At 36.4% G+C, this 493,634-nt stretch overlaps 7 protein-coding genes across 9 annotated transcripts; 2 read left to right on the top strand and 5 right to left on the bottom strand.

Annotated features, from left to right (window-relative positions):
* Positions 1 to 75,954: 75,954 nt before the first annotated feature.
* LOC134673599 (putative nuclease HARBI1) lies at positions 75,955 to 78,220 on the top strand. The gene is made up of 7 exons (XM_063531599.1): positions 75,955 to 76,178; positions 76,323 to 76,433; positions 76,698 to 76,828; positions 76,911 to 77,109; positions 77,222 to 77,366; positions 77,460 to 77,706; positions 77,793 to 78,220. The coding sequence occupies exons 1-7, from the start codon at positions 76,038 to 76,040 to the stop codon at positions 77,926 to 77,928; spliced, it is 1,110 nt and encodes a 369-aa protein (XP_063387669.1). The 5' UTR covers positions 75,955 to 76,037; the 3' UTR covers positions 77,929 to 78,220.
* A 76,997-nt stretch (positions 78,221 to 155,217) lies between these two features.
* Positions 155,218 to 472,686, bottom strand: LOC134673309 (uncharacterized). Of its 3 annotated transcripts, XM_063531274.1 has the most exons (7): positions 289,747 to 289,961; positions 288,157 to 288,216; positions 222,838 to 222,874; positions 189,229 to 189,811; positions 175,400 to 175,512; positions 156,994 to 157,159; positions 155,218 to 156,755 (listed from the first exon to the last, which is right to left on the bottom strand). In XM_063531274.1, exons 4-7 carry the CDS (start codon positions 189,787 to 189,789, stop codon positions 156,120 to 156,122), a joined length of 1,476 nt encoding a protein of 491 aa, XP_063387344.1. In that variant the 5' UTR covers positions 189,790 to 189,811; positions 222,838 to 222,874; positions 288,157 to 288,216; positions 289,747 to 289,961; the 3' UTR covers positions 155,218 to 156,119. The 3 variants fall into 3 exon arrangements, with proteins under 3 accessions (XP_063387344.1, XP_063387345.1, XP_063387347.1); XM_063531275.1 differs by lacking the exon at positions 288,157 to 288,216; XM_063531277.1 differs by lacking the exons at positions 222,838 to 222,874; positions 288,157 to 288,216; positions 289,747 to 289,961 and adding an exon at positions 472,672 to 472,686.
* On the top strand, positions 304,751 to 310,316 carry LOC134673039 (zinc carboxypeptidase-like). The gene is made up of 6 exons (XM_063530979.1): positions 304,751 to 305,048; positions 305,157 to 305,555; positions 305,828 to 305,913; positions 306,223 to 306,425; positions 309,315 to 309,399; positions 310,040 to 310,316. The coding sequence occupies exons 1-6, from the start codon at positions 304,762 to 304,764 to the stop codon at positions 310,297 to 310,299; spliced, it is 1,320 nt and encodes a 439-aa protein (XP_063387049.1). The 5' UTR covers positions 304,751 to 304,761; the 3' UTR covers positions 310,300 to 310,316.
* LOC134673598 (zinc carboxypeptidase-like) lies at positions 414,391 to 417,371 on the bottom strand. The gene is made up of 6 exons (XM_063531598.1): positions 417,053 to 417,371; positions 416,547 to 416,937; positions 416,209 to 416,293; positions 415,741 to 415,943; positions 415,158 to 415,242; positions 414,391 to 414,650 (listed from the first exon to the last, which is right to left on the bottom strand). The coding sequence occupies exons 1-6, from the start codon at positions 417,334 to 417,336 to the stop codon at positions 414,391 to 414,393; spliced, it is 1,308 nt and encodes a 435-aa protein (XP_063387668.1). The 5' UTR covers positions 417,337 to 417,371.
* On the bottom strand, positions 420,977 to 425,319 carry LOC134673311 (zinc carboxypeptidase-like). Its single transcript, XM_063531279.1, has 7 exons — positions 424,986 to 425,319; positions 424,480 to 424,655; positions 423,723 to 423,949; positions 423,498 to 423,585; positions 422,469 to 422,671; positions 421,802 to 421,886; positions 420,977 to 421,170 (listed from the first exon to the last, which is right to left on the bottom strand). Exons 1-7 carry the CDS (start codon positions 425,270 to 425,272, stop codon positions 420,977 to 420,979), a joined length of 1,260 nt encoding a protein of 419 aa, XP_063387349.1. The 5' UTR covers positions 425,273 to 425,319.
* LOC134673597 (uncharacterized) lies at positions 439,859 to 463,984 on the bottom strand. The gene is made up of 19 exons (XM_063531597.1): positions 463,650 to 463,984; positions 462,706 to 462,918; positions 461,999 to 462,194; positions 461,517 to 461,592; positions 460,880 to 461,091; positions 460,516 to 460,600; positions 459,715 to 459,769; positions 459,160 to 459,400; positions 454,889 to 455,095; positions 454,589 to 454,664; positions 452,119 to 452,321; positions 451,417 to 451,501; positions 450,529 to 450,583; positions 449,606 to 449,823; positions 447,714 to 447,777; positions 447,248 to 447,466; positions 445,979 to 446,205; positions 442,606 to 442,660; positions 439,859 to 440,093 (listed from the first exon to the last, which is right to left on the bottom strand). Exons 1-19 carry the CDS (start codon positions 463,925 to 463,927, stop codon positions 439,859 to 439,861), a joined length of 3,000 nt encoding a protein of 999 aa, XP_063387667.1. The 5' UTR covers positions 463,928 to 463,984.
* On the bottom strand, positions 464,523 to 470,072 carry LOC134673596 (zinc carboxypeptidase-like). Its single transcript, XM_063531596.1, has 9 exons — positions 469,794 to 470,072; positions 469,022 to 469,166; positions 468,656 to 468,674; positions 467,995 to 468,180; positions 466,905 to 466,980; positions 466,451 to 466,653; positions 466,125 to 466,209; positions 465,719 to 465,773; positions 464,523 to 464,745 (listed from the first exon to the last, which is right to left on the bottom strand). Exons 1-9 carry the CDS (start codon positions 469,987 to 469,989, stop codon positions 464,523 to 464,525), a joined length of 1,188 nt encoding a protein of 395 aa, XP_063387666.1. The 5' UTR covers positions 469,990 to 470,072.
* Positions 472,687 to 493,634: the final 20,948 nt, after the last annotated feature.

Below are 493,634 nucleotides of genomic sequence, written 5' to 3'. Positions count from 1 at the left end.
GATAATTCAATAATTATTAACAATTAACGAGCCTGATAGAAACTGCACGCTTGCTTCTGCGGAGTTCTTTCTAATGCTAAAAAAAACGAACTATAGAGATACAAGTTTTTGTAGTATTTCTGAATATCTACATATCGAGTGCAATATATAGTTCGTTTTTTTAGCATTAGGAAGAACTTGCAAGAAGGTAAGCGATCTTGACATGCCTTTTAATTGAAAATTGCTTTTTCAAAATCAAAAACTATTACTTATGAAAGCAGAAGAATATAAATGATTGTATTAGATTCATAATTGTTACATATTTGCCGTAACTTATTTTTAAAATGTGGTTTTCAATTAAAAGAGAGAGAGAGAGAGGGAGACAGAGAGAGATAATCCTGATATAAAATTCAGAATTAAAATACATTGAAGTACGTATATTACGTCAATAAGTTTAAGTAGGTATAACTTATACTAGTGTACTTACTTACTATGGGTAGGAGCGTGGGTCTTATGAAGTTTTGTGAGCTGCAACTTCAGTTTCGTAAATTTATAAAAAAAAGGGATACCATACATCATACATGGAACTGTAAATGGAAGTTAACTTTCAAACACACCTGCGTTTTTCGAAATTTAAGTACAAAAAATAATTTAATGGTTCCCAGTTGCTCTTCGGCAAGACATCCTAAAAACAAGAAAATCTGCATAAATCTGGCAAAAAATGTAAAGCTTTAGAATTAGGCTAGCGTGGGCACTCAATCACACTTGAGAGAGGTGAACTATGCCTAGCAGTGTCACGAATATAGGCTGGTGACGTTAAATAACAATGTGATGAATAATCCCATAATATGAGCCTTCTAGTGTACCTATGACCGCGCTACGTCATACATTTAAATTAAAAACTTGTCCGTTAGCACGAAATTCATTATGAACAGTGTCAAAGCCTCGTGTTCGCGGGTGAATTTAATATTCGCCACTAGTTTTGCTTTAAATGGAACACAAAAATCGCTGAGATTAATTTTTGACAGTGTTAGATATCAGGTATATTAATTAGTTTAGTATCGCATTCAAAATTCATATATTATATTTTTCTTTGTCATTGTATCTTTAAGCATCGCTTTTAAATTGGCAGGTATGTACATTGTACACCGAGAGAGAATAATAGCAAAAAGATAAGGCACTAAGCCTGCATTTCGCGATCCAATCTTGCAAGCAAAATTAGGACTTGGTGGGGAAAGAATATCGGGTTCATTCGAACCACGTAGAAGTTGTATATAATAACGTCCTAAAGATTTAAAATTGCTATTATTTTGAAATTTAGTAAAAAATATTTGATAATTTGAAATTAATAACTATAAGCGAGACATCGCGCTATGACGTCGGGACGTCGTGTAATAAATTAAATAGGTACCGTGGAAGGAATCGTGAGACTGAGTGTGCCGAGTGAGTGGTTAAATCAAAGGAAGTCCAATCTATCATAATTACGAGTTGTTTTAATGGTTGTGCAGGCCGCGGAGCCAACATGCCAATCGCTTGCGCTCCATAGCGAACGAAACGCAACTGCCACTATTGAATAAGGCGGTTGTCACACTGCCGCCGCGTCTGGAAGAGTGATAACCTAGAGAGACAAAGCGTTTCATTGTCTTAGCGCAAGCGATTGTCACCTTGGCTAGGCCGGCAGAAATGAGTTTGATTAAGTATTTAATTTGTTATCCCGTTTTTTTTTTTAAATTTAATATTATATTCTTTTCAAAAATCTATTTGTTTATTAGTGTCCACATTACGCATTCACATTTTTACGGGCAAAAACTTAATAATCCAGGAACGCCAATACAACACAAATATGAAATGAAACATGTCCCCAATCACCCCGCGGGGACGCGGGGATGCTATTGTCAATACGTACAATTCGCAGAATTAAATTAATGGGTCGATACGGATATGAAACATCGAGTAATATTTTTGTTCAGTTTTTGGGAAACTTTTCTATGCGCGCAGTATTGAAATCCAGTCTTTTTGGAGCTGTGATTGGCAGACAAGGGTTAATATCGGGTGAATATTGAAACGGAATTGTCATACGACAGGTATGCAATAGGTACGTTATGAAATCGACCAAATCTCTTGAATTCTAGTGCCGTGACTGCATATCTCCAAACAAAATATTCAAGTAGATACATAAATAAAAACATGTCAGACAATTCAGGTATACTTAGGTATGAAACGCGACAGTCGTGTATAAATCGACCAAGTCTTACTTGTACATACATATTAAATTATTACTATGTTTATGTAGGTAGTGGATACTATACAATAGAGATGCAACGGATAGTTGTTTGGCCGGATACCGGATATTCGGCCTGGCTATCGGCTGAATATCCGGTATCCGGCCGCCGAATATTCGGCTAGCGGAACTATACCTACATTTCGGTTTTTCAGGTGCGCATTCTGCAGGTTTGACCTGTTTCCTAGTGGTCTAAGATCTCACATATTACATATATGGTCGACCTTCACCAATTTGTCTGACGGATGAAACTATGAAAATTTGAAAGAAAATATGTTCCAGAACATAAATAAATAGGGTTGCCTAAAGAAATATGGTCAAGGCTATTTTTAAGAAATTTGTGAAAACTTGTATACTTTCCATTGAAACTTATTTCGTTTGTCAGACAAATCGGTGAAATTTGCCGAAATTTTTTTTATTTCAAACTTTTTTTTTTAAATAGCCTTGACCATTTTTCTTTGGGAAACCTGTTTATTTATGTTCTGGGACATATTTTCTTTCATATTTTCATAGTTTCATCCATCAGACAGATTGGTGAAAGGTCCCATATATATGTGGGATCTCCTATTATAGTGAACGTTCGCGTGGACTCATTTCTAGGTTCGAAATGAGTGCGCGTACAAGTCAGTGAAATGTCTAAATTGTTTTAAAATAATAAAATTAAGAGACAAGTAAGATTATGACCGTGACTGTTTCTTAAATCTAATTTGTTTACTCCGAAATTAAGCAATGTAAATATCCGGTATCCGGCCGGATATTAGGGCACTATCTGGTATCCGGCCGGATGTTAAAATAATGGCGGATAGGCCGGATACCGGATAGTAACCGAATATCCGGTGCATCTCTACTATACAACCAGTATACATTTATCCTCCTGAGACCCAAAAGCATTTGTTTTGTTTTTGATTTGAAACCCTTAGTTACTCAATGAAACTTCAAAATAGATTGTGGAATATGTAGGTACAAAATGTTGTACGTAAGGTCTCAGGGGGATATTGGGAACGTGCGAAGTCGGTGGCGCTGATCGTCACAAACACAGGTAATCTTACAGAATGTCCGACATTAGTACTAGCGGTAGCCGCTTGACAAATTTTACTTCATAAGATTTAACGTAGAAATTCCGCGAAAATGAAGGCAGCACCAGTCGTGCACATAGCGAATACCTACCTATCTATAATTGATTATTCTTAAATATAAATAAAAACACTACGTATGTATATGTTAAGTTGTGTTATGTTTATATATATATACCATACAATACAACTCCAATGAATACCAAGATTCAAACCCAGAACCATCTGCCTTGCAGGCAAGACGTCGTTACACAAAGATACACAAAGACTGTTAAAATTTTCAACAGCGCTACATTAAACAAATTATACGGCAGCAAAGCCTCCCATCAATACTTGAAGACTTAAAAGTTCCCGAGTGAAGTTGTACCGTTTTAACGACGTGAAGTTGCCTTAATACCTATCACCTGCGCCGCAATTAATTTCCTTATAACGTCTTAATTGAAAAGTTTCATTTTTAAGCCAATTAAAGTACTTAGCGGGTGTTTTGTTTGAATTTTGGAGCGTTATTAATATTAGCATGCTGAACTTCTGATGGGTATACTCATACTGATTGTTAAAAGAGGATATAATTAATTAAATTAAATTAATATTATTTCCGGCGATAAGCCGAAACTCCATGAGTCTATCGGCTCGATTCGGAAAATGAATTAGATTTCTACTAGTCTTCAACAAGTTACGACATGGATAATTTAAAGATATTTGTAAGATAGATATGTCAAATTTGACGTTTCCGCGATTGTTGAGGTCCTCTTGAACGATTTCGACAAGTTATGGGCCCGATTCGGATTTTGAAATAGACATCTATTAGACATCACCAAGATACGATAACGATATGTTTAAGATCTAACCTGTCAAATTTGACATTTGCGCGATTCTGGGGATACTCTTGAACGATTTCCACAGGATATGACTTGGAGATCCAATTCCCATCTAATAGATATCTTACTCTATCTAACGTAAAAGTGACATTGGTTGCCCGAATTGCGCTGCAAAAGAGAACTAGTTGATATCTAAACTATAACGAATCTAGAATGGATCTAGTAAGACGACACTTACTAGATCCATTCTTCCATTCTTGTGAATATCTTGAAGTTCGAATACGGCAGTATGACTTAGATATCCGAGTCACATCTAGTCGATATCTAATGTAGATCTAGTTGATCTCTAAATCGTCTCTAGATCTTGTGATTATCTCGAAATCCGAATAGGCCTGTTAGAGGTAATATTTTTTAGTTTCCGTTGGCATTCTCCATCTTAAAGGCCTGTGCACACCGGCTGCGTGTGCGTGACGTGCACGTGTGCATGCGGCGTTGTAGTATACAGATCGTTATGAGAGACGGCACACCGATTGCGTGATGTGTGCGTGTGCGGCTCCAACATTTTAGCTCGCGCGCACGTGTACGTTACGCACACGCAAGCCGGTGTGCACAGGCCTTTATAATCAGATGTGCTGTATTACGTAAGTACTAAAATATATATTGCATTGTTATCTAATTTTCATAAGTAGATTCTTACCCATTACCTAGTTTGTTTTACTGCAAGTGGTAAGTAAATAAACATGCAATTTCTTACTTAACATAGGTACTTAGGTACCTACGTTTGGTTTACATATTTGTAGAACTTGTTAATAAAAAACATTTAAAAGAGGAAACATGCTTTACCTCCGTTAGCAACCTGTACAAAAAGCGCACGTTCTCAATAAGAGATTTTTCATTACAAGATGCATCTTCACACTCTCTGTAATATACTACTGTTTCTCGGTTCAGTTACGTTTGCTCTCTAAGATATGAGATTACATGAGTGTGCCATCAAGTATAAACGTCTGTAGTTAAGATATTAAATATCAACACTGACAAAGCGCCAAAAATACGTACACACTGCCTTAATGTATGGGTAATATGGTATAGGTTAGATCTATGATAAATTTACAGTACAGCGACCACGACACATTACCAAATTCTATTTTCATAATTTTTAGACATAAGTACCTGGACGTAAATAATATATTTATTACCTACTACAAAAACTATTAATAACAGATAGAAATGTAACAATTAAAACTTACAAATTACTCATAAATTTAAATAAACCTAAGAAGAATAACTAAATGACATAACAAATACAATATTACCCCCCACTCAGATTACCTAAAAACCATTTACAATTTATGTACATGGTATAAACAAAACATTTTCTAAAAGTTAACCAATATACCTAACTACCTTATTGTTAAAAGCTATTATTTTTCTTTGTTATTGAAGCCAATAACAAAATCGGCTTATGGTTTTAGATAAAAATGTTTATCATTTGCAAATACAGAGACTGTGGAGCATATGAGTTTTCGGGATGAGAAATAAAACTTGGATAATTTTGACTACCAGAGGGAATTGTATCTTAACAAAATAGAATTTCACAAACGATTGGAAAATACTGACTTATTTTTAAGTTCATTCATAAGCTTTCTATTATGAGCTACCCGCACTTAGCCTTGATTATTTATCTTTACGCTAGGTTTGGCACTAAACCGACACGTAACACGATTAAAAAGATGATTATCTACCTATTTTATTAATAACTGGATCTCATGAACACCAGAGGGACTTTTTACACCCTCTCTTTCAAAACACTTTCCGCTTTTCAGATAATGTGCGAGCCTTTACTATGTGCGAGCACATAGTAAAGGCTGGAGACCTCTATACTCCATTTTTTTGCCCCGCTGCTCTGTCCACGTAGCCGGTGTACAAACAAACGCTGTAGGAAAAAGGATTAAATCGATCCAGGCCGCATAGCCAAGATGCCAATCGCTTATTCTCCGTAGCCACCACTATGATTACCTACCATAAAATGTGGGTATGATGATGCCAAACCCCTCCCGCTCAAACTCCCGTACACCGCACCGCATGCGCCGTTAAGTGGGTTAGGTTAGGTTTGAACTGCGATCCTCACAGAACCGAACAAAAGTGGGTTAGGTTTGGTTAGAACTGCGAGTCTTACAGAAACGAAATGCTACTAGAAAAGTGGGTTTGATTAAGTTCGAACTGCGATCCTCACAGAACCGAACTGCTATCAGAGAAGTGGGTTAAGTTAGGCTAGAACTACGACCCTTACGGAAACGAAATGCTACTAGAAAGTACTGGTTTTACCTCCTTTTCTACATAGTGCACCATCTACCATAATCTTTCACCGGGCCCCATAGAAGTCGGTTTTTTTTTCTTAAAAATTATTTAATTATAACATCTACTACAACATCTATGTACAAAACATTAATAATATTTTACATAAGCTACCAAAATTCACAATAAAATACAGTAACTTCCATACACTTACTATATAGTTGTATACAGCAACGCACATGCTTTAAATTTGAAATATTCTACACGTGAGTGCAGTGGTCAGACGCAATACAATGGTCGCCGAAAAAGCGAAACAAAACATTTTCATCCCGACCCGACGTATCTTGATGCACATAAATCCTTCACATCGATGGGAAATACATGTTTTTTGTACTTCTTACCGTGTGCATTGACGAACGTGAAACATGGGGAAAGATATGAGAGGATCTATTTGTGTTATGGGATTCCGTAGTAACTACTTTTCGTAAATAAGAATTAAGTACCAGTGGGCCGCTTTTTGAATTTCGATCGCTCGATTTCGTCACTCGAAAATGGGTGGGTTTGAAATACAAGCAATTGAAATTTGGAATCTACTGGTATTGACCACTCCATTTCAATTATATTAGTAGAATTTAAACGCCTAGTAGTGGAAATATTATTTAACGAAATACACAAAATCGAGTGGTCGAAATACAAAAATCGGCCCCCTGACCTCGCATGTATAATACAAATTATTATATACGTCTACTAATAAACGTCTGTCAAATCTAACAAACCGTTGATAATCGTTTGTCCCTCTCTGTCCTTTTTACATTTTTGTTAGTTAGAAAGAGACAACATTTAACAAAGGTTTGTAAGAGGTTGCTAAGTTTTATGAATAAGTGGGTAAAACTTGAAACCGATTTAAACAAACCTTTCCGAAAACTCTTAAATTCGCCCAAAGCCTTCTCCGACAGACATATCAATCGATACTGTCTTAAAATATGAACCGGTAGAATCACAAAAATTGTATTATTGTTTGAATGAACTGATTGTTAATTTTTTTAGGATAGAAAAAAATTACTTTGCATAAGGACCCTTAAAATACTACTCCAATCTTGCAACGCAGTATGTCAAAGCCCGCTTCGCGTGACTGGGTTCCAAATATGAACTTGTGAATACAGTGGCGGCATTTAGAAAACAAAGGATGAAAACCGAAAAAAAGGAATTCGGGAAAATTCGACCAATGTAAATATGCGAAGCGCGGTGGCTACGACTTCTCTATTTATTTTTCGTAGGGCTGCGTGATTTTCCACGCAGGTACAGCTTTGAATGTCCTATAGATTTTAGCAGGTGGAATTTCGATTGTGAATGTTTGCGGTTATTTGGATAGTACATTTTATTTAGTTAATACCGACTTGAGTGAGTAAATAACGGGGTAGGGAAAGCATATAACAAAGTGAAACTTCATTCAAGATTCACGGGAATTCGAGGGATGAAGGCTTTACACTCCCGGGAGTGAGTATCACTGGGATGTTTCACAGACACGTGGGACGTTTTTTCGCTGATACATATGTTAGGAGAACTGGTGCATAAATGTAAGAGCTTGCGACTTTCAATCCGGAGGTCGCGGGTTCAAACCCCGGCTCGTACCAATGAGTTTTTCAAAACTTATGTACCAAATATCATTTGATATTTACCAATCGCTTTTCGCTAGTCGCGCTAGTCTGAAGCGCCGGTGGCCTAGGAAGCGCTGGTGGCCTAGCGGTAAGAGCGCGCGACTTGCAATCCGGAGGTCGCGGGTTTAAACCCCGGCTCGTACCAATGAGTTTTTCGAAACTTATGTACCAAATATCATTTGATATTTACCAGTCGCTTTTCGGTGAAGGAGAACATCGTGAGGAAACCGGACTAATCCCGATCAGGTCTAGTTTACCCTCTGGGTTGGAAGGTCAGATGGCAGTCGCTTTCGTAAAAACTAGTGCCTATGAATTCTCGGGATTAGTTGCCAAGCGGACCCCAGGCTCCCGTGGCAAAGGGATAACGCGAGAAAGATGATGACATATGAATGTAGGTAGGATAAATTTTGCCTCTCGCGTCGAATGATGGTACCTTAGTAAGATGGTTTTATCAAGTGTATTTTGGTTGGGCTTAGTTAAAAAATAATTGATATTTTACTCTACATATTAACATTGAACTGTCATTGGGACCATCACGACACGAGAGCTGTAGGTATATAACTCTTTTGATATCACGACAAGTCGCTTTGCCAGATTACCTACAACGTGCTACGGCGTAGGCCCATGAATTGATACGTATGCTGGCACAAGGAGATCGCTCCTGTGGGGCTACCGCGAAAACCGAAATTCGCAAATTGCGGGGATCTTTCTCTTTTACTCCAATGAAGGCGTAATTAGAGTGACAGAAAAATGCCCGCAATTTGCGAACTTCGATTTTCACGGTTATAGGCCTGTTTTAACAATTTGATATGGTTTTCATATTATTTTGATACAACCTTGAGTCAGCGTGCACCGAATCAGTGTTAAGGATGACGCACGTTAGACCGGGCCGTGGCCGGGCCGGAGCTTCCGGAGCTTCGTTTTTCGTGAAAGCACCACGTGATCACCAATCAGCCGTCATAGAAAATGACATGTCGGACGCCTCGGCCCTGGTACGCCCCGGGCACGGCCCGGTTTAGCGTTATCCATCCTTTAGTCGCCAACGCTGACTCTTCTTCTTCTTCCTCGCGTTATCCCGGCATTTTGCCACGGCTCAAGGGAGTCTGGGGTCCTCTTGACAACTAATCCCATGATGTAGGCACTAGTTTTTATGAAAGCGACTGCCATCTGATCTTCCAACCCAGAGCGGAAACTAGCCCTAGGCATAGGCTAACCTAATTGGATCAACACGAAATACAATAAGCCTCATAAGGCCTCAGATGCCTGTATCATCATACAGCTAAAGGTTTTATTAAAATAAGATCGAAGCCTGATACAATTTTTTAGACAGAATCAGCTTCAAGGGTCCTGCAGAGTAGCATTTTAAAATAACTGCACATAGCAAAGTTTCAAACATGCTTTATTTCCTCAAAAAAACTTCTAAAGTTTTACTCACAAACTTTTGCACTAAAAGAATCATATCCTATCTTAAAAACAAAACACTTCACAAACCCTAACTCACACACGGCAAATTAAAAACAGTCTCCAACAAACTGCCGTATTCGAACTTCAAGATATTCACAAGAGACATTATCCATTCTAGATGTAGATGTAGATGTAGTGTAGGGACGCCTGGCCGGAAGCAGGCGGGCTGTCGATCGCGTGCCGCGTTCATTCAGCCCGATTCCCTGGAGTCGGAGCTTCAGGTTACTGTCCCGGCGGCATTCCCTCACCATTCTCCTCAAATCTTCTTGTTTTCCTGCAGAACAGAAGGACATCTTTGAGTTCGACGTCCTTTAGTTCGTTCTCTTTTAGTGTGTCTTTGCCGAATGTATTATATCGCGGTGCCGCATACATAATACATTCCGCTAGTAGGTGTAAGCTAGTCTCCTCCTTACCACAGTGTGGACAGGAGGCATCTCTGCTTATCTCCATTATCTTAAGGTGTCTATTGAGAGTGTTATGACCTGTAATGATACCTGTCAGAAGTCTCAGACTGCTCTTACCTAGTTTCAGAAGATACCTGGTTCTCCTGTGATCTATGCCTTTGATCATCATCTTCGACTGTCTACATCCAGTTTCTTCTTCCCATTCTCTTTGTGCTTCCATCTCTTTTACCTTCTCTATGACTCCCTTCGTGACGTCCGCTGACATAGGTAGAGCCGGTTCCGGACCAATGTGTTCCGTTTCCGCCCCCATCCTTGCCATCTCGTCCGCTTTCTCGTTACCCGTCACTCCTTGGTGTCCTGGTACCCATGCCACCGTGACGCTTCTTCGTTTGCCTATCGAGTTGAGCTCCTCCCGACATTCTCTCACAAGGGAGGAGGTAACCGATGTTTTCTTTAGTGCCTTCAGTGCTGCTTGGCTATCGGTATATATTACAACACTCTCTTTAATTATGTGTGCACAGCGCGCTATTGCACATACCTCTGCTTGAAATACGCTAGCATACCTACCCAACGGTATTGATACCTTCTCTCCCAGTTTAGGGATTACTATGCCTGCTCCTGCTAGTTTCGTTGAGCTTCTTCTAGAGCCATCCGTAAAACAGATAGCTCCATTCCAGATACGTTATAGTTTAGATATTAACTAGTTCTCTTTTGCAGCGCAATTCGGGCAACCAATGTCACTTTTACGTTAGATAGAGTAAGATATCTATTAGATGTGAATTGGATCTCTAAGTCATATCCTGTGGAAATCGTTCAAGAGTATCTCCAGAATTGGGCAAATGTCAAATTTGACAGGTTAGATCTTAAACATATCGTTATCGTATCTTGGTGATGTCTAAAAGATACCTAATAGATGTCTATTTCAAAATCCGAATCGGGCCGATAGTCTCCAACAAAGTATAAAAGTGGAAGTGGCGCTGATTGTTTGGCTCGAGTCCGCTTCGGCGAGCGAATTGGCTTCGCAAAGAAAGCTGGCAAGTTTTTAACTCGAGTCGCCTTTAGTGAGGACAACAAGGTGACACAGAGATGGGAAGGATGGATAGCACCACAGAATATATAATAGTACTAGGTACAGAAGACTCACTCTCTAACAAATCGTCTGTCACGATCAGCACAGATATGGCCGCTAGGTGGCGACAGCGCCACGCGCGACTTATGGCAAACCTAAAAATTGGGGTCGAACGGATGTACTTTTAGCTACCTGTAGCAAAGCGACGAAATCGCGGAGTGAGCCACGCTTGATAACACTTACAAATTGAAATGCACATACAGTTCCTTAGTAACACAGATCCTATTACCTCGTCTGTCGTAAATGAAATAAAACGCGGCGTGACCAAATAGGTACCTAACATTACTGTTAAAGGTGACACATAAAAAAAATTAAAAATTCAATCTGTTTATTTTCAATTAAGAGGTTACAGAGGTACAATCAAACTCAGTTACAATCTCGATTCATATTGTCGTTATAGTTTAGTCACATTCACTTCATCAGGTTTTTGTTATGTACATAACTTTTTTATTAGATCATAATGTATGTTTTGCTGAAGTAAAACCTAGTTAAAAAATTTCATGGATTCAAAAACAGTCTAAATAGATTTTTAGGGCAACTTATTCTTACAGTTGAAAATGATACAGTGGTAGGAGATTTCCTTCAAACCAGTCGAATCAAGTGATGTAAATCTTTAGGATTCACTATTTATCTACTAAGTGATAAGACATCGCAGAAAAAATACAAGTGAATGAAATAGAACATTGTAACCAAAGCGTATAGATAAAAAGTACCTAGTTTAAAAGAGAAGCTAACAATAAAACACAAAAGCACTCCAATCCCAAAATGCTAACACACATTGTTGCATCACGCAACCGTGTTTCAGAAACGGTATAAAAGAAAAATAAACCGAACTGCACTCGACAGGGACATAGTTACGTTGGTAATCGACGTCTTTACCTATTCAGCGTCTATGTACCGCTTTTCAGATGGCTTTATATTTGCGATACTCGTTGAGAATAAGAAAGGACCTCTTTAGAAAATGGCTTAGTACTTGAACGAGCGCTAACATAGATTTTACAACGTAAAAATATTTTAATTTTTAAATACCTAGGTGCATTTTTGTGCAGGTTTTCTGGAAGGTGCAGAGGTATACGCGTGTGCACAAGCCTTTTTAAAATTGTGTTACTAACTAGATTTACAAAAACTAGGATTTTTCTTTGCGGTATTTTGATGGAAAAATATTTAATTTGTAAACTAAGTATTTAGTTAGCGAAATATCAAAAATATAGGTATGAATCTAACTTTAACGTTGCTTTTCTAGATTACATTATTACAAAAATAACTAAATTATATTACTTAGGTATACAAAGATAATCATAAGTATACCCATCATGGTATAAGCCATAAATTACAATCTAGGGTGGACACAGCAGGTGGCTAACCTGGCACGGAGGTCTGTGTGAAATTGCTGTCGAAAACATTGATGTTTTTCAAACACTTTCCTGACAAATAAATCTTAACAAAACATCAAAAGGCTACCCTGAAAAACATCCCCGAAATTCACTTTTCCATCGAACATTCTCTGCAAAAGGCTCTGACGGCTCCAAAAGAGCACCCCGTAGCTTCTAATTCAGATGTTAAATGAACTCCTTAATTCACCCTCCGTGTTAAAATGCACTTTGGATGAATAAAAACGTCGGGGTGTTGGTCTTTGATTGGCACGAGTGGACCTGAGATTGCAAAACTTTTCTATTATTGGCATTGTATTATATGATAATATGTCACATTGTACCACCGATGAAACACATGTCATGTTTGTGACATTGTATGATTTCCTTATTTTTATATTAAAAAAACATTTATTCAGGCGAAATAAATCCTATTTGTACAGTTTTATCTTCTGCCAAACTGCAGGACAGTTTGTCGGCAGAGGGAACTCCCTCATTATAACATATGTGAAATTGCATGGGGACATGTGATGTACCGCCGATGATGCTGGCGGTAAATGCTAACTATTCGAGCGGCACAATAATATAATCATGCACGTGCTGTAGAGATGGGAAATGGCGTGTCAATGTACGAATTTCTTCGTGACTAGCGTTCTTAGTTTAGGTACATTCGTAATAAACTGTGCTTTCGGGTGATTTAATTATATACAAAATATTGATGGTGTTTTCTAAGTAGGTAGGTAGCTGTTAAACAGTAAATAAAAACTCACGATTAACCCATAATTGGCTTAATAAATAGATTTTTTTTTAATATTCACTTATATGGATGTAATTAGCATATTCTCTGAAGCTATAAGAATCGGACTTGATAGGGCCGATATGTACCAATGTATAAAGGTCCTGTTAAATAATAAATTAAAACAAAAAAAAATAACCCATAATTGTGATAAATGTGATATAAGCTAAATTATAGGTGAAAAAATCTCAACACATTGGAAATTGCCATACATTCATTTAAAATAACTGATTTGCAAGACCGAAGTGATCCCATAAGTGTTCCGTGAACAAAGTTTTGCACGGAACTCTAAAAATAGTGTGGCTTGTCAAAATCAGTACGGATATGATGGCCGTTCTTGTCTACGGTGTTAAAAAGTGACAGTTATTTTATCACGTGGATAAAGATGGATAAAACTATCCATATGAGGCCGGCAGTAAAAGAAAATCCATAGGAATAGCTAGTAAAATCTAAAGTTGATTTTGGCTTATATTGGACCAACATACGTAGACCACAGTTTGCGAGCCGCTGGACGAGGGTGATTCAAGTGACGAGAGAGGCAATAAGACAACCTCGAGCTCCATCGAACACAGCTAACTACTGACAGTCTAGTTTTCTTCTGTCTGTAAATAGAAATTATTAAAAGGAAAATTTAATTTAAGGAAATGTTTGTTCCAATTCTTAAGTCCGTGAATGTTGTATACGTATTATGGTCAATCTTCAATAAATATAAGTATAATTTAAGAATTCACATCATATTTTTTCTTCCATTTTCTTGCAGAAACGCGAAATATCATTTGACATTGATTAGATGGGGGACTGACGGGACTGTTGATGTTAATTTATAAAGACCTAAACAACGTACATTAATTTGCTTATTGTTCAATAAATTAAAATGAAAAAGCGTTCCACATTACTAATATTGTAAGCATTAGGTAAGAATTGAGACATCTGTTATTTCTTATCTACACCAAATGCTAGCAGAAGTGCGTCGGCACTGAACGAGTCAGGCGTCAAGAGGCAAGTGAGGCGTCAGGGTTGCTATCCACAAAGTAATCCAATCACTTCCCCATAACCAGCGTACGACTGACCTCCAATGCATGCATAGATATAACAAACCTGAAGACCATCCTATACTAGACCTCGTTTCCAGTCAAGTGCACGTTTTGCGAGCGAAACTAGTGAGGCGTCAGGGAATACGGGTCCGGTTTGCGAGAGTACCCACTCGTGACGCGAATCTTCAATAATATGACTCTCCTGTCGGTGGAGTCTTTGGGAGAATTTACGAGATTTCGGAAAGGTTAGTGTAAATTGCTTTAAAGTTTTAGTGTTGGGTGTTCTTTACGGTGGCACGTTTACTCGTTTTTTGGATGCCGATGTGAGCTTGAAGGATGTGACAGTGACTTAAAGGAATGAGAGGAATGATGGTCATGTAATATTTTATTTTATTTTTAGTATAAATGGACTCATTTACAAGTAGGCATTGCTGTTAGTAACTAAAACTGTTAAATAAAACTGAATAAAGATTTACTTACAACCTTGCAGACACGGAAGATGCAACCTTTTTGCTGCTTGTTTTTATGTTGGCATTAGAACTATAGATAGATAGAATACTCTTTATTGGGATACCTCAGTAAAAATATACAAAAGAAAAGAACAATGGGTTAAATGAAGAGGCAGACAACAGCCGGAACTACATTTCAAATACGATTTGTTACTATTTTATTATTTAAAAAACTCACTGGACTCATTTTGTGGCGACTGGCGAGGGCACAAAGCCGTGACGAGTGGCGAAAGACGGGGGAGGCTTTTGCCCAGCAGTGGGACACAATAGATATAGACTACTGAAAAAAAAAAACTTTCGAATAGCGAGTAGAAAATACCATCTTAAACATAATACATTTACCTCATTTAAATATTTCAGATCCCTAAAATGACTGGAAAACCGGCAAGCTTCCGCCAGAATCAGATTACAAGCGCAGATGACGGCAAACGATCGGGATTTGCATGCGTAATGTCGCTAAGTGCACTCCCACTGCCGCCATTTTGTTGCGAAACAACGCTCTCGCTTAATACCCCACTATTTGCGGGGCTTAGCGTGTCCTTGGGAAAATACGAAAGATTTTCGAGGCCGCTTGTTTATTGTTTTAGGGCTTGCCGCCTAATTGACCCTTTTGACTTCTTTTTTAGATGTGGATTTTAAACTTTCACGATTTTCGCATATTGTTGAACTTTTTTTTCGGATCTTACGTTTTTTTTTTATTTACAAATACAAATATGTACAAACAAATACAAATCGTTTATTGACCAAATATTATTACAATTGACATCACAGATTGAACTTAGCAGAAAATTAGATTTTACAATTAAACTAATATCCATCGGCCCCAAACTAGGCGCAGCCTGTATCTCGGGAACCGGAAAAATAGATTTTACTGAGAAACTTTAACAAGACTGAATATGAAACTTGCGCTGAATATGTAATTACATTTATTTATTTTTCCTGACGTTTCGTTTTCAGAGTACCTACCTGGAGTACCTGGCTAACGTGTACATCATGATCATATTTTTTAAAATTTCCGCCAATACATTAACCATACACTGTAAAAACAGTTTCTAGTTTGTTCTAAGATTCTCAAAATTAACAGATAGTAATTTAAAAAAATAGGACATTTTGTAGGCCAAATTAGTGATGTCTAACCACAAAGTACCTATATAACGGCATAGTTACAAGGTTACAACAGTTTTTTCGGCGACCGAGAAATAAGATAATAATCTTATTTCTTTTGCAGATCTTTTTGCTCAGCTCTATTAGATGCAGATTACGCTTGAACTCACAGTTATTTTAAAGAAAAAGGGTAGGAAATTACTCTTATTACATTTGCGCGCTAACATTTTTGCAATAAATTGCCATTCGCGGGCAGCATTAGACGGATCCCTCTGGTCATTATCGGAAACGTGTGGATAATGTTCGGAGTCGAACAAACGATGCCGATCGGAATACTCAGGGGTATGGAACCCGGGGGTATGGATGGGGTATGGAATGATAGTTTTATTGATAGCAATTAGTGTAGGAGCATGTAGGTGGGTAAATCAACATTTTAGTGGCACTCGTTGCCATGGTTACGTTAAGTTGCCCTGGGGAAAACAACTCTTCCGGATTTGATTTTGAGTCCGGATACTAAGTATGTAAAGCAGGCCACTGACGGGCCTTCCAAATGGATGCCGTTACAATGGATTCATCCAAATGGACGGCATCCTAATATTAAACATTGTACGTTTTTGACATTCACTGATCGGTTTTGGATTGCAGCCATGCTATTTGGACTGTTGGAAGGCTCGTCAGTGCCCACGTTTAGTGGAACGTGATTTATTATTTGTAATAAACTTTGTTACTAGTGTCTCTTGGACAACGACCGAGAATAATAACGCAAAAAAGTTGATCCGCCATAGAGCGGTACCAATGGCAGAGAGGTAATTTTTAGGGTTCCGTACCCAAAGGGTAAAACGGGACCCTATTACTAAGACTTCGCTGTCTGTCCGTCCGTCCGTCCGTCCGTCCGTCCGTCCGTCCGTCCGTCCGTCCGTCCGTCTGTCACCAGGCTGTATCTCACGAACCGTGATAGCTAGACAGTTGAAATTTTCACAGATGATGTATTTCTGTTGCCGCTATAACAACAAATACTAAAAACAGAATAAAATAAAGATTTAAATGGGGCTCCCATACAACAAACGTGATTTTTGACAAAAGTTAAGCAGCGTCGGGAGGGGTCAGTACTTGGATGGGTGACCGTTTTTTTTTTGCTTTTGTTTTGTTTTTTTTTTTGCATTATGGTACGGAACCCTTCGTGCGCGAGTCCGACTCGCACTTGCCCGGTTTTTTGTACAAGCAATATTCCGGTAATTTAACCTTATACCGGGATTTAAAACTGAATCAGGCTGTAGGCAGGATCGCTACCGATTAGGCTGCCGAGACGTCGTTATAGTTGTGTAATTGTCGCGCATTAATAACATGATATAAAATTACAATATTAAGCGTCTCCTGTCGTTACCAATTAGAGATAGTTAGAGAGAATAGAATATTTTATTGTACACCTCAGTTACAGACACAGAAAAACAATTGATTAAAGATAGAGGCAGAAAACAGGCTGTCTTTAAAATTTTAAGTCACATGTAGTGCTTAATGGGTTTGCTACCTGTACTCAAGACAGTTCTATTTAATTTTTAGTAGCAATAAGTTGAATGAACAAATTGTCAGTTCAATTAGCAACCCTCCTTTTACGCAGTAATTTACCTCTATGTGGACGGACCTTAAGGGTTAAGGTTATGTGGCTAGTTGGGCCAGTACTTCATAAAAAAGAGGACCTTCGTCTTATCCGGAGTTATAGCAGTGAGTGAATTTGTCTTTGACAATTCTTGAAATTTTTTTGCAGGTAATCTAAACTCTACAGCTTACACACGGGATCTATGTATTATACACATATAGGTATTGATACAGTTCTTAAGCAGAAAACGGAAGGCCGAATTGTTTTTAAGTTTAAAAGCCTAACTTGTCTAATAATAGCACCTTGGCATGACTTGCATTGTATCTTGCCCGTTGTATAAGCCTCCTCCTATCGTATCACCTAATACCATACATAACCAATTTTAGACTTTGGGTACTGGACCCCACCGCTATCTCAAAGTGTTAGAACAGCGGTTCTAAAGATGCTAAGCTATATACCTATGTAGTTACAATAATCCTGTCTAATATTTAGGTCTCATGTCTGAGAAATCTCGAATCTCTACGCAGCACTTAAGTCTCCAATAAATTGAAAAGATTTTTAGTTAAGTGGCCGACTTTTGGCTTCAATAAATATGACATAAATAACTATTATTATTGACGAATCTGTCACATGACGTCTGTTTCAAGAGAAAGTGAAATGAAAAATAAATAACTATCCCAATAATTGATCAATTGGTCTGACCTCTGGGCTCAGTATATTTTCAATTTCTTGGTTGATTTAGGCTCAGATTTGTAAACTAAGCTAAATCACAGACGAGTTGGGCTATCAGAATTTAAGGTAGCCGACAAAACTGGTACCTTTTCCCCAAAAGCAAATGTTATCATTGTCTTTGTATGGCAACCTGCGCCCATCCTCCGAAGGGGCTTATTCTTAACGGAGCATTACTTTGAGTGTTATTGTAACACCGACGCCGTATGCGAAAGCGAAGTTTTGTCGTTACTTACCCGTACCTCTAAATGGCTGCCAAGTTGTTCCATAATTAATGAGGTTGTCTGTTTTCTGAGATGTTTTTGTGGTAAATAACGTTAATGGATTATTATATAGAGATTCTGAAATAAAAGGTATCTCTGTTGTGGATCATATAAGCTTGTGTACAATATGTAAGTAGTGATTTTATCGCAGATATTATAACTTTCGTGTTACAAGCATATTTTTCAGTTAGGTATGTATATGTATAGGTATGTAAGTTTATGATCTGCCGGCGTATTATAGACTAGCTGTGCCCGCGGCTCCGCCCGCGTGGAATTCGATCTGTGTCAGTAAGCGGCTAATTTCTAATCCTAATTTCTCTCCCTCTCCCCTGGAGGCGGAACTTGAAGTATAGTTGACAGATGGATATGCTAGAGGACTGCAGTCCAGATACAATATTTTACAATTAGGTACCACAAAATAAAACTACAATCCAAAATCAATAGTTTTGCGATATAAAAAAAAATCGATATAAAAACGCAATTTGATAGACATTTGTACATTTTTACTTTTAGTATGGAAATCAGTCACATCATTTTATCACGAAAATCAACAGTACTACAGCAGTAACGTTGCAACAGAGTAATGCTGCCGCAGTCGCCATAATTATAAAGTCATTGAAAACGCGAGCGAAGCGAGCGCGAAAATTTTTCGATATAAAAACGCAATTTGATAGATAGTTGTAAATTTTTACTTTTAGTATGGAAATCGGTCACATCATTTTATCTCGAAAATTGACAGTGCTGCAGCAGTAACGTTGCAATAGAGTAATGCTGCTGCAGTCGCCACACATCAGAAAGTTGTTGAAAACGCGAGCAGGCGTGTCTGACTCCGCGATTTCGTCGCTTTGCTACAGGTAGCTAAAAGTACATCCGTTCGGCCCCAATTTTGGGGTTTGCCATAAGCCGCGCGTGGCGCTGTCGCCACCTAGCGGCCATATCTGTGCTGATCGTAACAGACGCGTTTTGTTAGAGAGTGAGTCTTGAAGTACTTAGTACAATTATTGATTCTGTGACGCGAGCGAAGCGAGCGCGTAAATTTTTCGATATAAAAACGCAATTTGATAGACAGTTGTATATTTTTACGTGTAGTATGGAAATCGGTCACATCATTTTATCACGAAAATCGACAGTGCTACAGCAGTAACGTTGCAACAGAGTAATGCTGTTGTAGTCGCCATACATTAGAAAGTGATTGAAACCGCGAGCGAAGCGAGCGCGAAAATTTTTCGATATAAAAACGCAATTTGATAGATAGTTGTGCATTTTTACTTTTAGTATGGAAATCAGTCACATCATTTTATCACGAAAATCGACAGTGCTACAGCAGTAACGTTTAACAGAGTGAGAGTGACATTCCATTTCCAACTGCAGCTGCAATACTGTTAATTTTACTATGGAAACGCGTCGCTGTCATTGTCAATTGCCATAGAAAATGAACAGTATTGCAGCTGCAGTTGGAAATGGAATGTCACTTTAATGCTGCTGCAGTCGCCACCCGAATGTCACTTTTATCGTAACTTATAATGTTATTGTAAACGCGAGCGAAGCGAGCGCGAAAATTTATCGATATAAAAAACGCAATTTGATAGACAGTTATACATTATTTTTTACTTTTAGTCCCAACCAGGCGCGAATCCAGGATTTCATACAGAGAAGGGACGGGACAGTTTTCTATCAGCCTAGCTTCGCATAGGGCTCGACATTTAAGGGTCTCAGCGAGGTTGTTTTCATACAGAAAAGATGCAAGAAAGCAGAGCTTTGAATTGACCAAGTGAATTGAATTGGCGAAGTGTGAGCAAGGCAGAAGGCCCAGCTGCGAAAGAGGAAAGCTTGGATTTGGATCCACGCCCAAGTGTAATTAAGGGAGAAGATCAACTTTGCCATATTATGTGTAGAGTTAAAGGTGACTCAGCTCAGGTAAGAAAGCACATCAAATTGTATGAAAGCATCTCATAACAATCAGTCAGATTCATATAATATGTATTCTCATTTCTTTTATTGATTTTAATTTCTTTTCCTTTTGTAAGATTTGATATGTTTTCTGAAAGAGCTACGTATTTGTGATTTCATGTACATATATGTTTATTTTTTATATCAAATTCTATAAAGTTATGTACTCACTGAGTATAATTGCATGAATTCTATAGTAATTTAAATTGTATTTTTCTTAATTACTCGTAATGCATGTTAATTATAAGATGTAATAATGTTTTGGAAAGATGTGTCCCGCCGAGTTTGTTGCCGGTCCCATATTGGGATACCCTCCTCCAATTGAGGGGGGATTTAAATCTTCTCGGGGCAGAGGTGTACGGTTGGAGCCGGTAAAGGTTTATTTGACGTTCATAAGCGCATTGTAATATGCCTACTTGAATAAACTATTATTTATCTTATCTTATCTTTATAAGGCAGAAGACCTCGCGTGAGACCTTACGCCGAACTGCAAAGGAGTGGCTTGAAATCGAATCTATGCATGTAATCACGACTCTTCTACTGCTCGCTCTTTGGCTTCACTCGAAAGCGCTACTTCATAGGATGCTTTTAGTTTTCGGCTTTCACGGGGCCCCTTATAACACTTTGACAGTTAGGTCTCAGGATCGCGGCTAAGGAGCAACTCGGCTTGGCCGACAAATCTGGCGTGCAAGAGAGCAAAATTCGCTATAAAATCGGTAACCTATGTCGAAAAAATCGGCTGGCCGCAAGCCCGAAAGCAAGATTTTTTTCCATGACTTTAAGGGCCTCCGCGTAAGGTCAAATCGAAAGCCTACGTTGGAGATGTTCTTACGTACCCTCACTCTCTTACTTGATCCCTATATACGGCCCTTCGTTATTAGATGGGTACTTGTATGTACACGTATAAAAGTTTCATGTAGGTACCTACTCCACGACGACTGCAGTGCTAATGCAGCCTGCGCTTTTTTTGGCCTACGGTTTTGGTGCCATAAGCAAGTGCTTATTTTGCTTAAAAGGGTTAATCCGGCACTGCAAATGACAGAGGTCAATGTTTTTTTTTCAAAGTAGGTACCCACCTTCGTGGTCATTATTATTAAGTGCTTAAAGTAGGCGATACGTATGAATATAGATTTGATATGGGTGCAATAATTACGATTCATGATAGAGAAAATTAATAATTTTAAATAACTATGCAATTATACGCGTGTTGATATGTGTGTTTATTTTACCTCTACGTAACTATGTAAACTAATTTTTAGTTTTCTTGATTACTTAATGTTTACTCAGTTCCCCAAAAGATGGCACTGTGCAATGAGGGGCAATTAATTTACCGTCGTTTAATTTTGTTGTATTATTAATTTATTAAATCAACATAATTATTCCATTATTTTTGTTGATATATCCGTACTCCCTTTCTAAACTTAGAGTTAATTTGGCAAAATCTTTCCTCGGTGGCTTATTCATGTCACAATGTATTAAATTCAGCGCCATCTGTTAGTTTACCAGGATACTCAATAGTTGTAGCACAACTATTGAGCAATAGTTGAAAAGAGTTTGCCCCTCTTTCCTAAGTAGCGCCATAAGATTCAGGGGCAAACTTAAGTCAATCGAGTGTTGTGGCTACCCCCCCTTTTAGGGGTTGAATTTTTATAGCCTATAACCTGGCCGGGGATTTTCTCGACAGATTAGTAAAGTTTTCATCAAAATCCGTTCAGCCGTTTTCACGTGATGCGCGTTCAAATAAACAGACAAACAGATAAACAGACAAACAGATAAACAGATAAACAGACAAAAATTCTAAAAACTGTTGGAACGTGTTCTGTTATCGATTCTAAGTATCCCCAGCCAACTTTTTTTCAAATATCTTCCAAGTACAGACTTTCGACCGTCTTCAGCTTTATTATATGTATAGATAGAAGATAGCGTTATCCATCTTTATCCACATGATAAAATAACTGTCACAGTTTAACACCGTGGGTTAGAAAGTGACGGACACCGTTTTATCACGCTGTCACGTAGACAAAGACGACCATCATAATCCGAACTGGTGAAGTTTAGCATTCTTGTTTGGAGAAAATATAGACATTTACTTTTTTATTATTTTTTTATAAAACAATGCCACTTTGCGATGGTTTTTGAGATGAATATTAATCGATCAAGATGTTTTTCAAGTACATAAAGTACAGATAAACAAACTTAAAAGTCTGATTGCGTAGTGCATAAATTAGCTAAGCTTTACCTCAAAACCGTCTAACACAAGTAGATATATGCTACCGATATGCATCGTCGAAAATAAAAGTCATTATAAAGGAAGCTTCCCCGTTTTACTTCAGAATACTGCACTTACATGCACCATAAATAAAAATGACCCTTAAGCCCCCCAATTTAAGGGGGCCATAGCTCACGTGCATAAAAGTCTTACGGGCAGATTGCATGGCTCATAACAGATAAACGGTTGTTGTAATTTAGACCCATCCCTGGGTAGCCATCAAAGCAGGTAGACAGATTGAGAACAGTAGGACTAAGAATTTTAAGATAACCTGAGCGAGTAGGGTAGGTAGGGTAGGAGGTAGGGTAGATTAGTGTTGGGTACGTTACTACTACATTTGAGATGAATCTAACCCTTGCTCACCTCTAAAGCCTAAACTAGTTTTTAGGGTTCCGTACCCAAAGGGTAAAAACGGGACCCTATTTACTGTCCGTCTGTCCGTCTATCTGTCCGTCCGTCCGTCTGTCTGTCACCAGGCTGTAGCTCATGAACCATAATAGCTAGTGCGAGTCGGACTCACCCAGCGAGGGTCACGTACTTTTTAGTATTTTTTGTTATAGCGGCAACAGAAATACATCGTCTGTGAAAATTGCAACTGTCTAGCTATCACGGTTCATGAGATACAGCTTGGTGACAGACAGACAGACGGACAGAGGAGTCTTAGTAATAGGGCCCCATTTTTAGCCTTTGGGTACGGAGCCCTAAAAATGTTATGTATACCTGCAATTTAAACAATGCTGTGGTTCTGTTCCAATACTAGACTACCGTTACAACCTCCCCCGTGGAAAATCTACAGGATGAAACAAAAGAGGTCCCTCAGGATAGGTTTGGAGCGCACCGATATTTTGTAATAAACTTTGATGAAAAAACCTATACAGATAACGTTACCTACGACTATAGATAGAGGGTCACTGCACGATATTCTTGATTGATTTTGTGGAATTTCAGTAGGCAAGATTGTAAAACGACCAAGGTTAAGATTCATAAAATTTGGGAAATAAAGTTGAGTGTTTTAACGAAATTAAAATGCAAACTCATTACCAATCCCTTAAACCGTAAAATAACTCATTAAAACTCATTTAACTTTCTCTACGTAACGGCATTACCTAATGAATTATTGTTGCGAAGTTTCGTTCACTTTTAACGGAAAGCTAAGCCGTCGGTGGGGGCTAAATTAGCACATTTTATAGTAGACTTTATCCGTCTCATTTTGTATGCAAATCCTTTGAGAACGTCTCAGCTGGATCTCAACAGCCTGAGTTCAGTTGATTTATTTTCGGACTTTGGAAAAAATAAACAATTTTACCGTGTTAAGTGGCCGCTTGTTGTAATTGTGAACAATAATTTTGTTCCCGAGTTTTATTTTGAACTTTAGTTGAGCTGTATTCCGTTGAGACACAATGTGATTTAAGATGTATTGCATGACTTTTCCAAGAGGCTTTTATTATTAGTTTTCGAGTTTTGTAGGTACCCACCTAATGAATATGATTGGAATAGATGAAAACAACATTCTAAAAGAAACCTTCTATTTAGGTAAACTACAACCTTTAAAGTTAGTCAAATTAAGCTAAATTTATTTTCCTTTTCATTATAATTCTATTGGATCCATTTTTAGTCGTAGTAGCCTGCATTACTTAGTAGTATTCAGATAGATATGTGAAGTAAAATTTTATGTTTCGATGTTTTAATAAAAATGGGAATGTTTATAAGTTTGTATTTATCTATATAAGTATGTATATCGTCGCCTAGTACCCATAGTAGCTACAAGCTTTGCTTAGTTTGGGACTAGGTTGATCTATGTAAGGTGTCCCTAATATTTATTTGAGTATTTTATATAATGCTGACTAAGACTCAGATTGATTTTGAGTAAACATCACTTCAATCAGAGAGAGATTCGCCCAGTATGTGTACACTCATCTATCATTTCCTGGTAGGTAGGTATACCTACTTATATGGTTTTCAAGAAATTAAGTACATGCCAATAATAAAAACTAAGCCATGAAAGTTTTGCTCTTAAGTACCATTATTGTTATTGCTATCGCGGTAAAAATATAAATAAATGATTTTTTATTGATTTGAGCGGTGAGTTTTAGCGTCCCTTACCAAAAATTCACAAGATAATATTACTAAACGTACGACTTTCATGTCTTTTGGTCCTCCAGAACAAAATCAAAAAAGTCAAAAAGTCTAAAGTAGGTATTAGATTTATTATCATAATTATATAACAAACTTAATACAAGTGCCTAAAAAATAAATTAACTAAAACTAAACCTAACAAAAAAAATAAAAATCCCTAAAACCTACCTTCTAAGCCTAGGCCCCTCGGCAAGGTGCCCATCGCGCAGGCAGCATTCCCGCGCTGTATAGCGATAGCAATCCTTTGCGCGAGAAAGCTGCCCGCGCGAGAGTCCCCTGTTGCCTCCCTTAACCGCTTACCTAGCTCCTTAAGGAGCCCACGCGCTCCTCTACCTCAAGTAGGTATTTATTTGTCCAACATATGTATACATACATAAGTACAGGTCCCATATACATCATCATTGTATCACTGTGTTGCACCATAAGGCGTACAATTTTTCATTTATGGACTGTGACTGCATGCTAACATTAGAAAAGTTAAACTCTTCGAGTAATTGTTGCGATATTTGCTTCAATAGCATCAGTAGGTAGCCATTTAGGCTTTATCTCTAGCCTCAAGAGTGTTGGAAAATTAAAAACTTTCACTTTACTGATATTCATACAATATTCACAGTATAAAATCACGCATCTCCAAATGTTCCATTTCAAATGCCGTCATCGGATCCTAACGCAAGGGGGCGTGACATTCGCATCACTGCCATCAGTCTTGGCCTGACAAGGCGATTCCACCGTGATGGATGTGGATAGTTAGGAGACCATACAGTGGTAAGGAATACTATTATTACGTAAAGATGTGACACTTGCTCAAGCTTATTTGATAAAACGGAAGTCAATCCTAGCAATGTACAAGTTGCAGAACATTCTCAAAAATTCAGTAACATCCTCGGGAATTTCCGGAAACTTACACGAGAATTTAAATTAAATTTCCAATGAGAACACTCCCTATGAGAATTATCAAAAAATGTACTATTAGTATTATTTTAATAAATTCGTAAATAAGACAGTAAGTTAAAATAATTGATAACGGCGGTGTCTCGACTTCCTGAATTATTTTGATGGTTCTTAAAGTTTAAGTTCTGAGAACATTCCGTATGGAAAATTTCGCAACTTTGGAAACTTCTCCTTGGTGCATTGCTAGTCAATCCATGTACTTAAAAAAAGGTTTGTTGTATCCTTTTATTGTGTAATATTTAAAACTATCAAAATATGTTTGTCTTGTCCTGTTGTTGGTGAGAAATTATTATTCGTTTAATTTTTGTAGCAATCATAATAAAATAAATAGATTTATCTTTATTTTGGGATGGTACGTATAGGTATCATATACTAACTCAAATGACTGTGTTCTGTACCTATCTTAAAAAAAATCATTGTCTGTAAAGCAGTGTTGTTAAAAGACTAGTCTTGAAGACTTTTTAACCTTAAAGACTTGCAAACCTTGAAGGTTCAAGCTTTGAAGACTCAAGCGTTAAAGGTTTGAGCTCAAAAACGGTTCAGAACCTTAACGACTCAATCTTTTTATGAGCTCTTAAGGGTAAGTCTTTAAGACTCGGACTTCATAGAGAGCTCAAGCCCCCGAACCTCGAAGGCCTGAGTCGAGCGTTAAGAGCTCAAACAACGAGCGTTATAGGCAGAAAGTATTATTGTGTATTTATTTTTAACCCTTAATTTGACCATGTCCGTTGTGGCGGTCTACCTAGTTTTTAGAGTTCCGTACGCAAAGGGTAAAAACGGGACTCTATTACTAAGACTCCGCTGTCCGTCCGTCCGTCACATCACCAGGCTGTATCTCATGAACCGTGATAGCTAGGCTAGACAGCTTAAATTTTCATAGATGATGTATTTTTGTTGCCGTTACAACAACAAATACTAAAAAGTACGGAACCGAAAGCTTTTAAGACTTAAATGCTACAAACCTTATAGACTTAAACCTTCAAAGCTTAGAAGGCTTTAAAGCTTGAGGCCTAAAGACTCGAGATTTCTGTGCTCGTAAGCAGTAATGCGAACTTATTAAGTTGAGTCTTATAATATGGTCGAGGCTTCTTTAAGGTTCGAGGCTTTTAGACTCAGAAGTCGCGACTCGAGTCTTGTAGTTTACGCCTCGAAGCTTAAATTCACAACACTATTGTAAAGTCGGTTTACAGACGATAATTTTGCGTGATAACGTCATAAGAAAACATTGATGAAAAATTGCATACTTTACCATCGAGATCTGTCCACAACGTTACCATGGAGATCTGTCCACAATGGCACTTTTTCGTGCATGCTACCGGTGTTCATCGATTTATAAGACATTATCACGTCAAAAACTTGATATACCTACTCATTGTCAAGCTCACCGGAAATTGAGTAGGTACCAGCTTTAAAAATTATGAATCCTTTGATTAAACTGTAACATCCAGGTAGTAAATCACAGAGTGCCGGTGAGATAGCGCAGCGCAATGCGGCGAATGCACATTTCGACGTATCGGCGTCCATTTGCGTTGTATAACTGTGTTGACGTTTTATTGCGTGGTAAGGTGTGTGGTGCAGTGTTGACGGGCGATATTTATGAGCTTTGGATTTGTGAAGCGTCCACACGTATAGCGATACGTATGAGTGAAAATTTAGGGACTGGTTATTAAATTCGGTAAATTGTTATTTTATAAAAAGTAATCGTGTGGGCTACGGAACGCACGACATTTGTTTTAATCAATATTTGGTGCTTGTCGTCAGCGCTAACGATTGGCACGTTGGCTACGCAAGTATTCGTCCCTAATAAGATTAAAGCTTAAGCTCTGGATCTACTCGTTCGACTGAAACGATGTGGGTAACTTTAGGGCCACCCCAAATTATAATCTTTCGAGCGTTCGCGTCTAGTCAGCGCTATGGAAAATGGCGTCGCGCGTCGCTGCGCTGTTGCTCCGACGTTGCGTCGAGTAGCAACCATAGAGTTGACCAGACGTTGACGCTCGGGAAGACGGGAGACGCTAGTATGTGCTGGCCCTTAAAATCATGCAGCAATTGTTTTTTTAGGGTTCCGTACCCAAAGGGTAAAACGGGACCCTATTACTAAGACTTCGCTGTCCGTCCGTCTGTCTGTCCGTCCGTCCGTCCGTCTGTCACCAGGCTGTATCTCAAGAACCGTGATAGCTAGACAGTTGAAATTTTCACAGATGATGTATTTCTGTTGCCGCTATAAAGATTTAAATGGGGCTCCCATACAACAAACGTGATTTTTGACCAAAGTTAAGCAACGTCGGGAGTGATCAGTACTTGGATGGGTGACCGTATTTTTTTCTTTTTTTTTCTTTTTTGCATTATGGTACGGAACCCTTCGTGCGCGAGTCCGACTCGCACTTGCCCGGTTTTTTTTAATAAATTGGTGGGTGCATAGTTTTATTTTTGCCCTTTATAGACAGTCAAATATTTTTGTAACCGTATCTGTAGTCTGTATCTTTAGGTATTTCAAAAAATATTAAACTAAATCTACCCTCAACTGCCTTACGAGTAAGAAGCCATTTGAAACATTACATGATCAAATAATGTAGGTTAAAGTCAGGTCGTTCAGTGACAGATCCAGGTGGTTTTGTATTTGGTTGGTTAATCAATAAATGTTATATAACTACCTGAAAATGAACAAATTATTGTAGATTTTAATTTAAGTATACCTAAAGATACCGAGTAGGTATAATCTGTAAAATGTCTAACGTGCTTGCAGCAGATCCTACTCGTATCTACTCCTGGTATACAAGCTTCTCTAGTCTCGCCCTCCACCTCCAACTTTATGTCATAAACAAGTAACATCTGCTTTGTCTTATTGAGTTTCGAACTCAATATCGACTCCGGCGGCGGCATAAAACTGATGCATTCTTGCCGTCTGCAGCCTTGCAAATGGATGAGTTCTATCATAGAAATTTTACTTTTATGAAGAATTTTAAAAGTCGAATGAAAATCCTATTTTCTCAAAACATTTTAATATTTTTCACGCATTTCTTCAATTATAACTTATATAATACTCGTAATTATAGTGAAACAATATTAACTTTTGTTATTACTTTATATCACCAAAGTGATAATTTTTCTTATTTATATTCAAATATTATGTATATTTCACTTATTAGCAGACATCGTACATTTTCCAGCATTTTTGGTGCAGCGGAGTGGTGTTAACGGAATTGGTATAAGTAATTTCAACCCTAACGATTAATTAGCGTTATTTATGTTAATATTAACCTTAATTTACCATTTCAGTTGAAATTATCTACACCAATTCCGTTAACACCACTCTGCTGCACCAAAAATGCTGGAAAATTTACGATGTCTGCTTATTAGTCTACTTATTGTTTTACTTATACTCGTACTTACTTATTACTTGTAAAAACGTTAAATTCACTTTTGAGAAGCAATTGCTAACAATTATATGGACAACATAATGAGAGTCGGTTCCGTATAGTCGCAGTAACATTTCCTGTTATATATCCAGCCTATATTTTTTACGTACTTACTTTACCTACATATCTACTTAATTTTACAAATTCTTCACCCAGTCACACCCAGTAGGTAGTGGCAGTCGATATTGCTTTGCCGTCGTTTTGTGTCGATGCCTTTGTATGCTACATCTGCAATTATTGATTCCTGTCATAGGTAAAGTCTTTGCTTTTATTTTTCGGTCGCGTATTAAAAATCTGGCTTTGAATGGAGGTACATTTCAACATAGTTTTGTTGTTTTATGTAGGCAGATCAATTCTTAATTCTTAGAAATCTTACATATCATGTGATTTAAATGAAGACTACGGAGACAGCAATTTATACCGATTCAAATTAAATTTTTTTGCTCCCTCTCTCTCACTGTATAGTTGTACTTATAATCAGGGTGCATAAGGCATATTGCTGGACTAAGGCTAATCTGATAAATATGAATTAAAGACAAATTAACTTTTAAAAAACTTACACTTTACTTACTTACAGTTTTGTTCCAAAATCAGAAAAAAAGAAGTGTCGAAATATACGTGTTAAGCGACTATTGTTCTGCCTATCTGTTTGACTACCTACTATGACTACTACTTATAGCTGTGTAGTAGATATTCCATTGACGCCCCTATTCGTATTGTCTACCGCATGTACCGTATCTCCAGTTATCGATTTCTATAGGTGCAGTCTAATCGAGTTATGCGGACGTGCCAGCACCCTTGAGGATGTACCCTTTGGTAAAACAAAGGCGTAACTCATGTGACGCTCATACTTAGATTAACCTTTGTCTAGCTAGATAAAGTATTGCATCTAGTGGCGTATTGATATTTGCACTTTATGCTTTTACTGTCTAGACAAATGCTGCTCTTAGCTGCTAACTTATTTATTTATTTAATCTTTATTGCACAAAGAATAACCTTATAGTACCTACAAAAGGCAGACTTAATGCCATTAGGCACTCTCTACCAGTGAACCTTAATACTAAGCAGAGAGATTGTGAGCGGTGCTACAATTACAACAGCAAAAACAATCAATAAATCAATTAATTACAACGAACTTGCTGGATTCGTATATTGCTTCTAAAATGACTACCTTGGTCCTACTCATATACTAAGTAAATATATTTCACTTGCGACTTATTTATGGCCTATGGGTCTCCAATTTTGTACGGTAAGGGTGTGTTAACAGTCATAGCTCTCAAGACTGGGCCCATTTACAGACGTTGTAGTGTAGACTAATATTATTATTGTATTGTGTTGGACTTCAATTATCAATTCCCTTACCGTCCGTGACATTCTAAGATCTCACCAAAGGCACAGCCAGAGGTGAAGGATTAATTTGTTTTTAAATAACCATATAATTTTATTTAGACCGCATACTTTCAGACTGACAGCATGCTTATTTTCCACCAATATAGTTTAACAAAGGGAAAAAAGACAGAGCAAAATGACAATCAATGGCACTAACAAATTGAATCTTTGAGATTTAAAGGGCAAACCAGAACATAACAAGAAGTTGAGCCTTTTTGACAAATATCTTCTAACAACGACCGCAATCTTCTAGAAAATTTCTTGACCAATGTCTTACAAGGGGTTTTTTTTAATTATTTTTAACCATAATTCTTTGGTCAGTGAAAAGAAATCCTTCACTAAAAGTATTAAGCGAGCAACGCGAGGCATCCACTTCAAAAGGAGCTCGTTACAAAGAGAAAAGGAAATAATATAAATTTTCCAGAAAAAAGGTAGGTATGGAATGTTAGCTAGCGCAAAGTTACTGTATAACGTCAAAGAAAGATTTCTTGGTGGATAGTTTGGAGTAAGTATAGAACAAGTTATGACAAAGATTGGCGGATTAAAAAGTTTAGCTGTTGTCTTAGTATTTTTTTTACTTATAAACATGCACCAGCCGTTTATTTAACGAAGGTTATCTATGATAACTTTTCTTTGGTTTCCGTAAACCGAAAATCTACAACGTGCCAGATTGCCTGTCAAATATCAAAATTGCGACCAAAATCGGAACGATGTTAAGGGTAACATTCCATCTGACCGAAAAGAAAAAATTGAAAAAATTACTCTTCTGGCAGGCAGGCGGCTCGCAGACGTATCTGCATGCTTAAAAAATTATTTAGATATACTCTGTCAAGCCATTTCGGACAGTAGAAAAGAGCGGCAAATTTAAAAAAAAGTAAGGTGCGAAGGGTTATCGTCCCATAGAAAATTTGAATTTCACGCCTTTTTCTACTGACAAACTTGTTTGACCGGTAAAATTTTATACCTACATAAAACTATCAAAAAATATATTACTGTATTTTCGAACTGAGCCTTCGACAGCCAATATTTTTATTATTTTCGTGTAGCGGCTCTTTTCAATTTGAACGCTGACAATTTATTGTGTACACGGGAGATTTATTTCGTACATACTAGCTTTTGAACACACGTTTTCACGATGTTTTATATAAAAATCAACCATCAATGCAATCTCTCGTTTGCCTATGGATTTAAAAATTCTGGCTAATCCTTTTTCACACTTTTTATATATTTTCGTTTTTTTTGAAAACCCATATATTTGATTTAATGATTTCTTACATGTATATGGCAGTTCATAAAATTGTCCTTGGTATTTTTTCTATATTACTAATAATACTTCTTAAAACTTTTATTAAACTGGGATGAAAGGGATGAAAGTACTTTAATACTTGAATTGATTTTAAGTTACCTACTTACTTTGTATGAAAATCTGTAACTATTAATTACTATTTAACTTTATTCCGGGTAAGTCGTTAAGACTCTAGTTTATTTTATATTTTTTATAAGTTTAATATAAGAAGAGGGGGGAGGCCTTTGCCCAGCAGTGGGACACAGTGGGCTCTGAATAATAATAAATAATTTTAATTAAAAATGTACATATTTCACCTTATTATGATTCCATCTTCCTCATAAATTCACTTATGCTAAGGCTTATTCTTACATCTGTCCCTATGGCTCCAGCAATGCATGTAATTACGCATTTCCATACAAGACCGCAGTGAAAGGAGGAAAAGGAAAGAACGCAATGCCATTACTACGGCCATTTTGTTAATGCATTGCAAACACCCTAGGCCGATTCGGTATTACAATTTGGTATGGTTTTAATCATATCTTGATATGACCTTGACTCGTGTTATCAGGCTCACGCGCACCAATAAGTGCGAGCGAGATGCCTGACGTGATGATTCCTGGAGGGCGATTGTTATTTAGAGTCTGTTCGGAAAGAGGTGAGTCATGGAATGTATTGGGCGCCATACATTTCACGACTCATCTCTTTTCGATAAGACTCTAACAATTTGTTGTGGTTTTTAATTGGTTTTGATACGACCGTGACGATCGTGATTTTCGTGCATAATATATCACGCACGAGCGCACGACTTCGACTTCATTATGTCTTGTATGCATCAAAGATAAAGGTGACAGTCCATTTCACGACAGCTGCACTACTGTTCATTTTACTATGGAAATTCACAAAGACAGCGACGCGTTCAGTACCGGTAGTGCATCTGCGGTTAGAAATGAAATGTTACCATACACTACACCGGGCCGAGGCGTCCGATATGTCATTTTCTATGACGGCTGATCGGTGATCACGTGGTTCTTTCCATAGACAACGAAGCGCCATAAGCTCCGGTCCGGCCCCAGTCCAGTCTACGCGTGAGTCAACCTTTAGGGTAAAATTCCATTTCCAACGACAGCTGCACTACTGTCAATTTTACTATGGAAATTGACAATGACAGCGACCCGTTCAGTACCGGTAGTGCAGCTGCGGTTAGAAATGGAATGTTACAATTAATCAGCGTCAGCGAACTCAAGACCGTATCAAAATGATATCAAAACCATAATACGTTGTTTACTCGGAATCGGTCTTTCGTGCTCACGACGAAAGCCTTCGTACTTGTTGTGAGGTGCGGCACAAGGAAAGCCTATTATACATATTAAAGGTATCCTTTAGTTGGAAAGGTGAATCAACATTCTGACTCCATTTATATGTCATAACGAAAAAATATAATGCAGTACTAACATTTTCTTGATTAGGTATAACTGCGACAGAATAAAACTCACCATCTAAAAAATTATATACTTGGTCATTGGTTGGTTGGTTTTGGTCATTGGTAATGGATGGAAGTTGAATATTTCTTTAATTATATTTTGAATTGTACAGTGCTTTAGTTTATAACTGTTATGTTGTATAACTTTTTTGTAATAAATAATAATAATAATAATTCCTCTTTCTGCGGCCCTGACCACCGGCAGCTTGGGCCCTGCCCCGCTGCTGGCGGCACCCTAGGTTAGGTTTTTTATAATGTGTTTATACTTATTGTTGTTTTTTATGTGTATTTGTATTTTACTTTTATATTCATGTTATAAATGACCTAGCCTAAGAAGAAAAATAAATAAATGAAACATAATAATTATTAGAACGTATGGACATTTATGATTATAGCTATCTAAAATAATTTAAGTGACAAAATTCAAATGAACGGTTTCCTCATCTTGGTACTTATATCGTTAATATAGGTTGACCATAACATAAACCCATATAATGTAAACGTAAATAGCCGAAGACGCCTATTGACCGATGAACCACCTTCCGACATTATCTTGAAACAATAGGTAAGTTAGGTATTAAAATAAAAAAGCAACTGCACAAAGAGCTCAAATTTTCGCCACAAGATATCCCAGTCCGTGAACCATAAGTTTCCTCCGAGATTTTCTACGAAATAAGGAGGTAAAAGTACGTACCTACTTATTTTAGGTACTTTTTATACATAAAACCCACCAGAAAAATATACCTCTCAATGTTACATAGGTGAATGTGAATGAAAGTCAAAGAAACTCTCGCTAGCTGGTGCATACTTCGCGTAAGCACCACATAAACACCGAAGAACTCTTCGCCTTTGATAGCGAAACGCAAAAACAGAAGACGCCTTGATTTTTCACGATGTAAAACGATTTTCACGCTCCAAAAACTGCTTGCTTGTAAAAGTAAAAAAAATATTTTGTTTCGCGCAAACGCTTTTGCCAGCGCGCCGGTGGTTGAGAGGTGCTTCAATATTGAATGTTGGGCGCGCGCTCCCATGTAGGTTAGTGGTACTAACATCGGACACTGGGTCGCATTTGAAATAAGTAATGAAAATCCTTGTGTTTGTGAAGGTGTTATGAACTATTACGTCTTTCGTCAATGTCTTATCTTTATCGCAATTATTTCAGTCATTCAATGTAAGCGACATATGCTCGGAGAGCGCTCTTACAAGAAAAGTCGAAATAATGCAAAATTGATGATACTAGTCGACGAAATTCAGGACTTTGTGCTCATTATTAGAAACAATGAGTACTTGTTCCAGTCAAAGCGTCGTCTTATCTTTTTAAATATCGTTGTAAATATTAGAAAAAGGACTTATTAAATTAGTAATGATTTTTTTTCTGATGGTCGTTTCCGAAAAACCGCGTGAAGCACTGAACGGCAAGCTCTTATTTGGAAATGTTGAGAAGTTTACTCTGCTAAACCTGGCTATTTTGTATTACTAATACCCTGTACTTTAGGCATATCAAACGATATTTTTCCTACATACCTTTGAGAAAGAGAAAATCAAAGTAAAACGAACTCAATTTTCTCTCCGAAACAAGTGTCAATTTCTACGAAAATCTACTTAATATCGAAGTCATTTTCATACTCAAGCAATCTGCAACGTTTGCTTATACTGTTGGTATACATTAGTGTTTATGAAATTCTACTATAATTTTTTGGCAATTTTTTGAAAACTACTCTATATTACCGATGACGCGCGCTCGCCAGCTCAGTGCCGCGGCAGAGCTTGTACAGGCAGGACGTGTGTCGGTCGGCTCCGCACATTTTCAACGGCGACGTCGAGGTTTTTTATCATTGTGTGCGGCGGGCGCCGTGTAAAACGCTATACTGTGTGCGTGTAAACCGCAACGAGAGACTTTGATCCTAGCACTGTTTTTATAGTATTATAATTTATAATGGTACAGTTTAATAAACTACCGGACAGGATAAAAAATATTTGAAACGACCTGACATTCTATATGTATTTATTTGACTCAAGATAGTACTCAGGGTCTGATGATGGAGCCGGAAGGTGGTCACCGGTACCAATCAACCATGCAACTAAACCACTTCGTGTTTAGGCTCGTTTTATTCGTCTTAACAAGATCTTTGACACAAAATAGTACTCAGGGTCTGATGATGGAGCCGGAAGGTGGTCACCGGTACTAATCAACCATGCAACTAAACCATTTCGTGTTTGGGCTCGTTTGATTCGTCTCAACAAGATCTTTGACACAAGGTAGTACTCAGGGTCTGATGATGGAGCCGGAAGGTGGTCACCGGTACCAATCAACCATGCAACTAAACCACTTCGTGTTTCGGCTCGTTTTATTCGTCTCAACAAGATCTTTGACACAAGATAGTACTCAAGGTCTGATGATGGAGCCGGAATGTGGTCACCGGTACTAATCAACCATGCAACTAAACCATTTCGTGTTTTGCTCGTTTGATTCGTCTCAACAAGATCTTTGACACAAGATAGTACTCAGGGTCTGATGATGGAGCCGGAAGGTGGTCACCGGTACCAATCAACCATGCAACTAAACCACTTCGTGTTTAGGCTCGTTTTATTCGTCTCAACAAGATCTTTGACACAAGATAGTACTCAGGGTCTGATGATGGAGCCGGAAGGTGGTCACCGGTACCAATCAACCATGCAACTAAACCACTTCGTGTTTGGGCTCGTTTGATTCGTCTCAACAAGATCTTTGACACAAGATAGTACTCAGGGTCTGATGATGGAGCCGGAAGGTGGTCACCGGTACCAATAAACCATGCAACTAAACCACTTCGTGCTGGGTCTCTATTGTTTCCCAAATAGTTTTAAGTCATAATGTATTGTTTGTCCGAATTTTCGTTAGTCATAATTGGTTTTTCTCAGAAACGCGTAACTTTTCAGGATTGCCATAAAACAAACCTAACCCAACCTAACCTATCTATAGAATAACCTTAGGAAAATCCTGAAAAGTTAACGGTTTCAGTTTTATGACTAACGATAATATGACAAACAATACATTATGACTAAAAACTTTATGGGAAACAAAGGGACCCCCTTCGTGCTTGGGCTCGTTTGATTCGTCTCAACAAGATCTTTGACACTAGGTGATACTCAGAGTCTGATGATGGAGCTGGAAGGTGGTCACCGGTACCAATCAACCATGCAACTAAACCATTTCGTGTTTGGGCTCGTTTGATTCGTCTCAACAAGATCTTTGACACAAGATAGTACTCAGGGTCGGATGATGGAGCTGGAAGGTGGTCACCGGTACCAATCAACCATGCAACTAAACCACTTCGTGTTTAGGCTCGTTTTATTCGTCTCAACAAGATCTTTGACACAAGATAGTACTCAGGGTCTGATGATGGAGCCGGAAGGTGGTCACCGGTACCAATCAACCATGCAACTAAACCACTTCGTGTTTTGGCTCGTTTTATTCGTCTCAACAAGATCTTTGACACAAGATAGTACTCAGGGTCTGATGATGGAGCCGGAATGTGGTCACCGGTACTAATCAAACATGCAACTAAACCATTTCGTGTTTGGGCTCGTTTGATTCGTCTCAATAAGATCTTTGACACAAGATAGTACTCAGGGTCTGATGATGGAGCCGGAAGGTAGTCACCGGTACCAATAAACCATGCAACTAAACCACTTCGTGTTTGGGCTCGTTTGATTCGTCTCAACAAGATCTTTGACACAAGATAGTACTCAGGGTCTGATGATGGAGCCGGAAGGTGGTCACCGGTACCAATCAACCATACAACTAAACCATTTCGTGTGTGGGCTCGTTTGATTCGTCTCAACAAGATCTTTGACACAAGATAGTACTCAGGGTCTGATGATGGAGCCGGAAGGTGGTCACCGGTACCAATCAACCATGCAACTAAACCACTTCGTGTTTTGGCTCGTTTTATTCGTCTCAACAAGATCTTTGACACAAGATAGTACTCAGGGTCTGATGATGGAGCCGGAAGGTGGTCACCGGTACCAATAAACCATGCAACTAAACCACTTCGTGTTTGGGCTCGTTTGATTCGTCTCAACAAGATCTTTGACACAAGATAGTACTCAGGGTCTGATGATGGAGCCGGAAGGTGGTCACCGGTACCAATAAACCATGCAACTAAACCACTTCGTGTTTGGGCTCGTTTGATTCGTCTCAACAAGATCTTTGACACAAGATAGTACTCAGGGTCTGATCATGGAGCCGGAAGGTGGTCACCGGTACCAATCAACCATGCAACTAAACCACTTCGTGTTTAGGCTCGTTTTATTCGTCTCAACAAGATCTTGGACACAAGATAGTACTTAGGGTCTGATGATGGAGCCGGAAGGTGGTCACCGGTACCAATCAACCATGCAACTAAACCACTTCGTGTTTGGGCTCGTTTGATTAGTCTCAACAAGATCTTTGACACTGAAGATACACAAGGTTTGATTATGGAGCTGAAAGGTGGCCACGGGTACCATCTATCATGTAACTGAACCACTTCGTGTTTAGGCACGTTTTATTCATCTCAACAAGATCTTTGACACAAGATAGTACTCAGGATCTGATGATGGAGCTCGAAGGTGGCGACGGGTACCTGTCTATCATGCAGTGTTGGCATCAATCTGAACTAAATCAATCCGGATTGATCAATAGAATTGACGCGTCAATCCGAATTGACCAATCCGAATTGATCAATTCGAATTGATTTAATTCTGATTGACGCGTCAATCCGATGGAATCAATTGGAATTAACGCATCAATCCTCAATTCGGATTAAATCAATTCTCAATCTAGATTAACCCCTTCCCCTTCCCTAAGATAAGAAAGGGTCCCTTTCCCTTCCCTAAGATTAGTTTTCAAAGGTGTCCTTTTTTAGGGACTTACTTACTGGACTTAAAGTCGATATCTGAGGTTCCCAGAGGTTCGAAAACGTGTTCCTGATGTCAGTATTGACTGATGTCCCTTTTAGGGAAATTTTTCGAAATTGGCCAATTACGTTCATATTCGTAATCGATGTCGACCATAGGTTCCGAAAAATGTTTCTGACGTCAGTATTGAAGGATGTCCCTTCCATTTCGGGACATTTTTTTAAATTGATCGTTGGCACTTTTAAACGATATCTGAGATTTCCAAAGGTTCCGTAACATGTTTCCGACGGCAATACAGACGGAGTTTCCTTTTTTTTCTGGACATTTATGGGACATTTCTTCGAATTAACCGATTGCGTTCAAAATCGATATCTGAGGTGGCCAAAGGTTTCGAAACATGTTTCTGACGGCAATACCGAAAAATTACCTTTTTTCAGCAGGGTGGCGTAATGCAGGTGGTAAAGTAAGTACGCGGCTAAAGTGTAGAATCTAAATATTGCCGTTGAAACCATATTTTGCACCTCAGATATCGATTTTGAATGCAATCAGTCACTTTCAAAGAATGTCACTAAAATGTCCCAAAACAGGACACCTTTCAATATTGCAGTTGAAAAAATGTTTAGAAATCTCTGTTTACCTCAGATATCGATTTTAAACGCAATCGGGTAATTTCTAGAAATGTCCCAAAAAAGGACATCTCTCAATATTTCCCTCGGAAACAAGTTTCGAAACCTTTGGGCACCTCAGATATCGATTTTGAACGCTATCGGTTAATTTCAAGGAAAGTCCCGAAAATGTTCCAAAAAGGACATCCTTCATATAGCCGTCGGAAAGATGTTTCGGAACCTTTGGTAAACTCAGACACCGCTTTTGAACGCATTTGGTCAGTTTCACAAAAATGGCCTAAATAAAAAGGACATTAGGTAGGTACATACAAAGTAATCGTCAATCCGAATTGACGATTGAGGATTGACCGATCAATTCGAATTAACTATTAGTAATCGTCAATCTTCAATCAGTAGATTTAGAATTAGTTTCGTCAATCGTCAATTCGAATTGATCGGTCAATTCTCAATCGTCAATCGTCAATTCGAATTGATTTTTTGCCAACACTGCTATCATATAACTGAACCACTTCATGTTTGGGCTCGTTTGATTCGTCTCAACAAGACCTTGGACACAAGTTAGTACTCAGGGTCTGATGATGGGGCTGGACTGTGGCCACGGGTACCAGTCTACCATGTAACTGAACCACTTCGTGTTTGGGCTCGTTTGATTCGTCGCAACAAGATCTTTGACACAAGATACTATTCAAGGTCTGATGATGGAGCTCGAAGGTGGCGACGGGTACCAGTCTATCACATAACTGAACCACTTCGTGTTTGGGCTTCGTGTTTGGTTTATCACCTAGTGTCAAAGATCTTGTTGAGACGAATCAAACGAGCCTAAACACGAAGTGGTTTAGTTGCATGGTTGATTGGTACCGGTGACCACCTTCCAGCTCCATCATCAGACTCTGAGTATCACCTAGTGTCAAAGATCTTGTTGAGACTAATCAAACGAGCCTAAACATGAAGTGGTTTAGTTGCATGGTTGATTGGTACCAGTGACCACCTTCCGGCTCCATCATCAGACTCTGAGTATCACCTAGTGTCAAAGATCTTGTTGAGACTAGTCAAACGAGCCTAAACATGAAGTGGTTTAGTTGCATGGTTGATTGGTACCGGTAACCAACTTCCAGCTCCATCATCAGACTCTGAGTATCACCTATATAGTGTCAAAGATCTTGTTGAGATGAATAAAACGAGCCTAAACACGATGTGGTTTAGTTGTATTGTTGATTGGTAATGGTGACCACCTTCCAGCTCCATCATCAGACCCTGAGTACTGTCTTGTGTCAAAGATCTTGTTGAGACGAATCAAACGAGCCCAAACACGAAATTGTTTAGTTACATGAGAGACTGGTACCCGTGGCCACCTTCCAGCTCCATCATCAGACCCTGTGTATCATCTACCTATAATTTCTTTCGAGTAATATACGTTCATAAGTACGAGTATGGGGCTATTCATAAATTACGTCGTTTCAAATGGGAGGAGGGGGGGAGGGGGTCTGGACATCGGATGATGGTAGCATGACGAAACAGTCATCCGAAGCATGATTTTTGGATGATTTGAGGGATAGGGGGGTCAAAAATAGATGACGTAATTTATGAACAGCCCCTATGTACATTTGCACTGCATTTAGTATTTTCGTACTTACCAAATAACAGTTTTAGGACTTTATAAGTTAAGTACAGTTAGTGTTGTTATGGTTGATTTCAATATGCTTCGCGAAGGATCAAGAATGTTTAATCCATCATTGTAGTGCGAGTATGGTAGAAGGGATCGGAATACTGAGCTCGCATGGCCTGCCGCAGCGCGTAAAATACCTAAACTCGCTCAATCCCGAAATGTAATAGCACTCTTAAGTAAACGGTTTCTCACCAGGTTAGGTAGCTATGCACCCCGATAACGGTTTATGGACTCCGAAACGAGTCGTCTAATTTTTTTAACAACAAATGAGTTAAACAATAACTTCTAGTTATTTATGGTGGTTGTATGTGTATGACGATACCCCAGTGCCGTTTGCTCACGCTTAAGCCTTCTTATAAGCGAGGGCAGTTTAGCCTGCACCGAAACGTCAGTAAACAAAATAAATTCACGATAGACCAGTTACCGATTTAACCATGTGTTCAAAACGCGAAAGTTTTAAATGCCATTTGGAATGTAGGTACTTAGGTACAAACTGAGCTTAAAAGAATGCATGTCAATATTGGTAACAATGGTAACATATATCGAAATTAAATTGGAGGAGCATTAAATTTATGTACAAAAACCATGTCTCTTTTATATATGAAGTTCTAGCTAAGCCTCAATTAAAAAGCAGTTTGTTCTTTTTACCCGTATAAACTCATATTTCAAGCTTCTAAAACTCTTCCATTCCAAGTATTGGTACTATATCACGAAATAATAGTTTATTATCATGGCTCGATAGCACTTTTGAAAATGGACATAGTGTACACCTGTTTTCGCGTGAAACATGGCCACTGGTATTTTTTATATGGCTTAGGATTTATTTCTATGTTCCTGGACAGAACAGAATGAATGGGCGTTTGTATCATTCACGGTTGTATGGTTTGGAACATTTAAATTTACGTTCGAATACTATAAGGTTTTGATTTGAAAGGAATAAGCAACCGCACCATTTGTTTAATTTTAACATTTCTGATACTTATATTTTTGCCATATTTTTATACCAAAACCTTATATACATACGCAATTAGGGTATTTTAGTGATTCAAATATCTTTAGCGTTACTAATTAATCGTTTCTAATTAATTAATTTGTACGAAAATAAAAAGTAGGTAGTAATAGTAGTAAGTAAACTCTTTATTGTACAAAAGCGATTTTCCCTTTGTGGGATCTCTTCCAGTTAACCTTTGAGTAGAAAAGTTTATATACATATAACATGTAGCAGATTTTTGTAATAAAACTACAACAAACAAAATAAGTGTATTTGAAATGAAGTTACTCTTACCTTTACTCGCAAAAGTTGTCTTCATTAACTTTGATTGCCAAAGTTTGTAACTCTGAGACGAATTATCAGTGATCTGTTAGCCTAAGTCTGTTTTATGTTTGGAACTGATTATATTTTGTACACCGGCTGATTGTTTGAAAGTGACTCCAACTAATTTGTTTCAAATTAAAACAACTTAAGTCACATCATGAATAGGTATTAATTACGCACTGTTTTGAATACTGAACGTGAACATACATTAATCCTGGATACACACTAGCGAGCTCAAGTACCGTAAAATGGGGTGAGTAGGGTCAAAACTGACATTCAAACCTCGATAACATTTTATTTTTACATATGAAAACTGAATGGTGTATATAATAAGTGTCTCAAACCTTCTCTCCCCATTCATAACCCACCTCTCCCCGCGAAACCTACTCACCCCGTTTTACGGTACTTAGGTATCAGTACGATTCTTTCTTCTAACAGAAATTTGGACAATATGAACTTTTGACATTTATCTCCCGTGATTCGTAAGTTCGAATTGGCATTCAGTATTTTACCGTTGACTCTAAAAGTGACATTCCATTTCCAACTGCAGCTGCAATACTGTTCATTTTCTATGGAAATTGACAATGACAGCGACGCGTTTCCATAGTAAAATGAACAGTATTGCAGCTGCAGTTGGAAATGGAATGTCACTCTAAGGTTTGAAGTGATTGTGTGAAAGGACCATGGGCAACTTTGTATGGAGCCTTGCCCCAAAAGCAACAGAGTTGAGAGTTAGGTCATTAGATAGGTATTTCTCTGCACTTCATTTCGTTCTATGGGCACCAAGCGGAACTCCATTGCAGAACGGAGATATTGGTATTTTAGCCAAAATGTTGTCACCCTTATTACCTAGGCAATAGGGTCCAATTAAGAAAATTAATTGCTGCAGGGTAGATGTTCGCGCACCGCCGGGCGTATTTGCCGCGCTCGCCCGGCGGTGGACTCTATTGCCTAGGTAATAAGGGTGACGACGTTTTGACTAAACTACCAGTATCTCAGTTCTGCAATGGAATTCCGCTTGGTGCCCATAGACCGAAATGAAGTACAGAGAAATACCTATCTAATAACCTAACTCTCAAATCTGTTGGTATTGAGGCAATTTTGACGCATAGTTCTTTCGAAGAAAAACGTGGTTTATCAGAATTTTAAAATCCATAGGTAGACGAGAGATTCCACCGACAACGACGAAGATTGGTTTGTGAGAAACGATAAGTTTGTACGAGTGTCATAAACGAGTAAGTGATGTCTGTGAGATACGATAAGTTTATACGAGTAAGTGATGTCAAAATAAGATCAAATTTCGACACTTGTAATTCGATAACGTTATTTGTAAGTTTGAATCAAAGTCCATTCCGTTAAAGCACTATTTAGTCTCCCTCAATTTTTAATATTCTTCAGTCATGTTATACATACTAGGTACCTACAGTCAACGACAGCAGCTATATACAATGAAATGCCTAAACATCCATTTAATTAAACTAAACACTGGAGCATTTACCCGGAGGGAAGGTGAGGTCAGCCATCGTAGCCTTTAGCCATACATCACACCTATTATGAGGTTGGGTCAATATTAGGCAAAGATAACAGAGTTTAGGTGTGACATTTGGTAACCTAACATAATATATTGTTGAACTCTACGGTTATTACAGACAACTGAATGGGAAATAAAGTGACTAGCGAAAAATAACATTACTTATAATAAGTGGATCTCGGGGGCCTATAGTATTTTACAAACTCGATGGGGTCACATAAATACAATTGGTCGTTTTTAGGTTAAAAATTATATGAAGATGAACACCTGTCACCCTACTCATAGAGTTTGAAAAACTTAAGCCGTATGTCAATCGTTTATAGAAAATGCCAATTAAAATTTGAATACCTGTATCGGCATTCTCAATTTTCGTTTTTCATTTGTCAATTAATGATTGTGTTTTTGGCTACCGCTCTTCTGAAGACTCCTCTTCACGTTGGGCCAACGCCAACGCCAACGAGGGACGCATTTATGCGTTAGAGGGAGCAAGTGATATTGCTATCTCATTCTACCGCATGGCTGCGTCCCTCGTTGGCGTTGGCGTTGGCCCAACGTGAAGAGGAGCCTTGAAAGAGTGACGGGCTAATTTATAATCACATTAAGGGCCACTTGCACCATTCACTAACCCGGGGGTCAACCGGATAAGCCTGGAGTTACCGTGGTTACCAGTACAATTTGACACTGGGTTAACGGTTTAACCGGTTAACCCCGGGTTAGTGGGATGGTGCAAGTGGCGCTAAGGGGTTAAAATGTCAGTTAACCCTGTGACGCGGCTAATGACTTGAAAAGTAATCTATATAGTTTAAAAATTTCTAACACAACAACAATGATTGTGTGTCATACTCGTACTTCAGCAGTACAGATGGATTGATGGATTTTCTCGGAAACGTTCGTATTTGTCACCCCCTACACCTCCTAGACATCAATCAACCTCAGTTAGGTAATTTTTGTACCAAGACTGACTGAAATAACAAGACACGTTCGTACGTTTCCGTGAAAATACGAAGGAAAATAATTATGCACTGCATCTGTAGGTAATAAAGTGTTGTCGTGTCTGTGTTAAAATAATCTGTGTAACCCGTTCTCAGTCTGCAGGACACGATAGGTCCGTGGACAATAGACGCCACTGGACTGTGAAGCAGATAGGCACCTTAAATTAATTAATGGAAGGGTAGATACGCATCTTCATGACGCCTCTGAAAGGCTAAGTCTTTGTTCGGTGTATTGTCTCATAAATTTGAGGTCTGACTTAATAGGCTGTTCTAATAGTGAGGGTTGTGATGGACAAAATGTGATACCTCCAGTTGAAAGAAATTAAGCTATATTTCCTGAACACCCAACCGCAAAATTGCATGGCCACTTTATAAAAGAATTCATTCATACTATTAGAAGTATTAGAACAAATTAAATTATTTTCAGAAAATAAATTATAACTGAAATAAATGTCATATGTCATATTATACTAAGAAAAAGTGACCAAGGCCTCCAGTGCCCCAGGCTGGAATCGAACCAGCGTCCTCTGCTATAGCGGCAGGTGCCTGTGCCATTCGGCCACCAGGCCACAGCGGAATAGGTCGAACTCATTCATAACGTGTCCATCCAATTTTGTAGCTCGCTGTATATGATTTTTTTTGTAAACACTAGTAAGTAGGTAGGACATATTTCAACACAGGTAATGAAGAATATAAGAAATTAAAATTGGTATTGTTATGTAGGTGTGAGCATCAGAAAAAGAAGTCTAAAACTTTGACCCGGTAGACCATAAATGGGCAATCTGATATTTGATTCCCGTTCGAAGCAAGCCTCGAGTAACACGTGATTTTCTACAATCAGGGCATGACCCAATCAAATACCTATGACCGGAGATTGCCCCGAATTACACAATGAAACAACTAAACAAACGATCATATAAAAGCTTATAAATACCCAGCGTTTTTACCACCATTTCAGTCCCCCTAATTCCCGTTTGTAAGCCGTAAGCGCCACAAAACAAAAAGACTTAATGAGTACAGAGTTAACGGGACTTTACTGCTTTTGGGCGGTAATATAGGATTTTCCGTACACCGAAAACATAACTTTATTATGGCACCGATACAAATATACCTAACAATACGTTAGTGTAGGATGTATTGTTATTTTTATGGCCGCGGCGCGACCCATAAACTGAGCCGTAAGCCTGGTTAAGTGAAATTTGTGTTGGCTCCAAGAATTTTTGCAGTAAAGTGATTCTTAGTGAAAATTTATTATTCGGCCAGAATCGTTTACATTGATTGAGTGTGGCGTGATTAAAGATAAAAGATAATTCTTCTAATAATTTACTTAAGTAGATTTGTTGAAATTACATCATTGAGAATTGTTAAGGCTCTGAGGGCCTACCGCGAACCACGTTCGACGTGTTGCCTCTCTGTCGCACTTGTAAATTCGTACGTAAGTGTGAGTCAACAAGAAACTCTTAAGAGGAAAGTGGAGGACCCGCGCGAAATCGCATTTCCATACGAACTCCTCCTTTTAATAAAAATAAAATAATATGTACTCGTATATGTATAGAAATGTACTTGGTCTACTCGTCGTATTTATAATATAGTTAGTAAATGGTGTTAAGTACAAATTGTCAAATTAATGCAACTCTAAATTTGTCGATCGACAGAAATAATTTTTTGTCGATGATATTTAAAGTTAAATAATTCGCGGCATTACGAAATTTATTCCACCAACACAACAAGCATAAGTCGAAGATACGGCGAAAAAATTAATTACCATAAATTTACCTAAATAAGGATCCGTATCTACCCAATATGAATAACTTAAACGAAAAAACGTAATTCAAATATTTGAATTTAATTTTTCATACGGACGTGCTATGAAAAACAAAAGATAAAATTATAATGAGAGTCGGAGATTGTTCTTTATTGCGTTTTTTACTTTAATAATCTTACACACAAAAATGTGGATTTTATAGTTAAACAAATTTTCATGGTGTTCAAATATGATGCTGATAAGAAATAATGTGTCAATAAATATATTTTGCAATAAGAAGTCAACTCAAAAACCGGCCAAGTGCAAGTCAGACTCGCGTTTCTAGGGTTCCGTACATAAGTCCGACTCACGCTTGACCGCACATTTCTAATAGGTTTTCCTGTCATCTATAGGTAAAGAACTATTTAGTATATTTTTTTTTTCAAATTTTTAGACTAATACTTTCGGAGATAAATTATGTTCTTAAATAACTTCGACCCTATCTTTGTTGCTAATCTTTGTTATTATAATAAAATAAACCTCTTTCTCAAAAAATATATCAGTCGCTTTGAATACTTATTTTCAAGTTTTATGTAGTTACTACAGCTATATAAAAGCAATCTAAAGTATATTTTGCCAAAGGAACGGGTATCCAGTAACCAGTAAGCGAACTAGTTTAGAACAAAACTTCCAAGTTTGTGTCACTGTAATCCCCAGTTGTATACAATATGTAAGAGTCGTTGCAAGTTTATGATATGCTCGGCTACTGGCCCTCTTGTCTTGGACTTTGAGACAAAATACAACAATATACATATATTAAAACAACGGCACATCATAACGGCGATACTGATGGGTCTATTAAATATATTAAACGGGTCGCTCAGGTTTCTTAAGTCGAAACTCGCTCGATACGTTTCGCTCCATAACAAAAAGGCTCAACTAAAGCGCGCGTTATCAGACCAGAAGTATTCGACCGGTAAACCCTTGTACAGTAGACGAGCATTTGCCCCACAGGGTTACAGCGTTTCTACCCAAAACGTGAACGTGGCATATTTGCGGCATTTGAGGTCTTCGGCCTTGAACCAGGCGTGACCAATACCACTGCTGTTGCTCGGAAGGTGGGAAGGCGCGAGGGTATCTACGCATGTAGCAACCTACTTAGACTAGATGCTGTCTCATTTTCCACGGCACCAGTGTCATAATGTCGGGTATCTTGCCATCGATTGTCCCTTGCAGACCGACGGGTTCGAGTACCAATTGCCGTACTTTGACGATGACAAGGGCCCATCGGATGTCATCATTGATGCTGAGGTGTTGTTGTTTCTGCCGCCATGATGTTTATGGCAGTCCAACATGGCACCACAACGGCAGCGAAGAGGAACGCTTGTTGCAGTCCCTATATGCGCAAACAAGTCGGTCGAAAGGTGGAGTCTTCTAGTTAACCTATACTAGATGGTGAGGGATATATTTTTATCTTTATCTAGTCTAGTCTATTAATATTTATAATGAACAAAACTAATTGTAGATTCGTATTTTTTTCATTTTGGTTCGCTTGATAAGAAACACCATTGTCTTTAAATAGTCACACAACTTACTAAGTACAAAATCCCCCCGACACGCCCTAACCAAAACTCCAACCACCTTATATCAAACTTATCCTTGTTCGTGGTACATTAACCGGCTCAGACTGACCTGTGCCGCCAAGTCTAATAATAACTATACATTATGGTACTTTATGGTCTAGTGACTAAAGTTCAAAATTGTATAGATATTTTTTGAATCAACTGTGTTAAAGTTGGTGGAATGTTAACGTCGCCATACTCGTATATAGTTAAACTAGTTACAAAGGACACCAAGTTTGTAGTTTGATGGACTGTTAAGCTCGGACTTCGATTCTAGTTTCTGTTTTGTTGTGATGAGTTTTTGTTTCGTGTGACATGGAGTTGGTTGGATGAAATAATGGGTTTGAAATAAGAAAAAACCGGGCAACTGCGAGTCGGACTCGCGCACGAAGGGTTCCGTACCATAATGCAAAAAAAAAAACAAAAAAAAGCAAAAAGAAAACGGTCACCCATCCAAGTACTGACCCCTCCCGACGTTGCTTAACTTTGGTCAAAAATCACGTTTGTTGTATGGGAGCCCCATTTAAATCTTTATTTTATTCTGTTTTTAGTATTTGTTGTTATAGCGGCAACAGAAATACATCATCTGTGAAAATTTCAACTGTCTAGCTATCACGGTTCGTGAGATACAGCCTGGTGACAGACGGACGGACGGACGGACGGACGGACGGACGGACAGCGAAGTCTTAGTAATAGGGTCCCGTTTTACCCTTTGGGTACGGAACCCTAAATAGAAATTATAATACCTGTCATATAAGATATAGTATCTAAATATCATATACATATATAAAATTGAAAAACCAGAACGGGATAAAAAACGAGGGAAGAAGCGAGATGGCGCCTTACAAATTTCTAAAAAAGTTTTTTACACGTTTCTCGTATACGACGCACGTATGATAAGAAAAAACTGTTCCAATCTATTATCTAAATATGAGAATAGAACTAGAACCTAAGAACTATCGCTTTCGATGCGTATTTAATTTACAATAAGGAAATGAAATTTTCAAAACAATCTTCATTTTACTACGATCGACCATTTTCGGCAACTCTCGGTTCGTTTCGTTTCGGTGTAAAGTAATCTAAATTATGTTTGTCATGTTGGTATACAGTTATTTCTACGTGTTTTTATACGAAGTAAAATAAAAAGTGATGTCAACCTCAACGTCAACCTTAGTCTATGATCCCCATACGAATGACTTATATATGCCATTTATGACTTATCAGTCAAATTAATATTGTCAATTATCATATTATTAATAATTTGTATTTTGTAGTTTTAAATTTCTTTTAGAGTTATATTATTCAGAATGACTTTCATAGCTTCTGCAAACATTGTCATTCGTCCGGAGAACGGGCTGCCGAGATGGGCCAAAAATACAAAGTTGATAGCAAGTTATAATGTAGGTAGATAAAGTGCAATTTCAGATATTTTTGAGCGAAACGACCTGGTGAAAATAAGCAAATGTACAGTCAGCAGTCAGCCAAATATCGTAATATAACTTTGTTGCCATAGAAATAAGGATGTGTCCCGATATAGTGGCGGAATATTGAGATACAAAAGTGGCTAAGCTTACATTCGCTCGGACACTTAGAGAGTTTGGGAGAGGATCGTGCCGTGAGGAGAGCGTACTTGGGACAACGAAATGGGTGACGCCCAATTCGACGTCATAGGTTCCGCTGGAACAACGTTGTTGCTCAAGATCTGCTTATCCTTGGCCATGGCGACTGGTGAGAGCTATCGCAAGACCGAGAAACATGGTGTGATCTGGTGTCGGAGGCCAGGACTCACATAACCGTAGTAAGTAATGTTAGTATTCAGAAAGGGAAATGGGGATTATGTACGTTTGTATCAAAAGTACGCGGCGATTTATGGGCGGTGGTCGTCCATATTCGTCTTAAGGCGGAAATTAATCTAATGAACGTTTTTGCCATTAGGCTTATAAAAATAAATAATGATTTTATGTTGAAACGAGTTTTAAATAAATAACTACGTAGATGAAAAAATACAATCTTGCCTTTTATCAAATCACATCATTTTTTTCAGATAATTTGCGAATTATGTTATCCAAATAACGGCTACAAATAAGAAATCCCTTCCACAGTTATGAACTTATGAACCCTGGCAGGGTTGACACACTCTTTATTTCATTTACGCGAGCGGAGCTGCGGGCCCGTCTAGTATATATATATTTTTCTTAGTAAAGCAATTTATTGATACAAGGGGTACATTAGTAATTACAAATAAAGCACAATTCAACACACTTAAGTATTACAATTTAAAACACTACACCCAAATTACAAAACTATAATAAATAACATCACATAATTACAAACTACATTTCTACAAATTACATAACATTAAAAAAACACAAGTCAAAAACAAAGCAGTCAACAGTCAGTCAAATATCCCACCCCGCGTCATCCCTGGCGCAAAGGTGCCCAAAACGCTTGCAAAATATATATTAAAATATAGTAGCTATAAGAAATTTAGAGGCCAATTCGAATGTACACTGGCATCAGAATGACTTCTAAATGATGTCATTCAGATATTGCCGTTACTATTTAGCAGTACATTCATTATAAAAACTACATCACTCTTATTTTAAATAATATTGATGATAATATTTATTTTGAACTACGAGTTCGCATGTTATGTGGTTTGTACCGACAAACATTATTTCATTATTAATGCGAAGTGAAACATTAAACTCTCAAACTAAAAATATAACCGAGCTGAAATATTTAGTTGGAAATTCCCTAGAAACATTTTAGTTTCACCGGCTTAGAGCCGCTGAACTTTCTACATACGAAGGATTAAACCCAAATGAGTTTTTTCATGGAAAAGTAACAGAAAAACTGAAAATGAAGTTTAAACAAAAGGAAACGCTGATAAACCTTTTTGTGGGTCCTTTTGGGATAGTTTGTTATTGTTTTGCATGCGATTTGTTTGAATAAAATAGTTGCAGCAACATATAGATTCGTCAAATGGGATTTTAGTCTCATAAATCTCGGTTTGTAATGTGTATGGGTGGTATCCGTCATATGTCATATAATATATAGCGTATTTACTAATGTTCAAGTAGGTACATGTCGCAGTCAAATTGCATTACGTTTCACGTTTTTAAATGGAAGGGGGCCGTTTGTAAATGGCGGATTCTTACAATTTGCCTGCGTCATACATATAGTACACTAGGTAATGTTTCCGTCTTTTGCTCTGCAGCGACTGGAAACAGAATTCAGAGCAAGTGGGATTGAACTATGGTCCTGATCTCCTTACGCGGATTAGGGATTTCTCAAAGATCTTTGAATTTCCTCGCTCCTGTTTACACTAAATGCATTATGTTTTACAGCTCTTGTCGATAGTTTGGCATGTTATAACACTCTCAACTCTCATTAAATATTACCACAAACCACTTTCAGGACAACTTTACGATAAGTGGCGTTATCTATCTTATTATAACAAGCGGTGTACAATGAGCTGAAGAAACGCCTGACTACCCTAAATAGAAATTTGTTTGTGGAAGGTTGCAGGGGGATCAGGCCAGGTCAGTTTGTAAATATATCGGGTGTGGCCTGTAACATGAGCAAATAATTAAAACATGGGTAGATTGTACTCCTCAAACGGTGACACTTTTGTTCAAAAACTCTTAAAAATTATGAAATGGAGTTTAGACTCCCTATTTTTCATACAAAATAAATATTATCTTCAATGGACGCCATCGCCACGCCATAACATTGTGATTGACGTTGCTTGTCACGCCTTAAACATAACAAAATTCGCAATACATTGCGTCTTAGAATAAACGTTAAAGTGTATTAAAAATCAAACCAAGAGTTATTTTTAAAAGTTTCTGAATAAATGTTGGTCAGTATGAGGAGTACAGCCTACGGTTAAATTGTTTGCTCGTATTACAGGCCACACCCGGTATATTTATTTGAAAGCACACTCAACTTGCTTTAACTATAACCAGTGACATAAATTTAAATAGTGAACATTACCTATTTATTGACGTTATAATGCATGCCATAACCTATAAGTAGGTTAAAATGTATGTCGTATTACAAACTTTGCCATGCCACCATGTCAAGTAACAAAGTGGAATTACGCTCCTGAAAGTGGTTGTCGTTTAGAGATAGTTGTATTTCGCAGATGGATGAGTCGACGTTGAGTAAACGTTGCAATGTAGTGCGACAGTCACCTTTATAAGGGCGGCACGTGACCGCCTGGAGCAAGGAGGTTGCAAAGGTCGGAGACGACACAAGAGGATAAAAGTTATGAGATGATTGAGCTGTAAAGAACATACGCGGTTGATGTCGCCCAAGTGGCGGTTTAGGTTTACTATTTTATGGTGTGAGGTTTGAATATATGTATTCCTAAAATAGACCAGTTATTTAACAACAAGACTATGAGAACTTAACAGCATATGTTAAACCTTGATGATTATATGTAGAGATGCCCGGCCGGTAAGGCTAGCACACTGACATTGACAGCTATTTAAATCCAGTTAAATAGATCATTTCTAGTTATTAGAAATCTGAAGGTAAATATTTCCGGTATTAAATTGAAACACACTAGCAGTAGGTTGAAGTGAAATTATAGAAAAATTAGAACTAGTGGTTCTGTGACCTCGCGAACCCCCATGGCTTCGCCATTTCAAAATATTGCCGAACACTGAATCGACATGAAACATATTTCATTCATGAACCTGCTCACAACATTTCATGAGAATCGGTAAAGAAATGCGCTCAGGACCGCGAACCACGGGGTGCTATGGACAGGAAACCTCCCAGAGCGCCAGGTCCCTTCTCATTCCTCTTGATCTAATTGATCCGGGGGTAAGGGAAGTGTTCTTGGACGGTGCACCCCGGGGGCAACGGTAAATAATGTCTTGATTTTCAAGTGATTCCTTACCGGTGCTGCCAATGTCCTGTCGTGGGGGGGTTGAGGGGGTTCCGCACAGGGTGTCCTCTCAATGAGGGAGAGTTCACCCGAGTGTGTGCTGGAGGGGGCCTTCGGGCCGGGCGGCTACTGTCGCGGATGGGGCCTTCAGGCCGGGCGCCTTCGGGCGCGTGAGGGCACAGGAATGCCGCTGACCTGTATAAAACTGCGGTCCCCGTAACTCTCTAGGCAGTGGGCCTATGATGACGGCCGGGGGGGTTGCTACCGCTGGCCGGCGCCGGCGTGGTGGCCACGAGGATGAACACCTCTATAAAAAATCGTTAAGACAACCTGAGGAGGTGGAACCCGGGGTTTTTCCATCTCCTCCCGGCGTGGAGGTTGTCATGAGGGATCAGTGTGTGGTGTCGCCCTGCATACTACCTTCGAGAGGGGGAGCTTCGGCTCCAGGGCCTTCGGGTCTAAGGAGGGGACAGCCTCGGCTGTCGGCAGCAGGCGGTGTTCGCGGTAGAATGCTCTGCGATCCCGTGTTCACCGTCACTATTGCTGCGAGACGGGCATACCGTGGAGGGTTTAGTCGGTATTTGGCCCCTAGGCCACGAGTCCGACATATCCGTCCTAGTTCCCCGGCTAGGCGGAATGCCTAAATGCATTACTCCACGTTAAAAAAAAAAAGTACCGCGAACCACATTCGACGTGTCCCTCCTCCCTGTCACACTTACGTACGAATTTACAACCCTGTCACACTTACGTACGAATTTACAAGTACGACAGAGAGGCAACACGTCAAACGTGGTTCGCGGTAGGCGCTCTGTAGAGAACATCCGCACCTACGAGAGCATTGTCCAAGCTGAAACGGAGAACTCCGCTAACGCCCAGTCATAAAATGTGTTTGCTGTAAAACTAATGACTATGGGGTTTACCGCTGAACTGCGGTGCCGAAACCACAATCATTATTACGCTATTGAAATAAACACTTTCTACCTTTAGTTAAAATTGTGGCCTCACTCTAACTTGTCAAAGGCTGGGTTCTTGAAACAGAACTGTAACTGAAACCTCAAGTCTTTCAAGTTGAGATTTGAATTATAACTTGTTTTTTACTCCTAGAGAGCCCTTTTCCTCGTCTGAGTGAAAGGTTTTACGGATGTAGTGCATAATTGTATTCCATCGATTTTTTTGGAAAAAACGTTTGTATTTGTCATGCTACTTCAGTCAACCTCAGTACTTTTGGTACCGAAACTGACTGAATCAGCAAAACACGTTCGTATGTTTCCGTGAAAAAACCATGAAAAATAATAATGCACTATATCTGTAGTAACCATTTATCACTTTTCTAAGCAGACATAATTATTATTAGGTATCTAAATAGATAAGCTAGTAATTTTTTTCTCGATGTTGATGTCAATATTGTCAATGTAGTTCACATCCTTGTCTCACCAGTGAAAAATGAGCTTAAGAACTGATTTGGAATTAATGATGACTCACGTTAGACCGGGCCGAGCCCGGGCCGAGGCGTCCGACATGTAATTTTCTATGACGGCTGATGGGTGATCACGTGGTGCTTTCCATAGGAAACGAAGCGCCGGAAGCTCCGGCCCGGCCCCGGCTCGGTCTAGCGTGAGTCACCTTTAATTGTAAACACGGGCTGTCTTCTCAAACTGTCCTAAAAGCAAACATTGAACTTTGTATTGTTTAGGGTTTTGCAGGTTTCCGTGCGGGTTGCCTATGTTCGCGTAACATAAATAACAATTCACCGGGCTCAGATAACCTCTAGCCGCCCAGAGACCTATAAAAAGGTCTCCTGTTCCATTCTAATTTGAACTTTGTGTTTACGAAATCAAAGTTTCATTTCGCTTGGCAAGGTTTGACGTATGGGCAGCTAGAGCATAACATTGAGATTTTTATTAGCTTACGAGTATTCTTGTGGAAATGATTACCCGACATTTTATAGCAAGAAAGTACCTCAGCTGATGAACTGATGATCCCTATCAATAAATTCGTTACATAATCTGTCTAAGAGTGACATTCCATTTCCAACTGCAGCTGCAATACTGTTCATTTTACTATGGAAACGCGTCGCTGTCATTGTCAATTTCCATAGAAAATAAACAGTATTGCAGCTGCAGTTGGAAATGGAATGTCACTTTAAGTCTTGGAGTGGTATTCTGATTTTTAAATCTAATATGGTTTTGACATGATATGATAATACTTTTATGGTCAAGCTTATTGTGCGCAGGAAACGCACTGAAATTTTTGCTATTGTGCTAATATTGTATTGGTGCGAGTCGTAGGAAAGTTGTACAATACAAATACTCTTTATTGCTCTTTCTCTATTGTTTAATTTATGCTCGATTGTTCTTTGTTGTATCAAAACTTAAAAAGTAGAGATTTAAAATTTAGAATTTGCCTTTTGTGAGGCCTGCATAGACTCATAAGTATTTATTTATGGCTAGATAATTTCAATGTATAAAAAAAATTAAACAAAATCTTTTATTTCGGACAACATATCCATATTATATACAACATATATAAATTACAATACACAAACATAGAGGTCCAGAATTTCACAAAGTAAATTAAATAATAAAAAAATCAATTAATTAAAAAATAAAAATTTAAAATTAAATTAATTTTGATTCTATACAAGTTACATTATTTCGTGAAAGGCGGCACGTAGTTTGCACCAGTGTCTAGATGACTTACGACCTCTGCTTACCTAGTAAGGTAAACGTATTAGTGCTCGACATGCTAATGCCCAATAGATGACTCCTTGCTGTCACCTCTTTCGACAATGACTTAAGTTTCTCTAAACCTGATTCTCACAGATCCCGGTGTTTTTGGGTTCTGTCAACTCAGAATCACTAGCATATTCAATTCTGATGATAAAATAAAATGTCCCAAAAATTTGTATGAAAATTGTGCATTCCACTACGTCACGCACATACAAGTGAAATTTTTTCGAAACAACACCATGGTGAGCCATATCATGGATATTTTGCACATAAAACGAAAGTCACATCTAGTTATTATTATTTAAGCTTACACACACATAGAAAACATTTGAAATAACTACGTATTTTCGATAAAAAAAAAAATAATTAAGGGTCAACGATCAGTTGTTTTGACAAATTGACGTTCAACTGTCACTGTGACACTGCGCATGTTTCGTTCAGAAACCATTACTTTGGGTGCGCTCATACGATTCAATCATTGCGTTTAATTATTGCAATAGAAATATTGGTAACAATGGAAAAACAGTGTGGTAAATGCGGCAAAATTATTAAAGGGCGACATTTTCTTACCTGCTCTAATTGTAAGCGCTTTTATGACCTGGAATGTTCAAATACTAAAAAAAGGTATAATCTGATGAACCCTACAACAAAAAAAAATTGGAAATGTATGAACTGCTGTGAATTGAGTCCAGCAGCCACAAAAAATCAGACTTTAACCCCGGGAAGCGCATCATCATCAGGTGGTACAGACTTAAATGCGGTAGCAAAAAGGAAAGGAAAGGCGAATGAGGTAAAGTCAGTAATGCCAGAAGAACTTCCACGATCCACGCCAGATAAGGAAATCGTTGTAAATATACCAACTCAAAACTCTTTTTCTTCCTTATCATCGGAAGACGAAAGTGCTGATAGCTCATCAGATGATAGCAGGCTGAACAGGAGTTGTGCTGATATTAATAGATGTGAATGTGATAAAGTTTCAGACCTGGAAGAGAAAATATCCCTTCTACAGACCCGTTTACTATCGGCAGAAAAAGAAATCGAAGATATTCTATCAGAAAACTTCGCCCTTAAAGAACAAATGTCCCAATATAAAATAGAAATAGATACGCTGAAAAATGTATGCAGATTGACTTCATCACCATCGACGTTAACTAAGAAAAATACCCCTATGAAGAATCGTAGCAAAAATAAAAGAGATGCTAAGCCTAATATTGATCAAGAAATACAAAAGGATCAAAAGGAACTTCTAACTTCTGCGATTTCACCGAGAGCTGACGTCGCTGACAATTTATTGAAGAATAGTACACAACAAGATCATATAACTTCGGATACGGTGAAACCTTCCATCGAGACTAATCAGAGAAAAATATACATATTTGGCACGCAACAGTGTGTAGGTTTAGCTGCGAAACTTTCTGCGTCAAGATTTAATACCCAATACGAACAATACAAAATATTTTCTATTACTAAACCCTTTGCGTCGGCAAAAGAAGTTCTTAAATCATGTCATGACTTAAATGTGTCAAAGCAAGATCACATAATAATCTGTGCCGGGGAAAATGACTCAAACCCAGGAACGTTATTGTATGAACTATCAGGCGCTATTAAACGATTAGAAAACACTAATATTATCATGTTAAAAGTCAGCGAGAACCAATTTCTAAATAAGTGGAAACTTAACAGGGTTATTCGATTGTTATGTAATCAGCTTCCACACTGTACATTTTTAAACTATTATAATAAATTTCTGAACCAAGAAAATTATTTAAAAACAATATGTAAAAAAATTAATGTAATTATCGATAGTATTGACTACGATAACAAATTCATACCTGTGGCTAAAAAACATGGCGTTAACCAGACGATGAAATTCAACACAAAAACGACTATTGTAAATAACCTGATTGAAAATACTACCCCAAAAAAAGGGAAAATTACTTATTATTTCCCTATTATAAATAAAGAAACATTCAATAGTAATAATGATAATGTCAGTGTTGATGCTAAAAGTGTAAGTGTAGAGTTTTTTCGAGAGCAAAGATCATGAAAGAAACAATACAACAATCCATTTGCTACATCAAAATATTCAAGGGTTACTGTCAAAATTAAACCTTTTAGAACTATGTCTAGCTGAATTTTCTAATAAAAGTATGCCAATTGATATATTGTGCCTAACTGAAACATTTGTAAAACGTGGCAGCGAAAGTAACATTGTCTTAAAAAACTTTAATGTTGCTGCAAGTTATTCTAGAGAAAATAAGAAAAGAGGCGGAGTTTGCATCCTTTTGAGAAAAGGGATAGAATTTAAACTGAAACCGTTATGCCAAGAATCGTCATTGGAACGTGTTTTCGAATGTTGTGGTATAGATGTACCTAGTTTTAATTGTATAGTCCTTTGTATCTATAGAGTTCCAACCAATCAACTAATACATACATTCTTCCGATACTTAGATAATGTCCTTCATAAATTAACTTCTAAATCTAAACGTAGATTAATAATTGCAGGAGATCTTAATATAAATACCATTCAAGAGACTAAGTATTCTAATATGTTAACAGAACTACTAAATAATTACAATTTAACTTTACATATTAAACAGCCCACTCGCTTAACATCCTGTATAGATCACATAGCTAGCAATATAAGTGATGCGGAAGGCGATGTATACCCGGTGCATTTATCCGATCATGACACGTGTCAAGTCCTTCACTTTCCAGTCGTAAATATCAAAAAGAAGAAAAGTCAAGATCATTGGTACATAAAAAGAAGAGATTTGTGTAAGGAAAATGTTCTAAAATTCAAGCAATATGTCTCGAGTCTATCTTGGCATGATGTTTTTTTAGAGAATGATTTAAACCTAGCGTTTGAGACATTTCATGACTTCTTGACTCTTCTATACAGGCTCTGCTTCCCTGAGTTTAATATAAAAATTAAAGCTAATAATTTGGGACCCAGATGGATTACGAAAGGTCTTATGCAGTCGAGTAGAACAAAAAGAAAACTGAAAGCCATATGTTACAGAGTTCGGTCAACGGAAAACAAATTAGCTTATAAATCATACACCAAATTATTAAAGGTTTGTGTACTAAAATCGAAGCAATTAATTAATAGCAAGTATGTATGTAAGGCAAACAACAAATGTAAAGCTGTTTGGGATATAATTAAGGACAAAAATGACGGAAATATCACTAGGCAGGATATCGAATGCATTAATGTTGATGGTGCCACTGTGAGTGATCCGTTACAAATAGCTAATCGATTCAATGACTTTCTCATAGACTCTACTAATGTACAAAACAACAGTGCCCTTAATTATAAAGATACTGTCTCAAAAATCCGAAGCATAAGTAATAGTTTATTCTTAATGCCATATACAGAAGATGAAATTATAAAGATAATTAAGTCACTGAATAACACGAACTCTGTGGGATTTGATCAAATAACAACTAAAGTATTAAAAGAATGTGCTGAGGAGTTAGCTTCTGTCCTAACCCACCTTATTAACTTATCATTTTTACAGGGTACCTTTCCTGAACGCCTAAAAAACTCCGTAGTAAAACCCCTACATAAAAAGGGAGATAAGCAACACCTACCCAATTATCGTCCTATAACTTTGGTGCCCATTCTCTCTAAAGCATTCGAGAAAGCTTTTATGAACAGGGTTTCGCAATTTTTAACTAAGCATAATATTATTGCCAAAGAACAAAATGGTTTCCAAAAGCAAAAGTCAACTGCACACGCTGCCTTCTCTCTTATTCGGGACATTACACAATATATTGATAAAAAGATCACAGTTGTAGCGACGTTTTTCGATATGTGCAAGGCTTTTGACTTTGTAAACCATACAATATTGCTCCGTAAATGTGAATGCTATGGAATAAGAGGCAATGCTCTAAAATGGATCGAGAGTTACCTAAACAATAGAGTACAGTGTGTCGAACTAGATAAAATCAACGGAAATAACGAAATTGCAGTTTATCGGTCAACATATAGACAAAATAAAAGTGGAGTCCCACAAGGGAGTGTGCTAGGGCCCCTCTTATTCCTTATCTATATTAACGATCTTCCTAGAGAGACATCTTATCCGATGTCACTCTTTGCTGACGACATAGCTGTTATCATACCAGACGAAGAAAAGACAAACTCATATGAGGATAAAATAAATGACACAATAAAATCTATTGACATGTGGTTAAATAAAAATAATTTAAAAACCAATGTCTCGAAAACCTGTTACATTCAATTTCATAACTACAAAACACAAAAAGTAGACCTTAAGATACTATGTCAATGTGAAGAAATACAACGAGTAGATGAAACGAAATTTCTAGGAATTACATTAGACCAACACTGTTCTTGGAAAGCGCACATAAAAGTTGTATGTGATAAACTTGGAAAATTTGTTTTTGCTCTTAAACAAGTGAGGTTGGTCGCAGGAGAAAAGACAGCACTCCTCGCATATCACGGCTATGTAACATCAGTCTTAAAATATGGTATTCTTATATGGGGCAACTCAACAGATTTTATTAAAGCTTTTCTTATACAGAAAAAATGTGTAAGAGCAGTCTGTGGCTACGGACCCAGGGACTCCTGTAAACCCTTATTCCAAAAACTAGGACTGCTTACACTAACTGGCCTATACATTTTTGAATTAGCATGTTACGTACGGAAGGAGCTCTCATCATATACATACAATAGTAAATCGCAATCAGCGACTTAGACAAAAAGACGAGAGTAAATTGGTAATGCCATCATGCTCAACTGCTTTATTTAAAAATAACTGTTACGGCATGAGCATCACTGTATATAATAAGTTACCAGAAGAATTGCGTAAACTGCAAGACACATTATTTATGACAAAATTAAAGAAATGGCTGATAAATAAATGTTTTTATACAATAAATGAATTTTTGGACGAATGATGTAAGTAGGTATTATAATTTGATTAATGAATTTGGACATTAAATATTTATACTTAATGTGTAATTATGTAAAATGGTAATAAAATGTATATTCAATTTAATTTATAATAGAAAATGGATGTACTGAATGTAAATAATTGATTGTTAATGTACATAATGTAAATAGTTTAATTTTAAGATCAATATTTGCATGCTGCCCTTGGCTAAACATGTGATACTGCCTACTTATACCAATTATGTCAACTTATGTACCATGTTTAAGCAAATAAATCATTATCTTATCTTATCTTATCTTATCTTTTCATACTAAAACGTGACGTAATGGAATGGACATTTTGGGACATCTTTTTTTAATGGTGGGATGGAGAATGCTGTCGATTCTGAGTTAGAATGAGCCCAAGAACATCCAGATGTGAAATAATCAGGTTTTCAATATTTATTTCTGAATACACACCTTACGTTTACCTTAAGGGCTTGTAAGTTGTTTGAGTCTCATCAGATTCATCAATAGTAACCTTGAGCACAAACCAGTGCTCCAACCGTAGTTAGAGCGTGTATACGCCCCACTTAGCACCGCTTAATTATTCAGCCTCTGCTCGGCCGGGCCTTGTATTACGACCGCTTGCTGAGTCTTAGACAAACCAATGCTAAGACAAGATATATTCAGACATGAAATTGTAGAAAATTAATGAGGGCGCCACTTTCTACGTAACTATCACATTTTTGACGTAAAATGCTTTAAACATGCTACTATTTTATGTCGCACTAATTATGGCTGGACACGCTACCGCGTGTCTAGATGTAGCAATTTGACGATTTTCATCATGTCAATTGATTCGGTTTTGTGTGAGAATTAAATGCCTGTATCGACTGCATTAAGGACGCTAGACCGAGCTGTGGCCGGGCTGGAGCTTCCAGCTCTTCGTTTTCTATAATGGAAAACACCACGTGATCACCGATCAGCCGTCATAAAAAATGACATGTCGGACGCCTCGGCTCGGACACGGCCCGGTCTAGTGTGAGTCATCCTCTACTTTGCTCGTTTTTTTATCCATTTATTTTCAATATATGTGTTAGTCATCAATGTCATCATCAATTGGATATCAGGTAACACATAAAGTAATACCTGATATCAAATTTATACTGGTTCTAAGGCAAGAGCTTTCTAAGCAGATGAAATACATTGCCTGCTTTGTAAACAGAGACGTAAATGTATAAAGGCCCGCAATCAATTAGAATATACGCTCACGGCTTGAATCCTTGATAAGACATTGAATAAAGCCCGCCAGTTAGGCTGTACAATCTTTAATCTTAACTTGATAATAGTTATCAAACGCAACTGGTACAAAAGTCACCTTTTATTTCAATATAATATATGTTTGACCTTTTTACCGTGGAGATAAACATTATTTAACAACGCAACGTACCTACTAAATAAGTGAGCGATTGGGCAGATAAAGATTGTTAAGCAAAATGCTTTTAATTGAAATATAAGTATGTACCTATAAGTAACTGGACTTATTTGCGTTAGCATCTGTATACCCTGTCCAATTTCTAAGATCAAGTTCGCCATACATTTACTATGGCGTATTTGATCTTAGAAAAACGGACAGACTATAACAGTGGTGTGAACTTCGTTATCATTACTTACTAGCAAAAAATATTAGGGAATGCAAAAATAGGAGAACAAATAATATTACTCACAACTATGCAATGCAAACTATTTCTACAATTTCCCTATACTCAGTTATCCCAAAAGCATTACCAGAGTAAATAATCTAGCTAAATTGATTGATACACACTAGTCCAAACCCGAATGAACCATTATTGCAGCGATAACATGAAAATGGCCCCTATCGATAACATATTATCGAGTAGGCTTTTCTTTTAGGGCAGAGACCTGCTGGGAAGCGAGAGCGGGGAAAATATCGGTGGTTAAAATACTTGGTAAAAGTTCGTACCTATTTGTACTATAATTTGGCTGCTAAATGCACAATAATAATTTTTGCGTTACAATGTCAAAACGTGGTATCATAAACGTCTGTTAACTATAATGGTAACATTCCATTTCTAACCGCAGCTACACTACCGGTTTTGAACGCGTCGCTGTCATTGTCAATTTCCATAGTAAAATAATGAACAGTAGTGCAGCTGTCGTTGGAAATGGACTGTCACCTTAACTAGCAGTTAATAATGGTTTATCTTTATCTGTCATTTTGACTTTTATACTAAACTTGTTAGCCTTATTTAGGGAAATGTCCCAGCGCCTCATTGACACCTCAGATGACCAGAGGGATGGCAGCTTCCTCGGCCACAGGATAAACCTGGCCATCCAAAAAGGAAACGCTGCCAGCCTTCTGGGCACCATAACGGATGAAAGTGACCTGGGGAGCATTTTTTACTTATAAGTTTAGTTTAATATTTGTTAAATTTTAGTTTTAATTTTAACGTTTCGTTTTTTTTGCGTGCTCTTGTGTTTCTCATTTTGGGTTACCGTAAAGTAAAGTAAGTAGTTTTTTTTATTATTTTGTTTGTTATTAATAAAGTAAGTGCGAAAGAGACATAATTAAAAAAAAGGTTTGTTACTAAAATACAAATGTAAATATGTACTATTCTTATAAGTTTAGTGTCATGCATTTATATTTTTATGTTGCAAGTGATGTAGGCACAATCAATAATAACATAAATTCTTAGACTACTCATATCAACACAGAAGCAGAAACTCAAATAATTTCTCATATAATTTTAAATTGCTAATATTTTAGGTAGGTATAATAATAATCATTTACTTTCGAAGCAACAGGTATCATTTAAAACTAACTAAAGCAGCTCCCATCCTTACTTCTTTATCACCGCGGTCCACTGATATACGGGCCGTATTAAAGCAATATTAGGTATTAAATAGAGACGTTACGAATAGACGACAAAGAGTGGTGGAGGGATGTATGAAGTGTAGCCGGGAGTAGGTATGGATTATGTAAGGCCCTTTCTTGAAAGGCCCTTTTATGTTAAAGAAATGAAATAATGCTTTGTAGAGCTACTACATTTGTGTATCTACTTGTAACAGTGGATATTAGATACCTAGTACTATTATTACTAGCGAATCAGTGAAAGGCACAAAAAGTACATCACTTTTTGAGGAGAGAAAAGCTTAGGGTTTGGCTTTCAATGTATTTACAATTTTACACGTATTTTTTACAGTGTCTAATGTCAACTATTATTTTGAGATTACAAATATTAAGTACAATCAATACTTGGTTTTGTTTACAAAAACAGTCTTATTATTGTTTTATTCATAAAGCAGATCAATAAAATATATGTTTTTTTTTAATGCCAATGTTCTCTTTAAATGTAAATATAAATATTAATCTGTTCATCGCAACTTTTTATAACAATTCCATTATTTTTTAAATCTGGTTAATAATATTTATCTCATACAATGACAATACGTTAAATAATTCATAAAATTTTTACAATAACATTTTGATTCGAAACTCCAACGTAAGTACAGGCTTAGTAAATACAGATTTAAATTAAACACTTATTTCGTTGAGTAAACTCCAGTCCTCATTCTATGAATGGTTTCAAACTTTGATTGATTAAGTTGGACATTATTGTTCTTGGCTGTTTTGTGAATAATCGTTTTCGGATTTATCATTTTGAATTGAATCCTTAAATTACGGTTATCATTGATATAATAATTATTTCAGAGTCTTTGTAATAGGCATAGATATTTTAAGGTATTGTTATTTCATGCTCTACAGAAGTTTTATTATCAGACTGCGTTGAAATCAAAATTGGTATTTTATGGTCCTACACTGGCAGTTATATAACGTAATAGAAAAAAATCATTTATTTACATGCAAGATAATTATATACAGTGGTACTACTAAACGAAATTAATAACTAGCTGAAATCCAAAGGCCCCTGAGGCATTGTACCAAGGATGCTGGCGACATTTCCTCGCTGTCGCTGTCCTAGCCGCCAGCTCTTCGGTCCCCAGGCCCCGTAGACAACATGCCAATCGCTAACGCTCCGTAGCGAACGAAACGCATCTGTCACTGTCGCACTAATATGGAAGAGTGATAGAGAGACAGAAAACGTTTCGTTGTCGAAGCGATAGCGATTGTCACCTTGTCTAGGCCGCCAGTTACGTTCAACCAGACCCTTCGCGATTTCTGCGAACAACTTGTGCACGCTGGGACCCCATGGACCTAGAGTTTGAACTCCAAATGGTACAAAATGGTACTATCTAACATAATGTAACATTGTGTGATAAATATAGCATGACATAACACTATCAATACTATCATGTTGTCCCAGTCACACGATGTTAAATAACTTCCAGTGTGAGACCACTGTTACTTGCTGTAAAATTACTAACATAAGATTTAAATAAAAATATTTGGGTTGAAGTGAATAATTAACATAAAATAATATTTACTTTTTTGAAGTAAATAAAATACTCATCTCATGTAGCGTTTTTAAGTTGGTGAAGTTAGTAGCGTTTTATTTTCGAATTTAATCAAACTCCTCAATTGTTAGTATCAATAAAAGCCAAATTGAAAGACTTCTTACATCAAGTTTATGATCGTTTTCATGACTCTTTTTTATTGTTTTGGTTTTTTATTGCTTTGGCATTTGGTCTTTTTTATTATAGGTATTGCAGGTTCATTATTTTCAAGTTATCATAATCTTGCCTTTAAAGTTTTAGTGTAGTTTTTTTGTTGTTATACAAAAATTACCATTTGGTTCTAGAGGAGAAATATATATATTTAACTAGGACACTAATAAAATTAGGTAATACATTCAATGCAATGATGGTACTAACTAAACACGCTTAGCTTTAAAAAAATATGTAGTGTGCAAGGATTTGTCCTTGTAGGTTATGTTGCATGTATTTTGAAACATGTCCTACATGTATCAAAATACATGTAGGACATGATTGTTACTTTCTTACGGCCCGATTCGAGAAATGAATTAGAGATGCACTAGATATGAAATAGTAAAGATATGTGACGTTCCACGGAAAAAGGTACCTTATGGCGGCCGCAATAATACTGGAGCGGCGTTAATAATAGCGTAAGCGCCAACCACCATAAGGTACCTTTTGTCGTCATAAAGAACTTTAGTGTTTTAGTGCGTAAATATAACCTGACACCTACAGATGTAGTGCATAATTATCATCCATCGTTTTTTCACGGAAACGTACGAACGTGTCTTGCTATTCCAGTCAGTCTCGGTACAAAAAGTACCGAGGTTGACTGAAGCAGCATGACAAATACGAACGTTTCCGTGAAAATGCGATGGAATACAATTATGCACTACATCTGTACATTGGATATTTCTACACCGTGTTTTTATTGAATTCCGTTAACTTCGGGGTATGGTTTAAAATACGTTTAAGAGAACTAAATGGCTAAGAGAAGTAAATATACAAAAAAAAATCTTATTCCTTTAAAAAAAAATTAAGCTTAAAAAGTAATTAAATGTAGCATATAGCGTTGCTGTAAGACGGGCATTACATTTAACTCAACCAAACAATTGAAATCTGTGACATATCAATGTCATTTCGAACATCGATCGACCGAGATTGTACTTAAGTTTAGTAGCATATGTATGAACTCATTCTAAACACTAATCAATATGTAAACCGGCCCTAAGGCAAGTGTACACGCTTGTAGAGGCCTTATAGGAAACAAATAAAATATTGATTATCTCCGAAATGGAGTTAATTAGAATATCAGTGTCTTTGAGAAAGTTACTTGATTTAAGCTCAGTACGGATATGATGGTCGTTCTTGTCTACGTGACAGCGTGATAAAACGGTGTCCGTCACTTTCTATCCCACGGTGTTAAACAATGCCAGTTATTTTATCACGTGGATAAATATGTATAAAGCTATCCATAATACGCCGGCAGGAATGCACCCTTGAAATTAACGGAAAACAAAAAAAAACACGGTGTATCTTTTGCTTACATAAACTCAGAAGAAACTGTGTAGGTATATTAGCTATTTCGATATCCTGCTTGAAAATTGCAGCTCGTATTTGTGATTATTTTCTTAACTGTTTGTAATGCAACAGTTGTTCCTCGATCCGTGTTTTTTTCTAAAAGACATTAATTCCTTTACATTAGCATCGATTTCGATTCTCTTTTATAAGCTTTCTAATTGAACCCTTGAATTAATTACGGAACCCTTGTTAGCCAAATGAAAATAATGACCGTTTGCATCCAAACGTAGGTACTAAAAGCTTTGCCGATAAGTGGAAAAAAGTTCGTTCTTTAATATAAACTGGATTATATTGTTACCTTCTATTTATTACTATGTACAGTCAAGGAATTTAAATTCCGACCCATTTCGTACTTTGTCACAGTGACAATCAATATGAAAGCCGCTAGAGACCTCATACGGTTGTCACTGTGACAAAGTACGAAATGGGTCGGAATTTAAATTCCTTGACTGTACTTACGAAAAAACAAATTGGAAAATTGTACACTGTAAGTTTTAAATATATTTTTCTCTAAATTCGATTTGGAAAAAGTGCCAATATTGGCATAAATAAGTCAAATGAGGGCAACTTTAGAAACTTTTTAAATGTTTTTTTTTGCAAATGCGTATTAAGAAGGTACTAAATTTGGTCCGATAGAGAGGCAGATAAAGAAGTTTTAATTTTGATTTTTCTCAGCAGGCCAACTGGTTAGAGTACCTACTCATAGCAGTCATAGCTAATGCTTTACGGCGTGATTCGGGAAACGAATTAGAGATTTACTAGATATGAAATAGTAAATATATGTGACGTTCCACGGCAAAAGGTACCTTATGGCGGCAGGCATTTACGTTATTATTAACGCCGCTCCAATATTCAGCCGGGGCAATAATACCTTTTGCCGTGGAACGTCACATATCTTTACTATTTCATATCTAGTGAATCTCTAATTCCTTTCCCGAATCGCGCCGTTACTCAAAACTAAGCTTTAAAATGATAAAGAAATTATCTGCGAGTCGGAAAAAGCCTATTTTATCGCGCAGTTACCAAATATAACGAAAGAAAGAATGATCGCGCTGGAAAATATTATTCATTCGATCGATTGATACTTGCGAGTAAAATCATTTGAACACGTGTAGAAAAAACGTACAAGCAAAATTTAAACAAATAAGGTACAAGTAACTTCAAAAGCGCGTAGCTATTTGAGTGGCCCATTGTACAGGGTTTTAAAACGATGGCGATGTCTGTAATCACCGGCGCTTTGTTCCCTCCTGCTTCAAATGTTGATAAATATTTGTATTGTGTTGTATGCGTGTTAAATGTATTTTCCCGTGTCTTTGAACATAAGGGTTAAGTATAAGTGAATTGGATCGACTCAATTCATTTATGCAATTCATTAAAATGAGGTCAAAAAAGGTTTTTTATCACCCTAATTTAGTTTCCCACTGCTGGGCAAAGGTCTCCCCTGGTTTTCTTTGGCATTTTGACCCTGTCGTTGGCATTTTCCAACGGCTAGAATGCATCCAAGTCGTCCCGCCATCTCCTTTTCAGTCTGCTGCACTCAGGCCTGTGCCTATGGTGTTCCATGGGTCCCAATCCGTAACCATTTTGGCCCACCTTTCCGGGTAAAAAGAGAATATGTAAAGTGAAAATACTACCTAACATCCATGCAAAAAAATATGCTTGTCTGTAAAGTTGGTTTATGGACGACAATTTTGCGTGATAACGTCATAGGAAAACATTACCATTACATTACGTAAAGTTACCATGGAGATCTGTCCACAACGTTACCATGGAGATCCGTCCACAACGTGACACTTTCTCGTGCATGCTACCGGGTTTCATCGATTTAAATATAAGACGTCAAAAGTGAAAGAAATCGGGAACGCGAGATTTAACGCATTTTCAGTCATGTTATTAATTGGATATGATCTGTCAGCTGTCAAAAGTGACATTTCTGGTTGAAGAAGCAACAATATAATCACAACCTTAAAATAGGTACATAGATATCCTAATATCAAGCTACCGTCTAATTGCGCCGTGTACGGTTGTCACTCGTCCCGGCCGGGCCCGCCTTTTGCTCATTCCGCCTTAAGTGCGCGAGATCTGTGACTACCCTTAATTAACTGTGTCCTGTGTCGAAATACACTGTGCTCTGTACGTGGTACAGTCGGCCGGCCATGTTACGTTGAGAATCTACTTCTTGGGCCACTTGCACCCGAGGTTAAGCGGTTAAACCTGGAGTTACCATGGTTACCAGTACAATTTGACAATGGGTTAACGGTTTAACCGCTTGTCCTCTGTTAGTAGGATGGTGCAAGTGGGCCTTATTCAATCAATTCCATCTTTCTGTTCCATACAATTGCTGTTGTCTCTCTAAAAATGTGTTTGTTGATAATCCGTGATGAAACGGGTTACAAGCTTTTTTAGGGTTCCGTACCCAAAGGGAAAAACGGGACTCTACTACTAAGACTCCGCTGTCCGTCTGCCTGTCTGTCCGTTTGTCTGTCATCATCAGTCCGTTTGTATCTCATGAACCATGATGAGGCAGTTGAAATTTTCACTGACGATGTATTTCTGTTGCCGTTAGTTATAACAACAAATACTAAAAATATAAATATTTAATTGGGGCTCTCATACAACAAACGTATATTTTTTTTTGCTTTGATGCGTAATGGTATGAAACCCTTCGTGCGCGAGTCCGACTCGCACTTGGCCGGTTTAAATCCGATCCAAGTAGTTTTAGCAGTTTCATTTTGCAGTTGCTACATAATGATAAGGCAGAATTTCAGGCATGAACAAAAATATAAATACACAATACGGTGTTGGATTTCAAAAACATACAAGTTTATTGGGTTCACTACTCCTTTATATCCTTAGCGTCTATTGAACTCTATTTCCAAGGCTTGCCTATTTTAAGAGATGTCAGCGCCATACCTCGTGTCCTTGAGATAGAAGCTAGCTAAATTTATTTCGTCTTACACGTGAATAAATATCTAAATGATAACACCGAGCGTACTTAAATGTTATAACGGGTTGGCTCAAAGTAGGTAATGAGAATTTTTGTTTTCGGACATAAAAACAAAAAGACAATGGCCAATCAGTTGCAGATTTCATGAAAATTTTTAGTCAGTTAGCAATTGTGAATGATGGCATGATATAGATAACAAGCTAATATGCCGAAATAAATAAAACAGTTATGGAATGTGAATAAAACGTTGTCCAAAGCATGACGCAGAGGGTTTGAACACAGTTATGAAAAATCGGGTGTGGGAGACGTTATTGTATATATAATGTTTTCTTGTAATTTAAAATATGCTCTTGTTTGTCATTGTAAAATTTCAAAAACCCATAGATATATTGTCTTTTTTTTATATTTCCGAAAACGAAAATTCATTACTGTAAGCCAACCCGTCATAAAGAATGCAGGTAGGTACATACGGTTAATGTAATAACGAATAATGACGTATAGATATTGTGTTAAGATCCTGCTGATTATGGCTGCCCCTACTGTGACTTTCTTTGAATCACTAAACAAATAAGTTTCGTGGAGTAACTATCGAAATATGACTAGATCGAGATATGATTAGAAAACGATGGAACGATGACAATTTATTTTTCGATTGGATGTGTTTTTGCACAAAGATTAATCACAATAATTTTGGAATATATTACTTACCGATATTATTGCGATTTACTTGCGTACTTACTGTTGTTATTTTGTCAGAAGTTATCTATTTAACTACTAATGTTATAAAATAAATGTAAAAGTTTGTATATTTAGATATCTGTTCCTTCTTACGCAAAAACAACTAAACGGATTTTAATGATATTCTGCATGTAGTTTATAAAAATAATTCATATCTCGGAATAGGTACAAAATAGGTTGCAATTGCGTTCAAGAGAGCCTCTTCCGTAGGCGGTAGAGGCTCTCTTGAACTTGTATTTGTACTATTGCTGTTGACTGTACTACACGCCCAGCGAACGATCATTTCTCGCTCGCTAACTAGTACAGTTGGCGAAGTACAGGCTGTGATATGTGGCATTTATTAGCCCGCCTAAACGACTGCTCCTAATCTTGGGTTAACTTGCTTTAAATTAACTTGTGAACTCGTTAACAATCAACTACAAATTGAACTGTTTACGTGGTTAAAGAATTTATGTCAGTCTCATGTGGATTAAAAATAATACAATATGACTAGAATGAAAATGTTTGACTCTCAAAACTTGAAAAGTAGTTAACCATATGAAAACTTGTTAGGTTTAGTAAAACACAATTTTTGTTTTACACAATTTAAGGAGACTTAGTTTTTTAACAATCGAGATCTAACACTAACTTACAGCCGTATTCGAACAATGAGATACGTCAAATACTAGATATTGAAACGATATGGATTAGATATGTCAGTGTCAAACAAGTGTCAAAATTGACATTTCTTCAAACAAAAACGTCACTTTTGACACTTGTTTGACAATGACATATCTATTCCATATCGTTTCAATATCTAGTATTTGACGTATCTCATTGTTCGAATACGGCTGTTACACAATAATAGTAATTATTGGACATTCCAAAATAATAAATGAAAGGAAGACTATAGTAGGTACTTACTATTTTTCAATCTTGGCTCTACTAACCTAGAATGAAAGTACCTAGTCTAATGTTCTTTTTCTGTACTAATATTTTTTTTACGCTCTTAGTCCGTCTATCACACCGTAGCTAAAGAAATATCATTGAAGTAGTAAAGTAATTTCTGTACTATGTAGACAAGTATTGTTCCACGACGGATTGACCTGTGTCATGTGAAAACGAAATAGAACTAGTTTGTATGCACTAATAAATGTATTATGAATGTAGGTACCTACAAATAGAACTATAAATTTAGTACGTGAGAATATGGTAGGTACCTACAATTAATGCATGCGTAAGGGGACTTTCTCGTAGCTCGTAAGTTAAAAAAAAACTCATTATGAAAAGTATAACAAAATGTGAACTATTTTGCCAGTGTATTGTAATACACTGGGGGAACATACACCAGCCGCGTGTGTGGCCGTGGGATCCTCTCTCGTATAGGGCTTTACAGCCACGAACGCAAGTGTAGTAACCAGGATGCTGCTTAAAACATCTGACACATATGATAAAGGCCTATTATTATATATTGTAATAAGTAAAAACTTAATGCTATTAAAATTACTTATTAGATAAAGTAGTTTAGAAGACGAGATCGGTGTGAGTGGCTCCCTGCTAATGTCGGACCCATTGTTTTTAATGTAGGTAGCAATGTTTGGTTTGGGCGTGGCACATTCATTGTAATCACCCCGCAGCCACATTTACATTGTTACATGTTGTGTCCGAGGCAAAAACGGCTTATTAGGATTCCTTACATATTTGATACTTACGCCACAGAATAAATAATAGTACTAGGTACAGAAGATTCACTCTCTAACAAAACGTGTCTGTTACGATCAAGACAGAATGGCCGCTAGGTGGCGACAGCGTCACGCGCGGCTTACGGCTATAGTTCGTTTTTTTAGCATTAGAAATAAGGTAAACAATCTTGATGTGTCTTTTAATTGAAAAATTATGAATCTAATACGACCATTTATATTCTTCTGCTCTCATAAGTGATAGTTTTTGATTTTTAAAAAGCGTATTTCAATTAAAAGACATGTCAAGATCGCTTACCTTCTTGCAACTTCTTTCTAATGCTAAAAAAAACGAACTATAGCCACCAAAATTGGTGTGGAAAGAATGTACTTGTAGCTACCTGTATCAATGCGACGAAATCGCGGACTGAGCCAAGGCTGCTTACGCGTTGAGGGAGACATTACATTAGGTATTTATAGCATTGTAAGGACCAACGTGATGCCTTGCCTGTGTGAACTAAATAAGTCTAAAACTATTATTTAATAGTTTTAGTAACACAAAACTTTGATGAAAAAAATAAACTGCCCACCCTCCCCCACCACGCATAGCATCGATATGCGACATTGAAAAATTTATTTGACCTTGGAATTTATTGCGTGAAAATAAGTTACACAATTGAGTAACTTATATGCACATTAACTAGTTATTATGCAACTATTATTGAACCTATGGTCAAGGGGTAGCGATATTATGTTGACACAGAGCTAATCAACTTAGATGTCAACATGTGCCCGCCTTTGTCATGTCAGTTAAGGATATTAACGAGGAATAGAGAGATACGTATGTTATGTATTGTCCAGTTTACATAACCAGGTAAATGCATACAAAGTTAATATACATACAACTTAGTTAAATAACTAACCTATAAAACTTAAAAACTAAATCTAAAAATAAATAAAACTAATCTAAAAATAAATAACTACAATCTATTCCCCTGCGGAATGGTGCCGTAGATGCTGGCAGCATTTCCTCGCTAATATGTATATGGCAATACGTATTCCTTGTGCGAGGAAGCTGCCAGCTCTACGATCACCAGTGGCGTCTGCTATTAAATACCGTCAATTAAATGCGTACCTAAATGACATATATAGGTAATTTGAGCCACATTCGAAGAAGAGGACTTATTGGAGCACGCGGAGAAGCCTTTTAAGTAAGTACCTACTGGTATATTTGGATATTATATTAATATATGTAAGTAGGCGTGTTAGGTTTGTATCTGTATGGGCTTACCTACATATCAGAAGATAAGCTATATGTTATTACTTATGTCACGTTCGTGCTGAAACGCGGCTTATTTACATGAAAATGTGGATGGGATACACTTGACTAGTTTTGTTGTAAAATGTCCTAACCACAATTGGATATTTTGTTCCAATCGGACCTAGGTCCACTGCGGTTGGCATACAGTGGGCCATTAATTGCGGTCACACCCTTTTAACTGTCGTACTTACTGTGTGTTAAATAGGGTTAACTGTTCTATATATCATGATGTAAACGAATATTTAGGCATTACTCTGACCTTGAGACTTAAAACAGTTTAAATCTTTTACTACCTTGATACAATATTTGCTGTTACTATAACGAGTATTTACGAGATTGCTACGAGACAAAGATTTGCTATGTTACAGTGACGATGCTTCGAACTTATGAGTAGGGCAAGCGGAAATCTATTAGGCTTGCTTTTGCTTCGAGACTTATAAATTAAGGTCCTCAGGGGGCCTACCCAATTGAAAATCTTATTCGTGTATAGAATACGCCAAGTGAAACAAATAAAAAAAATACGCCACTTTTCTTCGCATCTGTCATTCCGATACATTTTTACTTTTGGGCTGGCGTTTGGCCCCTGTAGGTCTTGCACAGGAGCACCGCCACAGTATTTCACCCGCGAGATGGACTACCCATCCCTCACTAATTAATACAGTTAGAAAAAGCCGGGTAGTCTATCTCGCGCACGAGATACTGCCGCGGTGCTACTTAGCTAAGCCTACTGAACTGAAGTCCCAAGATAGAAAAGCCAGTTGAGTTTAGGACACGTCACCAAAGCTATACTTATACAACTAGCAATGTTACGTTATATACGCTAAGCTCTTCTGCAAACAGACCGAGTGTGTGGGAGTTACGATCGCTCAAGGTCATTTTCTATCAGCCTCTAATGTCCTTTGAAAATATTAGCAACACGGACTGGTGTGAGTGACCTTTAGTATCCCCAACAAGAAATTGATTTCAACTAACGCACACTGATAGAATCTCTTTAGCAAAAGGCATGTCTGACTAGCAGCGATCAGCGATAATGGTGCAGCGATGAGCGAGTATTGTCTTTGCATACGAAGAAACAAAAAAACGATGGCAATATGATAATTATGAACAGTTAGTCAGCAATCAGTGATTGCAAGTCTTGATGAATATTCTGAATTCAAAATGTATGTACCTACACGTATCTTTGTAAAAGCAAAAGCAAATGTAGTCTCTTACAGAGACCTATAGAGCCTAGCCGAGGACCGCGAAAATTGGCGCATACTCCACCGACAAGAGCCATGCTCTTATAATGATGATGATCTTTCTTGCGCCAAATAAAACGATTTACAGAATTTCTCTGATTCTATTAGATTAATTGATCTGATTTTATTAGCCGATAAGAGCGTGCGACTTGCAATCCGGCGGTCGCGGGTTCAAACCCCGGCTCGTACCAATGAGTTTTTCGGAACTCATGTACGAAATATCATTTGATATTTACCAGTCACTTTTCGGTGGAGGAAAACATCGTGAGGAAACCGGACTAATCCCGATAAGGCCTAGTTTCTCCTCTGGGTCGGAAGGTCAGATGGCAGTCGCTTTCGTAAAAACGTCAATTCTTGGGATTAGTTATCAAGGTGACCCCAGCCTCCCATGAGCAGTGACAAATGCCATGATAACGCGAGGAAGAAGAGATGAATTCCTCTGCCGCCGCTGGTCAGGCACTCGCCTTATTGGCGAAGTTTCTCGTCGTCGGGGCTATCAATTCCGAATTAACCATGCACGTGTGGATACGGCTGCATATGTTTGCTGGAGTCCTTACTTACTTCGAATTAATTGTATATTAATAGATCCAGACGTTGGGGAATGTAGAGGTATTTAAGAATACAAGCATATAGTTTTGAACGTTTATAAAACTACCTACAATAGGATTTATTGTACTTGCTCGTATTTGGATTTCAACTATTACGTAATTAACGACCGGTCTGGCCTAGTGGGTAGAGGCCCTACCTGTGAAGCCGATGGTCCTGGGTTCTAATTGGCTTATTTATTCCTTATGTGTGATCTCAATATGTATAATAAAACCACAATTAGGTACAATAAAAAATAAATAAAAATAAAAATAAATAAATAAGGTAAAATAAAATGAATACTGAAATGATTAAAATTTACATAAAAAAAATTAGGTACACTTGTTTATAATTTTCATCGATTTGCATAGGGGTGAAACATGTTCGCCACAAAACAGCTAGATGTACTTAAATTAGCCTAACACCACAGAATAACTAATGTGTTTTAGCGCAGAGTATTCATTGAATGTGTGATATTTGATTTGAACGTATTTGTGGTGGCAGCTACGTGTATTCGTTTATAACGTTTGCGGTAAACATTGCTCCAGCAATGCCGTAGTGCCATATAAGTGTTCGGTTTTAACAGATATATGCGATGCTGAAACGTTGGTTGATTCGAACTAAAGGTATTTTCCACACCATGTTGCCCGTATAAATAAAATAAAATGGATTGTCGCCAATGCGTTAGAAATAAATATATAAGTTTAGATTTAGTAACTAGTGTGAAAACGATTGGCATCTTGGATCTTGTCACAGAATAAATAATAGTACTAGGTACAGAAAACTCACTCTCTAACAAAACGCGTCTGTTACTATCAGCACGGTTAGCACATGATGGGCGCGACAGTCGACAGGCGAGAAAACGCCGCGACATAGAGCTCTCTCGCGAATCGGTAGCATAAGATCCGCGCGACAACCCGCTCTCCCGCGGACATATGTCAAAGCGACAAAATTTTGTCGCTTGACAGTTCCACGCGGGATACTCTCGAAACTCGTAGCACAAATGCACTTTGGGCGACAAAATATCCCGCGTTTCAACGTCAAAATGAGAGAAACTGTCTTCGAGACATTAAGCTAGCGAGACGCTCTCGACTCAAACAAAAAGTAAGTTTTCCGTGTTTTCTTATTAAATACACACTAGGTATTGCATTTAATATTATTATGAATCGTTATATTGTTCGTTATATTGTGAATTCGTTACATACCATTGCGTTATAAATGTTATGAATTCAACAAAATTGTATTTCTTTGTATTTTTCAGAATGGCCTTTTTTCTTTTAATCAATGAAGAGATCCGGCAAAGGAAACTTCAGCGGAGGAGGTTGCGGGACGCTAACAACCCCTTCGAGTTGCCGGATCAGCCGGCCTAGCCAAGGTTACAATCGCTATCGCTTCGACAACGAAAAGCATTATGTCTCTCTATCACTCTTCCATATAAGTGCGACAGTGACAGTTGCGTTTCGATCGCTACGAAGCGTAAGCGATCGGCATCTTGGCTACGCGGCCAGGAATTTCAGCATTTATACAGAATAAATAAGGATATGGGCCTGTACCTGATTCGGCAGCTCGAAGGGACATTGGGAGAGACCGCCGCTCACAGCATCCCCGTCCATGTCCAGGTATGATTCCATTACCTTTTTTTACTCCAATTTTGATGTAGGTATAGCTTACTATGATGTCAAACTTATTAGGTGCACCTAACGTCGCCCTACATTAAATTTGTAAATGGAGATACAGAAATGTAAAATAACCGTCTATTAAAATCTACAATTATGTACTTACTAATAAAAAAAGAATAATTAAAGAAAGACGGCAATACCCAATAGGTAGTTTAATTTGAAGATCATGTCTAAAAGCAGTAAATAAATAAATAATTTGTGCAGGTTTTATCATCTGTGATGTTCATGGCTGCCGGGAGCTACCAGAGGGGTGTGGGCCAAGACCACAACCTTTGCATGGCTCAGACAACCATGTCCAAATATCTGGGCAGGGTCGTGGATGCGATCAACCGACAGTGAGTAGTAACTTGAACACTGCTTAAGTTGAACAAAATAGATTTTTATATAAGTACTTAACTGTATGCAATTTATTTGTAGATTGAAAAATCGGTGGATTGTTTTCCCTGGCACCGAGGCTGGAAGGCAAAATGTGTCCGCCGGATTCCGGGAAAAATTCGGAGTCCCGGATGTACTGGGGGCAGTGGATTGCACGCATGTGGCCATATTTCCACCGCCGCGGCCACATGGCGTGCAATTCATAAATAGAAAAGGAATTCACACCCTAAATGTGCAGTTGGTGAGTCAAGTCATCTTTAACCAAATAAAATAAATACCTAAACTATTGTAGTTGGTACCTACGCTTTGGAAAGTTCTGAATCTAACATCAAAAAATTTCGTACCTTCCTCAGGTAGCAGACGTGGATTGCAAAATATTAAATGTTAATGCGCAATTCCCCGGCCGAGTGCATGACACATATATATACCGCCAATCAGTTATTAGAGACGAAATGCGCCGCCTACACGAACAGCGCATAGGGCGTTATTTTCTTTTGGGTATGATTTATAATTTAATTACAATTATTTCTTTATTAACTTAAATACAAGTTGAATTGCATTACAATATTTATTTGATATGTATAACTACAGGAGATTCCGGCTACCCATTAGAGCCCTGGCTGATGACGCCGGTGTTGCACGCCGACCCACACTCGCCACAGGACCGCTACACGCGCTGGCACTGCCAGGCCCGGAACGTAGTGGAGCGCACCAACGGCTACCTCAAGGGTTCTTTGAGATGCTTGGGGTTGGACAGGCGCCTCCACTACACGCCAGAAAAATCCTGCAGCCTGATTTATGCGTGCTGCACCGTGTATAACATCATGAAGTACTTTGGGTAATATTTTTATCAGTACCTATAGCTATTTGTAGGTTGAAAATCTCGTACGTACCTATAATATATTTACTACGATTATTTTGCAGGGTCGAGTTGAGGGAAGAGGTAGCAGAGCCAATCGAAGACGAAGATAACTACGGCCAAAATTTTGATGACGCTGCGGCGCTTATGCGCGTAGCAAACGAACGCCGAGAGCGATTAATTATACAGTATTTTTCTTAAGGAAAACTTTCATTTCAGCTACATTATCTAAAACCTTACATCAAGGGTATATCTATGCAAAGTAAAACTATACTTAAATTGTACGCGCCTCTATATTATTCTGTTTTTAGTATTTGTTGTTTAGCTAAGTTTTTAGTGCTTACTGAGTGGAGACCATTTCAGCCTCAGATCTTTATCTTTGATATGTCTCTTTGTGTTTTGTATACTTCTTGTTTCACATTTTATGTTATTTTTTTGTTATGCATTTTTTAATGGAATGATGTGTTGCCTGAATAAATATTTTTCTATTCTATTCTAATAGTATTCTATTCTAGTATTTGTTGAAATAAATCATCAGTGAAAATTTCAACTGTCTAGCTATCACGGTTCATGAGACAGACAGACGGACGGACGGACGGACAGTGGAGTCTTAGTAATAGAGTCCCGTTTTTACCCTCTGGGTACGGAACCCTAAAAATAAGTCCCGCCTAGTTTCTTGCGCCGGTGTAGTTATGTTCCAAACCGTGGTATAGGTTGGGAACGATGGTAGGTTTTTTCATTCATAAATGCATTGTAATATGCCTAAAGGCTCCTCTTCACGTTGGGCCAACGCCAAAGCCAACGAGGGACGCAGCCATCCAGTAGAATGAGATAGCAATATCACTTGCTCCCTCTAACGCATAAAGGCGTCCCTCGTTGGCGTTGGCCCAACGTGAAGAGGAGCCTTAAGGAGCATTCCACGGGCTGTCCCGTACAAACGCATTTTATTTCCTGTGTTGCGAATTTTTTTCGGCATTTAAAGCGGGCGATTATATTTCTGTGCATATTTTTGACCATTTGTCATAGGAAAGCAAACTCTTATACCTGCAAATTCGCGTTTGTACGGGACAAACGGTAGACAATTTATGGAATGCTCCCTAAATCGAAAGAATCGGATACCTTCAAATCTACGGGTTTAAAAAAAATCTTCACAATGTATTCATATTATATAGTATAATCATCTAATCAGCCGTTCATTTTGGCATTTGTGTTTGTTAGAAAGAGACAAAATAACATTACACAATAACATAACATAAATAATATTTGTTGTAACTAATAACAATTATGGATCTATATTAGGGTGATTCACTTTTGTATGGAGATAAAGAAGTTGTAATATTTTTCCTGACTTTGCTCACCAATGGAGTCTCCCCACACTAAAAACTATCTATTACAATTTTCAAAATAATCGAATAACGTTTAGAGGTTGAACAAGTTGAAAAGGTAGAGTGAGAACCCCATACATTGCGTGAAAATGAACTATGTTCTAAAATGACAAAATATAATAAACTGATACTAAAATCGAACGAGAAAACTGAATTTTGCCTCTAAAACACGATAATCCTTTGGAAACAGGCGGAAAAACTGAAAAATCTTAATTAGAACATTTATCGAGTAACCAAAATCCAAGTTTACTACTAATTTTAAAATTTATTTATATGTAGAAGGTTCAGTATCACACTACTCTCCGCTTTGATGGTAGCCGCTTAAACCATTTTCTACCCTCCGATGTAGAGTCGTTGGTTATTTGAAAAATCTTTGTTGATGTTGTGCAACCTCTAAATGTAGACCGATTTTAATTTTTTTTAACGTATAATATTTTTTTATCAGTTAGAACAAGAATTCGAGCAAAGGCAGATGAAAATCGAAAATTTGGAAAAATGAAACTCCCTAATCTATATGTCACTGTAAAAGCCCGAAGTACGGCAGAACCTAGGATTTACCGGTAAAAACTAGGATTTACCGGTAAATCCTAGGTTTCGCCGTACTTCGGGCTTTTACAGTAACATATATATGGATTCGAATTAAATAAATAAGTAATTAAAAACTAAATTAAAAATTTAAATTTTCGAAGGGCGTCCGCCGGTTTCTTTTTAACTGCCTTTTCAGCAATATATTTTTTATTCGTTGTTCTGTGACCAGCTCCTGAAACAAATTTCATAATATTAACCAAATAAATGGCTTTCATATAATAGATTTCTAAAAACAATACCTATACTGTTTAAGCAACTAACAGATAGACAGACGTGATGAAACTCTTAAGGATTCTGTTTTTACAATTCTGGCTAGGGATTTTTACATGCCTTAAGGCTAACTTTAATTTTAATAAGATTCAAAGACAGCGTCAAGATACGTGAAAGATAACTTGACATCAAGCTGAGGGGAGACCTTTTCAGTGACGTTTATGTTTTACACTAATAAAAGTGTTGTATGGTGTAAGCGTCCTGAATAAATTTAATTTCTTCTTTGTTCTTCTACTTCTTCTCAATAATAACTAAATAAGTTGCACACGGTGCACAAAGCCTACCTTCAGGTGTAGCGTCTGCTGCTTTTGGCCGGCTACAAACTGCGAGGTGGGCTTGGTCGCAGCATCCAGCGCGCGGGCCGGCCGGCGCCGTCTCTTCGCGCGCGGCGGGGTGCCCTGGGTGGCCGCCTGCGCCTGGGTCCCTGAACCGCTGGGTCTCGGTGAAGACTCGGTGCATGGGAGTTGAGGACTAGCCATGAGAGTCTCCATCTGTAAATAATAATAGTAGAGATGGTAACTCATTATGAATGAAATAAATAACTTAAGCTTAGGTAATAGGTAATTATGGTTTAAGCATTTAATACATATTCATATTTTTATTATACCTACTTAAGGGTCATTCTAAGTTAAGAGGTATATAGTGTCCACGATACATATCCATACTTTATTTAACCATTTTAAATAAATTATGGTAATTTCCCTTAAAAGATTGCATTTCCTCTATAGACAGTCAATCTCAACTAATTAATTAATTCAGTTTTGTCACAATTGCACCTCAAACATGCAAAAAGTCTCTCCCCGCCTGTCCCTTTTTACAACAATAAATCATTAATTATATCCAGATGTAATTCCCATAAATCCGTTAAATTTGGTACACTTCATAGATTAAAACAAATATAGAGTTTGACATAAATAATTTATATATTTATAAATTATTTATGTCAAACTTTGTCCCCCAAATTCTATGTCTCCTACCCTGGCCTTTACCTATGTAAATGTAAAAATATTGTGTTTAAGATTTTAATTATTGTGATTTAATCCCAATAGCAATGCATTTGATCCAACACTAACAACAGTCATCTTTTTGTTCCGATCGTCAGTCATTTTGGTCATTGACATCTTTACTTGACAATGTTGTTTTATAAAAGTGGTATCTCCCCTTATTTCAAAATTATTTATAGAAATACTTAATTTTATTTGTATATTTACTATAGTTTATATAAATACTTCATTTACAATAAATACCTACTTTCACTGAGTTTCAATACCATTCTAAAATGGTAAAAAATTAAAACAATGACTGGTCAGCTTACAAATATACATAAAAGAGTTGTTTCAATTAAAATATTGTATAATTAGATCAACATTTATGAAGTGCCACTTTTTCATATAAGCGATTACCTCTTAACTTAGAATGGCCCTTAACTTACTTAAATACAAATAATATAAGTTAAATAAAAGTGTGTAAAAATGTACTTACATTTTGCTCGCCTACACCGGTTTCTCCCTCCACCGAGAGCCCCACAGCACACTCCCGGCCAATAATGCCCAATATTTGTTGGGAGAGTGCGGAGGGTTCAGGAACCAACGCAGCGTTTCCTGTTTTGGCTCTTGCCATCCGGGCTCGAGCTGCTTCATCTCGAGCCTTTTTTTTGAGATCACGCCATGTCTATAAAAAGACAATACATAAATATTGTTATTTGGCTATAACTCTGATTCTTGATATATTGATACAAAATGATATAATGAACTTGATATAAAAAACGAAAGGAAAACTACTTTTGTATTTAGTACTTACGTGCTTCCATTGCTCCACACTTTTTTGAGGGCCCAGTTCTGTCAACAGCGCCTGGAGTTTGGCCCACTCAGCGTCCATACTTTGGGCGCCGAGTGGGCTGGTGTATTCACCTACGGCGAATAGCGGGTTGGCGGCCATGTAGTCCACCAACCCTTTTATTTGAACATTCGTGCTCCGAACTCTAAAACAGCATTCATAAAATTCAATGAAGGTCTAATATTGTGAAAATAAGAAATTCTCTTTAAAATAAAACGATGGGTAGAACACTATTACGACTAAAATATTAAGTTTGAGATTAGACTTACACTTTTCGCTTCTTGCTAGTCGAACTCGCCATTGTTCACGGAAGATTTGAATAAAAGTAAGTTTAAATTTCCCCGTTGCTCTAAAACTTTTAAAAGTGCCTGTTTAAAATTTGACACTGACATTTCCAACTTAAAAAAAAAAAATTGGCTATCTCTTAATCTTAATACTGCGAGAACGGGACAAAGTTATCGTGGCTAGTGACGTCCGTTTTTAAGGCTGACTATTCACGCTTTTTCCAATTATTTTTGTACCGATTCAGTGTTGCAACAAAAAAAAAGTTTGTTCCATGTGTAAATGGCCACCCCGGCTAAGTCGCGCGCGGGATGGCTTTCTCTCGTGGAACTCTTTTCTCGATGTGCGAACTCATGCTACCAAAATCGAGAAATTGACAGATAAAGCTATAAATTTGTGACAGGCGACTGCTGTGTCTCGCGGCGCGAGTTATCCCGCGGGTAATCATGTGCTAACCGTGCAGGACAGATATGGCCGCTAAGTGGCGGCAGCGCCACGCGCGGCTTATGGCTTATGGCACCAATATTGGTGTGGAACGGATGTACTTTTAGCTACATGTAGCAAAGTGACGAAATCGCGGAGTGGCTACGCGGCCTGGACTGTATAGCGGGCCGTACATCCTGTAAAAAACTAAATAAAATAAGACTTATTAAAACCTAATCGGAAGCGTGGAATGAATTCAACCAATTCCCCGAGTCGGATCGAGGCGATGTCGCGTAAATTAGAACGTCAGCCGCAGACGAGACCATTAATGAGGATGCATTTCAAATCGGTGCAGTTGCACGAATTATTTGAGCCGAAGTGTGACTCCGGCGAGGTCAAAAATCAAGTTTTTTAAGAGTTATGAAAATATATAAGTACTAAAATTGTATAATGTATACTGCGCGGAACACCACGGCAGTGGATACTCGGAATTGCCTAATCCCATTTATCCTAAAACAAGATTACGGATATTCTGTATAGTTTTATCCACGTGATAAAATAATTGTGACTCTTGAACACCATGCGATTGAAAGGGACAGACACTCTCATTATCACGCTCTCACGTAGACAAATACGATTACGACAATTATATTCGTACTAATTCTAATAAAATTAAATAACAATTCAAAAGATATTCATCGACAAAAAACCTATTACATTACAACATTAAAAGCAGATAGAATTAATTAATATTCGAGCAGTTATGGATAAGACACAGAAAACTTCGTTGACTATACCTAACTAGGTTGTCTGGAAGAGATTGCTTTTTAGCAATAATACCGCATGTTTTCAGTGTTCGTACCTATACCTAGCTTTTAAAGGGGCCCACTGATTAACAGTCCGCCGGACGGTATCGGCCTGTCAGTTAAAACAAAATTTTGATAGTTCCAAACAACTGATCGGCCGATACCGTCCGGCGGACTGTTAATCAGTGGGCCCCCGAACTGTATCACATTTTCTGTATACTTTCAACTGTATATAAATAAAATAAAATGTATAATATTACTGCTGTAAAATGTATATATACAATGATCACAGCACAATTTAATTTACTAACACTGCTTATTACTAAAATAAGGCTAGCATTTGCGGCTATTTCGTGTTAGTTAGATTAATGCCGAAAATCCCCTTGTCCAACAACAAAGTCCATTGTTTTGAAAGGCCGACCATACATTATCGCAACGGATATTCAATAAAAGGACAAAGTGAACGCGAATGAATGGCCATAATAAAGGAAACAACGCGCGTGGCGCTTGATCGATGCGTGACCCGTATTTAGGCGGCCGTCTGTCACACCGACACTCTGCCGTATTCGAACTTCAAGATATTCACAAGAGACGACACGCACTAGATCCATTCTAGATACTTTATAGTTTAGATATCAACTAGCAGGCGTATTCGGGAAACGAGATAATTGCAAGATTAGAGACGAACTAGGGATTTTTTTGGATCTACATTAGATATCGACTAGATGTGACTTGGATATCTAAGTCATAACTTGTGGATATCGTTCAAGAGGACGTCCAGAATCGCAGAAACGTCAAATTTGACATATCTCTCTTACAAATATTTTTAAATTATCCATATCGTAACTTCTTGATGTCTAATAGATATCTAATTCATTTTCCGAATCGAGCCGTAGTTCTCTTTTACAGCGCAATCGGGCAACTAATGTCACTTTTACGTTAGATAGAGTAAGATATCTATTAGGGGTTACTAATGGATTACCGAAATGTTTTTGCAAGATTTTCATATCCCAAACAATCTATCCCAAAAATATAAAAGCCAACTAATCATTTCCCAACTAAACAAGTCGCATATAAATATTTTCCAAGAGAATGATATGCAAAAAAATATTTTGACATTTCCTTACTTTGGCAACATTTAGTTTACCAAATTTTAACTACTCGAAATTATTACTTGCCAAAGAATACAAAAACCGTAACAAAACATGACAAATGTTACAGTTATCAAACCAAAAATTGCCAATTTTTATTTGAACAAATTGTAATTACTCCTAATAATGAGTACATGATGTTATAGTTAAAGAGTCGTACTTACTAGTATTTTACTTTAATATGTATTAGTGTAGATGTAAGAGCTTCGGTGTGAGATACTTCCATATTTGGGTATATGCTGAATATAAACTTCATTACGTGGACGCATTTTGCGCTTAATAGCGTCACCGCGTGCGCTTAGCCTAATGCTCGTCCGGACATGTTCGCTGATTGACAGCAACTAATCGTATGTGCACACAATTTATATACGGCACGATTCGGGAAATGAATTAGAGATTCACTAGATATGTAATAGTAAAGATATGTGACGCTCCACGACCAAAGGTTATGGCGGCTGGCGCTTGCGTAGCATAGCGCCGCAATAATATTGGAGCGGCGTTAATAATAGTTAATAGTAGTACAAACAGAAACACTGTAAATTGTTCATCGATGGACCTTATTGTATTCGTAATAAGGTTTACAGTCAGTTAACAGTGCGGGGAAGGCTCTTCAATGTTGCCGGTTTATACCATAAACCTTGTAACTTTTTAAAATTGGTTCCTAAAAGATTTCTTAAAGGCTCCTGAAAAGTCTTAAAACTGCTTGCCCATTTTTGCGGTACCAGTGCTTCATAAAAACAGCGAAAGCGGTAAATAGCAAGTGCAATCTTCGGAACGGATATTTGCTACGGAGTGTAAACGCTACGCTGCTACGCGACTACGCCGTAGGGGCAGCTTACTCGTAGCTATACGTCGGTACATTATAGTGGCTCTTAAAGAGAGAAAATTCATTATGGACCAGCTTTATATAGTTTCCGACGATGGCTGAGCTTCTTTTTTTCATAGTAGTTTTTTTTCTTGTCTCGATAACTTAATCAAGAAAACGCATTCTATATAACTACATTGACTTAACTTCTGACCCCCTTATTCATAAACGCGCTACAAACCTCAATTAGCTAATAATCGTTTGTCAGTATCTGTAATTTTGACTTATGTACTTATTGGTAAGAAAGGGATAAAACTTAATTTAACTAAATCAGGCACGTAAAATTTTATGAATAAGGAGATGAATGTAGGTAAAAAATTTTGTAGATATGTTTTTATTATTATTTTATTAAACATCTAAATAATTTTATACTTGGTTAAAGTATAAACGAGGTCGATTTCAATCGATATTATAAGCTGTAACCCGAGAATTGTAAATACAATAAACAAAGTTCCTAATGGATGGCAGATTCAATATCATTCTATTTTTGGCGCACGGACAAGTAACTGTTTGTAACTGAAGATGAAAAGTTCATTATATTTTGAATTTAAGAGACAAAATTTTCAATGACAGTTTTTGTTTTTTTATTTTTTGTGCTTTGGTGGATTTAAAAACTAGTCACCTTTTGACCACAGATGTGCGAGGATGCGTTGCGTGGGATGTGACTCTCAAATCTGACAACACAGTGTATTATTTTATGTAGGTAGTTGGTCAAACCAAATTTGACAGTAATTTAGAACACAAAACTACACTTATCCTTTTCTTTTGGGTGCTAGTACTAGTGTAAGACAAAAGACATACGATTCTTTGTGTCTATGTTTGAAAGGAGATAGTCCTTTGACAAACTAGGGTCCTGATTCGGATTATGAAATAGACATCTATTAGACATCTTTTAGACATCACTAAGATACGATAACGATATGTTTAAGATCTAACCTGTCAAATTTGACATTTGCGCGATTCTGGAGATACTTTTGAACGATTTCCACAGGATATGACTTAGAGATCCAATTCACATCTAATAGATATCTTACTCTATCTAATGTAAAAGTGACATTGGTTGCCCGAATTGCGCTGCAAAATAGAACTAGTTGATATCAAAACTATAACGTATCTAAGAATGGATCTAGTACGTGTCGTCTCTTGTGAATATCTTGAAGTTCGAATACGGTAGTCATTATTTACCCGAATATTATTTACCTGCGGGCCACTTTATCCAAGAAGTATGCCATCACGTCCGCATCCCAAATATTTCAGGAGCAAACTAGCCGGGTATAGCCATTTTTACGCGCGCCATCGCTATAGCAAATAATATTCACAACACACGTACAAAGTGAGGTGCGTTTCCGTTGTACGATTTTATTTATAAAAATTTACTCATTGTGTACACCGATGCGAGCAGGCCCACGTCAGGTCCCGTGAGGGCCTTGTAGAATCGCTCGTATGTGTGTGTATTTATATGATTTGTGGTAACGCCTGGTAGGTAACTGAATTGTCAAACGTCGACTTGCCAATCGCTGCACAATGAACTAGGCCTTACAGCGCCATCTTACTTAATCTACTAGCTGTACCAGCCTGTATTTTGTCTTACTCCTCTACTATTAATAAATCTATGATACAAACTAAATTCGTGCTGAACCCCGCGTTTCTGCGGAAACAGAAGTCGTGGAATGTATAGGGCCCAATACATTCCACGACTCTTCTTTCCGAACAGACTCTATTATCATCACACCTATAGTGTGTGTGAGTGTAAACTGAGAACGGTGAGAAATAGAGATACTACTCCTAAAAATACGTGTGATACCTCATTAGATTCGTTATGATGTCTAGAAAAGTGTATTTCGAATAAATTTTTACCTAGTAGTGTGTGCGGTAATACACGCTTCGAATATATTTTTCTAGGTATCATGACGAATCTAATGAGGTATCACAGGTATTTTTAGGAGTAGTATCTCTATTTTTCACCGCTCTGACGTCACACGAAGGTACTCTAATATCCCGTCCCGCCCAACAACGGGCACCGAGCACAAGTCGTTCGCTCCGGCCATCTGTTCACGGCTACGTGACAACTCCAGAGACGCGACATGTGCCGCTGACGGCCGATTATGTAACTTTGAGATACAGCCGATTATCACTGTCGCTAAACGGCTTAGCTCGCATAATTACAACTTGAGACAAATGACGATGGAATGCTAATTTCGACTGTTTAGAACGCAGAGGGCCTACCGCAAACGTTCAATGTGTTGCTTCCCCGTCACACTTACCTTGGAATTTACAATTGCGATAGAGAGGCAATATGTCGGACGTGGTTCGCGGTAGGCCCTCAGACTCTAACATCACACGGACGAACGTTGTTGGACGGGACGGGACGGGATGTTAGAGTAGGTACTCTCCCGTCCCGTTCCGCCCAACAACGGGCACCGAGCACAAGTCGTTCGCTCCGGCCATCTGTTCACGGCTACGTGACAACTCCAGTGACGCGACATGTGCCGCTGACGGCCGATTATGTAACTTTGAGATACAGCCGATTATCACTGTCGCTAAACGGCTTAGCTCGCATAATTACAACTCGAGACAAATGACGGCGGAATGCTAATTTCGACTTTTTAGAACACAACAGGAGCCATATTCTGTGTGAAATGTAACAAATTAATTTTAATGTTTGAAAACTAATTGGTATTATATTTAAGTAATTTAACTTAAATACGTCTTAAGATTCTTATATAACGGGATTATCTAACACCGATGAGCAACGTAAATGTATGCCATCTCATAGTATGCTAAATAAGGCTTGTGTTGCAGTTCCTAAATAAACAACTATCTACATAATATATCATACACAGATACAAAAGATACAAATATGAACTTTTTAAAATGGAAAACGCATAACTTAGGAACAAATATAATACAGTGACAGATAGACAAATAAACGCTTCAAACCGGGATAAGACTATCACTTGTATGGAATCCTCATACTATTTGTCTTACCCCGGGCAAATTAACTATGTTAGTCTTACCTTAGAGCAAAATAATTCGTTCTCGAATAAATTGCAAAATATGACTAACAACTCGGCCAGTACGGATACGGATATGATGGTCGTTCTATGTCTACGTGACAGCGTGATAACACGCTGTCCGTCACTTTCTATTGCGGTGTTAAAAAGTGACAGTTATTTTATCACGTGGATAAAATCATCCATAATACGCCGGCAGGATCCTTATCATACACAGAGACGAGGTTAATTAGCAAGTCCTTACAAAGCCAGACAGTTCACAGTCTAAACATAGCCTACAGGCCCGATTCGGATTTTGAAATAGATATCTATTAGATATCTTTTAGTCATCACCAAGATACGATAACGATATGTTTAAGATCTTACCTGTCAAATTTGACATTTGCGCGATTCTGGAGATACTCTTGAACGATTTCTATAGGATATGACTTAGAGATCCAATTCACATTTAATAGATATCTTACTCTATCTAACGTAAAAGTGACATTGGTTGCCCGAATTGCGCTGCAAAAGAGAACTAGTTGATATCTAAACTATAACGTACCTATCTAGAATGGATCTAGTACGTGTCGTCTCTTGTGAATATCTTGATGTTCGAATACAGCAGTTTTAATTGGAAACAAAGCATGTACAACAATAATGCTCCGTATATCCATTATCATACCACGAGAGAGCCTTGACATGTTCACAAGCTTATTCAATAGTAACTTGTCTATTGATATTATATAGCCTTTCTTGTCGTATAGCACAAAAGCCTATAATGTTTCAATTATAACTTATACCCGGCCTATAATCAAACTTCGCTCAGCGCCATAAGGATGCCGTAAGGAAGTACGGACTACAGTAGGACTTAGGAATTAATTTATTCAAAGATTATAATTTCGCGACGACCGGTCTGACCTAGTGGGACCCTGCCTGTGAAGCCGATGGTCCTGGGTTCGAATCCCAGTAAGGGCATTTATTTGTATGATGATACAGATATTTGTTCCTGATTCATTGGTTGTTTTCTATGTATTTAAGTATTTATATATTATAGATGTCGTTGTCTGAGTACCTACAACACAAGCCTTCAAGCCTGTGGGGCTTAGTCAATCTGTGTAAGAATGTCCTATAATATTTATTTATTAATTACGTTAATATTGAGACGTACCTGATATTATTTAGGTAAGGTGTTTAAAAAAAAAATGTTTTTCTCTCCTATTTAACTTTTAGAATTTAAAAAAGTACAACATAGCTATAGGTAAAAGGGTATACCTATGGTTAATATAACGGGGAAATAAGGCCTACATTTATAAGGAGAAGCGATTTCAAGCGGTCGTCCACTTTTCTCTTAATGGTGTCACGGTTTAACACCCCTCACCCCGTATCCACGACTGAGAGAATTCTAAACATATTTTCATTACTATTTATCTAACATTCAAACCGCTTAAATGTCCTTATGGCATCCTTTATTATAAGTATTATAACTACCGCGTTCAGAAACGTTGGTAAACAACCTTTTCCATAATTTTGCATGACCTCTTTGCACCGAAATGAAAGCTTGTCCACAGATCACGTTGACTACTTTAGTAGATACGCAACTTAAAAACCACTGTTATCCATAGTTCTTGTTCAACGTATATCTAATGTGCACGGAATGAAAGCGATATACAATCGTTACTAACTACCCTCAAGGTAAATCGATTAAATATAGGTGCCTTTCAGAGCATCTTAACGGTACCGACCTCAGAAGAAGCTAAGAAGATATATTTATATGTTATAGATTTTTTTAAACGGTACTATACTATTCCATAAGTAGACATGTAAGAATACTAGTATAAGGTACAATGGGGCTGACATAATCATGTAACTGATTTAAGTCCCTAAATATAATAATATAGAAAAAAAAAACGTATATCTAAGGACGGGCCTTACGGGCACTAAGAATGGTGCTAGTTTAGCGGTGTGACTCATGAATTCGAGCCAATCGTGCGGTCTAATGGCTCCTCTACACGATGGGTCAACGCCGGCCACTCTAAGGGACGCAGCCATGCGGTAGAATGAGATAACAATATCACTTGCTCCCTCTGACGCATAAATGCGTCCCTTGGAGTGGCCGACGTTGGCCCATCGTGTAGAGGAGCCATAACGCGACGAGTTGTGACCAATCGCGCGCGTGATACAAACTCATCAACCAATCGTTATCGTAGTTGTACCAGCTGATTGTCATTAAAAGCAATTGAACTTATGGTTGATTCATGCTAGAACGGATCGGGTCCGGGCCGAGGCGTCCGACACTTCGTTTTCTATGATGGGTGATCGATCATCATTGCTTTCTATAGAAAACGAGGTATCGGACGCCTTAACCTGGATCGGAACTGTTCTTGCATGGTCATCCTTTGAACTTTAATTATTAGTACATGCCAAAAGTTTATATTTACTTACCGAGGTAGTTAAAGCTATTATATAATGCCCTGTAACCAACATTTTTTAAACGAAAAAGACTTCTGCAGGTCTAAAAATTTTTTTAATAAATAATCAGGTGCCTCTTCGCTCCATCTGTCCTCCTAATACACTTTGTTCGTTTCGTTCGGCGTTTGTCGGTGTACAATTGTTATCTTGACGGTCTACGAATATTTTATAAAAACACTTTAAACTCTCTTTGTTTTGTACACGCAGAGGCGACGAAAGTTTGGAGAAACTGATTGTGATTGGACACACCGAAGGCAGGGGATCACGCGGTCGTTCACCAATAAGATGGACCGATCAAGTTGAAGACTCGTCTTCCTATGCTTTCTACACGGTCGTCAGAGACGCGTTGGACAGAAACCGGTGGAGACAGATCATCCGCTCCAGATGCAACTGACCACGATCCTCAGACATGAGGAACCGACAAAAGAGAGTAATTACACGATCGGGTTGAATGAATAAGTGATTTTAATATGTATCGTTCGTGTAATACCTATGTATAAACTCTTTATTGTACAAAACACAAATTTATTGCACATGATATATGGTATATTTTATGATTTATGGTAATATCTTAATGGTCGCGTACTTGTCGCTTTTGTCTTTGCCGTTAGAACATTGTCTTTTGTAATCTTCGCCCAAACCAACACGTCTCCAGTCTAACATCCCCCTAATATCCCCATTTAAGAGATAACGCCTGCAGATAATAATAATTACCCCCGCTTTACCTACTTTACCGCTGTTCCCCCATTTGTAGTTAGCCTAACTAGTAATATTTGACGGTAAAGTTAAGTGCGCTGTTATCCCTTCCACTGTGAAAAGGGTTGGATAATTTAGGTATAATAGTTTTTGTAATGTTACATTATTATAGCTATAATTCCTAATTGCGATATTCATTTATTTAATTTGTATTGTGTGTGATTTTTCTAGTTCGGACTATAAAAGTTTAATAGTAACCAATTAAAAATAGTACACAAATGTTTTCCAGAACGCCCGTCAGTAACCTACATATATTTTGGTGGTGGGTTTAGGCTTAATTCTTTATTTTCAATTTAATTTTTGACACAGAGAATAAATATGTTTAAAAAATTAAATTACACACTTACCTATCTAAATCAATTTCAATAAATAGTAGGGGCGCTGATCCATTCATTTGTATATGAATGTAGTACAATTGTTGTATTTTTTAAGCCATAGCTCCTAGGAAAAAGTTCGAAAAAGGTTAGTTTTCGTTTACAAAATCAATCAGTTTTTCAAATAAGATATACCTACTTGGGTGCAATTGAAAAACTTTTGCACAAACATGTATCATTTCAGACTTGAATTTTAAGAACACTTATTACGTAGATACCATTTGGACAAGTTGCACTAAATATTATACGTATTGGGAGCCGAGTAAAAATGACAATTGAAGATCAGCCATCTGGCGGCCTAGCCAAGGTGACAATCGCTTGCGTTTCGCTATCGAATCGCTTGTGTCTCTCTATCACAGTGTGACAGTGACAGTAACATTTCGTTCGCTACGGAGCGTTAGCGATTGGCATGTTGTCTACGGGACCTGTACCATAGAAATAGCAGTGACCAATAACAGTGCACGACAGAGGCGACTGTACTCAACCGCCATTAAAACCACAAATCTTCACAACGTGTAAAATAGCTTCAAAGCGATTACGGGCTAAGAAGCCACATATTCACACCAATTAAGATTCCATACGTGTCAGTTACCATTCGTTCTGTTTGAGCGTCTGAAATACGCGGGTATTGTTCAGGAGGACGTGCTTTCCTTTTACACATGTCGGCGGCGCGAGAGAGAAGCTATGAGCGAGTTTTGAGAGATTTTTTTACCTCGATAATATCTATATATAACTAATCTCTGAATATTTAGAATCGAGATAATTGGAGACGAAAGACGGAATTCCAATCCTCTTTTCAGAGCGTCATATAATATTTACTGTAGGTTGTGCAATAAGCTTGGCACTCTGTCTTTAGCCCGTGTTCTGGGTCGATAGCTCTTAGGCTCAAAGTTTGGTTCCAAAATTTCACTGTGAAATTTTGGATGGTTATATTTTAAGATATTTACTAGGATACTGCCGGCCTAGCCAAGGTTACAATCGCTATCGCTTCGACAACGAAACGCTTTGTGTCTCTCTATCACTCTTCCATATTAGTGCGACAGTGACAGTTGCGTTTCGATCGCTACGGAGCGTAAGCGATTGACATTTTGGCTACGCGGCCTGTACGTGTAACTATAGATGGTCAAGCAAATCTTGTCAGTAGAAAAAGGCGCGAAATTCAAATTTTCTATGGGATGATATCCTTTCGCACCTACATTTTTTAAATTTGCCGCCTTTTTCTACTGACAAGATCTGCTTGACCCAGTATATATCAACTGATGTAAGTTTAACTAAATACGACATGTCACGTGTCACATGTGTGATAATTGCATCTTCTTGTTTGAACACGTATCAGTTCATTAAAATGACCTATGTCTATGTTTCTCTTTTTTTCAGGTTAAACGTACTCATAAACAAACCCGCTACCGCCTGTTACACACATCCCACTTTAGAACAAAACGGTCGACATAATTAAAGGATATTTTGCGTAGACAATAGGTAAAGTCCCCGCACGCAGAATTTTAATTCTAAGCGTTCGGCCTTTTAGATTTGTCGCAGGAGACGTACGTGCCCCGAATTAACTTATCTCAATTGTTTTTCAGAGCCCCGTGACCTTAGTATAAAAAGGACTCATGTATTATACAATATTGTTGTCGGATACGACCTTTTTCGGAAAGATAACGACGTTTTCGAATATTTTTAGGGATTTCGTTGGTTCAGCGCTTTGTAGGCTTCCGATTTGCATTTTAATGTATCGATTGTTAGGAGGATTTTTACCGAGAGGAGGATTTTTGTATTTTTTAACGAGAATAGAATAGAATAGAATAGAAACACTTTATTGACAAACTATGAGATGTAAGGAATAGAAAAGATATATATTTAATCTTCTATCATAATAATTATAATCACCTAAATTAACAATAATTCTGCCTAATCAACTAAAATTAGTATTATTTTTCACCCAGCTGAACTAAAAAAAAATCCCATAAAACACCAACTGATAATTTAAATAATTTAAACTCGGTTAATAACACAAGTTTGGTAAAATTGTTTTAAAAAATTCATGCAAGACTCAAAAAGTGCCGTAAGTTCTGTACCGTTACACATAACAACGGTATCAGTCATTCATATTATAAACTATTTGAATTTATTGCGCCAGAATACTCGTAAGGGCCACGTGCACTATTCACTAACCAGGGGTTAACCGGTTAAACCCTTAACCCACTTTCAATTTTTACTGGTAACCATGGTAACTCTAATAATGGCTAGTGGGATGCTGCGAGTGGTGCAGTGGTGCTAAGTAATGTAAATAATTTCTGTACGTGGTGAAGTATAATTGTGTTGACAATTTTGTCATTATCATTGTATAATATGCAGGGTTAGATGCATTGCGTAGGTAACTTGCTTGCTGACGTTAGTGTCAAATTAATTAGTAATATCTGGGAGACCGGAAAACATATAAAAACTCAAAAATGCACGTTTTCCAGAGTTAAGACTTAGCAAGATCGATTTATCGCCCCGAAAACCCCCATATTGCAAATTTCATCGAAATCGTTAGAGCTGTTTCCGGAATCCCCGAAATATTATAAATAAACAAGAATTGCTCGTTTAAAGGTATTAGATTTTTTGGGCATATAACTAATCAAGTCAAAATACTTCGTAAAAATAACGCGTCAAATGATATTTAAAACATTTGGTGCCACTTCTTTTACCCATTCATAAGTGATACCTACTAAGTTGTCTCTGGCGTGGAAAGCGTTAAGCTGTTTACATCGCACGTGCTCAATTGGCGGCACAACGTACTGTTGTGCTGTAAGCAGGTGGTTGCCCTAAGCCGCGACGTCGGCAGCTTTTGATCGTGTGATCACTTAATCCTACCTAAGAGCCGATTAACGCAACTCAGACGTAGAGCTACTGGAACTACATACGTCTAGCACAGAATAAATAGTACTAGGTACAGAAGACTCACTCTCTAACAAAACGCGTCTGTCACGACCAGCACAGATATGGCCGCTAGGTGGCGACAGCGCTACGCGCGGCTTATGGTAAACCCTAAAATTGGGGTCGAACGGATGTACCTTTAGCTACCTGTAGCAATGCGACGAAATCGCGGAGTGAGCCACGCCTGCGTCTAGTAATTTTACTACGTTCCGTGTTTGTATTGCCATTTAGGGTTTTAGCTAAATTGGACATTCCATAGAGTAAGTAGTGTAAGTACCTACGGAATAACCCACTAATCTAAGACCGTAAATGGCATAACAATCGCGGAGCGTGATGGTGCTTCAAAGGCGCGCGAACTCGCATGCGATTTTAGTTACATTGCGGACTGTTGGTAACGTCCAATCCAACCGACCGATCAAAACCCGCAATATAATGAAACTCGCATGCGAGTTCTCGCATCGTCTACCTACCCCTAATAGTTAATGCCCTCTCAAACATGCATAATGTCGAATACAGTCCGTTTTTTTATCATTGTTTTAATGAAATGAAATGAAAACATTTATTTTCAGGCAACTATTGGCCCATAGATAAATATCTTAAAACTAGCATACATATTAATACAAAATATATCTTAAAACTAAAAACACAATTATGGCTGCGATGCAGTTCGCAACCCCGCAGTGTCAGGGAGCCGGCCGCGGAACCGCCGGAACTTGACACCCTTCGGCCAAAACTCCTCCTTGGTGAAGGTCGCTAGATGTTCAGTCGGAACGCTCAGCACAAAAGAATTAAAATTCACATTGTTAATGATCAATAATACGGTAATTGCATGTGCTTCAATCACATTTACCACTACCTAGGGCCGGATGATGACGTCAACTTATCTTTAGCACTCAGTATGTACGGAGTCCAAACCTGTATTTTGATATGAGACCTCAGCCTTACATTGTTAAAGTAATATGTAGGTATATTGTATAGGTTTATTCGTCCATGATTTAATTAATTGGCCTTAAATTGATATTGTCAAACTCGATAACTAAAGCAGACATGTTTTGAGAATACGCTTTTAAAGTTAAGAGGTCCACAAATCTTACTGACTCACTTCATGAATGTGTAATTGTGTCAGCCCAGCTCCCAATAGGTACACATTCCTCATCCCACGGCTCATCTAGAAAGTTTAAGTCTCCTTGAAGCAAGTTTGATTAAACCGCCGGAAGAAGCCCTCGCACGCATCCTGGCGGGAAACTACCGGTTTCCTTCGAACAAGTGATAAGTTTTACTGACAAACTCAATCATCTTTGCATGCATGACACCCCACGGGTGTTGGATTCATGGCAAGGTCGTTCAATGGGTATAGTTTGCTTTTGAAATAGTTTGCCCCAGTTCAAGATCCTTATCACCCGTATTCGCGCAACAAGGTGGTAATCGTTAAATAAACAATCTATATTTTGGACTTAAATAGGTCGGAGGTCGGATTAATGAATTGAAGTCAAATTTAATTCTTGGTGTAACTAAAAATGTACGCGTAAGAGATTCATCATTAAACATCTAAAAACTGATTGAATTGAACATTCAGGTGAATACAATGTGCAAGCGCTCATGATATCTAAAAATACAATGATCTGCATATTTAACATTTTAATAACCTTCTCCACGAACGTACAAATAACTACACAATTTAACATTCAGTGAACTTTTCTTAGAGCATACATAAATATAACATTTGTCAGACTCTAAAAACTCTCTCAATCTAAGAATAGGTACCCATTTAAGGATGACTCACGTTAGACCGGGCCGTGTCCATGCCGGAGCTTCCGGCGCATCTTTTTCTATGGAAAGTATCACGTGATCGCCTGTCATGTCATAGAAAAGTAAGCTCCGGAAGCTCCGGCCCGGACACGGCCCGGTCTAACGTGAGTCATCCTTTACCGTTAGCTAGTTTGAGGGTTACCTACGGAGATTGTTGACGGTTATCAAGTTGTAGAATTGTACAAACCTTGTGGAATTGTTGTAAAAGTAGCAAGATAAAATAACAAAATACTCAATGCAATATTGCAAGATAAAGTAACAATAGTTTTACAAGGGGGCAAAGTTGTTGTTTAACCGCTCGTGCTAATATTGATACCCGAGCAAGCGAAAGATTCCAAAATTGAACCACGAGCATAGCGAGTGGTTCGTAAAATGGAATCTTGAGCGTTGCGAGGGTTTCAAAGCACGAGGGTTGAACAAAATTTACCCCCGCGTGAAATACAAAATTTTTCACCACAACAACCCGAAGCAAATATTAAATTATAAAATGTCAAACAAAATCAAACCAAATCAAATCCAAATGAATGTTATTAAATATTTATCATCCAAAATCATCATTTAAAAGTCAGTTCTACCAGCAACATAAGAAAACAACTCAAAATATGCATTTGATTACTTTGCCTCACATGTGAATAAAATGCAACTTTTCTATCAGTTTTTGAAGTGCCAAGTAAGCCTTTCCCAGCTGGTGTGGTGAAAAATGATGTACGTCCTTGTGCTTGTTGTTGCATTTGTTTTCAAGCATAACAAATGATAACAAAAGGTCTGCGGTTTTAAATATTTACATGTAAATTCACGTGTTTAATTTGGAGTTGGCAAGTGCGCGGTGGCACGCGGCCAGTTCAATTGTATAACTAATTCACATAGTCTAATTTTTACAACACTTCCATGTCAGTTTGCAAAGAGATTGCCTATCGTATAATTTCTCTTTTGTTTTTGTTATGTGCCCATCAGCAGGAGAATTGTTTCATCAGCACAACGTATCAGCATTGCGATACAGCGAGGAAATTCCGCCAGCATCCTTGGTACAATGCTTCAGGGGTTATTAATTTCGTTTAGTAGTACCACTGTATATATATGTCGCAGTAAGATAGATATAGCCGTTATATAGTTATAACCCTAGGGTTATAATTATATGACGTAACATAGTTATATGAAAGCGATTCATTACTATCTTACTAGGTATATAACTATAATACGGCTTTAGATTAGTGATATAGTTATATTACTGGATTAGGTTTAGTGATATAGTTATATTACTGGATTAAGTTTAGTGAAGTAATTGTAGGTAGCAGTGCAGCGGTGCGGCGGAGGTATAGTTATATCTCTAGGGATATAGTTATATGCCGTATAATACGTATTATAATCATATTCCTAGTAAGTTAGTAATACTTATCTTATTAGGAATATGATTATAATACGGTATTTGACTAAACTAATGTGGTTAAATGGTTATAAATCTGCCAGGGAATCAAAGAAAACAGTAAGTATATTCGTTTTTATTTTTATTACAAAATCAACTTTGTTGGTTGCAAGTAGTTGTTGTTTTTAGCAATATTACTAATATATAACGATATTAAAGAAAAGGTGGCGAAAATTCAATAAATATGCACGAAAACGCAACCGTGACGTGAACGCCGAACAACTGATGCCAGCTGACTGCTTGTGGCAGCGACTAGCGAGCGACGTGCGGGGAAGCCCCCTCCGCCGACTCCACCGCACCCCCGCACTACACTGCTACAATTATAATACTGAACCTATTCCAGTAATATAACTATATCACTAAACCAGAAACGTATTATAGTTATCTTACTAGGAATATGATTATAATACGGCATATAACTATATCCCTAGGGATATAACTAAACCTCCGCCGCGCTGCCGCACTCCTAATACCTACAATTACTATCTTACTAGGAATATGATTATAATACGTACTATACGGCATATAACTATATCCCTAGGGATATAACTATACCTGCGCCGCACCGCTGCACTCCTACTTACAATTATTTCACTAAACTTAATCCAGTAATATAACTATATCACTAAACTCAAGCCGTATTATAGTTATATACCTAGTAAGATAGTAATTAATCGCTTTCGTATAACTATGTTACGTCATATAATAATATCCCTAGGATTATAACTATATAACGGCTATATCTATCTTACTGCGACATATATATATATTGTATGCAAATAAATGATTTTTATTCTTTCATCGGTGTGATGAAATTATTTATTGACTACTAGATACTGAAAGGAACTTTCAACAATGTCTTGTACAGGTGTTAAAGGGTCGGGAACGCTCATGTGACACTCCTAGATTTGCAAGCATTAAAAGATACGGTAACCGCTTACAAATTGATCAAGCAAATTGTATAGATATTTGCCAACGACGCAGTTTAAAAAAAAAAAATATTTTATGTAAAACTACCTCGGCTTTTTCTAAAAACATAGGTTTTCTACATTATATATATATATTATGTATTTAGTACCTAATTCAGAATGAATCGCACTTATCGACTTTGCAAAAAGATACATCACATTGATCCTAAATTCATTCATTATTTCCCCCAGATAAAAGGCTTACCTTTTTTTTCAACCCTGTCCTACACATTTAAAAACGTATATTATCATAACGCTAATGTAGTCACACACCACACCTCGTTGAGATTCCAACAACCCAAGCCCTTTTACGCGTAAAATTCTCCCAAACGTCACAAAGACAAATCGTGGTTCAGTAATGTAATTTCCGCGGAACCTTAAAACTATATACGGAGACGGTGGTTCCGTCGCGTCAAATTGAGATGACGGAGGGCCGCGCATCGCGACCTTATGACGGGTATTCGCGGTCATGATTCCGTGTTCGGCCTAACCTACTTAAGTCACTAAACTGAAAATCGTACTTAGATTCCAAAAAAGTAAGACAATGTTGCCACTTTTTACTAGCGCGTCTTGTATTTTTGTAAAAATAAGTAAATAAAAGTACTTTTTTAAATCGTAGGAATAAAATTACCAATAAATAAATTATCTTAGCGTGTTTATTTATAAATGGGAATTTAAGTAAGTACTATATTACAAACAAATTATTGCAGTTGCAACATTGTCTTACTTTTTTGGAATCTAATTACGATTTTCAGTTTAGATAAGTTTTGCAGTAGACACATATGAAACACAAGAGGCCTATCAAATATATTTTTTTTAATTATATTTCCTTAGGCCATGTTTGGCGGGAAAACATTTACTTTCTTATTAAATCTACGTATTATAAAAAATAGATTTAAACTTTGTATGAAATGAAAATATTGTTTTAAATATTCGTAAGTCGTCTCTATCCCACACCGACATTTTCAAAGTTCAAATATATTTTTTTTATAAAGAATTGTTTTTTGTCCGGTAGGTAAACATTACAAGCACGTTGCTGACTTTATATAAACATAATATATCTATCCGACCAACCGATCCTACTGCCACAAAATATAAAATAAAATCCAAAACGCGATAATTAGCGTCCAACACGTCCGCATCAACCGGCACAAAACCGCAGGCCTCCACATTTCCCATTTCTGCCGCAATTCGCTCCGTTGCTTTTTTTCCTTCTATTTCGTATAAAACTAATTTTGTGCTTTGTTGACTTTCCCTGTGTTATTTCATTTTTGGCTCTTGCTTTCGTGTGAGCTCCGCGTCGATAAGGGACTCGGCTAATTTGTGTGATGTATTGATATGGCTTGCGATCCATTCTGTTACGTCTCTTTGATTGTACCTCTGTTCGCTATCTTGGTTTTCTCCTGATTTAAAGCAATTTAGTGAGAAAAACGCCATTATTTTGGTGAAGAAGCTAATTATTTTTATCAATGGAAAATTCCTTTTGTACATACAAGAGTTCCTCATTTAAAAGCAGGGTTTTTCCTTATACGTATTAAAGGATGACTCACGTTAGAGCTTCCGGTACCTACTTTTCTATGACACGACAGGCGATCACGTGATGCTTTCCATAGAAAACGATGCGCCGGAAGCGCTGGCCCGGACACGGCCCGGTCTAATGTAAGTCATCCTTAATATGTACCTATATTTATTTTCCTTTGAACATTTCATTGTGTCACACATTTAGCAACAGAATTGATTGACACTGTTTTGCTTGACCAATCATAACATTAATTGGAAAACGAATTATACTGTTAATTGTAAAATTGACGTTCAAAAAATCCAATATCAAATTATTTCAGACTGGTTTTCCGATGTCTGTTACGGACTTTTTGTTTTCATTTGTATTGCTGAAGCTCTAGTTCATTATATACCTACGAACAGTTATTTTTTAAAATCGGCCTGAAATACTTATATTTTAAGTAGTTATAAATAAAACTAGTGAGCAAAACCTACAACAAATAGCTAAGCAAACATCTGCATGAAAAACTGTTTTCAATAATACCATAATCCTTAAAACAAAAACAAAAGCTCTCAAAAATGCGTGCGAAAATCCGGCAAAAAGCCTTTTCGGTACTGTTTGCTAATATTCGTTTATGGCACCCAAATAGCAGATAAAGCACAGTTTGCTTTTCGCTAATTTGTTCAACACGATCCTGTGCAGTTAAAAACCTGGTATGTGACATATATGTCTATTAATTAAGAGATGTTATATACCTGAATTTGTAGACACCTACGTAATAATATATGTCATACAAGTGTGCATGGGTACATTTAGCTCTTGCTAAATTAGTGACTGTTTTGAAAACTGTTTATTTATAAATATTACCAAAATACAGCTTTTTAAACGCCGAACTGAATGGACGGCGTCAAATTAATGTTCATTGTTTTTTTAGCATTACAAGAACTTGAAAGAAGGTAAGCGATCTTGACATGTGTTTTAATTGAAAAACGCTTTTTAAAAATCAGTAACTATTACTTATGAAAGCAGAATGAATATAAATGATCGTATTAGATTCATAATTGTTACATATTTGTCGTAACTTATTTTTAAAATGTGTTTTTCAATTGAAAGACACATCAAGATTTGTTTGATATTTTACCTTATTTCTAGTTAATGCTAAAAAACGAATTATATATAGTAATGGAATACCGTCGTTGGCTTCTTTTGAGTATGAAAATAAAAAAATGTAGGTACAGACAGTACGTTTTATGAAAATATAACTATAATATTACCAACATACTATGTCAACATGTTTTGGACAGGCAAATATAGTGTTTTGGTAAAAGTAAATCATTTACTGGGTTTTGGTTTACCGCAACCAAAATTTAACACAAAAACCATTGTTCTGTTAGCAGCAAATAAATCAGATTTTTCCGATTATTTAGACCATTCAGCGTTTTCAGTCGCCGGTATTTTTGTAATTTTGTTAATTAGGGCAAGGTGCGGTCAGAATTTTCAATAAAAAAGGCGAAGATATATTTTATATATTGAGAAATAAACACAGTGTAATATACTTAGTATGATAGGAATAGGATGGGTGAAATGAATACAAATCAAATCATTTGATTGCAGAGGTAAGTATTGTGATTGTATAGAATAATATCAAGTAGTTTAGAAGCACTTAGGAAAAGCCTGTAAGTTGGCCTGAAGTTTAATTTCAGCCCCGTCGTCGTGATTTACGGTTCAGGTATGGATTTTGCCAACTTTTCTTAGAAGTTAATCCGTTACTCCGTCGCATGCAGCATCATGGATGTATAAGGAACATGGTTTTGGATAAGGCTTTATCCCCGTATGTCCCTGCGTACGTGTAGGATAAGAAATTCATTTTCAGTTTTGTAATCTTGACCTGTCGCATATCTTAACGACTGGCCGGACATTTCTATTACCGAGATGAATGGATGTCCCAGCAGTGGGACACCGTAGGCTTATAATAATAAATAATAATAATCTTATAGAAATAAAGGGAAGTTCCAAGTTCAAAAAAAGGTTATATGTATAGGGAAAACACCAAATCCAGGAATTACTTTACCTATTCATAACTTAAAAACATTTTAAATTGTTCTTTTAAAAAAAATATTATTCAAAATATTCCAGGATGATTTTGTTACATACTTTGACACGTAAAAATTACAGGAAGGAACAAAATTATACAGTTGTACCTATTAATGCATTTGAATAAATCTGTTAAAAGTATTAAACAATTAAATCTATTTTCATGAGCGTATCTGCATTGCAAGGAGAGATATTTTCATTTCTGCGTCTGTTACTGATACATTTGACAATTCCAGCCAATACTTTTGCAGCAGGTACCTACTTGGAAAACGTGACTATAAGAGGAAAGAGGTGTTATAACATGTAAATAACAAGATCCTCTTGATCTTCGAGACATGTTTATTGAAATAATACTAAGGTGTACAGAGCACGAGTGTTTCTAAAAATAAATTCGGGAATTGCTTTTACCTTTTATCTTCGTCGTATTGTTTCAATACCTATATCTGTATGTATATCTGTTACAGAAGGCCTACTATTCCGTCTCTGAATTTCTATCCGAATGAAGTTAAATAACTTAGACATGCATAATTGTGTGTTGTGTCCCATATTAGTGCAGCATTTTTTATTTATTACCTTTATTTTATTGTTAATTTTTTTAATATTATTTTTTTATTTATTTTTTATCTTTCAAATTGTAATATTTGGCTAGACTTATATCGACCAGGATCTGAACCGAAACTCTGAAAACTGATGTAATATTTGAATTTTTAAATACTTAAATTGACCAAACCTTAATTTATATTAATTATTACTATCTGTACATATTATTGTTAATGTTATTATCTGTTTGACAATGTATAATCATTACTGAATAAAGGAATATGAATATGAATATGAATAATATATCTTCTGTGTATTTCTTTTCAATTTTACTGTGTACTACTTTTTTTACTAACTCTTTTCTTGACTTCTTAATTCGTCATGTTATTAGTTACATTTAGAGATAGAACAGCTCAGGCCGCGTAGCCAGGATGCCAATCGCTTACGCTTCGTAGCGATCGAAACGCAACTGTCACTGTTGCACTAATATGGAAGAGTGATAGAGAGACATAATGCTTTTCGTTGTCGAAGCGATGGCGATTGTAACCTTGGCTAGGCCGGCAGTGCAGTTTGGTAACTTCTGGACAAACATTTGCCTCCTCCAACTTTCTTAGTTCCGGTGACACTCGGTGGCAATGACGCGGGAGATTTATGTGCAAATTCACTTAATGCACCAAGGCTTCCGTTTTATTAGTTCGCATAAAAATTGAACTTATTACTAAAGTAATAAAGACATATTTTAGTGACGTTTGTAGGTTAACGATTTGCTTTGTATTGAGGATCATAAATTGGCTTCGGTAATTGTTTGCAAGTTTTTGGATATTGAAATTTAAAATGTAGGTGATTTACCACTAGATATTAATTTGAGACAGGCAGTGAGCATGCGATATCCGTAGTGAGAGTGATTTGAGTGGCATATTTAAACTAATATTGTCTTCGGTTACCGCGACAGTTACTCATGAATTAAAACTATTTAAATGGATTATATCGCACATATTGAATACATACTACATCCCGACGTTTCGAACCCTTTACAGCGCTTGTCGTCAATGGGTGACACCTTAACCTTAGTCAAATTAATTTGATGACAACATAATAATTATATATTATATGGATTGAACGTATATAGACTTATTTTCCTTAAAGAAAATAAATACAAGACGGCTTAGATCGAGTTTCCGTAAGACATTTTGGTACAGGTGTTCAAGTCGAGCTTCTTCAAAAGAAGGTACACCTTTTCTCGCTCTCAGCAGAGCACAGCACTGTGACCTACTTTACCGAATGCATTTGCAACGTCAGCGTCAAAGTTTATCACTGATTTAATACTTTTACGTTGCCCTTTTGTGATATTTGCAAAAAAACAGAAGCCATTTTTCAATATCGGATTGTGCAGCTATACGTATTTCCCAGTTTATTTTTAAACCCTAATTTGCTTACAAACTCGTAATAAAATCGCATATCGGATATCAAGTCGCCGTTTTCCGATTCGGTCAAACATCAGCCATTAATTGGCGTACAGTTTTGCAATGTTTCCTCCGGCTGTATCAATTAACAATTTGTATCGAGGACATTCGAAACTTACTAATTGGCAGACCGGGCAGTTGGTCCATGGAAATTAGACGAGTAACAGTAGGTAAGTTGAACCCCAACTAAGTAAATTTGGGACCTGTGGGACATGAGTTAGTGTCGTCCTATATCTACTGGTTTTGGGACCCTGATTGTACGGCGACTAAGTTTTGTTCACTAAGTACCTACACAATTAATATAAATATTTAGTAAAGGACTAAGACTAAGTACCTAAGGGACTCGAGAAAGAGTTAATTTTGAATGCATTTAATTTAATTATTAGTAGGACATTGACCAAGCATCCATGCATTTTTATCTGAATTAGATATCTCGTTAAGTATTTACCTACTATTTTATGTTATTATTGGCTATCATGATAAGTACTTATACTTTTCTTTACTTAAGTACATATAAAAATGTGACGCGTATGTACTAAATAGTACTGCGGTCGTATTTTGTGAAGTACCTAAATGATTTTAAATCTAAATCCATGTCATTTAATTTTAAAGAGATGTGACCCGTTATTTGGCAAAGAATGAACAAAAGTGAGCCCGCTGAGCTGGAGGCACCAACATTTTTTACCGTTAATTACTGAAGAGGAAATGCAGAATTCGCAAGTTCGGCGACCTCTTTTTTAACCCTTCCTATCATTAACTTCCCTCCATTCAAATCCACTTTTTCCTATGAAATATTAAATAACAGAAATGAAAGGCCATTAGGACTGGCACCTACTTCTTATTTTAGTCACAACCCTTAGCAATTAGCATAGGGGTCCCACCCCTTCCGTTCGGCAATTCAAGCCTCGCAGATGTGAATATAAAGTAGCTATACTGTAATTAGGGTTGTGTACGTATGTATTACAAACTAATTACGAATCGGAGACAGTTTTGTATACGGTAGCGGAGCGGTAATGTCTCGTGCGCTCCGTGTACAAATAGTGGCGATCTGTCGTTGCACAATTAGATTCTAACTACCTACGTCTCCTGTTTGGGGAGTGACAGCAGAGGGCCTACCGCGAACCACGTTCGACGTCTTACTTTCCTGTCACACTTACGTACGAATTTACAAGTGCGACAGAGAGGCAACACGTCGAAGAGGTGGTTCGCGGTAAGCCCTTTGGGCAGAGCGCACAGTGCAGCGTGGAGAGCTTCTTCTTCAATATACAGTCAGCAGTATTAAGCGAGCGAGGTATTTAAGTTGACATATAGGTTTGATATATTTTTTGAACGAAAGCATTTTTTTCCAAAAACCGTTGGATTTTCGGATCTAATCGAATCACACCTAAGAGCTTCCGCAAGAACTCTTTTTCAAAAACCAATGAATTAAATATTATTGGGTACCTATTAAAAAACCAAGTTAGGTTTAGTGAAAATTTGCAAAACGAAATATTGAATAAAATAATTTCGAGTTTGCGTTAGAATACTATTGTTCTTATACAATATGTTTAGTAATATTTTTTTTTGGATTAGGTATAACATTTTGTCTGATTTGTCTTCAAATTCCATCTACACAGTACTCAATTTATTTCATATCCCAAAACCAACTTCGCTGAAACATGTTCTCACCTAAAGCAAAACCCATTTTCCAAAACCTCTCGGCGAATACTATTCCTGTATAAAAGAGCTATCAAAACATTTTGTTTGAAATAAAATCGTTTCTGTGAGTACGCGCCAAATCGATCTTCCGTTCAAGAGCCGCTCAACTGAGTATATTTATAGTGCACTAGTCTCTGCCAGACAGAGTAGGTCAAAATTGTGTAACTTCCTCTCCTCGCACTACACCAAAAAGAACCTAATGGAAAACTGTGGTAGTACGTCGCGAGTGCAAACATTGATTAATTCTAACGTTCCATTTTCCAATTTTTCAATATTGTTCTGTGGGAAAAATCATTTATTTACTAACAAGATATACAGGCTGATTTCGGAGTCGTGGGGCAAGAGAGCCAGACATCATACAGAATCCAAAGATGAGCCTAATGATGTTGTTAATCATTGCAATTATTGTTTATCAAGAATAATGATGATTATTTTCCAGATGACAAGTAGGAAAAAACATTTTTGCATACAATTTGGTGACCCTACTCAATGTGACGTCTTGTTGCTTTCCATACAGCGTATGTCAAAAGTCATAGGGTGACCATAATTACTTAGTATAACATTAATTTTACTTGAAAAATAAGAATAATTAAAGTAATTATGTTTTAATCAAATACTACCATGTGATAAATGTGGATCATTTACAGAGTCAGAAAAAGTGGTTCTGGATCACGACCCAGAAATCACCCTGTATACAGGGGTATACTAAAAGAAATTAATAACTAGATTAAATCTAAAAAAGGCCATTGAGGCATTGTACCAATATTGTTCTGTTAGTTTCTAAAGTTGGCGTTGTAACCTTTATAATCGGGTACGTGCTAAAAGGTAGTTAAGTTAAGTTTTATTTAATAAGCAGCACCTTCCTACTGTCTAGGCAATAATTATAGTATATTTTAAATCGTTTACTATAGATAAATTATTGAAATTAATTGTCGGATTAAGATGCAAAGAACTCTATAATCTTCCATCTAAGTGTATTGAAACTATTGACAAACAAAGGTTACCAAACGATACATAAAAGCAGGGATTTTACAGATTTTTATGGCCTCATACTTGCATGGTATTCAACAATTTTGTATTGTGGTGCTAAAATGCAAAAAACTTTAAAATTATGCAACGAAAATTTTTCAACGTCTCCCAACTTGCAATTTCCAGCGTTCCCTAACATCTTATTTTAAACGCTATCTTCAAATTAAATATGCCGGGGAAAGTAAAATTTTGAAACGAAATCATTTTAAAAGCAACCTGCATCAACGGCAAACATCTATTTTGGAAAGGAAATTGAATTTCCTTGGAATTTTCTTAACATTCCCGATTGTTTCTAGATTACACCGTGAGATTCTTCTTTCAGGAAATTATTTACAGCCATTTACAATGTAAAATTTGAAGATTGGGTTACTATTATTAGGTACCGAAGGCATTGGGACTGTTAATTTTCTTTGGCATTTATGGAAATTTATCATCTTTTTTGAATTAACATGATTTAGGTTTGAATTAATGGTATTCCCGGCAGAACCCCCAGTTCAGAGACAGTTAATAGGTAAGAAATTTATCTTTTATATTGAATAAAAAATCCTCTAGGTATTATGTATACGTAATAACCCGGGTTTAATGAAAACCCATTTTTCCTAAAAACTAGTTTTTCTTGGAGCCTTGATGAAATAGTTATTTACGATACAAGTGCGGAAAAGAGGAAATTCGAAACGAGTGGCGATAAATTAAAACGCGACCGAAGGGAGTGTTTTAAATCGACGCGAGTTGCAAATTACTTATTCGCACGTATATCGTACAACGTTTTACAGTACATATGGCCCTTTAAACGTTTGACATACACACGAAAAGTGCTGTTTCTCGCACTAGTGCGGAAAGGTAGGACCATTTGTACTGTACCATTTGTAAATTAGTTATTACTGATTTTTTTCAGTCACAACTACTTTTCGCAAAGTTAAAACTAGTTTTGACTAATTGTTCTATTTTTAAAGCTATAAACTATATACATAATAAAAAAAAAATTATTTCTGTAAGTTATAAAATATGAAACAGTTGGTCCTGATTGTTTAGTCACGGCTAACTTGCCTCTTGATTGACAAAACAGCTTTAACTGAAATTAATTTCGATTTTACCTACCAGTTATAACTAGTTTTGGCGTTACGGCAAACTAATATAATTTTTTTTAAAAACGATTGAAAGTTACAGCATATTCTTACACTAATTGACTGAGCCCCACAGAAACTAGTAGTTTTCTTTTAAAACTAGTTATTTTGGTAGCACAATATACGACGAAACCAAACTTCTTCTTCTTCTTCTCGTGTCGATGGTTTCGTTCATATTAAGCGGGACCAGAAGGTAGCGACGCTTTAACGCCCTAAGCAAACTGCTCACCGAGAAATACTTCTCCCACTCACACTCACACCTGCGGGCGCAGCACGGTTCCATTTTTATCGACTATCACTATGCGCGTCCCCTTCGCACTCACATACTTGTTAGAACGTGACAGGCATGGTGACAAGGGATAAAAACGCGACCGTGCTACGCCGCCTGGTTACTATATATTTAAGTATGTAATGTTTAACTTAAGGTATAAACATGTCGACATGTTTTATAAGCCCAGTACTATGTACCGAATATTATATTATATTACCGATTATTAAATGTAGTAAATCACGATCCGCACTCATTCTTAACATTTTTTCTCATTCCTTACTTCAAAGAAAATCGTCAGCCTTATCCGCACGATTACTCTCAAGGAAACGCGGAAGATATCGCGGAAGTCTTAATAACCCAAAATGTCTTATATTAAGCGGGACGTTAAATGCCCCCTAAATTTAATAAGGAAACGGTTTAACTGTGCAACATCTGGTTAGGCAAACGCATGTGTACCAACCTAGCGGGGCAAAATTCATAAAACGCCTTAATACTTACTACCGCAGTGCCGTCTGTAGCTGACTTTATGGTGCCTCGACGGGACAGAATTCAAAATTAGAATTTGCCGAATTTAGGTATTTTATTGCGCTTGGTTTGTATTCGAAACAGGGCATGGGTATTTTATGGTAGGGGGTATTACTGACCCCTGAGTTTAGCATTTGTGCGTATAATGAAACGCATATTATCTTCTGTCCGTTTGGTTCATCTAATAATTGGCATGAGTCAATTAATTAAGGCTTTTTAATGTTGATTAAAATATTTCCCAGAGTTACTTGAAAATAATGTATACTTACTTAAATCAGTAATTAAAGTAAAATGCAAAGTTAAGTAATAAAGTAAAATGCATTTTATTACAACCAAAAAAATTTATTAAGTATATTAATACATTTTGGTTACAAAATAAATAACGTTTTTTTTTTTCATTTTACGTTTCTATAAATTACGACCTATCTCTTAATATTTATAGTGGTAAAACATTCTTATAAGGCCGCATAATCCTAAGCGAATGCAAACTATGGGTTCCCGGGTACGCAATAAGTTTTTACGGGTACCCCATAAAAATGTATGATCATAGTATTTTGTACGCTCTTGTCTGGATTGGCGGGGCAGACGTTTTGGTTTTATTTATTTTCTATAGCTGATAGAGGTCGGTCATGATTTTGTAAAATTTTCTTTGCTTCTGTAAGCCCGTATTAGAAAAACCGACCATGTGCGAGTCGGACTCGCGCACGAAGCGTTCCGTCCGATTACGCAAAATACGGCAAAAAATTACGATTGTTGTATGGGAGCCCCACTTAAATATTTTTTTTTTTTTGTTTTTAGTATTTGTTGTTATAGCGGCAACAGAAATACATCATCTGTGAACATTATCACGATTCATGTTATAGTTACAATCTGATGACAGACAGACGGACGGACGGACAGCGGAGTCTAAGTAATAGGGTCCCGTTTTTTATCCCTTTGGGTATGAAACCCTAAAAAGACGGTTGAAGGGTATTATTAGTACTGTGGCCGGCCGATTACTTAGCTTCAATAGAGCTGAGTTACAGTTCATATTGCCTTCTTTTAGTGAAATTTTTCAGGATTTCCAATCAGGCTGAAATGGGAAAAATTTTGTATGACGCAGCAGAAAGTGGATGGTTTAGGAGATTGTGACGTGGCATAAATACTACGAAAATATATAGGTACTTAATTTTTTTTTTATTCACGTGGCATAAGTAAATATTTTTTAACTAAGTTTTATACGCTGCAATACAGAAATAACTTGTCTTAATACATGTATGTATTATCTGCCCATAGATGGTTTAGAGAACTTTTCACTAACCTGTAAAGAATAAGCGTTCAATCAATTATTATTATTTTTGACTTACAGTTTTAAAATAGAAATAATGAATATTGAATCGTATCAAGATAGCCTTTATCCGTCGTTTTCACTGTAACAAATGCCGCGTTGACCTCTTGGCTCGCGCGGGCCTAACCTCCCCCCTTAACCTTGCATCTTTTCAGTACTGGGGGGGAGGGTAGATCCGGGTGCGTTGGTCCCGTTGCCCTCAAGACTGGCAAGTGACCCCGGCTCTAATAAGGGTATCCATCAATCAAACCGGGCTTTAAATGAGAGTTTCGCTTGTTCAGCTTTTATGAAACCTTTACGAGTATAACGTCGGCACATTTTTATTAAGTGAAATTACGTAATACTTTAACCCTTGTAATGTTACGTTTTTAGATTGAAAGCGTACTTGATTGATGCTTAAATTTACATGCATTTAGACAGAAATTTACATGCGTAGACGAAGGATAAAAATACAAAATAATATGTAAGATACTTATTTATTTATATTTAAAGTTTAGTTTTTCATTAGTAATTAGTTTTATGTTTAGTTTATGTGTTATTGTAAATATATTTGAAATGCATTTGAAATATATTTTGGTCTAACTATACTAGCGCTCGAACTCACTTTTACCGTAAACATATATCCATTGCAAATGCAAACATGGCTGAACAATTAAAACTTACCTAAAGTAGGTCGCATACCTGGTATGAAATTCTGCAGAATCTTCGCAACTATGCACACTTAATGGTTCTAATAAGTTAATAAGTTACGACTACCGTATTCGAACTTAAAGATATTCACAAGAGACGACCCGTTCTAGATCCATTCTAGATACGTAATAGTTTAAATATCAACTAGTTCTCCTTTGCAGCGCAATTCGGGCAACCAATGTCACTTTTACGTTAGATAGAGTAAGATATCTATTAGATGTGAATTAGATCTCTAAGTTATATTCTGTGGAAGTGGCAAGAGTATCTCCAGAATCGCGCAAATGTCAAATTTTACAAGTTAGATCTTAAAGATATCGTTATCGTATCTTGGTGATGTCTAAAAGATGTCTAATAGATGTCTATTTCATAATCCGAATCGGGCCCCGAGTCTCGAGCTCATATAGTGCTACAGTAAATTCCTGCTGCATTGCATCTTGCTTGTTTGAAGTAGAAATGTTTTTTCGATAAAAACCGTTTCAAACGAGCATCAAAAAACTATACTTACTGAGTATATCTGTGGCATCGGTCTATTTATGCACTCTTTTGCTGCTTTAAAAGAACCTACGAGATCCAAACAGGTGTTGTACTAGACTAAAGACTTGTCTTGACAACTATAAGGTAGGGTTTTAAAGGTGTGTGTACGACCCTTTAAATGAAAAATAAAAGTACGGGAGTAGAAGAAATAAATTATCACTATAATTAGTAGTAGTACGCATTAAATTAGTTATGTTTTACTTATTTTCTCTTCGCAAAGCGCTTTTGTATTTTTTGATGTTTACACTACCTCCAGATCTGTTTTTATGTTTTTATGTATGACTGTATGTGTTTTGAACAATAAAGAAACACTGTATCAAATAAGACCGATTAAAACAGCAAATGGAAAGGTAATCCCATTTTTTTGCGAATGCAATAACCATAGATTAAATAGGCGAAGCTGGTCTAGAATTGCATTAGCCTTTAGGCTCCTAAAGTTAAACATTACGTTAGGCGATACATATGCATTTAAATGCTGCTATTTTCTTTATTTCGGTATTTGGTATACACACAGAATCATGTTTTGATAGTGTATGTAGCGTATTTCGTATGATCAATTTAATATAGGTACTGATAACGTCTACATCTGATGATAAGAACTTTTAACATTATGTTCACCATTTTTACAGTCAATCAGAAAGTAAGACAATTCATAATTTTATTGTGACAAAATTGACAACAGAAAAAATAAGTCACCTATTTACGATTTTGAATTTATAATTCAGCATTATGAAAATAAATTACATATTCTACTCGTATAATGACTTCCATTTTTCATTTTTAAATGATCTTATTTTTCTTCTAGAAATCCTGAATTCTAAAAGTTAAGTCTATTACAGTTCTAGGTGTCAGCAGAATTATTAGAATTATGCTCTTTATAGGTATCATTTTAGAATTTATATTGGATATGTGCCCGTTCAAACTAAGGCCCCGTATGTTTCCGAAAAACTTGGAACAAAGGATTTTTAAAGCAAGAGCCGAGTAAAGTTTTTTTTTTAAATTAACTTTGTGTGATTTAGTTAGATGGAATTTTGTGCTTCTTAACATCGGGCGTTGTGTTGTTTTGAACTTTCATGGAATTAAAAACACCCGTCTTAATGTAATTGAATTGGTTGTTTTAAATCATAGCTGTTTCAGCCAGATGGGCTAAGAGGAGTAGAAAAGGAAAATGCACACCGCAATATTGTTTCACATAACATACTCACTTGTTGTGTCTACTGTCTATATGCACATAATACAGACACAATGTACTCATTCATCAAACACGATCGATTTCATGCTTACCTACTGCTACCTATGTTAGTATCTAGTTGTTATGGGTTTCCCGCAGACTGCTTCGCGCGTGTGTTTTAAAAAGATTCTTCAACGTATGTACCTAGTACCTACTTAGGCAGGTACCTACCTTAGATAATTGAGGTGGTTTTATCGCTTTACTCCGTGGAACGTTAAACTTACAGCCCTATCCGAACGAAAATGATCTCATTCTGTTATCTCGTAATTCGCGCGTACTTGTCCGTGTCCGTAATTCTCGTTAGCGAGACGCGTAATAACTAAATGACATCATTCAGATATCATTCTGATGTTACTGCAGGTTCGAAGTGACCTGTTGCATCAAGAATCACTCTATCAGTAGGTGAAAACCGCATGAAAATCCGATCAGTAATTTTTGAGTTTATCACGAACATAACAGACAGACGCGGTGGAGGACTTTTATTTATAATTTTCTGCAGTAGGTATTTTTTATAACGGCACTCCGTACTATCAGTTATGATTAAATTTGTTGCCCGTACGTTATACATGTCGGCGGCCGATCGTAAGATCAGGCATATCGTGAAATTCCTATGCATATCGTGAAACGTGAAAATCTTTGACTCGTTCCCTGAGTCGACGGAGCCCCGCTACGCGGGGCTCCTATTTCTGGGCAGTTTGCCCTCCGGGCAGCTGAAGCAACCTAACGACCTATCTTACCTATACCTATATGGTTTAATGTGACTATCCTCAAAACAATACACAGGAACATTACGATCTGCCTGATCTTACGATCGGCCGCCGACATACATATTACGTTTTATTTACTTTACTAAGGCTTCAGGACTTTCTGCGCCCTAATTTTGACGTCTTAATAATTCAGTATTTGGCCTAAATTCCCATGTCGTACATTTTGTAAATGATAATTTCTCTTCCCTTAGCATAATATCTTGCTCAAATCAAATACACGCGGGTGTTCCAGACCTCAAAACACAGGTACCATTAATTCGAGATTGATTAAATGTGTGTGTCAATATGAAATTTTGTGTTTGTCTAGCGCACATATGGGAGTACAGTCTGCTTAAGAATTTACGAAATAGCTTTTATTTAAATATGTCCTAATGTTAATCTTGTTATAACCAGAGCTCGGCAGGGGCGAGCCATTTTGACGTCACTTATGTCAAGTGTAGATATTAATATAGATACACCTTAGAAAGAAATATTAAAATAATATTTTATTAATTATAATTAAACTAAAATGACAATGCCTTATACAAATAAACTTTAATAGTAGCATATGGATGGACATACATATTATTTGAAGAGGTTTACTAAAAAAGTTTTCTATAAAATTCATTTGTTTTAATGGCGACGTAAAGATCATAGCGGAAAGGCAGCCTAAATAAAATAATTTATTTAGTTATTAAATTACACCACATATACCATCGAATGACAAGGCATGTCCATGTTGTGCAAACTCTGAAAATAGCTCACCCTCGCCGAGCTCTGGTTATAACGGCCGGTTTGCTTGAAGTTACTTGCTAAAAATATTATGTGATAGGCGCTTTGTGCTGGCCAGCTAAAAATGAGATTTGTTTTCGGTTTTGAGAATTGGCATTTTTTTTGTTTTTTTTTGTTTTTAATTATCATTTTCACTAAAATAGAAGACCTATCTATTGCCTCGTGTACTTCACTTAGGTATATGTACCTACAATGTAGTTATTTTTTGGATGAGAGACTGCTACGATAATTTAAAAGACCAAAAATTAGATCTCGATACGATATGGCTCGGATCTGGCATTGTCAAAAGTGACGTTTCTTCACAAACGTCACATTTGACACTGACTGATCCTATCCATATCGTGTCGAGATCTAATTTTTGACGTTTATTAAAATTGTATCAGGCCGTATTTATTTTGATTGTTTTTTTTTAATTATACCAAAGAGAATTAAGTAGACAATTATACACCTACCTATGTCAAATTTTTACCCGGGTTGTATTTCTTCCATTCTCTACTTCTTCTTCCTCGCGTTATCCCGGCATTTTGCCACGGCTCATGGGAGCCTGGGGTCCGCTTGACAACTAATCCCACGAATTGACGTAGGCACTAGTTTTTACGAAAGCGACTGCCATCTTCCATTCTCTACATTATCATTAATCGACCTTATTAAACGTCACATCGCTGCGGACTCCAATTAGTCATACATAGTTTAGATGTCCTATCGTGTCGCATCAGGCTGTCAAGGAGATGGCGGTGGACAGGCATACATGGAAATTGCTCCAGCGACCAGTTCCTAGTTCTAAAACATAATTATGATGTTGTTGATTCAGAAACTTAAGAAATTGTATTTTTATTGCTTTTAACAATTGAGTGCCATCCGAATTTAACTTTAACCGTTGCTAGTCGAATGGCCAGGATATGTGCATGTATCTAAAATATTTGTAAGATTATAACGGCTTGCTAAATATTCCTCCTGAAATATTCTGGCCGACTGTCCGTATTGCAACGCCTACCGAGCCAGGCGGGCAAACAGAAAACTCAAATATTTATGTAACTTGCGCGTAAGCCGTGTTCAGTGGAACATTTTCAAAATGACGTAAATGCCGTCACTTCCCCATTTAAATACGCACATTTTGTAGGAGGATATTGGCCCGATATTACCTACGCGGCCCTATATATTGCGGCTAAGCGTAGCTCTTATTCTGATCGCTTTAATGAGCACTTTTCCTGGAGAAAACCAGTAAAGCGTGGTCTCCGATTACACACAATTAGTTGGGATTGTAAAGAGATTTATAAACTAGTTTACTTTAGACAAGACAAAGCAAGGACTGACGGGGCTAGGAAAACAATGATTTATGTACGAGGTATTTAGGAATAATAACTAAAATATCAAACTTTATTTGTGAAATGATTATTAGCCCCACTTTAGCCCATATTCCAAAACGCCTTCCGCAGTTAGATGAAATCGTGGATACATTAAATAATTGCTAATACTTTTTTATAGGCGCTACTTATTTATATTTTCGGTACGCTTCGGCCACTATTATTCAAACTATATTTTACATAGGTGTCCCTAATTATTCAATTACATGTTAAACATAACCTGTTAAACTCCCAATTATTTTCTATGGATTAAGCCTCCCGGTGTACATTACAAAATTACCCATTAAGTGGTGGCGCGGTGGCAAAATGGCCAGCCATTTAGACCGCAACAGTAAATTTGGCAAATATTTAATCTGTTATTGCGACACTGTTAGAAATATTAAATTAGGAGGTTACATTAAATACTGTTATACTTTTTTATTTTAAGTTAACTTTTGGTCACAAGATAATACTCGAAATAAAACGATTTTTCACTAATAAGTATGTGTACCTATTTATTTTCCTAGAGATATATTTTGCCTACATTTTTACCATGAATGTTTAGTATCTAAACATTTTTCCTAACGTGCATATAAACAAGAAAACACTTCTTGTTACATGGAACTTTTAACTGAAGCGCCATTTGCATTAAGATTTGCGCATTTAATATGCTAAAAGCCCGCGAAACTGACACAGGCTTATAGTTATGTGCAGAAAAGCTATAGTCAAGCTACGATATACACAGAAGCGTAATGAATGTAATAACAGGTTATCAATTTGATCTAGATTTAATAGGGATATGATTTGTCAGTGTCAAAAGTGACGTTATTAGTTAAAGAAATATTTATTAGTGCATTCGAACTTAATATACATACTTATAAAAACATAATTAAAGAACTAACCTACAAAACTTAAACTATATCTAAAAATAAATAAAACTAAACTTAAAATAAATGATTACAAAATATCCACCTGCGGCATGGTGCCGTAGATGCTGGCAGCATTTCCTCGCTGTATCGCAATACTTATTCTTTGCGCGAGGAAGCTGCCAGATCTACGGTCACCGGTGGCGTCAGCTATTCTTTTTGATAGATCCTTAAAAAGGCTGGACGCGTTCGGACCCCACGGGCCAAGGGTCTCGACACCAAAAGGTACGAAATTATATTCGGGGCCGAGACCCCTATATTTGTTCTTTTTTAATTTTAAGAAATATTACTTTTGACATTGATAGGTATATCCACTTTATAACAAATCTAGATGAAATTCATCATAACCATTCAAAACAATCAGAAAACGCCAATGCATATTTTTAACTCTTATAAGTTAGTTATACATAAAGCACCATAGGAATAATATTTTTTATTTATTATAAGATTCCTTGAAAAATCCTTGAAACTTGATTGGTAGAAAAAATTAAGAAATAAGTCTGTTTCTTAATTTTTACGAGGTGCACATTAAAGAGTTTTTGTTATGTTATATTTGTTATAACACTTGGCATGACAACTTAGCGTTATTTGACTTTAGCTGAAGACTGAAATATCTCGAACACATCAAAGGCAATTTAATTATGGACCTTTCAAACACAGACGTTGAATTAAGGTTGTGGCCACGTTTCGCTAATTACTCTTGACTGCTTCTCCTATTTGCATTAACCAGTGACAAATACCTAAATAACACTTGTAATTTTATACTTATATTACTTCTTATTGACTAGAAAGCCAGTAGGTAGTAGTATAAATATTAAGACGGATTAGGTAAGACTCAAATGACCTGACCGTATGGTCCGTATGTGACGCCATCTACCTACAGACAAATACTCTATGCTGTAGGCAAATTGTATTTTCTCCTTCTTTAGATGATACAACGGGTGGACATTGGCCACGACCGCATATAGGTACTATAGAGTGGAGTCACAAGCATGTTGCTGACCCTTTAAGTATATTATATAAGTGCTAACCTATACCTAATGACTGACAGGTGACATGAGGAGGTGGGTGACAGACAAACTTTGTAACCACTACACTACCCATCGACCTACAGCAACAATCGCAGTATTCTAAAATTCTGGATTTCACTTTCTATAGCCTGTCGGTATTCTACAGGTTGCACTTCGGGGAGTGTGCCCAAGAGCTACACGAGCTTATTCCACCGTCCCCATTCTACCATCGGACTTTTAGACGCACGGCCGGTTTCCATCCATACTTGGTAGATATTCCACCAATTCGCACGAAGCACTTTGCTTCTACTTTCCTTATGCGCACTGCCAAGGAATGGAATTCCTTGCCGGCGTCTATATTTCCGTGTTCTTATAACCCGGCAACCTTCAAATCAAGAGTGAACAGGCACCTTCTGGGCGAGCTCGCTCCATCGTAGGCCACGTCTACGCCTCGGCTAGTCTGTGGCCATGAGTAAGCCCATTCATAATAAAAAAATATATATATAAGGTATCTTCCCTTATAGAAAGCCACATCCCATATTGGTTTACTACAAATGCGAGGGAGTTGATATTTTACTCTAAACTTTCTTCGGATTGGAATTATAGTCTTTAGGTATTTAAATAAAAGTAAACAAACAAACTGTGAATTTTCGGGTAGTTATAACATTTGATGGTTTACCAACCAAATACAAAACCGCCTGAATCTGTCACTGAACGATCTGAATTTAGCCTACATTATTTAGTCATGTAATGTTTTCATCTACCCTCAACTGGCTTAAGGAGCCATGAGGGTGGATTTTGATTACTTTTATTTAAATACCTAAAGATACAGAGTATAGTTTAAGGATATACCCGGGTCCGGAAAATAAACCCAAGCCTCGGTATGTTCTTAATGATATTTTTTCCCTGGCACTAACTAGCCCGCCCATTAATAAATAAAACTATGCGCCTATAAATTAAGCATAGCATTAGCATTCAAACGCCGCATTGCTCGGAGCACTGGAGCTGCAGCGCTTAATCAATTATTAAAATCGTGTTAGTATTACGAATAAATTAATTTCTATCGCAATTTCGATTCACAGTTTAACAATGTTAACGGTGACAGTCGATTTAGTGACGCAGCAACGCTTTTGATGACTAGGTGTATTGTATTCGGGTAGTATTAATACCTATAATGTGGCACTCTTTGGGGGAGGCCTATGTCCAGCAGTGGACGTCCTCTGGCTGATATGATGATGATGATGACTACCTATAATGGGTTGTACCTAAACGCCGTACACGCCGGAAGAAGTTGATAATTCGAGATATTGAAGAAATTACATAAAGTCCAAAAAAATTTCTCGCCATTTATCAAGCTCTTTCCGCCGTGTAGGGCATGTATAGGTTATAAAGAAATTATTTTCTTACTAGGGGTCATAATTTTTTGAAAGGTACTTAAGTAAAATCAGGATATTGCAACATTTTACACCAGAATGGCGGGCGCAATGTGATTTAAATGTTTTTCGTATCTTTAGCTTTAATGAACAAGTTAAATTATCTCTTATTTCTCTTTACTCTTTATGAATAACATCATACTGCCTCATTTGGATTTAACAATTACGCGTAGGTACGGAATATCTGGAAGGCCGAGCTTTGCCCGGAAAACATACAAAAACTCAAAAATGCGCGTTTTCCCAGAGGCAAGACCTAGCTAGATCGATTTTTTGCCCCCGAAAACCCCCATTAAGCAAATTTCACCGTAATCGTTAGAGTCGTTTTCGAGATCCGCGAAATATATATAACATATAAATATACAAGAATTGCTCGTTTAATGGTATAAGATAGGATGATATCATCCTATTACGTACATCACCGTCGTATCATCATCATCGGATGGTATCATCATCGTATTATGTACGTACGTCATCGTATGACGTATTGGGGTTTATCATCTATCGTGTTCACCTTCACCTATACTTATAATAGAACTTGACTACCGCGCCGTCATCGTCAGACTACAATATTGCGACCATTATATTGCGACTAGGTACATATTATAATAAAATAGTCCACTGCCTTTAGTTATTACTCTAAAAATATTATAATGGGTACTAATTAACCCCTTAAATTACGCTGAAAATGTAATAAAGAATCAGAATACCCCAACGAGACTATCAGACGGAAAATAAACGAATATGAAGAGAGACCAAAGTGTAAAAAGTCAGACGGGACTAAAAACAATTTTGCAACTAAAACAACGGCGAAGACCGGGGGGCTTAATAGAGAACTAATTAAAACTTAGTGAATAATATTCCGGCTAAGTCCATCTCAGTGTAATTTGTTGGTTCTAAAGTGATTTTAAGTTTTTGAAAATTTGTTAATAAGCTGAGTTCGCTAGGGGTCATCCATTAATTACGTCACACGAATTTCTAGGTTTTTTGACCCCTCCCCTCTCCTTGTCACACTTGGTCACATTTGGCAAACCCCTCCCCCCTAGTGTGACGTCACATTTTTTCTACGAAATCGCCAAATCGAATTTAGTAAGTACCTAAGTATTATTAATATTTTATCAAAATATTTTTGACGATATAAATAATAGTAATTTTGTAACCCAAAACTGCTTAGGAAAGAAAATTAAACGAATAAAAACGATTATCGTTTTAAAAACTTGTTATTTAAATGTACAGCGAATAAAATAATTTAAATAATTTTTTTGGTTACTGATGCAGTTAAAGTGACGTCACAAAGTTTGTGTCTCCCCCCTCCCCCATGTCACAATATGTCACATTTTCTTGACCCCCTCTCTTACCCTAAACGTGTGATGTAATTAATGGATGACCCCTTATGGTTATGAGATTTTGTTCGAGTGTGGCCTCCGGGGACAAAAGATGAGATAAACTAAAAGGCGAAGGTTCATTCAATGTGTAAAGTCGAATGGCGTTATTTATAAACATTTGTCAAATTTAACAAACCTTTGATAATCTTTTGTCCCTATCCGTCATTTTGACATTTCTGTTTGTTAGAAAGAAACAAATTTTAACAGAGGTTTGTAATAAGTTGTGTTATGAATAAGGGGGTAAAATAAATTAGTATTTCAACGTTGACAGCTGGTGTAGATGGCGCTGTACGGCTCCGTGTATTGTGCAGTGACTCGGGTAGTAAAAAGTTACCGTTTTACAAAATTAAATATTACTTACACGTCTCTACATCTTATACATTTAAACGAGCAATTCTTGTATATTTATTCATATATATATATTTCGGGGATTTCGAAAACTGCATGCTCTAACGAGTTCGATGAAATTTGCTATAAATGGGTTTTCGGGAGCGAAAAATCGATCTAGCTACGTCTTATCTCTGAGAAAACGCGCATTTTTGAGTTCTTATATGCAAAGCTGACCGAGCTCCAGATATTAATCAATAATTAGAGATCATAAATGAGTAAAAAAAGAGAATTTAGATGGGAAACAGACTCCGTAGGCCACGGAGGAGATTGTGAACGGAACCTCCTCAAAATTGCGGGTCTATTAACGACTTATTTGATTGTTATTTTTCCAAAATTTCTTCAATACTTATGTGCGTTGTACGTACGTATAGGTAAGTACTCATTTAATACTGTGTAATTAACAAAATAAATCGACATAATTCGCGTCATAAAACTCTATTACGGCTATAGGAATAATTTATACTATTCAAGGTCGTTAAGAATAATTAAACAGATGTTCCTGAAAAAATTACAGGTTTGGTTCATTTGGGGCCAGCAATATTCAGGACACGCGCGCTCATAACGCGGCAGACGGTGCTGATGAGTGGCGCAAGGCGGAACGGATAGCGGGGTGGTTTACCTATTCGTAGGGGAGACCGAGGTGAGTTGTGACAGAGGAGAGTTGTCACAACTCTCCTCTCCTCTCTCGGTCTCCCCTACCGTAAACGTACAGTCAAGTGTAACAAGTGTACAGTCAAGTTTAACGGCCTCCTAGCCTAGTCGGTAGTGACCCTGCTTACGAAGGTCCCAGTTTCCAGGTCCAAGTCCAGGAGGTCCCGGGTTCGTATCCTGGTAAGGGTATTTATTTGTGTGTTCATCATAAATATTTGTTTCTGAGTTATGGATGTTTCCTATGTATATAAGTATTTATTTAAATGTGTAATTAATTATATTTATCGTCGTCTAGTATCCACAACACAAGCCTTATTGAGCTTACCGTGGGACTAAGTCGATCTGTGTAAAAAATGTCCTATAATATTTATTAATAAAACAGTCAAGTGTAAAGATATACCACATACTCTAAAATATGTCCCATATAGCTCTTATGTCAGCAAATTAAGAACTGTGGGACATCATTTTGAGTAAGTTAGATGTACCCATATTCTTAAACTTGACTGTACTGTTCAGATTCATTACTGCTGCAAAAGTGCGGTGCGACTTTGCTGCCGCAAATGTCGGAGATCCGGGAAGCAATATAGATTCTGACATTTGTGGCAGCAATTATATTTTGTGCAGCAATGCAGTAGGCAGAATTATTAGAGTGCGACATTACTGCCGAATGCATTAGTGCCGAAAATGTCAAAATCAATGTTGTTGCCCGGATTTCAGACATTTGCGGCAGCAACGCAGTCTGCAGTAATGCCGTTCTGCAATCCTGCTGCAGTAATTCCAGTGTAGTCTGAATACGAACGGCACCTTAACAAACCCAATTAATTCTAATGTTTTGGCTTAATTCTTAAAGCCAAAACGTCATAATGGTAAATTTTACTAACTATCTAAAGCATTTGGCTAGAAGCTTTCCTTCCGTGCCTTACGCCTAGTCTGATAAAAGTTCGTGTCCAAAATACCGCAATTTGCAGCGCCGCCATATTATTGGGAACACTAATAGTTACGAGATTTTCTCACCTGCCCCTTAATTGATCTGCGGAAAAATGGAAACCTCATCATTACACGCGGGAAAATAACAGCTGGGAGGAAAATACTTGGTTGTATTTAGTAAATTCTTATACTTATTTCTTTCTTTTATATCTTACGTCTAACGAAGCGTAATCGTAAAAGTGCTGAGGAACAAGTATGTAGGTTGTCTCGTCTTCAACTTAAAGGACGAAGCAAAATCGAAAACAAAAGTAACTAAAAGCCGATGTACACCAGATGCGATATTCAGCAAAAATTCAGCTCCCTGTCTGGAAACGGATGTGGACAAGTGATGCTGGTTGCAATTGTAACGTAAAGTATCGCCTTAGACATATATTGCAAGTGGCATCACAGGCCTTTCCGTCTATTGCAGACGATTTATGCATTGCTGTTTAGACAACGGATTTGGTGACTGTGGAGGCCGATGCGTCAGCGGCACGACCTCCCACATTTTTGGCAGAGAAAGTTCATGCCACCTAAGATTCCAGTCCCGGTTTGCTTTCTGCGACAAAAGTGACACACTGCAAGTGACAGCTGACATATAAATCCAAACATTACAAACGGCGTATGCACGCCCTTGTCTACGTAGGGAGGCTGGTGTCATACTCCTAAGCGTCTGCATGGTGTCTATAGTCAGACCGTAAAAAGTATGCAGCGATTTTGATAGCCCACGCAGTACAAGTGTCATTTTAAACGTCAAACTTCTATGAAATTATGACGTATACATAATAATTACACTGCGTGAGCTATCAAATGCTGCAGACTTTGTTTGGTGCGACTCTATTTGGCCTAAAAGATATACCTCGCAATTTTTCAAATTACCTTTAAAATTAACACATCAAGATAGCCTTATTTAACTATTATCAAAGAATTAGGGTTTTAATGTAAACAGTATGATTGTTATTTAAAACCCGAATCGCTTAAAAGCTTTCAACTTAAATACTTATCGGCTATAAACAAATTTTAAAGTCGAACCGAACATAAATAAACAAAAATCCGCCCTCTAGTAGGTATTAATTAAGGCGGGCGTCTGTTGCACCGATACATATTAGATTTTACCAATTTCTGTGCTTTAACTATTGCAATTTGATCATGTAATTTTTTTTTAAAGCTGATCACTGACTACGGTCTGCCGGACGGTATCGGCCGGTCAGTTGTTCGGAACTGTCAAATTTTTGTTCTAAGTTCTAAATGACAGGCCGATACCTTCCGGCGGCCTGTGTCAGTGGTCGGCTTAAGTGAAACAGATTAAGTAGTTGTCTTTTTAATATTTGACCCTTGAAAATGATTCAGTATAACAATTGTAGCTAAGATATTTCCCAAGCCCAGGACGTACTCGTAACTAAGTAGGTACTACATGTGCGAGTGTATAAAATAAGAGTTATAATTTTAAATAACCGGTTCTGACTTTTACGATGTCACATCAGTGAACAAAGTTTTGTAAAGAGCTGAAAGGAAAACATTTCACATGATACGTATTGGGCTGAATAGATGACACGAAGTCACGGAACACAAAAAGTGTATTAAATAGGAGACTATTTAATACACTACACGATGCCTACACTCAATTTCGATCAAAGAGTATTTATAGGTAAATCTGGTTTGTTGAGTAGCGCGATAACATGCAGCTGTGACGCAATTTTTATTTGCGTATTTCAACTATTATATACTTACATTTTTCAGTTTTTGTCAGTTTTAGCCCAGCTAAACTGTGGAATGAACTAATCGCTCGCGGTACTTTCGGAACGATACGACCTTCATCATCATCATCATTATTAGGCCTTGTGCATCTTTACAGATGATTAGGCAGCATCTATGACTTACCTATGTTATCTAGCGACAGCGTCGCTCGTGGCTATATAACCCGATCCTTGAACGGCACAGTCGCCCACATTTGTGACTAATAAAAGTGCATTGAGGATCCGCATCGAGGTGACCCTCATCGAGCATGTGTTTTATTGCCCGTTTCTTTTTTACGACCTTCAAACTCTCATGAAATAGCGTGTTCCCATCTTACCTAAAGGCTGGCATCGCACTTGCCATCAGGGTGTGGCAATTGTCCATGGGCGATTACCACCAATCGATCCGTCTGCTCATTGCCTCCTATATCATAACCAAGTCCAGAGTTGATATTGTGTCAAGACGAATTCACTTAATAATATTCAGTCAAGAGAACACTACGAGAGTTCGCAACGGTGTCAACTGCGGCCTTAATCAAATACCTAAAGCCGGGAACTTTGCATAAACATTGGGAACTGTTTGGGGAAGCGATATTAGGTATCGGAACTAAATTGAATAAACCTGGATTTGTTTACTAAACATCGCTTTCTAATTAATCGGGACGTCCACCGGAAATTCCGGTACTAGCAACAACAAACGGTACCGCATGTACCGCAAGCGATGACCTGAACTATAATTACGGGAATGAAAATCCATTAACACCACAAAGACTTGGTATTAACGATCATTGCATTTGTTCTACGTTTCTGATTCATGGCGGAAATATTGAAATTGAAACACATTGAGCGATTTAGGTACCGGTAAACTGAGGTTACTTTGGATCGTGGGGAAACATTGATCATGGATGATTAAACTATATCCTGGAATTGGTTGCCATCAGACATCAACTCCCCAATCTCAAAAATCGATAAATGTTTCCCCGCGATTCAAAGTAACCCCAGTTTACGGTACATCATGAGCTGTAGTTAGGTTTGTGACATAAGTGAGGTATGGTTCAGATTTGTGACTTTAAAACTCGAAGTTGTGAGTTCGAGTTGGTTGATTAATAAACTAATTATTTACTTTTCAAATTCAAATTACGGTCTTAATAATAAACGTTTCGATGAAGGAAAGTATCATAACATCATCTGCTTATAGGTATCTAGGTTTCAATCATGCATTCGGTTAGGACTACAACCCAAACCCTCTTAATTTTTGTTGTAATCAAGTCAATTGATCACAGACCTGAGACCAAAATCATCAGGGTATGATAATAGGATACTTAATTTTATTGTCCGCATTAATAAGCTGGACATATTATCATACCATAGTCTGAAGTCTGACTACATATTAAAAGTATTCTTAGACACCCCACAATCCTCAACACGTATAAGGTTATCACATATAAGGTAAACGTACTAGTGCTCGTCATGCTAATGTCCAATAAATGACACGTTGCTGTCACCTCTATTCACAATGACTTAAGTTTTAAGATGTCATGTACTGGGACCGCGTCGAGCACTATTACGTTTACCTTAATTGAAAAACTGCAGAGCTAAAATAATTATGTACCTTATGTACCAAAATACAAACACATACAATTGACAAACCGTCTGCCAACATATATATTCCCAGTTATTCCCCACATGCCCCTACACGTATAAGTAATTTAGGCTGTCAGCGCGGTTTACTCGAGATGGCGTCAGCCGCGCCGCTTAATTACAGGGCGTCAAGATAACTGTAATCAAAGGCCTTCAGTCTCTATGCTCAGGCGTCAATTTGTCGCCTTATTACGAGGGAATAAGGTAGAGAATAGTTAAGATATTACTTACTCAGACATCAAGCTCACGTACTTATGTGTATGGAAAATCGACTATGCTTGATCGGTGTTAAACATTTTTAATTAAATATTTCGCCTAATACGATTGTATCCATTGAATCATTCCATTGAGTGTGGTAGCAAACTCCAGAAACATCATTGACGTCGTCGATTTAAGCTTACAACGCTTTGCTTCCAACATTCTTATGCGAACGGCTAAGAAGTGGAATTCACTTCCTGCAAACCTATTCTGGTCACTACAACTTGGATTGTTTCAAATCGAAAGTGATAAGACACCTTTTAGTTTAAGCATGCTCACCCCATCTATACAGGTCAGATTGTGGTCAAATGCGATTCAATAAAAAACCTACTTCATAAATTCATGGAAAATGGAGATTTGATTCCATTGCTATATTTAATATCAAAAGACGCTTTTAGATCCGTATTTGTATTCATTTTTACTATGAACGAGTAACTCAAGAGCAAAAAAAAATGGCCCATTTCCTTTCCTCTTGATCGTATTTTGTGACGATGGATCTCAGTTAAAATAACCAACTAATCAACGTCATTACCTACCTTAAGTTTAAATTTGTTTCTAATGTTAAAACCCGTATTATATTTTTTTACAATTTACTTACCTACTCGTAAATGCGTTTCGAAACAATGTAACAAAAAACTACTGAAAATGAAATCATTTATTTACAAAAAATATATATACAGTGGTACAACTAAACGAAATTAATAACTAGCTTAAATCTAAAATAGGCCCCTGAGGCATTGTACCAAGGATGCTGGCGGCATTTCCCCGCTGTATCGCAATACTGATACGTTGTGCGAGGTAGCCGCCAGCTCTTCGGTCACCAGTTACGTCAACCAGACGCTTCGCGATTTCTGCGAACAACTTACGCGCGCTGGGACCCCATGGACCTAGAGTAAACTACTTGTATTAAAAATCTACAAACTTTTACGAAAAGCCACGCACTCAAATAGTAATTGAATAACCAAGAAGAAGTATACAGATGGCAATGACATAATTGCTGGCCTGAAATTTCCCCCATTGTGCCAAAACTCCCATTGTCGTTAGACGAATGCGTTTAGCGAGTTGTCTGTGAGTTATTGCTATTCTTTGCTGCTCTTTGCTCTGAATTTTGCTTGTAATAGAAAGGCAATTTTGAGGGTTAAAAGATTTTAAAATTAACTTACTTTTGCGTGGTTTAGCTTTAAGCTGTGTGTGTGTTTGTGTGTTTGTTAGCTCGTAACTTGAACTAACAAACGCGCGCTATTGCGACCTAGTTTCTAGTTAATAGATTCCAAAAAATTGACGATGTCACAACTCTCCTCTGTCACAACTCACCTCGGTCTCCCTAATCAAGTAATGTAAATAAAGTAGGTAACTTAAGTTGAGCGCAACTGCTCTAAAGGTTATTGATAAAATAAAAGCTGTAGTGAATACCTGTAGTATTATAAAATCTCTAGAGAAATCACGTAAGTTACCTATTTAGCAATTAATTGTTCCTAGAACTAGACTACCGATCAATGTCTCCGGATTTTCCCTGGAACTATTGCCTGGGTCCCCTGGGTACGAAAGTTAATGCTATGAACGAGGAAGACTTTTCTAGTAATGAATCACGATAAAATACGTATATAAATTATGTCAAAACGTCACTAGGTACGAGTACTTATTACAAGTATTGAAACCTTTGAAAACCGCATGTTAATCAGTTCAGTAGTTTTCGAGTTTATCGCGAACATATAAACACACAGACAGACGCGGCGGGGGACTTTGTTTTATAAGGTGTAGTCATGATAATAATATGAATGAGTCTCACGCAACTGTTGTAAGTATTGAAAACCATAATAAATTCAGTTTTCAGTAGCTGAGTCATGTTAATTATCTGAAAAAAAATTCTTTAAAAAAATATAGCTTACTTATACTTATTCTGGAATTTTCAAATTAAAAGAGTAAAGAGAGTAATTTCAAAATGATTAAAGTTTGAAACACAAACATCTATGGCCTTTGCATTTATTAATCTAGTTTTTTTATCTACGCAAATATTGTAACGGTGCGTGTAACGAAGCGTTACACTATCGACCTTCATACTATTTCTGGCACCATACAAATTCTAAATTCCTTTTTGAAATTCAAATCCTATTCCAAATTCCATTCAATGATTTTTATTTTCAGTTCGATCACATACTTTGATCGATAAACATCATTTTATCTAACGGACTGTACTTCCCAAGTTTCTAAACACGACCGTTTAAGTGTGATTTTTATTAGTAAACGTAATAATTCATAAGTGCGTGCAGTTCAGTATAGTGCTCGTTTTGTGGCCCTGCACACCTTCCAGATATATATCTACATCATCACCAAGGCACATATTGTAAGTTATTTGATTTCTAACCTTCTGAATTACGAAAGTATTTTTATACATACCTATCTGTTAACACGTAACCTGTATTGTTACAGGTGCCTTTTTATTTAAATAATAAATACCCCTCATCGCTCTGGATCCTGCCTTTTCATTCCCATCATCCCTGTGAGGCTCCTCTACCTGCCCCCTCACACTGGCGCCATCAACGTGCTCAAACCCGGACCTGACAAGACACCCACCCGCCCTACGACGCTGAGCAGCCCGTTCCAGTTCCTCCGTGCCAGCACCTGCTCCTACCCAACAACCGCAACCAGCTGTTCCAGACCTACATTTTTCATTTTTCTAACAATTTTTTTTTTATATTGTTTGTAATTGCTAGCTTTAAGATCTTTTCAAAATTCTAAAAGGTTATAGTCGACCCAACTCAAATTTTCGCAATATCTCTCGGCCTAACATCATTTTATTTAATTTTCTATTTTACAACCAACCTTTTATCTAATCCACAACCGTTTAACCAAAATTCCCCCCTTAAATAACCAATTACATATACATCTGTCATCATTCATCATCTTATACCAATTTATCTATATCTATTTTCTAATCCCTATTATGCCAGCGTCCAACGCTTTTTGTCGCGCCACGTAACAAAACTCTTAACATAGTGATTACACAAAACATCTATCACATACAATTACACAATCCAAGATTTCCACTGAAATCTCACAAATTGGTTTCAATCCTAAGTGTTTTTAAAACTCCTTGGAGTCACTGAAGTGCGAACCAATCCTGACTTACGGCAGTACTGTTGGAGATAATCCGATAGCTTATCCTTCACCCGATTAAATAAATATACACAACTAAGCCTAATATCACAATAAACTTCTCCTTTCGATTCAATAAAAAATAAAATTTAATAACTACATATTTTATTTATAATGATAACATCAATTATTCTCTTCGTGATAGGTATCCACTTTAATAAACAATGAATCCAGCACTATTAAATAAACCTGAACTCATCTATGAGCTCAAACTCAGGAACATTCAGTTCCCAGCCACCGCGCAAGCTGATGATTTAAGACAGCTCCTCACTCCAAATTTATTCGCGGACCCGTGTTCGAATCTCTCCAGCCCATATGATCTTGAACAGGATATCACCGAAATTAGCAGATGCCTCACAATAGTTTCTTCTCAGCTACAGCTTGCGACCACCAACCAAGCGAAGCACGATAGAATAGCGGTTTTCTTATTTCATTTATATAACAGAATAGAACGTCTCCATATTACCACTGAATTATCTCCAGAAATTATTGACAACTATTCGAAAATATGCGAATTTTTGTCAAAATGTCAAACAAAATTTAACATGTCACAACCGTCAACAACAACGTCAACTTACGCGTCAGCAACCTCTTTGATAGATGATTCCACAAATTTAGACCTACTTGCTCGAAAATTAACCAACCTCTCTGAAGCAAAACCAAGCGATTTTAAAAAATTCAACTATAAAGGCGATAGTTGCCCTTATGATTTTATTCGAAACATCGAAGAGTTTGCAATAGCGCGTAACATTGACGACAAACGCTTACACAAATATATATACGATTTTTTATCAGGCACTCCTTTAGATTGGTATAGGTCAAAGAAAACAACCCTTACAGATTGGAAATCATTTAAAACCCACTTCTTAAAAGATTTCGAATTGCACGACCATGACCACAACTTACTACAAAATATACATTCCCGTAAACAAAAACAACATGAACGAATAATAATGTATTTTTCAGCCATGGAAGCCCTCTTTTCCAAATTACATGAACCCCTTTCTGAAAAACAAAAAATAGATATCCTCCGTAGAAACATGAGCCCTTATTACAGTTCCAGATTAGTTCCTACAGATGTTACGTCTATAGACACATTATTCCAATCGTGCAAATGGTACGAAAGCTGTAATACTACCTCTACTTATAGCTCTAGCAACTATACCAACATTCAACAAGATTCTAACCATACCCCCCCTTCCCAACCGTACATACCACCATTCCCATTTAATAAACCGGTCCATACTGTAACAACACCACCTTCTACGTTACGTTACTCCTGTCCGCGTTGCAGAACAAACGATCATTCTTTAGATATTTGTACAAGTAAAAATATAGTATGCTTCCGCTGTGGCAAACAAAATGTCACTTTTGCAAAATGTACAGTTTGCCATAAATTTCCCAAAAAACGCATAAAGGAGAAAAGTAACTTAAATAAAACTACTGCTACAGAATGGAACCAATGGTTAGATACCATTAAATTATTTATGTCATCATACAATACTACATCAGCACTTTTCACTCAAGATCCATACGATGAACGACCTTATGTCAACATCCAAACAAATAATTTAACTTTATGTGGCCTCTTAGACAGTGGCAGTGCGTTAACTATTTTCGGAAATAATTCCCATAAAATTCTCTTATCCCACAATTTTACCATAAATTACGACCATAAAGTCGTAGGCTCTGTAGCCGACGGCTACCCTATATACTCTATTGGTACAATTCAACTACCAATTTCGTACAAAAATATTGTGGCTATTATTACCGCTCATGTTATCCCTACTATAAAGCAACCCTTGATTCTAGGCACAAATTTTTGGAGAAAATTCAATATAGCTCCCCACATATTACCTGACATAACGTCATATTCTGATAAACATATAGATACCCTAGTTATTTCCACCTGCGACCAACACATCACTAATTATGACAACCTTTCTGAAACTCAACAGTTAATTTCAGATACTATTATTGAAAAATTTAAAAATATTTCAACAGAAACCAAACCCTTAGGACGAACCCACCTCATTGAACATCACATAGATACCGGTGACCATCCACCAATCAAACAGCGATGCTATAGGCTTTCTCCAGAGAAACAAAAAGCTTTATGCAAAGAAGTTGATGAAATGCTAAAGCTTAATGTTATCGAACCCTGTGAAAGCCCATGGCTAAACCCTGTCATAATAACTCCTAAAAAAGATGGAACATGGCGTTTTTGCATCGACAGCCGTAAACTAAATTCGATTACGCGCAAAGATGCCTACAAACTCCCACTCATTTCTGACATTCTAGATAATCTAAAAAATGCTAAATATCTATCATCGATAGACATAGCAAAAGCATTTTGGGAAATACCCCTACGCCCTTCTGATAGACCTAAAACTAGTTTCCATGTACCCTCAAAAGGCATGTACATGTTTCGCGTAATGCCTTTTGGATTGACTAATGCCCCTGCTACCCAACAACGCTTTATGGATGCGTTATTCCCTTCTGAAAACCTTGATAACTCAGTATTTACCTACTTAGATGATATTATCATCATAAGTAATACTTTCGATGAACACATCACTTTACTTAATAAAGTTTACCAAAGGCTAGTACAAGCCAACATTACTATAAACTTCCCCAAGTGTTCATTTTTCAAAAAAGAACTTAAATATCTTGGTTACATAGTTAATGAACACGGCTTTCAAACAGATCCTGACAAGGTTAAGGCAATACTTAACATCCCACCTCCCACAACTCCTCGAGAAGTTAAAAAGTTCCTAGGTACAGCAAGTTGGTATAGACGCTTTATCCCCGATTTCAGCACAAAGGTTGCACCACTAACTAAACTTACCTCCACTTCCAAAAAAGCACCACCATTTAAATGGACATCACTAGAAGACAATGCCTTTAAATCCATTAAAGAAGCTCTAGTCTCTACCCCTGTTCTTGCTTGCCCAGACTTCTCAAAACCCTTCGCAGTCCACTGTGATGCATCCAGCTTCGGCATCGGTGCCATGCTGACCCAAGAATTTGATGGCGTTGAGAAACCCATTGCTTATATGAGCAAATCCCTAACTGGTCCCCAAAGAAATTACTCAATTACAGAAAGAGAACTCCTAAGTGTCTTACTAGCCCTAGAACATTGGCGTTGCTATCTTGACAACGGCTTAAAGTTCACAATCTACACAGACCATTCCGCATTACAATGGTTTCTCCATCTAGATAATCCAACCGGACGTCTAGCCCGCTGGAGTATTCGTCTATCTACATTTAACTTCGAAATTAAACATAAACGTGGTAAAGATCATCTAATCCCTGACGCTTTATCACGCTTACCTTCAGTAGACGTTATTAACTACAATAGTTCTAATACCAATGACGACTGGTATAATAATATCTACGCTAAATGCAGTTCTAACCCCAACACCACTCCAGATTACATAATACATAATAATAAATTATACCGATACTCAAAAACCCCTTCGTTACTCCAATCTGAGTATAATTGGAAAGAAGTTATCCCACTAGAGTACAGAATACCCATTATCACAGAAAATCATTCCACCCCAACTTGCGCTCATTTCGGAACATTTAAAACATACAATAAAGTTAAATTGAAATATTTTTGGCCAGGAATGTACAAAGATATTTCAAATTTTATTGCCAAATGCGAGACTTGCTTAGCTTGCAAACACCAAACCCAACTAAAACTTGGCCTAATGGGTAAACCTAAGCAATGCTCTCGACCCTTTCAATGCATTTCAATAGATTTGATCGGCCCCTTGCCTACTACACTAAAACACAACAGATTCATCTTTGTCGTTACTTGCTGTTTTTCAAAATACTGCCTCCTCTTTGCGATTAAACGTGCTACGTCATCAGTAATCGTTCATATTCTAGAAAACCTAGTTTTCCTAGTATACGGAATCCCACAGACCATAATACTTGACCATGGTCCTCAATTCGTTAGTCAAGAGACAACGGATTTATTCCACTCCTATCAGATCCCAAAAATACACTATTGCGCAATTAAATGCGCCCAACCAAATCCCGTGGAGAGATATAATAAAGTTGTTACCACAGCAATATCCTCATTCATACAGGATGACCACAGGAATTGGGATATCAACCTACATAAGATACAATTTGCTATTAATACTTCCGTAAATGAAACAACAAATTATACTCCTTCTTTCCTTGTATTTGGTCGCGAATTGGTCACATGTGGATCAGCATACGATAAATCTGATCTCACAGATGATATTATATTCGCGCCCAGAGACGAATACGCTGATAATCTTGGTCTTCTCCAGCCTGTCTTCTCCGAAGTACAAGCCCGTCTTTGGAGAGCGCACCAAACCAATTCTTCATCGTATAATAAACATCACCAACATTTCGAATTCAACGAAAATGACATCGTCTGGAAACGAAATTACGCAATTAGTAATTCTCCTAAACACTATTCTGCTAAACTTGCACCCAAGTTTATTAAATGTTCTATCCTAAAAAAAATATCACCCTTAGTATATGTCCTACAAGACATGTCCGGCAAAATGCTCGGACGATGGCATATTAGAGACCTTAAACCTCTCCCCAAAATTCTAAAATAAATAATATACTGTTTTTCCTTAATTAGATTCTTATTTGGCTCAAACTTAGCTACTTTTCTCCTAAGCTCCTAACTTGTAAAATATTGTATATAATGTTATACATTTATAATTATATCTCATCCCCATTATACATTTCGAACTCATTACATTTCGTACATACCTACTTAGTACGAATTTATACGTTCATTTATACTATTTAATTTATATAACGTTATATTACGTTCATATAACGTTATTCAAAGCTAACTCTACCAGAGTTAGAACAATACTTATTTATATATTTCTTCCCTTGACATAACGTTCATATTTACGTACTTAGGTACATACGTACCGTACAGTACATTTATTAATTCCATTAAGGAATTATCTTATGATATTTTGTAGTAATCCTACATTCCATACGGCATTATTTTGTTGAATAAATTTCAACAATCGTACTCTTTCTAGGTACACATTATTGTAGATATTATATGTAGATTCATTAATATTCAGCGGGTGGTTACTGATTAATAAGCCTTAATACTAATGGAGAGCGATTTAATGAGTACGTCCTCTACTTAAAGGAGTACTCTATTGAAACTTATTTTGGTTAAACAATTAACCAAAATTTTATAAGATGATGTATGAATGACCTTTGGTATGCATGTTTAAATCGCCTCTCTTGTATGATAAACATTGTATATAACATCCCCACCTTCTAAATTTATCACTCATACCCATATTCATTACATTATATTTACATTACGGAAAAATCCTTTGGCCATAAGCCCCAGGATTTTCCCTTCCAGGGCGACCCCGGTAGTGTAACGGTGCGTGTAACGAAGCGTTACACTATCGACCTTCATACTATTTCTGGCACCATACAAATTCTAAATTCCTTTTTGAAATTCAAATCCTATTCCAAATTCCATTCAATGATTTTTATTTTCAGTTCGATCACATACTTTGATCGATAAACATCATTTTATCTAACGGACTGTACTTCCCAAGTTTCTAAACACGACCGTTTAAGTGTGATTTTTATTAGTAAACGTAATAATTCATAAGTGCGTGCAGTTCAGTATAGTGCTCGTTTTGTGGCCCTGCACACCTTCCAGATATATATCTACATCATCACCAAGGCACATATTGTAAGTTATTTGATTTCTAACCTTCTGAATTACGAAAGTATTTTTATACATACCTATCTGTTAACACGTAACCTGTATTGTTACAGGTGCCTTTTTATTTAAATAATAAATACCCCTCATCGCTCTGGATCCTGCCTTTTCATTCCCATCATCCCTGTGAGGCTCCTCTACCTGCCCCCTCACAAATATCGCATTATGTCCCCCATCGGTAATATGATCATTACCCTAATATTTTCAAGGAGGTCTCATTCTCCAAATCACCTTGACGGTAATACTCAGCTAATGTACCATTTAATGACGTCATTCCCTTGCGCAGTAATATTCTTTCATTTTTTATTTGAAAACGAAAAAATTTTATTTCAAATTTCATTTTATGAATTTAATCTTAGCTTTTCGACCTAAATTTCTTAAAGTAAGTACATATTATAACATTTATAACTAACTAATAAGGTTTAATAACTAAGGTTACTTAGCCTCATTAGCACCATCCCACTAAACCGTACAATACAATACCCAGTCCCAAATTGTACTGGTAACCATGGTAACTCCAGGTTTAACCGGCTAACCCCGGATTAGTCGGATGGTGCAAGTGGCGGAATACTAATATAATGTCTAAACTAAACATTAGAGTACCTACCGGGCAAGTTCTCCAAAATAAACTGAACACACAAAGAATAAGTACCTACCAGCGTATTTAGATACTAACACATTGAGCTGCGGAATAAACCTGAGTGGGACCTTATTTTTAGGAATACAGTTTCTGCGAAAAATTTTCATAACCTCTAACAGTTTTCATAACCAAAGTATATCTATCACTGTAGTTATAATGTAGGTACTCGTAAGTGCCCATCGCTGTAAACGCTTACCTTCACGCAGGCCGTACGCTTGTTTGCTCGAAAAAAAGAGCAAAAGATCGTATTCCACTCTGGTTAAGTGAGATAAATAAACTTGAGCTTAAATAATAAATCCCCGCTAAAAGCACATTTTATTAATGATTCATTAACCGTGGCCCGATAAATCGCGTCCGTGCGAAACTCGCAGTTTGTGTTGCCATTATGCCGCTACCGCATATCATTACTGTTTAAATACCCAGTTTGATTCGATCATTAATTAATGACGAGACTGTCCGGGGAATTTATTCTGAATAAAATGCTATATGAGTATTGTTGTAATTAGTAACAACTAACTTAAGGGTTAAGAGATCCTTGTGTGAAAACCGAAAGACTTGACTGTCTGTACAGTGAGACCTTGCTTAGGATTGTCGAAGATGCTTTGCTTTATCCAGGTAGTAAATCTTGATTTTAATAAGGTGTAAGTATGGGGATAACTTCGAAAGCGGGTTAATTTAGGAATAGCCTCCAAAAAACTCTACTTTTAAAACAAACAGATAAGAACATTAAGAACTCGAAAGTATTTTGGGAATGTATGTACCTACGAGTAAACAGGAATTTATTTGACTTATTTACAAAATTTATATTGCGCACAGTGTAAATTCCAAAACATTATTCTATTTGTATAAAAAAGTCTGTGGTTTATTTTGATTATTGAGTTAAAAATGATAGTGTTTTAGTAACCTACTGACCTGTAAGTTCGTAAATAAATACGTTAACTGTCAATGTTTTACTTTTCTATTTAGATTGAAAAACATCGTAAAAACAAATGACTTCCACTTCCAAACAACCAGAATGTTGGGTTTTCGCCCAAAAACAGTCGACAACGTCAAAACATTGTTGTTAACATTGCGCCACGTCGGGTCTCGTCTGCGCGCGCGCGGGAGTTGGACAAATTGTGGCAGCTGCGCGTGACTACTGACGACCAAAATACGCACGTAGGGAGGGGAATATCGAGTATCGATACAGCTTTTTGTAAATTTTTATGTTGGCTTGAAGACATCCGAAAGTAGACACGCAGATCGACAAATAGGAATGGGGTAGAGAGCCTGCATTACTTTTCTAATGCCAGACGCTGTTTGCAAGTATTTTCGCAAAAAGACTGGCAAGGACTTGACGGTGTTTCATTTCATCTTATTTGTCTGTCGTATGTCTGTCGTGGCCTCTGAAGGAGATCATAGGTAACGCAGATTTCTTGCCAGGAAATGTCATATATCAGATAAAATTATGTAATGAAGAGAAATTAAGTATTAGTTCTACAGTTTAATTGAGGCGGTTCATCATCATCATCATCTCAGCCATAAAACGTCCACTGCTGAACATAGGCCTGGACCATCTGCATGATGGGGGGTGAATGCCATAATCGCCACGCTTGGCAGGCGGGTTGGCGATCGCAGTCGAGTACACCGAATTTGAAGGACGCTGCTGCCCGTCCACCGGTGGTCTTGGACGTAGTTTAAGGACATACCCGAGTTGCTGTTGAGGCGGTTGGTAAGAAGTTATTAGTGTTATTACGGTCAGCTGTGGACTGATCGAAGATATGGCTGCATGATACCGATTTGTATTAAAAGTAGTTATTTTAGGTAAATATAAATGAAATCAATAGCATATTAATTTTTATACCACTAATTTTAATATCAAATCCCAGCTAGCCTTGACTGATACGGTGTAAAGCAAGTGTAAAGTCTCTTTTTACTATTACAATATTTTTTTACCAATGCTTGATAGTGGAAATCGATATTGCAATATTTAAAGATTAAACCTAATTTGTCATTTACAATAGGTATAACCAAAATTACACAAAGCTCAATATTCACACAGTTCGACAACTGACCAATCTATCGATATCGATAAACCGCCACCGCAACTATGACAGACACTGGGATTATAACACGGCCATAATCATAACTCAATTAAATCTTTTATATTTATGTGAGTAGTTAAATCAGCACGCTGCGCCAATAAATTCTACTCTATTAGGAGTTCGCAATCCTCACTGAAATGTGAAATAATATTCATTTGATGAAGTAAAATAGTGTTGTGCAAGACATTTAGCTACCTAATTTTAAACGAGTGTGAGGAAAATTTTAAGTATAGTTCGGTAGGTCTTTTGAAAAGGTTGTAAATTTGATCTGAATTTGTTATGTAGGTATATGATGCGTCAGTATAACAGACGTTTTTGGATGAAGAATAAATAATCTGGTCATTACAATACAATAGTAGTAATATAATTTTCATCTTTATATCACTTTAATAGATCCACATAGGGTTAATAAATCAGTAATTCGACTATGACTTTGGTATGGTTAAAGGTAAATAAGTCAAAATCAGAACATCTTCCTTTGTGAATTCTAATCTTGATCCGTTATTAATATCTGTGTATCTCGCTTGCATCAAACAATAATATAGGTACCTAATATAAATATAAATTTCAGAATAAGATAAGATTATTAAAATTCGAATTACACGCGTATTCGGGAAACGAGATAATCACAAGATCTAGAAAGGATATAGAGATCAACTAGATATCGACTAGATGTGACTTGGATATCCAGAATCGCGGAAACGTCAAATTTGACATATCTATCTTACAAATATCTTTAAATTATCCATATCGTAACTTGTCGAGGTCTAGTAGATATCTAATACATTTTAAGAATCGAGCCGTTAGCCGTCTCTTTAAACACTACCCATTTGGCATACGAGCATCAGAGCTACGAAACTTACATAGTTACGGGGCGATTCGGGAAATGAATTGGAGATGCACTAGATATGAAATAGTAAAGATATGTGACGTTCCACGGCAAAAGGTACCATTGCCCCGACTGAAAATTAGAGTGACGTTAATAATAGCGTAAGCGCCAGCCCGCCATAAGGTACCTTTTGCCGTGGAACGTCACATATCTTTACTATTTCATATCTAGTGAATGTCTAATTCATTTCCCGAATCGCGCTAGTAGACGAAAACCCCTTACTTACAAGATAAGACTACTTACTTTTACTTACAAGATTATAACGCAATGAAAATCTTAACGGAATAAAATTCCATCACTAGTAAATATTAATAATAACTGAGAGGAAACTATTTACGATAGAGTAAATCGAGATTTCACATTAAATAAATTTCACAGTCGTTAATAACATGACATAAAATGGCTTTTGCGAGTAGTTTTGTTAACGTAAGGCGATGGTTTATGTGTACAATAAACTACCATAATAAGCTTTTTTAACCGCTTGACGAAAAGGAGGCGGAATTGTTTTTCGAATGATTATCCTAAAATAAGCTCATCTGAAATCTAGAAGTGGTGCGATTTAAATAACTGGCCGTATGCATAATAGCAGAATTTTCCTAGAAGCCGAGAAATAGATTGAGATTAACTAACAAAATTTTATCCAACTTTGTCAATAAATACCTAGGTTAAGAGATATAATTTATGAAACAAAACATACGCTCTTAATCTCTTTAAAAATATATTAGCATTGTATGTAACAATAAAGTTGTAACTTCTAGTATAATAAATAACTAAATAAAATAAAAAAAACATCTGATAATTTAAACATCTCGTCCGCTTAGCTACTACTGTAAAACTTAGATCGCACGAATGTAGTTCAATGGAGTCTTTTCTAATTCCGGACCTCCCCATTATTTACTTTCTATGTTAGTAAAACGAACGATATATTTATTTAACCCGTGGAGCGCCCCAGAATTACCGTAGTATGGAACTCCTATACTATACTGCAAAACGTAATTCAAGACCAAAAAAAGTGAGACAATGTTGCCATTGCAATAATTTGTTTCTAAAATTGTAAATTCCTTTTGATACATAATCACGCTAAGATAATTTATTCATTAGTAATTTTACTCCTACTATTTAAAAAAGTACGTTTATTTATTTATTTGTACATAAATACAAGACGCGCTAGTAAAAAAGTGGCAACATTTCTTACTTTTTTTGGTCTTGAATTACGTTTTGCAGATTAGTTACCAGCACACGTGTGACAGTAGGGCGCTCGACGGGTTAAGGTAGCACACTTTGGACTTGGACTAACTCTACTGGAATTTCCTAGAGTCCTCACGACACAGGCTTGACCTTATGTGAGGGCTACTGCTAATCAAATTGTAATATTTGTAAGTTAAGGGGCCCACTGATTAACAGTCCGCCGGACGGTATCGGCCTGTCAGTTGTTCGGAACTGTCAAAATTTTGTTCTGACAGGCCGATACGGCGGACTGTTAATCAGTGGGCCCCTTTAAGCCTACTTGTTGTAATGAAATATTTTTTTCTATTTTGCATTTTTATTTGTAATTTAACTTGATCAGTTTTATTAAGTGAATTCCAATAGTTACAGTAACAATTTATATTGCCAGATATTTCGCCATAACAGCTGCTGTAGTTCCGTTCCCATCGACTCGATACACTTAATTGTCCAAATTGAACGTGCGTTGTCCGTCTGTCAGGCGGACCTCGACCAATGACAGGAGAGCGCCAAACTACCCACTTAAAACTGAAAGGATGTATATCCCAATAATTAGTATGGGTTTTATAACCTTTTTCAAAGTAAATAGTATATTACAGGGGCCGTGAGGGCGGTTAAAAGAAACACGCAATGGGAATTACATGTGTAGGTATAATTCCCAGTTATATTATAACCCTGTAGTTAGATGACAGATGGGTTGACATTACGAGTAAAGAATGACTCACGTTAGACCGGGCCATGTCCGGGCCGGAGCTTCCGACGCCTACTTTTCTATGATATGACAGGCGATCACGTGATGCTTTCCGTAGAAAACGATGCGCCGGAAGCTCCGGCCCGGACACGGCCCGGTCTAATGTGAGTCATCCTTAAATGAGTACGCGTGTTGAAATCGGGATGATTCAACTTTGAATTTTGCAGTTGCAAGAGGTTTATACTGTTTGCGAATTGCTATTTTTGTGGCAAGTGATCCGTTATTTTACACCAAGTCTTAAGGCTTATGTAAAGTAAAAAGTGCATCTCCATTATGTAGTTATACACCGTGTTTTTATTGAATTCCGTTAACTTCGGGGTATGGTTAAGTACGTTTAAGAAAACTAAATGGCGTAGTTAATTTACAAAAAAAATATTTTTGTTTTTATTACTTACAAATAATATTAAGTTTAAAAAGTAATTAAATGTAGCATATAGCGTTATTGTAACACGGGCATTACATTTAACTTAACCAAACAATTGAAATCTGTGACATAATCAATGTCATTTCGTACATCGATCGACCGAGATTGTACTTAAGTTTAGTAGCAAATGTATGAACCCATTCTAAACACTTATCAATATGTAAACCAGCCCTAAGGCAAGTTTATACCTTATAGGAAAAAAATAAATTATTGATTATCTCCGAAATGGAGTTAGTTAGAATATCGGTGTCTTTGAGAAAGTTACTTGATTTAAATTGAAATTAACGGAAATCAAAAAAACACGGTGTATATGACACCGTAAGATTGTGCACCCGTTGGTTACTTAGGTAGGTTAGGTCAGTTAGTAATTTTTCTACCGTCAGTTTATAATTTAACTAGCGAGATTGTAAACTTACGAGTGTTTACAATTTTACGGTGACAAACTTTTGTACAATCGCCATCAGATATAAGGAGGTATAGTAGCGGCTGAGGTGCTCAAAAATATCTGAACGTGCACTGACGCCTTGACAATAAAGGCTTGTTCAGATATTGGTGAGCGCCTTGGCTGCTCCGATATCTAATGGCGACTGTACTTTGCAAAATACAGTATCATCCAATTGTAACTACGTTTGCGACTTGCAATACAGGGTAAAGAACATAATAAGGTGACCGGTGTTCGTGTCACCAGCAATTACTCCCAAACGGATAATTACCCCACATTCAGGTACTGTATTCCCATTTGATGCGCGAACGCAAGTAAGTTCAGTTCATAGGCGCCAGTGTAACAGGATCTCAAGATCCGTAACAACAATCAATAAATATTATTGAAAGAAACGCGCGGGTCTCGATCGCTGGCAAAGCGAATTAGGGTTGAATACTCTTGGAAATGGTTTTATAACCATTAATGGCCGCTTTTGGACGAAAGGAGCACCTGGCGTCCGTTGGGTGGACAATATTTGGAAGATTGCGGAATACTTTTGGATGGGTTTAGTTCAAAACAAGTGGCATAATCCAAGAAAAGTCTATGCTCAGTATTGGGCGATAAAATGCTGATATTATAATGAGGAACATGAAAGAAATCCACATGTCACGTTCACGACAATCAGTCCCATAAACTCTTTTGCGGTGACTATGTGCAATCAAAGAAATCACTTATAATCCTTTGGCGTAGTCGCCGCGTCGCCTGTGCTTGGTTTGCGATAGGAATAACGCGTCAGTGTTGCCAGTCCATTTCGAATGTGACCCGATAACGCGGCTAACAGCAGCGATAAATGAGCTGTTTGTGCATTAATGTTGCCATGTTAATTGTATGCATCGTCAACCTCAGAAATCCGTAGGTATAAAATCGATATGCCTTATCATTGATTTGTATGTGACAGATCTATTGAAGAGGTCTCCCTCCACTACAGGATAGTATTCGGCCATGTTATTACATGGTTTACAATGGTATCCTGTCTTTCTTTATGGCTCACAGAGATGTTATAGAGCACATTTTTATTAAAAAAAACTCAACTATAAGGCAAGATTGGGATGACTGTAACACTATGGACCTGGACAAGACAACTGGACATTGTGTAAAGATTATACACAGTTTACAAACATATTTACCATAGTTAAAAATTAAAGTTATTTGGATTAACAGTAGGCACACTGGAACTTCATTTTGATATCATTTACGAGTAAATTAACATGTAGGTCTGCTTTATCAGCTATGGTTAGTGTTTATCGCGTATGACTGTGAATCTCTTGTTTCACACGATACCATTGGTCCCTGTTAATTTTGGGTGAATGATACTTGCATGTAATTTTTATCACTAATGACTTCTAGATTTCATAATGGTAAATAATGTGTGTCCCTAACTTTAATAGTAACTTAAAAGTGACAACATTTAACAAACATGACAATAAACTAATTAATCAAGCGCCATCAGAACTAAATATAGATGTAAAAGCAAGCAGACACCTGGCAACTTATCTGACTTCAAGTTACAGAATAATGAGAACCAGCTAATCCTTTACGTTCGTAAAAGTTCTCACGTATTTTTTACGTGCGTAGAAATATTCTTTTTTTTTCTTCTTTCTCGTTGCGTTCTGTTCTCTTCGCGACCACATGACTGTCGGCGCTATTCGGGAAATGAATTAGAGATTTACTAGATACGATATAGTACAGATATGTGACGTCACACGGCAAAGGTACCTTATAGCGGTTGGTGCTTACGCTGATATTAACGTCGTTCCAATATTATCGCGGCGCTATGCAACGTAAGCGCCAGCTGCCATAAGGTACCTTTTGTCGTGGAACGTGTCATAACTTTACTATTTCATATCTAGTGAATCTCTAATTCATTTTCCGAATCACGGCGCCAGTCGCCATACGGTACCTTTTGCCGTGGAACGTCACATATCTTTACTATTTCTTATCTAGTGCATTTCTAATTCGTTTCCCGAATCGAACCGTGTAATTTGTCTTCATTTTGTGAGACCCGACCTCTTCGTTTGCCTGTTGCCTAGAAGTAATTAAAATGGGCCAAAATATGTACATAAATACTATTTGACCTGGGACTCCAAGATCTACAAGGATCTTGATCAAGGAGGAGGAAGGCGGAGGAAGGTCTACAAGGAGGTGGAGCGGCTCCTTTTGTAGAATAACTTCTAAATTACAATAGTAATTTCTAAATTACAATAGGTACATATTTCCATGTTAACAGTTAATGCATCTAATAGGTACAGTTTCGACTATATCATCTGATTGATAGAGTCGAAAAGTGATAGACCACTTTCTTGGCTGATCGTACCTATAAAATACAGGCGATGTTGTTCTAAAATAAAAATTAAAGAGTTGTTTGCGATGTTTTGTTCTTAGTTTAATCCATGCAATGTCTACAAAGCTAACTGCGCGTAATCTTCAGTAACCACGCTGTTGTAAGTTTTAACAGTGCGTCATGAATAACCTAAAAATAAACTATATCAAAGGGAATCCAGTAGCAATGCACCGTACCGCTCTATGTCCTCACAAAGGAGGTGACAGAAGTCGTAAACGCTATGCGACTAAAATTAACCGTCAACTTCTCAATCAACGGGGGATTATTATGGAGATTAACGATTTAATATAGAGGTAATAAAACATTGCCGGATATGTAGTCGAATACATATTGATTGTCATTTGTTTCTTCGCATAATAATGAATTATACCTAGGGCATACTAAAAGCTCCTGGAACTGGCCACTTAGAAAAAATAAGTCGTCTCATATATCAGAATCCAGAAACTCTTAGTATGGCCTACGTATACAGTCGGTCCAACCAAATTGTCAGTAAGTAAGCACAAAAAAAATACTCATCCTTTTCTTTTGAGTGCTAGTACTAGTGTACGTCAAAGATAGTATGATTCTCTCTGTCTACGTTTGAAATGAGACAGTCCTTTGATAAACTATAGATGCCCTATATCTATCAGGGACAAAATTATCCAATCTCTTGCTTAAGCTTCAACGCGATTTTTGCAATGAGAATCGGACCTGTAGAGGAGAACAGCCAAACAGACATACGAAAGCATTTTTGTCGAAACTGAAACAGAGACGCCTCGCTCGGTCTTCGTATTTACTCGTTCTTTCAATGCCAAGCGCCACGTACCTAATACATCTAGCGAGTTCCAGTGAATGTGTTAAAAGTCAATAACAAAGTACCTACTCAAGTAATTTTCGGATGAAACTGTTATTTTTTATTTTTTTTATTTTCTTTATTGGAGAAACAACAGAAGTAAGTACATAATAGTTAATGGTAAGTTATATAATTCAAAAGATGTGCACCTACCTCCTAAAACGCTCTCACTTAGAACTATACATAATATAGGTAAAGGTATGCTACGGTAAACTTAACTAAGCTAACGCACACTAGCGACAAGATGCAATGAAACCAGCTAAATATACGTGTTGCGGCTTCTTTGGTTTCAAACCTGTTTTAATGTTTCCACAGGCACTCGTGACACACCAATTAGGTCCAGGCTTAGGTTAAAGGACGACTCAAGCTAGACCAGGCCGTGCCCGGGCCGAGGCATCCGATATGTTATTTTCTATGACGGCTGATCGGTGATCACGTGCTTTCCATAATAATCGAAGCTCCGGAAACCCCGGCCCGGACACAACCCGGTCTAACGTTAGTCATCCTCAATACTAAACAAACAAAGGCTTTATATTATATTTATATTAAAATTTGTAATCAGTAAATATTACGAGTCTGTAAAGTTATCAATTCAAAAGATTCAAACACATTTAGTTTATTGAAGCGTGACTCACAACATCAAATTCAATGCCTACAAAAGACGCTGGAAATAGTATTTCGTATCAATTTCTATCAAATGTCTTCACAGAACATGTCTGTGAAGTTGGCATATCAAAGTCTAGCAGATCACGTTTTTATTGGAGTTCTATTAGCATGCACCGTAGTTCTAGAGTTCCTGATACTTTTTAGCAATAGTTCTGGCATTTTTACCGTGAAAACCAATACTATGGAATTTTACAAAATGATAAAAGATAAAGATAAGATAAAAAATAGTTTATTCAAGTAGGCATATTACAATGCGCTTATGAACGTCAAATAAACCTTTACCGGCTCCAACCGTACACCTCTGCCCCGAGAAGATTTAAATCCCCCCTCAATTGGAGGAGGGTATCCCAATATGGGACCGGCAACAAACTCGGCGGGACACATCTTTTCAAAACATTATTACATCTTATAATGATATGCTAAGTCCACACACTAGCATATCATTTTGTTACAAATGGGATAAAATAAATATGCTCGCCTCGACACATGGTAACAAAGAGTTCCTGATACAAAAAAGGCATATTTGAGAACATTAACTACAAATTTTAAATAGATTTTAAATTATATGATATGCTAAGTGTGAACGTGTGAATAAAAACGTGATCTGCTAGACTTTGATATGCCAACTTCACAGACATTCACAGAACTGAGTGGGCACTCGATATTTTCTAAACACTTTTCAATGATACGCCCTCTTATTTCTATTTATATCTCTCGCTTCGGAGATCGGCCACTAGATTTTGTGACAAACTCGTCTCTTATTAATTGCATTCCACGTGGCCGCTTCTTCGAGAAAGAGACTTATGGGTTTATGTCTTTCTTGATGAATTCAGGCATACGATTCACGAGACCAATCTAATTTTACCCCTGGCTTTTCTTAGAAACTCGTAATGTATACGACGGACGGCGAAAATTGTGTTAATTAAGAGCTCTCGTTATAATGGCGCATTCACGCTGTGACAGCTTGAAAATTGCGTAAATAATAATAGGATTTTATGTTTATGCCTAAGGTTTATTATTAGCTCTGAAATATGGAATTACCGAGGACACTGTTCTTAATAAAATAATATTTTTTAAAGTTTTTAACATGTAATCATTTATTTTACGATACTTATTTCAGATTACATTACATTTTATACAGTAATCCATCAATACGAAGTCGAAAAAGTCCAGTATTTATTTGAACAATTTCATAATAACACGAATTTACATTTTTAAATACAAAAGGGCGTTAGTAACTTTAGTTACATATTGAGATACGACATTACCTAGAAAAAAGTAGTTCCACAATGTTATTCCTACTGGGCTCCGAGTGCATCGCTTCGTAGGTCCAGTGAAATAATTTAAGTTCCGTATCATTTCGTATCTTGTCACTGTGACAATCAATATGGAAGTCGCTAGGGACCTCATACAATTATCACACTGACAATGTACGAAATGGTATTAAATTTAAACATTATCTTCGTATTTGATTTCGTACCAGTAGCCTTAGAAACCAGCGGGCCTTGGTGTTCTGATGCTAAAAAGTTTATTAGAAAGTTAGGTCAACGCCTACGGGAGAAAAGCGGCGACCCCAGGTCCGGCGCATTTTTAATCCAGCGTATTTCGCTAGCCGTGCAGAGGGGAAACGCCAGCAGCGTGCTAGGTACATTTAGCCGGGTACCTATGGCCTAATAGCATATAATACCCTTAATTTTTATATTTACCTAGTTATAAGTTTGTAAATTTCTGTATCAATTTAAACTAAACTAATTAAATTAAATTATAATATTGCAATATTAAAACTAAAGTTTACATTTTCATATTTATCTGTATATCAATAAATGTTACACTAAATTCAAATTCTTTGACCGTACCAATGTTGTGAGTTTGACCTTCGAGGCGTTAACAAAAAGACTCGACTTTTCAGAAAACTCGATACCCATACACAAATATGCTGTTTTTTAACGTAGAAATTTTGTAATTCTGGAAACTTTCCAACGGCACATCTGTAAGTCTCGCTATTTTTAGGGTTCCGTACCCAAAGGGTAAAACGGGACCCTGTTACTAAGACTTCGCTGTCCGTCCGTCCGTCCGTCCGTCCGTCCGTCCGTCCGTCTGTCTGTCACCAGGCTGTATCTCACGAACGGTGATAGCTAGACAGTTGAAATTTTCACAGATGATGTATTTCTGTTGCCGCTATAACAACAAATACTAAAAACAGAATAAAATAAAGATTTAAGTGGGGCTCCCATACAATAAACGTGATTTTTGACCAAAGTTAAGCAACGTCGGGCGTGGTCAGTACTTGGATGGGTGACCGTTTTTTTGCATTTTTTTCCGTTTTTTTTTGCATTATGGTACGGAACCCTTTGTGCGCGAGTCCGACTCGCACTTGCCCGGTTTTTTCTGGTTTGAGATAGTGAATATTGTATTCTTTAAGCTACGCGAAGAGCAGTTGTTGCATTTTACAAGTAAACAGGGCGCAGGCGCCGCGGGCCTCAATCTCCGAGATGAAGACGTCACGAACGAGCGCGTGTGGGGTACCGTGAAAACCTCACTAAGGTTCTATATAATACATTCGGGGAGGCCTATTCAGAAAGCAACTTTTTGTATCAATTTGTTAGGGACCAACTAGAAGCTAGAAAAGTTTCTTCTGACAGAAATATTGCTGTAAGAAGAAGTAACTACTTATCTGAATATTCCTCCGCGGACCAATAATCGGACAAATTTCAACCACGTATTCGTTTCAATTAATAAGACGAGAATAAAACGAAAATGAAAAATATTTATGTAGCGTGCCAGTACTGTCATTTTCTTGATAAAGTCATGTATTAAAAAAACATAAACACTTAGGGCCACCCCACACTAGCGTCTTCCAAGCGTCGGCGTCTAGCCAACTCTATGGTAGAGATGCAACGGATAGTTGTTTGGCCGGATACCGGATACCGGATATCCGGCCTGGACACTGGCCGAATATCCGGTATCCGGCCGCCGGATATTCGGCCGGCGGAGCTATACCTACATTTCGGTTTTTCAGGTGCGCATTTTGCAGGTTTGACCTGTTTCCTACTAACCGTTCGCGCGGACTCATTTCTAGGTTCGAAATGAGTGCGCGTGCAAGTCAGTGGAATGATTAAATTGTTTTAAAATAATAAACAAGTACGATTATGACCGTGTCTGTTTCTTAAATCCAATTTGTTTACTCCGAAATCAAGCAATGTTACTATCCGGTATCCGGCCGGATAGAAGGTCACTATCCGGTATCCGGCCGGATAGTAAAATAGTGGCCGGATAGGCCGGATACCGGATAGTAACCGGATATCCGGTGCATCTCTACTCTATGGCCGCTTGTAGACGTCCGGTGTTTTCGCCGGACAATTTTCCGTGTTCGGTGACGATGTCTTGTATTCTTGGGTGCAGTTGTCTGTAGGCACATACAAAACTAGACGTAGTTGCGTAACACGGTCCGTTGTCCGGCGAAAACACCGGACGTCTACAAGCGGCCTATGGCTGCTGCTCGACGCGACGTCGGCGCAGCTACGCCATTTTCCATAGCGCTGATTAGACGCCGACGCTCAAAAGACGCTAGTGTGGGATGGCTCTAAGCACAGAGTAATGAGATATCACTAATGACAGTTCCTGCAACTCGTTAATATATTAAATAAGATGAATAAATCCATACTAATATTATAAATGCGAAAGTGTGTCTGTCTGTCTGTCTGTCTGTTACTTCTTCACGCTTAAACCGCTGGACGGCTTTGGTTTAATCCATACTAATATTATAAATGCGAAAGTGTGTCTGTCTGTCTGTCTGTCTGTTACTTCTTCACGCTTAAACCGCTGGACGGCTTTGGTTTAAATTTGGCATAACTCCCGACTTAAGTCCCGGGGAAGGACATAGAATAGTTTTTATGTCAGAAGTCATCCCTAAATATGGTGAAAAGGGGGGTGGAAATGAGAAATTAACGAAGTGCCTGTTAATTGGTGTAAACAATTAAGCATATTATGCTCGAATTGCTATTAGATTTTATCCAGGCGCTGTACTTACTCTAGCTGCTGGTACTAATTCCACGCAGACGAAGTCGCGGGCAAAAGCTAGTATACGTATAAATACGCGTTAAATTATACATTTCCCGCAATGTTAGAAGATGACACCCCCTAAAGACCATGTTTGTTTGTACGTCTGTCGTTAAATATATGGCAAACGGCTCGCCTAAGAACATAAATCAACAGCGCCTTAAGCGGCTTATTAATATTTGCTATAGCGAAGATATAGTTCTTGTACTAGATGTGCCGTTTATTAAAGTTTACATTTTTAATGCTCTTTTTGATTTTTTGTTTAATATTGGGCGAAATTAAGCTCGATAGTCTGTGTAAAATTGTCCTATAATACTTATTTATTTATTATATGACGACCGGTCTGGCCTAGTGGGTAGTGACCCTGCCTGCGAAGCCGATGGTCCTGGGTTCGAATCCCAGTAAGGGCATTTATTTGTATGATGATACAGATATTTGTTCCTGAGTCATGGGTGTTTTCTATGTATTTAAGTATTTGTATATTATATATGTATATCCTTGTCTGAGTACCCACAACACAAGCCTTTTTGAGCTTACTGTGGGACTTAGTCAATCTGTGTAAGAATGTCCTATAACATTTATTTATTTATTTATTTATTTATTTATTTATTTATTTATTATGATTATTAGAATCCTATACGGTGTCCCACTGCTCCCCCCCTCGATTTCCATTTGTTTCGGTTTTGGGCAATATCCGGCCAGTAGTTAAGATTATCCCGCCATCCCCGTCTGGGCCTACTAGAACACCTTTATTTATTAAAACCATAAAAAATATTTGAAGGCTTAATCACGAATTTTTTAAAGACTTCTACAAGAAAAGGGTTCAAAATATTTTCAGGCATTAAAATAAAATTCGTAATATGTGCGAAAAGAGAAGAGTCGTGGACTGTATGGGGCCCAATACTCATACTCATACTCATTTATTCATAATATTCTTAAAATATAACATGTCAACATCAGAAAATACAACATAAAACATTCTATGACTCTTCTCTTTCCGCACAGACTCTGTAGACCGTGATAGGTATCATCCAGTACGTTTACGTTCTTTGTTGGAAATATAAGCAAGATCCTATCTTAGGCGCGATTGTTGAGGTTTGCACACGCAAACAGACAAGTCTTACTGGGTATAGTTGACTGGGGTATGATTATGTTACTAAGTGCTTAATGAAATCTAATGCATATTGAATTATGAAGTAACAGACAATTTAGATTAAATTTTTATGCACAAATTATATATAATAGGCCTTTATCATCTGTGTCAGATATTTTAAGCAGCATCCTGGTTACGACACTTGCGTTCGTGGCTGTAAAGCCCTATACGAGAGAGGATCCCTCGGCCACACGCGGCAGGTGTATGCTCCCCCAGGTGAGCGGGGGTTGGAGGCCTGCTCATGGCGCCTCATGCGTTTTTCTTTTATTGAGGAAAACCAGGCATCGTCGTGCTTGGATTGACCATCGTGAATAGCACGACGCCACACGGGTCATATCACGTCACAATAAGACTATGTATTTATTGTCATGACAATCTTATTAATCTACAGGTTGCCTATTCTGACACCAATTAATCATGGTCAAGCCATAAGGTAAGATGTGGTAAGACTGTCACCGGGACAACACAAACACTTGTATGGAAACCTCAAACTGTCTTGCCCTAGCAAAATAAACTATGTAATATGTATGTTCGTCTTACCCCACCTTACCTTAGTATTTTACTTCATTCGTGTTCGAGTATTTTAAATAGCTTCTATCTGCGAAAATTCACGTATTTTTAACAAACGTAGAGTAAAATTTGAATTTATGTTTCATATAATATACGTTGCACTCCAGAGTTGCGCCAGCTCTCGTACCTGCAGCGTACTTTACGGGAAAAACTGAATTTTAAAGCCGACTGTACCTCGGAACAACTCTATTTGTATTTGTCCGGCCGTTAAAAGCGCAGGCGGTAGCTATTAAAACTTACTACTGCCGTCGGCTTGTTTCATATTTTACTAAATAACTTTTTGCCATCAGCCTATAGGCGTGACAAAGACACGAAGATAATAAAAACTGCTAATATGCGTACACCGCGTTTTTCGTCATTGTTTTAGTAGCGTGACAGTGGAATCCGTCTAAGTTAACAATATATTTGGCGTTTTGTGATAGCACTCCACATTCCGTCATAAAAATACACTCTGTACTAAAGTCGATGGACTCTAAGTGAGGATTCCGGATTTTAGGTTTAATAGTCTCCTGTCCAATTTAGTCGTTACTGCTGTGAAGTGTAAGGTCCCCGTAGCTATGGATGTTTTTTGTGTATATATTATCCATTTGTTAAATATACCGTCGTTTAATACCTGCAATACAAGCCTTAGATATTGAGCTAACTGTATGGCTAGTTAGATTTGTGTAGAACTCTTTTTTGACTACTCAAAGCACTTATAAGATGGCGGTACCCGGAGGTCAAAGCGCCATGAAAATTAATATGGTTCTGAACTACGCGCTGGCGCCACCTACAGGGAAGTAGAGAAATATAAATTGGTACCGAAATAGACTGTCGTTACTAATTACTTGTCTATGAGCATACGATGGGATGTTTTCAGAATTCATAGACCAATATTGAACTTTATTCCTTTAAGGTAAGGATTAATTTCGCTAACATAATCTCTAACTGTACATGGACGCGGCTTCTTACCTTTTCATATTTTGCAAGGATTCTGCTAATTAGACCCTATTAACAAAATATTTGTTCTTGTGTCACAAAACTTTCCATGTTTTACTTGATTCTATATAAAACTAAAATAAATACTAATTGTACTTTTTGAATAGGTACTTCTTGACATTCATAAGAGTTAAAGTGCATTTTAATATGCCTAAACTTAAGAGTAAAATGTTTCATTTTATTTTAATGACTGGAACTTGATAATAAAGTACTATTATCAGCTCGGAATTAATTGCCTATATATATATATCTATACCTATACCTACCTACCTACCTAAAATATTCCCAGATTACTTTGCGAGTATGCATGTCAACTGCAATCGAGTTGAGTGGTTGAATAAAATGACGCCAATCATAAGGAAATGGCAGTCGGTTACGTCCTTTTGTTCTAAATCGACGCAGCTGCGTGGCAGGATGCGGGATGCGATTATTGTGCGTCCGTACCCGTTCCATCATGTGACTGAATTCGCATATTGGGTCCCGTCCCGTAGTATAGTTAAAAAAGTTAAAATCTCTCTTGCTTGTATTACTTACAGCCACTTGCACCACTAAACCGGGGTTAACCGGTTAAGCCGTTAACCCAGTGTCAAATTGTACTGGTAACCATGGTAGTGCCATGGTAACTCCAGATTTAACCGGTTAATCCTGGGTTAGTAAATGATACAAATGGCCAAAATGCGGTCATCAAAATTACATAGACTTTGATTTTTATACTTTAAAATTTTGCGAAAAATTTATTACCTATTAAGTTGACAGTCTAAATCAAATCTCTAGTTTTCATATCAGGGAAACAACGTCTGTATTGTCTAAAGCTGTCCCTATAGGTAAATAGATAAGCCAAATAATAGGCCGTCCAGTATCGTCATCGATCTATCATTAAATTAAAAATATTATCAAAGCTTCATATACGGCGGCAGAAATAAAAAATTCCAATATTACTGCCATCTTCATGAAAATATCGTGTATATGTCGGCGGCCAATAGTAAGATCAGGCATATCGTGAAATCCCTAGGCGTATCGTGAAACATGAAAATCTTTGACTCGTTCCCTGAGTCACGGAGCCCCGCTACGCGGGGCTCCTATTTCTGGGCAGTTTTCCATTCGGGCATCTGAAGCAACCTAACGAATCTATCCTACGTATATATTGGTTTAATGTGACTATCGTCAAAACATTACACAGGAACATTACGATCTGCCTGATCTTACGATCGGCCGCCGACATATAGACTATCGATTGTCAGCCCTTGTTTCAAGGTCAAGTCATCTCGTCTACCACTCATTCTGCATCGTTGCCAGCGTCAGACGTGACCGGCCCAAGTCCCAACTCACTTCACCTTCGCCGCTTTCTGAGACGGTCGTCTTTGATCGCCAATTGGCAGTTGAAAACAATGTGACCGAGAAGACATAATGTGTATTACACACACATTAACCTTATAAAAATTAAATTAGATTTCGAATTTTAGAGCAACTTTATTTTATGGTACAGATTTCATTATAATTTTAATGCCATGCATTCTATATCTATTACCTATCTATATATCTATCTATTTAATACCTTTAAGCGAGCAATTCTTGTTTATTTATATACGAGTATATGTATTTTTCGGGGATCTCGGAAACGGCTCTAACGGAAATTTGCTATATGAGGGTTTTCGGAGCAATCGATCTAGCTAGGTTTTATCTCTGGGAAAACGCGCATTTTTGAATTTTTACCTAAGTAGGTACATATATGTTTACCGAGCAAAGCGGTCGGTCTCCCAAATATTAGACGTAATTTAGAAAAAAAAAACGGTGTTCATTCATTTTGAGTGTGTATTAAACTATACATTTTATGTTATGGACATTTTATGAAATAATATAAGAACATTATATAAGAAGTGAAAATTTCAACTCTGCTTGATAAGATGACCCCATTTAAGTAATCACGACCTAAGTACTTCTCAGTTATCACCCAATAACAGCTTTCCTGAAGACAGTTTGCTAAATAAGGGTTGCTCCATTGTACTATGGCTAATAAAGATTAAATTTAAAGGGCACCCTAGGAAATTACTTTGCGAAATGCTAGTTCATTATTGCTCGAGATAAATGACAGCGTTTATGGTAGATTAAATAGAAGTTTAACTATTTATACTATGACATATAACTAGTGCGATAATGTAATTTTTATCTGGACCAAATCTCTTTTCTCATCCTGTAAAAGCGTTTTACAGAGTTAATTCCAATAGTATAGGTATTAATATAGATACTTACCTAAAACTAATATGATGTAAATAACAGAGTAGATTATAGTGCTCTTGTATACTATTAATACTGGCAACCGCTACAGCTATATTAATATATAGTTACTTATCTTGTTGAAAGCACATAGTTAATATCGCTTTAAGCAAGTGGGCACCCAATTATTGGTGTGATTATAATAATTATGCTTTAAGATACTCGCATTCTAAATGCGTAGCTCGTTTTGCGTTGTAAATGCTGTCATAATTTAATTTATATATTTTTTACATTTATATATTTCCCTATAGTAAATACTAGGTACCTAGTGCAAAAAGTAAATATAGGTAACGAAATGAAATACCAAAGTTCATTAAAAATGTATTTATTTTTCATTTTATTGTGCTCCTCATATTTATAATTGGACGAATCGCCCGAAACTTTAATTACATTAGTGATGCGATCGTATTACGATTAAAAATAAACAAGGTAAAATAAATTAAATACAAAAAACAGTAAACAAAAACAACATTTTGGACAGCCAAATAAATATGTCAATGACAAGGGAAAAGGTGATATTAACATAATTTAAATAGTTGTAGTGATTATGATGTAGCTATTTTTATAAAGTAATTACATTTCCTATCAATGGGATCTATAAAAGGCTGGTGATAATATTAATGATGGATTAAAATGAAATCAATTGCTTAATTAAGAAATCATCTAAACAGCCATGTATATAAAATAATTGAAGTACGAAATGTTAGCACCAGTTATAGGAAATAAGAAGAAAACTGCATATGTAGTGTATTTAGAAATAAAAAGTGATTTAAACTTTTATGCAATGTCTAAATAATTTGGAAGGGGATTTTCTCCAAACATTTTTATTTAAATAGGCTGATTAATGACCGCTAAAATGATAGGAGAAACCCACCCCTAGTGATATGATTATAAAATTTATCTTACTATTCTTACAGTACATATTAATTCATTTACCTACAAAATATTTACAATATCTACATGTCAGCGAACCGATGTACAACTTTCATGATTAACTAAAATTTACAATTTCATTTTATAATCCATATTAAATGTGATAATTTTAGGACTAGTTCGAAATAACTTACTAGGACAAAACTTCTATCACTAGGTACTTAAAATATGGTCACATGAATTATATACAAAAACCATTTAACGCTAAGCTATTCATGAAAATAATTGTATTGAGTGGATATTCCAAAACATTACACGCCTAACTAGTTAGGACCCGAATGCTACTTTACACAATCGTACAAAATTAGACACTACGAATTTTATTCAAGTCAATAACAATTCACAGTTTAAACTAACCAGAAACAATGTATATTGAAGGCATGAGAATTGAAAAGGCCGTACTCTCTGTTGAATTTAGGCCAATAAAGTTTAACAATAAATTGCTTCGATTTCATTCCTGTTTTATGATTTTAACTGCCGTATATCACAAGGAACAGTTATGGCACATGACCAAGTCTTTATCACTTAGTTCGGACACTGCACAGTTCACGACATTGGTATTTCTGCAGAGAGGCGATGCCGAGAGGAGGTCCTCGTGCCGCATGTACCACAAGTGTTATTACTATATCCTGAATCGGATCCAAACGAGGAGTCCCCGCTCGGAGGTTTTGGAGACGCCCTTGGCCCTCTCCAGCAGCCTATTCCTGGTAAATCTCCGCCAGGCCAAGCGCCGCCCGCACCAACAGGTATAGGTCCTTGCGGCCTGGCGCCTACAGTACCAACTTGAGGGTATAGTCTAAGTAACGCATCTAGCAAAACGCCTTCATGGAATTCGGAGGGATCGGGTGGATGCATATGCCGAGGCATTCTCTGTTGAGCTCGTCGTCTCTCTAAGGATTTGGGCCGCCGGTCTAGACGGTGGTGTCTGGGACGGTGCGGTAGAGATTGTGGTGCGGGTGGTTTGGAGCACGTCCGACAGGGTGCCGCTTCGCCTACGAGGCTGAGTTCGTCTTCGGCGAAGTGGTCGTCGCTGTGTAGGGAGTCGTCAGAGCGGTGGGGTAACTCCTCGTAGAGGGGGGCACCGCAGGTATCACCGCCGCAGGAGTTGCCGCCGCGCCATGTGCCTCCTGATCCGCATACGAAGACTCGGCCGGGACAGCCTGGTCTCTTTGTTTCTACCATCTGTGAAAGATAACAGAAGTAAATTAATTTTCAGTATATTGGCCCATTGTTCGTTTTACTGCCTCTTAATCAAGTATACCTACATAGACTTAAGAGAATACAATAGGAATGAATGAAAAGTAATTGGAAGTTATGAATAACGTGGAGAAACAATATTACAATTAAATTATACTTTGAATGTCGATCGAAAATGCCACTATTTCTGTCAAGAAAATATACTTAGAAATGTGGGCCTTACCTCCAATTGAGGCTCCAGGTCCGGTCTGTGCGGGATGGGAGGTCGTCTCGGCAAGTCTTGCAGGTCCTCGTATAACGGCGCTGGCGGCGGCGCCCGTCGCTGCGAGCCGGTCTGGTTGGGTGCCGAGGATTTGGATGGCAGGAGATTGGTGACTTTCCGCTTGTGTCTGGTGGAGAAAGAAAAAATAAAGTTAATTTAAATGTTGAAAGGTTGTGAAGCTAAAATGATGTCGAAAACAACGAATGATTAGTAATTTTGATAGCCCAAACTGTGCAAGTGTTATTTAAACGTCATAATTTCATAGCCGTTTGACGTATAAGATAATACTTGCACAGTCTGAGCCATCAAAATTGCTGCCAACTTAGCTTGGTCTAACTCTACATAGTAATAGTAAAATATCAAGGAAGCAATGTTAGGTATATCAAACTTTATATCACAGACCAACACAACTGAAGTTTTAACCCTTGGAGCGCCCCAAAATTTTAGTTACCAGCACACGTGTGACAGTAGGGCGCTCCACGGGTTAAACTGGCTGTGTATTTAGCACCGCATTGGAATAAGACCGAGGCCAAGACTAAGGTTTAGACGGACATAATTTAGTCGGCCAAAAACGCATTATGTGAAATGCTATATTTTACTTGCCAGGCAAGCAATAAAAAACTAGTTGCATAATTTAAGAAGCATACAGTAACAAGAGCACAAAGATTTTTCTTCTGTTACCCTTCATTCTTCAGAGAATCTCAAACGAATGTATTTTCCAGCATCCTAATCATGCATAAACTCGTGTAGGAGTTCTTTGTGAAGTCTGAATAGGACCTAGTTTACTTTCTGCCTAGCCATGTGTAACCTTTAACGCTCACATCTACAAAGAAATTCGCATTTCTAAGAAAATAAGCGTTCTCTCGCTTTCGTTGGAGCCTTTATCCTTTTGTTTGCAGACTTGAGAATAAACGGTGGTCCGATGTAATTATGCTTATTCACGCATAGGGATTCTTGAGCAAGTTTAATTGAGTATTTGTTTAACGTTCGCGTGAGCACTTCTAGCTTTTGTGGACTACGAAACTCTAAAACATTTGTCGGGCCTCATGTTCGAACAATGAGACAAAATTAGTAAACTAGTGGCACTGGACAGGTATTATTGGCACTGCTACCAATATTCATTGGCAATATATTTGCCAATGAATATTGGTTTTTATGATACACATTACGTACTTGTATAGAAACATTACTTCGCGGAACAAATTGCCACTAAATCTTAACGTTTTCCAAACCTATCATTTAGCCACATTTCGTGGTGTAAAATTGTTGACTATTTGCTAGGATTTATTGGCATTCTCTCTCAGTCTGTATCCGTTAGCTTTTGACATATAAACCTACTTGTACCTACCTACTGTTAGAAATTGGTATTAGGTAATACAGAATACTAAATACAATTTATCTATCATATCTCACGAGTTCGATTTTATATTATCTTTTTACATAGTTTACTTATTTATTATATTAAAGTACTGCAAAGGAATTCAGAAATCAAACAAATAATGCTCTAGTAAATATCAATATATGAGACAATAACAACTTATTTAATAAATACGATAACTGAATATCTAAATGCTCAACAAAGTTCAACAAAAGAAAGCTAAAGTCAGGCAATTAATTTGGTATCAACTTCTATTAGGTAGGTATTTTATTATTCTGCTACATTTACAATTTAACAAGAATTTCATTACGAGAAGTGTAAAAAATGTATAAAATTCAATTATTTTTATGACAACTTAAATGTAACACATAATGTTATAATTGTTATATGACTTTATACACTTATCGTCACTAAGTATATGTACATTCTTTGCATAAATACGTCACATAATATCCATCGCACTTACCTAACTATATCAGTTCCCTACTTAATGCACATAGTTGTGATTAATAGCTTTAATTTAGTTAGATAGCGTGCCTGGCAACTCATATGATATATGGACACTTAGGTGTCCCATTTCGCAGATAACAGGTCAACGTACCTACTAAGTAAGCATATATTAGGCATTATACCGTGTATAATGTATAAAGAGTGTAAACCAGTTTCGTTCAATGAAATAAATTATGACAAAAACACAAGACAATGCATGGTAGTCAAACAAGTATTGTTCTTTTTCGTTTCCTATACACAAATTGTTGATATAATACCTTATTGGATATTAATAAGTACTAAACTCTAAAAAGAGAGATATTTAGATTCAAAGTATACGACATAGTAATTATAGCCAATCGCTGCATCCACAATCGTGGAGATACTGGAGATACATTTAAAGTTAGACTTTCAAAAAATCTTAACGTCAATTTGTATGATTTCAAAAACAGAGCAAAAATACAGCTATAAAATGAATACTTTGCTTCCAACGAGAACTAAATGCATTCATCATCAAACAATCTTGCCAACTTCTATCTAAAATACGAGTAGCGAATGCTATGCAATATGTCTTTGATATTATACCTTTTAGAATTATACCACTGGTATAAGGTATTCTACAATCGTAAAAGTATAGCGAATGCTATGCAATACGTCTTTGATATTATACCTTTTAGAATTATAGCACTGGAATAGGGTATCCTACAATCGTAAAAGTATAGCGAATGCTATGCAATACGTCTTTGATATTATACCTTTTAGAATTATACCACTGGAATAGGGTATCCTACAATCGTAAAAGTATAGCGAATGCTATGCAATACGTCTTTGATATTATACCTTTTAGAATATACCACTGGAATAGGGTATCCTACAATCGTAAAAGTATTTATTATGCAGACAATAGAAGCTTCACATTCACGGCTCGTTACCCCGCGCATTTCTTTCAATTTAAGTAACCAGGATTATTATAAACATATTAGTGATGGTTATTTCACAATTCGTTTCTAAGGCAGATGTTTCTTTGTAAAGCAGGTAGCGAAACCTCATATTTGGTTTTATTAATATTTTATTGATATACGTATAATGATAGGATGGGTTACGCATTACGATGGATAATTTAATAGTCTACGGATGTGATACTTCAAATAATTAGCTGTATTGTTAACTCATATATTTTGTACTGTATGCTATTTATGAACACTTGTAAAACAGGCAAACTTCTTTGATTTCTGTGTAATAGCCCATTTTTAGAACAAAAAAATAAGACTAGAAATGGCATGCCCTCTTCAAGTAGTTTTCTAAGAGGTCGGTAAACGCTATATACTGCGGGTCATTCAACATATATAATTACCATTTAGATTATAAGTTATGTTTATGAGCCTACCAATTTTCTATGCTTATCAAGAAATGCAGTTATTTGTGCCAATTGTAATAAAACTCGTCTTTTATTTCTACGTGCAACATGTCTCTTCTAAGCTTCATCTAGTATTGTTTTGACTTCCGGCATTTCCCCATACAGCTTTCATCCATAACGCCATTTACCAGACGTAGGCATGTCGCCGGCGTAAGTTCACATGTCTGTCCCTTACGACCATTATTCTCGCAAGTCTCGACCACCCATGGCCATTCATGGAACGGATGCGGTATACAACACTCTCGTTGTATTGGTTAGTGGACATTTTTGAGGTTCGTATCGACTAATTGGTCGAGTTACGTGATTTTATGTTAAGACTGACGGTAAAAGAAGGATTTAAATTAAGATAAGGATGTATTAGGTGCGTTCTGATTGATAAATGAACAAAAGGTAAGAATTAATTCATCAAGTTTTTATCAGCCAGGCTGCAAAAATGCAAGAAATGGATATAATCCATCTCAGCTGTAAAAATAATGTGGTAACTTACAAAAGTTTTAATAACCACAGTGACCAAGTCACACAGCACGCACTACAGCATAGTTCCAATACGTTATCTATTATCTAATTTTTCAAAGATAAAACGGTTCTCTTTTTACGAATTCTGAATAAAAAATGACGTTCCATTGTCAACTTCTCCATACATACAAAGGCCGACTCTTGTCCATTATGATATAATGATACGTCGTTTTGATATGCAGTTGATATGCAGTTTGTTTATCAAGGTTGTAAGAAAGTTTTGACTTCAAATGCCACTTGTCGTTAAATCAATACTATAAATCAGTGAATGGATTTATTAAGCCCGTGAATGGGAGATAGTAAAACGTGGTGGGTATTTTTTATGAGTTATTTTTAATGGCGTAGATAGTTGGTAGCTCGATTTGAAGATTTCAAAGAAATAATTGAAGCAGCTGTGACAGTTTATTGATTTTTGATGGACGACGGTATAGAGACTTACTCATAAAGTGATACATTTTATTTGTAAAACGTATCATAAAAAATGTATTTGTAATGCATATCATAAAGAATAGTCTGCCTACGAAGCTCAATGCGAGTATAATGGACTATATTAAACGTAGGGCAAATAACATTTGATTGCCTAGACCCAAGACGAAGCAATATCGTTTATTTACCCTTTCTCCGTCAAGGAGAGACCTTTGCAATACCTAGGTTGCTCTGATTCGTAGGCCATTGTAAGATTTACTACCTATTACTAAGTAGATTTATCTTAGGACATTAGTAGGTTATTAACAATGACCTTATTTACGCATACCTAGAACTAGATTAGAAAGTTATTATTCAAAAGTGGTGTGATATAAAATTAATGTAGATTGGTATTTCTGATAAGAAAATTTCTTGAAAACCTGGACCAATCTCAATGTATGTTTAATTCTAGAGATAGTTCGAAAAGTGTATAATGTGTGTAATACAAGTGCACTAATTTTATGATACTGACAGCATATTATGTACCTATTAACAGTATAGGTAAGTGACTTGGCTGGAGCTGTAAACTTATACTTAGTGTTTGCCTGAATAAAAAATAAAAAACCTAACTTCCCACCGCAATTGCAAGGTTCAGTGGCATTTGCTATTGTAAAAATTGGTGCAAAAAGCGAGATACTTTGCTTCTGAACCTGCACACGAGATGCTACAAAGCTTAAACAGAATCGAATTGTAGATAATTTTTAAATAGGAGCGAAATGGCACGAACTTGCGTCCTCTCCGTCCATCCTAATTTTCATCCTCGTATAAATATGATTGATGATGAATTTTTGAAAACTCTGTTAAAAATTAAAAACAGATATTGCGGCGACGATAACGGCCACATTTGAGCCCTATGATGAGAAGACTCTCTATGTCGTACATTTTAAAGCGTTCATTAGCTATGATAGCAAGTTTGAACGAAGTATGAACTCTTTGTCTAGGAACTATGCAGCACTCTTCCCGATGAAGTTGTAAAGACCATCGAAGCCAAACAAAGCGCCTCGAAAGGCCAGCAAACAAGTTGGGACTTCCGCGTTGATTAGTTCAGACTTTCAATGCGCTAACGTGCCCAATACTGCAATGCCATGGGCTAAACGATTATTGCAGATAAAGCAAAACAGGTCAAGAATGCAAGTACATAATTACAAAATGTCTGTATTATAACACTTTAAACTCTCGCGTTTTGTACACATATTCAATTACACAAACGGGTCTACCGCGATACAATTTCATTGTTGACATTTGTTGGGACGTCAGTCTTTCCGTGACCACAGCTGGTGCAACTCAGCTGAAACGTCGGAATTAAAGGTAAAAACAATGAAATTATATCGCGGTAGACCCGTTTGTGTAATTGAATATGTCTGTATTATACTATACTTGGCAAAAACAGGGGGATTTAAGCAGTTTTTAAAGCCATATTTATATTATAAATGAGAAGTCTGTTTGTCTCTAATATGTATATCTGTTAACAGCTAAATATTCCACTGATTTTGGTGAAATACGACGTAGAAAACTTAACTCGTCGGATGTTTTATTTGATGTTCGGAAATTAGGTAGTGGAGACCGAGGTGAGTTGTGACAGAGGAGAGTTGAGACATCGTCGATTTTTTGGAGTCTATTAACTAGAAACTAGGTCGCAATAGCGCGCGTTTATTAGTTCAAGTTACGAGCTAACAAACGCACACTGTTGCAACCTAGTTTCTAGTTAATAGATTCCAAACAAGACCGAAGTGATCCCATAAGTGTTCCGTAAACAAAGTTTTGTACGGAACACTAAAAATCGACGATGTCACAACTCACCTCGGTCTCCCCTACATAGACTGCTGGCGAAAAAGCAGTGGGAACAATTAAAAATATATTTTCTAATAGAAGTCGATAATCTCCCGTCTGTCTGTCTGCCTGCCAGCCTGTCCTAACAGGCTAAAATAAATTTTAATTTGCACAACTACCGCTATGTCGCAACATCGCCTAGGAAATCTAATACTAAAACCGCATTCTACCAAATATTATTCACGGAGCATACGCCAAATCGACGTAGACACCTCATTTTGTCGACAACCGCATAACGTAAGCGATCAAGTTACGAAGTCGAGCTAAACGACTCGTAAGTAATCTCTGAAGACGGGTTACCATATTGATTGGCAGGGGACTGTATTGGTGTGGACGTTTTGGGTGTTATAATGAGGACGACTGATGACTAATGTGAGTAATGTGGAAGATAGTGGACATATTTGGCTGCGAGAAATCCGGAGGTGAGAGATTTCCGTCTGCAGTTTCGGGTGGTCGGTTATATTTTTTTGTTAATTAAATACTTATTGGTTTTACATTCTTTTAATGCTTTAGTTTTATAATAAATAAATGTTATGTCTTGTTGGAAAAATGATTTAATTATGATATTTATTCTTCAAAATAAACTAATGGATTCGAGGAAACAAGCGAACGCGTGTGTATTTAAATCATAAAATTATGTCATAATATTAAACAAAAATTAATTTAGCAAATGTATGATGTACCTATTGTCCTTTTTGTATAATTAAAAGACACATCAAGATTGTTTACCTTATTTCTAATGCTAAAAAAAAAAAAAATTTAGCAAATAAATTGATTTAAAGTGTGATATTTCCATATCCTAATCCAATAAAAAGAGAGTAATTAAAAATAAATTAGTAGTATTTCAACTTATTCGGTGGGAAGACTACTGAAAACAGAAATGCAAAGACAAAGTGAACATTCCTAAATTATAAATTAAAACGCGTTTATCACGTCAACATCTGTGCATACCTGCTTCAAATTTCAAAACAAAAGAATAAAATTAAAACAATATACTTATTCGTCAGCATAAGGCATACCAGAGATCTGGCACAGTGTAGTTATTTAATATGCCTTTGTGTTGGAAGTGTCCGTTTAACGCCTCACCCGGTTTTCGAATTCTGACACCTTCCGTTATCGTGGAGGTATTACGTGTGAAGGCGGTTTAGGGGTGGATTATGGAGCCTTCGATATTGCTATGAAGGTTTGATTTTCGCTCGACAACTGACCTAAGCTTATACGGGTTAGTTTCTAAGCTTTAAAGTACTGACTTGCTGAACTCTGCTGTAGTTTAAATTATTATGACGTGGTTTTACGTGCCAAACTGTTTGAGGCTCCGGTGTGATCGATACATATTTAGTCATGCTATGTTTGAACCGATGATCGAATTTGAAACGAATGCATCTTGCGTCCGTATTTGATAGCGGAAGGAAATTAATTACTGCTCGAATTTTGCGTCTTACCCATTTTCAATCCGCAAAACATGTTACATGCAAAAATAATTAGGGAAAATGTCGGATATCAAGATTATCAAGTTAATAGCCGGATAAATGATTGCTTCATCGTCAAATGATTATCTAGTGATCTGAATGAATTAATCAAAATATCAAACTCTAACACACGTAGTAAATCCATCTAAGAACACGCTAGAGCCCGGCGCCACCCGAGGCGCGTCCACTCGACCGTGTTGTATTAGTGGATGCTGTACTAATTAGACCACCATCCTCGATGGAAACACTGCGACGCTTTTTAGGGTTCCGTACCCAAAGGGTAAAACGGGACCCTATTACTAAGACTTCGCTGTCCGTCCGTCCGTCCGTCCGTCCGTCCGTCCGTCCGTCTGTCACCAGGCTGTATCTCACGAACCGTGATAGCTAGATAGTTGAAATTTTCACAGATGATGTATTTCTGTTGCCGCTATAACAACAAATACTAAAAACAGAATATAATAAAGATTTAAATGGGGCTCCCATACAACAAACGTGATTTTTGACCAAAGTTAAGCAACGTCGGGAGTGGTCAGTACTTGGATGGGTGACCGTTTTTTTTTTTGCTTTTTTTTGTTTTTTGTTTTGCATTATGGTACGGAACCCTTCGTGCGCGAGTCCGACTCGCACTTGCCCGGTTTTTGGAGATTAGAGCGGTGTACCGTGCAAATCCGGTATTAGTTAGTGATAAGTGCTAGACTATTTTTATTATACCAAAGTGTTCATCATTAAACGTGTAAAATCGTTAATCTTTTAGTAGACTTATTTGCAGGCATTTTAACATGAAATAAATAAATAAATAAATAAATAAATAAATAAATAAATAAATATTATAGGACATTCTTACACAGATTGACTAAGTCGGCTAAGACGGTAAGCTCAAGAAGGCTTGTGTTGTGGGTACCCAGACAACGATATATATATATATAATATACAAATACTTAAATACATAGAAAACACCCATGACTCAGGAACAAATATCTGTATCATCATACAAATAAATGCCCTTACTGGGATTCGAACCCAGGACCATCGGCTTCGCAGGCAGGGTCACTACCCACTAGGCCAGACCGGTCGTCAAAACACCAAAAATAAAAAATAAAATCACATATTTGACGAAACTAATGGTAATGAAATACTTTTTATCGGCTTATATTTTTTAACGGTATAGTAAAAATATATATTCATTTTACGAGGCAAAGTTTACTTTATCTCCTTTCACTTCGCTCTATCCTGGACATCGTTTCAGCTAACCCACAGGTATTAACCTCTAGCCGCCTATACGTCAAACCTTGCCAAACAAATAAAAATTTTATTTTGTCAACACAAAGTTCAAATTAGAATGGAACTGGAGACCTTTTCATAGGTCTCTGGGCGGCTAGAGGTTAAATAACTTTAGGTTCCTATCTACTATAAAGTACCCATCCTATTAAATGTATATACATATATTTAAAGGAAAGTCATTTCGTGATAATACTGATAATACCTAAGAGAAATTTCTTTCAAGAGATAACGCTAAACTTTCAACCCAGTAAAAAGTGCATTTTGTAAAATGAAAGAAAGTAACATTTTAAAAGCTATCAAATAGTTCATTTCTTTATCCGGCTTGAAAGTTTTAAACTCAGAATTGGCATATCGAAGTTTCCATAAAAGTTACTCGCTTCGGTATTAAAAGGAAAAACTGAAGATTGCTTTTGAAATTTTTCATATAAATATTTAAATTGTTATACCTGTTTCAATACATCGTGTATTGAGGAGAGTGCTTAACTTTTATGAGTTTTCTTATAAGTACTAAGTTATTCCTGTCGATGCGATTTCCCGTATTATTTTAATGTTTTCACTACAGATTAATTTCAGTACATATATTATGTACATATAAAACAGCTGTAGGTATGCACGCATACTTTAATACATTTACACACATACATTCTATAATAAAATTATAAATAACCTACATATTTATCAATACCAATAAAAATATGTCATCATCTCAGCCATAAGACGTCCACTGCTGAACATAGGCCTCCCCCTTTTTTGGGGAGTGAATGCCAAAAATATGTACTTACAAGTAAAATGCTATGTAAAAATAATACATTATAAATTGCACAGTTTACATAGTCTCCGGTGGGGTTATTTAATTTAAAAACGTACCCGCATAATAGGTACTTCACATACACTGAAATTAAATAAGTACCTACCTAGTTATTGTCACACGCGACATATAATTTGTATAATAGCAATGGCGGCGTAATTACAGCCTGACTATAATTAGCTCTTACTGTAGGTAATTATAGTTAAATTGAACCTTATCATGTCCTATTTCTGAATAAGAGTATTTCCGACTTTTGGTAAAAAAAATCTACAAAATAGCTATTAGACAAACTGTTATTGTGTTCAATAGTTCAAACTCTACCCATAGTATCTAGTTACTTATTGCATTTATGAACCTAACGACATTACTAACAGCGAGCTATGATTTATAGGCTAAATAAATACCAATGGTATCTTATCTCAGCTAATTTAACGTTTGCTCAACGTCGGCATATTGGCATTTGACAATAACTTTATTACGACCAGGATACATGTAGGGTTGCCATACGTCCGGATTTGTCCGGACATGTCCGGATTTTTGATCCTTTGTCCGGATTGCGGCCGGTGTGTGTTCGGATTTTTAGGAATGACGTTATAAAATTAATTCCGCGCCCGGGGAGGGGGCTACGGGACCCGGCGAAGGGAAAGGGAAAAGTAGATCCACGATACAGTGCACCGCAGAGAGCAGCGCGCCGCCGGGGCGTCGTTCAAGCTACACCAAATGTCTGCTACAAGAAATATCCGGATTTTTAGGGTGATGTTCGGATTTTTATCCGGACATTTAATTCTTCCATATGGCAACCCTAGTTCCATGGTACACACCTTCCTTACCAATCACGGAGCCACAACACCGAACCATGAACCACCCGATTGAGATATTATGCAAATATGTGATTGTATGCAGATTGCCAATAATAAGTCCGGTCTGAAAATCAACGGTTCAATCCATTCGCCTTAATGAGAACGAGACAATGGGCTTAATAAAGACGTTAAGCCATAAATAGAATGCTGATCTGATAGTATTTGGTATGGCGAAAGCGTAAATGGTGGGTTGCGCAAGTGGAGGTCAGGTAAGGATAAGACATTTAGTATGAAATATGAGTAGCCAATGGGCTGAAATCGTTAACCCTATAAGAATCTATTGAGTAACTTGTTCCTATATAATTTACGATTTGATTAACACTGAGATTAAGAGTGACATTCCATTTCCAACTGCAGCTGCAATACTGTTCATTTTACTATGCAAATTGACAATGACAGCGACGCGTTTCCATAGTAAAATGAACAGTATTGCAGCTGCAGTTGGAAATGGAATGTCACTTTAACACTGGCGGCAGAGAGTACAAAAGATTTCGAATCGATGAAGTTACTAAGGATCTAAAAAGCGCTACGATTTATCAAATACTCCGCTGGCTGCACCCACTGCAGCTGCTAAATGTGAATTGTTTCATTATCTTTATCCTCGTTTAGTTACTAATAAGCAAAAATTAAAAAATACATTGATTATTATACCTCACATGTTTTAATGCCGCTAAGGACAAAAGTTTGTCTACTCCATTTATCTCTCTGTTCCGTAGAAGCGCCATCATAACTCGTTTGTCTATGCACTTGTTATGCGTCTTTTCATTATTCACCCTATTGTTCTGCGGAATTAGATTCCGCGGCAGATACGCGTTTTTGTCAGCCATATTAGATTCGAACACGGCGTTTCTTTGGCTTGTAAAATGAATTGTTTGAGTGCTTTGCTTATGCGTAGTAACTGAAATGCTGCAGGTATGTGATAGCAATTATTAAAGGTAAATAAGTATGTGTATACTGTGTGTGTGCAGGTATGTGTGTAAGTTCCTGGGTAGTACCAATGAGATTTTCGGAACTAATATGTACGGAATATCATTTGATATTTACCACTAGCATTTCGGTGAAGGAAAATATCGTGATGTAACCAGCATACATTCTAAATTCAAAAGCTGTATATGAAGTCCCCAATCCGCATTGTGCTAGCGTGGGGATTATAGCCCAAACCCTCTCGCGCATGAGAGAAGGCCTGGGCCCAGCAGTGGGACGTATATACCTCTAGGGTGAATTATTATTTTAAGTATGTAAGTTCACACGTGCGGAATATAACGGCGGTTTTTAAAATATAAAGAGGACGAACGAGTAAGCTTCAAAAGGAAATGAAAAAACTTACTTTAGCAAAGTACTTTCGCTTCTACGAGAATGTAGATAGGGACTAGGGAGTAAGTAACGTTAGTAAATAAATAGCAAACTTTGAAAATATTTCAAGATATCGAGTTGAGATCTAGCTGTGGGAGCTATTCGATGCAAATAACTTGAAACTAATTGCTTCCACTGAAATTCAATCGAAATTTTCCATCAACTAACACAATGGCGGGAAACGCAAGAAATCAATGTTATTTATTACACAATAGGTCGCGGGCACCATTCCGCGTTCCTTATATAGGTTTCCTATAGAAATTACTTCAATGCTAGGATCCTCTAGGACTTTGATTGAAATATAGTCTAGTATACAACCAACGGGATATGTCATGTCCTTCAGTTTCTAATAAGTGTATGTGTCTGGTTAGCAAAAAAAGGTGGGTTCCTTTATAAGGTCTTTGTTAATTTTAAGGTCACCAATTCCTTTAAATATATTTTATATTTTTAAAAAGTGACATTCGTCTGTGAAAGTGTAGTGCTTACGTTACATAGTTACCTATACCATTTGTGTATGTTTATTAGTTACTTACTTCCATAACTAAAAATGTAGAATCTAGGAAAACACCTTTTCCTGTTTGTGAAATATAAAATTCAAGAGAGGCAATAAAGTCTCAGCAGTATTGTTTCAAAATATGATTATGCGTCTTTTAGACCATAACATGCAGAAAATATGTTTAGACTTAACCCACATTTTTAAAATTCTACCTTCGTCCGCGATTTTTATGACTGTACTTTAGAAATGCAGGAAACGCGTTTGAAATTTTGTTATGAAGGTCCGCTTTAACTAAACCAACGAGCATTATTTCGAGTAAAAGAATTTACAAGACTTTAAGGGTGTCTTGTAAAATTTGCAGTAGGTAAGTTCCGCTAAAGGCTACATTAGTATGTTAATATTATTTGACGAGAAAAACTTTAATTTAATATTTTCAATATTAAATAAAACATGTTACATTTCACTTTAAGAGTACCTACAAAATCTATGCAAAAGTACTTATGGAAATATAAATAGGTAGGTACTTATATATTTCAAAGGCTATAATTTGTATGTATAACTTAGTAAGTGTTATAATTATAAATTATATAAAACGAGAAGTTAAAATTCCACCCTGATATCACTTTTCACTACAATCGATATAGTTCAATTGAATCAGCCCCGTGCTAACCGAATTTCTCAACTTTAGCGCAATGCAAGCAATTTTCGAGTGGTTCCGCTGTTTCAAAACTGCTGGAGCCTTTTGCCTTTCTTACCTGCTTGCAAAGTACAGACACTCAGCCTAAAACAAAGCGAGCGCTGGTAAATACCCCATTGTTTTGAACCCCCAGTGGAACTCGAGGGCACCTCAACGAGTTTATGCGAGATTTTTTTTCTGAATTCCCCCTTTTTTTGAGGGTCGTTTACACTTCCTGAGTCTCGAGTTAAAAGCTGAATGGGATTTGCAAAATAGTCATAAAAGTTGTTTGAGGATTCGGTGTCGGAGGGGCCGCGATTGTTTTGAATTTTGTGTTACTCTTTTTGTTCGAGTAATGCTTTAATGTAGATTTAATTAAGATGCTAGAAAGAGGGTTCTTGTGGTTAAGAGTGTGAAGAAACATTTGTGATATCTTCATAACGAAATACGTTTCAAGATTTAGCTTTTTGTTATAGTAAAATCTTAATTGCTTCTTCTTTTTTTAACAAAGTTTTAACACATTGCGGAGTCAAGATTGATTAATTAAATCATATGCTACCCAGCATATAATTTAATTAATTACGCACAGCACGATTAATTATTTTAAGTAGTCGCCATCAGATATATCGGAGCAGCCGAGGTGCTCAAAAATATCTGGACACGACTCGAGATAGAGACGCGATTTATGAGCGCCTTGGCCACGATATGCTGGCCCAATATTATAGGGTTGTATGTTACATTTTCATGATAATTGAAATTCAACTTAAATGTCACTATATGACAATGTTCAAATGTCAGTTCGATAAAAGTGAAACATAGAACCCTGTAATATTGGGCCAGCGATATATGATTGCGATTGTAAATATGGTCGGCTAATATAGTTGTGAAATCAGATAAACGGTCTGTTTTCTGTCTGTTACCTTAGACTCAGCCGCAAGCTGGCACTCAAAACAGCACAGTGCGGTATGTCGTTTGAGCAATTTGCGCCGAGCACCGGTTTATGGACCAAAGACCAAGGGGCTCGGCGACAAAGGGAGTCCGAGTTCAAAGAGTGCCCACAGCTTAGTGCCGATTACATTACATGAACTTAAGAATGGGCGTAGACATAGTGTGTGAAAATAGCTAATATCAATATGTGTTAAGTTAAAAAATATTTTCTTTTTGAATTTTGGATTTCAAACTACACTTAATCCATTTTATTTTCTTAATATAAATATAGTTCACGAATAAAAAATGTCGTTTTAGTGACCCGTGGAGGACTTGGACTAGAATTATTTGGGAGGTCTTGCTTGATTTAGCTGAAACCCGTATGTACTTACACAATCGAAAACTATTTAGCACCCTAGCTCTCTGACCCAGCGTTGGGATAAAACGGCTTATACTTAATAAAACTATTTAGGGTTGACAAATAAAAACCTATACATGAATAAACGTAACGCATATAAGTTTGCGTCAATTAAAATAACAAGATTATCAATAGTTAGGTTGATGGTATTTGTAAAATACTGACAGCTGTCAATATAATATTTGCTGAGAATTTTGCACAAAAGTATATCGCAACAAAGCATTCAAAGATTAAATCCCTTAATCTAGTTACAGGTTTATATTTTTATTACTTTTAATAACACCCATTTATTTAGTTTAGCTTTAATATGTATAGTGGAGACTCGAAAATGATTGCAGCTACATATTTTAAAAACAATACATGGTCAATGGACATACATGCATATAAATTAGCAGTTCACATACACAAAAGAATTGAATATTCATCATATTTACAGTAGCTTTAGCGAAGTGAGACTAGAGCGTGCGCGGGAGTGGCCACGCTGCGCGCCGATTGGTCGGCCATTTTAGAATTGGCCAATCAGAGACAAGAAGCAGCGTGTAGTATAATTTTGGCATAATTAGTCACGCACCGAGTAATGAGGAGTTTGGTGAAGAATAGTTTTTGCTTTGTCTCTTTTATCGCTATGCTTTGCAAGTCATTTGCAAGAAGGGTTTACCTACATGAATAATTAATATTGTTAGCCCAACCTATATATAGACTCTTTACCGCGACACATTGTTTTAATAACGTTAATTGAGCAACACGCCGTATAAATAAATCAACAGTGAATTAGCATTTAATAAATATTTAAATTTATAAAGACAGCAAATTACTCTATTAAATTATCAACAAATTAAAATATGTAAAATACTTAAATGCAAACGTTTAGATTCTGTTTGTGTAAATAAAATGAACGGTGTTTATTTGAATTATAGTCATTGAACTAACACTTTCTTGAAAAGAGAAAGACTGAAAATGTACATAATGATTTTGTAAGTTAAAATTGGAGTTTTATGATTGACAAATGTCAATGCTTATCGAATTGGGCCAATGCCGTAAGCTTTACAATCAAAGCGTAATTTCATAGGCTACATTTAGTCCTAAGCAATATCTTTCGTTACAAAACTATTGTTAAATTTTCTTCTTAAGTATTCCGCCAGTTTTTTATTGGAAGAAACATTATCTGAACGAAACCGTACGAGTGTGCGACCTTTTTCCGCCTCACAAAAATAGTCACTTCTAACCCTTGAAAGTTGGAATATATCACAAGGAAACTATAAATAGAGCAGTCAAAGTATTGACAGTGGGATGATTTATGAACAATAAACACATCCGTATGCCACCGTATTGTTCTAAAATAGACGTAACTGCTTCCTGGGTAATGAGGGAGCTAAACGATCGCTGTTGATTTTATGAGGCTGCGGTTGTGACATCGGTGATGTATGGTTTGTAGTTTATATTATTATCTCTAATTAGAACGATCATATTTAGACTAGACTATGGTACCTAAAGTATGTTATGTATGGATGAAGTTACTTCTCGATATTGTTTGTTTAACATATATTTACTTTTACCCAATTTAGGGAACAACAGATGCAAGACAGAGTTAGACCAATAAAAGTCTGCAGAGATTTTGACAGCGCACGCAGTGCCAGTGTTATTACACTGACACTACGTTTATTGGTCTAACTCTGTCTTGCATCTGTTGTTCCCTAAATTGGGTAAAGTACGTCATAATTTCATAGAAGTTTGACGTTTAAAATAACACCTGCACTGCGTATGCTGTCAAAATCTGTGCAGACTTTTTTTGGTCTAACTCTATCAAAAACAGTCTTGGAATGGAATTCAATGTTGCAAGACTTGTGTCACACAAATAGGTTCTTTTAATATCACTCACGAGTCACGATTGTTCTTCAAAGTGAAATTGCGAAAGGATAATAATATTATTATAGATCATGTACAGGTAAGTACCTCGAGGAATGAAGTTCACCTTATTTCGTGTAATTCTATTTAATCAGAGTTATAAAATAAATATGCAAAAATCTGACTGTACGAGTCAATATTTAACAAAAAAATAGGGAAGAAACATCAATCCGATTCAAAATAGGTTCCCACCATTGGTTAGGATAGCGTAGGTGCATGGCATAAACTTGAACGGATATTGAAGTATTTGAAGTAAAAGATCTGGCCAATTTTATGTACTTTTAGATACCTACAGCATGCCAGTTTTATGGGCACTACGGCCGAAGGCTAAATGACACATCACTGAATGATCTCTTGGGGTTTGCGGCGGCCACACGCATCATTCGTAAATCTTTTATACACTAGTAAAGACTGGAACGCGTATTCGGGAAACTAGATAATCACAAGATCTAGAGACGATATAGAGATCAACTAGATTTACATTAGATATCGACTAGATGTGACTTGGATATCTAATTAAGTCATAACTTGTCGAAATCGTTCAAGAGGACCTCCAGAATCGCGGAAACGTCAAATTTGACATATCTAACTTACAAATGACTATATCTTCTCGGTATCGTATCTTATTCATCTCTAGATGATCTCTAGTGTTAAAGTTAGAATAGGGCCGTGGATGTATTTTATCAGATTTAAGTCTTTTATTTAGTTTCAAAATGTTTTTCAACTTGCCATTTCACAAAACTAACCGCATAATCAATGGAACTGTTAAGTTCTAAACTGAAGCGTATTATGTACGTAAGTAATATACGTTAAATTAGAATATGTAACTAAACCAGCTACTTATATGAACTAAAGGGTATCCGGTATAAATTAGCTGTCAAACTATCCGTAATATGACGACACGAATATTGTGACTCGTCTAATTACACTACATATATGGTGGAAATCAAGCGAGGAAGCGGAATTACGCTATACAAACCACAATAATTCGAAAATAAATACACGGGAAAGCCGTACTGAAATACAGTGATAATGTTGACATTTTAAGAAAACTATTTAGTACCTAAGCGATATTGTAATATTAATTTTATTTGCGTAAAGAAGTTGATTTTCTAAAACTTACTTCTCAGTCAAGACGTAATAGTTGTATAAAAAAGAGTATTTACAAACACACATGATCACCGACAGTTGCTAACATTTTTTTTTAACACGCTTAAAGGATGATTCACGTTAGATCGGGCCGTGTCCGGGCCGGAGCTTCGGGTGCTTAATTTTCTATGACATAGGCGATCACGTGATGCTTTCCATAGAAAACGATGCGCCGGAAGCTCCGGCCCGGACACGGCCAAGTCTAATGCGAGTCATCCTTACCAAGAACATTAATCTTGTCCAGACATAAATAATAATAAATACCAAAGATCGAAAACTAAAAAAAGTTATCTTTAAAGCGTGTCAAGACGTCTTGTGTTACTCGCTACCTCTTTACCCAAGAGCCGGTGTCACATTTCAACTCTGGATTAAATCTCGAATAGGTGACAGGCCCTTCTAATCAACTTTCTCGAGCCATTGCCTCTCCGTACGTATGTGACGACGGTTTAACGCCGATTAAACTGTCACGGGCATTGTCGACGAGTTCCTTTAGCTTTAACTGATGATTGTAATTCGTCTTTAAATTACACTTAGGCACTAGCGAGTTATTTGGATGGATTAGATGATTTTGAATGTTTAATTTCTTTAAGTTTAAATTGAAATATCACAATTTCAATGTCTTAAAATTTATATTATGTTCATTTGTTATTAACAATACTTTATAGCGCCCCACACCACTACATTAGCCAATTAAGGTCTACAAATGTGTAAGTTTCTCCTATAACGGGTACACTCAAGAGCCATAAAAACTTGCATGGGAACTCCATACAAAGCGACCAGTTTCCTTTGCCTTAATTTATTTTATAAGACCCAATTCTCGGACGATGCCCAAAATTATGTTTCATGGTATGGTGGCTAACTTTTAGCATCAGTTACTCGAGCCGAAAGAAGAAGTGGCGATGGTACAAGTAGGTGATAAAGATGACTTACTTCCAAACTAGGATAGCACCAACGAAGATGCCAAGGACCAACACGATGGAGCAGAGAGCGATGACGGCGGAGGTCTGCAGTGACGGCCCGCTGTGGTTGTACGCGTCTATCTTCTGAAACACAAACATTTTATCTATCAGACATTGAACTACAAAGGCCGAGCCACACTGTATCCCATCCCGTAGACATCCCTAAAGCCAGCCGCACCGCAATTCACATGCGAGTTTCATTACATTGCGGTATTTAGTTGGTCGGCTGAATTGAATGCAACCAATAGTCCTAAAATCGCATACGACTTCACGCGCCGTCTAAATCAACCCTAAGGGACGTCACACCGGTTGCGTGTTATATGCTTACGGTGCGGTGTAATTTTTCTTACAACGATTCAAACATTACAAAGTGCACGTGCTCTTGGTTGTATATGCTTACCTACACAAGTACGCATTGAGCATAATCACTACACATTATTAAACAAAGTCTGTTTGTGTGTTTGTTTGTATGTTCACGATAAACTCAAAAAGTACTAAACGGATTTTCATGCGGTTTACTCCTATCAATAGAGTGATTCTTGAGGAAGGTTTAAGTGTATAATTTGCTAACCCGTGCGAAGCCGGGCGGGTCGCTAGTCAATACATAAAGTGAAACACTTCACTTTATTTAAGAATTACTAAAAATACCCTGGTTGCCAAATTTACCCAAATTGCAGCTTTTCTATCATAAATTTTATCGAGCAAAGATATTACAAAGTACATTTGCTTTATTGTGATTCTAAGAACCGTAAGCAATAAAATTCAAAATAAACAAATTCAGCTAGTACTTGGACAATGGCCAATGTTTCGATAAATAATGTAATTGCTAAATTGTCTTGTAGTAAAAAGCATGGTTTCATGCCAAATCTAGTCGCCGATCGGACGACTTTTATTATTTGAGTCATTAGTCTGATTTGATACAATCCAATTAAGTAGCTTTCACGATAATTATTTTCTGTATTCTTCTTTTCGTCATATTTCAGATTTAGCTTTTACTGAATTGCAAGTAACCTTCTATAACTAGGTAGGTCAGGTAGATTCGATTTCGAACTAATTTCTAAAGATATGACGAGAATTATAGTTAAAATATAGGGTAACCATCTATTTCTGATGCTTATTGTACAAAAAAAATCACGGATGTAAATTGAGAATATACAGTTACCTACTTGAGTTTTTTTCATGGGTAGACCTACACTTACTTAAAAACTAAAGATATTAACATACGATTCACTCACTTGTATAATAGAGCAATAAAGAGACAATGCCAACGGTTGCAAGTGAATTTGAATCAGGACTCGACTGCTTTTTGCCCCAAACCCGCAGCGTTCGAAAATTGCCCCTTCGCAACATTAAACATAACAAAGCCCTAAATTATCTAGGGGCGCTTTTTCTACCGGGCAAAGTTAATAACTCTATTCCAATTTCATTGCTTGTATCTATTTCCTTTATTCTATAACTTAACACATACGCCATGTTGCGATAATTATAGGGCAGCTTAGGAGGGTGCAAGGTGTTTTGGGACTGGTGTTTGTATATTAATATTCTAGTGTAAGAGCGTCACGCAAACTTATATAAAAAAGGTAATTCAACACAATAGAGTTTTTTGTTCCAACTTCCCCCTCACTACCCCTAAGTGGTTCATTTTTATATTTTTTTCTCGCTCCCTGGAGGACGCACGTATTGTATTTTTGTTTACTCAGTTTGGGTAGGATTCGATATTAGAATTCTGTTCATAGGTTCATATGAAATGTTGGTCACACTTTGGAAGGCTCGACGAATTTTGGCAAGAATCAGTTTTCTCATGGAATTGAAAGCGGTCGATTTGCGACGGCAAGCAATCGTAAAAATTACTTTAGACGGAGAAAATAAAATAAAAACAAATCTGCTTTCGCGTATAAACCAGCAATTTTACTCATGAAAATTGTTTGATACTGCGTTTAGAGTAAAGTTTTGATTGCTTTTATTTAACTTCAATTGTTCTCCAGTTTTACTGCGAGTTTTGGTTTACTTGGCACATAAAGGATGTTTTGGTAAGAGCTTGGTGCTTGGTGAGTTTTAAATACAATTCACCTATAATATAGATGCAAATCTTGTTAGTAGAATCAATTTTTTTATGAGAAGACATCCCTCGCGCCTACTTTTTTCAGCCGCCTTTTTCTACTGACAAGATCTGCTTGACCAACTATATATTTGAAACCCATATTGTAACTTCTTCTTTCCATGCCTCTTCCCATTATTTGGGGTCGGCCCTCGTTCTCAAGTGCCAGGACGGTCGATCCTGGGTTGTCTCTTTGAAACCCTGGGTTTCAAAGACACAACCCAGGATCGACCCATATTGGAACGTTTGCGTTTCAACATTATGTGCGTTATTCGGAAAAGCACATACACGTTCGTATTTCCGCTGGTGTAATTAAAGCGCACACACAACATAATTATTATGGGCAGTGAAAGAGAAATGAACTTATTATTTGTATTAATTGGGTAGATTATATCAAACTAGGGCGTACTCGTGGAGTCAACATTGGAAATGATGGAACACGTAGCTTGATTAGCCAAGGAATTAAAAGCATAGGGTGGAACAATAAATGTGGCTTCGTTTAGTTCACATTAAATGTTTAATTTTACAAACAGTTGGTTTGATAATGGAGACGGATGAGTGATAGGAAGCACAATTACTCTAGATGCTAGGGGAGATAATTCAAAAGGGGTCACAGTTTTAAAATTGATAGTAAAACAGGTGATATATTGGATTAACAGCTTTGAACTCTTTTATTCATATTTTCAAAAAAACAGTTGCTACAACTTCATTATAAACGACAATGTATCTTTGTAAGGTTACATAAAAAAAAGCTACAGTTGACGTAGTCTGCTAAAACTTGTAAGTAGATATGGTAGCTACAGGTATGAGCCAGACTAAATTAAGATATTGACCAAGACATTGGATATAGTTCTTTAATTCTTTATTACTTCCTAATACTTTAAGCGACTCGAATCTTGCCATACGATTAAATAAATTAAGATAAAGAGTTTGACATATTCGTATGTCGTACTTAATATTTTTTCTACAAAAATAAATCATTGTCAATCAAATATTTTATATTGACATGAATGGAGATATACGGAGAGTTAAACGAGAAGTTGCGAGGATTCACGAGACCCTGGCTAGGGTTCATCGACATTGCGTTTATAAATAATCACGATAAGCATCTAAGCGCATGTCCCGATGCGCATTAAGCTAAGCCTGAATAAGGGACATCAATTTGTCAAAACCTGGCACTATCAGAACAGAAATCCGTCATCGGTCCCAAGACGATCTATCGGCGCATATCTCACAATCTTCCAAACAACAATATTGGGAAAAAAATCTTCAAAAACTACATTCAGAACGGGTCTCCGACTCGGCTTATCGGGCTGTCCATCTTCAGCCAGTAGCCGATTTGTCAATGCTCCGCTGTTAATTAATAAAAAGTCTTTCTTTCGAGAAAAAAATTGAATAAAACCTTAATTAATTTGGGTCGGCGCACGGCGTGAACTTTTAGGTAAATTATTATTATCGCCGCTTTAAAACTTTTGCAGTCGAAAAGAGGTTTTTACTTGGGATGTACCGACTAGTCGCCGACTAGTCGGGATAGCCGACTATCCGGCCACATTTGTAGTCGGCGATTAGTCGGCGACTAGTCGGCAAAAATGGCCGATTAGTCGGCACTTTATTAGTGAAAGAGAAACAGACAAAAAGAAACCAACATTCAATATTTACCATATGTTTTATGTCTATTTTACCAAAATACCTATTTAGGGTGTGAAAACTTTGGTTCATATAATTGACCGTTTGATCGTTATCGTATGGTGGTGGCGAGGTGTTTTCCTCTACAGGTCGATCTTAACTGATTCTCGTGTAATTTCATGGCCAAGTTATACTTAAAGGATTTTATTATAATTCAGTTTTTGTTTTTTTTTAATGGTGGAGCCATGGGGAACTTTAATATTAATGTTATTGCAAAATTTAGAGACTTATAAATAGGGCACGTTACTCGTATAGACGCTGACCATAGGGGATAGGTTCTTAACTGGCGACTACGTACGAGAAATAGAGCCTTGGAAATACCTCCTACAACAGCTGACGGTCTGCTCAGGATCGCAAAATAAAAGAAAGACAGAAATTGAACGAGGATTCATGTGATAGGTCCTAGAACCTGTAGAGAACATCTTTTAGCCAAGCTACTATATGAATAGCGCAACCAAAAGAGCAAAACTATTGTTTTTCACCAGAACTTACACGAAACTAATGATCTGGCCGACTAGCCGACTAGTCGGCCGACTAATCGGCCATTCGAGCGCCGATTAGTCGGCTAGTCGGCTAGTCGGCCAAATCAATAGTCGGTACATCACTAGTTTTTACTTATTAAAATTAAGATTTTGAGGGGAGACGGATAGGACACAAAAATCAAAAAGTTTTTAAAAGAATTTAAAACGCGTCTTGTTAAACGATTTGTTTTAATGACTAGTCTTAAAATAATGCGACTCAAACGTCCTAATCTACATGAGGACCGGAACAGAAAAAAAGTCAGAAATGGAGTTGTCCAAAGATATGCGCATTTAGATAAGGCAAAGTTGCAACCTCATCTTGAACAATTAAGCGAACAAATATACAAACAAAGTTTGTTGTCTTGAAGACGCCCCGTGACGTGGGTAACTTTGTGTTCGTCTAGTGGAGTACAGGTGAAGGCTTGGAGTGCGCTTGACTACAAAGAATGTTAGTTTTTTAATCTTTCATAACAGACTTTTTTAACTTTACCTGCATAATATTTGTTTACGTTAAATAAATTTGAGAATGTATCGCATTGTGATATTTGTATTATAAAACTGTTTGGAGTTTTTCATCCTTGCGATAGAGAAGTTAGATAAAAAGAAATGACGAATTCGGATGGCATGTAAATGAAGACACCAGTGTGGTCTAAATTTAAAAAAAACATTAAGAAGACCGCAAAATGTTCCTTAAAAACCAGTTCATAAAACGATCACTGTATATAAACTACTATATCACGATTTAAGTAGCTACAACTACATTATTAAAATATTTTTATAAGCTTCCTGCAATAAATCAATATCGGACAATAACGTCATACCAGTCGTGTGAGATCAATAACCGTGTATTGGATACGTTTTTAGGGTTCCGTACCCAAAGGGTAAAACGGGACCCTATTACTAAGACTTCGCTGTCCGTCCGTCCGTCCGTCCGTCCGTCTGTCACCAGGCTGTATCTCACGAACCGTGATAGCTAGACAGTTGAAATTTTCACAGATGATGTATTTCTGTTGCCGCTATAACAACAAATACTAGAAACAGAATAAATTAAAGATTTAAATGGGGCTCCCATACAACAAACGTGATTTTTGACCAAAGTTAACGTCGGGAGTGGTCAGTACTTGGATGGGTGACCGTTTTTTTTTCTTTTATTTTTGCTTTTTTTTGCATTATGGTACGGAACCCTTCGTGCGCGAGCCCGACTCGCACTTGCCCGGTTTTTAAGCAATAAGTTCAATGTCAACTGGTACAGAATTGGGAAAAAATAATTCGCATTCGCATAGCGAATAAAATTAATAATTGTTGCCATTTTAAGTTTTACGATGTACTAGACAGTCCCCGCGATCTCACCCGCGTATAGGGTTGCCATATGGAATAATTAAATGTCCTGATAAAAATCCTGACATATCTTGTAACAGAGATTTGGCGTAGCTTGAACTACGCCCCGGCGGCGCGCTGCGCTCTGCTGTGTACTGTAATGTGGATCTGTATCAAATAACATTTTTTATGAGGTCATTCCTAAAAATCCTGACACTTGGCAAGTCCGGCCGCAATCCGGACAAAGGGTCACAAATCCTGACATGTCCGGATAAATCCTGACGTATGGCAACCCTACCCGCCTACTACCTGTTAGTAGAACCTACCTGTCAGTTCAACTGACTGAATTTTAATCGTAGGTAAAATTATAGTTTTTATTTTTATTTTTAAACCCAAGATATTCCAAGTGTTGCTTCTGTAGGTACCTAACTAACATGGCTTATTTTAATAATGACTTTGTATGGATGGTCGAGTGCAAATATAATCGTCAATTAACATGTAAAAGCAGGGTTTTGTTTTGTGAATTACATTGTTTGCTCTTTAAATATTTTGTTAATTAGGATTTTAATTAATTGCAAATTATTTACGGTTTCCGTAGTTAATTTGAATTGTTCAATTTAAATTGTAACGAATTTTAAATGTTAACTATTTGTTTGCTGTTTAACTTGTGACTGATTGAAGTTGTTTAAATAATTAATTTTAACACGTTTTTCAATTAAAAATATCAGCGTATTACTCTTATAAAAAAATACATATCCTGTAATAAGACTACACAAAACAATAATAAATGCTTTATAATTTATCTAATTTTTAAGCTATATATGACAGGTACGTACAGTCAAAGAATTTAATTTACTACCCATTTTGTACTTTGTCACAGTGACAACCGTATGAGGTCTCTAGCGGCTTTCATATTGATTGTCACTGTGACAAAGTACGAAATGGGTCGGAAATTAAATTCTTTGACTGTACCATTGAGCTGCAGTAGTAATTTTTAAACTACGTATAAAATTGACCGCTTTTAGATAAAAATATGATTATCTTTATACAACTGAAAAGGGTTAACAGAAAACTAATAAAAACAACATAAAATGTAACAGCGAGTCCTCAACACGCTTAAAATAAGAATATTTTATTAACGCTCGTCGTTATCGCCTTTCGATGTATTTTATTGGACCACCCGATTGTTCTGCGAAACCGTGACGAATCAACAGTCTGAATACAGCTTAGATCAGCGCGGTCAGTCCATACAAAATGTCAGAATATGTGAAGGACCATCGTAGAAAGAGTACTAAATAGTTCATTTAGTGAAGAGACAATGGAATAGTAGCTTCAATTGGTCAAGAGCGAATTTGTTGCTCAGATATTATTGAAATATCACATAAACTGACACCATGATGAAATAAAGTAAACATAGTAAGAGCAAAATGATTTATAATATAACACATTACAAACTCTTAAAGTGTACTTAGGTACAAAGTAAGTAAGGTAGGTAAGGTTCTTATTTAGATAAGAACCTTTTGTTTAAAACTGATTCTAACATCAAACATTTATTCAGCAAATAGGCCACAGGAGCACTTTTACATGTCAAACTTTACAAGCAATAAAAATAACAATAAATACAAAATTCCCCATGATGAGAATCTCGTGAAGGCCGAGAAGGACAAGTCCAGCAAGTACCTAGACTTAGCTCACGAGATAACCGCCATGTGGGATGTTGACTCGACGATCATTGTTCCTATAGTCGTGTCAGCGAACGGTCTCATAGCGAAGAGTCTCGACCAACACCTAGAGAGACTCTCGCTGGGTGGTTGGATCAAGGGTCAGATGCAGAAGGCGGTAATTTTGGACACGGCGCGTATAGTACGTCGATTCCTCACTCTGCGGCCCTGACCACCGGCAGCTTGGGCCCTGCCCCGCTGCCGGCGGCACCCTAGGTTAGGTTTTTTATAATGTGTTTATATGTATTTTTTATTGTTTTGTAAGTGTTTTTATATTTTACTTTCATATACATATTATAATTAACCTACAGTACCGGTCAAAAGTTTAAGTTCACTCTGTAAATTCGGTTAAATGAAGCTATAACACAATGTACTAATAAAAGTATTTAATAATCTTTTATTACATAATAAATTAAAGGTAATTCTCTAATTTAAAACCACAATTAAATAAAAAAGATCAGTTTTTGCCAACTTTAGACTCTTCAAAATATCCGCCTTTTGCTTTCAATGCTGCCATACACACTTTCGGCATTCGCGTAATTAGTTTTTGCAGTGTTGATGTCGAAATTTTATTCCAAAAAATGTATAGGTATTCCCAAAGCTGTTCTTTATTAGTTGGCCGCATTTTTCTCACACTCCTGTCCAATTCATCCCATAACAACTCAATCGGATTGAGGTCGGGCGATTGAGGAGGCCAATCCATATATTTTAATTCTTTTTGGTTCTCTTTGGATGAAATGTAGTTTTTGCACAACTTCGACGTATGCTTGGGATCGTTGTCTTGTTGGAAAACAAAACCTCTGCCTACAATCCGTTTTCCAGATGGAAAAGCGTGACGTTGCAAAATGTTATGATACATTTTCTTATCCATTATGCCATTGACTCTCACGAGATCACCAACTTTATCACCCGCAAAGCATCCCCAGACCATAACTGATCCTCCACCGTGCTTCACTGTTGGCATCACGCATTGCTTTATCATTCGTTCGCCTACTTGTCGTCGAACATATTGACGACGTCTCCCTCCAAAAATTTCAAACTTCGATTCGTCAGAAAATAAAACTTTAGACCACTGTTCAGACGTCCAGTTTTTGTGTTTCTGGGCCCATTTCAACCTCTTAACTTTATTCTGACTACGTAACAAGGGTTTTTTGGCAGCAATACGACCTTTTAGACCATAGTTTCGCAGACGCCGTTGCACTGTCGAAACCGATACTCGCTGTTCTCGGGTGGCGTTGAGTTCTTCGCAAATTTCTGGAGCAGTTAGAGTACGTTGGCGTTTGCTCTGCACGCAAATAAATTGGTCTTCGCTTTTAGACGTGACTTTTGGCCTACCTGATCGAGATCGACTGCAATTAAGACCGGTTTTTTGTTTTCGTTTCAAAGTACTCACGACAGCGGTTTGAGAAACCTTCATTTTTTCAGCGATTTTCCGCGTCGTGTAGCCCTCATTTGACAGAGTTACAATAACAGCACGAGTTTCGACACTAAAATCGGCTTTGCGACCCATTTTAAATGATTTCTAACTTCACGAAATCTCATAGGAAATACGGAACAAAAATATTAAATGGATCAAATTTTCCGAATAACATAAAACGATTCCTCCAAGAGGTATTTTTATTGTTATTTGGTAGTAGTGGAAACAATTAAACGTTTGAAATTCAAAACATATTCTATATTTGAACATAATTAAATATGATAACCTTATTTCGCAGAGTGAACTTAAACTTTTGACCGGTACTGTAACTTAAGAAGAAAAATGAATAAAGAAAATACAAAAAATAAACAATTACACATATTGAATCAATTAAAATTATAAACGCAGCTTATCATCTTAGATCCAACGTCGTACTTGAAACAATATATGTTTTTTATAATAAAATACGCCAACACCAGGTCAAAGTGGCCATTCTGTAGCCATTCTAAGTTATAATTCAGAACACCTACGGTGTTTTCCTTATAGACCCAAGGTGTCCGTTTGGAGTAGTCAATTAATTTTAAACACATTTATGTCTTAATCATCTAGTTAGGACCTTAACAGGCAATAAGTTGTTTTATTAAATTCCGTTGAAAGCCACAAGCCTATACAAATTCATTGATGCCACACGTGGTGAGACGCGATGACTAAAAATGTCTTAACATTTAAACCTTACTCATCTGTACCATTAGTCGGTTGACGAAAAAAAGTATGCAGAAAAATATACATATCAAGAACAAAACTTGATAAGTCTAGTACTTAGACCAAACAATGAAAAATGTACCTATGAAATGTAACACCTTTTATGTATACATATAGTCACAATAAATATATTATGATTGTGATGGCTTTACCAATTCGTTTTATTAGATTTATTATTTTTTATGTTTTAGGCTTTATGTATGTATGTATGTATAAACTCTTTATTGTACAAAACACAAAACACAAATTTATGGCACAGGATAGGCAGTACAAAGGCGAACTTATCCCTTTAAGGGATTTCTTCCAGTTAATCTTTGAGTAGATGAGAATTGAAGAAGAGCGGTAGACAAATATAGCACTGAGTACAATAGACTAGAGGAAAGTCAATCAAATTATAAAAGAGGGCGAAAATAAATAATATAAGATAAAATTTGGAATTAACAATATAACAAATATATAGAATACCTACGTTAAATATAATAAATATATAATATCTATAGTCACGAACTAGTTAATTCCGGTCCGATAGCCACAGCTTTTTTAACTGCCCCTTAAGCTTTACCAACTGGTTTTATTAGATTTATTATTTTTTATTGTTATAGGAACGTAACTGTGTGTATCTACTGTATGTAACCTACTCATTTTATTGTTGATATTTTAGTCATTAAAAAAATCTATAAACAATCGTTGTTTACATGTCAACTGTTATAAAGTAAAAATCTTAACTGTAACATTATATCATAGCTTTATGTAGCCAAGCAGCATAATTAAAAAAAAACCTTAATGTTACCATCAAGTTTTTTGCTTAAATGTTAATAAAAACGAGCGTGCACTTCCATAAATATTAACACGCAATATTTCAACCGAAACCGTTTCTTTTATTCAAATTAATTAGTCCCAAGGCTAATGTTACCAAAGCATTAACAGCAAAACCTACAAATTTGGCGTAAAATTTGCGGTTGAATCACAACATCCAAATTTCACGGTTAACAAATTGCGGTCAGTTATTTCTAACGAATAGTTGCGTCTAAATTTAATCCAATTAAGTTAGTTTAACTGGCGGTCTGCGTTAATAATCCCTTATTAGAGTGGTGTGACATACATCATCGTTTATTTTAAATTAACTTTGAATAGTTTTTTGGTACGCGTAAAAAGGATTATTTAGTACTAGTGCTCACAGCTCTGTATGAGATTCAGTTCTTTTTTGCTCCATTAACATGGGTAGATTCTAGAACAACATTACAAAACACACACACACACATACACACACATATATTACACATACATTACACACACAACATTGAAATCGGTTGAGTGGTATATCGTGAGGCAACTGAGACATTAATAACTTTCGTTAATATAAAATACGTAAGTACCTACCTATACATTAGTATATGGATAAAACGGTTTATTCAATAAAATTCCAGACTTTACGGTTCAATGATTACTTTTTATTGCGACGCCTTTGATGATTATTCAGTTGAAACTAATATTACCCGTGAACACATGAATTCCATTAATATTAATCAAAGATAATATAGGTATATGTAACGAAATCAATGATTTGAACAAAGTGGTGACATTTACAACGCATAACATAAAGTGCCATTTGTATTGGTTTATTTATTGGAAACATTCCTATATTTACCGATATTAGGAGCTCTTGTATACCAGGTGGCATTACTTATAATATTATTTTAAGGGAAAGTATCAAAGCAAGCATTAGAGCAATAAACGTCACGTACATTGTGAGAAAGTTATTGCCGGAAAAGAACAGGCAGTAGGAAGGCGAATTCCGAAATGATATTTATTATAACTACAGATAAAATATTACCTTCTGGTTTAAGTTTTATTGATCAAATATATTTTGTAGAAATAATCATAAAATAATGGACTAAAATATAACCAAACAACGGCATAGGTAGTAAATTTTTTAATTACCCGGGAAATTAAATTTGTTCTTTTTGTGTTTAAACCTTATGAGGTATTTAATTATTGTAGTTTTTGTTTTTCGTTACTAACAAAATAATGTGTCCTTCTTACTAATTCAAATAAACAAGATGTGAAAACACTCGTGTTCAATAATAATTGAGTTCATGATCATCATTTACATATGAACAGATGCTGACCTGTCACTCAAATAATATCACCGGAGTGAATCCACGCATGACTCAATGTAAACATACATATCCATATACATTATACATGCCTATGTAAAGTCATGTATCATCTTAGTCAGAATTAGCAGAACGGTGTTAAATGTGGAAACGCCGAGTGTTACGGCAAACACGCTTTAGCAACGGCAAATACAAAAAGTAAAGAGAAAGCATACGCGATTGTAAAGTCTGTTATCCACTGTGAAAAGCAGCATACAAAAAGACGCTTTAAAAGCAATTGTTTTTACAGGCTGACTAGAAATTAGCATATTGTCTCATAACGGGATGACAAGACCACAGGTGTTATGTAACCAACTATAGGTAGTTCGTTTTTTAGCATTAGAAAGAAAGTAAGCGATCTAGACGCTTTTTAAAAATCAGTGCCTATTACTTATGAAAGCAGAAGAAAATAAATAATCGTATTAGATTCATAATTGTTACATATTTGCCATGACTTATTTTTAAAACGTGTTTTTCAATCAATGGACGCATCAAGATTGTTTACCTTGTCTCTAATGCTAAAAAAAACGAATTATATTAAGTGATACTCCAGCACCTAACTTATTCTCTTTTCCAAGAAATTTTAACGAAAGCTCAAATTTAAAACAATATATGAGACCCGGAAACGAAGTAAGATAAATATATAAGCCAATTGAAATTTATAATGAATTACATTCCGAATGGATAACGGAATATAATTATCATCAACGATAATTGGGTGCGGTAGGCATTTTGGTGGACGAATTCAATTATTTAAATTTTGTTGTGAAACCCATTTTATTTTTGTTTTATTGAACGTTGGTAATAATTTATATTTTAACAAATAAATCTGTGCATTTTTATGTATTTTACAGTTTGCTGTCCAATATCAAGTTTCTTTTTCCAAATAATTGAAAAAGAAGTCTCCGCTTCTTCCTAAATCTCCTAAAACTAAAAAAATGGGCGCCTGCCTTTACTATCAATGTTAGTCCAAGTTACGAAAGTGTAGTAAACCGTTAAGTTCATCCGTGTACGTTTTACAAGCCGGGTAAACACTGGAGATACAGTGTAGAAGGAAGTGTCCGTTTGCATTAGGCTAGCTAATCTCGAGAATTGAGAAAGGAATTTTATACTAAATCTGACTAGATGAATGTAAATGAGAAAAGGTATTTTGGATAACGGATGTTAGCTGTTAAAGGATGACTCACGTTAGACCGGGCCGCGTCCGGGCCGGAGCTTCCGGCACATCGTTTTCTATGGAAAGCATCACGTGATCGCTTGTCATATCATAGAAAAGTAAGCTCCGGAAGCTCCGGTCCGGACACGGTCCGGTCTAACGTGAGTCATCCTTAATACATCAAACAGAAGCCAAAGTTGGTAAACAAGTATAGAATTTAAAAAAAAACTGATTGATATACATAAATTATGCCTTTTCTACAACTTAAATTAATGTAATGACACTTCACCCGAAAGAAACATTAAACTTGGATTATTACTGGGATAGAAAAATTAGGAGAATCAATATGTAAATAAATTGCATTTAAAATTTATCTTCAACTGCAACAAGTTATCAGCCCGCACCTTATATGCCACATTGCCACATTTGAGTTGTGATACCACAAGTCCCTCACAAAAGTATACAGTAAAATGTTGTAAAGATCACGAGATAAACAGGTATTGTCGCATGCCTTCATTAAGGCCCGCATTCGTCAAATATTTACCGGCAACGATAAGAGTTTATTCATCACCATTTTTGGAGTCAAATGAGTCTACATGTCGATAACGCTTTAGTTGTCTGTGAAACGGTACGTGTATTTTGGCTAAATTGTTGTACCTAGTTCACATTGTAGATTAACGGGCAGCTGAAGTTTTAACTCGAAGGAGGTTATAAAAGATACGCTTAAAATTTACGGTTCTATCAAATTAATGATAGCCAACATAGTAAGAGGAATTAAGAACTATTTTAATGCTAGCCAAAACTGCCACTTGTAGCTTTTGTGTGATATGTATTTTGTATTTCTGTAGATAGGTAATATAGGCATTAAAAAATTATAAATAAGGCATTTTATGTTCCAATGATGGACTACTGAAAATAAGTATGTTTGATAACTGTAACAGGATTAAAAACTTTTTAAACACTTACTGGTTCTGTATCGCAGGTCTCCAAGTCTGGGATGGGGTCGTCACCACAATAATAGTCCGCTTGTAGAAACGGAGGCCTAGGCGGTGGTGGCAGCAAGAATTCTGGAGGTGGTCCCATGCAGTCACACTCCGTTAGGTCCGTGGGCTCCAAGTCCCACATCGCGTATTCTAACTTATCACTATTCACAACCTCACTGATATCGTCACTTATATATGCACTAGTATCACGTATTTCACGCTTCACTTCATGTGAAGTCCTTAACTCAATCAACTTGGCTATGTAAAGTTCGTCATCGACGTCACTCCATACGTTTTTTCTAATCTCTTCATCTTCGTTATTTATTGCATTATTTTCTACTTCTGTCGCTATAACACGACTATTACTTGTAATCCTCTGTTCTTTACTCCAATCATTGTCATTATTTTTCTTATCAGTTCTTTTGTTTACTTCATTATGTGTTTCACGGTTTTTTCTACCACTGGATTTGATCCACTCATGTCGGCTCGTCCAAAAAGCGTACGGTGACGCATTAATTGGACTATCGTTGTACCTTTCGGCCATACGCAGTTTTCTTCTATGTTATCTGTAACAAAAAAAAAACAACTTTATTAGTATTAACGCATACAAAAAACAAATGTTACTATATGAAATGTTGGTTGCTATCTCCTTCAAAGCAAACCAATTTCGTGCCTGATGTACCTAAGACGTATCGATGCAGCGTTAGGATCAAACTACTTATTAATCAATAGAAGAGCTAACACCTCATTTTGTTTAACAAAGCCACTGCAATTATCTCCTACCACTTCAGAGAGTACAATGGGTGCGGAACTCGTACCGATATCATCGGAGCTAACGTTATACGGTTTATTTTAATTTATTTTTTATCGTTCCCAATTGGACGGACGGGTTTCTCGGCGTGCACTGGTATTTCGTTACAATCACGATGCTCTCTTTTCAGTTTGATTTGGAAAGTTTAAAGTTCATCTTTTTTATTAAGTTAGACATTTGATTCGCGTTTCTCAAAAGTAAAAGATAACGTTGCGTGCACTTCAAATGTGTTAAAGAAGGCAAATAAACTATAACTTCCTAAAACCAATTTATAAACATGTTCTGAATAGCAGTCAAAACTGTTATTTTAATTTCTAAAGCTCAATTTAGGTGTTGAGAGATTTAACGGCCTTACAAATAACTTAATTTAACAATCTCAATATAATTGCAAGCTTCTTCGCATGTGTCGATGGAGATATCTCAAACGCTAGCATACAATTATGCATACGTACGCCGTTTCTGAGGTGCCGAGGGTCGTGGGGTCAACAGGCGTTAGATAGCAACCTCTTAAAAAGGTCTGAGTCGAATAAAATATTGAGTGGTGTTTTCATATTTTCTACGTCGGAAATATGATTTCCAATGTACGGATTTCTGAATGCGAGTACGAAAGTGCGTGTACGGTGTGTTATGTAGATTTCTCTCCTGTGAATGGTTTCCTTTGATTCGTTTGAACTTGATTTTCAAAGATGCTTCGTTTTTATCAGTGCGTGCAAAAGTTATAAATATCTTTATCGATAGGTACCTATTACAGAAACGATTAAATAAAAAAAATAAAGTCTTGTAGATTAATAAAAGTTCAGAGGTGAAATTTGGAATGTTCACAGTTTGATACAAGTTTTGCCTCCCAAAGTAAAATTAATAACTAACAATCGTCTATAAGATACAAATTGTTTTTTTTTCTATTAAAAGCAAACAGAGCGTAAAAGCTACTAAAATCACAAATAAAGTGATTTTAAGTACTTAGTCAATAGTCATAGTCACACTACTATTCATAAATTATGAATTGAAATAGATGTCATATACTGAAGACTGAGAGAAAAGTGTATATTACATCTATTTCAGTTTACAGACAATCCTGATTGTCCTCTATGAAAGTCCTCTAATACAAAATTAGCGTGTCAATTTTCCCACGTCAATGCCAATACGGTGCCAATGGCTCATTAACATTTCGGTTGGCACTCGACGTCTGAGCTGACGCCGGCACAATGCGCAAGGGCTCTCCGTCTTAACGAACCTATTCTGCGGGTTTCTCACGTGAATTGTCAGGGATAACGGTAAGGTGCACTTGATTGAAGATTTCGCGATTGATCTTCGGTATTTTGTTATTTTACCCGTGTTGTGTGACTGAGGCGAGCTTGCTTGACCTGAGGATCCTTTGGGCCACGATAACCATCAATCATTTTGGTTGTAGTTTAAAAGCAACTTCGATTGCAATGATTACTTGCATGTTAACACGATATACAAAAAATTACAAAATATCGTGTTTCTTCTGTTCCTGAATATTAATATTCACCTTAGGTTCAATTTCAATATCTTACTTTTTCGATTACTTATATTAAAATTCTAACTATTATATGGTTCTAAATTATCGAAACCAACAGCACCCTATATCATTATAAGACCAATAAAAAAAAAATATGCTAAATACATGATTGTACATGTAGTAGCATTTTGAGAAATGTAATACGTCGTCGTACCAGTTACATTACAATTAAAAATACGAATACGAGGAAATGTAACTTTTATTCCAGGGGTATTTTTACAAAATGGATGAACTACAAAGTAATAAGCAGACATTATCAAAGCATTTGACTTTAACAAGAATGAACCCAACATTATCTCACTAGAGCGCTACAATCGTAACCGCTGAACCTGTTAGGCCATCACGATGGAATCACAACATTCCACTTAACTAGTTAACAATAATTGAAAACGCGGGTAATTGCAATCTGTGCAAAGATACCGCTTGCAAAACCTTGTTAACAGTATCGGAGTAATTAATCAATACAAATAAATAAATTTTATCACTGTTCACTGATTTCGAGGAAGTATTTTGCTGACCTTACCACGTAATGGGGTGGGTTTAATTATTCCGTACATTGGCATTTCAAGGCGTAAGGTAACTTTACAATTATATCTACTCAAGCGTCCTATACCTACTTACTCCATTCCAGATAGGGTTACACAGAAGTAAATGGTTCTTTATAGTACAATTTTTAGGATGTCGTTCAATAAATAAAATTTCTCAATACGATTTAAAATAAATTATTTTACACCATGCATGAAATAAAGCTTAAGTCCTTAAAGGACCCGGGTATGCCCTTAAACTACGTCCAAGACTACCGGTGGATGGGCAGCAGCGTCCCTCAAATTCGGTGTACTCGACTGCGATCGCCAACCCGCCTGCCAAGCGTGGCGATTATGGCATTCACCCCCCCATAAGGGGGAGGCGTATGTTCAGCAGTGGATGTCTTATGGCTGAGATGATGATGATGATGAAATAAAGCACCAGATAATTATTAGAAAAACACTGACAGGAGTTATTTTTAAACACAAGTTCTATTTCATAAATAAATATAGTCATAAATAGATAGAAATATAAAAAGAAGTTGAGTTGAACGTGACGTCACGATGTAATGTTTCATATAAATTCCATATTAGCAAATCGTTTTGACAGTTCTACAAAAGTAACTGATTAGACTAGTAGGAAAATACCCTATTGTAGGTACGCTCGAAACCCAGTATTAAATAGGTAAACTAGTGTCTCTGTGAGCTATAGACCCCGCGAGATTTTTAAGTTGAATAATGCATGGCTCTACCATTTAAGAAATTCCAAAAAGTGAATCGACAAAAAAATCTACGTATTTATCGTATGTGATTCACGATAATGGATTGAAAATTGCGACTTGTAGAGGACATCCGGACATACGAAAGCATTTTTATCAAGCTGAAATGGTAACGCTCGGTTAAATATCGAAGAAGATATTTCTATCCAAATAATTATATGAACTGTCTATTTCTTAATGGCACACTTTTGAATTTATAATCGTTGTCTTCCCATTTTGTGCGGATAAATACGAGATATCAATATACCCATTGTACAGGACTTGAACCCGCAGCCTCTATTACAATCGCAGGACCTCTTAATCACGAGCAGGCTGAATTGTATACAATTAGCGAAATTAACCAACCTTATTTAATCAATACGCCTACACGGTTATTTCTACAGAGCAAATCTTCAAGACGAAACTAATTAACTGATCCCGTGGAAGGTGCACAGATTTTAAACAATAAGGAAATATAAAAGGTACATTATATTATTTTATTAATGTTGAGTACAGTACGGATATGATGATCCTATTTGTCTACGTGACAGCGTGATAAAACGGTGCCCCTCTCTTTCTATCCCGCAGAGTTAAAAAGTGACAGTTGTTTTATCACGTGGATAAATGTGGATAAAGCGATCCATAATAGGCTTGCAGGACGCGTATTATGTTTGTAAGAACAGGTTGTGATTGGTTATCGAAAAGTGTCAAAAGTGTCATTTTTTCAACCAGTATGTGGGCTGTACTGTACATTCAAATTTTAACACTTATTTTGTATTACTGCAGAAGAGCATTGCAGGGAGTATTTAAGTTTAGAGTTTTTATGTTAGTATATGTATTAATGACACGAATGATTTGATCAACCGTACTAGTCGTCTATGTATTTTATGTATATGTTTTATAATATCTGGTGACATAATACACTTTTTCATTTAATCATGTAACCATAAATAAATGTTACGAATTCGGAAAAAGTAACGAATCGCGGTAGAAATATAGGCCACAGATCCTTACAACAAAGCTCAAGTTATTAAATTGATATTAGACGAACCCTCACGTAACCTTGTTTGGCATAAACTGTTTACTGTGTTCAAAGTAAGGCAAGGATTAATGTGATTACACGCGAGACAACCGACGCGGAGCCGCAAAATACACTGAAATATAGCGATTCTAGCGTTACAGAAGAAATTAAGGGTACTTTACACCGTACCGTGCCCGTTACGGAAGTCGTCCGGCGTTCGGTCATCTGAAATCATACTGCCGTATTCGACCTTCAAGATATTCATAAGAGACGACACGTAGTAGATCCATTCTAGATACGTTATAGTTTAGATATCAACTAGTTCTCTTTTGCAGCGCAATTCGGGCAACCAATGTCACTTTTACGTTAGATAGAGTAAGATATCTATTAGGTGAATTGGATCTCTAAGTCATATCCTGTGGAAATCGTTCAAGAGTATCTCCAGAATCGCACAAATGTCAAATTTGACAGGTTAGATCTTAAACATATCGTTATCGTATCTTGGTGATGTCTAAAAGATGTCTATTTCAAAATCCGAATCGGGCCCCGTGCGGAGCGAAGCGCACGGTAGTCCGCGTGACACTAATACCAGCCTTAGGTCTCTAGCAACACAGCGATAACGTCAAAAATCACTGACAAATTTGAACGTATATTATGACACTAAAATTATATATAAATTATGTAATTTTGTTATCTCCGCGCATGCATATCGCTCGTACTTGTCCGTACATGTATTGGCACATTTGGCGTGAGCGAGACGCATGGGCGAATGTAGACAAAATGACAACATTTAGATATCAAGTAGGTCTTTTTCCTCTTTACATTTAAGAGCTGTGCTCTTGTCGGTGGAGCAATCTACAACTCGTCCGTTCTAGATTTACCTACTTATTTGTAAAAATATATAATATTTCAGGGCTTGGCTAGAGGTGCGGTGCGATGCACGAGCGACTAAAAAGCTGGGACATCCATCAAAATCGCGTAATTAACAAATTCAGACATTCCACTCTCAGCTGTATTTTTTATTACGAACGGTTTGAAGCGCCCCGAGTTCAAACGGCTGAACCATAGAGGTGTATGTACGTAGGTACACACGTGTGTGTTTACTCAGAGAGCCCCAGCCGTAACACATACGCGTCTGTGTCCGACCTTTAGGGTTTTCACGTAAGTAGTTATGTCAAGGACCTGGCACGGTTCAGAGCGGCTACCGCGAAAACCGAAATTCGCAAAGGGGATATTTCTCTTTTACTCCAATAAAGGCGTAGTTAGAGTGACAGAGAAAAATCCACGCAATTTGCGAACTTCGATTTTCGCGGTTATAGCCCAGGTTCGCTGCGGTGTAGCCTGAGTCGTCCTTTAGTCTGCAATCTGCGGAAATCTAGCTTAGCTAACGGTAACGCGACAATACAGCTCGTGTTACGGCTTAGATGCCGAGTTTACAGCGTGTCCGATTGGCTTGTAAAACCCAGAGATTTCATACAGCTATAAATTCAATACAATTTCAGGTTACAGATCAATTTCGATGACATCGGAAAAATTTCGGGGTGTTTTTGATTGGATTAATTACACAAACAGTCTACATATAGCCAATGTGTGAGATTGCTCAACCCAAATACACACGCAACTTAAATTTAAATGGAATTTTGCTAAATGTGTCTGATACACCACATCTTCAATTTTTAAGGTAGCCGGTGGTGGTTTAAGAAAAGAGCATTTTAACTGAAGTGAAGTTAGTTTTTTATATTATACCCAACTGTTTAATGTTAGTTGGGTTAGGAAAAACGTATTTACTTCACTTATATACACAATTGGCTTAATCAGCTAGCATACTGTACCTATATACACAAGTAAATCTACGCTGGCTCTTCACAAATCCAATCAGATTACCCTCATCACCTCCCTTGATATCCCCAAATATCGAATATGATATATGAACAAATACTCGTGAGACCGGCTAAAACCTTTTAAGAGGGTAAAGCGTGTTTACATGTTTGTTCTCGCCACTGGTGGCTAATGGCGGCTTGTTCTTGGCGGTGTGCTTGGCTCTTTAGCTAATCGGCTCGGTTTGTTGGCCAAGGCATTGGTTCTGTTGAGACAGGTAAGTGCTGGGATGGTTCTGACGTGACTATTCTATATATGTACATAGGAGCAAACAATGATTTTTGTTGTCTATCTATCTTTATCTCTTATAAAACAAAATCACCTTGTCTGTCTGTATGTATATACGCGATTAAAAAACGGATATTCAAGCGGTTTTCTCCTATCAATAGAGAGATTCTTGAGGAAGGTTTAGGTATATAATTTGTTAAGGTTTACCCGTGCGAAGCCGGGGCGGGTCACTAGTGTTACTAAATAATTAACTCCGGAATATCTTATTCGGATCAAAACAATATGGTTTCATGTACTTAATAGTTTTGATTGAGACAATAAGCAGCTTATGTAGAGGTAGCTTTTGGTACACGTAGGTGGTATATCTGATGTAAATTAAACCAGTTATTAATTATATATAATATTAGCGAACTTGTTTGATATGTATTCGAGTTTTGATATCCTGTGTTGTGGGTTATTTTCTAAAGCACAAAGTACCTATCATTATCCAAATTAATTTTAATTTAGTCATGCCTAAAGCTGAAGGTAGCTTAATCTAAAAGGGTTCAAAGACTATAGGTAAAATTATACCTTATTTTTTCTAGAACACGAGGAAACTGCGAATTTGTAGTTTTTAAACATTTTAAAAGAAAAAAAATACAATATGATTTAATTTTGCTTTGCTAGCAGAATGAAAGATTCATAATGTATGTACAAGCTCTATATGTTTTGTCTTTATTTATGTACCTATATAATATTTATATATCACTATTAAGTAAATATAAAACATTAAATTAGCTTACAAATAATAATACAAACTATCTCTAAACTAATAGGCTTTAAACTAACTATATAATATTATATATGTAATATAAGTATGTATATTTACATGTATGTATGTATGTATGTATGTATGTATGTATGGTTTGTTATTTCCTATATGACGTACCTATATTTGTTGTTAAAGTAGCACCGCCCACAATTTCTCTGCTTTGCCTAAAGGTTGACTGGTAGAGAATGCCTTATGGCATTAAGTCCGCCTTTTGTACTGTAAGGTTTTTCTTTTGTGCAATAAAGGTTAAATAAATAAATAATTATACACCTATATAAAATCAAAAAAAATTACAATAGCCAGCGCTCCCGGTGTTCCACCCTTAGGGCGAGACTCGTTAGAACAGGCAGTAAGGATTAAGGCAAATTTTTCTTAACTGGAACACCGCGAGCGCAGGCGATTGTACCTATTATAACCTTATTACATATCTGTGTACTATTTATGCTTACATGACAAGTACTGTCTAACTAAGAGGACAAGACAAGACTGAGTTAATATTGACAGAGCACACTGACTCACAAATTAATACTTTGGTAATGCGCGCGCACGTTCTAACGCACTTAGAAAAATTAACGGTGCTAAATGGCTTTAAAATTCGAACTTGGAAATGGACGGCTTAGTTAGTGTTAGTTCAGTCAGGAGTAGGTGTACTTTTGTATTTGAACTTGAACAGACTTGATGTACTTACGGTTTTTTTGATATTTTATAAATCAAAAGTTTTTATAAAAACCTGTGGTATTGCTGTTACACACGTTGGTATAACTTACTTACTTTATAAATATTATAGGTACTTACTTATACTTAATATAAACGGCAAACATATTTACCAAATCTTTGTTCAAATGTGATTTACTTGAATACACTAACCTAGCAATCTAATCGCATTGTCATAAAAACAAATCACGTTTTATATGCAAATGTCTTCCATATCCATGCTAATATTGGTCGACATACTCGTAATAAGCGTTATGACATAACTTATCATGCTACTCACAGAAAATCCTAAATAATTCCAACTGCCCCACTAACCCGGATTCATAATTGAAAAATATCTCATATCCTCAACACAAGGCTATAAAGAAATAACATAACATAACCCAATTTAGTTAGCCAACGACCTTCCTATGAAAACTTGCAAAAACATCCCATAACCCCCTTCTGCAGCGAGAGGGAGAAATCTAGGGTGAGCATTGTGAATTGTGTCACAGAATACATCAGATTTATCACTTTAAAGTAAAAACGCATTGAGATCAATATGTTGATTTAAACTAACAAGATTTTCACTCATAATTTTAAAACTAATACGGGAAGTAATCGCGTAAACTAATTTTATAAACGTAAGTGTACGCGATTAAGTTATCCAAAAAATATGCATTGAGATCAGTTCAACAGGAAAGTGTTGCTAGGTCTTTCATTTCGCCGACAGCGTTCATTTCTACATTCTTATCATTATTAACTAAACCTTACCTAAAAAAATTACTTGCATCTAACTACTTAAAAAAGAAAATATAATAATCTTCACATATACAATCAACACTGTTTTCAGTTGACATGTAATAAACTATTATTCTATGCTTATTACCTATCACAAATTAAATAAACATCACAAATTGAATACTCAAATAATTATGTAAGATTACTAACAATTTTATCTAGAAATGTTAGTGTTATTTTTCAATAGAAATATGTTAGGGTGACGGCGAGTGTATACTCGCGCTTAAAAGTTTTAAAATTAAAAATACATAAGTAATTATTATTCCAGCTTTTCTTTTCGTAATCGAGCCCGCTGAACACCGCTACACGTGTCACAAGTAGGTACGTTCGCATTGCCGTTACATCGCTTGGCATTGCCAAACATTTGCCAAGAGGTATCTCGAGTGCCAAGCTTCGGTATCTGTTACCAATGGCACGCCTCTTCGCGTGCCTAAAATTCTCCCCCGCTCCTAGGACGCAAGACTTGGCAACAATTCCCGACTCGCATATTGAGTTCACCGTTTTGTTTGAGTGAAGATAAGTTTCGTTCCAAATATATTGGAGTTTTTTGCATTCTGTTTTCAAATTTGAATACGTTGGATATTGCAACGGCTTCTTAGATTTTCTATTCGAATTGCATATTGTTACATTGAGTGTCTTATTGCATTTATTCAAGCGAGTTTAAATTACGATAGCTATAACATCTAATATTCTCAATTAATACTGAAACGTCTGCTCGGATGGCGAGTCACGTAAACATTCTAGACTAACGGATGGCAGGCCTACACTCACGAAGTAAATATCTAAAAGTCGGAACGGCGGCGGCGCAACTACGCGGCGTTATGGTAACATTCCATTTCTAACCGCAGCTGCACTACCGGTGCTGAACGCGTCGCTGTCATTGTCAATTTCCATAGTAAAATGAACAGTATTGCAGCTGTCGTTGGAAATGGACTGTCACCTTTAGTGGAAGGATGTAAGTGTAAAATGTCGTTTACACCTTAACAATGAGCAATAGGATGTTGGATGAATGTCTGATGCTGCAGATGGCATTTGTGTCGGGAAAATGTGAAAGATGACTACATTGTTACAAATGAAGAAAATTTATCTGTTAGGACCGTACGTTCATTAGTTTCATTACGCATAGTAAGTAATTTTTTATAACTATAAATGAAGTACTTAACTAACTCATACTATAAAGTTATTAAACTTGCTGTAGGTAATGTGAAACTATTTACTTTAAATATAATTATTATATTACCTACGAACTTTTATAGAATTACTACATTCTCAAAGAGAAACTCACAAGATATTTAGTATGTTAATAATAAGTTATTCAGTCAAAGCGTTTGTAACTTACGCCATTAATCGAAACAGCGACTTAGGACATTTCCCCATGGGGCGGAGAGCTAAAAACTGTAGCGACTTAATTAAGATCTCAAACGACGCCAATTTACAAGGAATCTACGTACCTGCAGACTTAAGAAGCTATTAGAGCAGATCGCGATTCAAATATGGCACGCTGGAGAAAAGTTATTAGGGTGGTGGAGTCGGCAATTAGTTATTATGTGGTCGTTTAGATATTTAATTAAAATTAAATAGAGAACATGAGCAATTTACATATTCAACTAATAATTATTATACTCGCATAAATGATCGAAGGATGATATTTACATTAAATTTTCTTTCACTGATTTCGTAGGTCGAAAGGCTCGGTCGATCACGCGGTCGTTCACCAATAAGATGGACCGATCAAGTTAAAGACTCGTCATTCTCTGCTTTCTACACGGTCGTCAGAGACGCGTTGGACAGAAACCGGTGGAGACAGGTCATCCGCTCCAGATGCAACCCTGATACTGACCACGATCCTCAGACATGGGGGACCGACCAAAGAGAGAGAGATTTCGTAGGTAGTTATGATTGAAAGTTTGCTGATGGGAAAGATATAATGGCAAAATTCAGAAGGTATTTAAGGTAAAGGTACTGGTGCTTGACGCGGTGCCAGTACAAGTCATCTTGAAACTTAAGTCATTGTCAATAGAGGTGACAGCAAGGTGTCATCTATTAGGCATTAGCATGTCGAGCACTACGTAAGGTAGTACGTTTACCTTACATAACTTTCTTAATTTCGACGATTCTGAAGACGATGTTCGTAACCGATTAGATAGATTGTAAATTCAAACATATTTCACGGCGCTCCGATATTCGAGCCAAAGTTTTCAAGTCAAATGCAATAATTACACGTACGTGGTTTGATTCCGATTTCAAATTCGGTATTAGAATCGTGAGCGCATCAGGAAATGCAATTTGGATGCATTTCGTTACAGTTCGGCAATAGTTGCTCACTGACTCTGTAATGCGACCCGGTTTGCGAACTGAATTCCGCTGTTACGACAAAAAGCCTTATGTTATTATGCATCTCCTATGCAGATACGGCTTTTTCATTTAGTGGTATTACTGTGCTCCTCTATAAAATGACTTAATGTATTAAGAGAGTCTGACAGTTACGACCTTTGGTTTAAGTAGGGTTTTATTTTAATGTTAGTTATATTAAGACGGTTTTGGCACGGAGTAGTTGAGGCTTCGCTTTGGCAGGCATGACACGATTGTGATGTCAAATGTATGAATGAATATTACTGTTATCTAACGTTCGCATGCAATGTCTTCGTAACTTTTAATTTCTTTTGTTTTTTTTTATTAGAGGCATCTGTTTGTCATAAAGACCTATCTATACATTCTTAAGCACGAGTAAAGTATTTATGTTGTCAATAAAACTCGGCGCGCGGGGAGTCCTGAACATAAACACGAATGGAAATAGCTCCTTCAGCTAGCGTGGTTTTTGTACATCATGGACTAGGCACTCTAGACGGACGCATCGAATAATACTATGTTACGTAGCGAAGGTCTTTTAGCATCTATGCCTCTACTATTTTCGCGATCCCTCAGAAATTACTGGCGGTACTGTTTAGATATACGACCCAATTCGGACAATGAAAACATGTCACATAGATACGATACCGATCTGTCAGTGTTATGAGTGACGTTTTTGGTTGAAGAAATGTCACTTTTGACACTAACAGATCAGTGGTCACACTTATAAGTATCTATTTTTCGAATTGGACCGGTAGGTAAATTGTATAGAGAAAAAACCTTACATAATTATATTGTATACCTATATGAAGATCATGCACCAAGCATTTCTACTACTCGTAATTCAGTAGAAATATTACCCAATAGTTGGCCAATGGAGATTTCTCACCGATTGCTGTATAAGGCATCAAACACGGCGATTGAGGTCAAGTGATGATTCGAAGGAAGCTCCGATGACGCGGGGAACATAAGTGCTTTCGATTGTATGGTTTATAATGATATTATAATCATGAGATAGACGTGAAAGTAAAATGAAATAAAAGTTCCGATGACTTATAGGTATGAATGTGGGAACATGATAATGCAAAACCTAATTAGAATCGCTATACAGGATGGCTAAAAAATAACTAGATTCCTGTTGCCAGGAAGGTTTTGGGATTATACTGAGCAACTTTTATTATGGGACCAACCTCGAAATCGCGAAAAGAAAATTTATCCTCCCATAGAAAATAGACCAGCCAAAATGTATGAAACAGCCAATTTTTTTTCGCGATTTCGGGGTTGGTGCCATAGTAAAAGTTACTCAGCATAATCCCAAAACCTCCCTGGCAACGGGAATACAGTTATTACTTATTTTTTAGCCACCCAGTATAAATAAAAATAATTGAATATGCCTAAATAAGATATTTGTTAAAATTGACTGAACGCACTAAAATATTAAAAATATTACTCATAACCGTGACATCTATTTTGCAACACTATTTATAAGTAACATAATGAATTGACAGTCCACTTAACAAAGACAGTGACAGGGAAAATAAAATAGTGTTCGCTTTATGAATAAATGGATAATATGGTAACAAGATTGCGAGTAGGGATGTTGCTGAGAGCTACTCAACGAATAAGTTTTGAATAATCGAATAAAGGGACGTTCAATATCAGACTAAGTACCTAGTCACTCTTAAAAGGTCGCATTTGGGCAAGTAAGTACTCTAAGTAGCGGCAGCGTTTTAGTATGTTTATTTACAATATTAAAGTTAGTATACAAAGCGAAATATAACTCTAATAATACACTATAATTAAAAATAACTTTTGGCATTTGAAGAGTACAATCTACTTCCTTATGTATAGGCCACACCAGTGGGATATGATGGTCGTTTTTATCTACATGACAGCGTGATAAAACGGTGTCCGTCACTTTCTATCACGCGATGTTAAAAAGTGACAGTTATTTTATCACGTGGATAAAGCCATCCATAAAAGTTATCACCTGATACAAAAATGAATCACGATTAAAACAAAAAGAATACACCATCGACAAACAATCCATCTCAATTCGGTCAAATCATTCGTCAATATTCATATTCATTCGTCATTACGCTACACCACTAGTTCTGACACAAATGAAAAAGCACGACATGCAATATTTATAGAGTGAGAGATGAAAATTGGCGCCCCTAGCTATGTTTTAGTTAGCTTTTAAATTATTATGCACTTTGAACAATTCTTGAGGCAAATTGGCTGAACCACGATAATTGCCGTTGGTGCTATTGGATGCAAATTGATGGTTCTGATTGATGAAGTGGCGCGGCTAGTATTCTAGAATGGTAGTTAGGTAGGTAATGGTCAGCACATAATGGAAAACCGATACTCGAGCTAGATGTATTATGACATCTTCGATCGAAGCATGCTATAGGCAATATGCAGTTTAATATCTATGTGTGACGGAGTTAAAGAATATGCTGTATTTTATTTTGTTAAATGCAAAAGGACTATCCATCGTCAACAACGGTTGTTAGTTACTTTGTGGCTGCCTTTATAATACTGTTATCTGTTAGGCGATTAAATGTTTATATCTCATCGGTAGCAAATAGCCATACGGTCCGTAGCCTATCGACGATTCCTCGTTCTGAGATGTCACATACCAAACCTATGGAAATATTTTTGAAATGAACAATATAGAAAGCAAATCGATCCGAGACTTTAACGTGATCTTAATTTAACATAATAACTTTTAAAAGTAGTACTTCCGCTCAAACTAGTACATTATTCAAGCAGATAGACAGATAAATAAACAAATTAAAAAATAAAATCCCGATTGTCATGTTCAACATACAATAAAACTTAGACAAATTGAACACGTAAATGAACTCGGCATTATTTTTAACTGTCACCAAAGCATTTGCCACGGGTCTTGTCGCAGCTATATCAAAGACTTGGCTCGTTTTTTTCGCGGCACGAGACAGACACAAATAATGTCTGTGCAAAAGTTGACTTCGCTTAGTACTATTAATATTCTTGAATTTATGTGCAAAGATGTAAAGTCGGTGCTTAATATGACAATTACAAAATGTAAGTTTACTTTTATTTGTAAACCTAATACAATAAGGCTCACTTGCACTATTCCACTAACCTGGGGTTAACCAGTTAAACCTGGAGTTACCATACCCAATTTGACACTGGGTTAACGGTTTAACCGCTTAACCCCGGGTTATTAGGATGGTGCAAGTGGGCCTAATTTGTTTACATAATAAGTGAATATGGAGATAAGTGATAAATTGATAATCTTTTTAATTTATGTCACTTACAGTATGTTTTTTACCATGCAAGGACATTTTATGAAATCCTGATAATAAAATTATATCAGCTACTAGAAAAAAACAGAATGATTAGTTACTTCATAAAAGAAAGGAACTTATCAAATATATGAAAATAACAATCATAAAATAGTTTTTAAGAAATACCAATTACCCAAATTTTTTATCAATTAACTATTTGGAAAGAAACTCCGATCGTGGAATATCCGAATATTCACCCATATATCCTTCAAACCAGAACGATAATAAATAAAATGACCCTACAATTTGGGGTACTTATCGAAAGGGTTAGTACCCTTGTAAATCCATTTATCCTCCGGCCCTTTACCTTCAAATTATTGGGTATTCTATGCAAAATTGCGGGTAAAAATAACTTTTAAATCTGTACTAAAATGTCCTGAATCGAAGTTTTTCACTCAATAGGCAAGGATCATTTTCCTAACGATTTCCCTAACTTTCCTGTTAAGCCATATCTTGACAAAGGGGAGGTAGTAAACAAGAACTAGGCACTTTGTGTAATTCACTAATACTGCCGTATTCGAACTTCAAGATATTCACAAGAGACGACACGTACTAGATCCATTCTAGACACGTTATAGTTTAGATATCAACTAGTTCTTTTTGCAGCGCAATTAAGGCAACCAATGTCACTTTTAAGTTAGATAGAGTAAGATATCTATTAGATACGAATTAGATCTCTAAGTCATATCCTGTTGAAATCGTTCAAGAGTTTCTCCAGAATCGCGCAAATGTCAAATTTGACAGGTTAGATCTTAAACATATCGTTATCGTATCTTGGTGATGTGTAAAAGATGTCTATTTCATAATCCGAATCGGGCCCATAGCGACTTTACATCAAATAAGTCTTCCGAAATTTACGTCGTCATAACTACGATAGTAATTAATGCTCCCTCGTTTTAGGACCGAAACTTATTGAGCTGTTTGCTGATTTCCCCCTTTTGAAAGTTCTAGCAAATTAATGTGCAAGTTCGGTAAAACTTAGGGATATATATCTGCATTTCATCATTGAGAATTTCACCCTTCTGGTATAAATTTCAAGTTTAGGAAGATCTATTAAGCAAGCTGTATTTAAATCAACGTTGCTTTCTTATGTAAGTAATTTCCTCTTATTTATCTTTGTATCTCACCTGCTCCAATCCAGTACCTACCAAATTTCTATACAATTCAAACTTGAAAATAGAAGAAGGAAAGTATTTACCTATTTTGCGCACACAGTATCGGCAAAACTGGCAGATTGATTAATACAAAGTGTCATAGATCAATTGACCATTAAGCGCCACTTGCACCAACCCACTAACCGGTTAACCGGTTAAACCGTTAACCCAGTGTTAAATTGTACTGGTAATCATGGTAACTCCAGGTTTAACCGGTTAACCCCGTATTAAGTGAATGGTGCAAGTTGCCCTAAGGAAACTAATGCCCACTTGCACCATTTCACTAACCCAGGCTTAACCGGTTAAACCAGGAGTTACCATGGTTACAGGTACAATTTAACACTTGTTTAACGGCTTAACCGCTTAATCCCGGGTTAGTGGGATGGTGCAAGTGGGCCTAAGCGCGTTATTGGTAACTTTCATTCCGTGGTTTATCAAACAGTTCAACTCAGCACGGAAGTTCACGCTTTATTTACAATACCCAAATATTGCCTTCATAGTTCACTCGTTCCTAAGCTCCATTTCCTCTTTAAACAAACAAACGTGGAACCACTGTCTTTTCTCACTTTTTTATCACTCAAATCTCGCGCTCACGCCGCGCCGTCGGAAACCCGTACGTGCGTGAAAACCTCAGTTCATTACAGGCGATGTGGTCTGGTGTCGTAATATCGGGCTTTGAACTTACTGTTTTTGTCACCAGTATTTGGTTAAAAGGCGGTTTTTATGTCTTAATAGGTGTTTCATGGCTTCAAGATGTTTATATAAAATTATTTCAAAACGCAGTTGGCTTATAGATGGCTTTATCCACGTGATAAAATAACCGTCATTTTTTAAAGCCGCGCAATAGGAAGTGACGGACACTGTCATTAACAGGCTGTCACGTAGACAAGATCAACCATTATATCCGTAAGTGAGACATAAGTTATTCAGATTCACTGTTTGTGATTAAAAATAAAAATAAAATCTGGATGATCTAACTTCATATTTTTATTGTTACTCTTCTTAAAGTAAGTACATTTCTTAGCATTAGAAGCAAAGTTTTTTGTTCCAAGAAAACGACGTCACGGATCATACGAGTAAAATGATTGTCGTATTGATAACCACTGAAAAGTCGTATCAGCGTCAAGATTATTCAACTCTCCCTCTCCCTCCTGGCCAAGTATCCCGTACATCCCTTACACTGTGGTAGATATGATGCCACTTACTAGTTGTATGATTGAAAATAAATAGCAACTATGCACAATGATTAATAGTGTACGTACCTAAGAGTACATTTGTTCCAGCAACTCAATCAGTCGATGTAAATTATTATTGATATCGTCTGGATTCTGATTTAAATACCGGCAAACTAGTTTGCACGTTCGTACCTTATGCATGCAATTTCAGTTAGTTTCAAATTTTGCGAGAATGGCAGTCGAAGTTGTTGTGTTAATACGAGCGCTGAGGGCCTACCGCGAACCACGTTTGACGTGTTTCCTCCCTGTCACGCTAACGTAGGAATTTACAAGTGCGACAGAGAGGCAACACGTCGAACGTGGTTCGCGGTAGGCAGTCTGGTCGTAGCCACGAAATATTGATGTGTACATGAATTCTGACGTTTGTTTATTAAGCGTGAGGTTGTAAATTAATTGGAATCCTAGTGTAAATTTCATTATAATATTATTTTTACGACGAAGTTTGTAATATTATTATGTATAAACTTCCTCGGAGTCGCCTTTATGAGCTTGCCCCTCTGCCGAAAACCTTACACAATTGTGCAAACTTGTGTATGGACTGACGTTTACCTGACATGGCTATTCGTACGTTACGTACAAATAGCCATAAATTTGACGTGCCCCTCCCCTCCGAAAATCGGCAGATTGTTTTGTACTGAAAATGACAGACAAGGCGTCTCCAGTTATTAAATGCTCTAAATTAAATTCGATAGCGTGACGATGTACGTCACGTATTTACTTACGTGTTTGCGTTGTCATTTTGTATGGGATTGTGTGTTTCCAAAACGTTTCTGATGGCTTAATGTTTGCTTATTAATATATGGTGAAGAACTTATCAGTATGTAAAATGAAACTGACTGCTTTAATAAACTAATAATGGTTGGTATATAGCGAAAGCGACGCCTTTATCGGGATTGAAAAAAATATAATTATAAGCATACAAAATAACTTGTAATATAACAAAAATTAATTCTGACTACATATAATATTAAGTTAGTATTTTTTTTATTTTCCATTTAATTTCTTATTGTTGTGCACCATTTCTAAAAAGGGGTAAAAGCTTTTAAATTATTACACAATTAAGGTTCAATGTAATGAATTGTCCATGCATTTTTAAGACTTGTAAAAAATGCAAGCTCATTTAATATTCTGATTGGACGTTCCAAACACTTTTGTTCCCTTATTATAAACGCAATAATTCACGAAAACACAAAAACTTTGAGCAAAATTTTAAAGGAACTCTGACAGCTACAAGTTAAAAGCGATAAGAGATTCTTTCATATACTTACCTATTTATTTGTCATGAAGATTTTTACGATATTCAATTTCATTCATCATAAAACCTTTAGATATATATGCAGTCATGCAAGTATTATGTATAAGTAAATAAGTTTTGTGCAAGTAGTTCGGCCAAAAATTCTCGTTATTAAAGAAGAACGATAAAATCTAATTTGAGTTTATGGATTGAGTTAACATGTGTGATTTTTGCCACATTGCTCAGAGTATGATCTAAAAACTTTTTACACTAGTCCATAATTATGATTTTGATTGACATGGAATTAAAGAAGAATAGATATTTTAAAGATCTGAATTTATTTTAATAAATAAGTAATATTAAATAAATAATATTTTTGTCCTGTAACCGCCTTGAAGGCCTTTTAAAAGGTCTCCTATTCCAATGTAAATCTTTATTTTGAACAATCAAAATAGCATTTGTCCTGATATGTTTGTTGTGTGTGGGTGGCTAGAGAATAAAGGATTACATTAATCGACCTAGTACTACAAAAAGCTCAACAAAGTGGCCAACTGATTAACAGTGCGCTGGACTGTATCGGCCTGTCAGTTGTTCGGAACTGTCAAAATTTTGTTCTAACTTACAGGCCGATACCGTCCGGCGGACTGTTAATCAGTGGGTCCCTTTAGACTTGTGTTGTAAGTACTACCCGACAACTAATAGTTGAAAACAAACATTGTTACCGCGTTACCGCTTACGCTTGTAGATTGAGGTAAACGTTAAAAAGCGGTAAAGTTTTTACCCCAAGCACGCGTACACATTTCCCAGTTTAAATTGTGGTCGCAGCTCGGTAAAAACAAAACCCCACTTGGATCGGTCGTAAATTTTGGCACCGTCGGTTGGGGGCCTTTTTCTAGAAATTCAAAATCAAATTTATACTTACCCCAGTGGAGCGGCGGTGATTTTTAAATGCGCAACGTTGTCGAGAGTTGCAAATATTGCGATGTATTCTGGGGGGAAATTTAGATTAAAAATATTACCTACCTACGAATGCCTAAGTTTTAAACTGAGGTAAAGGTATATACATATATAAATATATATTGTAGAAAATTGTGTAGAATATTTCAATTCTTGTCAGTATCTTTTAATACACTTTGCACCTTTCTCCTTCGTTATTATGGCGAAAATGTGAACACATCTTTGACGTCGAGTGTACTATGTACGACTATATTTAAGTTGTCTATACCTATAGTTACTCTAGTTTGTGTAAAATGCCGATTATGCCGAAATCGCCCAACTACCTACTAGTACTGGTAGCTTTTCTATGTACCTATTTAATTGTTTTACATTTCAAAAAGTGTAAAATGCATTTAAATCTTATTAAAAATGTACGATTTTATATGGATTTGGACGCCTAGCCTAGTCGGTAATAAGTATATATTTATCTATATAAGCCCAAGTACCTACTGTACAAGCTTTGCTTATTTTGGGGCTAGGTTGGTCCGCGTAAGATTTTATCGAAATATTTATTTAAAACAAACTAAACCCTAAAATATTTTACAAAATATCTTAATGCACTCATCTCGATTGTATCAGACATAAACACCAAAAAACTGCCCAATAGCGCCAAAACGGGCCATTTCAAAACTCCTTTAAAGGTTAAAAGATTTTAATCCCGAATTCGAAAATCGCGGCACCGAGGGTAAGTTTTTCTCCGGGACGAAGTAGCGGGTCGTAAATCTTGCGAGTTTTTCTCGACTCGGATCGGGGAAAGCCGAGGGGTCTGAATAACAGCGGTTGCACCTGCCAGAGTACGGTATATCAGAGTATTTTTAATAAGGATTTTACAGACTGTCAAAAAAGTACAAGCTGTGATGTAAAATGTCCAATACACTACACCTGCATTATTATCGGTTTAATTTGACTGGCTAGATTTAACAACAATTTATTTATTTTATATTACAGAAACCATACTAGGATTTATTTGGGTTAATTTCGTAAATACAAAATGGCCAATGAAACTCCAGAGATCGACGGGTGCTGGAAGATGTAGCAGAAACTGACTCCTCATTCTTACTTTTTCTGCTAGTCTTTTATTTATTTTTTGCATTGACATTAAGTCTTCTATATGAATTAGAAAATAGACAAAAACCACATGATGTTTATATACCTATTAGGTAGTCTACTTCCGTAATGTATAAATGACAATGGCTGATCCATAATTTCTGACACCATTTCCTCTACAACTCCCTACTCTGCAGTAATCAAGCGCAGCCCGGTAACATTCGTTTTTCATTTGTCTTCAAGTCCCATCAATCGTACACGGCTTCATTTGGACTCCGATCTTTGTCCTAAAAAATATCTGCCTTAAAAAAACGGCCAGCAATTACAGTTCCATCTGTCACCGGGTTTACGTCAGTTAGCGGGTTTAGGATTGATTGATCAGTAGGTCTACCGTCACTGAGAATTTGGGTAGGTACAGGTACCTGAGGCGACGCGCGATGCGCAAAGATACCTTATCGTAAATTTTGAGACCGGCTTTTTAATAGCATTCAATGGAAGTACTATAGGACTTCATGCAACGCGACAAAGAGAAACAATACTGTTTTTGACATTTAAAGTAAAGTGACATGACGTATATCTTATTTCCGGGATTTTTGAGTAAATTTGCTGACTGCAAATGCTTAAAATTATACCGCCCAATTTTGTAGACTGGGGAAACCAAGTAAAATTGGCTTTATGAATACCTATGCCTATAAAGTTATCAAGATTGATATTCTACATTATTAAAAAAAAATTGGCACATAATCCTGACTTAATACTTTGAAGAACCTTATCCTATGTGCACATATTCTAATATGATAGTACTCTTTAAAATCACTTAATTGTAAGCAAAATTTTTAAAGTACTTTTCGCTATGAGCTGGGAGCATATTCTATATTAAAACGAATATTCAGTTAACCCTTTAAACCAACATGAGTAACATGACCCTAACTAAAGTTACTAAAGTAAGTATTTATTTACACAATCGTAAAACAGCACTTAATTAAGTAAAGAAACCATTATCGTTGTGAACACCTAATAAAATAATACATTGAACTGTTACAAATGGTGGCCTAAAACCTCGTCCAAATTTATTTCTCTTTATCAAAGCAAATCGTTGCTTTTTAAAACAGATTTAGCTTACTAGACTTATATCGACCGGGATATGAACCGTGAACAAGGTGCATGTAACTGCGTCGAAATATCGGGAGCTCGAAACCAATACAAAAGGTAGGTAATCATGGTTCATAACCCGGTCGATATACATAAGTCGAGAATGACTAACCGTGAATCATTCAAAACTGTTAGATTTAGTTAAATCTAACAAAATCTTACACTTATCAGATAAAAGAATATTATGCGCAATTAGGAATAATACAAGCAATATCAGACGAAATCCGTACTAGAGTAGGTATGCCACTTTTTAAATAGCTAGTGATGATGTGGAATTTCAGAAATACTTCAGTGATGTCGGTAGCACTTTAATTATTTTGGGAATGTCGTTAAATGCCCGTGCAAATGGCGCCTACTTTCAGAGGTGTAAATTAAAACGAGGCTTAATCAAGTATCACAACTGAAATTCCGATTAAACTTCTCTGAATCCGACGATAGCTTGTAAAAAGGGAAGAGAGACCAGGTTAATTTGAATCTCCGCGTTTGTAAGCCCAAGAATAATTGGATTTGGACGTCTCAGTTGACAGTTCATTTCGTTGTTTCACCCTCTGACATGTTTTGTTAAGATTGTGAAAAGTTATTATTTCAGAGAACCTTCTCCGGCTAATTTGGATAAAAGCCAATTACTGAAATGGCGAGCTCTTTTTTGTCTTGGCCGGCTAAGTTGGTTGCAACAATTTTAGCGGCCCGATTTATGACGTAATTTGCTACGAAAAGGACGGCTGACTTTATCTAGAACTCGTCCAATTACGCTTGACTTAAATCATGCCAGTTGTTTAATTCAAAATCCTCATTAGTATTTCCGTAGGTATGTACTTCTCCAGGTTTCCGCTTAAATTATGTCGTCCATATAAATTTCAATAATTGGTAGGGAAATAAACATCGAGACAAATAAAGAGGTAATTATTTACGACAAATTAAAGTTGTGCCGTGGAGTAACTTGTCAAGTTGGCAAAAACCGCCGACAGGCGAACAACAGCAGTTTTTGTCTCGAGAATAACAAGGGGGGACAAAAACGGTGGCATCAAAATGTATGACACTCAACCACCGTTTCTCTCGACACTTTTTGTACGTATAAAAACTTGGGGAGGATTGCAATGCTCAGTCTTAAGGGTCTTAAGTGATTTTCGTCGTATTTAGTTACAGAGTTGGAACGAACTTTTTCGTTGAGGACTTAATTGTTTCTATCTTACTTTTCTTTTGACCGAGAAGTTTCTTGTAAGAAAATTGTGTTCTCGCATTGTCTGATATTCGACGAAAATTTATTCTTAAAGCTTTTATTAAAAAAACATAATGTGAAGTATTAGGTAAATAAAAGAGGCATTGAAATATTGAAGACAACAAAAATATATAACTAAACTAGTACTGACAACGAAATTAAGAATGAATGTCAGTCCCAGTACGCTTAGCCAAGTCAATGAATATTGAATAGAACAAAAGTTAGATACCGCCACTCTTCGGACAAATGATTTATTAGAAGACAAATGGATGGACAAAAAACAAATAGCTCCTGTCTATTGTGTATCTTTATCGAATATATCAACACACCTCGTGTATTAGGTATCTAATGAACAATTGGCCGGGTAACGGAAACATATTTTATCGACAGCAAATGACAATTGCCACAGACAATGCTGACAAGGTTAGCTGGAAGAGATCCCTTTTAGGGATAAGTTCGCCTTTGTACATAACATTTTTATCTTTGTTTTGTTTTTGTCCATTTTATGTAAACCTGTTTATGTGCAATAAAGTGACATACATACATACATACATACATACAATGGTTGGGTCAGAGAAATTTATTGGCTTCAAAATACTGTTAACAACAATGTCCATGCAAAGAGCATAGAACTTAAGGCTTTGACTGTTATTTGTCCGAAGCTTGTTGAACTGGTTATATTCTGTTTCCAGGTCCAAAATAGCTTCCGGGTTAATAGGCTTGTTTGTATCTACATCTGTCCAATATATGTCACGTCAAAAAAGTTCAGCTCTGATGTTAAACGAACTAACAAGATTTAAATAAAACGGAGCAACGACTCTTATTTTAGATCACTCAGGAAGGGAAAAGTTGCGACGGGAATAATCCAATAACGGGCAATAAACGGGAGCAAAGAGAAATTAATAAGCTAGCGGCAAAGTTGATCCTGTTCGACTTGACAGATGTCTGCGGGATGAAATATCATGTCGGTGAAAACGCTAAAAGACGCGAAGTAATTCGACGAAATACTGTGCAAATGGCTTAGCAATTTCTGGATTGAAGTAAGACGATAAAAGCACAAAGTGCTTGGATGAAATACGAAAAGATATTCCACATTAAACATGACGCTCTCTTTAACACGGTAAGTGTTTTTGTTATGCTCGTAACAATTTTCGTTACAATATTTGTAGAAACATTTACCACTAATAGGGATACCTTTTCCTAACGAAACGATACATAGTCGAACAACTGTCCAAATTGGGTACTCAAATAAGATTTTCTCTTGTACGATATGAAAATAAACATTAAAAAGGGAAACCGGCTGGCACTAAATACACATCAAGTGTTTATTAGACCAAGAAATCACATGGACTATTGCTTGACCACCCAAGATGAACAGTGTTTTAAGAGAATACGGTATCATAAAATCTCACTTTTTATCGTAATCTTGTCTGTTTAGATGTAGAGGCATCATAAGAAATGGACAAAGATTAAATGCCCACTCAAAACAGACCCGGTCGTTCCAATTCACAATCACTACATGTACCTACTAAGTATAACGGTGTTAGATGTCATAGATGATTTTAAATCAGCAATGATCTTCACAACTATAACATACAGTGTGGAAAGATAAGTCGGGCCCTGGAGGGAAACTACCTTAAATCCTTAAGTTGGCTCATTTTACTTAAAGGAGACATTCCTTTATTTTTAAAAAGAAACAAAACTGCATTCAAAGATTTTCTAAAACTCGCTTGCCTCGCCCGGGACTCGAACCGACTAAAAATACAAAAAAATAAAATCTCGCAATTTTATTGTACTAGTCGATACAGTTAATGTTAATGATAACATTTCTCCAAGAAACATTAGGTCTTACATTCGTCTGTCGTACAAAATATCCATAAAATCTAATATTTACTACTCAAGATTTATTAGACAAGCAAAATTGAAGAAAAAAAGAAATACTCTTTGAATGCAGTTTTGTTTCTTTGTTTAAAAATAAAGGAATGTCTCCTTTAAGTAAAATGAGCCAGCTTAAGGATTTAAGGTAGTTTCCCTCCAGGGCCCGACTTGTCTTTCCACCCTGTATAATACTAAGGTTTATATTTTGATATAAATATCAGGTAACCCGTACCTAATTATCTCACCCTAGCTTAGTTCACTTCTATAAATAATTTCGCAGTCACTTGGACATTCGTTGTAAATGTCTCACTTGAAATGTTTATTTAATTTATACCAATAATTCTCTCTGAATTATGGGCGTGGGCAGGAAGACGGTGTTAGATCAGATATTTATTGTGAAACTACTCGTCCATTTACTGACGATTTATAGACGGTAGAGAATCACGCGTTTTTGGAAACTTTTTAAATGGTAACAGAATTTTATGAGCCTACGCCAAATAGCCATTCACTCTCGATGTTTTACAGATGTCTTGCAACTATATTATAGACTCAGCCCTTTGATGATCAAGTAAGTACGTAGTTACGTTTCGGGCGTGAAATAAAGCTACGCGACAGGGCAAAGCGAGAAGTAAATTAGCACCATTACCCGGCTCTAACTCAATAATTGATTACTACGCTGCCAATTGCACTGATCAATTTCACCTACAACGGTTTAAAATTCGTCAAGCGCGAACTATCTCCTAAAGCAACGTGCGTAAGTCACAACATCGTTTGACACCTAACAGCTCAAACACAAATGCACTATCCTTTATTAGTGCACGTATTGACAGAACTAACGATTAACGTGCGACAGAATCGGAACAAATATTTGGATGCTCAATTAAACAAATGAAATTCGATGTGGTACACACTCCGAAACGAGTTTGGGGGAATCGCCGTTCGAAATTCGAAATATGGAAAGAAAACAAACAAATATCGGCATTAACGCGGCTGTTGTGACATCTGTCGACGCGTGGAGCCGCGTTGCAAATGTACATTAATAATAACCGGAGCTCAGCAAAACTTGTTTTTCTACACTGACACTACAAACAAACTGTTGCATGGAAAAATTGGGACAACGGAAACCCGTACAATGACATACAATTTACATAAAGCGTTCCGTATGACAAACTAGAAACAGAATATCGTTATAATGTTATAATATGAAATTACACTAGCTCATGCGCAACTTTATATAGTCATTACCAATTTCGAAGCTCATTACCTGTCGGCTTTATAAGACCGCACCAATCTATAACGGCCGGTCACTGCCCACTCGCCTACAAAAAATATAACAAGACAGCTGTTGTAGGAAGGACGCTAATAATAAAGTAGAAATTTCGACGGCCATTATACATTATCATAATTTTGATACGGTTTACAAAAGAGCGTTAACTCGTGCGACATATGTGTCGGGGTTAAGCTTAACATCGGTCGGTAGTCGGATTATGTGATAGCTTTTTATCGCTGTTTTCGATATGTGCACTCACCTTTGAAGATAAAATTATCTGCGTCGTTTCGCCTGTCACGCTCCATATACATATAATTTCTCAACTAAAACTGTCAACTGATAACAGACTGTCAGCAACTTTGAATTGTTTCTGACAAAGTATTTTACCGATTTGATATCTGTCATCGAATTTTATGAGCAATGAAGATGAATCGATACAGGCCTTGCGCGGTAGTATCTGCCCATTTCATCTGGCAATTCGCCTGGCTTGTAAACATTTGGGCCATATAAGGCATCACCTAAATTTCGTAAGTCGCAAAGAGAATAAAAATAAATTTATTTTAGCACCACACTTTTGTTGACAGCAATTCGGTGGTCATCAATAAAGCCTATCTCGCTCACTCATCACTCCACTGTGTGGGTGCGCACCACTGACGTTCCAAAGGATACGGACGACACCAAAAAAATAAACAGGTACCAGAAACCGACATTCGTTAGCGGTGCCGAAACTCAAAGCGAAAAAATCGATAACCATCTATAATTTCTTAGAAGTCACAAAAGGGACTTCGATCGAATGAAAATTTTTGTCTTACTGCATAATTTATTTTTAACTGTTCACACTTGAATTTTGGAATTAGAATAAGTTGTCAAGCTTGTTGCGTTTTAAGGTTGCTTCGAGCTAGTTTATCAGATACGGGTGAGTTATAGTCTCTTTCGACAGGCAGGAATGCGACCTGCAGACAGGGTTTCGGTTGCCAATGAGCCATATGTAGATCGAATCAACGAAATTAAATCTATAGTTCCAAATTGTTTCAAAACAGTGTCACGGTCCCACGACTCGATCGAACTAATTATTTCTTGGGACGGTAGCATCAAAAGCGTTTGATAAAGACATAATTTTGTTAGGAACTTTTGTCACTTCGAGCCTTCCGAGAACAAATTGATTCATTTCAACAATCCCTGGATTGTCTGACTCCATAAATTGAGACGTCTTCTAGTTTAACTGCCATGTCGGCGTTATTGTCACCTTTTTTTTCTCATCCTCAGGTAAAGACCTCAAAATCTCGGCATATGGCGATAGAAATTGGTTACCTATCAGAAAATGATTGATGATCAACAAAATTAGCTACAGCCAGATGAATACATGATTTTGAAATGTTTAGGGAAGGTGTTAATGATGTATTCGAATGGGATAGGCGTAATATGAACTTCATGACGGTTTATTAGAGAGATGGTGAATAAACATAATTAGAATGATAATAAACATGAGTGCTTACTTTAAGTCCTAAATACATTACAAAGCATACAATTTACTAGAATATATATGTAAATATCTACTTCCCAATTAAATCATAAAAATACGGTGATCTGGACAATAGATGGAATATTTAGGTACTTAACTCAAATATCTTTAATATTAATAGTTGTAAATGTGGTTAATCCTGCAATGGCAATACAGATTCTTATTGAAAAAAAAAATTGTGGTACCAGAGGTGGTGTTGTGCAGTAAAATTACCGTTATTACCGTTTTTATTATTATTAATTACCGTTTGAAAATAGTAAACAGTGTTTTTACTCGTATTATGTACCTAGTAAGTAGGTATTCCGATTTCAAAGCTCCAATCTTTCTTTTAAAACTAAGAATTAAAATGTCTCACTTTGGAAGCAACACAAAATCAAGTCATCGTGACAAGTGTAAAAGTAAACAAATAGACCATTATAGGATTTTGAATGAAAAAAGTTTTACTGTTCCCTTTTCGAGGGCCATAAAATTTTTCTAACTTTTAACGCCATTTGGCGCCATGGCACCTAAAATAACTTTCAATAAAAGGATTTTTTTAAATATAAGTACGACAACGATGACATTTTAAGTGTCACCATACTTAATAATAAGGATTAAGAGCACTTATTGATAAATCTTTAGATCTTGTAAATATTTTATTTTTATTTAAGTAAATAACTTTTAAATGACAACAGGTAATAGAGCACCAAGAGAATAACTAGGTAGTTTTTGGTGTAAGTGTTGATTTTCAATCTTAAATCGAAATTTATATTTTTAGTCGGTTCGATTCCCAGGCGATCCAAACGAATTAATAAAAAAAAACAGTAAATGCAGTTTGTTTATTAAAAAAAGTATGTTTCCTTTAAGTAAAATGAGCTAACTTAAGATTTTAAGGCGTTTTCCATCTAGGGCCCATTACATTTTTTTTGCACTGTAGAATTAACAATAATGCTACAATTAATGTGTTTTCACTCTATGTGTACTTATTTACTGGTACATAAGTATTGAAAACGGTTCTCAAATACAATACAATATTAGGAAACTTGCCTGCATACGGTTTCTCTTGGTTGGTTGGGTCACATAACATGTATTGTATCCAACAGAAATAAACACCAAAATGTCCCCTAAAGACACTGTGGAATTTATTGCGTGAAATAAATTTTATTATCCCTCATGTTTCAGTGTCAGTATAAACTTGTTCCGTAAGAATGTCGATCGTAAAAGATTACTAAACGTCGAACATAATACTAGGCTTTTTACAACTTTCGCATTTTTGTCTAGCTCGGTTTCTTTACTACCTATTGTTCTTCTTCGTTCTTAGTGATAACAATAAACCGTATATTTTCTACAATAGCTTATTAATAGTTTAATATTAATCTACAAATGTGACACTAAAATTGATTTACACTGTTGTCGTCTGCGATACTACCTATTGTAATCTAAATCTAGCTGTTGCCCATGACTTCGTTGATATTGTTTAATATTGTTTTTTTTTAATTCTACCTGGACATCGTACAGCAAAAACTGGCAGTTAATTTGTCTCAAATAATACCTTTCCACGAACTATCAAGTCTTTAATCAAAAAAAAATATTCGTACTCGATACTTACAGATTTTCGACACCTTTAGGGAATTATTATTTTTAGTCCAGGTCACTTTTCTTCTTTGCTAATTTTGTGCCTTTATAGAAAGTTTCAAGTCCCTCTCTAAAAAAATCTTCACAAATAAAAATTTCTAAAACGATGTATTTAAAAATAAAATAATTTTTATCGAAGATTCGTACAAACATTCTTTGAAAACGTGCTACGAACATTGACATATAAAAAATATTAAATGTAATACCTAATGAACGTTGCGATTCTAAAAACCTAAGGGATAATATAATTATGATCTATACCAGTAAAGAGCAAAGTAATAACCGCAAATCCGATGCAATAGTTAATAATGCAGTAATATATTACGTGAAAGCTAGTCTTAATGTTCCTACAGATATGTTCAACGAGCCAAATCCACGTGGGAGTAACAAGGCCCAGTGCGGTAAAGTAATAATTGCAAACGCGTGATCCTTTGTAGTAATGGGATGGAGAGTATTGACCGGGGAAGAAATAGGGGCCAGGAATCTATTGTTGACAGTAATTGTTGTCAATCAATGTGAACTATGGATTTTATTAAACGATTTGTAAACTAAGGGGTACATTAAAATCATGGGAGTAAAAGATTATTAAATATTTCTAAAAATCGATCTACTCAAGTAGAAAAGTCTCTATAAAATAAAGTTTGCTTTATCAGATGCAGACAATAATTTAGTTCTGTAAAGAAATAGATTTGTAAAAGACATCTCTGACTTTTATAGCCATTGTTGGTCGTAGGGGCAGGAATATGTCAAGTCCATAAATTGTATTATTGCGGCCTCAGCATTTAGTAGTTTGCCCATTTTTTTGACCTATTTGTATTGTTGTGCAAAAAATAAATAGTTGAATGGATGTGGGGTATTTGACCATCTGTCACAAACACCGACCGGTTTTATATCAACGTACAATATTTTCAGATGTCTGAATTTTTATTTCATTAATCTTTAAAAAAAAAACTCTAATAATCATTAATCTTTACAATAAAAGTGTATGAGAAAGCGTCTAATTCGACCTGTTACTGTACCTACCTATATATTATGAAAAGTGAAAATAACGCGAAGTTATAGTAGCCGACTTAAATTTAGGTAGTAGACTTAAACTTGAATATAATATATATATGTAGTAAGTAATGTACCAAATTACATTATTTTCCCGTCCGATTTAACCCTGAGGTCAACCGGTAGAAATTCTTTTCTTCCGATTCCCCAAGCACCCTACAAGCATATGGCTTTAAAAAAAGTTCATACAAAAATTTATACCACGTCAAATCTTCGAGAAATGGCTTCCTCAAGATAGAGACGTTAGTATAAAATTAATTGTCCTGTCCTTTGGTGCATCTGCCGCGTCTATTGTTGTTTTTTCTCTTTCTTTGCCTTGCTTATAGCCGGGACAGCAACAGTTGCTACAGATTTTGAGTTTATAAAAATGTCCGGTTTTTTTTAGAGGTGATATAACATGTGTTTGGATAATAATGAACAGATGTTACTGACCACACCTATAACATGGTTTTAAATAACACGCAACGTTTGAATCTCTTAGAATATTCGAAGAGTTCACTCACAAGGCAAATAACAGATAAAATGTGTTTGTAAACATACAAAAAAATATTATGCATAGAAGCTAAATAGATAAAACAACAATTTAAAGTATTTGTTGTTCCAAAGATGTAACACAAGCTTAAGTATTAGATACACTCATTAGAAATTCATGTAATCGATACGAAGTTGCTCGTAATTATTCACGAATGTTTGGTTCTAAGTACATAAAGCTCGTGTACCAACTCACGCCATCCATACAAAACTGATACCGATCATCATAAACCACTGATAACGAGCGTCTCAGAGCGAATGCTTATATTACATTTCAATTACCATATAAAATGTACGTACAAGAACCACGAACTCAGTTCCGATAATCATCTAATCAAAGATCATTCAATAACTTTTATTTCAAGTATCGAGAAACTGATCAAAGCGGTGACAGTTTCGAGCGATGAAAAACTCTAATTGGTCTTTATTAAGAGTGACATTGCCGTGTACGGATCGACTGCTACGTAAACCGAATCTCGCGTATTATCTTAAACGAGCCTACATCATTCAATATACTAACGATAGTATGAAACAAATGTAAATTCCAATTGGAATCATAGCCATATTAGCATAGCGTTGGTTTTTGTTTGAGAGACTAAGAGTACAAAAGCTGTTCCAGATTAAAAAAGGAATGTAGAAAACGTCAATGGGTATCCGAAATTCGAAACGTAAACGATGTTTCTCGAGTTGTCGGAACCATCTCCGTTCGAAATGTAGTCAGACAAAAAATAAAGCATGATACCAAATGCAACTTTCCTACATTCTGAATGGTAAACTACGGAGCGCTTCAAAACAAGGCTTCAAATTCAAACTATTCACATTCATCCATATCTTCACATTCTATAAAACTCTATTGTAATTTCATTTTGTAGTTTTCATTACTACGTGGAATTTCAACTTTTTGGCAATTTATTTTACAGTACAGTTATTGTTTCCAACTTAATTATTCGGCGAGCAAATATGCGTAAAATTACGAATTTTGGCCCCATTGTTCGAAGTAAATTAAAACACTTTTCATGTTCAAAAACAACAATGCTTGAATGCGAACTCGTCGATTCACTTATTATTCCCTTGATGGCCTTAAAAACATTGTACGGACTTTACAACTTAATAACGTACATATGTTAAATTGGACGGACTGACATACGATTTATAATGCACCTTTGGACCGCAATAAATTGTAACAGAGACAATAAAGTTTCGCGGGTTGAAAAAACGATAGAAGAAAACAAAGGGCATAATGAATTGAACAACATAATACGAAGTTAATAAGGCGATTTGGGATCAGGGTATGAAAGACACCTGCGAGGAACGAAACGTCTTCATTAAAAATGAGAAGGATCAGGGAACAGGTGCGTTCCGTTTTACGCTGCTATTGGAAGCTGTCTGATCCGCTAGGATAATTATTGATTGCGGACCAATAGCTTTATTGGTGTACGTTTATAGTTTAATTTTGGGTTTGATTCTAGATTGGGCATTCATGTTGATTAGGGAATTAATCTGAAGGATCCCAAAAAGTTATTGAGGTCATTATTTTAGTTTAATAAGTAGTAACTGTGCCATGGTAGGTGCCAAAATAATTAGTCGCTTAGTTATTATTTGCAGAAAATATACACCCACATAAATTCAAAAGTTTTTAACTAATCAGAAACCAGAATACCTGTCAAAACACGCACACATTTTGGTGGCGGTCTTAAATTTCAAGGATGAGACAAAACTTCTCTCAAGTTTCAGAGTGTTTTAACCTTAATTGTTTACAAAGTCATGACAGCCTCTAGCATGCTCGGTTTGTAAAACCGACAACTGAATTCTTTATTCACGGCGGATGCGACGGTTCGAGGTTTTCGAGATAGGTGCTTTCACCCTTATGGTAAACTCAGCATGCTAGGACCTCCCGGCAATTGTTTCGCTTATTCCGCTGACAGCCGAGACGCGATTGGCGGGATCTCAAGATCTTAAAATGGCGGCCGACCTCGGCTGACCCATCCGTCAGGCGCGAAGGTGGAACATCTGTTTTAACATGTCGGCTTTGCAGTTAATATAGGCATTTCTTTTACAAAATAAAATTTCATTCAACGTTTAGTTTTTGTGGATTTAAAGTGTGCCAGTGTTGACGTGAAATTGAGTGAGAATTTCTTTGGAACGGATTATATTGTCAAGGTGGATTAACGTCAGTTGACGCGTACAATATTTTGCTGTCACTGACATCTGTTTATTAATTAGTTCAAGGAAAGGCATCTATTAGACAAGCATTTTTATTTAGGTACAATGTCTTTTTCAAATACCGCCATATAGTAATGCATAGACTAGGAATCCTCTAGACCGAGTTTAGAGCAATTATTTAATGAAACCGATGCTGCCAAAAATACGGGGGTGCGTGGTGCGTGGGACGAGGTGAGCGAGGTCCCGTGCCGTGATTGGTCCCTTCAACGACACGGACGTCACACAAAGACACTTTCTTCTCGAAAATGGGGCAGAGAGGGTAGAGCTACTATGCTCAGTCTGGTGGATGTCTTGTCTGTGTAGTAATGGTGTTCGTAGCTATTTCAAATTATTTTCAAATCCCAACTCATAAAATAAAATAAAAATATATCAAAACAAGTTTCCTTAACCATAAAAATTCAAGCCCGTTGTCATTTTTTAAATCCACCCTCAAAATAGGTTATAATATTAATGTAAAAGAATATAATAGCAGTTGCCTGAGGCCCGCAATTTCCGTCGGCGCTACCGAAATGCCGAGACACTGGCAAACTTGGGATGTACATCACTCCTCTTGTTTACAAGAATCGTTAGCATGTCAGCCAATCATTTCGGAATCCCTGCATTTATTACAGACATTATTGCCATAAAATGAACTACGTCTTTTTATTTTAAGGCGGTTTAATGTTGCGTGAAAACAGTAGTGTAGGAGGCTTTATTTTAAGTAACGTACCTTTTTATCGAGGATATGCTCCGTATAGGCGCGACATCTGTAACAAAAAAAAAATTGTATAAGTATTGTTCTATAATTATAGCGCTATACAAAATTAGACATTTGATAATATGCTTACCTAGTATTGTTAACCGACTTCCATTTCATAGAAGGAGGAGGTTCTGTATTCGGTTGTGGCTATTTTTTTTTTTTCTATGTACGTTCACCGATTACTCCGACATCCGTGGTCCGATTTGAGTAATTCTTTTTTTGTTTGAAAGGAGCTACCTCCGAGTTGGTCCCATTTTAATTTGGTTCTGTTCTGATGATGGAATCCATGAGGAATTGAGGGAACTCCTCAATTTTTAAAGGCACATGCATGGTGATTTGGGTGTTTTCTTAAGCAACTCGAGCATTTTCTCCCGAAAACCACCACTTTGATGAAGTAGACCTGATGATGATGATTGTTTTGATGTTAATGATGATGATTTTTTGAAATGTAGTTATGTTCAGCGATTACTCCGGCACCTGTGATCCGATTTCAGTAATTCTTTTTTTGTTTGGAAGGAGTTACCTCCAAGGTGTTTCCGTATTATTTTTGGTTCTGGTCTGATGATGGAATCCATGAGGAATTGAGGGAACTCCTCAGTTTTTAAAGGCACGTGTAAAGTGATTTCGGTGTTTTCTAAAGTAACTCGAGCATTTGCTTCCGAAAACCGCCAATTTGATGTAGTGCAAGTGTAGCCCTACCACGAGTTTGACATTGACATATTCGCTAAGTTAGCGACGCTAACGTCTTCGTAACTTACTTTTTATGCATCTCGCTCGCATTAATATGCCAGTACGAGCGAGATGCAAAGAAAGTAAGTTACACACACGCTAGCGAATAAATCAATGTCAAACTCTTGGTAAGCTGGTAAGGCTACTGATCGGGGGTTAGGGTTAGGAGTTAAAGGGGTCGGGGAATGGCGGTTGAAGGGCTGCTGGTTCAGGGTCGAGGGGTTGATGGATCAGGGGTTGATGCGCTGTGAGGTAGAGTTATCGGGGGGTTGAGGGATTGGGTCAGTGGCGGGGCGGAGGATGGATTTAGTGTAGTGACAGGAATTATAATTTCCCAGACGGACTCGAGAAAATTCCTGATTACATATTTATTAAAGTAGGTACACGCATTTAATGTTAATCATGATGTTGTTTTTCATTCATGCGTCGCGCTCTTAACAATGCATTAAAACTAAAAATGGAAAAATAAAAACTTTTTACAAAAAAAAGAAAACCGACTTCAAAAAGGATGAAATAAAATATTATCCTTTTTAAGTCTATGCGTTACCAACTGATATGTTTGAAGTCGGTGCCAAGCCAAGTAGTAACAATACCCGTCAAAAATAATCAGCTTTATGACTATAAATCCCATTAGAACTGTACTAATAACTATTATAAATGTGTAAGTAATTCTGTCTGCCTCTTTGTCGCCTTTTCATGGCTAAACAACTGAACCGATTTAGGTGAAATTTGGCAACAAGGTAAATTCTTTGAATTGTTTTATATTTTGAAATGTAGTCCTCTGAATAAGGGACGGGAAATAACTCAGTCCCAATCCCACGCTTGCGTGCCGACAAACATGGTACGGACTGTGCCAAGAAGGTTTGATCGTGTGTTCAGGTACAGTCGATGTCAAAGATATGTTTACACTTTTGCACCTTACTCCTTTGTAATAAGACGAAAAGTGTAAACATACTTTTAACGTTGACTGTACCTACAAAAAGTACGTTCATTGTCGTCGTGTAAGGCAATCCAACGTACATACTTATTGAATCGTACCAAAATCATGGTAGGTATGCTTCATAAGTTGGCTTGGCACCGACTTCAAACATATCAGTTGGTAACGCATAGACTTAAAAAGGATAATATTTTATTTCATCCTTTTTGAAGTCGGTTTTCTTTTTTTTGTAAAAAGTTTTACATATATTTATTAGGACTAATTTGAAATTTAATGTTAAAGGTGTCAATTATTTATTGCTTTTTTTTCGAATTACCTTTATGCAAAAATAACAAACCTCGTTATAGTGACAAAGCGTTTTTACTCAATCATTACGCGTCGAAGCAAAAACATCGAACCTAATGATTCCAATTTCATTCTCTTCACACGTTCTTCCTATTACCTCGAAGGTATCAAGCGCAGCTTTAGGCCAATCTTCTGTTTCCCCGTCTCACTCTTACCCGTTAACGTTGTTACATCTATCTCGTTTATCCAAACCCTTTGCGGCGCCGTGATCTGAGCAAACGACGCATGCGTTCTGAATTAAGCAATTATGGTTAATTTTGAGTCTCCCCGTATTATAGGCAGAGTCGTGGCGGCGGGAGAAATGTGTTATTTTGAATCGTAATTTGTGAGAAGGCATCCGCCTGAGCAGTTGAAAATTATACACTTAAACTTTGAGGTACGTTTACCTTGATAGAAGTAGGTATTAATGGACTACTGAGAGCGTTGCGCTGAGAGATAAATTACAATGGTGGGTAACTTTACCGCCTTTTATATCAGTAATAACGTCATATTCAGTGAGGTGAGCTCATATTTTTTAATACCGCCAAGTCGTAGTGCTGAATTACTACTTTTTTTTTGATTAATCAGCCGTAAACAGTCTTGAGATAAAAAAAAATGTTATAACAATAAAGCCGCTTAAGATTTAAAGTGTCGATAAACACATTAAGCGTTTTTTAGCTTGTCTCTACATAAACGAAATCATTGACTACAATTATAATGAATTTGATAAAATAATTTGCATTTGTCAAAAACCAGCAGCGTACAAATTCGAACGCATTAAAATGTAAGAAAAATAATCCGAACGGCCGACGGTTGTATTCGAATTTTAAATCATAATGTGGGGTGATTAATATTCTTCGTGTCCATTCGAATGACACTCCATGTCAACGGGCTCTAATATGATTGGACGTTTTTGTATAAATTACAACACCGGGCGGGGTCTATTGGGTATAATTAAAAAGCATAGATTATTATCGCCTCGCCAACCAGCCAGGTTTCCGGCGCGTAATTGTTAACAGACTCCTTTATAAGTTTTTAATGATTAAAATACAATGTTCCGGTGTGAAAATATGCGTTGCGACTACGTTTCGGGGTCGTGAAAATTTTTGTGAGCAGTTACATATTAAAACAACCATTATCATTGTTTTAAATAGAAACAGGCCAAACCTAACTGTAAATCAAATGCGAGCATGCAAGGCTATCCTGATCTAAGGATATAAATATTCCCTATTAAAGTCTAGGATCATTGTTAGCTTAATTCTAGTTTCAAATGCATCTCACGTGCCATTTAGCGCAACCATACAAAACGCAGGAAAAATTAATGCTCAGGCGTATGAAGATGTAGATTTCACTAGCCAACTTGTTAGCATCAGAGGGCCTACCGCGAACCACGTTCGACGTGTTGCCTCTCTGTCGCACTTGTAAATTCGTACGTAAGTGTGACAGGGAGGCAACACGTCGAACGTGGTTCGCGGTAAGCCCTCAGCGTTGCTGAACGGAACAGATGCTACAATCTTACAATGCAACGTAAATATAGGTAACATTATATTGCTTTGTAGGGTAATATAATACGCACCCATGTCACAGTTCCTTATCACGTCTTGATGAATTATCGCTGTGCAGTTACTGGTGTATGTGGTTTAAGTAATAGATGACAAGTGGGTGCGCAAGTCGCTGTGATTTAGGTGGGTCGGCGACGGTTGGGCTCTGAACTTTGTAGCTATGTTATATGGGCAAATTTGAGGGACGAACCTTGTTTCGTCATTCAAACATATATTATAATACGTGTGCGTTTATGCTAGGTCTGTAATTAGGCATCTCTTCTTCTCTTTTTGTCCTAAGCCTTTATCTGGGGTCGGCTCTCCTTGTCTACCTTTTCCACTGTTCCCGGTTTTGGGCTACGGTGTTGTCTACTCCTAACTCTTTCAGGTCCTGTTGTGTGTACTAGAAGGCATCTATTAATTTATAATTCAATAATAGATATATTTTTGATTTCATATTAGAGCCATTGTTGATACTTATTATGGTGACTAGAACACTCAAGAATCCGTTCCTAACTTGATCTAACTTGAAACTAAGCGCTCTAATGTGCCTAAATTCTCCCGCTCACATTAACTCTGTATATCGTCCTGTGGGGACCGTTTGAAATGCAAATTCTGATAGAAGTGTATTAGCCATTGCTATATCAGCTCCGTCATATGCAAGTGAAGTTTCGGTAGATCGACCCGGTTAGGTCGCCTCTAAAGCATACTAATTGTTTATTGTTGAGGTTGGAAGTTGGGCAAGCTGTTGTTTTGAGTTGATTAAGTGTGCAGTTTGTGCATTATAATGAAGTTACCGAGTAGCGCAAAAGTCAGGAAAGTAAAGTTTCAAAATTCATAGACTCTGAATTGTATTATCTATCTTTGTCATTATGAGTCTCAGCTAGGTATACACTTACATTTCATTTCTCCTTATAAATCTAATCTTAATATTTATACAGTCTTGAAGAGTATAATTTCAAATTAATATTTGCAAATACACGTTTTATTTCGATTCTCGAACCTATCTAAATGCGGTTTTCAGACTAATTGTTAATAATTTCACAGAATTATTAGAGAGACTTGTCAGTCCCATCGTCTCTTAATCATAATAACTATCATCAAAGCGGCCTCCCTGAATAATTTAATAGGTAATTTAGGAGTACTAGAATGCCATTAAATGTAACCATACTTGTCATTTAGCTTTAGCATTAGAAGTTGTCTCGTTTTAATACAGAAAAACCCTTTTCATAATTATTCCAGCGACGTTTTAAGTCGTATTTAATGTTTTTAATTATATGTTCAGTACAACCAATAATTTTAAACCCCCAAAGGAAAAACCGCTGACAGCTATCTACTATATATCTATCTGCGTGTCTGTCTTGTTTTTTTTATTTGAAAGCAGGGTTTATAGGTTGGTTGTTATTCTTAGCCTATATTATCAAAGTCGGCGGATCTGTTACATTGCATTGCTTTTCTTTTTTAATTATTACTTTTCCATCAAAAGGTTTATTTATTATTTAATAAATCAATAGGTTTATCTTCTACTTAATCTGGATCTCGTCAGAGCAATTAAAGGCGATTTGTTTAATTGTCACATACATTTGAACATCATAAGTAAAACTAAATTAGGCACATGTTAACAAGATTTCAAGATGAGTTACAGAATTATAATCCCAAATGTTACAATAGGTAAGTAGATGAACAAAACACCTATTTTAATTAATCGAAACAAACTGACAATAACATCAAACGCCAAGACTAACTGACATCTCCTTTGAAGTAATTAAATTAACCAAACGCACAGACCAAATTATACGAACATTATGATACTAGATGACAGTTTAGGAGTCTCATCTGCATATAGTCGGCATGTTTAGAATGCAAATTGTTGTAATAGTAGTACTCGCGTAGCCGACATTAATAATAATTTTGGCGATGACAAGCGATAGGAAATGACGGAATAAGATAATAATTGGATGATAAGAGGCAGTGTAGGATGAAGCTAATAAAGTAATGATTGAAACTAATGTACAGTGAGTGTGAGTGTATGATTCTATTGTCTCCGATACCCAAAGGTCGTCTGGAAGAGATCGCTCTTAAGCGATAAGACCGCCTGTTGTTACCTCTATTGTCTTTGTTTATGTTACTGTACATTTATTGTAAACTACGAGTATGTGAGGTGTGCAATAAAGAGTATTTTGTATTGTACTGTTATGTACAGTGTTCCAATTTTGCCCTTTGGACGTGTACCTATATTCGCGGACTTTAAACGCACTGAGTATTTATTTATCTTGATTATTTGTTGTATAGAAGTTATATGAGCCAAGTAAAGAAGCATGTAGGCGCCGTGTCATATCAGGACACTAAAACTGGCTTCAGACCGACAAAGGTGGAGACAGCTTCATCAAGCTGCACAGACAAGAGCTCAGCTCTTGAATTGAATTGAATTCAAGCAAGTTCGGTAGGAGTGGTAGGAGTTTTTGGATTAAAGTATTTAGGTAGCTAGAAAACACTAGTAAAGTAACTTGTTTCACACCGCCACCGCTTGTAACTCGCACATATTAAATATGTAGTTATGCATAATGTCACTTTATGTTACTGATGTACATTTCCGTATTTAGGCATTTGAGAGTACACATAATTTGCAATAATAATGTGGCTGGATATGTCATAAATTATCTACGAGGACATTTAAAGCTACGGAACTACAGGAAGATGACTAGTAATGGAGACGTACAAGTTATGACTGGGAATAGGAAATGTTGTTCATGATTAAACCAGTGCTAGACAGCATTAAGCTATTAGTAGTTGAGGTATTCAAGAGAAGATATATCGTAATGATGGTATTCACTCCTTGTCTTGAGATTCGGAATAAGTTACCTACGTGAGATGTAGTAAGTATTTACCTAACAGTTCTAAGTACCAACATTTATGAATTATGATGTTAATATGTATGCTTAAAAACTTTTAAATGAAAATGAAAATTTTAAGCACTATATGTCTTACGAAGAAAGAAATTTCTGTAATGCAATGCATGCTAACTTAAACAAGCAAATAAATTATTGCAAATATTTCTTTTGAGCGTAAGTATTACGTGTTAGTATATTAATGTGTAACTAATAGAACTAAGTACCTGACAGACTCTGAGAAGTCCTACTCAAAGACTAATATATGAGTTGATGCATGTGTTATTGACATAAGAGTCAGCTTTAGTTTTAATATACACTTCTTTATCTTAATAAGCATCGTGTACCAATTCCCATGAACATTATATTTACCTCTATTGTATTTTGTTAACTGAACGTATGAAAATGCAAATAATTTCATTAAATGCAACGATAAACATGTCCTAGTTTCACTTATATTAAAATGATATGTAAATTAAATACCAGGCGAGCCTGCTCGCGTTTCTGTAATAAGCTATCTGGTGTCCCCATTATTTTTGAAGAATACTGTTTTGTTCACAAGAAGAATTATTTTAGTTAACGTAAGTACGTACGGTGACATGGAAATTGGGGCATCTCCTCATAAAACACTTAAAAACTAAGCCGTGTCAAGCTCGGCTTAACCTTAATACTACGAAATATAGGGCAACTCACTATTAATATGTATACGTATATGAAAGTGATGATATTCCGATCGTTGCTTACAATAAGGGATTTTTTGTAGCGTCGAGCAGTAATTCTAGAGTCTGTGCGGAAAGAAAAGAGTCGTGAAATGTATGGGATCCAATACATTCTACGACTCTTCTCTTTTCGAACACATTGTATCTCTGATGCTAAGCTGTCAAATGTTTAAGAATGTCTAAAAGTATAAAGTTTAAAAAAAACAATTTATAAAACCGGTGATTATTTACATTTAGATAGATAGATAGATGGATAGCATCTTAGCATTATGTAAAGCTTCCCGCATTATATTAAGAAATACAGGTGTCACAAGAAATATCATTGTAGCATTTGAAAACTTCATATAAAGTAAACAGTTAATGTAAATACCTCTAGTTACACAGTTTGCAAGTATGTAGCTTATATCTATTTTGCCGAGTGGGTAAAATAAAATTAACATAATAGAAGTATAAAAAAGGATTTTCTATAATTCCATGCGGAACACTAAGTACAAAATCCAGATAATATTTTGCTTCTCTCACGAATGCTAAGTTAATCTGATACAACGGAAATGTAAATGGTTCAGAATATAACGTTATATTGTCATGTAGACCTTTATTGTGTTCAACAGGCCAGCCAACCATGTATTAAGAGAATGTAAATGTCAAGAATAGTGTGAAGTAATGGAGGATTTTGTGGCGCTACGCGAAATTTTATTTGCTGGTCGGCTGTATAACATCTATTATTCGTAATTTACAGTACAGATAAATTCATATTAATAGCGGTTTGGAAGTAAAATAAACCTTTTATTATGATGTTTTGAAATGAATTTACTATCCTTTAACATTCTAATTCTAATTTAACATTCATGAACCGTTAGTCAGAATATCTTGGTTTAAGGTAAATATATCTTGGATCAAGATATATCAGTTGAGAGATAATTGGTTCTTGGCACAAAAAAGTATTTTTTTCTGTGTACGGATAAATGATTTTATCGTGTAATATTTTACAAGTGATAAACAAAAGGTTTAATATTGGTACCTACCCATATAATAGAATACTACAAAAAGACAAAAATTAAAAATGCACCAATATAAAAGTACCTATTTGTTTAAAAGAAGAAAAAAATTAAATAGGTACCAACATAAAAGTGTTTGATTAAAAAAGCCGCGGATATCCTTAACTCAACAAAAAATATCTGCCTCATTTTTCATACTTTAAAAAGCAGAGAATTGAATTCTGCCATGCATTATGAAGCTTGGCGCAATACGGCGTAATTTATGTGCGTAGAATCCAGATGTAATCTCGCCAGGCTCATGTATCCCTTAGGATGCCATGCCGCAGAAGGATCGATTCAGTACACCGTCTTTTTGCAAAAGCATAAAAGAGTTATATTTTCGCATGTAACAAATCCAAGAAAGATGTGATGGAATAATCTTAAAACAGCCATTGTATCTAATAAAAATTATTGAAATAAGTAACTTACATGTTTTGTGGCTTTAAAAAATAACTAGAGTTGTGATTCATTTAATGTAACCTAACATCAAAATTTAAAATAGATTGAAGACAATAGCAAATTATTTATTGTACCTATACTGAATAGTAAGATTTTGAATCCCAGAAATCATAGGTATAAAAGGTAGTCGTGAACACTTACGAAATGCTGCTCACAAGTGTATGATTAAACTTTTTGAAATAGGTATTAAGATGATGATGCTTACATGTGTTCGTAAGTCCGCCTTCCTGTGAGCTTTTAAAAGGCTTTCTTAATTTAATCACATTATAATGATGTACTGGATTTGGCTGTAATCGATAGTATACTTGTAATACAATACAAATTGGTTAGGTCTTATGATATTCTCTGTAGTAAGAATTCATTGTATGAAAATAAGTATACCAAACAATTGCAAACAAGTTTGGTTAGGTCTAATAATATATTCTCTGTAGTAAGATTTCATATGAAAATATGTATACATTAATTCAAATAAAAGTACATCGTACATCACTCATAAAGTAAACACTGCTCTTCATTAGCATTTACGACGTTTAAATTACTATGTAGGTACTTACTCGTAGTTCTTAAGTTACGACTGACGATGTTTTAAATTAACATAGATACTAAATCTGTGCAAGAAATCTATAACCTAGATATAGATAACCACAAAACATACGAAGGATTTCCAATTGCAGATATCTTAAGCTCATATTCTCTGAAGAAACTTGTTTGACATTGGCCCTATTTCCACCGAGCCACTAAAATTAAGTCATCACATTCGTAGAGCTTTGCATGCATGCTACTTTACTTATTACTAGCGTACCATCCAGCTTAACGAAAGTACACTATAACTGTTAAGTAATAAAGTTGAAACTTTACTAACAAGGAACTCGTTGCTTTTTACAGCGGAAAAAATTGCATCGTCACCGCGGCGACCGTGACGAACCGGGATGGAGACGTCAATTCCTTTACATTCTTCACAAAACCAACAAGAAAGAAGCAAAGAAAGGAGTACAGAATAAATAGAAGTGAAAAAGCCGGAGTGTGCGGTCGTGACTGTAGCTGCTACTGGATTATTCTCGATAGAACCGGTATGTAGCCAAGAAAAACTAGGTTCTGTATCATTCAGTTGGGTCTGTATTCGAGTTTCATTTTGAGCCATACCACCCGGCAACTTCAGTTAGTTGCTAAATACGGTACTGTAATTCTTGTTTTTCATCTAACGTAGTATTGTGTTTTGTGTCAGAAAATAAATTGACAATTTTTCTTCTAGATATATTTCAGAGTAGGTAATCAGGCTGCGCAACTGAAAGACAAGGATATTATATTTAGTGTCGCGTGGAATGAGTTTTTAGTCAATGCTATGAAAAACAATAGCTACTCTTCATCTTTCAATTAATTTATGTTATGTGATTTTCCACAATCTAGTTTGATACATTAAATAGTGCAGAATCACCTCCTAAACATACCTACGGGATATCATAAACATTTTCATTAAGCTAGGTATATATTAGGTATATTATTAGAGACTGTTAAGACGACTATTAAGCACGATTCGCGGCTAACCTTATCCAGCATTTATATTATCGTCAATTAAAAGTACTTAAAGTCACTATCCACTATTTTGTGATGGTCGACAATCCAGTAAATGTAGCAAGCACAATTATGTGGTTATTTTCACGTTAGGAATGTTTAAAGTTTGACCAAACAGAACGTTTCACGCTTGATTCCAAATGACGTGCCACGCTCCGCGGACAATTTCATTTAATTTTTGAAAGCCGAGGCGTGAAAACATGGGACATTTGAAAAAAAACACAATGAGCTAGGGTCGTGAGTTGGTATTTGTTATTTTTGTATCAGTTTAGGTCGTGATACCCATAATAACTAAACCCTACTTCGAGATTATTTTTATGGCAATAAATGTGACTTCCGGATGTCAATTGCTGCATCACTGTTGCGTTATTACTGCTGCGGCGTTGAAGCTGTTGCTGTGTATCTGTCATTTTTCTTCAGAATATGAGTGACGCACAGAACGTCATAATCGCGGCGCAATAATGAGGCGGCGAACGTCACTGTTGCAGTTAGTCTGTGCGGAAAATGAAGAGTTGTATAATGTATTGGATCCCATACATTTTACGACTCTTCTTTCCGCACAGACTCTAACATTCGAATGTCTCTTGACTCGTCTTTAGATGACTTACATAAATATCTACGCTTTTTTTTTTCAGATTAACACAGTGGACAATGGACATGCATGAAATCGATTAAAGACATACATAAATATTTCTTTTCTTTTCAAACGCACACCTCTAAAAATAAATTGTGAGATAAGATACAAGTAGGTAGATACTTTATTTGGGAAAATATTTAAAATATGGCAATTTTTGACCCGTCATTAATTTAAGCTTATTTTGAATTTGAAATCAATAACCGCACAAAGGAAAGCAATAATCCAAACTCAAACATTGCTGTAAGCATCCAATATTTTGGCACGCCATAACTCACGTTAACAAACACGCCCCATAATCGAAAAGCGATAACAATCACCAAACCATTTAACATCGAATTCAAAACATTTGGCCACTAGCCAGACAGCAACCTTGCTTGTATTATCTTATCAAGCATGATTATTAAGATGTTCAATAAAAACGGGAACAAAAAATCGGGAGGGCGTTCGCGCCCGCGGACGTAAGGTATATAGCAATTAATGTTAGACAAGCAAAGAACAATTCAAAAACGCCGACACGACCACAAACTCAATTACGCACACATGCGCGTACGCATACGAGTTGAACGCACACTTGGGAGCGTTTTATTCGCGCGTGGTTAGGGCTGTTACACACACGTTCAGTTCAACATCATAATTACGAGGGCCAGTGGCGTGCGTCGAGCTGTAACGAGCTTAAAACAAAATGGCCGCTAATTTTATTTATACGCAACTGTGTGTTTAAGTTTGGAAGCACAAAGCATGGTTAAATATAAAAATATACATACACCGTAATCCGAGATATAACATTATGTACCTTGTACAGTGTGTGTGTTGTGTGTTGTTGTTTGAAAATTAACTGTTCAAAAAGTAGGTATACATATATATGTATATGTATGTATGTATGTACGTGTGCTCCTTGCAAAAACAAATTATTTCAAAACATCTAAGGAAAATATTTTGAGTACAAACAAGTAGGTAATAATGTGAGGAAGTTCCACTGAAGAAAATTATGAAACCTTCGTCATTATTTGTCACTGATTCGAATTTTCTTTTAATAAACAGTAAAATGTTTTTGTAATCGAATGCGGCTTCCATCTGGTACACTCAAAAACACACAAGTACACCTAATTAAACAGAATAATAGCGCGCATTTGTAGCACGAGAAAGTAAAGCAACATTAAAACGTTTGAATCATTTCAGACGGCGACAGAACACGACATAAACAACTAGAGCCGACAAAACTGGTTGAGCGAAACTGAGTATCCTATAGCCACGGTAGCAGGAAACATTTAAATACTGGCGAGTGATTAATATTTATTACGAAGCACGGTAGGCCCCCGTTCAAAACGGGGCCGATTTTGAATCTGTTAAATATATTATAATGTTTGTTAATTAATTCGTCAAAATTTTTCCTGTGACAATGGGGAATGCTTTTGTTGAAATGTTTGTATTATTTTTGAATGGATAATGATTACTTTACAAAATGCATTTTTAAATAAAAGTTTACTTCTTAACTAAAAAGTCTTGACGATCTTCATTAGGTATTGATTTTGTACAATGGTAAAACATTATTTGCATTGACTTTAAGAATTTCTAAAGGTTCGGTATGCTTAGTTTTTTTATTAAAACCTGGTCAAAAATTAGACTTAACTTTTTAACAAAGGATTATCTTGTTGCTCGTTGAATAGTAAACGACAGGAAACGTCGTTTTAAGATACGCTACTTCATAATCATTTATTACACACACTTTTAAATTCCAGTTCTCTCTCTACTAAATGAGAGCAAAAAACGAATGAAACGAGAATCAGGGAGCATTTCCTAGAACCACATACGATCATACGTCAGATAAGCTAAGCAAGAAAAATCACACGAATTAAGCATTCTAAAAGAGTTGTCAGTCCACCAAATTAAGTCTAACGGTGACCAAGAAAAATACCATACAAATAGACGTTATCAAGATTGTATGAAGAAAAATAAGTCGGTAATTATTAAAACAAGATTATTATCAAAATCACTATAAGTCTTGTGAGTTCAAAACAAGTTCCCCGTGGATTAATGGATGCCAGTCATTAACGCTTCTAGCAGTAATTGCCTGGCACTATTATGATGAATTGTTCGCTTTTTTGTGGATATTTTCTCAGGGATTTTTAAACGCTTCAAGGGATTATCAGCCCAAATTACTGAGCATTAGTTTAAAACTAACGTTTAAGACATTAAAGTGTTAATTAAAAGCGTTAATTTTTCAATTGCACTCTACAACTTTCCTTCAAAGCACCAATACAAATTTTCTTTTATATTTATTATGATAATTTCATTCTTTGAAAGCATTATACAATATTATCCTTTCGTTCGAGCTAATTTGTTTACAAATCACAACAAAGTCACAAAAGAGCTTTAAGTCCTGTTTTATTTAAATTAGGCACTAAAATAAATAAAGTCCCTTTGGATGGCTAGAAAAGCTAGGGTTTTTACTACCTCCGGCACGGCCTGGCGAAAGCTCTCAGCCAAATTGTATTATTTTGCATTAATTTTTGACAAAGTATATTTTGTGCTGGACTTACTTTGCATTTTTCCTGAAGAATATCTTAATTAGGCTTAGTAGTCTGCGGTACAGCCTGAAATTTTGAGGTAAGGTTAATGGCGTAGCCACGACGTTTCCATGAAGCAAGCGTTGCGTACGATGTAAAACAAGCTTCAAATGATTACATAGATTAACTAGAGGAAGTTAATCGACACGACTCTAACAAAAAATAAAAAAGGCAGTGATTAAAACCTCGGCACCAGCGCAATATACAGTGAAACCTGGTTAATTGGCACCTGGATAAATGGAAAACCTCAATAATTGCAACCAAAAGTCCGGTCCCGGTCCCTTGAGACCAAAAGGCCTCTATAATTGAAATTTTGGAACCTCTATAATTGCAATTTAGATTTTAGTGCTTTTCGTAATTTTGCCTCTATAATTGACCACATCGCAACTTAAGACCTCTATAATTGACACTGTGCTAAAAAAATCCGTTATTTTTGCTCTTGTTTTTACCTCTATTATTGAAATGAGTCACGCTTATTACCTCTGCAATTGAAATAATGTAGTTGTAGACAGCAGAAACAATATTTTAATAGCAATGATCATTTTATTTATATCTCTATCCAGAATTTAATTTATTTATTGGGTTATATCTATCACAGACAGCCTGTAGTAGGTGAAATAGATTTGATTAATAAAAAACAAAGTATGCTTTTTACATTCTAATAAAACTTTCTTTTACAATTCAAGGGAATTTTTTAAGCACATGATAAGAAAATAAAGTGGTAATTAATGTAGTGTAAAAGTGCAAGTATAGACAGAAGCAATATATGGACCAGAAACCCAGAACGTAAGCGTATAAATCTACTTTAAATGGTTATTTGCACCTCCATAAAAGAAATTTGTCAGAACGCAACCTCTATTAATGAAAACCTCTATAATTGACACAACAATTTTTGAATCTCGTTAATTGACACGACCTGCTTAAATGAAAAACCTGCTTAATTGACAAAAACTGCCCGGTCCCTTGAGATTGCAATTATCCAGGTTCCACTGTAATTATAAAAGTGTAACCGCAGCGTGTATTAATAAACCAAATACTTGAAAATTGCCGCGCCGAGCCGAGCGTCATTTCATTCAGAAATGAGTCGTTAGCGATCCAGATCTTTGAAATTACACAAAATTAATTGAGACGTCAAGCTTGCAGAAGGACGAGAGAAAAAAGGATAGGCCTGTCTCCATACTAATTTAGATATCAAGCCAACGAGCTCGACAAATTGTTAGCCATTCGTATTGGATTCGTGGAATTAAGACATTTGTCGGCTGCTTTGTTCGGAGTTTATTTTTAGTTAGAGGTTTCAATCGAATATGCTGAGAGTTTGGCGGTTTTTGTTATGGAATAGTTGAGAAGTTTGGAAACAACCGGGACCAATTATTGCTCTGTTAACACGAAATGGGGTGGCCGAAGTTTAGCCTTTCGCTGAAATTTTAATTGAAAAACATGTATGCTGTCTGAAGAGAGTTCTTGACTTTAGTAATAACAATTGGCTAGAGGTTGATGGACATGCTTTAATATGTTGTAAAAAAACATTTCATACAGAAAATATATCTCATCTTGATTTAGGTCAATTCAAATCGTGATTGCGTCATTATGACTAGGTGGAAATTGGACATGATGTAAAAACTGACAGTTCATTAACGAGACTTACAAAAAAATACTCGAAACTGATACTAAAGGCACCTTCATTATTAATTGAAACCGACTTAAATTTCCACCTCGCTCATACCGTAAAAAAACGATACTCCAACGACTGTAATTTATGTGTTCGAAATATATTAATATGTAAATCTTACTCTCGGACAAGGGTTAATTGATGTTAACTATAAATAACACTAAGAAATATTATGTATTGAATGAAAAAACAATTTTACACCTGCGTTAATGGGATCAATGGGAAATCAATTCAATTTGATTGGTGATATTATGAATTGATGTGAACAACAGAAAGTGTGTCTGATAATTTAACAGCTCTATTAGTAGCAAACGACGCTGCCGATATTTATAAAGATCGTAAAGTTATATTAGACTATGTATTGAACTAGAATCACTATCATAGCGTCGATAGACATATTTTACGACCGCTTATAGAAATACAATATCAAGACAACACGCACCGTCACCTAAGGCATAAAAATCTAACAAAGGTGCTAGTGGGTTTTCAAAAGCTGCTGGTGTATTTTTTAAATATATATACATATAGCGCCCTTTAAACTATAAAATAAAACAAATTTATTTTTTACAAACAACAAATTGTTCTCTGTAAACAGAAGCAGTTGAGGAATCATACAAAAATTTTACTGGTCATGTAATATATATAAGTAGGATGAACAAACACAATTTCTTTCAGAGTTTCGCTAAAATTCTTACAGGCGGAATCGTCGGGCCGGCCAAGTCTATTACCATATCCGGGCTATGGAATAATATTCAGTATGACTAGCAGGAATGCAAATAAAACTTCACAGAATAATCCCCTGTATAATGTAGCTGCATTATTGTAACCTAGTTCGGGAGTATCTCTTGTGTTACAGTTTATGGGCACTTTATCTGGCAATAACTGGACGTATGTATGTTTCTAGATTTTCTAGTGTCATTTAAAAAAAGACAACGCCACAATATATTACGTTTTCTAATTTTTTTAATTACCAGGACTTAGGTACGTCCCTTAGACCAGTGAAATTTCAATTGCCTATTAAGGTGCATAAAATACAGGCGCCTGGTAGATAGACGGGCATATAGGCAGACGGACAGCGGTTAGTACCTAAGGAATTTTATTTATCATCGAACCAAATAACGGGGACAAATCTATCCTTGACAAAAGTAATGACAAAATCTACTAAACCTTCAATAATATTAGTTGGCTGCATATATGTAACACGCATAACTCCTTTTGTATGAAAGTATAATCAACACTTTCATTTAAAGTGTCCTTCGTTCTCTTTGATGTACAGTCGCCATCAGATATATAGGAGCGGCCAAGGTGTCCACAATATCTGAACACGCACTCGAATGCCCTGACAATAGAGGCGTGTTCAGATATTTGTTAGCACCTTGGCCGCTCCGATGTATCTGATGGTGACTGTACAGTCGTAAACATAAACGTTGTATGAACGTGTGATTGCGCATGAATTTCTTTAATCCGCTGCCTTTATAATACGAGGGTTCGCTATAAAAACATGCAATTTTATTACCCTCAAGTTCTTTTACTAGAAGATTATCATATTTAGTATCCTCTGGAGATCCAAAGTTATTAGTATAATATGTGCCGTCCTATTTATCTTCCCCTAAATCATATTAGCTTTCCAGCTTGTTCTAATAAGATGACATTTAAAGGTTATTGCGATGCTAATGCAGAAGTTTGTATAAATATTTTTATTTAATCTGAGATTTTGGTATTTGACGATGTCTATGTTTTAAGTATGATGGAATTTATGAGATAGATTATAAGCAACTCAACGTTTCATCATACTTTGAGTAACGGTTCAAACAAGGTTTGAACAGATTTTTTGTAGTCCGTCTTGTCAGATTTTCATTTCTTTTATTTTCTACAACTATTTTATTTTATTTTCTACAACATTATAAACAAGTCTTAGATATAATTAGCGAAATTTAAAAAGCGAAAACAGTGTAACTATTTCACTACTTAGGTACTTCCATAAGTTTATTTACCGACAATATAGTGGTTTATGCCGGCGTAATTACGGCGCCTCTTGGACATTTACCGGGACGTACATAGCCTTAAATTAATTCACCAGTAATCAGAACTAATGCGGTGCGACATTTACGCTCAGCTGATGAGTCGAGTGCATTAATAACCGTTTATCACCACGACGCTAATAAACCCGCGACAGCGAGATCTATTGACCCTCATTTAGGGCCATTTACATACATGGTGCTAGAGATATCGGTTTAGGAGATGAGGTGGTCCAAAATGAGGATGTTGGGAAATTTTGAGTTAAAAATTGCGGTTTAAAACGTGATGACGTGAAGAAAGTTTTGAAGACTAATAACACAAATACGCGTATAGCAATAAATTTAAAATTTTCTTGTTAATTAATTCATGTAATAGACACCGCGACATAAAGTTAGTTTAACGCTTACCGGTAGCTTTTATGAAATCATTCGATAGGGCATTTTTAAGAGGCCATAAATTTTTAAATCATCAAAATTAACTGCCTGATATCAGATACGTTGGCGATGTAGATATAAAAGTTTAATAATATCTTTGTAACAGTGGAGGTTCCATAACCCTTACATAAATAAAGTTACGGTTTTATTTTACAGGTACTTGGCGACGTGTAAAATATTGTAAGTTGTAATAAAACTATGTATAATAATATTTTATAAGGATTTTGTATAGGTAATCGTATCACGTATTGAGAAATCCGAGAACACCATGTAAAGTGAACGCATAAAACAAGATCTGCTTTATGAATAAATTATAGCAATGTAAAGTATGATAAATGATGTAAGGATTGTAATGAAACGGCATGAGATGTATACAGAGAAACTAAAGCTATCGAAAGTATTGAAAACGTTACACGCGATAATAACTATAACAGCGTAGATGATAAAGTCGATAATGGTGTAGATGTTAATCGCTCGTGGCATCATTAAGTTTTGCTGAGTGTACCCATGCCTCACATAGCGCTCAGCGGGTGGTTGGAACAAGTAAACTAGTCTTACAGTGAGGGTAACGTTATAATTTATCGATGACCAATTTAAAGAGATTCCTAAGTGATAGAAGCTTGCAACAAAATTGTGGTTAGTACTGAAATAAGAGCGTATTTGAAGAAAAGGCCAGGATACGTTGGTTGAAAGCTATCGATGCGTTAGTTCAATGAATACTCACGATTCGAATGATTATGATGTTACGAATAATAATTAAGGTTCTGACATTTTGGGAGCAGAGGTCGTTGGGTTGGCATTTCGTTAAATAGAGACTTTGTTATGTGCGACTATAGACCTTAATTATATTAGAATGCACCTGCTGTTGTACATTGTATTTGATGTTAATTTAATAAAAACAAAGTTGATTTATCTAACCTATTTTATTTTATTGTAATCTGAACGAGTAGCAGTTCAATGGACATTGGAAAAATCTTTTATCTATCTCCAACGGTATATGCAATATATTCAATATAAAGGTTTTTTACAATACAACAATATAATTTATTAACTGACATGTAAAATTTGTAAAATTTTATCAATAAATGTATCTTATTTTATCTTATCTTACAACATGAATAATTTAACCTCTAAAAATGGTTTCTGACTAAGTTCATCAAGAATCATATTCTTGAGTAGTATTTCTACCTCACGATCAGATTCGAAAACAGGATCCCTCTCTCATCAAAGCTCGCCAACGGCATTCTAAAGAATCATTCGAAACTGGTTTCAAAAACAATGATCTCGCGTTCTTCTGTTTTTGTCACCTGCCCTTTGCGTTATTACTTTAATAGCGACACTGTTGACGTTGGGAATACTAAATGTGTAACCTTTTCAAGTTTTTGTAAACAAACTAAATATAGAAGTATCATCCATATCTCTTTACTTAATATTCTTTTTAAAAAATCCATCAATGCAACTAAATTTGGGAAAGATTTTATTAAAAACCCAATCGGACCACCGAATAAGAATTCGCGTCATTAATAACGTTTTTCCATTAAGGAAATTATTGACGTATTAAACAAACTCAATGCCCCCGAGTCTTAACAAACACCCAGACATTACTCAGGAACGTTATTGATATTAAAAAAAGGTTAATTCACAAGACGCTAATTACCAGGTACACGACCCACGATTACTTAAAGCGGAGATCATTATTAAAACCGCTGTTAAGTATAAGGATACCCGACAATGCGTTTTCGGCACGATAATGTTTCAATTTATGGGTTCCGCTGAATCCGAACGTATCAAATTAAAGCCTCTTCAAACAAGTTTACTCGTGCTTTCCGAAAGCCTTCGAGACTTAAATATTGGGGACAAGAGAAGTACAGTAAGAAAGCATTGTTGAAATCGCGAATGATTCATATTTTTTGCCACTTACGGCTTCGTCTGAATTCACGCGCAAATGAAAACGTTTATATTTTCTACGGCTCTTTAGTCTATTTAAAATTTTCGTTCCTTTGTCTTATTCCAGGCAAATTATCCGTATGCCAAATTCCTTCCAAGTATCCATAAAGCTCAACATCTTTGAGATTAAAAAAAAATAGTTATGAGTATAAGTAGTTTTATAATCATAGAAGATTGTTAAATTTAAGTTTAAAGACTTCATGACAAACATATCTAGAAAGAGTACTGACTCATAAAGCATACAATAGATAAATCAGTGTTGACAGCAAGTGACTTGATTATTCGGGCCATAAACTCCGTTTCCAATGCGGTCATTACTGTAAATAATGGTAAATACCAAGCTAAGGAACTCTAAAACATGGAGATCGTTCTTATTAACATATTAAAGGAGGATGGTTGAGCAAGTAGTGGTAATTACACCGGTTCGGGAAGGGTACAATTGTCTGGTACTTGAGGCCAGCGGGATACCTCGTAATTTGCGCTCCGAGCAACACCGTGTGCGTTGTTAGCTGCTCCAATTTCTAAGGTGCAGTCGTGATGTCAATAGTAAACTACTGAGATTTAAGCTTGGAAGAGATTTCAGAGAGAATTTATGGAGGAGCAAGATGTTATGACGACAATTCTTTGTTGGTCATGTTCACGAAAATTTTCTAAAACGTAAATAACTACGATTCACGTTTGTTCAATAGGATAATAGATGGTATTTTTGTGTAAATTAAAGAGTCTGATAGATAAAAAGACAAAGGATGTGGATTATTTATTTAAGGTTTTATAAATTATGACGAGCTTATTCTTAATAGTTCTGATTTATTTGTACTGTGAATTATTAGACAAATATATTTTAAAATAATTTGATTTTACTAACACGGGACTTAATCACGTAAAACTTAGGTTTTATCGCGTAACGTCAAGTAAGTTCGAAACGTCAGGCCATAAATAAATGTAAGTTTTACGCGATTAAGTCCCTAAGTAAGCTAAGTTAAAAAAAAATACATTCAGACGAAAATGGCATCTACATGAAATTTAGGACAATTTAGGGCATATGACCTCTTTGTCAGCAATAGGAAAAAGTAATACGAGAGTTATAACGTAATTAAGTCCTGTTTCAAACAAATAATGTGCGAGATAAATAAAAGTTTAAATTTACCTCATATAAATGCACATGAACTTTAAATCTAGATCATCTCAAGTGTCTACTGTCTAGCGAGTTTGTGCAAGCCAGCGGGCTCCTATAATTTACGCTAAGCAACACGCTACGCTATGCTTACTTTGCAGCTTTATAACTAAGGAAGCTGGCTTATTTAGTTAACAAATCATATATGTTTATAGCCAGTCTGCTAATATAGTTGTTGGAGATTTACTTGTGTATGTTGGAGATTTTATATTGGAGTTTGCAGACACATTAAGTTGATACTTCTAAATAAGATTATCGATAATCAACTAAGTAACTTTCCATAATCAAAAAATGTGTATATTTAATGACCATTGATACTTTGCACTTGTACATAGTACAAGGCAATAAACCATTTCTAAATCTTACTACTTATATTTAAATATCATAACGAGAAGCAAACAATATTTTCTGTTTCAGTAAGTTAGCGTTATGTCAGTGAAACGGATGATACGACGGATCAGTAATATAAAGGTAGAAGGACTAAGTTTGATTCCCAGGCAGTTCCATTAGTGCAACAGTGCAATTGTGTTTAGATCGACCATTAGTGATTACAATTTCTAACAGTCAAAAAGCCGCGTAACAGAATTTATAGCTTTCAGAAAATGGATATACGAGTATGTACTAGTAGAAATAAAGTAGACACTCAATTCAATTTTAACATTCTTATTAACCCACAATCAAACGTCATGATTACTCAATTACCATACATATAGTTTGAATAATCAAATTTGCTTTTTAAAATTAAATTTAAGGTTTTTAATACGAGTCGTATCGGACGATGCAATTAGTTGCATTGTTATGTTAATCGGGTTTCTTATTGAGCCCGCGTTGATGTAAGATAGTTATCTTCTTATTGGATGCGCGAGAGATTTATGTTTCGACGGTTTAATACAATGATAACTGGGAGCTTATACACATGTAGGAATTGTAAATTATGGTGCTTGTTTATTTATGTACTGTAGAAAGAAAACTAGTTATCTGATCCACGGATACGGTATTAATTACATTTAAACAAAATGGGTATGAATAAAAGACTTGAATCTAAATTATAATGGGTATAAGCCTTATATGCAAAGTTCAGATCGAATTCAAGTTATAATAAGAATATTTAGACTTATACAGATATTACAGATACTAGATTTATACAGATCCTAGAAGTACTTAAAAATACATTCTTAGTTAAAATTGGCTTAAAGTAAAATATACGTGTAAACTGTTTCAAATAGTCAAACAGAATAACCTAATGCCATTAAATTGGAAGTAAAAAATTCAGTTGTTAGAAATAATAATAAACCTAATATTTACCCCGATGTTATTACGTTTGGGCTACCCAATTTCTTAGTGAATGTCTGAAATTCAGTACACTAACACAATTAATACATATTTGATTCCATCAAGTCAGAGGTTGCCCTTTTCTGGAGTCTGCAATTTAGGATCTGTCAAAATAAATAATTTATCTCTAAGGACAATTACCTACTAATAACAAAGGAAAGGAAATATTTTAAAAATAGGTTAATGTGAAAATAGGGATTCATAAAACTACCACGATACTAGGAATTGAAAGTAGGAATGTAGAATGGAACGGATGACGGTAAAAATATCCACGGCATATCAAATTTGATAAGTAAGTAGATTTAACAATGAAACTCATGTATGTTATACTACACAATTATGGAATTAATTCCATCTTTGTATGATTTTCCTGTTGATCTCGATAATCCAAACAGTCGTTTTATCCTTTTCAGATACTGGCATCCTATTCCGATTCCCAACATTGACAAAAAGTTTAGCGAACATTTGTTTTCAATTAAACCGTTGAAATACACACTGAGATCTCTTTCGAGTCGGATGTCTCTGTAATTAAGATCTGAATGTTCTCACTCACCACCACATATGTGCGAGTCGTGTTACAGATTTATTGCATTGTTGTAGTGTTTGATTGAGTGTTAAGTGGGGTTTTTCAGAATTATTAGTGTAGTTTTGTATGTATAGTAAAATTTATTAGTCACGCCTTGTTATATTGAAAATATTGATGTTATATCGTGGGTTTAGGTGTTAAATTAGTATCACACTGCTTTTTATAATCATCAGCATAATTATTTTTGTGTATATGTATTTTTGTCCAACCCTGATGTGTACATTGGACTCGGTGTCCAAACACTAAACCACCCCTACAGAAATTGTAGTCGCAAGCATATGTTACATCAACAGATCGCGTCTGGAGGTCCCATGATCTCAAGCTCGAGACAAAAATTAGCGTCTACAGGGCGCTAATCATTCCTGTCCTTTTATATGGAGCAGAGACATGGTGCCTCTACAAAACAGACATAAAGAAACTAGACACTTACCACCTGAGGTGTTTGCGGTCTATACTCAGGATTAAGTGGCAGGACCATGTTCCCAACTCCGAGGTCCTGCGTCGTTCCGGAATGTATGGCATGGAGGCCATACTAATGCAGCGGCAGCTCAGATGGTGTGGGCACGTCCTTCGAATGGATGATCACCGCTTGCCTAAAGCTGTCCTCTACTCTGAGTTGGCAGTGGGTAAGCGGAAGCACGGTGGTCAGCACCTGCGCTACAAGGACGTGCTCAAACGGCATCTGAGCGCTTGCGCCATCGACCCTGAGCATTGGGAGGAGCTTGCTGGAAGAAGGTCATCTTGGCGTTCTACCATCCATAACGGTGTCAAAATGTTTGAGGATAACCGTCTCAAAAGCTTAGACACCAAACGCCAATTACGGAAAGAGAGACCTAAGCCCTCCTACGTGTACACGCTCAACGAAGCTGGCCAACTGTATTGTCACACGTGCAATAGAGTGTTTAAGACCAAGTTCGGCCTGGCCAGTCACATAAGGGCTCACGCTAGACAGCGTCCATGATGTTTATCTGGGGTCGCCGTCATCGAAAACGATGAGGAGGACTATATATATATATATACATCAACATTCCATTCAGCTCCCTATCAAAATACACCCTAATCCCGCACCTTTTAATATCCGCAACCAATACAAACATAGACAGTAGAACAAACAATCAGTTTTTTCGAGCGGCGTCGAATAGAGCGTTATCAAAGCTGAGTTAGGCCGCCGACACGGTTCCTCAGATAATGGCTCGGACCGTCAATATTTGAAAACCCATCAGTGACAACGACAAAATGACTTCTTCACTTTACTAAAACAATTTTTACAATACTGATATTGAAACTTAAAATAACCCTAATATGGTTAAAAATAAGGATGATTTTACTGTTGACGATATTGAAAAACACAGCGGCGTGCTACTTGCTCCATTAGGCAGTCTTTCATGTATTAAAAATAAAAGTATTGATATACTTATGGTAGTCAAAGTTGAGGTAGGTAATGAGGGTGAAGGTATGATAGATGACACTGAGCTGAGATACAAAATACTTGAATTTTCAAACTGAAATTCGGGTTAGGGTAAAATGCGAAATAGAAGAAGATTTTTGTGTTTGCGTCTAGAATTCTAGAGCGGGAACGATTAAAGTTTTATTTCTTAATTTCATCTCGACTCATTAAGAACTTGTGCAATAAATCCTACGAGAAAATTATAGATACAGACGTCTCAGTAAATAAAGCTTAAAGTATTAAATCAGTCTGTTCTAGCATTCGCGCTCTCCCGACTTGTTTACAAAAAGTTCCGTGACTTATATCTGCTGAACTTTGTTTTAAATTAAGGATGTAAGGAGTGTTAAGGAATAAGGAAAGACGGAGAAACAAATTAACGTTTCGCAAGACGGAGAGAAAATTGCTTCATGTTTTCCAACAACAGGTCATTTATTGCCTACAGGTACTTACAAATTCCTTAAATTGTGTCTTTGAGGGTCTGAACACTTACCTGTAAAAGAAATAATTTATTAATAATTACAGAAAACGTATTAGTCATTACAAGACAGTATCATCTTACATTATAACATTTAAGCTTCCTTGTCTCGTAGAACATTAAAAATTGACAGTGCATTAGTGTTATTTGTACGATATTACTATTTAAATGTGTGCGTAGGTGTGGGATCAAAGAAACGTTATGCATTTCGGCTTACCATTCCAAGATAAAGGCGTGTTATGGAGACGCCTTTACTCTACGGTGAAAGATTACAGTTTTATTTACTACTCCAAAACGTTTGATAATCCATGTCTTAATTAACTAAGCGGGAGTGAGGCCAGTACTGCGCGACCCACCAACCAAGCGTCTACACGATTCTCGTATAAATTTAAAGCATTAAAAGTGAGTTTTATTCCAATGCCTGTAGAGTTAATTGTCCGAGTTCGTGTTAAACTAGGCGCCGTCTCGCTAATCTTTAAATTTCATGGTACAGGGTCTGCTACATGCGTTTTGTCGGCAACGCATATCCATTTGCTCTGGGCTGATTTGATTAGGAGTTATTTTTAAATTTTTATTGTACGAACCAAAACACTTTATAGTGATACGCCGTCGAATTAAAATTCTTCTAAACACGACAACGTCAATGAACTCGAAAGGCAAACTTGACGGATTTATTTAATAGAATCGTAAAATCGTAAAATCTTGAGTAAATCGATGAATCTCTCGGAAAGATAAATTAAATTTTAATAATCTACACTCCTTTATCTGGGCGGATTAGATCGTAAATCTTAACGGGGCCTTTTTAATTCACAGTTTTATAGGAGGGCATAAAACAAACAGCGCCGGTGCCTTACAACAACGGTGTTATACCAAACTTTATTTAAGAAGAACCTGAATCAATCAGAAACGGTAATCCTGCAGGGCAATAAACGATCTTGGACAAACGTCGATAAAGCGGAGTTTTACGATCTGCCACCTCGTTTATTACTCCTCTGCGACGGGGCAAAACAAAAGTCGGGAATATGGCATTAACAAAATGGGCCGCACTCAACAGTATTGTCGGTTACACTAACAAATTTACGATTATTCCGAGCTGTATAATCGTATTGGGGTATCCGATGTCATATAAATAATCTATCACTATCCGGCCGTGTTCTCTTTAGATTTATTTACAGCTTTCAAAAGATTTATAAATGTAAAGCTTAAATACGAGTCACGTAGTAAATCAGAAAAGTTTTAACAATAAATACATTTCATAGCAGTAGGTACCTAATGGCGTCAAATGAATGTAAATCTTGCTAGTAAAGTTTTATTATAAAAATAAATTACCGACTTTACATTGAGCTGCTAAATTGATTTAGTTTCAGTAGTTTCAAAGATTCAAAGAATTTATTTGCTACCCTTTTTCTTTCGCAACTGCGTTGTTATCTAATGGCGTGTATTTCGAAAAAAAATATTTCTAAGTAACACTGACCCCAACTTGACCAGTCTTTAATGCTCGTCACAGATAACGAAATGAGAATGACACCTCACGACCAGTCTTGAAATGTACGGTGCTGTCAAATGTAGACCGTTCCGTCGGGCATGAACTTGAACTCTCTGACAAGGTCACAGCGCATACTGCCAGATTGATAAATCTCAACCTTAATAGAGCAATCTCGCACATAATCTATTGAGATCATAATCTAGACAAGATAGTACCTACGAGTTCAAATAAGAACAAAAATCGAAGACCAATTTTTCGAATTCTTCTAATACGTAATTCAAGTTTAAGTGTTCGCAGAATATGAATAGGAAACAAATCAAATCCCTAATGTAAACATTCTTAAATAATGATGCTTTAACGTCCTTTCCATCAAATTTAGCCGAGACGGTAATTATTCAAAATTCCCTATTCGGAGACAAAAATACTTTCTGAACAATTATCATGAAAGCGTCTTCTGATCAATCAGGGCCATTAGAAGAATTGCTCGTTCGACTTTTGATAAAATATGACCGAAGTGTTTCACAAAAAGGAACGAGAATTCTCGAGGCGCAACAAAATGAAGAAATTAACTGGAAATCGGTGAAATAGCGGCAAGATAACTTAATCGTCTGCTCGTAAGAAACCGGTTTTTTTTTTCAAAGTAAGGTCAGAGTGGGGTAAGCGTGGCTGTTTGTAACGCCGACAGCGGTGTAGGAAATTATTTTCTGGGAGAAGTTTCTTTGTAAGTACTTAATTACAAAGTACTTTGTTAAGGGTAGTGCCTTCTATAAGTAGAGACAGTGACACAAACGTATTTATTTAACTATGTACTCATTTACCGTTTAACAAGAAATTTGAATAATCGTTTAAGTTCTCAATTTCCTATACGCTCCTTACAGGAGTTTACGCTTTCCTTTAAAGTTGGAATGCAAGGAGTCGGATTAAATACGTCAATATCATTTTCGATATACGAGTCGAATATCGCCAGTTTCGAAAACAAGCGTAGGCCTGTATTCTATAAGGGATATACCGTAGTTGGCTCTGGATCACGACCGAATTGAGGACGGTGGTCCAAGGAAATATTTATAAATAAATATCTTATGCAATGCTTTATAAGGGAAAAGGTAATAAAATTATCAGATGTGCCCAAATAAGAAGATTGAGAGATAAGATTGCAATCAGTGCAGTGTCAGTCTATGCTTTTATTTCAATATAATCAGAATAATTTTCCGCTATTAATAATAACAGTTCAGTTAAAAGTTGTAAATTATATTCCCTCCATACGTCTAAGTAATCAAATTTTACAATTCCTAATTCCCGTAGATTATCGCGTTCCTCTGCTCTCTTGAGCCGTCTGACGGGCCAAGACGAATTATTATTTTTATAGTACGTGGTGCTCAAACAGATTGCCCGAGATTTGGTGCCTTCGGTGTATTTTTTATGAAGTTGTTCAGTTTTACGTGAAGGTGTGTTCACAGGTAGAAGTTTTAATGATGTCGACTTGCTAAGCTTTACAAAGTTGCGCCAAGTTGAAAAAAGCAAATAGTGGCATTAAAAGTATAATGTTTAAGCGGATTAACTAAGTTTTTAATGCTGCTTTAAGTCTTAAAATGTAAGGTAATAAGTGCGTGATATATGAAGCAGTCTTGGAGTTAAAATTAAAATATCAAGGTTTAATACCCTATCAATGTTTGTTACTGTTTGTGTTTGTTACTGACCAATTGTTATTGACCATATTAATTGGTGTCTCTAATCAATAAAATTTCTAATCTCCATCAGTTCACAAGTATCTTAACCTGAATAAGACTTTTTTACGCCTCTAAACATAACGGACATAGAATTATCCGCCCAAAATAATTATACCATCCAATTAGATGCCCTACAGACAAAAGAAATATGACGGCTTTCACACGAAGATTCCAACTTCCTTGACAATAGACTCTGTCAGCGGCCAATAATATTATATTTTAAACACATTAATATGAGAATATGCTAATTCAGATTCACGGTCCGTAAGCAGCTTTGTTTAAATTTTATGATTAAACCATACAAAGTTACACCTTTGTGTTAATGATAAGACGTAATTAAAAGACAAGTGAATATATTTTATTACATAAAAGGTGTGATCAGGAAGAATGGAGATTTAAATGTTAATAAGGACGCGTTTGAAAACGAGTGTGTGAAAAATTGTAGATATTATTTATTCCAGGTTTAAACTGATTAAATTATGTATGGCAATTTAACAATTACTAACCACAGGCAAGCAACGTGAACGCTGCAATGTATGTTTAATATCTTTGAAATTTAATATGTTTGTCTTAGATAAATAATTTATGAATCTAATTTAAGTTTTAATTAACAATAGAAGTAGTTTTCTCTAGAGTATCCTCCAATAAGAATGTACGAGTAATTCCTTCCGCCACAGGATTCGAACCATTTCATAAAGTAAAGATCAATACATACCCAGTTCCCTAGTTTTAACTATGAATAGAATGCGAATGGACCACGGACGACATTGCGAGTTGGGACCGAAGTGTATTAAAATTTAATCAGCGACGCTGAAAAGTGGGTTAGTTTTTTATGGTCACGAGGGTAGTAAGAGCCTCTGAATAAGGCTGTATGTTTTATTCAGAGAGAAGTTTTAGGACGGTTAAATATAGAATCGACTGCTCCGTCGTAGGAAAACAAAGGATATAAAGGTATTCAGTTCACATGTTAAATTCAAGTAAGCCTGTTGGCTTGCTGCTTACTTGAATTTACCTAGTACCTATGTACCGGTACACGCTTATGTATGTAGTTACTTATCTAGTTTTTATTCTATTGACTTTTTTGCTGTATAAAGCTTGGCTGGACGTCGTGACAGCGGATATGGAAGAGAACAATCTCACACGTGAGGATACCGAAGACCGGGCAAAGTGGAGAAGACTGAGCAGGAAAGCGGACCCTGGTGCTAGGCCGGGAAAATGCTAGGCTGAAGAAGGAAAGAAGAAAGCTGGATCAAATCGTAGCTGGATGAGCTTAAGCTAATTGAGTTAGTAGCCAGCCTAAAAGCACCGACTTTTAAAAGCTAAACAAAGATACATAAAATCATGATCCTTTCTCCCGTTTGACACAATCAGGAAAATCTAAATAGGTACATCAAAAAAACCGCTCAGTATATACCGGGGTGTTATAAAGCACCCAACCGACAGGCGTCAAAACAAAACGCGCATAACATTGCCGCGTTAAACTTACCTGCCGTATCTGCATTTGAAAACTCACTCAGTTTTATACCTTGTTCTCATACAATAAGTTACATAACTGAATGAGTTTTGGTATGATAATACGACGGATGTGTTACATGTGGCAACACTGATAACGCGCGATCGATCACTCGCCCACGCGTCACAGTGTTGCCACCCTAATCCATTACGCCCTGAGTTAATAAAATCCTGTGTCTTATTTACAAATTGATAAGTGTCTGATAAGTGTTTGATAAGCATGGCAACCGCTACTGAGAAGGTGTGTTCCACAATGTACCGCAACAGATGCAGTTGTGAAGCAGTCAGCAAATACAATTTGTACATCTAGGTCAATAGTTATGGTAGTAAAAGATAGTCAAAATAAATGTCAACAACATTTAGAGAAGCTCGGATACCGAAGCACCTAGTATGTACTATTATTACAAATTGCAGGTGTATTAAAATAAAATTACCTACAGTTCCATAGAGGAAATTAATGAAGAGTACATACTACGCTGGAAAGCCTAGGTCCCAACTCGCTACTAGCGGTCTAACGATAGAGCAGCCGAAAATCTTGCTAAGTTAAGGACTAAATGATAAAAACGGAACGCGAGCAGCAGAACATAGCTTCAGAAGCAACTGAAACCAACGCTATAACTATAACAGAGGCATTGCATTAAAATATGACTCTTTACATTCGAAGACAGGTTAAATACTGAGCTTCTAAGAATAATTGGTCCGGAGAAGAATAAAACAGCGCCATCTGACATCAGCCTTGATAAAACTGACGCGGGCGACAGTCTCTATGACATGTACTCGAGGATTACACTTTTCAAAACACACGAAATATTTTCTCAAGAGCCAGACGAAATTAAACCTTTTACCAACGTCATAAAGACCTTAACTTAAGGAAGCTTTTCTCATTTTATCGGTATCAATTATAATGATCATGCTACTTAGACGGCTTTCAAAGGATTCTCTATTACTAATTGTTTTGAAACCGTTAGCTTTGACAGGTTAATGGTTCGATGGTTAACTTAAAGTGTTTCTATATCACTTTACAAAAACACTGAATATAATTTGTATCGTTACTGTTATTTTAATACTTTGATCTAGATATTCTAGATTACTGAAACAAAAATTTATTCAACTATATTTATGACATTTACAAAGTCTCTATTAGAACAAAAATGATTATAATTTGCCTGATCATGTTACTAGAATGTAATAATACTCGTACATTCATTATAACTAAAGAAACCAACATCAATTAGTCCTGAATAAAAACTAGAATCAGTAAATGTCTAGCTTATATAATGATAATTCAAACCACTTGGATAGTTTTATGCATACATAACGGCAACCAAGTAAAAATAAAGAAATATGGACGAAGCGCCTGAACTAAGTGGCAATAAAGATTTCATGCTACATTGTTTTACTTGCTTTGCATTACATTTCTTGGTTGTCACAAAATATGCATAAAACCATCCTTACGCGTAAGCCTGATCAACTAATGAACCTGTCCCGGTTCCAAGGCGAGATATTTAATACTTTGCTCGATAATTATAAGCAAAGAGCCTTCTGGAAACACATTTTGTATTAAGCAATTAAGTCGCGGTTTGTATCTCGCGCAGATTAGGTACTTTGTAAAAGCGTTTTCAGGGTTCCGTACCCGAAGGGTAAAAACCGAACCCTATTACTAAGACTCCACTGTCCGTAACATTATGTTACCTCCTAGTGACATGTAACCGTTACGTTGTACTTACCTAATAAAAATGTAAAACGGTATTCTGCAAGTATTTTTGCCGTTCATTTGTTAAAAGTAACCCACCATTATACGACTTATAAAAGTTGTAAATCTTAACGAAATACATTAAATAAATCGTAGTAACATTACAATTAACTGTTATTAGAGTGGCAATGGCACCTTACTTTTAAAATTGATAGTCATTTCGAAGACGAATTATAACTGTATGGATGTAGTTGTAGGACGAGTGAAAATAGCAAAGATTATTACTTTTAGCTTTAAAATTATAGAGCTACTGCTTTAAAAATGTGAATATACTCATCTTTCTTCTGTCTTAATAATTATCGCTAAATAAATACGACTTTCAACGATAAAAGAAATGTAATCTTATACAAACTAAAAGTGAGTATTAAACAAGGCTTCTGAAACGATAAAAAAGTCCGTTTTCTACCTACGCTAAGAGTTAATTGAACTTAACTAGATCCCAGGGACCTCTTACAAGTTCATCTGGCTGGAAATGAGTGTAGTCACGCTATTTGGGAGACTATAAACATGAAGCAACGTTAAGGGAATTACTTAAGTGTTTTCGATAACTTTAGAAATAATGTACATATTTGTAAATGTTAGAAAATACGCTTCACCAAGTACTGTCTTTATTAAGAGGAGACGGTCTTTCTGTCAAAGATAAAAAAACAAATTGATCTCATATAATATTTGAATGAATTATATAAATCAGTAGTTAGACAGATATAATATATAATTAATGCGAAAGATGGACACTATTTTATCTTAACAAATTAAAACGCCCGTCTTAACTTGTTTAGATAACGCCAACATTTTATTATTGTAAACAATTTTTCCAGGCTAATCTTTTTCAGTTAACCAAACACGAGGTAAACTACCATATAAGTAAGAGTGAAGGGCAAATTTATTTGTGTTATCAATTCTATCTACATCGCCCAATCTATTAGATTATCTGCACTAGGCCACGATTGCATACTAATGCAGGAAATTGCACGATCTAATATCATTAATATAATCAAATAAAATACTGAAGATTGCATCGAGATTCTGTCACATCTTTATCGCGCGGCGTCAAGAAGCAAATTTGTGATCTGAATTAACTTATTGAATAAAACAACATCGTTTTCAAAAAGTAATGTTATCCTTTTTAGACACAAGACATGTTATAAACTTTAATATATGTCATATTTCACCAGAAGAATTGAGATTATAATTTATACATATACCAAGCAAAGTTTATATTTTCAAATACCTAACAGAAGTTGAAGATATTGAAAACATATATATTTTCCTTAATATTAAATAGTCATTTTATTTTACAACATAAATTTACCCTTAATTTTAATATCTCGCATATAACTGTATAATTGTATACCCGTCCTATTTTTCCAACAATATAAATTACATACGTACATTATTCTTGAAGCTGAGTCGTATAACAAAGTGTTTAACAAACGAAATACCAAGAACCGAAATAATTCCTACGATTGTTCCAAAAACAGTTTCAATTCACGTTCCCAGTACCGCTAGCAATAATGTCACAACTTTATTTGATCAGCTTTCAAACGGCAGCCACATAAAATAAATATTGAATCGAAACAATATAATCAACTAAGTTCAAACACTGATTCTAGTGAGGTAAGGACCTCTGCGTACGATTTTAGTATTTTGATTAATATTGGAGGAATAGAATAAGGAATGTAAAACTACACGTAGTGTGATGCCTAGTTGACTACAACTCAAGTACTTGACTTATCACATACAAGTTATCTAAGTACTTTCACGTAATATCAGAACAGGATAGAGATTCATGGTAGTAGGTAATTATTTGCTGGTCCAGAATGAGAGAGCTATATTATAATTCCTTTTGTAGGACTAGGATTAAAGAAAGCTTAAGTGCGTCGCAGATGAGATTTCGCTGTCTGGATCAGACATTAAGATTGAAAAATGATGACCCGAAGAATTGAGAACAAACGATTGAGATTTCAAGAATTTATTTCTAAGTTGTTGACTTGGGAACGGCCCAAGAGCCGAGGTAAACGGAATTCGGGGATTATTCTTTGATTAGAGGCTTGATAGACTATCATTTGATTACTGAGCTAGTTAAGTTTGTTATAATTTTTGTAGCATTCTTTGTCTTAAGGCTATTGGAACAGCAGATGAGATTAAATAAGATTTTAGTATTAGTTAGAAGGGTGATTTTTTTTCTAACACAAAATATGCGTCTAATATTCTTAAATGATCAGAAAGTAACAAAGTAACAGTCATTATAATACTAAGATAACAAGTTGACTAACATGTTCACACTTCACAGTGTTGGGTTTATGTACTATGTCATGACAGTCCAAGTGTCCAAGACCCTCTTTACTTCGTTCGGAAAAGCATTAAGGTTTCAAATAGTTCCTGGATCAAGAAATCGTACACAACTCACAGGATGCAAGCAAATATTTGATAGCTCAGTCCAATCTTGTATGTCATACAATCGTTTGTAGCCAGAGAACCGATCATGCATCAAAATGTCAACAAGCTGAGTAGGGACTGAATGAAGAAAAAAAAAGTGACACACCCGATCCGCCCGGGCAATTTGCTTCGCTTATGGCGAACTATCTGACAAAGTAGTAAAATGATACAATTCTTTTGAAGCATAAGACGTTTCGATCGTAAAATGGATAGATATATCGAATAAAATATTATTCTGGACGTTTGTCAGTTTCCGCGTGATTTGAATCGAGTGTCGCCAGTAAGTTTTTGTGGATCACTTCTATTATTACGGAAAGTCGGGCCATTCTTTCGTGTTTTTGACTGGAGTTAGGTACAAAACCGAAGTTAGTTGAAGAATGGACCGCCATATGATAGTCACCTGCCCCGTCACTGTGAGCCATTCTCCCCTTTTTTTAAATTGATAAAATCGTTAAATAGTATTAAAGCTATACCATGCGGAGATTGAGAACATATATAATGAAATGAAATACTATATTACGTAATTCTCTCCTGGTGAAGATACATACATTTTCAAGTTATAGCCAGTATCGCTGTACCAACAAGACGGCAAGCATTAAATTCATAAGCATGTAGAGCCACTTGAGCTCAAAAAGGGACCGAAGTTCATAAATTATACTTAAATAGATACTGGTTATTTTAAGTAGTTACGCTCTTGAGCAGGTGGCCAGAATAAACGAGAGCAAATTACAAGTTATTGATCTAGTTCATTAATTAGTTAATTAGCTTCTGCAAATACGATACGGAATAACAATTATGATATGAATATTTGAGCAAGAAGCTTTGTTCGGTATCTAGTTTTACTTTATATTGACAGACGTGAGTGAGTATAATGTAGACTTTATTAATATAATCCTATCCAGTAAACATGAACAGACTTGATTCATAAAAAAGGAATGACGATATAAAAAAGTCAATAGAATAAACTGCGCACATCTTAATTTTTTAGGAAGCAGAATTTCAAAAACATCTTATAGGATTTATAAAATCTTAGCAAACAATTGGATTCCCTCCCTTACAAAACAAGATTTCTTTGCACGTCAAAAAAATGTTGATCCAAATTCAATAGCAGAGGAAACGTAAGAAAAAAGTAAGCCCATGTTGTGGTCCATTATGACCCATAGTATCGACGGCGGGACAGTATACAATATACACTATAGTATCTATTTGTTGTCATTTATGTGCGAAATTTTATAAATCCTCCCTTCACAGACTTCCGGAGTTTTGTGAGAGTACAATAGCAGATTTGTTGCGTAAAGGTATCCGACCGCAAACAGTCGATTTGGACACCGGAACGAAAAAATTCTGTACCATCTTTTATTTGGAGCCATTGTGTCCGAAACTCCGAAGACGAACTATGCAGATATGAAATTTTGTGAAGTTCCAAATATACGTTAATACTTTGCACATGTTTAATATCACTAGAACAAGTTTAGCTAGAATGTATGCTTATGCAGTGTTTTACACATGTTTAGAATGTAATTAAAGTAACATCAATGTATTAATTGGCAAAACACATTGAGTCGTCAACATTATGATGGTACATCTAAAACGACACAATCAAATATGTATAAATAAAATATAAAGTATACCGGAATCTTAAATAATCCAAAGTAAAATTGTATTCTGGGTAAAATATTTACGCGAATAAACATAATCCCACCAAAAACATTCTGTAAAAAACTAGCCAAGTCTCGATGGAGCTGCTTGTTTATCTCTAAAAAGTAATGAAATCTAGACAAAGTCGTGCCAAGTCTAAGGTTCCTTACTGCGATTTCTTTATTATTATAGTTAATGTTGTGTGACTTGGCCGTTGAAGGGTACACAAGGGTACAAAACCAGGTGCTCCATGACACCATTGCACCAATCTGCCATTGCACCAAAAAGAAGTGTTTGTTTCAGGCTCGCCCATACATAAGTATTATTGAAATACGCAGCTTTATCAAGCCTACAATTGACTGGTTATTGAATCAACGTTTTCCAAGTGGCAATTTTCCATCGTCAATGGGTAGCGGTTCTGGCGACAGATTGGTGCAATGGTGTCATGGAGCACCTGGTTTTGTACCCTTGTGTACCCTTCAACGGCCAAGTCACACAACATTAACTATAATAATAAAGAAATCGCAGTAAGGAACCTTAGACTTGGCACGACTTTGTCTAGATTTCATTACTTTTTAGAGATAAACAAGCAGCTCCATCGAGACTTGGCTAGTTTTTTACAGAATGTTTTTGGTGGGATTTCACTTCTTTTTGTAGAAACCCCCTGGCACTGATTAAAATAACCGACTTGGTTTCACATTACATCTCAAAACTTTTTTGTAGTAAAAGCGTTGCGAGACTTGCACCTTTTTACATGTAATGTTTTTGATGGGATCTCATCTCTTTTTGTAGGCAGTCCTTCTTTTCGGGTACTCATACCCATACTATGTATACACATATCATAACTAAACATATCTTCATTCATACTCACATCGTACATCGTAGTGTACCTTTACTTTACTTTACCTACTATTTGTAGGAACTGCAACAGTAACTTTGTAATATCATATATTTATATGGGATTACAAACTTACTTATGCAGTTCTTAGATCATTAAAACGTGACTGATGTAGCAATATTTTTAGGTTTTCCCTTTATGTGGCCATTAAACCCTAACTCTGTACCAAATTTCAGCTCTCTGAGTTTATGGGAAGTACTAGTTCTATTCTGATGATCATGAGTGAGTTTCATAAATGCGAAACTTTGCTTTCGCTTAACTTCGGAACTAAATGACCTACAGACTTGAAATTTTGGATTTTAAGTATGTGATTATAGCTTACTGGATGACCAAAATTTCTGCGTTCTGGTCTTATCCAGAGGTTCTCAAATAGGGGCCTGAAAATGCGGCGAAATGGTTCCAGTAAAGGATGGTACGGCAGTGTTTGCTTCGCGCTCGACTTGGCGGGGGCACTGCCGTGCCCCCCGATCTGGGTACGTTCGCAAAATAAACGGTCAAATGATTTATAAAGAAATGTTTATCATAGCAAACAAGTTCGCTGAAATAGGATCTTTCTCCCTTTTCGATTTTAGTCAAAACAAAATCAGGATGGTCTTTTGTTGGCAATCCACTCCTGTGGGTATCATATTTAGGAGGGATGAATGAGGTACTGTAAGCAAAAAAATGCTTTTAGCAATCGGGGGATTTAATATAAATTTGTCAAGATAGCTTTGGAAGCTATTGGTTTATTACAAACGGGAAAACTGTAATAATAATTAAAATCTGTAACGTTTCGTGAAGAATTTATTTAAATATTGATTGGTGTGATACTTCTAAATATTTATTGAGATATTTGAGATGAAATATGAGTTGCAGAGATCGTGTAATTTTTTTATATTATTTCAATTGAATAACACATACAATTTTCTCTTGAGTTTTATCATGTACATAAAACATAACCTACATATCTAAAAAAGTAAACAAATTGTATCCACTAAAGTTTCGTGCCTACTGCTTGACGTCGACATTCCTACAAATTCGCGAACACAAACATTTTCCCACCGAATTCTCAGACCGTACGAAAATATTTTGCGATATAGAAGACACAGATAGTGTAATATCCCCGGTGGTAAATAAACAGCTCCATACTACGGAATCAAGTTACATGTGTCGACTGCGCGTTCCATTATCATGCCTTTTACTATGGAACCCCTTCTTGGGATGAAAGGATTTTTATAAACAAGCTTTATTGTTTGATAAAGTATTATTGTTGAAGGCAGATGCTTTGATGGATAATCCGTCATGCAAAATGTGTCATATTATTAAATTGAGAGAAGGGTTAAGTACTTTTAATAGTTCAGAAGTTTTAAATGAGGATATTGTGAGAGTTTGTGAATAAAATAAAATGCATTTACTTATAAAATGATATATTGCACATATTTCACTAAATGTTTGTGATAAAATTGTTATTTTATTAACGCTTTTAAAGCTTTTACTTGTTTATTATTGTCTTACGATCTTTGCTCTTTTCTTGGTTTTCAGCAATTTGTATTGTCTTTTCCTGTACGAAATCCCGATACCAATGACAAAAGCCTATCGCGGCGCGGGGAGTTAACACACGTCATGATTCCAGAGCATCGGGTTACAAGGCGTTCGGTTCTATTTTGCCCCGTCAGTTTCGTGCTTTTTTTTGCCCCCTTTGTGCCAAACACGGTTGCTTTGAACAGCAGGTCTGCGCTGGGGATCATACCTTTCTCAAATTCTGGATCAATGTTTTGAGTCTGTAAGTTTTTTGGTGTCGTTTTGTATGTTGTTTTTTTGACAGATTTGCGATATGAGACAAATTTCACTTCAACTTGATTATGATGCTACTCATATTATAAAGTTTATGTGCATCTACGCCCATGTTGCACTTTTGTCAGTAAATAGGGAAAGTATACTAAAGGTAGAAGAGTTGTAAATCGTTATGACAAAGTACTCCTACTCATAAATCTGAATTAATTAATATGTAGGTATTGTACTTACGTACCTTTATCTAGTTTTTATATAATTAGCTCCATGGTTGCAGTTGTCCTGACCACAACGTTGTAAAAAACTTAAAGCGATCTATTTTATCATCATTCGATCACTCATTAACATTGGATACAATAGGATCAACACCATACCCACTAACAACGTTTATCTGAAGCTATCAGATCAAGAATCACCACTATCACTATGGACCCAACAAAACAATCGATAAAGCCATAGCAGTAATTGTATCACCAATAAATATTAATACAGCAGTTTTAAGCGTTGATTTATAAACAGGTTAAGGGAAATAAATCTGCCTCGTGACCATTCCACAGTTACTTTATCACGAACCGAGGGTTCTGTAGATCGTGATTTCTCCCATCGTGGTACCCTTTGTTGCCGTGTTTTGTCTCTGTTCCGCTTTTGATTTATTCTAATGGCTCACTCTATTTGAGTAATGAATTTATTAACTTTGAACTCTGTACACGGAGACCACGGAGAGATAAAGCAGAGGTACAGTATGCGCGTACGTTATGGTCGTAAAATTGACGTATTTGTCAGGTGTATGGATGAAGAATAACGTTTATGAAGTAACGTTATTGGTCAAAATATAATTAGGGTGGATGGTGGACAAAAAACATTTAGACCCACTTGCACCATTGCACTAACCCGGGGCTAACCGGTTAAACCTGGAGTTACCATCGTTACCAGTACAATTTGATAATGAGTTAACGGTTTCACCGCTTAACCCTGGGTTAAGTGGGCCTTAGTTAGGTAAGAAATTATATTTGACTTCTCGGTTACGTTTCTCTTTATAAGGTATGAATCTCCTGCACCAACATTTGTCTCCGTTTGACCCAATGGTTGACTGGTAGAGAATGCCTTTAGGCATTAAGTCCGCCATTTGTACATTTTTCATGTGCTTGTGCAACAAAGTTTAAAATAAATAATTAAATTAATTAATTATTTAATCGATTAATTTTGTATTCTTTCCGCCTATCATATTTTTTTTTTTTCAGATAATGTATTACTTTAAATAAGCTTGCTCTTCCTATATCCTACATATATTAATCAGTGCTTATCAACTCATGAATAATCACCAACGAATTACTTTTCCACTTGAACAAACGGAAAACTGCTAAATCGATTTTATCTTGAACTTTTAAACACCGCAAAACCTTTAAAATCCCTTCATCTCACTTGACGGCTCAATCACAAAGAAATCCTCTTAAATACAAATTAATACTATTACTTGTTTTTTACGAGAGCTTAGCTTTTAAACCGGACCTTTTTAAACTTCTTTTTTTTAAATCAAAGGGTTTCGCGCAAACTGATTTACCGTGAAAGCGAATTTAACCCTCAAACGCTTTCAAAGGCTGTGCCGCGTAAAAACTATTCGGGTTCTATTCGGGTACCTGCCCTATCGAACTTTAGATTAACATCTTATAGGCAACGTATAAATTTCAAGCAGGTATTCTACTTATACAGTATACTTTAGTTTGGTGTATTTTTCACAACTACTTGAATCCTTGGCATCGAATGTCTTTTTTTTTTTTTTTTATGCATGGGTTTACTCATGGCCACAGACTAGCCGAGGCGTAGACGTGGCCTACGATGGAGCGAGCTCGCCCAGAAGGTGCCTGTTCACTCTTGATTTGAAGGTTGCCGGGTTATAAGAGCACGGAAATATAGACGCCGGCAAGGAATTCCATTCCTTGGCAGTGCGCATAAGGAAAGTAGAAGCAAAGCGCTTAGTGCGAATTGGTGGAATATCTACCAAGTAAGGATGGAAACCGGCCGTGCGTCTAAAAGTCCGATGGTAGAATGGGTCTTATACAATATTTTTTTTAGAGGGGTTTAATTTTGCTTAATTTTTTTTATAATATTTTTAATGCACAATTTTTGGGTGACTGACCCTGGACAGATCGGAAACATAAAAAATCCTACATATACGAGAATATAGGTACGTCAATTAAAATATTGGTCGTAAACATATGTCGGTTTTCGACAGACAAAACAAAATCTAACTTTATAGAGTCTGTGCGGAAAGAGAAGAGTCGTGGCAGAAACGGGAACTAACATTTTAAATTTTATATGGCAATCAAACCTTTGACACCTGTCTTGTAAAAAGTAAACAAACTTCTGTCAATGTATATTTTTATTAACAAAAACCGCAAGTTTTATGTATAAAATATTTTCAAAACACGATAAAACCGTACATAAAACCACTAGGAAAATTACATTTAACATTGTTCGGTTTTGTCAGCGGGAAGAAAACGGCTAAAAGCCGACTATCGACTTACAAAAAGTCGCGGAACGTGTTTCCGCTATTCGCGGGTATTGATGTTGTATTTAATATTAAATAATTACTTATTTAATAAGCCCCCTAAGTAACTTGTCTCCGGTACATAATCGGTAAGTATATTCATTCAAAATATATTAATTTTCATAAATATGCAGGTCATTCATGATCTTTAAAATAACTGACAAATAGTCTTGATACTTGCCATTTTATGCATATTTATATGTAATTTCTTTTTCAGGATTGTGTAAAACCGCTAAGTAGGTGATATGCAAGAATTCGTAATCTACGTGCCGGATTCAAGCACATCCAGTTCAGATGAAGATAGTTCTATGAGTGTCACTGGTTGTTTTGAAGCTAGCTCAAACATAAGTGACATTGAATATTTTAATTCAGACTTCGATTACAAAGAATAAAACTTTTTCTAATAAAATATTTCTTTATTTGTAGGTTCTGTTAGTTACGAAATTATATTTCATATTTAGCAGTGACTTTTCGGCGAAGTAAAATATCGTGAGATGAGAGAACCGGACATATCCCAATAAGGCCTACCTACTTATGCACTATTTTTATTCATATTCATATTTATTATTAATAATGTACACATACATTACAAGTCAAGTTTACAATGGGTGAAATATATCCCAGATAAAATTACAGTTGTATTGCCCAATTTCTACCCGATCTACCCGGTTTTAATAACTGTTGGACTGCACAGATTAGGCAGTACATAAATGAGACTCTTATCTTCTTTGTTACTAAAATTACAGTTGTATTGGGCAGATTCTTAAATAGTTTTAGCAGTTTTGTCAATCGCAGTCACTTTTTTTAGTATCTGAGATATAAAAACAAGTGTGTTTTAAAAAGAAAACTAGTGCCTGCGCTAAATCAGAGGATTGAGTTGACGAGCCGACACCACCACCAGGCTCCGTTTAGTAAGCCGTGGTAAAAAACCGGAACAAAAGGGATTCAAGTATCATGACCCTTAGTGTCGTACTATAATCACGTGACCAGTGTTGTCAGCATAGCAAAAACCATAAAATAGCACTGGCGCGCCCTCAAATCCCACGACTCTTCTCTTTCCGCACAGACTCTATTTATTTTTATATTGAATAAAAAAAAATAAAAGCTTGTACTCGTAACAAGCTATTATGTTAATGTACCTATACTCCAAGTTGATGCCATAACTGACCTACTTAATACCAGAGACGTTAATTATCACATAGCCCTTAATCAGCCAGCAGTTAATTTCCGGCTGCCTTTGACTCTTCACACAATCAAAAGCTAAAATTCATTTCCTCATTATAATGTGGAGCATTGTGGAGCATCTAAATAGGTGTAGAACTTTTATCAACTCCTCTAGTTTGATAGTCTCGGAACTTTTGATTTGAGGTCGCACCGCTCCGATCCATTGCTTTATTAGTATGCGGGGCAAACTTTTGGGGTCTTTGATTTAGATCTGTATCGGTAATAATGTATATGTACCTGTTACGTGGTTTGAAAACACATTTCATTTAGATGTTTCTGTATCGAAGTCGTGATTCTATTATCTATCGTATAGCACTTTTAATTTTGATATTAAATATCCTGCTGCAGGATTTGTTAGGCATTACCGAATACAACCTAAAAATGGACCAGCCAAAATGTATGTAACAGCCAAATTTTTTTTGGGCGATTTCGGGGTTACTCCCATTGTAAAAGTTGCTCAGTATAATTCCAAAAATTGCCTGGCAACGCGAATGCAGTTATTTTTTAGCCACCCTGTATGTAACTTAAATTAAAGAACGTTGAACCAAAGTTGGTAGGTACCTACTTGTACTTCAGTACCAAACAACAGGATCTTCAAGTACCAAAAAAACTTGTACCGTAATGAATGAGACAAAAGAGTAATCAATGCAATAAAAGAAAGACTGACAAACTTTTTTTATGTTCCAACACTCGAAACCTTTTCTGCGTATCGAAAAAAGCCCACGTACCACAAGCCAAATTAACAGACAACTATGACAAGTTACAAGTGTTTACTACAAAGTAATTTTGCAAATGAGATAATCCCGTAGATGGCTTGTCAGGAGGGAATAAAGATGAGATTGCAATGGCATTTGACGTCGACGCTGGAGGTAGTAAATTGGTTATTTTGTAGCACCATTCAGACTTTTGTGTCCGCCTTTACAAAGACAATGAGCAAGACAAAGAGGTCTCAGCGAGTGGTCAACATTCTCTCCATAGTGTACAGTCGCCATCAGATATATCGGAGCGGCCAAGGTGCTCACAATCATCTGAACACGCCTCTATTGTCAGGGCCTTAGAGTGCGTGTTCAGATATTGTGAACACCTTGGCCGCTCCGATGTATCTGATGGCGAATGTACCGACGGATTTTTTGAGTACGTGACTAATATTGAATGCTCGTGACACCGCCGAGTAACATGTTAATAGCGTTTGGGAAAAATGTTCGAATTGTCATGCCATTAATGTAATTTGATCGATCACGAGTACGTTAGTGGTCGGTTGATCGTGACTCCCTTTTTGTATTAATGGTAGATTTTAAAGGGTGTGAATATTAATATATAGCTAATAGAAGAATACCGAAAATATATCGTATTTTTAGATGAAAAGGTACCTGCAAGTACATGAATAATCAATTTTATTCAAGTGTCTTTTACTGTTTTCATGTCTATGCTTTAGCTTAATGTTATGTTGTACACTGAGAGATTATTTTATACTTTTTATTAAAATTTTAACTACTATTTTTACTGCTTGTACTTGCAATGAATTAAATATTACAATACAATAAAAATCCTCTGTATTTCACAACCTCAATAAAAAATGTACAGAGAGACACACATAATATATACATGAAGACAGAGGTAACAACAGGCGGTCTTATCGCTAAAGAGCGTTCTCTTCCAGACAACCATTATGTAGTGGATAAATAATAATATTAATTAAACAATTTAGGAGGAATGATAATATTAATGAAACCATTTATTTTACATAAAGGACTATGTAATACAACAAATTGGTATGAATTTAGGAGGTGCAAGAATCTAAATAGGAAACTACACAGCTCTAAAGAAAATACCAGAGTATGAATATAAATATTTAATCATGTTGCGATAATAACCAAAGTTTTAACGAGTAAGAACCTAAAATACTTAACAATAATACTTATAGCCATGAGTAATAAGCGAATGTTTCTGCGAACGCTACACACGATCGTGATGCAACCACGATTACAGATAGATATCTACAGGGAATCAGACAGTAATGTCTTCATTACTGCGGCCAATTGATTCACATCGACGACGTGATCGGTCGGACTGAGAATTGTAATACTAAAAATATATGTACAGTATTTTGACTTAACGTAAGTGTGAAAGTCGCACGCGCATAGCTTTTTACAGGCGTATTATGGATGGCTTTATCCACCTGATAAAATAATTGTCACTTTTTAACACTGTGGGATAGAAAGTGACGGACACCGTTCTATAACGCTGTCACGTAAACAATAACGACCATGATATCCGTACTGCAATATTTAGAGCGCACTTGACTGATTAGGAATCTTATTTTATCAAAAATGTAGTAAGTATGGAAAAAAATATTTTTTTGTAATAAAGAATTCCAATTATAAGATCTCAATTGATGTGAACTGGAACTAGATTTTTTCGATTTAAAAGGCTTCACTTTTTGGTAATCACAGATAATCCCTACAGCGTTTTAGTTCCAAAATTCTATTGCTAATTAATAATGCATATGTAGGTTTTGAGTTGTGTAATTGTTTCCCTTTATTGACTAATTAATAAGGAGACTTCCTTCGCTAACAACATATAATAATAATTAATAAGCTCTTATACCGAGTGCTTCTAATGAAATATGTAAGCTCAAAAGTTTAATTAACATTACGTTGGATAGGTATATTATAATGTACTGGCAATTTTGATCAGGTTAAAATACTGCTAACTAGTCAAGATTTTTTATTTGATACAATTTAAGTTAACTATGCAAGTGTCAGTTAAGACGAAAATTCTTGCTGAGACCAAGAGCAAAAATGACATGGATTGATACTGTAAGTATCAGTGATAACTATAATATGCTTATTTATTTCATTTTCTTATTCTTGAATGTCCATAAGTAATAACAGTATCTTAACTTTGAATCACGCGTTCTACTTTTTCAAATAAAATATTTAGGTGCAGAACAAAGATTTATAAATGCCTTTTTATTAACCATTATACTTTTAAAGAACACTAGTGTAAGTATCATAAATTCCCTTCAAAAACATATCATCCCAGTATCAATTGTATAGAGACATAAGTCATTTAATAGCCGTATCTTTAAATCTCATACAACTGAGCCTATTAATATGCTGTCAGTGTCTGGCGGGAATTAGACAATTCATTAGGTGTAATTGTACTACGTGAGTCAGCGGTATTCACCAGATTTAATGACAGGAACGGTCAAGTTTGGGCTCTTCCGCATTCTACTTAGAAGACTTAACGAGTATACCACTCTATTTTTTATTATTTGGAGATCTGACAGCTATGACATTATCATTAAAATTATAGTAGATACAGGAAGCCAATTATAGGAACTCACAGGTAGTGACATAATACTAAACTAATAGATAGGTTAGGGTACATTTAGACTATTTTAGACGAAGACATACCGAATCCGCTGGCCGCGAGAAAGCCAAAAAACACATGAAAATTGCATACTTGACGTACATTTGCTAACTATCACTATCTATTGAACATTGAATAATTTTACGGTTTAGACTCACTTGTTTTTAGTCACTCGCGCGACATGTTCAATGTTCGTGTTCGCGAATTAGATTATCATTATCTATCTACGTTACGCTATATTATGACCAAAAATAGCAATCAACTTACCCCTTTATTCATAAACGTTTACTAAAATTAGCGAGCCGATAATAATTGTTTGTCCCTTTCCATCATACCAATACGTCGGAAAGGGACAAACGATTATTATCGGCTTGTCAACTTAACAATAAGGGGGTTAGTCTTCATAAATTCTGACGGTCAAATCTAGAATGACCTGTCCGATTTTTGCGGCATTCTTATCCATTTATGACTTGTGTGGCATTTCCTCTGACTGTACACTAATGAGGCGACATCTGGCTTATTCATTCTAGTACCTACATAATATAAGGATGAAAGCATTCCTAAAAGTTCCTAAACATACGCCATTTTAGCTGCCAGATTTGGCTAATGATATAATAATTGTATGCGCGTGACTCCGCAAAGAAATTCATTCCTAATGACCATTACCGCATTCGTCAGTTTTTGAAGTTTCAATGATTCTATTTTATTAGGCAGCCTTTTAAGCTTTAATAACGGTTTTTTGTTATACATTACTAATGTAAATAAGATCGTTATTATGCACTTCGCTTTCAAAATAATGCATGCTTGTTATAATCTCGTGATATCAACCATGTTTGTCGTGAGATTTGGGTCAGAGATTAGAATGAAAATGCTTACTAGAGAAACGAACTTGGCTTGACAAGTTTACCAATATGATATTTGGTTTATCGACCATGTAACTTATCATATTCTACTATAAAATACCCAGATATCTAATAAACAAATCTAATCCAAATTGAAACCGGAGTAAACGCGATAAAAATGTTTACAATTTTCAAGTAACAAAACAAGATTGACTAGAACTCTTCAAATGCAAATAAGTTTAACCTTTTTCAATTCTGTAAGCATTAACTTGTAGCACGGACCAACGAGCTCTTATTGAGTTAGTATTTAACCTAAAGATTTATTCAAAACAGTACAGCCCGTTTACAGACTCGTCGTACATACAAATGATGTCGGCCGTATTTTGATACTTCGATTTTCCCTTCAGTTGAGTTTTTCTGGGTGGAATGTTAAGTATTTAACGATTTTGGAAAACTGGCATTAGATCCTGGCTATATTTTGACAATAAGTAAATTAAAATCTAATATAACCTTTGTACCTGTATAAGGTACAAATCAAACAAGCCCGCCAAGGTGTATTCGACAGACTATAGGAAGCATAGGTAAGTATCTATGTATTTATCGAAGAAGTATTGTGTAGATTTAATTAAAGTTGCACTCGTCTATAGTTAACAGCATTTGTAAATACAACATATATGTAAATATGTATAAAGAAAATCAAGTGAGAATTCCTGTCAAATGTTTTCTCGCTTTCTAGTAGTCATGAAATAATATGCAAATATTCTTCATTTATCATTCAGTAGTTAATAGGGAGATCAGTTTAAAACATAGCATACATTTGCGAATATTATGCCAAGTTTCATATTAATTGTGTAATGTTATCGTATCGCCACTTCTAATTTAATCCCTTCAAATAAAATTCCAACACATATCTTCGTAACTCCAAGGTTACCCTTTCCATGCATCCCTTTTGTGACCGTCATCGATCCAGGTGGACTGAACCCTTCCATCCCTTGGGACGCGCGAGACCTTAACTGGCAAGGGAAGGCCCTTAAGGCTAGGGAAATATAGTGTCCAAGGGCTGCTCTTTAACATTCACGAACTATGCATTTTAAACTATCTCGTGAGATAGGCAAATGAGATTTGATTTAGGATGTTTGCCATATATTTCCTCGAGGGACTACAGTAAAGTACGTACTGTACGTAGTTGTACGGGCAGAATAGTATATAGTTTTAAAAGGGTCGGTAGCACGCGTAAGATGCCCCTTGAGTTGCAAAAATCTATATTACGATAACGATATAAGAAACAACCACGACTTATGAAAGGAACAACAGTAATGGAGTTAAATGCACAAGAATCTTCTCAATTTCTAGATATTTAGTAGGTATCTATCCTTGTGCAGACTCTAACAGTTAATGCTTAATTGTTCCATTTGTTCCCCAGCCTCGTTACTACTGCTGATAGATAACAAACATTGCGATCCCAGTTAACTTAAACGACACATCATCAATTCGCAGTGCAGTAGTCGTCTACTAAATGTTTTAACTTTTCAAACTGAACTATTTTATTTATACCCATTCGTTATCGCCCTCACCGATGGCTCCGAGAATGGCTCTATTAACATATGAATACGAGATATTAGGGTACAAAAAAATCGACATTAGTCACACTGGTATCTTTATGAATGCCGCTGCCACGGTCGCTTTGCTTCCACCGGACCGGCGTTTCAAAATGGCCGTTTAGTATTCAAAGAGCACATGCTTCATAATTCCGCTGCTGCTTAATACAGGCTCACACTCGACCACCGCAGTTCAAAACCATATAGAAGACCCCCCTTGCGTATCTTTTCATTTCTAAACGTGGGACTGCCGAGGGAATCCACGCGGCTAACGACGGCTCTAGATAAAGTGGACGTTTTATCTCATACTTGCCCTCATCTCTTTGTTTCACAAAAACGTGATATAAAAGATTAACTTATTAGTATTCAGGAGACAGACGCAGATCGGTCGGTACTTGCGTGAGAAACGCATGAAATTTACTGAAACTTATATAGTAAACTTTTGTAAAGGATTCTCGGTACGCATCGTTTATCAAAGCGATATAAGGATAAAGACTGTTTTTGAGCTAAACCCGTAAATTCTGACACACGCAAATGCAAATATTATCATGGATCTGGCCTAGAATTCTTATCGTTCCATCGCCAAAAATATTCCACGATGAACTGAAATCTGGCTTTGGATGTCATCCACATAAATACGGTCTAGTAAAATTTTAAATGAAAAACGAAATGGCTTTACAAAACCCCGCAAATACCAGGTTTTATTGCATTGCTTATTACTCCCCAGGCGAGGGTAGAGGTAATGTAATTACTCAAACAAAACAAAGTAAAATTCATTGTAAAGTCAAATCCGGAATTTCTTTTAATTGAATTAGCACTTGGACTCGAAGCGAGGAACAGTGTAACAAAGTTCACTGATGAACGTCTTTCCCAGGAAACTATTCGACGAATAAAGAAACTTTCTCCCATAAATAAAGCGTTAACTGAATCGCGATCTAATGAAAGAAATAAAGTAGCTTAATTGCTTCTTAAGAGTGAATATGCCTAAAACGTCTACCATTAGCCTTTTCAGGAGAGCTTGTTATTTCGTGCGGCAATACTCGTAAAATATCCTATTGACCATAAAACGCGTTTAGCGTCCGTAAATGCAAGTTTCCAACAATTATTTGGTCAATTAGAATGAACTTAGAAATTAATCTAAGTTTAGTTTCAAAGGGAGACTTTAAACAGTTTACAATAGGCTCTTTGTGCTAACTTCGGTTGGACGTGAATATTGATATAGTATTGAATACGTTATAAATTATAATTTGAAATTCCTTCTCAAAGCAAATTTAATCTTGGTTATTAATTTACTTCAACTGTCTGTGTATATTGTTTTCTATTGTTCCTATTTTATGGCAAAACAAATGTATTGTCGATAAGTGTTTTCACAGAAAACCCTTGTACATTTAGTAAACAATACACTTCAAAACTTATCCTTCAGGTTTGGATATATGTACGTCTATATCTATACCACAAATTTTATCTGTAGCTCTACTCATGTTTGAAGATTTTCCATCCACGGTTTTAAATTTTACAGAAAATGTTAATACACCAGCGGCAAAGGTTGCTAGCAGATATGTCCAAAACGGGTTCATAACGTGAACAATTTCAGTGTTTGATCGCCAGGAGCATGGCATCCACTTCCTTTCTGAACCTCATGTCTTACTTTACAATTAATTTGAAATCACGACTCTTTTGTGTGGAAATAAGGTAGGTTTTGTAGTAATCTGGAAGAAAGATAAGAGTTTGCCGCAATAAGTTGCGGATAGACGGGTCCATCACGACACGGCGTGGGCTCTAAATATGCCGCACCTAATGGCTGCACCATAAATGACGGTTTTAGTCAAAATGTTAGTATCGTATAGCGTGTTGGAGAAATCTATTTGAATGCAACTTAGTTACTGTTTCTGTTATGGGCATACTGAAGATGGTTCCAATTCACGTGAGATAAGGTACTTGAGTTCTTTATTCATCAGCTTTTACTTAGGTACTATATTCAGGCCGTTAAATAAAATTGAGCACAAAATTATTCAGATATGACAGGCTCATCTATCAACTCACCAAAATGTGGTCCGCGAAATTAGTTCACGGAAACGGTCATATTTGTATCTAAAACAATGAATAATATTTAAGAAAAATAGTACAAAAAAATGACAAGGGTTACTAAACTTCTTTTCTCGCCCCTCAGAGTTTGAAGTGACAAAGTACGGAAGCACTCATAGGAAATTTAAATTTATGGTGGCATTTGGCTTCGTCATTGCAAAGTACGAATAATGTTAATTCTTCTTCACTTCAACTATCTCCACGTGACGATAATGTCCCTTGACTATGAAGAAATTACGAACTGAAGTTTACAAGTAAATAGTTCGCGATTACCACGTAACGCTATAAACAATGACAACTTCTAAATAATTATCTTGCTATGTATAAACTCTTGTACCGCAAGCATCATTATGAAAGGCTTTCGAGGAAACTGGTTTGGAAAGGTAGTAATTATCACGAGCGCCTATTTTACTTAGAACCCTGATAGTTCTAAGGACTACCCCGTCTTCTCACTTTTAATTAAAGAGCAAGGGGCCAAGGAAGCTCTAAGTAAACTGGAGATGAAAGATCATTATCAGCACTAAGGCCTTTGATTGAAACTTGATACGATTCTGCTTGTAGTATAAATTTAAACGACTTTATGTTAAAGTATTTTATGAATAGTTATGGATCTCAACGGATTTTTACATTTTTGTGACATAGTTGTAAATCTAGTCTGATTTTTATTAGGATTTAAAACTGGTTTGTTACATTGTGATCATTTCGTGTATGCGCTTTTCATAGGTATTACTACGAATTTTTCATTTTTTTTATTGTAATGGTTAAGATTTGCACAATAACATTAAATCAAATGTCTCAATAAGAAAGAAGCCTATGCGTAATATAATCTAAGTATATCGAAACACATAAAATTATCCCTTCGCGTACAAATTCTGCACGCGTAAAAAGTATTTCCTTACACCAAATCATTATCCAAAATTTCACGAGGCAAGTTCGATTTCATCTGTCTCATTACCATTTATAGTCCAAGGGCTGAAGTATATATTTTTTCACGCCACTGTTCGGAAATGTGGCAATAGATGGTCTAAAACCAAGCTGGAAAGTAGGCAATAGCTGTAGCACCTGAAGCACCACTACTACAATGTTTCATTGTTGTCATCATCTGTCATTGGTGACAGTTCGCTACAGCAATGAGTATCATTTAAAACATAAAAATCAATAAAAGGTCTTTTTTTGCGCAACTTTTTCCTTCAAAAATAAAATTAGGTTATTTATAGCACCAATTTCTTGTTTAAAAAAAAAAGAAATATCAAAACCATTCACTTCATTTTTTTTTAACAATTATCCATTCAGTTCACGCTTAAGGCGTTTTTTACTTTTGTAGCTGTTTGTGGTTTTATTAGCAAAAACGCTTCTAATTTACAGTCGGTTTGAAGCAAATAACAGAAAAACGCCTCTTAAAATTGGTAAAAAAAGTAAAAAAAGGCGGGATCTGAAAATACCTACTGAATTGGATAGTGTAAATTATGTTTGACTAAAAAATATAAGAAACGCGTATCTACGCTCGCTATAAAAATGAGTTCTTCTAGTGAAGAAAATTATATTCTTACGCCTACCGAAATTCAAGAGACAGTACAGGCAGTGGCTAGTAATTTGCTACCAGAGAAATCGCGGGCTAGTACTTATAGTTATGCAAATGTTTTCTTATTTCCTCGCAGTAGTCGTGAAAAGCACTATGTAATGCCTCGGCCGGAAACGCTAAAGATGGACTCGTATTATTCGAGGACCTCCACTAACGTGTCGGCCCTCGAACTCACTCGTCCATCTTTTAGCGATTTTCCGTCCTCTCCTACAATGTACTATTATTGTTCGTAATAGATTTCTAAATACAAGTTTGTCGCACATTTCGTCATTAGAACACTATAACCTGATAAGTGATGATTAAGACTCATGGATAATTCGATATAATTTTTACTATTCTTGATATTTAAGTAAAAAAACTTTTATAAATATTTCATAAAAATCTTGATTAACTAAAGTTAACACATGTATTCTTGTCGTATCTGATTGGGAATACTTAATTTAAAAAAAAAGTATGATTTTGGACTAAAGTCTGTTTTTTAACTACTTACTTTTGTTTGAGTAGTCAAAAAGTGACTTGTTGTTTCTTGTTTTAATATCGATCGGTCGAATTCCAATGCAACTAATTTATTTTTCTAAATTCTTTGACAACCTCAAAAAATTACAAACAAACATTCCTTTTCTCGACATCAGCTCTTAGCTTATTGACGTTACACCCAGAGTTCATAACTTAGGAAGATCCTCACATAGAAGATAAGGATATGTGCAATTTGCGTTATACGGCTTTGAGAGAACTCTGAAGCTGAATGGTTGAAATAGCTTCAACAAAGGTTTATCGATACTCTCGCTTAGAGGATTGTAGTACATTAGGTATCGGGTTCGTACTGCGGAGGGATGGGAATGCTGACACCGGGAATGAATATGAAGATGAACACTTTTTTTGCTTTCTTTTGTACAAAAAAGTTTAAATAGTTCAAATGGGTTTATCAATATCAGCGGGTTTAAGGCATGAGAATTAAATATTGAGAACGATTTATCGTATAACATTATTTTGTAAAATTGCTAACGCAAAATCTAAACTGACTATATACAGCGTTAGCATTTTTTTCTACCCCGGAGATTGTGGCTTGGAAACCTGCACGGATATTATGGCCGTGTACGTGATGAAAACAGTGTCCGTCCCTTTCAATCATGTGGTGTTAAAAAGTGACACTTATTTTATCATGATCACGTGGATAAAGCCATCTAATATAGGCTGCCAGACTGGTAAAGTTTCTGGGAACTTATTAATGTTGCTCTTCGAAAAATGATTACATTTTCTGTTTTTTTATTTTAATTTCTGCGAAATCCTTTACTAATATGCATTAGGCTCGTGTAGCAATCCTCTTTTACAATTATAGAAAGCCTGTGCGCAGCACCAACGTATTAATTGACTGGTATCATATTATATGAAACTTAAAGTACTTAGACGTCCGAATAATATGAGTGAGAGTGTACCACATCCCTAAAAGCTAAGTCTGGCAAAACGCTGAACCATATTACTATACCAAATGTTCTATTACAGTAAGTGATATTTACCAAACCGATTCAATCAAGGCTCAGACTGGTACCTAACAAAAGCTTTGTAAGCTAGAAAAGAAAAATAGTTCTCACTTATTTAGAAACAGTCTGCTACTTTATGAATTAGGTGGATTAACAAAATAAAAATATCAAATTGATGTTGATATTTAGGTAAGCTTTGCTCTATAAAACCAATATTTTCTCTGACACTTCTTCTCTATGGGTGACCTATATGTTTCGTAGAAAAAGTTACTTTAAGTATACGGTTATTTTTTTAAGGTTTTTTGTGCGGTGGTATGGATATTCATAGAAAGTAACAGCTTTATTGATAACTTTAGCAATTTAAAACTGTGTCTTCTGCTCTCAAACGTTGTGTTATTTGACTTTTATTTCAATCTTTGTATGTGTAGGTATTATTAAGCACTCGTACTGTCCATTAGTACATATAATATGTATTTAATCGGTGAAGGAAAACATCGTGGGGAATCCAAATTCATACTAAAAGCTTTAGTGCACTGGTTTGGCAGACCAGATAGCAGTTGATTTTGTTAAGAGCAAAGCCTGCATCATTTTATGATCCCAGGCTCATTAAAGATGCTACTAGAAAACCAATATGAAAGTACTATCATGCTGCTACTAGACCATCATTGTGAACTAAAACTTTCTAATAGTTTATTTATAGCGCATTTTTACTATCCAAGATACAGAAAATTCTAGATCAGGCCGTTATCTCCGAAGTTACTTATGTCGTACTCCGGTTGAAGCTGAGTACTGAATTCATTGTGGGATCCGTGGGATACGTTCGAAATCCTTCGGTCGTAAAGACCGTGCCTGGACAGATCGAGCTCTCGACGATACCATAAAACAAGCCGACGTAATCGCCTCATCGTCCAGCTGGCTGATAAATTCAGCCTATAGGGTACACTGGAAAGGCTATTAATTTATTAGGCACGATAACGTAACAATTAACGTTGGGGTTTACGTGGGTGATAAGTTAAGGGCCCGAATAATGTAATGCATGGACACGTATTACATAGTAACTTCAGTCTATAATTAATAGATCACTTAAATTTGCTTTTCCCGGTCTTGTATAATGGCTGTAAAATGTTTTATGCTCAATAGGAAATCTTGACTTCCACAAGGCTGACTAAATGTCGTTGGGTGGACCACAATAAATTACATATTTTTCCTGTTTATTTAAGTATAGTCCTTAGGCTAAACTTACCAATTGAATCCTTTTATAGAAATTATCTGAAACATTTTCACTTCAGCTGCAAAAATCATTCGTGAAAAAAAAGCGAAACAACACATTACTTTTCAATCTACTTAATCAAAATGCAATCCGCTTACCGATATTTGCATTGGTTTACCGACTGCGTACGCTTTTATTTTCCTTTAATATAATGTGCATAATATTTACTTAATATCTCGTATGCTGTATATTATTCTTAATTTTCAATATTCCGTTTCATCAGTGCAGTGGTTTCATGCAGATTTCTAGAGTTATCATAATGGCTTGCACATTTCATTTTCTTCTTTCGCGGCTGCAGTTTTTTCGATATCGTTAGGTTTTCCGTATTTACTTTGGCCTTAGTGAGTTCAATTTGCAATTCTTTGCTGTTAAAGGAATATTCAAAAGAATTAAAAGCTTTAACCATATTTCTTCTGTAATGTATTATTTTACATTAGATTCATCTTTGAAAGTACCTTTTTCTGAAGCTGCAAATAATAATGAACAATCAGTAAAAAAAGCTATTCGCCACATCGCCACTATATCGCCATAAATACTGGTTCATATAGTCAAATGCTAAAAATCTAAAATATAAATATTCACACTAAATATTGAACTCAAATTTGACTATCGGTCCTCTAGCGAATCGATAGTCGGATATTATCGTACTAAAAACATAGCTTAGGGTAAACCAGCTTGGTCACTCGTTTTAAAGAGATCTGAACTTCGGTTTACTAACGAATGGGCCAAAAACGTTTCCCAAAGTATCACATTCCAAACTATGTTTCCCAAATTATCATTTCCCAAAAAAATGTTCGGCAAAACAACTTATCGCAAATGTTCAGTTAGCAATAGTCTTTTTTGGCAAGTTATTGTTTAGCAAATAATTACTTGGACAAGTTTCATTTTACCAAATATTATTTAGTCAAATGTATCATTAAGCATAACTTACATGTCCCAAAATATTGCATGGCATACAATTTACATACCAACAGAGAGCTTAGGAGGCTGCAGAAAATGTAACGTCAAAAAAAAAACATTCTTACTGCCAAAAATATGTAGTAAACGATCACTAAAATTAAAACTCCATTTTAATGTAAAATGATAACTAGATTTGTTACATCTTGCTATTCTATTAAAGCAAATAACACCAAAGTAATCATTGTAATCCAAAAATAGTAAATAACCACCAATATTTAAACCACATTTTAGTTTAAAATGTCATGCAAATTTTTTAGATCTCGTTATACTATTAAATTAATTAATCCACTTCGATGACCTTTTTCTGGTACATAGTATTTCGTTTCTGTAAGGATCGCAGTTCTAACCTAACCTAACCCACTTTTCTAATAGCATTTCGATTCTGTGAGGGTCATAGTTCTAACCTAACCTAACCCACTTTTCTGATAGCAGTTCCGTTTTGTGAGAATCGCAGTTCAAACCTAACCCAACCCACCCAAATTACGTAGAATTTAACGTACCGATATTAACATAACAAAAAGTACAAATTTAAATAGAGATGCCTATTTGTCAAATTTGCAAAGTGACAATTTTGACCAAACATCTTTTTGGAATATAATATTATACAATAAAAAACGTTTGCTAAATAAGTTTTTGTCCTAATAACATTTGACAAAGTAAAATCATGCCAAATGATAATTTGACCAAATAAATTATATGCGAAGTGTGACTTTGCTAAAGGTACCTTTGGGAAATGAAACTATTGCGATAAGTTTGTTGGGAAGTGAAATTTGGCGAAATGTATTTGGCCCAAACGAAAGTACACCCTGAACTTCATTCTATGGAGATGTAAGAAATGCCAATCGATATAAAATACATATTTTATATCGATTAAACCGAGTCTCTCTAAAACGAGTGACCAAGCTGGTTTACCCTAAACTATGTTTTGTTGTATTAAACACAAACAAATACCGTCTGGGCAGTTTCAGCAAAGACTAAGGAGTTTCAACTAAAAGTAGGTACTTTATCTTCTACTAAAAGTACTATATCTTCTCTTCTTGATCGTGTTGTTATTATCAATTACGTAGGTAAATTTACTTCTTTATAATTTTCTTTAGTTTAAAACACAACTCTATATGTAATATAATTCACTAGAAAGTTAGGTTAAATTGTGCTTAACTATACGTTTTCCCTGTATTTTTATTTTGTATAGAGTGAGTAGTGTGTTTTACTCTATTGCTATTAAGACGTACAATCAAACTCGAATCCACTCGTCTGGAACTAATTTATTTAATAGGTTACTGGCTAATTCACCTATTTTTACTTTACTTCTGAACGATAGCTTTAATTAAGATATCTTAAAAGTTATAAAATAAACCGTGTATACCTACGACTTTTAAATTGTTTTGCATATATTAATCTTAATAGAATTTCGCACTTTGATTATCATCGTGAGTTTTTAATAACGATTTGATAGAATTGTATTATGATATTTTTGTGTTACATTAGACCGACAATAAATACTTTGTTGATGGGATATGTATGACTTCAATATTCTGATGTGAAATTTAGGGCTAAGATGGTAGGTTTTTTATCATCTGACATGATGCCTGCCATATGGCAGCATATGCCATATGGCATTAGAATATTCTAAGAAGTATGTGAGTGCGAAGGACGCATGACATGACAAGTGATATAAATACGACCATGATATAATAATATATTGCTAGAATAATAAGTATAATAACTTTAGACAGGGATATCGTGAATTCGTGATGTCACACTTTAATGACGGCGAAATCGCTACGCTGAATTTTTCATGATGACAGGGAGTAAACTCTAGATAAGTACATAAAAAAACCTTATAGCGGCAAATAGAGGACACTATAAATAGTCGTCTTTCACAAATTTCACAATGGCACTTGAAAGCGCCATAAAACAACTAAAGAGGTGTTGGAGTGCCGTATTGCCTATTGTTAAACAAAAGCTCTAACTGTCTAGTTTTACAAATGCTTTGTTCGAGTAATAACGTCACGGGGTCCTTTTATTATTGTACTTTCGAACGACGGGATATGATTTTGTTAATAATGGAAAATCTGCTTCCATTATTAACAAAATCATATCAGTTAGGTCAGACTTAAAGATTTTTTAATCCCGAAAGTCTATTAATTAAAATAACGTACTTACCTAGTAATTTCCTATGACTTAAAAAATCATTAAAATGTACATATTTATACAAAAACTAAAACCTAGACAGACAAAGTTAAAAACGATGGAGAATAATCAAGATAAAAGAAAGGGGCTATTCATAAATTACGTCATTTCAAATGAGGGGGGGGGGTCTGGACATCGGATGACGGTAGCATGAAGTAGGAGGAAATGGGGTCATTTGAAGCATAATTTTTGGATGATTATGGGGGGGGGGTCGAAAATCATCAAAAATCGATGACGTAATTTATGGACAGCCCCAAATACTAGATTCAGAAAAGCTTATTTACGAGTCTATTAAAGCATTAATAATAAAAGTCTAGAAAAGAGATAAGTACCTTACACTGCACCTTACAAAACAAAGTCCCTCGCCGCGTCTGTCTGTTTGTATGTATGTATGTTCCCGATAAACTCAAAAACTACTGAACGGATTTTGTGGTTTTCACCTATCAATAGAGTGATTATTGACGAAGGTTTAACTGTATAATTTGTTGAGGTTCTACCCATGTGAAGCCGCCGGGGCGGGTGCTAGTTTTTTATAAGTTTACATACACGTTCACAGACTTAAGCAAAATAATATGTAGGTACTTTTGGATGTTTATTAGTCTTTTATATTAAAGAAACAATACAGCCAATTCAAAGAAGCCCCAAAAAGCGTAACGAATGTTAGAGCACTACAGTAATTTATTGCGGAAAGAGCTCCTGTTGCTACTTATTCAATTTTTGACCGCCAGCAGAAAGTAGTCATCAAGGTAATTTTAACCTTACTATAATACAAATAAGACAGTTATTGTAATAAATTATTTGTATTATAGACGACAACAGAGGTTAAAAGGTGTAGTTCCTTGCCTATTGAGTGCTTCCCTACTAATGAGAACGTGTTAATAGACACTTCCTTTGCCTTTATGTAAAACCAAGGGATTGTAATTAGGTACGTTTTTTATTTGAATGCCTTCCTTCAATTAAGGTGTCAATGGGTTTTGGCGTTTAGAAGTCTACAAAGTTATACATATGTGGTTGCTTAAGTTGATTACTGTCCTATTTGTTTCAACGATTTTCAACGAATTAAAGGAAACGAACGATGAACGAATAAATTAAGTTACAAAACAAAGTAACGAATATTTTATGAATAAGAAAACTAATAGATTGGTAGACGGAATTTATCATTATAAACTTGTACTTATGCATAAAAAACTCATTAAGAGTTGAAGGTATTATACGTTTTGATATCACATGTGAATTGACAAACACAAATCCGTTGTTACAAAGCGCTTTCCTAAAACGTAACATTTAATCCACAAAGTATATGTTACTACTTTCCATTCAAATAAGTACCCGGTATTTTAAGATTTAGGTACTAATTAAAACTTGCTTCGAAGATCGTTCGACCAATTCCATGCTTCAGATTATAGCAGGATGTCTACAGCCTCCTTTCATCTTAATACGAAGATGGACGACAAATTTTCCAACTCCGGGCAAGTTTCAAACGACGTTACAAGTTCCCTCTTGATATTTAATAAATCAGAGGTTCCACCACAAACTTCGAATGCGAAAAACGATCGAAAAACGTTGGCCCATACGAAATTTGACAGTTGCTAGACGGAAATCATGACACTTTGTTTTTGAACTTTGGACGTGCCAGGTAAAAAATACTCTTTATTCTGTCAAATTTGATGCCTTCGATATTTTTCATAAAAACTTTCTGACTTTGATAGATTTCTGGAAAATGTCGTTGTTAAGTGATTGATTCACCGATATTCCGGTGTTACATAAAGAGCTGTTAATCGAGTATTTTCACAAAGTTAACTCTTTTCGTATAAAAAAGATGTTAGGTCTAAAGACATTTTATCGTATCCCAACATTATTCAATAACAACAGTACTTTTTGTCATACTGTTTATTCACGATTACGAAGAATGTAATTACTTTGTATTTGTAAGTACATTCAATGTCAATCTTAAAATCTAGTTAACATTTACTAAACGATGTCAAATATTACAATACAATACAATTCAATGCAAATCCAAAAATCACTAATTTCTTAACCTAAACTAACAACTAATAAAACTATTACACATTTCCCATAAATTTTCAACAAAATCAAAAAAATTTAGTCATAATTTCCGTAGGTCTCCGACAAGTTTGATTTGCGGCCGAAAATGTTTAATATAAGGAGATTGACATCGGCCGTTGCGACGTACCTACGGAGACAGGACATGGAAACTTTTTTAATAAAAAAATACACTGAGCTGAGACCAGCCGCTACATATTTTATGATCTCCTTGATTATTTTAGCCGCCAATCACTGTAACAGTTTGGACAGTTTCAGAAATCTTAGGATGACTAAGTAACTGTTATGATAAAAATTTGGAGCATTAAAATACATCGTGTTTCAATTTATATAACCAGCACACCCTCTTTTAATTTTCGTGTTTTTAAAATTGTTGATTTTAGTTATTAAATAAAACATAAAAAAGGAAGTCTTGATAAAAAAAATATGTAACAATCTAGCCTGACATTTATTTTTAGAAAGGTACAAAGTACTTTCACATTTTTTTTATGAAATTGTCTCAGAATTTTTAATGGGATTTTATTAATCTTGTAAACAGCGTACTAATACCCAATAAGATGGTCGCATAATATGTGTGATGGTATACACTATAAATTAACGAACAGTTTCGGTTCTGTCTTAATGATGAATTCATTTGATCATTTCATGAACAAAAATAAAATATAAGTTGCAAACAAAACACTGATGCGAGTCGCCTGTAGCGGGAATCGTACCAGCCAAGTTAATAGCCCAACAATCAAATGCAAACACAGTACCAACGGTCATCACAAACTAAATTGCTTTTCTGCAAACAGCTATTAAAACATAAATAATCATACTTTTGAACAGTTTATAGTGTACCAAACAGCGTTTAATTTGGTGAATTTTAATAGGTAATTCATTTATTGCCATAATTGGTTCCATTTGTGTCAGAATTTCCCTTTAAAGTTGTTTATGATGGCCATCATTTAATCAGGATTGAAATATAATGCCGGGAACGGGATGGCAGCAGACCATAACGTTGCTTACGACAAAATTTGTTCAATATTTGTATTATAAATCATGACCGTGATCTGGTTTCGAATAGGAGGCGCAGGACTCTACTAAGAAAAATACTTTAGTGGTTATATCTTTTGATTCAATAAAAAAAGATACAGTTTTCTTTACTTTTAAATCACTTTGAATATCTTAAATTATATCAATCTACTTTGGCTGTATTTTGACACTTAGTACAAGTTTGATTTGGTTTTTATTGACGTAGGTATTTTTTAAAACATCATGTATCATAATAGACATAGTTGGTCTACTAATATTTATTCCAATTTCTTATGTATAAATCATTTTTATCATATTTGACATTTGTTGAACACTCCGCCGCTCCATAAGTCAGTAATCCCGTTACATCAAAGGCTCAAAATTAGACTGTTTACAAAACGTCCGGATCTTATAAAATAAATGTTTGGTACTGTACGTAAACAGCGCGGAATGTATGCAATATTTTATGACGGGATACGAGTATTGACGAGATATGGCTTGCGTTATAACGGATGGCGAACATAATTTCGAATAGATATTAGTAATGTTAGGTCAGTAACTTTGATATTTATAATTTATTATACAGGAGAGTAAATATTGCAGATGTTTTGAGATTAGATTAACAATAAACACAACATAATTTTTAATGTTAGCTTTTATTAGTTAATATAATGAGATTGCTCAAGGTAGCGATATATCAAGATCGTTGGAAATTAATTACCAGAGCTGCAAGATCAAAACGTCCAGCTCCACAAAGGGGGGATAGACAAAAGAATAAAATAACATAATAGTTGATAACAATAATGATAAGTGATAACATTCTTTATTAACAATAATGATAAGTGATAACATTCTTTATTAACAATAATGATAAGTGATAACATTCTTTATAAAAGATTTCTAAGAAAAACAAAAGAGTGAGACTTATCTTAAAAGTCACATTAAACGATTTTTATCATGGGACCACTCATAAAAAATACATAATCAGAACTTGAATGTGACTTTTCTAACTCTTCATTAGAAAACACTGATACATTCTCCTTTTCTAAGCCATTTTAATGCTTCGCCCGCATAAACAAACCGACTCTTAACAGTTCAAATCCCTCGACCACATATTGTACCACGATCGCCACATTACCGTCAATGTCAGTGCCGCGATCATGCACTGGATCAGCACTAATGAGGAGACTGCATTACCCTCGCAATCGCTGCATAAGGCCGTTGTTGCACTATCCAGCTTTGCCGTTAAGAATCGAGATCTGGCAGACTATTTACATTGGTTCGAACGCGAACGGTGTAGTTGTTGAACTAGCGCAAAGTGACCTCTCAATCTGTAACAGCCATGAGGATAGGAAGGAGGACTTATACTGGGTTTCCTGAGTGACAATCCACCCGTGCTCGTCAAGTGATTTCATGACACTTCTGTATTGGGGACGCGCTAAGAATTATGGATGCGATATCGTGCCCGATATCGTCTTCGACAGTCAAGTCATTGCGACATGGTTTAAGTTATACGCAAAAGGGTGGCAAGGATTTATTTCATTTACAAAATATGATAGTTACTTTGTAAGTCATCAAAGTCTGACGTTTATTCGAGTTCGAAATCGCTAAATAGATATAACACTTTAAACTCTCACGTTTTGTCACAAACCGTCTCAAAGAGTCTTTCCGTGACCACAGCTGGTGCAACTCAACTGAAACGTAAGAATTTAAAGTAAAAAATAATGAAAGTAGGTATATCGCGGAATTCCCGTTTGTGTTATTAAATATGTGCTAAATAGATTTTGACTATTGAGCTTAATCTTATAGTAAACAAATTAAATAAAGATAGTAAAAAAGAATACAATTAAGCAACAATAATGGGTTCGGTTGACTATCTTTTTAAATCCGGTCTAATTAGGATAGTCAAACAGGACAGTGTAATGCACCCTATCTGTTCACCCGATGGTGCATGTCGGCCTTTATCTGAGCAGCCAGCATCAACCTCTTGCTGCTCCCGGTACTGTTAGATTAGATCCGGTTAATTAAATGCTGAAATGCTGTATGTGTTTGTGCAGATTGAGTATGTGAACAGCATTGTGTGGATATACGACATTAAAATCGTAGTGGATGTAACGTAGTGAGGCATCCCATTCATTATAAATCGTTCACATTAAATACTGTACCTTAATCTCAATAAGTCGCTTGGTTGTATTTGTACTAACATAATGCTGGATGTCTTTGAACTATTAAAATAAATACTGAAGTATTTCACATTTAGAAAATATACAAATTGTATAATCCGATCAACATGAATACTGGAATTGCAGTTCATTTAAAAACATCCAACTAAATAAGGTGCAGCGGGGCAATTTGGACTGCAAGGAAATTTTAACTACTTATTCGAAATATCTTCCATGTTTTACAATAATATCGAGAGTGCGAGAACCACATAGCGAAATAGCTCCCATGCACTGCACCTAAACTCAGTCAGTTCAACTTCAAAAGTGTTATCTCTCTGCGGAACAACAAATCGCTCAACTTTCCCCTAGGTGAGATTTCCACCAAGATCTACTTCCTTGGCCATTACGTTAAAATGTATTCGCCAGATTTATATGGAGTCAAGTCGTGCCTGCTTTGCCAGTTAAAATAAATATAAAGACACCTCATAGCTGTAATAAAACAAAGACTCATCTCGTATCAGCATCATAGTCAGATATGACTTTGTATTACTAAAGTCACGTCGTGAATAATATTAAGTTACTTATTTCGTTAGATGGAGATAATAGGTTACTGAGAACTTGAATCTGATTTTGAAGTTGTAAATAATTGCAGGCATTCCCTTATAGCGTGAGCTGTTATCATGATGCGTTTAATGCAGTTGAATAATGTCTTTCTGATTTGTAATTGATTAAATAGAGAAGTTTGCGATCATCATTATTATATTTATTTATGTTTGTAAGTGTTGCTTGCAGCATGGACATAGTCTTCTCTTCGAATTTTATCAATATCTTATCAACTTTGGAGTAACAAAAATAAATAATTTAACGGTATTTTAAACTACTTATGGACCCCTATTTGTAATATGTTAAAAAATTACAGGATATTCTCGAGATAAAACCTATTTTACTACTCGTATCAGGTTCCCGATCTATAATTTCAAAACGTAAAATTAAATCTAAGTGATACAATATTTTTTTAAACTGGAGCTGGAAAAAGCCCAAATTAGAAAGTCTGTTCGGAAAGAGAAGAGTCATGGAATGTGTTGGGCTCCATACATTCCACGTCTCTTCTTTTTCCGCATAGATTCTACAACAAATTTCTTCGACAAAAACAGTAAAAATCCGAAGGACATTTTATATTATTTACAAAGTCATAAACATAAAACCGTAAGTAGTCACCACAGAAATTCCCTCATAATAGAACTTGCTCCGAAACTCCCTCAGAAGCCTCCGCAAGCCTCTTTTATTTATTTTTCATTTTTCGTCCAAACTCTAATGATCTTTAATGAAAAGAAGCCGATACGGGCCACAGTTTTTTTCGCTTTGGCCGCAGTACTTTGAAAAGATGTTTCTTTTCAACTTGGCTTATTATTTATAGTTGAGTGATCATAAATATTTTAGTATCTTGCTTTTTTACTATTGAAAAGAAATTTAGTTCAAACTAATTTGTCGTCATCTCTAACTATGTAGGTACAGGTACAGGTTGACATTCTCAATATCTAACCTGCAAATTTTCTTTTATAGTAATACAACCATGTATGCTATTTTATACCTAATGAATTGAGATAAATGGTAATAAAAAGGATATTAACAGAGAAGGAAGGGGCCTAGTTTAACGACTTCTATGCGCGAACACGTGGGAAGAGGTAGTAGCAGATAATTGACGACATTTGTACCTTAACTACGAAATAGTAATAATCTATTGGAGAAACCAATAAAATGTTTGATTTAACCTATAACGTACTTACAATTAACAAATCGACAGTTACTTTTAACGAACATAATGCTAACGACGTAGTAAAAATAAAAGAAGCACGGAATAACGTGAAAGTGACTACCATTGGGTACATTGATAGAATGGGTACATCCATCATAGAACGTCGGTACAGACATGTTAACCAAGCACTACATTTGTTACGAATAGTTCGTTGGAATACCGGCCATGATGTATGTGCCGGTCCAAATTTTTAAGGTGCCAATGTTTTTGTAATGATACGGTATTTTAATGATGCGTCATATTTTAGACTTTTTTCGTACGTGAAGGAATCCTTTCACTTATAATAGTTATAATTCTATGGTTGTAGAATTAAATACCATAGATGTTTACGTGCAGATTTCTAAGATACCTGTATTTACCTAATGTAAAAATTGCAGATATTTTAATGGTGTATGTAATTTTTTCCTAGGCATATGGCAAATGTTGTGTGTCATTGGTAGATATCTGTTTAGTAATAGATATAACATGAATGGTTTATCGGTCAACTACCTGCTTTTTAAAGGTAAGTCACCTTGCCTGCGTTGAATCAGACTGTCATCTGTCAAATTCATAAAGAACATGTAAACTTGCACAGCAAAGCAAACCTTCCTACCTATGCTTTGCGAGTTTAATGTGAACGCTCAGATTGCAATGTTCATAACAATGGTATATGAGAGAATTATCCTAAAATACACTTGTTAAATTAAAGTCAAACACGACATGTCATACTAATGATACCAACATAATTATCCTGTGGACTCAGCAAATACAAAAGGAGTCGTAACAACGCGTCAACTCAATTCAAAGCGAAGTTCTACGGAGCGTGCATTACAGAAATTAGACACAGACTCAACATAAACATTATGTACGTTAATTAGGGAATTTGTTTATTTTATGTTTAATCCTGTATTGAGATTCGAAGCTTTTGTCTTCATGGAAATTTCTTGATCACAAACTTGATATAGTATACCCACTGTATTAAACGACTCGTTTAAAAAAATTTCACTAACCTACCTGGTGACATCTTTTGATGTAACAGATTAGAGTTTTCCATTGATCTACTCGAAAGTTAGCTGGAAGATATCCCTTACAGGTATAATTTCGCCTATGTACTTCAACTACTGTATTTTTTTATAAACCCGTGTTTAGGTAGAACAATAAAGTGATCATTACTACTACTATATAATCTTGGACGGAAACTAAAGTCATGGTCAATAAATCAATGAGTGTCAATTTATCTGCATGGACAACTAAAGGATTATTGTAAACCGGCACAATTTTACGGCTGACTAATACCTAGTTGTTCAAATATCGTTCAAAACCTGCAAAACTTAATCATAGATTTATAAACAAAACCTTTAATTAGGATAATTAGCTTACTTGTTTATCTTCAATCCTGTATTGGGGCAAATTTCGTCGTGGAGATCTTGATAATATAATCTGCGGATTGAGAAATTGAATTGTTTTACCGGTTTATTGGTCAGCTAGGTAAGCGTTAATGGGATCTGTTGATTGTTTCCTATGTATTTGATTATCATTATTATCGTTGTTATAGTCACCATCATTGGCAAAGTGTAAAAATTTGCGATGATTTTCAAAACGGTTCTGGGAATCTGAGATCATCCAGAAACTCTTGATTTTGTGAGATATGATACTAATTAGCGTTACCTTCTCGAGCCTCCTGGTATTGTAAGAGATGATGGTAAGAGACCCGACGGAATGTCACTAATTCCGTGGAAGATGGGACGGGTGCTGGTGTGGGACGCCACCTGTGTGGACACCCTAGCCCCGTCTCATCTCCACGGTACTATTGCAAAAGCCGGCGCGGCGGCAGAGGCGGCCGAAAAATTAAAAAAGAACAAATATAGGGGTCTCGGCCCCGAATACTATTTCGTACCCTTCGGTGTCGAGACCCTTGGCCCGTGGGGTCCGACCGCATCTACACTATTCAAGGATTTATCCAAAAGGATAGCAGACGCCACTGGTGATCGTAGAGCTGGCAGCTTCCTCGCACAAAGAATAAGTATTGCGATACAGCGGGGAAATGCTGCCAGCGTCTACGGCACCATTCCGCAGGATAGTTTGTAATTATTTATTTTTAGATTAGTTTTATTTATTTTTAGATTTAGTTTTTAAGTTTTGTAGGTTAGTTATTTAATTAGCGTTAAGATGTTCACAAGATGCAAGTAAGAAAGAATAAAATTATGATAATAAAATTAGCATTCTCGAAGATAACATAGATATATATAAGTATAGAAATTATTAACGTTCTTAAAGTTAGTACCGAGGACTTATTATAACGTTGTGAAATCCCCTCTCAATGCAAGTAATGATCCGTACTACACACGCATCGTTAGGACCTATACAAAAGTTAAACCATTAATTGATTTTCAAAAGATAACTGTTGTCCAACCCACGGAAATAATTCTATTAACTTGCACAAATACAAGTAATTACTAATAAAAAAGGTAAGCTTCAATCACAAACAATACTCTATTGTTATAATGAATTGTTTTGTTACATGTTCATCTCAAAAATGCTCTTTCATTGTCATTATTTATTCCACCCACGTGCTTATTTTTGAATAATGCTTAAATTAATATAAATCCATCAATTCATTATGAGTTTTATGATACAGCGCTTTCTGATTTATTTTTCACATTCGAAAGTTCAAAGAAGATACCAATTTCGTTCATTTATTTTATTGTTATTTTATCGCCTGGTGCAAAATGTATCATCAGATTTCCCAGTAAGATCAAGTTACTAAATAACTGTTAATGCTTAAACATCATAACATTTTCTCCTGTAACCAAATCATTTCATGTTTCCGCTGAACGTCACTTCCATTAAATCGTTGTCAGCCGTCAACATTGTCGGCGTCGCACTAATATCATCTGGCATGTGTTTACTTTCTACAATCAAACAGATCACATTAACCACATCCGTTATATCTCGAATTGTAAAACTGACCATCAAACCGGGAGCAGCACTGAACGGCAAACTTTCGTCCGACTCTGAAACACAGTTCACAGCACAGTCACAAATCCTTCCGTCGCTTTATAGGCCGCACTATCTCGGGGCAAACATCCCTACACAAACACACCGAGCCGGTACGATGTTTCGAGCGCGAACGAGCCGTCGGCAGCGACACGCATCCCCCGACGTCCGGAGAACGACTGACTGGCGGAATTATGTTTAGCTGCGGGGCACACCGGCTATTGCATCCGAGCATAAACGAAAACGGCCGAATGGGATTTTGAGGTGTGAACGAGACGGGTCACACTTTCTCAGCGAACGAGCGAGAGAGAAATGCAGGTAGGGTGGGAGACGGCTGCACCAGGGTTTCATCTATGCAGGTTGGGAGATTGGGATTGCATGCGTTTATGAGCGGAGGTGCCTGTGATGTGACAACCCTGCGGAATTCGTGGCTCTTGAGTCAATTAGGGCAACAATAAAATTGATCACAATTCGGGTCAATCAAGCCATTAAGTCATTAGGGTTGATAGATAACGATAAAACAAATATGACTGTAGTTTTGTTGATTGGGGAAGTGCTGCTGCGTTATTGTTCCCGAGGGATTCGACCGTTTTGTATCTGTTGTTATACTTAATTGTATACATCGTAAAGTGCCACAAGGGAACGAGTAAATTCGCTTTTTTTAAACTTATTGGTTCTTTTAGTTTTTTTTCTATTTAGCAAGAACACAGGAAACATATTGTTCCTGAATTTCATCCAACTTCAAAAAACGAATACTTACTGTAACACCTTCCAACTATATCTATTATTATTATTTATTTTAGTTATTTTATTATACTAGAAGTTACAACTTTATTGTTACATACAATGCTCCACAAAACTACATTTAGTTTGACTGTGGAGTCTCAGTATACTATAATACTATACTTAATTAAAGGTCATTGGGCATTTTGTTCGGACATATGACCCACAGCGTACACAAACGAAATAGGGCTAGGTATGTAGGTAAATGTATCTGCTACACAGTGGTATGAGTCGCATTCTTGCAAGACATGGGAGAATTGAGAAAAAAATAAAAATGGTTTCTTATCATTTTTATTTTTTGGCATTTTTGCAATGAATTAAGTCAGAACTATTGGAATTATATCAAAAATACTTTGAATAGCTGCTGTTATATTGCGTTGCTGTTGTTATATTGTTTAATATCAAGAGGAACAAAAATAAAATCCAGTTATAAAAAAAACAATATTTTTATTCTGCTTGATCAAAATAAATTGTTAATTCGTCTAAAAAGGCAGCAGGCGCGAAATAAAGGGGGAGTCACCATTCACCACACCGCTGGGGGCTGGGATACTCTTCGAGCCCCGCTCCGAGGCGGAGTACCGCAGGGGTCTCCCCTCCTTCACACCGATTGAAGATATCAAGAAACTCCTGGAGAAGCTGGGCCACCCAAATACGCCAAACGGATAGACGCAAGAGGGGGCTGGGGCTGCACATGGGCATCTACGGGATGTCGGAGCTTCTCCACATGAGGAGTGTCAAGGTGGAGGCATGGCGCGGAAAGAATGGGCCCGCGCAATGTCACCGCTGCCAGGGCTTCCGGCACTCATCACAAGGATGTCACAGACAGCTCGCTTGGGCTCGCTGCGCCGAACCACACTGGGCCAGCCAATGCACGCGACCTGTAGACCAGAATTCGAAGGCCACCTGCAAAAACTGCAGAGGAGACCACCCCGGCAACAGCCGCAATTGACAACATTTCATTTGCCATTGTGCTATAAAACGTTTATCATGCTGCACGGACCACACTTTTGCACAATGCTGAAAGTAAAAACATTAATTACGCTATCTTGTACTGTTGAATAATTTTTTTCTGCCGGGTGATACATAAAAAATAATTACATATTTAGAAAAGTGAGATTAAATTCTCTTTTTTAAAACTAGTTTGGTCTCTGTACGCGAAAATTCATAAAGCGGGTCAAAAACGCCCAATGACCTTTAAAAATTAGAATAGGTTTACATTCGTAGTTGAAATAGGTAGGTATATCATGAATACACTAGGGTAACACATCCCCTATAGAGTATTCAGGAGATACCTTTTTAGACTGATTTTAAATCTATTTATTTTGGGCTCTTTTACTATATCCGTGGGCAAAGTCCAAAAGCTCCCAACTCTGGCCCAAAACTAACTTGAATATCTTTGTTCCGGTGTGAATATTATTTGAATGTCTGCGGCAAAACATTTTCATAAAAGGAAGAAAAAACTCAGGCAAAACCAAAACAAAGATTGGTATTGATACTAAACTTAATTACCTATCCGGCGAACTTGTAGACCATACTTGTAATACTATACAGGGTGGCCAAAAAATAAGTGCATTCCCGTTGCCAGGGAGGTTTTGGGATTATACTGAGCAACTTTTACTAGGGGACAAACCACGAAATTTCGAAAAAAAATTGGCTGTTTCATACATTTTGGCTGGTCCGTTTTCTATGGGAGAGTCAACTATTTTTTCGCGTTTTCGGAGTTGGGTCCTATAGTAAAAGTCGCTCAGTATACTTCCAAAACCTCCCTGACAACGGGAATGCACTTATTTTCGGCCACCGTGTACAATATAGTTGGATAATTATAGTATTATAATTCAGTTGGATAGCAGTTTGGATAGTTAATTTTATACTTTAGTTGGATGGATTTACGGTACTTATTTTTGTTTGTTGCATAGTAAGTTCAATAATAGCCCCTTGAATTGAAACCCATTCCGAATCTCATAACAAACTTGCTTATTCAAAACAGCAAACTTCTAATGATAATAAAAAAGCGTCTTTCATAGCTTATATAAACAGACACACGAGCGGTGTAAAGCCCTCAGGTATGTTGATGCCTCTGCCATAATATCGGATATTTTAAGCTCTCAATAAAAAGTGGGATCAATCAGCTCGTCTAAAGCTATGATTGTTTGGGTTATTCCGGATAAGGTCTGTTAATGTTATGAACTTATGAAAGTAGAAGTGTGAATGGTGTATGTTTTTATATTTTGTACCTCAGTCACGTACAAATGGTTCAACACAAACAAATGAAATATGGCATAATTATAATTAGCATATAGAATATTTTCCTTTTCGAAATTACCCCTTTAATTGGGTTAAAGGTACATTTTCCAAGATTTTAATATCCTTTTGATTTCTATTTTAATATTAGTGTAAGTAACTATGATGTAGTCTTCTTCTTCTTCCTTGCTCCATCCCACTTTGATCTCATATCTTCATCGTTATCATTATTTTATTTTATTTTCTTAAACGTTAAATGATGAATATTAATAATAGCTTCATTTCTCTTAAGGAAGAGTAATCAAGTAAATTAATGGAGACGCCCATCAAGAGTCAATTAGGAGTAATTACTAAGTAACTTGTCGTTAGTTACTCCATTCATATAATATTTAGAGCAAATAAACAGGTTTTTGTATTAAAATTCCTAACAAATGATTGCATAAGTATCTGTCTAGACTCTAAACTACTCTAGAGAAGTATTTGAACTTTAAAATTCTAGCGTGATTTGATATTGATGTGACATTACATGACATTCTCGCACCCACCTATTATATACCTATACCTATACCTATTACATAGGTACCTATTATATAGGTACCTACTCACTTTTGCCCGCGGTTTGCTCTGCCTAGAATAATGAATGCTGTGATAAAAGCTATAATCATAATCACCTATCACGTGTCTTATGAAAATGAAAATAAAATAAAAATAAATCATATCATGTAACTTTCATCTAAATCGATTCAGCAGTTTAAGCTTGAACACTTCCTACACTTACACACTACACAGTGGGTACCTATACTTTTTTAACTACGTCGAATTACGAGTAATTAAATAATAATAATTAAATTTTTTGCCTTAAAACAATTATAATGATTATGTTTTATGCTATTCACACACACGAATTCTACTCATATAAAAACGTTTTGCTATTAGGCTATTACAATAGATAGGTACCGGTTGTATCGTATACTCGGACACGCTTAAATATTAAAGGGCCCAGAGCGGACTACGCAATACAGTTGGTATTGTATTCCGATGCAGGGCCCGACGGGACTCTTTGGAGCCGGTCCGATTTAGTGCAGGTGTTGAAATAGGTAATATTCAGTAGGCGAATTTACATAGCTACTTGAAAAACGAGAAAACAGTGAATTATTGGCCAGCTAGCTTGCAATTGGCCCTTGATTTTGTTCGCGAACCTTACTGGTTAACACAGGGTATTTTGAAATCCTAATAGAATCTTCAATCTTATTTGATAACCAAAGGTAACGACTTACCATCCCAGTAGGTATTTGTTAAACATGAAACTCGCAAATTGGGGTATAGTTTGGGAATTACAATTTCCCATTATGGAATAATAATAGGAGGATAAAAATATCGGTACCGTAAAACGGGGTGAGTAGGTTTCGCGGAGAGAGTTGGGTTATGAATGGGGAGAGGGAGGTGAGAAGGGATTTTAAGGCTACTGCTACAACAATAATGTATTCCAAGTGAAAATGGGGCTATAGCAATACGCATAATAAAAAAAAATCGATCCAACAATCTTCCAAAATCACCTTTGTATGAAAAACTCTCTCACCCCAAATGCGAGGCACTACGGGGTGAGGTGGGTTTTCCTCTTTATCGTCAAAGTTATGAAATGGAACTACCCAAAATAAAATACAAACTAAAATACAAACGTCCGAACCACTTATTATATACACCATTCAGTTTTCAGATGTAAAAATAAAATTTTATCGAGGTTTGAAAGTCAAATTTCACCCAACTCACCCCATTTTATGGTAACTATTTGGGAAGTGTCTATATATATCCTTAACAGTGCTCATGTTAAGGATATATAGACACTTCGTACATAGTTACCGACATTTATATCCTCCTATTAAACATTCCGCAAATAGTAAGTGACAAGAATAACTAATTTATAACAAGACGGTACCGTAAAATGGGGTGAGTAATAGGGTCAAAACTGAAATTCAAACCTCGTTAACATTTTATTTTTACATGTGAAAACTGAATGGTGTATATAATAAGTGTTCCGGACGTTTGTATTTTAGTTTTTATTTTATTTTGAGTAGTTCCATTTTATAACTTTGACGATAAAGAGGAAAACCCACCTCACCCCGTACTGCCTCGTATTTGGGGTTTTCATACAAAGGTGATTTTGGAAGATTGTTGGATCGATTTTTTTTATTATGCGTATTACTAATAGCTCCATTTTAAATTGGAATACATTATTTTTGTAGCAGTAGCCTTAAAGAGAGGAGGTGAGAAGTCACCCCCTCTCAAACCTTCTCTCCTCATTCATAACCCACCTCTCCCCGCGAAACCTACTCACCCCGTTTTACGGTATCCTAGGGAGCTGCCTACTACGTTTGCCTTCTATCCTATTTTCCATGTACGTTTTTACACAACAATTTTAGTTTCACAATAACTGCAACATTCATATCTATATCTACCAACCCAACCAAGCCACAGCCAAACATGGCAAACTTACATAGTTGAAGCGGGCAATTCATTTTGGCATTGCCACGAACTTTGCATTTTGCCGTTTTCGAACCTTACTTCGCCAAACATGTAATTTTGAACTCCGTTTTAAGAAAATTCCAATATCCATAACTCTAAATATTTCTAAGACAGTTTATGACGTTTCTCAATACATACCTACCTTAATCCTATTTGTAAGAAAAAAGAAACGTCAATACGCGAGTGAGACTACTCTTACTACCTTCTTCTTGTAGGAGATTAGAGAACACCCATGCAAATTGTCAGCGTTGCAAGCAATTAAAGAACGTGTCGAGATAAATTTATGGCCCATTTTCCCTTGTCGGGCGCTAAAGAGTTTTACGAGGCAGTTTTGTGGGGTGCAAATATATGCGACAGACCATTTGGTTGCTGATGTGTTGCTTAGTAACTAGAAATGCGTCGACAGTAAGCGTTAAGGTTATCGCTGGTAGCTGGCTTATCCGAGAGTTGTGATTCATGTTTTGGGGTATTTTCCTTGTGCAGTATACGGTTGAGAGCATTTTCTAATTAGGAAATATATTGATTAGGTTTTTCTCCACTTTGGCACCACACAAAGACAGACCCAATGTGCTTCATAAAAAGACAAATCCACTTAAAAGGACTAGAGTTCATAGTTTCCCTGCGAAATAGAGGAAAAACTGAGGAAATTCTTAGATAGTCAAGGTCGGCATACAAAAGTCAGAGACTTTCCAGAATCAAGTGATATTGGGTAAGTCTATACTTGAAATTAAAAAAAAACTATCATGAATGAATAAGTTAACTTAATTCGTTTTCGTGTATAGTAATACTGATCCTACTCAACCCACAAAAATCAAAAAGGTCACTTAGGTCACGCGATAACTCTAGTGTAACGTGGTTCTTTACAGTTACGGAAGTCCTACACTCAGCACGGCCCGACACGAACGTGGCCGGTTTTATATTTAATTTCCCAGTAAGTCTGTTTCGATGTTCATTAAGGGAGATGCTCACGGTGCGAATAACGCGAACGCGTTCAATAACGGTGCCGGTATAAGTTACGAGAGGCCGCGTTAATATAATGAATATACATAATTATTACTTTTTGCTACATTATCGCATTGCGTAATAGGCTGTACCGTTATTACATAAATAAATAATTATATTTCGCAACTTCATTCTTTGCGATTTATGGTTTACATATTGTACAGTTACGCCCCCACGCCTCAGCCTTGCACGATCTTTTATACTTTTTTTTTATACTGGCAACACTAAAAAATGGCTCCCACTCCACCCCTTCTACGTATCTCATGGTAGGTCCGTTAACCGCCATTTTCAATCATTCAACGGTTCGGTAAAAAATTCTTGCATCACGATGGTGTTTCTTATGTTTACTGCCCCACAGACATCACGGAGTAGGAAGACATTGTAACATAGAGCTCTGGAAACCTCCATGTTGTATTATATCACTATCACTACACCTTCAAAGTCCCCTGCCGCGTCTGCCTGTTTGTATGTTCGCGATAAACTCAAAAAAACGCTGCTTGCTTATACATTGCACCCAACAATAAAAATGCATCATAAAGTGGCGATATTGCATACGCATAACATACATACATTGTACTAGCTAGTGCAACACTATACATATCATACATAAATTATGTTCCTACTACCGACAAAGCCAAACAGGCGGAAGTAGGGTTGTTAGAGTTTATAAAAAATTATATAAAATATTCGTGACATACGAATTCGTCAATCTAGATTTTAGTGACCTAAATGCTAACTCGCGGTGACTTCCAATTTCTCGATTTGGCTGAACCTTTGGTCAGTTGACGAGAAATGAGTTTACCAATTGGGTGAGTAAACTGTCTAGTTTTGGGACACCTAATTTGTAATATAACACTTCAAACTCTCGCATTTTGTACACATATTTATTTACACAAACGGGTCTACCGCGATATAATTTCATTGTTTTTACCTTAAATTCCGACGTTTCAGCTGAGTTGAACCAGCTGTGGTCACGGATTTACTGACGTCCCAGCAGATATGTCGACGGAGATATAATATGTAGGTTACTTTAGGCCCTTTCCTGACTTGTCATATGTCGCTACAGTTTCGTTAGTCTGCGTACTCTAACGAAATTATTATTTATTTCTGACTGGCCAAGAAGCAGGGCGCATCCCTGATGATGCAATCAGGTAGCGGTATAAATGTAAGACCTTACAGCCAGGAGTGTCGTAAAAGTCTAAACATTACCTTGCCTCAGTAATACTTAGTAGGTAATACAGTAGACTAACCGCCCGATTCAAATTAGAATTAACCCTTAATCAAATATCGGGAAATTATTTCCCACTTCATTCTAATTTACGAAATATTTTTTATCTTTTTAAAGGCAGCACTCAGCGATACCAACCATACAGATTTAAAATCTTAGTAACATTTTGAATTTGAAAAATGGCAACACTTTTCTAATGGACGCCATTTGTGACCATACGTCTAAGTAAATGTCAGTTGTTGTGATGTTTTTGCAATAACGACAATTTTTTTAGTGTTTTGAGGTTAAGTGCGTAAAATCTTGTAAGTGTGTGTGCATACACTGAATACTATCATAAACTAGACTTATTTTCCCTGTGTTTTGCTTGAAAATAATTGTGATAACGATATGACTTAGCCAAGATTTTAAGGTTTTAGTAAGTGGGTAATTATTTCCCATTGTTTGTTCCTGAACGTACGATTTACAAAAAAATTGGTAGGTTTTATCAAGTGGGAAATTATTTCCCAGTGTTTGTTCTCCACCTAAATTTTAATTGGTTTCCATAAATAAAAATATGTGCCCGTTTGCCTGTTTGATTTTTGAAGATAACGTTAAAGGACCATACTTGAATTCCAAGCAAAGCCTAGGGGAGCTACTAACTAGTAAAAAGTTCGTAACCGTATCGGACAATGGGAAACTATTTCCCACTTCATTCAAAATTTTGCTATTCCGTAACGGATAACGGCAAATTATTTCCCACCGCAAAACCCCCCTTTCCCCCCACTAAAATTATTTATATATATTTTTTCGTAATCTACGCACCCAAATTACCTAAAAACCATTCTTAGTTTTCAAAAATCTCATAAAAAGTGTTCCGTTTGATTAAGGGTTCTGATACGTCAATTTATAGATCTAGAAAAGATATGGATTAAATGTAAATCACATTTGAAGAAACGTCACATTTGACACTGACATATATAATCCATAATATATAGTTTCTAGATCTATAAACTGACTTATCTTAAAGTTCGAAACGGGCCGTAACCGTAAGGATTCGTACAAGTCACTGAATACTAAGATGCGCCAAGCTTTAACAATGTTCTGCCACTTCTGAATTTTAGTTTACAAAGTATTCTACTGCTCTGTGAACTACCTTCTTGTTACTTTGATAATGAAGCCATACTTTTTGTGGCAACTGGGTTGTCAATCGTTAGAGCTTGACTATGTACGGGGAGAGCGCGGTTTACTAGATCAAATTCAAGGCAGTGGGGAGACACTCTTCCTTTCGGGCAAACTCGGCTCCATTTGGCTCAGCATTGCTTCGAGCTTATTAGGGTTGGCACCACATGACGTCCTTTTGTGTGCACGACCACAGATAAGATAATTGAATTTTGACAACCTTAATAAATAGCCGAAAGGGATAGTGCCATACATTGGAAAGGGATACCATGATTCGTCCCTGAATCGATGTCAAACTTCGGTTTTGCAGGAAGTGTCCTTTCTGTACGGTAGTAGCATAGAGAAATATAGTAATACAAGAGTGCTCACTCCATACATCAGTTTTGATCCCAGAAATATTAGTCTCTAACTTTAATCTTAACAACATAAGACTTTCCGGTCGGTGCTACATCTATTATCACTTGACAGTAGGTACTACTACTAAAGTTTGTTTTTTTTAGCATTAGAAATAAGGTAAACAATCATGATGTGTCTTTTAATTGAATATCCCATTTTAAAAATAAGTCATGGCAAATATGTAATAAATATGAATCGAATACGATCATTTATATTCTTCTGCTTTCATAAGTAATAGCTATTGATTTTTAAAAAGCGTTTATCAATTAAAAGACATGTCACGATCGCTTACCTTCTTTGAAGTTCTTTCTAATGCTAAAAAAAACGAACTATACTTAAAGTACTGATAATTCCGCTACTCGATGCTAGATGTCGACTATGAAAGTTGCTATGGAAATACTAATATTTCTGGGACCAAAACTGATGTATGGAGTGAGCACTCTCGTCTTACTTACTCTATGGTAGTAGGTACTATTATTTATTCTGTGTTTGCAAAATTTTGCACTAGGTACTTGAAGCATTTTCGTATTCCTTTGTCTGGTCTTACCATTAAATATCAGAACCCTTATAATGACACTAGCGGTTCCTTGAAGCCCAACTAATGTACATCCGGCCAGCTATTTATCCTTGCGTAAACAATAAAATTAATAATTCAAATCATACACGCCACTCGCAAACAAAGGGTTTTGCATATTAAACACTGGATTTCCGCAACCGTCATACGAGCCAACAATTACGTTAAATTTAAATTAGACCGTAAATAGTATGTTTGGACGCGTGAATCAGTTTTGGGTAGTAAATTGACTTGATGTAAATTTTAAACAAACGAAACTAGCCAACTTACTTAATTCAAATAGTGGTAATAAATATAAAAAAATGGCTTGTAGCTGAACTATAACTACATATATCGCGACCATTAGCTGACACAACTAGGAACGCGTTCTGTAAGAAATGGCAAATTTTATAAATTTAATTTTATCCTCGTAAGACCCAGGCCAATTCTTGCACTTTTGAATTTGGAACTTTCTTTTATTTCTATATGAGTTCAAAACTCGAATTTAATTTGTACTTGTACAAGTACACGGGGACTTACGAGGTTAAAGTTTATAGAGTTAATAAGTATACATTTTAAGTAGATACAATCATGCTTTACTAAAACAACACCCAAGTCGCGAGATACGAGCTTTTTAAAGTAACTGTATACATTTAACACTGACCTACAGAGGTAGAGTCTATGCGGAAAGAGAAGAGTCGTGAAATGTAGGGGAACACATACATTCTACGACTCTTTCCGCACAGACTCTGAACAAATATAAAACAAATTAAATCTAAAACTACATTAAACTAAAAATTAATAACCTCACTAAATGTGGCGTTAATAACTAAACACGGCGACTGTACGTACCAAATTTCGAAACTAGATGCAATCTGAATTTTATTTTAACCAATCTGTAAACTAAAGGTGTGGCTCGAATGCAAGCGGGCTTATTCAAACAATGCTCCATAATCCGCTTACCACACTTGCATGCTGAATGGAGTACGTAACAATTTGCTATGACGGATTTCATTGGCTGTGAGTGCACGTACCTAAAGCAAACTCAAACTAGAAAATGTGCCTTGCGCTTCAGCCGTGTCAAAATTTTTGAGTACTGTGTCAGTGTGAGACTCCTCAAAAACTTGTAGTTACCGGGAGAGAGGGGGGGTTGAGATATAAAGTTGCTATGGCGCAATATAGTATTATAATAACTTATTATTAATAAGTAAACAAAAATTTGCCCTCATCATGTCCATGGTGTGAAATCATTTGGAATGAACTATTTTGATCAAAATATGATTTTATCAAAAACATATTTTAAAAAATAAGTTTTTGGCAAAAATTTCATTTTTGGTACAAGTTTTTATCGCTGACTGTACTTTTCTTACGACAGATAACTAATACTCACCGAGACAATTCTAAAAACCTTTAACACAATTAGGTTACGTTGTTTCATCACAGAGTTCCTATGGCCACCTCCTGTCTCCATCATCAGATCAGCTCGATGGTACCATAATATTGCATTGTCATCCGATTTATACATGCATGCAAAATTTCAGCTCAATCGGAAACCGGGAAGTGGATCAAATTTAACTTGCAAGATTTGATTACAGATAGACAGACAGACAGATACAGTGAATAGCAAAGCAATTAGAAAATTTAAACCGCAATCAATATTAGCGGCTGTACTTAATTCTGAATTTGATTATTTCTGTCAGTAAAAGTTTGCACTGGTTTAGGGACTGAGTCGTTTATGTAAAACGAGCAGTTTTTCTGTACAAATGTCCCATTGCATTCAAAAGCATGAGTATACTATCTACCTCATCTCACCACCCACAGTCCAGTACTAAGGCGTTGTTGGCACGGGTACACGCGTGGGTGTCGTTTTATTACGTCTCTTATTGTTTGTTTTACGCCACCTTTGACATTATGCGGAATTTCAACTTCCTGTGGGTTACCTATCAATGTTTAATAAAACTTTCTTGTTTAATGTCGAGAGCCCTGTTTCGTATCATATTTTGGAGATTAAAATTAGGCATCTTCCCCGCCTCGTAGAGAGGCGAAACACGTGTCGAGTATTGTTCTTTTGGTGGTGGTTTGTTATATTTAATTGCGTATTTATTTTTGCGGTGGGAGGGTAACATTAATTGTGTGATTATTATAGTAATGTAAACATAACAGAACAGAAGTAAATCCTCAATTTAAATAAAGTATGCCATGATTACTTAACTGAACTCTGACACGTGTAGACGTCATAACAAAATTGAAAATACTTGTTATGAAGTTTGCTCAAGTTACAACGCATCTCGGGAAAACGAACAACGTAAATACGCTGTATGTAGAGTGACCATCAGATATATCGGTGCGGCCTAGGTGCTCCAAAATATCTGAACACGCACTCTAGCGCCTTGAAAATAGAGCGGATGTTCAGATATTCGTGAGCAACCTAGCCGGTCCGATATATCTGATGGAGACTGTACCTTCAATTCAAATATAGATCAAATATAAATAAGTGGATATTTTTCAGGATTTTCATCATTTTAAATTTAGAATTCTTATAAGTCTTATAACTAGGTAGGTACTTCAAATTCATAAAAATCATCAGTCTGTAAATTACCCTTTGCGCCAGCAAGCAGCTGACCGGTAGCCATACCGGTCTACTCTCATTGTAGATGTATGAATTTGAATATGCAGTTTTTTTGTTATGAACCTGGAACCTACAGCTTAGTAGGCTGCTGCTGCTCAGTGTGCTCATCTACAACCGCAGAATCGAGACGAGGTTAGGTTTCTCTGCAGTTGTATGTTCAGTCGAAAGTTGTAGTCTATGACCCATTTTGTACCTTGACACAGTGACAATAGCATGAAGTCCCTAACCACTTTGATATTGAAGGTGACAGTTCATTTCCAACGACAGCTGCAATACTATTCATTTTACTATGGAAGTTGACAATGACAGCGACGCGTTCAGTACCGTTAGTGCAGCTGCGGTTAGAAATGGAATGTTACCATGATTGTCACTGTGATAATAATGTACCTACGAAAAAGGTCATAAATTAATACTTTCGATCGTACCATTAATGGTCCGCCGGACGGTATCGGCCTGTCAGTTGTTCGAAACTGTCAAAATTTTGTTCTAACTGACAGGCCGATACCGTTAGGTGGACTGTTAATCAATGGGCGCCTTTAGAAGAGAGAAGCTGCTTGTTTAACTTTTCCCATAGATACGCTACTTTGTTACGTCGGATCGGGGAATGCAAATTCCTCAGCAGGAACTCTGCTAGCACTCAATGCTATGCGTTCCGATAAATTGTTTATCGGTTTAAATTGCAGCAAATGTTTCCTGAAAGAACAGTTGCTGGAATATGAAATATTGTTCATTATCTAAGGCGTGAAGATTCCTATTGGAACTCGATTAGGCACATATTAGACTGACGGCTCGATTCGGAAAATGAATTAGATTTCTACTAGACTTCAACAAGTTACGATATGGATAATTTAAAGATATTTGTAAGATAGATATGTCAAATTTGACGTTTCCGCGATTCTGGAGGTCCTCTTGAACGATTTCGACAAGTTATGACTTAGATATCCAAGTCACATCTAGTCGATATCTACTGTAGATCTAATTAGTTGATCTCTAAATCGTCTCTAGATCTTGTCATTATCTAGAAATCCGAATAGGCCTATATGTCTAACTGTCTAGCTTTTATTCCAAATAAATATTTATTTATCAAACTATAAACCAAGAGTCATTAATATACCGTATAGAAAAACAAGGGGCTCTGCCTTGCGTTAAAGTTAAAGGTTAACTAATTACTCGTTTATTTTTCAAAAATCAAATCACAATCTGTCCAAGCGTTTTTACGTTGTGAGGTGAGCCATTATATATGTTTATTGTTTACATAATTCGGTTAAGCTAGAGGTTTAAAAGATTCTTTTCTTTGCAAGATATTAATAGATTTATATTTGACTTCCCGGTAGAGGTATCAATACCCTTATTTACCCTAAACTAAATATAATCCTGACATTTAATTAGGGTCAGAAGCACAATGTTTGTCCCGTACTTTCCCACACATGCGCGTGGGTTTCATTTCCCTAACATCATCTTCATTTAGTTTTTAGTAGTATTTCGTGGACGGAAATATGCCAGGGCAGAGGGCCTACCGCGAACCGCGTTCGACATGTTGCCTCTCTGTCGCACTTGTAAATTCGTATGTAAGTGTGACAGGGAGGCAACACGTCGAACGTGGTTCGCGGTAAGCCCTCAGGTTGCGGAAATAGGCACACTCAGCATAATTGTTTTCTATTTTTGCAACCTACTGAGTGAATTGTTTCCCACCTACACAACTAGTTCAGCAGAGGCTTTTAGTAAATAAGTATTTTTCTTGTAAAGCTTTCCTTTACTCAGGGGTCATTTTTCTTTAGGATGAATACATAAGGGTAAGTTAACATATTTTAGGTTATATTTATGTATATATTACATACAAATAATAGTTTTTTGTTAACTGCAAATTAGATGGAAGAAAATCATACAAGGGAGATGCAAATAATGTCAAAATGAGATCAAACTGAAATCAATTTGTGAGTTCAAATACCACTAGATTTATCGCCGTATCAACATTGAAGTTCAGAACCCATAATTTTTTTTTATTACTCTGTTACAGTGTCCCACTGCTGGGCAAAGGCCTCTCATCTTGATTTCCACAACTCCCGTTGTAGTGCTTTTTCCGGCCAGTTACTGATGATGGCGTCTAAGTCGTCCCGCCCTCTCCGTCTGGGCCTGCCACGTCCGCGCTTCTTTTGCGGCATCCACTTGGTGGCTATACTAGCCCACATATCCGGATGCATGCGGCAGACGTGACTCGCCCAGACATGAGCGCATAATATACTAAAAAAATATGATAATGCAATGCACTCTGGTTATCGTCAAATCGCGCGACTTAAAAGGGATTATTGATATTATTTGGCTTAGGAATTATACCTAATAATCTTTATCAATTTTATTTACAACATAGTTTACGCTTATCAAGATAACAATAACATATAATTACGATAAACGACGTCATTGTTTAAAACACTTGAAACGTTACAATACGTCTTTAAGTGTCCAATACATTTCATTATGAAATTTCTTAAGTTATCAATTTTTTTGCTTAGTGTAATTTTAGTAAAATGTGAAAAATTCCGCTTTGATAATTACACGTTATATAAAATTTTCCCGGAAAGTGAAATACAAGTGAAATTACTCGAAAACCTTCAGAATGATATAAGATTTGATTTTTGGACGGACCCAGTGCCGTCAGCGGAGTTTGTTTTAGTCATGTCGAGCCCTGCGGATACTAATGAACTTGTTACCTTCTTGGAGACGAACAACATGAAATCTGAGATCACTATGAGCAATGTTCAAGAGTAAGACGCAAAAAAAATCTGTATTTAAGGAGTGGCATTTGTATTTGATCTCAATTTGATTAATGTTGCAATGATTTTTGATCACTTCCCGTACATTTTGTTCCACAGACACATCGACAAACAAACCGTCAAGCAATATACACGTAGCAACGTGCGCTCTATGACCTGGGATGCATACTACACGCTAGACGACATCTACGCTTGGCTTGATGACTTAGTCACTGCATATCCGGACATTGTGACTGAAATCATTGGCGGTGGCTCCTACGAAGGCCGAGAAATCAAGGGCATTAAGATATCTCATGGTAGCGGTAAAAGAATTATCTTCGTCGAAGGTGGTATCCATTCGAGGGAGTGGATTTCACCATCTTCAGTTTGCTATATCATCTCTGAATTGCTGACTAGTGAAGATCCCGAAACTATGGTCGCTGCTCGTGATTATGATTGGTACATATTCCCTGTTACCAATCCTGATGGTTACATTTGGACTCATGAAAGCGTAAGATTGTTTTATGTTCCTTTAATTTTTGATGTGTTCTGACTACTTAGCATGACTTGCGCTGTCGCGTGCGATGCACTCGATGCAGTCGCACTTGTAATACTTAGGGTAACATTCCATTTCTTTCGCAGCTGCACTACTAGTACGAACGCGTCGGTGTTATTGTCAATTTCCATAGTAAAATGAATGGTAGTACTGCTGTCGTTGGAAATGGACCTTTAAAGTCACGCTCACGCCTGACGTATGAGATCGCGCGCGACAACGTAAGTGATACTAGTAGGTCTGATAAAGATTCAAAAAATCGACGTCCCTTCGGTTCTGAATTTGGTGTTGATCTGAACAGGAACTGGAACAACAACTGGCTTGGTAATTACAACATTGCAAATATATTAAATGGTGCAATTGTACCTATATAGTTTATTGAATAAGGTAAGGTCATGTGGGGTAATACAAACATAGTTTATTTTACTCAGGGCAAGAAAAACAGTATGAGGATTCCTTACAAGTGTTTGTCTTGTTAGTTTGCCCATCTGACCTTATACTCTGATTATTTTCGTTTTAATCTCTAAAAAAATAAGAAAATAAATGAACACAGCTCAATGTTTACTAATGAGAAAACATTGAAAAGTGACATGGGTTATATATGTATTTTATTTTCTATATCACGTTTTTCAGTCGCTGGTGCCAGTGCGAACCCGGCTACGGACACCTACGCGGGCCCGGGCCCCTTCTCTGAACCAGAAACGAGGTCGTTATCTAATTACATCAGTTCAATCGGCGACCAGATCGACCTGTATCTGTCATTCCATTCCTTCAGTCAGATGTTGTTGGTGCCTTACGGGAATACAACTGAACATTTAGATAATTACTATGACGTGGTAAGTAATTCTTAAAATTCTTAAGAGGAATGGGGACGGCCGCTTCTCTTTACAAACGTAGTTCCCATTTTTCTCCCATTGACATTATGGAAAATATTTTTACATAATTTGATATAAATGAACCATACCTATAATAAATAAATAAATACATATTTATAGGACATTTTTACACAAATTGCCCTAAGCCCCACGGTAAGCTCAAGAAGGCTTGTGTTGTGGATACTCAGACAACGATAATATATAAATACTTACATATGTATATAGAAAACAACCACGACTCGGGAACAAATATCTGTATCATGATACAAATAAATGCCCTTACCAGGATTCGAACCCGGGACCATCGGCTTCATAGGCAGGGTAACTCCTACCCTTTAGGCCAGACTGGTCGTCATTCGTCTCGTCATCGCCTATGCCCTTTATGGGCGATTCTCAGAGATGACATTCGGTGCCTGACTTCGGTGCCAAAAATTTTTTTCAACTTATATAATATGCGAGTTTATTTCCTAAAATCTACCCTTAATATAAAAAATATTGGTAGTGGAGGCCTCCATTAGAACCTTATAATTTTCAAGATATTTGAGATTTAAAAAACACCGAAATTATGTGCAGGCACTGAAATTAATTTGCGTCACCGAATTCAATAATGCTTACACCAAAATCACATTTAGGTTTTATATCTCAATTATATAATTATTTTAATCATATTTTTCAATCCTATTTGTTGATAAGCGATGTAACAAGGCTAATGATCTCGAAAGCTTACATAAATTTAATAGATATAGACTCAAGATTTTAAAATAACCAAATTATGGCTTATAAATCAACATCTCTAGAAGATATCCCACACTATATGACTGGCCTCATATAATAGGGTGATGTGTGGCCCTGAAACGAGTTTCAGACATGTCGACATTGTCGACCACAAATTCGCACATTATAATCATTTATTCATTGCATTATTATATCCATGAAGGAGAAGATGTTTGTTTCACGCAATCCGACCGCACACGCATCTAAAAAAACTTATGTTACCTGCACCCGATAAACAATACACTCTTGAGTGGTGTTCAATGCTCATTAAATATTTAATGTACTTATAAAGCAATGTGATGCAATACGGAAAACAAGTATTTTTTTAATAAAAGAGTTTAAAAGCGTGAACTCCGTCAATTTAAAACTATAATATTTGAAGTAGCCGAGTAATGCTTGAAGATCCAATTACCAATTAATTATGATATCCAGCACCCTCAAACACTTGAGCTAAATTGTAACAAAGTTGTTGACAAAGACATAAGACATTGAGGATTGTTAAAACATTTGCTGTGTTCAATTTGTGTCTATGGCTATCCTTTAGAAATATCGATCAGTAGGTACGCTCAGTACCTTTGAAGCGATCTCGACATTAGAATGCTATTTTATTTTTAATCCCTTGTTCTGTACATCCTGTCCCTTGGGTTCACCTTGCATAGTACTTACATACACAAGTTATTTTAAAAGAAGTGGGATCTAATTGATTACATTTATTTAACATGGCTGACATGTTTAAAGGTATCGAGGTGTAGGGCCTCCGATGATACAGAGGACAACGAACATAATTTACTTAATTGGTTGGAAAAGAATATCAAGACAGAGAAAGAAACATTGGGTCTATACGTCTGGTTTAAAAAACTACTCATAGTGAACTAGTGATATTGTGTACCTACTATGACATAATTTACTTACAAACATAATTTTACGTTTGTACAACGTATCTTTCACTTTTTAGACATGATAAATTAGTACAACAAACTAGTTTACAAAGCAGGATTTGAATTCAGTGATCACTTTTTTGATATCGGTGGTCAAAAAATCCACCGAAACCAGGGAAATCAACACCAGCGATATCAAAATTAATCGCTTTTTAGCAAATACAGAAATAGCATGAACGATACAGAGGAGATGTAATAATGGTGGATTTACGTACTTTCGATGACTTCTTAATCACTTACATAACGATAATTGCACTAAAACTTTCGGAGTAAATTGCACCACCGATCTCAAAAAAACATAGGACCAAACCCAGCGAAGGACGGAGAAACGTTTAAAAAATCACTTTATTGTACTGTGACTGTACCTCTACTTTATTCAACGGTTAAGGCACAACTAAAGCATACTATGTTTGAGACACTGAGTTCCTGGTCTACAACTTTGAAGGAGTACTGACATGTTTTGCAAATTACACCGATATCAGTCACTAGCCCGGGACACATCGTAAATTTGGTTTTATTCAATGTGTTGAGCAAACACATTATTGTGATATAAAGAATATGATAAGCTAACTAATACCCTATGCGTGAATACCCATAATAACTCCGATCTAATGCCCCATCTTGAGTAATAATTTTTTGTTTCATAAAATCTGGGTGCGGGACACGCCCACCGAACATCATTTTTGGCATTTGAATTTATTTTTCTTGTATTATATAAATAATAAATAAATAATTTGATAGTGTCACAGACAGAATATAAGCTGGAGATCATGCCTAAATTAATTCAGATTTATTGAACAGTAAATTCAATCAATTACTGCCCCGGACACGTAAAAACGGCCCTCCTGAGAAATGCCCTTATGTTTGACTTTTTTGCCTAAATCATTAGTGTTTGAAATTAACACTGATACAAAGAACAAATATTGCACAATGCACCATAATGTTTAACATGTCATAAGAGGAAGCCATAAGCCTGGATTACTATAAAAACCAAGTCGCCAAGATAATGAACTCTCGTTACGATAAGTTGAACTTAATTTTGAGGGTTTAATTTAACTAACTAAATTCCACACAATTCCTTTAAATCTCTACCTACTTTCAAATCCAACGCCTATTTGATTAGAAATCTCCTTTTCAGGTAAACATTGGCCGTCGCGCCATGGGAGCGCTGTCAGTTAGATACCAAACGCAATATGTTACGGGGAATATTGCTGAAACTATATGTGAGTATGTTGTGTGAATGGAACTTACTCGCGCGGCTCGGCAATGGGTTTTCCTGTAATGAAGAAATTTTAACGAGATTGCTGGTATTGACCTAGTTGTCAATATTGAATTTTATTTATTTATTGTACGGGAAGCAAAGAGAATTACGAACTAAGATGAGACAGGATAATTGGTTTAAAACGTTAATAGTTTTATACGTTATGTGGACACGTCTTACCTTTATTACAGATAAACACATCGTTTTAGTGTGACTTGTAAATTTATAAAAACAAATGGATATATAAATATTTAGTAAAAAGATTTACTTACGTTAATTAAAATGAACATAAGTTTTATTTTAACACTAAGAAAATACTTAAATTTAGAAAAAAACCATTCAGCCATTGTATTGTCAGACTTGTTAAATGTTGTTATTACTTTTTTGTTTTTTTTTTCGTTGTATAAGTATTAAAATTATTATAAATACCAACGAAGGACACTACCGAAAAGTATTCGTCGTACTCTGGTTCGGTAATCGTAGTTGGAAGGTCATCGAGCCTAAGTCCAAAAGTTCGATTCGAAGCAATAACCTTTTTACTTTATCCTTTATTTGAAAAATAAAGAAACCAGCAATAACAAACTTGACAAAATATCTTTCAGACCATGCAACCGGTGGTAGCGTGGACTGGGTCAAAGGTCACCTCCGCGTCCCCCTAGTCTACTGCTACGAGCTCCGAGACCGTGGCGCGTTCGGTTTCCTCCTACCCACATACCAGATCCTGCCCAACAATGAGGAGACCATGGACTCTGTGCTGGAGATCATCCATCAGGCTAAGAGGTTCGGGTACATGAACAGTTCAGCGGGCTTGACAGGATCCATTGTAATGATGTTTGGACTGATGCTGGCATACTTTTTGTGAAATACCTAAGTAAAAATTAATTACTTTAATTTTTATACAAATGTACAATTTTATACAATTTAACAAATTTTCCATATCAAACATTTATTTTTGTAACGATAACCAAGCGTTGTTGGAACTCACACAATACTCCGGCCAGTCGCCACAAAATGAGTCCAGGACGTTTCGCCATCTCATTTTTGGTCTGTCTCTGCCTTATTTGCTTTATTATATATTGAAATTATTTTACCTCTTCATGGGCCTATGCCCATTAGGTTAGGTACACCTACCTATATCGATTTTTATATTGAATATAGATTCTCTAGGGATACCCACGAGTGCCGCACGTGCCAAGTTATGATAATCCCTATAGAGATAAGATTATGTTTATCATGTATATTATGCATGCACATAATTGCATTAACTTGATATTATATCACCTAGACGACGTTTATCTGAAACTGTCTGCTATGTTAATCCTTGAAAAATTTGACTAAATACAAATACATACGTTAATATCGTGACATCGATTGCTTTACTTTGCTTTAGTCCCAACCAACACAGAGACCTTGAAAGTAAAAATTAAATAATTCGCATTAACTAAATGTGTAAGATTTCGAAATAGGGCTACAAATAGAACCGAATAAAGTACATACAAAGTCATGAATGAAATACGCACAGTATGTAATTGCATGCTGCCTTTTGTTTATATCGACAAAACCGCAGGAGTCCAGGAACAATTGTCACCCAGCCGCCCACCTTTGATTTTTATTAACCGGCTGAACAGAGCTTATGTCCTACAAATTTACATTTACCGTCCGCAAAATCTGGAGCTGACATTGTCATGTATGCAATCCATATTTCAAATTTAGAACAAAGGAATATATAACTTATGCTTACGTCTATAAAGCTCAGGTGTTTTAAGGGAATGAAAGTGCTTTCTCGGTGGTGCCGTGACCAGGATAAAATAGGTTGGTATCGCATGCGCATATAATAGCTACCGGGCCAGTCGACATAACTCGTCCACTGCGTCATAAATACGACTTTGCTGGGCGATGAATGCCGCACAGTGGAGAATAAATGCCACAGATAGTTTAAGACTTTGGCCAAAGTGGAGAAACGACTTTGCAATGAACTGGAATTAAACGGCTAAGAATACGCTAAATAAGGACGTTCATTTTATAATTAATGATTTATTGCATGGTATCTGTTCTAAGTATTGCTTACATTGTTGGCATTGTTGCACATGAATATAATAAAAGCTTTTTAAACTTTTTTAGTTATTCACTTAGCACATAGTCAATGGAATCATCAGAACATTGAAACCGAATCGCCACCAGGCGGTAAATCCAAGGAAAAAACTACTAGGGACTACTTTATAAAAGTTTACAGCACTTTAAAGTTACTATTGACTATAAATAAATGAAAAAAAAATATCAGAATTAATCGACTAGAGTACGATTAATAGATACCCCTTGCAACAACGCCATGATGAGCCGCAAAGCGATCCGACTGTTTATTTAAAAGTACAATTGTCGCCAACCAACACTAACCCGTTTATAACAAAAACGTTTATTTTCGTAACCTATACTGACTCACCTCATTGTCTCGTGTACATAAAAATGTCAGCGCTGTTATTTATGGTGTATTTGAGCGCTCGGGAGCATTACCAATGTGAAAATAACTTTGCATAAAAACGGGCACACTTACTGTCTTACCCGATTAAGTCAGCAGCAGCATCTTAGCATTTAATTCTGAGAAAATCCGGTGCGGATATAAGCCTTAATTATCAACCCAGGCGCGCGGCGCGATACAAGATTCCCCCCATAAATTAGGTAGATACGTCATAATTATATAGAAATTTGAGGTTTAATATAACACTTGCACTTCGTGGGCTATCTAATATATTAGAATTACCATATAGATATATGGTAATTCGCTGCAGAATTTTCTTGGTCTAACTCTACATATATGTACCTATATTTTTTTATAGAAACTCTAAAAAAATCTTTTAATTAATCTGAAGTCAGCATGTATGAAAATGAAAACCATATTTGCGAACGTGATTAAATACTGAGCGCTACTTGCACTATCCCAGTTACCCGCGGTTAACCGGTTAAAAACCGTTAACCCAGTGCTAAATTGTACTGGTAACCATGGTAACTCCAGGTTTGACCGGTTAACTCCGGGTTAGTGATCGGTACAAGTAGCTCTTAGTACTTACTTACTATATAATTCAGTACCGAAATATTGATAAGGATAACACATACTGACACAGCACAAAATTAAATCGTTAGTAGAAAGTGGAAATATTTTGTAGAACGGCACAATCCAATCGCCCGTACTTTTATTGCTTGGTACTTACAGGAAAACTGGCCTACAATTCAGCGCCAGTAGGCATTGATGACTATTATTTCGAGGTTATATCGCTACTTCTATTATACAGAGTGTCCCAGAAATCGACGTCAAGCCGTAAACGGATGATAGACCAAGTCAGTCACTAAAAAATCTACAGCCTGTAATTATTCAAGATTACATAATAATAAAAAAAATAGAATAAATTATGGAATTTGTAGTAACAAGAGTTAAAGAACCATTACAGGGTGTGGATTTTTTAGTGAATTTTTAAAGTGACCATAATTTTTAAAGAACATGAGTTGGTTTTTTTTTTGTATTTTTATGATAACTGTTACGACTTGGTCTATCATCCGTTTACGGCTTGACATCGACTTCTGGGACACCCTGTATGTATACGTATACTAAAGGCCTTTCTGTTAAAAACAAAGCAGTGTATTTCGCACGCAATGGCAACAATATGATATTATATAAATATACGAGATGCAGTGTGAGTAAAGGGACAAGACAATTAAATCATAGCTATTCAACTACATAGGTCACTTTTGCAGAAATTAATAGCAAGCACAACCACGAAGTTAATATTAGTAACGTGTGTTAGATACCTATAAAAATTGAAATTTGTAGCAAGAACACTTCCATTTTTTTTTCATTTTCTGTGTTTTCATCCACTGTTAGTGTTGAGCATTGCCTCTCTCTTCAAGTTTAGCTCTTGTCCTGCAATAGTTATTTACGATACAAAAGCGGAAAAGGGGAAATTCGAAACGAGTGCCGGTACATAAGGCCCTTTAAACTTTTGACATATGCACGGAAAGTCCTGTTTCACGCACTAGTGCGGGAAAGTAGGACCATGTGTTCTGTAAAGATTTTTTCTACCGTTATTATGCTGATTCTAACATTCTCACGCCTTCCTCCTCACATCAGCTAAACTTAATTTTAATACTCATAGTCATAATTTACATGTCACGTAGTTTTCTTGTACAAAGCAGTATTTACATTACAAGTGGCATCTTCCGGATAAGGCCTCCTTGAGGTCTTCTTAAGGCGGTATAATGTGAGACTTTTTGTTGTGACCAAATGGCTGCGGTTGGTGTAATAAATGGAAGTGGTAGGTATGTTGGTAAATGTGTAATTCGTACTTTTTCATTAAATGCAAACTTTCTCATAAGTACGGAAATAAACAACATGTAATCATTTCGAAACGAAACCAACCGAGAGTTTCCGAAAAAAGCCGATAGTCGTAAAATGAAGAATGTTATGAAAATTTCTTTTGCTTATTGTAAACATGTAATTATTATAAATGCGTAGTCGTAGTTGGTAGTTTAAATAGCATACATTTTGCCATATACATTCAGGTGTCTTCTGTTGAACATAATATTATACTCGATGTAATACGAGTAAGTATTCGTATATCCTTAATATAATGCATGGTAATATAATGATTTGATGATTTGAATTTAAACATAATCTTCTATAAGAACGGTCAGCCAAAGAAAAAAAAGAAAAAGAAATCAAAACAAAAAAAAAGCCAAAGAAAGAAAGTGGTCTAAGGTGTATTCGGGTAATACCGATTGTCGGATAATTCCGAAAATCAGATGAAAATCACCCTAAATTCCATCATAATAAAAGTCTCTTTTCGGAATTATCCGACAGTTTTCGACATTCGGAATTACCCAAGTAAACCCTACCACTTTCTTGGCTGACTGTACATACAATTTATTGTCATGAAACCAAACTATGTAAATGGATAAATTTAACAATTGAGTTTTTAATCTAGTAATCGCCGATTTTTCCTCAGTCCCCCGTTGACCACGAACGCTGTAAAGGGTTCGAAACATCGAAATTTCAATTTCATTATAAGTTCGCGATATTATCTGTTTACATAGTTTTATTCCGTATTCATTAAATATAAAATAGGTATGAGTCGTATTATTTTCCATAGGTACTATAATTTTCTTGTAGGTACTTTCATGACTTTGTTTACCACATAAATTTCTTTTAGTCTAGCCATTTAGGCTCCGGTGTTATCAGTAAAAGGTATTTGTTTACGTGAACGAAGAATATCAGAAGATTTATGCCACCTGAAACCTCTATTTTGCAAAAGCCTCTTAAAAGTATAGCGCATAGATCTTCGAGTCTAGCTAAGCGAAACTAAACCTTGTATGTATTTTCACTTGTATAAAACTTGAAATTTGACGATTGAAAGCGTTTCTCAATATAATTGCAAACTAAAGTTTTTACGATCTTCACCTAGTGCTACTTATTCCAAAAGTTGAAATAGCAATCAAAAGGTTTTTAGGGTTCCGTACCCAAAGGGTAAAACGGGACCCTATTACTAAGACTCTGCTGTCCGTCCATCCGTCCGTCTGTCACCAGGCTGTATATCACGAACCGTGATAGCTAGACAGTTGTAATTTTCACAGATGATGTATTTCTGCCTTGCCGCTATAACAACAAATACTAAAAACAGAATAAAAAAAAAAGATTTAAGTGGGGCTCCCATACAACAAACGTGATTTTTGACCGAAGTTAAGCAACGTCCGGCGGGGTCAGTACTTGGATGGGTGACCGTATTTTTTTGCCTTTTTTTGCATTATGGTACGGAACCCTTCGTGCGCGAGTCCGACTCGCTCTTGCCCGGTTTTTTTATTATAATCTTTAACGGAGTTGGAATTATAGACTGTAAAACTGCCATTGGACTTAAACATTTAATATTATTTATTTATAACGGGAGCTTTTTCTACGCTCCTTTTTTAGTATAAAAGTAAAAATATCCAAAAAAAATGTTATGGAGAAGCAATCGTCCACTTTTTCTTAAGGGCCTATAAAATAACAGTTCGCCGAACGATATCAGCCTGTCAGTTAAACGCAAAAGGCGACAGTTCCGAACTACTGACAGGCTGATTTGTCCGGCGAACTGGCAATCTGTGGCTTTACGCCCTCTTCTGAACGTTTGACGATATTGCTTATTAATTTCCCCGCTCCACCTCTTTTGTTTCGCCACTAGATGGCACTATAACGGCGTATGCACTTTAAATACCAATCGTAACGGCCCAATAATCGATTTTCACCTGAGCTATTAAAGCGTCACTTCCAGAGACCTACATCATCACATCCCTTTTGTTGCCGCCTCTTTGTTAGCGCCCACAATGAGTGTTAAAACGCGCGAAATAGCTCAATAGTGGGACCGGATTTTTGCACTAAAAGTTTTGATAATTCTAAAGTTGAAAAAGTGATACTTATCTGATATATGACATATTTTTAAGCATATATGCTATATATGATGAAAAGTTAGAACGAGCGTTAGATATAAATTAGGTATTTATATATTTTTAGTAATGATTTTTTAATATTGAATTAAAGTGCAATGTTTAAGTTCCATTGTTTATAATATGTATGACGCTTTATAATGTAAAATTATTAGAAATTTTTTTAACGTGCTTCTTTGTCAAACTACAATTAGCTTATTATTTTGTCGATATTGAATTAAAGTTTAATAAATCCACAACAACATATCTAAATTTATAAGTTAATAGGCAAGCTAAAAAGCTAGAAGAATAAGATATATGCTTTAGAATTAATATACGTTTTTTGTCCTATATGATCTAATATTGAATTAGAGTCTGTAAAAATAAGTCTATTACTATAAAATAATATACGCAGCCATATTAAGGAAAGTAAGAAATTTCTGTGTGTAGCTTGCATTGTAATAGTAAAATCTAGTTAAAAAGGCGCGAAATTCATACATACGCCGCGCTGGTCCGTCAGTCGCCGGCGCGGCGCTCGAGAGCCTATCATAGCCTACCTATACCTCGCCCCTCGCCCCACCTCCCACTCAGTAACACTGTCTGTCTTTTCTTATCATTCATTTGTTTGTTTACCGTGCACATAACTATATAAATTAGATGCGGACATTACGTGAAATTAAAATATCTTATTAAGTAAAAATACCTACAGCTGGTCAATCAGATCTTGTCAGTAGAAAGAGGCGGCAAATTTGAAAAATGTAGGCGCGAAGGGATATCGTTCCATAGAAAATTTGAATTTCGCGCCTTTTTTTAGTGACAAGATTTGCTTGACCAGCTATATTTCATTATCTTGACTAATATTGTAATAAAAATGTACAAGATATTCACAACTATTTTTTACTATACATAGTTTGTCAAAGGACTGTCTCATTTCAAACATAGACAGGGAGAATCATCATACTATCTTTGACTTACACTAGTACTAGCACCCAAAAGAAAAGGATGAATATAGTTTTTCGTTTTTATTTACTGACAAATTGGTTTGACCAACTATACCTATTTCTGGTTCCTATTGTCATGTCCTGTCCTATTCAACGTCAATATCATAATATGTATATTATAAACCAACTGATCAATATTACACGGTATACATCCTGAATATACAATAAGGTAAGTGGCCTCACTTACCTTATTGTGTATTCCGTGTGGGCCGTATATGCCTATATACAGCCCACCTTAAATTAAAATGTTTTTTTTTTTAATAAACAGGATATGAAGTATGAGAAACTCACTCAAATAGGTTTCTCATTTATTTAAGTTTCTTCATTATACCAAAATAGTTATAAAAATATTACGATACTCTTGGAAAATATACCCTTTATAAAAGTCCTATTATGGGCCTTATTGAACAGTGAACACTACCAGTGTATTACTTAATCCCGCAAAAAATAATCATTTTGACAGTAGGTAATAACAGATTTTATTGTTTTTAACTTAAGAGTTAGACATATACAAATAACAATATTTGATACTTCATAACAGGAGGATTTATTTATAATAAGTGAAAATAATTATTTTGGGTCTTAATAACTAAAGATATAAAAATTGTCTAGTTTACGCGAAAATAGTAGGTAACTAAACATAAATCTTTATTAGTTACAGTAGTCTCATCTTTTAACATCTGGGGGCACGGCAGTGCCCCCGCCAAGACGAGAAAAGCGCAAGGGCACTATCTACCTTTTCTCGAAGCGCTTTGTCGTTTTTTGGAACCCTCATAACTTGGGGTTGGATTATACCAGATAAACAAAGTTCTCGGACTTATTAAGCATATCAATTGCATAGCTCTTATACTTTAGATTTTATTCATATCTAAAAACTTCGATTTCGTCACTGACTCACTCACTTGATGATCATCAATACCGAGTACTTCCTGAAGTACTCTAAGAAGCTGAAATTTGGTATGTAAGATAGTTTTAGTACACAAACAACAAATAAATTAAAAAAAAAATTATCCCGAAGGGGATGAAGATGGGGTTTAATTTTGTATGGGAAATCAATAATCGCTGAACCGATTTAGTTGAAATTTGGTATGTAGATAGGTATTGTTATGGGGAAGGATATAGAATAGATTTCAACCTCAAAGTTTACCCTTACGGGGTGAAGGCAGATTTCAACCCCAAAGTTTACCCTTACGGGGTGAAGGGTTTATATGGGGAATCAGTAAGAAGTACATTGTGTAATAGATGCCCCCAGATACTTATTTCAGGATTTTTAATAGTAAATCACCCCCCACCCTTTAAATTAGGGGATGGAAGATTGTCATAAACAACTTACAAAAAGAAGTGAAATCCCATCAAAAACATTTTGATGTAAAATGTTGCCCAAACGAAACCATAAGGCTCGCACTGTCAAAAAGTTATCAGATCTCTTGCCAAGCTTCTAACTCTACAAGCCCTCTAACTTTACTAGCTCTACACCAAAAGTGTGTGGCTTGGCCGTTTCGTTTCTACAAGAACTATTGTATGTAAGTATAATGCAAAAAGCGCCCAAATGCGAGTCGCACTCGCGTTCCAAGGGTTCTGTACATTACACAATTTTTAACAATATATTTTTTTAGAGAAAAGTGAATAAAATGTCTTTAAAAAACCCGTAGGTATCGGAAAACTAGGTACTTAAGTCCGACTCACGCTTGACTGCACATTTCTAATAGGTTTTCCTGTCATCTATAGGAAGAGAGCTAATATGTGTATTTTTTTCATAATTTTAGACCCAGTAGTTTCGGAGATAAGGGGGGGGGGGGGGGAATGGTCATTTTTTGCGTATTTTCTTAAATAACTTCTAAACTATTTATTTTAAAATTATGAAAAAATATATCTGAGATTCTTACAATGAGCCCCTTCGTTTGATATATATATATATATATATATTTTTTTAATTTATTGAACAATAAGCTAAATAAAGTACATTATTATTACAAGACCCATCGTGGGCAAAACCTTGAGGAGGTTTGTATGCCGATGGGGAGTTCGAGAAAATAACATGACAATATACATATCTATCTTATACTAATTAAAATTCTAACAAAATTCTCTTATATTAATTCATATTCTAATTCTCTTATATTAATTATAACAAGATATAGTTTTTTTTTATTCTATTTATCATTCATCTCAAAAGTGACCCCTTTATTTGAATTTCTATTATTTACTTTACATGTATGTCCTTGGGCTATAGACTTACATGTGTATACCAAATTTCAACTTATTGGTGCAGTAGTTGCGGAGCAAATAGGCTGTGACAGACGGACAGCCAGACACACGAGTGATCCTATAAGGGTTCAGTATTTTTCCTTTTGAGGTACGGAACCCTAAAAATAATGAATTTAATAAATTTTTCACCTTATGCCCATGTGGCGGTAGCGAAACAGCCAAGCCACATTTTGACTAAGGTGTAGAGTTAGTGAAGTTAGGGCTTGTAGAGTTTGAAGCTTGGCTCGACAAGAGATCTGACAACTTTTTGACAGTGCGAGTCTTATGGTTTCGTCTTAGCAACAAAATTTACATGAAAATGTGTTTGGTGGGATATTTTTTTACAGTATAAATATTTATTCGTAACAGTAAGTATTATCTTTTAACATAATTTTTACAGTACATCTGGTGCTACATTACGACCCGTGCTATAATAAGCACGTTAAAACACTCCCTTTGACCGTGTTTCAAAATTCGTCACTCGTTGCATAATATCTATTTTTCGCAATTCTATCGTAAAAGAAAAGAAAACTAACGAAGAGGTTTTACGCATACGAGGGCCACACTGAAAGTTTTGCGTAACTTTTGAATAAAATCATTTATAACCATAATAATACATTTATTGCTTCTCAAAATGTTTCCCTTTACATTCTATGCACATATTCACTCGCTCGGACCATTTTTGGAAGCATGAGGCCCAATCACTTGACTGCATGTTTTCGACGTGGTGATGAAACGTAGTAACTGCCTTATCCGGGGTCTTAAATGTCAAACCCCAAATTAAATCCTTAATTTTGGGAAATAGATAGAAGTCACAGGGTGCAATGTCTGGATTATAATCCGTATAAGAGACATTTTCCACGTTTTCGTAATTAAAAAATGTTTTTGCCTTTATTGCGGTATCGGTGGACGCATTATTATGACGCAGGAGGATGCGGCTTCTCGGTCGTCTCTCGCGGTCTTTTTTAATGACTGCGGGCACACAAATAGTAGTGTACTACTCAGTATTTAACGTTCTTTTATTATTTAAAAGTACGGTACAAAAAAGTCGCGTTTAAAAAAAACAGACGATCAAAATGTTTGGCAACGCTTTTGGCTTGTTGAACTTCTATGGGCCTCCTGTCATCTTCGAAAGACCCATTGACTGGACTAATGCCTTTTTTCCGGATCGTAGCAGTAAATCCAGGTTTCATCTCCTCTAACGATGTTATATACAGCATTTGAACTTTCTTGCTTATACTTACGCAGCATTTCTCGGCACCAGTCAAAAAGTACCTGTTTTTGGACTGAAGTTAATTCGTGAAGAATCCAAAGACAACAAGGCTTCCCGACTTTTAAATATTCTTGTAAAATCTTTTGTATTTGTCTCATACCTATCCCTAATTGTCCTCAAATTTCGTCATAGGTGATTCGTGGGTTTTCTTCAATGAGTCGTCTCACAGTAGCCACGTTTCCTTGAATGATCGCCGTGGACGGTCGACCTTCACGAAAATCATTATCTAGAATAATACTGTCTCTACTAAATTCACCATACCAACGCCTCACGATGCTCAGATGTGGTGCTTCAATCCCAAAAGCATTTTGAAGGCAAGCACTACACTCTTGCGGAGTAAGCGAACTTTTAAAATCATAACAAAATCATAGCTCTAAAAATATTTTCGCGTTAAAGCCACGTTCAACGCACTGACTTACTTTGACAAGCCATTAAAAACAAAAGACGATCGATTTGTCGCCAACATTTGTCACATTCCATAATCAAAAGCCTGTATTTTTTTTAAAATATACAATTCATAATTTAAATATTTACCAGTGGCCAGTAGTGCAAAACATTCAGTGTGGCCTATGTAGTAGGAGAGAGGAGGAGTTTGTTAAGAACTATAGACAATAGAAGAGGAAGGATGCTTGGGCACCTGATACGACACGACGAATTTATCAAAAATATCATAGAAGGGAAAGTTGAAGCAAACAGGAAGAGGGGAAGACCAAGGAGAGCGTACATGGATCAAATAAAGGAAAAGATCAACGTCGTGTCGTATCGGGCTGTCAAAGAGAAGGCGGAGGACCGCCAAACATGGAAATTGCTCCACCGACAAGAGTCATACTCTTAAATATATGATGATGATCGTAAATACCTACCTATGTATTAACAAAAAAAAGTCACTTGTAATTAGTTACTGCCTTTAAAAAGTATAAGTGCCTCAATGTTATTAGACTTTTTGATTCTTTAAAACGTCTTTAGGTCAATAAAGCAAGTGAAAAATTATTAGAGTTAGACCAAGAAAAGTCTGCAGCAATTTTGACAGCCCACGCAGTGCAAGTGTTATTTATAAGTCATAATTTCATAGAAGTTTCTTCAAATCGACCTTATTAATTAGAGATTAAAAATATTGAAAATTATCTTAAAATATTTTAATCTAATATTTCATCTCATACGTTCAATAAGGCCCGGGACTAGACCTTTTTACCTGCACTGACAGTGGGCCTTCTTAGCAACAAGTACAAATTCAGAATAATTGGGAATAATAGGGAGCAACTGCTATTTTTGAATGCTGGGCCTTGTTACCCGCCGGGCCTCATATGCCTGCACCTCACCTACCTTATTTATTTGTTTTACAAGGGGAAAAGTTGTTGATTAACCGCTCGTGCTAATATTGATACCCTAACAAGGGAAACGTTTTTTTTTATTAAATAGGAGGCAAACGAGCAGACGGATCATCTGGTGGTTAGCGATTACCGCCGCTCATGGACACCCGCAACACCAGAAGGGTTGCAAGCGCGTTGCCGACCTTTAAGATGGGGGTCTTTGAAGGTTTGAAGGTCGTATCGGACAGTTCATTCCACAGTTTGGCTGTGCGAGGCAGGAAGCACATTCACAAATTCAAACATTCTAAAATTGAACCACGAGCGTAGCGAGTGGTTCGTAAAGTTGAACCTTGAGCGTAGTGCAGGTTTTAAGGGACGAAGGTTAAATAAAATTTTCACCACATCAGCTCGTAAAGGCCCTCTTGATTGTTCGTAACGGATAAGAAAAGTGGCATTTAATTTGATGCAAATTTTGAGTTGTTACCGTAGGTAAATTGGATCAGTTGGTTGGTAATATTGACTTTAAAATGATAAATATTGAATAACATCAGTTTGAAATTGATTTTATGATAAAGTAAATATTATCGGAGATGATCGCTCTTAAAAAATATATGTCGCTAGTCATTTATAACCTAAAAGCGCCAAATTACGCATTATTATATTGAAATGACACCGCGACGATGGCAAGAGGCCCGATGGAATAACCCTCATCCCCTGGCAGATGGGACGGCCGCTCATCTGGGATGCCACATGTGTAGACACCCTAGCGCCATCCCATCTAGTCGCCACGTCTCAGAGAGCTGGCGCCGCGGCAGCAGCGGCTGAAACCCTAAAACGCCGCAAATATGCTGGTCTTACAAACAACCACATATATGCGGCGTTCGCGGTAGAGACCCTGGGGCCGTGGTGTCCTGACGCCCATAACCTTTTTAAAAACCTAAAAAAAAGACTGTTGGAAACGACGGGTGACCCTAGGGCTGGCTCATTCCTAGGCCAAAGAATAGGCATAGCTATTCAGCGTGGGAATGTAGCCAGCCTTATGGGCACACTTCCGCAGGGGACAGATCTGGGGGATCTAAGGTAGGTGGGTAAGTTTTATTTATTTATTTTATTAGTTTTAGTTTTAATTTATTTAGTCTATACTTAATTTTAATAATAGTTTGTATAAGTTTTGTTATTGAATAAATTTTTTTTCCCATGAATGATTAAAACATTTAAAATGACACCTGTGTATTGAATTTGAAGAATACTTTAACAAGGGTAGTTATCTGTATGACAATGCACCTAAAATTATTTTCAAATGTATCTATTATTTCTATACTTAACACGATAACGAATTCTAAATAAACGAAACCGCGGGCAATCCCTAGTACATATAGAAATAAATAAGGGAAGGTAAGTTTCCATTAGTGTACTGTGTAAAATAACTATTTACCATTGATAATAATTTTATAAACGCTTTGCGTATTTTTAAGGGCACCGCGCTAACCGCTAGCCCGCGACCGTCGATCGCTGCCTCCTGCCACGGCACACAGCGCGGCGCGCGCAAACGCCGCGCGTTTGAAATGTAACTTAATATAAGCTCGGAATGCATACTTACGTATCAGTATTTAGTGTCGCCGTGATTTTATATTTCTAATCTTTTGTGTGAGAAGTAAGATCTTTATTATGACCGTGTAATATTAACTCTACAAACTTTAATTCAATATTGGCTATACTGCTTAACGAGAAATCAATATCTAGACAAGCACATTGTCTACATTTCTAACTTTTTACATGTATACTAAGTTGATAGATAATATCGTAATTTTGCAATATCAGCTACTCTAATTCTGTATTTACATAATAATTCCTGTTTTTACGTTCACCAGAAAGCAGCTGTTCCAGATTTCTAAAAACCGAATATTGTGAATAAATTAAAGTGTTATTGAATATGTTAAAGTTTTTTGTAACTTTAATTTTATATTTACATAGTTATTTAGCAAAAATTGAAAATTTAAATATGGCCGAACGCTCCACCTAAAATTTTCTAACTTTTTACATGAATGTTATATAACATGCTTACAATAACATATCAAAAAAGAAAAAACTTTAATGTTATCAAAACCCATTTTTGTTCCACCGCTGGTCTAAAACGCACGAGAGCTCCTTTGAGAGTGACCCGTCCGGCGGGTACTGGAATTATCAGATTTTTGCTCGGCAGTGTGATTTTTCGTGAGTCTTTCTCACCTTTAATTTTATAGTGGTGATCTCTTCTGTAAATGAAGACATAAATTAATTCCATTGTATGTACTCCTAACTTTATCAAAAAGGACTCTTTAATGAAGGATCGACTATGAAATCAAACAACAGTCACAAATAAAGCTATATATTGAAAATACTCCCTTTTATACAAACCATATAAACATTTCAATAGCGCGATGTAGGAATCGCCGCTCCCGGTACAGCGCCATCTCTCGTGATATTCGGTTAACATGCTTATATGAAAACTAGTACTCTACGCATAGATTAATATATGTTGTTCTCTACGTATGTACGGACGCGAACACCATTTTTGCTTTTATTCAATGCATCTCGATTAAGGGTCGGTTGCACCATTTTTGCTTTTATTCAATGCATCTCAATTAAGGGTCGGTTGCACCAAACTTCGAACTTTTTGTTAGCTGCTTCGTTCTCTGCTGAGTGACTTAGATCAGTTCGTTAATTGTATTTGGTGCAAATGACCCTAAGTATGTGTTATCATTATAGGTACTAGCCTCTTACAGACATGCAAACATATTATGACATGTATGATTTTAGCGATCCCATTTTTACTAAGTATAAAAGTCCACAGAAACACTATTTTGATAAAAGATTATGTAAACATGATGCGGCATGTTCAGACCCATTAGGGGCTATACAAAGGCGTCGGCAGAACAGATAAATCTTGGAACGGAAGATCATTCAGTAACATGATGAATGATTTTAAAGCGATACCGCCGTAGATGGGTGCGGGGGTTTAGTATTAGCTGCCGTTTTAATCGCTGGGACATACAAATGTTTGCAACCATAAAGTATATGTACAACTGCCGTATTCGAACTGCAAGATATTCACAAGAGACGACACGTACTAGATCCATTCTAGATACGTTATAGTTTAGATATCAACTAGTTCTCTTTTGCAGCGCAATTCGGGCAACCAATGTCACTTTTACGTTAGATAGAGTAAGATATCTATTAGATGTGAATTGGATCTCTAAGTCATATCCTGTGGAAATCGTTCAAGAGTATCTCCAGAATCGCGCAAATGTCAAATTTGGCAGGTTAGATCTTAAATATATCGTTATCGTATCTTGGTGATGTCTAAAAGATATCTAATAGATATCTATTTCAAAATCCGAATCGGGCCCTAAGTAACACAAGGCTCTCAATTCTTATTCCGTAGTATTCCTATGTGCAGAGCTATTTTTTAAATGCGAGGATATGCAAAACACTGGTGCTTTTTATTAAGTTCACTAACAAATTTCACGGGCCTATAAATCCCGGTCTTTTGATAGGCTTGCGTGGGGATATAGATCCAACACGTAGAGGCCCCTTGGAGAGCTTTACCTACAATGTCATATAAAAACAATTATTATTGAATTGATTTATAACACATTTTATCTAAGTTTTGTTTATTTCATATAACAAAACTTATAAACTATTATTAAAATTAAGTATAAGTTAAATTAAGTTTGTCAAAATAATAATGCAGGTCGCATGAGATTTCAAAGCCGGACTCAGTGGGTGTCTGGGTTTTTGCATCTTTTAATGTGAGGTTATTCACTTGTCCTTATATCACGAGTTACCGTTGCGTTACACTAATCCTTGCTTAAAAGCACGTAAAATGTACTTAAAAACGCATAAAATGTCAGAATTTTCGAGATTAAAACACTGGCCTTTGCGCAAATTCTTTAGTTAGCCAACTGAAAAGCCGTAATAACTGTTAAGCTTCTAAAGTTAAATTTCGTTTAATTAAAATAAAGTTAAATTATAAGTAGGTAGCAGGTATTGGTAACCTTTGTAAAATAAACCTTTCTTCAGTAATAACAATGCAAATATTTAGGTTTGAAAGGCAAAGCACATAGAAAGGTCCTAGACGGAATATATAGTCGATCTATCCTCTAGCCGCCCATACGTCAAACCTTGCCAAGCAAAAAGAAATTTTATTTTGTCAACAGAAAGTTCAAATTAGAATGGAATTGGAGACCTTTTTATAGGTCTCTGGGTGGCTAGAGGCTATAGCTTCACGACCGAAAAACACGCGGCATTTGTTTTCGAGATATTGCAATTGGACTTAGGGCAGACCTGCAGCTGCAGTTGCAGTTGCTATTCGAACACGTGGTACAGTCGCCATCATATATATCGGAGCGGCCAAGGTGCTCACAAATATCTGAGCACGCATCTATTGTCAGGGGCGTTAGAGTGCTTGTTCAGATATTGTGAACATCTTGGCCGCTCCGCGTTAGAGTGCTTGTTCAGACATTGTGAACACCTTGGCCGCTCCGATATATCTGATGGCGACTGTACCTATCACAGTTTTTGATATTCCAAACGAATTCTGGCCACCGGGCCAGACCAGACCGGTCGAGAGAAAATTTAGAAAACGTACCTGTAACTTCAAAATATTATTTAAACAAATTATCTTGGTCAGTTGGTCTAGTTTAATCAGTTTTTTACCGTATGTAAAAGATTTCAGAAACAATAGATAAGTCATAATTTTTTATTTTCATATCCTGTCAATATGTACACGTTTTCTAATGTCGTATTACAGTAATATAACTAGTTTTCCATACAAATAAAGTTGCGTCTGAAGTCCTTCATTGTGCCCATATCTATTTGAATAGGTCTCGTCCGTAAGGCGACGTTTACAGTTGTAGATAGTTATGTTATTATTTAATACAAATAAATTCAATTAAAATAAGTTAATAGTGGTTTGGTCCAATTTCTGTCATTTTTGTCGTAGATCGGAACATCCAAATGCCTATGTAGTAAGTTTAGTAGGTATTTAATTGTTTAAATATGTTATTAATAGTATCGTCATCCTTCCCAGCAAGGTTGCACATTTCTGGGATATATTTCTCGAACTTTGAACTTGTATAATCTATGAATAGAGACGACAGATTATCATCGAAAAACTAAAGTTCAACACAGGAAAACTTTTCAAGTACATAAATAAACGTGCCACATATATAAAAATGAACTTTCATTGAGGTTGATCTTCGGATTTGTCCCAACTCATCCCATTTTACGGTACGTACAATACATTCAAAGTACGTAACTTATTGTTCTGTGCGAAGCTTTTATACAGTTTCGGAGTGACCCGTCTGAAAACGGAATCCTTTTGATTTTAGCCACAGGAGTATATCATAGATAACTAGAAAGTCAAAAGTTTATTTATGAAGGAAAGTAATTGTATGTAAATTAAAAAAAAAACTCACTATCTATTGATTGGATATATAAAATGAAGGGTCGGCTAAGGTTAAAGGTTTTTTTTTTTAATTTATTGTTATATAAAAAACACATACATAAACAGTAACAAAAATTTCGCCAAACTGTACAACAGTTTGTTGGCGGTGCGCTCTTATATTTTATCTTAAATCAACAGTTAACAAACTCAAATAGAAATAGAAGTGCACAGAAAGCAAACAAGTATAACTAGATACCAGCAGTTCACCTCGATTTAACTACACTATAAGTAATAATAATGCTATGTACTGTACCTATACCTATACTAACAGTGGTTTTTAGAATAATTATTTAACAATATTTATTTAAGCTTTGCCTTAAGACTACCTATTTTTAATTTATTTTTTTTCCAGTAAGAGAGGGTATTTATTACAAATCTTGGGTGTTACATATTCTTTGGCTCCTTCTTTGGTGTACCTACTGATATTAACATTTGGTATCTCCACATTTAGTAGGTTCTAATAAAATCTTCAAGTGGGTAAAGACGTCACTGTAAAGGCACCTTTACACCTAACAACAAAATTGTGCCCAAAGTTGCCATCCTAGCCGGACAGACCGTTAAGGGGCCGGTATCGGACCAAAAGGGTAGGGTAATATTAACTGAGAGATTTAAATAGGACACCCGGTGAAAAGTCGCCTTTTTGCGGTATCCGGTTACGGTTTCTGGTAGTGTGGATACCGGAATTTTAATTCGGTTCCGGGAACTTCGGGAAAGGGTTAGCGGTACCTATATAATAAGTTTTGGGTTAAATACGTACATGGTGTAGCAGCCTTTTATCTATTGTAACTAACTGAACAATCTATGTAGTTGTCTAAATCCTGGCAATATTAAATATTTTGCAGAATCAAAAACGAACGTAAACTTTGATGAACTTTAGTCTTTTCTCCCGGACAACGTTTTAAAACAAACTTTAAGTTAAGCTTATCCTCCGTTATTAAATCGATTCGGTACCTGCCTCCATTAAACAATTTTCAAAGAAACTTAATTAACATTGATTTTAAAATGGTTCCACTAAAATAATAAATTTACATCATTAAATCTAGGCAAATGCCAGCTGTTTGCGGTTTTAATTTATGAAAGGCAGTCAAAAGGAGGTAAATAAATAATGCATGTAAAACATTAAAATTAACGTCTTCATTCATACAATGCGATACAAGAGAGCGATGTGCCACGAAAACTGTAGACTAAGGCTTTTGTTTATTGAACCACTGACACTAATTTATATTTTATTGTACAATTATTTATTGTCTTCCTTCTTATAACAGTTTTAATATTTAAATCCGGTCTAAAAATACTTGAATCTAACCAGTTGACTGGAGTATAAAGAAACTGAATTAAAGTTGATGAAGTGTGAGGTAAACTCGATAATTAAATATATCTGTTTCTATGATAAAACCCTCAAATACGCACTATACGTCCTTTCCAATCCTAATGCCCACTTGCAACTTTCCACTAACCCGAGGTGTTAACCTTAGGCTACCTAACCGAGGGTTAAACCGTTAACCCGGTGTCAAATTGTACTAGTAACCATGGTAACACCAGGTTTAACCGGGTAATCTCAGTGAGTGAATGGTGCAAATGGCCCTAAGCAGGCGTGGCTCACTTCGCGATTTCGTCGCTTTGCAACAGGTAGCTACAAGTACATCCGTTCCACACCAATTTTGGTGGATAGCCATAAGCCGCGCGTGGCACTGTCGCCACCTAGCGGTCATAGGTATCTGCCCTGCCGGCCTAGCCAAGGTGACAATCGCTATCGCTTCTATACAACGAAACGCTTTGTTTCTCTCTATCACTCTTCCTTATAAGTACGACAGTGACAGTTGCGATTCGATCGCTACGGAGCGTTAGCGATTGGCAGGTTGGCTACGCGGCCTGATCTTAACAGACGCGTTTTGTTAGAGAGTGAGTCTTCTGTACCTAGTACTATTATTTATTCTGTGCCCTAAGCTGAACCCTATCTATTTCAATAAAAAATATACCTAAAGCCCCAATCGTTCGTGCACGCTGGAGAAAAAAAACGCAAAGACAGGTTAATCGTGGAACGATCTCATCGGCTTCTGCGAGCGGATAAAAAGAGATAAAGAGGCGAAGGGCTGGTGGTCTGTATTACTTAACTACTGACGGGCGCGAAAGTGCTTGTTAATGTCTTCTTTATTCGTTTATACTATGTAAGGAAGGACTAATCGTTTACCTTGCTTACATCCTGACTTAAATACTTACATACTTGCGTTTAAAATATTAGCGTATTACCGTAAAATGGGGTGAGTTGGGTGAAATTTGACTTTCAAACGTCTATAAAATTTTATTTTTTACATGTGAAAACTAAATGGTGTATGTAATAAGTGGTTCGGACGTTTGTATTTTATTTTGGGTAGTTTCATTTCATAACTTTGACGATAAAGAGGAAAACTCACCTCACCCCGTAGTGCCTCGTATTTGGGGTGAGAGGGTTTTTCATACAAAGGTGATTTTGGAAGATTGTTGGATCGATTTTTTTTATTATGCGTATTACTATAGCCCCATTTTAAATTGGAATACATTATTTTTGTAGCAGTAGCCTTAAAATCCCTTCTCACCCCCCTCTCAAACCTTCTCTCCCCATTCATAACCCAACTCTCCCCGCGAAACCTACGCACCCCGTTTAACGGTATAAGGAATATAACAACTTACTTGTAGTCATGATAAACTTTTATATGTAACATAATATATTTGACTGACAAGAAGATCTTGCATTGGCTTCAGAAATGTTGCAACTGTCATAAAAATTAGGGGACCGTGTTTTAGCTACAAAACCAGAGTAAAATAATTAAATAAAAGTGTGATTGAATTGGTAATAAGTAGGATGTTTAATTATACCAAAAAGTACATTCTATATTATGGCCGTTCTTGTCTACGAGACAACGTGATAAAAGGATGACCGTTAATTTCAATCGCGCGGTGTTAAAAAGTTACTATTATTTTATCAGGTGGATAAAACCATCCATAATACGGTTGCACTGTAGTACTACTTTTTATTTGTTTTAAATATTGCTATGTATACATAGCAATTTATAAAATTTGATAGATTGATACAAAACCTTAAAACTTATGTTTGAAACTGTACCTTGAACGTAAATGATGCATTTAATGGTTCCGTTCCTGCATTATGACAAAAAATTCCATCATTAAGCATACACTGCCAAAAGAGTTGCTTTTGTCAAAATATTTACAAAAACAAGACATTACAATTGCATAGTAACTTATCAAACCTCAGTGCTTGCAAGCGATCGAAATGCGACCTTAATACAATTGTCACAAGGTAGATATTACGAGTAAACAGTCGTAAGCTGAATGGCGTCTTACAAGTTAGGGAGTGACCATTCGATACATTGGTAACTTTGGTTGTTAGCAAGAATCGAAGTCACGACCTCTAACTTTGCAGACAAACGAAACAGTTAAACAATTGTGGTAATTAAATGCTGTCTGTTACAAGGGTTCAGTACCGATATAAATAAAAACCGGCCAAATGCGAGTCACACGAAGGGTTCCATGTATAGGTACCATTGCGCAAAAAACGGCAAAAAATCACGTTTGTTGTATGGGAGCCCCACTTAAATAGTTATTTTATTTTGGTTTTAGTATTTACTGTTTTAGCGGCAACAGAAATACACCATTTGTGAAAATTTCTCATACAGTTAACAATGACGGCGATGGTACATAATTAGTTATCAAAAATACCAGCTAAACATGCAAGCAACGAATAAATAACGAAGCTTCGTAGTTAAGTCATATAACCTCCTAAGGCCCATCCATACAAAACCATTACCACTAAAATTTGAACCTATAGTGCAGAGAATAGAGTTGATTTTGATTTTGTTTGAAAATTGGACGAAACAAAACAAATGCGACTCTGTTCCAATTCAATATGATTTAAATTTCATCGAACTGAATAAGTACTATAGGTAGGACCTTAGGCCTTAGGACTCTTAGGAGGATAAGCCAGCGTATTATTACGTCAGGAATAACACTTTAACAAGTGCAGTTTGCCGGACATTGTTGAGTAGCGCTACGGGCACATTATACAGGTTGTAATTTTTATACAGGCGGAATATTTTTATGACCCAAGAACATTAATTGCAATTATTAGGGCCACTTGCACCATCCCACTAACCCGAGGTTAAGCTACCGTTAACCCAGTGTCAAATTGTACTGGTAACCATGGTAAATCCAGGTTTAACCGGTTAACCCCGGGTTAGTGGAATGGTGGAAGCGGAATATTTTTACTACGATCTGTTACGTGATTGCCAACTTTTTAATTTTGCCTACATTTCGAAGAGTTAGTATAACTATGTTCATTTTGACTACTTTTCAACTACTCAATACTGATAGTTACATTTCGCCATCTTTACCATTTGGCCAACTTTTAACCTGCCTCATATGATTTGATTATTTACCTACCCGAGAACATTGAGTCGAACTTCAAACTCTGGTAAATCCATCTGTCAGATCATGCGATTTTGGTATAAAGAAAATGTAATAGGGTAGATATTTGCTGAGAGTAGTACCCGAGTTTGAAGTTAAGCGACACAATTGCGATTGTTTATTGTGAATTGCCTGGGACGTAAGTTTGTTAAAAATTGGTAATTTTCATTGAAGTTAATGCTATTTCTATCAATGTTTTTTAGTTTATTACATTATTCACATAGCTTTTCACAAAACTCAGCCTATATTAAATCAGTGTGACTTTTTCACTCGTGTTTTCTTAACGGATAGATATTCCGACGAAATAATATGGAAATAACGAACTTCAAGTTGACAGTTCAATCATTAACTTTAAAAGAGCTTGCGAATTGCGAATAGGTATTACTAATTAGATTACTATAGGTATTAGATACGGTATTAGATACTGAAAATAGTTAAAAGTAGTTTTTTTGCGTCATAATCTTTTTATTTTATATGTTAAATTGTTTTTATTTAACGTAACGTAAAGTACATATTTCGTAAAATATAGTAGGTGCCTTTGTTTATAAAAAAGGTAATTAAAACGAATGACAATGACACAACGAATGGAATCCAGGTACACATTTCTGTACTGTCAAGAGAACTACATATTTTATTTGTATCATGGGCACCTTCGTACCAGGGACGGCGTGACGTGTTTAATAGTTAGTTGGAAGTACATAAATATAATTTCCAACCGGTACGAATGGAGGTCCAAGGGGGAGGCCTATGTTCAGCAGTGGACGTCTTATAGCTGAGATGATGATGATGATGATGATGAAATATAATTTTATATATTATAATCACAATTATAACTAACCATTCCATAAAGGTGTATCAGTTTCAGTTTCAGTTTATTTATTCAAGAACAATTTACATCGTGTTTGAATATTCAATATATATACAATTATGATTAACCTAGTGAACAAAACAAAAACGCATGCAAAACATACATGATTATCAAATCACAGTTGAGCAGAAACACACTTAAGTCGTCCATCCTTTTAATATATTTTTTATTCGTTATTAAGTCTATATTATTCGTCATATAAAACGTCATCCTGTAAACGCATAGGCGTAATACCACGGGGAAGCGGGCGATCCTATGGCGAGATAGAAGCGATTTTATTCACAACTTGATTTATATCTTTATTGTGAACTTATCTTATAGAGCTTAGGTCTAAACTACGGTGTTAGAACCTGTTAGATTCCAGCCAGCTATTCTTAGGAGAAAAATAACGAAAGCTTATTAAATTTAACCTTAAAACTATAAGAAAAGTTTTACTAGTAAAATTATAAGTTTATCTAAATTTTATAAGTACTTAACGTAAGTTACCTGTTAACATTTTATAAACATATTTTTGTAAAGTAAAAGTAACCAATGAACTTTTGGGCCATATACTCGTATATGTATGTAACATAATAATTGTAAACATACGCAAGTAAGTATAACGGGTTTTCATTGATTGACTAGCACGTTATCTCTTATTCGCGGATTGGCAAAGCAATGTTTTAATTAATATATTAATTTAAAGGAAGTGACTTAACATTTTAAAAACACTCAGATTTTTTTTATAAAGATGATTTAACGCAATGATATTAAACATCGCTAAGTATATTATATATTCCTAATTATTAATAGAATCTCCAAGCGTTATTAAATTATGAAACACTTTTCAAATTAACTTGTTATTTCCATGAAATATAACGAGAGCGTGCCGCAGACAAGAGCAGTGAACGAAACTGACACCCGTATTTGAAGAATGAAATACGTCAAATACTAGATATTGAAACGATATGGATTAGATATGTCAGTGTCAAACAAGTGTCAAAATTGACATTTCTTCAAACAAAAACGTCACTTTTGACACTTGTTTGACACTGACATATCTAATCCATATCGTTTCAATATCAAGTATTTAACGTATCTCATTGTTCGAATACGGCTGTGATAATCCTGGTTAATTTCGATATGTATGCTTATAACTAAGTATGTATCTACCTAAAGATTTATATAAAAAGTTGTAATGTAAGGTTTTTGGTAACATTCCATTTATGACCGCAGCTGCACTACCGGTACTGAACGCGTCGGTGTTATTGTCAATTTCCATAGTAAAATGAACATGCAGCTGTCGTTTGGAAATGGACTGTCACCTTTTCATTTTCATCTCCCCGAGGTCAAGGAGGGTTAAACACTAGCCTACAACTTACTAATTTATATTAGATTACAATATAGGACGTGTCAGCTGACATCTTATTTGGAGAAAATAAATTACAAGAGTGAACAGGCACCTTCTGGGCGAGCTCGCTCCATCGTAGGCCACGTCTAAGCCTCGGCTAGTCTGTGGCCATGAGTAAGCCCATTCATTAAAAAAAAAAAATTACACATAGGGTAACATTTAGGAATTCAAATTGCAATCGGTTTTTTATTGCCTTTTATTCGATTTAGTCTTATTACTATAAGAAAAATAGAATTAACATTTACAATTTCAATTCTCAAACCATTCGTAAAAATATTAGTGTGAGAGTGACATTCCATTTCCAACTGCAGCTGCAATACTGTTCATTTTACTATGGAAATTGACAATGACAGCAACGCGTTTCCATAGTAAAATGAACAGTATTGCAGCAGCAGTTGGAAATGGAATGTCACTTTGACGAAAATAAAAAAACCATATCACTGAAATTAAAGTTGAATAAAACAAATTTAATCACCTTGGCTGATCTGATGGTACTGATATATTTTTAATTATACCAATACATGTTTATAGATAGGGTGCGCGCAATTTATAAAACGCTAAATACCAATTGGAATTAGATCCACAAAATCAATTTTATTTATTTCTTAGCGCCTCCGCCATTTTCACAGCCCCCGTAGGTTTGTTATGATTATGAAAATCTCGAGCAAACGTTAATTTCGTCGGTTCATACCCAAAACAAACATCGCCGTAGTTCCAAGGGCTTCCGTATTTTATTACTTCGTGTTTTTATCAAGTCCGGCACAGGTAAAAATATAAATTGAGTAGGTACCTGTACCTACCAGATGAGTTTTATCGCTACGGGTATAATTTTAGCTGTTTTTAATAGAAAACCTGATAAAAGTTTGGCGGATAAGTACCTATTTTTTGACGCTAACATATAACTATTATATTATTATATGGTATTTGGGTAGTAAATCTTTGTTTATGCGTGAGTATGTTTTTGAGCTACTATTTGTTGTTGTTGATTTTAATGATTTCAATTAACTTCAGGTAGTTAAAACAATTGCTCTTTTATGATACTTATTAAATCTAATCTATCTACCTAATATCATAAAGAATAGATAGTATAGAGCGGTCCCCTCATAGTAAATGTTGTAGTCACTGTAAATTTACTGCCATCTATCGAAACACGACTATAACTCAAAATAACACGTATATAATTATCAAAAAATTAATATATGTGGATAAATGATTTTATTATTTTTATATCATTTTTACCCATGTTCATTCACTGATATCTATGTGTTACAATTGTTAAATATGAAACAGTGTCGCATATGTCTTTGCTAATATGTAAGAAATTACCTAAGTTTGTAAAACAATTGTTCTTTGATGATACATAATAAATCTAATTTATCTACCTAACATGTAAGAAATTACCTAAGTTTGTATCATCCTTAACATGTCTCAGCATGTCTTTATTAACTGCTGCGGTACCTACAAAAGTTCCATTTCTAAAGTTAGAATCTAACCGAACGAGTTTGTGCTTTGTCAACCTTTGAAGTTTTAATAAGAAAACAAATTGCTGTCTAATAAAATACCTCGTAAACCCACACATTCCAATCAACTTCATTTCAGACACAATATTCCAAAACCCGCAAGTTAAAATGTCATGAAGCCAAACCACTTTTGACGAAACTTTGGAGCGCTTTTATTACATTTTTCCGATACAAACTTGGTTACGTTCTGATTGGAAATCGCTGTCCGGATTGTTGGCAAGTCCTTTTATTAGGTTTTGTGTTTGTGCTTATAGCAACTACAGAGACAGAGTTGTTTATCGACTTTAAAAATAAGGTGAACAGTGTCAGTTCTTAAGTGTTGAATTGGTTTTATAATAGTTATTTACGATACAAGCGCGAAAATAGGAAATTACGTGTATCGTGCAACGTTTTACAGTACATATGGTCCTTTAAATTTTCGACGTAGTTACGTAATATGCTTATTATAGCACCGGTGTCGTAATGCAGCACAAGATGTAATGTTTACGATACAAATGTGAAAAGTAGAAAATTCGCAATGAGTGGCGATAAATTGAAAACGACCCAAGGGAATACCCAGAACCCATAAACAAAAGCAAAGCTATACCTATTACGCCTACGGCAGGACGACGATTTCAACAACGCCTGTACTTGTTACTGCACTGTTACTGCTAACCACATCATCATCTGTTTAGATTGTTTTCGTGGCGAGATAATTTTGAACGTAACAAGTAAAACAACCAAAATTAATTAACATAGGAGTGTTTATAACTTGACGCACGGTTTAGTCAACGACAAATTTTGTTTATAGACATTTCTCTCAGCACCTTAGTATTTTTATCATTTTATTCGGTTTTCAGTAGCTTTCCTTTTAATGATATCACCCAAAAAAGCGGAATTCTCCTCACAGAGTGACCGTCATTGCACGAAGCCTCAAAATAAAATGTAATAAATATTACAGGACAGAAAGGTACTTGAAGGTAGCTAAACGTCCAATTAATTAACCGATCGCGATGGCTTGCCCTTAATCCGGGGCATCGATAGCGTTATCGGTCCGTGTAATCCATACCGTATTAAGACTCCCGGTAAGGAACTTAACTCAAGCCATGGTCGTTGAAATTACAATTTCCGAGTATTGTCATCACAGCTCTCCTTCATTCTTGGAACTAAAACGTATCTATATATGTTTACTCAGGTAAATGAAAATATATAGCATGAAATGTATACCTTGCGTGTGATTAAACATACCTCATAATATCTTTAGTTTAGTGCAATTTAACCGCTCCTTGATCTGATCAATCCTTTCGTGCTAAATTCTCAATCCTGTATTACAATAATTTTTTTCTTTATCATATTGACGTGATACTGGCAAATGCCTTCTTAAAAAAATATAATGCAAATATTGAAGCAAAAGTAGTAATTAAACAACAGGTGTATATTTCGGAAATCTACTGCCATTTTGCATAATTTTAATAACTTATAATATGTATTTAACTGTAGTAATAGGATATATGTAAAGCATAAGAGCTAGATTATTTTTCTTAACATTACATTAAACTACTAGCATGAAGTTGCAGTTGCAATCTTCATTCACACCAACTGATACATTTTGCTTAATCTTAAATTTTCTTTGCATATTCCACTCAAGTACTTAACGAGTCTTGATCATAAAAAAATAAAATAACCTAAAGCTCATAACAATCGTAACTAATGTATACATTAAACTTGCATTAACCGACCGTCCATAATCGATTATTATGCTTAAATTAAACAGTAAACAAATGCAAATTGTTCAATTTTACGATTTTAAAAGCGCCCGAACGGTTTTGCAAATGCACTACCGTATTACCGATTAAATGCTTAAAAAACAACCATCTATTTTTTATTAACGCAAACGAATTCCGAATTCAAATTAAGATGTCAAGGCTGTGGTCTTAGATAGAGCAGAATATAGGGATTATTACGCAAAAGTCTGCGTAGGTGGAGCCACTAGCATTACCTACTGCGAAATACGTAATTTCATTATCTGCCTTTATCACTCTGTAGATCACTGTTGCGCGCACCCGAGCTGCATACATCGCTGCGATCGCCATTGTTAGTAGCTCGGTACACTTCAAAGGCCGTCGGGCTACTGTTACTTTTTACACTGTGATATAACATTGCACGTGACACACAGATTGTAGGTACTAGGTATAGTACATACAAAATCATCAATGTCGATTAAGCGGTCTTGACTAGCCTGTAGGCTTGACAATCCCATATCCTCAGATGACAACCAAAACCTCCGAGGACGCTCAAAGTGATTTTACAGCACATTGACGTGACTGAAGGCGTTTCCCTAATATTTTTTTGGCTTGGAATGACGTCAATCGTTTTTCAATCAGAATTCTCAATTCTCAATCATGTAAATCACGTACGTCTCTTACATCGTTAAGTAAGTATATGTCCTTGTCATCTGATTAAGTACAGTCAGTATCAATAGTAATGAAAACATCGCGCCATAAATATCTGCCACCTTGGAATATATTTCCTAATAGAGATATCTATAAAGCTCGCGTTAAAAAGTATCTTGACACAATGTACTTGTTCTATATACAAAATAGAAATCGTTGGGTGACAAGCAAAAGTCACTAACTAACACCATTGAAATTATTGGACAATAAACCGTGTTACAAGTGAAATAAAGTGCATTGTTACTTTAATTTTTTTATAGTACTTAGTGACGTTTGCTTGTCACCCGACGAAATAGAAGAAATAGAAAATATTTATTTGGCGTAAAAACATACATTAGGTACAGCTAATCAAATAAGTAAAGAAACGTACAGAGAGACAATCTCTTTTTGGTGAGTTATTAAAGAATGTCATCAATTCTTTAGACTGCTTTTATTATAATTATTAATATTTTATTGTTATTTTTAGAATGACTATGATTTATGATTATTAATGATTATGTGAATATCTTTTATGCATGAATTAGTCTCACTTTATTATTATTTATTTCTTTGACATTTAATATTTCTCGAAATTAAAATTATGTATAAGTTAAAATCCTATATTGTACACCCTAGCAGGGTATCATGTACCTACTTACCAAATGTAAGACCAAATGTACAAATGAACATGATTACAATGAAATATATGATATGATATGATATGCTTAGATGATACTTTAGACGCGTAGTTTGATACGCTACTTTTGATGTTTACTTTGTCTGGACAAATATTAAAAAAAACTATTTTAGATAAAAATAATCAATATTAATTTCACCCGCTGCTGCATTGGCCACCTCCTAAACCAGACCTAAGCGATGCTAATGAGCCTCCTCACCTCTTAATTTTTGCATAAAATCCCTCGTTGGCGTGGGAGGTAGGATTACACTCGCCGTCGATAACGATCGAGGTACTGTGCGTGCTGACACTTTGGAAAACAACAGTTCCGTAGGCACCTTAAGAGAAATAAGAGAAATAAAAAGAGAAGGAGGTAAGGGCCGAGTAGAGGTGAACGCAAATGTGGACGGCCGTAATGCCAGAAACACACATGGCTGTATGTGCCCAAATAATTGTGTTGCATGGTAAGCACCATTGTAAAAGATTGAAAGATGCAATAAAATGATATTTGTTGTAAAGTTAAGTATGTAAGTACGTGTGTTAGATGTTAGCGCATCTACAGTATATTTATTTATTTATTTAGAAATTTAAATCAGGCAAGAAGGCCCAGATTACAAATACCTTATAGACTAACATAGATATGTATTTTATAAATTTAAATCTAAACACTACCTAGTTATTTAATCGACAAAACGGCGTGGCTCCGTGGCAACGGCTGCTCTGGTGTCGGATTCGGCAGTTTGCCCCGACAGCAGCAACTTAGTTTGGAAGGTTTGTGTGTGTGTGTGTGTGTGTGTTGATATACACGTAACTAACAGATACATATCCTCGATAACAGTACACGCATTATACACTAATATATTTTGCTTAATGTTGTGCAAAAGATGTAATGCCGTAAGTAATTATTTACCTAAGTATGTGACTGTTAAAAAACTGATTGTGAGAAAAAGAGTTTTTTATTATCATTTTTAAATTTAATATTATGATCAACTGCAAGGAACTCTAAAAACAAAAATTAAATGGATAACTTGACTTCAAAACTGTGGGTACCGACAAATAATTTTGTTAAAAACTGGTAATAAACTAGTGTTTTTATTACTGCGGGCGATAAAATCGCAATAATTAACAAGGTTTAATAAAGTGGCCTAATTTATAGCGACTTTTATGTGAAACTATAAATTATATGACCAAAAGGTAACTGTTAACACTTGTACTTGTTTTTCACGTCCACAGAGCTATATTCTGCAGTTAGGTATAGATTACGTAAACTTCTCAATGTTTGACGCAGTAATCCTGTTAGCCATCTCTATTGTCATTAATTAAATATTGTAGATTCCAACATTGTGTCAGCTAAACGCACATTAGCAACGCACAATGCGTTGTAATATACAGATTTTTATGAGAGACGGCACACCGCTTGCGTGACGTGTACGTGCAAGGCTCCACTGGCTCCAGCGCAATAAATGTATAACATAACATTGTATCAAATTAAATTAGGTTTCTGAAATATAAAACAATTTTGATGCTGACCGTACCTTTACATGTCACAAAAACATTACCTTAAGTATCAAGACTAATGTATCAATTAATAATTAATGACACTTTTTCCAAGCTTAACCACACTCAATGTATTTTGGTCACACCCGCCATTTTGAAAAATGCATCGAATGTCCGACATTTCGTTTCGTTTACCTTACTAATAGATTAATTTATACGCCGGTCGATCCCGAGCTTAATTAAGTCGTATACCGTGATTAAGTGTTTATTTTTTGTCGTTTTGTCACACACTTATTTCAGTCAAGAAACGTCCTAAGTAACAAACATTCTCTTTACATTGACAACCTTATGTATATAAACAAATGTGCCCGATGTATCACTGCATTTGAACTGACAAACGAATTTCTACTTTTTGAGAAACGGAATAAGATTTATTTTAAAAAGGATGTTAATAAGTAATTAAAACTTGACTAAAACAACATTATTTGTCCTTGCTACAATTAAAAGGAGATTTTAATTAACGTTTTATTTAAATGACGTTCGACTTTTAAATTATATGGTTGAATACTGGAAAAGGATTATTAAGACATTATTTTTACCATAAAATATTTACGTAAACAATCGATCGATTAATAACAGGCCTATAACATATCGTGTATGGCCGTTAAATGTTGGTAGTATTAATAATCTCGAAATTAAGAGACTAGAGACATGTTAATTAACAAATTATTAACATTATGAATGATTATTAACATTTATTAATTATTATGAGAACAAATTATTTAAACGAACGGATATAAAAAAATAGTGTGGAAATGGATTCAAGAATATTATAAAAACTGTTTGAGTAATATTTTTCTAACATCTAATTATTCAACACTTATCACACTTCACTAATTTTCTCCCCTGCGCCTTACAACCAATGCTATTGGTTTATCTCCGCATGTCTCCTCTAATTTCCGTTTATCTTCGCCTCTGTGAAAAACAAGCTTACCGCACCACCAGCTCGATCCTCCTCATATTCATACTTACAAATTACATTTATATGAACGACGTTCATATCTCTTATGATAATTGGTGGATCACTCAGGATATTGTATATCAACAATAGAATAAACAAACACGAGAAGTGCACCCCTAGTTGACTATAGGTACTCACTTCGCTCGATTTAACTTTTAAGCTAATATAATAAGTAGCAGATTGGGACTAAATTCCTAATTCCAAACCAAAAATAATTACATTAACTGTATTGTGTGAACATTCAAAGTCAAAACTCTACTTAACACACTCTCCTATAGTTCGAATAGCTTTCGAGAGCTCTATTTATACGTACTAATATGGAGATCGTTAGCATTTCCCTAATTCCTTGCCATAGGGAATAATGTGGCTACTATGTAACGACCTCATTTTACTACCGAGCTTTGGTAGCCCTTATGACATTGTAATTCAGTTCAAAATGAGAAATTACGTATCCACATTTGATGCTGAATAATGCAGTTATTACATTTGTGTTCTGAGCAGAATATTGCTTTACAATGGTAATAAAAGACCTAGCAAGGCGAATACAATCAGACACCTGACCGACAAGATGCGATCTCAAAAATGTGTTGCTGCAAACTGTGTAAAAATAGCTTAGGCGGACTCTAAGTATTGAACTATAGCTGGCATACAAATGACTAGTCTCTATAAAAAGTCCTACACCCCTTCCATAATCTAATTCACATACTTTTAGCAGTCCAAAGCACTTAGCCGCAATAAATCGATACGGACAATCGTAGGAAGCCACAGGCATCGAGTTCTCGTATAAATTTAGCTAGAATTCGATTACCGTTATCAGCTCGCATCGAATGGAATAGATAATGGTGCCGAGGGCGTCCGCGACCGGTCCTCAGGGCGATTTAAGAAGAGTGAGTTTGTTAAGAGTAGTCTATCTACGTCCCACCAGTCCGCCGGACGATATCGGCCTGTCAGTTGTTCGGAACTGTCAAAATTTTGTTCTAACTGACAGGCCGATACCATATGATGGTCGGTCTTGTCTAAGTGACAGCGTGATTAAACGGTGTCCGTCACTTTCTATCTCACGGTGTTAAAAAGTGACAGTTATTTTATCACGTGGATAAAGATGGATAAAGCCATCCATAATAAGCTGGCTGGTCTTTACTGAAGGGCGCTTGATTTGGCGCTGTATAAAAATTAAAAAGTTCTTTGGAAAAAGTAATTGAATAAAATATACTAACTACTTAATCAAAAAAATGTAGAAGTAAAGTTTGCAAATAAAGAAGTGTCTACTTCAAAATAAGTTATAATGAACGCTACAAGAGCTCATCATTAATTAGGAACAAACCATTGATAATATTTGAACCATTGAGGTGTTATTGGGCTTTGTTTTCTTTCTTTCCGTATGTATTGTATAACTGTGTACTTATACTGAAATAAATGATAGTGCATTACATCTCAGGACGGGCCTTATGGGCACTAAAAATGGTATTAGTTCAGCGGTGTCACTCACGAATTCGAGCCAATCGTGCAGTCTAACGCAACTAGTTGCGACCAATCGCGCGCGTGATGCGAACTCATCAACCAATCGCATTGTAGCGGTGTCACACCACTGTACTGGCTCCATTCTTATTGCCCGTAAGGTCAGTCCTGAGTTCAGTCAATGATTTAAACATTAAATAGGAATTCCTACATGATAGATTACTCTGATAATCCCTAAACTATGATTTTAGAATGTGGTAGACATATCCTGCCGCTACTATTTGCAATAGTGTAAATGGCAGGGAAATGGTCTAGTTTTATTCTATGTGTACTATTAGACTACCACATTTGTCCATCTTAAATAAATATAAATAATTATATTTGTAATTGAGTTCCCCAAAACGGCTCCAATGATTTAATTTTAAATTTAATTTATCTCGAATTGTCTGTTAATCTAAAAAGAAAAATAAAACATTTCGTAGTTACATCTCGTCATCAATATTAAAGAGTCGGTGGAGTAATCGCCGCTTTTCGCTTTGATGAGCCAGCCTTTCCCAATTATACCTAGATGTAACTATACGTCTTCGTTTATTCACTTTTAGATAAAAAGGTATTTTTTAGGGTTCCGTACCCAAAGGGTAAAACAGGACCCTATTACTAAGACTCTGCTGTCCGTCCGCACGAACCGTGATAGCTAGACAGTTGAAATTTTCACAGATGATGTACTGTTGCCGCTATAACAACAAATACTTAAAACAGAATAAAATAAAGATTTAAGTTGGGCTCCCATACAACAAACGTGATTATTGACCGAAATTAAGCAACGTCGGGCGGGGTCAGTAATTGGATGGGTGACCGTTTTTTTTGCATTATGGTATGGAACCCTTCGTGCGCGAGTCCGACTCGCACTTGCCCGGTTATTTAATATTGGCGATATTTATGCTTCCAAGAAAAATACAATTGTGAATATGCATTACTGTGCGAACGACAATAGTATTAAAGCGACTCAATATGCATTAAAATATCACAGCAATTCAATAAAGGCCTCTTTGCCCCGTCACTATCAATTCGCCATCAATACGGCTCATGGCTCCTCTACACGATGGACCAACGCCGGCCAGGCGGCCACTCCAAGGGACGCAGCCATGCGGTAGAACGAGATAGCAATATCACTTGCTCCTTCTAAAGGGGCCCACTGATTAACAGTCCGCCGGCCGGTATCGGCCTGTCAGTTTAAACAAAATTTTGACAATTCCGAACAACTGACAGGCCGATACCGTCCGGCGGACTGTTAATCACTGGGGCCTTTTACGCATAAATGCGTCCCTTGGAGTGGCTGGCGTTGGCCCATCGTGTAGAGGAGACATCAGATGCAGAAACAAACAATGTCCTCATGAATAAAAATACCTTTAAAATAAAGGCACTTTGATTGAGAAATAACGGTATTGAACAGTATACAGGAGGATTTAGTTTTAACTTTGCCATAATATTCACGGAATCGGTATAATTCTTTAGCTTTAAGTGAAAAAAAAAACATAAGTTCGTTACTTCGCCGTTTGAAAATGTTTACTTAGTGAAAATCAATTACATCTTGTACCGGTAGGTATTTCAACGAAAAAGAGATCTTACGCAGGTTGAAGTGGTAATTGATTGCTTTAAAGACCCGCAACCCGTTTCAGGTATGTTTTATTTTATTGGGATTTCGATTTAGGTGTTAGATATGAGCATTTTAAAGAATATCTAACACCTAAAAGCCTACTTACCTGAGCTAGGTAGCTTAAAAGGTACAATATAATTATAAGGGTTGAGGGTATACATAAATTACATAATGTATAATGTAACTTCAAAGGTAAAAATTATGTTACAGTAGCCAAAATATTTGGGTACGAGAGGATTTTTAATGACCTTTTTAAGCATATACTATTACGGTATCATTGTAGCAAAAGAGCCCTATGGGTCGAAGTGTATCCGCAAGGGCCCCCGAAAACAATAAGATAAGATAAGACGGTAGCACTGTCTGCAGTTTTGTATTGTTTTCTAAATAATTACCATTTGAAATGAAGGCACCCTCTATAAACTCAATGCAAACTCGAAGCACCCATGTTTCTCGCAGACCGTAAATATTCTTATCATCGGAATAAAATGATTTTTGTGTTACGCCCTTTTTTGCCAGCCATGTTATCTGCAATCTGACACCTCCACGCTTTGATGCATGATTTATCATCATTACTCTATATGGTATTGGAATATCAGTAAAAGTATCAACAGTCCGATTGAATAACTTTCTTTGAACCAGGATCCACAGTTGGCCTGTATTAAATTCGACTAGAGGTGACATTCGGATTCGGGGCTGGCCAGCCCAACTACCTGGCTGACGAATGTCTGGAGACTGGAGAGACATGAAGGAGTTGTCTGCCTGACAGGAGTGGCCTGTCCAATGATGATGCTTATGAGCAAAGTGGCGCCTCAGGATTAGGAAAGATTGAACATTCTAATCGCGACAATAATGCAGCAACGACAGCTATGCATATTCTTTAGTTTTGTCCTAGATTAATACGTTCAAATCCACCATAATATGTCCTGCAGTTACAAGTATAAGTATTGAGTATGACCAGTTTGTTTTGTAAGAGTAAAAATACCACAGCACTACCTACTTTATAACAATATTTATTAGGGAATCACAAATATGAGAATATAGGTCTGAAAATAATATGCCACGACGCTCTCGCGCAAAACCAATCTAAGATGGACGACCACCTCTAGTGATGTGACATTGCCGGTTATCGTAGTGATGTCAAACACCGATCAATGACGATTTCCGTTTAGTTTATTAAACTTTCTATAGTAGAAACTTTCACACCTCATCAATGGACGACGCCTAAAACCCAAGCAATTCAAAATGACATAACCGCCTACACTATCAACAATTTTGGTCATGCGCAAACCCTTTTACTCCACAACGCTATAACTTCAAATCGGCAACCGATAACGCTTTTTATACAAGCATGTGTTCAATCGGTAACGCATTGGTGGCCAGACCGGTTCATGCAGGGAATACCAAAAAGGTCGTAAGTGCATTCTATTCTTTTAACTCTGGGAACCTTCTTTGTTTAACGGATTACAGCAAAGCTATACCCACCGCGCCGCGTGCGCTGTACCGATGGCAAAACAAGCAAGAAAATGCCATTGTTAAAATGCCCGTATTAAAATTTACAATACATGGTACTTTGCTAATATTATTTTAAACGGCTTCAAATATGAACTTAAGCAGTTTAAGCACGTTCTAGTTTTAAAGTACCATCGAGAACTTGAACTTCTATTCAATAGCTTGACCAGTATGTTAAGTTCATTTAATTTTTCCCAAGAGTTTTTTTTTAACATTAACGTGCAGCTGAATAAATAATGTTATTAGAAATTTTTATTGAACTTTTTTCGTTAAAAGATTTACACATACATTGTATGTATAAAAAACCGGGCAAGTGCGAGTCGGACTCGCGCACGAAGGGTTCCGCACCACAATGCAAAAAAAAGAAAAACAAAAAAAGCAAAAAAAAAAACGGTCACCCATCCAAGTACTGACCCTGCCCGACGTTGCTTAACTTTGGTCAAAAATCACGTTTGTTGTATGGGAGCCCCATTTAAATCTTTATTTTATTCTGTTTTTAGTATTTGTTGTTATAGCGGCAACAGAAATACATAATCTGTGAAAATTTCAACTGTCAACGGTTCGTGAGATACAGCCTGGTGACAGACGGACGGACGGACGGATGGACGGACGGACGGACGGACGGACAGCGAAGTCTTAGTAATAGGGTCCCGTTTTACCCTTTGGGTATGGAACCCTAAAAAGTGTACCTACCTAAGGCGGTCGTCACACTGCTCCGCATCTCGCAGCGGCGTCCGTTGATGCGTTTTTTAACTTTGTATGTAGAATCTTGATTTTGTATAGAAAAAACGCATGGTACGACACACTGGCTCCGCGTCGACGCACGGAGGAGCGAGACGCACGGCGACTCGCGCGCTCGGACGGAGACGCGGTGCGTGCCGCAGGGTATGTCACACCGAGCTCCGCAGTGCCGTACGGGTTTTAGTGCAAGAAGGACGTAGGCGCAATGGATATCGACGTCGATAAGTTTATTTTTAAAATTGAAAGTCGTCCAGCAATTAGGAATATTAAATGCGACGAATATTTTGCTTAGCAAATAATCAAATGACGCGTTTGACATACGGGTGCAATAAAAAAAAATTCTTCGTGTTGCCTTAAATCTTGGTAATCTCTAGGAAAAAAACCATTTATAGGTCTGGTTTGTAAATAGGGATGTACCTATGCAGTGTCTTCTGCATTTTATGACTCAATTGTACAAAAAACAAACTGAAAGGATCACTGCAGCGTTCTGAATAAGTTCCGTTTCCATTTTATCGACAAATAGGGACTGTTTTCACCTTAACGTTCGAATGTGAAATGAACGCGCGACGGAAGTAACGCGGGACGTCGCGCATCGCAGCTCCGGACGGAGATGCGGAGAAAACTCGGACGTTGGTGCGTTGTCCCCGCATGCGAGTCCGTTGCTCCGCGTCTCGCAACGAGACGCGGTGGCAGTGTGACAACCGCCTTACATTAAAAATCGTTTTAACCAACCTGGAAGGAAGAAAATGGTAATTTTTTTATTAGAATGAATGAATGAATAAATGTATGTTTATTTGCTTCAAACAAGCCTAGACTAATTATAAATCAAACATTTTTAAATTAGGAACCTACCTCTTAATTAAGTATTCTGTTTTCCTTAGGAGTATGTCCTTATTTCATTTCATATTACTTAATAATTAAACTAATAATATTTCACAGACCTACTCGTACCTCGAAATGTATAAAAATTGCAAGGATTCTTTTAAAAAAAACGCAAGCTGTGCCTGCGGCTTCATCTGTGTGGTATTCAATCTGAGAGTAATTTCTTCCCTCCCTTATGGGAAGGATTTATAGCAAAGTAACCCGTTTGTTCTATTAATCCAGTGATACTTAACATTGTTTTTACTGACCATACACAGATATCTAAAATAAAACCTGAGCATTCAGGGTTTCCGACCTTAACCGTCTAAATTCAATAATCATACATTATAATATTTATCTCGCCTTATGCCAATTTCCGAGGCGAATCTAATAACACGGATGATTTCATTTTATTATTTAAAGGATATAATTTGAAGAGTTTATTAAGAAAATGATAACGTTCTCGTCAATTGGCAATGCTCGGTGTACGTTTCAAATTTTAAGCAGTATTTTCAAATAAAATTACGATAACTGGGGCTTTTTAAAAGGTCTTAATATGATTTTACGGCATGTGAGAATATGCCAATAATTACCATATTTCTCCAATTATTCCTTCAACTTCAAAAACGACATTACTAAAAATATTTATTGGCCAACTCCTTTTATATATAATTATCTGTAATTCCAACTCCAGTTTCAAAAGAGGAAAAATGGAATTATCAAATCTTGCCTCATTGAAATGATCAGTCTCATGTATTCTGGATGACTATATAATATACTCTCTAAGGGGTAAATCGTCCGTTCAGTTTAATTGAGTTCTGCCTACTCTACCTAAGATCTGTTCTACATTAGAATTGGTTCTATGTACCTACAGTAAAAAAAATAACAATTTCGGACCCATTTCGTATCACAGTGACAATCGAAATGGAAGTCGCTAGAGACCTCATACTATTATTAAGCTTAGAATAAATGTATAAGTGGAAAAATTACTGCCTTGGGTGAGACTTGAACTCACGGCCTCTGGATTGATACTCCAGCGCTTTGCCATCTGAGCCACCAAGGCCTCAGCCATAGCCAGCAAATCTTTCCACCATGTTATGGGTCAAGGCCACATTGCACGCAGAGATGGCCGATGGGGTCGAAAAGTGCTCGAGTGGAGACCACTGACTAGCAGGCGCAGCGTAGGACGTCCACCCACAAGATGGACAGACGACCTTGTTAAGGTCGCCGGAAGACGCTGGATGCGGGTCGCTTCCAACCGGCACGTATGGAGGTCCAAGGGGGATGTATATAAGGTATGTTCAGCAGTGGACGTCTTATGGCTGAGATGATGATGATAATGGATCAAGGGGACAAATTTTATTGTCACTATGACAAAGTACACAATGGCTAGGAAATTAAATTCTTTGGCATGTTTTTATGAAGATATAATATTTGCCCTATCCACTAAATTCTCGCAACAAAAATCTCACCGAGGACTTTTTCGCTAAAAGTAATATTTCCTGAGGTCTAGGATTAAAGCAAGATCCCTCGGAGACCGTTAAATATTCATTATGATATTATTCCGCGCTTCCACTGGCTTCTTTCAATCGATGAATTAACATTGAAACCCGAATTTAAATCGACCTGTAACAAGCTATCGAAGGGCTTTGTTCTCAATAAGGGAGATTCATAAGGTAACGATATATCTATAGGTATAGGTACTTAGTTTAAAAGAAGATAGCAGTCAGTCACTTTCGTAAATGAAGTACCTATGTATTGAAAAAATAATATATTACAATAAAAATATATTAAAGGAAAAAAATGGAAAAAGTTACGCTTCTGGACTTTTAATATATAATTTATTACGTCATTTACGAAAGCCATCGCCATCTCACCTTCCAAACATGAAGGGAAACTGGCATCTTTGTTAGGTATTGGTGCAGTTTCCTCACGATGTATTTCTTCGCCACAAAATGATGGGGACCTGGACAATCCACTAGACATAAGTTCCGAAAAACTTACAGGACAGGTACCAGCCGGGGTTCGAATCAGCGACCTTTGGTTTGAACTACTAGTATAGTATACAGGCTACCAAGACTATTAACATTCAATGATACATAATTATAAAATAATTACCGTAAAATCAGGTAACTTTAGTCCACAACTTACAACTATGGTCCAAGTCCGAGTTTCAATAAAAGATGTATAAATATTTTTCAAATTACGAATGCATGAATGAAGATAGGACCTGATACCTGTTACCTGATTGTACGGGATTACTTACCGAATGAATGGACTTATTCATAAACAATAATACAATTAAAAATACACTACATACCTAATCTAAACATAAAACTAATTAAAAACTAAACTTAAATATAAATATAAGCAAAATAATATACTTAGACAAAAAAAAAGAATAAAACTAACTAACTAAAAGTACCTAAAAAGTAAACAACCTACAAATAAAATATTGGCCCCAGGTCCGTGCCCTCCAGTAGGGTGCCCAGAAGGCTGGCTGATTACTTACCTATCAGTTAATACCTTTTAATTATTTCAATAAGTTTTCAAAACAAGTGCATTATACGATCATTTGACCCATGGCTATATTATAAGTAGGTATAGGTATAGGGCCATAATTATTGGCCATTATTATTTATCGGTACCCAATTTAACTCTCCGAACTCGAAACAGTAGCATTCATTTTAATAACATTATTTAAACGTGAATGCACCTTTATGCAGGTTGTCATTTTACACAAACACAAACATACATCGATACTTTAACGAGGCAACTTTAAATTTATAATTTTCACTTATGTATTCAGACCCCAATGCTGGCAATTTCGCGTAGCCCTTATATGTAGTTTGTAAAAAAAACGATTGTACGTAATGTAGCTTTACGCCTTTGTTTCGAAAAGGACAATTATTAGTAGGTACATGGAATAAGTAAGAGCGACTGGCATGAGAGTTAAGGGCACATAATATTAAGTTGTTTAAGTTATTTGTTCTGTGAGCTGGCAGACCTCACGAATCTGCCATTTTGAAAGATTTTCAAAAACTAAATCGAGAACATTCTATATAATTTTTTATTAAACCTGCCAAATTTTACGAGAATTGGGTGAGAAAGGCGACCTGCAAAGGAGAACATCCGGACAAAATAATCAAGCTGAAACCGAGACTAACAGCCGTATTCGAACAATGAGATACGTCAAATATAAGATATTGAAACGATATGGATTGGATATGTCAGTGTCAAACAAGTGTCAAAAGTAACGTTTTTGTTTGAAGAAACGTCAATTTTCACACTTGTTGTTCAATAACGTATGTTTAAGTTAGTTATTTTTCATTATTAACATCATGACTCACTTTTCGTAGTTAAAGGCTAAACATAACTAATAAAGTGATCTGTGATTTTCTCGGGATAAAGTCTCTCTCTTCTTTTTTTACTAGCACCAATATAGGGTAATTCGCCAGTAACTGGCCACTGGCCAGTAACTGGCCGCCCAGGACTAAAAATGAATTCTAATTCACCTATGAACAGAATTGATTACCCTAATCAATGTATCATCGGACACTCAAGCATTAGACCTACTCTTTACCGGGTTTTCGGTAGCCGATTTTTCCATCACTACAACAAGTGCCTACTACTATTTAAGATGTGCCCCTTCCAGCATTTTATAAGATTGTCACAACTGCCACAATTCATTATTTTGGAGGGCAGCTGCTGACAAAAGATGAAATACGGTTTTGCTGTCTACATTATATTATAGTCTTGTTCTTAATATTTTTTTTATGTAACTTTAATTTGTCCTCTTAATTTTGTTACCAAGGTAAGAAATTGAATTGTAAAGTTATGTGTTCTTTGTTAAGGGGCCCACTGATTAACAGTCCGCCGGACGGTATTGGCCTGTCAGTTAGAACAAAATTTTGACAGTTCCAATCAACTGACAGGCCGTTACCGTCCGGCGGACTGTTAATCAGTGGGCCCCTTAATACACCTTTATTAATTCATGCCACAAAGTGCGCTTTCCAGTTCTAACTAATTCAACGAACTAGCATGCCTAGCTTGTTCGTAGTTCACATGGTCCTATTGTAACGCCATTGTGCTAAAAAGGTGTGTGACAATTGTAATAAAGTTTGCTGACCGTATTCTACAAATTCTGTTGCTCTTTAAATGGGACGTAGGTATTTTTATTTTGTCTCTGTTTTAAGCATTCTTAGTTAAGGTAAATAAATAAAGTATTCGCACATTATACGAGCTGTTTGCATCGCATTTTTAATAAACTATTGTCCTTACTTAGAAAGTGTAAAACGTACTTACTTAAGAAAGCGGGTGGTGGCCGAGTGGATATGATGTCCGACTTTCAATCTGGAGGTAGTGAGTTTTAATCCTGTAAGTGTTTTTCGGAACTTACGTACGAAATATAATTTGATATTTACAACTAGCTTTTCGGTGAAGGAAAACATCGTGAGGATACTTGCATACATCTGCGAAGAAATTCAAAGGTGTTTGTGAAGTCCACAATCCGCATTGGGCTAGCGTGGGGACTATAGCCCAAGCCTTCTCATGCATGAGAGGAGACCTGTGCCAAGCAGTGGGAAGTAGATAGGCTTAAATTATTATTATATTATTGTACTTAATTTTAAAACCTTTCGAAATCTTTTTTACAAAATAATGTTTTGTATGAACTTCAGCCTGTGTATAAAAATATAAAAATGTTTCTTCTCCGTATTTACAGAAGTACAGTCAAGGAATTTAAATTCCGACCCATTTCGTACTTTGTCACAGTGACAACCGTATGAGGTCTCTAGCGGCTTTCATATTGATTGTCACTGTGACAAAGTACGAAATGGGTCGGAATTTAAATTCCTTGACTGTAATACTCGGCCCGATTCGAACTTTAAGATACGTCAAACATTACGTCTAGATACGATATGGATTAGATATGTCAGTGTCAGTTTGAAGAAACGTCTATTAAATCCATATCATACCTTACTTACTTACTCCTCTGGCGCAGCGACCCAAAGTGTGTCCTGGCCTCCAACACGACTGCTCGCCACTGATCCCGGTCCTGTGCCGTGTCTCGCCAACACCAACACCACCAACCAACACGATATCATACCTATCTAGACGTATTATTTGAGTTATCTTAAAGTTCTAATCGGGCCGATAGGCACCATAATAATACCCAGTGGATAAATAAGAATATCAATACATAAACAGTTAAATCCAGCCCCCATTTAACACCCACAGGTTGCCAGAATTTTATCCACTCCACATTTCGCTCGATGTTAACACACTTTTTGCTCGCACTTGTAAGTTTTGACAGCTCCATGTCAATAAGGACCCCACGCACTGTTGACCGTTTCACGCTTTTTTCACAACGTTGCTGACATTTATATGACACTTACTAGTGTTTGACGCGGTTTTGTTAGCAATTTTTTAAGGCTATTTGACTTATTTTTTTCACATTTACAATTTGTGGTTTGCTTTTTGGAAACAATGCAGTCTGGTATAGACCGTTAAAAGTCTGCAGCGATTTTGATAGCCCACATAGTGCAAGTGTCATTTTAAACGTCAAACTTCTATAAAATTATGACGTATACATAACACTTACACTGCGTGGGCTATCAAATCCGCTGCAGACTGTTTGGTGCGACTATATGATATTTGATATACTTATGTAAAATTTTTCTATAATTTTTTTTAGTGCTTATTTATAAGTGGAAGTGTGCTTTAGTAGGTATATTTTTTTATTCGGTGCCAAGAGTGTGTAATTAAACTATTTCTTTTATTTTGGCGACCATTTTCATGGTAAGATATATTATTTGACCGTAAACGTTACTCATGAAGAGCTTTGTATTCTATCAACATACATACTATCGCATAATAATTTTCATATGAAACGCATGCAGTGTTATGACGATCATAAAGTGCATATACTAATTCCTAGTACAGTCGCAACAGGAAATCGGCATCTTTATGCAAAGACCATTATGTCATAAAGCTAATGCAGCTCGCGTTGTACGACGTTTGACGTTGCCGATGCGCATGATGTATGCATATTTGTAAATAAGTGCAGCAACGATATCAAGAAGTCTCTTTGAACTTCGAAAATCTGATTAATGATCCTAAATAATACCTAAATAATCATTACATGTATGTATTATAGAAACATTACGTCTCACTTTTACATTTTAACTTATGTATGTAAGTAAGTACTATATTGTATGGAAGAAAGGAATAAATTTACCTACATCAGATAGAACAAATGTAGTGGCAAACATACAAGGGCAAACTTATCCCTAAGGGATAATAGGGATCTCTTCCAGTTAACTTAATTCTGTTTTGATTTTTTTAACTTTTTGCGGGTTGGAATTGTTTCAAACATTTTGAACGGGTAGCGTGTTTGTACCTAGAATTACACTTATTTATTATTATGTATTTTTATACAGTACCATGATTATATTATATTATATTACATTTTATTTTGTTACTCTTTGTATAACGAACGGTCAAATAACGTTTTATCGACGCTCTACAAGAATTTTCGATTTAATACAACATAAACTGCCAATTTTACCAACGCAATACCACAAATATGAGCGTATACACCGTAAAAGGCGTCGTAACAGCCAATCGCGCCTACATAGCTCCTATAACCCTCCACAAACACCCATACACAGCCATTAACGGACAAAACAAATCATGGTATTATTTCAGAGCGCATAAAGCTGGCGGCATACATGCGTTTTTATAAATCAACTTATTCGTTACGCCCCGGACCACATTGTCCTCGCCTCGGAAAGAGAAAAAAAGGAAATTTTGAAAATCGAACACGTCAGAATATATTCCATCGAATCGCGATCGCCAATGGCGCAGATTCGGATGCTTGGGTGCAATGGTTGGTCTACAGTGGTTCCGTAGTCTGCGAGTGTGGATTCTATCTAGTGGTTCTATGGAACTTTTAATTGATTGCTTACTATAATAACAATGTATTTAATGACATGATATTTCATCCCTGCCTTACATATTGTTATAATTTTTTTATTAGCCCGTTATAGTGTCCCACTGTTGGGTAAAGGTCTCTCCCCTTGGTTTCCACAATTCCCGTTGTAGTGCTTTTTCCGGCCAGTTACTGATGAAGGAGTCTAAGTCGTCCCGCCAACTCCGTCTGGCCCTGCCACGTCCGCGCTTCTTTTGCTGCATCCACTAACATAACGTTTTTATTGATATTTTTTAAAATATAATCATCAATTTTTTAATATTTAATGTATAATTACTGATGTTGACATGTAATATTTTAGGAATACAGTGTATAGTGACCATAATATTATTGCGACCACTGTAGCAGGCACCGAAATAACAAGCAATGACGGCGGACCGAGAACAATGGCGGCGGTGAGTATCGATGGCACTTGTCAAAAAATAAAAACGCGCGCCGACCGCCGCGCCGATAACACTCTTTTCCTTTTTGCGATCGCGATTTTGGAATAAGAACTGTATTTTGATAGTTGATTGGTTTAGAACATGGGAAGGTCAATAGTCAGTCCATGGAAAGTCTGCAGCGTGTTGTACGTGTTATTTTAAACGTCAAACTTCTATGAAATTATGACTTATAAACAACACTTACACTGCGTGTGCTATCAAATCCGCCGCAGACTTTTTTTGGTGCGACTCTAGATTTCATAAAAGTTACACAATAAAAATAGCTGTATATAAATTGGTCTAATATCGGTCAGACTAAAACATTTGAAGCAAATGCAATTATTTTGTTTATTGACTAGACTTGTAACTCAAATTTTAAAGCCATATGACGGCGATGAGTAGATACTCGTATCGATGGTACCTACGAGGTGCGGTCGAAATATTTCTGGCTGGAATAATTTGGCCGTTTTTATATCATATTTTAATCGAAATTATAATACAGTAGGTAACTTTATACATTTAACGTTTGTGTTAAATCCGGTAGTCTGATTTTATGCATAACTATGATACGATAACATAAGAACACACAGTTCACGTATAAAGTAGACTAGTTGCAAAAAGGATATAACTAAGATAAAAGAGACAATGTAGTCAAAAGATGATTAGATAATATTGCTCATGTGAGAAGAGGTTATGCTATTAGAATAAATAAAAGAGTCAATGAGGTCAAAAGACGATATTGCTCATAACGTAACGGTAACGGTCTATACATTTAACGTTTGTGTCAAATCCGGTAGTCTGATTTTATGCATAACTATGATATGATATGATAACATATGAACACACAGTTCACGTATAAAATAGACTAGTTGCAAAAACCGATATCACTAAGATAAAAGAGTCAATGTGGTCAAAAGATGATTAGATAATATTGCTCATGTGAGAAGAGGTTATGCTATTAGCATAAATAAAAGAGTCAATGAGGTCAAAAGATGATTAGCTATTATTGCTCATGTGAGAAGAGGTTATGCTATTAGCATAAATAAAAGAGTCAATTAGGTCAAAAGACGATATTGCTCATGTGAGAAGAGGTTATGCTATTAGCATAAATAAAAGAGTCAATGAGGTCAAAAGACGATATTGCTCATGTGAGAAGAGGTTATGCTATTAGCATAAATAAAAGAGTCAATGAGGTCAAAAGACGATATTGCTCATGTGAGAAGAGGTTATGCTATTAGCATAAATAAAAGAGTCAATGAGGTCAAAAGATGATTAGCTATTATTGCTCATGTGAGAAGAGGTTATGCTATTAGCATAGTTATCACTTACTGTATTACCCTACTGTAAGAAGTTAGACTGAGACAATACGTAATGTACTTAGAAACAGTCACGCCGTATTCGCCGTAATTCCCATAACTCGATGAAAACAATCACACAAGTCTACGTTTGCTTAGTCTGCAAACTGGCCGGGTATTCCAATTGCTTGCGAATAATATCTGTTCACCAGACCAGTGGCCTATTTTATAAAGCTACAAGTTACAATTTACAAGCGGAAGTCTCGTTCTAACACATAGGGTTAGAAAGAGACTTCCGCTTGTAAATTGTAACTTGTAGCTTTATAAAATAGGCCACAGGTTGTAAACGCTCTCTTAATTCCTCATAAACTGATGAGAATGTTGCATTTTATATACAAGAGTGGAAAAGTAATCTCTCTTCATGTTGGCTGGTAAAATTGACTTTTACGTGATGATTTTGAATGATAAATATTTAATAACGTTAATTTATATTGATTTGTAATGTTTTACAGTTAGTATTTTGATTAACCCTCGTGCCTTGAAACCCTCGCAATGCTCCAGATTCAACGTTTCGAACCAGTCGCTACACTCGTAGTTCACTTTTGGAATCTTTCGCTCAATCGGGTATCAATATTAGCACGAAGAGAACAACAACTTTGCCCCCTTAATTGTAAAACCAATACCCCTTGTAAAACTAATAACTATTATGAACGACCGAACGATGAGGCAATACGAAATCGAAGTCACTATGGTTGGTTTCGTTCGTCCTCAATCGGAGGCCAACGGTTGGAATTTTAAAATACGTCAAATATGAGTATTATTATACGTCTAGGTACGATGTGGATTAGATTATGTCAGTGTCAAGAGTGGCGTTTTTGTTTGACTTTTCATACTATCTAATCCATATCGTATCTAGACGTAATATTTGACGTATCTTCTTTATCTACTTTATCTAAAGTTAGAATCGGGCAGCAAGGCCTAATCGAGGAGTCCCCGACTCGTTAGTGCTCCGTAATAGAGTTGAAATTTGAATGACGAGCCTGTTCGTTACTTTACCCAGTTCAGGGAACAAAGTTACTAGTTTAATCACTGTTTAGGCTGTAAACTGATTAATTAAGTTGTTTTGCATGTTGTGACGAATAGGATACATGAGAATAAGTAGACCTAATGGTTGATGTTATATGAGTAAAAATCATCCTGGAAATTTCTGTTTGGAATCTTATCTTAATAGGGTAGAGGGCAACCGATAGTCCATACAAATGTGGTCCCATTTTCTTCTCTGGATATTGAAAGTATGGAGAATATTTATCTCTTGAGTTCCTTTATAGGGTTTGGATGTAGAAGCTTATTCGATAGAGAATTGGGACGTCTAGCTAATCTTCCCTTGTCTGAGTAGCTACTTGAGTAGCGTTTTACTTCCTCTATAAAAGTTGCGATTTTCAGGTCCCTATTCATGATCGTTCATTCACTGTCACTGATTTTATTTTTCAATTCTTACTTATTTTTCATCTGCCGACAAGCTAACACTGCTTGGTAAAACAAACCAACACGGCTGCTGTATCGTTAGTTAAGCGTGTGCGCACGCAGTACTAGCGACATCTCATAACGAGCGCGTCAACTAGCCATACCAATTGCTGATACATTAAACATATAACTTAGGGCTGCCACGTGATAAACTAAAGATACGTCAATATTAAATTAGTATGTAATAAGTACTTAAGTATACGAAATCATATTTTTGTTTGTCGTAAAATTGATTTAATTCATGTTTAATAGTTATTTGTTTTACAAGGGGGCAAAGTTGTTGTTTAACCGCTTGTGCTAATATTGATACCGAGCAAGCGAAAGATTTCGCGAAAGAGCAAGAGAAAAATGGAATCTTGAGCGTTGCGAGGGTTTCAAAGCACGAGGGTTGAACAAAATTTGCCCCCGAGTGAAACACAAAATTTTTCACTACACCAACCCGAAGCAAATTTTAAATGTAAAATATCAAACAAAATCAAACCAAATCAAATCCAAATCAATGTTATTAAATATTTATCATCCAAAATCATCATTTAAAAGTCAATTCTACCAGCAAACATAAGAAACTAACTCAAAAATGTGCAAAGTAAGCCTTTCCGGGCTGGTGTGGTGAAAAAATACTTACATACAATTAATACTGCTATAGTTATTACACATCAAAAATACATAACGTCGGATCTCAAAAACAGAACTGAAGAGAAAACTTTACTTATTAAAAATAAACTTAAATAGGTACGCTAAAATTGCAAAAACAAAGTAAATATCTTCATTAAACCATCAAATACAAAACAATCCTTTCCTAAGATGACTGTAAAAATCTCTTTTCAAAATATCAATATATTATCCAGATTTATCAACCATAGAGTTGTCATCGCTATGCCGCATTACAACGTATCATTATGAACTTTATAGTCATAGAAATAAGGGTGACATTAAAAGGTAGGTAGATAAGTGAGTGACTGATAGTTTTGAGGTGAAGCTACTTGCTGGTGCACATCGATCAGGACTCGAAAAGGTATTTAAAACAGAAACAATAAAGTTTAATGGCTCCTGCAGAATACTGGATTAAAAAGAATGGATCAGATTAATCACTGTTATTTATTCGCACTGCAACTTGTTTTTAAACATACAATCGGAGGACGTCGTAATTATCTGAACTGCAAACTTATGATTAAACAAAACGAGAAGAAACAAAGTTAGCGTTTCTACTTGAAATAAAAAACAAATTAAAATATTTTCTGAAACTATTTTAATTCGTCCTTATAGTAAAATAGAGGTTGGTTATTTTTGTAAATAAATTGAAGAAGTTGACTATGTAGTCTATGTATTTATTAAGAATCTGTTGAGAAATATAAATTGAATTCTCGAACAACTTAAAATGATAAAGTATGCAAAGTGTCCTTTGTTAACTTATAAGATTCTTTAAAGTTAGAAGATTGTTTAGAATACTTGAGGCAAGTAACTCGTTAAAGCAAGTTTAAATGTAAAAAGTTCATTTACTAATAACTACACATAATAAATAAAAACTTCAGTTTTGCATTACTAAGTTCAGTATTATAACAGTATATTTTCCTAAAAGATTTAATGTAACTTTTAAAACACTTCTTAAACTCTCGCGATTTGTACATACCTATATTTAATTACACAAACGGGTTAACCTCGATATAATTTCATTGTTTTTACCTTCCGACATTTCAGCTGAGTTGCACCAGCTGTGGTCACGGAAAGTCTGACGTCCCAGCAAATCGGAGATATAAATAAAACACCACTAAACCACCACCACACCACACCTTCCACATATACACCACCACCACACTGGTGCAACTTAGTTGAAACGTAGGAATTGTATGTACTCGTTACTTTACCAAAACGCGCGTTCTTTATCAATGAAGGATTGACCATGAAGCGAACTAAACAACCAGTCACAAATAAAGCCAATATATTAGAAATAATTCCAAACCCTTATATACAATCCTCATAAACATTTCAATAGCGCGATGTAGAAATCGCGGCTCCCGGTACAGCGCCATCTCGCGTGATATTCGATAAACGTGTTTATTATGAAAGTTACTTCACGGAAGTGTGGACGCGAACAGGAATTTAAGGTAAAAACAATGAAATTATATTTTTGTATATTAAATCACTCAAAACAGACATAATACAGCTAATTTACGTAAATGAACATAGAAAATTAATAAGTTTTCTGTGGTAGAAACTGAAGACTAGAGTGCTAATGGCAGTCACACAACTTTTACTCGATGTTGACATTGAAATATTTACACTGAATTTTAACTTGTAAATTAGGTAAATAAATCTCTAATTAGTGCTGCAAAACGAACTTTTAGTTTTAGTTAGTAACTTTACGCTAATTACTGCCAGTTACTAAAAGATGTTAACAAGTTGTGAATAAAACAAAATACTTAATTATTTCTAGACAGGTACTGACAAGGCAAGTGATGTTGAAATGTTGAGGTGAATGTAAAATTCAAGATTTGTACCAAGTTTTTCTTTTGCGGTATTTCTGATAGTATACACGCCTTTACACCTATGTGTTCACCGACTTCTAGCCCTTGGATTGAATAAGTACAATATAAAAACAAAAATCATTAGCTTGCAATGATATAACGAGTATATATTTAAATAATATAAGTATCTTAATCTCTGTCTTTGTCGTATTTTTTTTATTTAATATATTTGATAGTATGTACTTATTCGAATTACATTTAACTGATCATTAAAACGCCGTTTATTCCTTTTAAAAATTAGCATCAGAGGCGAACAAAATTACGCCAAGTTCTTTAAAAAAATAGGTACTTACCTACTTTGAATTCTACGTAAGGTTTACTCGGGGAATTCCGAATGTCGAAAACTGTCGGATAATTCCGAAAGGAGACTTTTATTATGATGGAATTAAGGGTGATTTTCATCTGAATTTCGGAATTATCCGACATTCGGTATTACCCGAATACACCTTACCCACAGAAGAAGATAAAATATTTTTTTTACTAACACATATTAAAGCATATCCATCTCAGCTCCTAGGTCCAGATTGTTCCTAGACACTGATTCCATAGCTGATTTGCAATGATTAATCACCTCCGTCTAGAATGGATTTCGTTTCAGTAATTACCAGACAAGACTGATGATGGCGATGACGGGACGCTAAGCGTATTGAACCGAGTTTTAGCCAAGTTATTAATAAATTAACTGGTACAGGATGACTTGTAGGTATCTATAGGGAGAGCTTGAATAGCTTCGACTTTGCAGGAAGCAAGCTTTGAAGGAAAGGCCGAAGATTCTGGAGCCTGGGCTATATTCGTAAAAATCGAAGTTCGCAAATTGCGGGCATCTTTCTGTCACTCTAAATTGGAGTTGGAGTAAAAGAGGAAGATCTCAATTAGCGAATTTCGGTTTTCGCAGTAGCCCCCTGGTTCCGATTTAAAAAATTGTTACGGTTTTGATCTTATTATGAAGACGACCTTGAAGATCGCTCACGCCGATTGCTACATGTGAAATGAAGTGAAAGTCGTACGTGAGAGGTCTTGGTCATGTTCTTTTAAAGTATCTCTAGCGCATTTTAAGGATATCTCAGTATAACTTGCAACTCCGGGGTTGCTCAATACGCTTTGACAACCTACATTAACCCTTGTTATTATTTTCTGAGAAAGTTATATGTTGATCTATCAGAACTATAGAAAACGGCAAAATTTCGCACACATTTCAGCTCATGCGCAGCCCTAAATTTTACGCGTAATTTTAAATTCCGAACGTCCATTGTTGTCGCCTATCCGCTCCTATATCGACTTTATTTATTTCCTCGCCACCACCAAATTACAGAGACACGTGTTATCCCATGCCGGCGTTATTTATCGCGTCTTGTTACTTTGGCCATTGGTCTTATAAGAGTTCTTGTTACGCTGGTCGGTTCGTGAAGTGTTTACACTACCGCCTAACACCTTATATGGGTGGTGAAGTGCGTAACTTGTTACTCGGTTTTGGTATTGAACATTAGCTTAGAGTATTGTTGGAAAAATAGCTGGGTTTATGTTGAAATATTAGTGTATCGCGTAGTTGGAATTGTTGGCTTGCGATAATCTTTGATTTGGGTCTTTAAGCTGGGGAAATCTCTTGAGTTACTGTGTCGGGTTTACAATATCTACCATGATCGGAGCTTTTGAGACTTGGAATTTATAAGCAAATAAGTAAATGCGGATATAAAAGCGGCGTTTTTGTCATTTGTTAATCGTTGTGCAAATATACTCTGGCACAGCGACTTTGTCTGGCTCAGGTGCGAAGGGTTCAACTTTCATAGAAAATATGAATTTTGCACCTTTTTTACTGAGTAGTTGGGTGTGTATCAGTATTATTTAATTGAGGTAACTCTTGGAATATTTGAAAATGTGATATAATGTGTGGGAGCTTATTATAACTACTACGTAAGTCGAACTAAAACTAGCAAAGGAATAAGAGTAAAAAAAAAGACTTAACTTTAAGAAATAGTGTTAAAGAACCTTAAGAGATGTGCTGGTTGTGTTATATTATTATATAATGTCGCTCTACGACTTTAAAAACAAAAATACGCTATTTGTCATTGTTGGACTTGCATTCAGTCCTCAAAACAATCTTCATAATATGTGAATAAATGACCGTGTGACGAAGAGATGAGAATCAAACTCCCCATACGTATGTCTCCATTCCATACTCAAACTTCAGCTATTCAGACGTTATCGTTCCAATTCCGTCAAACCTGTTCACACGGTAAGAATGTAGATTATGCGAATTACAATTCTGCCAAGTTTAATGTTGCTTGAAAGTTGTAACTTGAGTTCAGACTTGAGGTGCCAAGTAGGAATCTATGGAATGTACATGGAGAGATTATAGATAAAACTTCAATATGCTACACATTAAAATTTCATAAACTATTTTGATACTTCTGATTCTGAATAACTGAAGACTGTCGAGAAACGATACAGGACCGGGACCACTGGCGAGTAGTCTGGATCAGTGGCGGCCAAGACACACTGGGTTGCTGCGCCGGCGTAAGTATAAGTAAGTCATTCTGAAATAATTGCGATTCTTCAGAATCTAAGTACTGTAACGACCAATAAATACAAAGAGCTGGTTTAAAAGAATTGTCATATCTTATGGAACTTAATTAAATGGTCAACCAAAAAAAATATTTTGTTCAACAGTAAAATCCGATGGCCAGCAAGAGTAAGGTTAAGTTAGACTTTTGCTAATCAACTGACAATTTTTTCCTGCTGACCAAACATATTTTTTTTGCAGATCAGTTAAATCATAGCGATATTTATAGATCGATAATTTTTTACTGTGGCAGAATTGCGTCTGTCTTATCTGAAGTGGCATAAGCGACAGCAAGCCCGCTACAGCTACTTTATATTTAAAATAAAATCGATTGCCACTTTGTTTGTGAAACTATTTTAGAGCGTGCCAACACCATTTACTGTTGTGTAGTTGAGATAATAGTTAAATTTCACAGCACTGAAGAAAGTCTGGTACGAAGGTTCATACGGCCACACTGGGATTTATGCGATAATCAACGGCGTTTCCCGCCGTTTCCCGTTAGGCCCTGGCATCATATCATAAACCTAAGCAAATTCAGTGTAGTTATCAATATTGATACAGCAAATTGCATTTGACAGTCCCATGCAAAACCCGCGCATATACTGCGGGCTTGAATAAATATTTCTGCTAGAGCATCTCAATGTTGACTCGGGGCTAAAATGTAGCGATCAACCGATTGCTGTTTTAAGATCTTATGCAAATAGCCGATCGGCGCTCGAACTTTGTCGCGGGGATGCGGATGCGCTAATGTCAATATGAGCGGTTTGGATACGGCTGTGTGGGCAAATATATTTTATATAAAAGGTGGTCAAAAAATAACTGCATTCCCGTTGCCAGGGAGGTTTTGGGACTATACTGATCAACTTTTACTATGGGACCAACCCCGACATCGCGAAATTTAAATGAACCTACCATAGAAAATCGACCAGCTAAAATGTATGAAACTGCCAAATTTTTTTATGTTTAAAGTTACGAATTACGATACGACGTTAAAAGTTTAAACATATCTTTGGACGGCGACTGTACATTCGGCTGAGAGATTCCTTGTTCCTCCCTGCGTATGATAGAGGTCAGTTTAGAAGCCACTGCAAAATAAATGTTAAGCACACAAGTTGGATAAGGATCTAGGTTTGGAGGTGCGCAATACGCTGCCTTTCAGATCAATTCTAGTTTTAGTTATTCGATCCATGTCCGATATAATACTGATCTATCAGTGTCATATCGGAACAGATCTAATAACTGAAAATCGAATTGCCCTGTTACACACATAAAACAGTTGTCACATAGCGCCAGCTAGTGGTTTAGGTGGAACTTCGTTGTTTTTGTTATTTCTGTTAGTGTTAATTTCTTTTTAGAAATATTGAACAGGATTTAATTTAATTATATAGTTTAGGTACAAATATAAATATTTGTATTTCACCTTTTTTCTTGATATTGTGTCGTTAGTTAATTAAACCTACATGTTTAAAGGGTAGCACAATATGACTGGCAACGTGCTGTTCGTATTGTAAAGAGCATTAAATTTGAAATGGAAGGAAAATGGAATAAGAAAAAAAGACGGCATTGATTAGTGTCAGAATATAATATTGTTTGTTACAAAAATTAGTATATATTAATATAAAACTCAGCGTGGAAATCCATTGTCGCTGTATATAGTTCCAGAAATACATATTGATATATATTATTGGACACTGGGGTTTAATAGATCGAGGCAAATGTTGCTGAGGAGAGAGGTGTGTGCCCATGAGCGTGGCAAGCTGATGTAAGAGACGGGTCTTCTCAAGATCGGGACGCCTTTCATGGCCATTGTCACAAGTTCCGACCCAAATGCTATTCTTGACCGCTGCAGACTTTTCTATCATCAGTCTCGTTCGTCTGGCGGAATGCAGAGGAGTTATCTTTGAGGAATTAACATCGTCTGTGGCCGCAGGTATGTGTTGGCCCTTAGGTAGCCCTTAGGTAGCCCTTAGTACGCTCATAGTTTACTTGAAGTCCAATTTTATTATTGTCATAGATCGGTAACCTTTTGCTTTTGTCTCATTTATAATGAATAACTTTAATATCATAACTAAGGTTTACTGTGATCTAATGGACAGTGTTACTTGCCAAATTTAATGCTCAGGTGTAACTTTCGTATTATAATTATCTGAATAAAATTTTATTAAACAACTAGATTGTTGGTGGTTTATCCTAAGTGTAAGAATACAGATATTATTGAACCAACAGCTCTACCGTTAGCAGTCTGAGCTAGAAGTTGTAATTTTAGGGTATGTAGGAGAAGAAATAAATCGACTATCAAGTGGATTCTTGTGTTTTCTTTATTTTATACATCCCTAAGTATTATGTAACCAGCCGGGTACATTTTCGTAGGTTTACAGGTTACACAGTCAATCAGTCATATATTTCGGCGCTAAATATTGTTAGAATACTACTTTCGTAGCAGTAAAAATATTAGATAGTTTGCACGGATAAGTTAATTTCCCTTTAGATTTCTTTGTTCTTTTAGAGTAGAAATAGAACTTCAGTAAAGTATCGAATTACGGAATGCCTCATCCATCAATTTATTAAAACTCTTGACGTATTTCTTACATCCGATCCCACAGTAGCGGCGCCTTAGTGTTTATCTTAGAGTATTTTTCAGATTCATGCAGTGATCCCAAGTTAGCTCACTCGTGATAAAGTGATAAAGACGTTTTAAATGTTGGACTTGGTTACACAGAAGTAACATTTATGGAAATGTCGCATATAGACTGCTGACAACTTTGATTAATAAAGTAGATTTTGGATATATCTGACAACATCATCTTCTCCGTAGCCGTTTTCGTCACAGCGACTGCGTTCTATTGTTGAGAGCGTGGCTTCAGTACTTGCCGTCATTCCTTCATGACAACCCCTACACTATCACTAAAAATGTCATTCTGTAATGTCATTATTCATGATAGTGCCGGGCCCATATTACGCTCTGAGCATTTTTTGCAGCAAATGTGCGATCACACTCAGCAAGTGGCGCTGCAAGTTAACTGAATTTCGGTTAGTTATTTTTGACTGATTGATTAGGTGTAAAAGGCTCCAAACTATTCACAAAAATTTTACTTTACAAATCCTTATGTGCGTGTAAACACAATTAGCATGATGTAGAATCCACCATGTTGGATACAGCGACACCTTCATATTGGCACAACTTTACTGCTATAAACGTAAACTAATTGTATTGTAGCGCTCTAAATCACTTCTAGCCGACATAATGACTGGTCCACAGTGCAAGATACATTTGCATTTAATTATTGAACTGGTTTTGGTGCAGTGGGCGGGTAGTCTAAAACATTCAGATTCATTAGTGTTTAGAGCTTGGACAACATCTATTGCAGTTTCTAAGTTATATCTTAATTACGGTTTTTGCACACATTTCCTTGGATATCTCTCTATAGGTAATTCATCGTTTTTTACTGCAATCTGGTATTTTGCACGATTGATGATTGATGATTTTCGTTGTAGTAGATCGTAGTTACCAAGGAGGAGTTTTGGCCGAACAGTGTCAAGTTCCGGCAGTTCCGCGGCTGGCTCCTGACACTGCGGGGTTGCGAACTGCATCGCAGCCTTAATTGTGTGCTTTTAGTTTTAAGATATATTAGTTTTAAGGTACCTATTTATCTATGGGCCGATATAGTTGCCTGAAAATAATTAGTCATCATTATATAGATAGTATAGTGACGATCAAAGTGGCCAAATCGGTATGTAACATAGACATTTTCTTAAATATTAAATTAATATTTTTGGGTTGGATTCCTTTTCTTATTTCAACGTTTTTAACAATATCCCAAACTAACTTGATTGGTTGCACTTATATGCATAATCTGTTGCACTCACATGCACCTCTTGATGCTTATCTGTTGTCGGGGTTGTCATATGAGTAAAAATAATTAAAACTTGAGATATTTATGTTGTCACTCCAGGAAAACTTTGTATAATTTAGGTATGACTTTTTTAGATAAAAAATAATTTTGATGTAAAACAAAACATAGAAATTACAGTCTTACAAAGTGGCTCTGAAATGAAACATTATTAGATTTAATGATAAAATATATTTCTTAGGCTCAAAAGAAAGAGTTCTCTAGATAAATCAGTTCAGAATTTTCGAAGGATTTGTGTCTTCAGGGATTGGCACCCTACTTTTGTTTTGGCCCTTTGTACTCAACATATGAGGAGGTCATTTTGAGATGACATACACATTTGATGTGTGGACCCCTCCGGGGACGCACGCTCGCATGAGCCCTATTTTGTGGTAAGACCACACATTCAACATGGTGGTCAAAATGGTGGAAGCCGTTCGAGTCCTTCGGTGTGTTCCACTGAAGTTGTCTCCTGCTCGAGGGAAGGGAGCGCTCCGCCATAAGTCCTAACAGCTTTCAGTGCGGAGCCGGAAGCTTTCGATTTCTTTTGAAATTCATTTGAAGATGTTTAGAAGTTGTAAAATGAGGCTGTGGGATCTGAACCACGCCATCTGCAGCGGCCGGCACCAACCAGGTTAGCAGCCGGCTGCCCGGGGAAAGGCGAGATCGCTCCCCGTTGCTCAGGTTCCAGCAGCAGCTTTGAGGTCGGTCCGTTCCATAACTTTTGAGTAGCATCAGCGCTCAGCTACAAATTTAAAATGGTTTAATAAAATTCAGTTTTAAGTTTTTAAAGTTCTGGTGCATAAACTAAAGTATTTCGAAAATCTGTTTTTTAGTATTTAATTAATTGGTGTAAACCTTCATAACTTGAACCTGTAAAGCGACCCAGCTTTGCCACTGAGCTTTTGAAATAATTTATTAGGTTAATAAAGTTTGTTAGATATAAATTTGTTTAATTGTTTCTCCTCCTAGCTTTCCTACAGCAAGGTTTCGTTTAGTCTATTTAATTTAATTTTGATTTAATTTTATTTTGTTAGCATGGCTGTTTCCATTTTAGACAAGCGGGAGCTTTTCATTCATTTATTTTACCCCTTTCAAAACAGCCGTGTTACAGGTACAGGTACACATTCTTATTTCTATGGTAACAAAGGTGTTACATTTATTTGATGCTAACTGTACGGGTGAAATATCATTTATGACTAGAAGCTCTTTGGTGAAGGAAACAACCCAAAGACGTCTCATTGTCAATAATGTAGTAAAAAATATTGTAGATCTGAACCTTTGAAATGAGTTGCCAAGCGTAGCCGGATTGTCATGCCGATAAAGATGCTACATTTTAGACGAAAATAAAAATATAAACAACTGCTTGCCCATTTTAACGTTTATTTTAGTTCATGTTATTCAATATATTTCGATAATAGAGATACCATTTAAGTTTTAAATAGTTTTCTTTTTCATCAAATTAAAATTTCATTATCTCATTCCAACAAAAGATGCTGTAAAATACGTGGTAATAAACATTACGTCGCTCCAAACTATTTTCATTCGGAAGTACCTATCCGCGCTTTCACATGAGACAAATATCCGTTGCATCATTCTCACACTTGGTGTTAGAAAGAGCCGCAGCATGCAAGTGACGCTCGATCTTAGTGTTTCATGAATGAATACCAACGTAATAATAGTCACAGGAGTTATAACCCTATCATGAGCTGAGGAACTTGGAACTGTTTCCAGTGTCTATTTCAAGCGAAAGAAATAAGGGCGACTGCGCGCGATACGATTAATGGTTGGAGAAGCGCGACTTCTCTCAGTCTACATCATGAGTCACTCACGATTACATATGAAAAGTCGGTCAGAGCAGGGCCTCTATAAAGGACATACGCAATGACTAAGTAGTTAAAAAAACCCTAGTAGTAATTGCATAACATTATTGTTGCAGTTTCTTACTCTCATTTAACATGATTAAAGCTGACTGTTAATTTTAGTTAGAGGAAGTGTGTTTTTCAATGGAAATATTCCAAAATTTTAATAAGAATGATTGATAAATTTATACTTTTAGTGAATACATATTATGTTTTTTCTCATGTCATGCTACTTTATTTTACTAAGTCCTGTAAGTTTTGCCCATTTTCTTTGTCTCCATTTTTATTGCATAACATTTAAGCAAAGCAACCAAAACCAAACTAAGTTTATATTGATGTCATTCTCCGCTTTAATGAACCATATAAAATAACAATCTTAATTAGACTAATAAAACGTAAAATCGTCCGTCTGCCACCGGCCTTATCGCGACGACGTGTCAACCACGCGTTAACGTCGCCACGTCGGAACACCTTGATTTATTTTATAGTAGCAATAAATGGTAGCACTGCTAAATAAATTGTACGGAGTTAACTTGCTGGTACTGAGAAGTGACTACTTAGATAATAAGTCATTCATAAATAAACTTGCGGCTTACATTTTGCGACAGCAATTAAATTGGTGTTTATTTCATATTCAATATTAATGTATGTTCATTATTCATTATATATTTCGGTGATCTCGGTAACGGCTCCAACAATATCCATGAAATTATATAACGCCTATTATAGGGCCTTTTTGGGAGTGAATAATTGATCTAGATCTTATAATATCTCGAAAAAATGCGCATGTATGAATTTTTAAATGTTATCCGACCAAAGCTCGGCCTTCTAGGATGGTTTTATTAAATACCTAGGTAGTATATTAGGTGATATTTATAATATTTTAAACTTTCGCGTTTTGAACACATATTAACTCACATTATAGACAGGTCTAACGCGAATTTTATTCAATTACCTTGATTTACCGACGTTTCGACACAGGTTTCACTGGTCGTGGTCGCGGCTGACTGATGTCCCAGCAAAATGTCAAAACAGAGATTTGTGTATCTACCCGACGAAAGTACCACGATCAGTGAAACCTGTGTCGAAACGTCGGTAAATCAAGGTAATTGAATAAAATTCGCGTTAGACCCGTCTATAATGTGAGTTAATAGGTGATATTTATTCTATACATATAATACATAAGTTAAATGACAGATTAAGATAAAAGATTATTAGCTAATTGAAGCTTATATCGCGTTTGTGAATAACGCCATAATTTTTTATAAGAATTAATAAATCAGTCCGTCAACGTCATTTTACAAGCTTAACTTGTATAAAAAGTTAGAACGTTAATTTTATTATAGCATTATAATTATCTATCTAGCATTATATCTGCCGCCGCTATATTTTACGTTGATCAGTTCGTTAATTTTGCGCGGTGTATATAGGGGTTCCTATAATGATAACATAAGTACTTTAGAAGTTATAAGGGAACAGATGAACATATATACATACATACCCACATACATACCGGTCAAAATCATAACCCTCCTTTTGCGTTGCCGTAGTCGGGTAAAAATGACATCATTGTGATGTCAAAAGGTACAATATGAATTGACCTCATGATAAACATTAAATAGCAGAAATCTGTTTACATAACCCTACATTACCTTAAGTGATTCTGATTGTCATCAGTAACAAATCAACTGTAACGGCAATTTAAAGCTTTGTTTCCCTAATTCCACTCGAAACGCTGAAAATAACGTGCGCGTGGGATACCCCCTACCGTACTCAGCCAAAAGGTCATTTAAACGTAGTAGCTGGGACTGTTATATGACGTGTTGGTTTTAAAATGTTTGTCCTTAACTTGTTTACTTGCGCCGGCGCTTTAAATGTGAAACTGGTAAACACATTAACAGGGCTATTTGCGTTTCGCCTTAAGTGACGTAGAGGATGCAGAGTAGAAAAGGGATTAAAACAGAGATATCGTTTGGTTTTTTGTTTAAAGTATGTTTTTTGACTTTTAAAATCTTTCTATTTCAAATAAATAAGCAAAATAGGTATTTATTAAGTAGAAAATGGTACTTAATAACAGTTTAGGATGCCCATTTAAAAGACAAGTTTAGTAAGTAAATTAATAAAACACAGTATAGAAAAATATCAAAGAGGCTGATCATTTGAAAAACATAATGCGTAAAAATTATAACAACGTGATAGAAAAGAACAAGTCTTTGTATAATAAATACAAATAAATAAAATGTCACTTAAGAAATTTTATAGCTGTCAACAGAAATATAGGTAGAGTCTGGCTACTGAAATTTTACATAAATGTTTGGCGGGAAATTCAAAAAATCTTGGGCTGGTCACACTTTGAGTGGTAGGAATTATAGTTTTGATACTGGACAATATTTTTGATTTTCTGTGCACAAGTAAAGGACCTAAGGAAATAAGTTAAATGAGCGTTTACGTGCACTCAAAGTTAGCGCACATAATTTCTATCACTATTTAAAGTATTGTCAACGGCAAACACATATGTTTACATACCAATATTTAGATTTTATGGATATTTTTAAACAGTTTTAGTTAAATCCGTTTCTTTATACACTTTTCCTGTTTATGAGATTCAGGCATTAATAAATTCACGTACTTAATCAAAGTAATAGGCAAATGTTAGAACTAGTACTTAAAGTATCAAAATATTTATAGAGCACCAACCTCCTAATTTGTTTACATTTGGTTAGGATTTGTAAACATTGCAGTTTTTCGTTAAACAACGCTTCACGTCGACTTCGCACATTGTCGTATTTATTTACGAGCTTTAATAATAGTTTGCGAACCTCACTCAGTATAGAAATTATTAATATTACTTAAATTAAACCCCTTATAAACCGCAAACAATTTGAATTAATAACATAAATTGACAACTGTCTTTTAACTTTTTTTTAAATCATAGACAATTGGTGATACAGCAACGAAATATCTGTCAACAATTTTTGGCTAGCCAGACCTTATATTGTAAAGTAATGGTCACCAGCAGCAATGTTTGTTATTATGTGTCAGGTTGTTATGTAAATTATTAGGTATTATAAGCCTGTATTTTTTATCGAGGCGTGAAGTGCACATTAGATATTTTTGAGCACCTTAGCCGCTCCGATATATCTTGTGGAGACAGTACCTACACTAAAAAAAGAAACTGCAATGTAAAAATACGTTATTCAATTAACACAAAAACAGTCCAACTCATAAGCTTACCTATAAAGATAATAAGATAATATCTAAGAAAAATAGGTCGCATTTTACTCTACATCTGTCGTCTAATCTGTACCCATAATGGATTCACCTACTTATTAACCGGGAGCATTATGAACGTCTGTGCCCATTCCACGCCTTTTGATCTGAGCATTGACTAATCTTTGATTATTTATGAACCGTGGGTGGCAGCCCTAGCCGACAAATGGCGCTGAAAGCGGATTATTTGAGGGGTTTTCCAGCAAATTGTTTTGCGGGATATTAGTCCTGTAAATAGGAAATTTGTGGTCGTATAGTGGACTTAAAGATGGATTAGGGTTGGGAATATAAACCTTTGTGAAAACATTAAAGTTGGGTCGACAAAGTCTTTCTGCGAAGGTCATGACTCATGTGTTACTTAAAAATATAATATGTATGATATTGTTTCAGACAAATAATCGATCATCTGTGTGTCTTGCAAATTTATAACACATTTAAAGTGACAATTTGAATCATTTATTTAAACACTTCTTAATAGTTATTAGTTTATTTACCACCTCGTATTTTTTTAACAAGAACGTCATAAATTTAACGCGGCTAATTTTTAAGTATCTGTATCCTTTGGTGTATTATATTGAAATACATACTCGTATACGAAAAAAGAAAGAAAAAAAAGTAGGTAAATTAATTCAGGAGACTTACAATATTATTGAACACTTTTAAGCCGACCACTGACTAACAGTCCGCCGGACGATATCGGCCGGTCAGTTGTTCGGAGCTGACAAATTTTTGTTCTAACTGACAGGCCGATATCGTCCGGCGGCCTGTTAGTCAGTGGTCGGCTTGAATATAAAACATAAACTTCACAAAAAAGTTATCCACTCAGTTTGATGTCCAGTTACCTACGGGTACTTTGGCCTGACCTGGTCTTTCGCGAAGACTTATCTAAGCCATCGCTTTAGTTACGTAAACTTTACTAACCTAATAATAAGTAAGTATTTAAATTAACTTGAGAGTAAAATAGAAATCACAACTAAATGTTATTTCAACTTTGCCTATTATAAATATTATTATGTAGGTATGTCCTATTAATAACATCATACCATATACGAGTTAGACTTCGATGCATAAAACTTAACGAATGAGAGATCGTTTTTTGAGCACATTTCTACAAATTCTTAAATGTACCTTTTGTTTTTTTTTCTTTACTAAAATATAATGCAAATCTTAAAATAAGAGGAAAAAATATATAATTCAGTGCTTGCGACCGGAACACCGTTCCGATCGCTATTAACCAACTTTACGACGGTAGTAACCGAATATAGCAAAATATCAAGACCGAAATATAGCAAACACAATTGAAACAAATTTAAACTCTCTTACTAAAATCTGTTTCAAAGGAAGCGCTGGTGGCCTAATAACGGTAAGAGCGTGCGACTTTCAATCCGGAGGTCGCGGGTTCAAACCCCGGCTCGTACCAATCAGTTTTTGGGAACTTATGTACGACATATCATTTGATATTTGCCAGTCGCTTTTCGGTGAAGGAAATTAAACATCGTGAGGAAACCGGACTAATCCCAATAAGACCTAGTTTCCCCTTTGGAAGGTCAGATGGCAGTCGCTTTCGCAAAAACTAGTGCCTACATCAAATCATGGGATTAGTTGTCAAGCGGACCCCAGGCCCCCATGAGCCGTGGCAAAATTCCGGGATAACGCGAGGAAGAAGAGACTAAAATCTGTTTGAAAACAACTTCAAACCAATTCCATTTCACGCAACAAATACACATAGCATTCCAATCAAACGCTTTTCAAGTGTTCCGAATCCTGCCCCAAAGGGGATCGGTTAGCCGTACAGCTAATAAAAGAATCGAGTCTATCTATCATTGGAGTAAAAAGGAGGCGAAATCAGCGCAGTCGCGCCCGTTCCGGGGCGAAACGTGCTTCGCATATCTGCGACCCGGGGATCTGAGCGACAAGATGTAGCGAAATGTAGACGTTAGTAAAGTTACTCCTATTGCTAATTTAAATTTTTGTAATAAAGAAAACACTGACTCGGACGAGATTCGATATCGCTGTGGGATACCTAAACCTATTCCACACGCCCACTGAAGCTGCTCCATGATATCTATCATAAGATCACCGGCTCCAGCTTTTACGCTGCGCCTCTGCCGGGTGACGTTCGGATGTCACTGCAGATGGATTACTGTAGCGGCGTCATTATTTCCGCAGCTGTTTCTGTCAATTTCCTTGATAAAATAAGTGACGTTCGCCGCCGCATTACTGCCGTGATTATGACATTCATTTCGTCACTTATTTCATCATTGACTGACAATTTCCTAATTGACTGATACAGCAGCGGCAACAACGACGCTGCAACAGTAAAATGCAGCTGCAGTTAACATCCAATTGTTACCTTTAGGATCGACACAAATGGTTTATTACGGCACGTTATCAGAAGGCACATTTTTCAGATATAAGTAAGTACAAGGATGGCATAAATCATTCTTCTCATTTAATTATACAAACAACAATCATAAGTAATACATAGGCAAAGGGTTAGGTAAGACATACTTATGTAGGTAGGGTAGAAAAGGGGTTTCAGTCGATGTGTGGAAGGGCGGCACCATCGTCGAACCCAAAGCCATCTGCCGGTGGACTTAAACCGATGGCGTGTGCCTCGGATGCACATGCTGGTTTTACTTTCATTTATCAATGTTTTCATCAAATAGCCAAAATTTTTGTAAAAACTACAATATTGGTCTACTAGTATTGTTCACCAAAATCCGCTTCAGTTTACGCCCTACGCCTAAAGCCTAAGCTACCGGAAGTTCCGCTAGAACCTATATCCGACCCGCCACCTGGGGGGCTTTTTTAGCTTGTACCATTCATATGCTAATGCGTGAATATTTGCTATAGCACCGTTATACGATGGTTATAGAACGTCCATAGCGCTTTTAAAGAGCAATGGTGTGGATAATTTTGGCTGATTTATGGGTTATGTTGGGTGTGTTCGTTCTGTATCGTTTTCTTTATTTAAGCGTATTGCCTGGCCTTTGTCTTCAGTTCTACGTATAATATTTTTTAGTATTTGAGTTTTATTGGATAAATTTATACCAAGACATATGTAGGTACAATCTAAAATTAACACAAAATTGCCTATTTAATACATATAACATGTATGTAAGATGTATGATTATTGGTGCAATAAAGAATATTTACTTACTTACTTAATACATATACCTAACTAAATTAAAAACTATCTCATTTGAATAAATCTTAAGAGAGCATAGATTTTTTTTTCGGCCATAGACGCCGTACCTACTTGATTTTTCTTAAAAAACAGCACAAGTGCGAGTCGGACTCGCCCACCGAGGGTTCCGTACTTTTTAGTATTTATTGTTATAGCGTCAACACAAATACATCATCTTTGAAAATTTAAACTGTAGAATTAGCTATCACGGTTCATGAGATACAGTGACAGACAGACGGACAGACGGACAGTGGATTATTAGTAATAGGATCCCGTTTTTACCATTTGGGTACGGAACCCTGAAAAGAAGTTAAATTGGCAATGATTATATTTATCAGTTACTTGCACAGCATTAAACTGCCGTATTCGAACTTCAAGATATTCACAAGAGACGACACGTACTAGATCCATTCTAGATACGTTATAGTTTAGATATCAACTAGTTCTCTTTTGCAGCGCAATTCGGGCAAACAATGTCACGTTTACGTTAGATAGAGTAAGATATCTATTAGATGTGAATTGGATCTCTAAGTCATATCCTGTGGAAATCGTTCAAGAGTATCTCCAGAATCGCGCAAATGTGAAATTTGACAGGTTAGATCTTAAACATGTCGTTATCGTATCTTGGTGATGTCTAAAAGATGTCTAATAGATGCCAATTTCAAAATCCGAATCGGACCAAAAGTGTTGTTTTTGTAGATAACATCTTGTATGACATGTGTTCACACGTACATGATGTCTCATTTAAGGTGGTGGTACTAGTGCTCGACATGCTATTGCTAATGCCCAATAGATGACACCCTGGTGTCACCTCTATTGACAATGACTTAAGTTTCAAGATGACATGTACTGAGAACGCGTCGAGCACCAGTACCACCCACCTTACATCGAATTTTCCTATTTTCCCCATCCAGGGGCCCATTTCTCTAACGATATTAGACTAATATTATTAGTCCACGAACTGTCAAATCGTATGGGTTGTCATGACAACACACTAATAATATTAGACTAATATCGTTCGAGAAATGGACCCCTATAGGTACCTACGAAGTAACAAGCTGTAATTAAGAGATTATTAATCACTACACCACTTCTCAATCAGCGTAATTCGACTTATATCCGACTAAGACAATCACTTAGTCTAAGTAATAGGGAACGTCGTGTTAGGTTATCTAATAAAAGGCTTGCGATCTCAGACCCGGGCACTACTCAAACAAAACTCAACTTTACCGTCTAGAAGATATGATTCAATTTAGGTTGCTAGTGGAAAGTTGGGCGATTTTGAGATGGCCACACAGCCACAGGCCTGATATCAGCGTAACAGTGTAATTGAATATTGGGTCTCGGATCCTCTGGCCTAGATATCGTTAAGGAATTTGATTGCTGCTTGGTTTGTATCACTTCTGGATTCGAGGGGTCAGTGACCTTTATCATAAGTTGAACTTTACCTTAATACACCCTTAATAAGACCGTATCTTTATAAGCTAATAATATCTATAACAATATAACATACAATATATAATAATATAACAAGCAGAAACGTCAGCGAACGAAGCTATTAAGCTTAGAATAAATTTAAAAATGGAAAAATTGATTAATCTGGGTCTGGCAGAGCGCTGGAGTATCGATCCAGATGAGTAAGTTCAAGTTTAACCCAAGACTGTAATATTCCCACTTTTAAATTTATTCTAAGCTTAATAATAATCATTGATCTAACCGTAATGTAACGAAACTTGCATGCAAGTTCCGCGTACCTTGTAAATGAGCCTCTTGTGAGAAATCATAAAAATCCCGCCCTTTCTCTTATCTCTGGCATTTTGTTTCAATTCTCCAGTTTTTCTTATCAGAGCCATCAGTACGGTCAGCGGAGATTACGCTTTTTACGAACCATTGCGAAGAACGTTAGGTCCTACTTGACATTTGGAGGGTCTTCGACAAAAATGCAATTGTTAAAATGTGTTCTCAAGGTGACCGCTGCCCATAAATAATAACTTGAAAAAAAGTAATACAATTGGTTAGCCCTTTCACAATGTTTTCGATGGATTTTAGTTTTCCTTCCTACAATTTTAACGGACTCGAAACGTCTCGGACTGATGAGTTTTGACTTTTTGAGTAGTGTTCTATGCATGTATGAAGATTAACAATAATTATGTTCTATAATGATAATATCCAGAGAGGAAAATGGGTGGAAAATTAAATATAAGTGTCCTTATATTCCTTCCTTTTGCAGGCAGGATTCACTAGACTGAAATCAAAATATCCAAATGTAGGATAATTCGGTGCTCTTGAAGTAGATGGTTTGAAGTATATACCTAAGCATAATCAGCTTCCACATATGAGTACCTAATATATAACAGAATTTGGTATTTAAAGTACAAGGCAGCGCTTGATCGTGCCGTAGATGGATAGGTAATCATTCAAAAGGTCATAATATGTACTCCTCCCGCGCGTCTGACCCCTCTCTCGTCCAGCATGTAACTGCTCGTCCACGGCATTGAGCGACTTGCGACAGCGGCAGCGATAACCATAGGTTGAAGTGAACGGACCTTTTGTTCACACCTATGGTTGTCGCTACCGCCGTCGCAAGTCGCTCAATGTCGTGGCCGAGCCGTAAGGGTATGTGTAGACACCAAATATCTATTAAGAAAGTATCACGTCCCAAATAATTAGTATCTAAGAACACAAAACACTACTACTTTATTATTGTTATTAAATTCTGACATCCGTTAAGGTTAGCGCAACCGACCCTCTCATTGTGAGCTAGTTTCAATGGCGATCCCATTGTGACCACTAGTAATGAGTAGGTACTTTATTCAAGTATTACCTACGGAAATTTGATTATAATTGGACACGATATTGTTGTTTGGTAAGTAACGATATGAGGCACACGACAGTTGGAAGTAGTTTCTGTAAAAAGGTCATTTGATATGAAGGTAGTAATGTGCCGATGAGAAGGTTCTCGTTTCCAAGAATTTTTTTTCCGAAGAAATTTCCGGAGAGATTTCAACTTTCTCGAGGACGTTCTCATATTATCATAAATAAGTTATAAAAAATCTTATTTTTTTTAATGAAATGACAAATTTACTTTTGTTAAGTTTATAACTTTTGCCTCAAATAACTAGTTTGGGCAATTTACTTCTGGTTTTATAAATTAGTATTATTTTTTATATTGCTACGAATGGTGCCAAGCATAAGGATTCATGGTATTTGTCTTATTTCCTACACTACACATATATATTACTGGAACTTGAATTTGAACCATAGTGACATCAAAATTTTATTAGGCAAACAGTTATATAAAATACACTACATAATCTAAACATAAAACTAATTAAAAACTTAACTTAAATATAAAAACATCAGCAAAACAAAACCATAGTTGTAAGTAAACAAAACCATAATTGTAACAAGTAAGTAGTTGTAAGTTGTGGACTATAGTTACCTGATTTTACGGTTATTGAACTTACGGAACTAAAATTAAGTACTGTTAAATACAATTCATGAATGTTATCATAAATAAGTTTAGTGACATAAAACTTATTTATGACGTTAAATAAAAATACAACGGAAGTACGTAAACCTGCGGAGCTAAAAAACTCGTTTTACGTAAAAAACAACAAGCATTTAACTTCAAAACAATATTTCGTGCACGCATTATGGCCATTACTTTCATTGCTCTAAATAGCTAACAATTTAAGTATGAGAATGTTTCTATTGCCGGTAATGTGATAGACTTATTGTTTTCTTTACAATTATTTAGACATCAACTTTCTACAAAAAATGTTTTAGAACATGCACTTTTGTACTTCTAAGTATGTTTTGGGAAAAATATGTTGAATAGAAGCATGAATTTAGAAGACGCAGTATTTTATTTCGATATTAAACTTTCGTGAGACATATTTTAAATTGTTTATACGGCAACGGTTTCACTCACTTGAAGTTTTAGTCGCTATTGGCGACATATTTCGGGCCCGTCGGGGTCCTTCCTCAGGCTTGCATATATTTTATCAACAGTTCGTTCATAATCAGATTTATTTTGACACATTCCTTTCTACAATTTTAATGAGTTGTTATACTTTCGTTGTACTTTAGTATTTTGAGTAACAGATAGTTGAATTCTATAAAAAACCATAAAAATATGCCTGGATATTTAACTAATAAACAAAATATCTCAACATATGTAGACTCAACACTGATTTAAACTTTCACGATTATTAAACATTATCAAACTGACATCCCTAGTGCGCAAAACGTTCAAACTGATAAACAAGATCAAGTGCGGGTAGTTCGAAAAACTCGCGCGGCTAGAAGATGTTGATGTCAACTTGAGCCAGTCTTTTCCGAGACCAACCCATCGACACCCCATACTTTGATAAATTAAGAACGTACTTGTTACCAACATTGAGGCATAGAAATAATCTTATCGAATTAAAATGACTGCTGTTGCATTTTGGTGGCACATACCATACTTGCTTTTAACATAGACGTATTATACTTACTTTTCTTTAGGTTGGTATGATTGGTAGTAAAACGTCAAACGTCATTTGAATTGTCGTGAACGTGGAAATACGTGGTTATTTTTTATTGTAATTGGTAAAATAACTTTAGCTGTTATTTAAATGGGGGCCAAATCTTTAAGGAAATATGAAGTTTGTAGTGGGTGTGTAAGAAGACTAACTACTGACGCATTTTTGGCCAAATTTCCACTTGATCCGAACAGGTCGGTAAACTGATGTTTGTATGCAATATTTTCATTTTTTACTTTGAGTCGTTAACAGTTACTAATTTAATTAGTTTTAGTTGTGTACAATCCATGATTAAAACGAAAATATTTTGTGAATAAAGTATTTTTAAGTAAAAAACTAAGTAACCTATGACACGAATAGTGTACGACCTTACTTCTTTTACGAATTTATCGATAATCTCTTTATTTCAGATGTCGATTATGGGTAAAGCTGAGGAAAAGGAAATGAGGATTTGGCGTATTTATTTACCTATTCAAAAGCTGAATGGAAACAAGTTCATTTGTGGAAATCATTCTCCATCCAATGCCTTCAATAAAAAGGGACCAGATTAAAAAAGAATGCGCGCGAATTCAGCATATTGTAATATGCCTACTTGAATAGTAAAATAAAATTGTTTATATATATAATGTTCTTTTATTTTATTAATCCACGTGATTCTCAAAATGTATTGTTACAGTAGTACAGTAGGTAAATACAGCAGCACGTATCGCACATTTATCGATATCGATAAACAGTAGATACTGGAAGTGTCAAGCCCTAGCGTTGTTTTTTTTGTGTTGGTAGTATTGTGTGTGGTTTTTTTTTTAACAATTATGGCCTGGATGTGAGATCTTTAAGCCTGTATTTGGTGTGTTGGGATATGTACGTTCATAATTCGGTTCGAGGATTGTTCGAGAGTGCCGACTCTTAAAACGTAGTGATTATATGCTCTTTGTCCGAGACCACGGGGACAACGCCATCCTCGAAACGTCGGAGGTAAATCTTAAAACTTAAATACGCGATTAAGTCCCGTTGTGCAGTTTGATAATATGTAGACTCAGGCCATGAAAAGTCTGCAGTGATTTTGATAGCAAACGCAGTGCAATTTGTGTTATTTATACGTCATAATTTCATAGAAGTTCGACGTTTAAAATAACACTTGCACTGCGTGTGCCATCAAAATCGCTGCAGACTTTTCTCGATGTAACCTAATGTTATTGTTTGACATTATTGACACCATGTTAACATAGTTGGTAGAATTTCCGTATTTACATTGATGCCAAAATAAAAATTTAAATGAGGTTGACATCAAAATACTAACTATTTACCTGCAAGTAACTTAGGTAGTAGTAACTTACAAAGCAAAGCCTGTCGGAACGAAAGTTACTCCAGAGAATCAGAAGCGAAGCTTAATAAAAGCTGGTAAAATCGATATAAATACATCACTGGTCGGTGAATGCCAGGGCACCCGACCGAAACGATTGATTGGACTGTGTGAACGATTATGTGTATTCACTATAGTGCCTCATAATATAGTACTCGTTACGAGTATTGGGTGCTGGAGAGCATGATATTAGACATAGTTAATGTTGGTAGCATGTTTATAGCAGCAGAGAAAATTAAAGGATTAATAGGGCCAGAAAATAATGGCCGGATAGGCCGGATACCGGATAGTAACCGAATATCCATCCATCCATGTCCATCTCTACTTCATACATTTGCCACTAAACGCAAGTAGCTTATTCCGTATTAACCTTAATAATTTATTTGTGGTCTTATCGTATAAAACATGAAGGGTATAAATAGTAGATTTGCATACAAACAGCAATGTTATTAAACTTATATAGGTAGATATAAACTTTGCAATATGCTCTTACTTTAATAAAGAGCAACATCAACATAAAATTCCCCAGAGAATAGTAAAACCAATACCAATCGTAACTATTATTACATTTGACCATGCGTTTACGCACGATTCTATTTTCAACCGTACCTGTAAGCAAATAAAGTGGTTTATGCTGTAAAATAATAGATTAAGAAACGAGTTAGCAAAAGTGAACGAAGTATGCATATAACTGACCCTAACAATACTCAAGTTATTATTGTAAGAGCACTGAACGTCTTTATTGACACTAAAATACAATGCAGTGTGGTTGTCCGGTTATGCATGTTACATAGTAGAAGATTAGACTTAAAAATTATATCTAAGTAAGTTTTTTTTTCCTGGATAAATCATTTATTTACATACAATATATACACAGTGGTACAACTAAACGAAATTAATAACTAGCTAGTTGTTTAAAGATAAAATGAAAAGGTTTTTATTAAACAAAATTAAGTTAAAGTTACCAGCATAAGCAATAAGATGTACCTAAATAAGTTAACAATTAATTAGGCAATTAGCTAAGTCTACCCATCTATGTTTAAGGGAGTTCCCTCTGCCAACAAACTGCCCTGCAGTTTGGCAGAAGAAAAACGTCTGTAAAATAGGGTTTATTTCACCTGAATAAATGATTTATTTATTTATTATTATTTATTTATTTAGCTTAAATCTAAAATAGGTCCCTGAGGCATTGTACCAAGGATGCTGGCGGCATTTCCCCGCTGTATCGCAATACTAAGTAGGTATAGGGAATGCATTAAATTCCTGCGCCAGTCCTTAGCTTTTAATCAATGGAATCTGACAAACCGATGGTTCGAAGTTAACTTAACCAGGACTATGTTATCGCCTTAAACTTTCGCCATATACAATTTTTTGGGGCTAATTTCATATCTGTGTCAATATCAATAACCTTTATGACTAAACTTTCAACATTTTCAACGATATGTAAGTGATCAACATGTACCTACTTATGAATATAACTCTAGTAACACGTTTTGACCGAGTTCCTTATTGAACTCAGAATTTATAATAAGATTGCGTATTTTATTTGCTTTTGCAAGAGACATAAAGATCCGCGTAGCTCCTAAGCTTTTCACATTTTCCAATCCGCTAACCTTACGTTTTGGTACTTCTTTGATATTATCTTTAAGCGTAAGCGTCATGAGCACATCATCAATTTTGTCATTCTGAGGTCCTACAAATATTCTGTGAACGTTTTAAATAAATTTACACCTAACAAACTACTTAACTTATGATAAAAAAAAAACCGAAAACAAGATGGAAGGACGTATATAGTGCTAAAGGATATGATTGAGTGCAAAGTGTCCGAGAACGACGTCGAGGTTAGGGTGAAGTGGAAGCGAAAGACAAGGAAAGCTGACCCCATCACCATGTGGGATATATAGCTCGGAAGAGAGAGAGAGACTAACTTATAATAATTATAAATAATATAGCATAGCGACCGGTATACGAAGGCATTAAGCAGTAGCTTAAACTTATTCGCGTCGCAGTGTGGGGTCAACTGGACGCGCATTAGCCTGTAAAATAAGGTTTTATCTTAAACTTGATCATGCACAACTTTACCGAAGTGTCGCATTTGGCTTATAATAATCTTTATAGGTTTGTTGTGACTTCGGAAAGTAAAGGTTAATCTTGTTTCTGGAAACAATTTGTATGTAGTTTATTTATATCCTTACATTTTATACGAACAATCGATTGTAAGCTTTACTTAATCGGAGATAACTTTTTAGAATTATCACTGTGTCTTTATAAGTACGATTAAAATTATGAACTACTGACAGTTTAAGTTTCACAATATTGGACTTTAAATGACCGTATTAATGAACTTTTCTTGTTGAGCATTCACATTCGTAATTTCATCTACCCTGTACTTCTATAAATTACTTAACTTATATTTAAATATCAGGCGCCAATTCACGATGACCCGACTTATTTGATTGATCCATTATTGATAAGAAATGCTCTTATTCCGAATGTAATTGATCGATGCGGCGATAGCCCGGCGTTAATGTTTTTTGTTTACCGCCTTTTTTAAACAAGAATCGCCCCTACTTTTTCAAGCTCGTATATGTTTCTTATAATTTATATAAATTTATACCTTCATTTTCTGGAGTAGGTTGTAAAAAGAACCGTTATTTTAAGCAAGTCCAGAACTTTATTATTTCCTTTTCATTACTTTGTCCTAGATAAAAAACTATAATAAATACTAAGTGGTTTAATGCCAAAATCAATGCCTTAGGTACATTTATTTGTTTCAAGCTTCAAATACTGAAATCAAAGTACTTATTTAAGTGCTAAACCTTTTCTTTCTTTCTCTCTTGGGGCAACAAATCAAGCCTTTTACTTAAATTGAAGACAACCGATAAGTAATTTATACCCCGAGTTAACTCACACTTTTTTGTTTTTGTTATAAAACTTAGTAGCTTAATTATTGTTTACGGCTTGTATAAAAACAAAATGACTAGGCAATTTGGTTGATACACATTTTAACATGGGTCTCATAGCGCGTCGGGACAGGCGAGATGTTTCAACTGATTATATTTAAAGCCAGCTGCAACGGTTAAATGTTTATAATAATAAAATACAAATAATAATATATTTGATACGGAGATGTGCTGTCATTTCGTTTAATTTTGACAGTCGGCGTAGTCTAAGTTATGAAAGGTAAGGAAAACAATTTGCTTGTATCAAAAAGTGTCCATCAAAAAATCTTAAATAGGTGGCGCTATAATAACTAGAATATTTGATAAAAAAAATCGAATTACTTACTGACAGAGCACTTCACTCCGTCAATAACGCCTACATTCTTAGCTACTACTCTAGCGCTACTCTGTTGTTGTTAAATTGTCCAGCGACCAGCTGTAAATAATAATTATTTATAATTTACAGCTCTGCCGCCCTAAGCTAAAAGGCAGTTTTTCGACATTTTGCCAAAATGGACTTTTTGTGATATTCGTAATGTAGAGATCGAGACGCATCGACCACTTTGGCCCGTTTTCCGATAATTGGCTTAGTTTTCGAGAAAAATATCGTAAAAAGACCGTATTTGCACTAATTTTCGTTCGTTCCTAGTCTAAAAAGCGACTATTTGACAAAGCCAGGCTAAAACAACGTATATGCAGCTATACGTTTTTTTACGCTCTGGTTTGCGTAAAATCTTATCCACCATATCTAGCCTAAAATAACGTATAAGCCAAAAACTAGGCTAAAAATACGTAAAAGACGCTATACGCACTTTAAGATTAGGATCTTTAGCAAAATTTTAGATCTGATACTAGTCTAAAAAATCGTATAATATTTTTTTTTGTTTAAATGTCTCATACGCCATTTTAGCCTAGTATCACTTAACTTTTTTACGTCACCATAATAGTCTTTAGAAACGTATAACTATTATACGTTCTTCTTATTTTGTATGGACGTCGTATTAAACGCAAACGAACTTTTAAAATGGTTGAAAGTGCGTCTAACTAGTCTATAACGCAGTATATGCTCCAACCTTCGTCATGCTCCCCGCGCGCCGAAAGACACCTTTACGCTAAGTAAAAGCCGTCAGCCGCAAGCGCAGGCTTGTGGCTGCCGGAATGAGAGCGGAGGTGGCTTTTTGCGCGCAAAATATTGACCGAACGCCAAGGTTAAAAAAATACTTTATTATTGCATTACCATCATATGTTATCAATAATATGTAGTGTTTACAATTAGTACCTTCGAGTATTATCATTTTTATCAAGGTATATACTTTAAAAATGCCTCGCAAATACTTCCGCTCGACAGCAAATACGTCTTTCTAGCGTAGTTTGTGATGGTAAAATTGTTCATACGTACTTTTCTACAGCAAACGTTGTTTAAGTTTTATTTATTCATTGGACGGTTTGACTGCTTTTATTTAAATAAAATCAAATTGATATTACAGCTAATCGTATCGGGTTTAATTCCTTATAAGCCAAGTAGGTATTTGACATTATGAAGAGTTTAAATCTTATTGAAAAATGTTTTAAAGGGAAATTTAATGAGAATTCTTACGGGCAGTATAACATTTTCCGCCTAAGTATTTAGATAACCAGGACAAAGGGCCATGGGCATCTTTGTATGGAACCTGGGTCCATCCGAAAACCAACTGAGAATTAAAGATAATATTATATACACACACACATATATATATATATATATATATATTTATATATATATATATATATATATATATATATATATACATATATATATATATATATACATAATATTTTACTTAAATGAAATACTTAAGTAGGTTTTATCTAGTTCATATCGCACCAATAGATTTCGATAAGAAATATCGTAAATTAATTACTGCAAATTATATTACGTTTTATTTATCATAGTATTTATATATTACAGTTCTATCTATTACGTTTTATATAAAAACAATATGTATCTTAAAATAGGTTGGTATGTTTGTGTATTAGATAATAGTTGTATGTTAAAATAGTCAAAGCTATGAGTTTGTAATCTAATAGAAAAATAATATTATTGTGAATCTAATTTTTAATTACAACCGCTAAAAGGCGTTTTAGAATTAAATAAATGACAGAGTATGTGCAGGAATTAATACACTCGTATTAATTTTATTGCTAATGTAGACTACATAATTCGCTAACGTATTACCGTGCGATGAAATTCCATGCCTATTGATAACAAACTAAAATAAATATTAGAGATGCCACGAATTCGGTAAAACATTATGTATTTTTTGAGTTACGTGTATGCAAAAACTGGTCACCTACAAAGATAAATGTTTGCTAAGATTTAAGTCAGCAGCAAGCTGGGTTCTCCATACAACTGTAGTTACGCTCTTATTTTAAAACGATTAGCTAGATTGCTCTAAAACTTTGTACTCAGTAAAGGATTAGGTATATCTATGCCTGTAATTAATGTGTAGCTTCAGATACCATGAAAAAAAAAACAGCGAAAATAAGTTTTTCATACAAAACTTATTTTTCCTCTATTTCATTAGTTTTGTTGGAATATAAACTAATTAGGTACTGGCATAGATATACCTCATGTGCAATTTAGTACAATCCAACACGTTGTTTTAAAATGAGTACGAATCTCCGTTTTTATGGGAAGTAAAAATTCGGCTGAGCTTACTGCGGACTCTGTTAAGTTTCGTTGCTCATGCTCATTAGAAGTATATGTAATGTCATTAGTAGAGTCGAGTAAATCTAGTCTATTATACAAATAAAATCAGAAAGGCCGTACACTAAAAATTTGTTACATATTATGGGGCTATTCCCACTAGTTAGGTATCTACCGCCAAGTTGTTACCAGTGGTAACTACTGGGAATTTATATCCCACTTTTCTTCCCAGTAGCTACCACCAACTCAGTTTTGTGGTAACTACTGGGAACTTCTTTTTCCAGTAGTTACCACTGGTAAAAGGTGGGATTTTTTCCTAGTAGTTACCACCAACATTTTTTTACAGTACAGTTTAAATGTTTGTTTATTATATGAACACAAAACACTATACTACCAGGCTATTATTAAAAAAACAAGATCCAGCGATTACTTTTTGGATTATAATCTTAATTACCATACAAAATTAACACATAGATCGGGTTTTTCCCACTAATTACCATCAAGTTGTTACCAGTGGTAACTAATGAGATTTGTTTCCCAGTAGTTACCACTGGTAAAAGGTTGGATTTTATTCCTAGTAGTTACCACCAATATTTTGTTACAGTTCAATAGTAATAAAAATAGTATAAGTAGAATACTATAAATATAGAGGCTTTATTGAACCCTAACAAGATTGTAGTGGTAACTACTCCCATTAGTTACCACTGGTAACAACTTGATCGTAACTAGTGAGAATAACCCAATTTATATGTTAATTTTGTATGGTAATTGAGATTATAATCCAAAAAGTAATTGCTGGATCTCGTTTTTTTAATAATAGCCTACTAGTATGGCGTTTTTTGTTCGTATATAAATAAACATTTAAACTACGTGACTGTTTTTTATTTCCATTTCTTCCATAAATACTAATCTATAAAACCGTATATTCGGTGTTTTTGTTGGTATACGTTTTTTTACACTAGCACGCTAGTCGAAAATCTGGTCAAATTCATAATTTTTCCTAGTATACTAACCAAAAAGGCCGAATAGCTGCTATAGGGTCTTTTAACTTAGGATCTCAAGTGCGAATTATTCATTGGTACTAAGCAAAAAGACAGCATGTGACATATACGGCGTTTTTAACTAGTTTCTACTTCGGAACTAAGTTAGAACGCCGCATAACGCATGTTTACCGCCTTCTTGACTAGTACGACCTACTCATTTTTAAGCTTAATACTAATTTAAAGTGTTTTTTATAAAATAAAAAAAAACTGAGCTGTTTAGAAACATACTATAAATACCTAAAATAAGTACATATATATACCTACCACATACAAAAATAAAAAATGGAAAAAGTTTTACCGTTGCGTAGAAATTCAAGAAAGATGTTTGGGTTGGTTTTTTGCGATTATCTCGAAACTAGCTTTTGTCGAAAAACTGCCTTTTAGACTAGGACGGCAGAGCTGGCCGCTGGACAATTTAACAACTGTTCTACCATAAGATATTTCACTTCTTTTACTCTATATTCCATGGTCTATTTGACAGAACAAGAGGACGTTGCGTTCACAGTTTGGATTTAAATTTGGATTTAAAGTATTTCAGTTTTTAAAGTGGAACATTAGATTAAACCAAAATGGTTTAACCAGAATTACTCGTAAGTACATATTTTGATTGTTTCAACACCATGCCACAATTCGTCTACGCCAATTCTAGGTATATTCATATCCAATCTGATCCTTTGATACGGGAAAAGTGCAAAAAATTAAGTTAAAATGTTATATTGAACCTACGTTTTTTAGTTCCTTAAGCGGAGATTATCAATACATGTTAAGTAAACAAAGTAGAAAGCGGATTACTATCCCAAACATTTAAAAAACCTAACACAATTCGAATCATAGTCGCTTATGGCGAACAAAACAAAAAAAACTCTGAACAAGAACATTCACACTGCGACTAGAATTCAATTGCAATATAGTAGAAACAAAAGCCAGCGTCGGCCATATTTGGTACGACAAACAAAGCCACAATAAAATATGTAGAACACAGCAAATTTATCGGAAACCACGTGAGGCCGATGCTCGTTGGTCGCATGCATGCCGGGACATGCATTTGATTGGGACGTCACCAATGATTCTCGATCGTGGTTTAATTTTTATTTTGAGACGAATTTTAATGTCAAGTCAAACAAGCTTCACTGGTTCATACATGCCACTTCGTATGCTTTGAACTTCTTTTTAGTCGGATACTCTTGTCGGAGCAGCAGTTGTGGTCATTGAGGTCGTTGTACGGCCTTTTTTGCTGTTTCCCGCCATGCTCCTCTATTTATTGCATTCCGCACGCACAGATTTAAAGGTGAACCGGTGAGAGCTTTAACTGGGTCGGTCCATCGCATTGAAGGCCGCAATCAAGGTCTTATGCCATCCACTCTGCCCTGAACAACAAGCGTCTCCATGGCGTCATCTTCGTCGCTCTTGACTTGATTGAATGCTAAATAGAACCCTAATCTTTTTGTCCGAGCGAACGCAAAGTGCAAGCGTAGTGTCTTCAGTTTGGAAAAACATTCTTATGTACGTCTTCGGCCGGACTTTCATCTAATACAGGTCACATTTCTCAACCGATTCTCGTAAATTTTGGTAAGCTCATTCGATAACATGTGCATTGTTTTGTTGTTTCAGTTTTTGGAAAATTTCACATGGTTACTCAACTCGTTTGTGTTAAACTGCTACTAATACTTTTGAATGTAAACTAATATGTGGAAGTATTCCAAGGTGGCAGATGCATTGTTTCATCCTACTTCTTTTTGATGCTGACTGTACCCATGGGCGGCAAAGTCATATGATACTTAAGTATTCTGATAAGTACGTTATTATTCTTTGAAATCTCATGTCTCCTTATTGAAATATAAACATCTACCTAAAAGCTTAATTATCCAAATGGTAACCCAGGCGCTGCTAATGACAAACATGCAGATTCAAATGATAACTAATGGAAATTAGTAGTATCCAAAATGGCGTATAATCAACTAAAAATAAACCTAACGCGTCACTAAATACAGTCGGTTCTTGGATACCGGCGCAACCATCCACATATCACATGCCGAATATTCTAGAAATACAAGCAAAACCTAGCGAGCGTTGAAAATAATTAATTTGCTACAAATCCATTACCGTTGAGTGCTCTGCCGTGAAACTGTTGGGTAAACAATAACCGGTAGCTGCCGGCGATTTCGAGGCTCTGTTTGAAGCATTTATTATAACGTCGATTTTGGGACTTTTTAAACGCAAAAAGTGATATTTGCTCTTTTTTTCAAGTACTATTTGTATGCTCAGGTAATTGGGACTGCGATCAAATTTAAAAAGAATATCTCTTTTTCAGACAGACAAAGCCTTTTCTTGGCAACCCAATATATATATTTATTATGAGAACTGTTTTGTATTTCGATTGACTTCATAACATTATTTAATATGAATAATATGTAAAATAAATAGACCGCCATGGGCATCGCTTGATAGGATGATTATTGCACTTTTATGAGGTAATTAACTTCTAGACTACATGTTGTCTATTCTATTACAAAATTCACAATGTGATTGTGCTTAATTAGAAATTAATTAGGCGCGTAGACTATTGCAATTGCAACACACATACAGTAGGTAAAGCGCCCCCCGTCTATGAGGCGCGCGAGCGTCGCATTCGCTATACAGATCGCACGCAGCTTATCACCAAAAGAACCACATTTTCGACCGACTGCAACTAGAAAATTACTAAATTAACTACTAGAGTACGAAATTGTTATCGTATTTTACATTTCTAAAGCAAGTTCAGTACCGTTCACCGTAGCTACGCTGACCACAAGTGCACGATAAGGGCCAGCGAGCAAATACGAGTACTTTTGTGATTAATCCCGGCTCTATACACGGCTGCTGTAAAACACCATGTGAAGATTCCGCCGACGGCTATTAGGCTATATGAGGCCGGTCAGCGAGAAACGATGGTGTTACGCAAGATGAAGAAATTCAGTAAATAATAAAGTTTCTTCCTCGCGTTATCCTGGCATTTTGCCACGGCTCATGGGAGCCTACAGGGGTCCGCTTGAGAACTAACCCCATGATTTGACGTAGGCACTAGTTTTTCCGAAAGCGACTGCCATCCTGACCTTCCAACCCACAGGAAAAATTAGGCCTTATTGGGATTAGTCCCGTTTCCTCGCGATGTTTTCTTTCACCGAAAAGCGACTGGCAAATACGTACATATGTTCCGAAAAACTCATTGGTACGAGCCGGGGTTTGAACCCACGACCTCCGGATTGAAAGTCGCACGCTCTTATCGTTAGGCCACCAGTGCTTATAAATAATAAAGGTTCAAAGTTAGAAAAATATTACGCAAACAAGACAGACAGTGCGCTTTAACACGTAGCTTCCTCATCTTCTTAATGTTGTCCTGGCATTTTGCCACCGCTCATGGAAGCCTGGGCTCAGCTTGGCAACTTATCCCGAGAATTGGCGTAGCCACTAGTTTTTACGAAAGCGACTGCCATCTGACCTTCCAACCCAGAGAGTCAACTAGACCTTATTGGGATTAGTCGACCCCAAACCGAAAAGTAACTGGTAAATATGAGTAGGGTAGAATTGCCGTTTCTGCCTCAGAGTAGGTATTCAAGTCCCCCCGCGGGGGTGGGGGGGAGGGGGAGTCCCCCGCGGGGGTGGGGGGGAGGGGGAGGGGAGGGGGAGGGGGGCATTGACCTTGAGGGGAGTGACCTTGACCTTGAGTGACCTTGACCCTGAGTGGCCTTGACCTTGAGGGGGCGTGACCTTGAGGGGAGGGGAGGGGGACCTCGAGGGGGAGGGGGACCGGGAGGGGAGGGTGCCTAACGGGGTGAGGGGAGAGGGGAAGCGCCTCGGCGACACGTGAGCAAGGTCAATGCCGCGGGTGGGGTGAGGGGTAGGGGGAGGGTGATGGAGCGAGAGGGGAAGCGAACAAAATATGTGTGACAAGGACAAACGATAATAGCGCTTTCGCTGTTACTCCTACTGAAAGATACATGAGACTATCCCGTTCAGTCACTTCCCCCCACGCCTCATGCCAGATGCAGTTATATCCTAGAATCATGCGCTGCATCGGCCCACAGGGTGTGATGCGGGGTGTGGCGGGGAAAGGGGAGACTCGCGCGCCCAGGTGTGCTCGTCAAGGCCACGACACTTGCGCACGGGGAAATGAATCAAGGTCTATTAAAAAACCTATACACTTCTTGTTTTTTGATTGGGAATGGGGAATTGCGCAATAATGTGGGGAATGGTCATGTGTGCGCAGGTGTGTATATAGGTAGGTTTACTGAAATAAAAAAAAGTTTAAAAGTGAATGAGTCACATTTTATTTATTCAATTACACATGTCAAAAATTTAAAAATACACAATGTTAAAAGATACAATTTTGAATAAACAAGTCAATCAATATAAAACAAAATACCTCAGTCAATAATTAAATAATAAAGGCACAAAGTAAATCTAAAATCCCAAAACTTAAAAATACATAATGTTAAAAGTAAAGTTATTAATAAAAACTAATTCACGTTAAAATAATAAATGCATGAACATTATTAAACATCTACTACAATCTATTATAACATAAATAAACAAGTCAATCAAAATAAAACAAAAAACCTCAGTCAATAATTATTACTTAATGTTATAATGTCCCCATGCAAGCGTTTTCATACCATCGTCTAAAATTAATCGCTTTTCATCCTTACCACATAAAATTTTCTTTCTTTTAATTTGGGTGTACATATTGTGCTTATTACTAATTAAATTATACATACTATCATACACGGTTTTACTTAAGTCTAAGCAGGCAAAGTATTTATCAAAATTTAACCGACGTACTGCCGCGGCGCTAACACCTTTGTTTTTTTTTATACATTCGATTTTGTTTTTTCGATCAGAGTCTAGAACATAGGCATACATTTTTGCCCTTAATGCAACAAATTCTCGCACTATCCTCCCATTGCTTTCATCCTTCATCATGCCCACAACTTTTTTGTTGACATGTGGTAAATTATATACATTGTTTTGAGGAAAGTCTGAAGTGTCAAATCTACTATGCAAGTCAGGTTTAATGTCTTCGTAAAAGTTGTCTGTTTTAATATGATAAACAAACGAGTCGGTGTCTGTATATAAAAGCCGTACATTATCACCGTATTTGTTTACCATATAGTCATAATGGAATCCGTACATGATTTGTTTACTTAAATCTAATACACTAAAACCTACATAAATAGGTTTGTCATATTTAATTTTGGTTTTGTTTAATTGTACAGCAACCAATTCTTCAGAGAAAATAGAGGCACTGTGGAAATTTGGTCTGGAAATATAACGATCAAGACCATATATAGGTTTTGTTCGTTTCTTATGTTCCCTGTGTACAGTATCCCACTGTTTACACAACTTGACATCAACCCTTTTCTCGACATTCTCAATAGTTTTCCCGAATATGGAGTTATTCATGAGTTTGAAGAAATCTTTTTCAAAACTGTTTTTAGCTTGGATTCTCATTTGTGAATTCAAGTCAATATATGATTTTAGCCAAGATGATTGACGGAAAGTGAGGATTCTATGAATTTTCTTACAAATCAATCCATTTTCAATATATTGCTTGAGGTTAGTGTAGTGCACAACATAATTGGTTTTGTCATCGAATGTCAGTAATAACTTTTTAATTTTACCCTCAATCGGTAGTTTAGTTTCCGCACAGAAAGGGTAATCATTATGCAAGTCATGTAAGCTATGCGGATACTCTAAATCTACTTCTAATATATATCCAACATCAGAGTCTGTCCGCAGTGTTGCTATATCAAACAGTTTAATCTCGTCTTCACTCATCCACCTAAAGTTATCGATTGGAAGCGGGCGACGCATGGCATCACCGTAAAGATTATTTATATCCAAATAGATGATAAAACTACTGTCTTGATTCGGGTCATAATCATGCATAAATATATTATTGGCCTTAGCATAGCGATTTGACGCTTGACAAACACCACCTCTTATACCTTTCTTTATAAATTGAATCATTTCATAGTCTGTAAACAATTCTAGCCATACTCCGGTATATTTCAACATTGCATCCCAACTCAAACCGGGTGCAGTGAAATATTGACACGGATCTAATTCATACGCACCTATACACACTTGTCTAAAGTTTTCAAACACTTCAGTCAGTAATAAAACATCAGTCTTTAAATATAAGTCACAGTATTCACCCAGAGTTCTAATATTGAATGCGTCCCAAACATCTTTTGCATGTTGGTAATCCTCGTCGGAAATATTTAAATCGGTAAGGGTGCTATAGAAAGCAGCTATAGGTGGTAATGCAGTCTCCTCGAGCCGGCTCCAGTCACTTACATACTCATAAGGGAAAACTCCCTTACGCGTAAGCAATTTTATATATTTCTCACGCTCGTTACAACTATCGGATGGTGGTAGGAAATTTGGCAGTATTTTGAATTGCTCCCGTGAAAGATTTGAAGCTAGTTTATCCAAGCTACTTGACATAAACTTATACGAGTCAATAAACCTTAGGCTGTATTCGTTAATTTCTAAATTAAATGAAATATATTTTTCCTTGTTATTAGGAATGCAGGTTAACTTTCCCTTAATCTTGGCCAATTCTTTAATGAATAGATGACAATCGTAACCGCTTAAATTGTGAAAGACGATCGGTATAAACTTTGGTAATTGGTAATTCAAATTACACGAATTGTGTGTTTTGCCTCTTATAATACCCGTTAAATGACAATGGTCCATTACATACGCTTCATCTATTCCAATTTTTTTCTTACAAATATGACACACGTTGGAGGAGGTGTTAGCACCGCTGTTATTTTTTGGTGGTACGACTTTTTGCAAGATTTCTATAATTCTATCAGCGTCTTTACGAAGGCTCTCTATAAATTTCTGTACACAATCTTCACCACGATAGATGACAAATTTGGATAAATTACTATCATAATCACAATGAATGTAATAGGAAAAACTACATGGCACATGTTTATGGGTGTTATACGTAGCACTTGTAGACTTTTCACTATCCAACGGGACTAGAATCGATTCAAAGTCACCGTAAACTACAAATGGTACCTTCATTTTGTTTTTATAATTTTTGAAATGTAGGTATTTATCATTTTGCTCGGGTAGCTCGACAAGTGTCTCCCCGCAACCAATTGCTCGGTGTTGGCCCAGTTTATTTTTATTTGCAAAGGGGTGTAAACACCCATCACATATCCATGTAGCTTTTCCATGCTTACTAATTTGCGAACTCACCAAACGAGACAAGTTCTTGATCCAACAATAATGTGAAATATGACCCCTCTCAAAATAAAGCAAATTTACATGGTTATCGAATGACATTTTCGAAATACGTAGAGGTACAATAGTCAGGCCCCTGTCATTCCTTTCGTCGTCTATTCCATACACATTAACACTAATTTTATTTAATTGTTCAAATTTCTTAATGTCCGAGAGACAAACCGGATCTTTTATACCTGTCACATTCAAAATGTCCGTATAATGTGGGTACGATGAGGTACGGTCACTGTTTTTATGGATTGGATATAGCGCACTAATGATAGCCCAGAAAAAACACTTGTCATCACTGTTTTTCACGTTAACACATGCCTTCTTCGCTTGTACCTCGGGCGGGAGCGGTATATATGTAGATCCTTTGAGTGGTTGGTATTTATTAATGTTCACATTAAGATACTCAATTTTCTCGAGCGTCCAACCGCTGTCGCGCTCTGTAAAATCTTCACATTTCTTAGAAATAGACATGGATATTTGTTCAAAATAAGATGGAAAATCCATACAGTCTTTATGCATAACCACGTTTTTAGTGTTGAAGGACTTTAGATCCCGTATCACTTCACCTTCAGTATTGGTTTTCATAAAAGTACCAAAAAGTACCACATTTATTTTTACATTTTTATGTGTTTCTAATTCAATGTTGACCACCTTTTCAAGCTTCTCTCCAATACTTAGCAAATACAATTTAGGATCTAAAATGTCTGCACTCCCATTAATTCGGTAACTGACAATCCTACACTTAAATGCACTCTCCACAATGTAAACAGCACAATCGTCCGACTTTTCTTGCTCACACAGCAGCTTATGACGTTCCGTCTCGGAGTGTTCTATCAACTTGTTTGATAAAACGTCTATGTTGCAAAATTTGCAATGATGTAACAGAGCCATGGTGATGATTTAATTCACGTCTACACAATCAGTCTGACGCGAAAGGAAATGATTTACGGGTGCTACGTGGCTACACTCAGACTGACGCGAAAGGAAATGATTTGCGGGTGTGCCGTGTGGCGGACCGCGGGCAACTGCCAGGCCCTGCGCGTGCGGCTGCGGAGCGCGGCAGAGCGGGGGAGGGGAGACGCGCCGCATCACGCGACATCGACCTTGAATGTGCACGTGTGCCTTGCCCCGGCGGAGCAGTGACGTCATGCGCAGGTGTCAGGTGTCAGGTGTCGGGTGGCACCAAGATGGCGGAGCATTTCCAAACCCACGACTGGCGGCGGGCGTAGGGAGGAGGGGAGACTCGCCGGCCAGGTGCACCATCAAGGCCGATGTCGCGTGATGTGGGGCGGCCCCCCGGTCATCGCAACATCAAAACGTCGTAAGTGACGTGAAATTCATGGCGCTTACATCGTTACAGAAGCGGGGTGTGAATCTCGTGACCTAAACGTGTAAGCGCCGGGGAATTCACGGCGCTTACGGCGTTTCAGTCGACTGAGAGTGACGCAATATTGCGCAATGTTGTGCAATTTGCACGTGTTTCTTTCGACTGCGAGTGACTCAATATTGCGTCATCGGGCAAGTATTCTCTGGAAGTTTCTATTGTGAAATAAAAGAAGATGGGTTTAGTTTAGTTATTTTTTATTTTTTCATCAAAATTTAACCGATTCAATGGAAAATATAGGTATTACACAAAATATCGGCGGCATAACACTTGATTTCAGAGTCGACAATATCGTTTACATTGCACAAACTACCTATGATATTGCGTGCCTGTTGAATATTGACGGGGTGATATATCTTGAAATGTTTCTTGAAAAAGTTGAGACGGTTCTCGTAGGTAGACTTTGTTTTGTTCAAGTATCCGATACGTGCGTTAATACACTCCACGACATGTTCGATATGGCTCCATTCCATGTGGTTTATCACCAAGGGGTGTGAGTTTGTCATAGGTTCGTGATCATCGTCACAGGTGAGTAAAAGTAACGGCACCGGAGAGATACACATCTGAAGACGATTGCACTGTATCAGTTGCGGTGAAACACTCATTGGGTTATGAAAGAAGTTTCCAATGACTTCAACTTTTTCCGCAAACATTGCATTCCATTCTTCACTGGTGAGTTCATATCGCCCATTAAAATTGACACAGACATCTAGTCTGATTTTAGCCTCAATAAACTGCAACTTCAAGTATACATGGATATTTTCAATCAGAGCACTTGCACCAGCAGGACAGCGTTTGAGATTGTAGACACTCTTGCTCAGCTCACAGCGACCGACACCTTCACCGCTGCCGGAACAATCAATCGACGGTGTGTATGAAGGTGAAAAAATGTTTGAATAATTCATTTTATTTTTTATTTTAAAGGCTCCACGACACGTTTACAAGTGAGGACGGTCAATGGTCTACTGAATAATTTTACGAGTGGTACTGGTGAGATCGTTGTACTCAAACAGTGAATCGTTGATGATGAGACAGTATGCCGTGGTGTTAGCCGGCACATTCTCTTTAAACTCCATTTCCAATTTAATATCAATAGCACCAGCTCCCGAGTTGAAGCTGTCACACTGTCTTGACGTGTCGATGACAATTAATGGAGACTGTGTCTTGTAATGAGCGTAATTTACCTGAGGGCTGGTATGATGACGGTTGTAGTACGACCGTTGGAAATTGGTAAATTTCGTCATATAAGAGGTTTGCGTCATATAAGAGCGCATAGTTGTTTGTTTTAAATTCAGCCGAAAAGGGATCGTATGGATAATACTGTGCGTTCAAATACACCCTGCAATTGGTAAGATTACAATGGTCGAATATACTCATATCTTTGCTCTTCTCGTTCCTACGAGCCGTTTGGAAACCAACAATGAGATAGCGAGGTTTCTCCAGCTGAGTGCTAGTCTTGATGCACCAAATATGACGTTGTGAGGCAGGCAGTATGGGATATTCGTACAGTTCCCAGGTGCGGAACGCTATCTGAACCGGTATGCCCCTCTCAACATACCTACGACATCAGACGCAATTTCTCCTTATCAGATACTTTTATGACTGGCATCCTCCATGTGACACGGGTGATTTCAATCTCACCATTTGGTGTTGGCGGTTGCGGTACCTTCTCCGCATCAACGGGTGCTAAATCTAAACAGTTTACATCTGTACTGGCGCGATTTAATATCAACTCGTGTTTCCCATTAATTATAACCTTTTTATAGTCCTCGGCGAAACCCAAGAAATGAGATAGTGGTATAGTCACAGTAAACTTGTCTTGAATCTTTTTAGCACCAACTTCCCACCCCGCTGTCTGAAGACTATGGTCCATTTCCTTGGTGTATGAGACTAGTCCCTTAATGGTGGACGTGATACCGCAGTTTCTCGCGCGGTCAATCTCCACACCGTTCAATTCATAACGAATGTCTTGAAATAAAAATGCAGCACCGTTGTTGACCAGTAGACATCCTTTCTCCACTGTGCCCTCCACTAATATTTGACTGTGACTCGGTAGTAGAATTAAATCTTGACGGTTGATACATATGTGGATGTTGTCGTTATTTTTGAACGAGTCATTATACGGAGTGTATGGGTGAAATTCTATACTTTCTATACTATCATCGAATAACACCTTCTCACCAATGTTTAAGATAGATGACGAGGACATACTTGGAAACCGATACTCTGTAAAAATGCACTATTTTCTCTAGTCAATTTCTTTGGCTGTTGTAGTGACTGGCGTTGCTGTCTCTCGTTGTTAATACGATGACGACGACGACGACGACGAGTAGTACTTGCTCCCACGAGAGCAAGATCTCGACTAATTGTAGAAGTGTTGTTACCAAGGCTTTTATTGTTATGAATAATCATTTCTTTTTATTTTTTACTTTTTACGAATATGCAAACGAAGTGCAATGCTTTCACCTCGGAAATTCACCGTATTACCGTGCTCGTTTACAATGCGCAACTCAATGTTTTGTATGCGATTGTTACTCTTCTTGACAGGTAAATATATAATGTTGGTAGGTTGTTCAATAATTTGATAGCCGGGCGGGACGTCGGGTGAAAACTCATGTAAAACATGCGACGGCTTGTTGTTTACGAATGAGCCCTCCACAATATTGCACTCTATTCTTATAGTGTTTGTTATGATTATGTTTATTGTTTTATCCGACCAATGTGATGATTTTGCTTTAAGCTTTTTCGGTGAATAACCAAACAATGATCCTATGCTGTTTGGTTTGTCAAAGTGAATATCATACTTTGGCGAGAATATCATACACTTGGAGGTATTGTTGTTTACAAAGATATCTGCCACCGCCATTCTTTCACCCTCTGGGCCTTTAGCCCTCTTGGTCATTTCCTCCTTCAAGAGGTGTATTATACTGGAGAGCTCGTATGAACCTTCAGGAATCGCGATTACATCATCTCCATAGTGAAACAGATTATTGCTCTTATCAACATTGGGAATAGTGTTGAAAGTCTTAAAGTACACGAGAGCACACTCGTAAAAACCATCATTGTCCAATTCTAGAGCCGGTTGAAAGTCTACATTCAACACAGACTCGTTACCGCTCAGACTTATTGTGAATGATGTCATGGACATGATACCTGCTGCTGCTGCTGACGGGTAGAAGTTTAATGTAAGAATGAAACTACACATGTAATGCTCATGATATTTATTTAAAACAAACGCTTAGCATTGGTACACAGGAAATCCAAACACAAGTGTCCACAATTTACAGTATTAAATTTCTGTAGGCGATTGTAATTATACTCTATTCGCATGTTGCGCTGTAGTTTGGCACCGTTTATATAATCAATAAACTCTCGAGGTGGTCTCAAATCACCAAAGCTATCAAAATATAGACAATAATCACCCTTTTTCGCATAGGCACACCAATACGTACCTTCACCACGCTGACAGTCTAAATTAATGATACCAGTTTCATAATAGTGAGGATTCTTTGGGAGATTATCTCGCATGAAAACACCTCTAAAGTAGGGGTTTTTCTCTCTACGTGCAAATCTCACAATGTTTAATCGGTGAGAGCTTTATCCATTGGAGGTAAATTTATTTTCTTGTTTTTTTTTTCTTCTTCATCAATCTTGCAGTTGCTGCCGCTACTGTTCCATTAGCCGGTGTAATGTAGAGTCCCATTCCACGTTTATAAGGTGCTAAATATAAACCTCTACCGACAATCTTGCTTTCGGTATTATTATTATTATTATTTCTATTCTTTACCATTTCATAAATATTTTTAGCAGCAGTGGTAACACCACCGGCCAAAGTTCCCGTGGCGGCTAATGCACCCAGTAGCGGTATCAAAGCCGGTAGGAAACCGCCTCTCTTAGGTATTGGGATGACTCGCTGTTTCTGATGTCCCTTGACAATTTTCCCTTTAACAAAATGTTTTGCCGCTTTTACGCCCACTTTGAGTAGTTTATTAGCAGTTGTATCCTTCCTTTTCTCAATGTGTTTTTTTACAGCGTCACGACTTGCTTTTATGACTTTTGATATGGGGACCATGCCCATACCGTGTTTAACTTTATACTTCATAATCTTATCTACCGCTAACGCGGCAATGCGTTCACCAATTGGATTGTGACCACGCCAACGATTTTCAGCAGCTTTGGCCAATTGTAAATCTGCTTGATGACGTCCCTCCAATGACTTGTCACGCGAGTAGGCAATATCGTGTAATTTACAAGCTTCGTCGAGCGGATTCACACCGGGATCGTTGCGAGCCAATCTCTCCTTCAATCTAGTACCGGGACCGCAATAATTGTAACCGGGTATGTGCGCTTCGAATGGTAGATTATTAATTAAACTATTTATAATACCACCACCGCTTATGTGAGTCTGCTGTCTACGTCTACGTAGTTTGGGGTTATGTTTAACACTAACCCCACCAGTGTGTGTTATCATCTCAAATACCTATACTTGACTGTGTACGTGAGTATAAAGTATGCCTATATATATTTAATATTTGGGTGCGTATATGTGTGAGTATAAAATACACGTCCTAATGATTTGATATGTCACAGTGAAATGAAGCTTAAAAAACAAAACACGTCGCTCGCTATTAAAGATTGGAGTGTTGTTCTGGATGATAATGTGAAACAAACAGTGACTCATCGCTCCTTTAAACACGGCTCGTTGCTGGCGAATAACATTAGATGTCTCATCTGTGGACCTTCCAACTGTGGCAAGACAAATGTTCTATTGACTCTGCTCTTACATCCGAACGGTGTAAAGTTTCATAATGTTTATCTTTATTCGAAATCATTGAATCAACCCAAATACCAGTTTCTGAGTACAGTTTTAGAGCAAGCGGGTGACATTCCGTTTCACACGTACACACGATGTGGCTTTGGAAGATCAAGATGCCATTCGTCAGTACTTTGCAATGGGACGGCATCGTTGGTTGGATTGTTTCTACTTGTGTCAGACATATAGTAGGATACCTAAACAGTTGGTACGTGACAATGCCAATCTTATATTGCTATTCAAACAGGACGAGTTGAATTTAAAACATGCCTATGACGATCACGTGAACACCGACATGAGTTGGGAAATGTTTAAGGGAATTTGTCGCGAGTGTTGGCAGAAAAAGTACACTTTTTTAACAATCGACAAGGAGAGAGACATTAACAAGGGTCGATATCGTAAAGGATTTGACGTTTACATTATTGTATAAAATTTAGTGTCATCTCCGGTTTATCATCAGTTTTATGTTGTCAGCTACTGAGGAACAACCTCTTTATCTAAAATAACAAAAGCAAACATGTTTGGTAATAAAAAGTTGAAACGGAAACTCGTAAATTCAATTGAGAGTGTAAAGAGAAAAGTAAAGGCGTTGCGAGCAGATAAGACATCGCTTGACACTTCGCTAGCGCAAACCTTTGAACCAATCACAAAACCGCTCAATGTTTTAATGAATAAAGCTTTGGAATCCAAGGGTAATAAGAATCATGATGATGACGATGACAATGCTAAACCAGCAGTTATGAATAAACCTCATGGCCCCTTGATAAAAACCTCCACACCATTGCCACAACGTTCACGTAAAAGGAAATATCTGATCAAAACCGAAGAACCCAATAGTAAACTGATCAAGTGGAGTAATCATCCTTTAACAAAAACACACCAGATTGATAATGATGATGATGTTGATTCTAATGATTATGACGATGATGATGATGATGATGATGATGACGATGAAGAGAAAAAAACAGAGGGAGATGAAGAGAAAAAAACAGAGGGAGATGAAGAGCTTAGCGATGATGATGAAGATATGAAATCGGCTCTTGAAATTGATGAAGGTGGTAATAGTAGTATTGATGATCTACAAAATAAATATATTAAACATCTTGTTAAAACACCAAAGATACCATTTGGTGTTTATCTCGAGGATGATAAAATGCATATTGGTAATAGTCGAGTTAGAATCATTGATGACGTGTTGTATATTAAAGATTCACGATTCAACATGACTCCTGGACTGTTGGAACTTATCTTTAAACGAATACCAAACAAGAATGTAATTTTGAAAAAAGATGTAGATGATTACAATAAGATTTTAGACATGACAAACGCTCATCGTAGAGGATTCTCACCCAACGGCCAATTGAGTGGAGATAGAAGTTTAAAGTATCTGCGCTACATTAAACAACCACAAGAATCAAAGAAACATAAAGAAGGTGGATGTTTGAACTCTGGTAAAATAGATATATTAACAACTAAAACGTTTTACCCAAAAACCGATTACATCTATTGGGATGACCCGAACGAGCTGGTGAGCCGTTTACAGCTTTTGATAGCATCACAAAACGCTGGCAACACCTCTCATTCGAACGAGATCAATGCAATCGTTGAGGAACTGACTGAGAGCGGTATAATTTTAAAGTAAGAAAACAGACCCGCTTCTGTTTGTTGTTTTAAAAGCTGTTTTCCGGTAAAACCGATCTGTTTCTCCCTGGTTACCTTGTTATAAATACTGATGAAGGCTCCCTCCATCGCTCACTTTCACAATGCCTCTTAACAAGTTTGGACAATACTTGGGCAGCGAATCTACAATCCGTGACGATATAAAAGTGGAACGAGATTTAGTCAATTTTGAAAATAGACGAGTGGCAGGAATTCACAAGTCTTTCCTCAAAACTGATGCCATCTGTAGAGCTGAACTAGATGAACAAGTAGTATTTTTAAACACAAAGCTAAAGGCGAATATTAAAGATATAAAAGATTTACGGGTAAAGATTGAAAAACTATCAGAAAGAATTACTGCGCCAACTCTGTCACAACCTCAAACACCACCATCGACAGCGGCAACAGTTCCAGGAAAGCGCATTGCATTGAAGAAAAATGAGTAAGGCTCAAGTAGTCAACGAGATACACAAGTATGCGAGAAAGACATTTCCACGTCGACGATTCATTCAGAGGGGGCTCGATGACACATGGCAGATTGATCTAATTGATATGCAAAAGTACTCCAAGGATAATAACAACTATAAATATATTCTAGTGTGCATTGATACTTTTTCGAAATACGCTTGGATGCAGCCGCTAAAATCCAAGAGCGCTGACGATGTTACAAGGGCAATGAGCAAAATTTTGAGTGAAGGCGGGAGAAGGCCCAAGAATATTCAGTCAGATGATGGCAAGGAATTCTTCAATCTCAAGTTTAAATCGCTCATGACACGTCATCATATCAACCACTACTCTACCTATAGCGTCATGAAAGCTTCCATAGTGGAAAGACTAATTAGAACCTTAAAACATTGGATTTGGAAACAATTTAGTTTGAATGGTTCTTACACATGGGTACAACTGATAAGCCAAGTGGAGCATTATTACAATAACAAACCGCATCGTACTATCGGTATGGCGCCGGCGAGTGTGAATAAAAACAACTCTAAACAGTTGTTACATAAAGTCTACAATAACATTAAAATTAAACCACGGGCCAAGTTCAAGGTGGGTCAACACGTGAGAATTAGTAAATATAAATCCACCTTCGCCAAAGGCTACACCGGCAATTGGACTACGGAGATATTTACAATAACTAGAGTGCAAACTACTAATCCAGTGACATATTTACTTCAAGACGCTAATCACCAACCCATCTCTGGATGTTTCTATGAACAAGAGTTGCAGAAAACTAAACACCATGACATTTATCTAGTGGAAAAAGTGTTGAAACGTCGTGGAAATAAAGTGTATGTAAAATGGCTCGGCTTAAATGAAAAAAGTTGGATAGATAAAGATAACATTGTCTAACTATTATTATGTTCAATAAATATTTATCTACTCTAAATCAATGAGGTTTCATTCAATAAAACATTTCTATATTCAGTATTATTATATATATTTATTGTTATTAATTATTATTAGTATACCTATACGTGTACAATTATAATACATGTGCAGTGAGCTAGCAATTTAAAAGTAAACAATGAAAAGGAAACAAAAATACACCATCATTAATAATCACCAGAATCTATTATGTTTGGACCTACCACACAAAATATGACATTAATTAAATATGTAAAAGATTCCACATTGCACACTGCGCGTGAAAAAAGTTCCGCTGTAACACCACCTAAAAGTCAATCCAGTCTTGAAAATTGATTTGGGCGTCTCCCACTATTTCTTCCGCTTCATCGTTTATATCGTCCCACATTACAATTAAACGGTAAATATGACAATCGTCACGGTGACCTTCGACATATAAACTTTTCAACAATCTCGCCACTTCTGCTCTAAATGAGTGTAATGGCATAGGCACGCGCCATCTATTAATCAATGTATTCTTTTGGAACGCTTCCATCCACTCGTTTTTACATTGTTGATGAAAAGATTTCACTTGGTTGCTGGAATCGCTCTCGTGGCCGTAGTACAAGGGATTGGTGTGTTTTTCCTTGCCCCCGTCGTCTTGTGCTTTCGCTGTTGCCATCGGTTGTGCGGGTGGTGAGTGTGAAGTGGAGCTGCTGCAACCACCGTCACAGCCGCCGCCGCCTGTGGTCGTGGACAACCAGCACTGGCAGCACCAAGCGGTGATGGTACTGTTAATGTCAGCTGGGGAAGATGTAATAAAAATATTGTTATTGTTTATATTAAAAGTAAGCAAAAAGTGTTTCTAATTGAGAATTTTTTAATTACAAAAGACAGAACAGAGTTCATATACTCAAAAAAATTAGTATGATACAACTATACTTGAAAAGAAACTTACATTTGGTATGTGATGAAGCTTGTGGATCCATTGTTGTAGAATATTATTTCAACACGATAATTGTAGTGACACTCTAGTGAGAATGTGGTAAAATGACTGTTTATTATGGCTGAACATGCTCTTTTATAAACCCGGTGGAGGGGAGCGGGGACATAGGAGTGCGGGGTGTAGGGAGCGCGGCATAGGAGAGCGGGGTGTAGGAGCAGGGGGGCAGGGTATAAGGGGTTAGGGGGCAGGGTGTAGGGGGCGAGGTGTAGGGGCAGGGGGAAGGGGGCGGGGTGTAGGGGGCGAGGTGATTATGGCAAAGAAACGTGTGAACCCAGTAAAGAAAACTAAGTACAATGTTTTGTAAAAAATAAATATATACTTACCTCAACTTTCAGTGATGAACAATCTCTGTCGAGCGATGTCAAATGCAGCCATTTACTTGCGCAATGAGATATAGTTGAGAAATCGGATGACGTCATATTTATTCTATTCCATGACTTCTAGAATACATTGTATAACAGTCCACAAACACGCTACTTTAGCATATCCCCGAGAAATTATGAGAATGTAGTCGAGAAATTGAGGCTGGTCCTACCGTGACGGGGTGGCCTAGAGGTTCATACAGTGTGTGGTGACGATAGCCCCGGTTAGCTAAAGATGCGCCGGTTCGAATCCGACCTTCGCCACTGGAGACCACCCCGTCACTTTTTGCGTTTCTCCTCTGATACTGCAGTTTTGGAACTAACGTTGCGCATACATACTGTCGCCCTCTGGCGGGGCTGGCAGAATTCAAACTCACATACAAAGTGGAGACATCTATTCATTTCATAGCGGATGGTTTTGGAACTAACGTTGAGCATACATACTGTCGCCCTCTGGCGGGGAAATTTTAGAACTAACGTTGCGCATACATACTGTCGCCCTCAGGCAGGGCGCACACATGACCATTCCCCACATTATAGCGCAATTCCCCATTCCCAATCAAAAAACAAGAAATGTATAGGTTTTTTAATAGACCTTGATTCATTTCGCCGTGCGCAAGTGTCGTGGCCTTGACGAGCACACCTGGGCGCGCGAGTCTCCCCTTTCCCCGCCACACCCCGCATCACACCCTGCGGGCCGATGCAGCGCATGATTCTAGGATATAACTGCATCTGGCATGAGGCGTGGGGGGAAATGACTGAACGGGATAGTCTCATGTATCTTTCAGTAGGAGTAACAGCGAAAGCGCTATTATCGTTTGTCCTTGTCACACATATTTTGTTCGCTTCCCCTCTCGCTCTCCCCCTACCCCTCACCCCACCCGCGGCATTGACCTTGAATGCTCACGTGTCGCCGAGGCGCTTCCCCTCTCCCCTCACCCCGTTAGGCACCCTCCCCTCCCGGTCCCCCTCCCCCTCGAGGTCCCCCTCCCATCCCCTCAAGGTCACGCCCCCCCCCAAGGGCAAGGCCACTCAGGGTCAAGGTCAGTCCCCCTCAAGGTCAATGCCCCTCAAGGTCACGCCCCCTCCCCCTCCCCCCACCCCCGCGGGGAACCTCCCCCTCCCCCTCCCCCCACCCCGCGGGGGACTTAAATACCTAAACTGAGGCAGAACATACATATCTACCCTACTAATATGGCATGCGTGACACAAACTATTTAAAGTGCAAGTCAAAATATGCATTGTTTATTTTAGCGGAAGCAGTTATAAAGTTGACCCAAAAATTTTTTATTAAGCTATGAGCTTCATCACATATGTTCCTTGAGTAATTCTAAGCATTTCAAGCCTGGGAGGCAATAAGAAATGTGTGTCTACTCGGATTTGTAATGGATTCAAACTTTCAACCCCTTTTTAACCCTGTTAGGGGATGAATTTTACAAAACGCTGAAATTACTTTTCCTGTCTTTTAATAATATCCCCAAATACAAAGATTCAAGTCCCGCGTTCGAAAATTTTTTTGATATCCATACAAACTTTCAACTCCTTTTTCACCACCTTAGGGGATGAATTTTCAAAAACGCTGAAATTAGTTTTCTTGTATTTTAATAATATATCGTTTTACGAAGTTTCAAATTCCTAGCTTAAAATAAAACTTGAACCCCATACAAACTTTCATCCCCTTTTTAACCCCCTTAGGGGTTGAATTTCTCAAAATCGCTTCTTATCTCTTGTACACTTTATAAATGTAATCTAGTGTGCAAATTTCAACTTTCTATCTTTTGTAGTTTCGGCTCCGCGTAGCAAAAATCTCCAACCAAATTTTTCACCTTTTTACGTTTTTCTTGTAAAATTACTATGAAATTGAAAAAACAAATATCAGCAATGAATTCTACGTCTTTGGTTTATACGAAAATGATACCAAACTTGCCCTAGTACCCACCAGGATCAGAGTAGATTTTTTTTAAAGATGACGGATGGCAGCCGTCTTTGTACCCCACCCTCCCCCCCACTTCAGGCTAGAAATGCTTAGAATTACTCAAATATCAGATGTGATGAAGCTCATAGCTTAATAAAAATTTTTTGGGTCATGTATGGCAGCGTTACATAACTGACTCCAGTATTTGTCTCGCGCTGCGTAATCGCGATCGCAGCTCTTTGAGCCCCGGGTCACTCGGAACTGCGCGCGGATTCCTTCCCCGCGTGTGTGGTACAAACGAGGAGTTTACAGTTAAAGTGCCCGTGCCTACTTTGTAGAGTCACAGAAGAAGTAATAGTACCTACTACTGTACAGAAAGGAAACCCTACAAAACCGAAGATTGACAGCAGTTCAGGGTCGAATCAGGTCCCTTTCTAATATATGGCATTATCCCTTTCGTCTTTTTAGGATATTTATTTGTGCATTATTTTGGTTTACTGATTACTAATTTTAATTAATATTACAAAAAAAAACAATATAGGATAACTAAGTAGTACAAGCTGAAATGTATGTATATTATAATTATTATAGCTGTGTGAAAATTGTATAATTTATAGTTTATTGATAAGGTAGATACAAATATTAAAAATGAATATAAACTAACTTATCTATAAAATAAAACTAAATTAAAACTAAAAACTAATACTAAATAACATAAGATAAAATTAAAATATATCTAAGTAATTGGGCCCCTTTGGCATGGTGCCGAGGACGCTGGCAGCATTTCCCCGCTGTATTGCTAAGCTAATACGTTGAGCGAGAAATTGTATAATTGATATAAATAAACTAAACTAAGTCATTGGTGACGTTCCACATAACACCGTCCACGGAACCACGTCTCGCGCTGCGTTATCGCGATCGCAGCTCTCTGAGCCCCGGGCCACTCGGAACTGCGCGCGGATTCCTTCCCCGCGTGTGTGGTACAAACGAGGAGTTTACAGTTAAAATGGGCATACTTTTTACAGTCAATTGTAAAAATATGGGTGCACAAATCATTCTTAAAAATATGTCCCATAGCTCTTAATAAGACATAATATGTCAGTGAATTAACGAGACGGGAATTTACGGGACATATTTTTGAGTACCTTTTCCGAATAGTTGATGTTTGTTTATACTCGTAAGTATTGTACATATAATATTGCAATTATATCAAATAGGTAAAGTAACCTAAGTATAAATGAATCATGCCAAGCTAACTCTACAGTCTACACAGACTTCGCAATACAAATCGCAGTATCGCACTTATAAATAACAAAGTTTCATAAAATTGCAATTCTTACCAAGATCTTACTCTTCACTTCTTCTTCAGTGTATGTTCGCCCACCGTTGGACATACGCCTCTCCAATTTCTCTCCATTTTGAGCGGTTGTTAGTCTCCCTTATCCGGACTGGTCCTGCAGTCTCCTTACTCTACATAATGCTATTATAATCGTAAAGGTTTTGTAATAACACAAAGTGTCCCCCTAAAATAATGCAAGATATTTTTACTATACAGATTTTCCAAACTGAAACCCCTAAGCAATGATTCGGCATTATCAATAATTTAATATCGTTTACCCAGTCCGGTCCGATTTGGTTGTAATGATATACGAGATCAGATAAAAAAATAAAATAAGATAAAACCCAGTTAAATTTTACTACTGCCACAGAATAAATAATAGGTAGTACCTACTAGGAACACAAGGTTCACTCTCTAACAAAACGCGTCTATTACGACAGATATGACCGCAAGATGGCGCAAGCGCGAGCAGGCGTTCGTCCCGTAGCGGTGCGCGGCAACTACTATTGCTAGATACCGAGATTGGTGTGGCGGCATGCACTTGTGTCTTGTAGCGACGCCGACGCGACGAAATTGCGGAGTGAGCCATGCCTGCTACTGCATGAATTAAAAGTCTGTAAGTATTTATTAACATCAAATGCCTATTTTTTAGGGTTCCGTACCCAAAGGGTAAAACGGGACCCTATTACTAAGACTTCGCTGTCCGTCCGTCCGTCTGTCCGTCCGTCTGTCCGTCCGTCTGTCCGTCCGTCCGTCCGTCCGTCCGTCTGTCTGTCACCAGGCTGTATCTCACGAACCGTGATAGCTAGACAGTTGAAATTTTCACAGATGATGTATTTCTGTTGCCGCTATAACAAGAAATACTAAAAACAGAATAAAATAAAGATTTAAATGGGGCTCCCATACAACAAACGTGATTCTTGACCAAAGTTAAGCAACGTCGGGCGTAGTCAGTACTTGGATGGGTGACCGTTTTTTTTTGCATTTTTTCCGTTTTTTTTTTTGCATTATGGTACGGAACCCTTAGTGCGCGAGTCCGACTCGCACTTGCCCGGTTTTTTTTAAATATTTTAGCATACAGGTGGATTGTATGATGAATTGATAATATATTACAATATATCGGCAGTGATTGAACACTGCCTAAGGGGACTGCTTGTAATTTGAAAATAGCCATTAACTTACTCGACTCAGTCTTGCATTCATGAATATGTGAGTGGTGCAAATTGAAGGAGAAATGCTTCCCAGGAATGTGTAGTCCTAATAGAACATTAAATATCTGCGAGCTTTGAGCTTTGCTCGGAACAGATATTTATAATAACCACAGAATAAATAATAGTACTAGGTACAAAAGACTCACTCTCTAACAAAACGCGTCTGTTATGATCAGCACAGATATGGCCGCTAGGTGGCGACAGCGCCACGCGCGGCTTATGGCTTTCCCCAAAATTGGGGTCGAACGGATCTTTTAGTTACCTGTAGCAAAGCGACGAAATCGCGGAGAGAGCCACGCCTCAAAAATGAGCGTTTTCCTAGACCTAGATCGATTTTTTGGCCCCGAAAACCCCCATATAGCAAAATTCATCGGAATCGTTAGAGCCGTTTCCGAGATCCCCGAAATATATAAATAAATATATATACAAGAATTGCTCGTTTCAAGGTATAAGATTAATCACTCTTTACGACCTCGTTTTTGAGTTATGATATTTACTAATATTGATAAGTAATTTATTAACTGCATATAACAATTAATTCAAAAAATTGATCGGTTCTTCCTACTATCTACTTACTGCCGTATTCGAACTTCAAGATATTCACAAGAGACGACACGTACTAGATCCATTCTAGATACGTTATAGTTTAGATATCAACTAGTTCTCTTTTGCAGCGCAATCCGGGCATCCAATGTCACTTTTACGTTAGAATAGATAGAGTAAGATATCTATTAGATGTGAATTGGATCTCTAAGTTATATCCTGTGGAAATCGTTCAAGAGTATCTCCAGAATCGCGCAAATGTCAAATTTGACAGGTTAGATAGATCTTAAACATATCGTTATCGTATCTTGGTGATGACTAAAAGATATCTAATAGATGTCTATTTCAAAATCCGGATCGGGCCCCTAGTCTCTCCTCTACATGGTAGGTAACCAATATTTTTAACAAATTTTCAAGCTTATCGGCCCCAGCTTTGTAAAATATCATTAAACCAGTTATCTAAAGCGGTTACAGAGATGACCTAAAATTTCTAACATCTGTCTGACTTATCTTTTCAATTGAATGTTGTTATAGTTTTCCCAACCAAGGATATAATAACAAAACTAAACAAAACGATACAAAATTCGATAAGTGCCACCCGAACTATTTATTGGCTGTTCCCTAGAAAATTCCTAGCTATTCCATAAAGGAGGCTAGAATAGCACATGAGTGGTAGTTCTAAGAATAGATTATCCCAACACACAAAGAGTTTTGATAAAATTGAACTCGCTTTTAGGTTTCCTTACATGGAAAATGTTGTCGCCGTGCAGCACTTTGTTTCTATTTTGCCTCCACTAAGTAAAACAACCGTGTATATAACATTCTAAAAATCTTTTTGAGCTGGTTATTGTCTTTTTTTTTTTAAACCATTTAGGTTAAATGAATTTAACCCTTATTAGTAGAAGGGGATATTATTTCCCACTTGGTGTATTCGTATAAAATCGATGTAATTTTTTAGATGGCAACACCCATCGAAGCTCACCTTACAGTTTTAGACTCTTGGTAAATATTAGATTGATTTCAATGGAAACACTTTCGCTTAACCTTCATCTGTCAATAAACATCAATGTCAAAGTCACAAGTGATTTAAATGTTGTAAAAAATTGTGTTTATAGGCAATGTGTGTTAATAGTAAAAGATTCAGGTAAGATGGTTTTGCTTGCAGTTGTGTAAAATTAAGTATATTGTTTTATTTAACATACAAAATACTGTTTGAAACTATTGCTTTGTCCAATAAAATGCCCTATGAATTTGTAGGCTCACCACCTATTGTTGAAAGATAAATATTGTGTTGCCAGGAAAATTGATCTAATATTTTACTAAAACCAAAACTGTTAAGCTTTGTTAAGTGTCACCATTAAAAAAAAAATACTATGATTTTATACGAACAGACGAAGTGAGAAATTAGATTTAAAATAAATAAAATTTTGCGTTGTAGACCGTTTGCGATGTAGACTAATAGCGATATAGACAAAATATTACAGTAGTCATTTTGGCTCAGGACCGCTTCGGCCTCAGTTTCATTTCGGCAACTTCTTAAGTAGTTCTCATTCGCATTTGGTCTACTGTTCCGATTCGCCAGCATTCCTATATCGTCACTTTCTTATCTCGCCCGCTTTCTTACGTGGGCCACTGTAGTAACTTGGTTATATTCCTAATTAGACTACAGTGCCGATTCGTCAACACTCCTAATTCGTCCATAGTGCTTACTCGTCAACATTCCTATTTAGGTGTAGAATCGGTTGATCTCAACCTGAAAAACTCTTGTGTTTCAGCTTGATAAGCTTCCTCTACAAATCCAAGTAGTATTGATTGGCTATATTCGTTGTCCATCTCTGAAAAAAAAAACACTTGTAACTACCTATTTATCTGTCTTTCTTAGATACCTATTGAGCTAGAAAAAATATTTTATTTGAATAAAATGTGTGCTGCTTCTGACAGTTTAAGTGACAATCAGTATTAATTCTACATTCTCAATTCAAATAAAAGAACGCGGACGAGTTGGCACTTTGGTCGAAATAGGAACGTAGACAAAAATGGTATATTGACGATATCAGATATTGGACGAGTTGGCACTATGGTCAAAATAGGAATTTAGACAAAATGGGGTATTGACGATATCAGAAAGTAGGCAAGTTAGGAAGGTGACGATTTAGGAATTGTAGGCTGACGACATGGCACTGTGGACGATTTATGGAGATGACGAAATGAAACTGAGGCCGAAGCGGTCCTGAGCCGTCATTTTGCGTTCTAGATGTGTCCGCGATTGACTGAAATAAGAGGTAGCCCCTTAAGGAAATTACGAATCAGACACCACAATAAACTTTTCACATGTCCTACCTACAAAATGCGCCCAAGTGAGTAAAACCCAGTGAGCTTATGCAATTGACTGTTTCAGCTAATATTGTACAAACTGTTCGGTCTTTGGAACTTTTCAGTTGCCGGCTAAAGTCAATTTTGCGGTGTTTGAAAGAGATTTTCTTTCAACAAGTGGTCCTTATTTTCACTAGAATATTTTCAACATTGCAATTCAAAGTTTAGATATAAAGGATTAAGTATTTTATTTTAATTTGTTGGCTATGTAGAGATAGCCACGATGTGGGCAGGTATGGGTCAATTACTTAATTTTGACAGATGACAAAGTTTGTCACGGTAAGTTACCTTGATCTAACTCTGAGTTAGACCAAGATAAGGCTGCAAAGATTTTGATAGCACACGCTGTGCAAGTGTTATTTATATGTTACAATTTCATAGAAACTAGTCTAACTCTAAGTACTACTTACTTTGGAATAAATTAATGATTTGTGTCCATTTACTGTTATCATTAATATCATTCCGCAATGACATCAATGGTGATCAAAAAGTAATAAATACGAAAATATTAATCGTAAGCCAATTATCAGAAGATTAAAAAAAAAACACCTGTCTATGTATATATATTATATAATTATGTCTGAAGATAATATAAAACCAAGTGATTAAAGATGGAATAAGATTAATGTGTAAGATTTTAATAAATGTTGTTAACTTACAAGACAAGTATAATAAAATTCCTAGCGTAAGTAACTGATGATCCTGGAATGGAAGCAGCTGAATCGGAGTGGTGTTTGTAAATTAAAACAATAAATTAAAAACTGTCTGTTTTAAACCATGTGCTATAAAATTGTTTTTTATTTATTTTATTTATTTATGTTATGGAGATCCAACAACTATCTATACAGAGTATGCCACATTAATAAGAGATGGAAAGCCAATTACAGGATCACACATGTAGCTACAGATTGTACATTCAAATTTACTTGAATGAAAAGTGTCGACGCTCGGACACAGCAACACACAACATAAGAGTTTTTACTTTTTTTTACAGTAAATATTAAGTACAATCCAAAAATGACAATATTTAAAAAAAAAAAACACCTACAATCAGAAATACAATAAAAAAGTAGCAAACAAATACTTATTCCACATGCTCAATCAAAACATTTTAGCGTCAAATAATGTTTAACCAAAGGTATCTTACAATTAAATATATCTATATCTAATTGGTTTGCCAGGTTGTTTAAAGCTCTACTCGCACGCGACAAGAAACTATTTTGTCTGTATTTAGACGATGAAAATTTAACGGAAATAGGAGGATAATACCTTTTACAACGAGTGGGAGTATTAAAAGAGATATTGGAAAGTAACTCAGGACTATCCACCAAACCAGTAGTGATACTAAGTAAATAAGTTATGTCAGCTATTTCCCGCCGTTTTTGTTGTCAAAATGTAGTCGTATCTTTATGGTTTTGATTTTACTGCTATAATACCTGTTTATTTTGTTGTTTTATTATTGCTTAGTACCTACTTAACATTATTATCAACTCTATATCCATTGAAAAAATTATGACAAGTTACATTATTACGTATTAGATACTTAAGCTAACACTAACGTAATGTAAATACGTACGGAAGGATGAAATATAGGTACAAAACTTTATAAAGAAATGATTAAATAAAATCTACAATTTACTAAAATCGGTAAATAGGTAAACAAACAGATAATTTTTATAAATGTCTTTATTTTGCATACTTGTTATGGTTTTCTAAAGCAAATAATTTCGAAACTATAATCATAAGCATGATATTGAATAGATAAATGATGTCGCTGGCTCATCACTGGTTAATTAACAAGATATAACAAAGCTCCTAGCATAACTGCGAACGACCCTTGAATGGACGAAGCTGAGTTAAAGTAGCCTAAAGCGCGTCCTTCTCTTATTAAGGCTAGCACTGAATCCCAGATTTCTTCGTTGTTGGGTAGAATTTGCTCGGCGGGCAGGAGATGACCGTATTCTCCTCGGTCACGCAATTCGTAGATGTATGTAAGAGGGATACGTAGTTTTTCTTTTACCCAATCTACACTAGTTCCCGTTGCTTCATCTAAAAGAAAACAAGTTTCATTTACAAAACATTTTAGATAACTTTTATTAGTGATCGTACTTTAAACATTTTTGTCTAGCTATAAAATATAGCACTTTTTAGGGTTCCGTACCTCAAAAGGAAAAAACGGAACCCTTATAGGATATCTCGTGCGTCTGCCTGTCTGTTTGTCCGACCATACTACTGCGTCTACGTCATAAGTACGACTAAAACTACTGGATCAAAAATTTTGAAAAAAATACACAAAATAGTTCTTTACCTATAGATGACAGAAAAACCTATTCGAAATGTGCAGTCAAGCGTAAGTCGGACTTAATTACTTAGTTTTTTGTTTTTAAAGACATTTTATTCTCGTTCCACATAAAAAAATAAATTGTTAAAAATTTAGTAATATACGGAACGCTTGGGACGCGAGTCCGCCTCCCATAATTTGATCATTTTTTTTAAATGTCTGAGATGAAAGTTTACTAAGATCAGAAAATATGATAACGATCCAAAATTACTTACAAATTACTTCAGCTATATTTCCAGCTACATATGGCGTTCCGTAACGTACTGTCAATGATCCTATTGCTCTTCGGGCAATTTTCACCTGTACATAATTAAAATTAAAACAAAAAGTAACTGTAACAAAAGAACTAAAATAGAACTTAGAATAAAGTATAAATTATTAAAATAAAGTATAAATTCAAATGGTGGTTTTGTTTTGCACCTATATTGTAGAATCATGTATTGTGAATACGGATAACTACATCAGCTGTAACGGTACCTACGACGAAAAGTATACTGTACTTATATTGTAGAATCACGTCTAATTATGAATAGGGATAACTACATCAGCTGTAACGGTACCTACGACGAAAAGTATACTGTATATTGTAGAATCACGTCTAATTATGAATAGGGATAACTACATCAGCTGTAACGGTACCTACGACGAAAAGTATACTGTATATTGTAGAATCACGTCTAATTATGAATAGGGATAACTACATCAGCTGTAACGGTACCTACGACGAAAAATATACTGTCACATTTGTATACGATGCACGTATTTGCTCACGAATAAAATAATAAATTAAAATATTACCGAATCTTCATAATTGTCCAATGGTTCAGTAGTATTTCCGTAAGGGACCATAAGCATTTGTCCCGAAGAATGAAAACTGATATACATTTCCATATTATCTGCAACGCTTTCTATATAGGCGGCCAAAGTTCTTGCTTCAGGTTCGGAAAACGGTGCAGTGCCGGCATAGTTGTTGCTGATAGGATCGTCGCTAGAACTTTTAACTGCAAAAAAATTAGGTACACAAATGTTATTATTAAATATTCACTTGTCACGTGTTAATATTTGCCTTAAATAAATAAAGAAAGACATACATTTGATTTTTTGACTGTACAATTCACACGTGCTTTTGTCATGTACTTTTTTGGCGAAAACAATTTTATCAAAACTAAATTTTTTTCTTTGTATATTTGACACATTATTTGTTTTTTTTTCCATATACCTATGCATTTATATAGAATTTAGAAATTGAATAGATGTTACACTTACGCATCCAATTGCTGTTCCAATTCCTGTTTAAATCAATACCAAATTCAGTTCCAACGGGACGCCTGTTTTTACGCCATAGTCTATACTAAAATAAATATAAACAATTTATTCAAATCGTCGCTTTAACAAAAAAAAAAACAAAAGCTAGTATAGCCACCACGTGGATCCCACAAAATAAGCGCGGACGTGGCAGGTCCAGACGGAGATGGCGGGACGACTTAGACACCTTCATCGGTAACTGGCCGGAAAAAGCACTGCAACGGCAGTTGTGAAGATCAAGGGGAGAGGCTTTTGGCCAGTAGTGGGACACTATCACGGGCTAAGAAAAAAAATCTTACGTCTGTCCAAGTCCAAACATATCCATCAGGATTAGTGCACGGAAATATGTACCAATCAAAATCTCTGGCAGCTGCTTGAGCTTTAGGGTCTTCACTGTACAAAAGCTGAGTAATAATGTAGTTGACTGTTGCGTAAGATATCCATTCCCTAGCATGTATGCCTCCTTCAATAAATATGGTCTTTCTGCCACTACCGTGAGAAATTTTAACTCCTTTAATTTCTCTTCCTTCATATGATTCTCCTCCATTAATTAATGTAACAATATCACTGTTGGCAGCAGCAATATCATCAAGCCAAGCGTATATATCGTCTAAAGGAAAGTATGCATCCCAAGTCATAGATTCCACATTGCGTTGAATATATTTACCATGTTTCTCGTTGTCAATTACCCTGTTAACATAAACTTTTAGTTTAACAATACTTACAATTACAACATTTGTTTTTTTTTCTTTAAGTTTCAGTAAGACCTTCATATTATTTCATTAAGAATCATTCATTCACTTACGTTTGTATATTTTCAATAGTAACTTCAGCATCTATACTATTTGCTTTTAATATATCATCAAACGTTTTTCTGTACCCAGGTGATGTAACTACGCTGACAAATTCATTGACACTCACTGGGTCTTCGAAAAAATCTAACTGGGGGTTAGATAGCATTGAATTCAGTATTTCGAGTTCTTCGACGGTACTCGGAGTTACCCTATACAGGGCATAATTAGTGAAGTTAAACTTTTCGCTATTTGCATAGCTACTTAGTAAAAGCAAGGTGGCCAGTAGTTTCAACATATTGTTCTGGAAAACAAAACTCAAAATCAAATACCTATTGATTACTCGTGTAAGTACATTTTGTAATTAAAATTCATGTAAAAATCAGCACTACAAAAAATACATAAAAAATTCGGGTGACCTTAGGGCTGGATTATTCCCAGGCCAAAAAATAGGCATAGCTATTCAGCGTGGGAATGTAGCCAGCCTTATGGGCACCTTTCCACAGGGGACGGTCTTTATTTTTTTCGTTTTAATTTATTAAGTTTAATCATAGTTTATAAGTTTTATTAATTAAATAAAGTTATGCTCACAACAAATAATTTATTTGTTGGTAGTTAATAAAAAAAATATTAATTATTTAAAATAAAGGTAGGTACTTACCCCTTTGCAATATGTCTATGTACTGAAATAATATCTAAAAATGTATTTCTATAAAACTATTATCAATTTAGGCTTATCTTTATGGTTATGATTTTACTGCTATATTTTGTTGTTTTATTGTTAATACTGATAGTTAATACTAATCATAAATTACCTTCAGATAATAGGAAGTGTGGCAATACAGTACAATATATTTAAATGACTAATGCAAGGTCAATCTAGGTAAGTGAGGCTGACCATCACATTGGGCCTGTTTAGCGGAGTCAGTTATGAAGTTGACCCAAAAAAATTTTATTAAGCTATGAGCTTCATCACATATGATCTTTGAGTAATTCTAAGCATTTCAAGCCTGGGAGGCAATAAGGGGAGGGGGGGTACAAAGATAGCCGCCACCCGTCATCATTCAAAAAAATCTGTTCTGGTCCTGGTGGCTACTAGGGCAAGTTTGGTATCATTTTCGTATAAACCGGAGGCGTAGAATTCATTGCTGATATTTGTTTTTTTCAGCTTCATAGTAATTTTACAAGAAAAACGTAAAAAGATGAAAATTTAGGATGGAGATATTTGCTTTGAGAGCTAATAACTTTTGTATAGTAGCCAAAAATATCATATAAAACATACTATAATAAAGCGTAATGCATGCAAATTCTAAACATATACACGTTGAGTAATATCCTACTGCAAAAAGATGGTGAAAAAATTATTAAATGACCGCAGCGCGGGTAGTTGGACTTTCGTTTATCTTGCGGACCGTCGTTTATCTTACAAAATGATCGAGTACGAGTATCTACGTAGGTATGCTTACTTTGCTAGATTTTATGATGACGAATAAAATACTTTCATCCAGACATAATTCATCATACAGACCTAATTTTATGCCCTTTAATTTTAATGCACTTGCAACGATTTGAGTGGGCCCTAGTGTTATTTGACCGGTGTTTTCTGTAAGGTGGAGGTAAGTACGTACTTCCCCAGTTGGGCTCTGCTCGGATAGATCTGGAGTGACATCCGCTGTGCTGTGCCCTACCACACAAAGCTAGATGACATTTACAGTGCCCATACCTCTCTTTTGAATGTAGTTTAAGGATATACCCGGGTTCAAAATTGGGTCCGAGAAATAACTATTATAAATGAAATTATTTTAATAAAATAGCGCTCTTATTTTTGCTGATAATATTAAAACACTATTTATGAGAGAAATTGTACTAACTTAGGAAGAGACAAAATATTTATTTTCACGATAATTTTCATGCTATAACTCACTTTAAATAATTTTATAGGTACTTACTTGTTGTTTTTAATAAATAACTTCAACCTGCACATAACATTCATTTGGATTTGATTTGGTTTGATTTGGTTTGATTTGGTTTGATTTGGTTTGATATTTTACATTTAATATTTGCTTCAGGTTGGTGTGGTGAAAAATTCTGTGTTTCACTCGGCGGCAAATTTTGTTTAACCCTCGTTCTTTGAAACCCTTACAACGCTCAAGATTCCATTTTTCGAACCACTCACTACGCTCGAGGTTCAATTTTGAAATCTTTCGCTTGATATCAATTAGCACGAGCGGTTAAACAACAACTTTGCCGCCTCGCGGGGCTTCTATTTTCTGCTCTGTGAGATAAAAGGTAACTAACGAACCTAACCTAACCCAACCTGAAATTGCGGTTGTAGATGATCTTATTTGTTAAGCGAGCCGCCCTCCTCTTTAGACATGGGGATACCTGTGTCTATTTTTTTAACCTATACCAGAATTATGTCTGTGTACTGGAAACTGCGGACATTAAATATCCAGAAAGTATTTTATTCGTCATCATAAAATCTAGCAAAGTAAGCATATAGTTACCTACGTAGATACTCGTACTCGACCATTTTGTAAGATAAATGCCGCCTAGCGAGAGTCCAACGACCCGCGCTGCGGTCATTTAATAATTTTTTCACCATCTTTTTGCAGTAGGCTATTACTAAACATGCATATGTTTAGAAGCTGCATGAATTGCGCTTTAGTATAATATTTTTTGTATGACACTTTTGGCCACTATACAAAAGTTATTAGCTCTCAAAGCAAAAACCTCCATCCCAATTTTCTATCTTTTTACGTTTTTCTTGCAAAATTACTATGAAACTGAAAAAAACAAATATCAGCAATGAATTCTACGTCTTCGGTTTATACGAAAATGATACCAAACTTGCCCTAGTAGCCACCAAGACCAGAACAGATTTTTTTGAATGATGACGGGTGACGGCCATCTTTGTACCCCGCCCTCCTCGACTAGACGCACGCTTCTTATCGCCTCCGAGGCTAGAAATGCTTAGAATTACTCAGAGATCATATGTGATGAAGCTCATAGCTTAATAAATTTTTTTTGGGTCATATATGGCAGCGATCCGTAACTGACTCCAGTATGTTTAGTCAATCAATCATTTATTTCAGACATAAGCCCATAAGATGGCCGATGGGGTCGAAAAGTGCTCGAGTGGAGACGACGGACTAGGAAGCGCAGCGTAGGACGTCCACCTACAAGATGGACAGACGACCTTGTTAAGGTCGCCGGAAGACGCTGGTTGCAGGTCGCTTCCAACCGGCACGTATGGAGGTCCAAGGGGGAGGCCTATGTGCAGCAGTGGACGTCTTATGGCTGAGATGATGAAGCCCATATACTCGTAATTTGTTAGGAATACAATAAAATTAATCTTCAATTTTTAACTAGTTAATAAAAACATTGATTAGTATTTATATCGAGTTCATTCTTTTGCCACTAAAGGCATGTAGCAAGTAGCCTCCAAGTTGGGGCCTCCCTATGTGAAGGCCAGTCACGCTTACCCCTATGTCACACTTACCAGTATTTACCTTAAAGAAATAGTATAACAGATTTTGTTTTGACATAAAACTTACAATTATTACGAACGTTGTTTCCAGTAAAATATTATTTATTAACGTATATTTTTACAAGAAATTGGTATAATATAAATTCATTGATAGGATCATGGTTGTCCTTAAGATATGCGAGATTACAAAGTAAATTGGTTTGTTTACATTATTTACAACTTCAATTGAACTGCACTTTAAATCTGAACCTGTAAACTGCAATATAGTTTTACGTATAACTTAATAGGTGCAGTTTTGTGCGTCTAAAGTGTATAAGTATAAATAATTATTCTATGTTAAAATCTCCACTCTATAATAGCTTTTCCATAAAAATAATTATTAAAAATTTAAATAAGCCAATTGAAACACAATTAATCAGTTAACTAATTTATTACTTCTTAATTCAGCTTACAGCACATTAATAAATTTCGCCTCTCTGATGATGGCTACGACTGCATCGTAGGTTTCCTCACAGGAGGGCAGCACCTGCACAACGGGTAATACATGGCCCCAACCGATGTTGTCCCTCAGCAAGAAGGTAGCTGCTACTGGAGGTCTGAACCTGTATTTGGCCCAGTCGACGAGTACGCCCGTTGCTCCGTCTAGAATAAAACAAATCAATGAAGGTAATGGGTACCAAACATAAGTAAATTTAAACATACCAATTTCTGTGACTGTTCTATTCTTTTTTAGGGTTCTGTACCTCAAAAGGAAAAAACGGAACCCTTATAGGATCACTCGTGCGTCGGTGTTTGTCCGTCTGTCACAGCCTATTTTCGCGGAAACTACTGGACCAATTAAGTTGCTACACATATGTAAATTGGTGACCCAAAGCTAGACATGTATTTTTTATAATTTTAAAATACAAAAATGTTCATTCCCCCCCCCCCCCCTTTATCTACGAAACTACTGGGTCTAAAATTATGAAAAAATTACACAAAATAGTTCTTTACCTATAGATGACAGGAAACCCATTAGAAATGTGCATTCAAGCGTGATCGAGTCGGACTTATGTACGGAACCCTAGAAACGCGAGTCCGCCTTGCCCGGTGCGGTTGCACTTGGCCGGATTTTTGATTAAAAATGGGGGAAAGTGCTTTAGCACATAAGTACCTAATACATAAAACTAAATTAACTAGAAATAAAATTCTATTATTCTATCCTATTGAGAAAATATTGAAGGTTTGTTTTATCTAATTTTCTAATTCTTGAGACAAACGTAATATATCTTACCATGAACTGTAGCAGAGTTACCAACTAAATATTGAGTGTCATATTTCACAGCTAACGAACCCATTGCTCTTCGTCCAATAGTAATCTGGAATCATAATTAATGCAACTAATAGTAAAACAAAAAGATGTAACTTAAACATTTGAAAATATGTATATGTCATATCCTAAAGAAAAAGATCACGGCCTTCTTACGGCTGCAGCTGGATTTAAACGAACATCTTTAGCTTTCACGCCTGACTCCATAACGTCTAGACCAGCGGTCGGCAACCAGCGGCCCGCGGGCTGCATGCGGCCCGCCAACCTCTCGCTTGCGGCCCGCGAGCCTCCCTGGCTATTTTGTATTGTAGTACTGACAATCGACAATGTCTGCTAAAGTCACAAATATTACCAAAGTGCGGCCCACGTCATCTTCGTTAACTAATATGTGGCCCTTGGCTGCTAAAAGGTTGGCGACCGCTGGTCTAGACCACCTCGAAAGTCATCGCGAATATTGAATTATGGATGGACGATGCATAGACGCGATTTGCTCGAATATTATGCAATCTTATATTTTTCGCCTTACTATCTATTGTCTAGGTGTACCTAGACATCATCAACGTATTGGCCTGCAGTATATTGGACACAGTTGTAACAACAAAATTATGAAGATTAATTTCAATTTGCTAACCATTTCATCATAGTTGTCCAGTGGCTCTGTCGTGTGAGCGTAAGGTATGACCAGTCTTTGTCCGAATCCCCTGAAGGACAAAACTGCGGCTAAATTGTGACCAATGCTCTCTATGTATCTGGAGAGAGCACGGGTCTCTGGTTCAGAGAACGGGCCAATACCGATGAAGCTGGCTTCGGCTGGGCTGAAGCTTCCACCGCGAACTGAAATAGATTAACCGGGTCACTATTGTTTCCCAAAAAGTTTTAAGTCATAATGTATTTTCTAATTCTTTTGTCTCCGATACCCAAAGGTTGTCTGGAAGAGATCGCTCTTAAGCGATAAGACCGCCTGTTGTTATCTCTATTGTCTTTGTTTATATTACTGTACATTTATTGTAAACTACGTGTATGTGAGGTGTGCAATAAAGAGTATTGTATTGTATTGTATTTTTGTCCGCATACGCAAATCCTGAAAAGTAAGTCTCACTCGTAATGATAATGGGCCAAATTCGACACGTACAACTGTCAGATTTCGCATCCACGTCAAATCAACAGTTGATTTTATTGCATACTGAGTGTTGATTCCATCAACGGTGGATAATATCATTTAGTACAACCAAAATCCTAACTGTGGATTGTTAATGTCAAATTTTGACATTGTACGTATTCGAGAACTTATGATTTTTCCCACATCAACGGGAGATCAACACGATACGTCAAACGTCGCTTGTCGAATAGGGGTCAATGTTTATAACAAACAATACATTATGATTATGACTTAAAACTTTATGTGAAACAAAGGTACCCTAGATTAATCACCTAATAAGTAGTAAGTTAAATAAATAAATATGTAATTCTCACGAACATACTTAATTATGAAAATAATCTGGATTTCTTAGCATTTTCCAAGTTACATTATAAAGAATTCTTCCGTATCGCAAGCATTTAGGTTACTATACCATATGGACGGTATTCTATTTATAGTTTATAAGTAGTTGTAAGATAAAAAGCAACCTGTTTTGGTTATGGATCATTAGAATTAACTTACCTCCCCATTGAGAGTTCCAGTTTCTTGTAAGATCAACTCCAATCTGGTTGCCACTTTGTGGTGTGCGGTTTTTAGTCCATAATCTGACCTGTACGATGTAAATACCAGTTATTTTACTATAAGAACAATTACCTAACAGTTACATGAAATTGAATTTTATAATTTTTTTTGCAGACTTTATGACTCGCGACGTCAACGCCTGTAAAACAGCTAATGTTTTCTTACACTGTTATCAGAAAACTCAAATCCATCAGGGTTGACACTGGGAAATATATGCCACTCGTAGTCCTGCGAAGCAGCCAATGCTTCAGGGTTTTCTCCGCGAACGAGCTGGTCCACAATGTAGCAGACTACGGTGGGAGACAGCCAATCGGCTCCGATCTGACCGGCTTCGAGGAAGAACGCTGGTCGGTTAGAGTTTCGGGCTATTTTGATACCGGTGATGTTTCTTCCTGGAATGTAAATAACAGGTAATAAGTATGTTGAATTTCATTAAATCAGACTATTACTAATAATAATAATTCAGCCTATATACATCCCACAGCTAGGCACAGGCCGCCCTCCCCTCATGCGCGAGAGGGCTTGGGCTATAGTCTCCATGATAGCCCAATGCGGATTGTGAACTTCACATACACCTTTGAAGGTCGCAGGGAACCGTTGAATGAATACAATGCTCTTGTGGTGATTTCCGGGGAAGATGTTTTATCCAGCAGTACGTCTTTCATCAGATGATTCTTTACTATTACAATTTTTGCTTTGGTTAACATTATAAAGGAATATTACCCAGATCAAACCATACATTTAAAGTTATCAAGTATGTTGGTATAAATGTCCATTTGCTCTCAAATATTGTCGGCACCGGTTTGGGGCGGTATTTTATTAGGCTGGAGTATCTTTTACTTTCGGGTACAAGGAGGATCTTTGTATCTGTCTATGTCTGATCCTTTTACTCTATTGGTAATTCAACTGCCGTAATCCTTACCTTCATGTGAAGTTCCAGCAGTGACCAAAGTAACGATATTACTGTGCTCCTCCGCAAGGTGTTGGAACCAGTTATTGATGTTCTCAAGAGTGTGGTAGCCGTCGAAATGCATGACAGGCTCACGTATCACACGAGGACTGCGTTTTTGTCTGCTATGCACTTGAGCGTCGATGGCTCTGTAATATACAAAAAAAAAAAATAGGACATTTTTACACAAATTGACTAAGCCCCACGGTAAGCTCAAGAAGGCTTGTGTTGTGGGTACTCAGACAACGATATATATAATATATAAATACTTAAGTATATAGAAAACAACCATGACTCAGGAACAAATATCTGTATCATCATACAAATAAATGCCCTTACCAGGATTCGAACCCGGGACCATCGGCTTCATAGGCAGGGTCACTACCCACTAGGCCAGACTGGTCGTCATTTTAAATACATAAATAAATAAAAAGTATACATTTGTCTATTAGGAATACTTCAAATATTTGGTTACTTACTCTTGAATACTATCCAGCATAACCTCATTATGTATATTCATTTGCGTCAAAGATTTTTTTAAATCATCCTTCTTCTCAGGAGGGGTCACAACACTCACATATTCACCCACTCTAGTAGGAGGCCTCCAGAAATCCAATTCCTTATCATTATATTCCAGATCCTTAAGAAACTGAACCTGATGTTCATTCTGAGGCATTATCTTGTACAACGCGTAGCCATCGTACCGAAACTTTTCAGCACTACTCAAACTAAAAATTAAACTTAATAAAACTAATTTCAACAACATTGTTTAAACTGCCACTGAACTTATTAACAATGTTAAGTGAACTAGATTTTAATACTACTAACGTTAATCCGATTCATGAACAAACTTTTGTATAGCGTTGTAGTAACACTTTGTTAATAGACATAAGTGTGAGATTGCATTAAATGGTCTGCAGTCGATGTTTGGGCACTGTAGTATCTAATCGATTTGTTATCACTAATCTAAATAGATTGAGCATTCTTGTTAGGAAATTATCGAAAGCTGCGATAAGAATGTCAATGTATACATATGTATTAAGTCCAATTTCCATACATGTTAAAATGGATCTACCGTTAATAAATATACGAGTGTAATAAAATAGAAAGCCATCTAATGAGTTCATTAGATGGCTTTCTATTTATTGATATCATTTGTTTTTCATCTTATTTTATATTTTTTAATGGTGCCAAATTATAACTGCATTTTATCGTCTAGAGATAAACTACTATAATATATCCTTTTTATGGGGATATTAGATACCTAAAGCGGTATTCTGGTTTTAAAATCTATTAAGGTTTTGATATTTCCGCTAATTTGTGCGTGGAATGCATCGAAAATTGTGTTGTTTGGCATCTCACTCACACTTATGAAAAGCAGTGTAATTTGTGTAAAAATCAACAAGCCGTATAATCTGAATACCGCTTCTAATATTAATCTGACCGTAAATCTCTACTGGCAAATGCACAGGCCATTATTTCTCATTCCAACTCCCACTACAAGTATAATCGGAAACTGGAAGGCTATTTCCGTCGCATAATAAATCCGCTAATGAGCAGTCGCAATTATAATAAAGATGGCCGTCGCGCGTAGCCACAATGACAATTTGTTGTGAGCAGAAGAGCGCGAATTCGGAAGATTGATTGTTCGGGCATAGCCGTTTCAAAACAGTAAGCCGAACGTAAATGGAATCCCACCAGTGTGCGGCACTGTGCGGCAAAATCATAAATTCAGTACAAAAATGCTTGTGCCGCACAGTGTCGCACACTGCTGGAATCACGCCTTAAGGGCACAATATCTGACACTTTTTGTCGCGTATATTTCTATTTATTTATATGCGTTACCATTGATTGAAGTTATCAACTAATAGAGATGTACTAGCACATTAACCTTTAATCGTCTACTAATAAACTGAGAACAGTAAATTCTCATGAGAACAGTAAAATTAGATGCCAAGATCTTTGCAGATAAAAAATAGTTTTAAAATCGCCTGAAATAGAATAAGCATTGCATTTGCTTAGTGTAAAAAGAGTTAACGATTGGGACAGCCGACTTTCAAATACGTAGCAAAAGCCAACTAAAGCCCTAAAGTTAGAGTAAAAAAACTCAATGTTTAACAATTTTCTGATGTTAAAATAAAACTGACAAACTGCGTCATGGTTCACATATTGTGACGAATGGTAACAATTAGAGTTAAGCCAAGAAAAGTCTGCAACGATTTTGATAGCCCTCGCAGTGCCAGTGTTATTTATACGTCATAATTTCATAGAAGTTTGACGTTTAAAATAATACATCGACTGCGTGGGCTGTCAAATCCGCTGCAGACTTTTATTGGTCTGACTCTAAAAGGTACTACGCAGACTATATACTGCCTCGGAGTAATTAACAATGGAGCCGCCATTAACAGGCGTTCCCCTCTGTCGAAAATAGGCGGCCAATGGTCAACCACATGTCAACCATATGTATGGACTGACGTTTATCTGACATGACGTACCTATACATTTGATGTGCCCCTCCCCCGCAAAAAACGGCAGACTATTTTGTACCGAAAATTTTAGACATGGCGTCTCCGTTGGTTATATCCTCTAAGTAATATACTGCACTCACTATACGCATACTGCTATCCATCTACTGTGCAGTAATTAGCCCCGCATCGGTGGCTAAGCGAGCTCTTTACTGTTCATTTTTAACTGTTGACGTTTTGACAGGTGGGCTACTCTCGGAAATTAACAGCTGTCGAACTTGACTGTCAAAGTTTCAGTAGCGGGAAACGTGACTTTTGTAATTTATATTCTATGTATTGATCCTTTTGCTCGTCATATTATCATTATCTGTGCAAACCGGTTAACACAGGGCCTGATTTAAATAAAATAAAAAACCGTAGAACATTGCTATCAGTCATGGTATAATAATATACTCCGCCTGGTACTCTACTCCCGTCTTTTCTAGGTCACCTAACTGACACAAGCCTACGTCATCATGCGACAGCGCTATATGATAATATGCGATAGCGCTATATATAGCGGCCATGTTATTGTGACGTAGGCCTGTGTCACTCTGGGAATAGAAGACGATGTTTTATTAGACCATGCTATCAGTCTAGCAATGTGTGAAAATTAGGTAACAGCCAATATCAACATGTAACGTTCTCAATCAAAATGTACCATTTTATCGCTTAGCATAAAGACCAAATTTGCTTGTATTTTTATACGAATAACCTGTCAGAGCGTCTTTGTAGCAAGCGACAATGTGATAACTTTTGATTGAGAACATTTAGACATTTAGAGCACCGCACAAAACTGTTCGCGGTGCTCTTAATAAGGATGGTGCTGTGAATAAGTCAAAACCGCTTATATGTGATTTTAGGGGGAAATTTAGGGGGTTGAGAGGGGTAGGCTGATTTTTATTTTATATAATACCATATTTAAAACAGATTAAATGACTGACTGAATTTAGTTACTATGTATTATGGACCTACTACTACTACTACTACTACTACTACTACTTCTACTACTACTACTACTACTAGGTATCGCTGGTGCGATGAGGTCGTGAAAGATCTGAACGAGCTCGGTGCCGTCGATTGGACGGAAACGGCGCTAGACAGAGAAGTATGGCGTTCCTTAGTGTCAGAGGCCAAGATCCACTTCGGGTCGCTGCGCCACGGCAGTAAGTAAGTAGTAAGTAAGTATGTATTATGGACCTAAATTATAGTCCTGGGCCTAAAGGAATAAATCAAAACTTCAACAAAATGTAAAACATTAATACTGTTGCCAAAGTTCGTAGTCGGTAAATTCTTCCAGGTAATTTATATCTTCCATTTATTAATAAAATGGGAATGACAACTCAATTCACCTTTGCTCCAGTAACCAAATGGGTGTACAGACAAGATACATTTTAGTTCATTTTCATGTTTAGTTTTAGCCATCGATCCCTGCGGTTGGCGTAATTTGCGGATTCAGTACCGTAAAATGGGGTGAGTAGGGAATGGGGGCAGTTGGCTTATGAATGGGGTGAGGAGGGATGGTAAGGGGTGAGATGGTATTTGTAGACCAGAGTTATCACATTGTTACGTAAATACTTTATTCTCTTGAGAAGTCAAGCTATTGTAATATTGTGTCAATTTTAGCAAATATCTCATGTCACTCAATTCCTATCCCCCCTAACCCCGACAACGGGCTGAGCTGAGATTACCTACTATTTATCGTTAATCGTTCAATCTATGAAATGACACGACAGATTATAATTGGAAAACTATGGTTCATACTACTGGAACACTTTTCAAGTATATAAATCAACGTGCCACATATAAAAATAAAAATTTAATTGAGGGTTGAAATTCGGATTTTCCCAACTCACCCCATTTTACGGTATCAGCGGTGGTCGAGCGAAAAACATGACACAATTTTGTGCAATTGAGCAGAACAATTAAACGGGCACGCATTTGTGGACATGGTAATTAATTATGTGGATAATTTTATGACATGTTGGAGTGGCAATTAGTTCAATCACATGGCAGTGGGATTTGGCTGTAAGTACTTAATTGATTTTGAAAAGCTTTGTGTGATTCCTATTAATTGTAATTATAAACAATAAAAGCTGGCCAGACTTGTGAAACAACGAATTTGTTGATCTTCAGCATTTGTTAGAAATTAATACTTACATTCGACACTGCAACATCATACAACGCATCATTTAGCGATATGTATATTTATATTTGGAAAAGTATTCGAATGTGGCAGATACTTTACGCAGATACAGGAAGAATGGGAGGTGTCAAGGCTAGAGGAAGATCGCCAATGAGATGGACCGACCAAATCAAAGCCAGTGTGTCGGCCACAGTAAGCGAATGCTCACGGAAAGCAGCTCTACGGGAGGAATGGCGAACGTGTCGTTAAAAGAGTCACAGACTCTTAACAGAGTGGGCGTGGCCATTATGGTGTAACGAAGAAGAAGATATTTAGGCGCGTTGTTTTATCTACTGACAAGCCTCAAGCTCAAGCGCAGTCATAGAGCCTTGGTGCACACAATGACGAGTGTGGTCGCGACCCTCAGTCACGAGGAATCGAGGAAGACGAAGAGTTTCACTCATATTTTCGCTGTGTTTCTCCAGTAACGCATGATAACGGCATAAACAAACTGCTCATCGTTTTTGAGCCGCAGACCGCAGTCCACACCGCGACCGCGACCGCTGCTAATTGTGATTAATGGCCGCTCACTCGTCGCCGCGTCGTTTGTCTTTCGCGACAGACATTTACTTTTCACTCTGAGGTTGGAGAGCGATTGGAGATTTTCTTTAAGAAAATAAGATATGTGTTAGACGGAAAATCAATAAAGCTGCAGTGCCTTAGTTGGCTAGGACTTTAATCATCTTTGTAGCGTCTAAAAGCGCGAAATGACACTAGTAAGTATAATATTTCTAGTACAAAAATGGCCAAAACATGCTGTCCGAAGTATTATAGGTACTTACGAGTTTTTAGTAATAATAATAATGACCACTATATTAGAAACAAATTACATTACCTACTTATTTTACGAAAATATTTTATTTTGTGTTATTTCAATTAAAAACAGTACTATTTCTAATTCATTACTTTTATTAACTATTTATTTCAGTTTTAATTACCTAATTAAAACAAGCGTTAATTATTTCAAAGCTCAAATCAGGTTATAGGTCTGTGCTTCAACTCACTGAAACATTGTTCAGTAGGTACGGTCAGCCAAGAAAGTGGTAGACCATATTCTTGGCTGTCTATACCACTAACTCCCAGTGACCATACATTACTATTTTTGTAAATTAACGTGATCAAACATGTTAATCAAACTAATAAATAAAAACGCACACTAAAAGCAGAACATTGTACTATATACTACCAACATCTTAGCCTCGCTTGTGATTTACTTAACATAGTTCCCATTTTCGCATAATACGCAGCCACATTGGATCTAGACTTTAATCCCCAATACAATTTGTCCGAATGGCAGAAACCAATCTCGATAATTCAATACCCAAGTCTAGATCCGAGTCACTCTGAATAACACGATCTGTACAGTCAAGTAACAAATCGAAGTAAACCAGAGACAAGTATCGAAATCCCAATTACAGGCAGAGTTTGGCGCTAGGCCAACGGCTGATGTGCTTAAAACAATAGCAGAACATCGCTCTGATTCCATACCAGCACGTTAAGTTTCATCTTACTTACAGTTCACTATCCCTTTCCAACTTAGGAGAGTCATTGAGACCAAATGTATTCTCACAGCTCGAAAAACAGAATGAAAGTCTTTCGATATGTAATAGGTACGTTAGGACATGAATAAATGCGTCCATTTGATCGATTGCTTTTGAGAGAGCACACGAAGGCTTGGCTACTTTGGTTTAACTAAGGCCGGACGTTTATGGGTGAACGAGTTAAGGGCTGGCTTTGCCACTGATTTAAAGTCAGTAAACGGGGAATTTCGAAACCGCTTCAAGTTCCAGTTTTCAGCCTCTAGGTTTATGTTTGGTATTGTTGTTAGCGGCGAAAGACAGGGAAGGCCTTTGCCCAGCAGTGGGACACGACATCTAGGCTATTAAAAAAAAATGTTAGCGGCGTGTGTTTTCAGTCCGACCGTATCAATGTAAGGTACTTATTCAAAAATTGTGTGGGTGTTTTAGATAATGTTAAGTATTGCAATTATACTTTGAAGCATGTTTTAGAGTTTGTCCAGTTATTAAAATGTTTTTTTTTTCACGATACTATAACCAGTTATAACCTATATATAACTCAATATTTGCAATGTTTCAGTCAAAAACATTTGGACTCAAATATTGCAAATATGATTGTCCACAGAAAAGACCCGATTTTCGGACGTTTTTAACCCATTTACTACAGGAAAACTGTGAATATACCGAAATATTAATTTTATTAACAAGTAAAAAAAAACTGAACTAACAAGTAAAACGACTTCACCGCATCAAACAATACAAAAACATCTGTGATTTGCGTAAGATATACAATTTCACAACAAGTCACAATGGTTAAATTTGTTAGTATTAGTACTTACTCGTTTTAACTATCTATACAGGGTGTTTGGTACATCGTTTGCCAAATTAAAACGGCAGATAGGTTGAGTCAAAATAAAATTGGCCATGGTTTCTTTTTTCAACTGCTCAAGTAAAAATTTTCAATTTACGAAAAATTGGTATAGAGCTGAAAAAAAAGAGCGCAAAATTAAAAATTTCTAGGCCTAGGAAGATAGCAAATGACTCAACCTATCTGCCGTTTTAATTTGGCAAACGATGTACCAAACACCCTGTATAACGTTAACTTTGACAACTCCGCCAGCTCGATATTAAGTCTGCCAAAAATTACCATGAAGTTTTAAATTGAATATTACATTTTGAGGCCTTTATGTTGCCAGCGGATTTCGAGAGTTAAGCCAGTTAAACTCGCATGCTGCTAATAGCATGCAGTCATAGCTTGCATACCATCCAACGTACAAATACAAATACTCTTTTTGCACACCTCAATATAACCTCGTAAGGCCCAATGTGCATTACAATGTACACGCTGTTTCAATTTAATTTGAACCTTTCAAAAACTACATAAGGTAGCATTTCTTTTGTTTCGTTGTTTTCTAAAACAAACGAAAGTCACCCTAATCAGAGGTAAACAACAGGCGGTCTTATTACTAAAACTAGGTACGTAAGTTGCCGTAGTAGGTATGTTCTAGTGATTCTCATTCCAAAACTCTCTTTGTCCACTGAATCTTAGTCATTCCAGTGCCGGATTAACCAATAACAAATTAAGTACTTAGAGCACCATGCCTAAAAAGTATTAAAATCTTAGGAATTGATTAAATGTCGTCAAATCCCTTCGGTGAGAGAAAAGGGGGAGACAGTGGTGGTCTAGAAATGCTTAGATTATCAAAATGCCTTAATCCAATACTGCGTTATTATTTTCTGTGGTGATTATCAGATTATCACAGAAAACAGTGGTCATTATCGCTACATATTCCGCTTGAACTTCACTGTGATCACAACATCTGATACCCTTACGGCTCGGCCACGACATTACGCGACTTGCGACGGTGGCGGCGGTAACCATAGGTGGGAACAAAAGGTCTGATCGCTGTGTCTCGCTCAAACCTATGGTTGTCGCCTTAGCCGAAGTCAGTCGCGGAATGTCGTGGCCGAGCCGTTAAGATACTCGCGTATGATACTCTCTCCCACAGGTCCCACAGGTCTCCTTGTCTCTTTCCCACTCCAGCAACGTTATTCCTATTATTTTACCCCTGAACGATCGGCTTCCCATTAAATCACATGTAATTTTAAACAAAAATCTAGAATCGCACTCATTCATTACAGCACGCATTAGCGGCTGCAGGCGAGCGTAGACGACGTCCCTGATTTATCGGACCACCTCCTGCCCTTAACGACACGATGTGATGTACGACGGAAGAAGCGTGGGGTAGGAAAGGTAGCGGGAGCGAGGGCGGAAGCGGAAGCGGCAAAAGATTAAAAAAGTTCGTGAATATAAATTAAATTATTTTTCTTACTTTAAGCCTTAAAGTTTAAGGTTTCCATATCATTGGAAGGTCACTGTTGGATTAGTTAATGACTTCACCTCATAAAATGCATACGGCAATTTCATATGCAATATCTCGTTGTGTTGTACGGCGAAAGAAATATGAGAGGAAAAGAAGTAAAAGCGGGGAGCAGAAAAGCGGGGCCGCAGAAACAGAAGCTAAAGTTAACTTAATATCTCATTCTCAGTAAGTACCTCCTGGTAGGTATAACTTAGTGCGCCCAAATGGTAAGTTCAGGCAGTATCATGTACCATTGTCTGTTGATAAATTTTTTAGCTCGATTGATATATTTCTACAATGTATGTTATTGCATATTAACTCACATTATAGACGGGTCTAACGCGAATTTTATTCAATTACCTTGATTTACCTACGTTTCGACACAGGTTTCATTGGTCGTGGTCGCGGCTGACTCCGCCACCAAAACGCGAAAGTTTAAAATATTATATGTTATTGCAGGTTTGCACAATTGCAAAATTTTCGCCACATCTCGTGCTTTAAGGCAAGTAGAAACGGCAGCGGCTGAACAAAGAGAATTATTCGAAGATGAAGTCAACCATGTTATTGTGGCAGCCCGTGATTAATGTCACGTGTAATTTACACTTGCGTTTTTGTCCGTTTGTGTGTTGCGCCTAATGTCGGTACTCTTGTTTTGGGGCAATGATTTGTGGGGTGACTGGTCGCTGTGGAATTGGCTGTTGTAACCACATGTTGGCATATATGTAAGTACCTACAGTCAAGTGTACTCATGTCTCAAAAATATGTCCCATAGCTCTAATGTCAGCGAATTAAGAGCCCATCAACGTGCACACTTAGCGCCACTGCTAAATAATCGTAATTATTTAAATTTCACGACAGATATTTAAAAAAAGGGTCCGTTACGTATTGTATTGTATATTTAAGTACCTTTTGAATACATCAACTAGTTTTAACGTTGCTAGATTCATCAATCTATGCGTCCAAAGCGGCCGTTTTTGTTTCGAGTTCATAGATCGACGAATCCAGCAACATAAAAACTAGTTTGATGTATTCAAAAGGTACTCAAATACAAAATACAGTACGTAGCGGCCTCCTTTTTAGGGTTCCGTACCCAAAGGGTAAAACGGGACCCTATTACTAAGACTTCGCTGTCCGTCCGTCCGTCACCAGGCTGTATCTCACGAACCGTGATAGCTACACAGTTGAAATTTTTACAGATTATATATTTCTGTTGCCGCTATAACAACAAATACTAAAAACAGAATAAAATAAAGATTTAAATGGGGTTCCCATACAACAAACGTGATTTTTGACCAAAGTTAAGCAACGTCGGGAGTGGTCAGTACTTGGATGGGTGACCGTTTTTTTTTGCTTTTTTTTTTGTTTTTGTTTTTTGCATTGTGGTACGGAACCCTTCGTGCGCGAGTCCGACTCGCACTTGCCCGGTTTTTTATCCTCTGTAACTCCTGTAACTGTTATTATAGGAATGAGTCAAGCAATTCCAAAAATATACATTACATTAGCCACTTTGCTACTCTGCAAGTGACTTGGCCATGGATTTGTGATGTACCATGTATTAAAGTTACGCAAAATACAAAATAGCTCCCAGCAGGTTTGCTATAGGTAGGTACGTACAGTGTAAATTGTGTTCTATTACATATTTAATAAGGTTCATATTTTATTATAATTTCAAATTGGATACGATCATTACGAATAAAGCTAGGTTACAACCTCAGATTGTTTCAGTCAGACACGCCAGACTCAACTCAGACAACCTCACTTATGAATTTATTATCCACGTACAAGGTTACCTGTGCCGGTGGCCGAAACAGGAACTAAGCTATTCAGACATTAACTTTTGAGTAATTGGCGGAAAGTGGCGCCCTCATAGCCCGGATAGGTAAGTTTGCCTATACAGATCCCGGAAGATGTCTGCCTCGATTTAGAACTTGGTTCCCTGCGGACACGTTTGCTGGACGTTTTTCGAAAGTTTCTTTTAGTTACTGGTGGTGCTGTGAATAGTTTATTGGCCACTTAAACTTCTTTGAGCGGTTAGACGCTTCATTAAAAGAGGTAAAACAGTTTTTGAATTAGTATTTAGGGTCTTTTGGACCAGGTAAGAGCCGAAATAAGGTATTATGGGGCAAGTTACTTAAATTTAATTAATTTTAACCAAAATATGCACCGTACGTACAAAATATACATCCACAACCGGATTTCATCAACTGCCTACGTACTACTTTTCGACCCTATCAATCAGATGATAGTCGAAAAGTGGTAGACCACTTTCTTGGCTGACTATACCTATACTAAATTTAAAACAAATATTAAGTTTTCTGTCAAAAATGTAGTTTTCTTTCCACAGGAAACTAATATTACCTATACATCGACACAATTGTAACAACCCCAAACACAATTAGGTTGCGCTGTTTTATCACAGAGTTCCAATGGCCACCTCCTGTCTCCATCATCATCAGATCAGCTGATCGAACTCGATGGTACCAATTTGTATCTAGAGGATTACTTATACTAATAAGATCAATAACTTTCATCCTTACGGTAAACCAAGACACTAAACTGACATAAAAGAAAAAGCTAGTTTCTAAAGTTTTATACCTGACATAAATATAAACTTCTCAAGCCTATAACCGGGGCTCCAAATGCTCACCAGAGTGTATAACTTTAGTAACACCAGTAATGTGTGACCTCGCAGTCCATAATACTTTGTATTTGGGCGAAGAACGTTCGTATACTGGTTTACATAAAGTGGTGAGTTTTGTAAGCGAATGATGCTTATAATAACCCGGGTTACTAAGCTACTTGCATTTTATATTTCCCAAAGCCGTTGCGCAATCATAAAACGACCAAAGTCAACTAAAGGATGACTGACGCTAGATCGGGCCGTGTCCGGGCCGGAGCTTTCGGCGCTTACTTTGCTATGACAGGCGATCACGTGATGCTATCCATAGCAAAAGATGCGCCGGAAGCTCCGGCCCAGACACGGCCCGGTCTAACGTGAGTCATCTTTAAACTGGATGTATGCATACGTTCCTTTTAGTATGGACTTACTGTCTCATCATTTACTATGAACGGGCTCTATATGGCAACATAATATTGAGATTGTTAGTGGAAGAGTTTAGTTAATATTAAATTAAAGGGACCTTAGGTTCGATTATAGTTCAGGTTATGGAATTACTTGTAGTCTTAAGTTGTCATTTAGTGCTATACTTTAGTGCTAATTCGTGCTGTTTGAATTTTATTATAATTAAATGAGATAACATTAGATTATAATTGAGTCAGTCAAGTAGGTTTTTATATGTCTAGTTTAGTTTTATTTATAATTATATCTTTAGCTATGTGGGCTGCATAGAAATTTGTATGCGGGGGGTCAGTTCTCTGCAGCTTACTATAAAACATAAAAAATAAAATCCTATTAAGTTTTACTCCGCATTAACTAGGTACCTAATTGAGTCAGTCTCTTATCAAAGAGTTTGTTATTCTCTTTCCGCACAGACTCTAATAATATGTATTAACAAATGAAGATTTTGAATGAATTAATTTGTTCTTCAAAAAAGTTTACTAACCAGAACGGAGTTCCGTATAAATACAAACAACCTACCAATACCAATGTATCACAAGAATCCCACCAATTAGACATCTGGCGCAGATCCAAGCGCGATCTGATTGGTGTAATTGAGTATCGGGCTTCGCAAATTGAAGTTCGGTTTGATGGATTTGAATTCAGTGTTCTATTTATAGGTACATAGTTGTATAACCATGCAGGACAGGGCTGCTAAACCGATGCTATGATAATAGATATTTTTAACACACCAGCTGGTAAACGCTGTCTTGATTGTTCAAAAACTGATTTTATCCACATGTGTGGCAAAGTAATCATGCAAATTTTGAAATGTTTCCTTATGTTGGCTAGTAGAAAGAACTTTTAAAATAAATGATAATTTTGAATGGTAAATATGTATTTAATAACGCTCATTTGGATATGAGTTGGTTTGATTTTGTTTGATATCTTACAGTTAAGTAGTATTTTCTCCGCGTTTGTGTTATGGAAAATGTTGTTTACCAAATAAAACAACGCTCATCATGGTTCAATTTTTGAAGCTTTCGGTTCCTCTGTTATCAATATTAGAACGAGAAGTTTTACCCCCTTGTAAAACAAATAACTATTGTTTTACATTTCATAAAGTTAGATCTTGCAGAAATTTTAGCGATCATCGTTTTATACCCATTAATCATCTAGAGAGCATAGAACCCAAATCGATTGAGCCAAATAAGTGCATTCAGCAAAAAATAAACCACCCAAGCGTCTTATTAAATAGAAAAGGTTAGAACGGAGAAGTCCCCGTGTTCTATTCAATTAATCCCACGGGCACATTCAAAACTGACCTATCGAAAGGAAAATCGGCCATCCTTATCCAATTACTTAAATCTGTGAGAGAGGGTGAATTCTATATCGGAGTATAAGATAATGTTCGTTAGGTAATGAGCCAATTGGAAAGGCGCCAGGAAAGTTTGCGGTGGTAGCTCGGGAAACATCTCCAGCAGAGCGCATTATGTATTAAAACCGGGTTAATTTAGAGAAATCTCCTAATTCTAGCAAACACGACGAAAGTAAAAAGATTTTCCTTGGATTTTCCATATACATAATAACAGCTTCTAAAAAAAAATATGTCGCAGTTGAAGAAGCTTGAAAAATATTGTAAAAGTTTGCATATTCTTCTCTCAAAGTCTCAAGTATGGTGTAAAGATTTGCATTAAATATTACATTATTTGTTCACAGACATAAATAAATTGTTAAATCAGTAGACGACGAACGTATATACCTACATAATCGCATTTAAATATACTGCAGTGTTTATTGAAATCATGCAAAACATACTAGTAAATGGAATTTTAAATACATTATAAAAATATAAAGAGGATTATCCAGCATTGTAAATTATGATTCCAATTCCCATCGTACATTTATTTATATGACAGCGTGAATATTGATATCATATTTTTTAATTTTTCTTCACCAGAGGTTTCATCAAACCGAGGAGCACGTTTTCTTAGCCTACATCTTTGCATCAATCTTAGCTTTTAATAAATCAAAATGTAAAAATGCAACATTAACAAAATTCGGACGTGATTTCAGCTTCTCAAAACAAGATTGTATCTTGTATCTTATTGCAACAAATTTTATCAAAGCCAGCATGTCTCGTTAGCTTAATGATTACAGCGGAATACGAATTAAGTAAGCCGGAAATTTAAAGACACAGCAGTGTTCTTGCCAAGGCCCGAGTGTCCCACTTCAGCTCTCTACTTGGACTCGGTACAATGGGGTGTGTTTAATTTATGATTTTAACCCAGATTTTGGAGCGGTTTTAAAGACGTTTCGAAATATTAAATTCGCTAAGTGCTATTATTTTCCTAGGTCTGTATTTCCTTGTTATGATTTTAATGTGCACGGTTAGTTTCTTGCTGCATTGAAATAATTACAGGGAGCTTGAAAACAATAAAAAAAGGTAATCACGGTTCATGTCTCGGTGGATATAAGTCAAGTGACGATTTTATTTTTATCACATAGTTCACTAGAAAAGGAGTAGTACACCTTTTTACAGTTTAAATCTGAAAAATATGATTAATTTTTTAAAAGGTTGGTCATTCGTTTATTCGTATATGAATTAATATTTTTTGGTATTTTTTAATTCAATGTCAGAAAATACAATTTATAACACCATATCTTTATATCAACAGTCTACCTTTGGTTGTTACCAGTATCAATCTTTTAGTTTTCATACAGTGCGTGTTAGATATCAAAACAATAAATCTATTTTTAGAATATTAATTTACTTTACGCATTTTTAGTTTATCTTTCGAATCACAAAGTAATTTATATCACGATATTTCATTAAACATTTCAAAACTATCGTGATGAAGCTCATTTAATCAGCAATTATTAGCCACATCTGCTTTCTTGGTAGTCAATAAATTCTGTAATGGAAGCAAAAATGATGTTATCAAAGGTGGTAATATGAGTAATGACCCGTGTAATCGTTTAGGCGTCACGACAAATCGTCATATCACGTGATCTAGTGCCATTTATTTTGGTACCATCGGCCATTTTACCTAGACCCGCCGCATTTCTATCCATGTGACAACTTGGCTCGGAGCATACGCGCCCCGAGAGGCCTTGTTTTATTGGACAATAGCTCCCATCATTAATGGCATGAGTATCGTTTTGGATAAATACAAATGAATTGGAGCTGTATAGCTTTGTAATACGTTTCAATTTAGCTTGGTGAGTTAGTAATTGTCCAGTTTTCAGGGCGTTGCTTTTTCTTTTGTATGTGAATTAATCGGTTATTCCTTTTATTGGATTATTATTTGTGTCTCAATTATCCCAAAGAAAAAGGATCGAAGTCTGTATCTTACTAATTTTAGGGATATGAATCAGGTGTCAATACACACAGCCCGGTTATAACTTTAAGATACTTTAATTTAATAGTTCTAGAAACGATATGGATTAGATGTGGCGTTTTTGTTTGAAGAGACGTCATGTCATTTGACAATCTAATCCATATCCTAAAGTTCGGATCGGGCCGTAAAGTAACGAAGATCAAATGAATAAAAAGACACACTGAAGCAAGAGAAAAATTTGGCATTATAGTTTTGACCATAACTGTGGTTATCATTTTCATATCTCATCTAACCTTTATGAACATGCGTTGGCTAGTTTATTGGAACTACCTATTTTACGTACTGTAAAAATCTAAAACTTATTCTCAATAAACAAATTTTATTTCAAATACGAAGACCTATCAAAATAATACAGTTGTGGGCTATAAAAAATACAGTTTTAAAGTTCTTGTGTCGATTAGCTCCATTAAACAAATGGATTCGGAGTTTGGTATCATTTTTTCGGTCCAGGAAAGGAAGTAAAGCATCCATTGTCGCCTCACACGTAGGCAAGATTTTCTCTTTCGGTAACGTAAACCCGTAGTAACCCTGATCGGGAAGCTCAATAGTTAGGGTGTATCTGAAAATAAAAGTAAAGTCATTTCATAATATTTACTATTTATTTATTTATTTATATGAGTGTCCTTCTTGCCCTAGTGATCCTTTTATCAATCCCACTATAAACCTGTCTGGAGGTATCGTCTTGGGTCGTCCCATTCGTTTTTCGTCAAGTTCTTAAATTAGTCCTATTCTGCTTTCGTCACTCATTCTACATTCGTCACAATCGTCGGTGGCTTTCAATGTAGAATGAGTGACGAAAGCAGAATAGGACTAATTTAAGAACTTGATGAAAAACGAATGGGACGACCCAAGACGATACCTGTCTGTCATATTTCGGTCACATCATGCGAAGAGAGGATAGTAATCTGGAAAAATTGGTCATTGTTGACAATACCGAAGGCAAGAGAACACGAGGCCGATCGCCAACACGTTGGTCTGACCAAATAAAGGAAGCCACCGCCTCTTCCAAGCTACATCAAGCATTCACAGTTTTAAATCAACTTTAAAAAAAGTTTATGCTCGAACACCAATTAAACGAAGAGTGCCTCAAACTTGAGACTAGCTATATTTAAGCACCCTTGACGCATTCCTAGTATTACTGCTTTTCGTCTCTTCTACAACCGCCACTCATTTTAACTGTCATATTAACTGTAATTTTAATTTTATTATATAATATTATAGTCATGTATGTATGTATGTATGTATGTATGTCACTTTATTGCACATAAACAGGTTTACATAAAATGGACAAAAACAAAACAAAAATAAAAATGTTATGTACAAAGGCGAACTTATCCCTAAAAGGGATCTCTTCCAGCTAACCTTTGAGAAAATGCGAAAGGATCAGATACTAACAGGTGAAAGACAATTTAATATGGACAAATATCACTATGAGAATTTTGGATACACATAAAGGACGACGAGAGCGAATAAGTACTTAAAGAAAAAGAAAAAAAAAACCAGTACTAGGTACATATTAATAAATAGTATAAATACGCATAAACTATAACATACCTATACATATATATACTTAGACATATACTTACATAAAATACACATATACATATATGTAGTCATAATGTGTTCTTTTATAATTTAGACGTAATAGTCCATGGCCCCGACGGAAGACCAGCGCTAGCCTTTAGGCTAGCACCTGCTGAGTCGGGACCATTTCGTGACCATGGTAGTATTACCTGTTGTTTTATCTATAAGTTTTGTCACGAATAAAAATATTCTATTCTATTCTATTCTATTCTAAGTAGTGAGGGCTACTTTGGACCGCAACCGATGAAGACAGATTGTTTATTTGAGGGGTTCCAGTGACCACGATCCTCAGTAATGAGGGACCGACCAGAGAGAGATAAACCTGTCTACAAAAATCTGAACTCTCTGTCTGTCTGTTCTGTCTGTAAATAAATTTGCATGTTTGTCGGCGAGATGTACTGAACATCGAAATATATTAAAAGAAAATGTTACCATCTAAATTGTTGGTACCATAATTCACGCAAATATACTATTTCTACAGACCTTGTTTGAGCTCGTGGCTACTCGGACAACTTTCTTAGTTTTTTTCCAAGCTTTTAGTATTTTTTCTGTGTTTTTAAGACCTACTAATATTATAAACGCAAAAGTAACTCTGTTACGTCTTCACGCTTAAACCGCTGAGCCGATTACAATGAAATTTGGTATGGAGATAATTTGAAGGTCGGGAAAGGACATAGGATAGTGTTATCAATCATATTTATTTTGTGGCAATTTATTATCTCTATGTCGTTCTGTTTTGTATAATCTTCTCTTCTGTGTTTCTGTGTTTTCTGTGTTTTTGTGTTTCTTACGAATAAATTATTTCCATTTTATCTATTTCTATCATTCCGCGTTGAAAAAGTAGACAGTAGAAGCTAGTACCTACTCAATATTATAGAATCAATTAGACTAGAATTTAAAAGTTAATATAATTTTTTGAATTGTCATTGATTCTATGCATTATTTAATGTTGACAAAAAAATTGTAAGTAAACCTTATCGCAAAGAGATAAGATCCACCAATGGTTAGCTAAGAGTGAATGTTTTTATTAGAAGATAAAGTTATTTGTAATTTTTTTTGACATATCTGGTACCCTGCTACCATGGTATAAATAAACACTATTACTACTACTACTACTTAATGGCGCAGCGGCCCAAAATGAGTATTGGCCTCCGACACGAGTACACGCCAGTTGTCTCGATCCTGTGTCATCTCCCGCCAGTTATCGGCATGGAGATGGGGCAAGTCCGCTTCAACCGCATCGCCCCAGCGATACCTGAGGGCCTACCGCGAACCATGTTCGACGTGTTGCCTCTCTGTCGCGCGTGTAAATTCGTACGTAAGTGTGACAGGGAGGCAGCACGTCGAACGTGGTTCGCGGTAGGCTCTCTGGGACGTCCGATCGGCCTCCGCCCTACCGAACGTCCCAGTTATGCCCTCTTAGCGCTGCGATCCTCCTCCATTCTCAAAACAAATAAACACTATTAGGTATACTAAGTAATACTCACGAGACATTTTTGGTTTTTTTCACCCAGTCACCACTTGTTCCAGAGGCAACGTAACCTGAAAAGTAACGATAATTATTATTATGACAAAGAGCACATGTTTTTCTTGACGGTAGGTAGGTTAAGACTACCGAGAGCATTTTACTAAGTTTCAGAGGAGGCAATTTCGACTGCGGGAACTTTCAACTAAACGAAATAAATGTATTCCATGTTTTACATTATAAAAGAAAAAAAAGTAAAAGATTTTTTTCGCTCTTAGGACATTCATGGCACTCTAGTTAATAATATAATATATTTCGATTAATAAGTAGTTAAAATTTCCCCTAGTCGACTTTGCCTAGTCCTCAGACGAAGATTTGCGAAATTTCAGATCAATTGGATACCTACCGAAATGCAGATAAATCTTTTACAAACAAAGGGGGAAAAAAAGTGAAAATACTTGCCCACTGTATCATAAGCAGTTCCTACGGAGTAATGAATATTATATTTTTGCAATGATCGTTTTGCTATCTGATCAGCATACTCTTTCTGAAACATTAAGTAGAGTTGGTCAAAATATTTTTTAATGCGTCATATATTTATTTATTACTCAAATAAGTGACACAGCATTACAAAAAAAACAAGGCACTGTGAAACTACAAAATAAGAATACAATAAAAAAAAACAAATAAAACTATGAATATAAATCAAATACGAATAAAACATCAGATTTGGGCGACGACATAACAGCGTGGCTCCATTGCGTCGTCTGACTTCTTCGTGACTCATTAATCGGTACTAGTCGACGATATAGATAAATACATACTTATAGACATATAAAACAACCTTGACTCAGGAACAAATGTCTATGTTTATCACACAAATAAATGCCCTTACCGGGATTCGAACCCGGGACCATCGGCTTCATAGGCAGGGTCACTACCCACTAGGCCAGACTGGTCGTCAATATTGTTCGATATTGATTATTGATCGATATTGTTATGGGAATCAGTAAGGCGTAATTCCAAAAGGGAGTATTACTGCAATATTCTGCCGTCAGAGTGCAGCACTAATGTGTTTAGTAAACCATACAGTAACTTATAAATACTAGGCCTTAAACAGTTTTTAGACAAGTTTTCACTGTGACATTGATGCATCAAGGCGGTTTGTTCACAAGTGGCCTATCGCGAAAATTGAAATTTCGTTATCTGCCTCTCTATCGCTCGAATTTAAGCAAGGGTGATAGAGAGGCAGAAACTGAACTTTCGATTGTCGTGTTTCATGCTAGGCAATTGATTAAGCAAGTGACGCCCTCTAGTGTTGCGTAATATTCCCTTTTGCAGTTTCATTCATCACCATCAATGAAACACAAAACGTTATGTTCAGGATATACAAGCAACACCATAATAACCCTGGGTTAGCCAACGTGCCACTCTCTATCACTTTTCCGTATTAGTGCGACAGAGACAGTTGAGTTTCGTTCGCTAAGAAGCGTAAACCATTGGCATATTGGGTTCTCACCCTGTTATGTTTTGCCCTTATCTCCTTTATCCTAAACCAGATAGAAGACACATCAAGGACTTAAGGTAGGTGATGGCAATAAGGATCATTTTATTTGACGCCCAGTTATTGAATAAATGGCGTACCTGGGGGCTGTCAGAATAAATGACACCATTTCCTTTTTTCGAAAAACCATAAATTTTTGGGTTATTTAGACTCACAATCCCGAGTAGTATTGAATGAGCCAAGAAAAAAGTGCCCCCAATTTTTCATACAAATTTCGGGTGTCATGTTTGTAATGGTCCATACAAGAAGTCTGCGAAAATACGATACAAAACTGAAGTTTTTTTGGGACACATTTTTTTTTAATTTAATAGTCCTGTGATTCTGAGAAGTAATGACCCAAAAGTAGATGGATTTTCGAAAAAAAAAATGGCACATTAAAAAAATTTAAAATGCACACCTACCTATTGCTGTTGACCCATTACTAAAGTTTTGAGGTTAATTTAACCTCGTGCCGCCCAATGTACATTTAGGATGTACAATCAGTTTCGATGGAATGTCAACCTTAATGAAAAACAAATTAGGCAGCATTACATTTGTCTTGTAAAATTTTCGAACAAATGAAATTCAACCCAATTGAATATACAATAAGATTCTAATTTCCTTGGCTATAATTTTGTATGGTGGGCGGCACGAGGTTAATCGATATATTTTGACAGCCACCTACGAAAAGTTAAAATGATATCTTTGCTTACCACTGTATCATAATTATCCATATGTTCTTTTGCAAATGTGTAAGGGATAATAATATACTGGCCATATGAATGAAAAGATATATAATATTCCACCGAATCGCTATGGTCGCTTATAAATGTTGCCAGTGCCGATGTTTCCGGTTCAGAGAAAGGTGCTTCACCACAATACTCTTCATCTTGTTTATTTTCCTTTGATGGGCAGAATTCTGTTTAGACATAATTATTATATATAGCAAATCAAGATACTTATTAAAATTATCAAACGGGAGGCGATGACAAAATTTATTTTATTTTTTTACATGGTCGGTGGCTGCCATTCCTCAACCCACTAACGGAGCGGCAGCTGACGTCCACGAGGGTTCATCATACACAGCCGTTAACGAGTACACGAGTTATCACCAAGGTTAGGTCATGGAAATTTGCTCTTGGCTCGCGGTCTATATACTTTACACTTCACTTTACTGGTATTCAACAATTGACTTTAGAGGATCACATGGGATTACAAAAATAAATTTAGAGGCTTGGGTCTTTCAATCAATCGTAAATTAAACTTACTTCCAAATGCGACACCAAAATTTCGATTCAAATCAACACCATACTTTCCACGGCAATTCTTTCTCCACAAACGATCCTAGAACAGAATACTGATATTATTTGTGATATGATATTACCCACACAAAGCGACATCTAGGACGGCTCAAGCACAACATCGGTGTGAGCGGCTCAGGGGTGTCGCTATCGAGAGGTGTGCGCCGCTTTCTACCCAGTGGCTGTTGACAGTTATTGTGCCAACTCGCGTGTTATGCATATTACACTTCCACCCCTGAAGCTTATAGCTCTAACGACTCTAGCTCTGGCCGGGCGGCTAAGGTAAGCCAGAGGCAGAGAAACCTGTCTCACCCACCCTCCTTGCGGGTAACAGAACTCCCCAGGAATACTCGGGTAACGAGAGGTCGCTAATAATCCCCAACAGCTCGCCACAAGCTGCCCTACGTTCACTGATTGCACCGGTAAAACCAGCGGACGGGTCATCACCTCCGCTTCGCCGGATATTACATACTATTATAGGGGAGACCGAGGTGAGTTTCAAAGATTTCAAAAAATCGACGAGGTCTCAACTCTCCTCTGCCACAACTCACCTCGGTCTTCCCTATTAACTAAATGAATGCTTACATCAGTTTGTGAATACGCATATCCATCAGGATTTAATAAAGGGATGAAAATCCATTTATACGAATTAGCTATCTGCTTCAATTCTTGATTAGTAGAGTTTTTAGAGTTTAGAATTGTATTTATCATGAAGGTTACAAATGCGGGTGATATCCATTCCCTAGCGTGGGAACCTCCTTCGACCATAACCACGGGTCTGAAAGAAAACAACTCCTCAAGCGAAACTTACTCAAGAGGTTTCTACTTCTACTTTTCTATTCACCGCGGTCATAATTTTTTTGTACTTAGATATCCACCTTTTTCACCAAGAGTAGATTTTAAGTACCAACTTTCGGTAAAACGTGGATATTAAGTATAATTTTAATTATATTTCCTTAACAATATTTGTATAATTTACTCGTAATAGTGATAATAATTTATTGCTTAAAAATAAAAGAAATTGTAAAAAAAAACAGCTTATCAAATTACCAATTATTATTTTTGACCTCTTTAACATTATAAACTGAAATAAAATATCATATCCTAAGAAAAAATGACCAAGGCCTTCAGTGCCCCAGGCTGGAACCCGCGTCCTGTGCTATCGCGGCAGGTGCCTGTGCCATTCGGCCACCGGGCCTCAGCGGCATAGGTCGAATGCACTTCTTAATTAAGGCTTATGGCGCCCCCTTGCTACCACTAAGGACGAACAGTATGGTTCGACCTTCTAAAGCCTATTTTTTTTATTCCGTAGACTAAAATTAAACCCAATGACCTTCGATCTGAATCCCTTAGTTTTCTAATGTTTTTTGTAGCTTATTATATAAACAGCAACGGCTTTAAGAAATGTAGTATCCCATATTTACTTCAAAGTTCATTGTCTTCGAGATATTTGGCATCAAAGATGAACACTTTTAGGCTAAAAGACTGGTTTTCTGGCCATAACTTTTGTGTTAATTAGTTTAAAATTAAAACCCTGGACACGTTTTTAGAGACGTCAAAGACAAACCCAAATATGTAGATTTCGTACATATAAGATCCTTCACTGCAAGCTAGATACAAAAATAGTTTTAGACAATGTTTAAAAAATTCATAAAAAAATAAGTAAGAATTTTATTCAAAATCCGATGGGTGGATGGATCGAAAAACCGATAACCGTTTGTCTTATAATTCTATCTGTATTGCAAAAAAAGGAGATACGATTCGAAACTTGTCAAAAAACGATGAAAACCTCGGGTAGCCCCTTAAATATTTCAGCTTACCTGTTAGTTTGACCAGATGCCCCTAATTCAATCTTGACAGCAAGTATATGCCTGTTTTGAATACTCTGTCCAATGCTTTGTATTCGTACTTCACGGGGATGTGCATCACTAAGATCTCTGAGCCAATTATAAATATCTTCTACACTGTAGTAGTTCTTCCAATCGAAAGATTCCATTCGTCGCCTAATATACGGCTTAATAGTTTGGTTATTGAAAGCACTGAAAACATCATTTACAAAATTAAGTTCTATAAAAACTACTTGACAGTCTATATCAGACAAATTAAAACGATTACAGAAAGGTCAGGTAGAAAGTAAGATCTTGAAATAATTGAGAGTACCTGACCAAATTTAAAGCTGGATAGAATGTCGCTTTTCTATTCTGAATGATAACACTTGTTGAGCCTCTTTATCAACTATTTACACTAACTATTGAGCTAGGTCAGTCTAAAGCACGATTAACTTACCTTTGCAGATCACGGATCAAAGTTACGAACTCAATGTCCATATCTCTAGTATCTCTTATAAGTTCTGCAAAATTTAAACGACTTAGACTGAACTCAACTGGTTTATCAACCAAGCTAGGCTTTCTCCAGAATGTGACATTGTAAAACGTATCCAACGCCTTGAAAAAATCCAATTCATGCTCGGATTTCGGAATTCCATGGACCAAAGAATAGTCTCTGTAAGATTTAGCGTTACATTTTGTCAGTAGCAGAAGCATAACAAACGTAACGTTCGCCAAGTTCATTGTCTCCTCAAATCCTTACACACATGTATTGTGCTGACCTATACAGTTAGGCTATTTAGCAAGAATGCATCAAAACTGAAAACGTAATATAAGAAGGTTTTAGTTTCCATAAAGGGTCTTCTGTTAATATTATTAAATTAGTTATTTTAACAACCAAAGATCTTAATGGTCATCATAATAGTCTACAAAGTCAAATTGACAAATGTAACAAATAACGTCAGTATTCGCAATGATCATGCTTCTGTCAAAATTCTAGACTTTTATTGTGACAGAAGAGGTCGCAACGATTTTGATAGCACACGCAGTGAAAGTGTTATTTATGGGTTCCCCTCTTCTGGCATAATATTGTCAGAAATACACTTCGCATAACATGTATCGCAGAAACACTTTTAGTAGAATGATAATTAGGCATGAATATTACTTTGCATTATTATTACAAAGCATACAATACATTTTGCAGCATATAATTTAGCAGAAGATTACTTTTGCAGACTTTGGTTTAGCATAATTTTATGTACCATAATCATATTAATCATCCTGCAGCAAACTTTCATTATGGCATAATGTTTTTCTACTTGCAGAAAAGTGGATTACGTTAAGTAAGAACTGTGACCCCCAAACAAAATTGAACCTGTGCCATATAAGAAGATCATGTTAGGTTGTAATAGAAATTGTAAAGTCCTCCTGTATAAAACGAACGGCTCCCAGAACAGTGGGTTAGGTTAGGTTAGAACTGCGACCTCATAGGTACAAAACGAACGGCCACCAGAAAAGTGGGTTAGGTTAGGTTAGAACTGCGACTTCATACAAAACGAACGGCCACCAGAAAAGTGGGTTAGGTTAGGTTGGGTTATCTGATTAACTTTAATGCATCTTGATAACTTTATGCTACCTAAATATTATGCAATACATTTATCTGCGAAATTAATACTCGTTTAAAAGACTATTACGATCATCAACAGTATGCCAAAATATATGGTTCTGGATGTTAAAACTATGCGAAATGATTGTATGCTAAATGATATATGGGAAAGGTAATTCTGCCAAACGACATTTCTGCCAAGTAACATTATGCAATACAAAAATATATCAAAAATCTTTCTGCAACACTATGCAACACATTAGTAAACCGTTATTTATAGATCATAATTTCATAGAAGTTTGATTGCTTCGCACGAGTTAACAAATTATACACCTAAACCTTTCTCAAAAATCACTCTATTGATAGATGAAAACCGCGTAAAAATCCGTTCAGCAGTTTTTGAGTTTATCGCGAACAAACACACAAACAGACAGACGCCGCGTGGGACTTTGTTTTATGGTGTAAGTACCTAGTGATTTGGTAGTGATATAGTGTTAGTCTTTTTAACAAACTTATATTATTATCAAAACGTTTTTATACAATACCTAGTGCAAAGAGTAGTATAATATTATATACCTAGAGCTAAAACAGGCAGTGACAAAAATGAATGAAAATAAAACAAATGCTATTCAATAGGTATAACTGTGTAATCCTGCACATTTACCAGAATCTGCTAAACATATACACAATCACATTACAAACAAATAAAATTCTTGAAAAGGCATAGTTCTCCAGAATAGCACTACCATCACCAAAAAAAAGAGGATCTTCTTCTTCTTCTTCTTCTCCTAACCTTCTGCCGTCACGGTTTAGTGTCAGTTTAGCATCTTCATCTTCGGGGCTTGGCGGATCTAGAAACGCTAACAAGCCATCCAGGGTGGCTTGGCAAGTGGGCAGGATGTGATCTATTGGCAATGCGAATCCAAACGCGCCTGTGTCTGGTAACATGATGGTTGCCACGTGGCTGAAAGCAGATTATTTTCACAATTTATGTGTTAGTGGCGATTATGGCATTCACCCCCCAAAAAAGGGGGAGGCCTATGTTCAGCAGTGGACGTCTTATGGCTGAGATGATGATGATGATGATGATGATGTGTTAGTACTGATGTGCAAGTTGTAGATTGATTCCAAAAATGTTGGTTATTTCTAGGAACTTATATTTTATAATTTTTTCTTATATTGGCGAGATTTTTTTTTTAAATTTTTGGAAGATTTCCATAAAATATATAAATTAGAGGTATAAGACAATTTTACCCAAATCGACATAGTCCCAGAGTAAGCTCAATAAGGCTCATGCTGTGGGTACCCAATAGAACAAAAGATGTACACGTGTAAACACGTGTTTCCTAGTATAAACTATTTTCCGAAACGCCTTGGAGATAACTAATTTTGCGGCGGTTTACAGTCGAACTTTATAGAGAAGACTAAGGCCCCCCCCCACATCTGGCGTCTTTCGAGCGTCGGCGTCTGTCGGCGTCGGTCCAGCGCTATGGAAAATGACGTCGCTGCGCAGTTGCGTCGACTCTGCGTCGACGTTGCGTCGACGTCGGCCATAGAATTGTAGACGCCGACGCTCGAAAGACGCCAGATGTGGGGGGGCCCTAAAATGTTGGCCAAACTAAAATAGAGTCTAATTATTAAGGTACTTCAAATATGATACTTTACTTACGGAACGTTAATTGCGTTTTTTACCCAGTCTGCACTTACTCCTGACGCTAAGTATCCTGAAAATATATAGGTACTATGTATTTATATGTATTTATAGGTACTATGTATGTATTCTGAAAATATATAGGTACTATGTAGTTGACAAAATAAAATAATATAATTAACTATTTATTATTTCAATGTATTTTTTGACGTTACAATCCTGAATTAATTTATGTTAAATAGCTGACATTCTATTAATTAATCGATAAGTTTAAATTATTATTATATCGCCTTAGAGACCTGTTTAATCAGTAAACTGCAAATATGCATGTATCTTACTATTGTGTGCCCTTACAATCCTTATGAACTGGCCTTTTAAATTGTAACACCTTATTATGTACAGTCACCTGCAATAATATGTTACTCTTCGAAGGCCGCAAAATTATGTGACACGCTCTTATGGCTCTAAAAATAAGATCGTGTCAGATATTTTTGCGGCCTTCGTTGTGTAACATATTATTGCCGGTGACTGTACATGACATTGCAATATTGAATAAATGACTAAATGACTAAATGATCCAAGCGTGGAAAGTAATCAATTACCAACTAGTGTCGATATTGTTAATTCTACTGCATAACGTTTTGTTCAAAAAAGAAATGGTTAAGTACATAGGTATATAATATACAAATGTACATAGGTATGTCTTATTGTAGTGGAACGTGGTGGAACTCTTACTTTATCCTCTAGCCGCCCAGAGACCTATAAAAAGGTATCCTGTTCCATTCTAATTTGAACTTTGTGTTGACAAAATAAAGTTTCATTTTGCTTGGCAAGGTTTGAAGTATGGGCGGCTAGAGGTTAAGTAACACGAAAAAACATTAGCATAAATAATATTTTATTGTTTACCTTGTGTATCAAAGTTAGTGCCAACTTTATATTGAATTTGATATTTTGTTAATAGTTTTAGAGCCATCGCATCAGCCAACTTTTTCTGAAAAAAATAAATACTTTTATCATAATTATTTAATACCTATAAACATGATAGGACTTTGTTAGCTGTGACTTATATAAACAGTAAAAAAAAATATTACGAAAAATTATTATATATTATATAAATTATTATATTTAACTTAAAATAAATACCAATCGGTACATGATTTTACTATAAATAGAGGTATGTATTGTTGAAAGGTGCGTAAACAAATTACATCATAAATAAAAAACCGGGCAAGTGCGAGTCGGACTCGCGCACGAAGGGTTCCGTACCATAATGCAAAAAAACAACGGTCACCCATCCAAGTACTGACCACTCCCGACGTTGCTTAACTTTGGTCAAAAATCACGTTTGTCGTATGGGAGCCCCATTTCAATTTTTATTTTATTCCGTTTTTAGTATTTGTTGTTATACCGGCAACAGAAATACATCATCTGTGAAAATTTCAACTGTCTAGCTATCACGGTTCGTGAGATACAGCCTGGTGACAGACGGACGGACGGACGGACAGCGAAGTCTTAGTAATAGGGTCGCGTTTTACCCTTTGGGTACGGAACCCTAAAAAAGCAACTTTGTTTTCAAATCTGTACTGAACTATTATGTACTATTCTTACCGTACTATTGTAATTATCTTCGTACATCTTAGAAAAGGAGTAAGGGAGTATGATATACTGTCCATAAGCATGAAAGGACAGATAGTACTCCAGTCTGAAACTGTTGTCCCTCACTAGCGTGGCCATAGCCGTTGATTCTGGTTCAGAAAAAGCTTCTCTGCCGCAGTATTCGTCATCTCTTTTATCCTTCTTAGCTCCCAGATCTGTGTGATAAAGATAAAACTGATAAATACACTGAGAGAAAAGGATAACAAAAACACACTTAGAATTACAAAAATAAACTTAATCCGGGGACAAGGAGAGTTAACTAATAGGAACAAATTGACTTTTGCAATTTCTATTAGTTCTTGCAATTTCTATTATCTGTTTGTTGAAATTAGATTTAGGATTACTGAACTGTTTGTAGAAATAAATAAACTTTACAGAAATAGTGAAACGACTATAATTATTACTAAACTTCATTTTTTCCCCCAGTACAGAACTGTTTTTTTAATTCCTAGTTTAGTTTACTAATGATTTTTCTCTCAGTGTATTCTGGTATAATATTAACTATCACTACACTATCTATTTGTGTGTTTGTTCGTGATAAATTCAAAAAAACCGGGCAAGGGCGAGTCGGACTCGCGCACGAAGGGTTCCGCACCATAACGCAAAAAAAAACCGAAAAAAATGCAAAAAGAAAACGGTCACCCATCCAAGTACTGACCACGCCCGACGTTGCTTAACTTTGGTCAAAAATCACGTTTGCTGTATGGGAGCCCCACTTAAATCTTTATTTTATTCTGTTTTTAGTATTTGTTGTTATAGCGGCAACAGAAATACATCATCTATGAAAATTTCAACTGTCTAGCTATCACGGTTCGTAAGATACAGCCTGGTGACAGACAGACGGACAGACGGACGGACGAACGGACGGACGGACAGCGAAATTTTAGTAATAGGGTCCCGTTTTACCCTTTGGGTACGGAACCCTAAACACTACTGAACAGATTTTTATGCAGTTTTCATCTGTCAATAGAGTGATTCTTGAGGAAGGTTAAGGTGTAATTTGTTAACCCGTGCGAAGCCGGGGCGGGGTATCGTCTTGGGTCGTCCCATTCGTTTTTCGTCAAGTTTTTAAATTAGTCCTATTCTGCTTTCGTCACTCATTCTACATTGAAAGCCACCAACGATTTTGACGAATGTAGAATGGGTGACGAAAGCAGAATAGGACTTATTTAAGAAATTGACGAAAAACGAATGGGACGACCCAAGACGATACCCGGGGCGGGTCGCTAGTTTTTATATGTAGTTTTGGTTAAGGGTTTTCTCGAAACACACTTGAAACAAAACAAGATATTAGTACTAGTTCCTATAGGTACAGTAAACCTCTACGAGCGCTTAGGTACATGCAAGTGGTATGTTTAAGGTTCCGTATCCAAAGGGTAAAACGGGATTATTACTAAGACTCCGCTGTCCGTCCGTCCGTCTGTCACCAGGCTGTATCTCACGAACGGAGATGACTCGACAGTTGAAATTTTCACAAATGATGTATTTCTGTTGCCGCTATAATAACGGACTTGCACTTGTCCGGTTTTTTATTATTGACTTCAAACAGTTCAAACCAATATTCTAATAATATTGGAATCATATCAGTTAGCTGTTATTACAGTAGACCAAAGACTGAATACCTTCACTGTAACTTTAGCGGCGTTAGTAGCCTTGACACCATTAAACTACAGCACACCCCACTAAAAAAGGTAGACAGCTTTAAATATCTTGGCTCAGTTATTAGCAGCGATGGATCTATAGATGCTGACATAACCCACCGAATAAACACAGGATGGATGAAGTGGAAGGAGCTGTCGGGTGTGCTGTGTGACAAAAGAATGCCGGTGCACATGAAGGGTAAAGTGTACAAGGCTGCAGTGCGTCCAGCTATGTTATATGGGGCGGAGTGTTGGCCTTTAAAGAAACAACAGGAAAATAAGCTGCACACTGCGGAAATGAGAATGCTGCGTTGGGCAGGTGGTGTGACATTACTGGATCGCGTACGAAACTTACACATACGAGGCAGTTTCAGAGTAAAACCTATCCCTGACAAACTGGAAGAAACCCGACTCAGATGGTATGGTCACGTCATGCGGCGACCACCTGACCACATGACACAGAAAGTGCTGCACATTTACCCACCGCCGTCGACGAGGCGAGGAAGACCCCGACAAACATGGATGGTCACTATAAATAGGGACTTAAATAAATCAAAAATACCAGCCCAGACGACCCGGGACAGACAGTCCTGGCGAAGAATTACTAGGAGAGCCGACCCCAAATGATGGGATTAAGGCTAGGAAGAAGAAGAAGAAGAAGATCAGTTAGCTGTTATTGGCCAGGGCGTCTCGCTCTCACAAATGTGCGGACAAGTTTGAGTAAACTGAACGCGCGAATTTCAATGATGTCAAGTGCACGTTCGAATTGGTCTGATACTTACTTCCAAATGAAATTCCGAAATTTCGGTTTAAATCGACACCATAACCACCACGACGATTTTTCTTCCACAATCGATCCTAAAATATAAATCGTATAAAATTTTAAAAGTTCTATACGAAAATATCGTAATGGTAAAAAAATATTAGTGTCACTAGTCTAGTAGTACTAGTACTGGTAATACTGGTATTACGTATTTACATAGTACAGTAGCACTAACTTAATGTTGCGCTGAATATAGTAGACTCTGAAAAAAAAAATACTTTTGTAAGTGGAGAATGGATTGTTACATCAAAATACATACTTGTGTTTGTGAATACACATATCCATCTGGGTTCATTACAGGAACGAGAAACCAGTCGTATATGGGTGCTACCACCTTCAACTCTTCGCTGTTGGTATTGTTAGCGTTTACTAAGGCGTGTATCATAAAGGTCACTACCATTGGGGATATCCACTCCCTTCCATGGCTTCCGCCTTCTATTATGACCTTCGGTCTGTGTGTGAAGATCTGAAGATAAAAAAAAGAATACTTGTTGAGCTCGTGTTGAAGTAGGATATTATATTTGGGAAGTGTTTTGAGTTAGGCCGCGACCGAGGAATAAATGTAGACTTAAACTTATTTAATGGTAAGAGAGTTGATTTTGTAAGTCTTGATTAGGGTCTAATTCTGTGATGATTAATCGTGATTAAATTAGATAAATACTAGTGATGTACCGACTATTGATTTGGCCGACTAGCCGACTAATCGGCGCTCGGATGGCCGATTAGTCGGCCGACTAGTCGGCTAGTCAGCCAGATCATTAATTTCGTCTAAGTTTGGTTCAGATGCACTCAAAATACAATCGTTCTACCCCTTTCGTCGCGCTATTCATCATATTGTATTATAGTAACGCTAAAAATATAAGTAATCAAATAAAAAAAACACTAAGGCTAGATTTCATACGACAACCCGACAATCGGACATAAGAAAGCGACCACACCGTCAATTTTTCGAACAAAAGTTATCGTAAGCACCCTAAATAGGAAGTTGGGTAAAATAGGTGAAAGTATTTGCTGTTTATTTCTTTTTGCCCTGTTTTTCTGTTTTTCTTATAAAGTGCCGAATAATCGGCCATTTTCGCCGACTAGTCGCCGACTAATCGCCGACTATAAATGTGGCCGAATAGTCGGCTTTCCCGACTAGTCGGCGACTAGCCGGTACATCCCTAATAAATACATCGCTAGAAATAGCGTTCACGTAAGTAAGGGTTGAACCACTAGGATGAAAACAAAATAATGTTCTCAGACCTAGTATGAATAAAATGAAGGTAGGTATTTATATAAAACTATTAAAAGTGGATTAGAATGTTTGTGAGTGTTCACCTTTTCTTGAAAATGTTATCTGTATCCAACTTTAGTTTAACAGCGAATATATCCCTATTCTCAAAAGTCTTTCCAATATGCAACAACTGAACCTTTTCTGGGTACGCAGCGCGAAGGTCTTTCAGCCAAGTGTAAATGTCGTTTAGACTATGATAGTTTTTCCACTTGAATGAATCCAAATGGTGCTTAAAATAATGTTTAATTATCTGTTCATCGAATGCACTGGAAAATAAGATTACAGGAAATTATTAACGTTTAGGTTGTTTTACTAGCGTTTAAGGTGTTTAAGTAACATCATTGAAGGGAAGTTGAGGCAAGGAGACGGGGGGAGGGGGGAGACCAAGGAGAACGTTCATAAATCAAGTAAAGGAAAAGCTCAACGTCGTGTCGTATCAGCCGGCCTAGCCAAGGTTACAATCGCTATCGCTTCGACAACGAAAAGCATCATGTCTCTCTATCACTCTTCCATATTAGCGCGACAGTGACAATTGCGTTTCGATCGCTACGGAGCGTAAGCGATTGGCATCTTGGCTACGCGGCCAGGTAGCCAAGGAGAAGGCAGATGACAGTGTAAAAGGGTTATACTCAAAATATGTAATTTTTCAGTATGGCCGAAAAACGTTTCTAACCGTGTTTTCTCTGCATTGTTTCTAAAAAAAATAGATTTTTGTTTTTAGTTTAGATAGTTTAAGTCATGAATTATAACTTGTCATTTAAATTAACCTGACTTTATGTGAAAGTAACGGAAATATTGCCTTTCAAAAACAACTTAATATCCCTTTTCACAAAAATGATGAATGTGTGAAAAGGTTAAACTGCACTTTCTCTAGTGTTGCTAAAATCTTTTTGAACTTTTGTGTTGTGTAAAGAAACCATTTTGGGAACTAAATATTGCATTTTTTTTAGATTGATGTTACAAAAAACAAACCAAAGAGAATAATATCAATGTAATTAAAGAGTGACTTAATATATTTAATTACTCTGTTGAAATTGTGAATGGTTACTGAACAGAGTAATGTTGTACTACTGTAGTAGTGTTGTACTGACAACAGGGCAGTTGTACTTGTTTGTCTTACTTCCCCATCTTTGTTTTTTTATTTTTTGTTTTTGTTGCACAATTATTTCATAATCAGCCTTTTAGATGTCTTTTATTCTACAGGACTTTCTTTTTGATATTTGACTTCCACCGTTTTGCACAACATTGACCAACAAAAAAAATTATATGGAAAGGAATCTAAGTGAACATTAACCATAATCATTAACTCAATTTAGCGAAACCAGATGGTGAAAAACGGTCAAAGTAAATTATTTATACCCCTTTACACATCATGACGTCTTAAAAAATGTTTGTGAATAATAAAAAAACTTAAGTTTTACCGTCATTCACGAACTAGACTCGGTAGTTGAAATAGATCTAAGTGAATTTTGATTTCTTTACACCGAATGTTTCTTGAAATGTAGTTTATTCATTAAGATTAAACTTTACTTTAACTATCGTTCGTAACACGATTCTTAAGTACCAATTTTTTAAACGAGATTATATAAAAATAAATCGTTTTGAACATAATGGTTAAGATTTTTGGCAAACTTAAACCCTTTTGCACAATCGATATCTCAGCAATTAGAAGTCGTAGGGCTGTGGGTGTCAGCACAAAAGATGTAGTTTCATGTAATAAACCTTGTACTGGCAAAATTTGTAATTTGGACAAACTCGAGTTTAACCCTTTTACACTGGAGGCACAGATATGATGATGATGATGATGAGGTTGTATAGAAAAGTTTAACAGATATTGTATAAATATTAGCGTTTTTAAAGTTAAATAAACATTTAAAAAACTTAAGATAGAATATAACTGGTAAGTAAGGAATTATTTACAAAGACAAAGATATCTTCGAAAGATCTCTTCCGCTAAATAAACGATATAAATATGTATATACAGCTGAAAAACTTTTCATCTACTTTTTTTTTTAATTTTAATCTATAATTGTTTGTAAAAGCATTTATTTACATACAATATATATACAGTGGTACAACTAAACGAAACTTTTTAGGTTTAGTTTACCTTTGCACATCTTCCATGATAGTCCTAAAGCGAATCTTCGTCCTGTATGTATCTATCATAAGTTCATCATAATTATAGGGACTAATAGAAAATTCAACAGGCCCCATAACTTTGCCAGGTCTCCTCCAATAGGTGACATTGTAGAGCTTAACCATATCGTTGAAGAATTTCAACTCGCGGTCATTCCGAGGCATACCGTGGAGCAGAGCAAAGTTCCTGTACGTTAATCCATTGCAAACAGATGCAATTGCTAAAACTGTGGTGATGTAATACATTTTTTACCCCGGAATAGACATTTCTACGTTGTTGGGCAATACATATTTTGTAAAATTACTACAAGAAATAGGAACTGTGACAGCGATTTTTAGAGAGTAGTTACCACAGAGTAAATTATTTGTACTTTATGTCAAAATAACGTGTCAAAAGATGATTGCGTACAAAAGAGTACCTATAGGTAGGACAGGTAGTATTTTTTTTTTTGGAAAGTGAAGAAAACTGTTATTGCCGTTATTGGGCATTTTCACTTAATTGAACACCTTCGTCAGTTTTGTAACGATTGCTAACCGGCCGTTAGCAATCGTTACAAAACCCATACATTTTAATGTCAAATCCCATACATTTTGTCAGGAATGTAACGGTTAGACGTCACTGAAACACGACTTAAGTCGCGCTTAACTTGTACAAGTTATTTAAATGTAAATGCCCTATTTGAGTTTACAAAAAAAAGATTTCAAAAGTTTAGGATTTATTAATCCTAAACTTTTGAAAGCATTTTGACTGAGGGCTATCTGAGAGCAGGTAGACTTTTGTAAAAAGTGCAAGTCTTAAGAAGTTTAAGTATTTAGAACCTTGGATTTTTTAAAGAAAACCTCTTATCTTGGTGCGCGGTCTAGAAATGCTAATTAAATTATATGATCCTCCTTAGATTCTCCTAATCCAGGTCACTAGTAGAAAGAAAGTTCTTTTTTATTAGTTTGGATAATTTGTTCATTGCCAGCATACGTAAAAATTGACCGTTTTATCGAAAATCCTCATTGTGTATGTAAAATAAGGTGATTTACATAGCGCTGTAGGTGAAGCGTACAGAAATGAATTAATATAGGCAACATGTAAATATTTTTATAATTTCATATCAATAATTTTATTTAAAACCGAAAAGCAATATAAGAAAAACATTTATCGAAAAGACCAATCCATTCAAAGTAGTCATAGCTTGGCCGTTGGGTTGGTCTTGATCGAGGTCATCTTGTCCTGACAGTTTGGTTCGCCGTGGTTTGAGGACCTCCATCAGTCCATCCATGGTTTCCAGGCATGTCTCCTTGATCTGGTTAGCCGGCAAGGCAAAGCCGTGTTTGCCAGTGTCGCGAAGCTCGAATACGTTCACGTACCTATAAATATTTCTTCAGTTAAGTAAGTAAAAGTTAAAATAAGAGCAAACCTTTGGAATGCCATATCCAAATCGATAAGACAATACATATAAAGCTTATAAGCATATTAAGTAGGTAGCATAGTGGTACCTGCTTCGATAGCGAACGTCATACCTACCTTTTGGTGTGCGATTTTGGCGATGCCGATGTCTATACGCACGGTACCCTAAGAATTCTAAGTAGTGATCGGACAAAAATTAAGAATGGATAAAATAAGGGCTACCGATAAATTATCAGAAGAATCCAACAGTTATATCAATTTATTGTTAACTCACGGGATTTGAAACGTTTTCTTGGCCCAACATGCACTTACACCAGCTGCCATATATCCTAAAACGAAGCAAACCAATGTTACATACGCCCGTAAATATAGTTAGGTACCTATTAAAAAAATACTCTTGAAATGTCCTAAAAAGTCGTATAGCAATAATATTCGTTTTATTAAATAAATTCAGTTGGTCAGGTCAAGGAAAATATATAATAATAAATATTGGTTTGTTAGATAGTCGTGTCAGCGAACGGTCTCATAGCGAAGAGTCTCGACCAACACCTAGAGAGACTCTCGCTGGGTGGCTGGATCAAGGGTGTCGGTAATTTTGGACACGGCGCGTATAGTACGTCGGTTCCTCACTCTGCGGCCCTGACCACCGGCAGCTTGGGCCCTGCCCCGCTGCCGGCGGCACCCTAGGTTAGGTTTTTTAGAATGTGTTTATATGTATTTTTTATTGTTTTGTAAGTGTTTTTATATTTTACTTTTATATTCATATTATAAATGACCTAGCCTAAGAAGAAAGATAAATAAATAAATATTGGTTAGACCAATAAAACCCAGCAACGATTTTCTTTAAAAATAACACTGGCACTGCGTGTGCTGTCAAAGTCGTTGCAGACTTGGCTTGGTCTAACTCTATACTTCTTCGACGTTGAGAGAATCAACTTTTCCTCGTTATTCGCTAATATGTTTTTGCCTCCCCTGGACTGCTATTAAACCCTGAGTTCATGTTATTTAAATGTACCAAACAAGCATTTATTTCGTAGTTCACATAGGTGCGTAAAAAACTATGTTTGTAACTTACCTACGGTATCAAATGCTGTCCCTACAGTGTATTCCGTCCCGTATCTCTTCTTTATACGTGCTGCTGCTATGTCTCCTATTTTTTTCTAAAATAAAAATACAACAGTAAGTTACTTTCTTTTTTAGTTTGTATGCAGTTTAGTTTACGTGCTATTTCCACATTTCCCACCGAACGGGCGGAATCGGAGCGCATTTCACATTTGTACGGCCGCAAGCCGGTCGACTTCTCGCGGACTCTGACGGCCCCGAACAGACTCAATTGCTTCTGTCATTACATAATGTATCCCTACTTGTATATGCACACTGAAATGCGCTTCGGCGCGGCCCGACTCCAGTCTGTCGGTGGGAATCATACCATGGCTTACCATTTCATTAAAATTTTCAAGGTGTTTCTTAGTATACGCATACGGTATGATGAAGAGCTGCCCATATGCATGGAATGATATATAATGGCTAATCGGCAAATGCTTGCTGGTGGATTGCATAAATCTTCTTATGTGTTGGGTTTCTGGTTCAGAAAACGCTTTAGGGCCGCAGTATTCTTCTGACTCTTTATCTGTTAATGTAACTCCAACGGCTAAAAAGTAGAAGTAAAAAAGTAGAATAATACATATAAGACGCAGCGGATTTTAAGGACGCTGAACGCCGTCCTGTTGGTCATCCTAAATATTGTTGGGCGGATAGAGTGGAGGCATATCTCCGAGAGCCCAGCGTCAGTGAAAGCTGGCGTGATACGGAGAGACCGAGCAAAGTGGCGTGCTCTTGTGCTGGAGGCCAAGACTCATTTTGGATCATCGCGACAGCCAAGTAAGTATTAATTTATAAGACTCATCGAAAGAATCCAGAATTATGAATGAATATCTGAGTACAAATAGTAAGTCAGTGGTTGAAATGTTGACTGGATATTATACATATTATAGTCGTTTACCTTAATTACTGGGGTTAAAGTTTTAGAGTATTTCCAGTCAATATATTACTAAACACGATTAATTAAGATCTTACTTCCAAAAGCCGCATCAAAGTTTCGGTTCAGATCGACACCATGACCACCACGGCGATTTTTCCTCCACATACGATCCTGTGTTAATAAGGGAAGATAATAATGGCTTACTTATGATTGTAATTCATATTTAACAACTTTAAACGGAAAAACTGTTCATCATTTAGTCAAATTTTAATTGGTCAGATGTATAGTGCGACACAAAATAGTAGAAATTAAATAAAATGGAACTAAAAATTCCATAATAAATTGTTGCCATGTTTAAGCATTTTACGTCAAAAATGTGACAGTTACGTAGGATGTGGTGTCTGTCCTCAATAATTTTCTACATTTCTAGTCGGACTATAAAAACAGCATACTTATCTATTTTTAAAATTTCTATATTGATTAGATTATGTAAGTAATTCAGTATGACCTAGACATTAAAATTCTTCTTGTGAAGTGCAGTAAAAAAGGATGCCATGTAAAACCTGTACATGCTTACCGTTGTGTGCGAATATTCGTAGCCATCTATATTAAATATTGGAATGATAAACCATTCGTAGTTATAAGCGATATCTTTCAGTTTTTGATCCCTCAAACCGTTACGGGCATGGATCAGTTCACTGATAATATACGTGACCATGGCCGTCCCTATCCACTCCCGCGCATGTATGCCGCCTTCAATGACAACTTTGGACCTGGAGTGAAAAAAAAGCTAATCGCAAATTTGAAAGGCGAGAAAAGTCACAGCATACAGAAAGTGAACATAAAGTTTTTACAAATATCAATGCATAATGTGCGTTATATTATGGTTTTGTTTTATAATTTTCATTACAGGTCAATGTTAGATAGATACTATATGAGGAACTTTAAAATAGTACCTTTAAGTAGCAATGACTATATTTTTTTCTTAGATTCTGTTACCTTTTAAAAACAAGTATATTTGTTAAGTTCTGTTTTTGGTTGATCAAATTTTTTGTGTTGTTATTCTGTTCCGTAGTCCAAAGGACAATAGTTTGCTAGAATAAATGTGGAATCTCATTCTACTAAAAAACTTATCAAATGGCTGATTATGAGTCTACCACAAAAATGCATGTATGGTAAATTTAAATAGGTATGTACCATATGGGTTTTAAGAGTTGACCAGGAGAACTTAATTATGGCAATAAGTAACACTAAAAAGTTTATACACCCATTAAAGTCTCTAACCTTCTTTTAGATCCTTTAAAGATGATCTTCATGCACATAATATCCCTGCCTTCGAGTGACTTTCCGATGCTGAACAAGCTGATTTCATGTGGGTACTGTGTTTTTAGATCCATCATCCAGTTGACTATATCATTTGCACGATAATAGCTGTTAAAGTTAAATGATTTGGTGTTGCGCCTACTGTACGTGTTCACAGTTTGATTGTCGAGCGCGCTGTGAAATAAATAACAATAAATCAATTAAAATTATGGGTGATTAACGGAAGAACATTCCGAATCAATGGATTTCCCCAAACATCTTACAATTTTGGGTCAATCTCTAAAAGTCTCATTCCACTGGCTATCTTCTTCTTCTTGTTCGGGACACTCTTGACAGACACGACAGCGGTCGTGGTCATCATTGGAAGTCTCCCTTTGTGACACGTTTCACGGCTCGCCTCCACTCCTCCCTGACGGCTGCGTGTCCACTGCCTATACCTATTCGCAAATTCCCAGGAAATTCAGCTTTATTTGCATCTTATTTTTGGTGACGATATAACTAGTGCCAAGTTCCATTTACAGCCAAAACAGCTTTGCGGATTCTCTTGGGAATTTGCGAATATGTATAGCCAGGGGAATGAGAATCCAGGGGAATTTGAGTAGAATGACCCATTTAAAGTAAACTTTAAAGAGCATTACATATTTACTGCAAGTGAAATGTGTGCTTGTGTTCTCTGTTCGTTGGCGCTTTTATCGCAATCGACTACAAGCGTAACGGCTCGGCCACGACATTGCGCGACTGGCGACGGCGGTGGTGGCAACCATAGGCTGGAGCGAGATACGGCGCACCTTTCGTTCCCACCTATGGTTGCCGCCGTCACGGCGTCGCCAAGGTCGTGGCCGAGACGTTATACGTAGCTCGCGCTGGCAGTGAATAAGAAGAACTCCATAACCAAAATTACTCACCTCTGAATGTCACTATGTAGTATTTCCAAGGGAATGTTCTTATCCCTAGCTTCGGACTTCACTATTTCGGCATGGTCAGGATTTATGATGAAGTCAACAGGCCTGTTGACCAAACCTGGTGGCTGCCACACGTTCACATCGTAATTCTTCGTTACGTTTTTGAAAAATTCTAAATGTTCTTCGCTACCCGGCAAACCCCGCAACAGCATGAATCCATCGTATCTTTTACCTTCACACAAGCTTAGCGCAAGAAGTGTAATAATTAAATTAAAAATCATTATAAGTTACAAAAAATATTACATCAGTGTTATTGTCAAAAGACACATCGTACAACCGTAGCCCAATAGATTCAGGCATACTTTTGAAAGTTTACAAAACAATCTATATTTCAGTCAGTATTTTCAACAGATATACAGAATATCCTATATAGTTTGCAATTGAGCTTCGAGGAATTCTACCTCGCCTGCCCCGCCTCCTACAGCTTTCCCACTAGTATAATATAGGTGACGGGGGCTAAGTACTTAGACTCGATCACCTTCTTGGCCCCCGAATTCACGGATTTCATGAGGAATTTTTAGGTAATAGTTCTATTTAGTCAGTATACATCACACTGCTGGGCAAAGCCCTCCTCTCGTAGACCGGTGAAAAAAAAATTGCCACTTAAAATTCAATTTGTTTTTGTTAAAAAAAGGATTAGTCTGAAACGTCAATGACATGGAACACCCTTGCCGTTTAAAAAACACTATTAGACTATATGAAGGATATGGATAGGATAGATAAATCATTTATTAGTGGATTCCATATATGGTGGAAATATTTGCTGTCTCGTATGCATCTTGAAACTAATTGAAGTAATTTTATCATCCAAATAATTTATTTCAATGTTACAATTACGATAGCACAAAACAACATGAGCGGGAGGAACACTCCATTCATATCAGCATCATCCGCGAATAGTGATCGGACGTATCTCGGTTTGGCCGTCATGAGCTCTTGCATCATCAACTTGGTCTCCTCACACATCGGCCGGAGCTGGTCGTTGGGCAGCGCGTAGCCATACGTCCCGTTATCACGCACTTGAACTGTGTAGGCGTATCTAGAATAAAAAGTCAGCCACAGATTGAGATTAGTAAGAGTTCCCGCTAAAACATGCGCGTGTGGCCCTTTTCGACATTTTTGACTTGATATAAAGTCAGACGGCCTATCGAGAACCACGTTCGATGTGTTGCCTCCCTGTCACACTTACGTACGAGTTCACAAGTGCGACAGAGAGACAACACGTCGAACGTGGTTCGCGGTAGCCCATCAGTACATTTCTTGCTCCCCACGCCATGACTTGATATGTTATACTGGTTATTTACGTGCAATTTGTGTTTTGATGACACTTTATTACTTCATTGACATAGCGGCGAAACGGTTAAGCAACAGTATAAACCTCACTTTCTGCTCATTTCTTCGAAGCTACTATGCCGATTTAAGGCCTATGCACACCGGCTACGTGTGCGTGACGTGCACGTGCGCGTGCGGCGTTGTAGTATACAGATCCTTATGAGAGACGGCACACCGCTTGCGTGACGTGTGCGTGTGCGGCTCCAACATTTTAGCGCACGCACACGCGCACGTCACGCACACGCAAGCCGGTGCGGCTCGGCCTTAATGCGATACGTTGTATAATAGTTCGAAACATGTATAATAATCGATCGTTTTCACTTTTTTCAAAGGCTAAGAACACCCTTTATACTTAAGTAAAGTTTGAGTTTCTGGTTTAAGTTTTAACTGTTATCAGAATCGCACATAAAGAACCTTAATTTCAAACTTTCTTGTAGCTTACTACGATGGTACCCTATTTACGATGGCCGTGGCGGAAGTTTTTATATTGCTAGCGTACGGTCAGCCAAGAAAGTGGTCTACCACTTTTCGACTCTATCATCTGATAAACACTGCTGACTGTATAAACAGCAACACTCTTAACTGTCCATCGGTGGACCTTATGCTTAGGTTTACTGATGGACAGTTACAGTGTGGGCGAAGGTACATACTTATGGCAGAATAAAACATATTTCACTTACTTAACTTTCATTTCTTTTTTCATCCAACTTGCGCTAGTTCCTGACATTCTTATACCTGGGAATGAAAAAAAAAACTACCTATAAAATTGTTTTTTTTTTAACATATAAATACCTACTACATTTGGTTATTCAATTTGGAACTTGCATTATTAGAACACGGTCACAGAATAAATAATAGTACTAGGTACAGAAGACTCACTCTCTAACAAAACGCGTCTGTTACGATCAGCACAGATATGGCCACTAGGTGGCGACAGCGCCACGCGCGACTTATGGCTTTTACCAAAATTAGGGTGAAAGGGATGTACTTTTAGCTACCTGTAGCAAAGCGACGAAATCGCGGAGTGAGCCATGCCTGACACGGTGTGAAACACGCATAATGTGGGATATTATAATCTTAACTCACCCATAGTATCATACACAGTTCCAGTGCAAAATTTAACATGGGTTCGTAAGTACATCTTCCGTATCGCTTGTCGGCTGTAATTCTCCTGTAAAAAAGATTAATAAAAAAAGTTCAAAAAAATATCTATTTTACTCCAGAAAAATTCAAAGCAACTTTCATTTTGGAAACGGAAAATTTCAATCCTCATCCAAAAATATGCCAAAATTCCGAAATTTTCGACTAGAAACCAAACACGACGAACTTGCAACTCCTGTAAGTTGCAAGTTCGTTGCCGGCGTTTAAGAAGATGAAGGTATTATTCGAAAGTGGATGACTTTTTTATTTACCATTTCTCCAAAATTTTCCAGGTGCTGTATTCTGTCCTCATACGGAATAATAATCCTCTGCCCATAGGCGTGAATAGCGAAGTAATATTTCACTTCCTTTCGAATAGGCATGATAAAAGACGCTAGTACTTTAGTCTCTGGCTCCGAAAAAGGGTATGGCCCGCAGTAACTGTCGCTGCTTGGCTCTTGACTGGTTGCATATTCTAATAAAAACCGGACAAGTTTGAGTCACACCCGCTCGCTGAGGGTCGCGTACATAAAAATATACGGCTGTCAGATTTTTCTCTTCTTTTTAAATTCGTAAAAAAATGTATAATCTACACAAATTAAATTTATTTAAGAGCAACAAAGGATCAATTTCGTTAGTGACACATTTTACATCTTACAACAAACTTATTAAATAACTACATACTACTACTTTTAGCGGATTTTAGCGGAGCGGATTAAAACTTACTTCCAAAACTTTCGTCAAAATTTCGATTCAAATCGACTGAAGCGTTATGGTTCCTATTCTTTCTCCATAGGCGATCCTGTAAATTCATGCATATATTAGTTCTCTCTTTGATCGGTCACTCAATGTCTAAGGATCGTGGTCAGTTATCAGGGTTGCATCTGGAGCGGATGATCTGCCTCCACCGGTTTCTGTCCAACGCGTCTTTGACGACCATATGACCGGATCTCCTTGGCTTATCACAGTACAGCCTGCGAAGTTCTGGCAAGCTTCTGCTGCTGCTGCTGCTGCTGTATTTCTTTCGATACCTCTCATTTAGAGAGGTATGAGAGGCCGTGCCCGCCGTTTGAGCGGGGCCAGGCATCGGGGCCGCGAGGAAGGCGACCGGTAGCTTAGCTGGCGTGTGTGGCGTGGTGCATCCGAAGGCAAGCTTCTTCACCATCAAGAACGCAATACCCCTATGTCGGCTGTACACACTCGTCGAGAGCCTCTCACCGACAGTCTTGGTACCGCTCCGATCCAATCGGAGAAGTGCAAGACGAGACAAGGAAGAGCGAAGCCAGAAGGGAGCAGCATGTACACACTCGTTCTCGGCCTGTCTCTCTCTCTTATACACAAAATATAAAAAGTGAAATATTGGCCAAACATAGCACCAGTTAGGTTATGAAGGGGTAACGTGGTCTGAGAGATAGTAGAGAATGTGTAGAGGCAGGCGTAAAAGAAAAGATTAAGGATAGTACAAACTACGCACACTAATATACGCACACTAATAATTTATAGTAATCGTTCAGGCACACAAATACACAAAGTTGTAAATATAGCGACCGACCCCAAAACCTCCCGGGACCAGTCTGAAAATCAGCGCGGAGCCTTTTGGCACTGCACATAACGTACTATAAGTTTAACCTCTCAAGTTTTATGTTAAGTTTAGTTGATAAGTTTAAGTTTATTTTGTACCTACTTCTAGTTTTATTTCTTCTTTCTGTTATGTTAAGGTGTGGCAATAAATATTTTTTTTTAAACAACAACACTCCTAACTGTACGTCGGTGGGCCTTATACAAAAGGCATAAGATCCATCGTGGTTATACTTGCCTTTTTATGTGTATAATCATAACCATCAGGATTGAGCACTGGTATCAAATACCAATCGTAGTTGTTCGCTAATTTCTTCCATTCAGAGTCTTCCGACGAGTCAGCTTGTGCCAATTCGTTGATTAAGTAAGTCACAAACACCACTGCAGTCCATTCTTGTCCATGAATTCCTCCCTCTACTATCACCTTAAAACAATCATGTAAAGGATATTTATAGTTGATTATTAACCTTTGTACGTCAATCAAATAACTGTGTCATCAACGCCAAGCCACAAATTGTACGTACACAATATACATACAAGTCGTGGCGTGTGGGGCACAAAATGTACTTAATTTATGTCAAGAAAAAATTAACGATGGGATAAAAGCCGGCCACCAAAATAATAATTCTCACTTCGTTCGAGCGGTATCATACAAGTAATTGTATCTATATTTTTACACAAATTATAAATAAAATTACCTTCGGTTTGCGAGAATTTGAATCTAAATTGATATTGACCATGGAAATATCCCTGCCTTCTGCTGATTTTCCTATTGAAAAGTGACGTATGGGGACAGATTTGTTTTGGTCCAAATCTATCAACCACTGGTAAATGTCTTCTAGTTGATGGTAGTGATCAAAAGAAAAGGTATCTAGTTGTGTGAGTTTGTAACTTGATACCGATTGATTGTCGAATGCCCTGAAATTAGGTAGTATAAAAAATTTGAACATCGATTTAAATCAAACTACATCCTCCTGAGGCCCTGAGACCCTTATAAACGATTTTGAATTTAAATGGAATACAAGAAGGTTCCAAATTCAAAACTGCAATAATGACAAGGGGAACTGAGGACTTCAGGAGGATATACGATGTGGCTTTTAGTAAAAGCGAATAGGAGATCTTAAGGGCTACCCATGCATGTTTAGCGAAAATGAATGGTTTCAAGGGTGCAAATCGGTAGACCTTATGGCCTACTAACATGAGCCCTCGTTTGATCTGTATAGAACTTGACCTTATTAAGTTATTATTCAAATACTCAAGCTTACCTTTGAATATCAGTCAACAGTATCGTATAATTTAAATTATAGTGTTCCGCCCTGTTTTTGAACATTTCTAAGTCCACTGGACTAACCACCACTTCAATAGACTGTCCCAACTGAAAGAAATGTATATTAAATCGCAATAAGATAGCTTAATCTCCCATTTGTTTCCATAGCTTCTGTAGCTTCGTATTGAACTCATAAAGCTAGTAGTATGTTATACAATAACCTTCTAAAAAAACAACGCGTTGCACTCCGGGAGTGCCGGCAGTAGTGAAAACTCAATGACATTGTAACAGTTTTTCGATCAGGCCAAGTGTCCGACTGTCCGTCTTACAAAGCATCTTACGTCTTACGCTCTCGCGAGTTTAACATTTTTCCCCATCACAAAAAGTGCACAGCGCCGCTAAAGAAGTTTTCACTTCAAAAATATTTTACTTCTAGTGGCAACCGAATGGCCGATAACTGATTATTAGAAATAAAACTTATAGGTATAATAGACATTAAAACTAGGATTCACTTCTTTTCATTATAATATTTTATGGTTGGCTGGTTACTATTACAGTAGTATACACTCAATCAACCATCTTATTTTATGACCAAAGGGTGGGTAGTTCGAAATACTCGCGCAGCAAGATGACGTTGATCAACGTCAGCTCTTACTAGGTCTTCCATCGAGAACACGGGAACAATGTCGTCCTCGATACGTCGGAGGTAATTTGTAAAAGTGAAGCTGAAGTATACGCGATTAAGTCCTGTTAAAATACATATAACATACATATTGTTACCTTGTACGGTTTCTCACAAAAAATTATATGCATGTATTTTTGATTTTCCAAAATATGAAGATATTTCAGCTGACTTCTAGTCTCTGTGTAAATAGTAATCAAGCTATAGTTGGTATAGTTTACTCCTAAACACGATTTAAAATTTAATACGAAATATATAACTACACCAAGCACTTTTGCGTTCATTTTATTGCATGAAATTTATAACATGCAACGAAAATACACACGGATTACAGAATAATTTGATGTTGAAAGCTGTCAAAGTCTTTTATTCTTCGTAAACATGGCCTCAGAATGTGACATTCATTTTTAAGAATAGGCTAGAAAAAGGAAGGTAAAGGTACTATAATCTATACTCTATGCTACGGCTTTTCTAATAGCCTCTCCAAATATCGATTCTTCTATTTTTAAAAACCTCGCATCTCGCCTGAGTAAATAAAATTATTATTTATTTATTTATTTATTATTTATTTATTTAAAAAAAAAGTTTTGTACTCATGTAAAACTTCTACCAAAAATGAGAGCGAAACTTTGATTGTATGGTGGTGGCTAAGTAAATTCAAGTTTCTCTTAATTTTATTTTGTATGTGCCTGGAGACATCCAACTTAAAAATAGCAAATAATTTATGCCTGCTAGCTTCCAATTCCCATTTATCTAACGGATCTTTTTAATAAATCAAAACCGCCTAAGACTACTTATACCGTAGCTATAAAATATAATATTCCATTTTCTTTTTATAAATTTCATAAAATTACCATTAATGAATAATAAAGTAACGTCTGTCCGTCCACATAAGCTTTTTACGCTAGGGCTAACAATCCCTTTCAGATTTATAGGGTGACCGTAAATCCACTGACTATTAAGGAGTCGGAACTCGGTGACCACACTGAGATTGTGCGGGACAAGCCTATTGTTCATTTTGGGTATGTTTTATGCTTGGGAAGAGGGAAAATGGAAGGTAGTTTTTAAACCTGTTGCCTGATTTAAATTGATCTAGTGACGCAGTGCTGAATTAAAGCAATCATCGATAATAGCGTACGTAACTAAAAGCATGTGTCGGTATGAGAGTTATGTGACAGAAATAAAATGATTGAAACAGTTCTGAAGTTGCGATTGTATCTAAATGATCTAAAATGGTGTCTTTTGAATGGTATTCAAACCCTTAACCACCTTAAAATGTCTATTATAGTTCGTTTTTTTTAGCATTAGAAAGAACTTCGCAGAAGTAAGCTTGTGGTTCCAAATCCGGCACTTTTAGCGGTAATAATTTGAAGTAAATTATATGTATTGACCGTGCTACATTAGATAATTCAATAATTATTAACAATAAAAGAGCCTGATAAAAACTGTACGCTTACTTCTGTGGAGTTCTTTCTAATGCTAAAAAAAACGAACTATAGGACTGATAGAACATACTGCAGACTTTAAAAAATTTAACAAGTCACCGAAATAAAGAAATTGTTAGTACGTAGCACTGTCTTCCACTTAGCTTATTACAGGAAAAGTCGCTAAGAAAGAAAAACTGGATATTTAATAAACTTAATTACAAAACTACTTTAAAAGCTGTTAGCACCAGTATTCTGCATTTGTTATCTCATATTCTTAAAAGAGTACAAAATCCGGCTAATTAAAAGTTATAATTTAATGAAAACGGGCGGCAACTTCAATGGCGAAGGAATAAGTTTTGAATAATGTGCGAAGTTGGTCTAGCTGGCGACATCGCGAACGTTTTTTTTTCTGCTCAATTAATTACCAGATGATATAGATGGCAAGCTCTTTAAAAGTAGCTGTTAGCTTCTGTTCTTTCCCAAACTAGTAATATTTTGTAAACTATGTAAGCATATGATTGATCTTTAGATGTCCCCTGATATTTATTTATTTATTCATTATTTATTAAGTAAGTATAAGGAACTTTTGTGAGACGAACTAACATCAGCTTTTCTTTTGTAGCGCGCATTCGTCACACTCCGGTTGAAATTGAAAACCCTGTTCTATGAAACATGGCGCGCATACTTGACAAAGCAAAGGTGAGTAAAATTATGTACCTACCTAACATAACCCTTTTTCTTGAAAAAACTTGAACATATGTTTATTGGAAGATTTCTGACTGACTACATAAATAAAAGTAATAAATAATCAAAACAACGTAAAGAAATTAACGATAAACAGATACCTAACAACTACTCATTATACTAGGTACTTATACTCGTTTGTACGGTTCCCTCTGTGGCCTGACACGTACGCTCAAGAAATTTAATTTCAATACTATTTCGTACCATGTCACAGTAACAATAGTATGAGGACCCTAGCGACTTTCGTAATAAGCATAATAACAGGCCTTTATCATCTGTGTCAGATGTTTTAAGCAGCATCCTGGTTACGACACTTGCGTTCGTGGCTGTAAAGCCCTATACGAGAGAGGATCCCTCGGCCACACACGCGGCAGGTGTATGCTCCCCCAGGTGGGCGGGGGTTGGAGGCCTGCTCGTGGCGCCTCATGCGTTTTTTAGGGTTCCGTACCCAAAGGGTAAAACGGGACCCTATTACTAAGACTTCGCTGTCCGTCCGTCCGTCCGTCCGTCCGTCCGTCCGTCTGTCACCAGGCTGTATCTCACGAACCGTGATAGCTAGACAGTTGAAATTTTCTTTTAATGAGGAAAACCAGGCATCGTCGTGCTTGGATTGACCATCGTGAATAGCACGACGCCACACGGGTCGGTATAAACGACGGGTAATAAGCATAAACATAAAGATAAACATAAACATAATGATTGTGACTGTGACAGGTGGTGACAAGGCACGAAATGGTACTGACATTAAATTCGTTGACTGTATGTACGGTTTATTTAATTTTACTTATTTATTACCTATTTATCAAGGATTAGAATTGAATTCTTATCATGTCTTTTGTCAATGTAAATATTGTATTATACTGAAGATTAAATGATTTATATAAAAATACCATGTAACTTGCTTCTACTTCAACCGTCATTAGTCATTACCGTCAACTACAAAATTCACTTGCGCGTGTCCAACTAACGACACACCTTAGCACTCAAAACTTTAGTGCTAAAGGGCATTTAGTTCAGAGTTTCCTGGCCGCTCGTAAAACTGAATCGACACGCTCCATTACCTAACCTCATTCTTTTATTTCGAAACAATAAAATGAAAATAAAACCCGGCAAATGACCATATTTCGCGGTGTGGTAAGATGATTTTCGGGATATTTAATGGCCCCGAAAAGGGCCCGGGAAATTTATCGTAGGATAATAAATCCAAGGAATTGGGATACAAGGCGGGGCACTTAGCTCGGATTGGTGTTTCGTCAACGTTAACGTATGGTTGATAGTCATGTAGAATCGATTGATATACGAGTAGCTATAGAGTTCATATGGTATATCTTCATTTTAAATCTTCAGAAGTTTTTAAATGTACAACATTATAACAAGCGAAATATCGAGAATATTAAGTAAACCCCTGTAAATATTAGGTGCAAATTGTAGCTTGTTATTAGTATTCCAAAAGAAATCCCCATCCCCATCGGCACACAAACCTCCTCAAGGTTTTGCCCACGATGGGTCTTGTTATAATAACGTAGATTAATTTGCTTATTGTTCAATAAATAAATAAAAAATACCTGTAACATTACAGTACATACCAAGTAAAATAAATCTTCCATTGTATTCCTTTTGAGGAACCCTAAAAGAAGCAGTGAACATTTCAAGTATACACATACAATAATTTTCAACGTAGTTTTCATAGTGTAAACATAATTTTGCCTTCCTTTGCGCACCAGCACTGTAAAGTAATAATAATGTTCACAGCGTTTTCATACCGGTACCGGTACCGGTATCGCTAAATAAGCAGTAGTTTCAAACCTCCTCCAAACTTTCCTTGTAACGTTTAACATCGCGATACGTTCGCCAACTAACCACAGCTTACTTTTAAAGAAAGCTCACTTTAATAATGTAACTCTTTACTTCCGTAATTTAGATGAAAGATTTTGTTTATTTTTTCTTGGTTTCTATTAATCTGCGGCAGTTGTGGTGATATAAAAGCACATTCAAACCAGAAAACGTTTATTTCTCACTGCACCCACATGGACGCTTTTCTGTTTCGCCCTATGGTTGACTGGTAGAGAATGCCTATACCGGCATTAAGTCGGCCTGTTGTACTTTTTGTATGTGCAATAAAGTTTAAAATAAATAAATAATAAATAAAACGTGGGTTCAAACTAATCCATTGTGTTTGCGTGTAGAATGAATACACGAACAAATCCTACATTTATCTACGAAGGCTAACAATGTTCAATGTTTACTGTACGGCTACACAAAAAACCAGCGCCGTTGACCACGCCAGTCGTGTCAACTGCATTGCTGAATGGAGACTATTTTCAATGTCTTTGTTTTAATTTAATTATCTATGACATAGATAATCTATGTAAATCAAATTGTATTGATGCCTGAATAAATGATTTATATATTACTATATTCACGAGGCTTTTTTTCTATAAATGGGATGAATATTGCTGGATTATTATTATTAATGATAAGAAATACATAATTCCGTAATGACTATGATTTAACTTAACCCTTCACCTAGCATTATTTTATTCATATTGTATACAAAAATATTGGGACGAGCTGAAACATTAGGTTACTGTAGCAACCGTGTCTCAGCTGTTTTAAAACAAAGTGCTCTAGCTGTCTTCATAACTATCGAGCATGTTGCGCCCCTGAACTCGGCTATATGTTTATATTTACGTACAGTCTTAATGCAGATACTTTAGTGAAATAGACTGTACTCGCTTTGAGGGCTGTTAGGAAGTTTCCCGCAAAATTATAGGCAATAAAATAATATACCTAATGAATTTAAAAAAATAAGCGAAAAATTTTTCTGCTAAATAATGTTCAAGTATTTTAGAAATACATACTTAAAATTTTTGATAATCTGAGTAACAATGAATTCATAATAAATTGCTTAACTTAACCAACATTACCAATTACCATACACTGGGTTTCGCTCTGTAACCTAATCCTACGAATTGCCTTATTGAGGCTATTCCAGTGTCCTTAAAAAAAGGCAATAGAAAAATGCTAAATGATATTTCATACCTAAGTTAATATGAAACTACTAAGTTAATATGAAACTATGAAACGGTCCGGGCACGACCTTTGGTTTGAAATCCGCACGGCGCACGCCTTACCACTAGGATATCACAGATGACAATGATTCAAAAAAACTCTTCTGTCCAATGATTCTGCACTAACATATTATCTTCTTTGCACACCTTAAAGATACTATACACAACAAACTTTATAACGAGATTGTCATCCCCTTTCAGACTGAAACGGATAAAAATCTGTCCAAAGATAGCGGATGGCTTTTTAATTTCTTGGAATTGCCTGTTAAATGACTAAAGTTTCCGGTGTTTTTGTCCCTTGGGATCCATGAACTCCTTACAGTGTCAGTTTCTTTTAAAAAACTGGAGGTGTCGGCCCTGGCTCAGTTAAGGAGCTGTCAGTCGACAATGAGACAGGAGATTACCAAGTTTAAATAAAAATGTACCTTCTTGAATTCTTGAGTAGAGTTAATATGGAAAGTTTCGGTTGCTTGAAATATCTATCTTATTTTGACGCTTGCGATCCAGTTTCATTACATGATGGTAAGTTTTTAAAGCACTAGTTTGCTAATAAACCCTCAGTGCCAGAAAATGACATATCCAGTTTCATAAAATTCATAAATCATATCCATAACTTGAGCGGTATTTAACCCTGTCCAATTTTCGGCGTCTTGTAATTGTTCGTAGAAAATATACACATAGAAATTGTTTCCAATATATTTCATTTAGGTTTCAAAAAGCTTCGTCACGTTTAAAAATTACAAAGTGAAAGCCCCAACAAACATCAATTAAGTCTAGTCACAAATTAATTAACACTCATTATTCAGCTAAGGGCGTGTCCACGCGGGTAATCAACTAAAACAAAGGCATATATCACTCAGAGATGATGGATAAGCCGATACGTCAGTGTGCGCGCCCTTACAAAAAGTGTGACGTTTTGGGTGGTACCAAAGTCTACCAAAACACAGAATTACCCATTCGTCGCCTTTTATTCCCTTTATGGGCAATTTTATAAAATAATAAACAAAACAAATTTCAAATCAGGACAACAAGTATTTTCAAGTGTTTGAAATGAAGGTAGGTACTCGTAATTATGTATTATGAACTGAAAACAGATAAAGTATGCCCTTGCCCATCATCTGAGCTTAAGCTTTCCAACTGCGAAATTTCATTAAAATCTTTTCAGCAGTTTATTAAAGTTTCAGGTTACACAGGCAGAATTATCATCACATTTTTGCAGGTCAATTTAAGTCCTCTCTTTCTTATGAGGATTATACATGTATAGCTCATAAAAAGAGAGGGGAACAAGGCTCATTTAGACGCTACGAGCATACGAGTTTCATTATATTACGATTTTTGAGCGGTCGGCAACACTGCAAACTATTGAGGCTACATCCAATTCAGCGGTGCGCGTATTCACATGCGAATTTAATTAGGTACATAGGTAACTAAAGTCGCATGCGAGTTCGTGCCCCGTCCAAATGGGCCTTAACGGCTCGGCCACGACATCGAGCGACTTGCGACGGCGGGAGCGATAACCATAGGTTGGAGCGAAAGGTCCGATCGCTGTGTCCGCTGTGGCCGAGCCGATAGACTTACTAAATTTCAAGAAGAATTAAGAATGACCCTAAAATACCGTCGCTGCTTAGTCACTGTAATACAATTTTGTTGGCGTCCCACTAAAACTGGCGGTTTAGTGTGACAGCCCACGTTACATTACCCTGTCTACAAAATACTGCATTGATTAATCATCGTTCCGATCGACTGGATCTGAAACTGATTATGTTAACTAGCGCTGTAATTAAGAAAAAGACATATTGTATACTTTTACTCATTTATAAATATACTTGGTCAAGCAGATCTTGTCAGTAGAAAAAGGCGGCAAATTTGAAAAATGTAGGCGCGAAGGGATAGCGTCTCATAGAAAATTTGAATTTCGCGCCTTTTTCTACTGACAAGATTTGCTTGACCATCTATACATATTATGTGGGAATCTTCAGAGGTTATTGTTGGGCAAGAGTAACGCAGGTCGCCATTTTATTGATGATGCAATTTTCAGCGTATTTTCTTTCTAGATAAAATTTGTCACATGTTATCCTGAAATCTAAAGGCCCGAGACTGACAGATAAAGTTATAAAATTACATTACTAAGAGGATAGTGGACTGCCCCTTCTCCATACAAGGGTAGTCTCCCTTTTCCTCTTTGGATATGGAAAAGGGATAGTACGTTTTTGTATAGGTAGATAAGCGATCACACGCGTTCGTCTACCTTCCTCTTAAAAAAGAAACACACGCAATTTTTCTTCTCTTAAAAATGTATGGTAGTCAATATATCGTGATTGATACACTGAGTATGATGTCGAAATGAGATAATATTGATACCAATTTTTAATGTTCGTATGTCGCTTGAGACTTTTACAACATTGTTTGCAACAAGGAAAGTAAGCTCAGAACACAAGTGATAATCTATTATGAGATTATAGGCATAAGTAAATAGTTAGATCAGACCATTACTAAATTACCTCTATTTGCCTCTGTGTTGGCTGTCATGTAAACACATTATTAACGATTAGAGACAATCATTTTATCTGCATGTCTATACAAGGGATATTATACTTTATTTCAAAGAGATAAGGTGTTTAATAAATGCATGTAACGTTGTTAGCTAACGCCTTGGCCATGTGTGAAGGGACATCCAAATAATGGCCGTCTTCGTATATGTACATGGGTATTGTCATCGTAACTAGATTTGTATTATATCGCGGCCAGTGCAAAATATATCTTTTGTCTCGAAAATACAGTCTAAAATTGAGGGGAACATAAAACTCTCCAAGTGTGGTGATAGTTACCAGTCCCGTTTAATTCTGGAAAAGGAAAATTGTAGTCGCAAAATGTCTATTAAAATATCTTATCATATTAAGTTGTGTTGTTGCAGAGAGGACTTTATTTCAAGGTGTTTAAAGTCAAAGTTAAAGACATAGTATCAGCGTTTTAAGAGCTTTTGAGGGTACCTAACAGGATCTTATGGCAGGGGAACATAATCGTAGGTATTTAATAATAAGTTGGTAGATATTTAAAAATAAACTAGCATCTGGAGTAGCCCAAGTATCTCATTGTCATCCAACTAGGCAGGTATACCCATATTTTATGAAACAGAAACATCTCTACCCCAGAAAAGTGTGTGACTGTAGAAATAGTTTTAAGTCTTAATCACTGCAATTATATTTATAAACCCCTGGTGATATCTAAACTCCGGAATAATCAAATAGAATGACTAACCTACTTAGGTACTTACAGCCGAAAAATACCTGTCAAATTTTGTCCCAGACGTAGGTATACAATATATATTTTCATTCGTTACCAAGCTACAGAGAGCTTCCTCACAGAACCCATTACATTACACGAGTAATATCCTCGTAATCATAAAAAATAATGTATTCAAGCAAAGTTAATCAAAATCCAACTAAAATAAGGGTGTGTGCGATCATTATCTCAACAACGCCACGTGACAACACCAATATTTCATATTATTTAACTGCCGGAACCCTAGAGTCACAAATGAACCCATAAACTACTTCCGGTTATTATTAAAATCCAAAATGGCCGCTAGACTGCCGAAATATGATAATGTAATATTTTAATCCGTCGAATTTACTGTTACGATGTTTCGTACGGATATCTTTGTTCTTAAAGGTTTTGAGTTTGTTTGAGTTTGGATCTTTATTTCGGGAAGAAATAAATTTCTCTTTTAGGTATTTTGTGAGAAAAAAGAATATTCTTGTTAAGACATCGTTCCTACGCAATAATATGGCTAGTTTATTTCGGAAATTGGAAAATTTCGATGCTGCCAGTTTACGACATATCCATGCAAACTTTAGCTTCAATCTTGGCAGATTTAGATTTTAACCTCTAGCCGCCCATACGTCAAACCTTGCCAATCAAAATGAAATTTTACTTTATCAACACAAAGTTCAAATTAGAATGGAACAGGAGAGCTTTTTATAGGTCTTTGGGCGGCTAGAGGTTAAGTGTAAACCAAATATCATAACATAAATAATACCTGTGATATCTTTAAAAAAATCGGCATAATCTTCATTTTCAAAAGCTAATTGGGAACAAAGTGAACTTACCCTAGTCATTGATGGGGTAAAAACTAAGCTAAGCCAAGCTAGTACTTTAAAGCTTATAAAAATATGTCTTCGGTTTGTTAATTTATATGTATATCGGCACTACTTGAACGCAAGTACTTTACTTTCCTGCTACCCAAAGGTTATAACACTTTAAACTCTCGCGTTTTGTACACATATTTAATTACACAAACGGGTCTACCGCAATATAATTTCATTGTTTTTACCTTTAATTCCGACGTTTCAGCTGAGTTGCACCAGCTGACGTCCCAACAAATGTCAACGGAGATATTAATAATTAATAAAATACCACAACCACAGCTAGTGCAACTCAGCTGAAACGTCGGAATTAAGGGTAAAAACAATGAAATTATATCGCGGTAGACCCGTTTGTGTAATTAAATATATGTACCCAAAGATTGTCTGGAAGAGATAGCTTTTTAGCGATAAGATCGCCTGTTGTTACCCTAGTGTTAGTTAAGCTTGTATTTCGCTTTCTGTGTATTTTTAACTTTATGGTGCACAATATAGAATATTTATTTACTTATTTTGGGTATTTACAATATTCCAAGCTTCTTTTTCTTTCTTCTTATTCTTAGCTACAGAGATTGTCCGTGGTTATAAGGCATCTAAACATATTTTTCTTAAGATAAATCCGTGTTCATTTTCTAATTATCATGGCGCTGCCTCCCTTTCGTTCGCTTCACTTAACATTTCACGAGACAACATTTTATACTTCATAACTCGAAAATTTTCAACTTTCCGTTAACATTGCACCCCGGAACAAAAGCAGCCATATTTTGCGTTGTTGGATTCCGAGCGAAATTTATGTTACAACTCTGAAATGTAATTAATTGCCACTTAAGGAAACTTCGAAACTCAGTCAACATTGTTTGAGGAAAATAAGATAAAAGCATCAAGTGCCTTTTTGTTATATAATTAATTTTCGACGAGATTATTAATATATATTGTAAGGATAACTTGGGTGACATCTTTGTTTCCTAAGGTCAGCTTTATGCGCCAACAGCCATTATTTAAAATAAGCAGTATTATTTATTATTTGTTAATAGAATCTTTGTGTAACTAGGCAGCGTGACCGAATTTGAAAAATATGTTTTAAATTTATGTATGTATTAACTATAATAATGCGGCCGTGCATAAGAATGGAATTTTCGCCGTGGCTCTGGCTAAGCGCTGTAAAAGCGACCAGAAGAACAAATATGGTCGGCTCTTTATCATTTGTCACCATTCCTGTCACGTTATAACAAAAATATGTAAGTGCGAAAGTGACGCATGGCATGACAGGTGATAAAAATGCTACCATGATACCGGTGCAGAATATCTTTCTGTTGGCTGAAAATAAGAAATTTTGAAATGAAGAAAACGATTTGGATCAAATAGATATTGATGTTCAAAAACTTGGAACAAAAGATAACATTTGAAAATTTAATTCCTAAACGCTTTAATATTTAACGAAATAGTACCTAAAACTTAAAGTCACGTACCAACGATGCCACTTAAAAGCAAGCATCAGAACTTCTGGTCAGTAAATTAAATATTTAGCGACTTTCTCATTACTGCATAACACCGTTAATTCAAGCATAAGGGGACTTGTAAGGATGTTAAATTATATTTATTGCTTAGTGAACACATTGCCTTAACTCAACCATTATAAGTGTGATGTTTGTTTGCACATATTTTTGACACATCATCATTATCATCATCATCATCATCTCAGCCATAAGACGTCCACTGCTGAACATACCTAGGCCTGCCCTTTGGACCTCCATTCTTACCGGTTGGAAGCGACCCGCATCCAGCGTCTTCCGGCGCCCTTAACAAGGTCGTCTGTCCATCTTGTGGGTGGACGTCCTACGCTGCGCTTGCTAGTCCGTGGTCTCCACTCGACTCTTCGACCCCATCGGCCATCTTCTCACACATACACACACACACACACACACATTTTGAAACATGCACGTTATATTTACACTGGTTTTTGATAGGCAATGAGCATGGAACCTTTTAGAATCCACCCCAGGCCTTGTGCCGAGTTGAGAACTCGACGATTCAAGGAAAACTTGAGCTTCATGTGAAGGGTGTCTTCTACTAAGTTATTGTACGGTGTTGGGAACTTGATACTTGGCTGCTGTTACTTTGTCGTTTTATTTGGTATTTATTTATTTATTTAATCTTTATTGCACAAAAGAAAAATCTTATAGTACAAAAGGCGGACTTAATGCCAAAAGGCATTCTCTACCAGTCAACCTTAAGGCTAAGCATAGAGATTGTGAGCGGTGCTATAATTACAACAGCAAAAACGAACAATAAATTACGTATAACATATTAATTACCTATACAAATATACCATATATTTACAATGTTGAGGTGTGGAGTATGAGAATAAAATTAAAAATAGATCGATAGGAAATTGGAATTGGTTAAGCAATTCGATATTAAGACCGTCGGGAAAACTTTCAAGGTATTCTAACATACATACATATAATGTAATGACTTATAACATGATTGACATAATCCTATTATATTAACGTACCTACATATTTCGGTGGCATCCTCATTATTGTGACCATTGGCATGCATGCCACTCTCAGACACGTCTTGCCAGATCTTGACAGACATAAAGAGGCACAGCTAGACTTTCACATATAACGTGCGGGTTTTCTTCATTCTCCGGGTACCTATCGTATACACGATAAAGGTACCGTTCGGATTCGGACATTACTGCTCCAGAGGGCCTACCGCGAACCACGTTCGACGTGTTGACTGTCACACTTACGTACGAATTTGCAAGTGCGACAGAACGTGGTTCGCGGTAGGCCCTAAGTGTTGCAGCGCGACAATACTGCAGACTGCATTGCTGCCGCAAAGTCAAAATATCCATGCAGCCACATCGATTTTGAACCTATAAAACATAAAAAATAAACACAGTTAAATTTCTTTCCCGCACAGTGGTCACGCGACGAAAGTTCCTATCAACCGTGTCAATTCACGAAACTGTCAAATCGTTTTTTTTTACCAAACGAGGTGCGTTCTTGTTAATGAGACAAACATTAGTTTTTTTTTTAAACCGTGAACATAAAAACAGTAGGGTGTCTTTCCTCAGTTAACTGGGTGATTCGGATTTTTTCGTTTTGACGAACAGAAATAGACATTATGAACCGTTATGATATATTTTTAGCTTTACTTTTAACTAGATAGACTTAGGCAAATGTGAGGCTAGCTTTATTTTTGTTAACCTGCCTAAAGTTCGTGCGTAAAATCTGAGGAATCATGTCCACTTACAAGTTTCCGTTTCTTCGGCTGGAAATTCCAGACATGGTGCGCAAACTGTACTTAAGTAAGTATAGAAAATTTAAATATATTTCGTATTATTTAGTAGTAGTATTTCGTATTTCGTGTCTTAAAAATATTAATAGGCTCATTAATTACCCATTAATTACTCCACACACACTACAAAAAATCTAAACAACCATACTACCAATATTTATGCAACGTAGCAGCCATCAAGTCATCATGAAACAATTCACGCGCATCCTCACTGCCCCGATACCGATTCGGTAAACGGTAACCGGAAACCGAAACCGGTAAAAAGTCCTAATTGATGGGGATGCGACGTGTCGTTTCGTCAGCTGTCGGCGCGCGATGACATCCGAGATGACGTTTAAACTACTACGCGTTCTTTTTTTTAACGTCTAAAGCAGCGTTCTAAAAAAAACGTACGAGTATTTTAATGCTGATGATTAGAGTGAGTCTGTTTTTAATTAGATGTGAACATTTATGATATGAAAGTTCAGTTAGCTAGTAAGTTAGGTTTTAAATATAGGTAATATAATTATGTACTTAACCATCACTCTTATCACTTACCAACACAAAAAAACCGGTACCTAGAGTTTCTTGAAAATAATATACATGTTAATTATTGGTATAGGTATAGAATAACTTATTAGGTATGTATTTTAAATGGGAACCTAAACAAGACGTACCTATTGAATAGATAGTTCTATACGTATTTGATTGTTTGTATAATAAAACTTAAAAGCATCATAATACATAATTAATCTCTGAAAAAAAATAGTACCTACTTATTACCTACTTACCCAATTATAATTTCTAATTTATAATAAAGATTCATAATAGGTTAATTTTAATGCGTGCCGTTATTTTGAACCAAATTACAAGCGCAAGTAAAACCCATTATAAAAGCAATTAGAAATAAATTACTAGAAGACATTAAAAATACAGTTAATTGCAAATTGTGTGACCTACAGAAAAATCCTATTATATGGAGGAAATTGCTCAAAAACGCAAATATTGGCCGCTTATAATGTTCTTTTCTATCAATGTATTTACTAACAAACCATCTTAACTACCATATTCGTAAAAAAACATAATAAACTTTGATGATATTACATTAAAGTTCATAATCGATTATCAATTATGATCATAATTCTCCTTTTAATATCAGTGTGAAGTAATGACAGTAATAAATCATACGGATCGTTAAGCACGTCCCCTCGGCGGTATTTGGTTCGATTCCCGGCCGAAATGGCATCATCTGTCAATGGCCAGTGACTTGACATGATTCTGTAATGGAGTAGCCGTGTTGCATTGTTACTATTGACAGAAATGATGCTTTCAGGCGTTTATTGATGATGGTCTGATTTGCTTTTAATGTTGCCGCTGGGTTTGTGACATTGTGCCGGCAATTAATAGTGCAGTTCACACTTGTCGCAGAAAAATTGTGTTTGCAACAAATTACACTAAAAATGTGTTATTTTATATTTAATGTCAGTGTTTTGACGTTTATACAGAGTGATTTTGTTATATCTTATATTCTGAGGGTTGAATTTGAGAGTCCTACTGAAAACCTTTTATAAGTACTATGGGGCCAACCATGAACAAGCAAAACATTTCTGCTGTTTCATACATTTTGACGAATCACATGTCAATGTTTTGTGGTCACTGGATTGTCAAACGTCAACTTTTGACAATCTCATAACTGTACAGCACCATCTCGTTTAGCAGTCAAATTTCAAAGCACGAAATTGTCTTACACAACATCTAACTCAGTCAATGTATCTTTGATACAAACTATCGATACTATCGGCTTGTATGTACCTTACCACAATAGATAAGGATTCGATTATGAAATGCGAACTATTCGAAGATTGCCGGGGATTGCCGAAGTTTCGCGATTCCATTGTAGCTATGGTACTCGTAGGATTCCACTGATACTGATTCCAGATTTGAAGTTTGAAAGATTGTTTCTTAAGTTCCAATGATTTAAAACCCAAAATGCCTGTTAGAGTCCGTCTATGTTAACATTTGCACCGACGTAGAGATGTGTGAAGGGTGTCGTTAAAACTGTCATATTTTCATAGAATATTTTACATTAATCGTGACATTGCTACACTTTGTCATTCCAAATGCCATGCAAAGTTAGCTTCGCCCTAGACCTACACCTTTTTAGTGGTGCATGGCCAGCAGAGTAAAAAAATATATGTAGGTAAGTGAGTAAGCCGATGCGAATTAGCTCGTACGAGTATGTACAGTAATTCTGTATTTTTAGGTACATATTTAAATTTGCATTTGATGTTAAAGGAAACACCTAAAGTATTAGTCATAAAATAAAACCAAATAAAATTATAAAAGCTAAATTAATAATATAGTATATTTACCTGGGCTTATGTGTCCGAATACGGACTCCACTGTCCGCTGTCCACGGACTAGTAAGCGCAGCGTAGGACGTCCACCCACAAGATGGACAGACGACCTTGTTAAGATCGCCGGAAGACGCTGGATGCGGGTCGCTTCCAACCGGTACGTATGGAGGTTCAAGGGGGAGGCCTATGTTCAGCAATGGACGTCTTATGGCTGAGATGATGATGATGATGGATGTGTCGGAATGTGAATAGAATTATGATTAGGAGGCTATGTTTTGATAATAACTAATAAAGCTCTTAAAATCTCAGCTCCCTTAAGTAGTCCACTTTTTTCTCAATAAATTAATAAAAGCAGTCTTATGACTTAGTAGCTAAAAATGCAAAAATATTCCCGCTTCCGAGTTAATTTCTCAACTCTCTCCGGTGCAATTACTCGAAAAATATCGTGGAAATGAACTAACTAACGGCCCCTAATTTAGTCAACTAATTAACTAAAATACTGTAGAATATTCCAAGAATTCCCGCAGAAAAAGTAGTTAAACTAGAGAAGGAAGTACACATGCGTATTCCCTTGGCGTAAATGGAATGCCATGAGAAAAAATGGTCGAATCCCTTATTTCATAGTTTCATAGGAAGAATGTTGTTTGTGGTGAGTGCTAGGATTAGCGATTCTTCAAATTTCCTCCTCCTTCTTCCTCGCGTTACGTTACGTTCACGTTCCCCGCATTGTGCAACGGTCAAACTTCTATGAAATTATGACGTTTACATAACACTTACACTGCGTGGGCTATCAAATCCGCTGCAGACTTTGTTTGGTGCGACTATAATTAGTTTAAGAAGTATAGCGTTTGTCTCATCTTGGCGTTTATCCCGGTTGCATCCTTATTTACTGCTTTGGAGCTCAAGACCCTCTCTTGACCATAATTTAAATTTCAAATTAGGTCATTTGGAAACTCCTTGACACTCCTTTTGACAACATCATATGGTTGCGGGCAAAGGTTTTGTATACTGCCGTGACCAAAAAGAAATTTTAATCGCTGCCCGCTCCGTTCATGACTATCACAGCTGCCTTAATAGTAATGTTGACAGTATGAAGAATGTCGGAGGGCGGTAGGCGTAAGTTATGTTGCCGCTACCTATAAGGCGTTTAGTCAACACGTTGGTCGTGATAAATTATATTTCGCACCACATTTTAGTTTCAAAACGCCTCATTACGGTACGTACTGGAAATAGGTTGAAATTCCTTTGCGTGTTGATAGTAGAGTTAAACTTGTTGGGATTCTGTCAGCCAAGTGATAATAGTAGAACAATAATTTGATAAAAGATATGCTGTAACCACGTTTTAATTTATTAGTTTATTGTATACCTACATCTAAAGTAGGTATCTAAACGTCCGCTTTTAGGCCGACCACTGACTAACAGTCCATCGGACGATATCCGCCGGTCAGTTGTTCAGAACTGTCAAATTTTTGGTCTAACTGATAGGCCGATATCGTCCGGCGGCTTGTTAAGCCGACCACTGACTAACAGGTCACCGGACGATATCGGCCTGTCAGTTAGAACAAAAATTTTACAGTTCCGAACAACTGACCGGCCGATATAGTCCGGCGGACTGTTAGTCAGTGGTCGGCATAGGTCAGTCTTTAGTGGATCATGCCGCGTAGCCAAGATGCCAATTGTCGTACGCTCCGTAGCGATTAAAACGCAACTGATTGTAACCTTGGCTAGGCCGGCAGTAAAGTGAAAATAATACGGACACCTTGCTAACTACAAAATTAAAATTTCGCGTAACTATAGGTACTACCTATTTTGGGATATTTTTATATGAGACGGAACATGTTCCCTTCATAACACCCTTACCTAATGAAGAAAATAAGGAATTAGTACAGTAAAAACTATGTTTATACTTTTGGTTGCCGTCAGGTTTATAAGTTTGGTAAATTATCAACTGTTATTTAAAAACACACACACATTGAAATGAATAATAATGCAGTGATAATTTACAAACAATATTTCACCACGAAATTTGCCTTTGTTACAAAAGAAATGACACCAAAGTCCCATCAATTATGAAAAATAATTATATAAACAAATCATAACACATTTTGAAAATCCGGCCCGTAAAACCCTTTTGATCGCTAATTATAACAAATAAGCATCCGTTTTACTAAAATAACTCCTCCAAACCACTATCACGTTTTAAAGGTACCGATAAACGACTTTTAACAGAAGTTTATGCCTTTCATAATGGTTGGCGACGTCTACAACGTATTAAAAAGTTAATTTTAATCCACCATTATATCCTGATCTATGGATAATATTAGTTTTGCTTTAACACCGAGTTCTTGTAAAGCATCAGTGACCATTTTACAAAAGGACCCTTGTTCGCTGCAGTTTATTTTGGGATCGAGGTCAGACGTGGCTGGTGGGTTATTAGTCTGGTCACCCTTTTTCTGCTCATTAACGACTACTGAATGATTGATGTCGTGATGGCTTCGTTGAGAAATTCGGGAGTTTGGTTTTAGAACATTATATACCTAATATAAAGTACCTAAACTTCGTATATAAAGGTAACTATATAAGATTCGAGGCAACTGATGTCCAAATTTTCAAATCCATTTTTATCTTTACTTTATTACCTTATCTTATTAAAGTAATATAAAATGTCACTTATTTTAGCTTAAATATATTTTTGTACTTTTACGCTTATTTGGTGTTTTATAGACTTTATACTAGGTATATCCCAGGTCCAAATCACACTTAGCTTTAAGAGGCTCGCCGTATATACATTTTAAGACACTTCTTTTATTAAAATCCACTCAGTTGTAGGTATAGACACAAAACAGATAAGTACAGAAGTCAATCACATGTATGTACTTTACTTTTCATACCTACGGTCGGCGGTCGCTCTAGGGTTGCGATTGTTGCGAACTATGACTTATGCACAAAAAACTATCGTGGTAGTGGCACTCGTATCCATCGTATCGTATCTCGTATCTAGTTGTTTGATTTATTGTTGAGGATGAAACGGGAAGAATGGAAATATAAATTAATAATGACATTAATAACTCAAATTGCTATTTTTATTTTAATGTCATTGTTATATTACAGATTTGCCACAGAAAATATCTTGCGATGATTTCGAGTTTGGCGAAATGCACGATTATTATATTTTAAAGTGTAATAAATTCGCATTCTCATGTACAATGTAATAAATTCGCATACGCATTCTCTCTGAAACCACTGGTAGCTTAAAAAACGACAATTCACCGGTTAATGTTGAATTTAAACAACCGTCCACTGTACAGTTATAATAACTTTTTGTTTTGTTTCTCCATTATTGCACAAAAAAGTTCACAGACGCGTGTCTCAAGCGGATGGCACTCGCGCTCGCACTGGTCCCAACTGGTCCGAGATATCGTGTCCGTGAGCAGTGTCTAAATATGTGTGCGTTGCTCGAGCGCGCTTTGTATGTAGATTGATTTCTGTACCTATCTCTTTTGTGGTATAGATTGTGAGGAAGTAAAGCCATACTAAAAGCTGAGATAGGTACTTATACTAAGAATGTATAAATAAAAATAAATATATTATTCCCTTTTTAATTTTGCTACGATATTTTAGGAGCTTGAACACAAAAGAGGCTTGCGAACCAATATTCAAGGGATAAATGTCAACAAACCAAATCCTCCGAAGCAGCTTAATTTTACGGAAGGTTAGGGGGAAAACAATAAAAAGAGAGTCATTACAAAATATTATCATATAAATTGAAGAGATTTAGCCGACAGGGAAATACGTAAAGCTGACTCGACTTAAATTTATTTTGACTTGCCTTTTTAAAGTGTCATAAGATGTAATTGGCAAATACCTATATATAAGGTAAGTACCCCTATTAACGACCCCATTAAAATTGGCATTCATTACCGCGGTATGTACAAAATAGCGTTTAATAAGAAAGCTTACTAACTTTCTTTGAATCTAAGAACACAGAAATAAAGCCTTATCTTTTGACTGTCGAATAAGTATAACACTACTACGAAAATATCACACAAACAAGTCGAAAAACGTAAACTAGCGTATCAAGAGCGCAAGATTTGGTTGCCCCATACTAACACGCAACACCTCAAGTAAGTAAACGCGTATTCTATTTAGTGATTAGCGTAATAATGGTAAATATTATGGAAGGATTAAGACTTGAGATTGATTCTTAGTTATTATCTTTATGATTCTCAAATACTTTATTTGCGATATTTGCTCGCCAATAGGGAAAAAAAATAGGAAATTAAAAACCTCGGTGTTAGGTTCCATTTTCTTTGTGTGACACCTAATTTCGAGGTATACCTCGGTAATAACGGAAACGGTATTTTAGATTCGAGCGATCTTATATTCATATATAAATGCACATTTCCTTGACTTTTGATGTTATTGAATTATTTAACCACCTATAAAACTAAAGAGGTATTAACGTGATATGAAATCTATGCAAGAACTCTTAATTTTGATTACAATTTTAGACACCTTCTCAGACGTTTTCTTAGAAACCCTTATATGAGAAACTCGTTCAAGTATTGATATAAAAACAGAAGTATGGTTATAAAGTTTATTTTAACCTAATTGTTTTGTAATATTTGGAATCATCCATATTGATCGTTTAAAAAAATACAAGATAACTATTTATTTTGATTAGTCGTAAATGAGTTTTAAAATTATTTGAATTGAACCGTTTAACGATGGTTAGAAAAGACATCGCTCGGTAATAAGCTGTATGAGAACCTAATACAGACCCACCCAAAACTTTAATGGCTTCGAAATTAATAGGTTCTTAAAATACTTTAAAGTACTTTTGATACTCTTTTGTATACCAAGTACATAATAAAAGGGTTCTTAAAATTCAAGGGCCGAAGACAGGCCCGAGAATTTTCAGACCTAATGTATTACCGTTGCACACAATATTTTTTATAAGGCACAAACATAAAATGATATATAAAGTCAAAGTAAATATTGGTTTTTAGATCTTTGCCTAGAAGATAGTTTTTTTTAAAAAAACAACTCTTGACTATTACTATTGTAATATTTGTGATCATATAGACAAAGGACACGGCCCTCTACGCACTGCGCTTCAAATGTAGCTGGTTTAGATATCACTGGCAATCATTTAATCGACAAATAGAAGTGCTGGAGTAGAAAAAAAATATATTTTATGTTATATATATAAAATAGATACACAACACAAACATACAACATTAACATTAACTTACACAGATCTTGTATCTGTATTGTGTAGAATATAATTGTGATAGCTTGAACGTTTTGGCGCAATTTGTCCTCCACGTCCGATTGAAATAATTAAGTACCTATTTATTTAACGTAGATAGGTAATAAATAAATTAAACAAGAATAATTTCGACAGCATCACCCTTGCTCGTAAAGGGTACCCCACGATGTTTTTAGCGTTAAAGGAACCAACTATTTCTATTTTAAATTCAATAATTAACTAAGTCTTATAATATGAAAAACGTAGGTAAGTATTGAATATACCATATTTTATCCATTATTGTCAAATAAATAATATTTATCGTAATTATGGAACTAAAAATGTAACGAGTTATCTACCCTCGTAAAAAGGAACCCACATCCGCGGTATTTGGGTAACAGTGGTCCATTACCACGGTAATAGGCGATTTCGACATTTTGGTTTTGATAATTATTTTTTCCTTTATAATTTTCTAAAACAAGGTCAGAAACTAAAATAATATAAACTTTAATTAATAAACTAACATAAAAAAATATATCTTGGTCCATATACCGCCGGTTTATGCTTAATTTTTGGCTCTTTTTGGGAAACTTGCTTAACCCCCTCGTTAATAGGGGTACTTACCTTATACTTAGTTAATGACGATATCAATCTCCGATGTATGCTATTTTAAACCTTATTTATTCATTAATTATGAATTTATGACACTATAAAAGTTAACTCAATAATAACAAAATATTGCTTCATTGACACAAACTATGTATGGGTATATTTTTTTAACCAGTAGGTATTCAATCTTTCTCATTATTTTAGGTACAAACAGTATAGTGTGATAAAACTAATAGGTATTATGTTTATAATCTTTATCATTATTAATCTTAATACCTACATATTAATGATCATCAATCGTGTGATTATTTGGGATTATATATTATGGAACGCCCGTCATCAAATATTCTAGATATTCTAGTCATGATAACGTGCTAATCATAGACTCAAAGTGTATTTTAATCATTAAAAAATCAACATAAACATAGCTTTTTTATGAGATCTAAAGAACGTGCTCAATTTGTGTGCGCTGCTTAGTGCCGCTGGTAGGCACCCTAAGGCCTATCAGACCATATAGGTAGGAGTCAATGAATAAAATACATTTTCACCACACCAGTTGATAAAGGCTCTCTTGATTGTTAAAAAAAATATGAGAAAGTTGCATTTTATCCACATGTGAGGCAAGATACGAATAATAAAATGCAAATATCTGGGGGCACGGCAGTGCCCCCGCCAAGTCGAGCAAAACAAAGGCGCACGGCCATACCATCGTCATTATACGTATTAAAAATTAAAGATATCTTATTGATACGGTTTAACACCCCCTGACACTGACTAAAATAACTGACTTGGTTTCACATAACATCTCAAAACTTTTTTGTAGTAGAAGAATTGCATTGCGAGACTTGCATCTTTTTACATGTAATGTTTTTGATGGGATTGAATTGTTTCTTATGTTGGCTGCTAATTAGAATTGACTTTTAAATAGGTAATGACTTTGAATGATAAATATTTAATAACATTATGCGTTTTTTTTTTTCTTTGACATTTTACAGTTAGTAAGTATTTACCTTATGTTGATGTGGTGAAAAATCTTGTATTTCACACAAAATTTGTTTAACTGTCGTGCCTTGAAACCATCGCAGCGCTCAATATTCCATTTTCGAACCACTTGCTACGCTCGTGGTTCAATTTAAAATCTTTCGCTTGCTCGGGTTCCAACCAACCAACTTGTGCCCTAACACGAATCTGTCCTTAACCGAATAAAGGAATATTAGCACGAGAGGTTAAAGAACAACGTTGCCCCTTTCTAAAACAAATAACGATTGCATCTCCACTCCTTCCACGGAGCAGCAAACAGCACCACATTATGATTTGTGGCCTCGTTGTGACATCTGATTTCAGTCATGCGTCAGATTGTCAGGACAGTCATAATTTATTATTATTTACCTTTGAGAGTTGTGTCATCCGGCGAGGGGTTACTTATTTTTAGAAGTTAGGGGGGTTTTATATGAATGTATAAAGTGCTTTGGTATATAATTTTTTTTAAGTTCGTATTATTTATTAGTAATACAAACGAATCTTATTTCTTTAGGTAAGACGTAGTTATGACGTTTTTTGGTCAAAAATTGGCTTAAGAATGACCTTTTATTAACTGGGTATGTTTTGCATTCACCATGCTAAGATTAGTATGTAGGTAGGTACATACCTAGTTGTTGCAAATATGTAGATGGAGTCTTAGTAATAACCCTAAAAAGTCCAAATTTAAAAAAACCTGCGCGTTCAGTGTGAACTCGCCTTATTCTCACCTTAAATGCTGAAACTAAATCCAAGCGAGAGCCGTCACGCAGTAATTCTGTGTTTTTAACCTTTTTAACGCTAAACTTTTTCTTTTTTTTAACGCAAAGTGCCAGACAGCGGTGATGCTTTAATTAATGTATACCAGAGAACTAGATAGGTACATACTGTTAGCGCTAATTATAATTAGGTACCTAGCTTTCGTTTGAATACTAAACATGTAGATTGGTAGATTTACAAAACGGATTACATGTGAATAAATCATAAAGTAGTTTTAGTCACCAAAATAAACTTCATTCTACTATAATATCACCACGAAATTCCTTTACCTATTCACCTGACATAAGCATAATAATATTGTAATACCGTTGCATTCTAATTTTTATAATATTATTCATATTATCAAACTAAATATAATCTATCTGATAACTTTAAACGAGCAATTCTTGTTTATTTAGGTATATATTTCGGGGTCTCGGAAACGGTTCTAACGATTTCGATGAAATTTGCTATATGGGGGTTTTCGGGGGTGATCGATCTAGGTCTTATCTCTGGAAAAACGCGCATTTTTGATATTTTATATATTTTCCGAGTAAAGCTCGGTCTCCCTGTTATTGTGAGTAAATGTTACACGTCATAATATTTACCTAATCCTAACTTATAATGTCTTTCCCCAAGTGAAGAAAATTATCTCAAAATAAAGTCCAAAACCGCATTGTACCTGCAAATAGCTATTGCGCGTTCGAGTCCCCGGGGAGGCATAGCATTCTCTTTGTTGTCTTTATGGCTTACACTAATTAGTTAACAACTCAGGGAAACGAACTACTTGATTTATGACAGTTTGTTGAAGACATTGATAGATTTTGTGGTTTTTGAGTTAGTCGTTGTAAAATTTACTTTGTTACGCAAAATTTTAATGGTTATACAAGTAATGTATAAAATATTTTGTGGGGTAAAAATGCAAGTTCGATAATAATTTTAATACTGACCTTATTTCTTATTTTGACGCAACATTTTTTTTTGTTCTTGCAGGTACATATGAAGTACATGAAGTGTTATTAAAAAATAAACCTTTTCGATAGACTAAAGGTAACAAAATAAAAAAATAGGCACATTTATTAAAAACATAAATTAAATTTATATAATTCCCACAGGTCAATGTAGAAGAGCTGGCACGAAATTTTTACAGTTTCCATCGGATATACCTATCGAAGCGAGTAGGTATGCACAAATAACTGAACATATCTATTATCAAGGCATTTAAGTGAATGTTCAGGTATTTTTGCCAGCTCTGATATATGTG

The sequence above is a fragment of the Cydia fagiglandana genome, chromosome 18 (genome assembly GCF_963556715.1).
Source record: "Cydia fagiglandana chromosome 18, ilCydFagi1.1, whole genome shotgun sequence".
Classification (NCBI taxonomy): Eukaryota; Metazoa; Arthropoda; class Insecta; order Lepidoptera; family Tortricidae; genus Cydia; species Cydia fagiglandana.
Note: the sequence above shows the minus strand (reverse complement) of the source record. Positions and strands in the feature narration are given on the sequence as shown.

Coding starts and splice junctions, on each gene's coding strand:
- LOC134673599 (XM_063531599.1), top strand. CDS start 76,038: ATGAATTCAACAAAATTGTATTTCTTTGTATTTTTCAGAATGGCCTTT. Junction 76,434..76,697: donor GCATCCCCGTCCATGTCCAG/GTATGATTCCAT, acceptor TAATTTGTGCAG/GTTTTATCATCTGTGATGTT. Junction 76,829..76,910: donor GTGGATGCGATCAACCGACA/GTGAGTAGTAAC, acceptor ATTTATTTGTAG/ATTGAAAAATCGGTGGATTG.
- LOC134673309 (XM_063531277.1), bottom strand. CDS start 189,789: ATGGCCGAAAGGTACAACGATAGTCCAATTAATGCGTCACCGTACGCT. Junction 157,160..175,399: donor GGTGCTATCCTAGTTTGGAA/GTAAGTCATCTT, acceptor TTTCTCCACCAG/ACACAAGCGGAAAGTCACCA. Junction 156,756..156,993: donor ACCTGGAGCCTCAATTGGAG/GTAAGGCCCACA, acceptor TATCTTTCACAG/ATGGTAGAAACAAAGAGACC.
- LOC134673039 (XM_063530979.1), top strand. CDS start 304,762: ATGAAATTTCTTAAGTTATCAATTTTTTTGCTTAGTGTAATTTTAGTA. Junction 306,426..309,314: donor TAGATAATTACTATGACGTG/GTAAGTAATTCT, acceptor TCTCCTTTTCAG/GTAAACATTGGCCGTCGCGC. Junction 309,400..310,039: donor GAATATTGCTGAAACTATAT/GTGAGTATGTTG, acceptor AATATCTTTCAG/ACCATGCAACCGGTGGTAGC.
- LOC134673598 (XM_063531598.1), bottom strand. CDS start 417,336: ATGTTGAAACTACTGGCCACCTTGCTTTTACTAAGTAGCTATGCAAAT. Junction 416,294..416,546: donor ATGTTTGGACTTGGACAGAC/GTAAGATTTTTT, acceptor TATTTATTTTAG/TATAGACTATGGCGTAAAAA. Junction 415,944..416,208: donor TTGGAACAGCAATTGGATGC/GTAAGTGTAACA, acceptor ATTTTTTTGCAG/TTAAAAGTTCTAGCGACGAT.
- LOC134673311 (XM_063531279.1), bottom strand. CDS start 425,272: ATGTTGTTGAAATTAGTTTTATTAAGTTTAATTTTTAGTTTGAGTAGT. Junction 422,672..423,497: donor CTGGAACTCTCAATGGGGAG/GTAAGTTAATTC, acceptor AATCTATTTCAG/TTCGCGGTGGAAGCTTCAGC. Junction 421,887..422,468: donor TGGACAACTATGATGAAATG/GTTAGCAAATTG, acceptor TTATGATTCCAG/ATTACTATTGGACGAAGAGC.
- LOC134673597 (XM_063531597.1), bottom strand. CDS start 463,927: ATGATTTTTAATTTAATTATTACACTTCTTGCGCTAAGCTTGTGTGAA. Junction 462,195..462,705: donor TTTAAAGGATCTAAAAGAAG/GTTAGAGACTTT, acceptor TTTTCACTCCAG/GTCCAAAGTTGTCATTGAAG. Junction 461,092..461,516: donor CTTTGATGCGGCTTTTGGAA/GTAAGATCTTAA, acceptor TCTACTTTTTAG/CCGTTGGAGTTACATTAACA.
- LOC134673596 (XM_063531596.1), bottom strand. CDS start 469,989: ATGAACGCAAAAGTGCTTGGTGTAGTTATATATTTCGTATTAAATTTT. Junction 466,210..466,450: donor TGGAAAATTTTGGAGAAATG/GTAAATAAAAAA, acceptor TCTTTTTTACAG/GAGAATTACAGCCGACAAGC. Junction 464,746..465,718: donor AAAAAAGAAATGAAAGTTAA/GTAAGTGAAATA, acceptor TTTTTATTCTAG/ATACGCCTACACAGTTCAAG.